The following is a 576,716-nucleotide window of genomic DNA, read 5'->3' as shown; positions in this document are numbered from 1 at the left end:
TTCTAATAGCCTTATAGCCCTTCGTAGCAGGGCTATACCGGCTATTAAAGTCCCGCTGCTTTGTTAAAGTCCCTCGCCTTCGGCTCGGGCCTTGAACGCTGCAGTGGGCCTTTAATAGCCGGAATAGCCCGCTACGGCGGGCTATAAGGCTATATTATATAACCTACTTATATTATAATTTGACTAACTGTTTGCTGCGTTAAACTAAATCAACCATTTGCATACACCAAATACATGTGGGACTTATTGCTATTTGCATGGCAAAATAACTCTAATAACTAAATTATGTATGCATATTATTAGTAGTACATATGGTAATAGGATATCGCATGATATATGTTGCTTTTGCGTTCCCGTTTTGGACCGTAAGGGTCAGTATTATTGCTTTAAATGTCGCTATAAGCTAGGAAAATACTAATACAAAAAAGGGATTAGTGAGGGGTTGACATTAGAATCTTCATTTCTTTGTATTAATTATTCTTTTGTGTTTGTTTCGCTTAAGTTGGCATTTGGGCCTACCAAAATATGGCGTCCAAAATGGAGTTCAGAAGTGGCCACCGTCTTGTGAGCGCGATGCCTACTGCGCAGACTCGGATGGCTCCGTAGACCTCCAGGCAACCTCAAGTCAGCACAGTGTTCCTGGTCAAGGATAGGAACATGGAGGACTGCCAAACTTCAGTCAGTAAAATCTGGTCTAAATGAACAATTGGGACATACAAGCAAACCTTTTACAATGTTGCATAAGGGCAACGTGGACAGAGGAAGTGAACCAGCAAAATCCATGAGAACCTCAATAACGTAAACATCGGACGTTTCCAATGAACCAATCATCGGACTTCTTAGCCTAAGAATGTTTCATGTTATCCCGAAATTCATTATATAAAGAGTAGTAGAATAGGGAGGGGCGTCCCCATTTTCCCTGGCATCTATGCTGGCATTCTGCGGTATTCGATGACTGCACACCCCTATCGACCCCACAGGCGATGACAGATGCTTGCACGATTTCTGGTCCTTTTGAGATCTTTGGGACTGTAACAAGCTGAGCAAAGAACGTTCGGACTTTGAGCTTTGGCCTGCTTTATTTGGACAATTTAACGGCTAAATTCGGTTATGGAGAGCCAAATAAATTAGGAAAAATCCAGATAGCAAGAATAGGTCAATATAAATTTCATGTGATTTGTGCTGATTGAACAAAATTTCTAAACTTTGATCAACCAAAATGTTAATTGCAAACAATATTTAGATAAACAAATATTTGAAATTGCGAGTTTGTGGTTTTTCAATGAAATGAGTAGAGAATTCTGAGTCTAAAATGTGTTTTTTTTTTTAAACTGTCTTAAATGTGTTTTAGCTGGTTCTAAATCACCATCAACCAGTCCAACTAATTGGTCCGTCGACCAAGTGGTGGAGTGCCTTGATGTTTACGGTTAGGATTCTATAGGTGGTGATGCTAATGTATATTCTGTACAATAACGTTCCTTCCCTATAGGTAATAAGGTATTCCCCCACATGTCCAGCGCTTGAATTATCATCCCTCCTGTGTGCAGACTCGTGAGTAGGAGACGTGTGAGTGTTGGTGTTATGGGCCCCACCAATGACTGCGTTTGTGAATGAGCTAGTGTGACGTCTGCGATGCAGGAAGGATAGTTGTAAATTTGCTTCTCTTTCTTTCCCCAACTCTTTCCCTCTCGCGCTTGATCAAGTCCGCTCACCATCAAGTAACCCAGAGGGTTACTTTGTCTGCTGGAGAGAACGTGTCATTGTATCACAGAACTGTATTTTATGTGGATAGCTCAGTGGGTTACTGCTTTAGTCATAGACATCATTTTGTTACTTGTAGTTCAACTGTACCTGCCACTGATCTGGGGTGGGGTGCTGTACTCAGAAATAACATGGATTTAAAAGTATCTGACCTGCTGCAGAGTTGCTCGTGTGCCCAACAGTTTTCAGGCAACAATAACAATGTCATAGTTAACTGATTAATGTTCCTGTTGGAGAAAAGGGAGTTTTGTCTAGCAGGAGTTTTAACGCCCCATAAATTATTTCAGAGGGTTACTATGTCTGCTGCAAAGGTTCAGGCCTTGGCAGAAGTTTCAAACGCACCATATGTACCGCCGAGACGCTAGCAACCCCACCATGGCGGTGGGCATCAAAGATGAAAAAAACCGATGCCCATCTGCCTCAGAATCATGCCCATCATGGACGCAACAGAAAGGTCAGACCCAGTGACACTACACCTGAGGGTTGTAAAATACAAAATGGGCACCTACTTTGACAATTTACTCAGTAGAAAAAAACCTCTTTCCTGCCTCAGTATTGACTTAGACAAAACCTTATATAGATTAAGTATCGGAATGAGGAGTTACAATCTATCATATACGGCCTGCTTTTTTATTTTGGGCAACATGGATCTATTTGGAGAAAAAACTATAGTTTTTTTACAAATTGTAGGCATAATATAAACAAGCATTTGCAATGCAATAGGCCTCGCATTTGCAAGAGTTTCAGCTATTGGCATTGTAAATGACGATGCCTTTTATCTAAATGTTTGTTTTAAAGCATCAATAAAAGGCATTGTCATTTACAATGCCAATAGCTTAAGCTGATGAAGCGGAGCCATCTTAAGACAGGCAGGCAGGCAGGCATCTCATGTGTAGCTATGTCTGAATCTTAACCTCAGGGATATTATCCCCGCCATTGGGTTCAAGACCCAGACCATATTCCACGCAGGTCCTCCACATGCTCCCAGAATGCAATGTACCATCATGCTAAATCAGGAGTTTTAAAGTTTGTGCCATGGCAACTGAGACCTGGCCCTGTGTGAGTTAATTGTGCTACACTGCCATACAAACCAAAATGCCTTTAAGGGGGGCGGCGTGTGCTACTACAACGTACTCTAATATTTTGAACCCCACACTACATCGTTTAGCACTGTTTGCTGTTATTTAAAAATGCGTTGTGAAGTGTTTCATTTGTACCGGTGCTCAGCTACAGCACTTAATTTGTAGACACCGACATGGACACGGTGTCACTGTATGTTTTTTTTTTTTTAGCAGAGTCAGTTAGTGGGGCATTTGGCTATTTAACAAACCTTAAAAAAAATATACTATTGGAACTTAAACCACCAGTCCACTTCAAGGTGACAATCGAGTGGTGAATTTTGTCCTAGGACTCTTTCCCAAATAAATAACTGTCAGTACTTTTTAGGATGCTTCACTGAGCTTTTGAAAATGTGCGGGCTTGTGCACCATTTTGCTTTTGGTTAAATGCACAAATTCCACTTTCACGCATCTTGTATGTTGAGTAGCACATCCCAAAATCCATAAATTACCGCATACGTGCAATCTGATTGGATGGGAACAGGGTGTATGTATGTACCTCACTCGCACAGGAGCGAACAAACCGAAACAATTCGGGGCTTATTTACAAGCCCATTGCGCTGCCGCTACGTACTTTTTCCCCATATTAAAAGTGGCGCACCGACGGCACAAGCGGCTTGTGAATAAGCCCCGAATTCATTTGTACTTAAAACGGAGCAAATTCATTTCATTGCCCGTTTGGTGCGTGAGTATCATGGAACAGAGAAGACAGAATTTTGTACAAACAAGGCCAACACAGATATCAAACTAATGTCAACATTTTGTCGTGTGTAAATAAGAAATAGATAAACAATGCAGCTACCCTAAATTCACATTTACCCCCGCTCACAGAGAAATGGTGTCTTGGAGTCCGATAAAACCAAGAGGCTTTCACCCAAAACTTTCAACTGGCACCAAAAAATAGGAGCATTTAATTGACGCCATTCATTCAGACTGCGTGTGGAATAGATAATATAGAACATGGTATTTACCCAGCCTGGTCAAAAGCAGAGGTAATGGATAATTTTGGAGGGAAGATGTAAATAACGACGTAGAAAACGTATTCCACTTTTCGAATGAGAAATGCGAGTCTTCATTTCAACCAAAATATTTATGCACTTTCTTTCAATTACATAAGTAGCAAAAATAGTGCAAACTGCGCTGTTTTTTTTCAGTGTTGTTTGTCGATAACTTTGCACTGGGGCAGAAGCGTGCAAATTTATTTGCTCCATTCTTTTCCCTTGTAAGATAGGAAACGCAGATATTGTATTTGCTCAACCATGCCAAAATAAATAAATAAGAAAAATAAGGAAAAAAAATCACTCTGAAGCTATTTCGCTTGGTTTAAATAATAATAAACTGACCAGGTGTATACAGCTTTTCAAACGTGAAAGCCGAGACTAAGCTCGAGGCAACATATTTTGTCCCTTTCTAAGTATCATCGATGATGAGAATTAAAATGACCCTTTATGAACTACAAATGGTTTTGTAACTTTTGAATTGTAATTGCACATTGATTTATAATCCTTTTTTTTTGCTGCAGATTTATATAGGGCGAACTCGACCCGAAGGTATTGAAGCGCTTTCTATGAGCACCAGTTACATTACACAAGGACACATTCATCCATTAATATAACATAAGTGTAAGCAATGGCTCCCGCTCCATTTCGTTCATGCGTGTAAGAATGTGCCTTTCAAATGGTCGGGCGTTACCTTTCTAGTAATAATTTTCAAGTGTGCTATCATTAAACCTAGCGAAAAACTGACTTGTCCTGTTTTGCTATTTGCACCAGATCAAAGTTTCTTCAATACATCCGGTCTCTTTCTTCGCATCTCCAGGGAGATCTGGTTATTGCTCCTTAAAAATAATGTTGTTTTCATTGGGGCTAGTGTTTCCATCGTCCCCCCTTAAGCCCCAAAGCGTTACTGAATAAAATAAAAGTGAATCTCTACCTGCGGTCGGATTTGCATGGGATAAAAGAGGGGGGGAGGGAGGGGCAGCTGCCCTTTGGTGTCCGGGTTTACAGGGGGTGTTTGCCGGCACGCTCTCGGCAGCATCTCTAAAGGCCGGGAAACAAAGGGGCAGGCAGGATAAGGTGTGAACGGCCTCTGCCTCCCAGACATTTACTTCACAACCACTGGCACGTGGAAAAAATTAGTTCTTTGCTAAAACTCAGAGGCCAGTTTCTACCACAGTCATTTAGATTTAGGATGTGTCACGTGACTTGGTATTTGCAGCAAACTTTGCTTAGTTGTGATGAATATACCACAAGGTCATTCCTATGGGGCAGTGCGGTAGCCTCGGTTGGTGTCACTTAGTCGGGATGTCATTCATGACTTATTGCATGTTAAGTTCCTCACCGCAGCCTGCTAAAATGCAGTGCTAATTTGCATGATTTCTCCGTTGATTAATCAGACCGGTACATGCCCTCGAGAAAGCACGGGCTCTTTTCTTTTCAGATTAAACTTCGTAATTTGAGTCGCATCCACAGCACAGCAGACCGCCCGAATCAATTGTGAGCATCTGTATACATGAGGCGTATGCACATTTTAAATGAACCCTCTCACGTGAAAGCTTGTGTTCACAAGATGAAAGAACAGTTAAAAGGAGTCTTCCATGTATGTTCATAAAATGTTTTCAGTTGTCGCAGTGGCTTTTGGCCACTAATAAGCACAAGCGCTTCCACAACACCCAGCATTTGGTATAATTACTTCGGTATACGAGTAAACATTCCAGTAATTAGACTGGTAGCATATTTAACAAGAAGATTGGCCTCTATGTTTTTCATTCTTTATGATCAAAATCTGAGCCCGGGAGCCTGCACAAACTGTGGTGCTGAGGCAAGGGCGTTCCTGTTACAAGGGCCAACCTTAGATGAAGTTAAAACATTTTAGTGAAAATTTGCCTACTCTCCTCATGTCGCAATTCCTGGGCACTTGAGCTAATTTGTAAGCGTTCCACTCCAGTGTGTTTGGAACAAACGCAGCCCTTGTTAACATCTGAAATGGTCGGAGACAATGGCAGGGAATCGCAGCGCGGGCCGGAGACAAAGGGGCTGGACGGGCCGGCGGAGGAGGCCCCATATGTCTGCAGGGAGGGAGGAGGCCTGACACGGGCGGTGTCGTGAACCGGGAGGGGCGTGCTGAGGCTGCTGTAGTGCACATCGGTGCAGAGGGCAGAGCAGGGCGGTCTGTGAAGGACTGCCAGTGCCTAGAGGAGCACAGAGCAGAACATAGGCGGCCTGTAGAGCGTGACCCTTAAGGAGCTGGTAAATGCCTGACTGCCGGGCAGCATATGATGAGAGTGAGTCTGTACGTAGGAGCCATGCCCACACAGGGCAGGGTGGTCTGTGGAGCGTGATAGCCGTGCAGTGAAATTAGTCTGGAGCAGGAGGCAGCCCAAAGTGAAAGTGATCGCGATTGCGATCGCCGCGAAAGTGAAAGTGCTGCGGAGGAAAGACACATGGCGCTGCGCGCGTGCACGTTCACGTGCACTGAAGCTTTAGGCCACAGCAGCACTTTGAAAATCCCAACTATAAAATGTCTCTCCGAGCCAGCGCAAGCGCTGGGGCTCAGCGAGACCTAAAAATGAAAACACTACCATCTTTGGAACATTGGGTTCCCCGAGAACTCTATCTAATTATGAAGTGATCTGTAAACAGCCTCTTATATGAAAAAACATTGTGTTCGCCAAAATTATTTATTTTGTTGAAACAGGCAGTGATACTACACTCGTGGGGGGCGGATTCAAGTAAAGGCACGGCGTATTTAGAATGTAACAGCCAAGCCACATGGTACCACCTCTAAAGCAGCCGCAGCGAGGTCCCAGCTGATTAATTACTATCAGCTGAGCCCAGCCCGTGGCATGGCGGCCCGATGTGAGAGTAGCAGCTTAATTAAATAATGATGTTGAATCTGTCAAATTAATTAACTTTTGAAACACAGAGAGCACTGAGGCGTGTATGACTAGTCTCTTCTGCAGCAGTGTGCACAGCTCTCCGCGTGCTGCTGTTTATGCCGCTCCTCTGGACTGTCATGGTCACTGACTCCCAGCTTCTGCCTCATAGCACACAAGTGGTGTCAAGGCGCTAATAATGCGTGACTAATGCATTTTAATGCGTTGATGCGGACCACCACACTAAATGCGTTAGTTTCACCCCTGATGTGTGGTACTTGGCAGGGCTGGATTTCAGAGGACTTGACATACTTTGGTAGGATTTTCCTAAACTATTGGGTGAGCCTGCTTCAGGAAATAGGTAATGACGCTGTCATGGAGAATTCGAAATAACTGTGGAACTGAAAAACCAAAGAAGTCTTACTTTGCACTGGACTTGTATTGATATCCAAAGGAGATGTCTGTGCCCTTGTTGGCTGGAGGTATTACAGTTAGGGGCCTGGATGATGTGAAAAGAATCTTCTAACGAGTTTAAATGAAAAAAGGTTTGCATTATGCTGTCAATGATAATGGTCCTCTCTTTGAGATATGGTTTCTTTGAAAATTGAAGTGTGAAAATTCTAGGTTTTGCCCCATTAAATATGATATTATTTTGTTTTCTTATGATCTTATTAGACTTTCATAGTTAATAAAGTACAGCATGCGTAGCACCAGGATGCCCCTTGAACCTTAAGCAGGAACCGTAAAACAAACAAGCATTGGTGAAGGCCAAAAGTTCTTGCCTATGGAAGAGAAATTGGCTTTGCCAATGTGCTTTAGCCATGCTGTACACCAATGTGGATGCTATTCAGCAAGGCAAGAAGTTAGAGGCTTATAGGAGAATGTCATGGAGTAGTGTGTTATAAATTTGAGTGGTGAAGAGTGCAGTAGAGTGGCGAAAAGTGAAGTAGAGTGGCGAAGAAAGGAGTAAAGTGGAGCGTCATGGCATAGAGTGCGATAGAGTGGAGTGTCATGGCGTAGAGTGGAGTAGAGTGGTATAGAGTGTAGTAAAGTGGAGTAGAGTGGGGTAGAGTGTTGTGGCAAAGAGTAGAGTATAGATAAGTGTCGTGGCATAGAGAGGAGTAGAGTGGAATGTTGTGCTGTAGATTGGGGTGCCGTAAACTGGGGCAGTATAGACTGGGCGTCATAGAGTGGGTGGCATAGAGTGCCATGGTTTAGAGCGGCATGGTGTAGAGTGGCACAGCAAAGAGTGGTGTGGCATAGAGTGGTGTGGCATAGAGTGGAGTGGCATAGACTGGAGTGGTGTAGAGTGGTGTGGCATAGAGTGGAGTGGCATAGAGTGGAGTGGTGTAGAGTGGAGTGGTGTAGAGTGGAGTTGTATAGAGTGGAGTGACGAAGTGTGGAGTAAAGTGCAGTAGAGTGGACTGTCATGGTGAGTCATGAACTGGACTGTTGTAGAGTAGAGTGGAGTAGAGTGTTATGAAGTAGAGTGAATGGGTATAGAGGGGAATGGCATAGATTGGAATAACGTGTTGTAGAGTTGAGTGTCATATGGTTGAGTAAAACTGTGGAGTGGCGTAGAATGGAGTAGAGTTGTAAAGTGATGTAGAGTGGAGTACAGTTGTGGAGTGGCATAGAGTGGATTAGAGTCTTAGAGTGACGTAGAGGCATAAAGTGGAGTGGTGAAGAGATGAGTGGAGTAGAGTGGCCTACAGTGGAGTGGGATATAGTGTCATAGAGTGGAATGACATAGAGCAACAGAGCATATATTGGAGGTGCGTAGACTGGAGGTGCATATATTGGAGGAGCATAGAGTGGAGGGTCTGTAGAGTGGAGGGGCATATATTGGAGGGTCATGGAGTGGAGGATCTGTAGAGTGGAGGGGCATATATTCGAGGGGCGTAGAGTGGAGGATCTATAGAGTGAAGAGGTATATATTGGAGGGGTGTAGAGTGAAGGGTCCATAGAGTGGAGAGTCCGTAAAGTGGAATGGCGCAGAGTGGTGTGTTATGGCGTAGAGGGAGTGTGATTGAATGTTGTGGAGTGTTGTGGAGTCTCGTATAGTAGAGAAGAGTTGAGTGTCATGGTGTAGGGTGGAGTATCATGGCGTAGAGTGGAGTATAGTGTAGTGTTGTAGCATAGAGTGGAATAAAGTTGAGTGTCATGGTGTAGAGTGGAGTAGAGTGGTGTAGAGTGTCATGGCATAGAGTGGAGTGTTGTGGCATAGAGTGGAGTAGATTGGAGTGTCGTGGTGTAGAGTGGAGTAGCATACAGTAGGGTTGCATAGAGCGGCATGGTGTAGAGTGGCATGGTGTAGAGTGGCAAAGCCCATTATACTGTGTATACATTAGGACAATGCAGGTCTTTGGGAGCAGTCAGCGGGTATCCTCTGAGTGGGTTTCTCATTTTGTGATCACAAAATAACTGCATGCATTTATATTTTACCAAAATTGTAGTCTCACTTTTCTTCAACAGCCTTCATCAGAGCTCTCCTCACAGGGACTACGGTAAACCCTCTCCTGGTAGCAATGCTGTCTAATATTGTACAACAGAGAGCTATCTTGCATGCATTATGTAGTATATACAGCTGGGCAGACAATGAAATTGGCTTTTAAGTAGCTCAAAGGTATGTTCTACGACTGAACTTATGCATCTATGCTCTACGTTATATTTTCTTTCGCGAAAGTGGGGGCATGAAGGTGTGGGATGAACACACAGGGCCTTAAAGCGTAAGTACTGTCGCCTGCTATGGTGATATGGTACATGTATTAATTGTCGAATTATACATGCCTTATTTATAATAATCGCACATCTGCAGAAAGCTACCCAACAGGTAGCTGACTCCCAAAATCACCTCTGGTGAGACGGTTGTACAGTCCTCAGTGGCGGAACAGGCAAGACAATCATACTCCTGTCGTGCAAGCTACAAGGTCTGTGATCAAAGTTTCAGGATCACTCACAGCCTGTAAGTTGAATTAGTGCTGATTTTTCTACATGCGTTTGATGTGTTCAGTTGCAAAGGGAGGGAATATCAGAACAGAAGTCCCATCCATGCACCCAATCATGTCAGGAAAACATGCAGTTCTGGAGAGTTGCACCTTGATATCATGAGTTTCTTGGACTCTATGTGTAAAGGAGATGTAATTGGAGATTCTCAACACCCCTGCAGGCACTATATTACAAAACAATTTTGAGAAGGCACTTTGAGGCACTTCTCCGGTTGTTGCTACAATCCCCTGATAGCTGCCAGAGGCTTGGGGGTGCTGTGAACATAATATCTCTACATGTCTGATTATAACCACACTTCTTTGGGTGTTTGGGCCTATTACTGAATCTAACTCATCGAGGAAGACCAATTTGACCTGGATGCTGAGCCTATCCTTGATTTCATCTTCTATCTGCTCAAATATTATATTCCTGGGCATGGAAATCCTTTCTTTGGAACCCTTTTCTACTGCATCCTTCCTTCTAGCAATCACATATAGTTTAGCCATTTTTAATGAAAAATAAGTTCTGCGACTAGTTTTCAACTCGCTAAACTTTAGTACATCTGGGCCCTGGTTTCAAACCCTGCTTCGCAGTTTGACCGAACTGTGTGACCTTAGACAAATACTTTTCTTCACTATACAACCCTTCCCACGATCATGACATTTGACAAGCACCTTGAAAATATTCAGTTCAAGATGTGCACTGTACAAGACACATACAAAGACTTCCCTTGAATATGATTTAGCAGACCATAATATTTCTCCTACTATAAGGTTCATATAAGGGGTGCACGACAACTAACTAGCATTTTTAATCATTAATAAAACCAGGGCAGCAAGGAGGTGGCTCACAATCATTTCCAATAAGGGCCATTCAGTGTAGTGCTATGATTTCATGTGCCTAAATGAAACAATCGAAAATGTTCAAGAATACACTTTTTAAAATGTTCAATGTGTACCGCAAGCTAGGTGGCAGTCAGCGACAACTGCAGCATGGGAGCTCTTGGCTCCTCATCCTCCTTCGCGCTGCTTTTGGACGCATTCAGGTTCCTGGGTGCTTTGGTCTGGTTGACACTATGAATCAAGGGTCCAGGAGCCTCCCATGCTCCTCGCATCCATGCTGATCGGGCAATGTGAGAACTCTGCAGAGACAGCAGGGCAGGCTCTGGAGCGACCAGGCAGTGGGTGGAAGCTTCAACACACCACTGAGCCAACCTGGGGACCCAACGCGTCAGGCCAAAATACACACCCGTGGCTTCCTTTCATCTCAAGGAGGATAGACTAATTGTAAAGATATTAAATACAAGGCACCTTTCTAGCATTCAATTGATATCAAGGAAAAATGAATGGACAAGTATTTGAGATGATGTTTTTTAAGCCAAGCATTGCACCGTGGAGGGTAGAGGCGGTCTCTGCTGACGCACTGATTATTGATGGTGTTGACCCTAAGACGTTCTCTGAAGTATGTTCTGCAGATATAGATTAAAAAGACACATCATGAATTGTCGATGTAACTTTTGTAAAAAGAGGAAAGGTAGTTGCTTATATTTATAACCTAAAGCATGCACCGGCTCTGCTGCAGCAGAAGCACACACCAGGGAGGGAACTGGCCAGCATCACAGTGCGGTGCTCAAGTTTAATAATACTTTATTTAGACAATCAAGTCCATCAAAGTGAGAACAGTGTGGTGCAACAGTAATTAAAATTAATATAATGAATACCAGGCATAAAGACTCCATGGATAGCACAATTCATAACTATGTGTACGCCAGAAGAGGGGGATGACATGGTAAATGTGAACAAATATATACCGGAATACCCAGCTGTTTTGACAACATGCAAAAGAGAGACAATAAAGACATCATGGCTGAGACAGACAGTTTATAAATAGATGTAAGCTGTGATTAGGATAAGACCTAAAGGCACAATAGCATGTGAAATGACAGTGCAAACGAATGACAGAGAGAGTATCCAGCAGTTGTGACAGTACAAGTGCAGCAATCTGCAAAAACACCCATACTGGATTGTATATGCTGGGCTCTGCAACCTTGCCACACCTCATGGTCCATGGGGATTTCTTCTTGGTTTTCTCCGGGAGGCAGAGCTGGGCCAGTTCGTAAAGTGGCGCGTGCTATAAGTGACAAAGGGGGGGGGTGTCGTATCCTCACGGTAACAATAACGACAGACACAGAGGGTTCTCGTTAGGACACTTTATTCTCGTCCTCACACCAGCATGGCTCTGCCCTCAACTGCCGACCTGTCCCCGTTCTCCGCCCCTTCCTGTCCCCTCAGTCCTCCCCTTACTCCACCCACTCTGCTCCGCCCACGCAACCACTAGACCACCTCATCTCTACATCTCCCCCTTTGTTAGCAAAGAAATGAGTCACCAAGAGTTACATCTCTTCAATCAGCCGCTTGGGCTGGCGGATCGTTTGTCGTGGTCGGAGTGTGCGGCCTTCAGGCACTGTAGTGGTTTCGGCTCCGGGTATCTGTCCCGGGTGGCTGTCACCATCGCTCTGTGCTTCAAGTTGCCGAGTTCTGGAAGGTGTAATTCGCAACTCGAGTGTCTCTTGTAGAACTGGGCTGCACTTCTGAAAGTGGGACACATTTCGGGTTACGCGCCTGTTGTCTGACTCCGCTGTCAGCATGGTGTCTTTCTGACGAGTGACCGTCAGAGATTCCGCTCTGAACCTGCTGTCCGTCTTCTTGGATTGCTCCTGCTTAACGACCACGCAGTCCCCTTCGTGGAACGAGAGGGAACGAGCCCGTCTTCTGCCATCCGCGTACGCCTTCATGCTTTCTTTGCGAGCTTTGTCGGTGGCTTCCACTTCCCGATGAACACGGCTGGGGGAAATGGGTCGCAGCGCTCCCTCCCAGGCGGGTATCCGGGTCCTGACTGGGCGTCCCAGCATGAGTGTGGCCGGGCATTTGCCTGTGGTGGCATGCGGTGTCGTCCGATATGCTCGGAGTACATCATTGAGGGCTGCCTGCGGGTCTCTCTTATCCAGAGCAGCCTGTTGGAATGTCTTTTTGAGAGTGGCCATGAATCTTTCCGCTGTGCCGTTGGCCTGCGGCCATAGTGGTGTTATCCGTCGGTGTCGCACATTCATGAGTGTCAGGAAGTCACTGAATTCCCGGCCATTGAAAGGAGGCCCATTGTCTGTTTTCACCTCCGTGGGTATACCCCAAGCTGCAAAGACTTCATCCAGGATGGTGAGCGTGGCAGCTGCGTTGGTGGATGGGACGAACCGGGCGATGGGAAATCGCGAGTATTCATCTATTATGACCAACACGTACTTGCCCGACGGCATGGGGCCGTAGAAATCCATTGCTAGTTCTTGCCATACTCCTGGTGGCAGGGGCGTCATCTGAAGTGGAGCTGGCGGGTCTCCTTGCCTTACCACTTGACACTGCAGACAGTCTTTCAGAGTGTGCTCTACCATTTTGTCTAGGAAAGGGAACCAGACACGTTCACGAAGTGCTCTTTTCGTCGTGACTACTCCTCGATGGCTTTCGTGTGCCAGGTTGACGACTCCCTGTCTCAGTTGCTGGGGAATTACAATTCGGTTGTCTCGCAACAGTAGGCCATCCGGTGTAACAGATAGTTCTTCACACACATTCCGGAATGCTTGCCACTCCTGGCGCTTTGTGGTGTCACCCCTCTCGTCCTCCGACTCTTCGTGCCGCCACCTGTTCGTTTGAACTTTTCGGATCACCTGTTGCAGCATGGTATCTTGCTGGGTGGCGGCCAGGATAGCCTCTAGGGGGACCGCTGGTGGCCGCGCTTGGTCCACCACAAAATGGATATATTCGTCTGCCATGGACGGTGTGTGACGCTGCGAGTCTTCCGGGTGACGCGACATGTAGTCGGCCGGGTTGGCAGCCTTCCCTGGCTTGTGCACGATTGTGAACGTGTATTCCTGCAGACGGAGTCCCCACCTTTCGATGCGGGGTGGCATTTTGGACCGGGGGTTGCCATTGATGGTGACGAGCGCCTGGTGGTCTGTTACCATGGTGAAATGCTTCCCGTAGATGAACACGTGGAAGTGTTCACACGCCCACACCACCGCAAGGCTCTCCTTTTCCGGTTGGGAGTAGGCCTTCTCCGTGTCGGAAAGGCTCCGGCTGGCGTGCGCCACAATGTGGCGGTGGTCCGTGTCCTTGTCATATTGAGCCAGGATGGCACCCAGCCCGACGGGGCTTGCGTCCACTGTTATTTCGGTCTTGCGATCCGGGCTGAAATATGCCAGGCTTTCCACCGTGCCCACGGCTCTCTTTATGTCCTGGAATGCTTGCTCGCATTCGGATGTCCACTCAAATGCCTGTCCCTGTTTGGTGAGAGTGCGAAGAGGGTGACTGATTGTGGCATAGTCCTTAATATATCTTGAACAGTAGCTCGCCATGCCTAGGAAGGACCGCACATCACTGACGTCAAGTGGACTCTTGGTGCTGTTCAGAGTACTCACTTTGTCAGGGTCTGGTTGCATTCCGGCTCCTGAAAAGATGTGGCCAAAGAATTTCAGTTGCGACTGGTGAAACTCGCATTTCTCCCTGTTGAGCGTGAGGTTGGCTTCCAGGAGGGCATGGCAAACCCTGTCTAGGGCCGTGTCGTGGACTTGGAGTGTTGCCCCGTAGACTAGAATGTCATCGCTGTAGTTCAGCGTATTTGGGATGTGATGTATTGTTTGTCGGATGGCTTCTTGAAATATTTCTGCGGCTGATGAAATGCCGAAGTTTAGTCTCTTGTATCTGAACAACCCTAGGTGCGTTGCAAATGTCGTGATGTAGCGGGAGCTCTCGTGTAGTTCCAACTGATGGTAGCCTTTGTTTAGGTCCAATTTAGAAAACACCCTCGCCCCATTGAGGGCGGCGATCGTGTCACTTAAATGAGGTCCTGGATGACGCTCTCTCTCAATGGCGGTGTTGGGCATTCTCATGTCCACACAGAGTCGTACTTTCCCTGGTGTTCCTTTCTTCGGTACTATCACGACTGGAGATACCCACGGTGTGGCGCCCTCTGTCCGTTCGATGATGTCGGCGTCCAGCAGGTCTTGCAGCTCATCCTCCACCGCTTGCTGGAGGTGGAACGGTACCTTCCGCGGGTGTTGGGCAACCGGGCGGACCTGGTCATTTATGTGGAGGCGGATCTGGCCTCTGTTCATTTTGCCGAGTCCGGAAAACAGCTTTGGGAACTTGTGTATGGTGTCATTGTCACTGTTGACGCGGTACAGGATCTCCACCAGCTTCAACCGTTCAGCAGTTGGTAGACTGAGGAGACAGTCAGCTTCCGGTCCCTCGATGACGTGAATCACGGCCGGAATAGATGTTGTTTGATGCCTCAGTGTCGTTGAAAACTTCCCAAGGCATGGGAGCGGCTTCCTGGACATCCAGGTGTAGACACGCACGTGTGCGGGATTGAGCCGAGGCCGAGGGTTCATCTTCTTATATTCTGTCACTGGGATGTAGTTGAGGGATGCCCCGCTGTCCATCACAAACTTTGTGGGATGCGTGCCAACGCTGATGTCCAGCCGAGGGTATTTTTTAAGCTGGTCTGGATCGGCAATCATGTTGGCATATTCTACGGAATACTCATGTTCACTTGAAGGTGATTCGGAGTCTCTTGATGGTGATCTTCTAGACCACCTTGAAGACCGTGACTCCCTGCTGGACTGGGAGGACTTGGAGGAGGACTTCCGGCGGTCACGTACCGCTCGCGCGTGATGGCGGCGCGTCTCGCCTCTTGGTGACCTCGTGGAGGCTTTTTCTTTCTCCCGGCGGTAGTCCCCGCACATGGTCTCAAAATGATTGTTGCGACCACACTTGTGGCATTTCTGTCCCAGGGCCGGGCACGCCCCGATGTGTGGGAAGTCGTACCCGCATCGGTAACATCTTCTCAATGGCGCCTTCTTCCCATAATCCTGACGCCTGCTTCTCTTCCCCGAATCAGGCCGTCGATGGCCAGGGTGACGGTGGTGTCCCGATGGCGGCCGAGCTTGTCGTTCCCGTTCTCTCGACCCCCGGCGAGGGCGGTCGGTGCGTACTTGACAGACCACCTCCTTGCGATCCACGCGTCCTGCCTCCATTGTCTTGGCTTGCTCTTCAGTCTGATCATGGAGCCTCGTGATCTCTTCTATTTCATCCAGCGTGTGACTTTTTTTTAGTAATTTTCTGCGTAGCGTCTCCGACTGGCAGCCGTCGATCACCCGCAGGCGTATGGCGTCGTCCGTCGAGAACTTGTCGAACTCACAGTGGCGCGCCAGTCGCCGCAACCTTGTGATGTATGAGCCCATGACCTCATCCTTTTCTTGTCGCGCTCTTTGGAACACGTATCGTTCGTAATCTACGTTCTTCTTGTGCACGAACTTTCGATCCAGGGCTGCACGCACACTCGCATACGTTCCCGCGTCTGCGGCGGGGAGTTCCTTTATCATCTTGCTGACGTCCTTGCCCACGAGGTTTCGAAGTGCGATCAGTTGATCCTCGTCCCCTATCACCTTCGAGCCCTTAATGTAGTCCTCAAAGTCTTCAATCCACTCTTCCCAGCGAGGGCCCATGCTGCTCCCAACCACGAGCGCTAAGGGTTCTGGGGGGCGCAGGTGCGATAGCCCCATGATGATCGGCTTCGCATCCTGGCGCGTTGGAGAATGAGCTGGGGATCCATGGTTCGACATCGTGTTGCACGTGTGATGCGTGCAGCTTCAGCGCAGAGCAGGCCCAGGGGATCCTACGGGGAATCTTGTGCGTTTTATTCAAGTAGTTTCCCCCTTTTTTTTTTTTTTTTGTATTTGCTTGTGCTTGTTGAAATTTCAGCGCTGCCTGACTTCAAAATGGCCGCCCGGGCCTATTTGCATGGGGCGTCGGAGAGTCCGCCTGACTTCAAGATGGCCGCCGGCTGGAGAACGTGTGTAGACATCACACGTGGTGCCGGGCTCTCGATTCATTCATTCTAGGACAGCGCGCTGCTTAGACGGCCCCTCTCATCGTCCGCTTTTACTCACAGCTTCACAGCAGGTAGGCGGGTGGGTGGAGTCCTCGAACTCGCTGCTCCGACCTGGCCTGGGAGACGCGCGTGTCAGCGTCGTCGCTTCTCTTCCTGCCTGTCACGGTGTCAGCCCTTTCCCACCGCAGGGCGCTCACTCCTTCAGCTGCGGGGCTCTCACACGCTCCGGGGGTGTGTCGCGAGTGGCGGCGCTTTCGCTGGTTTCTTTGTGACCAGCCCTTCGCCAGCTCTGTCAGCGTGCTGGTGTTCCGGGAGAGCATCCAGCTCTATCCCACCCTCGTCGCCAGCTGTCGTATCCTCACGGTAACAATAACGACAGACACAGAGGGTTCTCGTTAGGACACTTTATTCTCGTCCTCACACCAGCATGGCTCTGCCCTCAACTGCCGACCTGTCCCCGTTCTCCGCCCCTTCCTGTCCCCTCAGTCCTCCCCTTACTCCACCCACTCTGCTCCGCCCACGCAACCACTAGACCACCTCATCTCTACATCGGGGGGGGGGGGTATTTGGTAATAGCGGGGGGAGCGAGATCATAGTCTGTCGCCCCTAACTGGTAATAAGTGCTCACAATTACGCAAGGATAAAACAGGAGGGGTTAGGCTTAAAATGCAGGAGTCCGGAGAAGTGCCTTGTACTAAAGTCGAAAACAACAGTGTGATTGTTATAGCTCCAATGCAGAATAACACTGGAGTATCTCGAATCCGCCACCAGGCTAAGAGCAAGCGTCAAAGAGGTAGGATAGGTGAGATTCAACACAGAATCAATGGGACGTGATGGGCAGGTGCAGTTTGTGACCCTAACCTGCTGGTTGAACTCACTTGGAAGCCTACTCTCTATATCATTCACCAACAAAAGCAGGAATCTTGCACGCTGAAGCTCATGGACCGAGTTTGTTCTACAACATGTTCCTGATGCATCGCCCTACAAACCTGAAATATTTGGAGGAGGATCAACATTTCTTAACATTTTATCCACTTTGTCCAAACATTTTATTGCTCCATCGATTGCTTGAGGATGTGCATCATTCAGAAACAAAGTTCACAGAAGCCTCTGTCGTTCGAATCCCTTATTTAAAAAGTTGATGACGGAGGAATCTTCTGCGGTTGTAGATTGGTGCAGGGCAGATGAAGAGCAGATTGAATAATGTCTCTTGGCTCTGTCTTAAAAGGCGGAACTTATTGCTGGAAGGGCGAGCTGACCATGGAGGGAGAAGGTCTAACGAGGAGAAGTTGGCCATTTGAATAGAGCAGAACTTGATTTAATAATGCAGGGAGAATGTATCTGTGAAGTATTTTTGTACTCCTCTTTTATTATGACTCCCTAAATAAAAGGTCTGCGTGCTGTCTGCTCTTAAGAGTCAAACGGTCCTATTCCAAGGATTCTTTATGGAGCGTTTTATTTGAAAAAAATTGTAGTCGCTGGTGAGTAAGATTTTGGTTCGAGTGAGGGTTGCTGCATTTTTGGGCTCCACGGCATCAGAAAGGGCAAGCTTCCAGGGGTTTTGAGGTGCTAATTGGTTCTTTGTGATGCTTCCAACCAGATTAGATTCTTCAGGGGTCCTACTTTTGCCACACATACTGATTGCAGATATTTGAAGAGGCTGGTTTTGTTATGCTATAGATACACAGCATGAATTCCAGTCTGATCTCTGCTACAGAGGTGTGGCAAGGGCGCTTGAACAGTGATCTAAAAACAGAACTCCGGGCCGTATTTAAAAAAGTGGCTAACTTCCAGGCCATGTCTTAGTATGGGAATAAGTTTGGCTTTTACAATCTTCAGTAGGAGTTTTTACTAGTAATACTATCTCCAGCGCACAAACTACGCAAGAGTATTCACAGGTCTAAAAAAATTCCAAAATGTATGTCCTCATCTTGAAGACCGGCTTATCCTGCCAATTTTCTGTGATCAAGGTGTCTTCTGTATTGTAGCTGACATTTTTAGGAGCAATTCAGTAGAATTTGAAGATGACAAACGTTGTGTTGCAGTGTGCAGGACGTTATCTCAGTGGATGTGGCATAGACAAAGCTCTTATTGAGGCTGGAATCTTTGGAAGCAAAACTGTCCAGTCAATATTGAGCAGAACTCATTATGTTTGTTTGTTACAAGGTGTGCTCAACATATCTGAGGCTATAGAAACATTGCGTTGAAATGCTTTCTAGAACACGAATAACAAATTAGGTTTTGCACATCTTATCTCAGAAGTGAACAACGGCACAGGGTGCACTTCATTCAAAAGACATAATGCAAAGCCACACAATGTTCAATACAATCAGTAAAAATCAGAAAAACAAGTTCGTAGAGTTTGTCAAAGAATGTGAAGAAAAATCTGAACATTGCAAGAACTGGGCAAGTGTTTTACACATGATAGCTCTAGTGAAAAACTTGGTACGTGCTATCCGGAATATGATTGGGAGCTGCATGTGAAGACTGTGGAATCACTGAATACTGTGTTGCATACCTGAGATATGGGTCCTGGTATTTAGAAAGAGTGAAGAAGCTAGAGGTGGAAAAGCCATGCCGCTACAGGAAATTCATCCAAAGACATTTTGTGGTAAAAGACTTAAAACTAGAACAGATGATCCAGAGATCATAGAAAAACTTCAAGAGCATTGCTGGTCAGACACGTAAAAGTGAATATGTTACTCAATGACAGCTAGTTTACCATTAAGTCCTTTCTATTTGCAATGTTTTCAGAGAGATGACAAATTCAAAATTAAGGGACCATCATGAAACTGTTCCTCACCACGAACTTGTGGGAAAGAGAGGGGTACTTTTTAATAAATATGTTGACAGCCTTCTTCATTTCATGCAACACCAAGAAAGCCCCTTTGAAATGACTGAACCTGTGCGACTACACAACTTTATGACCAAACAACATGTGGATAATGATATAAAGACACATCGACTAGATTTCCTGGAACATGGATCGAAACTTTATGCAGAACCGAAGCAGGAGAGATTTGTATTGAAAGAGAAAAAGTTGTTTGACATAATCACTAAAGCTAAACTTCCACTCTCTAATTGGCATAGTATGAGTTTTCGATCAGCCACTACAAAACAGGATACAAAAAAACAACCTTTGCAAGCACATAGAGAGATGGATTTAGCAAAAGAAAGGGGTGAATTTATCAAGGACATTCTGTCGCATGATCATCTTCCAACAAAGGCATTTTTTGACGGAGATGATACATTTTTGTATTCCAGACTATTGGGGGGCGGGGGCTAAATTGTACATCCCTTCTTTGTAACCTTAGTTGTGCTTGCCACGTTTCCGTCGTAGAGTCCCTGGTTAAATGGAACCCCAGTGCCCTTGTTTGATGGAACAGTAATATTGTGGCTGCGCTGACTGGGAGTTCAGAGGCCAAGGTTGGCCTCTTTTGTGTCGGCCTTTTATTTTGAAGTGAGGCTTCGCAGTTATTGAAACGTCGACGAATCTGACAAGAGGAACGGGAGCGGCCATCCCCGCTGAAATAGTAGTCTGTCAGCTGTATGCTAATGAGGCCAACAATTGAAGCAGCATCTCCTGTGGCTGCTGCACGGGCGCGCGGACCTCACAAAGACCTGTTTGTTCACCTGTTGTGCGTGTGGACAGTTTCCGTCTCCTAAGTTAGAGAGCCGGGAGAAAAGGATGCGAAATGCTGGGGGAGCCTCGCACATGCACGACAATACCGACTTTGGAAGCAATGAATAGCCAAGGGACGATTGCGGCAGGGAAAAATTGGCCCGAGAAGACACTGCTCTCTGATAAAAATGCCGATATTGCGGACTTACACAATTATGGTGAAATATGTGTGACCATGCAACAAAGCTAACCCAGCACAGTAACAAACTAGAAAGTCCCGAATGTCATTGTTTTAGAGCTAGCTATAAGCTCTGGGGAGTCATCAGTCAGTAAGCTTTTATTGGAGCTTGATACGAGTCTGAGGAAGGTTGTAGCTCAAAATTATTCATTCACAGAAGCTAGGCTAAACAAGCGCGGTCCGGCTGCAAAAGTAACAAGCACGTTCGGGTTTCACTTTCGTCCTTCGCGAAAGCTTTCTTGTCTTTATGGGGCCATATGTTTGAAACACATGGCCCTATAAAGATAAGAAAAGCTTTTACCACAAACGTAAAGCAACCGAGCCAGTCCAACGGGACGGCTCTAAAAGAGAAAACTGTACATCACTAGACGCTCTTTTCCAATGGCTGGCCACCGTTTAGCATAAACAGTGACGCCAGCCAATGGAAAAGAGGGGCGGGGCTTAAAGCCCACTAAAGAAATTTACCCTAACTCATTAAATCTCGCTAGCGAGACTGCGCATGTCTGCGCAGCCTACACCAGGCGAGACCTAAAAAGCAAACACTCATAGGGAATGCACGTTTAAGTAAAGCATGTGAATGTAAGCAGGAACATGGTAATCTTAACGCTTTTAGTCTCATTAGTCAGAAATCAGTGAGTGATTTTTCCTGAAAAGTTAGTGACATGACTACAGAGCCCAGAAGAGACCTGTTTTAATGTGCGTTGCTTATATCCTTACAAAACCTAAGCAGTTTCGTTTAAAAAGACCACATTCCTGAACACAGAGCTGCGGTACAAATTTTATAAGCTAAAATAATGAAAAACACTTAAAGGGATCACCTTAAACGTTCTCCACTCCACCTATCAACCAGGTATTGCAGTCCCTCCAGGAATGGTGCACTTCCCCACCCGTGGAAAACAATGTTGTGCAAAGAAAGAAGATAAAAAGAGAGTAGCGCTTCACTAGTAAACTTTGTAAAGTGGCGCTAATGTGTGTGAATAAAACCAATCTGGCCTCCCCAATAGTTATTTTGTTCCTTTTTGCTTCCACTATTCCTTGGGTAGGCACAGTGCTTAATTTGTAAAAGATTAAGTCTCGGTGCTCCGAAACGGCATTTGAGAGGCCCTGGAATTTTTCATTTTATGTGTACTGGGTGGGAGGAATCATGACTTTCCACAGCGCAGTGGAGGAGGGGAAATAAAGTGTCTCACATCTCCTTAGACAGGGTGAACTGGGCCATGTACAAACTGCCCAGTGCAGGAAGTAGTTTCAGGAACCACATAGGCAGACGGCTAGCGTGGGGTCTGGTGCTAGGCAGGAGGGGCTGGAAGGGAAAGGGACACGTCTGGGACGCATGAGGGGGCTAGGCGCTAGAGGTTACATACATCCCAGCCTTTTTCGGTGCCAGCTAGCAGCTGAGTCGCAGGTACCAGTACAGGTCTGGCAGGAATCTCCCACCTGCTCCTGGTAACTGCCGGCCGACAGAGAGTCAGTAATGGGACACATGCAGCAGCTGGCACCGGGGAGAATGATGAACCAGCTGGAGTGCCAATTCTGGGGGTACAGGCAGCCTCTGGCACTGGGGTGATGCTGAGCTTGCCGGAGTGAGGAGAAAATGTATACCTCGGCCCTGTGAATTAAGTGCTGGTGCTGAGCACCGTAAATCACCGGCACAAATTAAGCACTAGGTGGGCAGTATTTTTGTGGCCACTGTGTAGCCCACTTCCAGGTTTGGTAAGGACAAAAAAAGACGATACAAGAGTAGCTTGGACTAATAAATCAATGGCCCCTCGTCTCTTCTGAAGTCACCCAGGTAAACGACCCCACTGAGAGCCTGCACTTTCGAGCAAAGATGGAAAACAGGAAAAGGAGGGACGAGAGAGGCGACAGTAGGGGCTCTCTGCATGGGCATCAGGGGAGGGGAAAACATGGGAAGTAACAAGACTAAAGCACCAAGTGAGAGAAGTGAAAGATATCCTTGTGCTGGGGAACATCTTTTTTGAAAACGGAAAATTGTGTACTTCATACTTTATACCACAATATTTCAAAGATTTTTCCCAGCGAAATGCTTTTTCCCCACCTGCGCTGCCCTTAGGGTTCCGACTTCCAGCCGGCAGCAGACACGGGGTGAGGTCAGATAGCAATCAGTGCAGTGCAGACTGCAGGCAGCTGTGGGGGAGGTGAGATAGAATTCCCGGAGCTTCAGGGGTGCAACAATTGAGAAGGGCAGAGGGCTGGTGGCCTCTGTGATGTCACCTTTATGCTGTGACTATCGGATTGGTCAAAGGTAACTGGAGAGGCAGGTCATAGTCAGGTCCAGTGCAGGGCCATTAGGTCGCGCTTTTGCGCGCTGATGGCCTGCCAAATGCCAATTTCAGAAGGGAGAGGGGAAATTCTTTTGTCCCCTCGTCCCCCCAATCTTGCCCCCTGTGTCCTCCCAACTCCAAAATCTGGGGGTGATATGTCACCCGCGTCCCCTACAGTTCCTACGTCCATGGAGGTCTACGCTCAACCCCTGTGATGACAAGAGGAGTCAATGAAGGGTATGTCACCATGTTGGATTGTTATAGAGGTGTTTTACTCTGTTTCGGAAGAACTTTCTTTAGTTAACAATATGGTTATGCGTCATGAGTTGTTTGTTCCACCTGAATCCTTACGAAATTCAATCATTCGTTCGGCCCATCAAGGACATCTTGGTGTTGTCAAGACATGTCAACGCATTAAACAATTTTATTGGTGGCCTTCCATGGATGCACATGTCAAGAGAATGATTGACAATTGCACTCAATGTCTTCTTTCTGACAAACATTGGAAGACTCTTTCCACTCCGTTGCATCCTGTTCCTCTTCCTGTAGGCCCATGGGATAAAGTTGGTTTAGATTTTTTTGGACCTTATGATATTTTACCTAATGAAAACAAGTTTCCCATTGTCTTGATTGATTACTATACTAAATGGTTATACTATTCTTTTTGCAATGCAGCGTCAACTGATAATGCCATGAAATTTTTGCAAACAGTGTTTGATGTTGAAGGTTTCCCTAAAACCATTGTCACTGATAATGGTACACACTTTGTGTCACAAAAGATGTGTTCTTTTCTCAAGATTCATGACATTTCTCATTTTAAGGTTGCTTTATACTCGCCTTCTTCTAATGGTTTGGTGGAGAGGTGCAATCGGATAATTAAGGAGGGCATTCAGACTGCAATATCTTCTAGATTAGATCCTTTATCCTTTGTACATGATAAGGTCTGGGCTTATAACACCACGCCACATTCCATAACTGGCATTGCACCTTTTACGTTGCTTAGGAAAAGGAGAGTGCATACTCATCTCAATCCCACTTGGCTTCACAAAGATGATAGTGTTTCACTTAAGCCTGCTTCCATCCAAGAGTATGTTAAAATAAAGCAAGATGCTATGAAAGCACGTTTTGATACTGGCAAACATTTTGTAGATCAACCTTTGGAAAGGGGAGATTGGGTGCACATCAAAAATCCCAAAAGAATTCCAAAGGGGCAATCAAAATTCTCTTCTCCTACATTAGTCATTCATGTTAGTAGAGGTTCCGGTCTCCTTGATAACAAAGGATGGTGGAACAAGAGAGCTCTTGTTAAGGTATCTCCCCTTCAAGCTGATGTTATTAGACAACATACCTGTTCAGAGTCAGAGTCTGAACATTGTGACTGGTTTGATTTGACCTATGAGAAACCTTCTTCTGTTGGTATTTCGGTATCATCTGGTGCACAAATTGATCAACCCGTTGTTACTGACAGTGGTGCATTGTCTATACCTCTTTCAAGTTGTGTTTTGGAACCATCTGGGAGTCAACTTATTCAATCTGTTGCCCCTGAACCTTTGCCATTGTCTCCTGAAATTCAGCACAGTGCCACGGGGGCTGGTGAATTTTCTGCGGCAACGGCAAAAAGATCATCACGTTTCAGAAGGATTTCGTGTAGATTGACAGACTATGTTTTGGAATAATGTTATGTATATTTATTTATTTGTCTTGTTCCTCAAAGAGGGGAAGGTGTTATAGAGGTGTTTTACTCTGTTTCAATACCGTGTTCAATGCTATGTGTATTAGAGTCGCGTGGGTTCACGCGACTCATATATTCTCATTGCCTGCATTCCAGATCGTTGTCTTCCACTCGTGGAGATTCCGATTAACGTCACTCTGGACGTTGGTTTCTTCACGGTTGGATGGCTCCGGTCGTGGGTGCTTTAACTAAGCAATAAACCACGCTTTCAACCACTTTTACCTTGTCCTGTATTCAACATGGATGAAGCATTGATTCCTTAGAATTTATGTTGAGAGTATGTGTTTGAGTTTATGGGGTCATGGAAATTATTGATCTATGTCTATATCTTAATACAGCAAACCCCAACAGACGAATGTTACTTCCCCAATAGAGCTATGGATTGCGTAGGATATTGCTTGCTTAAGTTTTGTTACAGGTGTTGTTCATGATAGATATGGCGAGGAATTGTATTGTGTATATGCATTCTGTAGTGCTCCATGGAATTAGATGTTGATGAAACTCGTTAATGTACTTTCAGATCTCCCACCTCGCTGTTCCCTCCCTTTCCGTCCCTCGCTTGATTATCCCATTGTCCTGTGCTATTATAGCAGTTCTGGCTTGGGGCTATCAAGAGGTGGATCATTTTGAGCAACAAACCGGCCCTGAGGATTGTTACCTTGACAGTACGAATCGGGCCAATGCATTACTTTACTAGCAAACAACACGCATACCGCGACGTTCAAACACTCTTCATGTGATCTCTTTTGAAATGGATAAATTGGTGATGTGAGGTAACAGAGTTGTTTTTCTTGCGTTGAAGAAATGAGTCAAAAAATGCGTCGCTCGCCATGCCAATAAACAGCCAATGGCTGTAAACCAATTGTTTCAGATGCGAATGACGCGTCCTTTGAATACTCACCTGCGTCTTTCACCACGACAACCAATAGCTGTAAACAAATTGTTTCGGATGTGGAGGACGCGTCCGTGGAATAATCGGTCGTCGGAGCACACACTGGTGTGAATGATGCAGCTTAGTACAGTACATTTGTGTATGCACCATATATATAAAACAAGCATTTGCAATGCATTTGCAATGCGATAGGTCTCGCATTTAGGCGAGTTTGAGCTATTGGCATTGTAAATGACAATGCCTTTTATTTTTGTTTTGCTTTTTAAAACATAAATAAAAGGCATTGTCATTTACAATGGTAATAGCTTAAACTCGCATAAGTGTGAGACCTATTGCATTGCAAATGCTTGTTTGTTGTAAGTTGTGTCTTGCTTTTACGTTGCTTAGGAAAAGGAGAGTGCATACTCATCTCAATCCCACTTGGCTTCACAAAGATGATAGTGTTTCACTTAAGCCTGCTTCCATCCAAGAGTATGTTAAAATAAAGCAAGATGCTATGAAAGCACGTTTTGATACTGGCAAACATTTTGTAGATCAACCTTTGGAAAGGGGAGATTGGGTGCACATCAAAAATCCCAAAAGAATTCCAAAGGGGCAATCAAAATTCTCTTCTCCTACATTAGTCATTCATGTTAGTAGAGGTTCCGGTCTCCTTGATAACAAAGGATGGTGGAACAAGAGAGCTCTTGTTAAGGTATCTCCCCTTCAAGCTGATGTTATTAGACAACATACCTGTTCAGAGTCAGATCTCTTTTGAAATGGATAAATTGGTGATGTGAGGTAACAGAGTTGTTTTTCTTGCGTTGAAGAAATGAGTCAAAAAATGCGTCGCTCGCCATGCCAATAAACAGCCAATGGCTGTAAACCAATTGTTTCGGATGCGAATGACGCGTCCTTTGAATACTCACCTGCGTCTTTCACCACGACAACCAATAGCTGTAAACAAATTGTTTCGGATGTGGAGGACGCGTCCGTGGAATAATCGGTCGTCAGAGCACACACTGGTGTGAATGATGCAGCTTAGTACAGTACATTTGTGTATGCACCATATATATAAAACAAGCATTTGCAATGCATTTGCAATGCGATAGGTCTCGCATTTAGGCGAGTTTGAGCTATTGGCATTGTAAATGACAATGCCTTTTATTTTTGTTTTGCTTTTTAAAACATAAATAAAAGGCATTGTCATTTACAATGGTAATAGCTTAAACTCGCATAAATGTGAGACCTATTGCATTGCAAATGCTTGTTTGTTGTAAGTTGTGTCTTGCTGAGTAGTTGTACAATATAAGTTACAGAAAGTCAGTTAAAATGTTATGACTTCTTTATGTAAAAAATGAAAAATATTGTGCTGTTACTAGTGGTATAGTGTGGGTAAGTAAAAACAGCATTTTGAAAAATGAAATAAAAGAGGTAATAGAATTAATTGATGTAATAGAAATATTATGTGTTTAGAGGTGTTCTCACAACTGCTAGGCTCGGTGCCACTGCACCTGCTGCACTATTCAAACCACACCCCTAGTGCCTGCAAAATAACTGCATTTGTTACTGCCTGTGTAGTAGTAAAATATAGCAATATTTGGTGTTTAGGTGAGTTAAGGTAACTTTTGGCCCCGGTGTCACTGCACCTGCTGCAGTATTCAAGTCATGACCCTATTGCCTGTAAGGTGAATGCATTTTTGATTGCCTGTTTAATACTAAAACATTGCAATATTTGGTGTATGGAGGGGACCCTGGAGCTTTGGGCACTGGTGTCACAGCACCTGCTGCACAATTGAAATCATGACCCTAGAGCAGAGGTCTTCAAACTGGGGGGCGGGCCCCCCTAGGGGGGCCTCAAGTGTTCCCAAGGGGGGCACCAGTCTCTGGCCAGAAGAAACATAATGCTTTGTTTTTAGCCCAAACAAATGAGGGGCAGTAAGCTCGTCTGTAATGGGCCACCATTAACATCCTTTGTCATTTAAATCCTGGCTGGGAGAAGGCATCAAGAGGGAAGGGACTCCAAATTTTCTCTAAAACCCCCACTACCATTTCGAATAATCACACTGTGGATACTGCTACACATTAGTAAGGCCTGCCTTACCAGAATAGTATGTTTGGAAATCCTGTATTTGTTTGCATTTCTAAAACAGTGACAGAACTTAGCTGCAATGTTTAAATAAGTCTAGCAATATTTAAACATTATCAGTTAAATAGAATAATTGTGAAAAATGTTGAGGGGGGGCCCGGTGATTTTTTTTCTGCACAGGGGGGACACGGAATTAAAAAGTTTGAAGATCACTGCCCTAGAGACTGCAAGGTAACTACACGTTTGACTGCTTATTTAGCAGTTAAATATAGCAATATTTGGTGTTTACAGGAGTTCTGGCAACTTTTGGCCCCTGGTGCCACTGCACTTGCAGCACCATTGAAATCAACAACAACCGGCGATAATTATCGCTAAGCGCACTTAGCACTAGGATAATTATCGCTGGCTAGCGTGGATTCTTATCGCTGAGATAGCATGCTATTAGCAACGCTTATCTCACAAGTGATAAAAATCCTAGCGCTAACTGCCTAACGTGAGATTATCGCTGGAAACCCAGCGATAATCTCAAGAAATGTGGCATTAGCTTGTTGATAGGGCCTCACCCTCCATAGGATATCATGGCTAAGTCAGTCCTGAAGCAGGCGTTAGGAAAGTAGCGATAACAGGGGTTATCGCTACTTTTCTTGCTGCTATGCTTCATAGCGTGTGGCTTGATGATAGGAGAAATGTCACTTAGCGACATTTCTCCTGTCATGTTAGGTCAGGAACGCCCACTTTGCATCTCATTAGAGATGCAAAGCTGGGCGTTAAGATTTCGTACGCTAATGCAAGGTTTCACGCGTTAGCGTGACCTTGCTAATTAGGCGATAAAATTCTATCGCCTCGTTGCTGATATGCCCCCTTAACCCTAGTGCCTGCACAATAACTGCACTTGTGGCTGCCTGTTAGTAGTAAAGTTGAGCAATATTCTGTGTTTCGTGGGGTCCCTAGAGCTTTTGAACCCTGTGCCACTGCACCTGCTGCACCATTCAAATCAAGCCCCTTTTCACTGCAAGATAACTGCAATTGTGTCTGCCTGCATAGTAATAAAATATAGCAATATTAGGTGTTTAGTGTGGTGCCTGAAGCTTTTTAGTACTGATGCCACTGCACCTGCTGCACCATTCAAATGATAACCCTAGTCTAGTGGCTGAAAGATAACAGCACAAGTGACTGCCTGCCTAGTTGTAAAATATAGCAACAATTGGTGTTTAATGGAATGCATGAAGCTTTTGGACCCGATGCCACAGCACCTGCTACACTATTGAAATCATGACCCTAGTGGTTGCTAAATAACTTCACATGTGACTGCCAGTTTAGTTGTAAAATATAGCAATATTAGGGTTTTAGAGTATTTCTGATAACTTTTGGGCCCGACACCACTGCACCTGCTGCACCATTCCAATAATGACCCTGTTACCTGCAAGATAACTGCACTTGTGACTGCCTGTTCAGTAGTTAAATATAGTAATTTTAGGTATTTAGTGTGGTGCCTAGAGCTTTTGGTCCTTCTGTTATCCAGTGCTGAATTTGAGCCATTGGTTTCCGGTGCTCAGCACCTGCACTTAATTTGTTTCCGGTGCTGACCACCGACACTTAATTGTCAACAATGCACTTACGACAGTCTGCCACATGGTGGCACTGCTCATCTAATTTAGAGATGAGCGGAACAATGGATGTTTATGAATTCAAAACACATTGAAATCACTAATACCTGCCTCTCCAGCCATTCCTTTAGTTTTGTGGACCTAATCTGAACTGTTGCACTTGCAGGCAAGAGAGATGGTTAGTAGTTGTTTTGGCAGCGATGACAGCAGCGATGGATGGTGCAAGCTGCAGTGGCCTCCCGGCCAGGGCCCTGGCATTTATTATTTTACAAATTAAGCACTGGTGTTACCGCACGTGCTGCACCATTTAAATCCTGATCCTGCTGTCTGCAAGATAACAGCACTAGTGACTGCCTGTTTAGTTGTAATTTTAACAAAAATCTGCGTTTAGTGGGGTTCTGCACCATTCAAATCAAGTCTCTTTTAACTGCAATTAGTAGTCAAATATAGCAAGCTTATAAGCCCAATTTACAAAGGCAATCTGAGACAAAAGTCTAACTTTACGATTTTTGGTATTAACAGAGGTCATTTACGAGTCATATCTTTACGTCCGCAGTCGGGCCGGAATCTCCTGCTCAACCCGAGCTGGAGAGTATGGCTTGAGCCGGAGATTCGGGCCTGACTGTGGACGTACAGATACGACTCGCAAATGACCTGTATGAATACCAAAAGTCGTAAAGTTAGACTTTTGTCTCAAATTACCTTTGTGAATCAGGCCCTATGTGTTTGGAGGAGTTCGGACAACTTTTGGGCCGGTGCTACTGCACCGCTGCACCATTCAAATCATGACCTAGAAGTCTGCAAGATAACTGCGCTTCTAGCTGCCTGTTTAGTTGTAAAATCTAGCATAGCTCTTGTATATTAACTTTATTTTTAGCGTGCAATGTTTATTACAACATTTAGAATTTGATCATAATGACCAAATAGATTAAGTTGAAAAAAAAAAGTGCAAAGAAAGGTACTGAGGCATAGATAGAAAATGCCACAAATATTCTAAAGCTCAAGCATCTACTTTATACAACTACGTAACAAAAAGCAAGCATTCCTTAATAAGGTCCTGGCCTTCCTTGTAGGGAGTGTAAGCAATTTTATTTGCATAGTTTGTAAACGTCCATAAATAGAAATGCTATTGTGTAGGATAACATCTTTTTATAAATTATAAATCTGGTGTTGGCATTTTCTTTTCCACCACCCTCATGAACTTTACCAGACTACAGTTCAGCTGTGGGTCATTGAGTGTAAAGCAGACAAGAACTGCTTGTCTTCGAGAGCGTAACCCACACTGATTAAAATGGTATTTTAACAAGCGCTTTCGTTCTTTCAAGGGTTCATTACAGGAACATAACAGATGCAGCAGATCCTCTGGCGCTGAACCTCATAGACGGCAGGCGGAGCCCGCCTTATCTTTTAGCCAATGTGGAAAGTGCTGAATACAGGGTAACAGGCCCAGTCTGTACTTCAGGAACTTAATTGCAGTAGTTTTAGCATAGCCCAAGTCAAGGTAGTTCCTTGGTGCTGGTATGGAGTACGTATTCAGGGTCATCCAGCCATGTGACCTTTTCGAGAGAGATGCCTTGTCCTCAACCCACGAGAGGTGTTTAACTGTGTTCCTGACCAGTTTGTTAAGCGTTTAGTGGTTTGTAGGAGTATCCAAAAGTAGGTTTAGGCCGGTATTCGCCAGACTGGTTTTGAGGGATTTGGCAGGTGGTGAGGCTGAGTGTTGCTCTAACTCCTTCCATAGATATTCGTTTAGAGTTCCTTGGTTGGATTTCCGCACTTTGTCTCTGGTAGTTATGTACGCCCCCTGTCTTGCCAGGGACTGTTTCTGAACTCCAAACTCTAGCCTGATTTGTGCTGGTGAAGTTTGTTTGGGTAAACCAAGAATAATCCTGTATGCAGCTATGACTGTGTTGTCAAGAGTTTTTGCATATCTTCCTCTCTGCGCTTCACTTCCATAAGCTATTGTTGGCAGTAATTTGGCTTGTATCACTTGAGCCAGAGGCAGAAGCGAAGGACCAGTTAGTTTACTGTTTAGTGTTTTTAGAGAGATTGCTAAAGCAAGGCCTTTGCCTCTAATACTGATTTTCAGTACGGTGAAGTGGCTGCCTTTATCGATTTTTACTCCTAAATATTTATATACGGACGTATCCTCAATATGAGTACTACCCCAACACCAGGTAGCCAATCTTTTCCTTTGTTTGCTGATCGTCATTGTCCTCATTTTCTCAAGATTTATGGAAAGTCCATTTGCTTCAGAATAGCCCTGTGTAGCTTTCGCAAGATGTTGCAAGCCTACTTGTGTATGGCTAATTAAGACTATATCATCCGCATAGAGGAGACATGGTAGCGATAACCCGCCTAACCTGGGAGCATGAGTGTTGCAGCTGTTTAATATCGGGACGAGGTATGCTAAAAACAAGTTGAATAATGTGGGGGCTAAAACACAGCCCTGTTTGAGCCCTTTATTGGTTAGTATGCGTCTTGACAGTAGTGACCCATCACCCAACTTTATCTGGACCCATGTGTCCGTGTGAAGGCTGATCAACAAATCTAACAGAGACTTTGGTATCCCCCAGCTGCTCAATTTGGACCATAAGATATTCCGATTTATATGGTCAAAGACAGCCTTGTAATCTATTTAGCAGAGATGAATGGGCATTTTCATTGATTCTGACTTGTCTAATAGCATTCCCATGGTTAGAATATTTGTGGTTGTTCCATCTTTTTTAGCGAAGGCAGTCTGATTAACTGGAATTAAAGAATTCTCTTTGGCCCAGGCCTGCAGCTCCTCCAAGAGCGTTCCTGCAAAATACTTTGCCTCCTTGTACATAAGGGCCACTAACCGATAGTTCTGTGGGAGTGGCTTATGCCCTGACTTAAAAATTGGAGAAATAATAGATCCTTTCCAGGAGTCAGGCAGTCTCTTAAAGTATCTTATTTCCGTAAACAGTGGTTCCAATGCTGCTGCCCATTCTTTCGCATCTTGTTTGTAAAAGATGGGCGGAATTCCATTCGGGCCGGGAGCCCCCTCTCTCCTTCCTTTTCTAATTTGGCGCTTAATTGTGTCGGTTGTACTCGTCAAACCATCATCTATTAATAATGATTGACCCTCAGGTTTGCCAATGCTTAAATGAACTGTCTGTGCTTTGTTTGTAAGAATGCTTTTTGTCGCATTTTCAGTTCTTGCCTCCAGATTAGTGGGATCCATATCTTGATTGAAGTGATTCTTAAGGAAGCCTGTCCATACCTCTTCTGTAATATTATAGGAAACTCCATCATGCGAAGGTCTTATGAATTGGTTCATTGTTTTCCAGAATCTTGCACTATTACTCTGTTTGGTGTCAGCATGTAGTTTTGCCCAAAGTTTGTCCTCCGCAGATCTGTTAGCTTCCCATTTTTGTTTTTTCAACATTGCTTTTTGCTTCCGTAATAAATCAAGTTTCACTTTATCTGCTGGATTAAGCAGAAGTTGTCTCAACGTTTGGTAAATTGATTTTTTGTGTGAGCCTGATATTTTTATATTCTCATGAGACATGCTTCATGCTACTCTGAACCGGTTGGTCCCGTAGGTTAGTTCTGGTAGCATAAGCTGCCATGCCTGCTGTAAAGTGCTCCAGTTTCTCAACTTCGCATGAGCCGATTCTTACATTAAAGTGCTGTTTTGTGTTTTCCAAAAACCTATAAGGGTTAAGCCCAAAGGACCGGGGCCAGGTAGATCTATTCAAAATTCATAACACAAAACAATGAACCCGGTTCCCTACTACCGTACACTCCTACTACTCATGGAATAACGAACAGTCAACTCTTTTATCTGTAAGAATGGAATTTTTATTAGACCATTCCTGTTTCTTTAAAAGGTCATTAAAAACATTTTGGGACTGAAAAAGAAACATAGACTTATCAAATTCACACATGAACTTACACATATATAGAATTCACAATAACATACACTTAAAGACAAAAATGAACTTAAACACTGTGAAAAAAATTATTAGCAACAGCTTGCAACATGACAAAATCAGCAAATGAATTCATACATTAATCTGATGCAAAACACATTTTTAGAAAAATTTACATCATATACAAAATTTAGTAATAAACATGAACATATCCAATGTTATGAACCACATATGTTATTCCAGCTCCAGCGTCAAAAGAGTATCTGAATACTGAATAGACCGCTGAGCCCTCCCAGGCGAGGTCGCCCCCACGCTCCACTGCCTCCTGCTGCCTCCTGCCTCCTGACCCCTGCCCTCCCCGGGCACCACTGGATTTGCCGTTCTTGTGGGCGACCCAGCCTCTTCTGAGCCGCCCCCTCCTGCTTCTCCCGCCGATCCCTTCCTGCCGATTTTTTCCTTTTTCCCGCCGCTGACTCCCTGCGGCCTGCCCCCCTCCTGCCCATTCGCTGCCCCGCTCCCGCCACCCAGCTGACCCTCCCTCCCGGCTCCTTACTTATGACGCCCTCAGAGCGACCGCGCAGTGGACGCGCGCAGCGGGAGCGCCGTATCTGCGCCGTAGGTGTGCCAAAGGTAAGCCCGTCTGCGCCCGTCCGCGCCTGGACCGCGCCCAGCGCCAGACCCCCTGGTCGTCGCCAGCGCACCCGACTCACCTATGACGCCTTAACCCTCCACGCACTCAACGCCGAACGAAACACCGCCTGCTACCGAGCCACCCCGAGACGCACTCACGGACCCTTCACCTGCAAAGCCTGCCGCTTCACCTGCCTCCGTACCTGCCCCACCCCAGCCAAACCGAGCAGGCCCAGCAACAATCATCTGAAGTGCATCCTGCTCAACACCCGCTCCATCCACAGGCATGCCGTCGAACTCTGGAACCTCCTTGACTCGACATCACCAGACATCGCCTTCCTGACGGAAACCTGGATGAACGCCTCCTCAGCGCCCGACGTCGCCATCGCCATCCCAGACGACTACAAGATCACCATGAGGGACCGCGTCAACCAGACGGGAGGAGGCATCGCCATCATCCACAAGAACACCATCCGCATCACGACCAACTCCGATGACATCCTCACCTCCGCCGAACAGGTTGTCTAAAATCTGTGGCTGCAACATGCAGAAGCCTGGAGCAAAGTGAGGGGATCATAATGGGATATCCTGTAAGGGTATTCGTACCTCACAATGTGGCAATTCTTTTGACAAGAAGCAGAACACAGCATATGTCAAACAGTAGGCTGACTAAGTATGAGAAAGTGATTCTGGGAGCATCGAATGTGACTCTTGAAAGATGTACAAATGTGAATCCAGCAACACTTTTGCCAGACATTGAGAATGTGGGTATAAGAATGGAAGATGATCATGACTGTTTGGATGTGCTGGAATACTGTACGAAACCAAGACCAGACATTAAGGATGTTCCTTTGCCTGAGAATGATCATGTGCTGTTTGTGGATGGATCATGCCTGAGAAATGAAAATGGTGTGTTATGTGCGGCATATGCAGTGTGCAAGGTTTCAGAGGTTATGGAAGCATCACCGTTGAAAGGAGTGAAATCTGCACAAGTTGCTGAATTGGTGGCATTGACAAGAGCTTGCGAGATTGGGAAAGATTTGAGAATAACTGTGTTGACTGATAGTCAGTATGGGTTTGGAGTGGTGCATGATTTTGGCCAATTGTGGCTACAGAGGGGTTTCTTGACATCGGGTGGAACTCCAATAAAGAATGCTGAGCTGATTGGAAAATTGCTTGAGGCGATACAGCTGCCTAAGGAGTTAGCAGTTGTAAAATGTGCAGCACATGTTTCAGGAGAAGATTTTATTACTGTTGGCAACAGATACTCAAACGATTTGGCGCAATATTGTGCGAAGATGAATTTGTCAATTAACAGGGACAGGATGGAGGAAATGTCTTTTCTTTCTGTGATGTTTACTAATGTCTTAGAAACATGGGATGAAGTGAAACAGTTACAAGATGAGGCAGGTGAAGAAGAAAAACAAGATTGGATTAAAGCAGGATGTGCTCCAAGAGAAACAGACCATGTTTGGGTCTACAGAGATGGCAGACCAGTGATGCCAAACTCAATTTTGTCGTCAATGGCAAGGATGTATCATGGCCAGGGACACCTGGGGAGGGACGCCATGATTAGGTCTTTTAAACAGACCTGGTATAATGCAAAGTTTAGAGCAATTGCGGAAAGCATCTGTCAGAGATGTTTAATTTGTCAGCAGTTTAACACTGGGAAAAAGACAGTGGTGAGTCTGGGGACAATTGGCAGGGAAGGAGGTCCTTTCACAAGAATGCAAATTGATTTCATTGAAATGCCCCAGGTGAACAGACTAAGGTATGTCCTAGTGGTAGTCTGTTTGTTTTCAAGGTGGGTGGAAGCCTATCCGACAAGGAGGAATGATGGATTAACAGTGGCAAAATTACTGTTGAGGGAGTTGATTCCTAGGTTCGGGTTTCCAGTCACAGTTGAATCTGACAGAGGCAGACACTTTCAAAATGAACTCATTAGCTTAATTTGTGAAGCATTGAAAATACAACAGAAGCTACATTGTGCATACCGACCAGAGGCTTCTGGTGTGGTTGAGCAGATTAATGGCACGATCAAGAACAGAATTGGAAAGATGTGTTTAGCCACTGGCATGAAATGGCCAGACGTTCTTCCTCTAGTCTTGATGACTATGAGATCTACTCCAGACAGAACTACAGGTTTGAGTCCACATGAAATTATCATGGGACGTGCTATGCGCCATGCATTTGTGCCTGTGAATAAATTGATGGCAATAACTGATGACATGATTTTGGATTACTGTAAAGGCCTGGCTGACGCAGTCCATTCTGTGTTTCACCAGATTGGAGAAGAAGCTACCACACTTGAGAAGAAGCAAGCCCATGATCTAAGTCCAGGAGACTGGGTGAGGATTAAGGTGCACAGAAGAAGAAATTGCTTGGTTCCAAGGTGGGGAAGGCCAAGACAAGTTATTCTAACTACAACGACTGCTGTAAAGTGTGCTGGAGTGAGACACTGGATACACGCAAGTCATACTCTGAGAATTCCAAGCCCGAGATGGGGATCTGGTGAAGAATATTATGAAGAGTCAGATTCCAGTGATGGTGAAGATCCTGAAGATACAGAATCAGTGAGAAAAGAAGCAGAGACAGCTTCAAGAGATTCACTGCGAGTATCTGAGAGGAGATCCTGAAGATACAGAATCAGTGAGAAAAGAAGCAGAGGGAGCTTCAAGAGATTCACTGCGAGTATCGGAAGGAAGAGCAGATTCTGATTCTGTGAAAGAGCCTGAAGTTTCGAGTAGCAGTGGTGGAAAAAGAAAAGAAAAGAGAAAGCACATAGAAACTACTCCTGAGTCAGAAGAGGAGGAAGAGATTGAAGAACCACTTGAGATTATTCTTGAAGAAACAGGGTCAGAAGAAGATAGAGAGGGACAGATTGCGGAAGACCCCCGAGGAGGTGTAGGGTGCATTCATGAGGAGCTAGGTAAAGGGACAAATAGACAGCAAGAAGATTGCGTGTCGGAGACCCGAGGAGGGATAGAAGTAGGGAAGTCTCAAACAGTGGTGAAAGAATCTGTGCAAGAAAAGAAAACTGCTAAGAAACGAAAGCAAAAGGCAATTGAAACAGAATCGGATGATGAAGATGAACAAACAGAAAGTCGAGTTCTGAGGAAAAGAACTTCGATTGGAGAGAAAGATGAACAAACAGAAGGTCGAGTTCTGAGGAAAAGAACTTCGATTGGAGAGAAAAGTGTTAAAGAAGTAAAGTCTAAAAAGGTTGTGAGAGGAGATCGTTGGCCTAACAACAGAGTGAAAAGACTGAGATACAGGATAATAAGAGCAAATACACCGGAAGCTGAACAAGTGAATGAAGTATCCAGTCAAACTTCAAAGGCTGAAGAAGGAGGATCAAAAAGTACAGAAGAACCAGTGGAAATAAAAAGAGTTAAAAGACCCAACCAAAAGTACAGATCACCGGAATGGTCTTATGTGACACTGTCTGAAGGAGGAGAAGAAGAAACAGTGACTCGAGATAATCCGGAAGTGGTCTTGAGAAAAGTGGTTGAGGAAGAAACTGGTGAAATTCTGAAAGTATTGTTGACTGACATCAAAGAGGAATCAGATACTGAAGAATCGAGTGTTGGAGATCTGATACAATTTGATGTTGAAGAAACTGGAGTGAAAGATGATGAGTATCCAAACTGAGTGAAAGAAGGATTCACTTGGACTGAGTGAACAGAAAGATCTTTGAAAAGCTGAAGAGTTTGGAACAAGACGTTGGAGATTTGAAGAGTACTAATCACTGTAGTGGAGTAGAATGGCTAACACAGAGAATAACCCAAATAGATGTGCCTTCCTGAAAAGGTGGTGTAGGATGTGTTTCTGTTGTACTGGAATATTAATGCTTCTATGGGGTGTTTTAGTTTTATTAGTTACTTTTAAAGTTGAATTTGGGATGGATGAAGACATGACTAATATAGAAAAGAATTCACAAAAGGTAGTTCCTAGTTACATACACAAAGATAGGTCAATTAACAATTTTTCTAGTAATGTTTTTTCTAAACTGTTATATGAATATGTGAAGACAATGGAAGTAAGGGATTGCTATGTCTGCATGCAATTACCTGCATCTGTTTCAGAAGGTGTTACTTATCACCATTTACCAGCTACATATGGTATTTCTTGCAGTATTTTGAGTAGTGTATTTTATTTGTTAGGGAAAGTAGATTATAAGATGTCTAACAGAGATAGTATTTTTGGGCACTTGCCAATGAACAAAGAGCTGAATCCAGCTAAAGAAGCTAACACTTTTGGTGAAATTTTTATTGAAGAAAAAGGACTAACATTAGATTACATTTTTAAGAATAATTTAACTTGCAGTTTGAAAGAAGAAGAGAAAGCTTTCCTAGATATGGTAGAAGAAAGGAGAGTAAACATGCAGGAGAAAGCGGGAAAATATGAAGTGAGTGAGACAATTTGGGACATTGAAATGGGAAAAGAGTTGAGGAATGGGGTTAGTCCAACTTTAGCTTTGGATGCACCGCAGAAAGGTAAACTATGCATTACCAGAAGGAAATCCCAATATGATACGTACTTTGTGGGAACTAGTGAGTCCCATGATACATACTTCGTTGCGACTGGTTGGGGTTTCAGAGGTGGAGAAGATACTATTTTTCCAGGGGTGTATTATGTGTGTGGGAACAAAGCTTATTACAGATTGCCTGACCATTGGTATGGCACATGTTATGTAGGTTTAGTTTTTCCTAAGATTTTTCATACAGATAAAATAAGTGATGTAGAAGATATTAATGTACTAAAACGCTTTAAGAGAGAAACTTGGTCTGAAATTGTGGGTGATATTTTTTGGGTTTTGATTCCAGCAGTGGGAATTTCTTTAAATGCTTATGGAATTCGGAAATTGTCCACAGTGGTTGATCGTTTATCGACAAATACCGCAGGAGGATTTCTTTTGGTAAATACGGAGTTGAGTGCCGTACGTGCCATGTCTATGCAAAATCGACTTGCCCTTGATATTCTTTTGGCCAAGGAGGGTGGAGTTTGTGGAATTTTGAAGGTTCAACATTGTTGCACTTACATTCCTGATGAAAGCAGAGACCTGAAGGTCTATATTAGAAATATTACTGATTTGCATGAAGATCTAGTACCACTTGAAACTGGGAGTATATGGACTAAACTAGCTAATAAGATGATAGCTGTTAAGGATTTTATTACTAAAATAGGTAGTACTATTGTAGGGAGGGTGTTGTTTCCTTTGTCTTGTATAATTGTTGCTGTGTTGATACTGAGATTGGTGTGTGTGTGTTATAAAAACAGGAGAGGGAAAGAGAAAATTTTGGAAAACAAAAAGAAAAATAAGAAAAATAAGATTTTTAAGAAGTCAAAAAGAGAACCAGAAGAGATTGAATTAGAAGAATTGAGGGAAAGTGTTTATTTAGAGACTAAGAGGGATGATGAAAGAGAGACTGGTGTTTAATGTTGTGTAAGGGGAAAAGACATTTCTGATTTTCTCCTAAAATGGGACTAAATTTTCACTAATTTTTTTTTTTTTTTGGGTTTATTTGGTGATAAAATCACCAAAGGGGGGATTGCTGGAGCAGAGTTTTCTGTTAGAAAATTCTGGGGCTTTTGAAGCTCTGGCATGTCTATGCGTTTTATTAATTATTAATAATTAACGATTAATTATTTGTCTTGTGTAAGTGTGTTTTTGTTAACCAACCTGTTTGTTTTAACACAGAAGGGGATTACACATGGGTTAGCGTGTATGTGCTTTATTTGTCTTACAATAACGTGCAAGTTTTCCATGTTTAAACGTTGCTGTGTGCTATTTATTTTTAAGCACAAAATGCTGTCTGAATTAATGCTCTGTATGTCGCAAAGCTAGATAAATGCATACACATAAGGGTTTTAGTGGGGTTAACACTGTTTAATCATTATGATGTAGTAATCTTTATTTTGTCTCTTTAATTAAAGATGGTCTATTGTGGCCTATGGAGGCCTTTCGAGAATAATTTGAAGCCTGGCTGAGATGTAATTCAGGCGTAGAAATTTTGGTGTATCAAGAGAGACCCCTGCCGGTGTTCAGCTAACAGAGAAATTGTCGGCAGTCCTTATAAGGATATTTCCGGGAGGACATCAGCAAGCTTGGAGGATCTCCAAAAGAAATGCTCGTCCTTGGAAGACAATAGGTCTCAGAGAACTCTGTGCGAAAGCTGGCTTGTCGGAGGAAACAAACATGAACTGTTGCAAAATTAGTTCTTTCTCCGAGGATTTTGTAGTTAAGACTTTTCGTGAGCGGAGTTTCTCAGGATGTAGTCAAGATACATCTCATCCTTCTTGTTTTACTTGGTGATACAAACTTTATATGTGGGTTTTCATTGTATTTCATGGTATAAAAATGTTAGCTTAGGGAGGGCTCTCCCCACTCTTTCTTTCGTCGCCTTGCTGCGTGAACTTGCGTTGCAGATGATCAATGCTGAGGACTCTATCCTGAAAAGACTTTTCAAGAGACTGGTCCTGACCCGTTCTGACACTAGTTAGAATAGGTAACTATGAGAAATGATTTATTCTGATTTCGTTCTGACTAATTTTTAGATAAAGCAATATAACTTTTGAACATGGTGTTGGTTGTTTCTTTCCTTGTCATTTATTGAATTATTATTGATTATTGTTTATAGATTGTTTATATTGTATTGGACAGCCACTAAAACTGGTCCTATCGCCTAGATGCAGGTGCAGGGTGTTTAGGTGTTTTCTTTCCACAGGTTTGCCGCTGATGGAGTATCGGAGCATGTGTAAGTGAAATGGGCCCTAGTGTATGATGAATGTATGTGCGTGTAACTGAGAAGATTACTCTATCTGTGGTAGTGGGTATTATTTTATCATCCCGATCTGCATCAGCCATCATCCACAAGAACACCATCCGCATCACGACCAACTCCGATGACATCCTCACCTCCGCCGAACACCTCCACTTCCAGACACACATCGACCCCAAGACCACGCTCAGAGGCACCCTCATCTACAGACCACCGGGACCACGCACACAATTCAGCGAAGACATCACAGACTTCGTCAGCCCGCACGCCATCAACTCCACCGACTACATCCTCCTGGGAGACCTCAACTTCCACCTGGAAAACAGCAAGGACCGCAACACCGCCGCCCTGCTGGACAACCTGGCCAACCTCGGACTCAAGCAACTGGTTACCACCTCCACCCACTACGCAGGCCACACGCTGGACCCAATCTTCTCATCCAGCAAGTACGTCGCCTTCAACCACTCCACCAATCTCCAATGGACTGACCACAGCTGCGTACACTTCAGCTTCAGACGAACAACGACCCACCACCGCCCACAACAGGCCCCCCGCAGAAGCTGGAACAAGACCACCAACGACCAGCTCTCCGCCTCCCTCAGCCAGAACCCCCCCGCCAGCTCTACGGACCCCAACATAGCCGCAAATAACCTCACACAGTGGATCACCAACTGCGCAGACGCCCTCGCACCACTGAAGAACCCTCCCAGCAGACATGGCAGCAAGAAAGCATCTTGGTTCACCGACGAACTCAACACCTCCAAGAAGAACTGCCGCTCCCTGGAAGCTACCTGGTGCACCAACCAGACCACAGACAACATGACTGCCCTCAAGCACGCCACCCGCAAACACCACCAACTGATCCGCGCCACGAAGAAGACAGCCTACAAGGATCGTCTGGACAACAACACCCACAACAGCAAGGAACTCTTCAGCATCGTCAAAGAGCTCTCCAACCCCGACGCTGTAAACAACGACATCACTCCATCACAAGACCTCTGCGACTCACACGCCGCCTTCTTCCACGACAAGATCGCCAACATACACAGCAGCTTCGGCCCACCAACCACGAACCCCACCACCGAATCAACGCCCCCCACCACCACCCTCCGCACCTGGACCCCGGTCAGCACCGAAGCCACCACCCGCACAATGAACACTATCCACTCCGGATCCCCCACCGACCCCTGCGCACACCACATTTTCAACAAGGCCGACCGCATCATCGCACCCCACCTCCGCGACATCATCAACGCCTCCTTCGACACCGCCACCTTCCCGGAGTGCTGGAAACACGCCGAGATCAGCGCCCTGCTGAAGAAACCAACAGCAGACCCCACCGACCTCAAGAACCTCCGCCCCATCTCGCTCCTCCCGTTTCCTGCCAAAGTCATCGAGAAGACCGTCAACAAACAGCTAGCCGACTTCCTCGAGACAAACGGATCCCTCGACCACTCGCAGTCCGGCTTCCGAGCCAACCATAGCACGGAGACCGCCCTCATCGCCGCCACAGATGACATCAGATCCCTTCTGGACAACAGGGAAACAGCGGCCCTCATCCTCCTGGACCTCTCCGCAGCGTTCGACACTGTCTGCCACCGCACCCTTGTGCAACGCCTGGACAGCACCGGAATCCAGGACAAGGCCCTGAAGTGGATCATCTCGTTCCTCGCCGGAAGAACCCAAAGAGTCCGCCTCCCCCCGTTCCGGTCAGCAGCCACCGAAGTCATCTGCGGCGTTCCACAGGGATCATCGCTCAGCCCCACCCTCTTCAACATCTACATGCGCCTCCTCGCAGCCATCGCACGCCAACACAACCTCAAGATCATCACATACGCCGACGACACCCAGCTGATCCTCTCCCTCACCAACGACCCGGACACCGCCAGAGCCAGCCTACACGAAGGGATAAAAGACGTCGCCGAATGGATGAAGAACAGCCGCCTGAAACTGAACTCAGACAAAACGGAGGTCCTCATCCTGGGATCATCACCCTCCGCCTGGGACGAGTCCTGGTGGCCCCCTGCCCTGGGCACCACCCCCAAGCCAACGGACCACACACGCAACCTAGGCTTCATCCTGGTCTCCTCCCTCTCGATGAACAGACAAGTCAACGCCGTCTCGTCTTCATGTTTCAACACCCTGCGCATGCTTCGAAAGATCTTTCGATGGATCCCCACAGAGACCAGGAAGACGGTCACCCAGGCACTCGTCACCAGCCGGCTGGACTACGGGAACACCCTCTATGCCGGTACCACCGCCAAACTCCAGAGGAAACTCCAACGAATCCAGAACGCTTCAGCACGACTCGCCCTGGACATCCCCCGCCACAACCACATCTCTGGACACCTGAGAGACCTGCACTGGCTCCCCGTCAGCAAGAGGATCACGTTCAGACTCCTCACCCACGCACACAAGGCCCTCCATGACCTGGGACCCGAGCTCCTCAACACCCGCCTAACCTTCCACACACCCACCCGCCAACTCCGCTCCGCCAGACACGCTCTCGCCACCGTTCGACGCATCCGCAGAGCCACCGCCGGAGGAAGATCCTTCTCCCACCTGGCAGCCAAGACATGGAACTCCCTCCCCATCCACCTTCGGACTACCCAGGACCACCTCGCCTTCAGGAAGCAACTCAAGACCTGGCTGTTCGAGCAGTAACGTCCCCTCCCCAGCGCCTTGAGACCCTACGGGTGAGTAGTGCGCTATACAAATGACAATGATTGATTGATTGATTGTATCAATCCTTTATCCAATAGTTTCCTTCAACACTCGCCGCATTCAGAATTAACTAAATGCCTCCCAAAATGCCAATGCGTTTCAAGACCCAGGCGAATAGTACTGTGACTATCATCAGGGCTTCAAATAAATGGACCGGATATTCTACAAAAAACAAAATGAATAAATGATGCAAAAACAGCGTCAACCAGAACTAAATCTCTCTCTTGTACATGTAACTAACTTAGTGTGTACATGTCTTCTAGAGTTTTACTAGCCTCTGGTTGTATTGGGTTTATCTTTGTCATGGAATTCACTTCGTTGGAGAATATGATTGAGTGTGTTTCTGTCGGTCCATGAATTTCCTTTTCCGGCTGTCCCTCTGAAAGCTGGTTGTTAGGACACTGCGGAGCCCTTTTGATTTGTGTACACAAGTCACTCAGCATTACCTGGAGGGAGGCTAATTTGTCAATAATTGGGCAGCATTCACAATTTAAATTGGTACCTTTCGATTGATTGTGCATGTTTTGTAAAAACGTGTTTAATGTGCCCAACTTTCCGTCAATAGCAACCACAAAGACAGCCAGAGTATCTAATAGCGTTAGTTGAGCCTCCATCTTATAAGATTGGTATTGGAGTGCCTCTACCAGGAGTTGCACTGTTTTTAAGAGACTTGGCCAAGCACTTCCATAATTTCTATGTTTTGGAGAGCCCTTATGGCTTCCAAAATTTGTTGTAACATTTTGCTCTCCGTTGGTCTCCCCGGCAGCCTGGTCTTCTTGATTGTCTTCAATTGTCGTATTAGAAGTATTTGCGGGAAGCACACTCCTACACTTGTCTTGCGAATAGGCAGCCACTCTTCCTTCCCCAAATATGAGGAGGCTTCTGGGTCTTCCAAGGAGTGATTTGCTGGTCTGTCTTGTTTTGCTTGTTTTGATTCCGGTACTGATAGCCTTTTATAGTCTATCACTTGTTCATTCGTTGTTGATACCGGGAATGTAAATGAGAGTTCTTTTTCACTCCACTCCTTCCTTTCCTTCATGTACTTGTGCTTTATGTTCCTTGGCTGCTTACTTTCCTACGGGCTTCTCTGTTCACAGAACGTTCCTACATCGGTCATAGCGCAATTGCCTATTACATTTTTTCGGAAAACTGACCCTCTGATCGTTGGCATCTCATGTGTTTCTAATTGTCCTTCTCCTTGTCCGTCTACTGAGATTGTATGCACTTCATTTGTCCTATGTACTTGGATTAGCTTTGTATCGACAGCAGCTTTATTGACTGGGGATTTGATGACCTGAAGCACCAGTGTCTTTTGGCATTGTGGGGTTGATGTTACTAACATGCTTGGACTTTCCTTTATGTTAGCACTTCTCAGTGAGCCAGTGAATTGTAACGGCTGAAGAGGTGACTGAAGGCTTGGTAAATCTCTGGCATTTGAAAGGAGAGTGTCCCCAGCATTTTTTTAAAGGCAAAATATCGTGTAAATCTTTGGTTGGAAAAGAGTTTGACAGATTTTTGGAGATTTTACTTTTTCCGGTTTTAATAAATGCTCACTCGCTTGAACTGTTTATATCTGTTATTATTTCAATTAAGGAGCAGTCACGCTGTACTGTTGGCCTGGTTTTAGTTGGCGGTTCTTCCCTGTAGCCCTCTAACGTCTTAGCGATCCGCTTGCGCTTATTTGTATTTCCTTTGATCGTCGGGCCTCCTCGTACACGACCTGATCTCATACTGTGCTTTGCTGGGCCTATATATATTTTTATTTTGTTTGTAGAACCTTTAGGGGTCTTTACAAGGGGCCTTTGAAGAATTACTAGTTTTGAGGGTTTTTGAAAAAGTTTTGTTCACATTCATTAATGTTAGAATTTATGATAAGTTTATGATGCTCCCATACTCGCGCAGAACCAGTTGATGTCTCCAAGGCAGCCCTAGGATGACACTCAGGCTGCTTTTCAAGTTTCCTCTGGTTCCCCCAGATTCCCTCAAATTCCTTCAATAATTCGACTTGGGGAAGTCATCTACAAATCCCCTAAGGGGCACCAGGGCATCTGGTTTTGTTAGCATTCCTGCATCTCTGTCAGATCAATAACTACCTGCATATTTCCGCACCCAAATCTTTTACCCAGAGAGCACCCCCATGGCAGGTGTAACATCCCCATGGAAGCTGATTTATCCCCATGGTAGGTTTATCATTCCCATGGCAAGTGTATCATTCCCATGGCAGGTGTATCATCCCCATGGTAGGTGTATCATTCCCATGGCAGCCGTAGCATCCCCATGGCAAGTGTCCCCATGGCAGGTGTAGTATCCCCATGGCAGTAGTATCATCCCCACAGCAGGTGTAGTATCCCCTGTGAAGGTGTATCATCCCCATGGCAGGTGGAGCATCCTCACAGAAGGTGTAGCATCCCCACAGAAGGTGTATCATCCCCATGGTAGGTGTATCACCATTTCCATGGCAGCTGTAGCATCCCCATAGCAGGTGTAGCACTCCCATGGTGCAGCATCCTCATGGCAGGTGTCCCCATGGTAGGTGTAGTATCCCCATGGCAGTAGTATCATCCCCACGGCAGGTGTAGTATCCCCTGTGAAGGTGTATCATCCCCATGGCAAGTGTAGCATCCTCACAGAAGGTGTAGCATCCCAACAGAAGGTGTATCATCCCCATGGAAGGTGTTTCACCCCCATGGTAGGTGTAGCATCCCCATGGTAGATGTAGGTAGCATCCCCATGGCAGATGTAGCATCCCCTTCGAAGGTGTAGCATCCCCATGGTAGGTGTACCATCCCCATGGCAGGTGTAGCATCCCCGACGGAGGTGTAGCATCCCCATGGCAGGTGTAGCACTCCCATTGTAGGGGTAGCATCCCCATGGCAAGTGTCCCCATGGCAGGTGTAGTATCCCCATGGCAGTAGTATCATCCCCACGGCAGGTGTAGTATCCCTTGTGAAGGTGCATCATCCCCATGGCAGGTGGAGCATCCTCAAGGTGTAACATCCCCTGTGAAGGTGTATCATCCCCATGGCAGATGTAGCATCCCCATGGCGGATGTAGCATCCCCTTCGAAGGTGTAGCATCCCCATGGTAGGTGTAGCATCCCCATGGCAGGTGTAGCATCCAAGTCGGAGGTGTAGCATCCCCTTGATAGGTGTAGCATCCCCAGGGCAGGTGTAGCATCCCCATGGTAGGTGTAGCATTCCTGTTGTAGGTGTAGCATCCCTATGGTAGGTGTAGCATCCCCATGGCAGGTGTAGCATCCCCATGGCAGGTGTAGCATCCCCATGACATGTGTAGCATCCCCATGGCAGGTGTAGCATCCCCGTCGAAGGTGTAGCATCCCCATGGCAGGTGTAGCATCCCCATGACATGTGTAGCATCCCCATGGCAGGTGTAGCATCCCCGTCGAAGGTGTAGCATCCCCATGGCAGGTGCATTACCCCCATGGAAGGTATATCCTTCTCATGGAAAATATATAATTCCCATGGTAGGTTTAGCATCCCCATGGAAGGTGTATCATCCCCATGGAAAGTATATCATTCCTATGGTAGATTTAGCATCCCCATGGAAGGTGTATCATCAATCAATCAATCAATCACATAATTTGTAAAGCACACTACGTACCCGGTAGGGTTTCAAGGCGCTGGGTGGGGGGAGGGGCTGTACCGTTTCTGGTCGAAGAGCCAGGTCTTGAGTTGTCTCCTGAAAGATAGCAAGTCTTCGGTTTGTCGCAGGCCGAGGGGGAGGGTGTTCCAGGTCTTGGCGGCGCAATGGGAGAAGGACCTGCCTCCGGAAGGGGTTCTCCGGATGCGAGGGACCGTGGCCAGGGCGTGGTCAGCGGAGCGGAGGTTCCTGTTGGGAACGTAGAAGGAGAGTCGACTGTTGAGATAGGCTGGGCCGGTTTTGTGGAGTGCTTTGTGTGCGTGGATCAGGAGTTTTAAGGAGATTCTTTTGTCGATGGGAGCCAGTGCAGGTTCCTCAGGTGGGGGGTGATGTGGTCGCGGCGCGGGACGTCGAGGTTCAGGCATGCAGAGGCATTCTGGATTCTCTGTAGTCTGCTGATGAGCTTGGACGGGGCTCCGGGGTAGAGGGCGTTTCCGTAGTCGAGTCTGCTGCTGACTAGGGCCTGGGTGACTGTTTTCCTCGTGTTGGTCGGGATCCATCTGTAGATCTTGCGGAGCATGCGGAGGGTGTTGAAACAGGTGGAGGAAACTGCGTTGACTTGTTTGGTCATGAAGAGTTTCGAGTCGAGGATGACTCCCAGGTTGTGTGCGTGGTCGGTGGGGGCCGGGGGAAACCCCAGTGAAGTGGGCCACCAGGAGTCGTTCCATGCGGAGGGGTTGGATCCAAGGATGAGGATTTCCGTCTTGTCTGTGTTAAGTTTGAGACGGCTGTCCTCCATCCAGTCAGCGACTGCCTTCATTCCCTGGTGAAGGTTGGATTTGGCGGTGAGGGGGTCCTTTGTGAGGGAGAGGATCAGCTGAGTGTCGTCAGCGTATGAGATTATGTTGAGGTCGTGCTGTCGGGCGATGCGTGCTTGTGGTGCCATGTAGACGTTCAACAGTGTCGGGCTGAGGGAGGATCCTTGAGGGACGCCACAGATGATCTTGGAGGCCTCAGATCGGAACGGGGGGAGGCGGACTCTCTGCGTTCTGACAGAGAGGAAGGAGGTGGTCCAGTCCAGGACCTTGTTACGGATCCCTGCGTCGTGAAAGCGTGTGCGTAGTGTGAGGTGGCAGACGGTGTCGAAGGCGGCGGAAAGGTCCAGGAGGATGAGGGCAACCGTCTCGCCGTTGTCCAGCAGGATCCTGATGTCGTCTGTGGCGGCGATGAGGGCTGTCTCGGTGCTGTGGTTGTTGCGGAATCGTGATTGGGATGGGTCTAGGATGTTGTTGTCTTCGAGGTGCCGGGTGAGCTGGGTGTTTACTATCTTCTCGATGACTTTAGCTGGGAACAGAAGCAAGGAGATGGGCCTGAAGTTCTTGAGGTCACTTGGGTCTGCCTTGGGTTTCTTCAGTAGGGTGTTAATCTCTGCATGCTTCCAGATCTCGGGGAAGGTGGCGGTCTCGAAGGACAGGTTGATGATTTTGTGCAGGTGGGGAGCGGTGGACTTGCTGGCTTTGTTGAAGATGTGCTGCAGGAGAGGGTCGGATGGGGATCCGGAGTGGATTGTTCCCATGGTCTTGATTGTGTCCTTGATGCTTACGTTGGCCCAGGTAGTCAGGGTGTCGTGGGTGGTGGGTTGCGGTGGGTTCGGTGTGGTGTGGTCGGCAGGGGTCGTCCGAGGTCTGAAGCTGTCATGGATGTCGGTGATTTTCCGGTGAAAGAAGGTGGCGAGGGAGTCGCACAGGGCTTGCGATAGTGGGATGTCGTTGGCGTTGGAGCTGGGGTTGGAGAGTTCCTTCACAATGGTGAAGAGCTCCTTGCTGTTGTGTGCGTTGTTGTCAAGGCGGTCTGTGAAGGAGCTTCTTTTGGCGGTCCTGATGAGGTGGTGGTGGTTGCGGATGGCTTCTTTGTGGGCAGTGTGGCTGTCTGGCGCCTTGTCGTTGTGCCATATGTTTTCCAGTTTCTGGCAGGTGCGTTTGGAGTTGAGGAGTTCCAGGGTGAACCAGCTGACTCTTCTGCTGGTGTCTGTGTTGGTGGGGTTTTTCAGTGGAGCGATGGTGTTGGCGCAGTCATTCATCCAGCGTTCGAGGGCGAGTGCCCCTTCATCCGGGTTGGTTGGGGTCGTTGGGGGGTTGAGTGCGAGGTTTGTTTGTAGTTGTTCTTCAGTGATTTTGCCCGAGCGGCGGCGGGGGGTCTGTAGGGTGCGGTGGTGTGTGGGCGGTTTATGGAAGGAGAAGTGGATGCAGTGGTGGTCCGTCCAGGTGAGTTAGGAGGCGTGGCTGAAGGTGACGTGGGGGTTTGAGGAAAAGATGACATCTAGCGTGTGGCCGGCGTTGTGGGTCAGCGTCGTGACGAGCTGTTTCAGTCCGAGGTTGGCGAGGTTGTCGATCAGGGTGGAGGAGGTGCTGTCGTTGTTGTTCTCCAGGTGAAAGTTCAGGTCTCCGAGGAGGATGTAGTCGGTGGAGGTCAGCGCGTGCGTGCTGATGAGGTCGGCGATGGAGTCGCAGAATTGAGGCCGGGGTCCTGGGGGTCTGTAGACGAGGGTGCCTCTTAAGGTGGTCTTTGGGTTCGTGTGGATCTGGAAGTGCATGTGTTCGGCGGTGCTGAGGGTGTCGTTGGTGTTAGTTGAGATCTTTATGGTGTTTTTGTGGATGATGGTGATTCCTCCTCCGGCCCTGTTGGTGCAGTCTCTGCGGGTGATCTTGTACCCATCTGGGATGGCTATGGCGATGTCTGGCGAGGAGGTTTCATTCATCCAGGTCTCGGTCAGGAAGGCGACGTCCGGTGATGTGGTGTGGTGTGGAGTTCGACGGCGTGTTTGTGTGCAGAGCGGGTGTTGATCAGGATGCATTTAAGCTGGTAGGTGTAGCATCCCCATGGTAGGTGTAGCATCCCCATGGCAGGTGTCCTTATGGCAGGTGTAGCATCCCCATGGCAGGTGTCCTTATGGCAGGTGTAGCATCCCCATGGCAGTAGTATCATCCCCACGGCAGGTGTAGCATCACCTGTGAAGGTGTATCATCCCATGGCAGGTGTAGCATCCTCACAGAAGGTGTAGCATCCCCACAGAAGGTGCATTGCCCCCATGGAAGGTATATCATTCCCATGGAAAATATATAATTCCCATGGTAGGTTTAGCATCCCCATGGAAGGTGTATCATCCCCATGGAAGGAATATCATTCCCATGGTAGGTTTAGCATCCCCATAGAAAGTGTATCATCCCCATGGAAGGTATATCATTCCCATGGTAGGTTTAGCATCCCCATGGTAGGTTTAGCATCCCCATGGAAGGTGCATCATCCTCATGGAAGGTGTATCATCCCCATGGAAGGTGTATCATTCCCATGGTAGGTTTAGTATCCCCATGGAAGGTGTATCATCCCCATGCAAGGTGCAGCATTCCCATGGCAGGAGTAGCATCCCCATGGAAGGTGTATCATCCCCATAGAAGGTGTATCATTCCTACTATGGAAGGTGTATCATCCCCATGGAAGGCGCAGCATCCCCATGGCAGGAGTAGCATCCTCGTGATAGGTGTATCATCCCCATGGAATGTGTATCATCCCAATGGAAGGTACAGCATCCCCATGGCAGGAGTAGCATCCCCATGGTAGGTGTAGGAAGTCAGCCTGAAGATGACCACCGCGTGCACAGTCAGCACTGGTGCAGATCTTCAGACGCCCAAGACTAGCAGGAGTGTAATGTGAGGTCACATCTTCAGATGTCATCTCACACCTGAACTTACCACAGCACCTCCTGTGATAACATGCTGCCACGTGACCCCACGTCATAGCCCTCACTAGCAGTGTCCGAGCCTTAATTGCGTTCATACATAAATGTGAGCATTGTATCAGATGTTGCATGGCACTGAGTGGAAACAGCATACCTATGGCACTTATGTTTTACTGGCTCACTAACGCTGAGCTCCCATGGAGTGGGCGCAACCTGTCCGAAAAGGGTCAGAGCCTCATCAGAGTAGGAAGTGCTGTAGAAATACCACACCACATCGTTCAGAAACATATTTTGGGCCAAACTACACAATTTGGGCCAGTATAAATGTTCTTATTACACAGAACGTTTTGGAAGCAGGCTAACATATTTTATCCTACCATAACTTATTTATTTATCATAATATAACGTATACCAAAGTATCTGATGTCGTATCAGAACGTCTTCGAACATGCAATATGTTAACTTACCATTTTATGCTTACACTGTACCATATACTAACCTTCATTCCAGTGGTGTAGGAAGGGGGATGCATTGGGTGCAGGCCGCCCCGGGTGTCATCAATGGGGGGGGGGGGGGGTGACAAAATGGCAAAAATTCGTGTTTTAAACACACATTTTTGCCATTTTGTCAAGCCGGGGGTGACTAGAAATTTTACGCACTGGTACCACCTGACCTTGCTACGCCACTGCTTAATTCCAGGGCCTATGCCTTCTCTAACTCCGACGGATCCATATTTTCTGTTGAACTGCAACAGGTTTTCGGTTATGAATTCTTGAAGCATCGTCAAGGGTCACGGCTGCCACAGGTGACTTGTACAAAGGGTGGTATATTACAACCGTGTCTAGTGCTTAATTTGTTAAAAAAAATTATAATAATAATGATAAGTGCCAGGGCCCTCGGCAGGAGGCCACTGCAGCTTGCACCACACATTGCCCCTGCCAGCGCAGACAGTGGCAGAACCACCAACACAACTACTCACTATAACCCCCTACAGGTTGACAAGTCAGACTATTCCCGGCCCCCAAACTACAAGAATGGCGTGGGCAGCAGGTATTAGAATTTTGTAAAGTTTATTGAATTAATAAAAAAATAGTTTTGTTCATCTCTAATTTCAACGTCATAAGTGCCGGTGTTGGCAACGTAGGGGCATATTATCAAGAAACGGTGTTAAAATTATCGCCGCTTTAGCGGCAGAAAACTGCCGCTAAGGCGGCGATAATGGGCTTGATAATATGCCCTTGTGAATTCCCATAGAAGCCCATGTTCCGGTGTGAACATGGGCTTCTATTGGAATTCTCTGCCGCATATTATCAAGCCCATTATCGCCGCTTTAGCGGCAGTTTTTTGCTGCTAAAGCGGTGATAATTTTAACGCTTGATAATATGCCCCTAAGGGTAGGGGTCAGCTGGGTGTTGGCAGCTGAGGCAGGAGTGGTTGCAAGTGTCGTGGTCTTTCAGCCACTGGTGCTGTGGGGTGACCCATACCAGAAGGACCAGGTCTGTCGTCGTCATCAGAAGAACGATGAGAGCCATCAACGCGGGAGGGCTATTGGTCGATCTGAGTCTGGACCTGGCTGTCCTGGATCTTTCCAGTTTTGTCCTCAGCTGGCACTGTAGGTAAAAACATAACACAATGACTGATGTGAATGTCCACTTCAACTCAAATCATACACATTACATAGGCTAACTAAGCTCATGATAAGTAACTGTAAATAGATTGGGCTCCTTAATCCATGATGCAGACATATCTTTTGTGATGATTTTTTAGACAAGAGGGGGGTTGATGGACATTTCCAGATATGTGCATCAATGGGCCTGTTGTGTTTGATTCACATAGCATGCTGGAAGACATTGACTGGTTATTAACACCCATTGAATGACATAGGTGTGTTTAGGTAGTCCACATATTTTCTTGCACAGTGAGATACATACACTTTCTTGCCCTTTGTGCGTACTCTTTTTGGGCCTGTGTACTGGTCTTAGTACATGTCTTCAGCAGTCACATTGGTGTGTCTGCCTACACACTCACATTCTGTTAACTTAGCCTGATATGTGTTGGAATGGAGTGATTGAGCTGCTTCTTGTTTTCATCTCATTCTACACATGTGAATGGCTGTGAGTAGGAGAATTGTGTGGCAGTTTAACTTTTTGTCTACACAGATCATGTACTTTGTACATTGACTCCTTGGTCAAACGATTTCACAATCTCACCTTTGTGCCGCTTTGTGGCAAATAACTAGGATTAACTGATGTTTGAGTGATTGTTGTATATTTGTGAAACTTACACAAATAGATATAATATTAAAAAATCCCACACAGGCCCACCGTGCCACACAGGAAGATTGTTGTGCAGCCAATGTTTGTGAGTATATGTGAAAGATATGTGTCTATGTTGGCTGGTCTTTGTGGCACATAGGCAAATGTGGCCGTTGTGATAGGTTCAGACAACATTCCCCAGTGTCTGCCATCTTGCTAGTATACATGAACTCACTAAGAGATAGATATTGCCCACAATAAAGTGGTTGTGCTGTGTGTGTAGAAGTGTTTGCTGTTATTCCAAGTCCCATCAGTGCCACTCCTACATACACCTTCATGCCCAGTGCTAACAGGCAACCAGGACATAAGCTTAGCTCATTCTGTGTCCAAATATAATGGTTGGCTGTCGACCACTGGGAACTTGTTTCTGACTTGTACACAACTTGCCTCATGGCCTTGTGCACCACACAGCATGCCACAGTCTCTACCATTTCATATTAGTATGTCCACTCACTGTCAGGTAATCACGGTTTTTAGTGGTCTTATAGGGCTGTTTCTGCATATAGGTGTTCACAATGGACAGACATTCCATCAGGCCATGTAATACGCATACTCTTTCTTACATGCAAATGCCGAACACATGGAACTATGCTTTCCTGCATGTGTGTGGATGTGTACTGACAAGTTTAGCGGACACTGGTGCCTGGTGTTTTGAACACAAGTCAATGTTGCTATTTGTTGATAAGTCAGACACCAGTGCCCTGTACCATGCATCCTGCTAGTAAAGTCAAAATAACTGTGTGTACGCTCATGTTGGTCTGTTTATGATTTTGATGAAGGTGTATGTTGTCCACTGCCTGATGTGATTCGTAGGATTTAGAAATGCTCCTCCTCTGAGCAGCCAGCACAGTCCTCTGTGACTTTGACTAACTGGCAGCGATGGTAAGTGTTCTGACCAGGCTGCAGACACTTGTGGTAAATGTGAATCAAAATCACAGAGAAGACCTTGTGCAGAAAACACCATGCAGCAGTGTCAGACATCTTGGCAGCACATTGCCACTCACTGTCAGGTAAGCAGAGTCCCATATATGCTATTTTGGCTATGTATGAAGGTGTGTGGAGGCCAGAGCCTGATGGTAGATATGGTCATGGCAGATACTCCTCCTCACAACCAGCACAACCAGCTCATCTGTGACAATGGCTACCTGACAGTGAATGTAAGTGTACTCACAAGACGGCTGACACAGTTGCATGATGTTTTGTGCACAGGGCCTTGCTGGAAGTTGGTTTCAAGATCAACACTATGCAGCAGTGTCAGCCACCTTGCCAGTACACTTCCCCTCACTGTGATGTAAGCATATGCCCAGGGGAGTTTGAATGGCTGGGTGGGTGGATGAGTATTTTCAATGTCTACAAGTCACATGATGCCTTGGCCCACACACACCTTCCCACACATCGGCAAAAGGCTACCTGTAACTCTGCTTCCATGACAGCGAGTGTGAATGTACTTGCAAGTTGTCTGACGCTGATGACTGGTGCCTTTGTGTCCACAAGCAGTGCGTAGTTGTACAGGCAGATGTTACCAGTGTCAGCCATTTTGTCAGTAGATTTCTGTTTATCATCAGGTATGTATGGTTCTTAGTGGTCTGTTTGTGCTATTTGTGAGGATGAGTGTTTTCCATGACTCCATCTGCCATCATAGTCTGTACTCCACACACCTCCCTACACATCATGAATATCTTAACAGTGAGTCTACATTGCTGACGGTGATTGGCAATGTGCTTCAGAGATGTCTGACACTGCTGACAGGTGTCTGATTTGTCCACTACTCACCAACAGTGCCTTGGACTCAAAACATCAGTGTGCAGGGCTAGACACCTTGCTAGTACATTATAATTTACTGTAATGTAAGCTCATTTAAATGTTGTCTTGTTGGTGTGTGTGTGTAAGGATGAGTGTTTACACTGACTTCCCCACCCATCATGCCCTGTCCTACACATACCTTCACAGCCAGCACAGACAGGAGACCAGGATCTATGCTATCCCCGATGCTGAATGGAAATTGTACTATCAAGATGTCTAACACTGGGTAGTGGTGTGAGGCGCACAAGGCTATGACAGGAGTTGTGGACAACTCTAACATCATGCACAAGTGTCAGACATCCAGCAAGTACACTTCCAATCATTGTCAGGACACCACTCTTCCTGGTGGTCTTGTTGGTCTATATGTGAAGGTGTGTGTGGGGGCTAGAGCCAGATAGGTGGTGTTGTCAGTGCAAACACTCCTTCTCCCACACTACCCAAACAGGCCATCTGGGCCTATGTCTACCTGACAGTGAATGGAAGTCTAATGTAGAGTTGTCTGACACTGGTGCGTGTAGTTTGACTTGACCTCAACTCCCATCAGGCCTTGTTCTCCAGACAGCATGCAGCAGTGTCAGCCTTGTTTCTGGTACTTTTCCACTGTCTGTGAGGCTTTCATAATCCCAGCATTTATGTGTGGGCTGTGTGAAGGAGTGTTTGCAGTGACTACAAGTCCCATGGTGCCTGTGGCTAGACCCACCTTCCCAGGCATCCCAAACAGACTACCCATAACTGTGCTTTCCTGTGAGAGAGTGGAAACGTACTGGGCCAAGATGTTTGACACTGGTGCGTATAGTTTGACTTGACTACAACTCCCATCAGGCCTTGTACTCTAGACAGCATGCAGCAGTGTCAGCCATGTTGCTGGTACTTTTCCACTGACTGTGAGGCTTGCAAAATCCCAGCATGTATGTGTGGGCTGTGTGTGTGGAGGAGTGTTTGCAGTGACTACAAGTCCCATGGTGCCTGTGGCCAGACCCACCTTCCCAGGCATCCCAAACAGGCTACCTGTGAATGAGTAGAAAAGTACTGGGCCAAGATGTCTGACACTGGTGTGTGTAGTTTGACTTGACTACAATTCCCATCAGGCCTTGTACTCCAGACAGCATGCAGCAGTGTCAGCCATGTTGCTGGTACTTTTCCACTGACTACCTGTGACTGTGATTTCCTGTGAGTAAGTGGAAAAGTACTGGGTCAAGATGTCTGACACTGGTGCTAGTTGTGTGGAGCAGATTGCCTATCTGTGAGTTTTTGAGACGTATGTACAGGGTTATGGTTTGTTGCATTATCAATCAATTTGGAGTTATTTTTGTATAAAATATGACATGCACATCACATGCTATTAGAATCCAGTAAATTTGTTCATTTTAAACTGGCCTTAGCTTAACTGTGTCCTTTGAAGTGCTGTCTCTAGAGGTGGGATTAAACTTTATTTGAATGTGGATTGTGTGCTCACCAAACTCTTGTGATCCTGGGGTTTGGTATTCGCTCTCTAGCGGAAGGATGTCATGCACCTTTTCCTCCCAGGATGTGAAGTGGACAGGTTGTGCAGGAGGGCCACCGCCAATCTGCAGACTTTGGGAATGTTCCCTTGCCATCAGCTCCTTGACCCTCTTTCGCACAACATTGTACCTGGCCCTGATGTCTGCCATTGAGCGCAAGCAAGGTGCTTGAGTATTTACCTTGTTAACTAGCCTCTCCCACATCCTATTTCTCTGGGGGAGGGAGGTCTGTTGGACTAGGTTACCAAATAACTGTGGCTCTACTCTGACAATCTCATCTACAAGCACTTCCAACTCCTTATTAGTAAAATGTGGATGCTTCCTTTTGGACATGGTGAGTGAGACTTCCGACTTCGGTCTCAGGATCGCACTCTCCCCTGCAGCTCCGCTGTGCTCTGCGTCGCCTGTCAGCCTCACCGTTGCAGGGTTCGAATCTACCCTGTTTCTGGTCTTGTTTTTTTTTCTTCTCTACTTCCATCTGAAGATCAAAGTTCTCTATGACAACTTCAACGAACAGACGACGGATACCACCCCCCACACCACGGATAAACCATCCATCACAACCTGGAACCGCGCCACCATAGAACACATCACCGCGACCATGAAGAAAACCCACTCTGGAGCCCCATTGGACCCCTGCCCACCGCACATAATCCACAGGGCCATCAGGGCCACAGCTGCCATCGCACCTGAACTAGGATGGACAATCAACGCTTCCTTCAGGTCCGGCATCTTCCCAGACGACTGGAAGCAGGCGGAGATTAAACCCCTCCTCAAGAAACCATCGGTCGACCCAATGACCTGAAAAACTACCGGCCCATCTCTCTCCTCCCCTTCGCTGCCAAAGTCACAGAGAGACATGTAAACACTCAACTGACTGCCTTCATCAAAGAGAACTCCATCCTGGATGCCTCCCAGTCCGGATTCCAGAGCAACCACAGTACCGAAACCGCCCTCCTCTCCACCACTGACGACATCCGCATGCTACTGGACCAGGAACACACTGCGGCTCTCATCCTCCTGGACCTCTCTGCATCCTTCAAAACAGTTTCACATCGCACTCTCACAGCCAGACTTCACGGAGCGGGGATACAAGGAACCGCCATCGACTGGATACAATCCTTCCTCTCTGGCCGAACCCAGAGGATCAGACTCCCTCCCTTCCTCTCCGAACCCACGAGACCAACTGTGGAGTTCCCCAAAGATCATCGCTCAGCCGCACGCTCTTCAACATCTACATGGCCCCCCTCGCCGCCATCGTCAGACAGCATGGGCTCAGCATTGTATCCTACGCCGACGACACTCAGCTCATCCTCTCACTCACGTAGAAGCCCAAAGACACCAGACTCAGTTTCCAGGAAGGAATGAAGAATGTGGCAGCCTGGATGGAAGCACAACTCTGAGAAGACCGAGGTCCTCATCCTTGGACCCTGCACCTCCGCCTGGGACAACAGCTGGTGACCCGCTGCCCTCGGGAGCCTGCCCACCCCCACAGACCACGCACGAAACCTCGGCATCATTCTCGACTCCTCCCTCTCCATGAAGCGCCAGATTAACGCCGTCACCTTCACCAGTTTCAACTGCCTACACATCCCCCGCAAGATTTTCAAATGGATCCCCCCCGACTGCAGAAGAACCGTCACCCATGCACTCAGCAGACTGGACTATGGCAATGCCCTTTATGCCGGTATCAACAGAACCCTTCTACACAAACTCCAAATCATCCAGAATGCCGCAGCCAGACTCATCCTCGGTGCACCACGTCACAAACACATGACCCAACATCTACGAGACTCTACTGACTCCCCGTCGAGAAGAGGATCACCTTCAAAGTCCTCACCCACGCCTACAAATCACTCAACAACATCGGACCCAAATACCTCAACGAAAGATTATCCTTCCATGCACCCAAGAGGAACCTCCGATCTGCCGACCTCGCCCTGGCAGAGGTCCCCCCGCATCCGCAGAAACAGAATCGTAGCCAAGACCTGGAACGAGTTCCCTGTGAACATCAGACACTCCCCGACCATGCACACGTTCAGGAAGGACCTCAAGACCTGGCTCTTCAACTGATCCGGAGCTGTTGCCCCCCCCAGCACCTTGAGATCCTCACGGGTGAGTAGCGCGCTATATAAAACCCTGATTGATTGATTGATTGATATTAGTAAAACGTGGATGCTTCCTTTTGGACATGGTGAGGGACTATGTGAAGGTGAGGGTGAGTGTGGATGTGAGCGTGAATCAGTAACAAGATGTGTGCATATTTGTTTTTTTAGTGAAATTATATCTGTACTGGGTGTGGGAGTGTGTGAGGCAGAGAGCAAGGAATGTCTGGTGCAAGCTTCTTGAGAGTATTGGCATTTCTGGCAAAGGATCATGGTCATGGTGTTGGCTCTTTATGTAAGTGCATTTGTGGTTTAGATTTTTTTTGCCAATGCTTTATTTGGGAGTTTTTGACACCCCCCGTTGACATTTCATGCACGGACTGACACGTTTCCGTAACCGTTTCAACTGCAACATCAACTCACTGCATGTTGATACGAGTCCGACCGGCATGCGAATGTTGAACGTTTACAAACGTGTCAGTCCCATCAATGCGGTTTACGGAGCCTTCGTTCGAAATGATGGTGTTCTGTACGATATGGCAAATGTGTGCATTTTGGTGTATTGTGATGTGCAAAGCATGTTCTCATTTACAGGGATTGTGTGTTGACTATGGATAGTGGAGAAGTGTGGTTCAATGGTTAGAGCGGCAGACCCTGATGCAGAGGTCTGGCCCGGGACCAGGGTTCAATTCCCCGCCTTGGTGGGACTTGGGCTCAAAATATTCCACAGACCTGACAATTCTCGCCTCAATGCCTATTCCAATCATGGAGTCCCACTCTGCAACTCTGGGCAATAGCTTGCTTAATCTCCACAACAGCCCCCACAACGCTAAGGATGCCTGGCCTCCACCTTGGGGGTGCCCAGGAGTGGACACCTCACAGGGAAAGCCAGGATGGGTTCCACAGTGGTATTCGTACAAGCGCCTTGAGAACCTTGCGGGTGAGTAGTGCGCTATACAAGTATCAATTTACAATTTTTTACATAGTGGAGCTGACCTGCTTACTGTCCTTGCATGTGTTTACTATGTGTGTTGACAGTTTACATATGTGTGGGTTCATGCTTTTCAGGGATCATACTACACATAGAGTCCAATCCTTCTGGTTGTGCAAGGGCATACCTTACAAGAGGTGCCCATTGGCATTGCTTTAGCTTCCCTCAGGGATGCCGCAATCTAGGACTGCAATCTAGGACTGCCATGGGGTCATTGTACCCACATCTACGACAGCAAAGCCTTCTGCCAATCTAAGCCGTGTACCATAGTGGAGCCGGCAGGGTCGGGTAAACTTGGGTGGGTTACATTTTCCCTTGCAAGCGAGTTCTATGATTGGCTGCAACCACCTGGAAGGGGCTGTATGGATGGTGCCATATGATTGGTTGGGTATGGGCCATTCATGGTCAAGGGCCATACCCCACAGGAAAGTAACAGTGTAAGCATTTGTGGACCACATGATTCTCACTCATGCTGATGGTGCTAAGCTAGATCACCATGCACACCTTTGTGTGACCTCCTACACATTGCTGACAGTAAGGCTGCGTAAATCACAACATAAGTACACTCTGCATCAAGGCGGTGTTGCCTTTGCATAGCAGGGGGTGTTCACATGCAACACTCATGTAGTTTGACAATGAGACAAGTAATGAGACTCACATGGACCTGGCACCATCCAAAACTTGTGTTGTTGGCTGTCATGGGAGATGTAGTTTGTGCATGAGGCTGCACCTTGTTGGAGTCTGGGGCCTTGGATGAATAATACAGTGGTTAGTGTGCCAACATGGTTTGCACATAGGATAGGATGTGTGTATATGATGAGTAATGTAATGTAGCATGGGAGGCTTGATCTTGCGAGGTTAAAATATGACTATATTGCTCAGTTTCACTGGTCTGGGATACAACAGATGCCTCATGACCTTGAAATTTGCATGTGGACATACAGATTAAAGGCAGGGAATCCCTTACTTCAGCATGGTGTTTGGACAGCGCATTTCACATGGTGTTGTATTAGTGAGGCTCTTTCACACAATTGAATGCACACAATGGGCCTCATTTAGCAGTTGATGCCACAGGGCAGCACTGGATGTCATTTGGCTGCGCTGACCTTCATCTAAAGTGAAAGGCTGGAATGTGCCACATTCTTAACATACAGCACATTCATGGTTTGTCCGCATACACACCAACACATAGTAGTGATTAGGGCCAGCACCCCCTACCCCCCTTGCACCATGGTTCACATGTGTCAGAGTTGTGTCCTCAAATAATGTAATGCTTTAAGGGACACATTCCTGCACCAAAATTAAACAGTGTATGCTATTTCCTCATTTTATGTGTCCTGTGGAATGCAGGACACATAGTAATTGGACATGACACAGAGACGTGATTATGTATTCTCATTTCACCTCCCCCTAGGAGGCACAATATTTGCATGCAGTCCCAAGGTCCCTGATCCATGGATATATGGAAAAACCCACCGTAAGGCCCATGGAACACATCCTTAACCCAGGGTAAATGAATGTTGATGTTTGTTCTGGCTTGCCTTACAGCATATCTATAAGGCCATACAAGGGCACACAGGTTGACTTTGGATTGCCTCATTGATATGAGCTGGAGACCTGCTCCACCAGAACATCATGAACAGTGAAGCTCCAGCAGCCCAGTTAACTTGTGCATGTGGCCCACAGTGGCGTAGGCGGTCTTGACACGTGGGACTTGTTGTATTGTTTTGCGTAATGCCATGTAGTATGGCGCAAATATGTAGGCCCACACTAACTACGTATGCACTGTTGCATTCAGCCTAATGTTAAAAGGACAACATATTCCAACATAATTGACTGTCATGTGGCCAGTCATGTGCCTTTTCCATATGTCTTATTCTGGAAGCGATCATTGATGGTGGAATGACGGAAGATGAAGGAATCACGAGCACTGCTCGGGTACTTTGCGAGGACATTGATGAAGAGGCCCAGATGGTCCATGATTGCCTGCATGTTCATGGAATGTGTGTGCTTCCTATTGTGGTGCGGGTGAGATGGAGGCACAAGTTGCACGTATGTGCGGTCAATTGCCTCTAACACATGTGGAAATCCTGCAATGGCATAAAAAAACTTGCTTGTTTTCCTATGGTTTCTGTGTTCTGTTGGGGAAGATGAGGTACTGGGGTGTGAAGCTTATGATGGCATCCAGGACAGAGGGGAGGAATGCTGAGTAGGATGGCTGGGATACTCATGCCACTGTGACTGTGCTGGGTTGGAAAGTTCCAGATGCCAGCATGTGTAGGACAGCCAGTAGTCTTCCCTGCGGAGAGATGTTGTTTCACTGCAGTCATGTTGGCTGCAGTCTTGGTGCAATCTAGTGCAGCAGGTGGACAATGAACTCCCTCCTGAGCCTGGAATGGGCAATGATGTCCTCCTCCATGAGGGTAATCCTCTGGTGGTATGTCCGCTCCCTTCTTCTGCGCTGCCTCTGTGGTGATGGTGATGGTGATGGTGGAGTTGGTGATGGTGGTCTTCTTGGAGCTCTGAGCTGCAGGAGGAGTAGGTCCTTGGTGATGTAGAGCTTGCCAGAGTGAATTGGGTATGTTCTGCTTTTATACAAGTGGGCATGTGGCATTTTTTACACCTGGTGTGCCGTAGCTCGAATTTTTTGCCACTATTTGGATTCAGTGTGTCTTTTGCCAAAATAGCGTAATTTTTCTGAACCCTTGAGGGAACACCTACCTTGCATATCATTATCGCTATCCAATGCATACGGTCTGGTGCTGTGAAAAATAGGGACAGGAGTGGAAAAGATTACGCTAAATTTGTTAATATGGTGCCAAAAAAAGCTGTTGCAGCATCAAAACAATGATGCTGCAGTGGCGCTAGCTCCTTGCAAATATACCTTCAAGTGATTTGCCCAGAATCACGGGTTGCTGAACTGACGTAGAGCCTCCAACCATGCAGCTCTGCTATGGTGACTCTCTTTAACTTAAATTTCATATCATAAGGGCGGGGGAACCCAGGACGGTCCTGCATGACAACTGCATGGGAGATGTGGGGAAAGACAAAGGAGGCAGCAATGGGTGGGGTGGGTCTAGGTGCAAGCAACCACAGGGGTGGAGCAGGAAGGAGACAGCCTGCAAACACATGCATGCACTACTATGGAGTGCTACTAGTTAAAGAAAAAGCATGAGGGTGAAGAACCTGCGTAAATACAGTGCTGTAAAGAAGCACAGCGCCCAAACAACATGCACAGGCAGCATAGCTGGATTGGAAACACAAAGTAGTCCTGGCAACTTTTGTCAAACCAGCCTGCGTTCAGTGCGTAGGCTGTGAGCACAGCAAGCGAGCCCGACCACTTCAAAAGGGGCTTGGGGGGAGGGTTCTCTCCCCAAGAAAAGTTGGGAAAAAATTACAAAAATGGTGCATTCTACAACATATTTGCAATACATATTCAATTGTATTAGCTTTTAGAGCACAGTAAATGATGACCTTACAGTGCACAAGGATATGACAATCTTGTTGGGGCCCTTCAATGAATCTTCACCATCACCCTCAACAGTGGCCCTCATCTGTCAATAGCCCCTTTTGCGTGTATTTCATTTGTTTGATTGCGCTTCTGATACCAGTGTAGGGTGTCGGAGCTCTTCACATCATGCACACATGCAGAGACAATAAATCATACGGGTGTAAATCAGTGTTTAAAAAATGTTACAAAAGACAAAAGGGAATACAAGGTGTAGGATTTACATGTCATCTATATTGGTTGGTCTGGAGAAGCACAAGTCAGGTTTCAAAACGTAGCGCAGTGGTTGGATTTAGAGTACGAATGTATTTCTACCCACACAAACCCATTTTAGCAACATTAGGAAAAAGTCTGGGGAAAAAACATAACTTTCAAACCTGTACCACGCAGTTGCATGCAGCTTTAAGTTCACAGCTCACTGTGCATATACTTATTGGGATTGTATGTTATGAATTGCAAGTAACGAGAGGATTTCAGTGACAAACTACAGTTCTGTGGGGCCCTGGCTTGGCAGTGATGGAAGATGGCGGCGCGCCGCTGAGGATCCGCGTGAGGACCCTTGAAGCGGCTTTGACAGAGCGGCTTCTCTCATGTAAACCCGGCTTTGCTGCCAGGTATTTATTCTACAAGCACACAAGATGCCGCTCATTATCTTTTTAAGCATTGGGAGCGCGTAAATTACCTCCTTCCAGAAACGCATCTTAACTTCCTGGGCTGCTGCCATTTTATGGCGAGCTGAGGAGATGCGTTGAAGCATGACTGCACATGTTTGTACAACTCTTCCTGCATTTAACCCTTGCAGGTGAGGCATATTTGGAGCTGTTAACCCTTGCAAGTGAGGCATGTCTGGAGCTACTATTCCCTTACATTTATAACTGTACTCTGGCTTCAGCTTTAATTTTTTTGCAATGTTTCCTCTTCTGACTGAATTCAAGGGATATTTTGCCTTAATTGCACCTGTATTTACCTTAGCAAGTATTTGGGTATTTTCCTTTTCTCATTCGTGCATCTTCTTACGCAGTCGCACCTGCTATGGTTCTCTAAACTAATGCTAGCAAAGCATCAACTAAGGGGCTCAGGAAAGTTCCACCATCACCTTCTAAGTCTCCGCCTAACTGCTCTCTGGGTCTGTTATTGGAGGAAATAAGAGCTTTGCGCCCATTCATTAAAGAAACTAGTGTTACGTTACAGAATCTTTCAGACGATGGAATCTTACAGAGGAATGCGTCTCTAGTAAGTCTGAGCGGAGTTCTGCTACAAAAAACACTGTTCGCTGTGATTTTGTGCACCAGGTGTTTGTCCCAAACTGAAAATCATCGCGAACGGAGCTCAAGAGGGTGCAGCTTCCTTTCTGCTGCTCGAGTAGATTTTCTACTCGAGTGGCAAATTTCTCAACATGACTGGAAGGTTTCTCAATGTGAGGGGTTGCGACCTGCTGTGACCACCCGCATTGAGAAATCCGACCACCCGCGTTGAGAAATCTCACCAGGAGGTTGATTTTCCTCACTCGTCAACTTGACGTTGATGAGTGCGAGTGAGGAAAAAAACTCCACTCTGCATTGCGGAGCAGAATTTTTGAGAACTCTGTGTGCTCCGCGGTGTACTGAAAACTCAGCAAATTCTGTGAACGGTGTGGACTTCACCACCCAGGGTTAGTCTCTAGTGTGGAACAACAAATTTGCAATTTCAAAGATACTCCTCCTGAGGTTAATCTTCTTCAGGACCAAGTAACTAGCTTACGCAGACAGGTTGAAGATTTCACAAATCGCAACAAGAGAAAAAATCTTCACATTTACGGTCTACCTGCAGGCATAGAGGGCACAAATCCTATCTCCTTTTTCAAGACTTTCTTACTACAGATTTTAAACCTGCCTGAAGGCCCGTCTCTTAACATCCAACTGGCCCACACACTAGGACATTTCACCAAAGTCCAGACCACGTCTAGGAAACCTTGAGGAGTAATCTTCTATTTTCTAGAGTACACAGAATTATGCAGGTTATTTCAGCTTCCAGACAACTCAGATGTATATCATGGTCTGGGCATGATTTATTTTTTCCTCAGGACTATGCCAAGATTACTGCAGACTGACGAAAAGAGTTTTTAAGTATGCAACCGATGCTCTGTTCTCTTGGAGCTGGATTTGAGCTTTTTCACCCTTGTTTTTTCAAGGACACATATAATAATAAGACTACTACCTATAAAGTTCCATCCCATTTGAAAGAATTTCTTGCAAGTCAACAGACAGAGAATATGGATTTTACTGCATTAACTTATCTGTTCAAATAATGCTTCATTGTTTTGACTTTATGCTTCTTCTTCTGTACCGGTTTGTCGCTTGGAATATACAATATGTTAGATAATTGTGTTCCTATTGACTTATGGTTTGAGCTTTCAATATAGTATGGGAAACATTCTTTAAATAATACTTAATGCCTCCTACTAATTATAATACTTTTTTCCCCATAGGATTGATCTTGTGTTGTCTCATGTTCCTGTCTACCCCATATGTTCATTGCCCTTCATGCGCCTCCCTTTCCTCTGGGGTTTCAACATCCTGTCTTCTCATGTGGTCTCCTCTCCCGTCCTCAACAACATTTCTCGTAGGTATGTATATTTTTGTTGTTATCCTCTTTTTCTCGTACTCTCTCTTTCTTATGCACCCTATTCTTTTTATTCTTTTCACCTCTCCTCTTTTACTTTCTTGCTTCTTCTGTCAGGCATCGGCGCTGACATATGCCCCTGCCGGGCATACGCTGTGCAATACATGTTTCCGGTGGTTACGGGTATGAGAACTACCATACCCATAACCCCTAGCGGTCTAGCGGAAACTCCACCTATGGGATTACAAAAGCCCCAATGACGAACGGCCAGGTGCTTGTCAATCAAGTCCTGCCTGGCGTCTTACGCATCGTCTGGACCTCGCAAGACCGCTTCCCGCCTTACTCGAACCAGAGCATGGTTCGGATTCTCGGGCCCGCACGCCTTTGTGAACGCTTGTCCTGCGCATCCACGAGCCTTCCAGATCGTCACCGCGATGGAGGAGAGCCCCGGGGAACTTACCAACGCCTCCCATTAGCTACTCAGCGAGACGCCTCTACATGCCACATCGGAGTACCTTGCAACACGGGCAGAGCGCGCCGAATTGCCACGAGACTCCTTATCGCGACACACCCCAGGGAAATAGCTTGTCCTTCGTTCACTGCCGTGACCGGACCCCCTTTACGCTTGGTGCCGCTTGAAAGGCTCAGAGAGTGACCCGGAGAAGGAGAGACAGTCACTTACGCTCCATCACTCGTTTCCTTCGCTTGGAGCCGCATGAAAGGCTCGGCTAGCGACGCCCCCAACTACTGCACAGCTGCTACAGACTACAGAGGATGCATGCAAAAGCCAACCCTTGAGATAAGTACATGGTTATGGGGGCGATAGAAGCATTGGAGTTCTAGGGGCTGTTTATCTTGCATGGGATACAGCCTGAGAGACACCTAATGCTGTATACCTGTGAGTGTTAAGCTTGCAACTCTATATGCATGTATATGTTTCTGCACCATGTGATTGCATAGCAGGATTGCTACAACATAGTGTGTTCTTTTTCTTCCAGCAGTGGCACGGGAGTAGTTAGCCTGAGTGCAGCCACTGACTCTAGGCCAGCCTTCTGGAGGGGGTCGTGCAGCCGCATCTTTCCTTTTCCTCTCCCTGTTTTCTTTTCCCTTTTTTCCCCTGGGGTGGTGTTACTTGTTGAGTGGTATAAGTTTGCTCATGGGTGATTCTATCTTGGGGAATAGGGTAACTAGCTACAGAATAGCTCTTGCTGTATCCGGCTTCCAAGGATAGTGAGTAACCTGTCTGCTCCGTGACAGATTGACAAGCCCACGGATAATTACAGCCTGAGCGATGGATATCAATACCGTCCTCGCCACAGTTTTAGAAACTTTAACAGCGTTAAGAGCGGAGGTGGATGCCTTCAGGGGGGAGAACCTAGACCTTAGGAATGTGATGAGCTAATCAACTTGACAGTGCAGTTGGATCATCGGCTTCAGGAACAAAAAGGGGACAAGCTCTGAAGCAACACCAGGTTTCTTCCTCTGCATTCACAACCCGCAGAAGACGAGCGACCTTCCCCCATGGAAGGGGCAGAGCCCATGCAAATCGACGGAATCAGAGGGCCCCTTAGTCAAGCCGAAAGGGTAAAACGGAGAAGCCAGAAGCTCTGTCTATATTGCGGGAAACCGGGCCACTTCATCAGAGACTGTAGAAGCAGAACGAAGAATGCGAATCAAGGAAGCCCATGTCCCAAGAACTTGTCAGTAGTGGAGCGTACCCCTGGGAGCCAGGGAAACCGACGACCCCAAATAAGACGGAGACCCCTTGTTTGAGGCCTAGAGATAAAGAGGTCTTTCCGGCAGCGGCCAACACGATACAAACTTCTGTAGCTCACATGAACGTATGCGTTTTATTGGACTTGCCCAATGACATATCGGTGGTGGTCCATGCCCTGCTGGAGTCCGGAGCCACAGGCAACTTTATCGATCAACAGTATGCAAAAGAACTTAACATCCCTTTCGACCAAAAAGAGACCCCCGAGAAAGTGAAGGCGGTAGATGGCACTGCTCTGACGTCGGGCCCGGTGCATTTCCACACAAGGCCCATACTAATGCAAGTCAGGATAAGCCACTTCGATCACATACGGTTCGATTTAATCGATGCCCCCCATTTCAAGCTCATACTCGGAATGCCCTGGCTGACACTTCACGATCCCTTGGTACGGTGGGCCGCATGTACTGTTTCTATGAACTCTTCCTTCGGTCAAGAGCACTGCACAGTCGAGAAGGTCAGGGCCACGTCCAACGGGTTTAGTACAGCCGGCCAACTCGCTAGCGCCTGCACTGAGCGCTTCGTGTGTACTGCCTCAGAGTTACCGGTTGTATATGAACGGTTCCGGGCCGTCTTCGATAAGCAGGAAGCAGGAAGGCTACCCCCACATAGAGACTATGATTGCGTAATCGACCTGGAGGCAGGAGCTAGCATACCATGCAGCAGGATATAAGCCCTCACGGAGGCTGAAACAACATATCTTCAGCAATACCTCGATGAGATGCTTTCTTCAGGGTTCATACGCCCTTCCTCTTCACCTGCCTCCTCTCCGATCTTTTTCATACCGAAGAAGGAGGGTGGCTTAAGGGCCTGCATAGACTACAGGGCAATAAACAAAGTCACCGTAAAAAACAGATATCCGCTGCCCTTGATCCCTGTTCTATTGGACCAGTTAAAAACAGCTAAGGTGTTCACCAAGCTGGACCTCCGAGGCGCCTATCATTTGGTACGGGTACGGCGAGGGGACGAGTGGAAAACCGCCTTTAGGACCCAGTTCGGGTTGTTCGAGTATAGGGTCATGCCCTTTGGTCTCTGCAACGCCCCCGCCGCATTCCAATTCTTCATGGACGAAGTATTGAGGGGTCTATTGGATGTTTCGTGTATCGTATACATTGGCTATATACTGGTTTATTCCGCCTCCATGGATGAACACGTACAGCACATTTCTGTTGTGCTAGAATGCTTGCAGAAGTATGCGCTCCAGGCCAAACTGGAGAAGTGCCTGTTTCACCTCTCAGAGGTGGAGTTTTTGGGGTACATCATAGGACCTGACGGCTTATGTATGGACGACAAGAAAACGCAAGCCATCACCCAGTGGGAATCGCCCTCCAACGTAAAAGCCCTGCAGAGCTTTCTAGGCTTCGCGAATTTCTATCGCCGCTTTATAAAGAACTTCTCCAGCATTATACAACCCCTAACTCTCCTCCTCCGCAAAGGAGCGGCCTTTCTCTGGACCGACTGCGTGGAATCAGCCTTCCAGACCTTAAAAACCTGCTTTACCACGGCCCCCGTGCTGAGACATCCTGACGCCACTCGTCCGTTTGTGGTAGAGACGGATGCGTCCCACTACGCCATAAGAGGCGTTCTCTCTCAGCGACATCCAGAGACGGGGCAATTGCATCCCGTTGCTTTCTTTTCCAAAAAACTATTGTCCTGTGAGGTGAACTACAGCATTATGGATAAGGCGCTCCTGGCCATAAAAAGAGGGTGTGAGGAGTGGAGACATCACCTGTTGGGGGCCAGGCATACTGTGGAAATCTACACCGATCATCGGAACCTGCTGTTCTTGAAAACTGCTAGAGCATTAACCCCCAGGCAGCTTCGTTGGTCGTTATTTTTTGCTGATTACGACTTTGTGATCAAGTATCGCCCGGGACCACAAAACGGAAAGGCCGATGCGCTGTCCCGGCCTCAGCCCCCCCCCTCGATACACACCCAATGCCGGTCGAGGATCACCCCCTCTTTCTGAAGTACGCCACCTTTCCGGAAGGGCAGACTGCGGCCACGACGACACCCGACTTCCTGGAGTAAGTGAGAAACCAAACCACGGGAACGGAGGAGCTGGATTGGGTGGCTGAAGACCCTCGACGCCATTCATCCATGCAGCGCCTCTTGTATCAAAACCAACGTTTGTATCTACCAACCGCGTCGTTACAACAGCAAGCACTATGATGGGTTCACGATTCCACGTTGGGTGGCCATCTGGGGGTGCATAAACCACCCAGGCGATAAAGCGTCACTTCTGGTGGGCCACGTTACGAGCAGACACCGGGGCTTATGTGTCGGAGTGTGCCATATGTCCCCAAGGAAAGGCTCAGCACAAGAAACCAAGCGGGCTGCTCCAACCCATCCCTATCCCTCCGGCTCCGTGGCACACTCTGTCCATGGACTTCATAGTAGACATGCCCCCCAGTAGGGGAATAAACACCATTTTGGTTGTCATAGACCATTTGACCAAGATGGGCCACTTCATCTCCATGGAGAAATTACCCTCAGCTGCAGGCCTGGCCCAAACGTTCCTGCAACACGTGGTGCGTAGTCATGAGATCCCAGCGGTTCTCATTACCGATAGGGGAGCACAATTTACTTCACGCTTCTGGAGGGCTCTTCTGTGACGTGATGAAGGTAGAAGCCCGTCTCTCCACCAGCTACCACCCGCAAACGGACGGCAAGACGGAAAGGCTGAACCAAACATTGGAGCAATACCTCAGGTGTTTCACATTGCTCCATGAGGAAGAGTGGAGTACACTTCTATGGATGGCTGAGTTCGCCTATATTAATGCAGAGCATTCCTCGCTGGGCTGTTCCCCCTTTTTTTGTTTAACTAGATACCACCCAAACATGTTACCCTTTGAGTGGCCTGTACACATAAAATACCCAACCATCCAAGAACACCATGCACACTTGAGGGGGGTATGGCAGGCAGCAAGAAAGCAACTAGCTACGGACCAGGCGAGAGACAAACACTATGCGGATAGAAGACGTTCCCCAGGGCCTTCCTATAAGGTAGGAGACAGAGTTTGGTTGGATACGAAACACTTGAGACTAAGGGGGAGCACGTGCCTGAAACCCAAATGCGTGAGTCCCTATCCCATTGTGAAAATAGTGAACCCGGTAGCAATGAAACTGTCACTCCCTTCCGCATGGTGCATACACCCTGTGTTCCACGTCTCTCTGCTACGACCGGGCTCCCCACGCACTAGATTATACCCGAAACCAAAGCCCCTACTTATAGAGGGTGGGGAGGAATATAAATTTAAGGAGGTGCTAGATTCTAAACGTGTCAGGGGAAGAGTGCATTATCTCATCGATTGGAAGGGGTATGAACCCGAGGACCGGTCATGGGAGCCTGCGACCAATTTGCATTGCCCTAGTCTGCTCCGCCGCTTCCACGTGGCGCATCCTGCCAAGCCCGGTGGACCGTCGTGGCGCCGGCCCTTGGTGGGGGGTTCTGTCAGGCATCGGCCCTGACATATGCCCCTGCCGGGCATATGCTGTACACTACATGTTTCCGGTGGTTACGGGTATAAGAACTAACATACCCGTAACCCCTAGCGGTCTAGCAGAAACTCCGCTTACGGGATTACAAAAGCCCCAACGACGAACGGCCAGGTGCTTGTCAATCAAGTCCTGCCTGGCGTCATGTGCGTCATCTGGACCTCGCAAGACCGCTTCCCGGCTTACCCGAACCGGAGCACGGTTCGGATTCTCGGACCCACACGCCTTTGTGAACGCATGTCCTGCGCATCCACGAGCCTTCCAGATCATCACCGCGAGGTGGGAGAGCCCCGGGGAACTTACCAACGTCTCTTATTGGCTACTCGGCGAGACGCCTCTGTATGCCACATCGGAGTACCTTGCAACACGGGCAGAGCGCGCCAAGTTGCCATGAGACTCCTTATCGCGACACACCCCAGGGAAATAGCTTGTCCTTCGTTCACTGCCGCGACCGGACCCCCTTTACGCTTGGAGCCGCTTGAAAGGCTCGGAGGGCGACCCGGAGAAGGAGAGATAGTCACTTCTGCTCCGTCACTCGTTTCCTTCACTTGGAGCCGCATGAAAGGCTCGGAGAGCGATGCCCCCAACTACTGCACAGCTGCTACGGACTACAGAGGACGCATGCAAGAGCCAACCCTTGAGAAAAGTACATGGTAAAGGGGGCGATAGAAGCTTTGGAGTTCTAGGGGCTGTTTATCTTGCATGGGATACCGCCTGAGAGACACCTAATGCTGTATACCCGTGAGTGTTAAGCCTGCAACTCTATATGCATGTATATGTTTCTGCACCATGTGATTGCATAGCAGGATTGCTACAACATAGTGTGTTCTTTTTCTTCCAGCAGTGGCACGGGAGTAGTTAGCCTGAGTGCAGTCACTGACTCTAGGCCAGCCTTCTGGAGGGAGTCGTGCAGCCGCATCTTTCCTTTTCCTCTCCCTGTTTTCTTTTCCCTTTTTTCCCCTGGGGTGGTGTTACTTGTTGAGTGGTATAAGTTTGCTCATGGGTGATTCCATCTTGGGGAATAGGGTAACTAGCTACAGAATTGCTCCTGCTGTATCCGGCTTCCAAGGTTAGTGAGTAGCCTGTCTGCTCCGTGACATCTTCTTTCAATTCTTTTAAACATTGTAGTTCTCTTTTGGTCAGTAACCTTTTTTTCATTATTATTGAATTTATCATTTCTAAGAAATTGTATGATTCTTTTCAATCTTTTTAATGGCAAGTCTGATTGTATTAATTGCTTTGAATCTATCCAATATTTTCAACAGTGGTTTCTTGGAATGTCAGGAGTGTACACTCTCCTATCAAACATCAAAGAGTCCTAACGCACTTGTTGAAACTTTATGCTCATATTGCGTTTTTGCAAGAATCCTACTTTTCAAGAACAGGATTGTATGAAAATACGAAAGGGGAACGTAGGTGATGCGTTTTTTTTGCCAAGTAATGGTAAAAATAATTGAGTCATCATTTCATGCCACAAATCTTTGCAGGGCCAATTGTTTTCACATGTAGCAGACTCAGAAGGGAGACGGTGATTGCTTACATTATCTAATGAAAAGTTCAAATTGTTTTGTTCAATGTGTAAGGCCGTACAGTCCCTGATTGTCAGTTTTGGTCTACTCTTGCCCAAAAAGATTACAGCACTTAGATGATAATTTAATATTAGCAGGAGATTATAATCATGTTAAATCAATTGTAGCCAGACAATCTTCAGCACACTATGCTCCCGATAAATTACAAAAACCATTTGTCCATGCTATTAGTCAGCGGCACTTGACAGATACTTGGCGAGTATGTAATTCCTCTCTGAGCGAATACACAAATTTATCTCCAGTCCAACATACACAATCTAGGATCGATAATATTTTTATTTCACATCATCTCACTCAATCTTTACATGCTGCGGACATTGGAACCATCCTAATTTCTGATCATGCACTAGTTTCAATTCAACTAGATCTTTTGCCTAAGCGTGAGTCTCCTAAACGATGGAGATTCAACAATTCCTTGCTGTCCTTTACTTCTTTTTTCATTAAATTTTTCTATTGAATCTTTCATACACTATTCCCTTTCATACTATTTGGGATGCTTTTAAAGCTTTAGCTTGGGATTTTATCTACAAATTTGTCACTAAGAAACTGAAAGCCTCTCAGGCTCATTCTAAAACATTACTCCAGAAAATCAAAATTTTTGAACATACATATTACAGTTCTCACACATATCAGTCCTTGCAACAACTTATTAAGGCTAAGTGACTTTTTAACAAACCATCAACTGAGTCTGCCTTGTCTTATCTTCTTAAAACTAGTGCAAAATACTACGGAGATCAAAATAGGTTGTTAGCAAATTATCTTAAAATTAGAAAAAATAGACTATTTATTGTATCAATTATATATGATACTGATCAGACTTGTTCCATTAATTCCAATATTTTTGATCAATTTTGTAATTTGTACACCAACCTATGCACGCCTGAGCATTCACCTTCAGACCAAGGCGTTTTACAATAGCTCTCCTGTATTTAAATACCAGACTTTTCCCAAATAGAAATTTCATCTTTGGAAAAGGTGATGTCTTCTTCAGAATTACATCTTGCTATGTTTTCCCTTGAAAAAATATAATGTTCCAGGGCCGGATGGTTTTACTGCAGAATTTGATGTTTATTTTTCTCACCTTTTCTTACCCAAACTACTCACTTTAATCCAATCTTTTTCTGACTTTTTCAAGTCTTGTAGTTCTTTTCTCGAAGCACCTCTTTACCTTATCCCGAAAGATGGTAAAGATCTGCACTATTGCAAAAATGACAGACCCATCTCTTTGGTCAATTTAGATTATACAATTTTCACCAAGGCATTGGCTTCTAGATTACATTCTTTTCTTCATAATCTACTAGGAAAGGAGCAATCAGGGGTTGTCTCAGGCAGATATCTTTCTGACAACACTTGTTTATTCTTTGACATTATCTCAAAATCTGATGATCTTCCTGAACCCTTGGCAGCCATTGCTCTAGACTTTTTGATTGGGTAAATTGGCCTTTTCTATTTCACACCCTTTGCTGGTTTGGTTTTGGTCCCAAAATCATTAATTTTATATCCCTCTTGTACTCATTTCCCCAAGCTGCCATTTGTGCTAATGGCCTCACTTCTGTTTTTTTTCCTTTGGGAAGGGAAGTAAGACAGGGATGCCCTCTTTCTCCATTTCTTTTTAATCTGCCACTTGAACCTTATTTATCTAGAACTAAACAAAACTCCTTTGTTTTTTTTTTTTTGTTTTTTTTTTTGAAACCTTTATTGACATCGTAATCGATTACACATATGGGCCTACAACCCCCGGGGCCGGCCGCTAGACAGTAGAATCACAGCAAGCAAGGCTATCACAGTCAGTACCTCGGGGAGCAAAATCTCGTCGCTAGCAGACTCTCAATCTTGAACAGCCCAGGCAAGAGATCAGGATAATAAAGGTTTACATTTTATAGTGAAAGGATGAAAGGATCAGGTGCCAAACAGTTTCCCAGATAACGAAAAATGGCAGGCAGAGCGATGAATGTCAACAATATACAGCAATCTATCTTAGCAATGGCACTTGAAACAGGAAATTGAGGATGTAGAGAAAGGACACGGCCATTGCGTCTGCAACCCCCTGCCCCGAGACCCAGGAGACTCCACGGAAATTATGGCACTCCGGAAACAGTAGCGATTGACAACAACGGAGTACTATCCTACTGATCCCAGGAAAAGGACAGGAAAGAATAAGAGAAGAAAAAGAGGCCATGGAAAAAGGAGACGAAAGACTAAAGAATCCCCCCCCCAACCCCCCACCCTGCACCTCTGCAGATGAGTACGGCCCCTCCCCCCAGCAGCGTGCCTGTCGCCCCGGAACCAGACCCGAAATATAGAAGAAACAGAGAAAGGGAGTAGAAAAAAGAGCCCCCACCAGACGGGGGGGGTTGAGAGAATATTAATAAACTGGAGGAGGGCCTACAGAACACACCCCCGGCTTCTCCCTCTTGCACCATACGTTGTCCCATAAAGCAAGCAATAAAGAACCCCAAATCGACCCCGTCGAGAAAGGAGAAAGGAGCAGTGCATACTTAGTACATTAACAATTATACCGTGTGAACACCCAACTCCCGAGCCCACCCGCCTAGTAGGTGACCACCTCTGGAGGGTCAGCATCATCCTTGGCCACTCTTTGAAAACCCACCCATGCCTACCCCACGTCCCAGTGCCATGTCCAATGTCACCAGGGAAAGAGGCGTCCAATAAAACTCAGGAAGCAACACACACCGGTAGGGTAGAGGGCTCAGAAGATCGATACAGTCAGTTCCATGGAAGATCGTTTTTCCCAATGCCGACCCAGGATTTACACTGCACACCAGGCCCAGGAAGGCGGAATCAGCCAGAGCGGGCGACCATAGCCCGGAGGCTGCCCGGGTCATCGGAGGCCGCGCACAGGTCGAGGCCACCACCCCCCACTCAGGCCCAAGACCATCGGTACCGACCAGATCCACCGCCAGCTGATCGCACGTTGACATTCTGTCCGGAGAGTCCAGGCGTGCACTATTCACCGGGGCGATCACGACGTTGTCCCCCCGTGCGCGGCATAAGAAGTCCCAGCGTACCTGGGGATAGGCAGGTGGCAGCTGCTCCGACGCCGATGTCACTCCATCGAGCTTGCTCCCCAACACCCAGGCGCCGTGAATCAAGGTGGCGTGTAGGGCACCGAGAGCCTCGAGAAGGTCCCCGTACCCCAACACAGCTCCCGGCTCCCGCTCCGCTACGTTCCTCAGAGTCGCACCCTCCCGATCCTGCTGAAACCCGGTGTACAGGATGTTGGACTCTGTCGCACCAAAATAGCCACAGGGTAGGTCCATCCCAGATCGGGACCGGGACTCAGACACAGGCGCCTCGGGTTCCATGGCACTGGTAGCAGATTCCAAAGGCAGACAAACAGGGCGTCCGGTGTGTGGTCCTGGGCCACAGTCGCCCCCACCACGGACCAGCGCCCGCGAAAATCCGGGAGCGGCCCGCAAAAATCACCAGAGAGTCTTGAAGTGCCACCTCGGGCACACACGCGTTCAGCTACGCTTTAGACACCCACTCCCTGGCGACTCGTGCGACGGGGGCCGTAACGCTATGCCCCAAACTGCGTCAGACTTTAGCGTTGTTATAGGCCACGTTAGGAATGGGGCGAACTCAGGTACCTGTGCGGTTCTTCCCGGGCACAGTCAGACACCAACAAGCCAAAAGGGGTCCAGCACGAGCTCCACACCCCCCGCCGAGCTCCCCCCCAAATGAGTGGGCCTCCTATTCAGTTAGTCGGCGCAGGCAGCACAACAGTCTCTGCTAACGGTATGGGACCGAGCGTTTCAGGCTGCACTGAGCCGCACCAACCTGCCGAGTCTCCCCGCTCCGTTGGCTCAGGATCACAACGGCCGGGGCAGGGGGGAGCGGACACCGCCAGCAGGTCAATGGCCCTCGAGCCGGGCTCGCAGGAAGGTCCCCGCGGCCAAAGCAGCCGCGACAATAGAGCACGGCGGTGCGCCGTGCTATCGCGCCACCGCCGTGAAAAAGGGAAGCCGGCCAAGGGCGTCTCACCAGGGGCCACAGTCAGGTGGGGGCGTAGATCGTATGCCCCGATGCAGGTCCAGGCAATCCTGAGGGCAAGCAGTGGTCCCGGTGAAGCGGGGACAACAGGAGTAATCCTTTGTTAGGGACGAGCCGCCGCCATCTTCCCCCTCGCGGCCGGCTCGCCCCGCCTCACCCCGGTCAAAGCGTTTCGGTGCCGCTCCGGAGCCCAGTCTCGGCTCCCCAATCCTCAGCGCTGCTGCTGCCGTGTGTCCGCCCAGTCGCCGCCCAGGCCGCTCGGGGCAAGGATCCCTTCGCCGGCCCCACAAGTTGCGGCGCCACCGCCGGGTGTCCAACGGACCGGCTGAGCTCGTCACTGTGCGTCCCGGCTTCAGGCCCTGGCGCAGGACGAGGCTTCCGGGGACGATTTCTCCGCGGTTGGGCGAGCTACGACCACCGGAACCGGCGGGATGGGGTCCGTCGGTATTCCGGTCACGGAATCTGTCGAGGGATGAAGCGGATCAGGGGTCAGGATAGTCGCGGGCGAGGATGGACGGCGGAGCTCCCTCACAGCGCGGCCATCTTCAGCCCATCCAAAACTCCTTTGTTAATGTTTTTTCATATAATGTTCCACTCATCAAATTAGCTGCATATGCAGATGATATATCATAATTTATATCGAGTCCCTAGTCTTCCCTCCCTGCTTTTTCGTCTGAGTTGCATCTTATGCTTTGGTTTTTGGATATAAATTAATTACTGACAAATGGGAAATCTTACTTTTAAATATATTTACCTTTAAGCATGACTTTTCTTCTTCCAACTTTAAATGGCAACCTAATCAAATTGAATATATTGGTCTTCAATTTACTCAATCACTTGATGTTTCTATTTCCATAAGATTACTTCCTTAACATCTAAATGGCATCCTCTACACTTATCTTAGTGGGATAGGTTAGACACCATTAAAATGATGTTAGTCCCTATTATTCTTTTTACTATTTCTAATATCCCGTTACATATTCTACTTGAATCATACATAAACATGTATTCTACTTTAGCCTGTTTTCTATGGAATGATAAAATATCTTGTATGTCATTATCTAAATTGAAGCACCTAAAGCAGAGGTAGGAGTACATTTACCGTATTTTGCTGATTTCCCCCAAATAATTTATATTTAAACAATATGTGCACTGGAGTTCATCTACATCTTCATTTATTCAATTATGGGTAGACATGGAGTGAGAGTTGCTTGCTGCTTTCTCATTTCGCGAAATTATCATCTTGATACGCAAACCTAAAAAATATACAGCCCGATCTTTAGACACACCTGCAAATTACTTATCTCTGTCACCCAATGCTGTCCTACAGATCTGGAGACTTTTTTTGATTTTCACAATTTGGCACCATAATTTTATACAAATAAAAAATAGACCTATCTACTGGCCATCTTGGGGGTCTAAAGGGTTAATTTAGGTCAAGTAATTGTATAATAATTATTCTTTTATTTCTTTTTCAGAAGCTTCAATAATATTTGGTTCAATCATATACTCACTTTCAATCTATCTCCCTTACTAATTCATCACCTTCCATTAACCTAACATCTTTTATATACAAATCCAAAATCCTCTTCAATTTATTCAACTATTCTACATGTGATCAGTGGTCACCCTAAATCACCAACAGAACTTGGGTGGGAAAATGATCTCCATGCCACTTTGCCTATTTCTACCTGGAAGCAAATTTGGATTAAGATTAAGAAATCCTCTTGCTCAGCGAATACAACACAAACAATATTTTTTGTTTATAATATACTTTGTACAACACCTGCTTATCTTCACAAGATTAAATCCAGACACTCCACACTCCAGACACTTGTTAGACATGCTCTGCACACTGCGCTAACCTCAAGCACTTAATATTTACTTGTCCCTATGTTTTTTCTTTGTAGGTACAAGTTTGGGCTCATTTTAATTCCATATTTCGTTTAAATATTCCTTAATACATTCCAAATGTATTCTAAGGAAGTATGCATGTATGGGCTATTGTATGGGCTGATGCTTCATTTAATGTGCAAATAGTAGACCTTTTGCCAATTGCTTTTCAAACAAGCATTAAAAATGCAATAGATCTCTCATTTGTCTGATTTCGAGCTTTTGATGTTGTAAATTACAATGTTTTTTACCTATATGTTATGGATTGTGTGTATGTGGTGTGTAGTGGAATATTGTGGGTTGGATTGGAATTGTTATTTGTAGAGCACTACGAAGCATAAGGAAGGAGAGTGAGGAGGTAAAGAGAAGAATGATGCAAAAGTAAGGAGAGTGAGAATAGCAGCATAAGGCATAAGGAAGGAGAGTGAGGAGAAGAGTGAGGCACAAGGAAGGAGAGTGAGAAGAAGGGCAGCGTGAGGCCCAAGGAAGATGAGTGAGGAGAAGAGCAGCGTGAGGTCAAAGGAATAAGAAGAGCAGCATGAGGTACAAGGAAGGTGAGTGAGGAGAAGAGTAGCATGAGGTATAAGGAAGGAGAGTGAGGAGAATAGAAGTATAAGGGACAAGAAAGGAGAGTGAGAAGAAGAGCAGCGTGAGGCACAAGGAGGGAGAGTGAGGAGGAAAGCAGCATTAGGTACAAGAAAGGAGAGTAAGGAGGAGAAGAGCAGCATTAAGCACAAGGAAGGAGTGTGAGAAGAGCAGTGCGAGGCACAAGGACAGAAAGTGAGGAAGAGAAGAGCAGCGTGAGGCACAAGGACAGAGAGTGAAGAGAAGAGCAGCATGAGGAACAAGAAAAGAGTGTAGAGAAGAGTGGCACGAGGCGCAAGGAAGGAGTGTGAGAAGAGCAGCATGAGGAACAAGAATGGAGAGTGAGAAGAGCAGCATGAGGGAAAAGGAAAGGAGTGAGAAGAGCAGCATGAGGCGCAAAGAAGGTTAGTGAGAAGAACAGCATGAGGCACAAGGAAGGAGAGTGAGGAGAAAAGCAGTATGAGGCACTAGGATGGAGAGTGAGGTGGAGAAGAGCAGCGTGAGGCATAAGGATGGAGAGTGAAGGATTATCGCAGCACGAAGCAAAAAGGAGAGTGAGGTGGAGAGCAGTGTGAGGCACAAGGACAGAGAGTGCGGAGAAGAGCAGTGTGAGGCACAAGAAAGAAGTGTGAGGAGATGAAGAGCAGCGTGAATCACAAGGACAGAGAGTAAGGAGGAGAGCAGCATGAGGCACAAGGACAGAGTGAGGAGGGGAGCAGTGTGAGGCACAAAGAAGGAGAGTTAGTAGAAGAGCAGCACGAGGCACAGAGAATAAGTGTGAAGAATCGAAGAGCAGCGCGAGGCACAAGGAATGAGAGTGAAGAGAAGAGCAGCACAAGGCACAAGGAAGGATTGTGAGAAGAGCAGCATGAGCCACAAGGATGGAGAGTGAGAAGAGCAGCATGAGGGAAAAGGATAGGAGTGAGAAGAGCAGCGTGAGGCACAAGGAAGGAGAGTGAGAAGAGCAGTGTGAGGCACAAGGACAGAGAGTGAGGAGAAGAGCAGCATTAAGCACAAGGAAGGAGTGTGAGATGAGCAGTGTGAGGCACAAGGACCGAGAGTGAGGAAGAGAAGAGCAGCGTGAGGCACAAGGATAGAAAGTGAGGAGAAGAGCAGCGTGAGGCACTTGGGAAAAGTGTGAGTTATTGATGAGCAGCACGAGGCACAAGAAAGGAGAGTAAAGAGAAGAGCAGCATGAGGCACAAGAAAAGAGTGCAGAGAAGAGTGGTGCGAGGCGCGAGGTAAGAGTGTGAGAAGAGCAGCATGAGGCACAAGAACGGAGAGTGAGAAGAGCAGCATGAGGGAAAAGCAAAGGAGCGAGAAGAGCAGCATTAGGCACAAGGAAGGAGAGTGAGGAGAAAAGCAGTGTGAGGCACTAGAATGGAGGGTGAGGAGGAGAAGAGCAGCGTGAGGCATAAGGATGGAGAGTGAGGATTATCGCAGTGTGGAGAAAAAAGGAGAGTGAGGAGGAGAGCAGCGTGAGGCACAAGGATAGAGAGTGAGGAGAAGAGCAGTGTGAGGCACAAGGAAGAAGGCTGAGGAGGTGAAGAGCAACGTGAGGCACAAGGACAGAGAGTGAGGAGGAGAGCAGTGTGAGGCACAAGGAAGGAGAGTTAGTAGAAGAGCAAGCAGCATGAGGCACAGAGAAGAAGTGTGAGGAATCGAGGAGCAGTGTGAAGCACAAGGAAGGAGTGTGAGAAGAGCAGCATTAGGGAAAAGGAAAGGAGTGAGAAGAGCAGCGTGAAGCACAAGGAAGGAGAGTGAGAAGAGCAGCGTGAGGCACAAGGAAGAAGAGTGAGGAGAACAGCAGCATTAGGTACAAGAAAGGAGAGTGAGGAGGAGAAGAGCAGCATGAGGTACAGGGTAGGAGAGTGAATATTGAGCAGTGTGAGGCACAAGGAAGCCGTGTAAGAAGAGCAGCGTGAGGCACAAGGAAGGAGAGTGAAGAGAAGAGCAGCTTGAGACACAAGGAAGGAGAGTGAAGAGAAGAGCAGCTTGAGGCACAAGGAAAGACAGTGAAGAGAAGAGCAGCGTGAGGCACAAGGAAGGAGTGTGATAAGAGCAGCATGAGGCACAAGGATGGAGAGTGAGAAGAGCAGCATGAGGGAAAAGGAAAGGAGTGAGAAGAGCACCGTGAGGCACAAGGAAGGAGAGTGAGAAGAACGGCATGATTCACAAGGAAGGAGAGTGAGAATGAGAAGAGCATTGTGAGGCACAAGGACGGAGAGTGAGGATAATCGCAGCATGAAGCAAAAAGAAGGCGAGTGAGGAGAAGAGCAGCGTGTGCCACAAGGACGGAAAGTGAGGAGAAGAGGGGCGGGAGGTACAGGTAAGAAGTGTAAGGAGGAGAAGAGCAGCGTGAGGCACAAGGTCGGAGTGTGAGGAGCAGAGCAGCATAAGGCACAAGGACAGACTGAGGAGGAGAGCAGTGCGAGGCACAAGGAAGGAAAGTGAGGAGAGGAGCAGTGTGAGGCACAAGAATAGAAAGTAAGGAGAAGAGCAGCGTGAAGCACAAGGAAATACAGTGAGGAGAAGGGCAGCGCGAGGCAGAAGGACAGAGAGTGAGGATAATCACAGCACGAGGCACAAGGAAGGAGAGTGAGGAGGAGGAGAAGAGCAGCATGAGGCACATGGACAGAGAGTGAGGATAATGGCAGCATGAGGCACAAGGAAAGAGAGTAAGAAGAACAGCATTAGGCACAAGGATGAAGAGTGAGGAAAACAGCAGTATGAGGCACAAGGAAGGAGAGCTAGGAGAAAAGCAGTGTAAGGCATAAGGAAGGAGAGTGAAGAGAAGAGCAGCATGTGGCAGAGGACGGAGAGTGTGAAAGAAAAGAGCATTGTGAGGCACAAGGACGGAGAGTGAGGAGGAAAGTAGCGTGAGGCACAAGGGAGGAGAGTGAGAATAATCTCAGCGCGAGGCAGAAGGACGGAGAGTGAGGATAATCGCAGCGTGAGGCAGAAGGACAGAGAGTGAGGAAAAGAGCAGCATGAGGCACAAGGACGGAGAGTGAAGAGAAGAGCAGCGTGAGGCATAAGGAAGGAGAATGAGGAGAAGAGAAGTGTGAGGCACAAGGAAGGAGAGTGAGAAGGGCAACCTGAGGCACAAGGAAGGAAAATGAGAAGAGCAGCATAAAGCACAAGGAAGTAGAGTGAGAAGGACAGCATGATGCACAAGGAAGGAGAGTGAGAAGAAGGGGCGTGTGAGGCATAAGGAAGGAAAGTGAGGAGAAGAGCAGCGTGAGGCATAAAGAAGAAGATTGAGAAGAATAGCAGCACGAGGCCCAAGGAAGGTGAGTGAGGAGAAGAGCAGCGTGAGGCACATGTAAGAAGTGTGAGGAGGAGAAGAGAAGCGCGAGGAACAAGGACGGAGTGTGAGGAACAGAGCAGGCTGAGGCACAAGGACGGAGTGAGGAGAGGAGCAGCGTGAGGCACAAGGATGAAAGTGAGGAGAAGAGCAGCGTGAAGCACAAGGAAGGAGAGTGAGGAGAAGAGCAGTGTGAGGCAGAAGGACGGGGAGCAAGGATGGTCGCAGCGCGAGGCGCAATGAAGGAGAGTGAGGAGGAGAAAAGCAGCATGAGGCACATGGATGGAGAGTGAGGATAATCGCAGCATGAGGCACAAGGATGGAAAGTGAGGAGAAGAGCAGCATGAGGCACAAGAAAGGAGGGTGAGGAAGAGAAAAGCAGTGTGAGGCACAAGGAAGGAGAGTGAAAAGAGCAGCTGAAGGTAAAAGGAAGGAGAGTGAGCAGTATATCAGTGTGAGGCACAAGGAAGGAGAGTGAGAAGAGCAGCGTGAGGCACAAGAATGGAGAGTGGGAAGGAGCTTAGCACGTGATCAAGATGGCCGCGTGAGCCTAGAGCTCCCGAGACCCTCGCTCCCTCCGGCATCTATCCTGGCTAATATCCTGTACTTGACGCTCGGACTATTGGAGGGGAGCTGCTGCTGAGGCGGGAGCTGCTGTCCGGGTCGAAATCGCCCACCGGAGACCGAAGTTATACCGCCTGGAAGTTTGGGGCCTACTCCCCGCACGGTGCCCGGGACTTGCGTTGGCACAGTGCCCGTGCCCTAATTGAACAACAGCGGCCTGGTTGGGGACGGATCGGCGGAGGGGAGGTGATTTCACTTTCGCTTTCGCTTTCGCCTTCCAGTCTCCAGGGCGCCCGGGACGGGGCGTGCGCGGCGCCAGCCATTGGTGGCATGCCTATTTACCCTGTACGGGCCAGGAGATTGTCTACACGGCAGATTGCGATGTCGACCAAATCGGACGCCGAAAAGCAGAAGCCCAAGAACACCAGGCGGGGCATCTACACCCAGACTAATAACATGGACCGCTATGCCCATCAGAGGGGGTCCCCGGGCGGATCGGGCCCGACGTCGGAAGCCTCGAAGGACGCGGCATCCCCCTCCACAGAATTAACCCTGCAGGACATCATGGGAGCCATCGAAGGGATGAAGTCCTCGATTGGGCAGCAATTTGAGACCCTGGCACAAAAAGTAGATGCCATATCGACTGATGTCAATCTGGTTCGGGCTGACCTTGGGAAAACTAACGAGCGGGTTCAGTCCTTGGACCTCAAGACTGCTGGCCTCCTGGGCGATGTCTCCGGCCTTCAGCAGGAAGTCCGTACTCTCCGGACAGCAAATGATCACTTCGCCCGACGGCTGGAAGACTTCGAAGGCCGTGCAAGGCGCAACAACGTGCGCATCATTGGGGTCCCGGAAAATTCGGAGGAGCAGTCGGTGGACCTGTTCGTGGAGGACCTGGTGGTGAACCATCTGGCACCCAAAGGCCTTAGCAAGTTCTTTACCGTCGAACGGGCCCATAGAGTTCCTGGCGGGAGGCCCAAGGTGGGGGCCCCACCAAGGCCGATTGTCGCCAGGATCTTTAACTTCAGGGATCGAGATGCCATTCTACAAGCATCGCGGATGGCCGGCCCGCTGCCATTCCAGAACACTACTGTAAGCTTCTATCCGGACTTCACCCAGATGGTGCAAAAGCAGCGGCAAGGCTTCATGGCGGTCAAGAGAAGACTACGTGAGATGGGACTAAAATATGCCATGCTTTTTCCGGCAAGGTTGCGGGTGGTGTTCGAAGAGCGAACTTTCTTTTTTGAGTCACCCGACATGGTCGGAGACTGGCTGGACACTCTGCCCCAAGGACGGCCTGGCGCGGAACGCTCTGGTGGCGCAGATGGTGGTGGTGACGAACTTTGAACCAGGACTTAAGTACCATGACTCTGGTCCTTCCGGGAGGTTGATAGTCCGGGGGGTGGCGGGGGCAGTAGGGGAGCTCTTTCCTCCTCTGGGGTTCTTTCCGTAGACTAGTTTCTATAAGGGGCGACAGGCACACTGCAAGTTGGGGGGCACTTTAGAGCTTACGCAGGGGTGCAGGGTGGGGGGTGGGTGGGGTTTGTTGTTGGGGTTGTTGTTGTTTTTGGTTCTGCAAGGCTTCAAGATGCAAGCTCCTGTGACTCGGGTCGGGTTCCACGCGGGTGGTGGTGGTCTCCTTACATGCTGGGATGGGGGGTAGGGGCCTTAAAATACTCAGTTGGAATGTAAATGGCCTGGGGGATCGTATTAAGCGTGGGATTGTCCTGCAATTTCTGAAGAGATGTGCCCCTGATATTGTCCTCTTGCAAGAGACGCATTTGATTGGTAACACGTGCTATGCACTCAATCGTAAAGGATATAAATTTGTTGCACATTCCGGGTTCTCCTCGGGTTCCAGAGGGGCGGGTATACTAGTCAGGTCCTCTCTGCCATTTGAGGTTGATTCCACTACTGTAGACGATAGGGGGCGCTTTGCGGCAGTAGCGGGACGGTGGGAGGGCAGGACGCTGGTCCTGGTGTCGGTTTATGTCCCCCCTGCACTGCAGCCCTCTACACTAGCGGACTTAGAGAGGACATTACTGGATCTCCCAGAGGGATTGTTGGTGGTGGGTGGTGACTTTAATGCGGTCGGCTCCGGCCTACTTGATAGGCACCCGCAGAGGATTTCGGGGGGGGCTCAGAAGTGGCTCCCTGATTTCATAGATACCCTAGGGCTGGTTGATTGTTGGAGAATGTTGCATCCCACACAACAACAGTACACTTTCCACTCAGGTGCGCATGGCAGTCTCTCCAGAATTGATTATGTCCTTACTCTGGCCGCGCACGCTTCCCTTGTCTCTGAGGCCAGGCACATGGCACGAGGTATTTCTGACCACTCTCCGGTGTGGATCTGTATGGATGCTGTCAGAGGAGTCGGTGGTAGGGTGGCCCCAATTAACCCGTGGCATCTTAGAGACCCTGTGACTCGTAGTGAGGTACTTAAGGCGATCGACCGTTATTTCCAAGAAAACCTCGGTTCGGTCACGTCGGCGGTGTCCTTGTGGGAAGCATTCAAAACAGTGATTAGGGGAGAGGCCCTCTCCTTGATAACAGCGGCCAAGCGTCGGAGAGACGCGGAGGTCGCCCAGCTGGAGGCGGAGATCGCAGACCTAGAGTTGGCCCTGGAGGGGGAGGTTACGGCGGAGGCGCTGCACAAACTGAGCCTTAAACAATCGGAGTACAGGGCCCTCGTGACTGACGCAGCCAAGGCTCTGAGTAGGGAACAGCGGGGCCGTCTGTACGACGTCGGGGACAAGGCCGGGAAATTGATCGCGTGGCTAGATAAGAAGGAGAGGGTCAATCGAGTTGTGCCGGACCTAGTTACGGAGGATGGCGTCACGGTCACGGAGCCGGACGGCATAGTCCAGTGCTTTGCGGATCACTTCCGCACGGTCTATACATCCGTGTCGGACAGGCCAGTGGAGGATTCATGTGCGCTCCTCCGCGATCTCGCCCTGCCTTGCCTCTCCGACGTGGACAGGGACGATCTTGATGGCAACATCACGGTTGATGAGATTGCGGGGGCGATCCGTTCGCTGCGCCCGGGCAAGGCCTCGGGCCCGAATGGTCTGCCCATTGAGCTCTACAAACTCCGGCCTGACAAGATCGCTCCGCATTTACGAGCCATGTTTGTGGAGGCGCGGGAGACGGGTTGCCTCCCGCTCGACCAGCGCCTGGCAACGATCGTGGCCATTCATAAAGACGGCAAGCCTAGAAACAGGTGCAGTTCATACAGGCCGATCTCGCTCCTTAATGCTGAGCCGAAGATCCTTGCCGAAATCCTCGCAAACCGGCTAGTCAGGGTGGTCGGTGACCTGATCCACCCCGACCAATCGGGATTCATCCCGCATCGTAATACTGCGCTGAATCTTAGGCGCCTTCATGGTGTGATCGCAAGGGTCGGGACGATGCGGGAACCGGCCATGGTGGCTGCGCTCGACGCAACGATGGCATTCGACACGGTTGAGTGGGCATACTTGTGGGCCACGCTCGCGAAGTTCGGCTTCGGGCCCGGATTTGTGGGCTGGGTGAGGCTCTTATACGAAGGACCCCTTGCAAAAGTCGCAGTTAACGGGAGGGCCTCCAGTCCCTTCGACTTGGGAAGGGGTACCAGGCAGGGTTGTCCCCTCTCGCCGCTGTTGTTCGCTCTCGCCCTTGAGCCGCTAGCGGCATGGATACGGTGGCACCCAGACGTGAGGGGGATTCGCTGGTCCCCCGACCACGAGGACCGTATTTCCCTCTATGCCGACGACATTCTGCTCTATCTCACCTCACCCCGGAAGTCCCTTATAGTAGTCTGCGACATTTTGACTTCCTTCGGGAGGAACTCGGGGCTCACCATCAACTGGGGTAAGTCCTATCTGTACGCCCTGTGTGGTGACGTTCCGGTTCCCCCGCGGAATTGCCCGATCCAGATCGCCCGGGAGGGTTTTCTGTATCTTGGGATCTATATTTCGGCCGACCCCACGGTACGGTATGAGCGAAACCTGCTCCCTCCGTTGGCACGCCTGCGGCGGGACGTGGCAGGCTGGAGGTGGCTGCCGCTCTCCCTCCTCGGCCGTGCGGCGCTATTTAAAATGATGTCTCTTCCCCGCTTTCTCTATGCCCTGCAGAACACCCAGGAGCTGGTTCCGGCCAGTTACTTTCGGGAGGTTGAGAGTCTACAGCGTTCGCTGCTGTGGGACGGCCGCCCGCGTATAGCGATAGCAAAATTAACTCTCCCTTGGTACGACGGGGGTATCGCGCTTCCCGACATCCGGAGATACTATTGGGCCTCCCAACTGAGCGCGATCAACCACGGAGTCTACGGTCCTGCGCTTAGCCCCGGCTTTGCTATGGACCGGTGGTTGCTGCGGGGAGGTGGCTACTATAGAGCGCTTTATTCGAGGCCCCCGGTTGGGTCTCTCACGGGGCCGACCGGGGTGGCGGTGCACGTGTGGAAGACAGTCACGAACTCCCTGGGGTGGAAGGATAGACTCACACTGGCCACTCTGTTGTTCGACTCGGACCTGCTGGGGAAACTCTGGCATTCTAAGGGTTTCGACAAATGGGACCTGATTGGTATCTCCAGGGTGGGGGACATGCTTGCCAAGGGGCGGATTAAGTCATTTCAAGAGCTGCAGACGGAATATGTGCTTGAGGGCACGGAATACTTCCGGTACGCGCAGGTACGCCATGCGCTGCAGTCGGTCCTCGTCGAGGGGGAGAAGGTGCCTGAATCCTCTCCGCTGGAGGATCGGATCTTGGACGGCCATGTGCCGGAGAGCACAATCTCTCTCATTTACAAGAAACTGGTGAACGTTCGTACCGATCTCCTCCTGGGGGTGCGGGACCAGTGGACTAGAGACGGTCTTGAGCTGGACGATGAGGACTGGCAGTACGCTGTCTCCTCCCCGAAGGAGGTTGCCATCCCCGCCAGGCTGCGGCTGGTCCAGCTTAAGGTACTCCACAGAGTCTACGTTACTGGCCCCCGGATGGTCCACATGGGTTTCTCCGAGGACGGGCTGTGTAAGAGGGGCTGCGGGATGGTGGGCACCTTTCTGCACATTGTATGGGAGTGTGGTGTGATTGCGGAATTGTGGAAGCGGATTCACGCTGTGATGCAGGAGGTCACGGGTATTGTGTTGCACTCAGAGGCGCGGCGCTGTCTTCTGAATGTGTGGGGCCCTACAGACCACGATGCTGCGCAGACTCAATGGGTGACCCTTGGTAACATGGTGGCCAAGCGGGATATTGCAAGATTGTGGGGATCCCCTAACCCGCCCACCCTGGATGCATGGAAGGACAACATGGACTGGTGCATGTTTCGAGAGAAAACGGTGTATTGTGCACGGGGGAGGCCCAAGAAATGGCATAAGGTGTGGGGAGGTTGGAACCAGTATAGGGGGTACATCTGCTTGCCTCCTGCCACTGACCCACCAGAGGAGCACCTTTCCCCCTAGTCTTACTTCCGACTTGAGTTTTGCAGATGAAATCTGATGGAATGTTAGTGCCTCTGCCTCTCCCTCCCCTCCACACTTGGGGGCTGATCTGATGTTGGATACGGGGCCGTCTCATCGGTGGGAACTGACGCGAACACATGAAGTATATTGCCTTGCTTGTTATGTTTTACTTTTAAAATTGAAACCTTGTTCCTCTCCTGCATGACAGCTATAGAAGACTGCACATGTTGATCGACGAGCTGCCGAACCTCCGGGTTGTCGGCTGAATAGCTGTGTATCTGCAATATCCGAATAAAGGTCTTTGAAAAAAAAAAAAAAAAAAAAAAGAATGGAGAGTGAGGAGAAGAGCAGCATGAAGCAAACGGAAGGAGAGTAAAGGAAAAAGTGAGGCAGTGTATATACAAACTCGTAAAGGACCTCAGGTTAAAAGAAGCTTCACCATAAAACGCATACAAAACACAAAATAGCATAAAATTTATAAGTGAGTAAAGCAACTAGCTGCAGACATATGTAATAAAGAACAATCTCCTTATCTGTACTCTTTATAAAATCAGGAAAAGAAAACAATATTTAGAAGGCAGCCCTTCACCTTTCCCCTGTTTGTTTTTTAGGTCGAGCTAGACAGTGCAAGCACTGCCTCTTCGAGGCCTACTGTAATCAGTCTGTGGGCCATCCCCTTTCATGCAATCGCTTTTCATTTCTCTTTATCAGTGTCCTTTAAAAATCCCTGCTTGCTTGTGGTTAGTCCTGCCTCTTTGTCCCTCCTTTCTCCCTTCCGGTCCTCCTACAGAGCATGGACTTAGCACTGTCGCATTCCGCTATGTTTCTTTATCTGTTCGTTGAGGGACTATTTCTAGGTCTCGCCTGACCCAGCGCATGCGCTGGTCTGGCGAGACTTATTGAGAGGGCTCCAAAAAGTGCTACCAGGCCAGCATAGAGCTACAGTGCATGTCGGCGGGCGCGTGCGCCGCGCTTTACCGCGATTACTTTCACGGCCGCTTTGATGTTTGATCGTGATCGCGATCACTTTAACTTTCGCGGCCGCTTTGCATAGCCAATAGGTCTCGCTTTTGGGACCTTATAAGTATTTAGTTATGTAACTGTTGCATGGCTAAACACTTATAAGGTCCCAAAGGCGAGACTTTTGGCTATGCCAATGCTTGTTTTCCTTGTTTTCCTTCTCTTTAACGGTTTGTCTGTGTTCAGCTTCAGCACCCTTGCTACTTACATTCAAATATAGCATTCTTTCTCCCACCCACCTCCTCCTAATGCCACAAAGATCTCCAAGTTCAACTTGGTAACTCTTTCTAAACTACTCCTTTTGCCTCTCCAACGCTGCCTACTACTGAATGGCTCAGCACTGCTCAGACCGGGTGTGCCTGGGTCAGTCTTACGCTCCAATAGAGCGCGCACTGCACCTTTCCCCGGGGAACAAGCAGGGACTTTTTTGTGGGCTCGTGTGTTCTTTGTGCATTCTCTGGTGCCCTGGGACCAAAGCTTGCATCCACATTGGTGGTGCGGAGGGATTTCCTGTACAGTTGCCTTGTTTAAAGCACAACATTCTTTATTGGGTCCTGCGCGCTAGCTATCTAAATTGGACTTGGCTTTTCAGCATGTTACTAAGGTAAAATACATCTGAAATAAGAGTCGGGTGTTTAACTTACACTGAAAGTGGAGCTTGTTTACCTCGCTCTTGGAGTATTTATTTGAAGTACACAATATTTCCTGTTGCTTTGAAAATGTCGGGATTGTGATGTCATCAGTCTCGGGCTCGGCTACGAAATGACTAATTTGTATTTAATAACCAATAACTGTGAGCGTTATATCACCCAAGAAGGAAAAATAACTTTAAGGGAATGAGCTTGTAAAACGCATCCTCCTTGGGAGGAGCATGTGGCCTGAAGGAGTTAATGCATGCCATCACTGAACTCCTCCCTTCTGTAATCTCCCCATAAGGTAAATGACCATCACTCGTGCACACCTGTTTTATTTTTCGGGTCTTTGTATGAGTGCTGTAACAAAATGAAAAACAACTTTTATAATACACTGCAAATGTTCTCAAAACCTGCAGAAAGTGGCCCCAAACATCCTCTACTTTGCAGTGAGCAGTACATACTCAAAGTGGGTCAGTGGGTATAATGGCTGTTACTCTAAAGTGAGCTCTGGAGCATGGGCCTCAGAGTGCACAGCAAGATTACAGCAGCATCTTGATGATCCTCATTTTCTAAGATTATAAGTACTGTGTGATACTTTTAATACAGGATACTTGTTTATACGTGCAGTTAAGGATTGCAATGACCTTCCAGAGCCAGTCAGCCTCTGTGGGGACTTTTATTAACATATAAACACAGTACGGGAGCAGTCGGCCATTTTCACATTGTGAACAAGTCTCGGCATGTACTTGTAGCCGCTGGGCATTGACGTGTATGCAGCATTTATTTTTCTTCAGATTTTATATATCGTGAACTTGACCCGAAGGTATTGGAACGCTTTACATGAGCACCGGTTACGTTACACATTCAGGCATGGGGACATTAAGCGATTTGCCCAGAATCACAAGATGTGTACGCAACCTCGAGGCTCGAACTCTGGTTTCCAGCACCAAAGTAAGCAGTCTAGCCGACGGACCACATCCTCTCCCCCTAGCATTCTAGAACATTCACAGATATGTGAGGGATAAAGCCACATGATAATTCACTTTCATAGCCTGCAAGGCTCAATGGCCTGGGACTACCGAACTTCCACCTCCCCCGCCTTGTGTATAAACCACATTTATTAATGATGGACATGAGAGTGGGTTTCTTTGGAGGCGGGGGTCGTACAACCCCCGGCCGTATTTATTAAAACATGAAAACAAATAAAAATTGAATTAAACAATATTTACACAATTTTACTCTGAAAACGTAGCATGACATTTGATTACAATTCATATGTACAGATATCAGATGGCTAACCTTAACATATTTCTAATACAGAGTATTTCCTATCCGAGTCTAACATCTGGATCATAATCATACATTAATTACTTTCTGCGTATCCTATTTGGGCCTACAGCAAGGTCGCTAACCGGTGTCAGATCCTTATCAATTAGCCACGCCCTCCCGTAGGAGTGCGCATGCGCAGAGGGCCCGTTTACCGAGAGGGTACTTCCCCCCCCGGTTACCTCCGTACGCTCCCTGAACTCCATTAAAATGGGGGCTCTTGCACTCTGAGCCATTTAGTGACGTCATCATGCCAGTGCGGGGTGGCCAACCAGCCTAAAGAAAGCGTGACTCCCCCCTTTCCCGCACCCATCCAGCCAACCGGATGTACCGCCCTGTAAAGATGGGTCCCAGCCCGTAGTTGAATAAAGTAGTTTATTCTTTAGTTGCAAATAAGTAAACCCACCAGTGCGGATAACAGAGACCCTCCAGCACCGGTCAGCACAGAACACGAAGTGAGAACCAACATTCTTCACAGTAACTAAGCAACCTGGAACAGACCTACATCATGCTACTGACATCAGGGCATTCCAATAAACTAACTACTAATTAAAAGGACACCACACAACATGTCCCCTTTTTTTTTTTTTTTTTTACAAATAAATCCCAATAAAACCAATAAACCAAAACAAAAAAAACCAAATCATTTTAAAACAAAATCTTCGAATTTTTTAGGTAATTTCACAATCCTTTTTACAGGAACCTCAAAAGAAGCCCCCTCAGGAATCAACTCCTCAGAAGAAGAGATATTGTGAGCATCAGAATTAGAAACAGATACATCAAAACATGATTTGGAACTATTATCAGAAGAAGTACTAGCTACATGTGTACTATCAACAGAGTGTCTAAGATTAGAATCACATGCACCTTTATCGTTGGTAGATCCTACATCCCAAAAAGACTCATTTGCGTCAGGTGCATTAAACAACTTTTCTTGCCCAGGTTTAAGAAGAATTATAGAACTTTTATTCCACCACCCTCTTTCGTGTAAAAGAACAGCAGTTTCAGAGACTTTAATTACTTGCACAGGAGCAGAAAATCTAGACAAACCTTTGCGTGGCAGACCAGGATTAATTATGCGTACCCAATCACCAACACTAATGTCCTTGTACTTGGTCCTGTGTATATCATCATGATAGACCTTATTTTTATATGCAGCCTCATCTAAACTGTCTTTCACCTTATCAAGAGTTTTCTCAAAATCCTTATGAACATCTAACTCAAATGATGGTGATACTAGTGTACAACACCCTCTTCCTCTCATCAAATAAAAGGGAGAAACTCCCGTCACTGAATGCGGCATGGTATGATATGCCCAAAGCTTCTCATTAAGAAAATCAAACACATTCTTCTTACTCTCCAAAGCACATTGAATGCCATCCTTAACAAATCTATTAGCCCTCTCCACTTGACCGTTGGCTTTTGGACAATATAAAGGAGCACGCTCAGCTCTAATGCCACACTTTTTTAAGAAGGAAACCATTTTAGATGAAACAAACTGGACGCCATTGTCAGACATAAGTATCCTAGGAAAACCTTCAACAACAAAAACTTTTTCTAGAAACGTAATCACTTCATCAGTGTTGGGATGTTCCACAAAAGTGTGGTAAATCCATTTAGAAAAATTGTCAATTAACACAATAAGAAATCTGTGTTGCCTACCTAAGATGTCATAAGGACCTGAAAAGTCAATGGATACCTTCTGCCAAGGTCCCTTAGGAATTTCTTGTAAACCAATAGGCTCAGTGGAAACCTTGTAATGCTTATCAGAACGAACACAAACAGCACAAGTATCCACAAACCTCTCCACTGAAGCATCCATACCTGGCCACCAATAATGTTGTCTAAGAGCTCTCTTAGTTCCAGAAACACCATTGTGACCAAGATGAGCTAATTCTATTAGCTTATTCCTGAGACCCACAGGGGGAACTAACACACTATGTCTGACCAAAAATCCATTTTCAACACTAAGTTCACTTGAAATTTGTGCAAAACTGTGTAACCCCGCTTCAAGATTCCTGAAAGGAGGCCAACCACGGATCAGAAATTCTTTGACTTTGTTAATCAAAATGTCTTCACTATAAAATTTGACCCAATCAGCTTCAGAAAATTTTCCTTCACAACTGTTAAACACATCCACTAAAGCAACTACACATTCATGATTATCCACAAAGGAATCTTCAGTGACATTTTCAGCGGGCAATCTAGACAAACAGTCTGCAGTGATGTTTTTCCCTCCAGAAATATGCTCAATCTTAAAGTTAAATTCTTGTAACCTAGCAATAAGCCTAATGAGTCTGGAAGAAGCATTGCCAGAACGTACGCCATCCATCATAAACACTAAAGGTTTATGATCAGTGATTAACCTGAATGATTTACCCCATAAAAAGTTCTTGAACTTTTCTACAGCCCACACGCATGCAAGCGCCTCCCTTTCAATTGTACTGTAATGAAGCTCAGCACCTTTCAAGGCTCTAGAAATAAATGAAATGGTTCTTTCCTTGCCACCTACAAATTGAGTGAAAACAGCCCCAAGACCAATTGAACTGGCATCAACAGTTACTACCGATTCTCCACAGGGATCAAACGTTTTTAAAGCAGGAGCTCTAGAAATGAGCTCTTTAACCTTTACAAAAGCCTTGTCATGATCTTCAGACCAAACAAAAGACACTCCTTTCCTAAGCAATTGTCTCAAAGGCTCAACAACTAAAGCATAACCCTGTACAAACCTAGCATAATATCCCCCAAGTCCTAAAAAGGATCTCAGAGAATCCTTATCATATGGCTTTTTGGCATTGCTGAGAGCACTGATCAAATCAACTTTAGGAGAGATGCCCTCCCCTGAAATTTTGTGTCCTAAATAATCAATTTCTTTCACAAAAAATTTGCACTTTTCTTTGCTAACAGTCATCCCTCTTTCTTCTAATTTGGTAAGGACATTGCCTAATAAAGAATTGTGTTCTTCGTGAGACTTAGCAAAGGTAAGTATGTCATCCTGAAAGGCCTGTACCCCTACCAGATCTTGAAACAATACATCCACTAATTTTTGAAAAACACTAGCAGCGGATGCTAGTCCGAATGGCATACGCAAAAATCTATAGACTCCAAAAGGGGTTACGAAAGCAGTCAAGTCTTTTGATTCCTCATCCAGCATTACTTGATGATACGCAGATTTGAGATCAATGATGGAAAAATATTTAGCATTATTGACAGCCATGAGTAATTCTTGAATCCTTGGGAGCGGATGACTATCAATAATTATGTTCTTATTGATTATCTCAAATCAATACATAACCTTAAATCACCATTTTTTTTAAGTGCGATCACAATAGCCGAAATCCACTCAGAACTATTAGTGGTTTCAATAATGCCCTCAGAACACAGATTGTCCAAATGCTCTTTGAGTTTTTGACGAACCCCTAAAGGTACCATGCGTACTTTGTGCTGTACAGGAATAGCACTCTTTTTCAATTTAATGTGATGCATGAAACCTACATCATGCTACTGACATCAGGGCATTCCAATAAACTAACTACTAATTAAAAGGACACCACACAACACGCCCCTGGAGTTATAGGAGAGACCCCTTGTCCCTCCCCCTGGGCGGCCCCATCCAAGAATGGCACCGCCCCCTAAGGACAATAAATTTACTGCTCACCAGTCATGACCTTACCGCCACAGGCCAGCGTAGGTGCCCGACTATCTGGCCCCCCCTCCTCTTGCCCTGAAAGGTCATGCCCAGCCCTTACACTCCCTAGCCAAGCTATGATATTTTCTAACATCATTTCATTACCTAACCTAGTCAGGTGGACCCCGTCTTTTAAGAAGCACGATTCCCCCCTGACACACCCGCGGTGCAATGTTTTTTAAATGCCGGGACCTGAACCATTTCCCTATTTTATTGTTGATCCTCCTTACCGAGTGATTCAACGCTTTCACAGAATTTCCCCCCCTCCATTTGAATCTGGGTATCATCTGCGACCAAACTATGGTGCAGCCCTGGCACGCCTTAGCTAACCAGCCTACTTCGGAGATTATGTCCTCCATCAAGACTCTTCTCCCCAGTTTTACTAGGTAATTCCCACCTAAATGCAAGATAACTATTGTGGGCGGAGGGCTGTGTCTATTCAAAAGATCTGTCACATAACCCCTAAACTGATTGAGGCAGAGACCCCCTTTTCCATGGAAAGAAACTTTGAAACCATCCTGCTCTGCTCTTTGTCTGTAATTACCTGAAAGGAAAAAAGATTTTATACGCCGTATATAAGAATGACCAATGACCCACACATCCTGTGCTCCCTTGTCCCGTGGTTGTGGCCGGCGTTGTGAAGAATCTTGCTGCTGTGCCAATGGCAGTTTCCCCCCTGCGTGACAGGTTCGAGAAAGTGAAAGCAAACAAACAAAACAGGACAGGCATCAGTCCACAATTGTACGGTACCCTCACAACATGTGCAGCCGCACATAGTGCTTGTAACTATTAGAAGACCATCATCCAATCCTCTTTACACTGTTTCTATGCAACCCCCTAGCTGTTGCCTCTATGGCAGCCCCAATTTTTAATGAATGAGTCCCAAAGTCCTTTGGATTCAAACCTGTCCTGCCAATCGCCATGGCTAATTCCCTTTTAAATTGGAACATAGTAAGTGGGGTACTGTCCGCATGTATTAACAATGTCCCTCCTACTGCACTATTCCTCTGTCGGAGGTAAGCTTATAGGTGCATCACTGGGCAGCATGGATTGCTTTGTGCCCGGTAAAGTACCACCCCTTCGCCCGTGCTTCCTGATTGGTTTTAGATTTTTTAATGGTTATAAGCAAAGCATCTCCCTGTATCTTCACATGCTCCAGCAGGAGCCCCCCTTGTACATCCTGCTTGTTGCGTGCCACCAGTTCCCCTACCCTAAATGCCCCATAAAAAGCTAGTGCAAAGGCAGCTCTGTTAGCAATGCAGTCAGCCACTCCAAACCAATCGGCTGCCTGGTGTTAGGAGCAGCCCCCTGGAGGCGCCGCCACCCCTTCAATGCCTTTCTTATAATGAAACTATTCGTGGGGTCTTTTGTGTCGCTGATCTGTGCAAAGAAAGAAACCGCTGCTACATATCGCCTGGCTGTCGCCGCGGAGCGCCCTTCCTTATTCAAAGTGTCTAAATACAAGAGGAAGGCCCCTGACTTATGCCAGCTATCCGCCCATTCTCACCCCAAAAACGTGCAGTAAGACCAAAACGCCCCTTCATAAGCTTTCCTGGTCCTGGGTGCTAGGCTAGCTGCCATGAGGTTCTGTAGCTGGGGGCACCAATCTGCCAGAGTACTTCCGGGAAGTGTGTTGGTGTTGCCTCTGCAGATGGTAAGTGCTCCCTGAAAACCTGCATCTTGAAGCGAGAGAGTGCGTCAGCAGCATTATTCAGCACCCCCGGGACATATTTAGCCTTAAACTGTATGTTCAGCTTCATACACAACAGCACTATCTCTTTCAACAGGCGAAGAATCATTTTGCACTGTGCAGCCTGTTGGTTGATGCATTCCACCACTGTCATGTTGTCTGACCGAAAAATCACCGATTGATTTCGCAGATGATGAGGCCAAACAGTCAATGCCACCCAAATGGGAAAAAGTTCCAGGAAACCTATGTTGGCTGTCAAGGCACTCCCTACCCACCAAGCCGGCCAATGTTGCGCCACCCACTCGTTCCCGAGTATGGACCAAATCCCACACTGCCCGCAGCGTCAGTCCATAAACCTAACTCCGTGGCACTAGTGGGAGGACCGGGCCACACTACCCTGCCGTTGAAACCCTCCAGAAATACGATCCAAATCCGCATGTCCTGGCGAACCTCAGACGACAGTCTTGTGTGATGATGCTTTTCTTGCAGGCCTGTCATGGCCTGTGAGATGGAACGGGAGAATGGTCATGCCATAGGTATTACCCGTAGCGCAAAGTTCCACTGCCTGTTGTCGCTGGTGTAAGGTCACTATCTTTTGACAAACATTTTTGGAGTACTGCCCTAAATTTCACTATTTTTTCTTTAGGTAACCTAAAACATCTCTGTATAGAGTCCAATTTAATGCCTAAAAATTCAATTGTGGTTGCTGGACCCACTGTCTTCCCTGGTGCCAGAAGGACCCCGAAAGTACGCATGAGCACACAAAATTCCTACAATGCCAATGCGCATTCCCGGGAGCCCGCTAACCCCAGAAAGAGAAAGTCATCAAGATAATGCATGACATATTGATGCCCAGTCGCCTGCCTGAAAACCCATTCCAAAAAATGAATTGAATTTTTCAAAGTAAGCGCAAGAAACAGAACAACCCATGGGCATGCACATATCCATGTAGAATTTCCCTTGAAATGAAAAGCCTAACAGGTGGTGATCTAAAGGATAAACCGGCAGCAGCCGGAAGGCGGATTCAACATCTGATTTGGCTAGCAAGGCCCCTGGTCCCAAAACCCTTAGCATATCCACTGCCTGGTCAAAAGAAGCATATTTGACGCTACAGAGTTCTTCGTTGATGGCGTTATTTAATGAATTGCCTCTAGGGGCTGATAGATTATGAATCAACCTGAACTCCCCCTCATCTTTCTTTGGGACCACCCCCAGGGGCGAGCAGACAAAGTTGGGCACGGGGATGTGGTCAAATGGACCCGCTATTCTACCCAGGCGCAATTCTTTAGTAATTTTTACTGCTGCTACCCCTGGGTTGGACCTTACCGACAGCTGATTTTTACACTCTGGTTTCCCTGTATAGTCAACAACTGGAATCCTAAAACCATACAAAAACCCTTCCTGTAACATCCTAGCCGTGGCATGATCTGGGTACCTATTTAACCAAAGAGTCATAGCCAGTACATCAATGGGTGAATGCGTTACCATTTTTTCCATTTCCTTATTCTTGTTTCTTCCTCCCTCTATTTCCTGAGAATGCATTCCCTTTCTTGAGGCATTTTGATTCTGGGTGAGAGGGGCGATTACATATGGAGCATGCTTGTCTAAATTTACAAGTGCCTTGGGCTCTGGTGCATGTCTTTCTATTAAAATCCCAGCATACTACTTTTTGACCCCCCCCGTTCCCTGCACCCGGGGCCGTGCCCACGGTTTGTGGTGGCCAAAAGGGCTGAGGTGCTTGAGAAGTGTGACTCATGTTCCAATTTTGCCCTGCAGTGCCCGGCTGCCCTGGGCCAAACTGATCAAACCATGAGATTGAATCAGCCCGGTCCCATGTAAATGATGGGTCAAATTCCTTAGCCTTCCTGAAATTCATGTCGTATTCTTTCCAACCTACACCCCCATATTTATCATGAGTCATAGTAACCCTCCTCTGGTAACACGCCATTTCCGCTTGCAGATTAGGCGACCGCTCAGCTATTATGGACATAAACACTGAGAAAGCCCTTATCCAATTGGTGAGGGTCTCCTCCACCCTGAATCTCGACATTTCAACCCGCCATTCACTGGGATGCATCCAATCCTTTTGCCTCTTGGCATACTCCATTTCCCTGTTATCCACAAGTAAAGAAAACATATTGACATAAGCACCAGACCATATCAATTCCCTCACCTCCAGTGTTACATGCCTTGCTAAATGTTCCCTCCTAGAGGATAGCACACCCGCACCCAGCAATGACAGTGGAACCTCCTTACCTATTTGCCCAACTCCAGCTGGCTCCGCCATCCTGTCTTTTCCAATGTCACTCTCTTGTTGCGCTGGTTGGGGTTGACTGGTATTACTCGGGCCTGGGCTCGGCACCCCGCTTGGGGCAGCCATAATCTTCGCCACCATCCTCTGCGCCTCTGCTAACGGGTCCTTCCCTACTTCTTTGGTGCCCACAGAGGGCGGTAACATACCCCCTTTCCTAACCAAGGAAGGACTGCCGCTATCTGCGCTGCTAACTCCGGCGGGACCTGACTAACCTCTGCTGGCGCTAAAACCGGGATGGGGGCCACTGGAGTCAGGACGGGAACCCTTGGGCATGGTGTGGGCACTACTGGGATTATCATTGGTACCACCGGGGTAGCTGGAGGGACCGCACTTGGTGCAGGCACAGGCACGGAAGGCACTGGGGTCAATGGGACACTTGACGCAAAATCTGGTATAGCTATAGGGCTCTCTGGTGTGACTGGAAAGCCTGAGGGACCCTCCCCCGAAGGAATTTCCCCCAAAGGTTGCCTTGGTGTGGGGTCTTGGTTCTTCCCCTTCCTGTTTCTAACCCGCTTGGGGAGTGATTCTAATTCCCCTCTGGGTTTTGGGGGCACTATTGTTCGCTTGGGCCTGCCTGATGGGCCACCCTGGTCATCTACCTTCTGTCTGAGCTCCGCCAGGCTATGCCCCATTTGCTCTACCTTTCCCCATCTCCTATCCATTGTCGCCATCCTGTGCATCATAGATTCCAACATGTCTTCCATGCGGGAACGCTTTGCACCCCGTTTACTAGCCATTTTACGTGGGCCAACAATTGCCCGGTGACCCACACACTGATCAGCAATTACACCTGCGAGCACAATGCTATTTGTCACCTAAATGGGACCTATCCAGGTCCTTACCTGTACGTTGGGGGTACACAAACTGGCCGTAAGCACCACGCAACTGGGACCGCGCCACACCAGCTAGTCTGGGCGGTAGGCGAGCGAACTCTAGCCCGGCGGCCCACAGAAACAGTGAAGTGCAGGCCTGTCTGTGTCCCCTTACAGCGATACCCTCTGTCTCGCCTCCTTCTGGTCTATATGAAGAGCATCCATGATGAAAAAACAGGTTAGCATCTGCTATGGATAACTACAATAATCTTGGATCCAACTCAATACTCTCCTGTGATATGGTGCCACTATAACACCCCTTAAATCCCCCCGACGTACCTTTAAACCTGCAGCCCAAAGCACCCCCCACTGAGCTAAATCCTGCTGCAATAAATCACCAGTCTCCACGGCGACTATCGAAAAAATTGTAACGTCACCCCTGTTATTTTAAAGTCGCCACAGAACACAATTGCCATAGATTTTGCCCGTGAGAAATGACCTTGCCACCACCGCTGGGGATTGAACCCTTCTTTTTAAGGCCCTTGCCTTTTATGGACCTGGAACACCAAAGGCTGACAACAGTGCCTCTAACTGAACAGTAACCAAAAGAGATCTCACTGAAAAGAATCAATGGAATTGAACCTGCAACCTTGAGAGTAAGAGTTACAGACCTTAACCATTAAGCCACAGTGGCACGACAGTGCCTCTACTTCAACAGTAACCAAAAGCGATCTAACTGACAGAATCAATGGGAATTGAACCTGCAACCTTGCGAGTAAGAGTTTCAGAAGACCACAGTAACTCTTTTAATCCCACAATGCTCCCCCACTCCTCAAACCACAGCCTTTCACCCGTACCTTGGAGGTGCGTGTGCGCGCCTTACTCAACCCCCTGTGACCATTCGACTTCCTTTGTGCCCGGGAACCTGTAACCTGAAGTACCCGGTAACTGCCGCTCCGTCGTCCTGCTAGTTTCCGCTCGCTCCCGCTCCGCGAGCCAACGATCCGCCGCAATCCTCCGCGAGATCACGATCCGCTTCGACAGCCTGCAACCGCAATCCGCGAGAAACGAAGGACAGGAACCGCCGGCCACCGCGTCGAGTTGAAAGACCTGCAAAACAAAAGAAACAAAAAGTTTACAGCCTCCTAGAGGCTGGGTGCGGCAGACCTGGGAGCGCGGGACAAAGAGACCGACTCCCGCGCTCCCCGGCCTTTTAAACTCAATTTCTGGGCAGGCCAGTTCTAACCGGCCTGACCCCTGCTCCCCCTTGACCCGGAAGCAACTCAATCGCTTCCGGGCCAAGGTGGAGCCCCCACAGGCCAATCCCTGCTGTGGTGCGTCCACAGAGTCATAAGGAAGCGGCGGAGCGCGCCCCACCAGGGAGAGCAGGCAAGGGGGGAGGGGGGTCGGTGCCCCGCCATACTTGCGGCAGGACCGATGCCGGCCCCGCCTTTTTCCAATGTGTTTATAACTCCGATCCTTTGTTTATCAGTTTTCGTACACACAAGCAACCCAGTTAAAACAGTCACAGCCTTCAGATTCTAGAGTCTAGACTATGTAAAACAGTCTCTATGTCTGCTTCTCTTTTTAGGCTGCGGTTGTTTCCTTTTTCAAAGCTAATAACAAGTTTGCATGTATATATATATCTGCTGTGAAGTCCCGCGAGGCACAACAGTTTCAGTCACATTTCTATATGTCACCTAGTTAATTATAACATCACAGCCCTTCTCCATAACTTTTCTCTCTGCTCTTTAGGTCTCCACCACACTTCTTATCCATTTAAATGTGTTTTATTTTCAAATTTAAAATGTGAATTTCTCTTTAAAATCAAATACAACTTTACGGCAAGTAAATATTTTAAAATTAAATATACTTAATTATGCAGCACTTGCATCGCTGTTAACAAACACCGAAGGAGTATATAAAAACACACTGTCCTCTATGTGTTTTTAATCATCTTTGTCAGCTGTATTATCACACATGGTATGAACAGGAAGAAAAAGTGGACCGCAGAAATTTTTAGGAACATATGACCTGTTGGGCTGTGTTATCAAACTCTGTATATTGCTTTGCATTTTTTTTATTATTTTCTAATTTCCATAACTTTGTAGTCTGTGCTTTTCTGGGAGCAAAAGAATTTCGATAAACACTTTTCTGTTCTAACACAGTAGCTATTAATCATTAGTTTTCAGGTTCAGCCACGTCAGCCTCAGTTAAGTACTACGGTGTAAATGCATGAGCAGATTTATGGAATCTGTGGTCAAGCGGATATTTTTTGAATATGCTTTAATTCTCTTTTTATGTACTTTTCATTTTATTGAGCCATAAGTATAGCACAATACAGTACAATCAACAGAGAAGAAAATGAGGGAGAAGAAAAATAGGTAAGACATAGAATGTACATAGATTGTACACTAACGTTGGAAATGTTAACATCACAATCATTATATTACAATCTGTAACTGACTCAATTATAGCTGGAGCAATAAACCAGGTATAAGAGAAAGAATCGAAAACAAAAGTGTAAGAAGTGACAACAATTTCCAATTTTGAGATTATTATCAAGATTTGAGATAGAAAAACTAACATTCATATGACAAGAATTGAGCCATAATAAAAACATATATGATAAAGTGACAGTGCATCATTAATCCCATTGGAAGCTAGCCCAAATCCTATTGAATTTAAGCCAAGAGCGAGGCCCTCTGGCCTTAGCCAGTGCACGTTCCATCTCATACACCTGTCGGAGCAGAACCCAAACTTCGCTAACGTTTGGATCGACATTGTTAAATCAGTCTCTAGCTATACATAGTCGGACACATACTATAATGATAGTAGCTAACAGACTCGCATACCTAGCATCATTGCATTTGATCCCCAAAAATATTTCCTTTTCAGTGAGCTGGAAATTTTGGCCGAGAAGTGAGATGAGAATATTAGAGACCTCACTCCAGAATCTATTAAGCCTAGGGCAATCAATAAACATGTGCCTTAAGTCGCAGCAAAGAGCTGGCTTTTCGAACAGAGTGACTTAGCAGAAGGTTGAGATACAGCCCGCTTAGAAATATTCGCACGTGCGTAATACAACATGTAAATTGTCTGATGCTGTTGTAATTTCAGATTAACAGAAGTTGCCACTCAGACCAATACGCCCATTGACTCCTGTATTTCCTCAACCGTTATTTCAACCCTAAGAATACGACTTAATTTGGTAGCTATCTATGTGCTATCTTCATTAGCTGCTGCAAGAAATTTCTTATAAGCAACACCGCTTGCGCCTCGGCCGAAGCTCATATTTATTCCAGACAGTATGTCTGACGGGTTTGGCATGACTAATAGCTTTTGAACTCTATAAAAAAAAGTCCCTGATTTGTAAGTACTTAAAAAAAGTACTCTGCAAGAGTCCAAACTCGTCTTTTAAAGAGATGAAGAAGCGAAACCCCAGTCTATCGTACAATTGTCCAATCTGATTGATGCCGTTATGTTGCCAGCCTTTTCAGATAGAATCTTGAAATACATCAGGCTGCACAGGGTTGCCCCTGATCCAGCGGGTTACCAGCCTCAGGCACTCAAACACCATATACTCACCTGGGCCCATAAACACACACGTTCACATAGGGTAGTAAATTCCACTGGGGTCAATTTTATAAAATGCTTTTTATGAGATTAGTTACCTGTCATTCTTAACTAATCTTTCACTGATGAAAAAGTTCTTTCCTCTGGTCAATGGACCTATTATTTGGAACTAGTTGATGGTGAAATGACATAGAATTTTATTTCTTACTATTGAAATAACCACAGACTCGGGAAAAGTTTAAATGTTTTATCTAGTTAAATTCATGTGAGCCAAAATCAAACATGCAGTACGAACTCTCTTTCTCCAGGAAGGAAAAGTCAATTATTTCAATAATCAGTCATCTAAATTAAACGTACTTTCACAATGACAGTACTCAGGAAAGAGAGGATAGAGAGAGCAGTACAATCACATACTACACAGAAGTATAATTACCTAGAATGGTGTGGAAACCAATCCCTTGGCCAAGGAGCTGGAAGGGTCCCCTGGGAAAGATCAGGTGACAAAGACTTCAGGACAGGTTTCAGGACTGGATTCAGGACAGGATAGATGACCTCTTCTAGATCCGACGCCTGCGTCGCACCCCTCTCTGACACTATCTCCCTCCTCGATTCTTTTGTGATCTTCTTCTAATAATTTTCTTATTCCCTCCTCGATTCTTCCGCGATCTTCTTCTAACTATTTGGCTTAAAATTCTAAGTCTGCAAATTGATTCTTCTTCAGCATTCGCTCAGCTCTCGGACAGTATCCGGATCTCTCAGCATCTCAGCATCACGAGCCCTCCGGACAGCATTCTGGTCTCTAAGTGCTCACTAACTAACTAAACTACCTCAATTATACCTTCTTACACTCTTGTACCACCATTCCTGTTTGTACTTTATGAAACTCCTAATTCTGATTGGACAGGCAAAGGGGAATGATCATCACCCCATGCTAAGTTTTAATAATTTTCTTAGGTTCTTTGTTTAATGTTCCCACCCCTTAATTCTTATTCCCAAGCTTTATTTCCCACCCGTTATTCACATCTTTATCAAACAAAAAGTATAAATATGACATTAATTTCTATTTATCATTCAGGATGTCCAGCAGGTTCCCAGGACATGTTACAAGGATGGCCTTGGACGGGATTCAAGAACGACATCATGGCTTCTTGGCTTGTTATTACTGCGCCTGCGTGACAATCACGTGTAGAATGGACTTCTGTCTCACTCGGAGGCCCAAATACGAACTAGTAGAGAGATAAAAAAAAAACATATTAATTTCAAAATAAAATGATTTCACTGTAGACCACCTATCTCTACTCTAATCCCATTTACTTATAAATGCTCTCCCCGCATGAGCACTTAGTAAATAGCTTGTTTTAGTTTCAGCAAAACAGATGCTTAGCATGTGAGCTTTCAAGCGGCCATTTTAGATGCATTTGCGCAGGTGCAGAAATTTTCCTCCAAGTGAAAGAACGTCATTCTGCGTAGATGCAGTTGACGCATGCGCAGAACAGTTGCTGCTTTAGCAGCCATTTTAAGATTCACTCGGGTTACTTGTTAGTAAAACACGTAAGCAAGCTTCATCTTTACTAAAATGTGGAATGTGGTGCATATTATTTTATACAATACATAATTAATACAGTGTTACATGTTATATGAGAGGTTTGCTTCCGAGCCAGTCTCTTTTATATGAGTCCTTGCTCCATCACCCCATAGCACCGTATAATGGTGGAGCAGGGACAGAGAGCATTGTTTACAGATATCCTGCCAAACCCTGGTGATATATTTTACTACCTTAAACTACCCTTCTCGACCTTTTGGCTAAGATCAAGTGTACTATCTAATCTTATCAGTTTAACATGCTTTAATTCGGGTGCATTGCAGTACATTTGATTCTTAAGAGTGACCTGCCAAGCTGCATTCCTGTGTTTGTCTCCTCAGTACAGAAACATTCTTTAGTGGGCTGCAAAGAGGGCTGTTGCACACTTTCACTTTTCCATCAATGACTAATCAGTCAGAACATCCATTCATTTAGCTGTGAAATGGGCCCAGTGGGAAAAAAGCCATCATGCTAATCTGAGTGTGTCCAAGTTTAAGACCTTGAGAGAAAGTATCTCTACTCTGTCCCATATAGGTGTCTGCATGTTGTCATTCACGTTGCCAGCTTTGAAAGAGGGGTGTCATTTTTAGTTTTTAAGGACTGCAGACGTGTAATTTTGTTCAGCAGTAGAGGTCAAATAGATATTTTTGCTTACCTTTCTGAAAAATGTACAGTGCATATCAGTGAATGGGTGTGGTGCTTTCCTGTATATTTGAACTGTGGGCAAACCAGAGTAAGGAAAATTCCATTGAGCTGTAATGATACTTATTAAAAAACAAAAAACTTTTGAAGCTATAAATCTTAAACTCTGATTCCAGGATAAATACATACCTCTTTGGACAGGATGTTGGTCAGTGCACACCATTGTGCCTTTCTCGAAATTTCTGTTGCTATGTTGACCTTTGCTTCCAGAACTATGGGGGATAGGGGCCCAGATTATCTCAAGTGCCGGCTCAGCAAATATTGACAGGAACAGATGCTTAGATCCAACCACCACCGACTGCTCTGCGTCCCGCAATATGCGGCAAGACGATGGAACTTGCGCCAACTTGAATCGGAGCATGATTTTAGGAAGGCCTTAAAAACCTGGCTCTTTAGGCAGGGATAATATCTGTCTGTTGCGAAGTTGCTGGTGTAGTCTGCGTAGCGCCGTGAAACCTCTGTGTGAGGTAGCTGTGCACTTTATAAATGTTTATTATTATTATTATTATTAATATTATTATTATATTAGTTGGAATGTTATTGACGCCAAACATTTGTTCACTAATTTCTCCAACTACATGTAATGAAGTAATGTAGCTTCTTGTGTTGTTTTCTTTTGGCCTAGTGACATTTATCTTTGAATTTTAGATTTACACCTGTCATCAAAGAGTCATGATGGTTCTATTGTAAAATATGAACACTTCTCCGAAGCATGAATACTATAGATTTTAAAAGCCCACTTTCAACATGTGATTTGCACAATATGATTGATTCCTTGGGAAAAAGTTATCATGGTGTCATCCTTTCAGCACAATTTTGTCATGTTTATGGAAAAATGTTTTTTGCAGTAAGTAATTGATCCTAGTTCTGCTCAAAATGAACTTGTTTCTCTCATACCCACTTCCTTTGTCCTGACTGCCTTTTCTTAGTGGCCTTAGATGATAGTGTCAGCCTTGCCATGCAGGATTGCTGTGATCCGTTGACATCCATTTTAATAGCAAAAAAAAAAAACAAATGCACTCCACACCACTCAGTTTCACCCAGCACAATTCCACAACTAACAATTCCAAAGCCAACCTAAATAATTCCACTACACTCCACACCACATACATCCACTACAATCCTAAACAAAACACGTGGGTAAAAGACATTGTCAATTACAACACCAATAGCTCTAACTCTTTCAAATGCGAGACCGATTACATTGCAAATGCTTGTTTTAATTACGGTCCACCTTGTTTCTATAAAAGATAGCGGTAGGATCAGAAAACTAGTTTGCTACTGAAACTTTTAACAGCAACATAAGAAGCAATTGAGTAAAAACATTCATCCTTAAATATAATGTACAAACATGCTTTAACTTAGAACCTGGAATTAAATGTATGTCACCCCTCCTCTACAGATTCTTGAACCAATGCACTAATAACTCATGCTGTAAGGAACGTTAAACAATTATGTGTTATGTGATTATGTGTCCTCCAAAAGCAAAAGAAAACTGCTTCAATTTTCTGCATGTAAGGAAAAAAAACGGCCCCCAACCGCCATGCTTTTACTAAGCAATTGTCTCACTTAATTGCTAATTAAGTGAGACTGTCTCACTTAATTAACAATCATTTGCAAGGCAATAGGTCTCACATTTGCAAGAGTTTGAGCTATTGGAATTATGAATGAAAATGCCCTTTTTCATAAGAAACGACTATAAGTGTAAAGCAAGACCTATTACATTGCAAATGCTTGCTTCAAAAGAATTCACTAAGGGGACCGGGTTAGCACCCCAGCTTGTGGGGCAGAGGGTGGTCGGTTAAATGTCAGTGTTTTACAACCTGACTTTGATTGCAAAACATTGATATCTATGATACGGATTTGGAATATGGAAGAGTCGCTTACAAAACGCCCCTTCCTGACACCGAGTCAGTATTCATTTGGAATCCCATTTTAAGAGTTAAAAACCCTTTCCCCCTTCCCAAATGGGAGTAGTAAGTAGCAATAAGCTATCAGAGCAGTCCGGCAGGGAGAGGAGGCCCTTATTCAGGCCTGCACACCATAAACATAAGCCTTGCAGATGAGCTTTGAGAGTTTTTTTTACATGCTAAGTGGACCTAATGCATTCACATAGCAGCTTCAGCAACATGTTTATCTTTAGAAGTGCTAATAAGAGGAATGTGTACACCTAGGGTTAAGTGATCTTAAGTTAAGATCCCACCCCAAAGCTTCAAATAAGGTCCACGTTAGTCAGAGTCAGTTAATGCCAGACCCCTGCCTGGCATCCCAAATGTGAAAGGTGGAGATGCTGGGTTGAGCCGCTGACACCGGATTAACAAAAGCCGCTGCAATGCAGGTGGTGGCATCCATTCAAGAGGGGTCCCATTCAACCCAGGGCCCATGAATGTGGAAGACTCAGGGGTCCCTGGTCACATTCTGCAGGAGGCCCTAGCAGTTTGTGTTACGCCACTGAGTGTGGGGGTGGGTCGGGTGCCCAAATGAAGCAAGTGATGATCCAGGTCAGAAGGCACACAACTTGATTTCCGAGAAGTATAAACGCGAGGCCAGTGTGCGCTATTGAGCACTTAAAACACTACCAGGGTAATAGTGGCTACCGACTTGCTATAGAAGTCTTTCATCACAAATGGTGATAGAAAGTGAGCACAGCGCTGATCATGAAAGGAGTGCTGCGGGTATTACTCTTGGAATGAAAGCCACTCTATGAAAGTAGGTTCATTACCCGCCCCAATGTCTTTAACCCGGCCTGCCCTCGCTCCCTGTAGCCCATTTAATGCTCTCAGCCTGCACGTGCTCCTTTGCAGTACTTAAAAACATTTTCATGAAAATGGTTGGGACAGACATGGGTATTAACATAATACGAGGTATTCCTCTTTGAAGCCGTGTCAGCCCTGCAGCTCCGACAGGTAGCACAAAGCATTTTCAGCGTCAGCCAAGGGGGCTGTGCTTCTGCAGGGAGTCTGTAACCTTTTGACCTCACCCGGCTTGGCCCTCAGTAATGGCTAGCATTCTCATTGTGCAGCCTGTGACGCCACGAAGGAGCTATCTCCTCAGAGAAGCGCAAACAGGAAGAGGCCAGAGTCAGACGTGCCAGGGAAGATAGCGCAAACACTTACTGCATGAGCGGCGACACACATACACCTGATAAAAACACTCCCTCGGTCCCCGGGCATTCTTCCCTGGGATTCTGGGCCATGCTCTAGCGTACAATACAATACAATTTAAAGAACTTTGAAGCTGCTAGAGTCACCACATCTGTCAACAAGCATTGGTCAATGCAAGAAAATATGCTACAGCCAAAAGAACTGGAGGAAAAGTAAGTGGCCTGCACAGGAACCAATCAAAAGTCAGGAAAGAGAGGGGGCCGGGTGCAAACCCTTAGCAGGCTATATCTATAAAACAATCCCCCTTAAAGGAAAGCCCAAACCAAGCAAATATCCTACTGAAAAAGCCCAACTGACGGTAAAGATAGAAAAGTGGCAAAAAGTCTAATAAAAAAACTACAGACCTATAAGCCTGCTGGATATAACCCAAAAGGTGGTCAGTAAGGTGCTGTTGGTCAGAATATCACAATGGATTAGCGATAACATCATCCTTTCCGACTACCAGGCAGGTTTCAGAGCAGGCACTGGCACAATAGAGCAAGTCTTCAGACTATTGCTAGTATACTGGAAGGTGGTGATCATAGGCAAAGGCAGTCTTTACCTTGCGTTTATTGATCTAAAGACTGCCTTTGACCTTGTTCCCAGGGATACCCTTTGGAGAGTTCTTGCTGATATGGGGTTACCCCATTACATTTTGCTGCTAATTGTGAGGCTCCACGAAAACACCTTTGCTCAGATTAGATGGGGTACAGATGGCGAGAAGACTAGTAGAATCCCGGTTGAAAGAGGGGTCCGCCAGGGATGTGTTCTAGCTCCCACCCTTTTTTCATTATATGTCAACGGTGTGGTTAAGCATCTGCTGAAAGATCCTTCAGATGAACCATCCCTGGCGGGGGAGCGTATTCCCAACCTCCTCTTTGCGGATGATACGCTCTTATTGTCCAAATCCCCGATGGGCCTCCAAAAACTACTCAACAACTTCCAGCATTTTTGTGCAGAAAGGGGCCTGATAATTAACACAGAGAAAACCAAGTACCTTGTGATGAACCCCCCAAAAAAATCTGTTTGCTCCCTAAAGTTGAATGCCGCACCCCTGGGGAGGGTGGACGCATTCGACTATTTAGGCATCCGTTTGTCACATAACATGCAGTGGGCTCCCCATCTAAGCAAAATGCTGTTAGCCCACAAGAGGGTAACAGGGGCCCTTTTGAAGGAGCAGCGTTCCTGTGCATTTAGACCTATTGCCCCTGTTATTGAAATTTATGCTGCCAGGGGAGTCAGTTCTGCTCTTTATGAGGCCGAACTGTGGGGCTCATACAACACAAGTGAACTAACAAGATCTGAGAGGAAGTTCTATAGAGCGATCATGTCACTCCCCCAAGGCACTCCAATGATCCCACTATTGCTGGACTTAGGCTGTCGCCCCATTAGTGACCTAGCAAAGCTTCGCCCCCTTCTTTTATGGGCTAGGTTGTGGAGAGTGCCGGAGCTAGCAAAATATGCCAAGGGTCTCTCCGAAGTAATGTCACTTCCCGGGTGGTACAAGATAAAATGGCTGAGTGATATGAAAGCCCTCCTATGTAATCTGGGTCTAAGCGAAGCCTGAGAAAATAGGTCTTCCCCTCCTAAAGCAACACTCAAGAACTTATACTGGAATTGGATCGCGACCCAACGGAATTCCAACTGTGCCTTGGGCAGTCTTACGTAGGACTTCTTGAAATGCAAGGACCTGCCACTCCGGGAACCATATTTGGATATTATTGAAAGACCTTTTGACAGGACCCTCTATTTTAAATTCAGAACCGGGTCTCTTCCACTTCGTGCTTTTACTTCTCGGTGGAAAACTCAAGCACAGACTTCAGAATTTTGTCCTTTTTGCACACTTAGAGAAGAGTCTGTGGCACACTTTTTGTTTGAATGCAAGGAGTATGCTCACCCAAGAAGTAGATGGCTAAAGCAATTGTGTCGCTCGCTGGGAACCAGGCACCACACTGAAGCGTTACGTATTTTAATGTCTGATTCTCGCCCCTTGTATGCCTGCGTTCTCTCAAAATTTTTATCATGGGCTTGGTCCATTAGAAGCAAAAGGCTAAAAGGAAATGTTTAATCTGTTTCTTAAATATTTATGATGTATAATTTTTTACTGAAAAAGTATGTTTTTAGGGGAAATTGTAATCAAATTCTTTTTTAATTGTAATGCTTTTATGATAAATTTTATCGAAATAAAGCCTTTGACTGACTGACTAATAAAAAAATTAAAGCAAGGGAGCAGGAGCCTCAGTGGGGGAGGCAGCAGAAAAAATAAAAGGCAGCATCAACACAACTGTGGCATTAAGAGGAAGTGCGAGGAAGAATGCTATATTTGAATGTAAGCAGATAGGGCGCTGAAGCTAAACATAGGCAAACAGCAACAAGGCAGGAAACCAAGAAAAAAAAGAGTCCCCTAAAGAACAGATAAAGAACCATAGTGGAATGAGACAGTGCTAAGTTCCTGCTCTGTGGGAGGACCAGAAGAGAGAAAGGAGGGACACAGAGGCAGGACTGACCACTAGCAAGCAAGGATTTTTGAAGGACACTGATTTAGACAAATGAAAAACAATGGCAAGAATGGGGATGGACTTGATGTCCACAGACAGATTACAGCAGGTCTTGAAGAGACAGCTGTGCTGTCTTGCTCGACCTAAAAATGACTAAGCATTGGAAGGACTCTAAGCAATTGTCGTCTAAAGCATGGTGGTACTCAGTCTGTTATAATCATAGATTAGATACTGCTTATATGCAACCTATGTCGCTTGTTTTAAAGTGGCAAGAACTTTGGACACCCATTACCCAGTTTTAGATGTTTAGGCCAGAAGATCTTTTGCACTTTTACCTGCAACTCAAGAAGTACTTATACCTCCCTGACTTCGATTTTCGCTTGAATTGTTTTTCTTGTATATTATTTACTATTTGACATATGTCTTAATGCGTTTTTTGTCATTTACAATCAGACATTCATATCATTTTATTTAATTTGTACATAAGGACCCCTCTTCTCTTTCCTAACACTCCTTTTTACTGATCTCGTTCTTTTTCTTTTTTCCACTGCCATATTCACATCTATTTCTATGATTGTAGACCAGAACCAGTATACCCTTCTTGTGCTATTAGAACTCTCTGCTGCGTTCAATACGGTCGACCACCAGACTTTGCTCACGAGAATTAGGGAGGCAGGAATCGGGGGGACGGCCCTGAAATGGATGACTAGCTTCCTCTCCAAGTGCTCCCAGACTATCAACCTCGGCCCTTTCCGGTCTAAACCTCAAGACCTCACCAAGGGGGTGCCACAGGGTTCATGCTTAAACCCGACTATGTTTAACATCTACATAGCTCCCCTGGCCACCTTACTAAAACACTATGGATTTGTCCCAATATCCTACACGGACGATACACAGCTTACTTTCTCCTTTAACAAAACCTCTCAGACAGCTCAATCCACAATCTCCCCCGGCATGCTGGCTATATCTCGCTGGATGGAAAGCAATTTCCTCCAGCTGAATGCCGGAAAGACTGAAGTTTTGCTCTTCAGAGATGCCCCTCTCCTGTGGACTCCTCAATGGTGGCCCCCGGAGCTGGGCACCCCACTACCCCGGCAACCACTGTCAAGAACCTCGGAGTTCACCTCAAACAGACCCTCTCTATGAAGAAACACGTCTCACACACAGTGGGCTCATGCTTCCACATCCTGGGCCTTCTAAGGAAAGCCTTCCCCTATCTCCCCGACTCCACTAGAAAGACCCTGACCCAGACCCTGGTACTAAGTAAGATAGATTACTGTAATGCCCTACTGATCGCAGCCAATGAGTCCTCATTGGACCGCTTGCAGGTGATACAGAACACCGCCGCCCGCCTGGTCCTAAATGCGCCCTACAGATCAGCCTCTCTCCCTCTCCTTCACCAACTACACTGGCTGGCCATTCGACAACGTGTGAAATTCAAGATACGGTGCCTCACACACAAAGTGATTTGGGGAAATGGCCCCTCCTACCTGGCGGAGAGACTCCATCAATACACCCCACACCGGATTCTGTGCTCCAGCTCCAAATCGCTCCTAAAAATCCCCAAGATAAAAAACAGCAAGAACGGGAGGAAAATGCTTCTCTTACCAGGCTCCTCTCATCTGGAATCAACTCCCTCTCGCCTTAATACAATGTCCTGACCACTGGAAGTTCAGGAAAATCCTGACACTGCCCTGTTTCTAGCCTGAAACCCCGATCAATGCTTCACTGCAAATGCAGAGCGCTGAGATACCCTCCTGAGGGTGATTCAATGAGCTATATAAACATATAAATCAAATCAAATCATTAAATCATTGTAGTACTTTTTCATGAATTCAATTAATTTCTCTTTTAAAGTGTAAAAATACAGTTCTGTGATCTGTATGGCACACGTTCTTTGCAGCATGCATATTAACCCACTGCACTACATTAGATGAGTCAAAACCACCATAGACAAAAATCTGATCTCTCTAAATCAGGAAGATAAAATACCGGCGCTATCAATCGTGACACTTTTATTGTTGACTGAATACTGCTGGGTATACAAGGAACTCTGCAGCAAGTCATTATGTTGGGCAGGCCAGCTGATTTTGTTGCTATGCGTCGATATTGCAGCGATGCTGCAAAACCGTCCCCAGTAACAAAACCAGCCTCCCACCCATCCAGCCTCCCGGGGAAACAACTGATGCCCAATACGGCCAGTCCTGCCTTGATTGGCAGAGATTGCTTCTAAACAAAGAAAAAAAGTAGCTTCAGAAATGAAAGCAGTGGAAGGACACTCCAAAAGATGGAGGTGTTTGGTCCATGATTCCGAGAAAACATGAACACAAATAGACAGGAACATGCATGCGCTGACCAATGTAAAGCGAGGACAGGGCCGGCTTTAGCGCTGGTGGTGCCTGGTGCCACAGCCTTTTTTTGACACTCCACCCTGACCTCCTCCTTGGATTCCCTTACTACCACCCAGCAAAAATGCCCCTCATCTCAGCCCTAGCCCCTCTCTCACATACATTTCATTTGAATATAAAATGTTACAACGCATTCTATTTTATCACATGCCATTACAACACGGTCGTTATAACGACCGCGTTGTTAGTATGCAATACCTTTGCATCGCACGTCATTACAACGACTTGCTGTAAGGGGCGAGCTGGACTTAGGAATAGTAGTATTTTCTATTACTACTCCAGTTTGTGCAACAGCAGGGAAGGTGTTGGATTTTATATCCAATACCTTTGCGCCCCCTACAGCAAGTTGTTGTAATGACTTGCGATGTAAAGATATTGCTTACTAACAACGCGGTCGTGGTAACAACCGAGTTGTAATCGCTTTGCGTTGTGGAAACAGCGTTGAAAATGCTGTTTCCCATTTCATTTGTTTTAAAGCACTGGTAGAGGCTGGCTTTACTAATTCACTTGGCTATCCACATAAAATAAAGATCTGTACTTTGCAGCAGGCCTATTAACCCTCTGCGCTACTTTATGGCAAGTCAAAACTGCCAGTAAATAGAACTCCGACCTCTGTCTCCTGCAGAGATATCTTGACTTGACATTTTTATTGCTGCCTGAAAACTGGACACACAAGGAACCCTGCAGCAGGTGCTTTTAAATGGTAAGTTTTTGCTAAACACAGCGCCTTCCTGAGGTCAGTGCTCCCCCCTATCAGTGGGCAGTGCGAGAGCACTAGTCACATGGCCGTTAAAGCCGGCCCTGAGCTAGGGAATGAGAGTGACAGCAAAGCCAACAAATTGTAAGTAATGCCCCGGTTACTTACCGGTAATCTTCATTACTCCGAGTATAGTCTTCCTCGCCACATGACTAACAAAGTGAGCTTCAGCTCCACACAAGAACTCTCCAAAACAAAATGTCAGCCTCCCATGCCTCCCATCCCTTCCCAATATGGCCGACCCATTACCACCTTACCTCTATAAGAGGCGGGCTGGCCCAACCCATCAGACTGAAACTACCAAGCACAACATGAAGCCGAGAGCCAGACAGGGAGGGAGGAATGGGAACTCATGTGGCGAGAAAGACTATACTCGGAGTAATGAAGATTACCGGTAAGTAACTGGGGCATTACCTCCTCGTTAGTCTTCCTCGCCACATGACTAACAAAGTGAGCACATACCAAAGCCAAGCGGCTTCATGGAAACTCACAAGAAACCAAAGGACCAGAATGGAACACCCACGGAAGAGGGCAAACCCAACAGACCAGACGAGTGGAGAACCACCCAAGAGAGGCAACCAATAGCAGGAAGTACCAGTCCGGGATAGAAAGACAACGGGAGGGCCGAAAACATTGACCCTCAAGACACGAAGCGCCGTCAGAAAATCCACCCAACCAAGCCTGAAGAAGGATAGAAAAAGGCACGGCACCGGACCGCACAGAGCCAAAAGCAACAGCAAACAGGCTCCAGAACAGACAGCAGACAGCCGGTCCAAACACACCAAGACCGCCCAATGGACAGCCAAAAGCGAGAGGGGAGCAAAAACCCTAACAGAGTAACCGAAGAAACAGAGGACAACCCCACCACAGTGACCCAACAAAAAAAAGCCACAGCAGCAAGAGACAGCCTGACCAAAGCCCATCTACACCGCACGGTGGACCACCCACCGGGACAACCAACCAACAGGAGTCGAACCACCCCCAAACCAATGACCGGAGGGGAGAAGAAAACAAAACCCACCAGGCCAGGTGGCAATTGAGGGCCGAAGCAGAGAAACCAGAAGGAACCAACCCAGACCGGCAGGAGCCGCCAGAAAGGACAGAGGTGCAGAAAGGAAACCAGCACCCCACCTGCAAAAATGAAGGTCACCCAAACCCCACCAGCAAGGAGAGACAGGCGGGACACGGACCAGATTCGTCCAGAGGATCCCCGGGAGGGGAGTGCGACAGCAACGACAGAGCCCAGTCAGGTGCAAGGCAAAACAGACCGCAGGAAACTACAACGAAGCGACCCGTCCACCAAGGTCAACCAACAGCGAAAAGCAGAAAGCCCACAAGGCCGCCCACAGAGGCCGAAGAGCGGAAAAAGAACCAGGACCAAGGCCAAGCCCCAAACAGGAAGGCAAACACCCACCAGGGGACCTCATGCACAAGGAAGCATAACGAACCTGGAAGTAAGGGGAAAGCAGAACAAACGAGCGAGACAGCTCAGCGCAAGGGACAAGCAAACCGCTCCTGCACCGTTCCACATGCAACAAAGGAGTCACCGAGGTGAGCAACCAGGACCGGCCCAGACGAATAACGGAGATCCGAAAGGAACCGGAGTGACCACAGAGGAAAGGCCACAGGCAGCAACACACCAAAGGCGAGAAAGACAGAAGAGCCGGGTGAAACGAGCCTGTGAAAGGGCATCACCCCCAGGGAGCAACCCTGAGCCGGCAGGCTCTTGGACGCCAAACCGCACAGGGAGCGCCGGCCCCGACCGGGGAAGAGAACTGGGAGAACCAGCACCCCCAATGAACCGAGTGCGCCAGCGCCCACAGAGGCACAACACGGAACCCTGAGCCAAAGCACCCAGGGCCACCATCCGCAGGAGCAGAAATGAATCGAGAAGCACCCAGGCGAGCCCCACCAACAGGACAAAAGTCCCGGCCAGACATACAAGCCCAGAATCCACGAAAGTAAAGGGAGCAGAGGAAGCGCAAAGCCCGGAAAAGAAGGCAGAAAAAAAACAGCACCGGGACGGAAGAAAGTGACTGAGGCAAGGACAGCACCACCCTGCCAAAAAACCAAAGGGGCAAACACTCTTGGAGAACGAGGCAGCGACCAAATCCCCCAGGAGAGCAACAAGAAGCCCCGGCGGGGCAGGGGCAAACCCCAAACAAGCCAACAACCGGTCAACAGAAGGCAGACGAGAAAACTGCCAAAAAAGCGTACCAACCGACCCAGCATGGACCGGGAACCCATGCACGTACCACAGGCCGAAACAGCCACCAACACGCGGGAAGTGGAGACCAGAACACAAAGACCACCGTACGTACCGGTAGAGAGGGGACACCCACTGGAACAGGCAAAGTCGGGAAACCCCAAAGAGCACCGGGACCAACCAGACGAGGAGGACCCCCAACGGAAAGATCGGGCAAGCACCGCCAGTCACCCAGGCACAAGGAGCCCAAAACCCACCCTAAGGAAGGATCATACCAGGGCAGAGAAACCAGACATGAACAGTCAGGGGGCCACACAAACCGAGACGAAGGGGGACAGCCACCCAAGGGAGGAGCTCAACCACAGACCCACAGCACGTGGGACTGGCCCGGGAGCCCAACAACCGACAACTGGAGCGACCCATCAGGGGCAACAGAACCCCAACCCCCAGGAAGTGATGAGAAAAACGACCAGGAGGAGGGCGCAAGGGACGTCTGCCGAGCCATGGAGCAGGAGGAGGAGGGGACGCCACCGCCGCGGCCCAAGGCAAGAAAAACCAGACTCCAGGAACAGGAGCAGAAGCCAAAGTCCACCCGGAGACCACAGAAGCAGCCCGAAGGAAGAACAGGAGCAAACAGGTCAGCCCCAACACGACATGCAGCCGCCCACAACCCCTGGACCCTCGAAGGCCACATCAACCAGGACCGACCAGGACAGACCCCGCACAACAGTGGAGAGCAGGCAGGGACAGGAGAATACAGGACAGAAGGGCCGCAGGACCAAAATCTGGAAGTGAAGCCAGGGAAGGTGAAACATCCACCCCACTGGGCCAAAGGACCAAGAATGCGCGATTTACCAGCACATAAACAGTAAAACATACAGCCCAACAAGAGGAGCGGAGCACCACCCATGGAACTCAGAAGAAATGATAAACAAACAAGGAACACATCACGAATGTGCGTATCAGCGAAGCGCAGGGGCCATGCCACCCATCACTGAAGTGAACCAATTTAGAATATGTGCCACCGAAGCGAGCACCAGTCTGGAAGGACCCAACACCACGTGAAGCAGTGCACGTAATAGGGCACAAAACCAGGGAACCTGACGAGCACAGACACCCTGACGGGCATCCTGGCACTGAAGAACAGTGGCCACCGCTACCCAATGGTCCCCAAGTAACAACCACAGAACAAAGAAACCTAGTGGCGCCCAGGGAAGAACCCACGACCAGGAGTATGAACATAGGCCACCACAGCGGAAAGTAGAGGCAGAAAACCCCAGAGAACACGAAGCCACCATACCCAGGCAAACCGCCCAACAAACACAAGAGAAAAATGACCCACCGCACGGGGAGAATAAATAAAGTGCGCAGAGTCACAGGATGTTGAGCGTTAGTGCCGAGACAGGAACCCAGGCTCCCAGTGTCAAGGTCGACCGGCCCAGCCCAATGCTGGCCTCTTCCCGGAAAAAACACGAAACAGCCGGGAAGGCAACAGAGACCCAGCGCAGCAACAAGTGGCAGAGATGTAAAAGAACACAGAAATAAACAAGCAAAGAACACCCACCCAGCGGAGGTGCACCCGCCGTCCAGCACAGGGCCACCACGACCCCAAAACAACGCAATCGTGGAGCGTCCGCACACCACTACAGCAGCCGCAAATGAGGCAGCCTGGATTGCAGCGCGGGGAGAATGAAGAGCGTGGCCACAAGACACCCCAACAAACCATGGGTGTGCAAGATGTGAGATCCACCATGGAGGAGGGCGCAGCCCGTTCACCCACTGCCAAACCCCCCAGACGGAAACAACACCGGCCCACAGATGGATCCCATAGAGCGGAACCCGGGCAAAAACCGGAAGAAGCCGCTGCAGGTGTTAGATCATCTAGTTAGAACACCGGAACCGTCGCACCTGAGGAATACAGCCCTGAGCGAAGCCGGGGGAGTCAGGCCCTGCCCCACGGAGGCCGTCCTAGCGAGGAACACCCGAATGCCAACAGCCCAGCCCCAACCAACTGAGGCCGGGAAACAAATGGGAAGAAAAACAGCAAATGGCCGTTTGTGCGTTAGAGCTAACCCATGAAGTCACGCCATTGACATGCCCTTGCTGAGCTACGTCGGCCCATCAGGAAAAGGTGGGCCAGCCGTTGAAACTGACCGCAACACCTGTGCAGCAGTGTGGAAATTAGCACCCGACCCTGCCCCGGGAGGAGGAGCCCGACACAGGAGCCACGCTGCGATGACACGGTAAGAGCCACGCAGCACCGCCGCTGCTCACCGCAATGTGCGGGGTACTCCGAGCATCACAGCCGCCGCCCGCCGCAGCGCCTCAAGGGCAGGCGGCTTGAAAAAGGAAACAAGTGCCCTCCCCAGCGGGGACGCGGGAAACCCAACACGGTGTAGACTTGCAGCAGACCGCTGCAATGCAGCGTCTAGGGGCAGGGCAGGCGGCGTGCGACTAATGCGGTGCACCCAGTTAAAGGAAGTTCACAGCCAAGACCGAGAAGACCCGTGAACAGGGAATAATCAGGCGATATCAATCGCTTAAGCAAAGGCATACTGGAACACAACACACAGATAGTGACTAGTCCTGCTGTGCATCCTTGATGGACCTACAGGGGTGAACAGCCGCGCAGTACTGCCGCCCCCGCCGCAAGGCCTCGAAGGGCAGGCGGACGGCGCGAGCAAAGAGCAGGCAGAAACGTAGGGGCAGAGAAACACCCAAACACAGCTACCGCCCGCCGCAGTGCCACGAAAGGCAGGCGGGTGGCGTATAAACTGGCCACAGAGCAAAAGGAGCCCACAAAAGGACTGGCCGTACAGGGAGCCCAATGAGCGTAGGCACGGCAGAGCACCAGCCACAATCCCAATCCGTACCCCGGCCACCCCTCCCCCCCCCTGGAAACCCATGGCCCGCTGGAGCAGAGCCTAACCGGCCAGAACACACTGGGGAAAAAGGGGGGAAAAAGAGCCCAAGATCCAAGGGTCCGCTAGAGCACCACTTACCTGACACATCTGGAGAGACGTGCGCAGAACTAAAAAAACAGGCTGATGGGTTGGGCCGGCTCGCCTCTTATAGAGGTCAGGTGGAATTGGGTTGGCCATATTGGGAAGGGATGGGAGGACTGGGAGGCTGACTTTTTGCTTTGGAGGGGTCTGGTGTGGCGAGGAAGACTAACAAGGAGGTAATGGGCAGGCAGTAAGCTCCTTTTAAGATTTTTTTTGTTAGCAATAGATCTTTGTAAGATGTGGTGTCTTGTACATATGTATAACGTAACACTTTTGGTCCTCAATGGACTCCGTAGAAATGATGTAACCCTGGGTGTGGTTAATAGAGTTGAGGATGAAATGCATACAGTTTGTCAAAGGTTGCACTCCGAAGAATAAAAATGTGCACTACAGAGCTACGTGTGTGACGTAGTCATTTGCAGGCTACCAGGCTGGGGAGGACGCAACACAAGCCACATGCAAGACCTGAAACGCTGCTCAGGAACCCATAAGCAAGGGTTGAAAGGCTGGCAGTTGAAAGGGGATGAAGTCAAGGAGGTGAGTCGGAAATTCAACTTGAAAATTCCATTTGTTTTCAATTCTTCGCCCAAAAAATTGGCAACAAGGGCAAATATGATAGCAAATTGTTTCGCATGGAGTACCACAGCCAAGAGGGTTACAGTAAATAAGGATAAACAGCGGTGCTTTAAATGGGCCGGTACTCACCAGTACTGAGTAGCAGCACTTCTAAGTGTTCTCCCCTTGAGTACAGTTACTTCTTGTATCAAGAGAGTACCGGTGCTCCAAGAGGCAAGCTGACGTCAGGTATTTGGTTACATGCAGCGCAGGTGCTGCTAAATAGGACACTTTCACAAGGAGCCTAGATGACACTGAGTGTATTCCAGCGCTAGGTTGCTAGGAGTGCAGCCTTACACTCTAACTGACAGGAAAAAGAACATTTGGCCTGACGGCCAGAGCTCCCGTCACTGGAACTGGTGCACTCCCAGCTGGAGTGTTAGGCTGCAGCTCTGGAATGCGCTCGCCACTGATTGTCAGAGCTCAAAGCGCCCAATGCCTTACGACCAAGTTCGCTTCTTGTGTACAGAGCGTAAATTGGTACTTTTTTGCAGTTATATATAGCGCACACTTGGCACGAGGGCTTCAAAGTGCTTTAAATGAGAAGTGCAAGTTCTACATGAAAGCATACTTTAGTTTTTTTATGGCACAGTGAGATTTGGCAAGGGTAGGTGAAATCCCAAAGTTTGCTCAACATCCTGTGATTATGGGCAGGTCACTTAGGGGCATATTATCAACGGCCAGCGATAATTATCGCTTGCCGTTCATAGCGATAGAAAAATTATCACCAGCTATCGCTGAATATTATCGCCATGATAACGCTATATTTACAACGCATAGCGCTATGGCGATAATATTTCAGCGAAAGCGGTGTTTTCAATGGAACATCGCTGGTTTTCCAGCGATGTTCCATTGAAAACAGCGATAACATTGCTGATATGACCCTGTGGTCCTATCAGCATAATCCATATCCCATTAAAGTATGCCTTAGTCAGGAATTTAACAGGTGTTAAATTCCTGAGTTAAGGCTGAGTTAGCGCGATTTTTTTTATCGCTGCACCTCATTGTTAATATCGCGAAGCTGCCTTCACGATATTAACATGTGTTGTTTTCACAGCCACGCCTCTTTTGCATCTTATTAGCGATGCGAGGCGAGGCTGTGAAAAAACGGGCTCTACAGCAAGGAAACACGCGCTAGCGTGTCCTTGATGATATTGCGATATAATTATCGCCGCCTTTCGCCCAAAAACGGACGCTAAAGCGGCGATAATTATATCGCCAGCCCTTGCTAATATGCCCCTCTGTCTCCCTGTGCCATAAAAACAAAGGGGCATATTATCAAGCACGGCTTTAAAATTATCGCCGCCTTAGCGGCAGGAAACTGCCGCTAAAGCGGCAATAATGGGCTTGATAATATGCCGCAGAGAGTTCCCATAGAAGCCCATGTTCTGGTGTCAACATGGGCTTCTATTGGAATTCTCTCTGTGGCATATTATCAAGCCCATTATCGCCGCTTTAGCGGCAGTTTTCTGCCGCTAAAGCGGCGATAATTTTAAAGCCGTTTCTTGATAATATGACCCATAAAAAGCATGCTTTCACGTAAAACTTCTACTTCGCAGCTAAAAACCTTCATCGCCCGCTGGTCACGTTCACACCGTATAAGACTGCAACACAACACCCATTACGCCCTGCACATACGAGCCAAACTTGGCCAATGGACTTGAGCGCTTTGGATAAATAAGAAAATGGCAATTTGTCAAATGCCTGCTTCGAAGCCACGCCCCTACAAGACATTTTAACACCCATCCCAATAAATTTGGTGAGAACCGGCACTTTTTCGATTTAAAGCACTGATTTAAAGTGCATGGAAAAGTCATGCCCGCCTACCTTCGCACACAGCTGTGATTGAAGTTCAGCTGTCAGAGGAGTGGCTCCTCCCGGGCGGATGATTGGACTGGCATGCGCACGTGAGGGTAGACCATAAAGCCGGGCAGAGCGGGCACGGTTCAGTTTTCAGAAGTACCTGCAGCAGCATGGCATCCGCGATGCGGAAGGTGGTGGCGAGCTCCTGGGCCACCATGGACGGTGGGGAGCTCCTGCAGGTGGCCGTGGTGGTCTGCCTGGTCTTTGTATCTGTCAAGGCGCTACAGCTGTATCTCAGGCGGAAGAAGCTGATCAAAGCCTTCGAACAGTTTCCGGGCCCTCCGAGCCACTGGCTCTTAGGGAATGTGCGTGAGGTAAGGCATCCTCGGAAGATGTGTGATGCGCAGGGCTTTAAGTGGAATGAACAATCTGGGGGGGGGGGGGTCTTCCCGAGGGGCTGGGGCGTTACTTAAAAACAGGTACGCTAAAAATCTGTGTTTGGCATAGCGTCTCGCCCGAATTGTGTTTTACTACGTCTGCCATTGCATCAACAAGTAACGTTCCACCTACCACAAGCTAGAACTATTGGCTTGGTCAATGGTTGTAAATAAGCAATAACCATGGCTTTCTTGTACAAAACATTAAAAATGCTTCAGTTGTGAAATGATGAGACTGTGAAAGAACTATATAATTAACGAGTATCTTTGAAGTTACATCAGAGGCAGTAAATACTACTGCAGAGTTCAGATTTTTTTTTTCACCCTAAGGCAACAATGGAGAGGCCGATATGGACCCGTCCCAGCACCTGTTTTTTTAAGTGCCGGTGTTCAGCAATGGCAGGACCCGGCCCACTTAAAGCTCTGGTTGTGCGTGACATTCGGTTGCAGGGTAAAATCAAGATTCAGTGCTGTGCCCAAAAAAGCCTTCTACATGTTGAACAAGCATTTGCAATGCAGTGGGTCTCGCATTTACACAAGGTTAAGCTATTGGCATTGTAAATGATAAAGCCTTTTATTTAGGTTTTAAAAACAAAAACAAAAATAAAAGGCATTGTCATTACAATGCCAATAGCTCAAACTCGCGTAAATGCGAGACCTATTGCACTGCAAATGCTTGTTCATTTATATATTCGGAGGAGAGTCTTTCACTGCTTCAATTATTTGTTTTTATAAAACTAAACGTTTATTGCCCCCTGTCGCAGTGGGAACTGCAGGGAGTAAATGGTGCTCATGGCTGAGGGCACTGTTCACCTTTTGTCCTTGGCATTGCCACCCCTGATGACAGGGCTCGGAGGCAGTAACATCAGTGCGCCCTTATGAAAAACACCTCCCTATCCTCGGCACTGTCAGCGCGCATAGAACAGAAGCTTTCCTAGGAATTGTACCATGTCCTTTTCTGTGCAGCTCAAGCACTGACTATACTAATGCCTAGACCTGATTCCACAGTTGAATCGCCCTCACTGAAATGAATACAGGGAGACAGAATTTAAACCTGAAATGGGCCCAAGAAGGAAAACGGGATTTGCCTCCATCGCGCAAATGATACCTGGTGAAACTTATATGGATGCACCTGAGGATGAAGAAATGTAGCAGATTGTCTCCTTGCTGGAGGCAATGTCCTTGGACAATTGAATTTTACTTATTTGTTGAGGAGTTTTGTAAAGCGCTTTAAGTGGCTATTATATTACTTTAGTGTGCCGGAGATGGTAGGCGTATAGAGGAAAATGGTGCGACTTTAAAGTCTGAATTGACTGTTGATACTGATGCCTGATATCGGGAACGATGTTTCCAGGTTTTGAACAGGTTTATCTAAACTGTTCACATACTTTGACAAAAGAACAACCGTTCCTGGATCGAAGGTACATACAGAGTCCGTTCTGAGCATAGTGCATCATATAAGAATTCAGTTTTCATTCTTTGAACTTCGTACAGTGCTATTTGTAGCTCACAGCCGCTTCAGAGCGCTAGTGACAGGACAACGCATAGTCATTTTATATATATATTGCGCATGCGTCCCCTGATAGACAAAGCATAAATATATACCTGAAAAGCGTCAGTCTTACCCACTTGCCTGGTCCACCTGTGTCCTCACGAGCGCAGCACTCCCAGAACACACTTGTGCAAGCCTGGTCACTCCTTTTAACTTCCCGGATGTGCGTTGTGATGGACCAGACCCTTTTCTTTCTTACACAACTGAAGCATCAGAGGGATCGGCGTTCGAAGCAGGTAAGAGTGCTTCCAGTCAGTTAGTGCCAAGGGTCAAAGGAGTTCGGCCAGAATGCCTGAGCTTGCCTCGGCTCTCATCAGCATTGCAGAAAACGTCCTGGGCCACGGGGTAGACTTGTTCTTTGCTTGTCGTCGTTTAGCAACGGATGAACTGGGTTATCATCGACCTACTTGTGCCTGACCTTAGAAACTCACAACTAGACGAACACCTGCCTGCGCTCTGCTGTGCCTTAGAATCGAAATGCTTACGTCCTAGAAGTTCAAAGCTCCCTAAGTGTTGCCGTTTTGCATATGTCTTGGGTAGACATCCTCAAGCAGTCATAGATTTCAAGGAACATCTAACTCTGTGCATGGTGGGACTTGTAGTTTCACTCTTCTCAGTAGAAGTAAGGGATTGAACCTACCAGTGCAGTCCTCCTGGCTAAAATGGCAAAACTGTCTAGATGTCAGTCGTGACTTGGAACCACGCCCATCAATGTAGGAAGAATGTATACCATAGCATAGCGCCCTAACAGATGCAGACGTAATTTTTCCAAGGAATACCTCAAATAAATCTATTTACATAGTGATTTACGTTACACCTATTTAATGCATATGGAACATCATCTTGGAAGTTTTATATATAGCGCAAACTGGACCTGAAGGTATCAGAGCACTTTACGTGAGCACGAGTTGCATTACAGACATTAAATACGTCGGCTCGCCGCAGGGGTGATCGAGTTTCACTGGTAGAACCAACAAGTACGCGAGGAGCATAGAAGCGCGGGCCACACCAGTAGACTTACTAGATGGTCCTGGCAGTTTCAGGCTGAATATCGCGGCGGTTAAGTGCAAGTGGCGAGCAGATGCTCTACTGCTGCACTGAGGGCTCACAGTGACTCGGCCAGGACTGGCCTCATTGACACTTGAGTCAGCCTTTGGTTGGCGCCGGGGTCCATGCCGCAGCGGTGAGCTTGCAATGCGATCGGTCTCATGTTTGCTAAATGGGAACACTGGCCATTAGTAGTTCTGTAGGCGGTAGACAGGGGAGCAGTGGGCTGGTGTCACTGGATCACAGTGATATTCAAGGAGTACAATAGGTGTTGCAGACTTGTTCAGGTGTGCAAATGAGATCGGGAGCAGAAAAGATAAATACGGGGAGCCGCATATAAAGAAAGCTGCGCGCACACAATGAAAGTGCAGGTTTAAAAAAAAAAAAAAAGCATTTCACACCCTAATTGAAATGAAACAGGCGCAGAGCTGACAGAAACAAAAAATACTAGCATTTGAAAAAGTGCTTGTGCTATATAGCAAACCAGAGGGTGGCACAGCAATCAGAATGGCCGGCTCGGGAGCATGGGGATCCGTGTTAGAGTCTCTGCCTTGGGTCAACATTCTGTGAATCTGAGCAAATCATTTACTCTCCCACTGCCCAGCTGAAGTCTATTCATTTAAATGAAACAAATAAAAAACGAGACAAGCTAATTTAAATTAAACAAAAGATAACAAGCGGCATGCATGTGGCTGCTCGTTTCTGAGGCAAAACTCCATGGGAGTTACATTGCGAAACAAGCCCAATCCTCCTTTAAACAAAGCCCCAAACCAACTAACATCCTACTAAAAAAAGCCCGAATGGCGGTCGACATCGAAAATTGCTAAAAGCCTAAAAATTGTAACCAATGAAGGAGGCATGGCGAAAGATGTACTACAACTGTGTAATTAGGAGGAGGTGGGAGGGAGGGAAACTATATTTAACTGTAATCGGCTATGGTGCAGAAACTACACACAGGCAAACAGAGCAGCAAACAAAGAAAAAAAGTAGTCTCCCCAGAGAACACATAAAGAACTGTAGTTGAATGAGACCGTAATTAGTCCCTGCTGCATGGGAGGAACGGAAGGGGGAAAGAGGGACAAAGAGGCAGGACTGACCACTGGCAAGCAAGGATTTTTTAAGGACATAAACAAACCAATCAAAAGCTGGGGGATGGCTTTAACCCAACATAAGAAATTACAATAGGTCTCGAATGCTCGACCTAAAAACGATACTCCCCAGCAACTGCATACAGTAGAAATTTGAAACACATTTCAACTAGAAATATGATGAGTTGTTACTTGATTAAGAGCTAGCAACAATACTCAATTAATTAAACGTCTGTCGCTGACAACTGTGGTGTTCTGGAGGTCATGACTTCGAATCGAGGGAAGGCAGATTTGACTTTCATCCTTCACAGGCTGGTTATTTCAGTATACAAAATTAGGTAATAGTCACTGCTGGAATTAGAAAAAAAATTACTCTGGGAACACATAGATAGGGGGTCAAGGTGTGGCAGCGGAAAGTGGACTCACGAGGGGCGGAGTAATGAAAAGTGGAGTTTGGACATCAACTTCCACATTTATTTCTTAAACATCTGCCACAAAGAATTTGGCAACAAGGGCAAAGTAAATCTGTTCTAGCTTACTTAATTGGTCACAAAGAGACTGTGCTTAAAATACGGGGTTAGGAGACCTGTGCAGTGCTTGGAATGGGAATAGAGAAAGTGCAGGTACTTCTTGTGTCAGAGTAAATGTTTTCTGCTGAGGAGTGCCAGGACTTTCCCATTAAAAAGCACTGGAGCAGTGCTGAGATATGCTTCTGCTGCAAAGCACATTGTGTAAGATGCTGATTACAAATTTCACCATCACTCATTTCCTAGCTTCTCATTGGTCAGCGTGTGCCGGCATCACTTCCTCATAATGTGCTTGTCCCTTCCGTGTAGCATGACCCCAGTAATGCTTCCTTGTGACACTCCGTGTCCTCCCACTAATCACACACTTTTGGAGGTACATTTTTTTTATGTAGTGTCAGCACTTAATAAAGTTCATGTTTTTGCAGGTCATCTCACCCATCCTATCCTGCTCTGTGTTGTCCATTGCTCCTTTTAATCATCTCGTCCTTTTTAGGTCTCGCCTGAGCCAGCGCTTTAGCGCTGCTCTGGCGAGAGTTTTAGTAAGCGGCATTTGGAAGTGCTAACTAGTGCTTCTTTGAGGCCTCCACCTACAGTGCATGTGCGCCGGGCGCGCGCACCATTTGTCGTCCATCGTGATCACTTTCGCGGCTGCTTTGATGTTCTCAGTGAGCCCCGCGGCCACTGAGAACATCAAAGCGGCCGCAAAAGTGCACACCATGCTACCCCCCTCCCTTATCCCACTTCCTGCTACACACACTCACGATCGCTGCGAAAGCGGCCAACGCTTGTGATAACATGGCGCCCGCCTAGACAATTTCTTTTATGTGCACTAATGCCCAGCGACAATTACTTATTTACTAACATGGAGCCAGCTCCGGGTGCAAATTACTTTATTTACCAGCATGCTGCTTTACTCGCAGACAGGCAATATCATTTATGGCCACGGGCGCCGCGCTTTGTTTCACCACACCCGCTTTCATATAATCTCTCTTGGTCCACGTTTAAAAAGCAGCAGCGGCGCTGCTGATCAACTTTTGCTGCTACTGATCAAACTGCATGTTTTAAGAGGTGGGTGGGGTGGGAGGGAGCCCAGCAAGACCGAGCCTCTGCCCCCCCATTGCAACTCAACATGCTTTAAGAACTCCTCGCAGACGTCTCTTCCCACTTACTAAAGGAGACAATTACCTACTTGCTAACATGGCGCTAGCGCCGGGCGCCAATTACTTATTTACTAGCATGCTCCTTTGCTCGCAAACACGCAATACATTTATAGGCACGGGCGCCACACTTTGTTTCACGGCACCCGCTTTTATACAATCTCAATTGTTCCACTTTAAACAAGCATTGGCATAGCCAATAGGTCTCGCTTTTGGGACCTTATAAGTATTTAGTTTTGTAGCACAATATCCTTGGTGCAACAACATCAGCTGTTGCATGGCTAAACCTTGTACCTTATAAGTGTTTAGCCATGCAACAGTTGATGTTGTTGCACCAAGGATATTGTGCTGCATAACTAAATACTTATAAGGTACCAAAGGCGAGACCTGTTGGCTATGCCAATGCTTGTTCATATTGCACAAAAAGGGTTTGGAAAAAGGTCACAGTAGACCCTACTGAGACAAATCCCATTTTACATAAAATGAGCACATCATGAGGTTTGTGCTAACCAAACTTTCACATAATGTAAGTTTGTTATTGTTAGGGTCAGACAGAAGAGGAACATTTATGGTGACTGTGTGCCGCCCATGGCATGCATGACAGCCCTAACGCAGCCCACTGTCTCTCCATCTACTAACCGATAGGTACGATTTCACATCTTCCAACACATTTATGTACTCCTGAATTTTGATGCTAAATGAGGACATAACATATGTGGACCTTTGAGACAGAACTGCTTTTTGATTAAGCAGGGCGTTTTCTACGTGATAGATGACAGCTGTGCTATATCGAAGAATAAATATAAACACTAGTTCTATTGAGGTAGATATGTACAACTGCTCTTAAACACATTGTGCTACCAGAAACAAGATCCTGATCTTTATCCTTTTCAGTGATGCCAGGGAGTGTTTATCTCATACTACATTTGCCTTACCAGCCCAACCCATAACATACATCAACCTGCTTGCACTATGCTTTAACAGCATGTTGCATTGTGGAACTTGTAGTCTCGCTTGTTATTTTTCAATGATCAACTTCACATTTGCGGAGTCAGTGTGCTTATTAAAAAGGCAGATCTGTCTCAGTGGTCCGCACATGTTATGCTGCAATTTGGCAGTTACAATCAGGGATGCATGAATGACTTGGGGGTTGTGAAATTGTCAGAGGGCAGCTTTAGGCCTTTCACTGGTGCCTCAGCGGCTCAGTCATCATAAATGTTCCCTTTCTGTTTAACCCTAAAAATGAAAAAATTACATTAAGTGCAAGCTTGCTTGCCACAAACCTAAATGATGTGATACTTTAATGTAAAATGGGATTAGCCTCCCTAGGGCCACTCCGTGACTTTGTCACACCTCCTATCGGTCAACATGGAGAGCGATGGGAGGATGGAAGGGGGCAAGCAACAATACAGAGGAGGACCGAAGGGGGGGGAGTTGGCCTGCAAACTCATGCACTTTGATGAAGTGCTGCAACTGAAATAAGAAGTACCCCCAAAGCATGTGAGCAGCGGAAGGACACTGAGCACCACAAGGAAGTAGTACTTGGACTGTGCTCCAGGGCAGGGGCAAACAGACAAAGAAGTGAAGCTGTCATGTGTTTACCAAAGAGAAGCAAGAAAATGAGTGACAATGAAGCCAACCAATGGTAGGCAATGGGTGGGCTTAAAGCCTATTGAAAGTAAACAAAAAGTCTTGCAATTGACTGCAAGTGCTGTCTCAGGCAAGACCTAAAAACAAGTCTGAGAGTTCGGTGAAAGGAAAAGCACAGAAAAAAAAAAGCAGAACCAAAAACCTGCATGTGTTTCTTCCACAGCAGGAGTTTAATTAGTTATTTATGAGGCTGTTAGCCCTTCCAAGTTATGATTTTAACCCGCTGTGGGTTCGGAGGAATGGTCAGTTAACTTGTAGGCTCTGCAATTATCCACATGAGTCCTGGTTACATCTGCTATGTTGTTGCCCCCATCTTGCCAACGAACGTCGACGTCTACTGGTCCCAGTCTATCGGGAAAAACTACTGAGACATTGCAGGGAAGCATCTGATTTGTGCTTCAGTAATAATTCAGCCCAAGTTCTAGCAAGGGCTGGGAAGTTTGTTAACATTATTTTAACTGCACTGCATAATGCTCAGCACTAAGAGAAGACAAGCACAAACTAACGTTAATGAAAGTTAACTCCCGGTAACAAACATTGTGACATTTTGTTATGGTCTCTCATACTATATACTCCCCCTTTTGGACTAATCGGCTAATTGGGATGTATTGCCATCAACTTGAAATGCTGCTTTTGGAATTGACATTTTTCGTATTGCCAGATTTTATAAATATGTATACAATTTTTAATCTTTGAAATGTTGTTAAGTATTACTATGAAGTTTGTACGTTACGGTTTATTTAACTGTATAATAAGATACGACACAGCAGGAGTTTGGTAGGAGTGGATACAATTTGAGGGATGTGGAACCAAATGAAAAACGCCAGATCGGTATCAGCACATTGATAGCCATTCTTCCTAAGCTTTACAGGACGCTGGGAATAGTAGAAGGACATAAAGGAGCAGGTTACAGGGGTATCACTATAACGACTAAAACGTCAGACAACCAAGTTAAAGAACTAGCATACAATGTTAAGGTTAGAATGAAGAAAGATGAGAGGTTCAGATTCAAAACTCATTTTCAGAAAAAGAAAATGGCTGACCTAGCTAAGAAAAAGCATGCCTCAGTATCCATAACTATAGATCTATAGACTCTCACAGGCATCCGGAGGTGGATCCAACTGAAGAATAAATAGATGAAGAAACAACTGATGGGCATACAAACTGTATTAATAGGTAAGGTAAGGTTTATTGTACAATTAATAAAAATTCACAATATAAAAACTTCAAAAGAGTACATATTAAGACTTATATACGTTTGTAATACAATTATAAAAGAAAAAATAGTTATTTTCAATAAAATCATGAGTTTCATTTAGTATTGTCCATTTGTAAGTTTATAGAGTCAAGGTGACTTGGTTTGCCAGTCGAAGCTTTAACGTGGCAGGTGAGTAACCCGCTGTACTTTATTTGGTTGAGGTGCCGTTGCTTACTGTTCATTAAGCGAGCCGTGTGGCTAGTTCGGAAGTCTTCTAGCCACTATGTCAAAGAACTTTGTCAGTCGGCAGTTTAGCTGAGTTTCAACTGGATTGAAGCACAGCATCACAGCCTGCCTGCAGCTTCTTATGCCCTTTTGATTCCATGAAGTTCGAAGTAAAGAGCGCCTTATGTCCATCAAGATTGGACAGATGCAGATTATATGTATAAGGTCCTCTTTCCCTGCTCTACAAAGTCGGCAGAGATGGACTTCTGTTCCCCTTTTCCAAGGTGGCAAGTGGGGTAGTATTGGTAGGATGCCGAGACGCAAGTTTAAAAATTTGTTTTTTGTCACCTGCGTAAGGCCCGTTTTCAGGTAAGCCTGCGATTTCAGAGCATTATAGTCTTTCAACACTGCCCATCCATGAGCCCTCTTGGCCAGAATTTCTTTATCGTCAATTGATGATATCATTTTGGTTACTTTTGTAACCACGTTTTTAAAGCTTTTGATGTCTGTTGATGACTCCCAGAGGTTTATTAATCCCAGGGACTCCAGGGAATCGTTTAAATACTTCCTAGCGGGAGAGTTCTCTCGGGTGGAGAGTTCGGTCCAAAGATGAGCGTTTAAGGATCCTTGCTCGGCGCCTCTGATTTTTCGCCAGCTTTTTATGTAGGCTCCTCTTCTCTCCACCGTTTGTCTCTGGAGTCCAAATTCGAGTCGAATCTGGGCAGGGGAGACGTAGTTAGGCAGATGGAAGATTGCCCTGTAGGCTTGACTGATGGTTTTGTCAAGACCGTGGCGTCTTTCCCTTGCATTGGTTCGCTGCCGTATGTCAGCATAGGCTGTAAACGTGCTCTAATCACCTGTAAAAGGGGATCCAATGACCGATCAGGGAGGACTTTCTTCAAGGGCCTCATTGAAAGGTGGAATATTGTACCCTTCCGTCGAATGGCCTCTAGTTGGTTTTTGAATGAGCCTCTGCTGTCTAGAAGTACGCCTAGGTATTTATAAGTGGCTACACGGTCTAACCTCTGTCCGTCGAGAAACCATTCGTGTTTCTTTGTTTTGTTATAATTTACTGACATGACTTTTGTTTTTTTCAAGTTAATCTTTAATGCGTTGTGTATTGAAAATGTGTTGGTGGTGTCCAGAAGATGCTGAAGTCCAACGGGGGACCGACTAATAAGGACCAGGTCGTCTGCATATAAGAGATTTGAAAGCGTGATGCCTCCCAGCCGCGGGGCGTGTGAGTTTATTTTCTCCAATTCTCCTGGGAGGTCTGCAAGAAAAAGATTAAACAACATCGGGGCTAGGACGCATCCTTGTTTTAAGCCTTTGGTGGTATTGATTTGCCTTGAGATGTGCGTACCGGAGCCCAGCTTGATTTTGACCCAAGTATTGGTGTGTAGTAATATCAGCTGTTGTAAGAGTGGCCCGGGAATCCCCCATTTTTCCAGCTTCTGCCAGAGTTTGCTGCGGTCAACGTGGTCAAATGCAGCGCTGTAGTCTATAAAACATAGAAATAGCGAGCTCTTGGCTGTTTTTGCCGCGTCTGTCAGAAGGGTTAGCGCCATGATGTTGGTTATTGTACCCTGGCCTCTACAGAATCCGGTTTGGTTAATTGGAATGATGAGCTTGTGGGTGGCCCAAGATGTTAATTCCTCCAAGATAAGTCCCGCATAGTACTTTGCTTCAGTGTCGATTAAAGCAATAAGTCGGTAGTTGCTTGGGTTGCTCCTGTCGCCCTGTTTGTAAATTGGGCTTATAGTTGATCCTCTCCAGGATGATGGACTTATTGCTGTTTCCCTGATTTCCTGGAAAACTGGCGCCAGGGTGGCACTCCAAAAATCGGCGTCTTGTTTGTACATAATTGGGGGTATTCCGTTGGGGCCGGGAGCACCCTCTAATCTCCCTTTTGAAATTTGTGATTTGATCCTGGCCGCCGTTGCGGCAAGAGTTTTTTCCTTTCGGTTTAAATTTGTTTTGAAGATTGTTGTTACCGCCTCGTCCGGATTAGCAGTTATACGTAGGGGCTCTGTCATGGTAAAGTCTTCATGTTCTTCGTCAGTGTGGTATCCAATTTTATAGGCGCTTGAGTTCATTTCGATTTTCCAGGTTTCACCACTGAGTGGATCCCCCTCTGGGTTATTATCGTTGAAGTGGTTCAGTAAGTGATGCGCCCATTCGGGTTCTGATATATATGAGTTAATACCTGTATAGCCTGCGCTTTGGAGGCTATGGATTGTTTTCCAAAATCTAGCACTGTTCTTCTGTTTTGAATCGTATATGATTTTTACCCAGAGTGCCTCATTCAATTGCCTTTTCCTTTCCCATTTCTTCTTCTTTAACTGTGTCTTTAGGGTTCGCAGCTCTTTTTGCAGGGTTTCATTGTTTGATTGTTTGCGAAGCTGTCTAAGGATCTGGGTTATTTGCCGTTTTAGATTTTTTGTCTCTGGTGTGGTTACCTTACCGAATATATTACACGGGATATTCTCTTTTCGGGTTTTTTGCTCTGTGGCGTATGTGGTACCGAGTGTTGTTACGAATTCTTCCCAAACCTCTGATGGTTTCTTTGTCTGGCTTGCTATTTGGTGGAGGATTATTTTTGCATTAGTTGATAATTCTTCTGCTTTGTCAGTCTTGCACCTTATGCGTCTGTAGTTGGTGGTGTATTCTGTGCCAATGCTTCTCCTTACTTCCGTTTCGTTCCCACTGGCGACGCTCAATGTCACTTCTAATGGCAGGTGGTCGCTTTGGCCGTTCTCTCCAACCTTAAATGAATGTATTATTTCAAACAGTGGCAGTGTTGCGAGGGTGAAGTCGAGATGAGAAAAGGTGGTTGGGGAAAAATATGTTGATGCTGGCGGTGTATCCTCTTTAAATCTTCCATTGAGTACTCTCAGGTTTAACTGCTCGAGGTCTTTCAGTAATTGATTTGAGCATCTTGTTTGCTTGTGTAGATGAGCTGTAGATTGGTTTGGTATTCCCCACGCAATATCCATGTCCAGAGATATTTCTTCAGCTGTTTTCTCTCCGAAGAGGTGAAGGTTGAAATCGCCTGCTAGAAGTACGTTCTCCATTTCTCTCTCTTCCATGAGTCTTGCTATTTCCCTAACTAATTCACTTGCCCCTGTTTGTCTGTGTTTGGGGTGTATATATATGTTTATAATGTAGAGTAATTGTGCCTCCTGATTTTTTTCAATTGATATAGCTAGTGCCTGTATCGCACTAGGAGGGGTGATTTTTACATTGATTTCTTCCATTGTACCAATTGTTGGTATTGAGGCGAGTGACGCCAGGCCTCCTGAGCTGTGACCGTAGGAAGAACCTCTGGTCGCTGGGTGGATTTGAGTTGTATATCCTTGGAAGGGTATCTCTTTCTCTTCCCAGGTTTCTTGGAGTAGGATTAAATCAAATGATTTTAAGTAATTAGATGTTTCTGGGTCTTCTAGTTTTTCAGAAAGACCATTAATGTTCCAGCTGCAAATTTTAATGATGGGGATTTTCTTTTCCGTAGAGGTCTGGCCTGTTGCCCTTTGTCAGTTTGTGTCTTCTTTAATTATTGTCCGTCGTATGGTTACCTTATTTAAGTCTGATTGCTGGGTTACTAAGTGTTCTATATATGAGGGGTTACTGTTTAGACCTGGGGAATGGCTACGTGCTCCTTTTAAAATTGATTTAGCTATTTGTGGGCGCTCTTTTTTACTTTCCTCTAGGAGCGGGGTGGGGTATGCTGGTCTTTTTCCTGCTACTAGCTTTATTCCCCATTGAGAAAATCTAAACGTTTGCCCCAGGATTTGGTCTGCTGCATCATTAGTATTCCATGTTGTCTTTGTAGTGTCTTGACCTTGTGAGACTGGGGAAGGGAGAAATTCAACTGTGAGCAAGTCTGTTGTGTTAATATGTTTTATTTGTTCGATTGAGTGGATTAGCCTTAGTATGTTGCCCCTATTAAGGGTGTCCACTCTTCCTCTGGATTTGAATTCTGGAATGAATAAAATAATGTCTGTCTCTATTTTTCCGGGGGACAATATTCGGGGGAGTGTTAATACCTCTTTTTGTTTGACCTCGTGTTGAGACTGGGTTTTGTATGTTGTGTCATTGCTTTCTGTACTGATCCCGTGAGGGTCCTCTATGGCCTGTTCGATGGCGGACTTATTCGTACAATGTGTGCTTGCCTTCGTCTTTAGTCCCTGCTCGATGGCAGGCTTATTTGTGCTGTGAGTACTTGCCTTTGTCATTTGACCCTGTTCAATGGCAGGCTTATTCGTGCTGTGTATGCTTGCCTTCGTCTTTTGTCCCTGGATGGTTGTTTCCTTGAGATATTTAGTACGGTTTATAGGTGACTCGGTGTTTGTGTTTTCCTTATTGATTAGTGAGGGCTCAACAAAGGCTTTCTCTGTGACCGCCTTGTTAGAATGTGTTTTTGCTGCTGGCGGGTTTTCTACGATGGGCCCTCTTTTGTTTTGCGTGCCGTTCGCCTGTTCAGATAGATTACTAGATTGACTATTTTTGGCGTGACCGAAAAGCTTCTGGTCTGTCTGTGTGCTTATTTTCTCTTTAAAGGGTGTCGATAAGACGATCTCTGCTGCGTTTTTGGATTTTATGTCTAGTGGATTTTTGTCTAACGGTGATGTAATTCTACAGTCCATAAGCTCCGTGGTATGGTTTGTGGCGTATCCTATTTGCTCCTTTCCCCAAGGTGTAATCATTGGCTGATTCTCGTTTATGCTGTCTGCTCCTGTAGACTTTCTGTTCCTGCCCTTTCTCTTTTGTTTGCGGCGGGCTCGTGCGTTCGTAGATGACTTTAGATCGACTCTTTCTTTGATCGGGGTATTCGGAGGGGACGCTTCTGATGTGCTAGTAGATTTTAATGATGAGTCCCTTTGCTTGGAGGCTATGTGGTTGTCATAGATGGTTCCTAATGGTTTATCACAGAAGGTTGTATTGCCGAGCTTGTTCTCCTTTATGGGGTGCGTTTGTATGTTTTGTTTTAAGTCCCCTAGGAGGTTCCCCAGCATCATGGGTAATGTAGATAGTTTGTCTACTAATGGGGAGCAGGCGCAGTTTGTTCTTTCTATTTGGAAAGATTTTGCTGCTTCTTGTCCTCTTTTTATGAGGCCGTTAAGGTCGGCGAGTTTCCTATCTATCCCAGAGGTAGCTTCTGCTAGCGTTTGGAGGACTATCAGCTGTAAGTCTAATTTGTCAGATTGATACTGTAGAGCTGTTGATGACAGCTGAATTGAGTTAAGTAAGGTTGCCCAAAAGGTTTCAGTGGGGCCTCTGCTCCCTTCAGTGTGGTGAAAGGAGCATTCCTCAGTGATGCTGTTAAGAGGTGATTTAACGTTGTAGGATGCCACTAGGTCTTCCCACTCTTGTGAGGCCAAGAAGGTCATTTCACTATCTGTTATGCACGAATCCACGCATGGCGAGTGTGGAGGAAGGTTTACAGGGTCCGTTTCCATTTGATGTTTTTCAACTGTTAAAGTGTCGTCTTGTGTTGTCTGGTGCGCTTGTGGAGGGCTGTTTGTTAAGTGTGGTATTTCAATCTTGTCATCATTTTTGAGCTTTATGAGCTGATAAGGTGGTGGGGTGAGAGATGGTTGGTCACTTGAAGCATTACAGTTTTGATGTCCCGGGGAGCCTTCTAATGTTACGGCCAGCTTGCTGACGTTCTCCTTCTCGGGCACTAGCCCCCTGAGTTTTATTTCTTGGCCGCATAGGCGATTCTGTGGGTGGTTTTGGCTAGTGTTTTCCTCAGTTATTCCTGTTGTGACGTCTGCCTGCGCCCGTTGGACTTCGGCCCCCGTTGTGCTTCTTGAGGAGACCATGGACTCCTCTGCGAACTCGTGTACTTCTGCAGTTGTTGTGAGTGGTTTTTGGGGCAAGGAGCTGACTGCGATAACGGGTCGTAGTGGGGATTGAAGACCAGTTATAGTGTCATTATTTGAGTAGATTGCTTTGCCGGGGTCTTTTAGAAATGTGAATTTCGTGTAGATTTTTGGCTGAAAATAATTTGTAATCTTCCTTGGAGGATGCCCTTCTATGTTTATAAGTTCTTGCGAGTTTTTTCTTGTGTCAGTATTGCACGTGTCTTTTATCTGAGTTACGTTGTATTGCTCAGATGTCGAGGCTGGACCGGTCCCTCTGTTAGTTGTCGGGAGTTCTATTGAGCTCGTTTTTGTGTCGTTGAGCTCTCCTTCACATGTGTTGGTTCTTTTAATGTCCTTAGTGCTGTTTTCTATCAGGTTGTCGTTTTCTAGGGCCTCTTTACGTCCACCAACATTCGTTCTTTTCCGTTTAGGTGATGGTCTTGTTGTAGGTTTTCTTACTCTTCCGGACCTCATGATAATCCCACTTACCCCTTTATCCCCTTGCTATGTTGCTCCGGGGCAATGGGGGCCTCTGAAGTGAGGAGGGGAAGGGTTTCCTCGTATGCTCCTAGTGCGCTGTGTGATCCAAGAGTACTTCTTGACCTTGCCCCTGGGGAAACTTCTGTTTGGACCTTACAGTTTCTCTTTAGATTCTGAATGCTTAGTAAAGGCTTTTTTTTTTTTTTTTTTTTTTTTTTTTTTTTTTTTTTTAGATCAGGGCTCGCAGAGTTGCCCACAGGCTGGGCCCGACCTAGTCAGGTTGCTTCCGTGGGCCCCCCTCCGGGCACACACTCACACTGTGTCTTCTCCTAGTTGACGTGCTTGCTATTCTCCTCTTTTTCCCACTTTGGATTTGTTAGTTTTATGGCTTTATTGTTGCCACGGCTGCTTACTGCCGCACTGTTAGCTTTAGCTTCCACAGTGGCTGTGTCACAAAAGTTGACTCGAAGTATTGTCAGTTTCTAGTAGAACAGATGGTGCTGCGCCTAACAGAAGGCGTTGCTTGAGGGGGGGGGGGAGGAGTGGGAACCTGTCAGTGAGATGTAAGGAAACTGGGATGGAGCTTGAAGGGAAAGGAAGCAGTAGCGCAGAGACTCGGCTTAGCTCACCTCAGTTTATGCAGATTTGTCCGGCACGTAGGGAGCTGGTACTCGCCCAAGTAACTGGGTTCAAGCCCCTGGCTTCGGGCAGGGTTGAGAGATGACTAACAATGACCAGAAAAGGTGTCAGCACAGCACGGCTCTGATTTCGACGTTCCGCTCCCCCTGTACAGCTCTAGGCTCTAGGCAATACCGCTCCACTGCCCTCCACTCTACAGAGCCGCCTGACTTCCGATTCTGGATGCAGTCTAGGTTACTGGGACGCCGAGCGGGTATGAGCGGAGTTGAGGGTGGAGGGCGCAGTCTTGGGAGGGAGCCTCTTCAAACTTGGGCAAAACAGGGGCCCGTCGGGAGCACCCACGGTGATGGTCCGCTAGGTACAGCGGCCTCCGCAGTTCTCAGCGGCCCTCCGCGGCTCTGCTGCCGCGGCCCCTGCAGGCTCTCTCGTCCTCTGCTCTGGCTCCGGCTACCACGCCGCCACCACTACCGCCACCACTACCCGCACTCCTGTCCGCTCGGCCCCCCGTGGTCACTCGCGGGATGAGGCCAGTGCAGTATGGGGGCTGTGGAGAAGAAGCACCGGGCGGCGGAGCGGGCAAGCTGCGGACAGCAACAACGACAGCAAGCGGCAAGCAACAGCGGCGTCGAGTAGCTCCTCCCGTGGAATCTTCGTCAGCGGAAAACAATAGATTTCACATTAACAACCCTAATACCAGAGGATCTCAGGGAAAATACGCACCTGAGTGGGTTTTAAAATATTCTGAGATATATAATCAAGCAGGGTGGAACAAAGAATATGTACCACATGTGGTTCCATTACAGAGTGAGCCACAAGCTCCGGCTCAAAATCCATTAAAGCCAGAGGTGAAGCGTAATATAGTGGCCATCATAGCTCAACTACACTACACTAATAGGGTGTAAGAGTGTCTTGTCATTCAACCATGAACTCCTCCCTTTATCTGGTTTTAGTTACGAGGCAATGTGTAAAGTATTTGTGCAACAATAAAAAACTGAAAACACGTCACAAGAATTATACACACCTGGATAGAAAAATAGAGCCTAATCTATTGAACAAAACAAGATCAAAATGACAAAAACCCAACAAGTAGAACCGCAGTAAGAATTTTTAAAGATTATCTACAAATATAGTGCTTAAAAGCATAAAATACTGGGGACATCTGGTCGTGCTTGACTGGGGTAAGTCCAAAATTTCAGGCTGACTGTGATGGATCGCTGGTCAGATACAGGAACTAATCTAATCTTGTCCCACTGAACGTATTTTTGGGTGCAAGGTGCTCCGATGTCGAAGATGTCGGTCCCGACTGGCGAAATGACAGTGCTGTGCAGTTTTTGCAGCTAACAGCCAGAAAGCCCACTTCCAAGGGCCCAGGACTGGAGTTGCACCACTTGGCAGGCCAGAACTCAGTTGGCAGAATCCAGAGGCTGTAGAAGGCTGTAGCTGAGACGAGACTTCAGAACAGGATGCAAGCCCTTAGTCACTTTGGTTTTGGGAATGTAGGAATGCAGGTCCAGCCCTTCTCACTCTTAGGCAACGAGGGCAGCAGGGCAGGCAGAGTAAAGCAGGAGTCCTGAAGAGTCCAGCAGAGTGACCGTCCTTTCAGCAGCATAGCAGACCTTCTTCCTGGCAGAATGTCCTCGGGTCCAGAAGTGTACTGAGTTGTTGGTGTCAGGGCCCCAGTACTCGTACCCATTTGTGCCTTTGAAGTGGGGAGATTTCTGAGAGAGGCCTTTGAAGTGCACAAGGTCCCTACTCCTCCTGCCGTGTCTCCAGACTCACTACAGGGGGGTATGCCTTTCTTTGTGTGGGGACAGCCACAGCACATTGAGGTGGCGAGGATGACCATCATATTAATGGTTCTTCTGGATATGTATGTCCCTTCAGGCACACCTAAGCTCCCTTTGTGTGTGGCGGTGTAGAAAGAATGCACAAAACCCAGCTGTCACCCGCGGCAGATGTGTATTCAGAGACAGTCAGGGACACAGAATGGTTAAAGTGAGAAAATGGCGCAATTCTAAAAGTGGCATTTTCAGACTTGCAGCTTAGTCTAGAGACATTAAACTCAAAATAGCTGTCTTTTTCTCATTGGAAATTACACTTATGAAATGTAATAGGGTAATCCTAATGTTAACCTATGGGAGAAATAGGCCTTGCACTAGTGAAAAAAGGAATTTAGGAGTTTTTAACTACTTGGACATGTAAAACTAAAAAGTACATGTTTTTAAATACACTGCACCCGCCCCCTGGGCTGTCCAGGGCCTACCTTAGGGATGACTTGTATGTATTAAAAAGGAAGTTTTGGGTCTGGCAAGAGGGTTAACTTGCCTGGTAGACATTGCAGTTTAAAACTACACCCACAGGCTCTGCAGTGGCAGGCCTGAGACATATTTAAAGGGCTACTGAAGTGGGCGGCACAATCAGTGCTGCAGGCCCACTAGTAGCATTTCATTTACAGGCCGTGAATGCAGGCAGCACACTTTACTAGGGACTTGTAAGTAAAATAAATATGCCAATTGTTGACTGCTCAGCAGTGGCAAAGTGCCCAAAATGTTAAAGCCTGCAAAAAGGAAATAAGGAGGTCAAAAGGCAAAACGTCAGGGGAAACCATGCCAAGGATGCTAGGTCTAGCCGAGAAATTACAAGAAAATCTGGAGGTGTTATCTTATGACTTACACACTGCAGAATATCAGGTAAAATAACCCAGAAGGAGAATAGTGATACTTTTAACCATATACAGGTATAAAATACATTGTTGGAATTTAAGATTGCTTATTTGAATGTAATTTTTCTTGAATATGAATTGTCCTGTGATAGTAAAGGACTGGCACTGGACTTCCAACAGCAGTATGTTACTTTACAACCTCCAAAGGCATAGACAAAGTTGCAAGCCCTGATGGGGTTTCTGAACTTTGAAAGAGTTTGTTTGCCAACATTTTTTTATCTGGTTAAGCCCTTTTATGAAATAATAAAACAAAACAATTCTGAGAAAGTAGGACAAATGTGCACACTGCTATTTTATGTAGACTGCTTGGAGACATGTTAAAGACAAATCTGTCTAGACATGAGACCATGAGACCAACCTAGTAATTAGGGTTGTTCAGAATACTCAAAGTTACACATATGTTGTTAGTAATGAGACAGACTACTCTGTAAGCTTGCAGATCACATTTATATTCTGCTGCAGAAGAGGAATTCACTCAGACAAAATTCTCATGGCGGGTTAGGCGGCCCTCTTAAAGGGCCATTCTGTGGCTCTGGGAAAACAGATTGCCATAATTTCCTCTATACCTACGCTTGAGGTGGTTACTAAAGTGAGTATCCCTAATGCGAGTGCAGTACACCTTCATTGACCTGTGGGAAGTGACACATACTGTGAATCACAGATAGTTTGAGTATGATCCTACACTTACTTTCTAGAGTAGAAGCCAACAATCCCACAAACTCCAAATATATCCCCCAAATGTGAGTATAGGACTGTGTTCTAAATGGATGACTCTGTGTAATCTGCGATTGTTACTAAGCAGAAATACTCAGCAGCTTGCGCTACAGTACAGGGAATTTTTGAAGTTGCAAACTTCAAGGCACTGCATACATACTTTAAAGTTTCAGGTGGTGCCACTTTACAAAGAGCAGAAATCAGTGCTCTCGTACTTGCCCTTCACAAGGCATCCATTAGTTCTCACATTCAGTGGCGGCTCCACCATGGGGGCGTCGCCCACTGCTTTCTCGCAGTGCGAGAAGGCAGAAACATAAAATGGTAAAACTACCATTTTATGTTTCTGCTTCTGGTTGAGGGTGGACGGGCGGTCCTGCTTGAGGGCAGGGGGGAAGAGTGGGTTACCCACTGTTGTGGGTAACGACTGTTTGGTCGGCCCCAGGGCAGTGCGAGAAGGCAGAAACATAAAATGGTAAAACTACCATTTTATGTTTCTGCTTCTCGCACTGCGAGAAAGCAGAAGTGCCTGGTTGATGGGTTCTGCTCGAGGGCAGGGGGGGGATGGCTTACCCACTGTTGTGGGTACTGACTGTTTGGTCGGGCCCAGGGCCGAACAAAGCAGTAATGCGCACTCCCTCTTTTTCTCTATGTAGGCTGCTGCATGCAGCCTACATAAGCCCGCCCCTCTTTTCCATTGGCCGGCGTCACCGTTTATGCTAAACGGTGGCAAGCCATTGGAAAAGAGCTGTTCATGACGTTTACCTTTGGCTGTTTCAGCCGTCCCATTTGGACGGGTTCATCTGCCTTCCTTGCGTCGAAAAAGGATTCTTATCTTTATGGTGCCATGTGTTTAAACACATGGCCCCATAAAGACAAGAGATCCTCTTTCACTTTCGGGACCGCGAGGTGTTTGTTCTCAAGAGGACATTACTAGCGCAGACGAATTTTAGGGTACGAGATTCCAATACTACCTAGTTTTAATTTAACCTTATGCCTTTCTTCCACGTCTATATTTCCTACTGCTTTATCTTACTCTGCAGTTCTTTTCATCTCTGCTTTCTCCCCTTGTTTAAAAAGAAATAAAGGCAAAACGGCGTCTGGGGTAAAATCCTTACAAACTAGCATTTGCAAAAAGATCTTAGAAAGTTTGGGGGAAAGAACCCTATTACCTAGAGAGATCTTCTATACTGCAGCTCAGAAGTGCCTCACTGGCAGTCACCGTCCTGTAGAGGTGGACCTCAGCAAGGCCTACCAGTGCTCGGGGTTCGCCCTTCTCTGCACAAAAGTCCTCAGACCAGAAAATAGAAGTTGGCACAGAAGCTGAAATAGTAAAAAGATATTTTATTAACCTCATGAGGTGGAACTACATTCACACAACACCCTTCGGTAGTGTATGAAGTAGCACAAGGAGTAGAAGAACCATGAGTCTTTTATACCCACACAGGAGCTCAAAAGAAGGCAGTACAAGCACACATAGAGTTACATACATAAATGGTCATGCAAAGAATGCACAGTCAACAGTAAAGGGGGAGCCAGCAGTTGCTGACTTTGGTAAAAACAACCTGACAGTTACAGACTAGAGCAGATGCATGGGCAGCTACAGACTCTTCTGCACATGTGCAGAGTAGCAGAGGCTTAAGTATAGCCAGTTCTTTGAGCAAAGCACAAGGGCAAGTAACAGTGAAGAAGGAAAAAGCACATGGTTGACAAAATGGCTGCTGGAAACAAGATGGCTTCAGCTAAATGCTAACAGCGATCTCTGCCAAATTTCTACAGACGACCCTTTTAGCGTTAGCTGAAGACATCTATAATCTAGAAGAGTCTAGGTATACATCATGTATGTCGATTCTCATCATTTCATCATTTCATCAATCTCTTCATCTAGTACACGCTGGGCATTCATTTGCCTAACATCCCGTCTGGTAGGTGTACAAGCCGTGATACAAATGGAGCAAAGCATTGGACCACATTGTATACATAGGCAGCATGTCACTAGAATTGCAAGTAATATGCACAGCACTGTTAATAGTTTCCAGCCCCAGGTAGAGACCAATGTCCAAAACCAACTGGCCAAAGTCCATGTGCCAGTATCTGGGTGAATCTCAGCAGCTATTCTGTGTAACTTGGATATTGCATCAAAAACTGAAGGGGCATGATCTGGAATGTACACGCAACAACTACTTCCTATGATGCGACATGCACCATCTCTATCAGCCAGACCCACGTCCAGGACCATACGGCTTTGGAGGACCACAATCCTCGCAATCTGTAGTTCCTCTGTGATGTTTCCAAGTGCCATAGCTGTCTGGTTGGTCACAGCTTCCACGACACGAGTTAATCGTCTGATTTTCCTGCTGTTCAAGGCAGCAGCAACACAAAAGAACAGCCCCAAATTAAAGTCAACATATTGCTGCAGTGCGGTGTCAGTCTGATCTACCTCATCATTACTTGTTGTTCTTTTGTATCTGTTCTTAGAAATGTCATTAAACAGTTGATAGTCCTTGTAATATGATGCAGGTGCCAGAGACACAGGAGGTAGCAAAAAGGATACGTAACAGACTCCAGACCATTCAACAGGTAGATGGTAGTATCCCTTGTTTCCGCAAATAAAGTATGTATTATGTGAAGACGAAAAACTGCTGTTATTGGTACCATCAATAGTCAAAACCTGAGTACATTCGCTTCTTCCTACTGGAATTTTCCCCACACTACTCGCACATAAATCTGCTCGGGCTCTAGTGACAGCTATAACAAATGGTCCATTACCCTTAGCAGTTTGAGTATTTGGGTGAACATAATGTGCAGAAGCATTTCCTTGTCGGTACTCCTCCATCTCCCATTTAGTCCCTTTAGCTTGAGGATCAACTTCTTCATCAGGATAACATGCTTTATTAAGGTAGTAGTTTAATCTCCCTACACTCATATCAGTAATATTAGCCACTTGAGAAGCCAATAGAAGTACAAACCAGGCTTGACAAGAGCCGTTGTGGGAAAAGGGAAGAGGAATGAAAGGTGTTCCTCCCTTTTTCTGATGAGCTGGCATCATTCCACACACCCAAAAGTCAGTAATGTTCGTAGCATTGTGCGTGTGGTGCAACATCTGAATGAACGTGTTGTTCAGATAGACTGTATGTTTTTGCTCATGATAAGGGAGAGTCAAATAGTGGTGTTCAATGGGTGCTGGAGTACTGACAATCCGTATTTGTCGAGCAGGAGCCACTTCCTCTACAACCCAAGTTATCACTGCCATAGTGATCATAGTGACAGTGAACCCAACAATACACATAATCCTCTTGTTGCAAATCCTTGCAGCAGTTGATGCTTTCTCCACAGGTACATTCATCTTGTTGTTGAAGTAACAAAACCGTTGGAGCTCTAAAATCCTGGGCAGCCGTTGGTTTCTTCTCTGAGTTTGAGACGGGTGTCACTAATAGATCCCCCCTCCCCCTTTGCAGCTCAGTTTTTCACTAACCCAAGACGGTTGCTCAACCAGTCTCTTTCAGTAATGCAGTTTCTCTCTGGGGTCGTAGCTGATATCGAGATGCACCAGGGATCGTGTGGTCCGGGAAGACTTCCTCAGATTCCTCAGGTGATATGGCTTGGCCTCTCTCTGTGTCCAGGATGTCTCGATGGTCGGCAAGTGCAGCAGGTTCCACCAAGGCAGATGTCACCTTTTTGCAGTGCGTGGAGTGCACCCAGTTCTTTCGATTGGTCACTCGGACTGCAGTTCTCGTAGCGAGGAGGACTTGCTCCAGGTCGTGCCACCTAGGCTCCAAGCTGCTCGATCTCTGGAAGACCTTGACCATCACATGGTCACCGGGCCACAGCTCGTGGCCTTCACCTCTCGACCTGTCAGAAAGAGCTTCTCGAACCTGTTGATGAATAGAAAGCAGACTATCAGTCAACTGTGATAGATAATCGTTCATCATAACACAAGGTAAATCATGTATGGGACGTGGCTTAGGAATCCCCCAAATATTCATAGGCCTACCGAATACCACCTCATATGGTGTGAGGCCAGATCGTGTATGTGGTACCGATCTAATGGACAGTAATGCCAAGGGTAGTGCATCAGGCCACTTCAGAGATGTGGAAGCCTGGATTTTAGCTAGTTTAAGCCTAAGAATAGCATTATATCGTTCCACTAGTCCTGCTGATTGTGGGTGGAAGGCAGCATGAAACTTCTGCTTAATCCCCAATCCTTTCAAGACATACTCAACAACTTGCCCAATAAAATGGGGTCCGTTATCACTCCACAAAAGTTTGCAAACACCAAATCTAGGGAAGAATTCCTTTAGAAGCACCTTCGCTGTAGTAAGAGCTGTATTATCTTTTGTAGGGTATGCTTCCATCCACTTACTAAAAGCACATACCACTACTAGAACATACTTTTAATTATTACAGCATTCAAGCTGGATGTAATCCATCTGCAAAACCTCAAATGGCGCAGTTGGTGTAGCAAACCCTCCTGTTGGAGTTTGTGTCCCTTTTCCAGGATTGTACTGGAGACAAATCAAGCAGGACTGCACTATCTTTTTAGCAGTGCCAGCAATTTCTGGATGATCCCAAACTTGCGTAAGCAACTTCGTTATTGAGGATGCTACAACATGTGCTGGCCCATGTGCCATATGAATCATAGGATATAAATAGGCTGTGGGCAGTCTCCATTTAGTCATGTCTTTATTCCTCCAACAACCCTCATCATCCAATGTTCCCTCCTTAGACCATTGCTCAAGTTCTTCTGTAGAGGCAGATCGCTGCATATCAAGCACTTCCTGCCTGGTATCATACCAACGTTCAGCCTGTGACTACACTACGTACACTGATGTAGTGCTTGACTGCATTGCAGTTTCGCGGGCAGTGCTGTCTGCAAAGGCATTACCTTGCCCTATTGTATCTGTTACTTTCTTATGTGCATTACACTTAACAATCGCAATCTTCTTCGGATATGTCAAGGCAGTCAGGAGATTATGCACTAATTCTCCATGCACTATTTGCGTTCCATGTGATGTAAGGAAGCCTCTTTCCTTCCAGAGTAGCCCAAAGTCATGAGCCACTCCAAAAGCATAGTGGCTATCTGTATAAATATTAACAGAAAAATCAGTACTAAGTTCACACGCTCTTGTTAGTGCTCTCAGCTCAGCTCAGCTGACTTCTGTAGAATACGGGCTGTTTCAACTACTGTATGAAGCGTTGTAATTGCATATGCAGCTGAGGTCGTACCATCTGGTAATCATAAACAGGACCCATCAACCCATAATTATCCATCAACCTTTGAAAGGGGCATGTCTTGTAGGTCAACACGACCATTTGTCTGTTCCTCAGTAAGGAATATACAATCATGAAACTCTTGTGGCAGGGATTGAGTAGCCGGATATAGTAACAGAGTAGCCGGGTTAAGGGTTGCACATCTTTTCAGAGTGACATGAGGGGCCAAAAGTGTCAGTTCATATCCTGTCAAACGAGCACTGGTTAAATGCTGCGTTTTAGTTTGGTCCAAAAGCACATCAACTGCATGGGGTACTAGCACGCACAATCTGTGACAGGACTATCCCTTCACTCTGACTTATGGACACAGCTGCCGCTGCAACAGAGCAAAAACACCCAGGCAATGCACGAGCAACTGGATCAAGAGCAGCTGAAAAATATGCACAAGGACGCTGAGAGTGCACAACCGTCCCTCTCGTGTACATAGAGTGTAAAAGCCTTAGTGTAGTCTGGAGTGCCTAATACTGGTGCAGAACATAAAAGCTTGACGCAACTGCTGAAAAGCATTCTGACATTCAGTAGTCCATGGGAGGGGCATTGGAGTGTCTTTAGTCATGAGGGCCAACAAAGGTTTTACAATGTGTGAAAAGCCCAAAATCCATTGCCTACAAAATGAAGTAAGACCAATAAATGCACGAACATCTTTCTGGGTACGAGGCACAGGCGTGTCTAAAATTACTTGAATGTGGTCTGGTGTGAGTGCACGTCCCTCCTTAGACAGGAGGTGACCTAATTAGGTAACCTGCTGTCTACAATATTGCAATTTTTCGAGAAACCTTGTGATGGTGTGATGCAAGAAATGAAAGCAATAACAGTGTTCCTTCTTCACACTGTTCAGAGGTATCAGCTGCCAACAAGATATCATCGACATATTGTATGAGAGCCACCCCTGTTGGTACAGGGAAAGAATCAAGCTGTCTTTTTAAAGCTTGGCTGTAAATACTAGGACTCGCTGTATACCCCTGGGGAGCTCTACAGAATCTGTAGGATCGATTATTCAAAGTGAAACCGAACAAATATCGGCTATCAGGATGAATAGGAATCGAGAAGAAAGCATTCTTCAGATCAATCACAGAAAATGTAGTTGCAGTTGGAGGAACCATAGTAAGGAGTGTCGTGATGTCAGAGACTACCGGGTATTGGGGCACTACAATCTTATTAACCTCTCGCAAATCAATGATAAACCTGTAAATTTTAGTATCAGTATCTTTCTTCAAAATGGGAAGGATAGGACTATTGCAAATATTGTAAGGGACTTCTTCCACAACTCCTACTGCAATCAGGTCTTGAACAATACGTATTAATGCTTCCTCGCCTACTTGAGAAATTTTGCATTGAGGCAATCGAGGCAATGAAGCACCTTCCCTCACTTGAATATGGACTGGTGGGATCACCATTTGTCCCACATCGGTATCTGATGTCGCCCACAAAGTACTAGGGAGTGATGCCAAGGCAATATCTTCTCTAATGAGATAGGACTTCTCAACCATGGAATAGTTATTATTCAAAATAACACGCACGCCTTCTGGGGAACAACGTATCGTAGCCCGGAAATGCTTGAGCATATCAAGACCCACAATATTGTCCGGCGTGTTAGGGGAAAGCAAAAATGGACATGGAGCAGAAAATGTATCAACATGAATTGCAAGTGGTTGTGAGAGTGGGCTAAGGGAAGGAGTCCCATCGAAACCCATCGATGTGATTGTTAAGCCAGACAGGGGAGCCCTTGGAACCAATTGTTTAGACAGAGCGCTACGAGTAGCTCCTGTGTCAACCAAAAACCGATCAGTGGAACCTAAAACGTATGCAGTAACATAAGGACCCTCCTGATCTACTGGGACTTCAACTGATTCCTTACCCCATCCTAGGAATTCCTATGCATAAGCAGAATCTTTTAAATCAGCAGTTGGAAAAGCAGACATTTGATATTGATTACACCTATCAAAAGTATTAGAAGAATTCTGAGTATGCTCAACAGCTTCAAACCTAGTGCGACTATCCATACCTCCTCTATATCCTGAATTCCCTGCACGACCTCTCATTTGTCCTCGACCACGCTGATACTGCTGAGTACGCAATTGTGGACAGTCAGCAACCCAAAGTCCAATCTCCTTACAATAGGCGCACTGATCAGAAGACAAAGTAACTCAGGGAAAAGAGGGTGCGCCAGGGCGGTACATCGCACGTCCGCCTCTGCCACCACCTCTATAAGATGGCCCATAAACCTGAGCTAACATAACGTTTGTTTTTAAATCTTTAGTCTTTTAATCCTCGTTGCCTTTAGCTTCCAATTCCTGACCTTCATAATACTGAGCCAAAGTCAAAAGAGAGACTGGAGAAGACGTAATCCATGAACTCTCGCTGGCCTTTAGGCGACTAGCTATTCCTGGCAGCATGTTCGCGACAAATTTATTGACAAACAGATGCCTGCCCGTGTCATCTGTCAATGACTGGCCACTAAAGTCGTGGAATGTCTCCTCAAAACGTGTAAAGAAGTCAGAGACCGATTCATCTGTCTTTTGTTTACAGGATGCTAAACTAGTCCAATCTATCTTTTTAGGAGGAATGAGAGTTTTCAATTTAACAATTATAGCTTTTGGAAGGTCTAAAATCAGTTGTTGCGGTTTCTGTGCTGGTTCCCATTCTCTCTGTCCTCTCTAATTCCCTCCAAACATCTCCAAAAGCTGCCTGATCATCTACTTTACGAATAGATCTCCACGTATCAGGGGGGTAGGATAAGCCCAAAAAACATATCAATGTCAGGCAAAGTCATAAGACAAGAACCAATAGCTCCTTCAATTTCTTCGTAAAAAGCCGCCGGATTTTTCCGCGGGTCTGGCAAAGCAGTCTTAAGAGCCATAACATCTGCTCTACTCCAAGGAGTATAGACCCAATTATAAATGAAATATCCCTTCGCATCATCGGAAGTTTTATCGTCATCCTTTCCCGTACCCTTACGCAGCTTCACGCATTTCCCATGAACTACAATAGCCTTATCTGTCCCTGGGTTGCCATCCTGCGGCACGGAGGGATAATTTGTTTGTTCAGCTGCAGCGGCTGCCTTTTCCTCCTCCCGCAAACGGAATGCCTCAGCTCACAGTTTAACCAAGCGTCTAATTCAGTCAGCCACCTGAGAAGGGAGAAAAAGACCGTCGCGCAATTGTTTGCTATGGTGTATAATCGTTTGCTATATCAACAGGCTCTAACTCTTGGAATACTTTCTAAACCGTGCAATCACTTCTGTGGTAAATGTTTCTACAAAATATAACTGTTCCCTATCCTGCCATTGTTGTACATCAGCTACAAGATCTGAAGCAGAAATGTCATCACAAGCTGCTTTGCAAGCAGCTGATCTAAGAGCGGCTGCACGATCAGCTGGTAGAATTGAGCGAGTCTGACGCTGAGCATCGGATCCTAACTGATCCTGATCTGTAGGAGAAATATCATCATCAGAATCGATAGTAGGGGCAGAGGGAAAAGTGTATGGAGGCGGGGAGCGATCTAACAAAATGGAATCGTCCTGTGGTTTATTAAGTAGAGGGTAAAGGGGGCGCCGGACAGGGTATTGGCCATTTACCTGTAAACAACGCTCCCTATCCTCTCTTATCTCCTTCATTTCTTTATTTTTCAGTTCCAGCGCCTTCGCATGGATATTTTTGCGTTGTTCTTTTTCTACCAAAGCTTGCTCTCTTCTCACACATTCACACGCTTCTTTCTCCCACATTCGTACACAATCAAACATATCCTGTCTACTTTTACGTTTAAACATACATTGCTTCACATACTGAATCTTTTTAAGATCAAATTACCCATTTATAGGCCATCGCAACTCAGGATCCTTACTAGTATATTTATTCCATAACGTGCTGTACATTATAGAAGAAATACCATTTCATATACATTATACATATCGCTATTTGGTGTCCCCTCTGGGGGAGCCAGCTGATTCCATTCAAGATCCATATAGGTACCTCCAAGAAAGCAACACATTCTACGAAGTGTGCTTGAAACAGGCATGCCAAGAATATTGTATTATATACAATATTATACGCAAAGTAGCACTTAACACAAACTGTGCCGTTAAAGTTTTTCAAAATGTTCTCATTACCTGCCTATATAAATTGCAGTGTGTGTGTGTGTGTGTGTGTGTGTATATATATATATATATATATCCAAACAAGTCCAGTTTTTGGCCAAATACTAACAAACAAATGTCGACGACCTTACCAAGCACAAGCCATCAGCTCCCAATTGCCAAGTTCAGAATCGACCAAATGGTTTCTGCACGGTGAACACCAGAAGGAATCTCAGTCGAGGACCGGCACCGCCTGGAGGGTCAATATCAGGAGAAGTGGAAAAAGTGCCGCGGCTGCGAAGACACGGGTCTCCTCACGCAGTGATCACCCGTAGCGAGATTCCAATCCTCCGTCATGACCGCTCCTTCGGGTATCCGAGTCGCCGATGAGCCCCACGTTGCGCGCCAATTTGTAGAGGTGGACCTCAGCAAGGCCTACCAGTGCTAGGGGTTCGCCCTTCTCTGCACAAAAGTCCTCAGACCAGAAAATAGAAGTTGGCACAGAAGCTGAAATAGTAAAAAGATATTTTATTAACCTCATGAGGTGGAACTACATTCACACAACACCCTTCGGTAGTGTATGAAGTAGCACAAGGAGTAGAAGAACCATGGGTCTTTTATACCCACACAGGAGCTCAAAAGAAGGCGGTACAAGCACACATAGGAGAGTTACATACATAAATGGTCATGCAAAGAATGCACAGTCAACAGTAAAGGAGGAGCTAGCAGTTGCTGACTTTGGTAAAAACAACCTGACAGTTACAGACTAGAGCAGGTGCATGGGCAGCTACAGACTCTTCTGCACATGTGCAGAGTAGCAGAGGCTAAGTATAGCCAGTTCTTTGAGCAAAGCACAAGGGCAAGCAACAGTGAAGAAGGAAAAAGCACATGGTTGACAAAATGGCTGCTGGAAACAAGATGGCTTCAGCTAAATGCTAACAGCTATCTCTGCCAAATTTCCACAGTCCGACCAAGACACCACCTCCCAGTATATAACCAGAGTGTCAGCAAAGTGAAGTCCAAGATGGATTGAACCCCCTTATCATTCATTTTAAGAAGAGAATGTGGCTGGCACGGCAATGAGTAGAAGTGCCCACAGACCCGATAACGAGTGTTGTGGATGGTTCCTGGAAGGCGATAAACAGCACAGGGCGATGGATCACACAACAGACGCCTTCAAGGATTGATCCATGCAATGTCTCAAAAAGAGACAGGCCGCTGGCAACCTGCAAGAGATGCAAAGGGGCAACGACAGCCACTCAACATGATCCTATTATGCTCCTTCGATGTTGTCTTCTGCAAAAAAAAAGCCATATATTCTATGGTTTCTAGTCAAAAGGGCCGAAGTGCAAAGCGTTTTGCAATCCCAAACCCTACAATTTTCAAAATCAGTTTGCGACCGCAAAAGTTTTTTCACTAATCACTAAACTCTGGTGGGGGAAAAAAATGCGTTTTCGACTCGAAACATGGTTTCTATGACTCTTTCTGAATCACAATTCGGAGAGGTTGGAAAAAGGGCACCCCTGCTAATTAAAATGTGCAATGACATGTGTCAATTAACTATGGCTCCAATTGTAGTCCCAAATCATTAAGCAGACACCGACTCCCAAGACGACGATACGATTTGCTGTGGGAATGCTGCCCACAGGGGAAAGCTACTCGCCGAAGGACCATAACAGGTGACTCTGGGGGCAGCAGACAGGTGTCCAGGGGAGGTCCCACGTGAATATCTGTTCTTTTAATGGACATGATATGGTTTGAGGATGTGAGCGCAGTGGGTCGATGGTGGGGTGCAGTCCCCTGGGCATATCAAAGCACAGGTGCTAGGAAATAGTGATAAGCCGAAATAATATTCTTCAGGGAGGTTGTTTTGAGACAATTAGTGAATGAATAGGCTTTTATAAACGTAACCTATCAGTGCATTAATTAGTACAGTAAAATGAGAGGCAGGTCGTAAAGTCCGTGCGCAGTATGCACCCATTTGCGTATGTCTGCATGTTCGTCAGACCCCAGAGTCTTTCATGACATTTGACACACACTTTCAAAATATATAAATAAACACTGAAACAAAACAATTAAGCAAGTAAGGGGTAACACTAACATTGCTAGATGATTGGAACCCCTGTTTTACACACTTAGGGGTCGATTCCGATACCGGGTCAGACAGCTCCCGAGAGCTGTCCGTAGCCTTATTGTGCGACGACACGTACCCGGAGCCAGTCGGTCCTGCAGAGGAAGTACGATGTGCATAACTGCCAAAAACACGACGGACACGTAGGCTGAGTCAAGCTCCATTCTCCGTCCGAGCCGTAACTCCTAACACTGAACAAAGTCGCCCGGTATCCATAGCAGTTTCCGGCCTGACAAGTACGATGCGTACTTCTACGCGCCGGACGGGTCGCCACATACGGTGCGTCACAGCAGCTGGAAAACAAGCATATCAGCTACGATTTGCGCCACAACTCAATCCACGGCTACGAGACGGTGCAACAAGCAGCGTGTACAACACAAACACATCATGAATCCCATCGCGCAGATCATACCAGTACTCTACATCTATGACCGGATCAGGAACCGACGGCGCAGGCGGTAAGTCAGACACCTACCACACAAACAAACGACACGTACCCGCAAAATGGCGCACACACAGGGAATTTACATCCTGGCCACAAACAGGCCACCATAGGGGTTGTATGGCCAGCAACACTACCACCCCCACCCATAGGGCTTATGTTCCCCAGCACTACTGCCACCCCCAGCCATAGGGGACCTGTTGCCCAATACCCCTGCCACCCCCACACATAGTGGACCTGTTGCCCATCACTACTGCCACCCCCACCCATAGGGGACCTGTTGCCCATCACCCCCACCCATAGGGCTTATGTTCCCCAGCACTCCTGCCACCCCCAGCCATAGGGGACCTGTTGCCCATCACCCCTGCCACCTCCACTCATAGGGCTTATGTTCCCCAGTACTCCTGCCACCCCACCCATAGGGTACCTGTTGCCCATCCCCCCACCCATAGGGCTTATGTTCCCCAGCACTCCTGCCACCCCCAGCCATAGGGGACCTGTTTCCCATGAGCCCTGCCACCCCCACCCATAGTGGACCTGTTGCCCATCACTACTGCCACCCCCACCCTTAGGGGATCTGTTGCCCATCACCCCCACCCATAGGGCTTATGTTCCCCAGCACTCCTGCCACCCCCAGCCACAGGGGACCTGTTGCCCATCACCCCTGCCACCCCCACCCATAGGGCTTCTGTTCCCCAGCAATCCTGCCACCCCAGCCATAGGGGACCTGTTGCCCATCACCCCTGCCCCCCCACTCATAGGGGACCTGTTGCCCATCACTACTGCCACCCCCACTCATAGGGCTTATGTTGCCCAGCACCACTACCACCCCCACCCATAGGTCTTATGTTCCCCAGCACTCCTGCCACCCCCAGCCATAGGGGACCTGTTGCCCATCACCCATGCCACCCCCACCCATGGGGCTTATGTTCCCCAGCACTCCTGCCACCCCCAACCATAAGGGACCTGTTGCCCATCACCCCTGCCACCCCCACCCATAGTGGACCTGTTGTCCATCACTACTGCCACCCCCACCCATAGGGGACCTGTTGCCCATCACCCCTGCCACCCCGACTCATAGGATGGGTGATGCGCCACACATCCATCATACTCCAACATTAGGCATGTCAGCAAAATACATCCCCCCCTAACATCACGACAAAAGTGTGTAGTCTGTGACAAATGCCCACAACAGTGATTATGACTTCGAACATGCAATGTAACTAACAGCACGTGTGACCAACAAATGAGTGTGCCCTACACAAGGCAAGCTTCACTATAGCACTGTGTCAATGTAAAAAGAACAGCCCCTCACTGTGTAGAACAGAAGTTAAGTGGGGGCTTCCAAACTGCAGCAGATGTTGAGCATTGTGGTGATGGGATCTAAACCCCACCCCCTCATCACAGTGACCAAAAGGTAAGTGTCATCATGGGCAAAGCTGCAAATAACAAACAGCATGTATGATCCCCGCTCCCAACACATTAAACACTTCTAGAGCAAACTAGTGGCTGTGTCCCATTCCCACAGAGCTGTGGTGAGGCTAACAGTGCTGTGAAAACCTAACACACTCTCGGCCATGTGCAGACAAGCACCACACATGGGGGCTGACAATGCATACAGTGTATGACACAAGAGCAGAAGTGACCATCACCAAGCATACACACATCTCAAAAATAGACTCACTAATCCAAACAACCTGTGTAGACTGTAGGTGTCAGCTCACAAACTCCCATTCCATGCCAGCAATGGCATCTAACAACCAGGATGAATGTGAACAATGATGTGATATGACTCACAGGGACAGCAGGGAAAATCACAAAAACAGCATCCAGACAAAGGCCCACAACAGCAATACCAATGCACTGGTGCAGATGCACAAACACAAACAGTCAACCTCACACTGCACATCTGACACAGTGTGTGTGTGTGTGTGTGTGTCTCGGTATCCCCAGGCAACTACACAACACATGAGGGGGGCTGAACCACAGTGACACAGATGTAAACACAGTGCCATACAAAAGTAAACCACCATTGGGACACCATTAGTGGGCAATCAGGCATTGTGAGATGAGAGGGAGCACAACAGACACATGTGACACAAGCTTGAATGAACACCAACTAACACAGCAAGAGACTGACACACAACACCACTACCCCCAGGGACCAGACTTTGGGGTGACACAAGCATGCATGACACCTCCACTGTGACAAAGGCAGATGTCGTACAAACTGGGACAACCAGACATGCGTCCTGTTCCACAAACGTACATCACACATACACAAACACAAATCACTCACCATGGCCCCTAATCCATGGACAAACGGGAGCTAGGGGACCATCCATGCAAACATTTACACCAGTCCACCCTCAACACCACACAGCCTGAACTGCATCAATGTGCATCTGTGAAGCCCACATGGACAGGTGACATTGCACATGCACCCATGACAAACCCAGGAATGTTGGGAGGAACTAAGGTGCACACATCACACAAGGACAGTTTACAACCCTGGGGAATGACAGACATACTGCACAGTATGCGGTACATGGCCATGACGTCAAAGCTCACGTAACCTTCAGAATCCCTGCCACAGTCCCAGGACAATGCAGAAGCCAAGGAGAACCACAAGGCACACACGCTGACCAACATTGCAGCCATGAACCTGACAAGTGGGAGCAGTCACACACATACAAATAACTGAAAGGTACCACCTAGGGACAACTACATGTTTTGCAAATAATCAAGTGCCTTGGGGAACCCTGACACTGTCCCATCTGTGTCTGACAACATCATCACCACTCAGAACTGACAAATCCCAATGATACACCAATTAACAGTAGTGTGTCATGCACCCACACATCTGGTAGCCCATGGCAAAGTAGTGGGATGAACCCAGTACCACTCAGCAAGCATCAACAGGATCATATCAAGGGAACACTGCCTGTGTATGAACAGGGAAGTGTACACACACACATGCCCATACAACACACACCATGGGCCCAGGCTATGTCACGTGACAACACACTTACTTGGGGGGGGGGGGGGCAACTCCTGTGGAAGCCCAGCTGTGCCAAACATATTCACAGCACGTCTCACTCATGTCTGCAGAACACTTGGGCAGTCAGTCATCAGTTACCACACAATGAAGGCTCTGGTCACAACAGCCTGGGTACGTGAGTCTCCCCTAAGTCATCTGCACATACTCAAAACATATGTCTAGCAAGTTGCACAGAGGACCAGTTGCTCCTATACCAATGATGCCCACACCTGTATGTCCACTGGTTAATGCGTACAAAGTCTGTGGAATAGACAAATTGGACAATGGGAAGCACATCATATGTGCAAGGGTGCAAGCCAGAGATGTGACCATGCAAATGAAGTGGTCACAGGGATGTCCACAAATAGTTGATCATGACACACCCAGGTAGCTGCAAAGGATGACATGGATACCCACCAGAATAGGATACATATCTCATGGACCACATGGAGTACCTCACAGCAACACATCAGTATTCAGCATTGGAAACCAAGCATTACAGGTGCAAGGGCATGTTTAACATCATCAACATAATGTACAGCTAAATAAAGTTCACAGGGATAAAGAAAAAAGCTTTATTCAGCATATTAAAAGTTAAACGTCCGTTCAAACAAAAGGCCAATGGCCAGTCCATGTCCAAATGCCAAGGAGTGAACTAGAGTGACAACTGTCGCACCTTACTTGCCTGCACTGCTAAGGACCGGGGTCATCCCCTCGGAGGGGCATACATGGGGGCAGGTCAGGCACCGAAGGGACCGGATCAGGGCGCAGCAGAAGGAGGCAGTGAAGAGGTGGTGGTTGCAGGCGAGACACTTGCAACTGCAGTGGAGCTGACTGAAGTGGCTGCAGTCACAACTGTGGGGCACAAGTCAAATGGGGTGGGTGCTGGCACAACTCCAGTGGGCAGGTCAGATGGAGTGGATTGGGTCCCCAATGCAGTGCCCAAGTCAGACGGGCTGGTCGTGGACTCCACTGCAGTGCCTACATCCATGGGAGCGGAATGGGAGGCAGGTGAGGTCAGCAGGATGGGAGGGGGGGGTTGACACGCTCCCCACATCAGTGGCACTAACCGTCCAACCAGGTGTGGAGGAGCAACTGGTAGGGGGGGAGGGCCTTAGAATTTTGGGGAGGGTGTATTTGTGGGTGAGGGAACCCGGGGCAGGGAGTGGCGGGGGATCCTCTGGAGTGGTGGCCTGGGGGACGGAGGACGGAGACTTTGCCTTGGAGCTGCGTGGTGGCGGGGGGGTCTTGCTCTTCCGGCTCCGGGGGGACTTGCTGGTGGGGGTCTCAGTCTGACTGTGCCTGGGGGGAGGGTGTCCGTGTGTGAAGGGCACTCCCCTCTGTGTGTGGGGACTTCCTCTTCCCCTTGTAATCAGGATCTGCTGGGTCGGTGGGGAAGAGGCCATGGTCACAGAGGAAGAGCTTCTGGGGAGATGGGGTTGCAGGTGGTGCAAGGGAAGGGAGCTGGGAGGGAGAGGTCTTGGAGGACTGCGGAGTGGTTGTGGATGACTGTGTGTCTGCAAACCAGCCCCTGTGAGTGTGGTATCAGTCCCCTGCGCGTGCTTGTGTGCATGTCTAGCCCTTGGTTTGGGTGTTTGTGTGCTTGGGACAGGTAGGCTGCTAGGAACCGTGGGTGGTGCAGGGGTAGGAGGGGTGCGGGACTGTTGGAGGAGGGACACTGCTGCAATCAGGGAGGAGGCCACAGACTGATTGGTCCTCTGTAGAGCAGACATGCCCGAGGAAATACCCTCCATGAATGACACCAGTTGTGTCAACAGACTTGTGTGTGCATGGAGGACCTTCAGCATAGATGTCTGCCCCACATGGTTCCGTCTAAGTAAGTCCAGACTCCTCACTCAGGGCAACAGGGGCAGAGGGTGTGGTGCCTGGCACAAAGGAGACATGCTCACGAACATGGGAGCCTACAGGGACCTCTGGGATGGGAGCCGATGGGGGGGTGGTGGTGGTGGTGGCGGTGGTGGTGACGGGGACAGCCTCACTAGCTGGGGTTTGGTGGCTGCTGACACCCGCCTCCACAAGGGAGTCATCCTCCGAGCTGCTGTGGCCCTCAGCTGGGGGTGATGGTGCTGACGACCTCTGTGTGGCTCCACTCACCCTCCGTGCCACTTGGTCCCCCCGACTCCTCTTTCTGTGGCTCCTCCTGGTCCGTGGAGCTGTCCCCTCCTGTGGCCGTGGATGTATCTGGATAGGAATAGGAAGTAAGAGAACATCAGTCACCTGCACCGACTGCACACACCACAGTGAGTACATCACATCACAGGGCAAGCCCTGGCATCATCAGCTGAACACTACTCAAAGTGCCAACACTGTTTAGAATAAGCCAATTTTCATTCTCAACATCAACCATTGCACACATATCCCTCCTTGACTTGCACACATATCTGTTGCATGTTGGATGCTAATACCCCAATGTGCCGACATGCACCACCCACACCTCAATTGGACATGCAAGTGAACATGTAGGAGTATACACACAGCACATTTCTTGCTACTGACTCAGTACAGGTGTCCGGATGAAGGGATGGGCAGAGACTCATTTCACATGCTTGTGATGCATGCCTTACAACAAACAAATGATGGACGGAATGCTGACAATGCAGACATTCTCCCCCAGTCAAGAGATCTGGGTTAAATCCATCGTTCTTTTGCCCACTACGCCACCCCAGTTCAGACATAGCCATATGCAAATCAGTCTTGACCCTGTGCCTCATGGGAACAGTCCAGCCCGAACTGCCAAGCCATGTCTTCCCTGGACCGGAATCAAGCATCCTAGGACCGGTTTCTGGCTATCAGCCGTCATCAGCCAGGATAGCTTGACTCCAGTGGCGTAGTGAGCACGGGTCCCACGTCTGGGAATGCCCATCCCACTTAGGGCGAAAAGCGTTACAACAAACAAATGATGGACGGAATGCTGACAATGCAGACATTCTCCCCCAGTCAAGAGATCTGGGTTAAATCCATCGTTCTTTTGCCCACTACGCCACCCCAGTTCAGACATAGCCATATGCAAATCAGTCTTGACCCTGTGCCTCATGGGAACAGTCCAGCCCGAACTGCCAAGCCATGTCTTCCCTGGACCGGAATCAAGCATCCTAGGACCGGTTTCTGGCTATCAGCCGTCATCAGCCAGGATAGCTTGACTCCAGTGGCGTAGTGAGCACGGGTCCCACGTCGGGCTGGACTGTTCCCATGGGGCACAGGGTCAAGACTGATTTGCATATGGCTGGGTTCAAACTGGAATGGCATGGTGAGCAAAAAAACGATGGATTTAGGCCCAGATCTCTGTACTGGGGTGAATGTATGACATTGTTCTGCATTCTGTCCATCAATTGTTACTTTTGCATTTGTCACCCCGAGTGGGCAGGGTATGCTCAGACGTGAGTCCCTTGCTCTCCATGCCACTGGAATCAAGCTATCCTGGCTGACGAGGGCTGAAAGCCCGAAACCGGTCCTAGGATGCTTGTTTCCAGTCCAGGGAGGACCTGGCTTGGCAGTTCGGGCTGGACTGTTCCCATGGGGCACAGGGTCAAGACTGATTTGCATATGGCTGGGTTCAAACTGGAATGGCATGGTGAGCAAAAAAACGATGGATTTAGGCCCAGATCTCTGTACTGGGGTGAATGTATGACATTGTTCTGCATTCTGTCCATCAATTGTTACTTTTGCATGTGATGCATGCCAGCAACACACACTATGATGTTCTCATGTCCTGATGGGCAATGCCACAATCGTGTGCATGGTGCACACTTGAACACAATGCAGGATCACTCATAGCAAGTTAAATGCCATGGCACTGGGATGCCCTGAAAGTCAGTCAACCCTGTCTCCTGTCACAGGGGCAGGGCATCCAGACAACAATATGCACTGACTCACAATCCTAGCTCAGGGGTAAAGCTAACTCTGCAGATGACCGGCGCACTTGCCCATCCCCTGCAAACAACATATATAGGACCCAGAAGACCCATCATGCAAATCGGACATATGAGTCTCTGCAAATACAACTCCCAGTATATTAACACATCACAGTCTGCCATGCATGTAACCCAGCCGCATGAAGGAAACAGTTGCATACACCATTGTGCGCTGTCAGATGATCACACACCTATGTCACACAGGTCTTGTGTCTCACAGTCGCATCTCAGATGTCATGCTGACCCTCTGAATCATGGACACCCCAGTTGTATGTAACAACAAGCCACACCCTAATGACAGAGGCAGACACCTGAGGGCACATGTCACTAAGCACAGCCTGTAATTTGATACACAGGAGTGGGATTACAGAGTGTTTCTAAATGTCCTTGAGGAGGCATGAGTGGCCAGGTCTACATGAAACAGTGTGTGGCCCTGGACAGTAGTCAGGTGGCTAAGCAAGTGTGACATACTTGATATACATACTTCTGAGGCCCCAAAATTGGAGTCCCCTGCTGCATGGGTTTGTTTGGAATACCCCAGCCACATGTGGCGAGTCAGACCAGCAATTGCAACACATCTCAAGGGCACACACGTCACATGTCAGATCTCAGGCATTGGGCAAACAATTGACCCACCCATGAAACACACAACAGAGCCACGGGAACAGATGCTGTCCGGTAGATGAACCGAAACCAACACTGGAGGTAGGCTGGAGGCAGTGAAGCTGAGCCTCTATTAGATTGATCAATATCACTGCTAGTACTGCGCTACGTCTTCGGACTCAATTTCATTTATGAGGACACATCTTGAAGATGAAACAAAAAGTGTCAAAGACTTGTCTTTTGCTTGAATTAATCAGTATTTTAATTTATTTTCTTTTTAAGATTTGTAACCTTCCAATTGCCGAAGCAATTTATTAGGGAATCGAAATAAACAAAAAATGACACATAGTTTGTGATAATTTCACCACACCGTTCATTCGTTCATAACTTACATACTATTCTCGTATACCAAACAATCTTATCCATTCATACAATCACATACATACTGTTCAAACAGGAAATTTACACATGAAAAAACGTATTTTACAGTCTTTCTATTTAGACCACAGAACGAACATTCAAAAACATGAATATCTGTGAATGGTTCTTGTTTAGAAAGTTACGAAATTCTTGTGGTCTTTACACAAGGTCTACGCGTTTCGAGACCCTTGGTTAACCTTGTGAATGGTTCTTGTTTAGAAAGTTATGAAATTCTTGTTGTCTTTACACAAGGTCTACGCGTTTCGAGACCCTTGGTTAGCCTAATGGTTCTTGTTTAGAAAGTTACGAAATTTTTGTGGTCCTTACACAAGGTCTAAATTGTTCTTTGCAAAACATACAGATTTTGTAAGCTTGAAAACGGAGACAATAGAATTCTGCCGACAAATCAGACTAAAAACCTTCTTTTCGCTTAATCCACTCACAGAAATTCAAGATGACACTGGCCTAAAGAAAAAATCTTCTTTCTGTCCACCTGCTAATAAAATCCCAAAAGAAGTAGGCATTTTTGAAAAAACCATACTTTCAGCTATAACAGAAATGGAAAACAACAAAAGATAGGTTAAATTTAACACAACAAAGCCTCAAATTGAAGCTCTATCCAAACTCCAAAAAGACACCTCTATTATAATCAAAGAGGCCGACAAAGGTGGCTCAATAGCCATTTTAGATAAATCAGACTACATAACTGAGGTGACCAGACAGTTGAATGGCATTCAATGTTACAGGAGAATCAACAAAGATCCAACTCTTGAACTACAGAACATTTTATTTCCAATACTCACAAAAGGCTTAAAAGAAGGTTTCCTTTCAAAAAAAGATTTAGAATTTCTACAAAACAAATATCCAAGGACACCATTGTTCTACGTACTCCCAAAGATACATAAAAATGAAACGTCACCGCCAGGAAGACCCATCATTTCCGGCTGTGACTCCTTGATGGAACCCATCTCAAAATTCGTTGACTATTTTTTGAAATCCTTCATGGCTGAAGTACCATCTTTCTTAGCAGACACAACAGACTTTATCAACAAATTGTCATCTATAGACTTTGTCCAAGAGTCACACCACTTAGTAACACTCGACGTGGTTTCATTATACGCACAGATACCTCAGGATGAAGGTCTCTCTGTTATTCAATCATACCTGGAGACAAGACAAAATCCCAAAGTTCCCACAGAATTCATCATGAAATTAGCCAGTTTTGCATTAAAAAAGAATTATTTTAATTTCAATGGCGAGTTCTATTTCCAAGTCAAAGGAGTAGCAATGGGCTGTCCCTTTGCACCAGAACTGGCGGTACTCTTTATGGCCAAATATGAAGAGAAGTTCATCTACAACGATAATCCCTTTACCCAGTACATCGGTAAATGGACCCGTTACATCGATGATGTGTTTATGACTTGGACTGGGTCCCTGGAGAACCTTAAAAAATTCCATGATTGGTTAAATAATCGAACTGAGGACATACAATTTACTTTGAACCATTCTCAGATCAAGATCGCATTCCTTGATGTAGAAATGTATCCATCAGATAATGGCCTGGCTACTACCTTGTTCAAAAAGACAACTGACCGAAACAAGACTCTACATTTCTCAAGTTACCACCCGAGAAACCTACGCGAAAATTTGCCTTACGGACAATTTTTGCGCATAAGACGAAACTGTCAATTTAAAGACGAATACATGTCCCATGCAACCACACTGTTCGAAAATTTGAAAAAAAGAGGATATCCCAAGAAACTCTTAAAAAGATCAATGAAAAGAGCATGGTGGACCCCAAGGGAAGAATTACTAAAAAAGACTGAGAGGCAACCACTAGACAGGATTGTCTGCGTCTCTACATTTTGTCCTAATTCAAACCTTTTGAAAAAAGTCATCGTACAAAATTGGCATTTGATAAAAAATCTTGATGCTTCTTTGAAGCAAAATCCACTGTTCGCCTTTAAAAAAGATCGAAACATTGCCAACCAAATCGTTCGAGCAGCAATGCCGAAAAATAAACCAACTACTGTACGGGACTTTGTAGGACTCCAACCAATTCAAGGTCACCACAGATGCGGCACCTGCACCTGCTGTGACTCCACAGTAGAAGGAGACCTTTTTGAATACAACTCCATTTACTGGAAACACGAATCATTCACCAACTGTAAAAGCAAATTTGTCGTGTTACGGAATACGTTGCCCCTGCAACCTCCTATATATATAGGAAAAACCAGCCAAGAAATCAGAACCAGAGTGTCCCAACACAAATCCCGGATTAACAAAAATGTACTAACAGCTCCATTGGTCAACCATTGGAGAACTAAAAACCATCAAATTACTGACCTGAGATGGACAGTTATTGCCAAAGTTGTAAGAGACGAAAGAGGTGGCGATTTGGAACAGAAATTATCCAGGACAGGAGCCATGTTAATCCTGAAATTCAATACTGCCACTAATGGACTTAACGAACTCTCTGAACTTAACAAACTAAACTAAACCCCATCAAAAATTATCTTAGTTACCTTGAGACAAAATGCCAGCAGAAGTTATCTCTGAGTATGCCATATGATCCAACTGATTTTCCAACCACGTTAAATACTCTCCTGCCAATCACTCCAAAGTCTGCGGATCCTTTGCAACGAATCATCTTATCTCAACATGCACGATACCCAACTTATCTTCCAACGTTAGACACTTGTCAGACTCAACAAGAATACTTACCATCAGTTTCATCTGTCAGTAACCAATCAGGATCAAGCATGTTCACCTTTAAGTATTATACCAGATTAAAAACTGCTCTGGCCTATAGAATTCCCCACTTACCAGAAATAACCTGTTGCAAATGAATTTTTTATTAAGAGAATGTCTTTCAATTTGACAAACACGAACTCGGTCAAGTTCCGTCTTGCACGATAGAAAGAAGTCTTTCCTCTATGTTCAAACCACGAGACCAACAAAAACAGAACCACGCACGCCGACGTAACACACGTCAGCACCAGCGAGGTTGGAAACTTAGGCGAAAGCGACAGACAGATTCAGGTATGTCCCGATGTAATACGCTATAATTAAATGACGAGGTTTCATTTTCGAAAGCTAATTCAAGCCATAATTCATTCCAGTTCTGAAGAGAATCAAAATTGGTGACAGTTCTACTTAAATACAGCGTACAGGAATGACGCGCTTCCGATCGGCCGCCCATTAAGGTAAAAACTCTAATCCTGACAGAGCAATGACGTTTTTATTCACTACGTGTTTTACTAAAATACTTAAAGGGCTCTCATGCTCTTTTCCTAGCACCAAAGCGAGGACTGCTTCAACCAACCAGATACAATTGTTTATCTTCCCTCCACACCAAGAACGTGACGATAAAAGTAAGCCATCATTCACAATAAGTCTGCATTCATGTTTGAAACATTAATGTATGCTACTACACCTCCTTTTTTCACTTTTTTCTACCTAGGTTTCTTCTTCTTTCTCCAACACGCTTGACTCCATTTTACTTAAGGTAACTTTGCTAATACAGAAGTCAGTACTTTGATCTCAATGAGGTTTAGGGGCCCCCCCTTCATTACTGAAACAGGCTTTCCTTCTTCACCCCACAGGTCCTGATGAGAGGCCCGGCTAACCAAGGGTCTCGAAACGCGCAGACCTTGTGTAAAGACCACAAGAATTTCGTAACTTTCTAAACAAGAACCATTCACAGATATTCATGTTTTTGAATGTTCGTACTGTGGTCTAAATAGAAAGACTGTAAAATAAGTTTTTTCATGTGTAAATTTCCTGTTTGAACAGTATGTATGTGATTGTATGAATGGATAAGATTGTTTGGTATACGAGAATAGTATGTAAGTTATGAACGAATGAACGGTGTGGTGAAATTATCACAAACTATGTGTCATTTTTTGTTTATTTCGATTCCCTAATAAATTGCTTCGGCAATTGGAAGGTTACAAATCTTAAAAAGAAAATAAATTAAAATACTGATTAATTCAAGCAAAAGACAAGTCTTTGACACTTTTTGTTTCATCTTCACACTGCACACTCCCCTGCTACCCTGGTTTCCCATAGAGCTTGCTGTACTGTGGAAGGAGCCCATCCAGCAGGACCTTGTTCTCCTCAGTGAAGGCTGGGGCCCTCTCCAGAGTACGTGCCATAGCAGGAGCCAGAGGATGCAGAGACAGCAGCAGGGATGTGGGTCCAGTAGCATGTAGTGCAGGCAAGTGAGCTCCCTGAGGGCCAGCCAGCCTTATATCTGTGCTGCAGAGGCAGAATCTGTGCCATGTGTACCAAGTGATAGGTCCAACACGGTTACATTCTATGAATCTGGCCAATCCATTTAAATGTACGACTCGTACACGCCTTCCGCATCGTTCAAATCTTCACCTTCATGAAACACTTTAAATTGCAACATTGTTGTAGGCATCCAACTGAATTTCCAGTGCACAACTCGTACAAGTTTTGAATCCGCATCTGTTTCCATGACAGTCCAGAGTCAATGGGTGCGCCCGGCTCGGTCAACTGACTGTACAACGCATATTTTGAAAATACACATGCACCCGTCTCCATACGATTCAATGGCCAAGGCGTACGCCTGTCTCGGACCATGCCTGCCCCATGCGTATGCATAATAGTCACCCGCGTCAGACCTCATTGCATTCAATGACAAAGCGTACGCACGGCTCAGTCATGAACCGTGCAATGCGTACGCATTGTCACCCGCATCGGACCTAATTGCATTCAATGACAAAGCGTACACACGGCTCGGTCATGAATCGTGCAATGTGTACGCATTGTCACCCGCGTCGGACCTCATTGCATTCAATGACAAAGCGTGCGCACTGCTCGGTCATGAACCGTGCAATGCGTACGCATTGTCACCCGCGTCGGACCACATTTGGTGTGACTATTTTATGGATTCAACACACATTTACTAGCCAGGGACACCTGTACACACCTACCACACTACAACATTGCCCACACAGTGTCCCATGGCATGTAAGGCTGCATTCCCTGGGTGTTTTGGGGGGGGGGCACATCTGGTTTTTTGGGTGGCCCTTTTGTGCAGCCACTCTCAGGCTGTGCACGTGTACATGGGGGCAGAATCCTTTGTGTGTTGTGCACATTACCACTGTGATGTGCAATTGTACAGTAATGGGCATTAAACACGGACAGAGTTTCATGTTGGATATGTTGTGTCACATACACCCTGAGTCCAGGGGGTGATGGCATGTACGTCACAGTGAGACCTGTAGCCACAATACTGATGTGCAACCACAGTCTGTGTGCATGTTGTGTCTCAGATGTGTCTGATCAAATGTGCCCAATGGGTGACAGTCTCCACATCCATGTGGTATATGCATCAACCTTGATTGTGTGTGTGTGTCTAAGACGCACATGTAGGGCCAGCAGGAACAACAGTGGCCACTACCTGTGGGACTTACGCTGGACTGTACGTGATGCGCTATGTCCATGCCAGTGTCGATGTGGCAATACAGGGACCCTGAGTTTCTGCATGGCAAAGATCTGTGATGCCAGGCCTCACTTGTCACTGTGGTGTGTGTTTGGAACGTCGCATCAGTACATAGGTTGGGTGACACAGCCAGATGATTGGCCATTGCGCTAGATGGGACTCATGTGGAATTTAGATGTGAGGTGGTGGTCATGTAGGTGACATATGTGTCCATGCCCAACAGCACACACCTCAGTACATTGTGTAATGTCATGATCTATCATGTGATATTGAGCCTGGTCATGGCCACATGGGTGGATGAACTGACAATCTTCCTTTGTGCATCCCTGTACTGCAGGGCACCAGCTGTCCATAGACCGTTCCCAGACCTTGCAACCATGCAGGAACGCAACTGCATCAGACGGTACCGCTTCACCAGGCCACTGATTGAGGAGTTGGCAGAGCAGTTGGCGACACATCTGCTACCTGGCCGGACATACCCTACAGCACTGACACCAGAGGTGAAGGTGATGGCAGCCCTGCACTTCTTTGCTACTGGTACCTTCCAGTACACTGTGGCTACTGCTGGTGGTATGTCGCAAACGATGTTTAGTCGGGTGCTATGCGATGTCTAGGAGGGGATGTTGCATTTCCTAGATCTGTACATAAAGTTCCCTAGCCCAGCTGAACTCCCTGAAATAAAGGATGCCTTTTATACACTGGGGAGGATGCCGAACGTCATCGGATCGATTGATGGAACACATGTGGCCCTGATACCACCACAGACACATGAGCAGGCATAGCGGAACAGGAAGCACTACCACTCCATCAATGCTCTGGTGGTCTGTCTTGCTGACATGTCTATCACACATGTGTGTGCACGGTTCCCTGGTTCTGCGCATGATGCCTACATTAAGAGGAGGCGTCGCATTGCAACGCTGATGTCACAGATGCCAGCTCAGCATGCCTGGCTTGTCGGTGTGTACTGACTGTTTCTCATTGTGTGTGTTTGTCAATGTTGTATTCTGCACTCCTACAAAACTCAGCTACTTGTTCATTTTTGTGTGTGTAGGTGACTCCGGATACCCCAACATGCCGTGGTTGCTGACACCCCTCAGGAACCCTGTGACACCAGCCGAGCTGCGCTACAATGAGGCACATGGTCGAAGCAGGAGGGTGATTGAGCGGACATTCGGCCTCCTGAAAAGCCGATTTCGCTGCCTGGACAAGACTGGAGGAGCCCTCCCATATGAGCCTGCAGAGGTGTGCAAAATAATCCCTGTCTGCTGCATGCTACACAACATGGCAGTGCAGAAGGAGGTGCCTCTCATCCAGGATGACGATGACCAACCTCCGGCACCTGTGGAGGATCCCGGCCTGGGCCAAGATGTCGGTGATGATGAGGATGAGGGTGACGTCCGCTCACAGCTCATCAACAACTTCACCTGAATGTGAGTTTCAAGGGTTGTTATGTCAATGTATGAAGGTAGCCTGGAATGTGTTGTGGTAGCTCTGTTGCTGTCTGAGTGTGTCTGTGTGCCACTTGACTGCGTGCAGTGATGTGTCCATTCATGTGGTGTGTACTCCACAATAGGGTAGTACTGCTAACTTGTTTTTGTGTAGGTTTCTTGCGACATGTGTTGTGCATGTGTATTGCATTTCTCTCCTGTTCTGCTGTGCTTTTGACTGTCTTGTGTCTGTCCTTCCCAGGGTACTTTGCCTGTTGTTTGGTCAACACTGTCCCCCAGCACCCAGAATCCAACACCAGTGTGGAAGTTGTCAATTCCCATCAACTGATGTACCACACATCCCTGGACTTCAATTCTCCAAAACTTTGTGAGCGTGTGTCCACTGTTACGTAGAATTACTGTGCAACTATTGTGGAATAAACGTGTTGCTGATGTGTAATGAACCTGTACTATGCTTTGTTATGTGCGTTGTCTGTCTTCCCACATCTGACTGACATCTGCTTACCTCACCTGTGAACTTGTTACCACTGACTGGGGTTGGTGTTGTGTCTGTGCATGCCAATGTGTTTCAGGTCAACATCATTGTGTGGGATGAGTAACTTGGCCATGGTGAGTATGTGTTGTGGTGCCATAGTGGTGTGTCTCCCTCACATGTCACAACACCATGACTCACCTTATGTTGGTCACATTGTTGCAGTATTTGGCATGCACTGTGTTGTGTAGCAGATCAACATCTCCCTGACACATGACAAGTTGGAATCACAACAGAGGCAAGTATGGTGTACTGGTGAGTTTATTTTCAAACATGTGTGAGGGAAGTGCACAGGATGGTGGGTGCAGTACATTGGTTTTGGAATCCAAAGTTCACAGTTGAGTTGAAAGTGCTGGTAGATGAAATGTCCAGAGTAAAGTCCACAGTCATCTGCTACATTGGCCCAACATGAACCCTCTGTGTCATGTGGGCGAGTTGTGTGCGATTGGACAAGGTGAATGGGTTGCGCACAAAGAACATTGTCCAGAACAGGTTTAGAGGCCCTGGGGGATATGCAGGAACATCTGCCTCTCACATGTCCTTCTTCGGACGACCCCTCTTCTTCTGGGGGGGAGGATCCTCCGGTGCAGGGGACTCTCCGCCAGAGTCCCTGTAGCGCTGGCAGATGGTGTTGGGACAGATGTTGTGGCCACACAGGGAGGTGTGGACAGGTTGGTGTTGATCTAGCAGAGGCATTGGAGTATGTCCTCATGCACCGCAGTAAGGGCATCCCACTTGGCCTCCATGCGGGCATGGTGGGCGTCCCGCTCCTGTTGCATGTCCTTGAGGATCCCCACTGCCTGGCCAAATCCTCCAGTGCTATCCTGGTACGCATCTATGATGCGTGCCAGGTGGGGGTCATTATGTAGTCCAGACCCCTCTGCTAGGCACGCCCTCTGACTCCCACCCCTCCCAGCACCCCTATCCACACGGGCAGGACCAGCGGCGGGACGCACAGGTGACACTGGGACCCCTTGGGTGGTGTTGCTGGTGGTGTTTGCTGTAGCTTCCGGGGGGTCCTGTGTCCCTGTGATGTGGGTGTTCATTGGCCTTGGTCTGTCCGTGTTGGCGGGGGTGCCCTGTCGGTGTCCAGATGCTGGAGGCGTGGGTACAGGGGGTGCAGATGTTGATGCTGCTGGTGCTGCATGATGCCTCACACCAGAGGGGCCAGGTTGGTCGTCGTAATCCGAAGAGGACAGACAGACCAGAGAGCTCAGTGTCCGCCAGATGCTGGGACTGGGAATCCTCATCATTTGGTGCTGGGTGTCCAGCACCACCTGTGTTTGGAAGAGACGCACGATATGAGTTATGTTTCTACATGCATCGATGGTTCACAAACATGATATTTTCTACTTTTCGAACAGATTCCTGCCTGTACACTGCTTTTTCCCAGCTTGTCACGGACAGAGTTTGATATTGTTGTTGGCCATTTCCCAGCATGGCCTTGTGCTCCCCACAACCGACCCCAGTGTCAGACAACTTGTCAGTCCCTTCCCACTCCCTGTGGGACGAGTATGGTTCAGTGAGAGCTTGCTGGGCCATGTGGGTGGGTGTAGATTGTCTGGGACTGCAACTCCCATCATACTCTTGGCTACACCCCCCTTCCCAGCATGCACATACTTCCTTCCTTTTGACTCTGCTTCCCTGTGAGGGAGTGTGACCACATTGGCAAGATGGCTGACTGTGAAATCTTGGTGTTTGTTTGGCTACAAGTCCACACAGCAGCACCCAGTACGGAGTATCTTTTGCTGGTATTTCACTGAGGTGTGTGTCAATGCATTCTACCCGGTGAGTTGTGTGGAGTTTTTGTTGGGGGTGGGGGGTTGTCTCCACATGCTGGTAAGTATGCTCAGGGCTGTCAGTCCTCCTTCCCATCATGAAACGTGCTTCCATTGTAGGGCGTGCAAGTTGTCTTTCAAGATGTCAGTCAGTGGTGTCCTGCTTCTGATTTGCACACAACCCCTAGCAGGGCCTTGTGCTTCCCACAGCAGGAGCCAGTGTCAGCCATCTTGTCAGTCATTTTCCACTCCCTGTGATGTGGGCATGTTTCAGAGAGGTCTTGATGGGCCAATCAGGAGGGGGAGCATTATCTGTGACTACAAACCCCATCATGCTTTTGGATGCACTCACTTCACCTTCATCCCCACTATTCCTTCCCGTCAGTCAGCTGCACTGTGAGGTAGTGTGTTTGTGGTGGCAAACTGTTTGGCAGTGTCTATTTAGCTTTGTGCCACTGGCTTGCTCTATTTTTTTGTAGGTTGGTGCATGTCATGACACTGTTCCAAGTCACTATGAGATGGCAGGTATTGTGTTTGTCTGACTGGCATACACATCTTGGTATGATTATCTATTGGTTACTGTAGCTTTGCTTGTGGTGCATGGTTTCACTGTCCCCTTGCCACACAATCTTGGGTATGTTGTTTGTTTACTCACCAGGCTCTGGTATGTCTGTTAGGCCATGGACGCTCTCTGGTGGTAGGATGTCCCGCAGCTTCTCCTCCCAGGTCCTGAAGTAGACTGGTTTGGCAGGAGGGCCACCACCAGTGCACTGACTCAGGGTGTGATCTTTTTCGATGAGTTTCTTGACCCTCCTGCGTACGTCATACCACCTGTTCTGGATATCGTCCTTTGTGTGCCTTGCTGGTGCTTGAGCGTTCACCTTGTCCACAATCCTCGCCCACATCTTGGATTTCTGTGACATGGGGGTCCTTTGGACCAATGTACCAAACAAATGTGGCTCTACTCTGATGATCTTGTCTACCAGCACTTCTAACTCACTATCTGTGAACTTTGGATTCTTCTTTGGGGGCATGGTGATGGGTGGTGGTGGTGAGGGATGTGTGTGTGAGGGTGCAAGTGAGGGTGGGTTGGTGTTGGTTTTGCTGACTGTGTGTGTGCTTTTGTATGAGGTGCTGAGGGTGTGTGGGTTGTGTGATGGGTGAGTTGTGAGTGTGTCTGTGGTTGCTGTATAATGGTATTTGCTGCTGGCTGTGTCTCCTGTTTGCAAGGGATGATGGTAGTGAGTGTAGTCCTTTTATATAGTTGGAGTTGTGGGTGTGTCTTTGTGCCAGTTTTTTAAAAATATATTTACTGGCTTTGTCGTTACTTGTTTGGTCCTTTTTTTTTGGTCTTATTTTTCCTTTGGGTTTTGTAGGCATGAAGGAGACGTTCATGTGACAGAAACAGATGCTGATGTTGTCTCGTGCAGGCTTCTCCTCCTCGTTCACGCTGCCTATCTTCTGTGTTTCATACGCGTCGGCCGCCAAGGTCTCTATTGCTTGTGGGCCCGGTTGTCTGTGCGTGTCGGTCATGCGGCTTGGTCTCCATGCAAGGCAGTCTAGTTTTACACACATTGCATCGTACTGCGCGGATCGGACATTGCGGGTACGGGTCGGTCGGTTCATTCCGGGTTCGTGTCGGTCGGTGAAAATCATGTCGGTTTTCCGGCCGGATCACTATTTTCCCTACGGCTCGGTCGTACGGCTTGTATTCCGTACGTGTCGGTTGTAATTCACTCGCGTTGCATCGTACTGCACGGGTCTTGCGGTGCTAGTCCGTTTCGGTCGGTATTCGGTCCAGGTCCGTGTCGGTCGGTTCGTTTTGCGTCCAGAATCGGCCCCTGAGTGCATTAGGAACTTGAGTTGCCCACTTATGTATTTTAGATGCGTAAGGAGGAACAGAATCAAAAAATGCATCAGTACAGACATTTAAACAGATGCAGCACTCTGAAGTAGCTGAAAGATGTTCAATAATGCTTTATAAAACAGCAAACATAAATAAAGAAAGGAGTCTCACCTCGAAATTGCAGGTCTAATATTTTGCCACAGCACTTAGACAGGGCGAGTAGCTCACAAAACCAACTGGACTGATGGTTGCATGTTTTATCTTTTCCCAGTCGCAGCCCACTTCGTATTTAGTGCAGATTAGCAAACCACTGGGGCAAACAAGGGTGGGAAGGGGGGTGATGGAACTGAGGGCACACACACTGTACTTCACTACCTCCTTTGTTTTTCTCATATTTACCCAAAATTCCTCTGCAGTTATTTGGTTAAATATTTAAAAAGAATACGCCCTTCATCCAAATAATTCTATAGATTTGGGGTAATTTACAGACAACTGTCTACGGTCTGTGACACCCTCCTCCGTACCCCTTGACATGCTCTCCACCCCCTACCATGCTTCTTCCGTGTTATGCTTCTTTTTTTCTGCCAGGCGCTCCCTCATTAATTGGCTCTTGCCTCCCTCCATAAAATGTTTTTTCCTGCCTCATTCTCCTTTATTCCCTTTACCTCAGACTTCAGTGCGTGCTTCACCCCGCTCCAGCTTCCTGCCAAGCTCCAGCTGCCCCCCACACCCCACCGTGATCATTATTCCCCCGCCAGGCCCCACCCGCTGTACTTCATCCATTCCCGATCCTGCCTCATCGGGTTTCTTCTATAAGGACAATGTTCCACCCTCCTTCACGCCCTCCCTCTTCATTCCCCCTCATTCTCCGTTGTCCTATCTCCACTCACTCCTCTCTCCACCATACTTTCTCCTTCATTCATTTCCATGCTGTCACCATTTCTCCCCCTATCACTTCATCGCGCTCTCAGCCTTTTTTCCCCTCACACGCCCCCCTCACGCCCCTTCGCTGCCAATGCTTGTCAGCTCTCCGTCCCTGAGTGCTTAATTTGTGCCGGTGCTTAGCACGGCACTTATTTTACAGGGCCGAGTCTACACTCTACACAAAATATTGATAATTGGTTGCACTGCACGTTGCTTACTAAGTTCTGACACGGGTCCCAGACTCCCTGGTGAAGAGCTCATATCTCATGTGATTGCGTGTGTTTAAAATATTTCAAATTGGATGACGCTGCTTGCCGCGGTCCAGCTACCCGCCTTATTTGGAGCCACACAGTACTGCCAGAAACTGCCTTGGCCCCTGATTCGGCGTAAGTTAGGTCACACCCCATTTTGAAATCGTTCAATCAATGGTGAAGGGTTGGAAATTCGCCCCTGCTTGGTGAATCATCAAGTGTGTACCCGGAGTGGCCCAATGAGCAGTTTTTTTGCCCACGGCCCTCCCAGCATACTGCGCAGCCGCAGCCCTATTCAGCCAACGATAGAAGTAATCATCGTGTCGAGCAGCAGGCCTCCTTTGTAGATCAGTAAAACTAACAAGCATTTGCAATGTGATAGGTCTCGCATTTACGACATTTTAAGCTATTGGCATTGTAAATGACAATGCCTTTTATTTATGTTTTCTAAACCAACACATAGATAAAGATTTGTCATTTGCAATGCAAATGCGAGACCTATTGCATTGCAAATGCTTGTTTGCTGTCGCTGGCCTGCTAGAGTGTTCTGTCCCTGCTTGGGTGGGATCTTAATTCCCTGCCTGGGTGGGTTTTATTGTAATTACCCTGCTGAGCTTCCTGTCCCTGTTCTGGTGGGTTCTCGATTTTTCACTGACACTGTCAGTTCTCCGTCACGGCTTGCGTGTGGTCCGGTGCTCCCAGGCCCGGACCGGCAATGCCGGGCACCGGGCAATCCCCCGGTAGGCTGGATGGGGTGGGGGCCGTTTTTTTTGCAGGGGGCCGGTTTTGTTTCAAGGGCCAGTTTTTGGTCCGGCGGCGTTAGTTAGAAAAAAAAATCAGAGAAGTTCACGAGTACAGTAGTCACTCACTCTCTGCATGCGTCTCTCCTCGCTCCGTGCGGGGAAAAAAAGCACAACTCTATCAATCTGAGTCTGGAATGGATTCTCTGCAATCTGCATAAATTATGGCATGCGAGCACTGTGCACCATTTAAAAGGGTGAGACCTGCACAGCGCGCAGATGTCTCCGCCGCCGCGTCTGCGCGGTCTCTCAGTTTAGGGTGGGGTGGCTGGTGGTGATCATGCGCATTAGGGCTTGCGCAATAAAAAGTGCGCGTGACGGAGGATAGGTTGAGGAACATTGCAGGAGTACTCCAGAGCGGAGGCTGAGACGACGATACCTTGTGTGAGAGGCAACCATAATTTAATTATTTCTAGCCCCCTTAGGCACCCCATAATTTTATTATTTCTAGCCCCTGCTGCCTGCCTGCTCCACTCCCTGGCCCCTGCCTGCTGCCCGCCCGCCCGCCGGTGAGTCACTCACTGAGTCAGAGAGTCACAGTCACTCTAGTGCCTGTATGTCCATGTCCGGACTCCGGCGTCCAGTCGTTTGCATTTTTGCAATCAGATTCTGTGCCAGGCCGGGATTAAACAAAGGTATAGCGAGGTGGTGGTGGTGGTGGCTGCCTGCCTGGCCGGCCCCGACTCCCCGAGCCGAGACACGCACTGGTGGAGCACAGAATGATTAAAAAGCCACTCCGAGGCGAGCCCTAGTCCTCCTCCTACCCCCCTCTTTTGCAGCAGCCCTTTGGTTCCTCCTGCTACGGGCCCCAGCAGTGCAGCACTGACCTCAAACATGAGCTCAGGTCAGATTCTCTAAAAAGGTTTTCTTTTCGTCAGGGTCAGGTGTTGTCTGTCTGTTCGCATGTGTCCGACTCTGTCCGAGCAGGGCCTGCTGTCGTAATGTTCCGAGCCAGCAAGCAGAATACGTGTTCTTCTTTTGTGGCGCTGTGCTGCTTGACTCTTGGGGGCTGACCACCCTGTATAATGAATCTGTGCATCTTTCAGAGGCATATTCATGGAATCTTCGTTAATTTAGGACAGCCTTCCAACTCACTGAGCTACGCACGCTGAGTCAAAGGCGAGGATGTGTCGTGAAGGGAAGAGCGGTTATTAAACATTAACAACCTGTGTCTAGTGTTATCTACGCAATTAGTGTCTGACACAAAACCTGCATTAATGAGTTTTTGGCGCGAGGCTGCGAGTTCAGGTCTCTTAGCGTTGAGAAGGGAAAGACATTATTAAAAGTTCATTTCCTTGGCTGGAACTGTCCACTCTCTCTCTCCTGACTGCAGAGAGAAGTCATCTATATTGCTATAGCTGAGTACATCATTTAGTTGTAGCTTAACAAATTATATTTGCAGCATCCATGGTACCTCTTTTGAAGATAGAAGACAAATGACTTGTTGTGCATTGTAGAATTATATGTTTTGCTATAGAGTGCAACAGAAGGCCAGGCATAATGCATGGAGTTTAGATGTGCTGTGCTGTTGTGGCATTCGCTGTTTTCCTAGGCAAAGTAATTCAAGGGTTCCTGTACTTCCAGGACCTATTTGAAGCCAGCTGACCGCAGTGCATGCCACTGTATTACTAGATTGGAGTACATCCGTTTTAAATTGGCACACCTTGTCTATTCTGTCTCACTGCAAAGATTTATTCCATCACACCCATCTCGTCTGTAAGGAAATGTAAATGCGGGGTGATCAGAACGTTTTAGAAAAGAGCAAAGTGAAACAGTTTGTGGAGCAAATTAACTTTTTTCATCTGCCAGTGGAAAATAAACTTAATTCCTTTAAGGTCAGAAAACGAAAACATGTGAAATGGTCAATATCTTACACGCCAAACATATCTTCTAAGTAGAAAATTAAGCCTGTTCTTATTCTTCTAGCAAGACAGTGGAAAAGGGAACAGCCAAACATAAATACCACTTACCTGTATCCTTGACAAAGGCAGCCAGTTGGGCTGTTACCCTGTAATGGTAAAGCGATGATAACTGTATGTATAAAAATTTAATAAAATACTTTGAAATAAAAAAAAGTTGATGCATGCAGAATGCATTGTAACTATGACCGCCTGATCGCCAGATAGCCCCTCATAGAAGCACAATGGTTCAAGTATGTGCTTTCATTTAAAAATTCATTGCACTCTGGGGGTTGTAGTCTTTGTTTGAATCGACTCAACTCATCTAATAACAAGGGTCTGTGAAAGCTCCTCTCTGGGTACATGGAGTGATATGCAATCCCTGTGGGTTACTATTAAAGAGATACAGACACTGAATAGCAGTGCTACTTGAACACGCTTACACAAGGTACACCAGCGATCGAATGGGCACAGCGAGGTTTGTTGCTTACAGGTGATAATTTCAGGGTGTGTGAGGCATGGAAGGGCATGGAGACCGAAGCATTCCATTTCCCTGTAGAAGTATGTTCACCAGTGACTATACAAAGAGTGAATGGGTGTTGAAAATTCACTCTTTTCTCCACCTTGAATTCCATTTTCCATCAGCCCTGCACCAATGTTGCATACATCCATTGAGCTGTCCATTCATGTTTCCATCCGTGGTATCGCTCTTTGTGTTCCATCACACCATCCATGGGTGCCTGTATGTGGGCCCTTATTAGTGCTTTAAATGAGCGAAAGTGTACCTTCATGTGTTCTATCTAAGGATGTTGTGTTGCCACTATATTGTGTTCTCTCTGTGTGCATAGGTACATTTATGCCTGTTAGCATGTGTGCAAAAAGTCCTCTATACTTGTTGGCTTGGCCTCCGTGCATGGGTGCATGATGTGTGTCTGATTATACGTGTAGGTACATGTACTGTTTGTGGGAATAAGTACCCATACGTCATGAATGGATGTCTTCTTGATTATCTGTTGGCTTCTGTGTGTGGTTAAGCTCCTGCATGTTTGCCTCTGCACATAGGTACTTTTCTGTTGATTGTTTTTTTTTTCACTGGTATACGTATGTACAAGTAGTTGTGTGTCCAGGTGCCTGTCTGACTGTTTGTTGGTCTGTGCGCAGAGGTATCTGCATGTGTGCATAAGGTGCCTGTAGATGTGTTATCACCATCAACCCCCTCTCCGTTTGTTCAACTGTCAATCCATGTATGCTTTAATATCGTGTTTGTGATTAGATGCACATTGTATATTGCAATGTGTCTCTGTATGTGTGTTTTTCTGTCAGTAACAGAGTACGTCTTTGTCTGTAGGTGTGTGCACGGGTTCTGTCTGCTTGCTGATCTGCACGAACAAATGCCTGTGTGCCCATTTATCAAGGTATGCTGGCTAAGCTGTGTGCTGGTGCGGCTATGTCTCTTAGAACTCAATAGAAGCTATTTTTTCAAGACGTGGAAAAGACAGTGGGATTAGACACACCATTCCTTTATCTACCTAAAATACTACTTCCTCTGCAGGGGGTCTAAAAAATAAGCCAACTTCTCTGCGCCTATTGTGTATCCCGCCACACCCCAATCCATCTATCTATTTGCCCATCCAACCATCCATGCACCTATACGTGCATTGTATATGAATGTATATTTTTAAGTTTAAGCTGACTGTTCACTGAATTCCTAAATCGATGTGCTCGGTGCTCGAACACCTCATGTGATGTCTTTGATCGTTGCCCCTCAAACCCAGAATGTGTGACATTTTAGGTATGAAGACTTGTAGCCCTCCACTCAGTACTGCCTAAAAAGTTGGTAATTGAAGTATTGACCAAATTGATTTTGCAACTCATCCTTGGAGGAAAACAGCAGGCAACACGTGTTTCACGCTGGCATTTATCACAGAGCTTTCGCCAGGCTGTGAAGGAGCAATCACAAGACATTTATAGGCATAAACCATTCTTTCTGCATAACAACCTTCACCATCACCCATTAGCGACAACCTTGTAATTGAAAATAAGGAGACCCCTCAGTTATATCACCAAATAGAAATGTGCAAATGATAAATTAACAGTGGAGTTATACAGTAGTGATAGAAATAAAATAAGACCGCACTTCCGTGTTCATGGACCAAATGTCCAGGGGTGAGGTTGTGAGTGTGATGCTGTTGTAAGTAACTGGGGCGAAGGTTGGGGTCAGCAAGTCTGCTTAAAATATATTTTTCAGCACAAGCCCCAACTTGGGGCTTGTGCTGAAAAATATATTTTAAGCAGACAAGTTGACGCTGGCTCAGTTCGTGTCGTGACCTATATTTTTTTAAATTGTCCGGATTTCAGTTTGGATTTATTTCACAAGAAAGCTCCTTTCTAAGAAAGGAGTTTGCTCTGTTAAAATGCGCACTTGTGTGTTAAGTGCGGGGGTGGTGGCGCTGCCTCCTGCTAGGGCCTGCTCTTTTGCTGTGAGGGAACAGAAACGGCCCCAATCAGTTCCGCTTGGCTAGCGAGTTGGCACTTGGCAGCCATGTGCCAAACAACACTCTCCCTGACGCGCGTAAACAGACACACACAAACAGGGAGGCAGCGTGGCTTTATAGCTTGTTGACAACAAGAGGTAGGGACATGGCTGGTTTTGCGGCTAGTTGACGTTTCCTGTATTTGGTTAATGTGGGCGCCAGAGAGCAGCCCATCCAATCCCCCCCTCACTTCTCCCAAAATACAACGTAACAACAAGCATTGGCATAGCCAATAGGTCTCGCTTTTGGGACCTTATAAGTATTTAGTTATGCAGCACAATATCCTTGGTGGAACAACATTAACTGTTGCGTGGCTAAACACTTATAAGGTCCCAAAGGCGAGACCTATTGGCTATGCCAATGCTTGTTTTATATAGTGCTTCCTACCACACTTTTCTCTTTCTTAGTGTTTTCAGTAGCAGTTATTGCTTTTACCCTCTTTGCTGTTATTAAGTTTACAAATCTTGGAATCATAGGACGCTTAGTTAGTCTTCGTTGACTTACATGCTGGCATTGCCTGAATCAAAGTACAGGTGCGGGGAGGACCTGGGTGGATGGAGTGAGTCACCTCACTAATTTTAGAGAGCGGACACTGCCCCCATCAGCTTGAGTCGGAAATGTAATTCTTTTTATAAGAAACTGGAACTCGTGGTGCCCCCTTACTTGTAACCAATCTGTACAACTGTTATATTATAGCCAGGGCCAATGGAATTATACGTAGGGGAGGACCAACTTATGCAGTAGGTTGACTAAATTATGTGGCAGCAAAAGGCAAATAATGCTGCACATTTTGTGTTCGCATAAGCTTATTATTTTTGCTTTTTAACACATGTAAACACTTTTTTTCAAATGTTGTACCTCATTATTACCAGTTTAACACTCCAAATACAGAAATAAGGAACATAGAGGGGACCAGTCAAACTTTAGGAAGGACCCTCCACTGTGCTGCAATGCGTTTCTGAATTTTTAGTAACTTTAGTTCCGTGGGAACTTAATTTTTTTGTTGTTGTTAAAATCTGCAGTTGATGGGTCTTTTGTGAAATGCAGCAAATCCATAATTAATGCGCAAAACGCAGCAGCCTCAGAATCGCATGATTCCCCAGTGTCTTTAAGGTCATCATCTACTATTTACTGTGCTTTGAAAGTTGATACAATTGAATATGTAATGAAAAATGTGCTGTAAAATTCACCATTTTGGTCTGTCGTTTTCCAAAATCTTTTGGGGGGGAGAATCCCCCAAACCCCCTTAGAAGCGGTGGGGCTTGCTCGCTGCGCTCGCTCGCTACGCGCCGGACGGGGGCTGGTCTGGCAAAATTTGTCAGGGCTGGTTTCAGTTCCCAGTCCGGCCCTGCGTGCTCCCCACTCCTTGGTGGTTTCTCGTGCTATCATTGACTGCGCGGTATTTGACGCTTCAGTTTTTGGCAGAGGCTTCTATCACTGGGATTGAGAAGTTTTGTGCTTTACTGACTAGGTAGGCTGTCCTGCCGCTGGACGGCTGGCGTCTCATGTTCTCTGTCTGCACTTCTGCTGTTGGTAGGACGCGGAGAGGAGGGGGGGGGCACTCTATGCTGTTTCTGGTTGTGTTTTGTTGTCACTCGGAGAACATCCATGAGCCCACGTCTACTCCATTAGCATAGTGTCTTTCAAGTTAACGTCCTGCATTGTTTGTGGCATTAATTAATCAATGCGAGTCCAGTGTGTCTAGACAGTGTTTAATTTTATAAGAGACAGCGCCATTTACCACAACATTGTATTCCATTGTGAGGGAATTTATAGAGCGCTTCATAACTGCAGAGTTTTCTGATTCTTGCCTTTTTGTATGCAACGGCTCACTGTCCCATTCCTAGGTAAAAAAACAATGTTTACATAAACACAGTGATGTGGTGTATATTATTCACATTCCTGATTTCATTACTCTCCTTCCTTACAGCAAGAGATGTAGATATCAAATGTGCAGCAAGCTCAGTGACACCACAGCCCAGGAATCAGAGGGGCCCATTGCATCCCTAAATGATAGCTGTTTTTTATTAACACATGTTGATTGGGGGTGCGGTGTGTTCCGTGCATATATTAGGGCCCTTCTCTGAGGTTACCACCTTGCCTCAGGCTTACAAGAAAGTAGAGCGATCTGCCGACTGTGATTGGTTTTGAAAGGACGAGAGGGCCGGGGAAAAGCCTATCATGATTTCCACCTAGGCCAGTTTCCCACTTCTCCGGACAGGCATGGATGTCTGTCACCGCTGCCCCTGTTGTACACGGAGCCTTCCAATTGGCTACAAGGATCCCGACCTGTCAGCTCTTACATTTGATCCCAGGCAGGTTTAACCCTTGCCCTCAGGCCAGCAACTGTTTCCAGGCACTCTGGTTTAGACGGTGTACTGTGGCTCACTTTCTCAATCTTGTTTAGGAATGAGCATCGTTTTTATCCTGCAATTAAGATTTTGATAAATCTTTAATTTTTGAAGTGCAGTGTGTGGATGTGGTGTTTGTGTGTGTGAGCGAGAGAGTGCGTAGAGAGAAATTATATTTTCAGTGATATGTATGCTCCATCACGGTAGGGGTTCTGGTGACAAAGTACACAAAGACGGCTTTTTGTATTTGTTTTACTGCATGTTTATTTCAGGTGCTATTAGCTTTAATAACGTATGTGTCTTCTGCAGAATAATGTTTATTGAAAACAGTATGTGAAACACTGGACAGTGCGGTTCGGTTGCAATTAGTAACAATACCAACATATTCAGTTATGTTAGTCTCACAAGGTGGAGTTTTTCTGAATACTTTGAGACACCCATCTGTAGAAGATGGAGCATTTCTGGCAGACCTTTGTCACTGAGCACTTGAAATTTTGTTCTTATGGGGCAATAAAACCACGGAAGACAGGATGCCTGGTCTGACGGCGTCATTGTGCAGGTCAGGCACAGCACTTTGTTCAGCCACTCATTGGTATTAACATTGGTGAGGTGAAAGTGGACATTTGCAAATTAGTCAAGAGGGGTTTCTGTGACCTCAAATTTGCTTGAAAATGCACCACTTGTCCACTCTTTTTTTTTTTTTTCTCTCAACATTTTCTCGGGCGAGAATCAGTCTGTAGGTTGTTCAGGCTCGCTCGCCACAGCGCAGTACGACAATTATTTTACGCCACGCCACTTTAAAATGTCACCAGCCGCCACTGCTCACATTAATCTTGCTATGTTGAGCATTCTGTGTTTACAGTGTGGATGTGCCACATTAATGCCTCATTTGATTCAGAGATCTGGTAGGTAAATTGATAATAGTAAAACCGTTTTAGGGTAACTTCCTGTGGTGCATGTGCAGCACACCACGGCTGGTAAACAGTCAAAATATCGAATTTTAAATATCGAGATACAGAATATCGAGTTTTAAATATCGAGAAGACATAATATTGACTTTCAAAAATATAGTGGTGCAGAATATCGAATTGCAGGTAAGAAATATTGTTTTTTATAATATCAAAGTTAGTAATATCGACAGTCATATCTTTGTTAAAAATCTTTTTTGTTTGTTTTGAGTGTTCGTATATGTGTTAAAAGTATATATTGTTTTTGTAATGTATGTTGGAATATTTTTTAAAGTGATGAATTTTATGGTAAATTTTTGCGTATTTTAGTTCCGTAGCGGGCTGTGGGTTTATAGGGGAATAGGGTGGGAAGTAATTTAATTATAATATATTAATTAAGATTTTTTTTTATTATATGTTAATTTTTGTGTAATTTTATTTCGTTGTGGGTTTATAGGGGAATTGGGTGGGAAGTAAGTTCAAAGTAATTAATAAATTAATTACTATTTTTGTATTTTATATTAATTGTAGTAATTTAATTATTAATTAATTCTACATTGATTAAGAATAATTAAAAGTTTATTGGTAATTATGTTAATTGTATTTAAAAAAGTTATTAATTAGTTACTAATTTGATATTAATTATTTTGTTAATTTGTTCATTGTGTACTTTATTTAGGAGTGGGTTGAGGGTTGATAGGGGAGTAGGGTGGGAAGTAATTTAATTTTTTATATTTTTTATACAATATTTATTTAAAGTTATTTTATAGTGTTAATTGTGGGAATATATATTTGATGGATATTTTATTAATTGTTTATTAATATTTTACAATATTGGTGGTGATGTTTATAGGGGAATATGGTGGGAGGTAAATTATTTGTTAATTATATTCCAGGAGTGGGAACACTAAATTAATCCCCTACGCTATTTAACACTTTCCCTACTGTTATACCTGGTGGAGTGGGAATAGTAAATTATTTCCACCCGCTATCCAACACTTTCCCTACTGCTGCACACTCTGGAGTTGGAATAGTAATTTTTACCCACCTGCTATCCAACACTTTCCCTACTGATGCACTCCCTGGAGTCGGAATAGTAATTTCTACCCTCCCACTATGCAGCACTTTCTCTACTGTTACACTTGTTGGAGTGGGAGTAGTAATTTTATCCCCTACGCTATGCAATGTTTTCCCTACTGTTATAATTAATGTAGTGTGAAATATTCTTAAAAGAATAATTACTTTTTTTATAGATAAAATACATTTTTATATTACAGGTTTATTTAGATATATATGTAATTATAATTGTTTTTAACATTTTATAATTAAATTTAAGTTATTAATACTATTAAGTATATATAAATATAATGCATGTTCGTTATTTTTTGTTTTGTTTTTTATACATTTATTAATTTTAACATTTTATTCTGTTTTCTTTATATTAATAATGTAATAATTTTAATACATTAAAGAAGATCGATATTGTTAGACAACTTTATTTTTAACGATATTTTGGTATCGATATTTTGGTACTTACCTGTATGGAGATAGGAAGTCAATATTTTGACTACGATATTCTGGTACCTCGATATTCTGACTGACGATATTATATCAGTGATCCCCATGGCTCATAAATGTGAAGCAGTTTACACTAAAGAAAATAGTGCAGCTAATTTTAGCTTCAAAGGCAGCTGTGCAAACCTTCAAGGCTGCTGCCGTAACTTGATCACAGACAAAGATCAATATTGACTTTATGGTGAAAATACAAGCAACATTGAATTGAAAAAACTCCTGATTTCCTCTCCAAATACTCTTTACAGACACTAGTTTTTAAACCTTGGATTAAAGACAGACGGGCATTACCTAATGAGCAAGTTAGATGGAATGTATGACGTTACATCGCATACATTCACAACGCGGTAGTTTACATTGCGTTTGTTACAACGCAAGTATTTACAACGACTTGCGCTAGAGGGGCTGGACTTGGGAATAGTGTGATTTACTAGTCCAACTCCAGCATGTGGAACAGTAGGGAAGGTGTTGGAATAGTAAATCATACTATTCCTTAGTGTAGAGCGCCATCCAGCGCAAGTCGTTGTAATGACCGCATTGTAAAGCTATCGCCGTGTAACGACCGCGTTGTAAAGGTGGTTCTCCAGCATGATGAGACCTGATTAGGGCTGCTTTTGATTGGGCTCATGCTGGCTTCAGTGCGACTTATCAATGCTGCAGCAATGATACTGGTGACCTTTTTTTCTGAGTAAAGTGAAAAAGTACATGCAGCAGTATAACATTTTGTCTTTTTCAAAAAAACAATGTTTATTTTATTTTTCAGTCAGAATATTCAAAACAGAAGTCTCAAACAAGAGTACAACTATACACAGCAGAAAGCGTCAGTATGGTTGCATAATAATAAACAACATAAACCAATACAAACAAAAAATAGGTGCAGGATATTCCTAAATACTAACAAAAATGTATTAGTTAGTCAGTAACATCATGTCATGTCCCAGCTGAGACCCCCTCCAGTTTTATCAAATTTCCTGAATGATGAAAGGGCTGTAGCATTCGCATGGCTCGCTCTGACTCGTATATTTGTTTCAAGAGAAACCACCATTCAGCTGCTTTAGGGGGAGCCTCTGCGATACAAACATGGGCCACATAAAACCGGGCGCAGACTATCATTATTGACACTAAACCCTTGGTGCCGCCATCACGTTCATATTTAACACTCCTCAAAATCTCTTTAGGGGACAAGACCATATGTAAGCTAAGACAATGAACATTAACTTCGTTACATCCCACCAGTACTGCTGAACAGCAGGGCATACTACAAACATATGAGCCATTCTGCTGACGGTAGCCTGCATTTTGGACACCTGGATTTATCATGAGAGCCTTGGAGTTCCATTTAGAGATTATTTTGGGTGTTAGATATAAAAGACAGATGGTCTTGAATTGTTGCAGCTTCAGGTTGATAGAATGGACTGATCTGTCAACAATCTCCAAAGCACTTCGTATATCTGAAACACACACACCTTTACCAAGTTGCCGCCCCCATTTTGAAACTAGTAGCAAATTATCGTCAGTTAGATACACACACAGAGCCTGAAATACCAAGCTTATCGTTTGCTTCCTGCCTACTGCATAAAGACAGACCATTGGGTTAGAATCTACTAAATCCATTGGTTAGCGACAACGTGTCAAATCTCTTATTTGTAGATATTTAAAAAGAAAAAGTGATGCGAAAGCCCATAACTAGCCTGTAAACCAGATAAAGAACAGAACCCATTCACATCAAACACCTGCCCGATGGTCTGTACCACATATCGAGCGCCAGCCTTCATGTTTGGATCTTAAAACACTGGCAGGAAGGCAGGATTGCCCCGCAGTGGCACTGAATTATTTAAAAAGGAGACTGAATATTTGTTACAGATTTCCTGCCAGGTATGAATAGCATCCTTCAAAACCTTAAAGCGGACTCTTTTGTAATAGTTTGGGCCTCCAATTCGATATAAAAAAAGCCTATAGCCTACACCTAGCTCTAATTGATATCAGAAATCTGTTTGATCTGACAGGCTAGGCAGATGCCATGAGAATGCAGCCTAGAAATTCAACTTAAAATCGGGAAGTTTTAGCCCTCCTTGTTTATATGGTAGCTTCATTTGTTAGATTGCTCATCTCGCTCGCCTGTAGCCCCATAAAAAAAATTCCATAACTCCTTTCAAGCATCTAAAAGAGGAGTCGGGTACCCGAAAAGGAATAGCCCGAAATAGATAAAGAAATTTAGGGAGGATCCTCATCTTGACGATATTACATTGTCCAATTATAGTGAGTAGTAAGTTGTTCCATGCCTTCATTTTGGCGCTGACCGATTCTTTTTTTTTATTTTACTTAATTATCTACCGCCACCTCCGGGCACAATTTTACACCGAGATAAATAGCAGGCCCGGGCACAGTTTGCGGACGCTGAACTCCGAAGTGACAAAAAAAAACTCAGCAGAGTTCTGCAAGTGGTGGAGTGCAGTGCGAACTGCTGTTCACGCAGGTCTTCCTGCCGCTCATGTAGAAATCCTACCCGTGTGGCAGCTCATGAACTTACCGTTCACGCGGGGAAAAAACTCTGCTGCAGTACATTGAGTGGAGTTTTTTGCACACCAGAGTGCAGAAAGCTCCACGAACGAAAGAGAGTTCACCCTCCAGGCCTTATAAATAGCGGTCATAACTCCCCCTGCCATTGGGGCATCTGTTGAGAAATTCGTAAGGACCTCTGTTTTAGAGATATTTAACTTCTACCCAGAAAGCTTACCAAACTCAGCAGCCTCCTTAACAAACTGTCCCAGGGTATAAAGTGGATCTGAAGCATATACAGCCACATCATCTGCGTAAGCAGTGATTTTAGAGATCATAGCCACTGATCTTCGGCGACGAAATGCCAGGGTTCTGTATCAACGATCTCAAATATCGTTCAATATATAACACAAATAACCGAGGAGACAGCAGACATCCCTGACGAGTTCCGCAATGTACCTGCAGTGATCTTGAGTACCTCAAGATTTATCACCCTAGCACGTGCGGTTTTATACATGTCCTGCAGTATTTGTATAAATGTATCCCCATCCCCAAAGGAAGTCAGTGTAGCCGCAAAATAATTCCATTCAACACGATCAAAAGCCTTCTCGGCATCAAAAAGGTTCACACCCGTCCTAGTATTGGTTTTCCCTGCAACATCGAATACAGAGACTGCTGTATTTTTGACTGGTGGTATCCCTTCCTGAAACACATCCATGCTGTTGCTCAGGGACTAGCATCAGTTCAAAAGAAGCAAGTCTCATCGCTAAGACCTTAGCAAAACATTTTATATCCAAATTATTCAGGGAGATGGGTGGATATGACTCCATGTTCTCTGGTGGCTTACCTTTCTTCAGAAAGACCATAATATTAGTTACCTTCCAAGAGTCAGGAATTTCCCCTTCGTCAAAAATATGTGGTGCCAGCATTAAGAATTACCCAGCAAGTATATCCTTAAAAGCTTTATAGAACACTAAGGGAAAAGCGTCCTTCCATGCCGCCTTGCCCGTAGGAAGTGCTGCCAAAGCCGCCTTCCCCCCTCATCTGCAAAAAATTGTGCATCCAACTCAGCTGCCTGATCGGCTTCAAGGTGGGGCAGCCTACACTTCTGTACGTATATCGCAGTTTCTGACTGGCAGTCTGTATAAGGCTGATAATAAAGATCCTGCTAAAACAGGAAGAACTGAGCTGAAATGGAGTCGGGGTTTGTATGAAGATTACCACCTTCACTTTTAATACAGTGTATCACACATTTGGACTGCTTATCCAAGATTTGGTGAGCTAGAACTCTCCCTACCCTGTCACCATATTCATATTGTAGCACTTTATTTTTGACATACTTTGCTGCAATCTGCTCTTTTAAGACCCGCCCTGACACAGACTGCTTTTCAATTAGTTGTGAACAAATAGCCTGTTCATTCGTACTGCCTTGAACGATTGCCTGGGCATGGGAAATTTTGAACCATAGGATTTCTTGCTGCAGTTGAAGTGCAGCATCCAAAGCTGCTTGTTTGATAAACTGCAGTGTAGTGCCTTGAATATAAGCTTACATAGAACACCAGACAATACAGGGTTTTGCAGTACCTGTATTGACAAATAATTCTCTTAATAAGCCTGTAGTGTATGTTAGATAATCATTGTTCGTCAACAGATGGCGGGAAATGAAAAGTTAGATTGCGTAACTTGTGTATTAGTGAGATGGAATGTAAATAAGAGTGGGTTGGGAATCTAATACAATCCTATAGAAAAGATCTATTTCTGCTCTTACTAATAGAGGCCTCCTGACGAGCACCATGTCAATCCTGGAATACTGCCTATGTGGGCAAGAATAGAAAGTATATCCAGGATTAGCTGGGTGCAAAATCCTCCATGCATCAGATAGCCTATGAAGCTGGAGCAGCTCTTTGTTTGAGATCGTAATCTTAGTCATGTGAGGGGTAGTTTTATGATTGGTTGAATCAATACTATAATCCATTACACAGTTAAAATCACTCATAAACATCAGTTACCCCACCCAGTCTAAAAGCTCTAAGGAAAGTTTATCCAAAACCTCTGGATCATTAATGTTTAGGCCTATATAGTGCACAGATAACAAATTTCTGGGAATACAATAGCAGTTGGACGATCCACCACCGTTCACCGTTTTCAAGATGTTACATTAAAAAGTCTATGCAGATAGCCAAGCGACCCCCCCCCCCCTCACCCCCCCATCCTTCCTGAATAGAATCCATTTGTGAGGTGGTGCTCACTGGGTCATAGCCAATTAGCTTAAGTGAAAGACGATCCTTATACACCAAGTGGGCTTCCGTTAAGGCCAAAAGATGCAGTTTATAAGTCGCTATTTCCTCCCTGTCCAACTGTCACTTACATCACAAGTTTATGCCAGATGCTTTCCAGTTCGTACATTCAATCCTAGCCATTAACCCAACAGACTACACTGCCTGAAAATTAGTGTATACACTTTAAAATATCCGAAAAATACCCAGCTCTCTCAATCACATCCCCTCCCCTGGTCCTGCCCGTGTGATAGTGAGATGAAATCACCCCAACCCTCGGAGCTGTCGGTGCTAAGATGGGCGCCAGTGCTTAATGCCACACCCGGCTTTCTGCAACCCACCAGCCTTATCCCCTAAGCCCAATCAGCAGCATGCTAAATCAAAAAAGGATCAAAAACTGGATATACGCAGAGACATATGTGAAAGAAAAGGGCATGAAATTGGTAGCGGTAGAAGGAAAAAAAAATCAGGAAATGCATCAGTAATACTACGATCCTAAACAGTTCTAATTGGAAGAGCCCTTAAGGCTAGTCAGAGCTTGCAAAGCATCTGACTCAGAGTGGCACATCTGTACTCAGCCATCCTTAATGATCTTGAGCCGGGCAGGTTCGTGCAGGAATACCTTTGCCCCAATAGCCTTCAAAGGATCAATAAAATAACACCGCAACCACAGTCTGTCCATGGTGGATTTGCAGAGATCTGATCGGGCTACGATCGAAAATGCATCAACCATAACAGGTGTATTTGGGTGTGCTTTAACAGAGATTGCCTGTCTAAGAAGGAAGTTTCCAACATAGATTAAAATTGGACGAGGTGGCATGTAGTTGAAGTTATCCGAATTGCGATGCAAAGGAAGGCGGTGAGCCCGTTGAATCTGAGCATCCCAGTCCCAATCCATCAGGTCCAGTAAGGCCTTGCCAAATAATTGCACAATGAATTGTCTGAGGTTGTTCACCTCCCTGCCTTCCGGTATTCCAAATATCCTCAGATTTTTCCTCCTCTGTCGGTTCCCCATATCTTGAATATTGATTTGAAGGGCCTTTAACTGTGGCTGTGCTCACTTCCTCAACATCAGAAACATGTTGTTGTAACTCGGCAACCTCTGTGGTGAGGCTACTGATGTTTCCTTGCATATCTGAAACTGCTTTTTGTGTTTTCAGGTTGTCTGCCCTTGTCTGAGCGTAGTATGACTGTGCCTAAGAGCTCAGAATCTGCAATATCTGCATGATTGCCGATAAGGATGAATCTTGGAGGTCTTCCTCTAAGGCAGTGTCCTTATATAGCAGAGCAGCAGAAAGTTCGGAGGGAGCGCTGCAGGATGCATCTAAAGATGATTGAAGGTGAGGGGTAGAACAGCTGAGAGGAGATTGTTTTTCTAAGGATTGCTTATTCTCCGCAGCGGCTGCCTGTACTCCTGAGAGGTGGGAAATAAGTGCCTTCACCATGCCCTTCGATGTAACCCAATTCCTAAGTGGGCTAACCTTTGCCGCAGTAGCTCTTGACCTGTGTTTTTCCGTTGCCTCAGAGTTTGGCAAGTTTAAAGAATGTTATGTGGCTCCAAAGCCTTCTGTTTGCTGTTACCCTTGCTTGTTAAGGCCAGATGGCCCCCTTCCTCCCGACTACCCATATACGAGTCCAAACATCTTCGGTGCCACAAGGAACTACAGATACAGCAAATACAAGGAGATGATAGGTGGAGCGCTGAAAGTTTTCAGACACTCACCACCCCCCCCCCCCCCCCCCCCCTGTCACAGGTCTGGGTTGAATCCATCATTGTTCTTGAGCTCACTTCGCCACCCCAGTTCAGACCCAGTCCTATGCACGATAGCCGATAAATCATTCTCTGTCATTTTCCCTTCAACATGTTGACCCACTGCCAATAGTTAAACTATATAAATACTTATTGGTTGCAGTTGAATCCTGCTCTAAATTCCTTTGGAGGGGGGGGTGGGGGTGGGGTCCACAAAAGTCTGCCATTCATACTTTGCTTTCAGATAATGGTTCTGCATTCAACACTAAGGCATTTAATAATCTTTTGTCTGCTCTGGTAGTACAAGTGCTATTGTCATGCCCTTTCTCTAATGAATCGAAAGGTTTGGTCAAGTGAGCCAACAGCATGCTGAACCAAGCCTTGAGTGCTAGGGATTGTTCTTGTACCACAAACTGTATGGGGTTCACAGAGCGTTGCATAACTTGCTTGAGGAGTATTTGGTGGCCGGTCACCTTACCACATGTTCTTTCATGTTCCAATGTATGTACCTGATTTTTATCTCCCTGGCAGCAAGTCCAAAATTGAGTTGCCGGACCCAGTTTCACAAATTATTTTGTTTGCGAATATTTAAGAACTTGGAGGCCCTCTCAATAAAAAAAGAATCAGACTCCACCACTGAAGTTAAAGCTGCTGATTTGTGGCTCCCGTGAGTGGGAGGGCTAGTTCAGGAATGCATTTCTGATAAGACTTCGGACAATTTACAGATCACCTTTTCCAGTTCTTGGGATAGAATGCACATGCACTCTAATCTTGAAGTCACTTTCTGGTGCGAAAACAAACAGTTGTGTGTTAATTGAGCACTATGTGACTATGTTCAGCTGTCCACCACCAACCCCAAAGTGCCTTCAGGTTAGTCTAGTACGTCCTGCTCCTATTCTGTAAATGCCTCAAGAGTACAGCTGCATTGAAATCATAGGCCCTATTGAAATCATAGGCCCTATTCTGGGGATGGATGAGCCTGTTGTGTATCCAGCTTTCGTCCTGTCATCAAATATGGATCCAGAACGTCAACAACGGAACCTGCTGCAACCTCAGCTACAAAATCTACTACTGCAATCGAATGTGCACCACTGATCTAATCTCCATCAGTTGAAATGCTACCAATGCAAGAAATTCCTCTAGGTGGAAATGAACCAGACCTAGATCTTGGAACAGGATCTGTTTTCCTTCTGTCTCGCTAAGAAACACAAGAAATGTCCACTTCTGCATATAGCTGACACTTCAGATGAATTTTTAACTGTTGCAGGAGCTGTGGCTGGTATTCCTATGCACCATGGTCCTAGATTTGAATCTTTGCTGCAATGTCATTGTTCCTTTTGTGGCCTATAATGTTGATTAATATTTTATTAATGGTTTATGGACACTATCATCCTGAAGTTTAACACCATGTCCTGTGATTCAGAAAGTGCAATTGAATTCTTCCTTGCACAGAGCTAAAGGGTACTACCATGTCAACATCTGTACATGCTCTTTTCATGATGGTTTTTTGTGGGGAAAAGTGCCTCATCCATATCTGAGCTCTACAGAAATGATTCACATTCCTTATGTTTTGAGAGCCTCATTGGATGACATTGTCACACAAGGTCTTTTTGCAAGTTCATGGGACATAAATACTATTAAACAACTGATGACTGATTAGAGTTTGTATACTTCATTGGACAGTGAAGAAACATATAGTAATTAAGTTAATCATCCAGTCCACACCCAAGCCCCCTTTATCTCACTGTCTGGAAGCAATACACAAACCTAAACAGCAGATCCATTCTCAGTCATGTGTCCCAGGACACTGGCAGAAAAGACACTTGGGTGCCGATTACGATCCTGGAAAAACCGGGTACGAACCGTCGGTCGGAGCGTTTTCTCCGTCCGACTCGTACCCGGTTGTAAAACTTTACAAACATGGAAGTACGAATCGCACGGAAACACCATTTCCGTACGATTCGTAAAAACACCGACTGACGAAAAAATACATACGTATGTGATCCGGGAATGCTCCGACGTGACGTCGGGACGCTTTCAGGCAGCGTATCACGACCCAGGAAGTACGATTCGAACCGACAGCAGTCCGGACGGCAATATATTCACGGCACCCAAAAAGTGCCGGAAAAGCGAAGTACGCCGCGAAACGACCAGAATAGGGGGCCGGGTACGCGCCGTACCCCCCCCCCAGCCCCCGTGAGTACGTGTCGAACCCCCCCGTGTATGTACACCCGTGTACGTGTCGAACCCCCCAGTGTATGTACACCCGTGTACGTGTCGAACCCCCCGTGTATGTACACCCGTGTACGTTCGAGTCGTACCCCACCGTGTATGTACACCCGTGTACGTTCGAGTCGTAGCCCCACCCGTGTATGTACACCCGTGTACGTTCGAGTCGTACCCCCACCCGTGTATGTACGGTGCGTACCCCCCAGCGCGTAGCGCTGGGGGTACGCACCGTACATACACGGGTGGGGGTACGACTCGAACGTACACGGGTGTACATACACGGGGGTTTGACACGTACACGGGTGTACATACACGGGGGGTTCGACACGTACACGGGTGTACATACACGGGGGGTTCGGCGCGTACATGCGGGGGCTGGGGGGGGACGGCGCGTACATGCGGGGACTGGGGGGGTGGTTCGGCGCGTATGTGGGCACATGTCTCCATGGTTGCAATGGGAGTTCGGTGCGGACGGTGTTTTTTCCATACGGTTGTGACATCGGACGCACGGGATGGATCGTACTTGCGCGGTCGGACTTCACTTTTCACGTTTGTACGGTAAATCGTCCGGGGAGGTGTCGGACACATTTTCCGACCCGAGGACGTGTGGGGAATTATTCCCAATGCGACTCGTATGGAGTTTTTCCCATGCGAATTGTACTTGGCAGTTTGTACGGCACTTGTACGATTCGTACGGTAAAAAGACCGGATACGAGTCGTACGGGGAACATTTTTCCAGGATCCTAATCGGCACCTGAGTTGGGACAAGAAAATGCCAACTTTCTAAAGGTGCCATTTTCTAAATTCGAACTTAAAACCCAACTCTACAAATTAAGAGGATTTTCAACTGGAATTAATTTGAGTGTAAACAGCATCTCTATCTGCTTACAAACCAAGGTTATCACTTATTAAATGTAATAAGCTAATACGATGTTAGTCAATGGGAGAAATAGGCGTTACAACAGCGAAAAATGACTTTAGCGGTGCCAGGACATGTAAAAGTTAAGTACACAGCCTACTTTTTAAATACAAAACAACCTGCCCTATGAACCTTTAGAGTAACTCATGGGCCACTTATAAGTATTAAAAAGGAAGGTTTAGTTATGCTTTAAAAAGCCACATTAAGTGCTGTGTTGTAGCCCATTAGTAGCATTTAATTTACAAAGCCCTGGGTATTTTTAGTACCTTATACAAGGGACTTGCAGGTAAATGAAATGTACCAATCGGGTGTAAGCCAATTTTACAATGTTGAAAAGTAAGAGCTCCTTACCATGGTTTAGCAGAGAAAACGTTCCCTGTCCAAATGCCAGCAATAAACAATGTCTGAGACAGAAGAACCGGGGGTGACCCTGCTAAAAGGGCCAGGCCCAACAACTGTGATAAGTATCCCTATGCAAGGAGCAGCCCCTAGAAGGACTGCATAATCTCTGCTTCAGAGAGACTCACAATGGGGGGGGAGTAGGAGGGAGGAGAAGTATATTAATTGAGATAAGTGATGCATAAGTTAATAGGAGTGCATGTTGGAGGGACAGTGCCCTCTCGAGGTTGTATGTGCAGGGTGCTTATGAAGTTTTAGGTAAATCACCATATTCAAACTTTTTGATGTCTGCATCAATCTGTAAGAAGAACAAATTGGGTACCAGGAATAGAAATACTACAAATTATTGTAGTGGGGTATAATAACCATCTTTATAATTTAGACCCTACCTAGCAGAGACTGGTTTGGCTGGGACCAGTAGCCGAAGTTATCACGGTTTGGCAATTAATGAATGAAACCGGGACTTGCAAAGCGCACAACCATTCAAACCGAGCACCCTGGCGCTAAGCTCACGCACAGATCCTATTTACGTAGACCGGTGCAAAAGAATGAAATGAAGAGTCGAGTTAGATTGAACCATGACACAAATCAACTAGAGCAGAAAACAACTGTTTTGAGGCTTTTCTCAAAACTTACTTCATTAGTTATAAGTCGAAAAGGACCAGGAAGTTGGTTCAAGGCCTTAGAACCTCAAACTGCGGATGATTTTCCTATGATTAGGTTTAGTTGTAAGGTGAGGGCAAGTCAACAGATTGGAGTTTGATGATCTGAGAGTTCTCCTAGGCCTATATTGCGAAAAACTATTGGATAGGTATTTTTGGCATGTTGTGTGAAAAGACCTAGAAACCAAGACCAGTGTTTTGAAAAGAATTCTCTTGTGGATAGGCAGCCAAAGCAAATCTTTAAGCACTTGATAAGCGGACCTGTTCTTGGATAGTCACAGCACCTAGCTTCTGAGCTCTGGACAAACTGTAACCTGCGGAGAAGCTGTTTAGAAACGCCCAAGTAGAGGCTGTTACATTTGTCCAGCCCTAATGTTATAAGCACAAAGACCACCGTTTGTCTGGTGGCCAAGGGGACAGTCAATGATTTTTTTTTTTTTTTTTAAAGATTTGATCCGAGAAATGAATGTTCCGGCCATTGACAATACTTGTGGTCATAAAGAAAAAAACATTATCAAATTTAATTCCTAAGCTTCTGCCTACCTCTACTGGAGTAAGGGGGGAGGCGCAGAGTCAGGCCACCAGATTGTAGGAGAAAACACTTTGTTTCCCAGATAGGAGTATTTCATTTTTGTCTGTGTTGCATTTGAAATGGTTATTTTCCATCCTGTGAATGTTAGTAAAACAGTTTTTAAAGTTCAGTTCTGACCCAAAGGAGTTTTTGTCCAGTGATGATATAAGTTGGGTATCATTGGCATAAGAGGTAACTGAAAGACCAATTGAGTTGATCCGTGATATAAGGGGGGGGCGCGTACGCATTGAATAACGAGGGCCTGAGTGAAGAGCCCTGTGCAATACCAAAAGATAAGACTTTCTCCTCGGATGAGAACTACCCAAGAGATACCAATTCCTCAAGAGCCATTTCATATCTGACTTACTCAGGTAGGCCTCCGTAGTATGGTGCAATATGGATGAGGCCTCACATTTTCCACAGTTGACTTTATATCTGAAGAAATGTGAAAAGTGTTGGATGACCGACACCGTAGCAAGGTGTGCTCGATCACGCTCGATCCGTATTGCACCCACGTTGGGATGTGATGTAACCTTTCCCTGGTGTGTCAGTCAGAAAACACTTTATTCGATTAATTAAAATCATTAAAGTACAGATTTCATACAATAATAAAAAAGACAAACAAAGACATGAGATATACCAACAATATTAACATCATATCCACAAAGTTAAAAATGACATTCCTAAAAACAAACAATTAAAGGTCACTCAAGAATTGCACACATTAGGAAGAATTTTTGTTTTGCAGCGCACAGCTACCGCCAGGAAATTTGCCACACTAAATATAATGCGAGTACTGCTCAGCTGCTGAAGAAATAACAAAGCAGGTCTAACTTGTACAAAGCCGGCTTCCTTCAAAATTGGGAGCAAATATTTTTTCCGGCTTGCAGAGTAAAACTCACAGAACATGATAAAATGCAATGTATCTTGATAAGAAAAATTATCACAGTGGCATGGCCTACTACGCTCAGGTCTACCCCAGGACAGATAAAAACCAAGTGAATACTGAATCAAATTGAATCTAAATCTCAACAATAAAAATCTATGATGTGGATTAGAGACAATACTTGGATAGGGTTCCAGCGAAGGAGATAGGAGAAGCATAAAGTGCGCTCTAACACATGGTTTTAAAAGTTCCCTCTCTTCACGATCCAATTTAACCCTATCTATAAAAGACTGCTTAATCCAGGTTATGTCTGCCTTCACAATGTGTGATAGGGATAAAAAGAGCTCAGGACGCCCAAGACGGAAAAACGCCACTCTGACGTACTCCAGCCAGGGTATTCTTTTAGCATGGTCCATAGCTAAGATGTCATTGAGAATCAGATGGTTGAGAGTAATTTCCTGATTTAGCCAAGTTTTCACCCAACACATCAGTGGGGCCATCTCCAGCTTGTCGGTGACATAACCCAAACCAACCTCCGAATGAATAGAAAGAACAGGAGTCGATTGGGAGACTGAGAGCAAGTGTCTCAGAAATCTATTTTCAACCACTTGGATCATATCCTGCTTAACATAACCCCACAGTGCCGCACCATAAGTAGCAATAGCCAAACATTTTGAAGTATACACTTTCAGCAGGGCCTCCATTGGTCTTGCCCCCAATCTTTTGGCAAAGCTCAGCAGCGCAGAGGTACACCTGGCTACAGAATTACTTTTGAGCTTGATTTGCGGGGCCCAAGTACCATTCTCGTCAAAGAGGACACCTAAATAGCAGAAAACCTTTACTCTCGTGATCTCTTCCCCGTTACAAAAAAAGGATCTAGATTTCATCTTTTTACCCTGTTTCCCCACCACCATAAAATGAGATTTCTTTATATTTACCTTAAGATCTAAAGCAGCCATAAAGGCACCAAAAGCATCCAACAGTCTCTGAAGCCCTACACCGGTGCGAGCCAACAGGACAGCGTCGTCCGCGTATAGGAGGACCGGTATAACTAGATCCCCCACACGCGGCGCATCCGCCCTCGGGATCCCCAGGGCCCTTTCCAGGCCATTAATATAGATGGTAAAGAGGAGTGGGGCAAGGATACACCCCTGCCTCACCCCTCTCTCTGACCTAAAGTGCTTAGTGCGTTTTCCGTCCTGAGTGACCCTCACAGAGGCAGAAAGGTCCTGATGAAGAACTGCTAAAAAACTTACTAGGGGAGGGTCAATACCCAAATCCAGTATAATAGACCATAGCTTTGACCGATTTACTAGGTCAAAAGCAGAAGACAGGTCCATAAAAGCCATAAAAAGGGACCCGTCCTTCGCCACCGTATATTTACTAATTAAAAGCTGAAGATTAAGACATTGATCCAGGGTCCCCCTATTAGCTCTAAACCCATACTGCAGATTAGACAGAATGCCCCGACTGTCTAAGGCATCCCTAAGTTTCAGAAGTAAGACCCTGCCCAAAATCTTCACAGCAGAGTTTAACAGGGAAATAGGTCTATAGCAGGAGGGGTCTCCACGATTGCCCTTTTTAAAAATTGGGATAATTACCGCCGTAGCCCACGAAGCGGGGAACCTGTAACCAGAAACAGCATTAAAAACATTTGCTAAAATCCTTGCCCATAGGTTAGGAGAGGAGCCATATAGGTCTGCCGGCACACCGTCAGGGCCCGGCGCCTTGTTTCTGGCAGAATCCTTAATGGCTCTCTCCACATCCAAGAGATCAAAGAAAAAACAAGGCAAGGAATGGGGTTCTAAGAAGGTGCTGCTACTTGAGGGACTTGGATCACCCGCCCCATACATGTTACTAAAATGGTCAAACCATTGCTCGTCCGGGATAACGCAATCCAAGTCAGTGCCCTCATTGCCGGAGAAAAAAGGGTGATTAATTGTTGCCCAGAACTTACCACTGTCCCGAAGGACATCGATAGATAGAAGGTTGTCCCAGGCCTCTATTTTTATTGCCTTTTTCCGTTTGGCGACAGCCTTTTTATAGGCCCCTCTCGCTACTGCAGTTGCCCCCTTGTCCCTGGGATTACTTTTTAACGCCTGGTGCAGGGTCCTATGGGCCCTAGAGCAACTACCGTCAAACCATCTTGAGGGATTGCTATTTCGGCGAGCATTGGGGGAAGTCAGATCCCTTGTGATCTGTGCGCAGATAGCCTCAAAGGCGCTAACTACCTCCGCCGCAGGCGTTTTAACATTTAAACAGGTGGCCCAGGGCCCATCGATTTTGGCACAAAGCTCCTCCAAAAAAGTTGCAGGAACCACCTTAGCCCATTTGACCCTACAGCCCTGGTCTTTCGTGATCAGGGAAAGATCACTTTGACAACCATGGCGCAATACGCCCGAGGTCTCGGCCATAACCAGCTCCAAATATACCGGGTTGTGATCGCTATGGGCAGACGGGATGACTTTGTAAGCTTTTACCCTTGCTAAAGCTCCAGAGGACAAAAAAATATAATCTAACACTGTCCCCAGAGTAGTGCCTTTGTACGTAATGGCCCTGCCCCCAACCTCTATACAATTAGACTCAAAAGTGTTGGTAGTGGCAAGGAATTCTTCTAGGGCCTCCCCCTGCTTAGTGTGTTCAAAATGAGGGGCCACCACAGCACCTGAAGGCCCCTCATGGGCTTCATGGACCCTCACATGACACTCACCAACACAAGGATGAACATTAAAATCGCCCAAGAGGACGATCTCGAAACCAGTGTTTTGTTTTTGACTGTAATATAAAATAAAACATTGCAAAGCGGCCACATGCTGATTAAGGTCAACACAGTCCCTGGAATTATAAAAATTGATCAATAAACTTTTCAGGGAATGGGAGACAAACCATTCAACACAGAGAAAATTATTTGAGCCAGAGGCCAGCCGAGTAAATGTGCCCTTCAAATGGAGTGCAAAGAGGAAAATTAAACCACCTTTCGCGCGTCCCACCCCTCCCACGACTGCCGGTACCACATGGCTAGAATAGCCGTCCAAATAGAAGTTACTAGAGGGATCCCATGATTCCTGCATAGCAATAATGTCATATTCTCCTAGGAAATCAAGCCATGATGCATTCTATCTCTTGGATCTGATCCCGGCAACATTCCAACTAATAAATTTACAATTTGCCCCTATAACAGAGTTTTCATGACAAGATACAATTGGCTGATCCATGCCTGTTAGTCAATCATTAGCTTCCAAATTTGGCAGTGGAGAATAATAGTTGTTCAATATCAAATTGGGGGAGTGAGGCCAAGAAACATTATTGGGTAACTGACAGTCTCCCGGCCTTAGCGACTCCCCAGAACTTTGACACCCCACAATGGAAGGCTATCTAAATAATGATTGTTGCCTAGGGGGAAGAGGAAGGATGTTATTAGCAACACAAGCTTCAACCGGATGCCTATATATGCCACTTGACACTTTTGTTGGGGGTGGGTAAAGAAAACCTAGAAGAACTGGTCTAATACCCCTTTGCCCAACCTCTGACCCATCCCAAAACAGTCTGTCTGCAATGTCCGGACTATTAAAATTTACTATTACACAATCCCCCACAAGCCGTTTCGGCCGTCGGCCGACCCACCCCACCCTTCTCGCCATAATGATGTTGGGGGAGATGTCCAGTCCCCCAGAACTGGAGGCTGTACACCAAGATCTAGTCACCCTCAGCAAGTCATGAGTGGATTCCAGCGCTCCCTCACGGAGCGGAGGAACCCCTACGAAAACAGCCACCAATGGGGCCGCTTCCGGGGGAAGGTCAAGGGTAACCGAACCTCCCCTTGCCTGCCTCACTCTACGGCCCAGAGACTGGGCTGCATCAAAACTAGCCGCACGTGGCATATTACCGGAGGTGTGCTTTCCTACTAGCGGCTGCACAGTGGGAGGAAATGGGTCCGTACTCTTCGCCCTACCTGGGGTACTACAAATCCCATGTGAACATGGTTGAATCATTGGCCCAGAAGAAACTCCCAAACCCCCCTCTGGCCTATGTGGGCTATGCATGGCCTGACTGGCCCCCACTTGTTGTGAACTACACTATTTAATAGAGGCAACAATTTTGGAACATTTGTTAAGCAGGTCAGCAACACATGCATTCAAAGTCTCAACAATGTCTTTAGCAATGCCCACCAATAAAGGTTCTAAACGTGAGGTGATAATCTCTTCTAGTAGGTCCGCCGTAAGGATCCCTAATGGTCCCTCAGTAGACTGCGGAGCTTTGGGGGTTTTAGGCCGTTTCACGTTCTTCTTCTTGCAGAGCCTTACGGGCCCTGCGTTGCCATGAGCCTGTTGCCCCCGATGATCCTCCACGACCTGGGTAAAGTTAACAAGGTCCCTTCCTGTGAGTGGGTTAGACACAACCACCACAGGTTCCAAAGGAATGCTAGGAACTACTGCTGCAGATCGGAACTTATAAATTCTCCCTACTTCCACGGACAGAGTGATTTCACAGTCACACGCACATACACTCATCATACGCTAGGGCCCATCACACTAACATTCATTCTACTACTCTATCCACAATGAATACGCAGAGAGAACTCTTCAAAACCAATCTGCATCTAATCTGAGGTCAATGCGACCAAATTGATCTGTCTCGAGTCATGATATAAACAATAAACACATTTGAAATCTCAATAATTGACAAGGAAATAACCACCCGACACTGTAATTCAAACAGAAATCATTTATCTAAATTAGTTTAAATGGAAGTCAATCATTAGCAAATTCATTATTCTCATAATTACCTATACTAACTAAATGGGTCAGGACAGGTCTCTCAGTAAAGTCTCCCGAGTCGCCGTCCTCTCGATCAGCATCGATCCTCACAAGCATAGGTTCAGGAAAAAGTGGCCTTAGACCCTCTCTAGTCTAACATTATTTATAACAAAACTAACGAAATAAAAGTAACAAACAAACTCTGAACGTCCTTTGAGCTATTGAGCTAAGCGAGCAGGAAAGGATGTTGTCTGGCAACATTTTAAAAATCTCTGCTCAGGAAAAATCACAAAAATAAAAACACGGAAGAAGGAAACTCGAGTTTGCAAAAGATACATTCATGAATGCTCTTCCTCAGAATCATAGTGAAGCCACCGCAAGTTATCAAATGTTCATTGTAGCTTCGTTGTTCTCCAAGGACAACCGGCAGCCAACTGACAGCAAGCCTGGATTTGCTGTCCACATGGAAAGTTTTAATTCAGACAGAGGCCGAGGTCAGGTGGTTTTCAACCATCTTCAGCGAGGCCTCTCATCGCATCTTAGTCACTCGAGTGCAGGCTGTAAATGTCGGCCATCTTTTAGTAGGCCAGAATGGACAATCTTAATTAAAAGAAACACAGAACAACGTTACTACATCATATTGATTGAACAGTGTTAATCCCCACTAATACCCCTATGTGTATGTAATTATCTAGCCATTGCGAAATAGATAAGCATTAATGCATATTATTTTAAAGCGCAAACACATTACAAACGATACTTTTAGCCACACATTTTTTATTAATTCGCACACCAATTTAGTTCACGTATTAATAAGCAACATAAACGCATTCCCGCATGTAATTCTCTCATTAGTAATGTTGGTTAATTTGAAAACTTCAACGAAATTAACAATTAATTGTCAGTAATTTTAATCATGACATATAGACATAAACTGGAGTTTAAATCTTAATAAATTTTCAATAGAAAACCTTGCTCCAGCACTACCACACAATCAATAGGGTCGCTAGGCACAGTGGGAAGTACCAGGCCAAGTTCGTGTTCTGCATTGGCCATTTCTTTGGATATCACCCCCACAGCAGATGACAAATAAGAAATTATACAGTCCGATTTTCTGGCAACCTTCGCTTTCTTTCCTTCCCCCCCAAAGACACTGCTTGTTTGCGCTTACCCATTACGATGCTTTGGGGGGGGTGGCCCGGCCCGACCTCCTTCGGCCTCTGACGGCCGTAGACGGCCCGCCCTTTGCCCGGGCTTAGCCCGGCGCGCACCCGCGCGCGTCCCGCGTGGCGGGATGTAGAATCTGTTGATATAGTTTGTGCCCACAAGGGGCGTGTCTGCCGTTGCTGGCGCTGCCCCTCAGGCTCCTGGGGCTTGTGGTCCGGTTTTTGGCGATTCAGCCGTCCCCCCTGGTGAGTTGCGCTGCGTCTCCCGTGAAGCGGGAGACGCGAGGTTCAATTTAAAGTCTCCGGTAGAGGGGGGCGTGTCTGCCGTTGCTGGCGCTGCCCCTCAGGCTCCTGGGGCTTGTGGTCCAGTTTTCGGTGATTCAGCTGTTCCCCCTGGTGAGTTGCGCTGCGTCTCCCCCTGGGGTGTCTGTATCCCATCTATGGTCTCAGAGCAGCGTATTACCATGGAGAAGGGCTCTAATGCTGCAAGGAGCAACAATGGAGAATGAAGAAACCCCTGGTGGGTACCATGGTGGCACTGGAATGGATCTTGGCATGAAACCTCAGCAGGTCATCTGTGCTGCCAGATCCCTGAATGCCCATTTAAGCATGGAAATCAGTTTGCACATACCAAATTGCTCCAGTGCCCTGAGAAGGTACCCCCATTTGATGTCAAATGCCTTCTCTGCATCCTAGGATAAGAAATCTAAGGGAATGTTTCGTGTTCTCTGTATCAAGTGTGTAAGGATCTGAGGGGATTTCTCTGACCTGCCCAGCTCAAAGCCGCCCTGAAAGTTTTTTTTGAAAGAGGGTTGTGTTGTGCTCAGACCTGGGTCCTGTACTGACTGTGTGCTACATGGCTGAAGATATACCTCACTGATGAGAACTAAGCATGTGGAAACGGGTCTGGGTTGTTTGTGTTTCCGTCTGGAGAGGCCTCACCTGGCAGTTTACACTGGACTGTTCATATTTGAGCAGCCAAGCCTGGTTTGCATCAGTGGCTGCAAAAATTACCTAACATGAGCTCAGTGGCTGGGAAGCCTGAAAGACTAGTGTCCGCCGGACCTTAGATGGGCCTAGCTGTGAAATCTGAGAGGTCTGCCATGGATCGTGGTGAGGTGTTCAAATTCGCAACTGAATACACGAAGGAGGAGAGGTGGACAGTAACCATGACCCCGCAGGGCCTGCTGTCAATGCAGTCTGAAAATACCGTACCGAAAAGGGAGCGGCCAACAAACTGCAAGCAGGCTCTGGGTGTCAAAATGAAGCTGGAACTCTGTCAGGCTCTCCCTCTGAGTGGCACCTCTTTGTTACTCTCATTACAGGTGTTTCACTTGCTACTCTACACTCAAGCACCCTCCTCCCTAGATGTTTCCGCTTCCACTTTCAACAAGCATTGGCATAGCCAATAGGTCTCGCCTTTGGGAACTTGTAAGTGCTTAGCTATGCAGCGTATAATCCTGGGTGGTGTGCTGTCAGGGATTGAATAGCTATACAATTACTATTTTTGCCATTCACAAAGTGCATGAGAAGCAGCTCGTTCCCAAGGACATACTTACTGGTACAACAGGGTGCGAGGGCCTGCAGCAGTCACATTGGCATGCAGAAATAATGAAAGGGGCACAGCCTTTTGAAGTGGCCATCATGCCATGCCCAGAACACATCAGCATTGTCCCAATTGTCATCAAGTTGAAGACCGGGGAGGGGTCTCTTTTTGAGGAAGTGGGAGGGAAAGAAATCAGAAACACAAATTGCACACACATTTTTTTCACTAAATACTGAGAAAAAAATAAACAATGGCTGCATATTTAAGTTGGAAACAAATCTTTTCATGTATGTCCACAAACACATCAAGTGTTACATGAGGTTGTTCAAGTGGTGAGATGGGTTGCTGGGGGGGGGGGTTGTAGTTTGCTCTACACAGGACTGTTCAGCTGTGGCTTCTCATGTTGTTCATTGGCTGTGTGACATATAATGGCCATGCCCAAGTCCGAAGTTGGTACTCTTGGATCCAGCTATGAGGCTCCACCACATCCTATACAAGCCGCTTCAGAGAAGTCCACGGATCCTCGCAGGGACCATAGTGAGTTACCTGGCACAAACCGCGGGTGAAGAACTGAGAAACAGTCCTCGAACAGGGGAGCGGCTTCCCTCAGCAGGATGGAAAAATAACTGATGGAAAGGGAACAAGACCAGGGGACGCAACGGAGAGATTTGATAGAACTGGCACAAGTGTCGAGAGAGAAATGGGGCTGTTGTTAGACTAGTGAACTGATCGAAAAGATATCAGGAGATAGGGGGGAAGGAAATCCATAACTGTAGAGAACATGAATGCAGGAGGGGTGCTATAAAGCAGAATGTGGAGATACATGGGAGGGATGGAATAGAGACTAGAGGATGAACGAAGTGAGGAAAAGAAAAAGTGGCGTGAGGGATAATAAAACAAAAGTGGAACAAGACAATCACATATTGGGAAGGAGTAGATTCAACATGTAGAGAAAGGGATATATGAGTTAAAGACTAAAAGAAAGAGGAAGAGGAAATAACGAAAAAAGCAGAATATAGCGAAAAAAGGGAGTGAGTAGTGAAACCAGGAAAGACTGGAACGAAGGAGAGAGGGCGTTATTTGTGAAAAAGAAGACCGAGTAGAGGAAAGGGGCTCTCAAAAAGAGGGAGGGCCGATTAAAAAAGGGGCAAAGAGGAGACCTACAGAAAAGAGGAGGAGGGAGCGCAAAGAAAAGAGGAGAGAAGGTGCAAAGAAAAGAGGCGAGGAGAAATAAAGGAGTGGTCAAAAGTCAGAAAGGGGACACATAAAAGAGGGCAAGGGGAATGAAAACCGGAGGAGTGTAAACAAAAAGAAAAGAGGAGAAGAAATAGAAATAGAAATGAAAATGGAGAAAAGGGCAAGGAAAGGGGACCCAGAGATGGCAAACTAAAGGCGAGACTGCAGTTACACGCGAAAAAGGCGCTTTCACCTCTGTTTAGAGAGCAGAGAGAAAACAGAATGTGAGCCAGAACAGAAGAAGCCGGGGAGGGTCTCCGCCCAGGAGGACAATGTCAGAGAGACTAGAAAAACATACAATAGAGAAGGCAGAGGGAGGGATGAAGAGAGCCTCCACCTGCCCAGCCATGCACGCCCGCGCTAAGCAGCAGCTGTTTCTGCTCTTTTTTAAAGCACACACTCGTGAATGTGGGGCGCCGCTGGGCTTGGAAAAAGAGCTGTACGACGGCTAAAGGTCTCCTCAGTAGCGCATGTGCACTGCGTAGGCGAGACCTAAAAAAGCCAAATTCAAATATGCCCTATTGTAAAGAACTTTAAGTTATAACAGGAAAAATCAAACTGGATATTGACTTTGTTTTTGCTTTAATGGTGGCATCTCAATGACGAGCATTGGCTTAGCCAATAGGTCTTGCCTTTGGGACCTTATAAGTGCTTACCCAGAATTATTGGCTTTGCCAATGTCTTTAAGCTATGTTGCAGAGCAGCATGGCTGCTGTGCAGCATGTTGAAATGTTCTAATAAAGTGTTATAAGCATTTTTGTTACCTTATAATAACCAAAAAGATATTATGTACAACTAAACAACCCTATTAAAAAAAAGAATTATCATAAACAATACTTTCTAGTATTGTTTTCCTTGCAATGCAGGCAAATTCTTCCTGACTATTCTAATGCTTGTTTGGTAAAGGGTTTTTTTTGCTATGGTGGCGGGAAATAATCAGCGCTGGTAGTGGGTAGTTCTGCACTGGTGCAGAGCTGATGCTGAGCTGAGCTTTTGCAGCTGTCGGAATTGCTTGCATGAACTGCAATGGGCTGCTTCAAATAGAAAGAATGTATGAGAAGATGGAAGGAACAGATTTTAGGGAGCAGGAATGAATCGCTCTTAAAAAGGAAAATAAACAAATGAAAAAGGTGAAAGAAAAAAGCGAGTGGAGCTGAAAAGTACGAAAGGATGCAGCAGAAAGGTGAAAAAGAAATGGAATGGTGAAACAGGAAAAACAGACTGAAACAAAGAATTAAATGGCAACAAGGCAATAGTGGGGAATGGTAAAATACAACAAAGACAAGCATTGGCATAGCCAATAGGTCTCGCTTTTAGGACCTTACAAGTGTTTAGCCATGCAACAGTTGCATAACTAAATACTTATAAGGTCCCAAAAGCGAGACCTATTGGCTATGCCAATGCTTGTTTCTGTTTATTACTGCTCTATAGTAATGGCGGTGCACGGGTGCCACCATTACTACATAGAAGTAATAAACAGGAGAAAACAAGCATTGGCATAGCCAATAGGTCACGCATTTGGGACCTTATAAGTGTTTAGCCATGCAACAGTTGATGTTGTTGAACCAAGGATATTGTGCTGGATAACTAAACACTTATAAGGTCCCAAAGGCGAGACCTATTGGCTATGCCAATGCTTGTTTTATTTCTGGTGTTTATCGTGATGTTTCCACATGCCCTGGTGCAAATGTGTGTGGATGCTTTTAGAGGTGTGATTGGATGTATTTGTGTGTATGTGTAAGCTGTGTACATGTCTGCCTCTGCTGACATCTTCAGTGAGTTGTGGGCCAGAACACTGAATGCAGCAAGGCACACTCAAAGGTTCATCATCCCGATGTCGGTAAACGCACAACCTCCAAATCTGCAACTAGTGACACAATTTCATTACAGCGATTAGAAAGAGCAAATGCACCTACAGGTGGCAAGCTATTCATACCCTTTGAGATACTTTCTAAATAATAAAGAAAACCTCATTCTAAGATGGCTACCCGTTTGCACACATGCACTGCCAAAGCCAAGGCCCGATCAATTGGCTTTGCCAATGCTCGTTTTCAACTGCAGGGGACCTCAACACGGGGAAGTGAAACGTTCAGTAAATCTGCTACAGCTGATCAAGAGGGGTTCCTTAATGCCGGTAGCTGGACACGGATACGTCAAAGCGGACATGCCTTTAAGAGAACGGTGTGTGCTGGACTGATGTCAGTAGTCAGCCGATGACTTGATGGACAGAAGCTACCGGTCTGCCAGAAGTAAGCTGCAAATGGGGGCACGAGATGTGAACTAAACACACCCGTGGTGGTCAGGGGCACAAAAAGCTAAAAGAGTCGAATAAATATTCCTACAAACCACACTTGTCACTGGAGAGCTCCGGGACGCACACGAAGGGCCTGGATACGGGAAGACGGAAAATCGCACTTCCTAATTCTGAAAGCAGAGAAGCGCGTGCGTGTGGGGGTGGGGGAGGGCTGGGCTGCTCTCAAGTGACACGGTCTTCAGAGCTGCTGATTTCGCCTCACCTAAACAGCAGTGCGGGTTATTTTGTTCGATCCAAGTGACAGCTTTAGATTTAAAACCATGCGCTCGTGTACTAAAACCTAGCAGGTGGTAAAGGCTTAACTCGTAACTGTGCTCGGGATATCTAGAAGGTTACACCAACAACGGCTGGGTGCATCACACATATCGGCGCCTTGAAGCTAATTCCTGAATCTCAAGAGTGGAATTGAACATAAAAATCAGAAGCCATAAGAACTCGAGGAGTCGTGTCCTCCTGGCCGTGAAAGCGATGTGGGGTTAAGGGCTTATTAAGCAGCGAAAGTGAAAGTGATCGCGAACGCGATCGCGCGCTGTAAGGGTGCCAGATGAGAGCGACTTGGTGCACGCGCTTTAAGTGTGCCCTCGAGCGATGCGCTTAATGAGGAAGAGCTAGGAAAGCCAGATAGCGGCTGTGCGCGTAACTGCGCGCGTAACCGCAAGCTTTAGGCCACAAGCAAAAGCATGTGGTTGGACTTTTTAAAGCCCACTTACTAAATGTCTCGCCAGAGCACAGCATGCGCTGGCTCAGGCGAGACCTAAAAAGCTGTCTGGATCATAAAAGTGGCCCTGTGGGAAATACTCAGCACAGAGCACTGGCAATGAAATAGAGGTGCCATGATAAACAGTGGAAGACACATTTTGAGGTGTTGAAGCGCATAATGTAAAATCTTGTAAATGGAAGGACTTATTGCAGGATAGAGTTTTCTACTCTAAACTCTGGCAATATGATGCACACGTGCTAAACCGACTTAAAGGTTTATGAGCTGCACTTGTAAATAAAAATTAATGTCTCAGAGCAGAAACTAAATGCCAAGTGTATCTGAAGTTAGGAAGAAGCATACCAAATGTAATGAGTGTGAATCGGCCATCAGACTAACCAGAGCAAAGACAGCAGTACAGGAATCCAAAAGTCGAGGTGACATTTGAGAACAATAATGCCATGGTGTGGAGATGGAAGGATTGCCCAATAGAAACACACTGATATTGGGCAAACAACCCAACACCTAGCAGCGGAGACTGCTAATGCCAATGGCGCCTGCTTTATGGTTACATAAAATAAATGTGTCAGTGGATTACACCTTCAAGTGGCCACAATGACCTGCTCAGCTGGCGGTAAATGGAATGCTCTTCGAAGGAGTGTAAGTTTCAAGAGGAGGCTTAGGGTAACCTCCAAAGTTAGCTGTGTGCAATACTGGACTTTAAATCAAATTACACATGTACAGCATAATCCTTTTTTTGCAGTGGTGACATTCATATATCCATCCCTGCATCTTCATTGTACAAAGGATGCAGAGATTTTTTTTCTCAGCCTCTCAGCAACGAGACACTGGAGCTAGAGAGATGGCTGGTATGTGTTAGTGCAAAGCAAGTACAGGGCCTTTGTGCAACATCGCTTATCAATTGTATAGACCTGTGCTGATTTGTATACTTAGCTGCACGTTGATCTTTAGAATTTACTGAAGAAATTACTAACGCCCCCGCCCCTCCCCCTCCCATCACTCACATTCTGTCTCCCAGTGCACACATTTTAAAGAAAAACCAAAAAACTAAAAGTTAGGGTAAGCGTTCATGGCTCCAATTGTTGTTATTTGTTTGATAACACTGATGGGGAAAACGAAAGACACATTTTGGGATGGATTAAAGATAAATGACACAATAAATCCACAGGGATATGAAAAAATGGTTGGCGACCGAAGGGATACCCAAGAACTTCCAGAGAGGTTTCCAGCTAGGACTTACTGTGAAAAGAGTTTATGATAAGACTAGTAGCTACAAAGAATAGGATGAAAGGAGGTACAGAATGATGGCTGTGTTTTGTGTAACCCTCAAGAAGCAAGAACAGGTACACATGTAGAGTCATTATCTCATGTCCCCCGGACTTCATCACAGGGCCACAATAGAAGCGAGAAAAGCTGCCACTTCTGAAACCTTATGCCTCAGTTCAGGATTCATGCCATCCTTTGTAGCTCCTGTCTAATCCGGAGCTCTGTCCAGGAGATCCCTCGCTTGGCTGCTGCGAAGTCCATCTCATCACGCGTGCTCATGAGTGAGCGCACATCATTTCTTCTGCCTCTCGCATTAGGGACTTGACGCTGTGGCTCTGATCTTCCACATGCCCTTCATTCGGGTCCTGTAATAGGAATATGCTCCTTTGCTTGCCCTTTGGGTGAGTGGACAGAGTGCCTGCTACCTTCAGGGTCTCAACCAATGCCCGCTCTGTGCCAGGGACGCAGTGTCTTTATTGCAGAAGTCTGAATTTGAACTGAATATTCGCAGGGAATACATAGATCTCTCCCTGCCTACAATGCACAACCCACAGAGCTATCTTAGAACCATGTGTTGCTTATGATAGTATCCCTATTATGACATCCTACATGTCTCATCTACGGTGCTTCAAACTGTGGATTTTTAACAGATATTGCATGCACTCCACATTCTTACTAGATAGCAAGCTGCAGAAATCTTGATGTCCGTTATTTCGCTTGTCATTTATTAAATCTGTTAATATTCAACCGTATCGATCATCTTCCCTTGGCTCAGGGTATGCTCTGTTGGTCGCACTGTTTATCGTCTATGTGCCTTAACTGAAATACAATGACATACTTTCAACTTGTATTTCACTTTTTGTGTTTCTTCATTACCCTTTTTTCTACCAATAATTAAAATTGTATATTAATTAGGTCATATGTTCCTCGGCTCACTTTGAGCTCATATTTTATTCAAAGCGACAATAATTTAAAGCCAGAATTTTCCTGGCAGCGTAGGAAATCTGTGATGGTGTGTACTTGGTTATGTTATGTTATTGGTTATTTATAGAGCGCACGATCACCGGGTAGGTCTCTTGGCGCTATTACCATTATCTCGGTCTCTCTCTCAACTAACAAACTATTCCATGAAACTTCACCACCCTAAAACATAATATAATACAGCAACGTCTTTGTGCTTTTGTTATTCGTTCTTGGACCAAATACATACATGCCTGGGTAGGGAACAACGAAGAAATGCAATACTACAGCTGGCCATCAGGTGGCAACAGAGGCCAAGGCACTGTTTATTGTTGATAGGAGGAAGGAAAACGTGATCTAAAAGGCAAGAAGCTCCCAACCGACTGATGTTATTTCTTTCCACAGCAAGTGTTAGCTTAGCTGTCAAACTAACACGTAGTGGTCAGACAATCATCATCACTTTCGTGCGTACATTAGCAGATAACCTTGTTGGCAATAAAGATGTAAGATTGTTGGTTGTACAGGAGGGCGATTAGTAACTTCAGTAATTTAAATCACGTGAGATTTACATGTTTGAATTGCAGTGTCCAAACTGCCTCCAACTCAATCTTCAGGTGAAAGAAAACCCACATGCGTACAACTGTGGCACTAAGGGTATTACAGTGGGGTGATGTAGTTTGTGGGTGCGGGAGAGCGGTTGTTGGTATCTTTCAAAATACTGAATAAATCTTTCCGAAGATAATGGGAAATAACTTATGAAACTTTTTTTTGTGAGGTTACCAAAGACAGCACGAATGGCAATAACGCCCAAATATAACAAGGCGCGGGGGTGGGTATGCAAGGCGGTGAGATCTGATTTTCCACAAGCTAACTTATCTATGTTCTAGTTAGAACAGGCGTAGATGCAGCTTTGGCTATGTCTCCAGACTCATGTCAACAAAAAAGCATAAATAAACAAGAATTGGCCGCGCGGCCGTAAAAGTAACGTAATCGCGATCAAAGCGAAAGTGATCGCGATCGCGAGGACAGGACGCACTGTGTGTTAAGCACGCAAGTGGTGCGCGCGCAGCAGTGATTGGCGGCTGCGCGCGTGCACGCTCCCGTGAACGCAAGCGTTAGGCCAGTGAGGTCTGGCAGCCCTTTGGAAACCTGTCTACTAAATGTTGAGCAACAGCGCATGCGCTGTTCTAGGCTCGACCTAAAAAACTGGCATCAAAGCGGCCGCAAAAGTGAATGGCGCGCCCACGCACATGCACTGTGGCTCTAGGCTACAGTGGTAGCACTTTTTTGAGCCCTCACAAAAAGTCTCGCCAGACCAGCGCATGTGCTGGGTCAGGCAAGACCTAATAAACGGACAAAAGAAAAGCAGAGAAATTGACGGAGTAGGTTATTGAAAAATAGAGGAAAAGCAGGGGCGGCTCGTGCATTTTAAAAGTGGTGGCCAGAAACCTTTGTGATAAATATTAAGTGTGAGCGAGCTTGAATCGAAACGCCCCTCTCGCTGCACTCACACACAACTCACTCTGAACTCACAGACGCACCACTCACCCGGCACTCACAGACACATCACTCACCCAGAGCTCACAGACAGACCACTCACCGACATACCATTCAAGCTGCCCTCACACAGACACTACACTCAAGCTGCACTCACACAGAAACATCACTCACCCGGAACTCACACAGACACCTCACTCTCCCTTTGCTCTGCTTACTCTGCACTCACAGATGCACACTGCTTCGCTCGCCCTACAGTCACCAAAGCATACCACTCCTCCTGCACTCACAAAGGCACACCACCCACCCAGTGCATTCACACAACTCACCCCTCACTCATTAAGTTATTCACACCCCAGATTATGCACACCAGTGTAAATTTCACAGATTATCTCACTTCGTTATAGACATCCAGAGTATGCCCACTTATACTCATTCTAGGACTTTTCCCTCACTATATGCTTCCTGGACAGCACTATGCACACAGGTCCTCAGTTTCCAGAAATCTCACCTTATGATTCAGCACTACGGCATGCATAGCAGTCTACAATTTTTCGAATATCATACCTCGTGATATATGGCCAGAGCTTGTACACTTGTGATCATTCTAGAATTCATTCTAGAATGTCCCTCACTATACACTTCCAGGGTAGCACCATGCATACTGGTCTTCAGTATCTCACCTGATGCCACTCAACAGCATAAACACTGATCATGCCTTTGTAATTTCCCGTGGCACTGATCAACTTTACATCTACAAGCCAGGTAGACTGCGCTCTGGTAGCCCGCACACCAAGGGGCGGCGAAAGAACCGAGGTCAGCCCAACGCTATTTAAAGGAAACACCTCATCGAACGTAGCACTCCTAAAAAGGAGGAACTGATTGAAAACAGTGGAGACGGTCTGCTGTATTTTCTTGAAAGTCATAGACAGTGAGTGGTTAGCGACGAGACAGGTGTGCACGTGTGAATGTGTAGGATATCACCAGTACCACATGGAACATAACGAAACCAAAGGAAAAACACCAAATGCCCCTGCCAGGGAGTACAGGTTTTGCGGCTCCCCGCACCACGGGGATCACAAGGAGTGAAGTCGCTGCTACTCACAATAGATCACTACCAGAGTGCAGCAAAGAGGGGAAGAATAAACCAAAACATATAAATCATCACAGCAGCTCACAATAACATCTCACAAAACACAGCAACTGATACAAAGTGGGTATATTTCCCACCTCCCCTTGCTGGGTTCCTTTCACCATGAATACATTGGAGGAAGTGGAAGGAGACTGAAATAAATGAAAAGTTACTCAAAACAGTTTATCATGAAAACCACAAAAATGACAATTGCACATAAAATTTGCAGAATGTGTGGCTTTTCTCTTCCTTTCCAACGGATATATTTGAGTGGGTTGTTCCCCACTCTCTGCTGTAGTGCATTTTCTAGTAACAGGCCTTGGCATTTAGGCACACTGATCCCTGTGTAAGCTAATGTTGTGAAGGCGGACACTGTGCACAGGTGGGGGATAAAGCATGAGTGCGCCGTGCAAGGAGTCGAGTGTCGGAGGCCTCAAATGCAGGGCCCATTTTGGGGAGCTCTGGGTGGGGGTGGGACTAGACACCGCTCCACCTACATCCTCCATGTTAGCAAAAGTTCACCAGTATGGAAGGCTTGGTGCCCATTTGGTAATTGCAAAACTAAAATGTTGAAAACGGGATTACATTTCTTGCATGGTTTTTCTATTGGAAGAGTTTATAAATTGCAAAACGAAAGCAGGTCGTGGGGGGCCGAGGGAGAGGAGAATAAAATTAAAATTAAAATTAAAACAAAAACTTACCTGACCCGACCGCCTCTGCTCCTCCTGGTCCACGTTGGCGCCTCTGCCGCCCCCTTCAAACGACCGGAACACCACCTCAGCACACTGTGGCAACCCCTCAGCCAATCCTGGCGCTGCTGCAGTGCCAGGATTGGCTGAGGGCACAGCTTACGCTACGCCCGCCGCCTGCCCATTAGGAGACCGAGGGGCTCCTAATGGGCATGCGCAAGGCAGTGAAAACACAAGTACGCATGACTGGGCACGGGCTAAAAATTACTCTCCATGCCCACTCATGCGCACTTGTGCTGCCTTTCCTGCTTGTCTGACAATGCATGTCAGTCAACATGACGCCGGACCGTCCACGGTCCGAGGTCATGCTGACTGACATGCATTGTCAGTTCTCCCCACCCTCGGCGTCTCTGAACTTAAGTAAACTAAGTTCAGAGACACCGAGGAGGGAGCTGCGGGCGTGGGCGGGTGCGGGGGCAGGGGGGCAACGCCCCAATGGACGCACCGCGCCTGGGAAAAGGGTGAATGGAAATACTGTCTCCCTCACCCATCGCGGCCTCGTTTCCTCCCTTCTCATCTTTCTTATGTGCCATCTGTGCCAAGAGGGAGGCCCTTCGAACCCACGTGTACCTTCCACTGCTGCTCTGGTCTGACGTGCCCTGCAGGATGCTCCTGTTCACTCCACTCGCTGAATCAACTTGGGAGGATGAAAGCAAGCCAGGGACCTCCCACTTGTTAGTAACTGTAAAGCTTGGGACGGGCGGTGCGGGGTGTCCTGGCTATGGACTGGCCTCTTCTGCAACACACAAGCTATTTTCTGAGAGCCGCAGTTCCACTTGGAGGTTTCTACTTTTAACTCCATGTAACAGGGGTCTCTGACCTGCCCTTACCCGCAATCCAGGGGAGGGGGGCAGAAGTAATCCCCACTGTCTGGCCACCAGTTAATAGAAGATGGAAAGTGCACCACGATCCTCTGCTTGGTTGCACTTTGAAGCAGTGAAAGAAAGTGTAACTGAGTGCTGCGATGGCAGCCGCTTCTGTTATTATGTAACACAGCATCACACACCAAGTAAACCATCTGGGCCCAGGCAGACAGGGCTTGGTAAACATATCAACATACAACAGATATTTGCAACCTACACATTCAATACGATTCTCTACAACACATACATCAACCTTCTGAGCTATGTTGTTGTTCAAACATATGACAGGAGACTACTTGAAGATCTCTCACACAAGTGTCTTAACTACTGGCTTTATTTTACCAGTATCCTATACTTAAACGTGAATCTCTGTAGCAAGTGTATTCAACCACTAAGCACTCTTAAAAGGCAGTCTATTTATGACCAATTACAAAGATTTTACTGTCACTATTCCAACTTGTCATTTCTTTGGGGTTACTGTTAGTCAAAAATAATACATAATATGAACTTCACTATGCAGCTCCTTGTGACCTCTCTCCCCTCTCCTACATTCTGCCGACACACTCGAGGGAGAAAAGGTTTTCAATTTCCAACTTCGATCTGCAGCAAGAGCTGCTGCCCCGATACCTCAAGTCTGCCACGCAGTCAATTAAGTGAAGCTTGCGTGAACTCTGAAATGGTTCTGAACTGCGGGAAAGTAGCGGAAGCGAGCGGAGTTTGAACAGACCAAATGAGGACCCAGGGCATTCTATGACGTATTACTGAGGCACATGGGTCACGAGCGAAATCTCAAGTGCCCTTTGCATGCCTTGTTTGGCATCACATGACCTTAATGAGATCTCTCAATCCACCCCAAGTCTCCAATCTAAGCTCTGATCAGCAAATCTCGTGTTCTATTAAGAACGTATTCCGCGTGCGCTTCGATGACATCTTCTAGTTTTAAGATCGCCGACAGTTTACAACGTTAGAAATGACAAGCAGAAGCGAAAGCACGACGCGTTGTGTGTAACCTGACCCACGAGGAATGCAGCTGCCACCCTGCACGCCGCTGCTCGCTCCCGAGAGCAAAACGCCGTGGGAGTGAACATTAAACAAGCATTGGCATAGCCAATAGGTCTCGCTTTTGGGACCTATTGGCTATAAGTGTTTAGCCATGCAACAGTTGAAGGATATTGTGCTGGATAACTAAACACTTTTAGGTCCCAAAGGCGAGACCTATTGGCTATGCCAATGCTTTTTTTTACCTGTCAGAGGGGCGCTTTAGGGATTGTCCATGAGGATAGCACGCTACACCAGGGGGGGGGGGAGGTGTTGCAAGACTGTTGCCCCCGCTTTAATCCTATGAGGTAAGTGTTATGGGGCGACAAGGAAGTGTGAGATTAGACACACATTTTTATTACATTTTGAGGCTGGAAGCTCTGATTCGCCGTGAAGGGCCCTTTTATTATGCTGGTGGTGACCCTTCGATGTTGTCGGGTGATGTCCTGTGTTTTCTGTAGCAAGGGGTCTTCCACGCTGTAATCTTATGGGTCTGCAGAGGGGCCGTGTCCCAGGAGTTGATAAAGAGTGCGGGGAGTGTCAGAGATGCGCCGGATGGCCTGTGCTTAGTGCTCCCTTACATAATTTGCCTTATAATATGTCAGTTGAATAGATTGCACGATGGGCTGCGTTATAATTCTTTTTGTCATTAGGGGATATCAGTGCACCATATGTGACTATTTAGAACCTGTAGAGTGGACTGCGTCAGTCTTCCAGTGACCTGTAGTTTGTGGCAGACATCTTTGCTGTCGGCAGGCCTGTCTGGTTGAGACAGTGTGGTTATTTAACTCAGTTTGTGTGTAGCCTGTGTGTGTGTGTCATTAGTTGCCAGCACTGTTCTACAGTGTTCTACATACCTCACTACTCGTATGTCTGTCCATTTGTTATGAGAGCAGGTAATAGGCGAGTTTGGTGTCTAAAGGGGCGGCTTTGTGTCTGAAGGGATGATCGATCTGGCTGGGGTCAGTCAGCAAGTTGGCAGGGTATGCTCAGACGTGAGTCCCTTGCTCACTTTGCCACTGGATTCAAGCAAGCCTGGCTGAAGACGGCTGAAATGCCAGAAACCGGTCCTAGGAAGCTTGTTTCCGGTCCAGGGAAGGCATGGCTTGGCAGTTCGGGCTGGACTGTTCCCATGAGGCACAGGGTCAGACTGATTTGCATATGGCCATGTCTGAACTGGGGTGGCAGAGTGGGCTAAAGAACGGTGATGGATCAAACCCAGATCTGTTGACTGGGTGTGAGTGTCTGATTGGTTCTGATGCTCCGTCCATCACCACCCCCTTTTGTACCGCTGGGGTCAGTCAGCTGCCAGACTTTCATGTCCTGATTAACTTCCCATCTCTACCGGCCCTTCTGGGGCACTAGCCTGTTTGGCGATCGCCAGATTTCCTAGAGGATGTGGACTAACAGCCAGAGCTGCCGACTTTGGAGGTGGAGAACAAGGTTCGAGTCTCGGCGTCGGCTGTACGTCCTGTGATTCTGGGCAAATCGCGTAATCTCCCCGTGCATACCAAAAATGAATGTGTCAGTTTGTAATGGATCGAGTTCCCGCCATATAAAACTAAATAAAACAGGCACATAACATGGCGAGAAGAGGGTGCCTCATTCTCAGTGGACCACGTTGTAACGCATCCATAGGGATTCTAAAATATGGCTGAGCGCTTGCTTGGTAGTGTCAGGCTTTCACGTTTAGAAGACAGGATATTTTTTGCAATCCGTGGGAAAATAGAACCCGCTGGTGTTTGATTGTAATTAGATGTACTTTTAGAAATAGGCCTTACAATTGCTGCTCTCAAGTGTAGTTACTGTAACACCAGGCCCCGCCTCACGTCCTAAGAGAGGATTTATTTTAAAATGGCAGACTTATGAAGAATGTCTCTGAAAACAGCACCACTTGCAGCGCAATCAGTTGTTCGGTAAAAGTTTTAATCAACTCCGTTGTGTTTGGCATGTGGATGTAAAAGATTTCAGTTGTAATGCTCCCACTCGAAATTGGAAGCACAACTTCCTGTCCAGTGGCACAGTGATAGAGTCCCAAACATGCTCAAAAGTACAAGAAGACTTGAAATCAAAAAACTCCAGCGACAAAGTGGAACTACAGCTTTTTAGATGTCATTGGACATTACACCTAACCAGTAGTGTTTTATCAGAGATTCTTTTGATGGAATATGGCCACCATGTGGTGATTCCCATAAGTCTTTCATACCTTCATAATGCAGTGCTGTGTCTAAAAGCGGTTGACAGATTGGCTGCAAAGGAAAGCCTCATGCTCCTGATGTGTTTTTTTTCATTACGTACCTCTGATGCAGACACTGAAGACAGATTCAGCTCCCGCGCTCATACAGCCAACAGGCGAGACCTATTGGCTATGCCAATGCTTGTTCAATTAAGTCATACAAGTTGAGCACACCATATTATCACAGTATTCGGGGCATGCCTAGTGCTGCAGGGGTTTTTTAAGCAACAGCGCTCCCATATGGCAACAGTTAAAAAGACACAGAATTGATGGTTTAAAAAACTCATTAACTTATTGAAAATTTATTATAATAAAATAAAGATTAATATTTATTCGCGCTACAGCTGAAGGTATTTTGTGTGGTCTTTGTAGGTCTTATGAGCGCATATAGGAAGCAGCAGAACGGACAGAAGACGCATTCTGTACAGGCCAAAGGTCAGCAACGGTCCGGTTGGACCATTCAGAGGTCTGGGTTCAAAGGTAACTCCTGACAGTATCTCTCAGCAGTTAAAGGGCCCTCACTGTGAACTCATAAACAAGTTTGCAATCCCTGCTCGTCTCGTGTGCCGAATCAGCAGGGCAAGCAGCCGAGGGTGTAAAAGGGAAACCACGTAAGCAGAATAAGAAAGGGCTTCATGAGCCAGGGCTGATCTCTCCGGGACCAGCAAGGATCTATAAAGTAGGGTAGAGGAGGGCGACACGGCACCTCATATGAAGTCAAAGAGACGAGAATGGCAGATACGTGAATGAACATCATGCGGATGCTCGACAGCTGAAAAGTGCAAAATGAGACAATTTTTGGATACGCACAAAATATTCTGCTTTTACTATTCATTAGACATCAGTCAACCTCGGATGTATCAAAAGATAAATTGCAGGTTTCGCAAGCCCCTCAGAAGGAGTGGAGCCTTAGTGATAATCCGACTTGATGGTCCTACATTAAAGTGGTGTGTGTGCTCCCTGTAGGCCTCGCAGCGCTAATTTAGCAATGCACAGCACTGCATGCCCAATGTTAGCTTCCTTGCAGCTCTGGGTTGCCTCAAGTATAAAGGAGGCATGACATAACTGTGCACAAAAATGAATGCATGGATGAAGGGCCGCACGGGGCAGTAGGTTTTATGTCAGTGCTCCGGCCCATTTTAGTATCCGTCAATTACCTACTAGAACCCACTCTGGTCGGATGGAACTTTTTACTTGCCCAATAGCGTGGAGGGAATAAACACAATTATCGAAGAATGCTATCCGCAATTTGTCATAATCAAGGACTCGAGACTTAATCTCTTGGCTCTCTGGCTTTTATTATCAGCATAAAGATTTGAAGATACAAACTCCTCAATACGAGGCACAACAAATACATAGGCACTAACACAAATGCTACTCTACGAAGAATCCGCATACGACTAAAAATAACTAAAAGCACAATTTCTAGCAGCATGAGGTAGAAAACTACCAAGCCAATGTCGATATTAGGGACACTGGACCATACCATCTCTGTCCCTACTCTGTACTAGATGACATCCCTACTTAGCAATCCCTTGAGACCCTCAATATCGAGAAAAGGTGTCAGAGTGAAACTTCCTAAGAAGTCTTCACTTAGAGAGCTTTATCTAAGATTTCCCCTTCTAGCTCCTCGCCTAACTCTTCTCCGCTCTGGGCTGCTCTGTTCTGCTCTCCACCCTCGGGGCGCTTTCCCTAATACAGAACCCCAAGTCCCAGACCACGCACTTTTGCACCTCCTCTTCAGCCGGGTCGTCTTTCAGTAAATTTCCATCGAGCGCTGTCCAGTTCCATCGTCCATCCGCTTGGTCTTGAGTCCCAGACACCATCCACACTAGGAGTTACGATTGGCGCATTCCAATGCACTCCCATGTCTGGCTTTAGCTACATAAGTCAATTTGTGAACAAAGAACTTCTCTACTAACGAGCAACTGTCCTTGCACCTGGAGTGAGATCATGGAATGTAGACATACTTCACATCTTTTAACCTTGCAATTTACTACAGCCTAAAACCTCTACTAGAATAAATCCTCTTGGCCTATTGCCCTCGGCTAACAAAAGAAAATACCAGGCCTTTCGCCTCAACGATATATGTGAATTCTGGCCACTACTTCGGTTACACAAGCATGCCTAAATCAGGCTATTGACATTTACGTCTTTCTTTTCATGTATGTTTAAGCTAATCAGTCTACAATCACGTATTCTAGGCTACACATTTTAACATCGCCTGGAGTTTATATACCAAGCTCTTATGCATTTCTCTAATACATTCAGAATATGCTTGTACATAGCTAACACTTCTATTTAAATCGATATAGGTTATACAATTCTTAATACATTGCACACAAAATACCTAAATTCACATTTGATTATATGCGGGTGCCAACTAACGATGAATATGATGCACCCCTACAATTTTTAACCTTTTAAGCGCTACATCAGTTCCCCCCTTTGATGACATCTGTCATCACACCATTACAATCTCCTTCTTTAGAACTGATTTAAACCGTACTGGTCATGAATCTGCCATGTCGAACTCCATCCATTCTCTTAAGACTCTCGTACTGCTGATCCTGAAACTTCGCCATTCTTTTCTCATTTGCTCTAAGAGCTCTTTCAACTTTGCCTCCTTGATACCACTTCCAAGCTTTCACGCATCCCCACAAACAAATCACACAAACCACAGCAATGATAATTGGCTTCAACACTAATCCAAGAAATCCTCTTCCCAGATTCGCAAACCATGTTCCCACTCTTCCAAAACCTTGTCCAATCTTTTCCCACACATTCTCCTCCGTCAAATCCATAATTTCCTTGTGAATAGTTGTGATGTTGTCTGTGTACTTTCCCAACTCCTTCGTATTGTCTGGAATATATGTGCAGCATTCTTGAACCTTCAATAATTTACAGACTCCACCTTCCTTAGCTAATAACACATCTAACGCAAGATGATTCTGCATAACCATATTCCGTATCGACAACATCTCTCCAGTCACCAACAACAAAGATCTCGCCGTATTCATAGACAGTTCATCCACTACAGTCGCCAACCTCCTGATTTTTACATCATTCAACACCACACCCATACTAGGTATCATTGCTCCATATAAATCACCAATCACTGCACCTGCATTTACAGCCCTACGTCTTCTAGAATGTTGTCTCGTTTCTAGCAACTCCAAGTCCTCTGTATGATAAATCTTCGGGAATATGATAGCCAAATAACATATGCCATACCAATTTGCAGGTAATCTAACGTAAGCATTCTTCCCACATACATAATACACTGTCGGAATCACTTCTACCGGACCTCGCATAAAATCCTTAACAGAAGCCTCCAAGGTGAAGGTCTGAGAACAGGTGCTATGTCCTACCGCAACCTTCTCCGTAGCTGATTGAGGACGTCCAATACACAAATTCCCTTTCTGCACTTCATCTAATGCTATTGGTCCATAGCTTCCCTTGGACTTGTGAGATCTCTCTTCCTCTGTCCAATCCACTGGACTATCTCCGGTGTTTCGTGTCTGGGTCAACTTTCTATATCTGTCCTCTACTTGATCAATGAATTTCTTCTCCGTCTCAGATAACGCACATGTCAGGTTATGCCTGTGAGCATGCGCAGTATCCAACTTCACAGTAGGTCTAAAATACTTCAGGAGTCTGTCCTCTTTCTTATAATAATCATATTTATTCAAATGCTTGATCGCTGGAACTTCAGGAAGTACCGTATCAAAATTTGAAAAGAAATACTCGAACTGCCTCCTGTCATAAAATAAACTAAGCAATAGACTACAAGAAATCCCATATGTCAATGGGAGATGATGATACTTGATACCTTCATCTACTGAAGCAGGCAACTGCATACACACATAGCAATCCTTCACATCCATTGCATCAACATACTCATACAACAACTTCGCATAAGCATTGAGCTTAAAATCACCCTTCGACAAATCCATGTGGAGTCTGCGATCCTCCCTTAACTTTGATGTTCCCTGTTCTCTGATACTGACACCTCTCTGTCCTGGGGTAATAGGTGTAGGTGCTCCCTGAACCTTCCCCTCCTGTCTGTGAGCCACCATGTACGAACTTATCACTACTGCAAATATAGTGGCTATCACAACTCCTACCAATGTGCCTATTACCAATCTAGCCCTACGATATGTGTTTGCAGGATCTGCCATCTTCGGAATATACTCAATGTCCAATACAGTCTCTGAAAGGGTAAGTCTCTTTCTCATTAATGTCTCTTTTTGTGAACGTTGGCAAAACCTCCCTAACTTTTTCTTCGTTCTACAACGGAAAGTCCCTAATTTTATTCTTCATTCACTCGGATCTAGGTTATCTTCTTTCTCCTGCTTTACAACACTCTTGAATCAGTCCAACATAACTGCTGGTCCCAACAGTTCCAGGACCCCCTGCAATATCTCGAGCTTAAGGATGACCAGTTCTTGTGGATCCGGCACAGCTGTAAACGTCGGGAACTCCAAGTTGTCCAAGATCATACCACGAATGACGCTCAGAAATGGTGGACTCGGAACGTGGATAGTCAGGACTCCTTCGATCTCTAATCCCGGAACTTTCAGCAACACCTCCACTCTCTGGAGCGGAACACTGTTGACCAATGTCATCGACCTCAATCTTCCCGTGCTCGGTAAACCTGGCATCAGTCACTGGATATGCCCACTCTGGTGAGGCGTACTTCCGACTTGGCACTCTAGTTCTCTTTGACCTTCTCAGAGTACCTTGAGGATGCTCCTCGTCGCTTGATTCTTCTTCTGGCTCTTCCGAAACTGGTGCAAGATCTGTGCTTGGCGCCAATCTGAGATTTACCCGTTTCTGTCTTGCGGGCCAAACCCTCTCTGCTTCTGTGGCACCTCCGGTCTTCCCCTCAATATCCTGTGCACTGGTCTCTTCCTCCTCGGCAGAACTCGACTCTGTACTGCCCACTGCACCTCTTATTTCTTCTCCTGTTTCTGGTTCTGTGCTTCTCTCTCGTTCTCCTTCAGTTTGATTCAGTGCACCATCAGCTGCTTCAGCAACCCTTACAGCTTGACTGGCCCTCTCAGGTGGTTCTGTAGGCTCTGCTGAGTTTTCGTTCTCGAGAGGGGCTGTATCTTCTAAGGGTGCTGGAACTCTACGGGTATGGGAAGCATGTACCCAGTTCGGTAACCCTCCACACTTGACTGCTGTGTTCGTGATGAGGATCACTTGAAACGGGCCTCGCCACCTAGCATCCAAGCAACTCTTCCTCACGTGCTTGCGGACTAGGACCCAATCGCCTGGACATAGGTCGTGGCACAGGTCACTCGCAGCTGGAACCGTTGCTGTCTGCACCTGCTGAGACACAGAACGGACCACGTCAGCAAGGCCTTTACAATAGTCCAAAATCATATCATCAGTGATATTTATCAGAGCAGTGGCAGGTATTGCAGGCAAACGCATCGCCCTCCCCATGAGGATTTCATGTGGTGACAATCCAGTCCTTCTATCAGGCACACTTCGGAGGCTCATGAGGACCAAAGGTAATGCGTCGGGCCATTTCAGAGACGTTGACGAACACACTTTCGCCATCCGAGCCTTCAGAGTTCCATTCACCTGCTCCACTATCCCTGAAGCTTCGGGTCTATAGCTACAATGTAATCTCTGATCTATATTTAAGGCAGCACAAAGCAACTTCATGACTTCACTGTGGAAATGAGTTCCTCTGTCCGATTCAAAGGACGTCGGGAACCCGTACCTTGGAATGAGTTCTCTCAATAATAGTTTTGCTACCGTGAGTGTGTCACATCTGCGTGTAGGGTATGCCTCCACCTACCTGGAAAAGACACATACTATCACTAATATGTACCTCAACCCATTACACTTCGGCATTTCAACGAAATCCAGCTGCATCCTATTGAAAGGTCCACCTGACCTCCCTATGTGACTCAACGTCACAGCTGTCCTCTTTCCTACATTCATCTGTTGACAAGTGACACACCTCTGGCACACGGTTTCAGCCACCGCCCGAAACTTCGGGTTGTACCAAGTCTGACGAAACACTCTCATCATTGCGTCTCTACCAAGATGTACAGCACCATGTATCATCCTCGCCATTGGATTCAATAAACATTCCGCTCGTCCATCATTCTAAACCCATACATCCACATCTCCTTTCTCGCACCCAGCTCGTATCCAACTGTCTCGCTCCTGATCCTTGACCCCTTCCTGAAGCTGCTTCAGTTCCTCCAATGTGTCTGCCATTGCTAACATTTGATCATACACCGTTTTCTCCTCAGTTTCCTCAATATGAGTCTCCGTGAAATTACATCCCTGCTCTGCACAAAACCGGGCTACTTCGTCGGCATAGTTGTTACCCAATGAAACAAAGTCATTTCCCTTCGTGTGTGCAGCACATTTAACAACAGCAATTTCATCAGGACCCTGCAATGCTTCAAGCAATTTTCGCACATAGTCACCATTTCTTATGGGTGAACCTGAAGACGTCATAAACCCTCTCTGGGACCATAGTTGTCCGAAGTCATGAACCACACCAAACCCATACTGGCTGTCCGTGTAAATCGTTACACGGACCTTATCAGCAGCCAAACAGGCACGAGTCAGAGCAATAAGCTCAGCCACCTGCGTGGAGTGTACTCCTTCTAAACAAGCGGCCTCAACCACCCCCGTGATGGTGCATACAGCAAACGCTGCTCTCAATCGACCGACACTGTCTCTTAAGCATGAACCGTCCACAAAGAAAATCTCATCTGAAACTGGGAGCGGTTCATCAACAATGTCAGGTCTCGGTTTGGTGCACAGTTCAGTCACATCGAGACAATCGTGGTCCTCACAATCTCCATCATCATCTACATTTGGGACAGGTAACAATGTAGCAGGATTTAAAACAGCACATCTCTTCAATATCACATTATCGGCTGCAAGAATAACTTGCTCATAACGAGTCAGCCTATTATTCGTGAGGTGCTGTGTTTTAGTCCTAGTCATCAACAGCTCAACAGAATGTGGCACATGTACAGTAAGAGGATGACCCATTACAATGCTCTCACATCTTTCGATGCTGACACCTGTTGCCGCAACGGATCTGAGACATCCGGGCAACGCAGAAGCTACTGGATCTAAAGTAGCTGAAAAATAGGCAACTGGTCTACGGACACCTCCATGGTTCTGTGTTAACACTGCTAATGCGCAACCTTCTCTTTCGCAGCAGAACAATGCAAATGCCTTGTTGTAATCCGGCATTCCCAACGCAGGAGCGCTACATAAGGCTTCTCTCAGACTCAGAAATGATTTCAAACAATCGTCGTCCCATGGTACCGGATCACTTACGTCCTTTCGTGTCAGCCGCTGTAAAGGCTTCGCTTCAAAGGAAAAGTTTGGGATCCACTGGCGGCAATAGCCCACCATTCCCAAAAACATTCTAACTTCCCTCTGCGTCAAGGGAACTGCATTCTCAGAATCGCATCAATGCGATCTGGAGACACCTTCCTTTTACCCTTCTTAATTCTGTGCCCCAAATACTGTACCTCAGGTAAACAGTATTGCAGCTTGTTTGGGGACACCTTGTGACCATTTTCTCCCAGGAAATTCAACAACGCAATCGTATCAGTCCTGCAAGCATCTTCTGTTTCTGACGCAACAAGCAGATCATCAATGTATTGCACTAAAACAGAGTTTTGTGGCAACACAAGACTTTCAAGATTTTTCTTCAACAGTTGATTAAAAATCGATGGGCTCTCCGTATACCCCTGTGGAATACGACACCATGTTAATACACGATTTTCTAATCTAAATGCAAAAAGAACTCTGCTCTCTTCATGTAGGGGAATCGAAAAAAATGCTTGACACAAGTCAATCACTGTGAACCATTCAGCTTCACATGGGATCTGGAACAGTATCACAGATGGATTCGGTACCACTGGACAACATGGAACAACTATGTCGTTTATTTTTCGCAAATCTTGTACGATCCGGAACTTCCCACTTGGCTTCTGCAATCCCATTATAGGCGAATTACATGGACTACCCATGATTTCCACCAGTATTCCCTGCTTAATCATAGACTCGATCACAGGTTTAATCCCTGCAATCGTCTCAGGGGATAATTTATACTGAGGGGTCCTCGGTAATTCCACGTTTGGCTTGATCTGTATCCTCACTGGTTCCACTCCCCTGACTAAACCAATTTCCTCTCCACTAAGGTCCCACACGTCAGCCGATACTGACTCCCTCAAATCATGTGGAAGCTCCTCCACCGTCAAAGCTGGGTACATTTCCACGCACACCCGCTGATTTGCAACCTTAAAGGTCGCGTCATCGTCCCTTGTCTGTACCTCTACTCCTTTCGGGGTACAGTAGATTGTGCAATTGAGCTTACACAATAAGACTCTCCCCAACAAACAAACGGGACTAGAATCGCACACCACGAACTGGTGTCGGTCTCTAAAATTTCCTATCCTGACTGGAATCGGTTCTGTCAAAGGGCTAACTAGCCTCTTATTCGCCACCCCAACGACCTGCATACTTTCCCCAGAAAGGGCTACCCCCGGAACTACTGCCGATTTTATAGTCGACCTAGTAGCCCCCGTATCAACCAAAAAGGTAGTAGGGTGTCCGTCAAGCTCCGCTTCCACAAAGGGTCCTCTCTGATCTACTTCTAAGATGGCCCTAAGTATGCAGTCATCGTCTCGGCCTGAACTCAACCGGGCCAGGAAATCTGTATCCTTCTCCTCGCTTACTTCAAACATGGGCATCTGCAAATAAGTTCGAGCTCCCTACTGTATGTTCTGTATCCTGGGTGGCTGTGGAACCTGCACTTGCGAAATGCTGGTCCCCCCTTGCATCATTCTCGGTGTAGTCACCGTCTGTACCTGTTGCGCCCCAGGGACCTGAGCTATTCCTCCCTCTATCTGTTGCTGGTTGTAGGGGTTCAGGGGACACTCGCGTCTCCAGTGTCCCACCTGGTGACACTGGTGACAGGCAGTCGTCTTTTTCAGTATCGCTACATCCATGCCTGTCCTAGGGTCTATAGGCCTTGGCCTTCCCTGACCCTGCACGTTCTGATTTCCTACCTGATAATTTCCCTGTCTCCTTACCACTGGACCCCCATTCGGCGGTCCCTGAGCAGCCTGCATCTGTATAAGCAACAAATTATCTTTCATCTTCTTGTGTTTTGACTCAATTTCATCCGTGCAGTACCTGGCGTACCGTAAGATTTCATCCACAGGCTTTTTCTGCCAACAGATCAAATGCTGCTGTATCATGAGATTAACCTCGGGCTTCAAACCCAACACAAACTTAGAAACAAACTGTCCCATATCATTCGTTTCCAACTCGTCTAGACCACTGTACTGCTTAAAAGCCTTCAAGAGTCTCTCATAAAACTCATGTACTGTCTCCTTTGGTTCCTGCACTGTCCTGTCTATTTTCACCCAATCAATGTCTTGGGGTGAAACCTTCGATTTCAACCAGGTAATTACTTTAGCATACAGCCTCATCACCGCTGGCGACGGACCATTCGTAATCGTGTTCCTATCAGGCTCATAGTCCGGCCAATCAACAGCAACCTTGCATGTGTTCCACAGATCTCCTGGAACCACAATATCAAATAAGGTATTCAGGTCGATCCATAATACCTTCGAAATCTTAACAAAGCGCTCAACCGGCTTGTACCATTCTGCAGGCTTCTCCCTGAGCCTGGGAAAATCGTTCGTAAATGATGCCAAATCTCCCCTGCTCCATGGTACATGCACATATCCTCCATTTGCGACTTCCCTCAACGGGAAGGTTTTTGCCAGTAGCAACCCTTCACCCGGAGCTCCTCCTTCTGCTCCCTTAGAGGTCTTTTTCTTAGACCATTTCTCCTCCCATTTATCAAGCGTCAGCCATGGTCGCATGGCTAGAATCAGTTCTCAGGCATGCGACCTTAACCCAACAACCCTTTTCCCCTCCAACTCCCGCTCAGTATAGTGCATCCTATGACTTCTTTGCAACGCCCTAGTCTTGGATAAATCCACATCATATTCTTTCGCCAATCCCCTTAATTTCTCATGTGCAATTCGTGCTTTACGAGTCACATCCTTCGCTACAAAGAACAGCTCATCCGGATTGTAGGATACTATTCTCTCGAGAGGTAGACTTCCATATATTATTTCATCTACCTCTGTCTTGAGCCTTACTATGTCTATCATCCCTGCTTTCAAGGCTCCTCTCAACACCTGGCAACTTGCTCCATGTCTCTCGTCATATTCACATTCCGGCTCCTTCTCTTTCCTCTCTTCTGGTGCTTCTATAGGAGCAGAATAACTCCTAAAGTTATCCCGATCTCTCTCCGATTGGACCGCATTTGGGTTCAAATGCCTCTCTGACAGTACCCATGACCTTAAATCTGATCTCGATTCCATCAGATTTCTCGGCCTCACCGATCTCTGTTCCTCTCCGCCCCTAGAGGTATCCGACACCGCTACCAATGGTGTACTCCATTGTACAGGGCTGGGAGGTCGGACCATTGCGCCCTCCAACCCACTTTCCTCTCTTTCCCTTCTCGTTCTTTCTGCTACCTGTTCGGACCTCTCCCTTTCCTCCGATTCCGGACTATAGATCGACACAATCGGTCCAATGGTGACCGGTACCCTCAATGCATCCGGTAACCTCATCTCTCTCTCAATCCTCCCACTAGCCTCCGACTGACTCCGTGGGCTCTCTGTTCCAAACGAAACCAACCCTTCCACTCGAGTCTCGGGTTGAATCGTTACCCTTCTAGTTTCCCCTCTCTCACCCCACCTGTCATCTGCTTCCTCTGGATTGTAAGGAGGTGGCCTCTCCTCCAACAATCTTTCCAATACTCCGTCATCAGAATCACTTTCTTCATCCTGTGCTTTCACATGCCTTATCCCCGTCGAGTCTATCAGTAAGGGATACAGTTTCTCTTCCTCAATTGCCTGCACTCTCCATCTTTTCTCCGCTGCATCCCACCTGGCATCTTGGAATGCCCTGATCGATTTTCTCATCCTTTCCTGACTCCTTCCCTTTTCTTTGTCATGCGCGGCTCTAATCCACGCATGTAGTGCTTCAAACTGTGTTGGTCTTGGCAAGGGTCTTAAGGACCCCATCACCGACTTCAGCTGGTACAGCACCGCTAGTCTAAATGAGCCATACCTCGGGAAAGCTAGTTCCCCTTCACCTTGCGTAATCTTGTGCCAATTCTCGATCCAAACTATGGTATGTAACCCCACATTCTTTGCCATGTAATGTGCTGGGGTATCCTCGGGAGGGGCTTCTTCTCCCTCTCGAGTAACCACATGCTTGTCGCCTCTACACAATTCTCGTAAAACTTTAAACCACTTCATGACAAACAAATTCGATCTCGCGCTCTAGTTACTTCCTGCTCTTTAATCCTCCAATAACAGCGCGACTCACACCAACCGGCCTATCACAGCGCGACACTCTCTGACGTCACCTTCCTCCGTTCGCAGCAGTTCCCTTTTCTCACCACGTCTCACACCTACACTCGTCCCATTCATACGCTGAAGTAACCAATTAAGTTACTTCTCTGGCTGTCCGTCCACAGCCTCTGACTGTACGTCCACAGTCTCTCGAAATTGTTGACCTCGGCTGGCAACCGTCTGTCCCCGTCCGGGCAGACAGATCGCCTCTGATAGGTTACTAACACTCCGATCCACACACAACAACCCACGACCAGCGTTAAGTTGCCATACACACACACATTCGCTCCCCCTATCTCGGTCCAGGTGATCGATGGTACCTCACGATCTCCTTTGGGTGGTCAACAAAATCTATCTCAGGTGTCTACTACACCACAACTCCCGGGCTGCGCGCGCTCACAGCCTGATCTCACAATCACTCAACATACACATCAACTCCGCAAGACATCACACAACGAATCAACATCGCAATCTACAACATCTCGATTTGTTCATACTCACTCCTGGAACTGCTGCTTCCTGCTGTACTGCTACTCGTCGTCGATGCTCGTCTGCCGCCGTCGTCTCCCGCTCACCATCTGATGATTCACCATCACCTATCGTCTATGGGCCTCAAGGATCACTTATCCTTATCTAATCTAATCGTCCCTCGCTATCGGAAGTAACCATCCGTCTCTGCTACCAACTGCTCCGGCCCATTTTAGTATCCGTCAATTACCTACTAGAACCCACTCTGGTCGGATGGAACTTTTTACTTGCCCAATAGCGTGGAGGGAATAAACACAATTATCGAAGAATGCTATCCGCAATTTGTCATAATCAAGGACTCGAGACTTAATCTCTTGGCTCTCTGGCTTTTATTATCAGCATAAAGATTTGAAGATACAAACTCCTCAATACGAGGCACAACAAATACATAGGCACTTACACAAATGCTACTCTACGAAGAATCCGCATACGACTAAAAATAACTAAAAGCACAATTTCTAACAGCATGAGGTAGAAAACTAACAAGCCAATGTCGATATTAGGGACACTGGACCATACCATCTCTGTTCCTACTCTGTACTAGATGACATCCCTACTTAGCAATCCCTTGAGACCCTCAAAATCGAGAAAAGGTGTCAGAGTGAAACTTCCTAAGAAGTCTTCACTTAGAGAGCTTTATCTAAGATTTCCCCTTCTAGCTCCTCGCCTAACTCTTCTCCGCTCTGGGCTGCTCTGTTCTGCTCTCCACCCTCAGGGCGCTTTCCCTAATACAGAACCCCAAGTCCCAGACCACGCCCTTTTGCACCTCCTCTTCAGCCGGGTCGTCTTTCAGTAAATTTCCATCGAGCGCTGTCCAGTTCCATCGTCCATCCGCTTGGCCTTGAGTCCCAGACACCATCCACACTAGGAGTTACGATTGGCGCATTCCAATGCACTCCCATGTCTGGCTTTAGCTACATAAGTCAATTCGTGAACAAAGAACTTCTCTACTAACGAGCAACTGTCCTTGCACCTGGAGTGAGATCATGGAATGTAGACATACTTCACATCTTTTAACCTTGCAATTTACTACAGCCTAAAACCTCTACTAGAATAAATCCTCTTGGCCTATTGCCCTCGGCTAACATAAGAAAATACCAGGCCTTTCGCCTCAACGATATATGTGAATTCTGGCCACTACTTCGGTTACACAAACATGCCTAAATCAGGCTATTGACATTTACGTCTTTCTTTTCATGTATGTTTAAGCTAATCAGTCTACAATCACGTATTCTAGGCTACACATTTTAACATCGCCTGGAGTTTATATACCAAGCTCTTATGCATTTCTCTAATACATTCACAATATGCTTGTACATAGCTAACACTTCTATTTAAATCGATATAGGTTATACAATTCTTAATACATTGCACACAAAATACCTAAATTCACATTTGATTATATGCGGGTGCCAACTAACGATGAATATGATGCACCCCTACAATTTTTAACATTTTAAGCGCTACATCATCAGTGTTCACTTTCCCATGTTCCAGCATGTCAACCCGTGTCCCATTGGAAGGACAGGAGTCGCAATGCAGTGATAAGTGGCTCAATATGGCAGGGACGTCGGAGGGACCATGCAGGCTTCCATGCTGGTGAATTGGTCACTTGTACATGCTTCGCCAGGGCTGTTCACACCGGTCCCAGCATGCTCGAGACGCTAATTTTCTTGAAAAACAGCTACCATTTAAATGGAGATCTTTAAAAAAATGAGCCAGTTCAGTCACACTAACGTGGGGGCTGTTCCACTGTCTGGAGCGATCCTCACTGTTGGAACAGCAGGAGGTGTCTCCACCAATAGCATGTCCCTCATTCTAGGACACACTTAATAGGGCAGTTACACTATAAAAACATGGGACATGGATCTGTGTGTATGTCTGCACATTTTCTACTAGCCCCAACTCTAAATTACATAGTTAATATTAAAATTGGACTTAGTCTTAAATCTCTGGATTTGCTGGTCTTGCTTAACTCTGAATATTCTCTGTAAAAAACATAATTTAGCCTTATGGAGTTTTAACTAAGCCCCATCTGAAGTGAATCAAGAATAAAGCTCCCAGAATTAACCCATTTGTGTGTGTGATTTTTTTTGTAATAAAACCTTAAACTATCATCAAGGTATCCTCGTGTCAGGAGGAATCATATATCCCCAACCTAGGGTACGCGATCTCACTCACCGAGGACTCATCTCACACCTTTGACCAGTCACCAGCGGCTTACTTTCAGCCAATTACAGAAGCCTGCAGAGGTCACTTCTCTCCACCTCAGCAAGTGCAGTGATCCCAGCTGTGGACTCTGCCCCCACAAACCCTTGTTATCAGGTATGTCATGTCCATACCTGTCAATCAAATGGCTCTTGAACGAGAGCGAGACCATATGCTTCAGAGGGGGATCCCATTAAAGTCAGTGACAAAAGGATGCTGCAGGTTCGCAAAGGTGACCTCATGGAATTCTGTGGACGCGCATTGCGTTCCAGGAGGTTGTCGGTTACAGAAAAGAGCGTGACACCCGCCGTATGAGGACGAGATGGCGGACATATTATTCTAATTCTTACATAAACAAAACAATGTTACACACACAGTGCATGAACAAGTCATGCGAAAGTCACGATTTAAACAGTTGTCATGATTATATTTTGCCAGGGGGCTGGCTACCTCACAAATAAATGCATGTCCCAAACGTGGGAACAAAACACGTATTTTAACACTTTCACTCCAGACACCCGTGGGCCTTAACTTTAAGAAATATGGGAACCCTCTGTGCGCATGGCTGCTTTGGACGTAGGTCTGTCTTTTTGTATTTTTAATTTACATTTAGGCAGAAGACCTAGGCATTAAACAATATCCCTGTTAAAGCCCCCCCACTGCCCTCCCGCCTACGCCTTACCTGTAACTGCACACCCGCCCGCGGAGCAGCAAGCCCTACCCGCCTGTATCAGGAGAACGAACGGCAAGTCGAACTTTGTTTTGGTGTCTTCTGCTTTGTTCACATGACTTTCCCCATTACCACCAAGCCCCGCCCACTGCAGTCAGCATTTCCTTAGGACCGCAGTTTAAAGGGTCCACGCTGCCGATCGTGGCGGCCAGGGAGGAGACGCGTGTGATCTGATTACGGACGTCAAGGAGAGAAGTGATTTACTACCCACCCTTAACTCACCCAGAAAAAACACGTTGGTTGAATATGAGTGACGGGTGGACTTTACAGCGGTTTTCAAATGATTTGGCTGAAAATGCACAGTCGACAGCCAGCGTTCAAAAACAGTTGTGGGGAGGGAGGGAACTGGTATACGCAGGGCTTGAAGTTGGCTGGGTCTCTTACGGTCTGGGACCCTTTAGTAATTCAAAACGTACAATGAAACGTGTGCTCATATTCTTGTCCTGAATTTTACTGACAAATAAAACGGATCCAGTTCTGAACAATGAATGTAAAAACAAGCATTGGCCGCACGCGCGCCTCGCGCTTTAAGTTAAAAAAAAAAAAAAGACAAGCCCGGCGGAGCGTGGCGCGCGCGCGCTTGGGGTGGGGGAGCAAACCCTTTGAAGTGCTCCCAAAAAGTGAAGTGCATGGCGGCACCAAGCGCGTGATTGTGCGCGTGCTAGCAATGTAATCCGCTTTTTTGGGAGCACTTTTAAAAGCCCCTATAGTCTCGCTTTGCGATCGCTTACGCGATAGCAAGGCGAGACCTAAAAAGGTGGGACATGCAGACGCCTTTAGCCATTTGCATGCTTTCATTAGTTAAAGACACACGCAAAAGCCAATCCTATGTGTGGGAGGAGTCAGACCTACTCGGAGTAGTTACAAGAAGCCTCCCATAGAGCAGTACATGCGCACTACGCTAGGCTCAACCTAAAACAAGCATTTGCAATGCAATAGGTCTCGCATTTATAAGAGTTTGAGCTATTGGCATTGTAAAATTACAATGCCTTTTATTTATGTTTTGGTTTTAAAACAAATAAAAGTCATTGTCATTTACAATGTCAGTAGCATAAACTCGCATAAAAGCAGTGTATGGAGTGCAGCAGTGTGCGGCATGCAGCAGTGTGCGGTGTGCAGCAGTGTGCGGCGTGCAGCAGTGTTTCGTGTAGCAGTGTGAGGCATGCAGCACTGTGTGGCGTGCAGCGGCGTGCAGCAGTGTGCTGCGTGCAGCAGTGTCATGCAGTATGCAGCAGTGAGTAATGCAGCAGTGTTCAGCAGTGTGTGGCATGCAGCAGTGTGCGGCGTGCAGCAGTGTGTGCCGTGCAGCAGTGTGTGGCGTGCAGCAGTGTGTGGCGTGCAGCAGTGTGCGGCATGCAGCAGTGTGGGGTGTGCAGCAGTGTGGGGCGTGCAGCAGTGTGTAATGCAGCAGTGTGCGCAGCAGTGTGTGGCGTGCGGTAGAGTGCGGCGTGCAGCAGTGTGCGGTGTGCAGCAGTGTGCGGCGTGCAGCAGTGTGCGGTGTGCAGCAGTGTGTGGCGTGAAGCAGTGTTTCGTGTAGCAGTGTGAGGCATGCAGCACTGTGGCGTGCAGCGGCGTGCAGCGGTGTGTGGCGTGCAGCAGTGTGCGGCATGCAGCAGTGTGCTGCGTGCAGCAGTGTCGTGCAGCATGCAGCAGTGAGTAATGCAGCAGTGTGCAGCAGTGTGTGGCGTGCAGCAGTGTGTGGCGTGCAGCAGTGTGTGGCGTGCAGCAGTGTTGCGTGTAGCATTGTGCGGCGTGCAGCAGTGTGTGGCATGCAGCAGTGTGTGGCATGCAGCAGTGTGTGGCATGCAGCAGTGTGTGGCGTGCAGCAGTGTGTGGCGTGCAGCAGTGTGCGGCGTGCAGCAGTGTGCGGCGTGCAGCAGTGTGCGGAGTGTAGAATTGTGTGGCATGCAGCAGTGTGTGGCGTGCAGCAGTGTATGGCATGCAGCAGCATGCAACAGTGTGTGGCGTGCAGCGGCATGCAGCAGTGTGCGGCGTGCAGCAGTGTGAGGCGTGCAGCAGTGGATAAAGTGGATGGTGAGTCAGGGCACTCAGATCGGATTTGCTTGTAGGGTCCCAATTATAAACGTAAATCCGAAAATGATGTGGGCAAAATTATAGAAAGAGAAGACACAACGTACACATGAAAAAACTTAAAGAACAGTTTGTTTTCGCTATAACCATGCAATTAAAAGGTTTAGGCAGGTATAAGTGGCATCAGAATCTCTTCTACCATAGTTGAGGGGATTGCTTTCGATGCAAATACGCCATAGAAAGTCATAGCCGCTTGTTTTGTTACTCAGCAAGTTAGACTTTGAAGAGTTTTTTTATGCTGCGATTCTAGCTCCCCTGCACCCCACGGGCTTCGGTCGACCTTAGTACAATGCAGACTGTTACATGAACGGCGTCAGTATAAGTTCAAAAGTTCTGGCTAAGTTCATAGACGGTTGATTTTTTCGAGAGGTGCACTCGAGAAGCAGGAGAAGGGACAGGGCTTCACTTCGGGTCTGCCCGGCCGGTAAAGTGGATGGTGAGTCAGGGCACTCAGATCGGATTTGCTTGTAGGGTCCCAATTATAAACGTAAATCTGAAAATGATGTGGGCAAAATTATAGAAAGAGAAGACACAACGTACACACGAAAAAACTTAAAGAACAGTTTGTTTTCGACATAACCATGCAATTAAAAGGTTTAGGCAGGTATAAGTGGCATCAGAATCTCTTCTACAAAAAGCACTTTTATTCGACAAATGCATGTTTAACCCCTCCAGCTACCTATCTGTAAGATAGAGATATGCATCAAAATAGAAATACACCAGAGCCATAATTAAATCATTAGCGCGGCCGCGAAAGTGAATGTGATCGTGATTACGATCGCTACGGAGGAAAGACACATGGCGCTGCGCGCGTGCACGTTCACGTGCACTGTAGCTTTAGGCCACGGCAGCACTTTGAAAAGCCTGTATACAAAATGTCTCGGCCAGATCAGCGCAAGCGCTGGATCAGGCGAGACCTAAAAACTATCCACCATGCACCAAACAAACCTAACATTTTGCAGGATTATCTGCCCACTTAATATCACAAGTGTAAAATGTACACAAAACCACCCGAGGTAGAAAGCATTATTGTACACTACCACTGAGTGTGTGCAGATGAACTGATGCCTTATCACACCCCACAGGACGTTTTAGGGGCTGAGAATATAACATGCCCATGCTAAGAGCTAGTAAAGATATAGGGATCTTTGCTCAGCCAGAAGACTGCACCACTCCTCCTAAACCTCACATCGAGCCCGGTATATGTATGCAACTTCATATGGTTAATGTCCTGTGTGTAGTCAGGAGCATGGCATGCACCACTACCCAGCAGCCAACCTGCACCAGACTTGGACTTTAGGCACACTGCATTAACAGTAGTCCAGTAGCTCTTTGTCGGGTACCCTTTTGGGTACTGGGCTTGGCTAGTTGCAATGCCATGTTCCCAGGGCAGTGACCTTCAGTGAACAAATGGCAGGTTCTTCAAACAACATCGCTAGTGTGCCCACATTACAAAAATCTCCTATGGGACTCTCACACATAAATGTACGCATTGTGTAGCATGTATAATTATTCTTCCCCACATCCCTAAATGTGCATGAAAATGACCAAGGCCAAATTTAAGAGGAGAAATTTATGTTTGCAAAGAATAGACCCAAGTGTGGATCCCATATGCAGAACAAGTGCGGGCAGCGTATTAGTTAGGGGTGGAGAATAAGGAGAAATCCACCATACGGATAAAACAGAATGTAGAAATAAGAATGCCATTAGATATTCAAAGTACGTTTGTGACTCCTCCAGACTAATGTAACCATTTTTGGGGATGACGTAAGGGAAGTTTACATCTTGTTGGGCATTTCTGCAGTCTTATATCGGAATCAGTTGTGCCTACCTTACCTCCTCCATGGCTGAAGCAGACGTTATGATACCACCATATTTGTGTTACCTGGTACTCAGTTTGACTGACTAATGTGTTGTATAACCTGCTTTATATTTGGGATTCTAGACGAAACTCTCTAGTTTAATTTCCAACTTGTGAGTCAAATTGTTAGATGTCTCAAGTTTTCTTTGTGGATATTCCAAAAACATTGTATGGATTCGCACAAAAGATGTATAGAAACCAGAGGACTTGGTCTTCATGTCTAGCTTTGGGATAGTATTTTACACGTATGTGGTGTAGAAATTTGAAATCTGAGTGGGTTATTAGAAAACCGCCAATTGCTAAACATCCATGTGTCCACTATCTAAAAACCCAAAACTCAAACAGGGGAGGCTCAAGTTTGGTAGAATTGTTTTCTACTGATCTGCATTTTTGTCTTGTCAACAGTTAAGAAGATGCCATTAAGGGACAGTATAATGGATTACTTTTATTTAACAATTTTTCATCAAACGTTCTGGAAAAAATGTATTGATTGCTAAGATTCTTTTTGCTAATATGGGCAAATGTTTCCAGGCACCCCGTGAAAATACTAAATATATTTGAAGCTGGATTGGAACAGCACAGGTTAATTTTGCTGCCACCTACAGATTGCACCCTGTATTTAATGTGCACAGTACACAAACCTGGGTCTTGTATGATTGCTCCATCTTAAGACGCCTACATAATATTGCGACTTACCTGGATAAATCTTTAGATAAGTAACACATTGTTTATTGGATGGAAGGATCATGACGCTTTTCTCAAGTTCAGAAGATCTATGCACTAGCAATAAACACACCAGGATTACATCCCAGCCACACACTATTTCTTACAGCTGGGTTCATTCTCTTTCCTAGTTTCGTCGTGATGGAACAGATTTGGACGTCCTTGTTGCATGGACAGAGAAATACCAATACGCCTATCCAGTATGGTTTGGAGGATTCTCAACCTTTTTAGTCATTGTCCATCCTGAATATGCTAAGACAATGCTTGGCAGAGGAGGTAAGCCTGTATATTTTACTTCTTATGAATACATTGTTATTGTTTGCAAGTTGTATCTAGACAATCGGCATCCACCCAGAAAACTGTATTTCAGACGTTTGGGAAATGAGCTTGTGAATTCAGAAGTACCAGAGGAGATTTCAGAGACCTTGTACCAAGGCATACTATTTTATCCCATGCATGTGCATTATTCACAAGCTGAGCTGTGACAATGTGAGATACCATTCACTGTTTTGACATTGCTAATCAAGTCCCTGACCTGTAGAGGCCACTACCGAAGTCAAAGAATAATCTAGTTACTCAAGGATTGGCCTCTGACACCGGGGGCCCAATTAGCTCTAAGGTCTGTTTGGTGGTCACCCAGGTGATCAGCGCCCAACTTGTAGGCCATCTGGGACCATCAAACTAAGTTTACAGAGTTTCCAAATAGGTGGACAGAATTATGCAATCAGTGTGCCGCTGACTAAATAGCTTAGTGAGCTGATGGTCTTATGATGTAAATGTGTGTCAAACCTACAAGTCATATGTGTAACTCTGTGTGATGACATCATTTTATCCTTCTGAAATGGATAAAAGAATTGCAGCGTAGATTAGTACGAATATATCCAAAGGAACAAGGGAGCATTCTACCATTCAAACAAAAGCAGCAATATACAGATAAAGTTAAAACTAAATGAATGCATATTGTAGGAAAATGTCCGTTTTTGGTTGATCACCCCCATGTTCTGCCAGGTATTTCTGCTGGTTTTCTGTGTTGTATGTGCTCTGACCCCTAAAAACATGCAGACTGGGTATACACCTAATTGCCATAATTAACATACTTTTAAGTCCCTGGTATATGGTACAAAATGTACCCAGGGTCTGTAAGCTAAACGTCAAGTGGACTACAGAGCATATTGGGGCACCCCTAAAACGTCAACGCCAAACATGACTGCAGGCTTGCCGTCAGTAACAGGGCTGTGCAGGTTTAAACTGCAAATTGGACCTATCAAAAAGTGGGTCATATAAAAGTATAATGTTAAGACTGTCCTTTATATTGAGAGGCATACACAGCTATTTTTATTGTAGTAGGATTTGCTGTTAAATTGGAAAGCATTGGTAGTTATTATTAAAATGTAATAATGTTATCTCCACCTAGTAACCAGATAAAAAGTTTGTTCCTGGACTTTTTAAGATATTTATTAGAAACTACATCCTTGGTAATGTTGGATATGTAACAAACATCTTTTAAAATGTACTTTAAAAAGTTACCTTTTACTTGCCTAAAGCCTCTTGAACCCCATTTGCATGACGTTTAGAGTACATTGATGAGGTGTGAAATGGCTTCCAGAGCCGAGGCAAAGGGCTTGGGTGTGGGAGCCGCCCTCTTTCTCTGGCAAGATGAACATCTGGGCAGTGCCTAGGAGCTTAATTATCTTCATAGGGCCTGCCCTGTCACAGGGAAATGGATCTCACACCTAGGGTCACACCTGCGCCTGACCCTTCTATTATCCTTCTAGCCAGTCAGACACTAATCCTAGTGGGAGAGGAGCTGCCCCTAGAACCAGATTTGAGTGACCATAGGACACTGTTTGCTAATTTCTCTGGCCACACTTCTAGGGTGGGCACAGGTGCTTTGCACAAGGGAGGAAGAGTTCTGCCATGTTTGATTTACGCAGAGGGGGGCACTCTGGGATTATTTACAATAGGGCACACAGGAACAGCTGCAAAGGTGGGTAGGTTTACCATTGGGAACTTTTTCTCTATTGGCCAGGGTGGGGCCAGGAGTCCCTCTCTCCCACAAGCTAGTGCCAGCCATGAATGTGCCACCCCTGTGCACCCTCTTCAGAACACTACTGGACCTGTGGAAGACAGAAAAAGGACTGCACCTGCTGTTGTGACCTGCGAGGAGAACACTTCAGGGCTGGACCTGCTCCCACTTGTACCCATGACTAAGAAGTTGACTCTAAGGTTCACTTGGCTGACCTTCTGTTATGCTATAGGTACAAAAAAGCTGCAAGGAGCCTACTTTTCTCAAAGCCCAGCAGACTAGTTGCAACTGAATCTGCTCCGGACCCTGCTGGTGGCTTCTGTTGGAATGATGTATAACCACCAAAGTGCTGTTACTGAAGTCCTGGAATACTTAGCTGGTGTTTGAGTGTACTCCTCCTGCCTCACCTCAAAACCTAGACAGAAACTTTTTCAAGACTTTTTTCCTGGAGAACCCAACCGAAGACCAGAACAAACCGCGAAAGTGCTTTTGCGCTGGGCCAAAGATTGAGGTTTCCTCCACTCAGATTTTCTGCAGCTGCAAATCCATTTCAGAGGGGCATCTCAGAGAAGGTATCATGGAGCCCTGGTCGCCCACAGCTTTCAGCCTTGCCCCACTGGAAGAATCCGAGCTCCAGAAAAGTGACTAAGTCTGAAGGTAGAAATCCTTCCGGCCAAAAGAATCTGGCAGGTAAGGGACCATTCTTGGCCTCAAATTTTGAATTTCTCCCACTTTAAGATTACCCGCCAAAACTCAACAGCCTAACCAGGGCTTTGTCCAACGTCTCTTTGGCCTCGTGGAATCCAGCTAGGCCACAGCTTCCTGCCTTGCCCCACTGAGGTTTTTTGACTTTCATTTCAGAAATTAATTTAGAAGGTAAAATTCCGACTGGGACTAATCTGGTCTTTGTATCTAATCTGTTGGTCTGCCTTTACTCATACCTAGGTACCAATCAAGCGCATTCAGAGGACCATGGTTGGCGTTCAATGCTTTTTGGTGCTATTGTTTTCAAATATTTATAATTTGAAATGTCTGGTTCTCCTTATTGGATGTTTGTTATTTTGGTGTCATTTTGTTCATTAAAATATTCTCTATTTAAAAAAAATTAGAGTGGGTGGTGTTTTCACCCTTTTAACTTTTTTGGTACATATAAACGCTTAGCACTTTTTTAGGCTAAAATTGCCTGCTCTCTGCCATAGCTACCAAGTGTTGATCTCCAATTTAAATTACTGAATTATTGACTGTTACTAACAAGCATGGTGACATTATTACTTGGGGCAGAGTATCATCCATCCCCTGAACTAATCCACTTTCTCACCCACATACATTTTAATTTGAGATTATTAAAACAAAGAACACAAGCACACAAGTATCACTAATGTTATAGTGAAAATAGATAAAGACAGCACTAGGACATTTCTGAAAATAAAAAGGTCAAACACTGTTTTCCATCAAGGAGGAGATAGACTGCCCCAGAAAGTAAATGCAGTAACAGAAAAGCACTGTTTGGGGTTCAATTCTTGATACCTATGGCTCTTAACATGGAACAGCACCTTATATTTGGTAGTAGATGGTGGGAAGCCAAGGTTCTGCTGCACAAGTTAAAGTGTAGGGCATCCTTTTGGATGGTTTGTGGTGAGGTGGGCTATGCCTTATGGGATTGCTGTAGCATCTTGATGTTCAGGGCAACTAGTTAAAGCATGAGAAATAGAAATTATTATTAAAAGTTAATGCTTAATAATGTTAGACGTAATCAGCAGTTCGAAGAAATCAAGTTCTCTTACAGAACCCAGCACTACTTTGTTATGTACAGGAAATGGCAGCCTCTCTAGATGTTCTATGCAGCTATCTTTACAGACTTTAATTTTTCATACATCCAGTTTGCCTAGGGGGTACTATTGCCCCATATCTACCACACACAGCTGAAAGTTTTAGCAGTTTGTCTTTTTTCTCCTCCTCAAGCTCTCAGAAGAACCTTGAGGTCATTTATTCTGTCTATAACAAAGGCTGTCTGTAATTTGACAGAGAACTAAACGTATGGGCTACCACTTAACTTTTACAAGACCTTCAATGAAGTGGATTGCCCTATGTAACTCAACTTATTTAAAATTGTGATGACTGAAAATAACTATATCTAATGTAAATATAGTAAATAATGTCCGCTTTGAGGTTTTCTGTTCAATTTTTGAAGTGAATGTCGAAAGGAATCTGTACATTAATATCTTTCCAGTTGGCTAATGTTCCTTCCTGCGCTGCAATCTTGGTTTTGTAATAATAGTTTATCTCCTGAAACAGTTCAGCACAACAGTTTATTGGTTATACTTCTGGACTTTGCTCATGCAAAGCACAAACTTTCCAAAGGTGTGTCTTTATTTGGGGAAGGTGTTCCACTAGGACAAGTGGGAATGTTTCAAAATGTTGGTATCCCTTCTCTATTTGTGGGGGGTGTTAAGAAGTCATGCATGCTATGTCTATCTCAAAGTGCAAGGGTGGGATCCTTTATGCATTGAGAGGTGCACATGGTGATGAATGCCACTTTCACATGACCTTGTCGGAAGGCTTCTGCTTACCAGTAGGGACTGTGCATCTGTTGGACACCAAACATTGGGATAGTGCCAGACTGACTCTATGCACACCTTCAGGATATGATGGTCTATAGTCCTGCCAGCTCACGGTTCAACCATAAGTAACCCTACACCTACAAAGGTAACAAATGGATGGTGCATCTTCAGAACATGACAAACCTGACCACCAAGCAGTCAGTCACTCGTGCATACCCAAAGAAGTATACAAGAAGTACACAATGAAGAGGTTCAATATTTATTGCAGCATTGAGATTCTTGTATAATGTGTGCTGCAATGATGAATACACAGAAATAGATAAGTTATTAGCATCACAAGAACAGTCTAAAGGATAAACAATTCAACAATTGTTCTAAAGCAGAGTATATATGCTAGCATATAAGTACTGTGTATAGTTTACGCCTACTGTGCGCTCCCTAACCAAGTTGCCTAGGGCAGGTGATCTGCCAAAAACCTCTACTGGATGATCTGACTCCTATTATCTGAGGGTAAGTGTCTTCAGAGGCACATATTGGTCACAAGTTAGACATCTCCTCCTCGCAGAGGGAAACGAACAGCTGGGCTGGAATTCCAACAAACAGCTACCTCGCAGTGACAGCAGAGTGCTCCTCATTAGAACACAAAAATGCTCATGTATATATAATAAACAGATCCATGCTACTGTGCTGAGATCTCAGCCACACTGTAATTGTTTATCCTCTTATGATAGCTATGTCACTTAACGGACGATCAACAAACATTTGCTCAGTGAACTGTATCCATTGTATCCATTCATGATGTCGTGATAGCGCGCCTATGAATTTGAAATTTTGGCAAATGTGGTTTCTAAGAACCATATCCAGAACAGTCACGCAAATGTGTGTCAAAAGTCAACATGTAGAAAAGAAGGCAACTTAAGAAACATGTGCATGTAGAATAGCAGCAACTCTCCCTGCCCCTAATCGAGTCACGCACCACCCTCTTGCTTTGTATAGAGCACTTTTAGCAAATGACTGAAATCTGAACCTTGTAAATCTCCCTTTACGATCTAGCACTGTCTTTTCAGTTATGTTACATTATGTTAGAACTGGTGGTCTCTATTTGGCTGAGGTAGGTACCTTTGTCCAAATAGGGACCCTTGCTTTGAAGTCAGGGAAAGGAAGGGCACCTTCTCAGATAGCACCTGCTAACCTCCTCGGTAGCTTGGCACGAGCAGCCAGGATTTTCTCCAGGGCAAATGTGTAAAGTATTTGCAACCACGCTCACAGTAACAACAGTGATAACACCACAAATGGACACCACACGAGTCTCATAAAAACAATTATATGTTTATAAAGAAAAGATACGATGAGACCAAACGATAAACATCCAACATATGCAGATTTGTAATGTTTCAGCTTGCTGGGTATTAGGCCAGTATTAATGAGCCATTCTCGATGATCTAATGCAATCCTAATGCAATGCTATGCAATTCGTAATGCAACAATCAGGCAGTCCGTAATGCAAAAATAAGGCACTTCGTAATGCAACAATCGGGCCGTTCGTAATGCAAAAATAATGTATTTCGGCACCGATCGAGCTGCTCTGAACGGTCTCTATGCCACTCTTACTGACTCGCAGTCAGCTACTGCTAAAACATGCCCCCAACACTGTTATGATGAAAAATAAAATGCGGTTCCTCACTACGGCCCCGGTAATGCTACTCTTCTGCACGTACGGGCCGCAATATGGACTCGAGCGGAGGCTTGCGCTGGAAAGATGGGAAAGGACGAGAGTTTCTCCCATAGCCCGCACCCTGCCCCAGGCAGCGACACACACACTCTCGCGGAACGTTACCTGGGTGGTGTGATCTCACTCTCCTCTCCTCCTCCGGCTTTGGCCTCCAGTGCGACTTCGTTGATCTTGGGCAGTGGAACCCGGACCCCCGACGGTGATGGTTCGAGGTCTCTCCTTGGCAAAGGCAGGCTCGGGCCAGTGGCAGTGACTTCTCACAGCTCCTCTGGGGATACAGGTCCGGGCCGATGGCAATGACGATCGCAGCACTTCTGGTCACTGTCGATCGAAGCAGAGAACACGACTGCTCTGGGACACCGTCACGAAGCAATTCAACGAAGGTCTCAGGCTGCAACAGGGCACACACACACAGCGTCGCTGAGACTCACTTGGACTCCGGGTGCTCATGATCATGGGGCAGTTCTTACGAATGTCTCCGACTGCACGAAGCACATGCACACAGCGTTGCTGAGACACACTTGGAAACTTTTATGTTCCTGAGTTTCCACAACAGGGAGCCAGCTCTCCTCGGGCCTTTGGAGACACGTTACTTCGGGACACAGCATAGTCCTTTCAAGTAGGGCGACACAGCACACCGCAAAGTCCCTTAGCCTCTTCTTAGTTAAATCAGCGAACTGCAGCCCAGCCCCAGAACACAGAGCAAGGGTCAGTCCTTCCCTTCAGCTCTTCTTTCTTGGCAGAGGTTCCTCTTGACCGCAAAGTAGTTTCAATCCTTTTCAGTGTTGTTCAGGGGACACTGACCCCTGTCCAAACCAGTTCTGGGTGTCTCCTTGCCAGTGACACCTTCTCCCTTTGACAGTGGGGGTCTGGGTCCTCAATCACTCAGCAGGAGATGGAGCCATTGTTTTATGGCTGCAGCCCAGGCGTCTTCACCTCCAGGGGGCTACTCCTCCCCCCTACACTCCAGATGCAGGTCAGCCATGGCTGTCATCTACTCCTCCCCTGGATCAAGACATTCCCCAGATCCTATCACATTCAAATCCAGACCGTCAATCCACAACCAGGCAGAGACACACAGAAGTGTTAGAACAAAAAAGCCAGCCACTTCTAAAAGCATGGTTTCTAACACACAATTCAAAAATCACCTTCACAAAAAGATGTGTTATTACATTGTGAGTTCAGGCACACTAAACTTCATCTCTCCATCTTAAACCTATGAGAAGATAGGCTGGACACATATTACACATTCTGTCCTATGGGCATGATGGCCTTGCAACAGTGAAAAACAAAATGGAGAGTTTCTCTGTCAGGACATGGCACACACCTCAGTACATGTCCTACCTTTCACATACACTGCACCCTGCCCAGGGGGGTACCTTGGGCCTACCATAGGGTTGTCTGATGTGCATAAAAAGGGAAGGGTAAGGCCTGGCAAGTGGGTGCACTTGTCAGGACAATAAGACAGTTTAACAATCTGCGCACAGGTACTGCAGTGGCAGGCCTGAGATCCCTTTTCAGGGCTACTTATGTGGATGGCACAATTAGTGCTGCAGGCCCACTAGTAGCATTTGTATTACCAGCCCTGGCACACATAGTGCACTTTACTAGGGACTTTACTAGTAAGACAAACATTCCAATTACGAACAACCAATTACCATTACACTTTAGGGAGCACTTGCACTTTGACACTGATCAGCAGTGGCAAAGTGCCCAAAGCATCTAAGTTGGAAACACCATGTCAGGAAAAAAGGTCGGGGAAGGCAAAAAATGTAGGGAACTTAAGCCAAAAAGGGCCAAGTCCAACACATTACATTACTGTTTACTTACATTACATAAATGTGTTTAGCTCTGTTCCTGATTCTGTTATTTTTTTATTAGGTTCATGAAATAAAATGGCAGAGTGCCTGGGTACAGACTAAACATTAACTAAATGGAAAGCTTACTAAGTGACCTTCTCAGCTTTCAGCCTTTGAACATACACATGGAGACTGAATATTTAAGGGTTATGTTCCACGATGGCCCAGTATATATATTTCTGGGGCGCCTCCCTGCACAAAAGCAATCCTGAGAGGAGTTTTCCTCTTTCTGTGTGTGCTGCTGATTTCAGCACAAACGGAAAGTGGAACAAATGAGGAGAAATTACAATATTTCGCCTCGTTACACCTCTTCTGGTGAAGGCATAAGGTTTTGGCGCTGCCCCAGGTTTATGTGATTAAGTCTGGGGTAACGCCAAAATCCATGAGTCTGATGTGGGAAAACCCACTGCAATGCCCATGAAATGCCTCCTTGACGCAGAGTAAGGCAAGGCACGACTGGTGCTGCTTTGTCTTACTCCTTATCTGTGAGCCAATGCAAAGCCATGCAGACTGGCTTAGCATTGCCTTATAGATATGACTAAGAGGCTTGCGCCACCGTAGCATCGAAAAAGACCCTCGTTGCACAAACCTCTTGTAAATATGCCCCTAATCATTTTCAGAGCTATATAGAGGAGCTTTGTGAGGGCTCTGAAAGTGCAAGAAGATCCCACAACTGGCAGCAAACCACCTGTTTGTGGGCTAGCCTAATCTCAAATGGAGCTACTTGGAAGTAAAGGGTAGGAGGATTGTCTAGACTATGAACCCTGTTTTGGATGTTTACCATTTTGACCTATTTAAAACTAATGCCGAATTGCTAGAGCCCTGTTTTTAAGTTAACTTGTCATCAACCTTTCTTTGAAAAGAGCAAAATACAAACTAGACAAGCAGGGTTTGGCAATTCGGTGGTGTATATGCTGGGAACTAACCTTTCTAACGATTTTATATTTATACTCCAATTTGGCAAAATAAAGCTTTTTTCCTAAGATTATCATGCCTGTTCGACCCAGCGGTTTCCACTTGGCTGGTATGCATCGAATCCACCGCTGTACAGAAGATGAGTACGATACACGTGTCTGATAACTTGTGCTCACCCTTGGTAGATTGGCACTAAGCAGTCATGCTTATCTTCAGGGCCCAAGTGTAAAGTATTAAGCGGTACAAAAGGGGATGGTGATGGACGGAGCATCAGAACCAATCAAACACTCACACCCAGTCAGCAGATCTGGGTTTGATCCATCACCGTTCTTAAGCCCACTCTGCCACCCCAGTTCAGACATGGCCATATGCAAATCAGTCTGACCCTGTGCCTCATGGGAACAGTCCAGCCCGAACTGCCAAGCCATGCCTTCCCTGGACCGGAAACAAGCTTCCTAGGACCGTTTCTGGCATTTCAACCGTCTTCAGCCAGGCTTGCTTGAATCCAGTGGCAAAGTGAGCAAGGGACTCACGTCTGAGCATACCCTGCCAACTTATGGCGAACAAAGCGGTACAAAAGGGGGTGGTGATGGACGGCGCATCAGAACCAATCAAACACTCACACCCAGTCAACAGATCTGGGTTTGATCCATCACCGTTCTTTAGCCCACTCTGCCACCCCAGTTCAGACATGGCCATATGCAAATCAGTCTGACCCTGTGCCTCATGGGAACAGTCCAGCCCGAACTGCCAAGCCATGCCTTCCCTGGACCGGAAACAAGCTTCCTAGGACCGTTTCTGGCATTTCAACCGTCTTCAGCCAGGCTTGCTTGAATCCAGTGGCAAAGTGAGCAAGGGACTCACGTCTGAGCATACCCTGCCAACTTATGGCGAACAAAGCGGTACAAAAGGGGGTGGTGATGGACGGCGCATCAGAACCAATCAAACACTCACACCCAGTCAACAGATCTGGGTTTGATCCATCACCGTTCTTTAGCCCACTCTGCCACCCCAGTTCAGACATGGCCATATGCAAATCAGTCTGACCCTGTGCCTCATGGGAACAGTCCAGTCCGAACTGCCAAGCCATGCCTTCCCTGGACCAGAAACAAGCTTCCTAGGACCGGTTTCTGGCATTTCAGCCGTCTTCAGCCAGGCTTGCTTGAATCCAGTGGCAAAGTGAGCAAGGGACTCACGTCTGAGCATACCCTGCCAACTTATGGCGAACAAAGCGGTACAAAAGGGGGTGGTGATGAACGGAGCATCAGAACCAATTAAACACTCACACCCAGTCAACAGATCTGGGTTTGATCCATCACCGTTCTTTAGCCCACCCTGCCACCCCAGTTCAGACATGGCCATATTCAAATCAGTCTGACCCTGTGCCTCATGGGAACAGTCCAGCCCGAACTGCCAAGCCATGCCTTCCCTGGACCGGAAACAAGCTTCCTAGGACTGGTTTCTGGCATTTCAGCCATCTTCAGCCAGGCTTGCTTGAATCCAGTGGCAAAGTGAGCAAGGGACTCACGTCTGAGCATACCCTGCCAACTTATGGCGAACAAAGCGGTACAAAAGGGGGTGGTGATAGACGGAGCATCAGAACCAATCAAACACTCTGATTGGTTCTGATGCTCCGTCCATCACCACCCCCTTTTTGTACCGCAAGTGTAAAGTATTGGCACACCACTACCCTTGCAACACACTACATACGCCACAAAGGTCTCCACACCGTATGTATAAAACGCTGATCTTTGTATTATGCACACACTGAAATGAGCATGAGATACTCATTGTATATACACTTTACACTTATATGCAATTGTTGAACTTTCCTATTAGCTGCAGAACGGCATGAACATATGTGCCTTACTCAGAGGTATTGATCCAACACGACATTCCCCAATAACGCATTGATTGAATTTGATCACTATCTTTAGAGGGGCTACGACTCTGCCCCTTTGGAATGCAGGTGCTAATTCCACCCCTACGAAATCATCCCGGAAAAGCCCCTCAGTTGGAGAACTGCAGTTTCCCTTGAGCCCCTCTATCATGGCCATCAATCAGGAATGCACAGATGTAGCTGTGCCCCCTCCAGCGCCCAGATGTGAATTGGAGACAGGCCGACGGGCACAAGGGGACACGAGCATTGTAATGCCCATTTTCCTATTGTGGCATTTCCACATATGTAATGTCGGATCCACTCACACTACCGGAGAGGATTTGCCATTATGAACTTATTGATATCAAATACTATACTTCCACTACTCTGCACATAGGAAATACTGTTCAGTAGCCTTTCTCTACATTCCCCAATGCTAGAAGCAGGCCCTGTCATATTAACACACCATCCGGTGCCTTTCACAACGCTTGCATGTAACACACATGTCCTACCTCTTCACAACACTGCACCCTGTCACCAGGGAGAACTCCGATATAGCAAGAGACATTGAGAACTTTGGCACATCTTTTTAAATGCCAAGCCACATAGCAGTAACCCGTTCACAATGGCCCCACCAGGGCAAATCTGTGGTAGGATTGATGAGCTACCTCCGTGAATAGCACAACCAGTGCTGCAGGCCCATGGAGGAGTATTCGGGGCACATGAGCTGGATATATGCCTTACCTCTTGACAAGGGACTTACAGCTAACTCGTTTCAGCCACTCATGTATACACCAATCACCAGTATGTATATGACTGGCACAGTGCTTTGGCACTGAATGGCACTGTCAAATGTCCTCAAAGTCCTAAGGCTAGCACCTAGATCAGGGGGAAAACTGGGAAGGAGAAAAGCAAAACGTCGAGGGAAAACACTCTAGAAAGGGCCATTTCCAACAGTCACCGTTTGTTATAGATATTTAGAGATCTATTTTAATGTGTCTGCATTACATACTCTGATGTTTTACAGATCCAGTTTCATCTTTCAGAGCCACCTCCTGTCCAGAATCTCATAGACTGTTCTTGTTCTGCTTACTGTTTTGCCTTTGAACTCTGTTGTGGGTCTATTTCTATGGAACATATCAGATTGTAGTGTTCCAGTGTGTCACTAACTATTTGTAGGCATTGAACATGGTTTCTGCATAAAAATGAATATCTGTTCTTCCCTATTGTAGTTGTGGGACTAGTTCCAGAAAGGGAATGACTCCACTCCAAATTTCTTACTGCTGAGCAATGAAAGCAGATTCTTGTGCATTCGTCTCCCTAGGACGACATAACTGGGTGGGGAGATGATCCTGACATTACCCCCTTAAATGAACGTCTGAATGAAGCTTGCGTTCGATGTCGCTAAATTATAAATGCAAACAATTGTACAGAGTAATATAAATGACAGATTAGATGATCATGATATGGTTCAATAGGCCTATTTGAAGGAATAATGGTATCCATGTGTAATCGGTTCCTGCCCACCTTATTGAAATGTTTACGACAGGGGTTCGTAGTTGGGTTATTTTGGGTAATGGTGTTGATGGAGCCAGAGGAACAGTAGTGTGATGACTATTTCTGACCACTGTTGACATACCCTGTTGCTGTTCTGAGAAGCCACGTGTACATTTTGTCATGTAAAGGTACACAGAGCAATACATATGCGGCACCAGGAATGCAGAATATAAAATGTAAATTTCTAAGAAATGTTTTTTTTTAAAAATACCTTATAGAATATATTGACTACACCAGAACTGTAAAAGAACACTTCATTAATATAAAAATTGCGCTCAACAAACATTGATCTTTAATATAGGTCTCTTTGGGTGTTGAGCACTAGACCTACAAACACCACATGGAACCCGTCCTGAACAGGACCATATGAACATTATTTACTGCATATGCCTTTGCGGGGAACATTTGCACTGACTGCCAGCAATCTAGAGCCTGGGGGTTTTAAACTTTAAGAAAAGGCATTTAGTCTCTGCATCCATGTTTACCAGTAGATGCAACGGAATATTCTTCATTACAGATGTTCTGCACACTAGCAACATTTTAAGAAATTATCCGATTACCAAAGGTTTTAAGCAAATTAAATTGTCCACGTGCCAGTAATCCACACGTACAATTGGTTAGCAATGGAACGGGCTTTTCACTTCTTTTGTGTTCAGGGAGCAGCATGAATCTTACCTATAGAATGAGGTTGGTCCTGGCATTCCTTCACACCATGCTGCACCATCACAGTTGTTGTTTCTCAAGGATATTTCTTCGTACACAAAGGCATTTTTTAATGTCTCTATAGTGTCTGTTTCTTGCCAGGGTAAGTAGTAGAGTGTTCTTTGAAATGGATTTCCCCACCGCCTTGTTTTATTCAAGCTTTTATTGTGTATCCTTGAGTAGGTCTCGGTTTCCTGAGAAGGGGGTCGAAGAGAGCCCTTCCGCCGGTCTCTTTCTAATTCCACCTGTGTTTATCTCCCCCACCTCATGTCCTCCATTTTAGGAGTTCTTTCACTCTATCCCCTGCACCACAGCCCTGGGAAGAAAGAGTATCTCTTAGAGGACCATTGGACCTGGTTCCAACATCTTCTGGAATATCAGTCTTTGCAATGAAAACCCAGTCGACGCATTCAATTACAACCTGTGATTTCTTTTTTTTTCCTTACACATCTCAAACAGTTATATCCCCTTTAAATGCACTATAATATGACCAACATTTATAATGCATACAGACAACGTGACATTGTATTCAAAAGGTATTAGAACTATGAATACTTTTTATAAATAAAATTCATATATTGTATTCTAATTAAATCGCTTCCCCATTTGTACCGATCTAACATTTATAACCTGCTCCTAAAATTAGCGACGTTGTATGAAATATATATCAGAAAAATAAAAAATATTCTAAAATAAGTTAAGCAATGTTTTCTAAATGTATTACTTCCCACCCCTTACCCCCCACTTCTGTTTAATGACCTGATCTAGAATCAAATTCGAAAAAATATAATGTACGTTAGCTAAATGTACGTTAGCTAAATTAAAGTAATGTATTATATTTTAAATACTTTACACACTTTTTCCCTGTATAATTTTTATAACCCACTCCTTAAATGAACGAAAAAATATAAAATATTTATATATATATATGTTACAGTCAAAGTGTGAAATCCCGCATTCTATAGAATGCCTAGGTAATGTATAGAATGCCTGAAAATGCCTGAAAATCGAACGTCAAAGTATGAAATGATTGATATTTTATACATTGCCTAGGCATTGTATACTTTGCCAGATTGTCTGCCGGCAAAGTATATAATACGCCTAATCCCGCCATTTTATTCCCGCCCGGCAATGTGTGAAATCCGGCATTCTATAGAATGGCTAGGTAATGTATAGAATGTCTGAGAATCGAACGTCAAAGTATGAAATGATTGATATTTTATACATTGCCTAGGCATTGTATACTTTGCCGGATTGTCTGCCTGCAAAGTATATCCTAATCCCAGAGACAGCATAAATTATCAGCAAGCGAGGGGCAGAGACAGCATAAGTTATCAGCTAGCGTGGGGCAGAGACAGCGAAGTTGCCAGCAAGCGAGGGGCAGAGACAGCACAAGTTGCCAGCATGCGAGGGGCAGAGACAGCACAAGTAACCAGGCAAAGAGCAGGTGGCAGCCGTGCGGTGGTGTGGGGAGCGACCTGCCTGCAAGCAGGGTCAGAGGTCGTGTATAGCATCCGGCTGAGGTTCCACAGACGCTCTGCCGTCATCCTTTCCCGTGGTTCTTGTATCACCATGTCGGAAGGGAGTGTAGTGCCAAGACAGGAATCAAGCCATGCTGACATGCAACGACGGTTCTGCGATTAATTATCTCAAGTAAGAGCCAATGCTGCTAAAAACTGTTTTCCTAACCGAAACCAGTTACCAAAAGTTAGTGGACGATGTGAAAAAGGCTAAGACGACCATTAAGAAGGAACCACGGGACTATTGGCTGGTGAAACACTATGACGTAATGATGGTCGAGAATACGACTAAGTTGATCTATCCTGTTAAAGAAGGTACGAGTGCTATTCAGTTCGAGTTATTTAACGTACTCCACAAGGCCCATTTGGCTATTGGTCATGGAGGGCGGAACAGGATGTTGAAAGAACTTTCACCCAAGTATAAGAACATTACCCGTCATGATATTGAGCTGTACATTCTCCTTTGTGAATGTCAGAACAAGCAAAAAGGTGTTAAAAAAGGTGTTGTGGTCAAGCCAATGGTTCTTGTCTGAATTCAACTCCTGTTGTCAGGTTGATCTCATCGATTTTCAGTCCCATCATGACTGAGTACAAGTTTATAATAGTGTACCAAGATCATCTCACTAAGTTTGTAGTTCTCAGGGCTCTGAAATCAAAGAGAGTGGAAGAATTAGCCTACAAGCTCGTCGACATATTTACGTTGCTTGGTGCTCCAACGATTCTACAGTCAGCTAACGGCAGGGAATTTGCAAACAATGTGGTAAGCAGCCTAAAGGAGTATTGGCCCACCTTGAAGATCGTCCATGGTGAGCCGCGCCACTCACAAAGTCAGGGAGCATCGAAAGAGCTAATCAGGACATTGAAAATATGCTGTGTGCTTGGATGCAAGATGAAAAAACTAGCTGCTGGAGTGAGGGATTGCGGTTCATCCAAATTATGAAGAACAGAGCTTTTCATTCTGGGATTAAGAGGTCACCATACGAAGCTCTGTTCGGCTGCAAAGCTAGAGTAGGTCTCTCGACGTCTTCCCTGCCTAACGACGTTTTACAAGACGTAGAGACTGAGGAAGAGCTCGAAAAAATAATAGAGAGCGTACAAACAACACAACAGCAGGAAGAAAGACGAGATGAATCAATGCAAGAGGCACAGCTCCCTGCAGAAGACATAGCTGAGAATGCAATCCATGATGGAGGAAACCAAAACAGTGATGAAGCCATGGTTATCGAAGAGCCTTCCATTTCCGTGGTTACCGAAAATCCTTCTTCCGCTATCTGTTGCGTCTGCTTAAAAGAAACTAGCGGTGCTCATACATGTCGAAAGTGTGGCCGAAACGTTCATGCCATCTGTGGACATTCTCCTAAAGACGATGACGGTGACGAAGTAGAAGGTTATGGGGTTAGCATTTTGTGCAATGTTTGCTTCAATATTGAGATAGCAGCCAAAGTAAAATGGAATAGAAATCGAACCTTGAGATTCAGGCCAAAAAAATGAAAAGGGATTCTGACAAAAAAATTCCTCCTGTGCCTTTGGGTGCCACTGTGCGAGTTCCGATTCCCGACGTCGACAAAGGGCGGGGTGACTCACACAATCTCTTGGCAGTTGTTATGAACGTGACGGAAGATGGCTTTTACCGACTTGGAACTGCACAAGGAATCTTAAAGCAACTCTACGCCAGATCACAATTCACCGTATGTCCAAAGAACTTAATGAGAATTGAAGACGTTCCTGACCACGAAATACCTCTCCGATCTGCAGCTACTTCTCAGTCCACAGGAAGCGGCCAAGGATTCTTCAGGTGTATGTGCAAGACGAAATGCCAAAATATGAGGTGCCTTTGTGTGAAAAAGAAAATTAAGTGCAATTCAAAATGTCACTCTAGCCTTCCCTGCTGCAACAAGTAGGACATGCCAGTTCTGCTTTGTGTTTCACCGGTAACAATATTCTGTTCGCATTCTTCTTTAAGTCGTGAAATGTATGTACAAGATCAAAGTGCCAAAATAGAAGGTGTTTTTGTGCTGCAACAAGTCGGTCATGCCAGTTCTGCTTTATGTTTTACCGGTAACAATATTCTGTTTGCATTCTTCTTTAAGTCGTGAAATGTATGTACAAGATCAAAGTGTCAATTCCACGTGTTACTCTGGCCTTTCTTAGTGTAACAAGTACTTCAATCTCAGTTCTGCTTTCATTGTTTTCCGGTAAGAATATCCTGTGCTTCGTAGTTTTGTTCTTTCAGCTTCAAATGTGTATTAATTAATAAAGACTTCTCATCTTGTGCCCTTTTAACACTTTGCGTAAATGGTACTGGTCATTCTGTATAATGCCTAGGAATCTCATCTTGTGCCCTTTTAACACTTTGCGTAAATGGTACTGGTCATTCTGTATAATGCCTAGGAATTGTATAGAATGCCTAGGAAAAGTATGTAACATTTTCACAAAAAACTTATATTTCATAGTTTGCCGAAAACCATCAGGCATTCTATGCATTACCTAGGCATTCTATACAATACCGGGATTTCACACTTTGACTGTAACATATACAATGTAACTGCATGCAATTTAAATGAACATGGTAGATAAATATTGTCTTGCTAAGGTTATCTATCAGTCATTACTTAGCAAATGAATACACCGAATTAATTAACAGCGCGTTTTTTACAATGCAGAACTGTAAACTCATTTTAATACTATCTAATTTAAAGTACATTTACGATGCATATTGTATAAACATGCACATGATACAAATGTAGTTTAAATTGAATAGCATTAAACATTGTCGCCTGGTGTTTACATGTTCCAGTACTACTCGGAGTGCACCTTCGCCTACCCTACGTGTCGTCGCTGCTCTGTGACACTGCCAGGGTGGATTGGGTTTGTTCAGGGTGTGCAAGTGTGTGGATACAGAGCTCCCAAGGTGCAGAATTCCAAACTATAACAGTATTTGGATCTTTTTAGGTCGAGCCCTGAGCCAGCGCGCAAGCGCTGCTCTGGGGTTGATCTGGGGTAGTTGAGTACCGTACTCATGTCCACGTTCACTCCCCTGCCCATATTTTTCATTTGCTTGTGTCTTTGTTCTTTCTAAATGCTGCCTGCCGATTGGTTTATAGGCATGCAAGTCCCCCCCTTATGAAAGCCATGCCGTCATTTGTATCATTCCATGTCTACTGGCCTCTTTACTTCGAGTGTTGCATGGTAGGTGTTATTTAGATTGTGAGCTCGATTCTTTCCGTGCATTACCCCCCCAGGCCCCCCCAGTCCCTCCCTTCTCTCCCCCCCTCCCCAGCCGCCCACACTCCTGTTTGCGATGCAATAGGTCTTGCGTAAATGCGAGTCCTATTGCATTGCAAATGCTTGTTTTGGGTTCTGACATGTTGTCACACACGAAGCTGAGCTAGCTGCTTCTGCTTTTCGAGCTCCCTCGAAGGGTCTTTAGAGCTCCGTTCATGCGATGAGAAAGAGGCACAAGCATTGGGCAGCTGCAGCGCTGACCCCGTGAGTCTAACTAGCTTGGAACTGCTTGTTTACTGCATTCCTGAGGCAGTCGGAGGGGAGAGATGTGCCTTTCATTGATCGGACAGAGGGAAGCTGATAATACTTGCGAGTGGACAAACATGGCTGCTTCGTGGCTGATGTTAGGTTTAGGGGTGGGGCCCAATATGCATGTGGGCTCGACCGCGATGAATAACTCACACCAAACACAGAGTTATCTAGTACGAGCCGGAAGTCCCGTGCGACCTCCGCTCCTTTATTTAAGCTCTCTGGCCACGCCTGGCCAGAGAGTGATACATTGTGTGGGGTTTATTCCAGTGGCCTTCCCGGCATAGCTAAACACTAGATCGCTACATCCCTTCCCAAATCAGATTTTCACAAGACTCGCACATAGTTCAACATACAAAATCTGCAAGTCTCTGGCTCGGTTTGGGGTTAGGCCGGAGCTCGTACCTTTGTGACCGCATGCGCTGGCTGGTGGTCGGGCTACTTATCTCTGGACATCCTGAGCCGGGTGGTGGTTCATCTTCAGTCTCCCGACACTCTGATGCGGCGTCACTCCCTGCTCCTTCCGCCTGGTGGGAGTGGAATTCGTCGTGGTACACGTTATCCCTTAGTTGTTGGCGGCCAGCCGGCCCATCCACTTCCGGGGCTTGGACTCTTTTGAACCACGACACATTACGAGTGATGGTCTCTCCGTCCTTCTCCGCCATGACTGTGGTTCCTTTGACTTGTATCACCATCCATAGACCCAGCTCGTAGACGGTGCGGAACTTGCCTCCGCCCCAACGATTTCTCACCAGCACTGTGTGACCTTGCATGATGACTCTAGGACGGGCTCTGCTCTTTTTGCTGGCCTTCTCATTGGTTGCCAACCTGCGATCTTGCGTGCACTCTGGGTCGTATGGTTGTGGTGCCCAGTTGTCCGACATGGATAGAATGTCTCTCCGAGGTCCGGCCAGCATCAGTGACCATGGTGCTCTCTGAGTGGTGCAATGCGGGGTGCTTCTGTATTCTCGCAGGAATATCTGGAGGGCTGCCTCGGGATCTGTTTGCTCTGCCAGGGCGATGTGAAACACTTTGTTTATTGTTTGCATTAAGCTTTCTACTTCCCCGTTTGCTTGAGGCCATTGTGGGGTTATGCGGCGGTGCTTGATCCCGAGCAGCGCCAGAAATTCCTGGAATTCTCCCCCTTGGAACGGGGTCCATTGTCCGTTTTAACAACTTGTGGTAGTCCGAATAGTGTAAATGTTTTTTCCAACACTGGTCTCAAGTGGTGGAATGCTGTAGATGGGAGTATTTCCACGATGGGGTACTTGGTGTAACTGTCGACGATGACAGCTGTTATTCTCCCGTCTGGGAAGCTTCCAAAGTCTTGGCTCACCCAGGACCATGGGGACGGGGCTGGCTCTTCCGTTATGATAGGTGCTGGAGACTCCTGACTGCTGGTGAGCTGACATGCTCGGCAGTTCCTGACGACCTTCTCGACTGCTTCATCTAGACCGGGGAACCACATTTTCTCCCTCATCTTGGATTTCATCCTGTTGACCCCTTGATGGCCTTCGTGCGCCAGTAGGGTGGTTTGTTCTTGAAGGTCTGCTGGTACTACAATTTTGGAGCCCCTCAGAATTACGCCGTTGTCCGCCCCGCTTAGCTCGTCCCTGATCTTCCATAGCTTCCCCAACCGACTTCGGTCAGCCTCAGTCCATCCGCTGACATTGTGCAGGAAGTGTTCCCACGACCCGGTCTTGAGGGCCGTGACCACTCGCTGGAGGGCTGCGTCGTTCTCCGTGTGCCTTTTGATTTCTTTGATGGTGAGGGCTTTGGGACAGGCCCACTGGGAGATCATGTTGATGTAATCTTCTATTTGCTGCTCCTGGTGGGAGTGGCCGTCAGCCGGGTTTGAAGGGTGCCGCAACAGGAAATCCGCCGGGTTTTTGGCCCCTGGTCTGTATACCAAATCCAACTGGTAGTGCTGCAGTTGTATGGCCCAGCGTTCAATCCTTGGCGGTGGATGCAGCGAGGTGCCTTTGAACACCAACAGTAGCGGTTGGTGGTATGTCACGACCTGGAAGGGATGCCCGCTGAGGTATAGATGAAAGTGATTACACCCCCATTTGATGGCGAGTGCTTCACGTTCAATTTGTGAGTTTCTGGTTTCTGTGACCGTGAGCGCTTTACTCGCAAACGCTAAGGGGACCCACTTCCCGGGCTCTACTTCTCGGGTCAATAGCGCACCTAGGCCGACGGGGCTGGCGTCGACTTTCAGTTCTGACATTGTCTGCGGGGCCGGAGCATGTTGGATTGCCTGAGATTTCTGGGGGTCTACCTTCACCCCATCCTGGCTGAATACATATCGATGGATTTCTTGAAGAACTGACACTTGCCTCTGTGGAGGGTCACCCCGTATTCAGCCAGGCAGAGAGGGTTGCTCTCAGGTGTCGGTGGTGCTCTTCACTGGTTGCCGAGTGGATCAGAATGTCATCACTGACATTTAGAACTCCTTGAAGTCCCGATAATACTTCTCTTATTGTGTTTTGGAAGATTTCTGCAGCTGAAGAAATGCCGTTTGTATCGTCGGAGGCCCAGGTGGGTTGAAAAGGTGGTAATATACCGACTTTCTTTGGCTAACCTCAGTTGGTGATAGCCAGCGTTAAGATCCAAACTTGGAGAACTACCGGGAGACATTTAGATCCGCCAGGATGTCATCTACGGTGGGTGTGATGTGCCTCTCCCTCTTGATGGCTTGGTTGGACATACGCATATCAATACAAAGCCGGATCTTCCCTGGCTGCTTCGGTTTTTCCGCTATCACCATCGGTGATACCCACGGGGTGTGTCCTGTTACTTTTTCTATGACGCCTTGTCGCTCCAGCACTTCCAATTCTTGTTCGACAAGCGGCCGGAGGTGGAATGGTATCCGTCTGTGTCGCAGTGCTACAGGCGCCACTGCCCGATCAATGTGGAGCTTCACAGGCGGTCTTCTTATGCTCCCTAGACCTTTGAACAGCTGTGGAAACATCTCCAGGACCTCAACCGTTTGTAATGTCCTCACAGCGTTGGCGAAGGTTACAAGGCCTAAGTCTTCTGCGGTGTGGCTCCCTACTAATATGTCCGCCTCTCGGTCGACCACGTGGAACGCTGGGATCACTTCATGACCATCGGCTTTCACTTGGACTGTCATCTTGCCTTTCAGGGGTAGTGGCGTCTTGCTGTCATATGTGAAGATCTTCACTTGTGACGGTAGTAGGGCTGGCCTTGGGTTTAACTGCTTGTATTGTTGGCATCCCATGACATTTACTGACGCCCCTGTGTCAATGAGCGCCGTCACGGTGGACCCCGCGATGTCAATGGCGCAAGTGGGCTGCGGTTGTCGTCTCCGCTTGAGATCGTTTGCAAATGAGATCATCTGGCACTCTCCTTCTTCATCTGTCGACGAGTCCTCGAGGTACTGTCGGCGTTGCACTGTTGGCCTACCTCCCTGCACGACTTCTGGTTCATCTAACGTCAGGTGCCTGACCGCTTTGGAAGGTGGTCTGGGGCTGGCGGTTCCCCTGTTCCTCATGCCTCCCCGACACACACTTGCAAAGTGGTTGGGGATGTTGTACTTTGAGCATACTTTGCCTCGTGCTGGGCATTCTTCCGGCGGGTGTTCTTCTCTTCCGCAATATTCACATTGTGGTTTTCGCGCACTTCTGGGCTGCCACCTGCCTCGGTCTCCTTTCTGCTGCATGCGTATTGCGTCTACCTTCTCAGTCTTTATTGTTACCGCCGGCTCTCCTGGTTGTATTAGGGCGACGTCCATGGCTGTCACTCTGACTTCTGATAACTCGTGGGACCGCGCTAGCACCAGGATGTCTTCCAGCAAAATGTGGGGCTGCCGGAGTATGAGGGTCCGCAGGGTTTTATTGCGGCACCCCTGGATCACTTGTGACCGTACCTCCTTGATCTGGTCATCTTCGGTGCACGTACTGGCTAGCTCCCTCAGTCGTGTGTGGAACGCGTCCATTGATTCCCCTTCTCTTTGGCACGCCTGGTGGAGTTTAAAACGTTCGTAATCGGGGTTTAGCTGGGGGGTCGAAATGGGCATTCAGGGCCCTCACCGCTGCATCATAGTCCGTCAGAATCCCTGTGTTAGGGAGATGTGCAAAGAGTTTGTATATCTCATCCCCTGCGAAGTGAAGTAGCAGGGAGCGCTTAACAGCTCTGTCCGTCTCTCTGGTGGCGATAAAGTAGTTATTCAACCGGCTAATCCAGACGGTCCATCTGGGGGACGCAGTGGCCGGATCAATCAGCTCACTGAAAGGAGGCAGTGCACTTATCTGGGGCTGGCGTCGAGTATCAGTTCAGTTGCTTTGGCGGTGTCAAAGTACGCCATGGTTGTCTTTTCTTGCAGTGCTGCTTTTACTTTGTGAAAAGCTTTGGCTTCTTTCTGACCCCACACCCATACTGCGTCTTTCTTCGTCAGTGCCCGCAGGGGCTTGGATATCGTGGCTAGGTCCAGAATGAAACGCCCGCAACATGTTGCCATTCCAAGAAAGCTCCTTACGTCTGACGTTGTCTGCGGGGCCGGAGCATGTTGGATTACCTGAGATTTCTGGGGGTCTACCTTCACCCCATCCTGGCTGAATACATATCCGAAGCAATCTATGGATTTCTTGAAGAATTGACACTTGTCTCTGTGGAGGGTCATCCCGTATTCAGGCAGGCAGAGAGGGTTGCTCTCAGGTGTCGGTGGTGCTCTTCACTGGTTGCCGAGTGGATCAGAATGTCATCACTGACATTTAGAACTCCTTGAAGTCCCGATAATACTTCTCTTATTGTGTTTTGGAAGATTTCTGCAGCTGAAAAAATGCCGAAATGTAACCGATTGTATCGTCGGAGGCCCAGGTGGGTTGAAAAGGTGGTAATGTACCGACTTTCTTTGGCTAACCTCAGTTGGTGATAGCCAGCGTTAAGATCCAACTTGGAGAACCACCGGGAGACATTTAGATCCGCCAGGATGTCATCTACGGTGGGTGTGATGTGCCGCTCCCTCTTGATGGCTTGGTTGGACATACGCATATCAATACAAAGCCGGATCTTCCCTGGCTGCTTCGGTTTTTCCACTATCACCATCGGTGATACCCACGGGGTGGGTCCTGTTACTTTTTCTTTGACGCCTTGTCGCTCCAGCTCTTCCAATTCTTGTTCGACAAGCGTCCGGAGGTGGAATGGTATCCGTCTGTGTCGCAGTGCTGCAGGCGCCACTGCCCGATCAATGTGGAGCTTCACAGGCGGTCTTCTTATGCTCCCTAGACCTTTGAACAGCTGTGGAAACATCTCCAGGACCTCTTCCGTTTGTAGTGTCCTCACGGCGTTGGCGAAGGTTACAAGGCCTAAGTCTTCTGCGGTGTGGCTCCCTACTAATATGTCCGCCTACTAATATGTCCTGGTGAGGAGTTGGCAGCGCTGCTGGGACCACTGCCTGTGGAGCTGCTTGTTGCGCCGCCGTCGCTGGTGGGTCAAACATTTTCCGGCGAGGTGCAGTACTTCTGTCTTGGCGCCACCTGGCTTGTTACCTTTCTTTTGATCACCCTCTATGCTTTATTTCTGTGTGCAACAGGCTGTGTTCTGTGGGCCTCGTGGTGATGCAGGGCAGACTGTGGGCCACGTGGTGACTGTGGAGGGCAGCTGCTAGAGTCAGACAGGCGTGCTGATGTGCCTTTATTTTCTCGAGTGCCTTTCCCTCCTTTAATTTGCTGTGTGAGCGCTGGCTTCTGGGCTTCGCGCCAGATCGTGGTGCAAGGGGGCGGGGCTTTGTGCCCGTGTTTTCTCCTCCTGCGGGCTTGACTTGAGAGGGCCTAGCGTGCAAGCGGGCCCATGTGCCCGCACTACGCTCGTGCACCAGCTGTTCGTCAGCGCCTCACCTCGCGGTCAGCGCGATGTTCTCGCCCGGCACAGCGCTTGATGCGTGCGCTCGATGTAGCGCTCTCGCTGGCGGCGACGGCCTTTCTGCTTTTCACTCCCATTCCCTTTCCGATGCGGGCAGCGGCAGGGCCGGGAGCGAGGAAATCTGCTTGGCGATGCAGGTGGGTCATGTGGTGACGAGCCCCTCTCGTCGCCAGTGTTAGGTTTAGGGGTCAGGGCCCAAAATGCACGTGGGCTCGACCGTGATGAATAACTCACACCATACACAGAGTTATTTAGTACGAGCCGGAAGTCCCGTGCTACCGCCGCTCCTTTATTTAAGCTCTCTGACCACGCCTGGCCAGAGAGTGATACATTGTGTGGGGTTTATTCCGGTGGCCTTCCTGGCATAGCTAAACACTAGACCGCTACAGCTGAGACCGGCGTTGGTCTTCGCGGCTGTGTTTGCCATGGTATTGGCGGTCCCCGAACGAAAACCGAGGCCACTTGGGCCTCCTGAGTTTGTGCATAGATGAGAGCGGTGAGCAGAAGGCGCGGAGTTTCGCCATGAAAGAGTACAACAAGGCCAGCAATGACAAGTTTGCCTTCAAAGTCTCCGAAGTGGTCGAGATGAGACTTAAAAAAAATGTATGATACACTGCAACAAAATGTGCAAAAAAGAATTGTGTCCAAGTGCTTTAAAAGGTATATTTTTCGTAAAAGCAAAGCTTTCAGACTGTACCAGTGCTTTCTTTTTATTTTTAAAGAATAGATCCCCATTAAAAGGACGCATTGCCGAACTGGTAACTCTTACAATAACTCTCGAAGGAATAACACTTTCTCGCTATGAAGTTTCGAATGACGATCAATTAAAGCCTGCACTGGCTCTCCCAAGCTGGATGACCAAATGCACACATTTACACTTTTCTTTAAAGTAGGAAGGCACCCTGGAGAAACATGCTTGTGTCTTCCTTAGCTGTGTCTCCCTCTTCTCTCCTTCCTGTACAGGTGACCCCGGCCTTTCTTTTCATCATGAGGCAAATCAAGACCACATTAATCGTTCAGGACCAGTTGCTTTTTTAGCAACAAGCAATGACCAGGCCAGCAAGACTTACCTTTATGCCATATTGGCTTTCGGCCTTGCTCAGTGCCGTGCAACATTGTCAAAATGTGTTTTTGTCAACGCTGGGCAGCATCTGCCAAAAAAAGGCTCTGATACGGCTGCGTCATTGTGCATGCGTCACCATACATGCCTTCACCAATTAAATGGCACTGGATTACTTTTTTTTGCCGATGCATGAAGGGGAGTGGATGAAAGGTGGAGGTTAAAGCAACACAGTAGGAAGGGATCAATACAAGGGCAGGGGATAGCACATGACGGAGAGAGCAACATGGAATGGGGGGTGAGAAGCACACAGGAAGAGTTGGAAAACACAAGCAGTCTCTTAGGATGCATAAATGAAAATAAAAAAGTAGTTCCCTAAACTGGAGTAGATGAAGGATACAAATCCGCCAGTCACAAGTATGGTAGAGGCTCTGCTCCAGAGTAGGGAAAAATCTAAGAAGGAGATTGCAAAGCATTGAATAAGAAGCATCCAAATAAGAGTGACACTAAAGGCAACCAATGGTTAGAAATGGGCGGGCATAAGCACAATGTATATTTTAGGTGAACCCACAAAAGAAAGGCCTTTCATAACGATGCAGCTTGCTCTGTCTGGATCAGACCTAAAAAGCAGGGATAGTATTTTTGACAAAAAACAAAAACAAAAAAAAAAGACATTGAGAACGTTATTTTTCATATATCCTACCTGCTTCGATCTATGATTATCAGACCGATTGATAACCTTACTGAGACAAGCGATCTTTGCAAAATCAGGGTTCATTCACCCAGTAAGGGTTCTTAGCTGGTCGCCTGGCTTCAAGGGAAGAACCTGGCCTAAAGTTAAGAGTACTTTATTGTAATTTTGTCTGAGAAACCGACTGCCTGTATAGTAATCTTCGAGATGTCAAGTTGTGTACACTGCTAATTTTCTGTGTGTAAATTGTAGGTTTCTCTTTTACAGTATAACTCGAGGACTACAACTTCCAGACCGCATCCCGAGCGACCCATACTCATGACAAAGTGAAACCTGCAGGCTCTGCCCCGTTTGATTCTCGGTGGCTGTCTAGCCTTTGTAGGGGAACATACATTCCCTCTCTCTGTGAAGAACAGTAGACTGCGATTTTTCCCACGGTTAATATTACTCATCACTTTTGATTTCCTTATTTCCCTAATTGACCCTAGGCAAGTCTATAAGATCACATTTAGCCTCTTTCATAAAATCTCTGCCTTTTTTGTTACCAGAAGCTGGCGGGTACAGAGAAGCTGTAGAGGGCCTTAACGGGTAAGACCAAATTAACTTCTGGTGATTAGTAAATGGGTTTTCGTTTGTTAAGCTCGGGAGCTTTAGCACCATTAGAGGAAAACTGCTGGAGTGCAGCTTTCACAAAATAGACATTTCACCAGACCATGTCTGTATCCATTTCATATCCTGCCTTTCTCAAACAAGTGCTTCTATTGCTCTCTATGGAATTCACTAAAACCTCCATTTCACTGTTTTGAGGCGTGTAGATCTGCCTTGTGCAAGTGCTGCTCGCTGTCTTTGAAAGGGATGCTCTCCACCCTCGAACACAACGATTCTGCGGGCTGCTACCAGCTCCAAGAAACCATGGCAACATGCCTCTGAGCGCAGAAGCTAGGGGAGGCAGCAGATCGGAAAGGCCATCTCCTGGAGCCCAGTGGAAATCCTTTTATTGTGCACCGTTGAACAGTTCCTCAAGATGTATTGTTAGACGCCACGTGGGGCTCTTGATGGAAGCAGACTGTGGAAACCTCGAAGGACCTGGCTGTGCTTTCCAGAGTCTCCTGCTCAAATGTTCCTCCTTTCAACTGTCCTTCCCCTTGCCCTCTTTTACCACCCCAGTCCCTCCCTCGTGTCTTGTTATGATGTTCTCTGCCATGGGCCCGCCCACACACACACACACACTGTGCAGGCAGAGTAGATACTTATAGCAACACAATTGGGGAATTTCTACCGGGCTTCCAAAGTGCAGCTGCAAGATCAGGCAGCAGACCAGTGAGGTCACCGCTCAAAACGACACCGCTATCTCTCCATTCTCGCAGTCATCTAAAAGGAAGAAACTAGAAATAAAAATAAAAAATCACACCTTAATCCCCACCTCTAATGAACACCAAGAAAACGAAAACCGTGAACTTGGCACTCCCTAGAAGAGTTCATTCATTCTGTCACTCTTTCTTGCACTCTTCCGTCTGTCCATTCATTCCCCTTCATCTATCCTTCCACTCGTCCTTCTTTTCACCTTTTTTGCCACCCTTCATTTCATTTTCTTTCCATCCAAATGTCTTACTTTTCTTGCTTTTTAAAAATGTTTCTTTATCTTTCAGTGTCATGTTCACTCTAGTTGTCTTCCTTTTTAGCTCGAGCCTAGCGGAAGCACGCATGCGCTGCTTGCTCTGCGAGACTGCTGTAGTAGCGTATGGGAGAGAAGCTGCTCCCACTCTCCTCCTATATTTTTCATTGGCTTGTGTCATTGTCTTTCGTAAATGCTGCCTTCAAATTCGTTAATAGGCTTGTTAGTCCCTCCTTAGTATGACCTTGTCTTCATTTGTACCCTCTCATGGAGACTGTCCCCTTTACTTCGGTTGTTACATGGGACCTCTTATTTAGTCTGTAAGCACTATTGACCCTGAGTTTCTTTTACTGCAGGTCGGACATGCGCTGCTTCAGCTGAAACTGCTTGTGTTTTTTATAAGCAGCACGGCTGCCATGGCTGCCCCCGTAACATGGGCGCCTGCTTTCAATCACTTTAAACTGAGCATCTCGTGTCTGTTTCAATCCCACAAGTAAAATGGATTTAGAAATGATTAGCAAATTAAGTCAAGTGAATTCCAGGTAGCACATAATCGTGTGCTAATGGGCCGAAGTGGACGACACCACCACTACCACCACCACCACCAATACCTCTACCACCAATAATACCAATACCACTACCAATACCACCACCACCAATACCACCATTATCATAACCAATACCACTACTATCACCACCACCAATACCACCACCACCACAAATACCAATAATACCACCACCAAACAATACCCATAATACCACTGCCACCAATACCAGCACCACCAATACAACCAATATCACTACCACCAATGCCTCCACCACCAATGCCTCCACCACCAATACCACTACCACCACCACCAATACTGCCACCAATGCCACCACCATCAATGCCACCACCACTAATAACACAATACCACCACCAACAATACCACTACCACCAGCTCCAATACCACCACCACCACTACCACTACCCCACCACCAATACCAGCACCACCACCACCAATACCCCACCACCACCAATACCCCACCTCCAATACCAGTACCCCACCACCAATACCAGTACCAGCACCACCAATACCAGTACTAGCACCACCAATACCAGTACCAGCACCACCAGTACCAGTACCAGCACCACTACCAGAACCACCACCTCAGTGCCTCTAGCTCACTAGTAATAGCAGGGGGACTGTACGGGGCCCGAGCTGCAGCCAAGACCATCCCTCCCTCCCTCCATGCCTGCCATAAAGCACAGCCCACCCTGCACCAGGAGGTGAAGCCAGGGCCCTACTACAGCTGGAGTGTTTTACATTAGGTGAAAGATAGCAATGACATTACTCAATGCCACACTGCACACTCAAATCACGGAGAGGGCAGGAAATAGCCACCCCTCCCTTTCTTACTCTGAGGGGCAACAGCGTAATCATGAAGCGAAAGGTGTTGGAGCGCTTTGTTAGTGTTTATAGCTCAGATCATATGTAACTCTCACTTGAAACTTTGTATCTGTGTAACTTACAACACTTACACCTTCACAGCACTATTTATCACTACTTTCAATACGTCGCAGGCTGGGTCTCTTCCTCTGATATTTACAATCTAACAAGTGGTCAAGAAGGCCCTTTATTGCAATGCAATAAGTCTCGCATTTACAAGAGTTTAAGCTATTAGATTTGTAAATGACAATCTCTTGTATTTCTCTTTTAAAACCTAAAACATAAATAAAAGGCATTGTTATTTACAATGCCAATAGCTAAAACTCGTGTGAATGTGAGACCTACTGCATTGCAAATACTTGTTTAAATACTTACATTTTCATTCATTATTTCTGTCACATTTTCATTTACATTGCATGGAATTACATCCTAATGTGAGACATTGAAAAGGATTTGTAGTAAAGGTAGCACACCAATAGATGGCAGTGTTGACTGTTCCTCTGAAGTGAAAAGCTTCAGCAGAATTCCTATAGATAGGTGAGTGTTGCAATGTTTACAAAGCTGGGGTTTTTGGACTTGTGTTTATCATTTAAAAAATACTTTTTTTCGAATATCTACTTTATGCAATTTCGTTCATTTATAGTGTGGTTTATGGGATATGTTGAGGAGTCTAATTGTTGTGGGAAGAAGATGCCCTTATCTATCCATGACTGAGGTATATGGGTTTACCCTTTTATTTAATGTTGTGCTTATTCCGTAGAGATGCAAGATTTGAGTATCTTATACTTGAGGGCAGTTTCTTGTATAGTTTTAAGAGATGTTTTTGTGTTTCTAAAGATAGATTTTGATCTATCTAACTTGGTTGTGTTGGAAGCTAATAGGAGGAGTGGGCTTAGATTGTTTAAAATGGCCTTTTCTACTTCAAGCCAAACTGACTTCTCAACATATCCCATAACCTTCTCGGAACTCCAAAATAAATACAAACTTGATAAAATGGAATTCTACAACTTCCTTAAAATCAGAGCCGCCATCTCTAAATCAAAACAGCATAGTGAAAACCCATCTCTCCCAAGCTTCATTTGGAAAATTAATAGCTTGGGTCATCAAGTCTTCCACATATGTAAACTCTTACGCACAATCCTCGCACTTAAACAAAAAGCTAACATCATTCTGGGAACAACACTCTTCTAACCCCTTCACTGATTCAGATTTGGCACAAATTTGTAAATCAGTTACTTATCAAAACATTTCCCCCGTTCTGTCACAAAGTTATGGCTCATCCACAAATCATACGGGACCCCAGCACGCTTACATACACAACACATGCTTGAGGAACCCACTTGTTGGAACTGTAAAGAAGAGATTGGAGATCTAGCTCACCTCATCCTTCACTGCAAATCTGAATCAACCTTCTGGGACAAAGTGTTTGCATTTGTATCTAGCTTATTTAACTGCCATCTAAAGGGAGAATTTGCTTCCCTAATTGCAGGTTTTCTTAACGCAGACTTAGATAGCCCAACAGACAGGGCATTAATGGACCTATTACTCACGTTGGCAATCAAAATAGTCCTAAACAACTGGAACACAAGTAAGGCCTCATTTAAATGCTGGATTAACACATTCGAGACCCAGACAATATCTCTCTCCAACACTCACCGTGGAGATCTCCATCTAGACCCATCTGGGACAAGTTAGACAATTACTTCACCTCAAATAACCCACCTTTAACATCCTTACATGTACACCGCTATTTCGTACAAGCGCCAGTGCGCTCCCCTCCCATAGATACACTAGCAGCCGGCAGTGGCTGTCTCTCTAACACTCATAAACTACAACCCTGCACAACGAACAACTGGTGCGTTATGAACGACTGGTGCGCAACGGCCACAATATAAGCAACTTAATGGCTCCCCCTCTTCTCTCACTCCATATCTTCTCTTACCTTTCTTAACTAATTCGCTGCCTATTTTTAAGTTTGATAAGTCTCCTAGAGCAATCCTAAACTCCGGACTGTTATAAGACTTTCCCCTTGTGCATTATTTTAGGCCACTTTATGTATTAATGTTTACCTTATGTATTATTTATGTATTGCTAGTTTTAAGAAAATTCAATAAAATCTTTTAAATAAAGTGCGGTTTATAAAAGTTATACAGGGACAAGGGGTGTGAAGTATTTAAATTATAATTACTTTAATTTGGCTAATTTTATTTCCCGAATTTGATTCTATATAAGAGCAGGTTAATAAATTTATATAGAGGCAAATGATGGAAATAATCGTATTCGAATGCATTACTTACATTTTAGTTTGTAAATATTTTTTTTCGAATATATAGTTTATAGAATGTTTTCCATTCGAAAATTATATATTAAAAAACATTATTGCACTAACCTCAAAATACTGTAGATAACATTGCTGTTTTTAAATAACGTAATTGCATGGTTATTGTCGCACGTGATCAGTAACAAACCCCTGGTTATCATTTGTCGGAACTGATAACGTAATCTGCTCCTGTTACCCCACATATCCCAATTAGGAGTTTGACGTCTAACAGCACTTCTGTAGCTTTCTTTATTGTATAAAAAAATGCCAGATAATTATCGGGACATGCGGATTTTGGTGCATTAGGCAACGAGATCTGCATGTTCTTCCCCATTTTCATGGACAACCTGCTCATCCGATGTTATTTTTCTGACTCAACAAATTCCACCCCAGGAGAGTCTGGATTTGTCAGGTCTGACAGATATCATTCCAAACACAGAGGCACTCGCCATGAGGGCCTAAAATTCAAGAAGGATACCTGCTCCACTTTGTTAATATGTACACCTCTGATGTAAATATGTTTCTCCATCTCATATATTTGTTTGCCTCTGCCAATGGGATCCATGCCTTCACACGCTTTTACACTAACCTGACTGTCTATTGCTTCTCCATATATTTTCTGCCTTTCAGCTGTGGCACCTCTGCTATGGCAGAGGCAGGAGCGGCTGTCACAGGTAAGAGCGGTGAGACTGGGTGTGGGGGGGGGGGGGGGTGGAATGGGTTGACAGACAACGGGATAGGTAAAATGAAATAAAAAACAATAATAAAACCACGTACCTTGCGCTCGCTGCATCGCCAAGGAAAAATAAAACAACATGCGTTTTATTTTTCCTTTCCTGCCGAGTTTTCGGGGCAGGGCCTGGTTGTCACAAGCAATGTGACCGGCCAGAACTTCATGCAAATTGAAAGTTCTCTTCGACCCAGCAACGCAGCTGGGGTGGACAGAGCAGCACAGACTCAGTCTGCACCGGAGCGCAAATCGAGGGTGCTCGGGCCAATCCTGAAGCTGCTGTCATGTGAGAGCAGCTTCAAGATTGGCCGCCGAGCATTCTGGGAGAATGTGCCTTCCTGAAGACGAGCAGAAGAGCGCGATGCGGATGGCTGTAGGTAAGTTTTTTTTTTCTATTTTGTTTTATTTCCCCCCCTGATCCCATGCCCCTTCCGCTCCGCCGCTCGTTCAGCACACCGGTCGCTCGTCCAGCATACCAGCCCCTCCTGCTGCCTTTGTTTCACCACGGTTCCTATGCACAACGTTTCTGATCAAAATGTTATTGCTGCTAAAGTGTGTTCTTAAATATTCATAATTTGAAGGACTGTAACAAAATGGGTTATTAAGTGGGGGAGTATGTGAGCCCTACCTAAGCAATAAGCCCACAATTCTGTTTGGTCCAACACACAAGTACAATAAATACAGTGCTCTTCCCCTAGTTGCTTTGGCACATAGGCAGGCTTAACTTAATGAAAATATGTGAAGTATTTAGCAGAACAAAACTAGGTAAAAAGTACAAAATAAAAAAAAGAACATACATTTCACAGCCAATTCTTCAGAGTTAAGGAAAGTGTAATATGAAAAGTGACACTAAAATGATTTATATCCTATAAGGGGAACCATAGATATGATTTTAAAAAAAAGTTTTTAAGTTAAAATTCATGAAACAACATAGCATCTATGGGTGCTATAGACCGGGACCTAGACACCAGTTGAGGCGTGCCGCAATGACACCAAGGCTAGCTAAGCCTAGTACACGGCATAGTCAAAATAGTTACCTTCTGTCTTACATTTTTATATTTGAAATCGAAGCCGTCCAGCGTGGCAAGGTTGAAGACTTTATCTGACAAATTCATTGTGAAGTCGCGTACCTGTTGGACAAGGTCTCGCTAAAACCGTTGGTTTTGGCGAGAACAGCTCGGAGTGTGGAAAATTCAAATTTGGTGCCTGCTAAAGTCCTCATGGGCTGGATACTTTCTGTAAGGTCGCCTGGTCAAGATTTCTCCATTGGGACTTAGGTGTCATTAAGAGTTTGGGGATGGGATACTCCATCAAAAACAGGAGGATATCCTGTCTGCCATGTCTAAAGTGCTGTAGGCTATAATGCATGTGCAATATGGGACATCCACCACTTTTGTGATGGAATATCCTGTCAGCCAAACTCTATATAATGCCTTTAGTCTCTTTTTTGGAGTTTGAAACACCTCAAGCCTATGAACCGTAGCCAGACAGATCTCAATGGTCTGAAGTCTTCTTTCTGGTGGCAAAGGAAGCTACAAAGTTTGGTCCCAATCAGAAGAGACCAACCAGATTTTCCTGCCCGACGAGGTTGCTCCTTGGGTGGTTAGTTCTATCCACGAGAGGTCACACATTTTCCAACTTTTTAGAGTAGCTCCTCTTAGTTAGTTTACATCTGAGCCTCCCAGGACTTTAGGGACATCACAGAGTCCAAGAACCAGCCCCACAGAGGAAACCAGCAAGGTCCAGTCTGGATCGACTTGCCACTAGTCAACTTGTCACTCCAGGTAAAGGCCTCTTGAAGGATTTGGCTAAACGTGCAGCAGGTCCAACACTTAGTGTGTCCACACAGTAAGCATATTTCTCTTCTGCTAACCCAGTCCAATTGTGTTCTGAGGAGCTTTGGGTGAGGTGCCACTTTTGTGCAATTTACTAGCCAGTGGATGGGGAGGACTCCTGGATACTCCCTGACCAGTGTTTTAGACGTTCCAACTTTTGCAGCCCATCCTGTTTGCCTTACTGTAAACTAAAAGAGTCCAACATGGCTGACAGGTTCTACCCTTGAGGAAGCTGAAGGGCCATCCGTGGTGTGTCTAGGGCAAATAGCATTACGCCTCCTCTTGAACCACACCAGACTGGTGTCACTGGGTTTAGGTTCAGGGGAGCTGTAATATATCTTGGGATTTCTCCTCTATAGTTATCAAAAATCCAACTTCACTATTAAAGTGTATTTTTAGTAAATATTAAAAGTAGTTATTGAATGGACTCTGTATCTTGTGCTAAGTCAAGGATACAAAGATAGCATTTTACTAGTACTTAAATGTTTCTCATGGAACAAGCCACAGGCCGAGCTTTTACAGGCTACTTACTGTAGGAACAAGCCAATCGGAATTTCTTACATATACTCAACTTTTAAACAATAGGCACCCTGCCTTGCAGGGATGACTGGCGTACTTAATATTTAAAATGAGGGTTCCCTCTTGCCAAAAGGTGATTTTGACAGGTCTGCATATTGGTTTAAAAGCCACAGCAGTTAGACTGCACATGTTGGCCTGAAGCCATGTTTTCCTTGTCTGCCTGGAGGATGGCACAAAGTTTGCTTCAGTCAGTGCCTGATTTTGCCTGAACACAGGGGAGCCTGCAGAGCCTGTGAGCTTGCCCCAGCCTCGTCCCTGTCACCACCATCTTTGCTGCAGCTGCGAGGTAGGTGACTACACCTCCCAGAAAGCCTTGCGCCATTGATGACGCGCCGGCACCAGGGACGTGCCAGGAGGTGCCTAAAAACGCACAGGGCCGACGCGGCGCGGGAGCCTGATTTTGTCTGAACACAGGGGAGCCTGCAGAGCCCGTGAGCTCGCCGCTGCTAAGTCCAGCCTTGCCCCTGTCACCACCATCTTTGCTGCAGTTGGGAGGTAGGTGACTGCACCACTCAGCAAACCTTGCGCCAGGGACGCTGCGCCGGCACCAGGGACGCGCCAGGAGGGGCATAAAATCGCACAGGGGCGGCGCAGGACTCACCTGGGTGAAGGGCAGTCCCATCCTTTCCCATCATTGCCAGGAAGAGGCAGAGCAGGGCCACCCCCCTGTCACTTGTGGCCAGGTAGCAGAACCGTTTTACGGTGTGAACATAAAGGTACTGTGATACTGTGTGATCCCTTCTGAGTTTGGTAATTACTAAGGAACTGCCTGTTTGGACCTGTTCTATTATTTTCCCTTCCTACCTTTACAATTTGTTTGGTGTCTGAAAGCTAAAGTATACTCTGAAATTAAGTAGGGCCCTAATACTCGTGTTTGTAGGACCAGTACACAAGTGTCTTGACAGTATAGCCTAGGTCAATGGGGAAAAGGAAGACACTGGAAGGAAGTGGGGAAGTGGGGGGGGAGGCTAGAGGGGCTGGCGCAAGTCGGGGTAATATGGGGAAAAAGGCTAGGAAATCACAATAAACGGCAGGCAGTAATTGTGTAATGGATTGTATAGATACCCTAATAAGTGTGAGGGTAACTTAGAATCTACACCCATGACACTAACAATTGGTAACAAAAACACCCCCAGGCAGAGCCAACCCCCTAAACTGGCCATTCTGAATATGTTTAAGAAACCAAATAATAAAAGATCTGTAATTAACAACAACGATGGGGAAGATGATATTACAGGAGCACTCTATACAAACACCAAGCCATCTCCTAATACCGAACACATAGACCCTATAGTACTTTGTACTAATAGATTTCAGCCCCTGTTAGACCAAGATAATAAAGACGAAGGTGGGGGTGAAAGGTTTTCGACGGCTCAGACTCCACTGATACCATCTAATCAAAGTCGAGATCCTACATAGAATGGCAGAATATGTTCCAATTAGTCACTACACTAAGACTAGAAGTGGGGTCCATGAAAGGCATGATAGAGAAGTTAACCTTAATGGTTAAGTCTTTAGTATCAGATCCAATCCGTGGAAGGGATGGATACGTAAATGAAAGTAGCCACTTAGTATGCTCACTAGGTGCCACACCTGCTATTTCACTGGTCGCATCGGCTACTTCCACCATAGCCAGTAACGCCACATCTAGTAGGGTATGCCTTCCTCTAGACAAGGTAAAGCCAAATATAAAAAAGACACTACCACCGACGATGAAGCACTTACCACATTATGTAGGAAGTAATCGTACCAATTCCAACAAGGTAGCAGTAATGAGGGACCAACCATCGCCCATTAGAAAACTTTACCACGCACGGAACAACTGCAGACAGGTTCCCTGCCTGGGCCCTGAGAAAAGAACACATCTAGCCCCAATAGAATCTTCATGGTAAATGTACCAAAGTATGATCCACGCAGAGGCATAGAGAACAGGTCTCCCTAACAAATAAAGCTATCCACTGGATAAGACATGTAAGGGGATGTCGCTCAGTGATAAAGGAAGATAAAGTAGTTGCTCAAAGGTTATCTTCATTAAACCACCAGCTCCACTGTATCGAGCTTATCATGAAAAGTGCAGATCTAGTGGAAACGTATTGCACTGGAGTTTTGTACTACTACACCAGCGCATTCAGCAATTCAGTTTAGACGCTCCCCCATGAGTAGTGGGAGTGACCATTTGCCCAGACACCGGCTACACAGTCTACAGGGAAGCTCTACTCTTGATGATAACAATTGACTGTGGAAAGCATCGCCACCAAAACAACAAAAATGCACAATAGCTAGCCCTATTACTAGTGACAACCTAGTGTGCCCTAAGGATTTTACTGTAGAGCAGGCGCAATCCCCAAAGATTAATCTGGTTTTTCCCTCCCAGATAGATAGCGTGCTGGAGGGGGGTAGCCTTCCTCCCGTTTCACCTACCAAGGCTACCGTCTTTGCGCACAATCCCACCCAAGAATTCCATGCTGTCCTGGAACATCGCAGGATTGAGCACAAAGATGTGTTCTCCCGAGTGGCACTCATTCATAGAGGAATATGACATCTACCTCTTTCAAGAAACTTGGGCAGAGGTCCCTCTCTTCTGTGTAGGTTATCTAAACTATCATATTCCGGCAAGCAAGGGAGCAAAGGGGAGGCCATCTGGGGGCTTGACCATTTGGGTGTGACAAAATCTATCGAGTTAAACATACAGGTACTCCCAACTCAGTCACAATACCCAGGCAGTTAGACTGAAAACGAGTGAACATTGGAACATAGACATTTATAATGTTTACGTTAGAGGTACTAGAGGGAAGAAGTCTGGAGTTTTGGCAGCTCTCGATCTCCTTGACTCACAACAGGAAGTCTCGAATATCATAGTTGCGGGGGATTTTAACATGACGTTTGAGCCCCTAACCAAGGAGGAATGTCACCTCACAGACGAAGATAATAAGTGGGACATTCCAAAGTTGGAGCTAGACCTTATAAGGAAGTGATCCGATGTGGTCATTCAATTAAATGATATCTGCATGGAAATGGGCTTGCGGACCATAAACGGACGCTCACACTCTGAAAGATCCGGGGCTAACACTTTCAATAATGGTTACAGTGCCAGCAGGATAGACTATGTACTGATGAGCCTGGAACCATGGCATGCCCTTAGAGACATGCTGGTAAGAGATAGGCTTGAAAGTGACCATAACCCCTTGTGTGACTATGGAATTAAGTAGGCACAAGGTACATATCCAACCAGGAAACGAATATTCCCCAAGTGACGTTATTCCATCTAATGACATGAGACGTCTTAAATGGGTAAAAATAATAGAAACACCTGAGCTGCTTGATAGCATCAACAAGGGTATGGATAGCGCTATAAATGAGCTAGAAGACAGCGTAGCAAATTCCACTGCCCTAGACCAATCAACGAGCATTCACAATACATTTTTCGCACATCTGCGTACTCACTTTTTAAAACTGGGCAGAAACAAAAAGGCCCCAAATCAGAAAGTTGGGCACTGGTTTAAGAAAGAATGCCCCTAGTGCTACATGTGCCTCTGGACAGCCATCAAAGTAGGCGACCCCCATAGCAGTTCGAGGAGCTAGGTCTACCTATAGGGGTACCCAAACAAAAGCATAGAAAAAATGGGATGATAAAAAATGGCAGGAATTAAGGGAGGCTTGCGCCATGAAAAATTCCAAACAGTTTTGGAATGCATACAGATGGGATGGAGGGGGACAGGCCCAGCAGCCCCAAAACCATATATCACAGAAGGATTGGGTGAACCAGCAGCTGAAGAAGAGGGTGATATCACCAGAATATTTTACCAGGACATTGCCTTTAGTAGGGCTGAGACAGAAACGACACGACAAATCGATAATGGCAGGAAAGGTGCCTGTGCCAGATGGTATACCTGGGGATGTCTTTCTCTATGATTAGGAAAGATGGTGCCGATACATGCTCCTGTTGACTAATGCCATCGCCCATGGAGCTCCAATTCCAGAATCCTGGAAAGGAGCAGAAATCATGCCCAGGGAACTACAGGGCAATCAGTTTAATTGACTGTATGCAAAAGGTAATGGGGAGATTTGTGCTCCATAAAGTACAAGAATGGATTGAAGAGTTCAAGGTCTTATCTCCACTGCAAGCAGGGTTTCGGGCTTTTACTAGCACCATAGATCAGGTGTTTAGGTTCGTCTTGCTCTATTGGAAGACAGTGACTTTGGGCAAGGGTAGTTTGTACGCCGCTTTTGTTGACCTTCAGTCTGCATTCGATCTCGTGCCAAACTATGGAATACCTTACAAGAATTATGGATGCCACCTGAATTATTGACACACCTCATTAGACTTCACGAGGACAACAATGCTAAAATTAGATGGGGCAAACAGGGTGAAGTTACTGAATAATTCCCTGTTGAAAGAGCTGTGCGCCAAGGATGCGTGATGGCACCGACACTATTCTCATTATGCATCAATGGAATAGTGAACTCTATGAGCTCTATCCCTACAGATGCCCCAAGGCAAAGAAATCCCCATACTAATGTTTGCGGACAACACATTGATCATATCCAAGACCCCAAGCGGACTCCAGAGAGACCTAAAAATCCTTGACGAGTTCTGCTTACAGTGTGGCTTGAAGGTCAACGTGTTGAAAGCAAAATTAATGGCCTTTAACACGTAGGGCCCATAAGGGGGGCATCCAAATGAACGATAGGCCGCAAGAACAAGTTAAAGAGTTCACTTATCTAGGGGTTAACATTCAGGATAATCTGAAATGGAACCATCAGATTGGCTTGGCATCCCTTAAACATAGGCAACTGTCGGGGGCACTACATACGGAACATAACACCTCTTACACTAAGGCCATTAGACCGGCACTCAAGATTTATAACACAAAAGTTATCAGCTTAGCCCATTACGAATCAGAACTTTGGGGGTGCGAGAACCTATCCATGCTTACATCTTCAGAAAATAGGTTCTTGAGGAAAATCGCTAGGTTACCACAATGTACCCCAATGTGTACTTTATTGTACGACCTTGGTAGGAAACCTATCGCAGTCATAGCTAAACTGCGTCCCCTCCTGTACTGGCAGAGATTTTGGACTACACTCGAACTTGCAGGGTTTCAAGACCTAATAAGGGCCGACACTTCCCACCACATAAAATGGCTATGGGCGGTTAGAGACACACTATCTAGCATTGGCATGATTTCACTGTGGAAGGACCCAATACATTCTAATTCCCCACAAAGAAGACTCCAAGACAAATATTGGGAATAGGTCCAGTATAATAAACTTAGAACCAATGAGTCATCCTCCCTAACTGGACGTTTTCTGTAATGCAAAGTTATCCCGAAGCTGGAGTCATACTGGGATGAAGTTACAAAACCGCTTGACCGGTGTGAGAAGTTGGCCTGGCATATGCTGGTCACTAGTTATAGTGGCCACCTTGCACCAGTCCAATTCGACTCTTATGGTGATAGGTTTAAAAGACAACCTTTAAAGAAAGCTATCCTAGTGGTAGCTGTGGAGAGCAGCCTTCAGGCTAAGTCTTGAAGGAGTGTTAAGCTTATTGTTTTACCATAGATAACCTCTTGAATGACCAAATGAAAGAGTATTCCACACAGGTATATATATAAAATATATGTATTTGTTCTAGACAGAATCCCACAGTCTCTTTATGAGGCTAAGGCAAAGTTACAATTCAAACAAGCATTGATAGATACAATAAATAGCACTGTTAACATTGGGCCCCAGGGGGGGACCAAACCATATACTAAAAAAGTGGTATAAGAACCACGACAATTCTACAGACAATGCCTAGGGCATTTAGGATCGCTGGCCCCTTTAGAATCCACCCCAGGTTATGAGGAAGGGGACCCACGGGAGGCGCGTGCAGTGGAAATAGCTGCTATCGGGATCCTTATTATATCCTATGGAGAATGTCGCGGTTTGATTTAAACAGATTAAAGACACTTCTAGCAGGAGTTCAAAGTTAAAAACTTAGAGTTAAGCTTTTGAGGAGCCCACTACCACGAGAGTACCGAGGTACCACTGTTACCGGCCCCAGGGAAGCCGGGTGCATAGGTCGTTTTCGATGTTGCGTCGCGGGCTGATTTTCAATGGGAAAATGTGCAAAACTGCTGCTAGCCAAAAGCGTCGATGATGCCGTGAAGATTGAAGATGTAGAGTTTGTAGAGAAGAACCTGAAAGCAGAGGGGACAGAGTCTGGGTCACGGCAAAGTGACCAGGGAGCTCAAAGGAAAGAGCCCTTCAATGTTGGGTGCTTCAAGTGGAAAGAAGTGTAGCTTGGATCTGCAGCCACGGGCTCCAGGAGGCTTCAAGGAAGGCCAGCTTCTGGAGGGCGACTGTCCCACATCGGATGAGGGTTGCTGCGGTGTTAGTGTCTGTATTGGATCCACTAAGCCTTGGCAACCGCAACCCACGCAAGATGAACAAATCAGCTACTGGTGCAGACCCACGAGGTCTGTGAGAGGTCTCCTTTGAAGAGACTGTAGAGCCGGCCTGAAGCAACCAGGGGAACTCTTAAATGTCGAGATTGACCTCAGCTAGGGCCCGCAAGTTGAGAGATAAGGGACCACGGGAGGCGGCAATTTGGAGTGCGTAAAAGGGCACCCACGGGCCACCGGAGGGGGCTAGGGCACTGGTCTTTGGCACAATTGCTGTAGAGTGGTTGGCTCGATAACGGGCCAAAGCACAACTTTCCCACTGGTCAGGGTCGTGTGCTATGCAAGAGGTCACCGGTGTCCTGGGGTATTGAAGATCTCGGCACCCACGTGGTCCACGGTGCTCAAACTTGTTGAGCACACTCACTGGCCTCTGGGATGCTCAGAAAACCCACCTCAAGGGTGCTGGAAGTCGACGAAGTCCACAGGAGCAGCGAAGTTCCAACCAGGTCACTTGCAGTGTTTCAGGTGCCTGCCAAGCAGGGGGGTAACTCCTTTACCCCAAGGGAGATTTCTTCAGTCAGCTGGGCAGCAGCTCGTCGAAGGTCAAGTCTGTGAAGTCCAAGATTAATCTGAGGCTCTGGGGCCACGTTATTCACCTTTATCCCCAAGATTAGGGGAGTGTCCAGATTAGTGTCCACCAATGAGTGGTGAGGCGGGAAAGGGTGGCTACACCCTCTCCCCTTTGTGTGTTTCCCGCCTGGACGAGGGGCAGGATGCCCCTGAACTGGTTCCAAGCGGTGTATGCAGAATTTAGGCGCTGTAGCTGCCTACGTGCAACTCTGAAAGGCATCCTTAGGTGCACCCACCCAGTTCCAATCCACATATCCTGTCTGGGGAGGTGCTGGCACCTCCCTGCCACAGGAGCCCTATTGTCCAGCTGCCGAGGCTGGGATTTTCCCCAGCAACAGGCAGCCAGAGTCGTGTGGGTGGTTGGTAGCATCCATTTTGTGATACGTGTGCACTTTTAAATTGGTGTCTAAATTCTGCCGCTTTTCCCATATCGCCCCTCTAGCGGGGGGAATCATGCCCTCGTGCCCATGGCTGGACTGGGGGTATGATTCCTACATGTTTGACACCAAACACAATATGGTTCTGTGTAGCCATTCTCAAGTTATCACGCTATCACGATATACTTATAATGCGGTTAAGAGTATATGTATGGCTACACTACAAACAACCCAGCAATGATTTTACGAAGGTTGCAGAGGGGCCCTACTCAGGTAGGGGTCCCCCCTCACACATACCTCAGCACCCTGCCTTGTAGGATCACCAAGGCCTGCCATAGGGGTGACCTATGAGAGTACATGTGTTGTAATGGGGTGGGGTATAGGGTACCTATATCCCTGTAAGGGGTGCTAGCACCACCTTACCCAGACTACAGTAGTGGTCTGGTGGTGTCATTTTGTATGGCTGTCCCAGGGTGGCACAATAAGTGCTGCAGCCCTGGTAGGCCTACTGAGGGACCCATGCCCTGGGTACCTAGGGTACCATCTACAAGGGACTGCCAGGGTATCCTCAGCATCCTATTGGTTTGTACCTAGGGTACTCACATGGTTTAAGAGAGGAAGCAGATAGGCTGGGGTCCTGGATAGCAGGGCCACAGCCTGGCTAGAGTCATAAAACAGTCAAAACATCAGCAAAAAGTTGGGGGCAACTATTCAGTCGATGCCACTCTCCTACAACCGGAAACTGTATTTCCAGTTCAGGGTAGGCAAACTACCACTAAGAGCATTTACTGCTAGATGGAACAAATCCAGTGTTGATTTGTGCCCAGTATGTAAGCCAAGAATAGAATCGTTGGCTAACTTACTGTTTGCATGTACTGGCTACAATGTCCCACGTTGTGTCTGGCTGATACTAATTTGGAAGCTTCTAGGGACAAGAAGGGCTAGTGATGCCGAAAGAATCTTGCGTTCTGACACATCAGTAACGATCGTCATAGCGATGGCAAAATACTTAGGGTGGTCGTGGGCAATAAGATCAATTCCCTACGCCTAGCCCAGGATAAATGAGGCAGTGATTGACTGTACCTAATCGAGTTACAACAGAAGATGTCGGACTGAATCAAGTGTCAAATTAAAAAAATGCTCTGTATAATGTAAAATTCAAAATGTTTTACACTGTTTTATTTTATGGGATTTTATAAATTTTTAAGATATTTGTACATATTTTAACAACAGAAAGGTTACCATTGTTTGTCTTTCTATCCAGGCTATGTATCACACTGTCGCAGAGGTTTTATTTCACTACTATTCATCTGTATTTTGTAAGCGCTTTTATGACCTAATCTGTCAAATAAAGCTGTTTGGTTTGGATTGGATTGGCTTCAGTCCACAGCTAACATTTAATTTCCATGCCATTGGTATATTACCTTGCTCATATACTGTGGCCTTACTGGAAAGTTAAATATGTCTATTGGGGATTAGCCAATCTTACCAAGTTTTTGATCTCAGAACACTACACTGACAACTGGAAGCAATTCTCCAGTGTGTAGAGTTAAAAAATATCCTCATAAATATGCAAAAAATGGGAGTGGCCCCTCAAAGAGGCACATTTTTACACAAAAGTAAAATATGTTGATAAATTACAGCAATAATAAGACATTCAAAGAAGAACAATAGCCAATTCTTAAGGTGCCACATTGGCAGATGCATATACCCACCACCACCTTTCACTCCATATTACAATGTGCAATGCTCACACACTGTGGTTAACACTGAATAGTTAATACGCCATATAATCGCAAGTCGTGGTCCGATTTCATATATCACAAATGGTTGTTTCTTTTTTTAGTGGAACCAAACTCATGTCTCTATCAAGTGTTGATACTAAAAGCTGTTTTTTTTCCTGACACTTTTTTCTATATAAATATCTTGTTTCCTCCCATTTCCTCCAATCTTTCGATGAGAATAGGACTACCAAACTGACTTTTCACCTCTCTCGTAATACCTAGTAAAGCATTTATTTGGGCCTTTTCCGGTCCATCTCTTGCCAATAATACACTCCACTTATGTCTGCCAGATTTTCGCTTTGAGTTCTGTTCAAACTTATAGATGAAGGTATCCTCCCATTTCTTGACAAATACTTTGTCCCATAAGTGTACACTTGAGAAACTTATCTGTGACAGGATAGCTTGTTTCATATTCCACTCCATTATTTTTCACCCACTGGCCCACACTAGGCAGATCAGCCATATGCAAACTCATTTTGTCTTGCTCCAGTATGAGCAGTCCAGCTGGAACTTTTCACTTGTGTCCTAATGGAGCTTTTCACTGAAGGACGTCACAATAGATCTCAAAGGCAAACATTGTTAACCCCTTGCGTGCTCATGACGGAACCACGCCGTCATGAGCCACGGGCGGCGTGTGCTCATGACGGAGGGGTTCCGTCATGCTGCGGCCGTTGGTGGCCGCTCCTCCCACGCGGCACTAATTCCCCGCCTGTGCGGGTGAAATAGAGAGTGGGCGGAGTCGTGACGGAACCACGCCGTCATGAGCACAGCTCGCCCATGACTCATGACGGCGTGGGTCCGTCATGAGCATGGCGGCGCCGCGCTCACCCCTCAACCCCCCAGCGCTGCGGCGGAATTCGCGCCCCAGCGAAGGGGTTAAACAAAGCAACATTGTAGAATGTTTATCGTAAGAGATGCAGGACTGGGTAAAGAGACTTTTAATATATTTTTCTCTCCCCTAAATGGCCTCTTTAAGTTTGAGCAATATGCTTTACCCATACTCCTACCTAAGAATCTGAGGCTAGATGTACTAAAGTGATGAATATCGATTTCCTGCGAAATGCAATTAGGAAATCGCTATTTGTAATGTATGAAGCTCTTGTGAGTTTAATTAGTGATTCCTAGTGGGTCGCAAATAGACCTACCTCATGAATATTAATCTGTACATACCATTCAGATTCGTTATTTGGAAGGAACGCCCTCAACATGCCCCTTCCAAATACCGAATCGCAAAACTCAAATTGCAATTTGTTAACAAGTTACTGAATCTAAATTTGGGCTTTCCTCATCACAAAAAGCATTTTCGCGGTCTCATACGGCCCAGTTCTGTTTGTGACTTCAAAAATGCTTTGTACGTCTATTTTTTGTATTTTGTTTAGTTTTCAGACAGCTTTTTGCAAGATTCGAAAAGTTTTAATTTAATGGAAATATGAATTACAAAGAACCGCTTCCTAATAAAAAAAATTTAAAAAGTTGCATATCTATTTTTTTGTCATATTTTGTCCTGCCATTTTGAAAAATGTATGGCTGCTTTTCTGTACTTAAGCCTTTGTTTTTGTCTCCATCTAAAAACTTCTATCTTCTTTCTTAATTCCCCTTAACTTGGCAATGTGAAAAAGTATTGTCTCTTTCCCTACTAATTGTGAGCCAATACAGAAGATTATCAATTCCTTCACATTGATCCAGGACAGCTGCCACTAAGCTGTCTTTGATCGCCTGGTTCACTGCTGAATGAACTGACTGTGATACAATTGGCAGCATTATTTCTTCATACTCTGGTTTTCATTTTACAGATCCCAAATCGGACATGTCCTACCATTTTATAGTTCCTTGGATCGGTATGTATTGACCTATTTTATCTCTGAAACATATATTTTGATCTGATATCTTAGTGGACTAATGCATCTATTATAGGGGCCTGTGTTTGATTGACTTTATTGTCACAGGTTCAAAACCCGGCGGGTCCACTCAGCCTTTCATCCTTCTGAGGTCGATAAAATGAGTACCATTGAGTTGGGTAACAATAAACATCTGTTATTCAGTGGCAAGATACCCGTAGTGGTGAGCATGCGCTTTACAAATGCACGTTATTTTATGTTATTTTGGGATTTATATTTCAGCAGATGAGATATCCGTCACCGTTGTGATGGAGTAACCCATCCGCCGAAATATAAATCTAGCCCATAGTCACAATATCAATGTTGCAATAATAACCATATTTACTATAAATGTCATATAATTGTGGTTATTACTATACAGTATATTCTTTTACATGTCTTATTATGTGAATTTGTTCAATAAAATGTACCTATGAGTCTGTAACTCTTATATAGACTACCCTAATTGTCTAGAGCAGATTCAAATAGAATTACTGAGAGATCCGGTATTTTTGTCAGGTTAGATGTAAAGAAATCTGACACACCATTCTATTTAGTGGAGCAGTTTATATACTTTTCCTTAGGACAGCCTTCTTGCTGATTTCTTTTGGAAGCAATGCTCTACTCCTAATTCCAAATTTTTCAATCTTTGCTGCACTTCATTGTCAACCAGTGCAGAGTTCAATGATTTTTTGCCTTTATATTTTATTAACATGAACCCATTCCCACAAACAGACTGAAGTCCGCATTTTATGTAGCAGATGTCTTGTACATGGAGGTCAATTTTCTAAGTGACTTCACCTTTCCTTGCACTGAGTCATTTTTCCACATTGAAAGCAACCAGGTATGCTGTGATATATATATTTTTCAGTTTCAACATTATAACCTTTTATAGATGGAGGCAAAATGTCCAAATAATACCCTTACTCCCTGATGCAGTGCAGTATCCACTCCACCCTGGGACTAAATGGACTGATAAACTGACACTGCTAATGGTGGTGCATGCCTGCCAACTCACGCGGTGGCACTGTGTTACGCACAGTATCGGCTCCCATCACACAGTCACCCGTTGTAGAGTCGATATCACACGTTGGCAGGAAAAACGAGCTGAAAACCACTGTAAATGGGGAATTCAGCTTGTTTTCTGAGGCTTTGGACACCTAGCATCCATCAAGGGGTTGTAAAAACACCTCAGGACATCGGCTCTAGCCTCATCCAGCTTTTTACTTTTTGGAGGGCGGCCTTGGGGGCAGGGTGGGGGCAAAAGTGACTTTTGGGTACTTCTCTCACGAGCCCTTGTCCCCTCCAAGGCACTGCCCCTTCTCACACTAAGATTGTTGTTCACATCGGCAGGTCTTCTGGTGTTGTGTATTCTCACCTTTTGTCTTAAGCAACCAACTGCAGTAATCCTCTTGTTATTAATGTATGCGCTACACATTGTCAACAAAGCACATTTACTGTTGCCAAAGCATTTCTGTTAGATAGGCTTGGGGCCTAACTTAGAGTTTGACGGATAGGGTACTCTGCCACAAATGTCGCAAAGCACGCTGACCACCAAACTAGGGGTTTGCCTGCTCTATCCACAAGCAGTACCCCACTGGCTCTGACGGTAGAGACCTCACACCAATAGCCCGATGAGCTTGGAGCCCTAGGTGTAAGTCCAACCAATCTGCCCCATTTGAAGGCAAAAAGGGTATATATATTTTTTTTCTCACCTTGGAGACGCCAGCTGGTTCCGAACAGAAAAGAACACGCATTTGCAATGCAATAGGTCTCGCATTTGAGAATGTTTAAGTTATTGGCATTCTCATGTACAATGCCAATAGCTCAAACTATCGTAAATGCGAGACCTATGCAAAGAAGCTGCCGCCAATGTCCCGGGCTGCTTAGAAAGTATGAATGTTGCAGGAAAGCATGTCGTGCCTGCATAACCTAACCTGCCGCCGGTGCCGGGGATTGAACCGTGATTGAACCCCGGAGTCAGGCACCCTGGCCGCTGCGCCACACCTCTTCTTAAAAAGTGATTTTAACATCAGTCATTAGCTGAGACCCATTCACTGAATGAACCTATTGTGGCGTCGTTTGTCAGTGAGACATACTGTGAACATTACTGACCTCTTAAACTCCAGTGACATCACTCACTTGGTGAGAGCTAGCGTGGCATGAGATGTGTTGTGAGATAATCCACTTTATGAGAGGTCATTCCCTAGGTGATCTATTGTGAAATCATTCCCTTCATGAGAACTGCTATGAGAACTGTTATGACATCATTCACTGGGCGAAATATATTTTAATACACTTTACTGGTGAGCCCTCCTGTAACGTCATCCACCAGATGAAACCAATTCTAGAATAATTCACTGAATGAGACCTGCTATGACGTCATTCAACAGTCGAGACCTAATTAAGGATCGTTCTTTGGATAAAACATATTGCAGCGTCATTTCATGTTACGATCTGGTGCATTATTACTCATCACAGGAAAATTAGGGTAGCATGATTCACTGGACGAGATCTATTGTGACGTCATTCACTCCTTGAGACCTACTGACACTATTCATAACACGAGACCTATCGTGCCCTATTGTGACAACATTCACTTGATAAGCGATATGGATGAGACCTACGGTCACCCCTTTCACCGGATGGATAGATCGTGGCATCCAAGCGACTAGACGTATTGGCTCATCTTCCACTATACAAGAATGACTGCTATGATCCTCAGCTGTGAGAGGTTTCGCTTGCCTTGGGATACCGAGGGCAGGGGACAGGGTATTCCATGTCAGTCTGTGGTGAGAAGAGAGATGGGTGTGGCACTCTGGGGCTGGACTCGTCCCAAGGAGGTACAAAATATTAAACCTCAGCAGCCTTCACTCCGGGGTCTGGTATTTCCGGTCTTCCCCGCGCCACAGCTTGGGGTTGTAAGGACGGTGTCACTGTAGACACATTACCAGATGATGGGTGGATGGATGTCTCTCGTTGCCTCGGTGCCAGTGGGCACTCTCACGCCAGGCTGCCATGATGCGGCAGACAGCCCATGACTCAGGGACGCTCTCATCTGTAGGAGAGGCCCTGGTGTGAGATGCCATGATGGAGATGAATACGAGAGCTCACTCAGCTGATGGCAGTATGTGTGCGAGAGAGACATGCTGTCAGCTGTGAAATGTAGGGAGGGCTGCCCGACATGCGAACGGTGAAAGGAGGGAGGGAGGGGACCGGCCGGAAGGAGTGAGGCGCACGAGGAGGCTGGGCTCTGAGGTGTGAGGAACGGTACCCCGGGGCATAATATGGAGCGAGCAGATGGCAGTGACGTGGCTGAAGAATCAAGAGTGAAAAACCAGCTGAAACCTGAGGAGTGAGAGGACACGAGCAGCCGTGTGAGTGGGAGAAGAGGGACTGAAGTCTGGGGCGTGACGGGCTGAGGAGAATTAAACCTGATGTGTGAGGGGGAGTATGAAGAGGAACCCTGATGTGTGAGGGTGTGAAGGGGAGTGAGGAGGCTGAGGTGTGAGGGGATTAGGAGGCTGAAACCTGGTGCGTGAGTGGAATGATGACAATAAGAAGTCTGGACTCTCAGGTGCAGGAGTGAAGGGGAAACCGGTGTAGCAGCAGTGCCTCGTAGAAGCGTCCTGGTTGCTAGGCGACATCCTGCAACCACTGATCACGGCACAGCTCCTTCTTCCTCCGGCGATGACGTCCTGCTGGGCGGCCCCCCTTTGAAGTAGCGCTGCCTAGTGGATGCATCAGATCCAGTATAAATAACAAGAAGGAAGAGACGCGGCGAGACGACGTGCGCAAAAGCGTACCTAAATATTTTTAAAAGCGCGTCTTAATTAGTTGTGGTTTGTGCGCACATACACGTGGAGTTGGGGAAATATAGAAATGAGTGGTGCGTGTGCGCGACACCAAGACATCTGTTTCCTATTATCACGCACGCCTCTGTGCATGATAATTGAAAACCGATATCGGGCCTGTGGGTAACCGACACCAATAGGCCATAAGCGTGTGCGATTCCTAGTCAGTTTTGAAACCCCCTACAAGAGGTCTCTCGCTGCGCGAGCAGGGCTCCGCACTGCAACGCTAGGCGCGAGACCTAAAAATGATTCAAACACCCTTGGAGAAGACTCAAAGGGTTACGGAGTCGATAATATTTTGATGTACAATAACAAACTCTCACTTTGGGAGTTTACTGAGCCTCCACGTGAAACATGGCAGCCACTTGCCGTGGTGGTGGTGGCTCCTTGCAACGCAGAGATCTCTGTCAGGCCAGTGGAGATCTCTAAACCTGGAGAGTTGTAGTCCACCAGGGTCGGAGAGGCAGTGATCTCTGCCATCATGGCGAACCGGTGGGCCGCCTGCCAAACTCTACATGCGGGCCCTTACTGCTCTAATTTGTGTTTAAATGCTGAATAGAAATGTTTGCAGGACACAGACTGCAACATTTCCTACTATGAAGGTCCTCTAAATTTCATTGAAAAATATTTGTGCATTGGTTTGCATGGCATGACTGTTTTTTTTTTGTCTCGTAGGTAAAGGCCTCGTGGTCCTGTCTGGTCAAAAGTGGTTCCAGCATCGAAGGCTGCTCACTCCAGGTTTTCACTATGATGTTCTGAAACCTTATGTGAAATTGGTTTCAGACTGCACCAAAGTGATGCTGGTATGAAGAATACTCGCACTTCATCTCATTCTTGTTCCTCCTTTGTCTTTTCTCCATTTGTACTGCACCTTATTCTTTCTGCATCTGTTCTTGATCCCTTTCTTCCTTCATGTGAACTGCCCTTTTCTCCTCCTTCTCTGCCTCATTTTTCTTTCTCCTCCTTACGCCTCGTCACCATGGTGGACAATTAGCTGATAAAATCTGTGCAAAAATATTGCATGTGATTTTAATGTCACATATCCTGGTGCCCTTTAACTCCCTTAATCTCTGAAAAAGCACGTTGGATAGGATGAGACCCCTTCTCCCAAACCACATTTCTTTTTTAGCCAAAACTTCATTTAGTCAAATCTACCACCAATCACACACAACCGTGAACTGAACTGTAACTGGCAAGCTGCATAGTTGGCATTACCCTGGTAGTGAATAGAAGACCTTAACATAAGCATAGCTAAGACTTTCTGTAGTAAAGGTGTGTTCGCACACCTTCTGTGTGTCATTAATACACACACGGGCACATGTATTTCCAGTGGCCCCAACAGTTGTATCCGTGGACCCCTTTCTGCCCCCTAAAAATGATCTGTAGAGATGTTGTTGCAATCCTTATGTCCTTCTTTAATGTTGTATTTGCTAATGAGCATCTCACTCACACTGTAAATTAACATTGGGATAACTTCACGTCCATTGATCTGATCTCCTCTTCATTCACTTAAGTCTATAACTGGATTATAACCATCAGGAATACATTTTGGGTGTACATAAGGCCACCACACTCATGGGAGTAGTTTTTCCCAGAATGCTCATCTCTTGGGCTTACACATGGCCACTATCATAATTACCCTGATGTGGACACTGTCTGTTGTACATCATCTGCTTAATTGCCCAGTCTGTGTTGCTGCATGCTTCGTATCCGGAAATGAATGAGTAAATCATCACTGCTTATTTTACATTTGTGCTAAGAGGTGAATGTGGAAATTGGCAGGACTGTGTTGGTAAAACATAAATCTTCTGTTGTGATACGTCACAGCCCTCTCTGTGTCTTGGAGCGAAGACTATTCATAATTTCGTATGTGTGTCCTGAATCCTTTTCTTCCTTTACACTGGTCCTGGCCGCTGCTGGGGACGGAGGCCTAAAGGTTCAGCTATACCCCATGTGCTCTGCGTAAAATAGCTTACTCTTTATTCAGGGCTACCCATTTCAATTCAGTAAGGGTTGACCGTCAGCAGACTTGTGTCTGGGAGTTTTATATTTTGCTGTATGTCAATTGAGACAGTTGCCGCTATCTTGTCTTTCGCAAATATTTTAAAAGCGATCCTGAACAAACTGTGTAATATTTGTCCCCAGGCATTTGGTTTGTCTCCTGTGCTGGCTTATGTACCATTATTCAAAATTAAATAAATAAATTTTAGTTGGAAGAATTTAGAAGTTTTACATGGCAAATGAGAAGCAGACCCTACCTGTCACTTGGCATCTGCCAGGATGAGCCAAATAGTCATACAATCCCCCCAGACATGGTGCCCTTTGTTACAGTGAACTTTTATTTTCCTAATTAAGCAACACCATGGTCTGTATGAGGCTTTGGCCTGTTTAGGTTTCAGATGCAAGAGACAGGGTTTGAACATACGTGGTAGATTGTGGCGCCAACGAATATGCATAGTGTGTAACTTCAATTCACGTAGGACGGTGCCACAGGTGGGGGTTAACCCTGAACCCCCTAAATGATTGACCAATGTTCATGCTAAATGACAATGAGCCTGTGCACACGTGGACAGTATCTACAGATCAATTTCCTGTATACAAACTAGTCTCAAACATGGAAACACAGCATTACATGTATACATTGCAATTAAGATGAATAGTCATGAGGTATTTTCTCTTCTTTTTTATCCCGAACGGTTGCCCAGCCAACGCATGTTTCATCTGGGGAAGTACTCCAAGACCTCTTCAGAGTTTCTGGCAAGATGACATGAGACAGTAATCTCTCTGCCGGTTGTACTTCCATCCTGGCTGGTGAAAGGTCTAGAGTGCTCTAATCTGTGTCTAGCCTTGTGTAGGGACCTTAAATAGAGCTGAACGAGGAGGCTTCACTGTATATACGACAGGGTGCTATATCCGACGCACCTGTCTCCCGCCCGGCGATGAAGTTAAAATGTATGTCTGGGGCAGCGAGTACGCTGCATGCATCAGACCCACAGTGTCTGATTAAAAAGAAGAGAAAATACTTCTCATGACTTTGCATCTTAATTGCAATGTACACATGTAATACTGTGTTTCCATGTTTGCGACTGAATTGTATACAGGGAATTGATCTGTAGATACTGTCCACATGTACACAGGCTCGTTGCTGTTTAGGTTTCAGCTCCTGCACAGCATATGCACTGGCTGTTGTGAAAAGTACTGTGGGGCAGATTTATGTTGCCTGGCGCATCCCTGCAAATCAGCAAGGATGCGCCAGGAATGATGCGTCACGCAAGTTTACCCTTGCGCCACACATGATGCGCCGCATTTACAATGCGGCGCATCATGGCGCAGGAATAAACAGATGCGTGACGCATCCGATGGCGTAAGGTTGGCGCAGTGCTTCAGTTGCGTCGCAAGCGCGACACAACTCCAGCACTGTTCCAACCTACCCTATCCCTAACATGGTGCGTCAAGCCTTACGCCTGCTTCAAGCAGGCGCAGGGTTTTGGTGCATCAGCGTTGGGAAAGTGACTCAGTCAAATCTTATAGATTTGACTGAGTCACTTTTCAGGGGCGTTCCTGCGACGGAACGCCCCCCCCCTCTGTCGACACGCCCACGTGAAACCTGACGCAGGTTTTACGTGGCGCAGGGCTTTACATCGTGACGCATCTCCAGAGATGCGTCACGATGTAAATATGGCGAAACGTGGCGCAGGGTTGACACCGCCGCTGCATGACGCAACGGCGGCGTAAAAGTGGCGCATCTCCGATATAGATCTGCCCCTGTTAGTTTACAGTGGGCTTTGCGTCCTCCTGTTGCTAAACCTTGGTGATTTTCATTGCGACTCTCATTTGCTTGCTTCTTATTAATCAACTGTCTGGGCTTTACTTCCACTTATTGTTTTTCCCTCTCCCGGAGAATGTGTCCTTTCAGGTGCCACCTTTTAGGTCGCGCCTTAGCGGCGCATTCGATGTCTCTCCGAGACATGCTGTATCTACTCTGTGGGCTTAAAGCCCTCCAGGTGCCTTTAATTGGTTGCTTTGTGTGTCTTCGCAAAGGCTTGCTTCTGCGTGGTCGATGTGGGTTATATGTCAATTTTTGTGTCAACCCCTCCTCCCTCCTCCCATGGAGCATGCCCCTATTTCTTGTAGTAGCAAAAAACAATGTCTCAACAGGGAAAATGAATAAGAGGACCAATCAATACATAATTCAATCAAAGGAAGGGAAAAATTAAGAGAGATCCAAGGATAGAAAGGGAACAGATTTAATAATTAGATATACAAATGGTATATACAATTCAAAATAACCATAACTAACACATATGCACTGACAAGGAAGTGAAAAAGTGAACGGCGCAGTGACAGAAGTGTGGAAGTGACAACAAGGTACGGCGAAATGATTTAAATAAATTCGAGGTCAAGGAGAGTTATATACAATGGGTAATTTACATATAATCATGAAGGTCTCACAGGACCCTGTAGTTAGCCGTAAGTAATGCTGTCTGGTCGACGACGTTTCAACCTCCTTACGTTGAGGTCATCATCAGGACTATGGTTATTGCAATATTCTAAATACCTATGTGTAAGAAGAAAGGGGGAGGATAATGAATAGAAAGGCCCAGAAGAAAAACATAACTTACAGCACAGAAAATGAAAAGTAAAAGGCAAGTCAGGGGGTAATAGTACCTGTGTCCGTGGTCATAAACCACTTCAATGTTAATTGCAGGGGATTGTGGAACAATTAATTATGGTCCGTCATATTTAGAGGGGGATCATCAAATGTCTGAAATAATAATGAAGAAAATATAAGGGAGGACAACTAATTCAATGCAAATAGTAGAGTAAAGCGCGGTGTAAGGCGCTTACCTGTGAGTAACAACAGAGAAATGAAGGCCAATAGGAATGATTAAAGGTATCCTGGTTGTGTTTAAAAAGCAGCCATCTATCGTGAAGAGAAACAAAAATGAAACTCGTGCTCAAGTTGGGAAAATAAAAAAGGTTAGGGGGACAAAAACGCTTACCAATAGGGGCATTTCGTTAAGTAACGAGAAGGCATCCAGCGGTAAATAATCCGCAATATTTGAAAAATTCAGGACTCTACAGGACAGAAAGAAAAACGAGCTTTAAAAAGCGGGCGTGTAAAGACAACGCCAAATCAAAACGAAAAGTAAATAATCTAGTCAAGGGAGGCAACCATGGGGAGACTTACTGGAGTAGGCTCGTCAATTGCCAATCATCGGGATTAGTCCGGGATAGGGCCTCAGCGTCCAAACAAGTAAGACGTCAAGCGCATATGAGACGCGGACGCTAAAAATAAACAATCCGGGTCATGTGACCACAGCAAGGCCACAAAGGAGGGACTAGCAGGTACGGGCATCGAAAGGGAAAAAAGACCATAGGTAGAACGAGGAAGATGAAAGGAAAGAAACACCCGATCAGTGTCGTGATCAACCATAAAAATAATAAATTCCTTACGAAGTATACAAATTAAGTATAGTTATTGTCAACTACAATTAACAATTTCCGTATGAACCTCTGACCAAGGGCAAAGCAATTTACGATTGCAACAGTGTTAATAAATACAATTAGACACCATAATAGTAAGATATGGATAAAACATATAGACAATCGACACAAGTAGCAAATTGTGAATGACAAATAAACAAAAATTAATATTGCAACGTCATTCAATGAACAGTATTTATGTTGAAACACATTTGGAAAACAAGGAGACCGGGGAAGGGTGGGGAGGGAGGGACAGTAGGGGAAGTGTGGGGATGCAGGGACAGTAGGGTGGAATATGGAGGAGAAAATCAAAGGGGTGTGTATGAAGGCATGGAGGTGGCGGAGGGAGAGGAGAGGGGGGAGGCGTGGGGGTGGAGTAAGGCAAAGGGAGAGGAAACAGCAGAGGGGTGGGGAAAGGAAAGAAGATGGAAGGAGGGGAGAGAGGCTGGAGGGAGGGAGGGAGAGGAGGGGGGAAAGAGGAAGGGGGAAGAGGGGAGAAGACAGGGATAGGTAAAAACACATTGTTGGGATGGCAAAACAATTTAGACAAAGGAGTAAGATGTTGTAAAAAGACTCAAACAATTAGAGAGTTCGTACACATTATTAACATTTTTTCGACATTTTTTCACACACTGACCAAGAATACTACAGTCTGAGCATCAAAGAGTAACAACATGTAGTAACAACATGGATCCTAGCCACTCGTAATAACTGTGTTCCATTCGTCCAGGGAATTCAATCCGTGTGATACAGAGTTACAGCGTGTAATCCAACGACATTCGCATTTGTTTAACAAGGTCTGTAAATTACCACCCCGGATTGGTAATTGTGGACAATCTATGACTTGCCAAGTCATATCCGTTTCTGAATGGTTATGCTCCTTGTAATGCATCACAAGTGGAGCAGTGACGACGTTGCATCTAATGCGACTTTTGTGTTGGGAGATGCGTTGTTTAACCATCTGTGTAGTCTGCCCAATGTAAAGTAAATCACATGGACAGCGTATCACATAGATAACATTGGTGGTACGGCAATTTGAAAAATGTTTCAGTTGATAGGTGTGAGAAGGAGTGACAAAAACCTTGGTATTACTGGTCAAATCACACACATTACAATTTAGGCACTTAAAGTGGCCTATTACAGGTGGTAAATTCCATAAGGTAGTATTTTCAGATTTTTCTTTGATGGGCCAGGTAATGGCATGGACAAGCTTGTCATTCAAATTGTTACCCCTCTTATATGATAGAAGGGGAGGGTCTGCAAAGTGTGGAAAAGAGCGTAGCAATTTCCAATTGTTCTTAATTATCTTAGAAACCACATTACTGCTGGGGCTGAAAGTGGAAACAAAAGGGATACGTTTATTGACACGTTTGATGGAAGGTGCCAAAATAATATCCCTATGGTTATACCAAGCTCTTTTGAGGGATCTTCTGACCAAATGTTTGGGGTAGCCCCTGTCGATCAATTTAGCCGAGAGGATAGCAGTCTCTCGAAAATAATCTTTTCTCCACTTACAATTCCGCCGTATACGGAGGAATTGTCCCTAGGGCAAGCCGTCTCTGAGCCCTCGAGGATGGTAACTAGAATAGGCCAAAAGAGTATTACGCTCTGTGGGTTTTCGATATAAAGATGTCCCAATTAGGCCATCTTCCGCATGTAATGTGAGATCCAGAAAGGGGAGGTCATTCCTGCGCACATCTGAAGTAAATTTTAAATGGGTTTGGATGGAATTCAACCAGGTAATAAACGACAAAAGGTTCTCATGTGTACCCTGCCATAGCAACAGAATGTCGTCTATGTACCTGCGCCATAAAGAAATGTTGGTGAGGAAAGGATTACTGCTATTCAGAAAAAGGGTGGACTCCAAATGATGGACATAGAGTACTGCAAAATTTGGGGCAAAGCAAGCACCCATCGATACACCTTTAACCTGAAGGTAATATGTATCTTTATACAAAAAATAATTGTTGGTCAAGGCTATGTGCAGCAATTGAACAACAAATTCTGTAGGGATGCGTGTGGGACGAGGGCGAGTATTCAATATTACCTCCATGACCATGAGTCCATCAGCCTGGGGAATATTAGTGTACAAAGACTCGATGTCTAGACCAACCATAAAGTCGGATTCAGGATTGAAAGGAAGGTCGTCTATGAGGTTAATTAGATGTGTACTGTCCTTGACAAAGGTGTCAGTCAAGGGGACAAAAACCTTAAGAATAGAGTCAATGTATTTTCCCAGGGGTTCCAACACAGATCCGCACCCGGATACAATTGGGCGTCCTGGGGGGGTCAATGAGTTCTTATGGACTTTCGGTAAGGTGTAAATTACCGGTGTCCTTGGGAATGGACTATTAAAAAAGTCATGTTCTTTTTTACTAATAATGCCACTCAAGAGGGCCTGGGATGTAACAGAGGCAATCTTAGTTTGGATGGAACGAAGGGGATCTGAAGTCAATTTGCAATAATGTAGGGGGTTATCAAGTTGTCGGAGAATTTCTGAATCATAATCATCACGATCCATCACGACAATCCCACCACCCTTGTCGGCTGGTTTTATTATTAAGTTCTGGTTATTGCTCAGACTGTCAATGGCCAATTTTTCTTTGAGTGGCAAATTGTACGGAACAAATTCCTTAAGTCGTTGTAACTCATTGACTTCCAATAACACAATTTTTTCAAAGGTCAAAATTTCGGGTGGCATCATTGTGGTAGGTGGTAGAAAAGTAGAAGCTGGTCTAAAAAGGGGCTCATATGGTAGATTAGTCTCTGGTTTATCTGAGAAAAAATGCCTCAGACGAACCCGTCTAAAAAATAAGAGTAGATCTTCCTGTAACTTAAAAAAGTCACTACGTGCTGTAGGGACGAATGACAAACCCTTACTTAACACGGATATCTCATCTGACGACAGGGTATGTTGAGAGAGATTGAAAATGGGAATAGTCCTGTCAAGGGTAGGTAGATCCCCATGAGGTAAAGAAGGATCAGATGGGATGGTTTCATGAGCGGCAATTGAGATAGTCTGTGAATCAATATTAGATGTACTCTCAATATTTGCTAGGAGCAATTGTGGAGGTAAAATAGAGACCACTGTAGGCAATTCATGTCCACTCCCCGATGTCAAAGAAGTGAGACAAGAACTGTCAATGGTAACTTCCGGAGGTTTGACAGAAATAACATTGGCAGGCCTTTGTTGAGTATCGACTGGTAGTCGTGTTATTGTGGAGGTCCCCATTGATAGAACTTTTGTCGGGTCTGTCTCTCGCCCGCGTATTGGTATTGATATCCTTGCCGTCTGCGGCCGCGTCCGCGGCCACGAGCCTGTCCTAAAAAACCAGCGGGTAGGAGTGGAGGAGGAAGGGGATGTCTCTGTGGGCCCGTGCTACTACCTTCACCACTGTCAGTATCTTCGGTGGAGGTATTGGAAGAGAGAGAGAATGTGATGGGCCGATTGTTTCGAAAACGGCCCCAATTCTTGGTTTTGGGTGGCTGATTAGTGGAATTATAAAAGGAATCAAGTAAATAAGGGTAGGTGTAACTCTTGTCGTAATTCTTGATGTCTCTTTGAATTTTATTGATTTTTTTATTCTGTTCAAAGGTATGGAAGGTAGCAATAGTACTATTTATTCTCTCAAGTAGTGCCTTCGCATCAGAAATGGTAGTGTCTGCAAGAATAAGTTTCTCTAGTTCTGCTATCTCTTCCAATTCCTTCTTGCTATGTTCTATAGCAGTCTCGATACCGAGGACCATCCAGTGCCTAGAGCAGGTGGTGGCCAAATGGCTGAAGCCGGTACGAAACTTTGGATCCTGAGTAAAAATAGCGGGAGTGTTGCGAATCTGTAGTCCCAAGGGTATGGTATCAGACTTTAAGTATTCTGTTAGCATGCGAGCATGCAGATCAGTGCGGATCTGTTTCTTTTTCAAATTTTCTAATCTTTCTAATAGAATCTTGGAGTTATTGGGGGCAGTAGAAAGAGGCGTGGAGGTAAGGGTTAGAAGAGATGGGCCAGAAAGAATATCTTTGATATAGTCATCAGAGTAAGTGGGGGTCTCTCTAGAAGACATAATAGGTAAACTAATCACTCATTATGTATCACAATTAAAGTGTGAAGTATTTAAACAAAATACTCTCGCAATCCAGCGATTGCTCAATAATTATACAAGAAAAACAGGAGCAAGCCCGTTAGCCCAGCTGAGACCGGGTATATGTAGTAGCAAAAAACAATGTCTCAACAGGGAAAATGAATAAGAGGACCAATCAATACATAATTCAATCAAAGGAAGGGAAAAATTAAGAGAGATCCAAGGATAGAAAGGGAACAGATTTAATAATTAGATACACAAATGGTATATACAATTCAAAATAACCATAACTAACACATATGCACTGACAAGGAAGTGAAAAAGTGAACGGCGCAGTGACAGAAGTGTGGAAGTGACAACAAGGTACGGCGAAATGATTTAAATAAATTCGAGGTCAAGGAGAGTTATATACAATGGGTAATTTACATATAATCATGAAGGTCTCACAGGACCCTGTAGTTAGCCGTAAGTAATGCTGTCTGGTCGACGACGTTTCAACCTCCTTACGTTGAGGTCATCATCAGGACTATGGTTATTGCAATATTCTAAATACCTATGTGTAAGAAGAAAGGGGGAGGATAATGAATAGAAAGGCCCAGAAGAAAAACATAACTTACAGCACAGAAAATGAAAAGTAAAAGGCAAGTCAGGGGGTAATAGTACCTGTGTCCGTGGTCATAAACCACTTCAATGTTAATTGCAGGGGATTGTGGAACAATTAATTATGGTCCGTCATATTTAGAGGGGGATCATCAAATGTCTGAAATAATAATGAAGAAAATATAAGGGAGGACAACTAATTCAATGCAAATAGTAGAGTAAAGCGCGGTGTAAGGCGCTTACCTGTGAGTAACAACAGAGAAATGAAGGCCAATAGGAATGATTAAAGGTATCCTGGTTGTGTTTAAAAAGCAGCCATCTATCGTGAAGAGAAACAAAAATGAAACTCGTGCTCAAGTTGGGAAAATAAAAAAGGTTAGGGGGACAAAAACGCTTACCAATAGGGGCATTTCGTTAAGTAACGAGAAGGCATCCAGCGGTAAATAATCCGCAATATTTGAAAAATTCAGGACTCTACAGGACAGAAAGAAAAACGAGCTTTAAAAAGCGGGCGTGTAAAGACAACGCCAAATCAAAACGAAAAGTAAATAATCTAGTCAAGGGAGGCAACCATGGGGAGACTTACTGGAGTAGGCTCGTCAATTGCCAATCATCGGGATTAGTCCGGGATAGGGCCTCAGCGTCCAAACAAGTAAGACGTCAAGCGCATATGAGACGCGGACGCTAAAAATAAACAATCCGGGTCATGTGACCACAGCAAGGCCACAAAGGAGGGACTAGCAGGTACGGGCATCGAAAGGGAAAAAAGACCATAGGTAGAACGAGGAAGATGAAAGGAAAGAAACACCCGATCAGTGTCGTGATCAACCATAAAAATAATAAATTCCTTACGAAGTATACAAATTAAGTATAGTTATTGTCAACTACAATTAACAATTTCCGTATGAACCTCTGACCAAGGGCAAAGCAATTTACGATTGCAACAGTGTTAATAAATACAATTAGACACCATAATAGTAAGATATGGATAAAACATATAGACAATCGACACAAGTAGCAAATTGTGAATGACAAATAAACAAAAATTAATATTGCAACGTCATTCAATGAACAGTATTTATGTTGAAACACATTTGGAAAACAAGGAGACCGGGGAAGGGTGGGGAGGGAGGGACAGTAGGGGAAGTGTGGGGATGCAGGGACAGTAGGGTGGAATATGGAGGAGAAAATCAAAGGGGTGTGTATGAAGGCATGGAGGTGGCGGAGGGAGAGGAGAGGGGGGAGGCGTGGGGGTGGAGTAAGGCAAAGGGAGAGGAAACAGCAGAGGGGTGGGGAAAGGAAAGAAGATGGAAGGAGGGGAGAGAGGCTGGAGGGAGGGAGGGAGAGGAGGGGGGAAAGAGGAAGGGGGAAGAGGGGAGAAGACAGGGATAGGTAAAAACACATTGTTGGGATGGCAAAACAATTTAGACAAAGGAGTAAGATGTTGTAAAAAGACTCAAACAATTAGAGAGTTCGTACACATTATTAACATTTTTTCGACATTTTTTCACACACTGACCAAGAATACTACAGTCTGAGCATCAAAGAGTAACAACATGTAGTAACAACATGGATCCTAGCCACTCGTAATAACTGTGTTCCATTCGTCCAGGGAATTCAATCCGTGTGATACAGAGTTACAGCGTGTAATCCAACGACATTCACATTTGTTTAACAAGGTCTGTAAATTACCACCCCGGATTGGTAATTGTGGACAATCTATGACTTGCCAAGTCATATCCGTTTCTGAATGGTTATGCTCCTTGTAATGCATCACAAGTGGAGCAGTGACGACGTTGCATCTAATGCGACTTTTGTGTTGGGAGATGCGTTGTTTAACCATCTGTGTAGTCTGCCCAATGTAAAGTAAATCACATGGACAGCGTATCACATAGATAACATTGGTGGTACGGCAATTTGAAAAATGTTTCAGTTGATAGGTGTGAGAAGGAGTGACAAAAACCTTGGTATTACTGGTCAAATCACACACATTACAATTTAGGCACTTAAAGTGGCCTATTACAGGTGGTAAATTCCATAAGGTAGTATTTTCAGATTTTTCTTTGATGGGCCAGGTAATGGCATGGACAAGCTTGTCATTCAAATTGTTACCCCTCTTATATGATAGAAGGGGAGGGTCTGCAAAGTGTGGAAAAGAGCGTAGCAATTTCCAATTGTTCTTAATTATCTTAGAAACCACATTACTGCTGGGGCTGAAAGTGGAAACAAAAGGGATACGTTTATTGACACGTTTGATGGAAGGTGCCAAAATAATATCCCTATGGTTATACCAAGCTCTTTTGAGGGATCTTCTGACCAAATGTTTGGGGTAGCCCCTGTCGATCAATTTAGCCGAGAGGATAGCAGCCTCTCGAAAATAATCTTTTCTCCACTTACAATTCCGCCGTATACGGAGGAATTGTCCGTAGGGCAAGCCGTCTCTGAGCCCTCGAGGATGGTAACTAGAATAGGCCAAAAGAGTATTACGCTCTGTGGGTTTTCGATATAAAGATGTCCCAATTAGGCCATCTTCCGCATGTAATGTGAGATCCAGAAAGGGGAGGTCATTCCTGCGCACATCTGAAGTAAATTTTAAATGGGTTTGGATGGAATTCAACCTATTTCTTGTAGGCTTGCCCTTGTGTGCATGTACATTTGTCTCAGTGCACTATTTTTTTTATTTGGTTTCTGCTCGTGTTTTGGAAATGTCGGCTTTTCTTCCTGTAATAGTTCACAATTACTTGTATTGGCATACTATATTTGTCTTCCATTTCACCATTTTTTCATTTTGTTAACAAATAATCATCATGTATATAAATACTTTTTTTTTTTTTTTTTTAACAAGCAAGGGGAGAACCAATGCCGGGATTTGAACCTGGTTCCTCAATTCCAAAGTTCGCTGTTCTGGATGTTACGCCAAGTCCCCTCTCCAGATATTGCTGGGCATAGGTCAGTGTGTCTGGGTGGCAGTGGCCGAGTTTTGTTATTTTTTGCGTTTTGCTTGAAGCGATCTGCCGGCAGCAGAACCTGCTTTCTTGTGGCTGTGTGCAGAAGCATGTGAGGCACAGCACTGGTTTTCCTCTCCTACTAAACCTATGTTTAGATAAAACTTTATCCAGCATCTCGACAGAAATACAGTGCTACCATTGACCATTCACAAGTATGGATAGGCTGACAAATTACAAAGAGGATCATCCCCATTGCCTACTATGACCAATCAGAGTAGCTTTCCTGGTGTCCATCCAATTGCAGCTCAAGCGCCCTCTTCTTCCATGCATCAGGTGATCAATTATTTTTTTGATGTTATGGAAATAAGGGATTCTACCACGCCTCTGTACCACACGGAAGGTTACAAATGCTGCTGGTTGGGATAGTCTGCATAGTCAATTAATGGATACTTGAGTGAGTGCCCTGAAGCCCATCTCCTTCTGTCAGTCTGACCAGTGCAAGCCGCCTTATCTATGCTCCAGCACCTCACTCTGTGCATGCCTAAAGCGCCTCTTCACAGCTCCAGAATCCCTGGAATGTCTAAACTTAAGCATGCATTTCCAGCTCTGCAGTGCTAAATTCCCAGACTCCGCAGCCCGCCTTGTGTGGAGGAGGGAGCTTGGAGACCTTGCCAGTGCAATGCTCCTTCCTGGTGGCAAAGGAATCACAGACCCCTGCGTTAGGATTGAGCTCCGCGAAGGTCTGCGAGGAATGTCTCTTCGCAATTAGAAACTGCTGTTCTGCTGCCTGTCATTGGACTGTTCGTGGCCAATGGAGGAGGGTGAATGGGAACACTATCCTTGTACAGGGTCTCTACAGATCGGAGGGTAAGTGTTCTTACTCAAAGGATCTTCCTCTCCAGCTTATAGAGAAGTCCAGGTCAGGCTTTGTCCTGGCACCTGATATTAGGCCATTTACCATTGGCCGTTTAGTGACCTCATTTTATGCTCTAGTTCTTACTAATGGAGCATGCTGTGGGTCCCTTATTCTCCTACACCTTAAAGGGGGTAGGCATGATTCTGCCCACCGTAATTCATTCTATTTATTTGTAGGGTGGTTTTTAGCCACTACATCTTTTTTATGTAGCTATCTTGCCAATTTGCGGCACTGAGCTAGAAGTAATGCTAGGATTCTATAGATTGCAGGGAGTTCGTTGGGTCTCTTCGGCTTTGAGTGAGCAAGACTGATTGTTTAGTGAAGGGAAGACTAGCTTTAAACTCAGTGGAGAGCAAGGGATCTGTAAACAGGGTAAACATAGGGCAGTTGCAGTACGTGCTCCTGGTTCACAGTACAGTATGACTGACACACCCTGGCAAGTTGTCAAGATGCCCACAATGCATGGTGTACTGACACGACTTCGGATGTCTCGATTCTGCCTGCCTAGTGCATGATTTGCAGCAACCTGTATGCAGTGTTGGCCCACACCAGAACTATTGTGGTTTGGTAGAATAGAAATCTACATATTGGTTCTGGGAGATCTGTACTAATTCTTTCTAGCCTGCTTGTTGGTGTACTGAGGCGGGCACTGCTTCTGGTGAGATTTTCCTTGCTCGGTGTGAACTTGGTACCTCTGGATGCAGAGTCCCACTGCGCTCCCTTTTCTTGGCAGTTTGCCTCTAGTCTTCTTTGATACTAATACTAGTGCATGTTTCTCACCCTTCCCCAACCTGTCCCCAACCTGTCTGTAGTTTCGCCACTTTGTCCAAAGGTTACATTGAGGCTATGCCATCGTGCCTGCTCTCATTTCTGTTGCTCCGCTGATGACATGCCTCTGCTGCATAGACGCGCTGCACATGACATGTTGACGGGCAAGCGGCTCTCTTAAGAGCACCGGTAGCTAAACTGTTCTGCATGGACTCCCCGCAGTATTCACCGCATGCGCTTCCTAACCTCGGCTGCGCTTGGTGGCGCCCGGACCTCTTAAAGTGTGTCGGTTCACTCCATGTTGCTCCTTTATCTCCTGGGAATCCGTCTCATTCCCTCGTTTTGACACTGCACCGTCATCCAAACTATTCCCACACCTTAACTCCCAGGTCTCGGTAGTGTCTCCACTTGTAGCAGGCCTCCTGGGCAAAGCAGAATTAATGTCTCGTGCCATGGAAGAGATTCTTCCCGGAAATGGGATGGCTCCTTTTATTATCCACATGGTTTATTTGCCATAATGGGCTCATTATTTTTCAGAGAATATTTACATAGTATATTTACATATTACATTATTTGCCGACAGTTACAAGAAAAAACTGTCCACACCTCGAGGTTCCAGCTTCCACTGTTTGCTTCTAGAGCTCGCGTGTGGAACCGGTTCCAGTGACCTGCACCCCAATGCCCACCACTCCACCTTTAATTCCCTGGACTGAATCTGCCTGCCTCAGTCATGGAGTACTATGCCCCTCCCTAGTGGTGTAGGAAGGGTGCCATGGGCCCTGCTGCAAGCAAGGCAAATAGGCCCTATTTCTGCTTAATGGCTAGTAAACCACAACAAACTGGGTTCAGTGGGCCCCCAAGGCCTCGGTGCCACTGCACCTGCTGCACCATTGGTAGTTATGCCCCTCCCTTCCTCCTGACAGGCACACGTACAGATCCCACCCTGAGCTGCAGCTCTATGCTACCCCACCCTTAAGCTTCAGGATGGGTTTGCCTATCCCAGGTGAACTGAAGACGAATACCGCCACTCCCTCTTGTATAAAACCCAGGGATTTGCCTCACCTGTCTTAGTGAGTCAAAGTCCTATAACACCCAGGACTTGACTTGTCTTTACCTAGTGGACTTGAGGTCTGTGACTCCTCCACTTTTACTACCAGAACTGGACTTGCCGGTCCCTTATGATTTGAAGCCCTGTGGCCCATACCTTTCATACCCAGAAATTAATTAGTGTTTCTAAAGTAGGTTGAAGCCCTGTGGCCTCTGAATTAATTTCATAATTGGCAACCGTGCATGACAACGCAGCTGCTTTCCTTGGCCCCTCACAGTTTCTGCCTTCTGTCTGCCTATCAGTTATGTCTGCATACTGTGCACCCACCACACATCACTTACCACCATCTGTTTGCCACTGGATTCCTTCCCTCCCTAAGATATGAAGTTGTAAACACATCAAATTCCGACACAAATCATTTTACTATAAGCACTGGAAGGAAAAGGGAATTTTTTATGTACATCAGTTGATCGTTAAAAATTCGATTTTACCCTTTGCCCAACTACAAGAGAAATTTAGCTTCCCTGACTCTTACATCCATCAATATAACACACTGTCACTTGTTCTCAAAACCTCTTTACAAAATTGTAATTCCAATCCCACTCCTATTTAGTTTACGCCTGTTTTAAATCCCTTATGACCCAATCCCCAGTGCCTCTTTTATTTATAAAACCTTATCCTTAGCTACTAGCACTCTGAGTAAATCCCCTATTTAATTAGCCTGGGAAAAGGATTTATCTCAATTGCTTTCTGTTCCTCAATGGGATCGATTGTGGCAAAAGATTTTCAAAACTTCTAAAGCTGCTAACATTACTCAATCCTTATATTTTATTTATAACAGAGTTGTAATTACTCCCCTCTTTTTACACAACATTGACCATTCTTTATCACCATTATGTTGGTCCTGTCTTTCTTCTGAAGCAACATTGACACACTTACTTTACTATTGTCCCAAGGTTTATGACTTTTGGAAAGCTATATGGTCGAAATGTGCTTAGATTTTTTTCTTGTAAAGTTCCATTTGCTATTCACAATAGTTTTTTAGGTACTTCATCTCCTGAGTTTGACCAACTCCAGTCAAAAACAATTTTATTTGACCATTTTATTGCTGTTGCTTTTAATGTCATATTACCATGTTGGAAAGACAATTCTAAATTATCCTTTTACTTTAGTGGAAATTAATTTGTGATAAACATAGAATTGCTTCTGTCTCTCACTCTTTTATTCATCTAAAGATTAAGTCGGATTTATTATGGTTACCTTTTACTACATTTCTGTCCTCACACTCATCTTTCCTATAATTCCCATTTTTATCTATTCATTTTTTTCTTCTTTTCTCTCTTCTTCCCCTCTTTCTGCTCATCTCCTCTCCCTTTTCTTTCCTCTCTTTTCTATAAAAAATGCATATAACATACTCTTTTCTTCTTTCTTTTTTTTTCTTCTAGAACACATTATTTTTATTACGATGTTAGGATTTTTATCCTCATTACTTTCGCTCTTCCTATATTATTGAGTTTTATTATATTAGTTGTACAATGTGCTTTTTTATTATTTCTGTTTCGGATAGATTGTTTTTTGTCCTCTATGTATCTCCTGCTATATATCCTCTGAGTTATGTAATGTTTTAACTCTGTGTTCATTCTCTTAATAAATTTTTTTTAACAAAAAAGAAGATGATATGAAGTTGTAATTGGGAACTTGCTGGGGGAGAGACCCGGGATTCAAAGGCCCTGCCAGGCAAGAGCTGTTTAATTAAAACCTCAATCATAAACTGTTTTGTGACCGGCGTAAAATCACTGATCCAGTAGCCATTTTTTAGGTCAAGCCTTCGGTGAGTGTGGCAGTTTACCAGTGGTATCTGAAGTAACGGTAGATGTTGCAGCACCAAGGATAATGTGCTGCATGTCTAAATACCTAAAAGGTCCCAAAAGCGAGACCTAATGCTATGCCAATGCTTGTCTTTTAAAAAAAAAAATTTTTAAGCATTCTGAGAGCGCATGTATTTTCCAACTCTCTCCCTCATGTGCGTCTGTCTCCTCTGCAGTGCTCTGTGCTATTTTCTCTTGCACGTGTTTCTCCCCCATTCTTCACGTGTTGCCTGGTCACACGTGTGCTTTCTTCCCTGCATCTCGACGTTGCTGTTTATTGTCCTTTTGAACCCTGTCAACCGTATCCCCAAGCTCCTTTCTCCACATACACCCCCATGTTGCTTCTGCCCCTCGTCTCCTGTGTTCCTTCTGCTCCTACCTGCGCCTCCAATCTTGTTTCTGCTTCTACCCCTAGCTCCCAGGGTTGATTCCACCCCTCACCTGTGCTACCCAGTTTTGCTTCCACCCCCGTGTTGTTCCTGCTTTACAAAAAGCTTTTGCACAATTTCTTTGTAGGTCTCGCTTACGCAGCGCGCATGCACCAGTAGCAATCGCTTTGGTTTTTGTCCCAAAAACATGGACGCATTGCCTTCAAGGGCAACGCATGCACGTTTGGCAAATCCCTTGTGGGAGTGAGCTTGACACCATATGTTTGTAATTAACTTGCAAACACATGGTGCCCGTGGCTCGTTACGGCAAGGGAAATGCTTTGTGTGCTCAAGGTAAACGGCGCCGGCCCCCTCCTCTCCCCTCCCTCTGCTGCCAGCACGAGGCACGCGCGCTTGTTTTGTTGTACTTTTATGGCCTTTCTGCCAAATACAGTATATTGATCTGATCTACTTGACTTCCGCTGTGTCTCTTTTCTTAATTTACTGTTTTCTGCTGTTTCTCTGCTCGTTTGGCTGTCCCGTGCTTCTGCTGTGTTCCTTCCATTGAAGGTTTCATTTCTCTCCCTTTTCCACTCACTATTAGCCCCTCTCCAGTCAGTGGCAGCAGTGTGTGCTCATTCGTCTTATTCTTTGTGTGACTGCTGCACGTCCACCTCTGCCTGGCTCTGCACCTCGCCCCCCCATCCTCCGTTCCACCCTCACGTGCCCTTCCAGAACGCGATGTCGTAGCTGCACGCGGCCTACCTAAGATGGCTAACCACGCAGCAGTGCAGCTAGCACGCAGAGCAGAGAACAGAGGGCGCCCCATAAAGTCAGGAAGGAGTGGCAGTGGTGGGAATGGAGACAGAAATAGATGAAAATGGGGCTGCAGCTGAGGCCTTTGGAGAACAGTGCAATGCGGTTGGGTTGTTTGTGTGAAGGCTCTCTCACCGGCCTGTGACAAGGGGGCTGCCCTGCCTGTCCCGTTTCTGGCAGTCAGGGGCCAAGTGGCTGAGCAAACACAGGTGGGGACAGGATGGCTAAAAAGACAGTGGTAGGGTGAGGGGGAGTTGCTGAGGTTAGCAGCGTAATGCTGCCTACTGCCTGTGCAGCTATGAGCGACCCTTCCTTTATCTCTCTCCCATCGCACTGGAATGAGGCTCAGGAAAGTCTCGAGTCCAGGGGGTGGCGGGCGTCTGCAGGTAGGAGAGATAGGTGCCATTGTTCAATGAGAGAAGTAGGCCTCAGATTGGGAGTCCCGTTTATCTGATCCTGGCATGCATTGGAAGGTGACGATGGGCGGGGTGGGATTATGGTCTACCTCATGGAGATTTATAAGCACTTTATTCCAAGTACACTCTTCCCATTTTGTATAAATTCTGATATCTATACTCGTGTTACATGGCTCACAGTGCCTCACCTTGAGACAGTAGGTACTTCATAAAGGTTTCAGCAACCTACGTTCGATGCTTATTTAATCTACCTCATGAAAATGAAGGCTGAATCGGCTTTGTTGGGTGTGATTCGAACCTGTGACCTGCAGGTTGTCTAAAGTTCTGTACACAGTACACATAAGTGCATTTAGCTATTTTATGGGTTGCTCTAAACGTATACATTTTTGGAGGATGGGAGGCTGGAGATATTACACAAATGCAGTCATACATACCATTGCAAACATCGAGTCGTTTATTGGATGTTTGGGAGCTTTCAAAGTCGGACCTTGCAGGCAGGCACAAGGGGCTCGATTCACAGAACTAACTTAAGACAAAATCCTAAACTTACTACCATTTTGGTTTTCACAGAAGGCACTTACTCATGTTGGTATTCACAGAAGACACTTACTCACTTTGGAATTCACAGAATTTAGGAGTCCTAACTTTAGGACTCCTAAATGCCTTCTGTCGGTATTCACAGAAGGCATTTAGGAGTCCTAAAGTTAGGAGTCCTAACTTTACTACTACTAAACTGAGAAAAATCCTAATTTTTAGACTTTCGGTATTCACAGAAGGCATTTAGGAGTCCTAAAGTTAGGACTCCTAACTTCTGTGAATACCGAAATGAGTAAGTGCCTTCTGTGAATACCGTAATGAGTAAGTGCCTTCTGTGAATACCAAAATGAGTAAGTGCCTTCTGTGAATACCAAAATGGTAGTAAGTTTAGGATTTTGTCTTAAGTTAGTTCTGTGAATCGGGCCCTTCGCCCTGATCTGCAAGGGAGAGGCGCAGACGGTACCTTCACTTGTAATATCTGATGTGCAGAGGTTAAACGAATTAGATCTCAGACTGTCTTAAAACAGCAGCTGTGTTGTTTTGATTTCCTCGGTTGCCACGGAGACTCAATGGCGGTTAAGCATGGGGTATACGAAGCCCTGCATGCATATACTTTGATAGTGTCCAGCAAGAATATATTCCTGAAGGTAAGGAGTACTAGAAGGTTCTTATAGTCTGATACAGAATTTTAGCTTTGGCGCAAAGGCTTTACCTGGCTATCTCAAACAGGGGAAAATAAATGATGTTGGATTATCCACCATCAATAGGGCAGGAGGTCTGACGTACAATGGACATCCGCCCAATGTCAGCTGGGCTAAACGGTTTCTGCCGGTGGAGTCAGAATAAGCCCCGCAGTCAGAAACTTATCAGTTCTTCCTACACTAAACTGCGGTTGGAACCACAACTTTGGGAGGCAAAGTACTCCATCATAGAGCACACTGCCTGCCATACATAACATACACATTTGATAGCCTTCCTTAGGTATGTGTATCTATGCCACTCAGACTGGGTCTGATCAAATTGAGAGCGACCACAGGCCAGACAGGTGGGATATTTAGACAAGAAGAAAAGTTTTGTCCTTCCTTCTGGGAACAGTCTTTTTTTTCGCAGAGCCTGTTTCCTCTAGAGGGAGCACTAGACAGCAATTAAATTTGGTTCCTAGGGGAGGAGCCAAGATGGCGACCGGAGCAGACGCTTGAGCGCCCGGCTCCGTCGGCCCTTGGCCTCGGACTATCATCCTGATTCCTATCCTAGCCGATTTTCGAGGTGCACCGTGTGCGACGACGCGCTGACCGCGCCGCCGCTTTCCCGGAGTCTTAGCCCGCCCGGATGCCAGAGTTTTTGGTGCCTTTGTTCTCCGCACTGGACCCCTGCTCTATTGTGGCCTTGGCCGGCCCCCTGGAAGCTCCGCAGTCACCGGACCCGCTGTCGCAAACCTGAGCCCCGCGGCCCCGATCCCGCCTCACACCACGGACTGTCGCCTGAGGAGCCGGGGGAGAGACGCCCGGACACCTCCTGCACCCTGCACCTGACGGGCTGGAGCTATAGGGTAAGCCCCGGAGTGGCGGGTCTCCTGGCCCGCTCTGTGGACCGCGCTGCGGAAGGCTGCAGACCCCCCTCTTCTATCGCCTAGTCGGCGGCAAAGAGAGCCCGAGGGAGGGGAAGCGACTGTTGGCTTTCACCTGTTGCGGCGTAGACCTGATGGGAATTGCCTCCTTGTAACGACCCCCCCCTGGCCACTGCACCGTTCAGCGGTAAAACATGGCGTTGATTGCCTGCTCGCTGTCGGGGGGTGATGCTTTGGTCTCGCCCGCTGCCCGCTTCGCCCTCCCTCTACCAGACTCTAGCTCCACGGTGCCGTCCCGGAGTGCTGCCGATGTGGGGGCGCAGCTTCCGCTGACATGCGGCTCCGTTCTTGCTGCCCTGCGGGACTTTCGTCTGCAATTGTGTGCTGGCTTGCAAACGCTGAGTGAGCGGTTCGACTCCATACTGTCGGATGCGGGTCGTGAGCGCCCCGTTTGGTATCAACAAGACATGGGTCAGCCGGTGCTTTTGTCCTCTTGCGGGGACGCAATGACTGTGTATAACCGTGCTACACTGGTGTCTGCAACTGGCTTTCCCGGCACCCAGGATCACTCGCTCTCCTGTTCAACTGCGGACACTTTGCTTCCCCGTTCATCGCTGCCTGCTTTGTTGTTGCCTGCCTCACCGCGCCCGCAAGAGTATCCAGCTGAGCGACACCTGACGTCCTCGAGGAATCGTTCACGGTGGGCTACGGCTTCTTTTATGTGGAACTCCTGTACTTTACAGGCCAGGTCTGGATTTTATGTGGTGCAAAAGGGGACCTCAATAAATGATCGGTGGCCATTTTGTGACTCTACTTCCCCATCTTTTCCCCAGCGGCCATATTGTCTTTGTTTGCACGGGATGCGGGGCCTTCATGTGGGGGCTGGTCTAATCTTAAGCCCGCGATCGGGCCAGGGCTAGGTTGAGTTCTATCATCAGGGTTTCACGGTTGGACTGGACTCGGACTGGAACTGTTTGCATATGTTGTGCGCACTCGTCGCAAATTGTTTGCCTTCATTTAAATTGCTGTGACATGCTATCTACACACGACCGCTTTTGGGTGTAGTGGGTTTTCAGGGTGTGGAGGCGTGGCCGGCCGGTGGTTCCGGGCGCTCTGAGGTTACGTGGGCTCCTCCCCGCTTTCCTTTCTTCTTTGTTTTCTTATTTTCTTTATTCTTTTCCTACTTTCTCTCTTGTCTATATTTCGGGTTCATTGGGCGACAGGCACTATGCTGGGGGGGGGGCAGGCCGTAGCCTCCGCATTGGTGTAGGGTGGGGGGGTAATTCACTGTTTCTTTTTAGTTCTATGGGCCTTTTTCTTCTATGTCTCTGTGCTATACTTGTTTCGATTCGGGGTCCGGGGGTGGGGTGAATTGAGTGGGGGCGGCTTTGGAGGGGTGCGTATTTACTCATGTAACTATCCTGTTGTCTAACTGCACCGCCTCACTGTCTGAGATTTTCTATGGTCGTTTTAATGATGCTGCTGTTTCCCCGTGTGGTGAAGCCATCTTGCGGACTCGAATCTCCTTCGTTCTATCCTCTACTGACTTTTTTCTCGCAAAAATCATTTAAAAAAACCTTAAAATTAACCTTCACTTCTCCTTCCCCTGGTGTCAAGGATTTCTCCAGTGTATACCTCTTGAATCGTTGCACGCTTGACCATTGATGCACAAGGGATGTAATGTTTGACTCCGTGCTTCACCGTATTGTGGCCGGCCGGATGGTTGTAGGCCCGTATTTGTTCTTTTACTATGCACAAATAAAGGTTTTTAAAAAAAAAATAAAAAAAAAAATAAAAAAAAATTTGGTTCCTAGCAGAAACTCTTTTCACCATTTTTCCAGAGTATTGCATCTACTTACTGAGATATTAAGAGAATGTGCTAATTATTAACTGAGACTGAGTTAATAATGTATTCTATGGTTTTACTTATCTCTGTCATAGTTTGCGTGACAAGGAGGTTGGCAAATTAATTTATTGATTTATATTGTGTATTTAGCCAATACATAAAAAACTAATGGATAAATAAATTAATGAATAATTAAATACTGTGTATGCTGGTGTGCTTCTAAGTGGTCCTACCATAAGCAGGTCTAGTTTCATCAGAAGGAATAGGCCAGAGCATCAGTTTTCTTCAAAGCTTCTCAGCTTTGCTCTTAAAAATAGCTTCCTAATGATGTCCTGAAAGGTACAGCTCTTTCTGCACTCCAATTTTAATCAGACTGTTGGAAAACTAGGCAGCATCTGTGAGGCCTGCACAAATAACATGACTAAATTTGTCCTTCACTGGGAACCAAACACCCAATTGTAGGGCCTGACTCACAGAGGGTAGCGTTGCAGAGCAGTCTGAGGCTTACTCAAGGGAGGTAGTGTGGGCTAGTAATCGCCATTTGCAGGTGCGCAGAAATAACACTCAATAATTGATTGTCCAGTATGTACTTTGCTTTATAAAAGTAAGAGTACATTTATTAAACACCCACACTACGCAATACTATGCACCAATTTACAAATCTACATAAGCTGTTGGAATTACTTTGTGACATTGCATAACCTCTCCACCCCTCCCGCAGGGGGGGGTGGGGTCTAGTACCACCCCTCCCATGTATGCACATCATCTTGCCCCCAATGCAGGTAGTTTAACATAACCTGGATCGAGGGCCTTGCGCACTGGCACCTTCCCAGTGGCGACCCACCCCACTACCTCAACAAGCATTAAAAAGGGGTACACCTGCCTTGGTGACACATGAGTCTGACTGAGCATCTCCTACTGACCATAAAGTATGCACCTCTATATCTTAAGGGCTAGCAGTCTGGGGTCTTCACCTAAGCTCAGCAGCAAGAATACATGTTTACGCACACTTTAGAATGACAGTACTCAGCACATTTATGGATCTTTAGAATGTATTGCAATTGCAGCCCTAAAGGCATCACAGATGAAATCACAGGATTACAAATAGAGCCAGACACCCTAGCAGGAAAGTCTGGCCACATAACCCCACTTTGCTTATGACATTACCTTACACCACTACTTCACATTGAACACGTGAACTTCAGTCCCTCTGACAGAAATATCCGTTAGTAAATGCATTTCAGTGCAATTGCACCTCTTCGCCTCCAGGGGATGCCCTTCTTTAGACATCCCCAACTCAGCCCTTCATCCCTTGGTGCACTTTTCCACACACCTCCAGCTGAAGAACAAAGGTTCCGTGCCAGGAGATGTTCAAAGGCTAGCTGAGCCCTTGAGGGGTTATTCTTTCTAGTCCCCAGGACACCTAGGGTGGGACTTTTCTTCTTTGGGCTGGGGGAGGCTGCGTTGCTCCTGCAGCTCTCCCCGCCCCTCCTTCAACAAATGAGGGTGACCCCCCCTCCTCTGGGGCCACCAGCACCCAAAACAGCCGATTTCCAAATGCCTTGCAAGGCATACTGGGGCGCTTCAGGCTCCTTTCTTGAATAACGTATGAGCGTCTCTCCCGCTGTGCTGGGGAGAGCCGTGCTGGCGCTTTGCCGCCTTCCTGGGTCTTGTTTGGGGGCCCGGTCCCACCCGGATCCCCAGGTAAGCTTAATGGCTCAGGGAGCCCACCCCTGGCTGAGCAGTGGATTTTCAGGGGCCCGGTCCCACCCAGGCCCGGCGATGCCCCAACACTGCTTCCCTGCCTTCTTTGGTGGAGGGCAACCTGAGCAGCCCACCCCCGGCTGCCCCCGCCGGCTCCCCGTGCGGCCAGCGCCCTTGTGTGCTGCCGCGGAAGCCGGCACAGCTGTTCTGGTCTGCCCACTCCGGCGGACAGACACGGAGCTTCCCGCGGGATGGTCTGTTCTTCGGGGGAGTGCGACGGCACTCCCCCCACGCCCGCCTTCACTTCGGGGCCTGGGGATGGGATCCTGGGTCCCGCCCCCCTGCCAACCTTCACGGGGAGCGCGACGGCGCTCCCCGTCTTCATTTTTCAGTGGGGCCAGGGTGGGCTCCTGGCACCCCGCAGGGGCACCTTCACGGGGAGCGCGACGGCGCTCCTCGACTTACATCTTCGCGGGGGGCGCGACGGCGCTCCCCCGCCTCCATCTTCGGTGGGGGCCAGGGTGGGCTCCTGGCCCCCTCTTGGGCACTTCCACAGGGAGCGTGATGGCGCTCCCCAGTTTCCCTTCTTCTGGGGGCAGCCCCCAGGACCTGACCCACCCCGGGGGCATCTCTGGGACCGGTGGCGGAGCCCCACACGCTTCGTCGTCAGTCTTCTTGGAGGTCAAAGGTTGCGTACCTTCTGGGGGGCATATCTCAGCTCCCAGGGGTCCTTTCTTCTCCATTTCCATGTCTTCTTGCTCCTGGTGGCGCCCCTCAGCCACTGGGAGCACTCTCCTTCGCCCTCCGGGTCTCCAAGAGGGTGGATTCAGCAGGGAGCTGTCTTCACTGGCTCCCTGCGCCAGCCTTTCGCCTGGCTCTCCTCCTTGGCCTCTCTTCTCCCTGCGCAGAGGCCACTGCTTCTACGGACCGGTTTGGGCTCTTCTTCTGGTGCACATAGGGTCCTGGAGGCAGTCAGGGGGTCTCTCCTTCCAACTGCCCATTGCGCCAGGCTCCAGCACCTTCAGCCTCAGCAGACCACACCCCAGAGATAGCTTCTCTTCCTGTGCAAGCATTTTTTTAAAGTTGAGTAGGGGGCTGGCAGGAAGTCTCTGTTAGTCCTATCAAACGGCGACACATCACTTCCCTGCCCCTGCTCCCTCCTTTTTGTCCAGCCTCTGGGTTTGTTCAAAATAGCGTCCTACGGTGTGTCTGGCCACATGGCCTCTGAAACCCAACTCCTTCCCCCCTCACTGCCTTCCCTCCTTGGTGAAGCCTGGTGCCTGGCACCTAGTGATGGATGAGCCTGTAGCCCCACCCATCATCTCTTCATGGAGAGGAGGCCCTCGCTTGTTGAAGAAAGGTTATCAATCCATCCAGCTGAGGTCCACCCTCAGCCTGGGTCTGCTCATGGCTGGCTCAGAGAAACACGACAGTTCTGGATGACCCAAAAGCAGTACAAATATGACTTTGGACTCTGCAGAATACTTCTTTTCACATCCGTTACAGTGGACTTAAGCGCGTGTCTGGAATCTGTAGGCCTAATGAAAGTTAATCTAGCCCATGGGCTCCACATTCCCATAGGGGAATAATGAAGTAAAAAAACAGTAAAACACACTGACTTCCCCTGGCATGTTTCTTTCCAGTGTATAAAGCCTATTCCATTTCACCACTCAATACTGCATAAGTCCTGCCACACCATTCACTTTGTAGCTGCTCCTGGACGCTAGGAATCTTCCCTGCGCAACCCGTACACGTGTGCACACGCATGTACACATGTGTCTGCATGTAACCAGCCCGGTGTCCCTTACTCCAGCTGCTGCGCAGTGGCCTGGTCAAGCCCGGGGGACACCAGTAAAATCCCAATGCAGTCTTTTACATCCTGAGTTCACTGTGGGCGAGTTCCACCTTATGAGGCTCCCCCACAGTAAAAGCTCAACAATTAGGTGCTCAAAAAGCGGCAAATCCGGGCAGCCCATAGTGTCAGAACCACCTTCTAACACAGACATAGTGCCTTAGTGAGACTTTTTGCAGGATATCGTCAGCTCCACCTGCTTCTCTTCTGGTCCTTTTTACGCTTTTGTAGGGATTTTGGAGTTTCTTCAAACAAAATGCCCTTGTTATTCAGCCACAGATTCTCCGGTCTCAATCCCTGCTAACAGTACGGTAATATCTAACTTCCGTTTTCCAACCTGTACACTGAGACACCTATTAGTCAGAGAATAATTTCGAGCAAATATAGTTTGTATGGGCTGCTTCAGTTCGGCACTGGTCGCCAGCTTAAATGCCCAAGGCCCTCATTGAAGAACCAGAAAAAAATCAAGTATTTTGAGCCATATGTACTAAGAATGGATTCAGTAAAAGTGTTCCTAAATTGCGGATCAACTTATGCCAAATTCATTCTGTTTTGTGAACCGATATATGTACCAATAATAGCTTTTTTCCAAAAGCCTGATTCGTAGTGGGTCACAGATCGACCTACCTTATGAATATTAATGAGGTAGGCCACAAATTGTGACTAACTTTGAATCACAGCCATCACAGGGATAGTGAGCTCCTGAGGTCAGCAGACCACCATGTTTTTTAAATGCAATCTGTTTTCTTTAAAGGAAAATGGGATACGTTCCTATGTTATACACCATAGTGGACATGTTGCATTCATGGCAAAACCCATCTCAAATATCGCGAAAACTCTGGCGACCTGAAACACTTTTCCGAAATGTGCATCTGCCAATCAATTCAATGTGTTTTTATTCTTATTCAGAGGCGGTTTAGCATCCGCGAATCATCTTGCTCCTAGCCTCACCCTCCTCCTACCATTCCTTTCTATGCCCACCTTGTCCTTTACAAACCTCCTTCCTCTCCTGCACCTTTTCCCTTATACTATCCACTCACATTTCCCTGTCTTGCAAAACACCATCACCCAATCCCTGCCATCTTTGTAATCCTGCTCCTTCCCCCTACTCCCACGTTCATGCCTTACTTTATCTTAACCCATTCCTCTCTCAATTCTGGTACTCCTTATACCATTTATTATCCCTTCCGTCACTCGTCCCTAAACCAGTTCTTTTAAAGGGAAGGTAATGTGCAGTATTGAGTATTTTAGTACTTGCACGTCTTTCATTTGAAAGAGTAACTGGACCTTTTTTTTTTTTGTGTGCGGTTTTATATAGCGCCAACTCAACTCAAAGGTATCGGAGCGCTTTACATGAGCACCAGTTGCATTACAGATGGTCATGTTCATTTTTAAGCATAGGGAGATTAAGTGATTTGTTCAGAATCACAGGATGTTTGAGCTTCCTGCAGACTCGAAACTGGCTTCCCAGCTTCAAAGTTGGCCGCCCTAGCCATTAAGCCACACCCTCTCCCCCAATTTCTCAGTACTGCTCCCATACATTTCATTAGAGGGTACGCACACTTCTCAGGATGAAACAGGCACGCTAAATAGTGATTACCCTTTCTTCTATATTTCCATTTAAAGCACAGAGCAGAGGAGGGGAAACAAAGGCACACAGCTTGTTATCACTTTACAAGCATGTAAGAGAAACCATGCCTTGGAAGAAAGCCTTTGACTTTGTTCAGCATCCTACATAAAAGAGCATGGACTGTAAGACTGTCAGCTGTATCGAACTGTGTACGTATTTAAATGAATAGCCATTTAAATACTCTATATTGTTGTTTAATTTGTTTACAGATGCCATGTCCTGTGATGTCACTTGTATAACTTCTAATTTAGTCCCCAACTTTTTTTTTGAGGACTTGTGCTCTGAGTATGGGGCTACTGGGCCCCAGCCAAGATGATTGGTGTTGTTTGCTGCTGGTGTCCTCGGGTCCATCCTACTATTCCTCTTCAAACTGGGCCAAGAGTATCTTTTCTGCACTTGTTTCTTAGAGCAGCGAAGGCAAGCAGTCAAAGCCTCTTGGGGAGCTAGTGTGGGGGTAGGGGCAAAGAGCTAAGAACTCATCAGTCAACCAACAGACACAAAAATGCATTGATTGTACTTTAATCACTCAGCATAAGGTAATATTACATAGAGCAATTGCAGGTCTCAGACTGAGAGTTGTAATCATGTTTGCACCCTTCAGTGATGTGCTACACACTTTTGGTACCCAGTACCTGCCAACAGAAGATGTCCACCAAGCTGGAAATCGAGGCGTGAAGCTCCCGGTTTGGGGATCAACTTTCATTGTATATCCCTGCTTGTACCTCGCCATCCACCACACCACGAACTACATTTGCAATGAGGACCACACTGACTCGCATAGGATCAAACTGGTTTGTTTCATGGATACATTTTATGCTTAAACCTGATGGCTCGTACTACACCCAAGCGTTCTGTACATCACAAAGAAGAATGATGCCCAGCAGATGTTATCTGCTATCTGCCCTCATCATAAGTATCTGAATGTGCTATGAGTGGCCTGCAGATACCCTGGTTAGAGGTCTGAGATCATAGAGGACTTCAGGACATCTATAGTAAACACGCTACTGCTAAACACTACCACCGACCTACCCGCTGCCCTCACTTTCTGATGGCTTGAGGTCTGCCTATGGTTGTGGTTACCATGCCGCAACGAGGTCAAGGATGCCTGGTGAGGGCACACTAGACCACCGCTCTGGCTGTAACCCGACCGCAACAATATAACCTAAAACAACAATTGATTTGCCCACTGCCCTCACCTACTTCCGGTCAGAGGACTGACTATTGCAGTGACCAGCATCTCATAGCCAGGCCAGAAAATCGAGGTGAGTGCGCCCTCCAAGTTCCGCTTTGGCAGTAGCTTATCCTCTGTTTCTGGACCTGCCCACAGTCTGACTCTGGTCCCAATGGGGAATCTACACACTGCTGCTTCACGGTATGGAACATCTCATAGCGAGGCAGTAGAACCGGGGTGGTGCACCCCCAAGCCCTGCTCAGGCAGTAAACTTATCCACTACCTCGCGACCTTCCCATGGTCAGGCCCCATACCTCAGATAGTAACCTGACACTGTTGCTTCACGGCGTGGAGCGTAGGACATCTGCAAGCTGGCCAGGTGCCTGTGCATTGTAGCAGTAGCCGGTTTGCACATTTACCATTTTCACAGGTCACCTCAGCACCGCAAACGCCTCTGTATTGCCACCATCCCCATATCCTTAGCAGCGTCACCAACCCCCAGTGCATTGCCTAATAAGTTACTGGCAGACCAGCTGTTTGTTCTTTGCAGATGAAGCCATAGTATGCCTTCTCTATCCATACTCTAGTGCCGCTTCCCGCACTGGATCCTTCAATATTGCCCTGTGGGCCCCATCCACACTGATGATAACGCCACTTCACCATGCACGTCGCTCTTCAGTGGTTGGGGCATTTGTATCCATGGTGATCTCTACAAAGGCTCCTCTAAGATCCTCCCTTAATTCGGCTGCTAGGCTCATCACAGGATATAAAAGAAACTGCCACATCTCCCCCGACCTTAACTCAATTGACTCCCCTACAAAGTAAGAATCACTTGCATGACTCACAAAGCCCTTCACAACAATACCCTGATGTATCTGGCTCAGAGGTTGCTGCTCTCTGGCAGTGACAGATACTCCAGGTGCTCCAGCACTCTACTGCTAAAACCACAAAGACTTTCCAAAAAGAAAGCATACAACCGAGCTTTCTCTGGGATCGCCCTGAGGATCTGAAACTCACTGCCCCCAGAAACCAGACTGAACCCCTCAACTGCTTCATTCAAGAAAGAAGTGAAGTCTTTACTCATGAGCAAACTCATCTGATTGCCTCCGTTACTCGCTTGACGGCTGCTGGCTGCCTCTGTTTTTGATGTTTGTTGTATTTACTGTTTTTATGCATGCACTTTTGTATCCATTCGTATCTGGGCACAATATCCATTTTACTTCGTCTCTGCCCTCTGTTCAATTGTAAAGCGCTCTGATACCCACAAGGGTTATGTTCACACTATATCAAACTTTGCCCAGTTTGCTTTCATCAACTCAAGTTCACCAGTTAAAATTAAAAAGTCCTAAGCGTAGATGGCAGAATTATTTCTGCTTACTCAGCCTGTCAATCCACATACAATTTAGATCCCATGATTACCTGTGTTCTGTAAACTCAGTATAGTCAGTATGAGACCGGCATGTGCCGTATTACCGGCTCGTCTTCTGCAGTAGTGACCTCCATGTGCTATGTGTAAAAGAGGCACTTGGAGAGCAGGTTCAGCCTCCGGGCCAATCAACGGTTGGTGGGTAATGGAGCTCAGCCCATGCGGCTCCTGGAGTGCAGAGGGGGAAGGGGCTGCTGGCAATGCTGTGGTCGCTGTTTTGCAGCAGGTCTTGCGGGATGGCATCAGCAATGATGAGAGCATACAGGGCTTTAAGTGGGGCGGGTCTCACCGGTGCTGAGCACCAGCAGTTTTTAAAAAGGGGGCCTCGAAACGAGTCTCTATCGGGCTCTGTTTTGTGCCCTGGCACAGGCAGACTGCAGTGACAGCAGGCACATGGATGTGCGCTGCTCACACTGCTCACTTCTCACTAGTGTGCACTGCTCACACTGCTCACTTCTCACTAATGTGTGCTGCTCACACTGCTCACTTCTCACTAGAAGTTACGGCATGACGTCATGCCAGGTGAGCGTTCTAAGGGGAGGGAAATCCTTTAAAGAGTCATTTTCTCTCTGGGTTTCCCTTCTCTTTTTTGAAACTCATGAGCAGCAACACCGTAATCAGGGCTTTAAGTGGAAGCTTTTTTCAATATTATTTACAAGCCATTGTTGCTGCTTATTTATCTTATGCAACTAGCAACCATTGACAAAGTCAATAGTCCTGACATGTTGTAAGTATGATCTTACTTGTTGTATCATATATCTGTATACAATGACAGAAACAGTGTAGAGAAGAGGCCAATAGCAAACACCCAAATACAAGTCGGGCGACACACCACGCTAAGCAGAGATTTTTAGCCTACGTGTTTGTAAGCCACGCTCTTTTTTTACATAGGCCATGCCCGTGTGAGACCCCCAAGTTTTTAGGTCTCGCCTACGCAGCGCGCATGCGCTATGTAGGAGGACCTTTAGCCGTCGCTCTGCTCTTTTTTGGAAGCACATACTTGTGCTTGTGGTGGCATCCACCTTGTGAGAGTGAGCAGGGGCGCGCCACAAGCACGAGTATGTGCTTCCAAAAGAGCAGACTGCGCACGCACCACTCCCGGCCCAGCAAACACACGATTGCAGTGCCAGCCATGCATTTAAAAACACAGCACAATTAACGGGTTTTTATTCGACTACTTTTTCAACTGTGGTCTTTCATTTCCTTTTTGATGCTGTGTTTTTTAGAATTGATATTTTGGGCTTTCTCTAGAACCAACAGTCCCAGTCAGGTGGCAGAGCCATTTTAGAATAAGTGGCAAAAATAAAGGTTTCAAGAAGGTACATCGCAGGGGTTACCGTAAGTTTATGTACAAATTCCTAGATACCATGATGCTTCCTGTTGTGTGGCGCATTCTGCCTTTTCCTTCCGATTAAATTTTAAACTAACACTAATACTTTGAATGGCAAAAGCAGAATTAAACTTAAAACTAAAAGTCCAGCACTGAACAAAGCTGTTGCGCATCGTTTACTTGCCAAACGGGGTAAGACGGGAGTATAGTTGGCGATAAATGCTTCTAGTTCGAACGTCGAATGCACAGTTTCATGCATGACGTCTTAAGCGTCATGGCTTTTGAGACAACAGCACATTGCGTCTTGGATTTTTGAGCCGATGCTTTTCGGTGTTAAAAGCGAAATTACGCATGCCACAAAGTATGCTGTGGTCAGATTAAGACCAGGACTGACTGCAGGTGTCACGGATGACGTGGGGCCACGTAAGAGCTGCAGGTCAATATTTAGTTGGAAAACTTGTACCTACAAAGACTCGTGCAGAAAAATGAATATAAATTAGAAATACTATTGAAACAGGAATAGAAAATGATAAACCTTTCACCCATTCATTGATGTGAATGCTTTGACACTGTATTCAGCCTGTGTGCCTGCAACGTAGTATTAACATGTTGCTAATGGTGCACACTTTCAAAGTACCCTACTGCATTCTGCAAGCTGTATTCTGGGTTCACCCCTCCTACACCATTTGAACTGAAGTAACAGATAACGATGGCATAGCCAATAGGACTCGCCTTTGGGACCTTAAGCCATGCAACAGGTGATGTTGTTGCACCAAGGATATTGTGCTGCTTAACTAAATACTTATAAGGTCCCAAAGGCGAGACCTATTGGCTATGCCAATGCTTGTTCGTTTTAGTTACCGATCAAACTCAGATCGATAACTAAAAAGAACAAACCGGCTGCACCAAAAACATTTAAAAGAAATTCTTTAGATACGGGGCACAACTTTTACGTAGTGCTGTAATGACTGGGACTGATCCAAAATGACACCTACACACCTTTTAGAAAGTGTGAGTTTAGCATCCTTGTATCAGAAATCACTTGTATCTAGGATAAGGTTTCCAAGATGTCCAGAAAGGAAAGATAACCTATGTCTAATTGCTGTTTTAAAGGCAGTCATTTGGTGTCCACCCAAGCATCAATGGCAGAATAATGGCTATTCAACATACTGTAAATCTTCTGAACTAAAATAAAAAAAATGACCTTGATAATTGTCTCATACGTATACATGCACATCATTGTGATACCTGTTATCAAAGAAAATATACCAGAAAATGCCTCGACTATATGTGCAGCTGACTTTGCTGTGAGTTGTATTTGGCTGGTGTAGTATCTGCATTCACAAACGATTTGTTCTTTCTTCCTAAACCTGGTGCAAGATTTATGTACTCTAGTGCATGGCTTACTTATTTGTGACAGTACCCCACTCATTCAGGCGACCTTTTTAAAGCAATGTTCACACATTTGTGAAAGAACACGTCAACCTACCTTCTCTTGGCCATTGAATGGATTTAAGTTGTAGTGGCTTGATTCATATCTTTATCTCAGGTTGACCATCAGTGCAGAAGTGTATTAGAAGCATTTAAGGGAACTGAGGAGCTAACTGAAGAAAGTTGGCAATAGCCTGTACAAATGTATACACTCTATAGAACATGTGCACCAAATCCTGTTACAGCATTCAGAGCTAGTGTTAGCTCATTGGCAAAGGAACAATTAAAAGGTGCACTAATGAAATTGGGGCGCCTGATGGGCATGACTAGCGGCTGATGAGTGACGTGTCCCACACTGACAGCTAACCTGCATCTCCTAACCTCCTGCCAGCAAAGGGGTGCGCCATTCCATTAATGTCCTGGGTGCAGATGAGGTGGTTGAGGAAGAGGGCAGTCGCTCTCCTGCACGACAGAGAAATGGTTGACTAGCAATGATTGAAGCTGGCGGTCCGATGGGTCCCGAATGTCCAACATGGTTGCTTCACATCAGCCTGGAGGTCTTTGTAGATAAATGTGTGCCATAAACTAGGGAATGTTGAGAGCTGTGGGTGGGTGAATCACATAGCCTGATCCGTGGGGTCAGAGTGTGAGCAAGCTCAATGAGAGGGGGCAGTTGTCCAGGACCCATTTTACAGCTCCCACAGCATCCTATGTGAAGGACCATTGTTAGACCCGCCAGCCTTAGATTGATCTTCCCCAAACATTTTGCCTTCCCCCCTATTTTGCTGAATTTGGTTTTGTTGGCCTTAAAACTCTATGTACTTTACCACATTTAACCAGTGCTAAAATGGTTGTGCTCACTCCTTAAAATGTGGTAAAATTGGCTACACCTGATTGGACGATTTCATTTACTTATTAGTCCCTAGTAAAGTGGTATACCATATGCCCATGGCTGGTAAACTTAATGCTACTAGTGGGGCTGCAGCACTTATTGTGCCACCCATTTAAGTAGCCCCCTCACACCTGTACCAAGCCTGCTATTGCAACCTGCATGTAGTTTAAAACTGCCAATTTGACTTGGAAAAATAACCCTTTTGCCAAGCTTTAAACTCCCTTTTTAATATATGACACCCTTTATGTAGCCCCTAAACAGCCTATTGGCTGCATTGTTTTTAAGTTGGACATGTATTTCTAAGTTTTACATGTCCTGGTATGAAAAACTCTAAAATCCATTTTTCACTACTGTGAGACCTACCTATCCCATAGGATAACATTGGGTTACCTTGTTACATTTAATAAGTGATATAATATGTATGGGAACAGGTAGAAATATCATAGTTGGCGTGTGAGGAATTGTATTTTAAAATCCTCTTTAATAGTAAAGTTGGATTTCAAGCCAAAATTCTGAAAATGCCACTTTTAAAAAGCATTTTCTTGTCCTAACCATTTGGTGCCTGCAGCCTGTTTCCTGGGTCACATGACTAGTTGTAATTGGCAGTTGACCAATTACCCTGCTGCAGCTCACACACAAACCACTTCACACTAGTATATTGTGCCTTCAGACAGACTGGAACAATGGCTGGGAGGCAGAAAATTCCAGAAACGTCTGTAGGGAGGGAAACCTCAGAAGTTTCTTCCACTTCAAAGGAGGACCATGGATAAAAAGGGCCTGCTCAAACCCACTCTTCATTTCACTTCTACACCTGTGAAAGGACTCTGAGGTCAGCCGTGCTGCCTGTGTCCAGCTGTGTACTTCAGAGGGCTACCCTGCTGCACCAAGAAGACTGATGTGCAGCTTGAAGCCTGCCTTGTGCCCTCAGAGGACTGCCCTGTTTTTTTAGTCTTGTTTTGTTTTGTGTGAATCCAAACTTTCCGGAGTGTCTCCAGGGGCTAGTTGACTGGCCCCCCCAATCTGAGCCTAAGGGACTGAAAATGCTCCAATCATCTTGAACCCGCACCAGGACTCTGAGTTGGTCCTGGCCCTCCAAGTGGTGCCCCTCCAGTTCTGGACCCTGCGAAATGGTGCTAAAGGTATCCAGATAGCCCAAATCCAAAACTGGGGGCTTGGAAAATTTTCTGCCAAAAAGTGCTCTGAGAAACCTAGCTGCTCGCTGATCCATCCAAGGCACATCGCCTGCCAGCCTGACTTTACAGAAGCTCCTGTTGCATTCTGTTCCGCAGCAGCAAATTATGTTCAGTGGCTCCCTCCAGAAAGGGTATTTGGCCTTGTGGAGCCCTCTGCGCCTTCATCCTGCAGCTGTGTCCCGCTTGAGATTTTCCACTTCTGAAAAAAAAACTGAGTCCAAACAAACAAATCTTCACAACAACTTAGTCCGACAGCTCCCTAACAACAACAACAACAACATCATCTCCTCCTCCTCCTCCTCCTTGGACACCGCCACTGCCTTGCCCCACAGAACTATACCTTCTCAGGAATTTTTCTTCCAAAAGTTTTATAAGTCTGAAGGTAAGTGGCCCAATCCACTTTGTGCATCTGAACCGTTCTCCATTGCAGTAAGCGACTTTAGAATTTTGCCCCGATCTGGTGAGACTAGGTGGAGCTTTGATCCTTTATTTTTAAACACATTTTATTGAGCATTTCTTCATGATGTCTTACATTTTAGACAGTATGATAACATCTTGCATTACCATCATAACTTCGGCTCTCCCATGGTTCCCTTGCCTTTTCTATAATCATATTGTCGTATAATGAAGTGGGACCAGTGCAGTGCCGTGCTGTTTCACCATCTATTGCAGTTAAATGAACGGCCCATTGCTCATCTATGTTCACCAGTAATGAGTCGTGCTGTGCATCGTAACTTCTCCTATCCCCTACGAAAACAATGAACTCCCTCCCCTCCCCCCTACCCCCCCAGGGGTGCCATGGTGCGAGGTAGCTCTCGTGTTCCCACCTTATCTAAGCGAACCCTCTTAGATTTGTTGGAGTTCTCACGGTTGTGTGTGCCAGAGAAGTATGTGAGGGGTCATGTCTGGTCCCCGGCTCTTATGCCCCTTCCTGCACTTCCTCATCTGCATCATTTTCTGGATGCTTAAGTAGTGTTACCAGTGCTTCCCATGCTCTGGCTGTCTTCAGGGATCCCCAGCCTCTTCTGGATTCTCTCAGTCTCTCTGCTCCCTCATATTTTGGCCATCTTTTGAGCTCCTTCTCAGGTTTGAAAGGTTTCAGTGCTCCGTCCATCATCTCTTTGTGTTTGCTTAAGACTAATTCAAACAGAAACCATTGTAGCAGAGCTGACACCTGGAATTATGGAATTGAAGACTCAGATGGCAGGCATGATTAAGAGAATACGGTTTCTACAGTACTGGGTGGAGGATGCGGAGGGCCAAGCCCAGCGAAACAATACCCGAATAGTACGTCTCTCAGAAAGGAAGGTGGGCAATGCGGCAGAAGCATTCCTTGATGGCTTGTTCCACTCAAACACAGCAGCTATTATCAGTCATCTTTACTGCAGAAAGGATGCACAAAGGCCCTGCAATGGCTCTGAATCTAGGTTCACCACCCTTAACAATGATAGCAAGATGTGGTACTACAAGGATCGAGACTTGCTCCTCAAAGGGCTTGCATAAATGGCCCTTATGATATGGATTACATCAAGATCCTCTTGTTCCCAAGCTACATGGCAGTGGCACAGCGGCAGTGGAGCTATTTTCGGGCCATAACACTGAAAGTTAGCAATCTGCGCATCGTTGCACGCTTCTGTACCCACTGATATTGAAAACATTAGTAGGCTGAGGTGCACTATTCTTTAGCAAACTGCAGGAGGCATGGGACAGACCCAATGGTGCGAGGCAGAGGGAGCAGTGCGAGCTTGTCATAGATACCTGCCACAGTGACCAATGAAATGCCAGAGTGGGGATAATACGGAAGCACCATCAGCTGCCCAGATGACCAAGGTAGAAAAAGTAGGTGACAGTATCAACCTGGTGAAGAGATCTCCAGAAGAACAGACGGACAACACTGGTCCAGGCTCAAGCACTAGACATGCTTACAGACAGATCACACCAGCCACTGCAGAGAAGTGGTGGCTCCTCGGCTTGAAGTACTGGGTATTTTAGACCCAGCGGTGCAGGGGCACACACCCTATGACTTCGGGGTTTCACCCTGTTCCGGACCTACAGAAACACAGAGTCTTCTGGGTGAAGTCAAAGAATCGTTTATTGGCTGCAGACCAATGACAGGTATCCTAGAAGTACAACAGCGTGTATGTTCTCAGGAGACTGCTGAAAATCATAGGAACGGACTACATCTTAAATAGGCCCTTTTCGGCCTCAAGCATACATTCCTGAGTTTTATGAAACGGCAATATAACAGTGTACATTACAAAGAAAAGGCAGAGTCATGATGACCATCCCACATTCCAGTTCGGCCAACTCACAATGATTTACACAATAAGGTTGCGATCCCACGTTAGAAGTCAGTAGACCCCCCAATAAACATGAGCATCTCCTGTTTTGGGAAACAAGTCATAAAGCAGGAACAAGCAGGTGTGGAGGAGATTAGCCGAGGGTGTGTGTAGGATGAGAAGGGTTTTATGATGGGTCGAGCCCTGATGCTAATCACAGGTGGACGGAGGAAGGGGAGCTCGTGAGACCAGTTTGACCCGGGGCAGCAGAGCCAGCTGCCCAGGTCACAGAGAAGTCACGGGAAAGCACATGTACTGAGAGGCCCGTATTTGCTCCATTATAGCCTATGTGAGGGCAATGACAAGATGGCCACTGCTTCCAAAATGGAACCCGCGTAGTGCAGCAGAAGAACGTGTACGCAATGCATTCAGGGCTAGAACGACGAGTAAAGCACTCGTACATGCCGCATTTACCATTTGCGGTTCGCTAATACCAAGATAGACAGGGGTAGGGCCTGGTCCCCTACGCGGTTCCGAAGATTAAAGTACAACAGACCCTCCTTTTGCCCTTACATAGGCAATTACTATACTCATCTTAATCCGAGTCTAGGTCAATGTCCGCAAAGTCATGGAGATGTTGCTGTAGCATCATCCTATTGCTTAGCTCGTCTCTCGATACAGGCTTCCTTACACATAAGGTAGCACAGAGGCCACACATCGCAGGAGCACACTGTATGCACAGACAGAACAGGAAAAGGATGGCTAAAATCATTCCAATGACCATCAGGACTTTCCAACCCCAGGCAGATATCAGTTCCCAGAACCATCCCATTAATGACCAATCTCCCTTATCCACGTGTATGGCTTCAGATATTTTGTGGAGTTTGGAGATGGCTTGATACACCGTTGGAGCATTATCTGGTATGAAAATGCAGCAACTGGATTGGATGACCTTACATACCCCACCACGGTCTGCAAGAATAACGTCTAGGACCATGCGGTTCTGCAAAGTCATAAGGCGGTCCGCTTGGAGCTCAGCTGTCAGGTTACTAAGGGCACCAGCCGTTACATTGATAGTGGATTCAACCACACGCGTCAGCTGTCGCAGGTTCCTACTATTGACCATAGGTCCCCAAAAAGGCAGGAAACCCAAGAAGAAGTCTCCTGCTTCCTGACCGGCAGTGTCCTCCTTACTTATCACACCTCTCACGACTCTCGTCTTGTGATAATCAGAGGCAGCAGTGAATGTAGGCGGTAGCAGATTCGCAATATAACATGTGCCCGAGAAATCAGGGGGCAACCATGTATATGCTCGATCATTACAGATGAAATAGGTACCCTTGGCAGCTAGAAAGGCAGGGGAAAACTGTGACGGGAAAGTGTACGTTTCCGTACAGTCACTTCTTCCCAGTTGAGCCCTAGGGTTCTGACCATTACCCTGTAAGCAGAACCGACCCATGTGGGGTACGACCCAGATTGGAGATGAGATTTGTCGCTGTCTTTCACCCAGACTAATACTGTACCCCGTCGCGTTCCATCCTACATAAGGTCTCAGCTCTTCTTTGGGAATGGACGAGTATGCGTCGATATCTCTACTCATATCGGCAACTCCTTTCATCAAAGCCTTATTATTGGTGATGGGTCTGATGGAACGCGGTTGGCGAGGGGAGTACGTCTCTAGAGCGTAGAGAAACATGGTCTGGAATGCCCATGACGATCCATTTGAACTATACGGCAGCACCAGGTAGGGAATACCCTTGTTAATGGTATGTGGCATTAACCCACAGACCCAGCAATTGGTCGTATTCACTACTAGCTGGTGCTGGTGCAAGAGCTGGATAAACGAGTTATTTACGAACTCCGATCGTCTGGTCTGTTCGTGCTCGGGCAGGGGGTGAAAAGAGTGAGAGGAGGCAGTAGAAAGAGATATAGGCTGTTGAGTGGGTGCAATAGGCTTTTGAGCGGAGAAGAACACAAATCCTACAATAAACATCATGATACTACACAGTATAAAAAGGCACAAAAGGACAAAAAATTTACTTTTTACAATTCTACACATCCTGGTTTTAAAGTTCATTTCCTCGATCGGTCTCTCCATCTTAAAAAACTCCATCCTCTACTCCGGCCGCTCGCGGCGGGTGAGTTTCTTCTGCTGAGGAGTACGCCTGTCAGTCCAGGGAAACGCCCTAGACCAACCAGAACCGTCGACCTAACATCTTCGGCCTGTACCCCAAAGTCTTGGCACCGCGACCCTGCGGCAGAACCCGGATGGTGGTTCGAAAAACAAAAAATCAAGAAAGTCTTTCAGATGGGAGAGTAAAAATGTCAAGAAGGGAAATAGTGAAGAAAATCTTTATTTGTCCATGGGCCTAGGTCTCAAATTATAACGTAGACGGCCAGGTGCCGTTTGGTCTCGAAACAAAAGTTTGGGCTCAGTGGTGTCCAGTCGATTCGACGGTGGCACAGCTTCCTGTAGAATACTGTCACTCTCTTGCTCTGAAACTGTGTCTCTTAGGCGTGCATCACTGAATGGTGTGAAACGGAGTACAGTGTCTGTCTCAGAGTCGGTGATACCCTCCTTGACCCACCGGTCACATGGCAAAGGCAAGGGGACTACCTTGCAGTGGGTACCATGGACCCAGTGCTTCTTCCCTTTCACTCGCACTGCTGACCTTGTCGATAGTAGAACAAGATGAGGGCCAAGCCAGCGGGGCTCGTCGTTGCTCTTGCGCTGGAAGTTCCGGACTAGCACCCACGTACCAGGGTTGATGGGGTGTCCAGGAGTTTCAGAGGCTTGAGGGAGAGTATCATGTACCTGTTGGTGCAAAACACGCAGTTTAACAGTCAAATCATACAGGTAATCGAGTAGCACTGGATGCTCTAATTCACAAAATTTCGTGGGCCTTGGCACACCCCATACATTAGCCGGGCGGCCAAAGACCACCTCGTAGGGACTAAGTCCCACTCGTGAGTGTATTGTCATTCTGGTGGACAGGAGTGCTAGAGGCAGGGCATCAGGCCATTTAAGACCAGTGCTCGCCTGAATTTTACCCAGCTTGAGCTTTAAGGCTCCATTGTAGCGCTCTACCAATCCAGCTGATTGGGGGTGATTTGCAGCGTGGAACTTCTGCTTTATCCCTAGCCCTTCACATACATTCTTCATCACTTTACCCACGAACTCACTCCCATTATCACACCATACCACTCTCGGCATTCCAAACCTGGGGAAGAACTCTTTCACAAGGGCTTTGGCTGTGGACAGGGCAGTGTTATCTTTTAGAGGATAAGCCTCTAACCATTTTGAGAAAGCACAGACAACCACTAGTACATATTTCAGGTTGTTGCATCTTTCCATGTGAATAAAGTCCAGCTGCAAAACTTCGAATGGACATGATGGGGGTGCAAAGTGACCGGCTGGAGTTGGGGTTCCCCTACCAGGGTTGTACTTCAAACATACCATGCAATTCTTAACCACATTCTCTGCACACTTGGGAATCCCAGCATTCTGCCATACTGGAGCCAACAACTTGCATATACCTTTCGTACTGATGTGTGCCATTCCATGCGCCATAGTAACTACTGGAAGCACATACGCGTCAGGCAACAACCATCGCCTATGTTCTGTCAGATCAGTCCAACAACCATTCTCATCCAACTTACCCATACTCTCTCTCCACTTGCTTAACTCTTCCTCCGTGGCTTCAGCCTGAAGCGACTTCACACTCTCTATGGTGTTCTCGCACATTCCTACATCATTAACCCATCTTGCGGGGCCTGCAACATACATTCTAGTCTTTACATTCTGTGCCGTTTCTTTCGCGGTCTCATCAGCAAACGCATTCCCACGACCAACATCATCTGTAACCTTCCTGTGCGCACTGCATTTCATAATCGCAACTTGCAACGGTAGGGTCAGTGACTCAAGGAGATCATTCACCAACTTGCCATTCTGAATTTTAGCTCCATGTGACGTCAGGAACCCACGCTCTTTCCACAATCGTCCAAAATTATGAGCCACGCCAAAGGCGTACTGGCTATCTGTATATATATTCACTCTCATTCCTTCAGATAACACACATGCTCTCGTGAGGGCGATTAATTCTGCTGCTTGGGCCGAATTATGTGGCACTCGTGCGGTTTCCACAACCGTATGTAAAGTCGTGATAGCATATGCAGCAGTCGTGTCACCATTAGGGAGCTTAAAGCATGAACCATCTACCCACAAAGTACCATCACACTCAGTCAGGGGAGTATCTTTCAAATCCACTCTTCCCTTCGTTTCTTCTTCCGTTCTGAACAGACAGTCATGTTGCTCAATCTCATCTGAGTCTGCCGGAATTGGCAACAATGTAGCTGGATTCAGTGTATTGCATCGTTTTATGTGAATGTGATTCGCTAACAGTGTAAGTTCGTAACCCGATAGGCGTGCACTAGTCAAGTGTTGTGTCTTGGTTCTATTCAATAATGTGTCTACAGCATGTGGAACCATAACGATCAATGTGTTGTCCATTACCAGACCAGCAGATTGTCGGATAGACATCGCTGCAGCAGCTGTCGCTCTCAGACAGCTTGGTAATGCCCTCGCTACAGGGTCTGAGGTAGATGAAAAATACGCGCACGGGCGCGGTCTGTCGCCAAAAGGCTGGGTTAACACTGACAACGCACATCCATCTTTCTCGTGAACATACAATGTAAAAGGCTTACTATAGTCAGGAGTACCTAACACAGGGGCCGAACACAATGCATTGCGCAATTCCACAAAACTTTTCTGGCACTCTTCAGACCATGGGATAGGATTCGGTGTGTCTTTGCATGTTAATGCTAACAAAGGTTTTGCCAGCAAGGAGAAACTAGGGATCCAATGCCTACAGTATGAAGTAATGCCCAAGAAAGCACGTACTTCTCTCTGTGTTTTTGGCACACTCAACTGTGCAATGGCTTAAATTCTCTCTGGGGTCAGTCTCCTTCCCTCCTTCGATAAGAGATGACCTAAGTAGGTCACTTCTTGTCGACAATATTGCAGCTTTGAGAGAGACACCTTATGATGGAAAACGGATAAATGGTGCAACAATGATAATGTGGCTTCTTTACAGATCTCCTCAGTATCCGCGGCGATGAGTAAATCGCCCACATACTGAATCAGAATAGCACCACTAGGCAAAACAAGTACATCAAGCTGCGCTTTCAAAGCTTGACTGTATATAGATGGACTCTCACAGTAGCCCTGGGGAGCGCGTTTGAAGCGGAAGCTTCGGCCTCCCAGACTAAACCCGAAAATGTCTCTGCTCTCCTCTGCAATTGGGAAGCATTCTTTAAATCGATCACTGAAAACCATTCAGCAGAGGCTGGAATCATCGTTAACAAGGCAGTTATATCAGGGACGACTGGAAACTGCGGTACAACAATCTTATTAACCTCTCTAAGATCAATCACGAATCTGTAAACAGGTGGCTGTGAAGGGTCCGTTCGTTTTAAGACAGGTAAAATCGGGCTATTGCAAACGTTGCCTCTTGTTTCTTCAATCACACCTTTATCAATGAAGTCGTGGACAATGTCTAACAGTGCTTTCTGGCCTTCATTAGAGATCTTGTACTGGGGAATACGTGGCAGTCTGACATTAGCCTTTAAAGTCACCACGTATGGCGGTATCTCCAAGAGGCCCACATCATTGGGACCAGTAGCCCAAAGGGCATCCGGAAGGGATGACAATTCAGGTGGCATTGTATTTTTGGACAAATACATTGGGGAAATTACTTTCTTGCCTAATGTAAGTTGTACTCCCGAGGGAGAACAATACAATGTAGCATGCAATCTTTTCAACAAATCCAGTCCCAGCAAATTCTCACCACAACCTGTCGTCAGAATCAGAGGTGCTTTCAGCTCGCAAGGTCCAACAGAAAGTGACATGGGACTAGAAATCGGATTCCTAACAGGGGCGCCAGAAAAACCTACTGAAACATTTATATTGCCAGACAAAGGTGCGCCAGGGAGTTTGGAATGCATAATTGAACTCTTTGCAGCACCAGTGTCTAGCAGAAAAGGCTCCGTTACATTTGCTGTAGTCACCTCAACATACGGTCCACTCTGATCCACTGGCACTGAAACAACTCCCTCTCTCTGTCTATGGCTGTCCTAGTAATCAGCATGTTCTGCATCACCGTCCTCTGCATAATAATCATTAGTGTAATACTGGGCCGTATTACCAGTCGCGTTAGCTTGCTGATCAAAGCTATTAATGGTATTCTGAGGCGGCAGAGGACGCGCATTTTGGGGAACACTTCCACGCCCTCTACCTCTAGGAGCTTGCTGACCACCTCTACCTCTTGCGCCATACATATTACCATTCCGCTGCATTAATTTAGGGCAACTATATTTAAAATGACCTTCCTCTTTGCAGTATGAACATTGGTTGGGACCTACCGGGACACGTGGCTGATAATACCCGCTCATTTGCTGATTGTTCTGAAATTGTTGGGGTTGGTGATAAACACCTGGGGGCTGCCTATAATTATTCTGACCTCCACGTGGCGGATAGGCCTGCTGCAAAAGGACCTTTGTCTTTAGTTCCTTCGTTTTCTTCTCTGTTCGATCTTTCTCGTCTTTATCTCTGTTTTCATAATACTGTGCGGTAGCCAGTATTTGCGCTGAAGAGGAAACAGCCCAAGAACTCTCTGAATCTTTCAACTTTTTACACAGGTCAGGGAGTAGATTCTGCACAAACTTATCCACAAACAACCGTTGGCCACCCTCAGTACTCATATCCTGCCCACTGTGATCAATGAACGTTTCCTCAAACCTAGTAAAGAAGTCTGACACCGTGTCATCCTTTTTCTGCTTACATGCAGATAACTTGTCCCAATTTACGCGCATTGCTGGCATTAATGTCTTCATATACGTGATTATTCTACCAGGGAGTTCAGCTACTAAAGGCTCCGGTTTCGCGCCACCAGTTTGTCTTGCATCAGCAGCAATAATGTTAGCCCATGTAGCCCCTAGTTCTTGGTCATGATCCGCATTACGGATCGACCCCCATAGGGGCTGTGGAACAACATTACCAAACAACATGTCTATGTCAGCCAAATTCATAATACATGATCCTGCCGTTTGTGCCAATTCTTTATAATAACCTGCCGGATTTTTACGGGGATCAGGTAAGGACTGTTTAAGCGCTAACACCTCAGAACGCTTCCATGGAACATGCACCCAAACACGCTGGAAATGTGCTGGAACAGCAGGGTTAGCACCGACAGCTGCAACCGCCTCCTTCCATACCGGGGGCACTTCTCTCATGGGGTATTGTCCCACTTTTTCCTTTCTCCCCACAGGGACATCCTGTTCGAACAATGACTGTTGACATTCATCATTCCTGAAGGACAGTACAACCGCAACTGCTTTATCTATATCGCGGTCTACAATCATACCAGCTCCAAAATCGGACCTTACTCTACACAATTCTCGTGGCCTCGGATTTCTACCACTATCCTCCAATTCCTCACAGAGAATTTCGCACATCTTCTCAAACACATATCTCTGCTTCGGGGCATCCCACTGATGGAAGACATTAACAACTGATTCCACATCATACAATGAAGGGAAAACAACCCATCTGTGCGCCATGCTATCTATTACGTTCTTCTCATCAGGGGTAGGCAACTGACTACGCAATTGCTTACGCTGCAAACCAGGAGTCGCACCAGACAACTCAAAGAGAGGCGACATTAATGAAGTAACCACATTAGCTAAACGCTGTCGCGCTGAAGGAGAAGCTGAGGCAGAAACAGGGGGGAAAACAGAGGGAAGAAAAGAGGACGTAGAAACAGGTACCGAAGTGGTGCAAGGAAAAGTGTTGGGAGAGGCCGTTGCCGGGTTAGGCAAGGTTACAGGAAGCGCGGGGGCAGTTGGAAGCACAATTGACGGCCCTTGAGAGGGCTGTGGTACATTAATAAAGACCGGTTGTGCAGCAGCTGGTGGTTGCGGCAAAGCCTGCAATACATTAACTGGAGGTGGCATATTCACAAGCTGGGGAGGCGCCGTAGCATTTTGCGCATATGGGGGAGGCGAACTCAACAAGTGTGACATTAGGGGATCTTTCTCCTTGTCTTCGGACTCATTCTGCTTAGAGTGTGGTAAAGCCGGGTAACATTTGTCAATCCCTAACTTACGCTGCCTGTGCAATTGCTCGCTCATCTGCTCCTCCTCATTGCCTCTAAATTGTACAGCTGCTTGCATTACTGACATACCTCTTTCTCTTTTATTCTTTTTCGCTAACTTAATTTCTTTCTGTTTGGCTTCCTTTCGCCATAAGCGGAAAGAGTCAAACATCGCCGGCCGGGCTTTCTTCTTAAACAATTTAATTTCCAAGTTATCTAAAATATCGGTATCGAAACTACCATTTTGGGGCCATTTTAAAACACCGTCTTTCCTAGTGTAGTGGATCCACACTTCGTTATATGCAATAGGGCCTACGCCATGTTTTACATAGAGCTCATAAGTTGGAGTTCCAACCGGAGGAACCGGACATGATTCTTCTAGCTGGAAATCTTTTCCACAACCCAAACAGAATAATCTACCAAATATTCTAGAGCCAGGCATCTTCGCTCACTAGTCTAGATCCAAACGTCAAAGGATTATCGATTACGATAGTCTCGTGAATACACGAGTCCTCTGGCTTTGGGGTTTGCAAACACCAAATCACCAATTACCAAATCAAACCAAACGATCCCGAGGGATACCAAAACAAATGGGAGACGCTCCACTTATACTTAACTGAATATTACTGATCGATGACGTCACCAGAAGACTCTCTCGATTGTTTCGCTCTCTCAAGCTCGTCAAGGGTCCAAAACAGGTCGATTAATCAGGGCAGCAGTCCTTCGTAGCCGCCGGGACGCGGAGAACCTCGCAGAAAAGACTTTCGGACCACGTCGACATGCAGGGGTCGATGAAGTGGCGGCCTTCCTCCGGAATTTCCACACGAAGCTCCTCACGAACCTCTGGCTTGGACTGGTACCGCTGAAATCGGCCCGAGTTGGGCGCCAAACTGAAGTACTGGGTATTTTAGACCCAGCGGTGCAGGGGCACACACCCTATGACTTCGGGGTTTCACCCTGTTCCGGACCTACAGAAACACAGAGTCTTCTGGGTGAAGTCAAAGAATCGTTTATTGGCTGTAGACCAATGACAGGTATCCTAGAAGTACAACAGCGTGTATGTTCTCAGGAGACTGCTGAAAATCATAGGAACGGACTACATCTTAAATAGGCCCTTTTCGGCCTCAAGCATACATTCCTGAGTTTTATGAAACGGCAATATAACAGTGTACATTACAAAGAAAAGGCAGAGTCATGATGACCATCCCACATTCCAGTTCGGCCAACTCACAATGATTTACACAATAAGGTTGCGATCCCACGTTAGAAGTCAGTAGACCCCCCAATAAACATGAGCATCTCCTGTTTTGGGAAACAAGTCATAAAGCAGGAACAAGCAGGTGTGGAGGAGATTAGCCGAGGGTGTGTGTAGGATGAGAAGGGTTTTATGATGGGTCGAGCCCTGATGCTAATCACAGGTGGACGGAGGAAGGGGAGCTCGTGAGACCAGTTTGACCCGGGGCAGCAGAGCCAGCTGCCCAGGTCACAGAGAAGTCACGGGAAAGCACATGTACTGAGAGGCCCGTATTTGCTCCATTATAGCCTATGTGAGGGCAATGACAAGATGGCCACTGCTTCCAAAATGGAACCCGCGTAGTGCAGCAGAAGAACGTGTACGCAGTGCATTCAGGGCTAGAACGACGAGTAAAGCACTCGTACATGCCGCATTTACCATTTGCGGTTCGCTAATACCAAGATAGACAGGGGTAGGGCCTGGTCCCCTACGCGGTTCCGAAGATTAAAGTACGACAGGCTAAGGCATTGCAGCTTTATGATTGGTCAGGGTAGCCTGGCTGCCTGCTTCCTGTTTCATTCCTGACACGAAGAAAGACGGCAGAGATGCGGCGGTAAGTTAAGTTTTTTTCCTTTTAAAAAAAAAAATATTCCCTTCTCCCCCACCGGCCCTTGCTCCTCAACCCCCCTCCCTCCCGCCCCCAGCCCAACCACCCTCGATCCATGCCGGCCGCTACTGCTGCAGAGTGCAATGTAAACTCAGAGTAGTAGTTGTATCTGTGGAGGACTAGAACCTGACTGAAGTGTGGGGACTGCATATCCAATACATATGGAGAATTCATACTGCTCACCCATACTGGCGTTGCCCATCCCATACCTGTTTTTCACCATTCCACAATTGAGGGGACATGTACACGAGCAGAGTATTTGACTAAGACAGTATCAGACCACAACACTTGGCTGATACCAATGCAGGGGGGCACTCAGCAGAATCCCCTACTGGAAATTGCAATCTTCGACATTAGGTGAATTGAGTTATAGGGATATGATCAGAGGTGAGATTTCACTATATTTGCACCTGATTGTTGGAACTGTGTGAGTCCCACTGATAAGATGGGAAAACCTTCAAAGTGTACAGAGCAAGGAGGCACCCGTGCAGATTAGAGATAGGACTGAGGTCACTGGAAAAGGAGGTGATGGGTTCCCTGATCCACCCGGCATCAAAATATGCAGCAAAAGGGAAAGCAGGGAGCTGAACTGTGTGAGGCTGGACTTAGTCCATTACAGAGAGTGAGTAGCCTGTGGCTCTCTAAGGGGACAATTCGGGTCGGCTGCTAGTCAGACCCTCTACCACATCAGGCAGACATTGGAGCATTGGGTACTCCAAGAACGTTTCATAAGGATATGGAATCCTAATACGTTGTTGTTTGCTCTTTGTTTGTTTTTAGTTATTATACATGCATTATGTGTGCATTACGTACTAAATCTGTGGCTGTTTTGTTTGCCGAGTGTCGTTGCCAAAGACCATGTATGCTATAAGCGGGAAATTTGGCCGACCTAAATGACTGATTCTAAATGTGATCTATTATGTACTTCTATGAATTGCATATTTAAATAAGCATTTGCAATGCAATAGGTCTCGGATTTGCGAGAGTTTAAGCTATTGGCATTGTTTTATTTATCTGTTTTGTTAATGAACACATACATAAAAGGCATTATCATTTACAATGCCAATAGCTCTAACTTTTGTAAATGCGGGACCTCGACCAAGAAGTTCAGTGACCCACCGCATAGCCTGGTTTAACGTCTCCTAATTATTTTCTGTGCTACGGCCATAAATACGTTCCTCTGGTAAACGCGGAATGTAATCAGCCTCTTAAAATACCTAAATTAAAATATGCTCCAAGAATAGTTTCACATATTTCTGACATATGTAGCTTGCCAAGTATTGAATAGAAAAGTGTGCAGCAAATAAACAAGGACGGACAACAGGTATGGTCCTCTTTATTGCACCCATCTCAGCATGAAATATCTGGTGTGAACGGTAAAAGTAGCAGTCACTGCCCTGACAAAGGCCCTGACCTTATCCAGAGTCTGATTATATCAGCAGGGTTGCTGCTTATATGAACATATCTCACCTGCCTGGCAGTAGGTCGTCTGAAATCATGGAGGACGGGATGTGTATGGCCGGCAGGGGGTGCACTGGAAGGTGTAGGAGTTGGGGCATTGTCGGGCAGGTGCTGAGTGGGCCCAAAGGGGAGTGGGCGGGCGCAGCTCGGTGCACTGCGGGCAGAGCAGGGCCCATGTTCAGATCCGGAGCTGCCGCCACGGCAGAGTTCAGAGAAAGTGCCCATCGCTCTGGCGGGGCACGAGGACGTGGAGTAGTGCGCCGAAAGCACAGCTATACTTCTACTGCTCTTTGTGCCCGGTGCCTGTTGGGATGCCTTGTTCTCCGGTGCAACAAGTGCTGGACCTTGGTGCAGATGCTAAGTTTGTGCAATTGACGCCCACTTAGGGGGAGACTGCATTTTAGGTGCGTCAGCAACAAGGTAAATGAACTACTACATCGTGTACTGGAGAGTGGCTAGATGGAAGGGAGATGTGTGTGCCTTAAAGAGGGACTAGTAAACACTGGAGGGACATGGGGTTCGGTGATTCCTCGGGGTGCAGTTTGCAAAAGATTGTGTTTTGCATTGTGATAAGCTTCAGGGGGTGAAGTGAGCGGAGATTCACTTTTTAACTTACAGAAAAAGACTATAAGTGACCGGACATTGCTGTGGAGCTTCACCTGTCCTCTCTGACGATGTTATAACGAGCGGCGCCGTGGGTGGAACACGTCGGTGAGCAGCTCTGTGCTGCAAGACCAGCGACCGGATGGGGCGTGCTCTCGCATACCATAACTAGCGCAGACCCTACGAAAAGAAAATACAAAATAAGCCCTACCCACAAAAGTCCCGAAACTGCTTACAGAAGGTTAGAGAACACTAAAGTCCGATTAAAAAAACAAGCACTGGCACTAACACAGCCTTAGGGAGCGCTGTTCGCTAGCTCTTCCTGGTGCAGTCCACTTGGCACCAACAATGTGCACCGACCAGCCCTACTTACTGGGCTGTGTTGCGGCGATCAGCAGCATGGAGCCCTGCTCTTTTTTCTGGAATCCTGCGAGGCTCCGATCCCCCTCTTTGGCGTTGGAGCAATTGGGGAAGCTCAGTGTTCCTCTGGCCGGTGTGCGGGACTCTACTCGGTGCACGGGAGCCCCGCCCACACTGAAGTGAGAGACGCCTGACTTCCGGTCTTTGCAACTATGTTTCGCGAGGTGGGCATGCTAGTGACTGCGCACTATTTGTAAACAAGCTGTTGCAGGGATTCTGCTTATACACAGAACTATGCGTAGAACCCCAGGACCTCAGTGAGTTGTGGTGTACCAGAAACTCACCTCAGAACCCAGAACCCAGTATCCGGCTAGCATAAGTGTCCCATTCGTTGTCCGAGATTTAGCTTGGCAGTCCCAATGAAAAGACAACCCAGAACAAGCGACTCAGTGTACTCTCAGGAATGGTGGGAATCGGAAATACCTGTTCGTATATTATTCTCACATCAGTCCACAACAAGAATAATCAGAGACACGGTGAAAATAAAAAGAGTTTATTTTTATAGACCACGTGTCCTAAGATGCAGTACTTTGGCTAATACAAGCAGACAAATTATTATAATCAAAACCATCAGCATCGTTACAATACCATAGAATATAAAGGGAGTGATCATGTTATAAATGACAGTGGATACTACCACCTTCCCTTAACTAAGAAGCTAATATTATTATTATGCTAATAAAAGGTCTCTTGGGCTTGAACAGGGGACCCCATACCTCAAAGATCAGCTTAGTGAAATCACATCACAGGAGCATCAGAAGTCTTCTCGCAGGAAGGCTCGTCTTCGGTCTGAATATTAAACATGATGTCTGCAATATTAAAAGCACCAACTTTCAGGTATTCGCAGCTGCCTGTGTGTTATGGCTAAATAGTGAGTCGATCAACCTAGAGTGGAAAACATGCATTGTCTAACGACCCAGACTGTTCTTGTTACACCATGTACAGACCAAGGTCGCTGTGCAGAGCTCGGGATGGTAACAACAGATTGCTCTCGTGTGAGGCAAGCGCAAGCCAGCAGTTTGTTTAAACAATAACATGTAGATGCAGTGTCGTGCGCAAAAGCAGCAAGATGGCTTTCTAACATCTAACGTGGTTATGCTAACTTAACAATGTATGTACGTATTAAGGGATTCCTTACTACATGCCCCCTTGATCGAAGCACTACCCAGTAGGGAAGAAATGAGAGAACGCAGAGTTCAAATTCGACAGAGCAGAACAAGGCGTATTCAAATTGAAACCAAGTATCTGTTCAGAGAAAGTTCGAAAGAAAAAAGAAAAGAAAAAACCTCAAAAAGGGGAAGGAAAAAAGAAAGAAAAAAAAATGAAAAATGCCCTTTTAGCCAGCAATCCAAAGTCACAGGTAATGTTCAAGACATGGTAGAAAAAACATAGTGGATGTCAGTTCACTCAATCCATGAACGTGTATGCAGCATACGAAGCAACAGCTTCCAACAGAAAATCGTTGGCACGGCCACTAAAAGTTTCAGCCATCCAGATAATCAAAGAAAAGGAACATACATGTTCTTCAATAAGCGGAGCCTCTAGCACCCTCAGAGGGCAACCGACGTGTTCCTCCAGATAACTCATATCCAAGAAGTCATAGGCAGCCCTTGCGATGTCCCAATTACCCAGGATACCATGCGCCTCACCACAGACCATAATCCGAACACCAGAACAGGCAAACTCGTGAGACACTAAGGGCCTCATCAGTCGATCATAATCCGGCACCGGAGACACCGTGTTGGTTAAGCACAAATCCAGAGGCCATTCAAAGGGACAATCTAGGCAGTGAAAGACAGGTTGCACGCAGGTAAAGTAGGAATACCGGAAGCATAATCCATATGCCAGGCTCAAAGTCGCCAATGGCAGGGTACCATAATATTCAAGCATCCTGTCACGAAGAAGATGCAGTCGGGGCAGGTTGTCGTGAGGCACAGAAAGTGCAGCCATTTCGTAGTATGAAAAGTAAAAGTAGCACACCTGCCACCAGCGCCAGAATCAGCGGGACACCGCCAAAGACGCTCGAAAAAATAGAATGAAAAAATGCCGGAATCACACCAAAAATAGTTTGGAAGGAGGTCACGAGGCCTGAGCCCACAAGTTTAAAAAAATGAGCCAGGCCAGTTGTGGACGAGGCATTGAAGATTGTTTGGATCAAAGCTCCAAAATGCAGGGGGAGGTCAGTATTCAAAAGCGCCTGTACCTCAGTGCGCGTATTTGCCACGTGAAGGACAAATGTTTCTCGGGAGGAAGTCAATGGCACATCCTTTTGGGACACTAGAGCTCTTATTCTGCTCATCTTGTTGAACTCTGCTTTCAAGGTCGGAATCGAAGGCCAGATGGAAACATCCAGCCGCCCATGCGGGTGAGGAAATAGAACATTATTGGAGCAGACTACTCTCTGCGATACAGTTACTATATCTGGGATTCCCACTAACATCCCGCAGCAAGCTTCATTATTCAAAATTAAATAACTACCGTTTGCAAGCAGCGTGAAAGATGGTGTAATCACTGGCACTGGGATACCTTTGAGGACGCAGGCCAAATTCGGGGCGTGTACATTGCATGCACCGTGTAACTGAATGTGCCTACATACTACAGAATGATCAGGTGCCGAGGAACACTCCTCACCCTTCAGGTAAACCTCTGTACCGTCTCTTGTACATCTATACGTAAAAGGGAGAGACCAAACCTCATGTAGGAACGCGGTACCCAGCTGTTCATATCTACCCAGAGCATAGTGTTTCATGCATGACGTAAACTTAAAAAGCGCGAAAGGGAGCGTGATCAACCCATGTACTAACCACACGGCTGAATTCAATTCCGCCACAGAGAAAGGTAACGGCTCCAATTTTTCAATGTGTAACAATGAATATGTAGCATCTTTCATGGACATGAACTGCTGCTTTACAGTAAGGTTAAAGGGAAGGAATAATGATGTCGTATTCAGATAGTCCCAGGGGACCTTTCCTGCCTTTAACGTTTGTAATGTCCATGCAAACTGCATAACAGAACGCAACTGGTTTTGACCATGATACAATACAGACACATCATCATGTAGAATATCAACAATTGAAGAAACAATATTGTCTAATGTATAAATTCTGGAAGAAAGTGTGTTAATGCTGTTATCTATAACGGCCAAGACCTTTTCCATATTTGCTTGATCAATGGCCCTCAGTCTTGAAGCCGCCTCAATTTGCGACAATTTCCATACTTCGTTGTAAATAGCATACGCCCACCTCTTGGATCTGCCACCCACAGGACCTTTAACAAAATTATTCAAATCTATTTTGTCATGTAATTTTGATAAATGAACTTTGACAGATGCCAAGGTGGAATGTCGCAGCCAGGATTGACATAATTTCCCTACAGAGTATGTAGTTACTGTATGAGAGGACTCAAACCGAGGGTCCACGCGCTGCCGCGTGTAACCCGGTGTCAGTCCTAGAAAACAACGTTGACAGGCATCTGAACTGCTTTGCCAAATTAACCATCCCTCACTACTAAATTTCGAAATATTGAAAGATGCATTAGAGACTAATGACTGCAAAGCAGGAAGCGACAGATCTGTGTGGTTATCCCAATTTGGGTAAGCGCCCAGATCTGGAACAGCAGGGAAATTTAGTTTTTTAGAAGTGGCCAATCCGAAACAGGTGGTCTGGAAGATGGTTGAATTTAAAAAAAACATATGATTTGGTACAAGACAGGCACGATGTAAATCTTCAGTTCCCTGAACCTGCCATGGTTTGGAACCCCAAACCGATTTAAGATCAATAGTAGCCTTCCACAGATCATAACCTTTGATTGACAACTCATCCATAAAGGACTTAGAATATAGTAATTTGGTGTGTGTCAGTCTAACCTTCGAGGCAGACTCAGACATCACTTTAAAATAAAAAGATGCTGGCTGGAAACACTGAAATCAGTAAAATAAGTATACTTATCAACTAATGTAGGTGAACTGCCTAAAGACGGGGTGGGACAGTGTTCCCATTGGGTAAAATTTACAAAATTTCGAAATGTATTCGCTTTATGCAGGAAGTGATTGCCATAATGCTGAAAACAATACTGTTCTGCATAGTTAGCCGCATTTTCATATAAATCTTCTGCATCAAAAGCGGCATAATATTTCAAATCAGAAAACAGTGCTTCAATGGCATGAACATCCCAATCATCAGAACGTATGTTCTGCTTAACCACATCACCCATAGAAACACGAAATACATTAGGTACATTGATGACCTCTGTAGGACCATGACTTTGGAATTTAACAGCATCCCACGCAATTCCATCCAAAACGGGCCAGGCAGTAATATTCACAAAAGTCTGGTCCCTTTTCATGATGTGGGACGAGGAGTGGGGGGCCAAAGGTCCATTGATAAGTCTAATTGTAGATCTCTCTTTGAGATAGTGGCCATTCACCAGACGGAAAAACACTATTACAAACCCAACGGACATAAACAAAAAAATACTGATAAGCACCAGCCAGATGTACGTCCAGAGGGGAATCAAAAAATTTCTTTTGAACCAACTAGCAAAAATAGCAATGTTTGAAGGGGAAGTAGAAGGCAATGAGTTAGTGTCAAAGGAGAAACGTGACTGGTTAACCGCCGTAGATTGTAAAACAGGCGAGTGACCATTTGTAGGATAAGCATACTCAGTCTCTTCGGGCAGACCACCAGCCGGCGGTATAAACAAGGGATCAGTAACTGACTGCATCTCGATGGCAACATCAGACACGGTGGTAGAAGCAGGAACCAACACTGAATTTCTTTGCATCGTCTGGCATGAAACTGCTGGAGTCAGACTAAGAAGTATCGGCCACTCGCTGAAGTTTGACATTGTCAATAGAGATGTACCTGTTTTCTTTGCGCCCAGGAAGTGGAGGTAAAATGACTGTTCTTGTACCCTGCACTCCAAGCACTGGAACTGGTGCACGATAAGAGGGGCCGAACTCCTTTTTGTTCTCCACCTTCTCACGGACCAGGTCTCCAACTCGGGGTAGCCAGCTGACTACCGGAATCTGAAGCTCAGCATCAGACGTGGAGGGCAAGTGTTCCTTCGATAGAGTGTCTCTGGCTTCTTGTAGGGTCTGCAAAACAGCACAGTGATCATCTACGTCAAAGGGTGCGGTTGACGCCGCCATGTCTAGACCATCAAAGTCTGGGACAAACATTCTGATTCCGAAGAGCATCATGTATGGGGTCCGCCCACCCAGAGACCTTCTAGGGAGATTATTAAGTGCACGTTGGACGTTATACAAATGGGCTAGCCAATTCCGGCCTGTGCCTAAAACCCGTGCTGCCAAAGATTGCTTTAAGTCACGGTTCATTCGCTCCACCACATTATTACCCTCAGGTCGGTAGGGGGACGAAAATTTGACTTGGACCCCCAAATTTCTCATAGACTCCTTGTAAGCCTTAGAGGCGAACGCAGGGCCCTGATCAGAATGGAAGGTACCACACGCAAAAGTTCCCACAAAGACACGCAAATCCCTGATGACAGTCCGTGAATCAGCACTCCTTTGTGGCCATACCCAAAGAAAACGTGTGCACGAATCCACTGCAACCAAGATATACTTGTACGCAGTATCAGAAGAAAAAGGACCGCAGTGATCTAGATAAACACAACCAAATGGTTTGTTAGATATGTACAACTGTGTTTGTGGTGGGCGCGCAACAGTGGAAGGTTTAACCTGTTGGCAAATGTCACAATCAAGAACATAAGTGCGCGCTTGTTTGTATAAACCAAACCACCAATAACGTTGTTGTAACAGAGATATAGTAGCGGACACGCCGGCGTGGGCTGATGCCAACCCCTCGTGCGCTGCTAGTATCAGAGATGGTCTGCAGTCCGCGTTGGGAATAATTCTGTCACCAACATCGTTAATCCTCACTAACGGGACGTTATCAGGACTTAAGTGATAAAAATAACGAGAAGGAAAACCCTTCGGGTAATCACTTCCCTTCTCTGTAGCAGCAATAGCTGCCAAGATGTCATCATCAATCTTACTTTTAGATCTTGTAACTGCTGCCACTAAGTATGTAGCCACTGCGGTTTTTGCTGCCTCGTCAGCCAAGCTGTTACCGACAGCATGGACACCAAGTCGTTGGTGACCAAGAGTGTGAATAACATTCACAAGAGGGAGACGTTCTTTAAAGTCTGCCACTCGAACCCAAAGCAGTTTATGCTTAATTGTGCTACCTTTGGTATCTCGATATTCGTTTTGAGACCAGAAGTGTAAATTGTCATTGTAGGACTGGACACAATAAAAGGAGTCACTTACTATAAGAGTAGTGACTCGGGGATCAGCAAACTCCAGTGCAAGCACCAGAGCCCGGAGCTCCGCCAATTGCGCGGTACAATCACCCAATGCCTGTGTATGCACGGCATCAGATTGGAATTCACCATTTACGAATGTACCCACGACAATTGCGCAAGCCGCAGAATAAGCATGCTTCGATCCAATCGCCGGCTGCGCTGAGCCGTCAGTGTATATGACACAATGGTATTCTTCGAGCGGGCGCAAAGACAGAGGAGCTGGATGAACGAATTCATACTGTAAGTACTCCTGAGTCTGTAAAGAAGCGTCAAAGATATAAGTGACATCTGGTGATCTCAGAGTCGTGGCCCATTGTATCCACCGTGGATGCAAAGCTTTAGAATTTGGTACACTTGCTTTTGTCACTGCCTCCAGGGCCGGATACGGTGTTACAACCAGTATCTGTTTTCCATGTGACAGTGCACGTTCTTTAAGGATCGCCATCTGTACTGCCGTCAGAACTTTCTCGACAGTGGAAAAACGCAACTCAGCAGAGGTGTACAAGTGTGATTTATACGCAATGGGGACTGTATCGCCCTCATTGATCGTCAAGTACGTGAAACCCACTGCGCCTGGTACTATTCTTATGACCAGGTTAGTGCGATTATCACGCGTCAAGTATTGTGAAGCAAGAAGATCAGCCTGTAAAGACTGGAGAATAGCAGAATGTTCCAGCTGCCAGCTGGACTTCGAAAAAGAAGGTTGTACCAAGGCGTAAAGCGGCTTGATACGCTGGGCATAATCAGGAATATACGTACGTCCGAAATTCAGAAAGCCCAGCAAAGATTGTAATTTTTTCAGTGTTGTAGGAGCACGCAAGCATGCGCACTTCTCCAGTAAGTGAGGAGCCAATCCCTTACCTTCATTGTTGAGCTCATAGCCCAAAAACAACACTGTATATTCCGCGATGTGTGACTTCACAAAATTAAATTTGTAGCCATAATCCGCAAAACTCACAATAATATTGTCGACTCGAGACAGTTGTGGCATCAGCTCGTCATCCGTGAGGTAGGTATCGTCAACATAGAAGTATGCGTCGGGGTCTATTCTTTCTAAGAGAGAGACCACGCGAGCGGCAAAGACGCCAGGGCTGTTTTTATAGCCCATGGCTAATCTTGTGAACTGTTTTTGTTTGCCGCCTGAAGTAAACGCCGTCCACTGGCTACTCAGTGTGGACAGGTTATGGCTAAAAAAGCCATTGGAGATGTCAAGTGTCGTTTTAAATCTCTTACGCACGAGACTGTCGACCAGAGCCGAGCTGTGAGTATTTTGTACCGCGCAGGTCTGGCAATGCGAATTTAAGTGCCGGTAATCCAAAACTAAATGGTACGACCCGTCAGGCTTCGTCACAGTGAATAAAGGGTTATTCATAGGGGACACACAAGTTTCAATAACACCCTGATATTCCAATTGTTCAAGGATTGCAGCGACGTGCGGTCTAGCTTCACGACGCATAGGATATTGGGGCTGTGGCTGGGGCATAGACCGCAATGGAATCTCATGGCAGGGGGACAACCGGTCCCATCCCACCTGAGTACGATACACTGCCGGCGCTAGCGCTAGCGCCAGTGCCCACTCCTCAGCGTACACTTCAGCCTGGTCCTTAGGCACTGTGTGCACAAAGGACGGGAGGATTACCTCCTCCCCTCTAGGAGCTTCTAAAATGAAAGCTGGGGGCCAATCTGCCTCCGCTAGGAGGATATCATAGGTGGTAGTCAGATTATCCCAAAAAATCCCCTTTATTGTACGTTGTATGTCACCCTCTATTAGTAAGACTATTTCGTAAAGTCTGTCAGGGGGAGCAACTCTGGTGTCAGCTGTTTCAACAGTAACCAAGATGTCAGTTGCTGTCGCCGCCAGAAATGGACGCAGAGCTTGACGGACTATGGTAATTTCCGCTGCGCTGTCCAGTAGCGTCAGCGCCCATGTCCGGTTCCGAAGCTGTGTTCGCACTATCTGAGGCATACCTTGCCGTCAGAGCAGCCACTTTCTTCTTCTGAAATGGGGGTCTTTGTCGTGCGAATTCGTCCTGCTTGCCTTTACCCTCAGTCTGTCGGGGTTGGTCACGGGTTTGTGGAGCACCCCGACCTTTGCCACCGCCTCCGCCACCGGACTGTGAAGCCGATGTTTCCTGTGAAGAACGAGGAGAACGTTGATCAGAAACCTGAAATCTATCAGGAGACTTAATAGTAGCACGATCACGCAGATCATAAGTGCGCTCACTACCTGACTGAACGGGAGAGGCAGGCCGAGACCCCTGTTTCTGCTGCTGCTTTCCCTGTTGTTTTGACCGCCAATTCTGTTTCGGAAAGTTTGGACGGTCATCCTTACCAGAGGCTTCCGCCTTACCCTGCTGCTTAATTTCGGGAGTTTTGATCACAGGTTTAACACCTAAAGAGCTACGACCCAAATCTCTATATGCTGTCGAGATTATTTTCGCGAACTCCCGCGGCTTATCCTCATCAGCAACTTTCTTCAGTTCATTACGAACTTGGAACTGCATAGCATCACCCTTAAGGTTACACATTACCATGGTAGCCACCAGGTCAAACTGTCCGAGGAGCCGCATGCCTAATTCTATCGCAGACTCCGCACCGTGGTTATCTTGAACACGTTTAATAACGGAGGGCAGCACCGACATAGACGGAGTGCCAAAGCACTGTGAGTACGTCGCTGCAAAGACCTTGCCCCAGTTTACACAATCATCAATGTCGGGGACCAAGTCTTTAGGCAAACTAATGGTAAGGATCCTGTGTTTCTCCACAGGAGATGTATTCGGGTAAACCGCTTCTATTTGGTCAAATTTTTCAGCAAGCCAAAAAGGGAAATCATCCCTACTTTGGGGGTGCTTGCCCATAACAGAATTAACCATAACAGGACTAATGACCACCGCGTGGTGGTCAGTAGGCTGCCCCGCAACAGCAGGTGCCCCTGCCTGCACATTGCGTGACACGTACTGTACCAAAGCCCTATGTACTGTAATAAGGGCAGTGTGCAGTACACGCAAATCAGCCACCGGCACCGTTAGGTAACGGGGATGAGGCGTATATCCGGCTAGTACCGGCCAAGTGGCCCCTGCAAATGACAAAGGGCCCATTCTCGGCGGTATAACCGCATGGGGAAGGGCGCCATTAAACCAAATAAGATGCTGCCAAGCAGATATTGGTATTTCTTGTGTCCTATACGGCGTATAGTTCGCTGGCACGGCTGTGGCAGTGTAAGTATGAAAAGAGTTATCGTCCTCACTCACTGCCGGAAGCGTCACCCAAGAGTAGAACAACTCATAAGGATGAGCTGCATCGGCTCCTACCACAAAGATTACGCTCATACCAGTGTCCGGCACCCCATACTGCGTCAAATGACGTCTCAGAGCTGCACGGCTGTGCGCCGCTATCTCAACCGCCATAAGGACAAGCTACACTTCAAGTAATTAGTAGCACAAGGGTTCAATAACCTTTTTAATGATCAAGCTTGAAGAAACCTATATCAACAGAAATAGGTAGGTTTAAATCCGTCAGACTTGTTATCCGGAAACAAGAATGAGGGTGTTGTGGACTAATATAAGCACTACTAAGGCGTTTCAACTCATAGACCAAACGTTAGGTGCGCCATATTGCAGGGATTCTGCTTATACACAGAACTATGCGTAGAACCCCAGGACCTCAGTTAGTTGTGGTGTACCAGAAACTCCCTTCAGAACCCAGAACCCAGTATCCGGCTAGCATAAGTGTCCCATTCGTTGTCTGAGATTTAGCTCGGCGGTCCCAATGAAAAGACAACCCAGAACAAGCGACTCAGTGTACTCTCAGGAATGGTGGGAATCGGAAATACCTGTTCGTATATTATTCTCACATCAGTCCACAACAAGAATAATCAGAGACACGGTGAAAATAAAAAGAGTTTATTTTTATAGACCACGTGTCCTAAGATGCAGTACTTTGGCTAATACAAGCAGACAAATTATTATAATCAAAACCATCAGCATCGTTACAATACCATAGAATATAAAGGGAGTGATCATGTTATAAATGACAGTGGATACTACCACCTTCCCTTAACTAAGAAGCTAATATTATTATTATGCTAATAAAAGGTCTCTTGGGCTTGAACAGGGGACCCCATACCTCAAAGATCAGCTTAGTGAAATCACATCACAGGAGCATCAGAAGTCTTCTCGCAGGAAGGCTCGTCTTCGGTCTGAATATTAAACATGATGTCTGCAATATTAAAAGCACCAACTTTCAGGTATTTGCAGCTGCCTGTGTGTTATGGCTAAATAGTGAGTCGATCAACCTAGAGTGGAAAACATGCATTGTCTAACGACCCAGACTGTTCTTGTTACACCATGTACAGACCAAGGTCGCTGCGCAGAGCTCGGGATGGTAACAACAGATTGCTCTTGTGTGAGGCAAAGCGCGAGCCAGCAGTTTGTTTAAACAATAACATGTAGATGCAGTGTCGTGCGCAAAAGCAGCAAGATGGCTTTCTAACATCTAACGTGGTTATGCTAACTTAACAATGTATGTACGTATTAAGGGATTCCTTACTACAAAGCATTTGCAATGCAATACGACTCACATTTATGCGAGACGTATTGCATTACAAATGGCAGCTTCCACATTTAAAAAAGCACGAACAGGAGTGGGAGGGGTGAGGGGGGGAAACTGCAAACTGCCGGAGGGGGTGGGGGGGACACACAGGGCAGCAAATACTGTTCGAGTAAAGGGGCTGATAGCCTGAGAAGGAGCAAAATGACGACATAGGGGGCGGGACTAAGAAGCCAAACACCAATCCCAATGCAGATTTTATGAATAAAGCCAATCAAAAAAAAGAGCGGAAAGTGGGTGTAGCTTCCCCCACTATAGTGTATACAGCATCTCTCAACGAGACAACATATACGCTACCTAGTTTGAGACCTAAAAAGGACCTGACACTAATGAATCTAACACAGAAAATTATAAGAATGATTTTAAAAAAAAAAAAACATCATGATGGCACTCTCTCATACCCCTGCTGGAGACTGTGTAATAAACCAGGCACACCAAAGATAAGATGTTATTGAATTGATGCTAAGTCAGTACAAATTTAATGCATCATTAGGGCTCGTAATACTATAATTCCATAAAAAAGGGGATCACCACTTTCTTCGGGCACTATAGATTTGGAGTAAAAAAACAAAAATTTAAAAAAATGTATAAAGTGCCAGTTAGTTTGTCAGACCCTAAAGCTGCGATCGCTAGTACCATCTTTAATCGCAGCTGTATTTCATTTGGACGTAAAGTCAGGTGTTGACAGTATATTGAATCTAAACATGAGATGGAAAGAATGGCGAACTTTAGGATTAATCAGATCTAAATGAAGATTCAAGCCTACATTTCCCTTAGGGATGAGATGTCCAAATGTCAGGAACTCCTGTGTAACATTTTGGAGAGTTTTCATGTGTTTCATGTTATACTTCCAATGTATCACACTAGTAGTATAGGTGTGTAAGGGAAGGGTTGCCCACAACTCCAACCTCCCTAAGAGTACTCCTAATGAGAGCGATTGTTTATTGATCGCACATCCAACTTTATTGAACATGGCATCTCCCTGTGCACTTGAACCTAATATACCAGTGTCCAAACTTCAACTTTGTCAGCCAGAACATTGATACCAAGCTTGAAACACAAGGATATCGAAGGAGTGCAAGGCCAAGCCGTAAAACAGACCTCTGCAGCTATTTTCAGTTTCAGTATCCACTGGATCTATGTCCACACAGTTCTACACCAAAGGCTGTTGCCTTCATTTGAAAAACATACAAAAGGTTACTCCGCGACTGCATGTCTTTTGCTTACATCTCAATTACACTTGAAAACCAGAGTCTATATGGTGCATCTTTGGTCTACATGTACTTGCTGCCATTGTGCATCGATGTACCTTCCATGTACTTGGATCTGTGTGGTACTTTTCTCCTGAAAAAGCATATCCAATGCACTACCCTATTTCTCATCCTGTACCTCTGTCAATATCTTTTATGTTATGTTATAGAAGCTTATAAAGCGCACTTGTACCCAAAGGTGTCCTGGCGCTGCGTTTTGACTCCCAGGGAGCCAAGAAGGGGTGCCTTATATCGTGAATAACCATGTCTTCAGCCCCTTTCTAAAAGAGAGGAGCTCCGAGGCATTTCTGAGATGCAATGGCAGACTGTTCCAGGCTTTTGCAGCACAAAAGGAGAAGCTGTTACCTCCCCAGCTAGCTTTTTTTATTCGGGGAACAGCTGCTAGTTTTCCTTCAGAGGAGCGCAACACTCTACACGGAACATACCATTCAAAGCATCTGCTCAGAAACTCCGGCCCACTGCGCATCAGTGACTTAAAAACAGTGCACAGTGCTTTAAATTGTGCTCGTTTTGTTACTGGCAGCCAGTGCAGTTGCCGGAGTCCATCTCGAGCAGAGGCAAACCTTGGTATGCCTGTTAGCAGTCTAGCCGCCGTATTTTGTACTAGCTGTAGTCTGCACAGATATATTTTTTTCAAGTTTAGGTACAGATTATTACAATAATCCAGCCAAGACAAAATGAGGGCTGAGACTGCTGTCCTGAAACCATCGGCTGGAAGGAAAAATTTAATTTTTCTCAATATTCTGAGGAGGTAGAAGCAGGTAGATACAACTCCGCTGACCTGGTCACCAAATTCAGGTTTGTGATCCATGATCACACCCAAATTCTTGCCTTTAACTGTGGGAGCTGGTAACTTTCCCATTACTTCAGGCCACAGGTCAGGTGTCCAGATATTGGGATTATTCCCAAATATGATGACCTCGGTCTTGCCTGCGTTCAATTTCAGGCAGTTAAAAGATATCTCTGGCTGGATGGCCTCCAGGCAGTCATGACATCTGAAAGCCATAACTTCTTTGGTCCCTCGCTGTATGGACAACACAATTTGTGTGTCATCTGCATAGGATGTTAATTGCAGTCCGAAAGATCTTATCAGTGCCTCCAACGGGCTGATATAAATGTTAAAAAGCATGGGACTGAGGAAGGACCCCTGCGGCACCCCGCATGAGAGGGCAAAAGGCTTAGATTTGTCTCGCTCCAAATCAACTGTTTGGATTCTGTCAGCCAGGAAAGATTTCAAGAGGCTCCAGGCCCTGCCTTCCACCCCGCCTTCGACAATCTGTCCATCAGCACACCGCCGACAGATCAAGTAAAATCAGGACCGCCACCCCTCCCTGATCAACCGCTGCTCTCACCTCCTTACGTTACTCACCTCCTTTATGCATCTATATATCTTTCAATGTACTTATGGATCCATATATTTATCAATTTCTTCTAATTTAGCATTTCCAATGCACTACCCTATTTCTCAGCCTATACTTCTCTCAATATTTCTTCTAGCCCAACTTTCTGGCTCATCTCAAACTTCTTTCTACTACTCTTTCCAATGCACTACCTTATTTCTCAGCCTATACATCTAGCCATATATCCTCTACATCCACTCTCATTTATCCCAAACCCCATACGACTACTATGATCCCCAAAATAACCCTTGCTAGACTCTCACCTACTCGACCCCTCCTTGCATCATCTGATACCTCTTTTACTATACTGATCCCCCAAAAACAAACCCATCTAAACTCTTCACTCTAACTCTTCCCCTCCAAACCCCTTGTTACTCATCCAAAAGCCTCCTCCTACTGCTATGAACTAAAAGAAAACAAATAATAATTATCCAAATCCTTCACTCTTCTATCCCTCCACTATCCTTTTCAATCAAAATAACAGACTAACATGTTCACTTCCCAAATTCCATATTCCACTATACTAATTCACCACTAATCCTTTATGGGTTCCAGAGTAGCGGGCTACTTGCCAATAAAGTGTTTCAACACCCCATCAGGGTTACAGGCACTGTATAAATGCAACCCTTTTTCCCTTTCTACCCTTCCCCAACCCTTCTCAATCCAAATAACTGATTAAGATATCCACCACTCAAATTACTTTCATGTTTCACCATACTATTTCAACACTAATCCTTATGGGTTCCAGACTAGCGTGCTACTCGACGAAAAAGTGCTTTAAAACCCCATCAGGGGTAGCAAGCGCTATTTAAATACAAACCTCTTTCCTTCTTCTATCCTGCCGCCTACCCTTCTCTATCCAAATAACTGAATAACCTATCCACCACTCAAATGACTTCATATTTCACTATACTAACTTTCAACACTAATCCTGTATGGGTTCCGGAGTAGCATGCTACTCGCCAGAAAAGCACTTCAACACCCATCAGGGGTAACAGGTGCTATATGAATACAAAACTTTCTTTCCCCTTTTATCCCTCCGCTATCCTTCTGACTCCAAATAACTGACTAATATCCACCACTCAAATTACCTTCATATTTCACCATACTAATTCACCACTAATCCTTTAAAGGTTTCCGGAGTAGTGTGCTACTCACCAAAAAAAAAACGCTTCAACACCCTATCAGGGGTAACAAGCGCTATATAAATACAAACCTTTTTTCCTCCTCTATCCTTCTGCTATCCTTCCGAATCCAAATAACTGACTAACCTGTCCACCACTTAAAATTACTTTCATATTTCACTATACTAATTCAACACTAATCCTCTATTGGTCCTGGGATAGCATGCTACTTGCCGAAAAAGCGCTTCAACGCCTTGTCGGGGGTAGTAAGCGCTATATAAATGCAATTACAATACAATACAATACAGCCCCAGTGGTTATCCCGAATTACATGATCGTTTATTTCTATGTTCTTCAGAGTCCACTTTGCATCAAAACTTATTCTAAAGTAGTTAAAATCAATAAATTGCTCTAACAGCTAGTAAGTAATAGAAATGTTCCCCTAAGAGGAGTCCCTTTGAGCACTGTGAACTTTGCTTTGGTGAATTTATCAGGCCACTTTTTTAAAGTGCTGTATATCCCAAAGCCCTTAAGGAGATGGTGCATATATGGCTCTCTCAATTAGTGTAAGTCTGTCTTGTCTGCAAACGAAAACATTGTGATTTTCTAGGTAGGCTGTTTAGGGATTTCAAGGTCTATCTCTTTCAAATAGTACCCAATGTAATTATAAAATCAATTAAATAATGGGGAGGGTGTAAGAAACCTGGCACACCTCAGCCTGTTCACTCTGACCTCAGCAGGTTTTTCTTGTTTGAGAAGGGTTTTTTGTTTTCTGTTGAGGTCAGTCTTGCACTATGGCATATCCAGATGTTTCCTCTTAACAGATGTTGGTGATGATGTGTTCAACTGAATAATCCTCTAAACTTTTGGGGTGTTGAGCTCGTTGTAGTGATTTTGTAAAAATCTGGTATCCTTGTGTTTTTTGGAATTGGATTGACGGGTTGTCTTGAATTATGAAGTAGTCTCAACTTCCAGTTAGGTTGTAGCATCGAGAAGTTGATTAGTTGCTATAACTTTGTCTGATTGGAGAGGAAATGTGTACTTACATTTTAAAGTTGGTCTGGGATGTTATTGCAGTATTGTACTGTTCTTTTGCCTTTACATTTTTGCTTTGCTCAATAGTGTTAGATTTAACGAATTTGCTAGAAAGTGAGAGGCAGAATCGGACGTTTTCGAGCTGGGATTACTCTGGCAATTTATGGATAGCTGGGATAACCTCTTATCTTTTGGGTTCTGTTCACCACACTCTGCGTTCCTGTTTGCGGTTTTATCTATTTTGTGAACAATAGCATTACTGCTCTCAGTGAGTTTTTCTGTTCTTGGGAGTGACTTTGACTCTAAGCTTTGCTCATATTCTGTAGGATTTTAGTTTTTTTAGTTCACGTTGTTAGCTACAGTATTTATAGATCCTTCTTGGTTTGTTAGTGTGATATTTATTTTACTCAAGACCTGGCTCTTCGACCAATAGCAGCAGCTCCCCCCTCCCCCCCCAGCGCCTTGAAACCCTCACGGGTATGTAGTGTGCTTTACAATTATTGATTGATTGATTGATTGATCCACTCGGAACACCCAGTTTCAATTACAGGCTGTTGATGTTTATATCTAGTGCATGTTTATATCTATTTTTAGACATTCTTTCAGTTTATTTCAGTTTATACATGGAAGTACGTAGTTTCAAATATATTTGAGTTGTAATGTCTATCTGTCAATTTCTCTTTGTTGTAGTATCATACTGGGTTTTACTTATCATGGGCGGAGTTGTCTTTGATGTTTATTAGTACTGAGGTGTTGGGAGGTGTTCTTGTGGCTGCTGAAGTACTACTTCTGTTGTATTGAGTAGAAAAATCTATAGAACGGAAGTGCCAATATTATGGGGTTTGCTTTGGAAATTTAAGGATTCTGGTATGTTTTTATTGATGCTGGTGATTCTATTATGCTGAAATGGGATTTATCGGCTGCATGGGTTTGTTGTGACTGGAGAAATTGCTGCAGTATTTGTACTTGGCCGTGCAGGTGGATCGAGTATGTATTCGGTCTTATCTTTCTCTACAATTTTAAGATAAGCATTGCTTTAACCCACATCTTTCCATTATTGAAGTAGTTTCTTCATTGTACAAATATAATAGGATTAGCCCAATGAGAAACTCTGAAATTTGACATTCTGTGTGAGGTAAGGTCACCTACCTGCCAGGCAGATTTCCTATATATGGCACAATTTTCCTATTTGCACTACAGCGCACATTTAAATAGGTTCGCCATGTGCAGACCGGGAAAGTGCGCCGTGTTACTGTGAATGCGCTGCCCCGGGGCAGCCGCATACTTGTGATGCCCTGGGGGCAGCGCATTCAAGTGAAATATGGGGCAGCACCCACCCACACCTTTATGAGGGTAGAGGGATCCCCTTGCAAGTGGGTGCAGTGAGTGGCTGCACCCACCTGCAAGGAGGTGTCTGCGGGGGGGGCTTTTTACCCTCCGGAGGGCTGCCTTTTGGAGGCGCACTGAAAGTGCTGCACCTTTTTGTGCACATATTACGTGCACTTCCTGAAGGCAGGTTTGCCTCTGCGCCCTCATCCATATTACGGCAAGGGTGCAGTAGCAAAGATATTTTCTCGTTTGTATGGGCCGCACCTCCATGCAAATGAGAGAATGTCCTCTTGAGATAGCGCAGACGCACATTTAGCGCCAGTGCTGTCTGTATTACAGTGGGTCCGCTCAAGCATCTGCGACCCCTTCTGTGGCACTAAAATGCCCCTTGGGGTGCACAAAGCAGGAGCACATGAACATTGCGTGGTGGGGGCACTTTCTATCTAATGGCCTCGGGTGTGAAACATAAAGGGACCTAAAGAACCCCAGTCTGGTTTCCTTCCCCCACTTTTGGGTGTCCCCCCTCTGACTCAGAACTGCCCATGGCCTTCCTTTACCCAGCACATCTGTCCTCTGTACCTCTTTCTCTTTTACTTCCAGAACAGCTTCCTTGTCTGCTTTGATGTATTTGCACCTTTCCTGCGTTTGGTAGTCTGAGTCGCTTCATCATTCCCTGCCTATTCTGCTACAATCCTTAAGCCTTTCAGACGAAGCCCCCTTCCCAAGCAGAGCTTCACGTTTGCTCCCTGTTTTCCTCTCCACCCACTGCCGCTTCATTCAGTACCATCCATTCACTTCCTGAGGGCGGGCAGCACTGCCATTCAAGCACATTACCACCCACATAGTGACAGTTCTGCCCTTGCATTTGACGACTGTTTCTATCACAGTCCTGCAGCCCCCCCCCCTCCCACCCGACCCTACCACCGATGGATTGTCATTGAGATGATGTGTCAGGCCTGGAAATGGAAGGAAGATGGATTGCTGGGTCTGGATGGATGGGAGCAGCTAAGGACGTCCACTGGCACGAGGGAAGGGTGGGTTTGGACTGTGAAGGATCATGTGGGTGGGAGATTAGGCCAGTGATATTTTGCTTCCTACACAGCAGCATTGTGACGGCTCTATCTGCCACCTCATTATCCATTTCACAGCCCAGTCCTCTTCGTCACATACCAGTGCTCTGTCAGCTGCCAATCAGGAGGCGGGAAAGTTGAGCCATGAATAGGTCAGAAAGGAGTGGGCTGGGCAAGACCTTGATTGTTCCAGGAGAGATGGGCATCACACAGGTCTAGCCTGTCCACTCGGTCATGGTCCTGTATAGTCTGGCCCCATCTCTCTCTTAGTTATCAGTTCTGATTAAATTGCCCTATTACTGAAGCATCAAGTGGCTGAGGCAAGCACTGAGTAGAGCTTACCTTGTGTACATCTACTCTGGGATTTGCCTGTCAAGTACCATCACACTTGCTGTGATTTATGAGTTTATTTCAGATTTTAATCATTCACCTCGATATAAATATTTGTATATAGACATTCCTCGTACAGGAAGTACTCTATGGAGTAAGATGTCCTTCCTGTTTCGATTAGTGGCAGATGAGGGTCTTGATCTGTATGGGAAATACATGTGCCATCATACTGCTAGAACTCTCTGGAACTGATTTTAAAGCATGTGTTTTGTCCGTGATATGGTACCAAATGAGCAACGGTCGCCTAGTGAACCACACATCTTTTGCTTTAGGATAAGTGGGAAAAGCTCATCAGTGAAGACCAGTCTGTTGAACTCTTCCAGCATGCCAGCCTGATGACGCTCGACAGCATCTTGAAGTGCGCCTTCAGCTACCAGAGCAATTGCCAGACAGGCAGGTGAGTGCAGCAGACATTTACAGATGAAACTAGACCTGGTCTATTAGGGTAGACAAGTACTTTGGTTCTAAAATGTGCAGAAACAAATGTATCTCCTGTTCAATTTTCTTACGTTATGTACGTTCTATTACGTATGAATACTATGCATGTTGTGTACATTTCGTAAATGGGGTGATTTTTGTTGTATTCATGGCATGCTGTTTATGGAGATTTTTTCATCATGATTCAGGTTTGTGATGTAATTTATGTTGGAGGACCTAGCTAAGGACTTTCCATTGGTTTTGAGAAGACCAATTTTAAGGTTACTTCAGATAAATGTATTTTTCCATTCACTTATCTCCTGTCCCTGGGTAAGGCACCGCCTAGCTGGGTCTGGGCCATAATTGTGATATTTTTTGGACAACTGCCTCTGAGCACAGAAGGGCTGTTCAGAGTTATTCCTGGGCTTGAACTCGAAGATCCACATGATTTTAATCCTCAAAGGGATTGGGCCTCACAAAATGCATTTAGTTATTAATGAAATCAAGGCATTGGTTTCAGGTTCCACTCAGTCGTTATCAGGGGGGGGGCGTGGCCTGGCAAGATGGCCAACAGGATGTAGTTTCCTCCTGCTCCCAGCCAACCCGTCTAGTATCCTTCATCATCCGGCGATCCTGAAATATATAGCATCTCTGTCGGAACCAAGGGCCTCCTGCCTATGCTGGCTGGCTGAAATCCTGATTGACAGCAGCGCCCTTTGAGCGGACAGCAGCATTTTCGCAGCCCAGCTGAGCCTGGAGGTGGGGGTCATACCAAGACCTGTACCAGTGGAGTGAGTCTGCAGCCCCTGGATCGCTGCAGTGGGGCATTGAGTGAAGGCCTCGGGCCGGCGTAAGCATTGGCAGATTGGCTGGAGCGGGATAATTGGCATCAAGGACGCCGGGCGTTGGTCCCCAGAGCAGTGTGGGGCTGCCCCGCTTTGAGAGGGAGCTGTGACGCCACACAGGAGAGCTGTACTGGGCGAGAGAAGAACCCACTGGAGGTCGGAGAGGATGTAGCTCAAACTGACACCATAACTGTGAGGCTTGCTGCTGGGGGCCACTTATTGCGAGGTGGTTGTGAACAACACTATTGCCCCTTTCGCCACCATGTAATGTAGATAGTCACCTTGGGAGAAATGCAGGGCACATTTGGTGCTGGGGATGACTGGCCTGATAAAGTAGGGGGACGAGTATTGTGTGGCTTTCCCTTGGTTTGCGGGAGTGGAGTCGTCCGTGGGGCCCATGCATCACCACAGTGGAGGGTTGCGAGGGGCTCCTTTAGTGTTGGTGGAGAAGACTTCTGTGGCAGGTCTCCTGGGAGTGGTGACCTCTGCAGTCTGAGGCGTGGCTGCCTGCACTGGATGAACCGCAGGCTGTGTTCTAGCCCGGCCCACAACCTGGTAGACTTGGGCCAGTGAAATTTTGGGAGACTCTCCTTGGATCATTGGGGTCTTGGATGGCAAAGGGATCTGGAGGTTAGGGCCCTCTCTTTCAACAATATTGACGGCAGTGGCTGGTGTTTTGGAACTGACCCCTGCCGCATATGTTCAAACAGGAGGGGACCTGGCTCGGGTGTCAGGGGCGGTAGGGATATGGTGCTCCGCTTGGGTGCCTACCGCATGCAGGCTATGGAACATGGTGGTCATCTGGTGTGAGCAGAGAGTCCTCTGCGAGCAGGAAGTGCCTGTCCTGATCTACTGGGTCGCTGCCTGCCCTGATTGAAGGGTTGAGTTTACATGGCAGGTATGTGTCGTGCTGTGTGGTATGGCCACAATGAGCAAGGAAAAGCATCCAAAGACGCCTTCAACCAACACTGTTACCCAATAAGCAACTCTCCGTCAGCCATCACAACAGCTAGTCAGATGGGGGTGCAGACTCTAGGACCAAATCAGCGGAGCGAGATGAGCAACCCTTGGTGGCTATTCAAGGATGTCACACAGTGCTGGAGCACAAGATTGAGACAGTTTTCATAGATGTTAACCTGCTTCGGGCAAATATAAGAAAAGTGGCTGAGAAAGTAACAACCGCTGAGCATAATCAAGATACTCAACAGGGCAGGGTTTATTCACTCAAGCAACAGATGGCCATAATGACAACAGTTATGGGGGACTTGGAAGCCAGGGCGGAGGATGCTGAGGGTCAGTCCTGCCATATCAACCGGTTCCTGGGGTTCCCAGGGTGAGTGGAGGGCTCCACAGCAGAGAACTTTGTGGAAACACTGTGTAAGGCACCAGTTGACGCTACATGGCCTCTGAGTTTTTTTTAAGTGGAATGGGCACACTGTGCTTTGGTGCCACTTCCACCTCCTGGGGGCTCTCCGTGAGCCTTTATCACCAAAATATTGAATTATAGGGGCAGATTGTATCCTGTAAGCTGCAGGAAATGCCAATTTGATATTCACGGTATTGCCATATACCCTGACTATACGAAGAGGGTCCAAGAGCAGGGTAAGTCGTGTCTGGGAGTTAAGCAGAAGCTACATGTCTGAAGTACATGTTGCAATACCCACCTAAGTTGAAGGTTCTTTCCAATGGTAAAGCACAATTTTTTGAGCAGTCACAGGAGGTCTAGGACTGGCTGAAAATGTGTGAGAAGGCTTCGGACCGTGGCCTGGGGCCACTCCGGAGCGCCTTAAGTTTGTGTGCCTGGAGGGTCGTGCTTGGGGAAGAATTTGACCCTGGGTGGCGGGTGCTGGTTTGGCACAGTCACAATACAGGATGATGGCACCATGCGGATGGTGGACACTGGTGCTTCTCAGTCGGTGGAGCCTGATTCACCTGCTGCAATTTCAGACTCCCTGGTGAGTAACACTCAGCTTCTTCCTTTAAATGTGGTACCAGAGACTAATCTAAATGCAGAGTCGTGTTTTGATTGTACTGTTTTCTTATGTCATGTCTGTTAAATGTACTATGGAGGATATGTGGGGGGAGTGGAACCTCAGCTCTTGGGTGTTACCTGTGAGTCTATGACTTGCTGGCCATCCTCCCCAGAGGGCTAGAAATTTCACAACATCATAGGGCACCTTGCCAGGGCCGATATGATCCCGGCATGGACACAATTCAAATTTGGCAGTGTTCTGTTCAACACTAATCCTCTTTCTGACCGGGATTGAGACAAAACACTTGTGCACAGTGGTATGTGCATGTACTTGAGTGGCTGCTATGCACTTTGTGGGTGCTGGATTAGACGGGTCCCGGGAGGGGTGTAAAGAGTTGAGGCTCGTATCCCTCTTGGATAGGATAAGGTGATTGCGTTGTCCTGGCACATAGATTGGATGAAGTTGTGTAGCATGATAGTTACTTTGTCCTGTAGAGGGAGGGAATGTTTTCTTGTTTGTAAGTTGTTTGTTCAGTTTTTCTTGCAGCACTGTCTGAGAATCGCAATATTATAGGGTGAGAATTCTCACCACTCGTTATTGTATCATATGTATGGGGGGGTAGATTTAAGATACTTACCTGGAAAGTCTGGGTATCTTACGTGAAAAGATATAAGGTTCTATCCTTCTTGAAGTGCCATAGGGTTAACATTGCTTGTCTCCAGGAAAGGCACCTTATTGATAGAGATTGACAAGGTGGTCAAGAAATGAAAAGGGCAGCTGTATCATGCCTCCTATTCAACCTACCCTAGGGGAGTGCTGGTGTAGGTGGCTACGGGAACCCACTTTGTGCCCATGTATGTGGAGGCTGAGGTGGAGGGGATGTATGTCTTCCTGCAGGGTAAGCTTGATGGGAGGGCTATCTCCTTGCTTAATTTATATGCACCCAATGTTAATGACTGCCAATTCTTCTTCAGGCTGCAGGACATGATTGGTTTGGAGGTGGATGGTCCATCCTTGGGCTGGGGGATGTTAACTGTGTATTGGACGGGGCGAGGCATAGGTTGCCCCCTAGGCCTGACACAAAGCTGCGAATGACTTCGGGTCTGCGGGAGGTGTTGTGTAGTTCCTAGGAATCCCCAGGACCTGCACGTTTTGGATGACCTAAACTGAGTGCTTGGTGTCCTAACCTCTTCCGGACACCCCCACAGGATATGTCAGCCGTTAGACCAGCTAGCTGTACAGTGCCACTACCACCCCCCTGTCCCTTACAGTAGTGTAGGTAGTCTCTGGCAACCACTGAACATGACAACCTTGATTCCTACTGGATTATGGAATACAGTACAGTACTTTTCGCTCAGTCATTCGTGCTTTCTTACTCTCAGAAAATACACAGGATGGCGATTAGGACGTATTTATTGGTCCAGCATCAGTCTTGTGTAAAACATATTTGCTGCTACAATCAGGAGAATGAAGCATACGAAAGAGATTGCTAGAACCAATATAAAAAATAGTTGATACATTTCTACCATAGTGCAAATAAGATGAACATAAGCAGTTCAGATAAAAACAGTAGCACTAGCATATTCCTAAAATATGCGCCCTAAGTAATTTGCCTAAATATACCTAGCCTAGATCGGTAGGTGTAGCATGTATATGTGTGTAGCTATATATATATATATATATATATATATATATATATATATATATATATATATATATATATATATATATATATATATATATATATATATATATATATATATATATATATATACCTACTGGCGGTCGCCAGTAGGTAGTTATAGTTAGGACCCTTTCCATAGGAAATCCGCAACATTCTATTTGGAATAACTTTGGCGCCGGTCGACGAATCCACGCGAAATTTTCAAAATAGGTGGGGCGCTACGCTCCTACCCTGAAAGTCTCGGGGGGATTCGTCAAGCGGGGGCTGAGAAAAAAGGGGGGTCCCAAAACGCGTTTTTCCCATGCATTTTTCCATAGGACCTTTAGACACAGCTACAGCCCGAACGGCTGAACAGAGTTACTTGAAATTTGGCAGAGAGGTAGTCCTCAGGTCAAGGAAGTGCCTTTTGTAGGTCTGGTGTAAATCTGTTCAGTAGTTCCTGAGAAAATAGCATTTAAATCAATATATATATCTGTGGCAGCTTACGGTGCGCTTACCATGCGCTTACGGTAAGCTTACCGTACGCGTACGGTGACGTGCGCGAGCGCGATTCTGATTGGCTGTTAGATCTTAGTAAACATTCGAATCGGTCGAACAGGAAGCGGCGGCCGCCATTTTCTCTCTCCCACTCTGAGGGGGGGAGGAAAAACAAAGGGAAAAAACATGTAAAGGGGCTGTTTAGACAGCTCCTAACCACCTAGCCTTGATGAAGGTGTCCCCAAAGAACCACCAAGCGCAAAAAGTCAAATTTTTTTTTGTTTCGTAAAATCGCCGATTACGCTTACCGTACGCGTACAGTAAAAAATATTTTTTAATAAAAATTCACCAAACTCTCCCCACCCGGTGTGCAAATGCTGCCCAAAGGGCACCATTTGTGCATGGCATATAGTTTTGAAGAAAATGTAAATGTTTAAAAAAAAAAAATTAACCATACTCTCCCCACCCCGTGTGCAAATGGCGCCCGAAGGGCACCATTTGTGCCTGGCATGGCATATATAAGCAATGAAAATGTAAAAGTTTACCTTGCACAACGAAGCGCATAATATGCCCTCCATGTGCGCACGGTGCGCGAAGCGCATCGTGCGTACATGGCCCATCCAGCGTAACGTGGGCACGCAGTGCACGTAGTGCACCGCGTGCCCACCGTGCGTGCACGGCACTAACTGCGTAAAGTGGGCGCGCGGTGCGCGAATCGCACCGCGTCCTCACTGTGCGCGCACGGTGCGCGAAGCGCACCGTGCGCGCACGGAACGAACTGCGTTAAGTGGGCGCGCACGCCACGAATGGCGTAAAGTAACTTAGCATTTAAAAAACCGTACAAATTCACTGAAAAAACCATAGGTTTCACACACGTTATAGTTATGAATTAGCATTTAAAAAACCTTGCAAATTCACTGAAAAAACCATAGGTTTCACACATGTTATAGTTAGCTGGACATTTTACTGATAAAAAACCTATGAAATTCCCCCGTTATAGTTAGTGCAGGCAACTATAACTCACGCAACCGCAATCCTCTGCTGATGCTAATACTGTATTTAGACACTTATTTGCCCATGTCTTCTTCCATTAAATTTTAGCTATACATAAATTACAAATATTATTTTTCATAAAGACACATATGTCATCAGCAGAGGATTGCGGTTGCGTGAGTTATAGTTGCCTGCACTAACTATAACGGGGGAATTTCATAGGTTTTTTATCAGTAAAATGTCCAGCTAACTATAACATGTGTGAAACCTATGGTTTTCTCAGTGAATATATATATATATATATATATATATATATATATATATATATATATATATATATATATATATATATATATATATATATATATATATATATATATATATATATGTATATATATATATATATCCGTAAATTAATCCTTTACTTGTAAAAGATTACGCCGAGCCCCAATTTTGATGATAACAGCGTGATTTATTCGATCAGGTTTGTGGCAAACAACACCCGACGCGTTTCGAAACCCTCCGGTTTCTTGGTCACGGGTCGATATGATGTTGACACTCGTCACATGATATAGGACACAATTTGAAAAAATAAACAAAGGACTACATTGCTGCCAGGTTCACATAGCTAGCATAAGCGCCATCTTGGAATAGTAAAATGTTACAGGATTTCAATGAATAATTCACGGCAAAACACAATTCAACACATTTAGTTGGACAGTCAATTGATGTGTAAATTAAATAAAATTACCAGTGTAAATTTATCGAATTATCCAATGGTTACCAAACAAAGTTGATACATAATTACCTCATCGTAATTGTATTTGTCATATCAATGGACCCAAGTGGGTATGCAATGATCTATAGTTGATTTAACAGCCCAAGTGGGCAAACAATAATCGAATTTTCCAATGGTTACAAAACATAGATAATAAACGACTTCACATCTAATTGGGACTGGTCGTGTCAATGAACCCCGTGAGTATTCTGTGAACTGTGATGAATTTAACAGCCCAAGTGGGCCAACAATTGTCAATCAATCCTTTAGTTCATATTTCAACAGATTGCTAACGCTGCATATTTCTCAACCTCTGGCAAAAGCTCCGTCTCCTATAAAGAATAATAAATGTGTATCAATAAAATAGTATAGTAAATACCAAAAATTTTTTGTTTTTTTAAAAGACATTTAAAACATCATATCTCAGGAGGCAACGTGACTTCATCATAATTCTATTTACACTTTTTTTACATAACAGTTCGTAAACTTCAGAAAAAACCAGAAAGAATTTTGTCAACCAAGATGGACTGACAGTTCCTCATCTTTGTTAATGCCCACCGGATGTACCGTGTCATATTTTATAATCAATCTAGATTCCAGCCTGCGCAAATCTTGTATTCTATTCCCTCCCCGTTCGGATAAAGGAATTCTATCTAGGGCACAATACCTCAATAGGCTGGTATCTTTATTGTGGCATTCCTTAAAATGCCGTGCGATTGGATACTGTTTATCTTCATTTGTTATTGCCCGCATATGTTCTAAAATGCGCAATTTCACCTGGTTGATGGTGCTACCAATATAAACCAGTTCACAAGGGCATATTAGGGCATAGACACAGAAATCTGACTTGCAGCTTAAATGTTTAGAAATGACAAATGGTTTCAATGATTTTGACAAAACTATCTGTTTACAATTCAAACTGTTCTTACAGGCTTTACAAGAAGCACATTTATAGAATCCCTGAATTTTAAAATAGGGATCCTTCTCATCAGTTAACATACTTTTACATAAGAGATCTTTCAGTGCTGGACATCGTCGGAATGTAATACTGGGATAGCTTTTAAAACTCTTTTCAAAGGTACTGTCAACCTTTAATACATTCCAATACTTTTTCAGACATCTTCTAACGTCATTCGCTTGGTTACTAAAGGTAGTAATAAATCTTATCGGTTCCATGTCAGAGTCTATCTCTTCTTTTCTGACTAGCAGATCCTCTCTTTTGATTTTTCTAACTTTTTCACATGCTTTTTTAATGATCTTTTGTGAGTAGCCCCTCTCTTCAAATCTACTCTTCATGACATCCATTTCTTTCACAAAGGTAAACTCAGAACTGCAGTTTCGTCTGGCCCTTAATAGTTCCCCATAAGGGATACTGTTAATCAGATTAGGGGGATGACAACTTGAGGCATGTAAAATGCTATTCCCAGCCGTACTTTTGCGGAATAGTTTGCTGTCCAAATGGTTCCCATTCACTTCAACTGATACATCTAAAAATTCTATAGATTTTTTGTCTATTGTGTGGGTAAATTTTAGATTCAGACTGTTGTCGTTGAGTGAATTAACAAACTCAATTGCCTCTGTTTGGTTCCCTCTCCAGATACAGAAGATGTCATCAATGTATCTAGCCCAGAGGGCGACATGGTCATTAAAGGCACTGATGGTTTCCGCCACCTGCTCCTCCCACCAGCCTAGGTACAAACCCGCGTAGCTGGGGGCAAAGCAGGTCCCCATTGCCGTCCCCTGGGCTTGGCAGTATATCACATGATCAAATGTGAAAAAGTTGTTTTTAAGACATGCTGACATCATATCAAGCAACATTTCGGTATGCCTCAAATAACACACAGATCTATCCTTTAAGTAATGCCTGCAGGCCTCAAGGCCCAACTCATGTGGTATGCAGGTATACAAGCTGTTGACATCCAGTGTGAGTAACATCATATCCTGTTCCCAACAGACATCTTCAATTAGTTTCAAAAAGTGCCCACTGTCTTTAACATAAGATGGTAATGCTTGTACATACGGTCTCAGAAAATGATCGATGTATTTAGAAGTGTTTTCGAACATGCTGTACATTGAAGAAACAATAGGGCGACCCGGTGGGACTTCCTTATTTTTGTGTATCTTAGGTAAAAGATACAGGGCTGCCAATTTAGGATATTTACAATACAAATATTTATATTCATCCCCAGTGATCAAATTTTCATTCCTCCACCCATCCAATTTTTCTTTATACAATTCATTACTTTTCTCATAGATTTGTCTATTGCTCCTAGTGTAACTTTCAACATCATTTAATTGTCTCATGCCTTCTTCAACGTACATGTTGCGAGGCCAAACAACCACGTTACCCCCTTTGTCTGATTTTTTAATTACAAGAGATTTATTTTCCTGTAATTCTTTCAATGCACTTTCCTGCTTTTTTGTTAAATTACTATTGAACCGTGGTTTGTTTTTAGCCAACTTTTTAAACTCCTTCAAAACTCCTTTCTCAAAGACTTCAATAGATTCGTTATACACTTGGGGCAGAAAAATAGATTTAGGTTTAAACCCACTGTCGCATGAGTTGGTGATCCTGATTTCTTCTTGTTCTAGGGTAATTAAAGGATCATCCACCCAATTATCTGCTCCCAACTCCCTTAGTGTGTGTAATGTCTCTATGTCCCCAATGGATAATGTGGGTTCTTTGGGTAAAGGAGTAAGAGTCTTCTGTCCTGTTTTGTTGGCATACCATTTTTTCAGTTTCAATTTGCCCGTAAAAAAGAATAAATCAATTCTACTTTCAGTATAATTGAAACTTCTAGTAGGGCAAAAAGTCAAACCTAAAGATAGTACATCAATTTGTTCATTAGTCAAAGGAAAATCAGAAAGGTTCAATACCGTATGTGTGTCCTTCATTTTGGCGCCGTTTTGCCCCTTGTGGTCATTCCCATGAAGCTTTGAATATTTCCTTGCTGCTTTCCGCCCCGCTTGGCGCCTCTGCCTCCTCGACCTCGACCTCGTGCTCCTTGGGGACTCGAAAATTCTTGTCTTCCCTTTGCAATGATGTCGTACTCCTTTAAAATACTGGATTTTACTCCTTCCGGGGTTTTGTTCTGTTCGTTTTCTCCAATTTCGGTGTCACAAGCTTGCGAGGTTGTTGCAGTCTCATTAACAATTACAGTCGTGATCTCACATTCTACAACATTATTCGGTGTAATTTCTGCATCAGTATTGGGTTTTTCTCTTAAATGGTCAAACTTCCTCCCAAAAGTGAGAATTTGCCCTTGTTTATAATCTAACTCGTCACGGTGAAACTTGCGTTGTTTTTTTAGCTTGATTTCTTCCTCTGCTTTTTCAAGTTTCTTTTTAAGTTTGGCCATTTCCATATCAAATTCATCCGTTGTACTCTTGCCTTTTAACAGTTCTGATAATTTGTCAATCTCTGCCGCAAGTCGTTCGGTATCTTTTAGTGCATACTTAACTAGGAGTTTAAGCATAACCGTGGAACATTTATGGTTGTTATCCATCCATTCTTCTATTAAATTGGGATCTGGGTCTTGGAACGTGGGAGTTAGAAAGATGCGTAGACCTCTCGGTACTCTTCCGCAATCTATATATTTCTGCAAAGCTGTCGCCTCCCACCATTTGGATTGTTCCATCTTTGCCGCTTTCCACAATTTATCCCAAAGTTGGCGTTTGCTCTGCGCTCCTTCCATAGAGGTGCCCATGATGGGAACATCATTTCTCTGGCCATCTGAAATCGGTATAAAGAGCAGCTCCGCTGCTTCACGTCTCGTTGCCTCCCGATTTGCCAACATTGTAATCCGAAATAAAGGAACCCTGTTTCAAGGAGTTCCTGTAAACTGAAAGACGTTCAGTTACACGCTTGCAGTGTCTGACGAGCCCGTCATACTGCTTCCACCAGCTTCTTATAAAGAGTCAGTCACAGTGGTCCGCCGAGGGAAATGGGTTCTTGTTCCGGGTTCTCACAAACGGCATGCAGATGAAACCGCGTAGTCACCCGACCACACAGAATACACCGCTGCGCCGCGCTCGTAGTTTTTCCGGAAATCCTCCCACCTCAGATAGACTTGTGAAGAAATGAGAAGCGGGCAGAGGAAGATACTCAAAAAAGTTCAAACCATGTTTCGCGGTATCCTCTGCCTCAGGATGGTGGCGGGCTGCCGGCTGACACGACCAGTCCCAATTAGATGTGAAGTCGTTTATTATCTATGTTTTGTAACCATTGGAAAATTCGATTATTGTTTGCCCACTTGGGCTGTTAAATCAACTATAGATCATTGCATACCCACTTGGGTCCATTGATATGACAAATACAATTACGATGAGGTAATTATGTATCAACTTTGTTTGGTAACCATTGGATAATTCGATAAATTTACACTGGTAATTTTATTTAATTTACACATCAATTGACTGTCCAACTAAATGTGTTGAATTGTGTTTTGCCGTGAATTATTCATTGAAATCCTGTAACATTTTACTATTCCAAGATGGCGCTTATGCTAGCTATGTGAACCTGGCAGCAATGTAGTCCTTTGTTTATTTTTTCAAATTGTGTCCTATATCATGTGACGAGTGTCAACATCATATCGACCCGTGACCAAGAAACCGGAGGGTTTCGAAACGCGTCGGGTGTTGTTTGCCACAAACCTGATCGAATAAATCACGCTGTTATCATCAAAATTGGGGCTCGGCGTAATCTTTTACAAGTAAAGGATTAATTTACGGAGTAATAAGGGTCGCGCCCTTGCCGGCAGCCCGCCACCATCCTGAGGCAGAGGATACCGCGAAACATGGTTTGAACTTTTTTATATATATATATATATGTAACCAAGAAACCCCTAGGGAAGAACCATCCCTTTCACTTGATGGTTGAGAACAAAGGACCCTGTCTCTGCTTTGAGGATGACAGCCCGCAAGGGATGTCAGACCTCTGCATGTCAAAGATTCCGCATGCAGGACCCCGTGTCAGCTTGGAAGGAATTCTTCTCTAATTTGCAGGGGGGAATAAGGGTCTTATATACAAGAGTGTTCACGCCCACACAGTGAATTATACATTTGTGTCAAATTAGCCAATCCAGGATGCGACCTGTGCTCTGTTAGTATAATGTTGTTCTATTATGAAGTTGGAATCTATTTGTTGTTCTCATTTAAAAACCACTAAAGGGGTTTAACCCCTTGCGCGCTCATGACGGAACCACTCCGTCATGAGCCACGGGCGCCGTGTGCTTATGACGGAGTGGTTTCGTCATGCTGCGGCCGCTCCGCCCACGCATCGCTGATTCCCCGCCTGTGCGGGCGAATAACGCGAGTGGGCGGAGTCGTGACGGAACCACTCCGTCATGAGCACAGCGCGCCGGTGGCTCATGACGGAGTGGTTCCGTCACGAGCATGGCGGCACAGCGCTGACCCCGAAACCCCCCAGCGCCGCGGCGGAATTCGTGCCGCGGCGAAGGGGTTAAATAAAACTGCCATTTCGTAGTATGTTATTGAGTTCATATCACTCACTCACTTGTATATCGTGAGAAGTAATAGATTATGTGTGGCTAGCATTCAGGTTTTAGCCACTTTCATGGACGAGTGGTAGCTCCGTTGGCGTTCATTTTTATGTGTGTGTGTGTGTAGATATATACTTTTTAAAGTTGTTTTATATTAATTTTTAAATATAGTATTTATTTTTATTCCTACTATTCTTAACTCTAATATTTAAATATATGTACATTATAATTAATATGCATGACTGTTTTTTGATGATATTCTGTTACATAATTTTTGAACCTATATTTTTATAGTTTATGTTCAAAGTTTGTAAACCCAACTTTGTGGTTCCCGATATTCTTTGATATGCCATACTTGTTTAGCACAATATGTATGTTCTCGATATTATGTCACACAACAACATTAGCATCACCTTAGCAATATCAACTTTTGTGTAACAACCAGTATTGTATAACCTACCTTAGGAGCTGGTTCCATTCTGCAGGCCAGCAAGCACCAGGCTATTTCATGGACTCCTGGGGGTCGACAGGGGTAACAACTGGGATTGCCTTTGCTTTTACTGCCTCCGAGGCCAGGTTTTGCAGAGTCAAGAGCAGAATGTGAACAGTGTTCTGAGGAGCACTGTTTACTTTTTGCAGCAGCTGCTGGAGTCGGAACAATACTCTTTCTTTTCTACAAAATATGTAAATTCAGTACTGCAAAACACACTTATACTCAAAAAATAAATGACACCAGTAAAAAAACGCATTGCCATGTTTCATTATTGCAAATACATGAAATATTATATGTACTCTTCATGTGTGATAATGGGTTACAAGCCATCTTTAATCACAATGCATTTACCAATAAGGAATGAGTTACACAAATAGCATAGTTAATATTCAATTTATGGGGGCTTATAGTAGTAACACTGCACTTCTATTTGTCAATCTACTTCCACGTCTAGTTTTACTCCTTTTTTTAAATTCCCGAATGCTGATTGGGATCCACATAGAAAGCTGTGCTTGGTGCAGGTCTGACTGTGGATTCCATGAGAAATCGCATGATTTCCAAGCTTGCGATCCATGGCCCCTATATGGCGCTGACCCTGGCGGACAACTCCACACATGGGGCTTGGATTTCTTTTTTGCAAATGTACTTTTTTGCTCGCTTCCAAACCTGGGAAAGGGATTTACACCAGCACTTTGGTGAAGTAAAAATATGAACCTTTCCAGATTGGAAAGGGGAGTGGTAAGAGTCTGTGTATGACAATAAAGGTTATATTTTACGGGCGTCCACCAACTTCAAAGGCAAACCAAGCCTTAAAACACCCAGGACTGCCCTCAGTCCCAACCCTTAACTGGGATTTATGGCTAAGGAAAGCTCAACACTACACATCCGTGAAGCTTAGGTCTGCCAGGAACCCCTTTGAATCCTTGTAAACTTATGTTTGTAAATGAATTTACCTTTGTGAATAGGCCATGGTCAACATCTATTTTTTTAGGTGAACATAGCCACTATTGTTTTTTTATTTTTTACTATGATTTCAGTACATTTTTCATTGAGAGATACATTATTGGACAACTATGTCATGGCATTTTGTGATATAAATAATTCAGATTCCCAGTGTTCTGCATGTTTTGGCACTGCACCCTCCCTCCCCCTCCCACCCCCCTCAAACGAACACAATCTTTCATGTAAGACAAAATAAACGAGTGATTCCCCCTTGACACATTATATCAGTACTCTAATTAAAATATAGATGGTATCTAAAATACACAATTCTCTGTGTTGCTGAATCATGCAATTTTAATGGAGCTTTAGCAAAGTAATTTGTGATTTCATCATGGTTAAGATCATGTGACATCACTTCCTAGGAAGAGTCAGAGTCCGATGTTATATGATAACACCTACTGTGATTTCAATGGGGTTAGAGGGTGTGTGATGTCACTGCTGATACCCCTGGTATTTTGCTAATTCGACTTCCATGGTCTATTTGAGAAAGTACCTCATCACATTACTTTCACTTGGAAGAGTAGAATCTATGTAGTAGAGATGACATTTCTTACTGAACTTTGAGTTATATGTAATTCAATATTATGAATGTATGGAATGTATGTTGTAAAATATCTGTATGCTATATGATATCTATTGTACAAAGTGTGTGCTGTATGTTTAATATAATATTTAAAAGTGTATTTGTAAAGTTCATGTTTACCCACAGCTATCTGGACATTGAAAAACAGATATTGGTTACCCAACTCTAGAATATTCATTTTATCAACCTCTGAAGTAGATGAATAGTCCACAGCCACCAGATCCCATATGATATGTTGTAGTATGTGTGCTGTATATTGCCTTTATGGTACTTATTATATACAACTTATTTTGCATATTGTATATATAGGTCCAGGTAGGTGTCAAGCCGCAACATGTCAACTAGTATTGCTTAAGTGTTCCCATTGTGTTGTGGTAACAAGCGTTATTACCTTTTAAGTTACAAGAGATTTCCTGAATAATGCCACTGGAACATCCAATCGGGGAAAATAATTCCAGGAATTGGGGAAAAGGGGGAAAAAATAATACATGTTTTTTTATTTTCTGTTTTGTCATATGTTGATATAGGTTACGTTTTAACATTTTCTGTTATATGTACATATATATATCTTATGCTTTAACATGTTCCATTATATTTGTATGCATGGCATATTTTAATACCTTCATGTTTGCATCTATGATCTATTTTACTATACTCAGCTGTTTGCAATTATGCCAGCCATATGGTTTCTGTATGAAGTATTATAGGTTGTCGGCATGACCGCAAAGTGACATTAGGATGCCGAATGTTAACCACTTCTTTAATGTTACGCATAGGTTTTCTGCTCATCATTCAGCTAGAGGTAACCAACTGTTTTTGAGTGCAAATAAATGTGCCAAAAAGAAAGCAGTAATCTGGTTATTCAATGGGAAATGTATCACTAAAAGTATCCACCTAAATTGCCCTGCTGGCAGGTGCAACAGTTTATGCACATTTTCGCTCGACCTCCTTCTCCCTAAATTTCATCTGTAAGAATAATAGAAAAACAAACATAATAATTATTTATATCAAGAACTTCTAAAAAGAAACTGAGGACAGTTACGAGCACCTGATTGTAAAATAAGAGAACATGTAGGTGAATGAATAGACACAGCATGTAAAGTGGCACTACTTAGTTCCAGCGTGTTAGAAATGGGGTTTCTGGTAGGCGAGGCGTGCATCTAAGTCAGGCAGACCCCACCACTCTAGTCCGGGTAAGGGCATTACACACCCAAGATAACCCCTGCTCACTGCCTTGGTTGCTTGGCAGAATAACAAGACCTATCCCAGAGGCAATGTGTAAAGCATTTGTGCAAAACACCCACACCCACCCACCAATGACACAGTACACCCACCGCAACAGAGATTCCACACCATGTTATATAAAAATATCACATATATTGTATATAAAACACAGAGACCACAATCACATACACCATAAATCACTTTGACAACCAGGCAACTGTCATAACATCATAGGTAGTGCAAATAAAGTAAATACTCATAGGGTGCACATGTGAGGAAAGCATCCTGAAAACAACACTGTACACCATCACTGTACAGCTGTTAGATCGGGAACAGAATCCATAAATTAGCAGGCATTACTCTCAGTACTTGTGAGCATCATAACCCCCAAAGCAACAGTGACAACCTATGGGCCGGAACCCCTGAGCTCCTATTAGCAGGGTTGGGATAATCCTAGTGAGTCTGGCTGCCACCAAACAGATGGCTTGCTGATGTAATGCGTAGGCCGCAGGAGAGCTTGCACGCCTACAACCAGGAATACTGTAATGTAGGTTTCCTCAGGTGCAGCAAGTTCTCATTCGGGGGGCCTCTGTCGAGGACTCCCCCGTGTTGCCACCAGTTGTGGAGTTAGGTTGCAGCTTGGTGTGGGAGGGGAGTCACACACACACACACACACACACACCGCCAGAGCCAGTGGGGTGACCTCACTGGGTACCCTTCAGCTTCATGTTCTGAAAGGCAGCTGCCTCATTCCAGCAGTGTAGCTGCAAACCAAGCACCCCCTCTTTCCTTTCCAGGGCCAGCAGGCTGACTCAAACCCGCTTCTACGCCCACTTCGGCAACCTCTGCTGGTCTTGATTCCTTTGGCTTACCAGGGCTGCACTAAGGAAGGTTCTTGAGGTGTGACCTCAGGGCTGGGGGAATTAGTGGCCTTCTTTTGCTGCCCCCTCTTCACACCAGGCTACGGCCCCTCAGCGGCTTACCTAAGGCAATGGTGGTAGCAGATCTACCTGCCGGAACACCCCTAATGCCCCACTGCATACAGCACCCACCATGCGCTGCAGGAAATTCCCTGGGGGGCAGTAAGTAACGCTTACTGTGCTCCTATATGTAAATTAAGTGCTCGCCAAGCCATACTGCAGGCGCCAAGCGATGGGCTGGCGAAACACAGTGCTCCTGCAGGCTTTCCTTTAAAAAAAGAAAAAAAAGTGAGGAACAGTCCAGTCCTTCTCCTGCTCCAGGCAAGAGCAGCAACTGCAGGCCTTCCTACCACACACACGCCAGGGGTGTGCTCCTCCCACAGCTTCTCCACCTCTCCTCCCAGGCAGGTTCTTTTTAGATATAGGTAGGATCTTTCTGAAAGTCTATTTCCCTGAGACTTCCAACAGGACGCAAGCACACACAAGCCCTTGGAAATTCTTCCCAACCAGGATACCACTGCAGGGCAAAGAGAGTCAGTCCTTTTCCTCTGCCACAGACGGAAGCAGCAACTGCAGGCCAACCCACCCTTCACACAGAAAAGGCAGCGCTCCTCACACAGCTCTTCAGCTGTTCTTCTGGGGAGGGTTCTCTTCTTTCCAGAAGTAAAAACCTTTGGTTTAAGGTCCCATACTTTTCCTTATACCCCATTTTCTCATTGTTCTCTTTGCTTCAGAGTTTCTGAGCTCAGTCCAAATCAGTTCTGTCCTCCTTGGCCCAGCTTGCCCACAGGGTGTAGAGACTGCATTATGCAAAGGAGACGCAGCCTATTCAGGTGTTAGCGAAACTCCTCCCACCGCTCTGAATGCAGACCAGTCTATTCACCCAGGTGATGAGTCACCCAGGCAAAGCAGGACACACCTCAACCCCCTTGTGACTGTCTAGAGTGAATGCACATCCCTAGCTCCTGTCACCCCAAGACCAAACAGTGAATACACAAACGGGCAGAGGCACACAGAATAGTAAAGCAAGAAAATGCCCACTTTCTAAAACAGACATTTTTTTCAAACACACAATTTAAAAACCACCTTCACTAAAAGATGTTATTAACTTTTGAGTTCAGATAGCCTAAACTCCATTTCTCTATCTTGTCCCAATGGCAAGATACACTTGTGAAATGTTACGAGGCAACTCCAATGTTAACCTCTGGGACAGACAGCCTTTCAGTAGTGAAAAGCAAAACAGTGTTTCAATATTAGAACATGTAAAACACACCAGCACAAGTCCTACCTTTCACATACACTGACCTAGCCCATGGGTGTATCTTGGGCATCCCTGAGGGGTGCCTTGCATGCAAGAAAAGTGAAGGTTAGGGCCTGGCAAGTGGGTGCACTTGCCAGGTCAACATGGCAGTTTACAACTGCAAATACTGACACTGCAGTGGCAGGTAGGAGATACATTTACAGGGCTGCTCATGTGGGTGGCACAACAAGTGCTGCAAGCCCACTAGTAGCATTTGATTTACAGGCCCTGGCACACACCATACACTTTACTAGGCACTTACCAGTAAATCACATATGCCAATAATTGATAGCCAATCAAAATTACAAGTAAAACAGAGCATATGCACTTCAGCACTGATCAGCTGTGGTAAAGTGACCAGAGTCCTCTCGCCAACACAAACCGGGCCAGAAAAATAGGAGGCAAAAGGTTTGGGGAGAAACCTGCACAAAGGGCCATGTCTAATGCAGCTCATTTATATATGATCATAGATTAGCACTCCAGTTAACCTAAAACTTTACGTTTAGCTTATTGCGATGATTGATGCAAAATCAATGGTTATTGCCACAATTCCATACTTTTCATGTATGTTTTTAAGGATTTATGTAGCGCAAACATCTCCCAAGGGTGTTACGGTGCTTTACAGTTAAATACCAAGTTGCAAGTGAACAGTAACAGAAGTCAACAATTATTTAAAAAAAAAAAAAAAAAGAAAAAAAGGAGCATTGAAGAGATAATGATAGTTAAAGCTGTATAGTAAAAACAGCAGGGAGATGATACAGAAGGATTAATTTGGAAGTGTGAGAAAATACTAAAGTTATATGCCAGTGATAGATGCATTAATCACAACGGTATTGCCACAAAATCTTCATACAAAAGAAGCCCCAGAGCTAGGTAAAGAGTCCTGCTAAAGGATATATACATATAAGGGGGAAGAGAGAAGCAACATGCTTAAAAAGAATGTAGAAAGGATAAACCAAGCAAGAGAGGACAAGAAGCACCAAGTGCAAGAAATGAGTAGTAAAGAAAGAGAAAGAAGTAGCAGAGGTAGGTCATAGTGTATGCAAGCATTAATTGTTAAAGGCGGGCAGTAATGTTCAAAAGGCAATTGCATGAGAAGTAGTATTGTGGAGAGCAGGAGGGCGTAAGTTCCAAATTCTAGTAGCATAGTCCAAGTAAGATTGGGCCTCAAAGCGCTGTTTTTAGAATACATAGCCATTCCAGTGAAGAGCCTAAAACTCATTGCACTAAATCATGGTTTGCAAACATGAAGAGTATCATCTGTAATCTCCTCTCCGTTTCCTCTAGTGACACCTCCTATATCAATGCAGTCTGTGATCTCTCCTACCTAACAAATTTACGGCTCCGGTGTTTCCCTTATCACAATGATCTCATTTACTACCTCAGCCCACATGGATACCGCTTCCGGAAGGCGTGCAAATTAGCACATCATCATACAGGTACCGTAAGTCCACGTTTGTAGGCTTGTTGGGAATTAATGTATAATAAGGTGGTTATGTTTAAATGTGAAAGATTGACAAATGTGGAATCCACAGAAAGGTGTTTGACAAGTATTTGACAGTTTAATGACCAAGGAGGGTAGAATGATCCACTTCGACAGAAAAGACCCAATATGATTACCTAACCTTATTATGAAATTCCTAGTGTAGGTTCCCTTAGCACATGTTTTAATTCCATTCTTCTAGGAGTATTTTTCAGGTTTCCATGCACATGTTAATCAAACTCTACTCAAGTAAGGGAATGCACCGTTAGAGAGGAGTGAATAGTGGTTTATCCTGGTAACGAATTAAAACGTAAGCTTCTTGTTGGCATGGCAACAAATGGGGGCAAACAAGTGTTTGTGCGTGGATGGCATTCTGATTGTTTGCGTTTCTAAATAACACGCATCCTTTCCTGTAAGTAGACCTTTACATCTACTTCGTCCTGATCACAACTGGCTATGCTTTGGGGCCGCTGTTGTAATCCCTGTGGAGAACTACTTTCACAGATCTGATCTTGCCCGGTCAACCACTTCATCATCCTAGTCCTTAATAAAAAGAGTTGTGAACAACTCCCAGACAGGCACCCCAATGGTCACCTAAAACAAAATGCCCTGGTCCCTAACAAGGAAGAGGCTCTACCATCCCTACTTCAGGCACTATAACCCCTTCCATGCGGGGCGGATTCCCCCGCGGTGCTGACCGTTGCTTGCGCGGGCGTGGTCATGACGGAACGGTTCCGTCATGAGCACAGCTCAACCGACGCTCATGACGGAACCGTTCCGTCATGAGCGTCGAAGGGGTTAAATATAGAAGGCAGCCAACCACAACTCCTATTTTCATGCCCTTCCTGTGACAAATTCATTGCTGTGCCCTCATCAGAGTTCTCCTTCTTTGTTGTTTTTGCTTCTGTTAGGCCTAGTGATATGAATGGACCTACAGGTATTCTGAACATTGCGATACATTTCCAGCCTGGGCGAGAGGCCATTGCCTACTGCTGGCCTATGGAAGGGAAGACTTGGCTGCATGTTGCCTACTTTCTTGTTTTACTGGGTTAATATGAAGTTTGGGCATCTGTTTTGGTGAGGGACTGTTCCTTGCCGCTTACGTAAAGGAACACTGGATTTATTCGAGTGTTTTCTGATGCCTGCTTCTTGTGTTTCTCCCTTGAAGCCTTGCCAATGTTGGCCATGGGAGGAAGGATGCTGGATACAGTAACACAGTCCTCCTTGCCTATTCTGCATTGTAGTCAGTTTCTCCACAGAATATTGCCCATTGTGGAGTTCCTGAGGACAATCTCCTAGTGGTTTTACCGAAGTGGGATGAGAGGTGTTGGACTCCTCTTACTACCCTGTCTCGGTTGCAATTGTTCAGGAGATGGGGCTTTCCTGCTTCTGGTGGCCCAGGACCAGACATGTATGACATTCACACCAGTCTCCTGATCACGGGTTGGCCTTCTGACAGTGGCTCATCCTACGTCACATGGTGTACTGTCTCTATCGTTTACTCAGTGCTGCTTTTTCAGCTTTATCATGTTTGCTTGCATTCTGGATATGAAGTTGAATTAAAAACGTAACCAACTTTAGTTCACTATGCTAGCCCCAGTAATTAAGGGACTTGGGACCTGCTGTACGGAATTTCCATTTGCAAAAAGTGGTCATAAAATTACACTCCAACATTTTGAGAATTGAAAGGAATTTTGCAACCCCAACCATATATGAATAGATCAATTCACAGTCCTGAATCATAATGGGTTGCCATCTGACCTACCTCCTCATTCATGAGGCAGGTCACACAACAGAAAGGAGTAGCATACTGCACATTCTAAAAGGACACCTTAAGCCTTAGACCTGCACAGTCCTTCAAGAGGGTTGATAGGAGTCTGCAGTGGAGCAGCCTGCCATCCCTTGAGTTCAGACTCTTCTGAATAAAGGGAAAACATGCATCAAAGGCTGAAACTGTAAAGCGTGATCTATTATACCAAAGATTGGAGTCCATTGCTACAATAGACAAGGTCACAGAAGGAGGATATCAGCTCTTTTGGAGACCCACCCAGTAAACACCCTGCAGGCTCCTATTTGTACACTTTCAGACTTAAGTGTCCCATGAACAGATGGAAGATTGGAGTCTATATTCTAATTTTCTTTGGAAAATTGTATATGCAAAACCCTCTATGCCGCTCACATCTCCGAGGTACTTATCATAGGAAAAACACACATCGCTCAACCCTAGAACAGTACCATGTGTCAACCCATGTCCAAGCATCACTTTGGGCCTGATGTACAAAGCCATTTGGTGTTCACAATGCCTGCAATTCGCAAAATCACAGGCTTTGCAACTACAAGAGGGATTTTTATTATTTACTAAACTCATTCAGTAATATGTTATCAAATCCCCAAAAAGGTCCAGGAACCCATAATCAAACGCAATTCGGGAGTTTGGGGTGTACCAATTCGTGATTTGTTAATGTATGTACCAATATTTTGCAACCGACATCTGGGTGCAAAATATTGACATTTTACCAATACCTCAAATGAAGTCTTGTCCCTTTTGCAAATGGCAAGGGCCCCCCTGGGGCCACATCCTCTTAGTGAATGTTTAAAAAAGGAAGAAAAAAAAAGTTTGTTGGGGAGTAGGTAGTGGTCCCTAGGGCCACTGCCAGCTCTGAAATAAACAAAAAAACTTGTATTTTTAAATACAGACCTATTTCCTTTAAGAAAAAGTGTCAGCATTTAAAAAATAAAAAATAAATGATTTTATTTAAAATGCAATATGTTGCATTACTCATCCTAGAAGCAGAAACATTGAGAGTTAGAATGTGCATGGAAAACCGGTGGTGTTTCCAGAAAAAAAACGAATCTCCTTGTAGGAACCAGCACTTTTTGATTGACTGAGGCAATCTCCCAGCCAGGCAGAACCTACCGCTGCCGTTAGTGTATAACCTGGGCTCACCCTTGGGTAGCTTGGCACTGAGCAGTCAGGCTTCTGCAGAGGCAATGTGTAAAGCATTGGCACAGCACTCACTCAAATAATTACTTGGAGCCTCACAAAAGAGATTTCACATGTGATGTATGTCAATGTTTATATTCAACACACCCTTAATAATCAACATAACATGAACATCATGTACTTCTGGGCATACATCGCATTTGGAATTATTTCTAGCAGTACAATGCCCAGCCATATTAAAATGGCAAGAGCAAGATGCACACATGGTAATGAGTTAATCCTACACCCCCCCCCCAGCCCCCATATGCGGTGAAATAGGTTCTCCACCCCAACTAGTATTATAAATCAATTCCACAAAGTTAGGCTATGCACCCCAGGTCAAAACAATATAAAAACGATGTACACCACTTTTTAGCAGCACTGTGGGCTGAGGCTGCACGAGCAAAATCGATATCAAACGTAATACCTTTTCTAACAAGAAATCAATGAACTTGACAGACCACCAGCCAGCGTTGTGAATGATAGGCAGTTCGCCCACTGTCGCTCCCACAGGCAGGTAGTCAGTCACTTACTCACTTAGCACCATTTTGCAGTGCAACAGATATCCGGCAAGTCCTTACGGAACACAAGTAGGAACCTAATGCGATGTCACTAATGCCCAACAGGTTATTTGGGTTTATCTTTCAGAGCCTAAGATCCTAAACCTCCCTCCAACTCACCCCGACTAACCTACACCTCCGTGATTGAAGACACACGGCCGAAGTCCCTCTTAGCCAGGGTAGCAAGGTCAATTAGGAGGCAGTCAGCAAAAGAGTTAGACAGCCATTTGAAGTTTACCCACAGGATGGGGAGCAGGAACTGGCTGAGGGCAATAGTCGGTTACATAAAAGAGGTCCCCAAGGGCCCTCTGGCACCAGACCAGTTCCACAAAGCACGGGGGTGCACAAAGTAGCTTGACCCACTACCGATCGTTCTCGCAAGTGTTCCTCCAGTGCAGACAATCACTCTAACCATTCAGGCCCCCAGCCAGGTGATACTCATGGCACCACGATGTTGTTGGGAAAGGCAGGTGAGAAGAGAGCTATTGGTCTGCCGCGATGAGGCCAGCAGAGGAACAAGCCTGAAATGAAGAGTGAAGCAGGGCGGGTGGGGGCCCTCTTGGAAGGAAGGGGCTCCCCATCAGGTACACGTTGATCGGAGTTGTTCCCAGGCAATCCAGACTTCATCTGTTGTGCGATGACCAGACTGTCTTGGTCGCATAAGAAAGAGTTGAAATATCGGCACCTCCCTCAAAATGAGGCACAACATCCAGTGCACGCTGATATTGGTTGCACTACTAGACAATCTGGTCACAACATCTGGTGCACCATGATATCCGTGGCACCAGCCTGGTCCAGTCACACACAATGAAGAGCTGCAATTTCTTACCTCCGTGGGTTGCTCCAGGCCTGCCCTGACTCCTGTGTTTGAGTCTTCTGGACCTTGCTGAACCGAACTGTAACCTTTCTTGACGATCTTCCTGGGCTGCTGCCGCCAAGGCTTGTTGGTGCACCAGCTGGACACCGACCCCTCAGCACTCGACATCCTCTGTGGGACAGCTCGAATCTGTCTCCTGGTTGTCCTCGATGTTTCCTGGTCCCGGCGGCTGCAGAGTCAAGCACTCCCTCAACGCACCTGAAGCACCCGTCATCGGTGGGCATTCGTCTACAGAGCCCCTTGTCACTCCGGAGTGACCCAGACTCTGCCCCCTCTGCTTTGAGGTACTCTTCGATAAGATTACACGTTTGGATTCCAACTGACACTTTTCTTCTTTCCCGCAGTGGCATTTCCTTGAAGTCTTCCATTGAGATCGACAGCTGTTTCCGACACCATTTCAGCCCTATGCACCGGGCTTCCCTGGGATAGGGACTCTGGTACTATGGTATCTACGGGTGGGTTGGCTCTTGAACCTCCTATGACCCAAAGGGCTTCGTTGTAATCCACTGGAAAGGGTCCTTAAACTTCATAACTGCAACCGTGACACTCCCATAGAATTGTACGACGCCCACGGTCGTGTTTCCCGTCCTCCGTGGAGTCCTTGTTTTCTCACCTTGGGTGGTTCCTTGGGGTCCCAGCGATTCTACATCCTCTAGATGCTGTCTTGATTAGAGTTGTGGTTCTCATACCACAAATTTAGTTTATTTGGTCTCCCCCTGGAGCCCACTGTGTAGTAGTGCTACTTACCTTTGTTTCTGTGTTACAGTATTGTGTGCTTTGTGTTTATCTATGTGTAGCAGATACTGTGAGGTATTTAGAGTGTGTTGTAATAATAAATACATATTTTTATAACTACTGTGTGGTTCTCCTTTCATTTAACCAATACAATAAGGTTGCATTTTGGTAAAACAAGCTGCTTAACATTCCTTTAAGACTAAGCCTTCTGAAGGCTGCTCTCCACAGCTACCACTTGGATAGCTTTCTAAGGTTATCTTTGACCTCTTAAATCACCATAAGGGTTGTTTGGACTGGTACAGGGTGCCCACTTTAATTAGTGGACATCATATTCCAGGCCGACTTCTCACAATGGTGTTACAGTGAACATTTTTCATGTCACCAGGTTAACCTCAAACTTGAGGTAGTGCACAGAGAACAACATTATGAGTCTGAAACGAGAATGTTAAAAGTGGAATCTGAGGAGTAGTTGGGGTAAGCAACATTTTAGAGCGGCGTTATGAGACCGCACCCTATGTAGTTATTTATTAACATCCCCTGTATTTATAATTTCAGCTACCTGAGCCTACCTCAGTTTGCCCGGACTGAAGCCCGGGTTTGCAGTTTCCAAGGACAAATTGAGTACATTTGAACATGGGGGTGAAGTGAAGCACCACTGTGGTGAAGTTGGGGAACTGTGGCAAAAAGGGTAAAGTTCCTCAACATTAGCTTACATTGGCTTTCAATGGGCTGAGTAGGAGCAGCGACTAAATGGGATGTGCCTTCAGATGCATATCAAAAACTATTTACATCAGGCATGCCTTCTGTAACTAAAGGTGTGGCCTAGAATCTCACATTGACAGCCTCCTCCACATGCTCATCGCCATGCTCCTGGTTCTCGTCCTCCTGGTCCCCCTAGTCCCCCTGATCTCTCTTCCCTAATCCTGGTCTTCCTAGTTCTGGTGACCCTCTTCTTGCTCCTGGTCCTCCTGCCCAGACCCTGCAAGATTTGTAGCGCTTGGCTGTCACTGTCCTGCTCCTCTTTGTACTGGCGCTCGTCATCAGAACTGATAATATGATCTGCCTGTGCACTGCACGTATGCCAGGGCAGATGCCATGTAGTCAAAGGTTTGGATGCCCGTTGCCATTTAGGTATTCTAACTTTCTGCTCTATAGCCAAGTCCACCAATGGGACCATACATACTGAACTAGGCCAGTACTTCTGATTGGGTTAGGGAGCAATTCCATGTGCCAAGCCTCTGTTTAGTGTGCCAGACCTGTTGCTCAAGGGGATTATATCATCTCTTAACTTTAGATTCAAGTGCATGATAGAAAGAAACATCCCAGCCAGGCCAGGATCCACATGGAGCAAGTAAGCGAAGCAATCTCATATTTATGAACAGCAACATGTATAGGACAGTCTCCTTACAACCCCATTATGAAACGCACGCTCTCTGGGCCAATATTCCAATATTACGCAAAGCACCGTAACTGGGTAAGTATTGTCCAAGCGCGTAAGGCACCACCTCCAGCTCCATTGCCCACACTTCTCCAGTAGGATCAGCACCAGACCCACGCCAGTTCCACAGTTCCCTCATCATAAAGTGATTCTGGGTGGGACACTGGCATGAAGTGAGAATTATACAAAGCACTATAGACCATCATAGGCAGGCCAGTACCCCACGCCCGACATGTAAAGCTCCATCGCCAGACACCTTTCACAGTACCCAAGGCACTGTAAACAGACTAGTTTCCACAGTGCCACAGTACATTAAGTGAACGAGAAGAGACCTAGCCACCACATATAGTACTGTGAATTATTTAGACAAATGAACCAAATTTGATTCTTTGGTCCTGGTTATTGATTTAACAATTTGATGCATATGAATTTATTTTTTAATAGACATCTGAGAATGAGAAAACACTTTTGGTTTCAACACTATACTTTACATTGTTGAGACATAAAATAAACGACAATACATTAAACACATGAATTAAACATAAACAACTATAATGGCATTCTTAAATTCTCACCAGTAATTTCTTGCAAAAAGTTCAAACTTGCAGCAAACCCAGATCAAATACTTTATGTAGTTCTATAGAACTGCAAGTTTGAACCTTTTGCAAAAAATGACTGGTTTGTAAAATAATTAAATGGAAAAAAATAAGTGCAGGGACCTTTTCTTAGAAGCATGCGGCAAAGGATGGAATTGGCCAATACTAGGACTGTCTGGTCTTGATTCTACCCAGTGTTGCTTCACTTCCTGCCGCTTCACTTCCTGCCTCTTTGTCTCAGTCCTGGTTCTTTTTCATCTCGGTTTTCTCTTTGTTGCGTAGTAATACCTGCGTTGTAAAGGTATTGCGGTGTAAACACTGCGATGTAAATGATGTTTCCCGAATGTTTCATTTGCACTGCATTCCATCCATCATCTGTGTGTCTTTTGTTTATTATGTGAGGCAGCAAAAACCACTAAAACTGCCACTAAGCCGCAGATAATTGTGACAAAATTCACTGTGAATTTAAATGCCACATGACTATTTGCGGCAGGTTACAGTTAGAAGATGTGATCAGCGGGTATGGGAGGCTACACTACCTAACCCTACCCGCAGCTGCTTGCCTTCCCCAGCTCCTCCAGGTCCTTTCAACTCTAAATACCAGATCAAGCAGATCTACTGATCCAATATAAACAAAAATGTGGGCATCAGATTGACTCTCACTTTGTAATGAATCTGAGACCAGATTTACAGATGGTTCACAAAATGGCTTAAATGTGAAGGGCAGCGTAGCGCAGCCCTCAGAAGCTGCAGTTTCTTCATGTCAATTACGTTAGTGTTGTATTCAAGTAGCGGTACAGATTGACCCATACTACCCCAGAAATGAGTTTCTAGAGCAGCAATTGCCTTTAAAATTGTATTTGTATTATGTTGTATAGTGCCCAACCCTCTGGCTTCCAAGCGCTCTGCTTTAGCCAGGTGTGAATGCAATTAGCATACAGGCCTCTAGAATCTGATAGAAAAGCAGCATCTCAGTGACCAAATAAACCTTTTTGGCCTTTAACAGAATTGGACAGTGTTTGTGAAGAACCGATGAGGAGGATCCAATTTTTATTAAGAATTTGGATACAACTCTTCGTAATGTTTTGAACTCACAGCCTGATCCACAAGGATTTTGCAGTAACTCTCACTTGACTTACTCTTGTGGTACTCCTAGCTTACTCCTGGAATTCAGAATTAGGCCAGGTGTACGACAAGAGTAAGTCACACCTAATTGTTTGTGAATTAGCCCCCCAGAGTTAAAAAAAAAAACAGTTTGCCAAGGGGTTCCGACTTGGCCAATGAAAGGCTGTTCGGATGCGCAGGGAGTTTATAAAGAGAGGACAGCCGCCTCCGAGTGATGTAGGATTGCTGAGTACAGAGCTACTGCCAAATGCGCTTTGGAAGGTACAACAGAGGCCATTGTTTGAAGCAATACCAAGATAAGACTAGCATGAAGTTACTGTAATGGAAAAAGAAGCATACCAAGCATCTATTGAGCTGTGTCACAAAAAGAGAGCAAAAATGTACATGCTTATAGAAATGAGAGGGCAGAAGCAACAATACTCTGAACTGTAATAGCTGGAAGGGGAAAGGGTGCGTTGCAGTATGAATAGGTCCCAGGGAGACCTACTTTATCCAAACACTAGAGGTTGTGTGGGGTAATGTTCACAAGCATTTTCTGAAACGAATGTATACTTCGGTAAATTATATTCAAGTGTTAAGGCTGTAAATGGAGATAATTCCTGTGACCAATGAATTGGTGAAACCTTTCACAAACTGGACAGATGTGGAAGGGGCTCAAGCACCTCTCGCTAAAGACAAAAGGTTGTTTTGCTGCTGGAGATGGGTTAGGTACATAGACTTGCTGTCAGCACGGGGTGTCTTCACATAGGTTAAACTTTAATTGAGTAAGAGCTGCTGCAGCGACGGAGGGCTGGCTGCAGTGCTTAATTTGAACCGGTGGTTGCAGATGTGCCACTGACTCCTGTCTTTGGGACCGGCACTCATTTTTCCTCATTATCCCTTGACCAAGAGCAAGAGAGATGAACACTCAAAGGGTGGAAAGAAGAGGAAGGGAAAGATTGAAAAAACTGCAACAAAGGAAGAAAGCCGGAACATGTCAGGGAGATGACGGGGCAGAGAGTTCCTGCAGATAGTATAAATAGGCAAAAGTTGGAATAACGACTAGGCAATCTTGGTATTCTGCACACCTGACAGATGATAGAACCGGCTGCGGGCTTCTGAGTGAAACCTCAAAGGCCATGTGGTACCACGTTTCTGTCATTGTCAAGGGTGATGCGATGTCGCTTCTGGTGATTGCAACGTGCCCTACCTTTGGCATTTAAGAGACTTGCCATCGCTGCCTGTGGTACTGGACTTAGTATGTCTGTTATTTTCTTGCAATGCAGATACTGTGATACAACAGAGGAAAGAATCCCTTCAGCACCAGAAGGAGTCGGAGAAGAGCCACCAAAAAAGGCATCTAGATTTCCTGGATATTCTTTTATGTGCCAAGGTGAGTTTGTAAAGACACAGGTGTGCAATCCTCTCCACATTCTAAGCCACACACTACACACACACACGTCTAGATTTCCTGGATATTCTTTTATGTGCTAAGGTTAGTTTGTAAAGACACAGGTGTGCAATCCTCTCCACATTCCAAGCCACACACTACACACACACACACATCTAGATTTCCTGGATATTCTTTTATGTGCTAAGGTGAGTTTGTAAAGACACAGGTGTGCAATCCTCTCCACATTCCAAGCCACACACTACACACACACACATCTAGATTTCCTGGATATTCTTTTATGTGCTACGGTGAGTTTGTAAAGACACAGGTGTGCAATCCTCTCCACATTCCAAGCCACACACTATACACACACACACATCTAGATTTCCTGGATATTCTTTTATGTGCCAAGGTGAGTTTGTAAAGACACAGGTGTGCAATCCTCTCCACATTCCAAGCCACACACTACACACACACGTCTAGATTTCCTGGATATTCTTTTATGTGCTAAGGTGAGTTTGTAAAGACACAGGTGTGCAATCCTCTCCACATTCCAAGCCACACACTACACACACACACACATCTAGATTTCCTGGATATTCTTTTATGTGCCAAGGTGAGTTTGTAAAGACACAGGTGTGCAATCCTCTCCACATTCCAAGCGACACACTACACACACACACACCTAGATTTCCTGGATATTCTTTTATGTGCTAAGGTTAGTTTGTAAAGACACAGGTGTGCAATCCTCTCCACATTCCAAGCCACACACTACACACACACACATCTAGATTTCCTGGATATTCTTCTATGTGCTAAGGTTAGTTTGTAAAGACACAGGTGTTCAATCCTCTCCACATTCCAAGCCACACACTACACACACACACATCTATATTTCCTGGATATTCTTTTATGTGCCAAGATGAGTTTGTGAAGACACAGGTGTGCAATCCTCTCCACATTCCAAGCCACACACTACACACACACACATCTAGATTTCCTGGATATTCTTTTATGTGCCAAGGTGAGTTTGTAAAGACACAGGTGTGCAATCCTCTCCACATGCCAAGCCACACACTACACACACACACATCTAGATTTCCTGGATATTCTTTTATGTGCTAAGGTTAGTTTGTAAAGACACAGGTGTGCAATCCTCTCCACATTCCAAGCCACACACCACACACACACACATCTATATTTCCTGGATATTCTTTTATGTGCCAAGATGAGTTTGTGAAGACACGTGTGTGCAATCCTCTCCACATTCCAAGCCACACACTACACACACACACATCTAGATTTCCTGGATATTCTTTTATGTGCCAAGATGAGTTTGTGAAGACACAGGTGTGCAATCCTCTCCACATTCCAAGCCACACACTACACACACACAGACATCTAGATTTCCTGGATATTCTTTTATGTGCCAAGGTGAGTTTGTAAAGACACAGGTGTGCAATCCTCTCCACATGCCAAGCCACACACTACACACACACACATCTAGATTTCCTGGATATTCTTTTATGTGCTAAGGTTAGTTTGTAAAGACACAGGTGTGCAATCCTCTCCACATTCCAAGCCACACACTACACACACACACATCTATATTTCCTGGATATTCTTTTATGTGCCAAGGTGAGTTTGTAAAGACACAGGTGTGCAATCCTCACCACATTCCAAGCCACACACTACACACACACACATCTAGATTTCCTGGATATTCTTTTATGTGCTAAGGTGAGTTTGTAAAGACACAGGTGTGCAATCCTCTCCACGTTCCAAGCCACACACTACACACACACACGTCTAGATTTCCTGGATATTCTTTTATGAGCCAAGGTGAGTTTGTAGAGACACAGGTGTGCAATCCTCTCCACATTCCAAGCCGCACACCGAAAGCAAACCTTTATGGTGAAATGCCCCAGAAGGCTACCCTCTTCTCTTAGCAGTATTTAGAATTTAAAGACTGGTTGCATTTCTACAATAAGAAATAAGGATTCATGTTGAATCTGAATCCCATGGGCACTATTTTCAGCATGGTGCAGGCCAAGGCGAACATCATTCTTGAAGCAATTATTGTCCATGCCCATAGGTCTGTTCTCTTGGTTATTGAAAGTACAGTGATTGGCGATTTTTGTCAGTGTAGTTGCAGGCACGGGTGCAAACTACTAGATATCCAAGGGCACCAACCAAACATCCATGATACTCTGCCACACACCAGGTCCCCGCATACATCAGCACCGACCAGCCACACGATTAGACATGCATGTGCATGACCAGACATCCAATGATCACACATGTGACTAGGCACCAACATACGAACACCTCATGAGTGTCATGAGACACCTGTGCATGCCACCAGACGGTGAATCACACCATCACTCATTGACACTCAAAAACATGCACACATTAGAAGTCCATAGACACAATGAGACATTCACACAACATTAGGCACGTAAACATAATTGGATATCTGCACACTTAATCAGGTGCTCACACCCATGATCAGACACTCTAGCATTAAATGCTTTCACTCGAGCATTGGGGGTAACAGCTTTAATATTTGTAGGTGTGCATAGGTGCATTTTTTTGTATTCCCTAATGGCGAGTTTGATTCCTGTGCTTACTGTGCCACTGGAGTCAAACTGCACCCTACTTAGGAACTTCAATAGACCGACACCGGTCTGAAGTTTCATATGTTGCAGTTCGGATGGGACCTGGCTTGGCAGTTCGGGCTGTACTGTTCCAATTGGAGCACAACCAAGAATGATTTGCATATGGCTGGTTCCTGTCTGAGGTGGCATGAGTGCCAAACAGTGGTGGACTGGATTGTGTCCCAGAGTGATTACAAGTGGCCAAGATTAGTACTGCTAATCCACTCATTACTTTGTTTGTATTCTATAGATGCACTGGTGCTTCCTTCCAATTTATAACCCGGTGGGGTCTGCACCTGAAATTCACGACAGGCTCAGCAATAATTGTCGCGGGATTCGGGGCGAAGGGTCGGGGTTAATTTAATTTTTTAAAAGAACTCACCTTTGCCTCCGGTCCTGGACTCCCGCGTCACGCTCTCCTGCTCAGCGCCGCTCACAGGAAGCAGAAGCAGGCAGCCTCCCTCTCTTCCCCTAAGTCAATCACAACTCTGCAATGGCAGCGTTATGATTGGCTAGGACTCCGTCCATACAGTCGCCTATGGGGAGGCCGTTTTCTCCATGCAGGCTGGCCAGCAACCTACATGGGGAAAAGGGATCATGCTATGACTGGTTTGGTCGGCCATAGGGCTGACCAAACAGTCAGCGCCCATAACATTGCGCTAGCCCATCCTCCTTGACTGACCCGCCTGCTCCCAACCATGCATACCCTTCTTCTGCTTTCTCGCAGTGCGAGAAGCAGAAACGTAAAATGGTTTTATACCATTTTACGTTTCTGCTTCTCGCAATGCGAGAAAGTAGTGAGGCGATGCTGCGACACCCACATGGAGGAGCCGCCCCTGTTCGAGAGAGAGATCAGCTTTGTATTGAATGCTAACATGTTCTGTGCAAGAGGTTAGCAGAGCACTTAAGGCTGCCACATAAAGGTCAAAACTGACAGTAGTCTAGGCTAGCACATTTCTGATTTGTGGTATTACATCATGCCTAATTCAAACAAGCATTAGTAAATTCATTAGGTTTCGCCTATGTGATTAATAACAAGCTGTTTTTTGTTGGAAGTTGTAGCTTGCGGAGAAGTTGTACAATATAAGTCTTTTAACGTGTTGCCTTGTTTATTTGCAAAAAAGGCAATATATTATGCTGTTACTAGTGGTATAGTATGGGTAAGCAATAGCACAATCTTTAGAAATGTAAGAGGGAAATAATAGAATTAATTGATGTAATAGCAAAACTATGTGTTTTGAGGTGTTCTGACAACATTTGGGCCCAGAACCACTGCACCTTCTGCTCCATTCATATCATGCAATGGCCTGCATGATAACTGCATTTGTGACTGCCTGTTTAGTAGTAAAATATTATAATATTTGGTGTTTAGAGGGGTTCCTAGAGCTTTTGGCCTCGGTGTCACTGCACCTGCTGTACCATTGAAATCATGGCCCTAGTGCCTGCAAGGTAACTACACTTGTGCCTGCTTATTTAGTAGTTAAATATAGCAATATATTGCCACACTACCTGCTGAACCATTAAAATCAAGTCCCTTTTCACTGCAAGGTAACTGCAATTGTTACTGCCTGCTTATTAGTCAAAAATAGCAATATTATGTGTTTAGAGGTGTTCTGACAACTTGTGGGCATGATGCTACTGCACCTGCTGCACCATTCAAATCATGACCCTGTTGTCTGCAAGGTAACTGCCCTTGTGGCTGCCTGTTTAGTAGTAAAATGTAGCATAGCTCTTGTAGATTTACTTATTTTTAACGTGCAATGTTAATTACAACATTTAGAATTTGATCATAATGACCAAATAGATTATGTTGAAAAAATCAAACCGATTATGCCTACAAAGTGCAAAGAAAGGTACTGAAGCCTGAATGGGAAATGCCCCAAACGTTCTAAGGCTAAAGCACCTGCTTTACACAACTAAGGACATAAAAAGAAAGCATTCCAGCATACTTTTAGAAGCTGTCTGCCTTTTCCGTGGGAAGAGATCATGGGCCATATGCATCAACTCATTTTCCCATAGACACAGAATGGGAAAAACCCTTTGATGCATCTGGCCCCTTATCTTGACAGTGAATGGGGCTTAAATAGTGTGAACAGCTTTAGTGGAAGTATTCTAAATAGGTGGACGTGGAGCCATGGGAAGTTAACAACAAAAAAGTTCCACACAAAAGCGATTGAACACAGTAATTCGGCAATGGGAACTGATAAGAGCCCCCTTTAAAGATATGTTAAATACAAGAGATTTAACAAGCCCAGAGCAAGCACTGTACAGGCGAAACCTACAAATGTGTTGCTGTTCATCTGACCAAAGCTACATCTAGGGATCTAGAGGTCTCTGTCAATATCCGAAATAATGAAGTTTGTGATTCTACCATTAAACATCTAAGCAAGTACAGCTTTTGTGGAAAGTTAGCCAGCAGGAAAAAAACCTTCTCTCCAAAAAGAATGCTGCATGCAGCTTAGATTTGGAAAACAGCCCCTATATGAGCAGCAAGACTTCTGGAAGAATGGTATATGCTTGCAATGTTCAACACTCCGTCCATCATTTCCTTTGGTTTTTGCTTTGTTCGCCATAAGTTGGCAGGGTATGCTCAGACGTGAGTCCCTTGCTCACTTTGCCACTGGATTCAAGCAAGCCTGGCTGAAGACGGCTGAAATGCCAGAAACCGGTCCTAGGAAGCTTGTTTCCAGTCCAGGGAATACATGGCTTGGCAGTTCGGGCTGGACTGTTCCCATGAGGCACAGCGTCAGACTGATTTGCATATGGCCATGTCTGAACTGGGGTGGCAGAGTGGGCTAAAGAACGGTGATGGATTAAACCCAGATCAATTGACTGGGGGTGAGTGCTTGCAATGTTTAACACTCCGTCCATCATTTCCTTTGGCTTTTGCTTCACATATGAAGACCATTGTTGAACGAATTGTTGCATATAGTAATCCAAGAACTTCCCTAAAAGGTCAAAGATTGATCCACAACTGGATACTATTGGACGGAATGGTGGGTCCAGAGGATTTTTGTGTATCTTTGGTATAATATAGAGTTTTGGTCTTCTCTGGTTTTTGGTAGTAAGGTAAGCTCTGGTTCGGTCAGTCATACAACCGTGATCAGTGGCCTCGTCAAGTAGATCTGAAAGAATGTTTTGCAGTTGTAAGGTGGGATCTTGAGACAATTGCATATAAGTATTGTTGCCTGATACGTGGGCATTTACTTTAGCATTGTAGTACGTAGTGTCCATTATAACTATGGCTCCACCTTTATCGGCGGGTTTCATGGTGATGTCTGAATTGTTTGCCAAGTTTTTAATGAGTAATCTGTCCTGTTGGGTGAGATTATTGAATCTCATAGATTGATAGTTGATGCGATACAAATCGTTGAGGACTAGACGCTCAAATTAGTCCAAAATTTTGTGAGAGACTGGTGGGATGAAATTACTCCGTGGTCAGAAAAGATTTACTGGAGCATTTGTGAGATTTTGTTCGGAAGGAGCTACATTCGGGAAAAAAAATGACAGAATCGGAGAAGTCGCATGAATTTGTAGAAGTCTGCTTCAACATTCAAAGAAGTAGTCTTATTAGTGGGAATGAATGACAAACCCATTGCAAGGATATGCTTGTGCTGTGGACTTAGTGTCTGTGAAGAGATGTTTATCACTAGGTCACTGTCTTGCGACTGCGAAGAACTTTGCCTGCTTTTTCCTTTTCCTCTCCTGGTTTTTCTAGTGCGGATCTGGTGTTGATGTCTGGTGTTGGAGGAGGACGGCTGTGATCCGGGGCTTGGGATAAAAAAGAAGAGTGGGAGGTTGTTTGTAATGTATGACCTGGTTCTGTTGATGGTCCAGCTGTGGGTACTAAAGATGAAACCATGTTGGCTGGTGTTCTTTTGGTGGTCATTTCTTGGTCTGATACCGTGCTTTCATCAGATGATGTAGTACCTCTTTTATTATCAAAACGTCTCCTAGAAAAGATCTCAGCCCAGTTATAAACTTCGTTAAGTTTGTAGTCTATGGTGTCTCTTTTGTATTTACGAAGTTTGCTTTCCTGCAATTCCTTTTCATATTTTTCAAGTTTTTGATTGAGGACCTCAATCTGTAATTTCCAAGCATTGACATCTAGGCGTTGTTGTAATTCTCCTTTTAAATTTAAAATCTCCTCTTCTAGGTCCCGTATAGTTTTGGAGAGTTCTTCAATTATAAGCAAAATCAGATCGAGTGAACATTTATTAAGGATCGCGTACCATTTGTCCATGAAAATTGGACGGAGGTGAAAACAAAACAACATAGGTTTGATTGCCAGTCTGAGTCCCCGAGGTATTCGTTTGGATTTATGGTATTGAACTAGCGTTAATGCATGAAGTTTTTGATTCAATTGCCTTCTGGTGATAAATTCTAGTTGTCTAAGCTGCTGGGTAATAGAGCCACCGTGAGCATCAGAAAAATTAACTTCCTGAATTAATGAGTAAATCTCTGTTGCTTCATCAGAGGTGTATGCCTTTGTGACTGCCCTGTTGTCAGTTAGGTTGGTGATGGAGTCGAAAGACATCTTGTTAAAGGGTGCTACCTTTTTGTGACAGAAAGAACAATGTATATATGTGGTAAAGGTGCACTCCAAGTTATCACCATTATTGGAAATCTTTCATGAAAACTGTACACACCATCAAGGATTATTAATGTGTTGTACCCTCATGCATTGTTATATGATGTTTAAATGGATATGTTATTATTGTTCATGTATTGAAAACGCTGCAATATCAATTTAAAACGTCCAATGCTTACATTTTTGGCTTACAGTCACAAACTAGTGAACAGTGCATGGTACCTAGTAGGGTTTCCTGCTATATTATTACACACCTTGTCTTAGGTATCCGCCGTGACAGCGGACACAGTACCATAGCACCCATCATAAACATAACTCAGGTTATTCTACCAATTGATTAAATTGGAGTGCACCTTTACCCCATAATGACAATCCATGGGGCCACCATGACTTTCTCTCCATGTCTGTGATCTTTGGAGGACAATGGGACACTATCGGTCCAAAGTTAAAACTTGGATGAAAGGGGATAATTCAACAGGACAGTGATCCAAAACATACCTGTAAATATATGCTTGAATGTCTGAAAAATAACACATTCAGGATTTTGGAAAGTCAACGTTAAAGCCCTGACCTCTACTCTGTTCAGGACATAGAGAGTGCTGGGCATCAAGCTTAAGAAGTTCGTTTTAAGAGTTAATGGGCCAGAATTGCTCCTAGGCGGAGACTGAAACGATTATAGACCATATATATATTTTGGCCTACTACTGAATCAAGGGTTCTGAACATTGGCTTATTTTTTGTTTAAGAAACAATAACAAAGTAAAATGTGTGTCATTTGTCAACTGATGTAACATCTCTTTACTGTTAGGACCTGGTTAGTATTGTAAAACAATTGAATTTTAAGATGGCACTTTCTTTTTAAAATCAATAGTTGTTCAATCACTTAAAAGCAGATCACAAAAGATACAATACATACATATATTTACATTGTACAAAAAGGTTCAAAAAGATAAAAAGTACGTTACAATCATAAAATCTAAATCCCTTGTTGTAAATAAACATTAAATTATATGATTGTGTTTGATATTTAAAAAATGATCCCAAGGCTGTACATGTATCTAAGCACTCTAACTGCTGCAAGTGAAGCAATGTCTCTCTGTATCTGCGAAATTTGTACTTGCATAAAAGGGTTAATAAATAACACTGTGTAAAGGAGAAATACATTTTTACAAAAAAGACAAAGTGCAACAATGTCTGACTGGACGCCTCGTCACACGGGCAGATGCATATATTAGAGGAACCAAACTGGCCTTGCGGGAAGCATACTACCCATCTATTAGAACCCAGTTTAAACCGAGTCATCAACATATGCTCCCAGGACTCCGTGACCAGATTCAAATAAGGTGCCAGCCCCAAAGTGGTTTGTACGAGGCAGTATTCCCTAGGGACAGCTCCATCTGAACCTCAAAAATTAATCCAACACCAACCAACTTATCCAATACTCTTATCGGTAGTGATGCAACGGCAACAACGGCACCAACACAAATGAGTCTCGCCAAAAAAAACTCACGCCCCGGAAAGCCCGTCACAAACAATAAAGGAAGTGACAAAACAAGAAGCCACTAGCCCTCTCTTTCAGTGCTTCGAGCAAACCATATGCCCCTGTGGCTGCACCAGACTCTGATGTTGAAGAAATAGGGCCAGTCCCCCTCTCCATGTTGTCGGGCAGGTTGGATTACCTGATCGTAGCGCCTACCACAACCACGGCTGCCACCTTGGGGCCACCCTTAAGATCACAAAGATAGAACATCTCAAAAATGGTCGATAGACAGGAGTCAACCCTATTAGTAAAAAAGCCAGTAACTCCAAAGCAAGAACTACCTTACAACATTAAGGAAGAACAAACTTTAAGGTCGTCCTCAAAGTAAGTCCATCTGTCCGATAACGAAGACCGAGCACAACAGGCAGCGGGGGGCGCCGCAAAACAATGTTGCTCACCTAGCAAAACCAAGTCTCTAACTGTCCTCTTGCCAATCTCCCGTACTAATGTCAATCAAGGAGCGGGACAGAAGAACCTTTTGCAATCAAGGCCTCATCCTCAAGAGGCAATATCTACTTGCGGAACGAAGGAGAGTACTACTGATGAACCAGTCAGCATTATTTTCATCCCTGAATATGAATCTCGGGGAAGAGTTTACATATTAAATAGAGGGAATGTACTACGGCTTTTAAATTCCATCCCGAGCCTTGGAAACATAAGCTCATCGGACGTAATCTCCATAGAATTCCTTCCAAGTAATAATCATCAGGCGACCAGGACAAGATGAAGCTCCAGTGGAATTGTGAATAAAATCAAGCAAGAAGAAAGCAAGCTTAAGCTCTGGGGTATAAAGCTGGAACCCACATTGAAATCTCCCTATCCAACTCATTTCCTAAACGCTCGGATCAACGCCCCAGATAAAATTACCACCTCATTATTAAGAGGGATAAGAAGCAGAACTCCTGCCGAACAAACTGCTTGCATAAAGGTTTCCACTCCAAGTACAAGCTTTGGGCCGTCAATCCCTACCTTGACACTGGGAACACAGACTCGGACGCAAATAACACGCACAGTAATAACAGAGCGTCCAAATAGACAAGAGTGCGGAACCTTACAGATACCCCCTGCAGAGCAAGGGAAAATCAAACTGTGTATAAGAAACATTAATGGCCTGGCAGGCAAAACTGATGACCATGAGGTAGTTAACTACTTAAAGTCATTTGACATGATACTCCTCCAGGAAACCTGGCAAAATAAGGCCTTAGAGCTCCAGGAGTACACCTCCTACTTCATTCCGGCCATAAAGGGCTCTAATTTTGGTCGCTGTTTGGGGTGGTTAATGATCTTAGTTTTAGTAACTACAATGGTCAAAACACAGTCCATAGAGATGAAAATCGCTCCATCTAACGCGGTTCAAGCAGTAATGATAACGCTGAAGTTCAACAATATGCCCCAAGAAGTTATAGTAATTAACAACTAGGTGCATCCCAAACAAAAACAAAAAGTTGTAAAGGAGCTGACAAAAGAAATGAAAAGGATTATGGACGAGCAAGATACCAACCATATAATCCTTGCTGGTGATTTCAATGTACATCTTTTGGGGGCAGACCAAGATGACGGCCCTGCACACAAACTCACAGCAATATGGGGGATACTGAATCAGGGCTGAGCAAAAATTAGTATACCAACGAGTTGGTCTAAACATCTGCTACAGGAACTAGAACACATAAATTTAAGAGCACTGAACGGCCGCTTCCTGGAGGATAATCCACCAGCCGCCAGATTCCACTCATCAAAAACGTTCTCTTATCTGGATTTTACATTTACAACATTAGCTATGTTCAACAAAATAGCAACCTTTAGAATAGGTGACAATGCACACAGTGACCACCTACCGCAGGAAGTGCTGTTGAATGCGAGACCGGCTGTTCTACTAGATGCTTGGAATCCCATTGCACCTGAAGAGATCTCTAACCTAAAGCATATAAGGTGCAATCTTAAAAATATTGAAGCACTATCAGCCTCTGCCAAAATCCTGCACGAGAGAGAAAAAGAATCTGCCGTCCCAACGATAAAAGCATGGGAACATTTTATTATGACCTTCAGTGGGAATTTTGCGACTAGGATAGGGACCAAACCAAGACAATCAGAAGGCGATCTAACAAAAGTGAAATGCAGCCCGGAATCCAAGAGTCTAAAACGCACCATAAATCAAACACTCAGACAACTTTGAAAAACACCAGGGAACTTGGATTTGCAGTCGACCCTTCGGCATGGGAAGGCATTACTGAAACGGAGGAAGTGGAGGAAAATAAGATTAAAGAATGATGTACTGTGGACCAAGTTATTGCACGATGCCAAACAAAAAAACAGCGCTAAGTTTTGGCAAACGATCCACAAGATAGAGTGACCGAACCATCCAGGAATAAGCTCCAATATAACAGAGGCCACTTGGGTTGACTATCTCTCCGCCCACTTCAACAGCAACAGGCAAAAGGAAGTGGAAGCGAACAAGGAAACGGCTATTGTGACAACGGATAGTGAATCCGCCAACAGGGTAGAAGTGACACAAAATTGCACTATCAAAGATCAATCGATTGATAGATCTAATACCCACAAACAGGGGATCCACCTGGCCACCGATTTAGATTCATTAGCCTCCAATAAAGAGGAATGGTCTGCACCCACGGAAAAACAGATAAAACGTCTGATAGCCAGTAGTAGAGCTATGGGTGCCCCAGTCCCAATGACATCCCTCCGATGTTGTACAAACATGACGCCGACTTCTGGAGTAAGAGTTTAGTAGCAGTCTTTATGGTCATAAACTCTACAGCCACCATCCCGGAATCCTGGAAAGGATCAATTATCAGTCCTATTTTTAAACTGGGCAACAGAAATGATCCAAACAACTACGACTAATCGCCCTTATCGACGTAGGTGCAAAATACTACGCAGGAACAATCTTGGATGAGTTAACTTCTTGGGCCTCAGAAAACTCCATCATGCCTACCAATCAAACTGGGTTTTGCAGTAGCCAAGGAACAACAACTAAAATCTTGGCCCTAACATTGTTAATGGATGCAGCTAAGGAATCAAAAACCCCCACTCTTCCTTTGTTTTATTGACTATACAGCTGCCTTCGATCATGTTGACCGAGCCAAACTCTTGAGGAAAACTTGAAAGCTGGGGTTTACCAAATTCACTCTTGGATTGGCTCAAACAGTTCCACACAGATAACTGGATCAGGATTAAATTAGGCGCTGGGACACATATCTCAAAACGAATTATGACCTCGAAAGGCCTCAAGCAGGGGTGCGTCCTTGTGCCGCTTCTTTTTAACCTCTTTTCAGCTAATCTCCCAGGGGAGTTGGATAGCTGCACATCCCACGCTCCAAAATTGGAAAACAATTTATTGTCAAACATGCTATATGCGGACAAACTGGTTTTGATAAGTCGGACTCTCATTGGTCTTCAGCTTCTTTTAAATACGACAAGTAGTTTCTCACATCGTAACGCCCTCCAAATAAATCTTAAGAAAACCAAAATATTGGCAGTTAACTATCATAAAAAGAAGAATAACAGTTGGTTCCTAGATGGCCAACGTTTGGATCAGGTAACAAGTTATAAATAGCTGGGAATACTAATGGACCATAAAAGCTCCTTTAAACCGCAGCTAGAGTCCATGCGGAGAAAGGGAACTACAACTTATTTAGCATTCAAATTATTGAAGAGACGGCTTCCTGACCTCACGCTTGATCCTTTCCTACAGGTTCTTTGGGCCAAATTGCTGCCGGCACTAACATACAGGAGTGAGGCTCTTAAAGGCAAAGATGCAGAAGCCCTAGACGTAGTAATAGCCAATTCTTATAGAGCAATTTTCCATCTTCCAAAATATGTCTCCCCTGCTCAGATACGGCTGGAATTTGGGCTCCAAAGACAAACGGTAGAAAGAAGGAGTGCTTATGTAAAAAGTTGGCATAAAATCCGAAGTGCAGAGGCAGGATCCCTAGATTCCCACCTCTGGAACGCATTACTTCGTCAAGGAAAATGCTCAGCCAGGGATTATCTGTTTGACTCCATTGAGCTACAGGGTCTGTCTGAACTCTGGGCCGTACCAGCAGATCATCTTTTCTTCAAAAACGCAGTGAAAAAGACAACGTCCATGCTATCTGTTTTAGAAGACAAAGCAATTCATACTAAAAAGGCACACGACTGGATAGTGCTCAGTGATTACGTAAGGCTCAAACCCCAACCCTACTTGAGTGCAGGAGTCAAAATAGGAACGAAGGAACATTTTCTAAAGCTACGATTGGGGCAATTGCAATTAATCCCCACCTCCCACCATGGGAAAGGACAGGAGGTACACCGACTTGCCGTCTATGCGGAAGCGGGAAGGAGGACATCATTCATGTAATCTGTAACTGTCCCAACTTAAAGGATATAAGATGCACCTTATTACGTCCCTATTTCAGGTACTATGGCACCCGGTCCTGCAGGCAGGCAGTGAAGCTTTGCTTCAACCCTGTTGATGTTCAGCTTAATTGTTGGCTAACAAAGTTCTTTGAGACGGTAACCAAGAGATTCAAAATTAGTCGTTATCTGAAGTATGTCAAAAATAAGAGCACAATCACATCTGAAGGGAGCCGCCAAAAATCAAAAATAAATAATAGCACTTTACAGTTGCACCGGCACTTTTATTTATTGCCTAAAGGTTAAGAAAACTCTTTTATATGTTAAATTAACTTAATACTTTCCTACAGTTGCACTAGCATTTTAAAGTATTAACGCCCAATAGTTTAAGAACAATGGACTTGGTTATACTGTGTCATGCGGCATGTAAATCAATGGTAGTTATTGTCAGCCCAGCTAGTTCTGAACTATAAGAATTTATTTATTTATTTGCATGGTCTTACAGAACAGCCAATTGAACAAACTGGGAATATTTTATTGATCTTTTTTAATGATGTTTTAAGCTTAATAATTTGTGTATAAGGGAATCCTTTTGTTATGTATTTGCAAATATTTAAATTAATCAAGCAAAAATAAATATTACCTTACCTTACCTTAAAGGATGGCTTCATCAACTCTCTACGCACTTATATCAGGTAAAAAAAAAGGTGTCGGATCCACCCTTTATCCTTCTTGCACATGCCATGTGGGTTCTCAAAAATGGATGAGCAACCAATGAATCCCTGAAGTATTTAAGCCATGGAATTCTATTCTCATAGGTACAACTAAGGCAGTTTAGGGTAACATCTCTATGTAGGCTAGCCTGCTCATTACACCAGATTGAACACCACAATTGCAAGGGAACATGGTTAAACAAGTCCTCAACATAGTCTATATCCAATTCTTGGTGGATGACAAAGTGTGAAGTTGTCACGGGAACCCACAATATGCGCCGGCAGCCTCTGTTTTCCTCAGTTTGGATACAACCCACATCCCTATAGCTGCATACCCCGCTCCATAGGATAGGAATACATATCCTTTAATAGATCTCAATTATGGCTTGCATGTTTTTTCTTTCCTATAGTGGAAACAAGAAAATTGTACCAACTGCTTGTAGAAATCAGTTCTCCCTATTGATAACACATGGAGCCAGTGCTTAATTTGTAAAAATATTAAGTGCCAGGACTCTGACCAGGAAGCCACTGCAGCTTGCACCACCCATCGCCCTTGTCATTGCTGCCAAAACAACTACTAACCATCTCTCTTGCATGTAAATGTGACAGTTCAGATTATTCCAGTTGAAAAAGGCTAAATGAATGGCTGGGGAGGCAGGTATTAGCAATTTTTTTTATGTACAATGTTTTCCTAAACAACTGTTATACTGCTCATCTCTAAATTACATGAGCAGCCCAACATGTGGAAGACAGCCCTAAGTGTTATGTTTACAAGTAGGTGCCAGTGTCAAGCTCCGGAAAACCAACTAAGTACCGGTGCTCAGCACCGGAAAGCACCGGCTCAAATTAAGCACTGCATGGTGCCCAATTGGAAGAACTGTCACCCATTAAACCTAGGTAAGTAGAATGACTCACTCTCTCAATGCATCTATCATTGATACTCATACCCCAAGTTATAACATTTTTAGGGCCACAGACCATGATAAAGGTTTTTTACAGGTTGGTGTCAAAGTCTAGCTCTTTCATAAAGGAGACAAAGGTAGCAGGCAATGAGTTAAGGCAATTGGCCTCCCTCGCAAGCAACACTGCATCATCTGCATACCGATTTGCCGGAATGGGGTTATATACCACTGTAACACGAGACCCCAAATTCACAAAAGTAGATTCCAGGCCGTTTACATACAGCAGGAACAAAATGGGTGCCAGCACGCAGCCCTGTAACACTCTACTTAACCGAAAAGGGAGCAGTTCACTCACCTCCTTCGCCATATTTTTCAGAGGCAACCAGGTCCAGAAGTAGGCATCTTAGAATGTTACCAAGCACCCTTCCAGGCCCATGGCAGTTAAAATAGTCCACAATTATGATCTGTTTACATAGTTGAAAGCACTAAATCGGTCCATAAATGGTAGATCGGGAGCTACTCTTAGCGAACTAATATTGTCACACTAACCGAGGATGTTCCTTATATTGCTCCATAGGTATCCCATTGGGCCCAGGAGCCCTTTTCAGATCAATGTATGTCCCGACTCATTTTATGCCTCCCCAAACAAATGTCAACCATCTGGAATTCAGAGTTGATCCAGAGTAACTATCACCTGCTGAGATTAATTCAAGCATTCCATTCCTCACCTTTTTGTTTTTCTAAGTGAGATGCCCTCATTGTGACTGGTATGCCCAGATGTGGGTCTTGCACTTCATTCATAAGGCTTAACAAGTCTGAAATTTGTCTGGGGTTGTTTCTGTTCCTGTGGAAAGGGAACATGATCTACAGCCAAACAGCAGTTTGGGCTGGACTTTTCCATTTAGAATAGAACCTAGGCTGATTTGCACATTGGTGGTCTCTCTCTGGAGAGGCACAGTGGGCAAAAAAGGAGGGCGTAGAATATGGCCCATAGTGGCAGAGATTAATTCCATTGATCAGTTTTCTCTCTACATTTTACCTCTCCATGGCTACCTGTGTCTACTACAGTGACTCCTCTTTCTTCTGATATGGACCCTTTTAATACCTATGCGCACATTTTGAGAGGGTCACTCTCCCACTTCCTGGGCCACTGCCTTTCCTGTGATCCTTCAGCGACCCTTGGCTTTGGAGAAGGACTGAACAGGGCAGTGTGGCAAGCGGAGAAGTTGGTGGTGTTCTTTTCTTTTACCTACATTGCTACCAAAGTCTCTTTTCTGTTCCTCTTTGTTTTTTTTCCTTTCCCTTCATAATCTGTCTGCAGGGTTCAGCATTAAGTGAAGTGATCTTACCCAGATGCTTAGAGCAACAGCTCTTATTGGGTTTGATGCTGGCAAGAGCTCGGCCTGAGAGCAAAAAATCTGTAAGGATCCAGTTGTTTGCCCCATTGGGCAGAGGTGTTGCCTCCTTCCTCCTATCTTCTTTCTCCTTTTGACAACAATATACCTTTCCACACAACCACTGGCTGTCCCGGCCACCCTCTCCCATTTACTTACACGTCTTGTTGTGAACTGGAACTCTCATTGCATGAATACATCTGCCATCTTTGGATCTTGTCTTGGCTTACCACAAAATGCACAGTAGTTGCCTCACGAACACAGAATTAACACCATCCAGGCATTCAGGGGAGGTTATCCAACAGCTTCATTATTTTGAATTCACTCTCATAGGGCATGGTCACAGTGGTAAACATACCCACTTGTGTCTAGTCATCGTCACATTTGCTTAATCAAACATTTAAAAAAACATTAATTGTGTAAGGGCAACAGGTCTTTAGATATGTTTTGTAATACAGTATACTTTACCCAAAGATAATCAGTGATTGGAAAAACGAATCCAATACTTTTCGACAGAAGTGATTGGGCAAGTTCAAGACAGACCTTTCTTTTTATCTATAAGGTGCTGTACACTAAGGGCCTCATTTTATCACCTATGTTGAGCCAAGAATCAAATGTTATTTACTGGAAGCGGATATCTGAGGAATGCTTAGTTTTCCACCCCTTTTAAGCATTCCTCGAGGGTCCCAGTCTTTGTAATGCACCAATAAGGGCAGACGTGTCCCTGTAACTGGATCTGCTTTGTGGACCCCCATTCTCCTTCATTTAGTTATGAGATGACATCCAATTATTTTTGCTTCCATAAAGATGCAGATCTGTATTCTATTTATTCAAGACTTTTTACGTTTACACGGAGAGATCTTTAGCTACTTGCCTAAACTGTTGTCATTGAATAAGATGCATACAAGGTGCTGTTAGAAATGGAATGCAAGTTTCTTTTTAGTTCTGATTGGTTGCTTTGCTGAAGAATGCAATTGCCAAGCTGACTTATGGACTTCGCTATGCACCACTGGAAGAGGATAGACTACTCTCATTAGTGCTGTACTTTGAAGAAGTGTGTGTCCTAACTTTTATTTTTTTGACCTGTATATCATTTTGTCTTTTCATTCTCCCAGCCTATCCCCATCCACCGACATGCTAACACACCTGAATCTGAATCAGAAAGGTCTCTCCCAGAAGATCTTAGAAATGTAGTTACCACTCTGCACTAATGAAAGTTTCTGAACAGGGCTGTTTGAGACACAGAGCAGACTGTGGTCCTGGATAGGGAGACATGGTCTAAGAAGGCAGGTGTCCATTGGCAGGTATGATGGGCAGATGCTGAAATTGCAGGGCTTTCTGTGACCAGTATACCTAGGGCTGTGGCAGCAGGAGGGAACCTCAATAGCTGTTCCGCATTCAATCATTTGCCCATTAATGCAAACATAAATCCACCCCTCATGGACTCAGTTTTCCATTCACTCATCTGCTTCATGTCAGCACTTATCCACCATATATGCCCGCACTCATCCACTCATATCTCATCTACTTACTGACCAAATAACACATTCATACAATTATTACCAGATTTCAGTGCAGCAAAAAGCTCAGTGCTGGATGAACTTTTTTCTTTCCTTACATGGGTGCGTCCTCTGAGGGTGGGCAAGCCTCAGCACTTTCACCCAGTCATCTGGAGTTGGACAAAATGCCTGGTAAACACAAAGAGATGATGAATGGAGCGCTGAAACGTTTGACACTCCCGCCCCAGTCACTAGTAAATCTGGGTTGAATCCATCATCGATCTGCAGCTCACTCTGCCAACCAAGTTCAGCCATATGCAAATCAGTCTTGACCCTGTTCCTCATGGGAACAATCCAGCCCTAACTGCCAAGCCACAACAAGCATCCTGGGACCAGTTTTGGGGTAACAGACCTGGGTTCCTTGCTCACTTTGTCGCTGGATTCAAGCTAGTCTACCTGATGAGGGGTGTTGCCCCAAAACCAGTCTTGCCTATGGAAACTTCACCGGCCTGAAGCCCCACATGCTCTCAGTGCCCCTGGTGCGCCCAGCAACGCAAGCCCCATTCTGATTTCGGGTGAACTGGAGCCGGTACCGCGTTCACTGACTCCAATACGGTGCAGACAGAACCTACAGGTCCTGTGTCAATTCCTGAGCTCTATTCTGAAGGGCTAGGAGTTGAAGAAGATTGGGAGGGGTTGCTAGATTCTGGTATGCTTTCTCCCCCTATGTGGCTACGGAGGAGGGAGCGTAATTTCCTATGGTGGTGTGAAGGGCTGCTGAAGTCCTAGACCTTCGGCTCCCTTCTGTGGCAATCAAGACTAATATCTTGAGGGAGGTCTTGCAGCCATTTGTCTCCTCTTTGGAACCTTTGCTACACTTTAATGAGGCCCTTGCAGATGTCTCACCGGGTACCTGGTCGAAACCCAGGACAGGGGCTCCTGTGAATAGGATAATCGCCTACCACCTTCTTCCACCAGTCTTTCTTTGCAGTCGGTGAACACAGCCTGCTTATTGGGCCATTATTCACACTCCCTGTGGAAAACGGTTGCGCAAGTGCTGCCATAGGTCCCAGAGGGGGACGGGGCCCTCCTCTCCCAAGCAGTGCTAGACAGGAGAGATGCAGCAAAGTTCACCATCCATTGTGGTCTCGACCCGACTGACTCGCTGGGCAGAGCGATTTCGTAGACGGTGGCTGTTCGACCCCACTCCTGGTTGAGAACTTCTGGCTTTTCAGGTGATGTCCAGGCCTCTGTTATGGACATGCCCTTTGATCGCACCTGTCTCTTCAGAGACAAGGCAGACATGGCGCTGGAGCGTTTTAAGGACTCACGTGCTATGGCCAAGTTGATGGGCCTCTCAATGGCCAAACTCCCCCAGTCTGCCTTTTGCCTCTTTTGTGGCCACAGAAGGGGTTTTCAGCCATGACAGCCATTCCCCAGCCACAGAGCCATGCAGGTTCCACTACCTCCATGTGGCTGAGGGCGTGGCTCATTTGGACCCCATAGGACAGGCAGGCAGGGGTCAGGCCAGTCCACCTGCAGCCTCAGAAACTAAAACCCCCTAGATCGTGGGCAGCCAGTTGGTGACAAGATCAGCCATTACCTCCACAACAGGCCGTCCGTCCCATCAGACAATTGGGTCCTTCAGATAGTCAGAAGGGGCTACTCCCTCCCCTTCGAGACAACCCCTCCCTTCATGCCTGCATACTACGACTAGCTGACGGAGGATCATTTGATTTTACTCCTGGAGGAAGTCATGGTTCTCTTGGCCAAGGGAACCGTAGAGACAGTACCAGAGCCAAAAGTAGGCTGTGGCTGTGATTGAAGCTACTTTTTGGTCCTGAAAAATTACAAGGGCCTTCATCCAATCGTAGACCTACGAGCCCTCAACTACTTCCTCCAAAAAGGAAAAATTCAAGATGCTCACTCTAGCTCAGGTCCTGTCCGCCCTGGACTCAGACAGGATGGTAGCGTTGGACTTGCAGAATGCCTATTTCTACATTTCCATCCTACCTGCCCGTCGGTGCTACCTGCGGTTTACGGTAGGCCACAAGCACTTTCAGTTCACAGTGCTCCCCTTTGGCCTTACCAGCGCCTCTCGGTGTTCAACCAGGTGATAGCGGTGGTTGCAGATCACCTGCGCAGATCACGAGTGCCAGTCTTCCCCTATCTCGATGACTGTCTGTTGAAGGTGGGCTTGCCATAGGCTGTTTCCCACCTCCAGACTATGGCGGACCTCCTGCATTTGCTGCGGTTCACTATCAATGTGCTGAAGTCAAACCTGTCTCCCTCTCAGATGCTCCCTTCAATCAGAGCCGGTCTGACCACAGTTCAGTTTCTGGCCTATCCTCCCAAACAACGAGTCCAGGATATTCAGGCTATGATACCAGTGTTTCAACCTCTATCCTGGATGAGAATGACTTTAGAGTTGCTGGGCCTCATGGATGCCTCCATTCTGCTAGTGACACATGCCAGATGGCATTTATGTAAATGTGTAAATGTGCTTGTACTTATATAGCGCACAGCTACCCCGGTTCGGGGTTTCCCGGCGCTGTACTCATACCGCTAGGGAACCCTTCCTGGCTTTTTCCCTGTGAAATGTCCACTCCTGGGCATCCCCAGGGTGAAGCCAGGCATCCCAGCGCTGTTGGGGCCGTTGTGGAGATTAAGCAAGCTATTGCCCAGAGTTGCAGCGTGGGACCCATGATTAGAATAGGCACTGAGGCGAGAATATCCGGTCCGCGGAATTTATAGCCCGAGACCCTGCCGCGACGGGAATCGAACCCTGGTCCCGGACCAGTGCTCTGCATCGAGGTCTGCCGCTCTAACCATTGAGCCACACTTCTCCTTTCTGCGGCTGCCAGACCAACCCTCATTATTTAAACCCCCCATTGCAAATTGATTCCTCAAAGGACTTGTACATATATTCCCACCTTCACCTTTCCTTATGTGTTAGCGGGATCTTAATTTGATTCTCATATTTCTGATGTGTGCTCCATTTGAAACTCTGCACAGTTGCCCCCTCTGGCTGCTTACCATCAAAACAGCCTTTTTAGTGGCAATGACATCCACCAGGAGAGTGAGTGAATTACAGGCTTAATCTTTTAAGAATTTTTATCTGACAATATTTCCTGACAAATTGGTGCTTCACACTAGGGCCTCTTTTCTTCCAAAAGTGGTAACACCTTTCCAGGTCGGGCAATCTGTCAACTTTCCCACTTTCTATACTGTGCCGCATCACTCTAAGGAAGAGAAGCGACTCCACCGCCTGGACCCAAAAAGAGTGTTGTCTTTCTACCTTGACTGCACCAAAGAATTCCAGGTGGATGACCAACTCTTTGTGGGTTACTTTGGGGCAGAGAAAGGTGGTGCAGTGCAGAAGAGACCATCTCGCTATGGGTCATCCTCTGCATCAAAAGTTGAAATGCTCGGGCGATGAAAACAGCTCCCTGAAGTCTTAAGAGCTCATTCCGCTAGAGCTAAAGCTGCTACCACAGCATTGCAATGGGGTGTTCCAGTCCTTGACATTTGTCAGGCAGCAATGTGTGCATCCCTGCTCACTTTTTCCAAGCATTACTGGCCCCAGGGGCAGGTCCGCAGGGAAGGCATCTTTGGCCGTTCAGTCTCGCATGACTTTCTGGACCAAACTTGTCTACAATCCCTCGTCTGTTGATGGTATTGCTTGGGTATCTATTCAAAGTTAAGGGATCTGAGGCTAGATGTCGCTATCAGATGAACAAGTTCGGTAATGCCTTATCTGGTAGAGATATGATCTAGCTGCAGATTCCTTACCGACCTATCCCTCCTCCCCGTGGTGTGGACTAGTTGATGGGGGTCAGGGCAGCTCCCCTTCAGGGCCCTAGTTGTTCAAAACACACCACTGTGAGTGCACTTCATGGCTCCGCGCTTCTGGCGTGGAAAGTTGTGAAAAGTAACCGACATCCGCGGGCAAAGATGGTGCCTATATAGATGACGCAAATGTCACTTCCAACACGGACACTACTGAGGATGTCACGTGGAGCTGACTGATGCCACCTACCGGCCAGGTATTGCTTAAAGTTCGTGGATCCAGTCTGCCACCTGGGAAATTCAAAGGTAAGGAATCTGCATCTAGATCATGTCTCTACCAGATAAGGTTTTTCTGAAGGTAAGCAACTTGTTCAATTAAGCCTGTGTAGCCTGAAACTTGTCTGGGGTTGCTTGTGTTCCTGTTTGGAGTAGACCTGGTCTGGCCGTTCAGGCGGGGCAGGTTCAATTAGTGTATGAAATTCAATGGACTGAAATGGAGTCTGAGTGATCACCAGATTAATTCAAGCATTTCTTCCATCACCTTGTTTTTTTGATGCTCAAGCAGATTAAGGGCATCTTTTGGAGGCTTTTTAAATGTAGTTTGTTCACTTTCTGCTACAATCCTAATAGATCTGTTTCCTTCAAGCCCAAAACTCAGACCTGCACTGTGCTGCTGGTAGATGTTGCCATGCTCCCTTTTCTTTACTTTTCCGTTGGTGTATAAGCTACGAACACTATTGAAATACTATGACATGCAATAAACTTTATAGATAAAGGTGCTACAAACCTGTCTCACCTTAAATTAATCAACACAAAAGGAGCAACAGGGGGAGAAACAGTGAGGCCGCCCCCAACTCAACAGGCCATAAACAACAAGAAGCCTGACTTAGTAAGAACACCTTCCATTAAATTTAAGACACTGTAGGGGTTTCTAAAGTCTTTCAAATACTCCCTTACATGAGCGACTCACTATTGCTAATACAAGTGTCAGTGTGTTCTATTTATAACAAAAAATGTCAATACAACATAGGAAGACTCTCTCTCATACACGAGAAAAATGGAGGAGAGAAAGCACCTCAGTCGTAACACCAAGGCGGGCTTGCTAGTTGGTACTCACTAGCAGACCCACTTATCATCGGTTGCTTTCTCCCCATAAAGAAAGTGTGTGTTCTATCGTGAAATTCTCGAAGAATGAAGGAAAAGAAGACGGTGAGAAACCAAATGTAAATGAACTGTCCGGGCAAAATATCACTAAAGTGCCCACTGGACCCCGTGAGAATAAAGATGCAATTCCCAATATTGAAATGAGGTAAAGCTTACTGGCTTAACGTATCTTTTATTCAGTGCTGTAAGCTTTCCCCAAAAATGTTCAATTATAAAGAGCCAACATGTTTTGTTGCCAACCCTTTGTGCAACTTCTTCAGGGCTAAAGAGGTTACCAATTCTCACTTCATACAAGATTCACATCAAACCGGATGATTGCGAAGGTTCCTCATACCTGCAACCATCTCCTTAAGGCACACGCGTCAGCTGATCACGTGTCCACCGGGTGATTGCACACATTCCCGTCCCACAGGCGTAGAGAAGCTCCCCATAAATTAAACCAATCCTTGTTATACCTTGTGGAAAATCTCTCATGTTCACACCTAGCGTCAAGAAAATTAACTCTTACTACATGATGGTCCAAAAATCCAAATAGCATTCGCCCTTCTTTTCTCACTGTCCAGTTTTCTCTGATGTCCCTTCAACTAATTGACACAGTAAACAACCAGGTAACTGCTTACCTCAATCAATCCAGTCGTTAAGTATACAACTTTCCAAATTAAAAAAAGAAACAGGCCTAAACCATTCAGCCATGGGTCCATCCAAATAATATAGAAGTACACTGAACGATGAAAAGCCCTTTAAAGAAAGTGTTTGTACCAGTAACACGATGCACGCTCACTCCAATCATGCACGGTCTGTCCTTATTCGGCATGTTAATGGAGTGAGATTGAGAGTATATTTGATGCCTGGCACATACATTTTCAGATTAAGCACAACATAAAGAAAATAGATATTGGAAAAGACCCTTCTCTTAGTCCTATTTTCCAACCATTGCACCAACAGGTTTAATTCTGATTTGTGCAGTTAAATGCACAAGTGTTCACTCGAAAGCAAGGTTACCTTGTTGAAGTCTCACGGTGCTGCTGTGTTTCTTGGCTGCTCTGCATCTTTTCAGAGGAATCCACAGGGTGATTGAGCTGACCACAAGAAAGTGTTCTTGCTTGCTTAACTAGGATGAAGATGGAAATGGGCTGTCTGATGAGGACCTCCGGGCTGAAGTGGATACGTTTATGTTCGAAGGCCATGACACAACAGCGAGTGGAATTTCCTGGATATTGTACTCCATGGCCAGGCATCCAGAACATCAAGAGATGTGCTGGAAAGAGATTAAAGAAATACTGGGAGAGCGGGATACGGTGGAATGGTGAGATGTTCTTCAGTATTGTAGATTTGTATTGCCATTGAATACACCTTTGGTGTGTAAAATGTATGTTGCACTATACCTTAAGACCTGCCCAATGCTACTCTGATCTTGCTACTTCTCAAGCCTTCTCTTGATACCCATGATAATAATATAAGGCCTACACATTGTAGTACTTCGGCCTTGGGAACCAAGTTAGTGTGGGAAACTGAACTAGGTTTAAAGTGCAAAAAAGTATTATTGAATGTTGAAATCGGAAATCCTAGGCTGATTTGAGATTAGGAAAGGGTTAGGATAGCATTCCTCTACCATTCACCAGTGGTCCTGCATATTGGTCCAATATACTGAGTTAGCAACCCTACCAACTAAAGTCATAAACCATAACACATTTGGAACAGCAGTTTCCAAATTATAGTTGGGAGTCTTTGAAAATTACCACCATACCAGACACTTCTATGGTGGTAATCATTTGTCACAGACTTCATTCAACTTTTTTTAAATTAGATCTTTTTAAATCCTCCTAATGGACAATCGTCAAAGGGCTTTTGACCAATTGCCTCCACGTCCACATTGTTAAATGTCCAATTACCCCTCTGGCAATTTCTTATTTGCAGCGATGGAGTAGTATAATACACTGTCAGCCTTATTTGACTTTAGATAGCTCTACTTGAAGCACCTATAGAACTACTGACTGACACAAGGACATTTAATTCTGGAAGAATTAAAATACTGTTCCCCTCATTCAATTTAAAACGAGCTTACTACTTCGGCAGGCACCGAGCTGTAGGTACGCACCTACTACACATTTTTTAAAGTGTGATCTTTGACCAAGAACTCTTTTCTTGCTCTTGTGTGTGGTCCTTCATCAGGGACACTGTTAGATTAGGGGGTCTCTAGTTGGCAGAGGTAGGTACCTTTGTCCAAATAGGGGCCCTTGCGTCTAGTCAGGGTAAGGGGGTACACTCCTAAAATAATCCCTGCTCACCCCCTTGGCAGCTTGGCATGAGCAGACACGCTTATCTCAGAGGCAGTGTGTAAAGCGTTTGTGAACACATACAGGAACCAAGTGACAACACTACAGATGGACACCACACAAGTTTCATATCAAAAATAAGTATTCTTTATATAGACTTAAAACAAGACCGCAAACAACAAAAATCCACAATACTGTACTTAAAATGGTAGAAATAACAAAAATCAACAATACTGTACTTAAAATGGTAGAAATAGCTTAGTTCTCTTTAGATCTTAAAATGAGACACTTTGAGTTCAATGTAGCTTAAGATGCGAAACGCTATACAACGAAAGTGTTGCAGGGAAGGTGATGCGTCGGTTCCTTACATGCAAGAACGGTGATGCGTTGGGTCCCTACTGCTGCATAGGGGATGCATCGGTTCTTCTCTGCGAGGGGAGGTGATGCATCCGTTTCTTACTGCGCTTCCGTGGCGATGCGGCACGCAACGCCGTGATGCGATGAAGATCCGGTGCAATGAAACAAAGATGGCGTCTTTTCTTGATGCGACACGATGCGAACCGCGACAGGCCCTGCGACACGCTTCTCGGTGATGCGGAAGCGTCTGCTGCGATGTCAATCCTTCTCCTTGGTGATGCGAGTTGCTTCGACAACGATGCGAGCCGTGACAGGCCCTGCGACATGCTTCCCGGTGTTGCGGGGGCATCTGATGTGATGTCGATCCTCTTCTCCGGCGATACGAGTTGCTTCGACAACGATGCGAGCCGCGACAGGCCCTGCGACACGCTTCCCGGTGATGCGGTGGCGTCTGATGCAACGTCGATCCTCTTCTCCGGTGATGCGAGGTGCTTCGGGGGCCCTGTGATGACTCAACGGTTCTTCTGGGCCGCGACAGGCCCTGCGACACGCTTCCCGGTGATGCGACAGCATCTGCTGCGACGTCGATCCTGTTCTCCGGCGATGCAAGGTGCTTTCTCGTGAAGCGACCGCAGCAGTTCGGCGACACGCTTCTTGGTCGTGAGTCGCGCTTCCAGCTCCTTGCGACATGCAGTCTCTCAGAAAGCCTCGCAAAACAGCAGGCACTTCCAAAGAACCCTTGGGGAGCTGGTGGGTGAAGTCTGTGGTCCCTGAGAGTTCAGCAGGAGGCACGTCCTTTTCTCAAGCCCTTGGAGATCCTTCACAAGTTGACTAAAGTACACAAAGTTCCTTTCTCCTCTCTTTGGCAGTCAGGCAAGCACTGCAGGCCAATCCCTCAAGCTTAGTGATAGTCTCTCCTCAGTCTCTCTGGTTCCTCTCCTCAGTAAAGGTTTCTTCTGGTTTCCCAAAGTGATTTAAAGTTCTTGGGTTTGGGTCCCAATATTTATACTCAGTTTGTCTTTGTTCTCTGAAGGCAGAGAGGCCTTTGCCTAGTTGAAGCCAGTTCTGGTCAGTCCTGGAGCATTCTGTTTACATGACTCCTTCTTTCCTTTCACAGTGCAGCGCAGAGACATCAGACGCACCACGGGAGGTGGAGCCAGCATTGTGGAGGGAAGGCATAGCCCTATTCAGGTCCCAGGTGCAACTCCTCCCACCCATCTAGATGCAGATCTCTCTATTCAGCCCTGTGCTGACTCACCCTGTCTCCTGGAATCCCCCAACCCCTGTCACTCAAACTCCAGACCAGGAATACACAACCTAGCAGAGGCAGGTTTGGATGGTTAGACAAGAAAATACCTACTTTCTAAAAGTGGTATTTTCAAACACAGAATGTTAAAACCAACTTCACTAAAATATGTATTTTAGCATTCTAAGTTCAGGCATACTAAACTCGAATTTCTACCATGTTCCCTGAGCCAGTTAGGATTATAAGATGTAATAATCAAACTTCCCATTCAGGCCTATGGGGAACAGGTAGCCTTTCAATAGTGAAAACCGAAAATGGCTGTAATTCACTATTAGGACATGACGCACACACCAGGGCATATCCGACCTTATACTTACAATGCACCCTGCCCTTGGGCCTACCATGGGGGTGTCTGACATGAAGAAAAGGGAAGGTTTAGGGACTGGCAAGTGGATGCACTTGCCCAGCCAGCATGGCAGTACCAGACTGCACACAGGCTCTGCAATGGCAAGCCTTAGACACACTTTAACAGGGTGCTTCTGTGGGTGGCACAACCAGTGCTGCAAGCCCACTAGCAGCATTTGGATTACCAGCCCTGGGCACTCCTGGTGCACTGTACTAGGGTCTGACAAGTAAACCAAATCAGTCAATCATGGAATCACGAATCCATACATTAATTTACAATAGGGAGCACTTGCACTGTGGCACTGGATAGCAGTGGAACAGTGCCCAAAGCATCTAACACCAGCAAAAACACATGAGGCAACAGCAAAAACACGGAAGGGAGACCACGCCAAAGTGCCAGGTCTAACAAACACACAATTCAGTTGAGATAAGTAAAGAAAATGTAAAAAAGAAAATGTATTTGGTGGAGACTGTTGCTTGTGTAATTGTTGCTCTATTCTTTGGGTCTTTTAAAAGTATGATAACCTCGGGAAAATCAGAATCAAACAAATCCAACTTCCTTCCAACTTGAGGGAGCAAACCACCCCACTACGGAATGAAGTCTTATTAGCTACAGAAAAAAAACACATCATGGATTTTTCACACTGTGTTGGAAATGGATTCACCTTTATTTCCGAGCCAGGATCTACCTTCTAGCACACCAAAAACAGAGCTCTTTCAACAGCTCCCAAAGACGGCAGTTCCACTATGAATTGCAAAGAGACTGATCCCTGGAAGTCACTCCCACTGAACATCTTCCTTCAAATAATTCCAGACTATCGTCACTTGTAAGAAGGTAAAGAGAGGCACTGACCTCTCTACAGATAGATACATAAGTGCCATAAAGACTGCAGCCTGGAGATCAAAGTAAAGACAGAGTGGAGCTCCTTTTTACCATTTCACTGTCTTAGTTTAACCAGAAGATACTGGACAGCTTGGTGGCTGCAGGTAAATCAGGTGACAAATGCATGAAGAGGCCCAAACAAGCACTTCCTCTTGAGCCTTATGGAGTCCTGCAGAGACATCTCTACCCAGAAGTACTGCAGGTTTCAGTCTCTCCTTAGAAGTGCTGTAGAGAGCACCAGGCAGACGGAAACCAGTGTCTAATCCCCTAGTTACAGGGAGTGGAAGTCAGTGACAAGCAGCGGGAAGAGTTCAGCCGCTCCTTGAAAAGAGATTAAGGTAGCAGTGGAGGGATCGGGGTAGACCGAGGAGGGTTCAATCCAGCCTCTGAAAGCAAGCAGTAAAAAGACTAATGGCCTGAGTTAGAGTTTGGTGCCACAAACATGACGGATATCCCACTCACCGTATTACAAGTGCATAGATAACAAAAGTACTGGGGATGTCTCTCACACTTCTACTCACTACTTTGAAACAAGAAATTTAAATGAAAAGCAAGTGCCCCTTGCCAGGTGTCTCCTTTGAACAATAGTAGTAGCGCTATAGATGATGGTTTACATACGCCGAGACTCAAAAGTGAAACTAGTAGGAGGGTTGAAATGCTAGGATGATTTATTTATTTTATTTTATTTTACAGAGTTTTAAATAGCGCAGACTTGACCCGAGGGTATCGAGTATCAGAGCACATTACACGAGCACCATTTGCGTTACATGAGGACATATTTTTTTTTGTTAGGCACGGGGAGATTAAGGGGCATATCAACAAGGGCTTTATCTCTGCTTTTTTGGCTTTAAAAGCCAAAAAAGCAGAGATAAAACTAGCACCCTATCAACAACAGGGCGCTAACACGCAAATTTGCATGTTAGCACCCTTTTACTCTACGCTTCCCCTTGCATCTCTAATGAGATGCAAAGGGGGCGTTCCAGAGTACAATAATAGGAGAAATGTCGCTAAGCGACATTTCTCCTATTATCAAGAATGTCGCTAACCCTGTTAGAGACAAAAAAAGCAGCGCTAACCGCGGTTAACGCTGCTTTTTTACATCTGCTAATTTTCAGACTTAGCCATGATATCCTATGGAAGGAGGATACCATGGCGAAGTTTGCCTGTCCCTATCAACAAGGTAACGTGTGATTATCGCTGGGTTTCCAGCGATAATCTCACTTTAGCCTGTTAGCGTGTAGATTTTTATCGCTATTGAGATAAGCGTTGCTAATAGCACGCTGTCTCAGCGATAAAAACTCACGCTAGCCGGCGATAATAATCCTCACGCTAAGAACGCTGAGCGATAATTATCGCTTGTTGTTGTTGATATTCCCCCTAGGTGATTTGCCCAGAATCACAGCATGTTGAGTGTCCTTGCCGAGACATGAACCCGGGTTCCCCCAGCTTCGAGGTCAACCACCCTAGACGTTAGGCCAACTCCTCTACCCTCAACATGATTATGTTGGGGTACTGTTTTTGCACATCAATTTGTGGTAGCCTCCCACCTATAAAATACATTATTTTGCCATACATGGTGAAAAGTACACCCATGCACATTAATCAATACAAAATCAACCAATATATATTTAAATAAAATAAGTCCGCCAAAAGTTAATATACATCATGAGTCGCACCGATCTTAAGTTGGGCTGCCGAGAAAGTTTTCGTTATAGGTCTCTGGTTATTAACTGGAGGGATGAGCTGAGAATGCCTTAGCCTTTGAACAAATTATGTATCAAAATCAGATCATATATACATATATACAAATTAATGAAATTATGGTTTCTGTGTACAGGGCTTGCCCTAGTCTTACTACCTGCAACTGTCAACAGAACGCCATGTATTCAGTGCCTTATGTATGGACAAGCCACACCTGTTCATCACCACCTTTATTCTTAATATATGTATTTATAACTAATATTAGTTTGAGGTTATATTCCCTACATGGAGTTGGAAAAAAGGGAGTATAGCTTCAGGTACTTAAGGGTATAGATGAAAATGAAACAATATTAATCATATAGCAGAGACTGTAGAAAGGAATATTAATCTTTACCATCAAAAATGGCATCTGTGAGTAACTCAAGAGGCCTAAACAGCAGCCATCTTGGAACAGCCCTCCACTCCTCCTGTATGCAAAATAGGTGACGTGTGCACTAGTTTATTTTTTCTACTGTGATAAATAATTCAATGTGTTTTAGGCAAAGAATGACTTGCATCGAGACTGAGCATGTCTATTTGTGTTTCTGTGATGGCACTGTAAGAAGGATTTCACATGGTAAAAGGAGCAGAGATAATATTAACTCTCAATGCTTGATTTTTATTTTAAAGCGGCCATTAGATTTATTATGTCACAGGCAGTCTCGGATCCGAAACAGAGCGGTCGACCTCGAAGCTGGGGAACCAGGTTCGAGTCTCTGCAGGGACTCTGAAGATCTAGGGACATCTTAAGGTTTTTGGGGGCCCTGGGCCAAACATATTTTGGGTGACCCTGTGCTGAACAGATTTTAATGTATTATCCTATTTTAACTCTTTCTCACCCTCTTTGACCAGGTCATTGACAGTGCACAGGCACACTCGTCCAGATTCTAAAGTCTTTTCATCTGATATACAGGGATAGTGACATGTTTTCGATGTTGTAACACAGCAACAGATCACCAATATTACTGCAAATAAACGCTGTGACTCACTCCCATTTCTCATATGTGAGGTCCTGTTTGGATCTAAAAAATTTTTTATGGATGTTGCATGAAATTCAAACGCAACATTTCGCTGCAAAATGTCTGTAATAGACTCACACACATCACTCACATTAAAAATAAATTAAAACTAAACAGTATTTAAACAATTTGTTTAATAATCATTCCAGGTCATCAGGACAAGAGTCTCTGCAGAACAGAGCTGGCTCTATCAGGGGGCCCCTCAAAGGATGGGGCCCTGGGCCAGAGCCCACTTTGCCCATGTCTTAAAACGTCTCTGTGAAGATCCTGTGATTCTGGGCAAATCGTTTAATCTCCCCGTGCCTCACAAAATGAATTCACTGTCTGTAATGCAACAGGTGCTCATGTAAAGCGCTCTGATACCTTCAGGTTGAGTTTGCGCTATTTAAAACTACCCCCACCCCAAAAAAATATAACCAAACAAATAAATATTCATAACTACATATTGTCGGTGATTTATTTTGTGATTCAGAACACTAGATGGTCCCCTTCAAAGAAGTAACCATCTTATTATCTAATATGAATATGCAAATCTGTGCTCGTTGTAATGAGGGCTCACATCCAGAATAATAATGCATTTAATTTCTTTCAGGGATGATCTTAGTAAGATGACCTACTCCACCTTGTGCATCAAAGAATGTCTCCGCCTCTACCCGCCAGTGCCATTTGTGGCCCGAAAGCTCGCCGCTCCAATGACGTTCTGCGATGGACGGACTCTACCTGCAGGTAACGTGTAGTAAAGATTCACCTTCATAGTGAACCTGAGGATATAGATAGTCCGGAAATAGCCAATGATACTAAAAACGGACTACATGGTTATGGTCTAAGAAGTAAACGCAATTTGCCAGGTAATGATTACCCTCCCAACCATAAACCACCAATGCCCTGCACTGCTAGTGCCCTCACACGCTTGCTTCGGAGCTTTACATTATGAGTCTGCATTGGCACGACTGGATCTTTCAAAGAAGCAATGTAAATAAATCCAGAGGAATGGAAAGTGGACCAAGGTGCAGTTAGTTCATGAATGTGGGATTAACTGTTTATCCCATGGCCTCTAGGTGCAGTAGGGGGCACAGATCTGATTCTGTGTTTTACGACTCACACATGTTGGCGTAGTTGATATCACAAATGACATCATAAATCATATAAATTATTACCTTATGTGATGCATTGACATTATTGATTACATCATCGAACTGCAAAGACTGGTTAAGCTACTCAGCAAACCCGATTTTTGTTTTTTTCCTTTGAAATGTTAGTTCATAAGCTGGTTTATGAAGCTCACGGTCCATCTGGTCTCTGCAGATTCCGTCATTTTTAAATCTCTTCCGGGGAGCCAGGCTGCACCCTGAGACTAGAAATAGTTTTCTTGTGCCGATAGTGGGCACCCTGGCTCGGTGTTTGCTCCTGGATCCACCCTCGGATTTGAAATTACAGAGTAGTCAGTGGCGGCTCCTCCATTATGGTGGAGGAGCGTCGCCCCACTGCTCGGCGAGCAGAGCAAAAAAAGAAAATGATAATACCAAGAGTTATCATTGTCCTTTTCTTTGCAGGTCTGGAAGCCAGGTCAGGTAGGGTGGGGCTAAGCTCCTCGCCATCAGAGCAGAGTGAGGAGTGGTTTGTACTCCTCTAAGTGCGCATGATGGTTTGACCAGCCCTCTTCGGTCGGCTAATCCGTCATGCTCACTTAGCATGTACTCCACTGGGCACAGCCAGGTGGAGAAAATGCCCAGGCCCCCAGGCTGCTCAGACCAATCATAACGTAGCTCATGCAGCGGTGTGATTGGCTGGGAGAGGCAGGGAGCCTGGATGCTTGCGGATGGAGAAGAGATGCCTGCGGCAGAGGCGGCAACAGGCACGTTTCTTTTTTATAATTTTTTCATCTCCCTCCCTCCCCCCCCCCCCCCATTCTGAGGCAGCCTCCACTGAGAGTAGTGTAAACTGCCACCCCAGGACATGGATGAAATTTCCTTTTTCTGTCCCCTTTGATACTTTTTGAACATTTTCTTTCAAACAATTTAGTTTGCAGTGTTCTCAGGGATGTCTCCTCCAAAGGTTTCAAGTTTAAATGTCACTGTGTTCAGACAAAGATGTTGCTCTCTGACCAACATGACTTCTGTCTCTGATGCCTTGTGCCCAGTCATGACCCTAAGTAGTGTGCAAAGTGTGTCCTTATGCACTCCAAGATGCAATGGATAGATCTTTTTATCTTTTTTTTTTTACATAAATATATTCATATTACATACATAGTATCAGTCTACATATAAGCATTTTTATACTTTTGAATAATAAACATCTAAAAACCATTGGTCTGTTGGACAACAGTTTATGTATTATGGAGATATTGCCGTATCTCAGTTAATTTGTTTTGGAGACGTCTCTGATATTACTTACTTTGTTGTTTACCTGCCCTCTTTCCTTACCCATAGCGCTCTTTCAGGGACCCTCTAGTTTTCCCTTATGCACTCCAAGGCCATGGAATAGACTCTTCACGGTGAGGCTTGGTAGGACCATCAGGCTTACTGCTGCTCCATACCAGGTCCCGCTCGAAGGCACTCTGTCTCTCCTTCAGTCAGCAAGCCCTCAAAGGACAAGAGTAGGTCCTCTAGAAAAAAGCACAAGCAGTGTCATAGGAAAGGTTTCTTAGTTCTCATGTGCTAACACCATTTCAGGGCTGCAGTTCCAGCTGGCAGCATTGCTCCCTGACCATGGCTTCTACATCCTCTTTCTCTATTTTGGTGGAGCTTGTTCTTGTGTTTGCTCCTTTTCTGCAGTTTCCAACCACTGGTGCTGACCACCCATCCATAGATTGCAGCTTATCCAAAGGCGACGTTGTTGTTCCTCTTCCACCACTTCACCCTGGCCCCCTCAGATGCACCTGTAGACCAAGAGAAGCTGCCTGGGCTCCCGACCAGGCTTCCAATGGCAGCCTTATCCCCAGTGCCAGTCAACACTGTTCAGCCTTCTCTTGATATATCTAAATCTGTCTATCTTTATGTGTGTGTGTGTGTGTGGGTGTGTGTGTGTGTGTGAATATGTGTATATATATGTGTGTGTGTGTGTGAATATGTGTATATATGTATGTGTGTGTGTATGTGTGTATATACATATATTATCTACTGGCGGTCGCCAGTAGATAGTTATAGTTAGGACCTATTTTCCATAGGAAATCCGCAACATTCTATTCCCAATAAGTCTGGCGCCGGTTGATGAATCCTCGCGAAATTGTCCAAACTTTTGGCCAGCTCCGCTCCGCTCCTACCCTGAAAGTTTGCAGGTGATCCGTGAAGCGGGGGCCGAGAAAAAAGGGGGGTCCCAAAACACGTTTTCCCCATGCAATTTCCCATAGAATCTGTTGTTGCAGCTACAGCCCTAAACGCTGAACGGAATGACACCAGATTTGGCAAAGAGGTAGTCCTCGGTTCAGACTCGTGTCTTTTGCATAAATGGTGTGAATCCGTTCAGTAGTTCCTGAGAAAATTAGAGTTAAAAGTACATATATATCTACCCTACCCGCACCGTACGCGCACCCTCCTCGAACCGAGCGCGCACCCTCCCGATCGCGCGCTGAATGCTAATTGGCTGTCGAGTGTCTGTCTACATTCGAAACCAGGAACTGTTAGCGGCCATTTTCTGCCTCAGTAGAAGCAAGGTTGAAGAAGCAAGGGGAATAAGTGTGTAAAACAAACAAAGGGGGCAGAGTGGAAATACTCTGACCCTCCAGAGGTGCTTAGGGGGTCCCAGAAGGACCCCCTGGGGCCCCCTTTTAAAAAAAACCAGCAAAATGCGCGCAGGGTCCGCGCATCCTATCGCGTTGGGTGCGCGGATTCTCTCGTGTTGGGTGCGCGGATGCAAGGAAAAAAAAATTGAAATTGTTGGGAGATAAAGATCAAGCTTAAGTGTTTTGTTCTTGAGTGGCTCTAAAAAGAGCCGTTGTGTTCATTGAGAGTTTTTGGTACTTATAAGTAAGTACCTGTACAGAGTCTAAAGTTGTTGAGGAAGACTCTGTTTCCTTCATCAGTAAAGTGTACCCCATCTCTCCTATACATCTCTTGCATATGAAAGCACAGATTGTTATTGTAAATGGATCCCATTCTATAGTCTCGGAGAAAAGCAGAAACAGATTTATTCACATGTTTCCTAGCTTTCTCAATCTGAGGACAAAAATTATCGGACCAGTTCCATTTCTGCCTTTGGCATATGTTAGAATACACAAAGGCAGTTTTGGGGAAAAGTTAAATCAGTTCTGCAAAGGTGTCCTTCATAAGCATTTCCAGACCTACCCCAGTCAAAGTGCCTAGGCCATTGCCACCACAGTGCACTATTATGAGGTCAGGGTGTTGGATTTGCATGAAGGATTTCTCCAATGGCATCAATTGGTGCCACTTTAACCCTCTCTGTCCAATCCATTAAATGTCTACATTTGCTCTTTGTGAATGCCTTTGTTTTCTGCATACCTTTGGCTCCAGAAAATATAGCTGTGTCCCACAATCCACACTCTAAGCATCTTGAAAGGAGGTCTGGATGCACTCAGATGGTCTCTGTAAATGAAATGGCAGTTTTGAAAGTAAGGTGTTTCTAAAATGGTGGCTAAGATGCAATTTTGAAAAAAGACAAGAAATCATTCGTTGTTTGACAACCTTCTACACTGAAAGGTAGGGTGTATATTTCTGTTTTTTAAACGCATGATTCTTATTGGTTAACAAAAAATGATTGTAAGGAAAATTATATATGATAAGCTGATATGCTGAAAAGTCAAGCACACTTGCTGTCATGATTAGCAACATTGTGTGCTGAACTTGTGACCTGTGTGATCAGTACAGTGTTCCCTGACCTGTTTCTATGGTAACGGGCAGAAGGCAGATTGGGGGAAGGGTTCACATTTATGTAATTTGGAAAGGGTTGAAATGTTTAACCAATAGAAATGTGTGTTTGCTTTTGAATTTATGTGTGAAGGAATGTGATTTGATGTTTATATGAATATGTGTGGAAAATGAGAGGGAAACTTTACCATTCTTTGGTTCTGCTGACAGGTGCACAGTGCAGAGATTCTGTATAAGAAAATCTGGTGTGTGACTGATGTCTGGTGTGTGACTGATATACTTCTTAATCTACAAAACAACTTGAAAGGTGTGTTATTTAATTGAGAGGGGATGTATGTAGACTATTTTGATTTTAATCAGACTAATGTATTTCTCCTGCTAAAGTGTAGGGATTACTTTTTTTCTCTACAATCTTATTGACAGTGTGTGTGCATGTAGAAACCATTCTGTGATAAGCATTTGTGTTTTTCATGTGTTTGTAGACAGGTAACTGTGCTGTGTTTATATTTTGGTAGAATTAGAAACCAGTCATTGTTTATGAATTTGTGAAATTAGTTATGTTTCTACACTAAAATGTACTACTCCTTCTAGATGAAGAAATGTGTTTTGGTATAGTGTAAGGGATAGTGTTGCTTGTCTAGAATCACACAGTGAGTCTGTGTGCATTTGGGAACCACTGTGAGAGAAGCATTTGGTAACATCGTGTATTTGCTGACAGATAACTGTTTTAAAACCTTTCTTGTCAAGTTTTAGTAGCATTAGAAGGCAGTTTTTGCTTATGCTTTGATTAAATGAGTCAGGGTTTGACTCTAAAGTGCAGTTCTGAAATATGTAGTTTGTGTGCATTCCCCTTACCTCTTCCACTGTAGTGAATGAGGTTTGGTAAGCTCCTAGGGACAGTGGTGCTTGTCTAGAATTACACTGTGAGTGTGTGTGCTTTTGGGAACCACTGTGAGAGAAGCATTTGGTAACATCATGTATTTGCTGACAGATAACTCTTTTAAAACCTGTCATGTTGTCAAGTTTTAGTAGCATTAGAAGCCAGTCTTTGCTTATGCATTGATAAAATGAGTCATGCTTTGACACTAATGTGTTGTAGTTTAATATGTAGATTGTGTGTAGTCTCCTTATCCCTTGCACAGTAGTGAATGAGTTTTGGTAAGCTGCTAGCAATAGTGGTGCTTGTCTAGAATCACACTGTGAGTGTGTGTGCATTTGGGAACCACTGTGAGAGAAGCATTTGGTAACATCATGTATTTTCTGACAGATAACTCTTTTAAAACCTGTCATGTTGTCAAGTTTTAGTAGCATTAGAAGCCAGTCTTTGCTTATGCGTTGATTAAATGAGTTAGGCTTTGACACAAAAGTGCAGTCCTGAAATATGTAGATTGTGTGCAGTTCCCTTACCACTTTCACAGTAGTGAATGAGTTTTGGTAAACTCCTAGGGATAGTGGTTGTTGTCTAGAATCACACTGTGAGTCTGTGTGCATTTGGGACCACTGTGAGAGAAGCATTTGGTAACATCATGTATTTACTGACAGATAACTGTTTTAAAACCTGTCATGTTGTCAAGTTTTAGTAGCATTAGAAGCCAGTCTTTGCTTATGCATTGATAAAATGAGTCACGCTTTGACACTAATGTGCTGTACTTTAATATGTAGATTGTGTGTAGTCTCCTTATCCCTTGCACAGTAGTGAATGAGTTTTGGTAAGCTGCTAGGGATAGTGTTGCTTGTCTAGAATCACACTGTGAGTCTGTGTGCATTTGGGAACCACTGTGAGAGAAGCATTTGGTAACATCCTGTATTTGCTGCCAGATAACTGTTTTAAAGCCTGTCTTGTTGTCAAGTTTTAGCAGCATTAGAAGGCAGTTTTTGCTTATGCTTTGATTAAATGAGTCAGGCTTTGACTTAAAAGTGCAGTCCTGAAATATGTAGATTGTGTGCAGTTCCCTTTCCACTTCCACTGTAGTGAATGAGTTTTGGTAAACTCCTAGGGATAGTGGTGCTTGTCTAGAATCACACTGAGTGTGTGTGCATTTGGGAACCACTGTGAGAGAAGCATTTGGTAACATCGTGTATTTTCTGACAGATAACTCTTTTAAAAACGGTCATGTTGTCAAGTTTTAGTAGCATTAGAAGCCAGTCTTTGCTTATGCGTTGATTAAATGAGTTAGGCTTTGACACAAAAGTGCAGTCCTGAAATATGTAGATTGTGTGCAGTTCCCTTACCACTTCCACAGTAGTGAATGAGTTTTGGTAAACTCCTAGGGATAGTGGTTGTTGTCTAGAATCACACTGTGAGTCTGTGTGCATTTGGGAACCACTGTAAGAGAAGCATTTGGTAACATCGTGTATTTGCTGACAGATAACTGTTTTAACCCCTTCAGTGCCCATGACGAGCTGGACTCGTCATGGGCCGCGGTTGCGCTGTGCCCATGACGAGTCCAGCTCGTCATAGACCTCGCCCGCTAATGCAACGGCCGGCACAGGGCGGGGAAAGGGGCGGGCACTGAAGGGGTTAAAACCTGTCATGTTGTCAAGTTTTAGTAGCATTATAAGCCAGTTTTTGCTTATGCATTGATAAAATGAGTCACGCTTTGACACTAATGTGCTGTACTTTAATATGTAGATTGTGTGTAGTCTCCTTACCCCTTGCACAGAAGTGAATGAGTTTTGGTAAGGTGCTAGGGATAGTGTTGCTTGTCTAGAATCACACTGTGAGTCTGTGTGCATTTGGGAACCACTGTGAGAGAAGCATTTGGTAACATCGTGTATTTGCTGCCAGATAACTGTTTTAAAACCTGTCTTGTTGTCAAGTTTTAGTAGCATTAGAAGGCAGTTTTTGCTTATGCTTTGATTAAATGAGTCAGGCTTTGACTTAAAAGTGCAGTCCTGAAATATGTAGATTGTGTGCAGTTCCCTTACCACTTCCACTGTAGTGAATGAGTTTTGGTAAACTCCTAGGGATAGTGGTGCTTGTCTAGAATCACACTGTGAGTGTGTGTGCATTTGGGAACCACTGTGAGATAAGCATTTGGAAACATCGTGTATTTTCTGACAGATAACTCTTTTAAAACCTGTCATGTTGTCAAGTTTTAGTAGCATTAGACGCCAGTTTTTGCTAATGCGTTGGTTAAATGAGTTAGGCTTTGACACAAAAGTGCAGTCCTGAAATATGTAGATTGTGTGCAGTTCCCTTACCACTTTCACAGTAGTGAATGAGTTTTGGTAAACTCCTAGGGATAGTGGTTGTTGTCTAGAATCACACTGTGAGTCTGTGTGCATTTGGGACCACTGTGAGAGAAGCATTTGGTAACATCGTGTATTTGCTGACAGATAACTGTTTTAACACCTGTCATGTTGTCAAGTTTTAGTAGCATTAGAAGCCAGTCTTTGCTTATGCATTGATAAAATGAGTCATGCTTTGACACTAAAGTGCAGTACTTAAATATTTAGATTGTCTTTAGTCTCCTTATCCCTTGCACAGTAGTGAATGAGTTTTGGTAAGCTGCTAGGGATAGTGTTGTTTGTCGAGAATCACACTGTGAGTCTGTGTGCATTTGGGAACCACTGTGAGAGAAGCATTTGGTAACATCGTGTATTTGCTGCCAGATAACTGTTTTAAAACCTGTCTTGTTGTCAAGTTTTAGTAGCATTAGAAGGCAGTTTTTGCTTATGCTTTGATTAATTGAGTCAGGCTTTGACTTAAAAGTGCAGTCCTGAAATATGTAGGTTGTGTGCAGTTCCCTTACCACTTCCACTGTAGTGAATGAGTTTTGGTAAACTCCTAGGGATAGTGGTTGTTGTCTAGAATCACACTGTGAGTGTGTGTGCATTTGGGAACCACTGTGAGAGAAGCATTTGGAAACATCGTGTATTTTCTGACAGATAACTCTTTTGAAACCTGTCATGTTGTCAAGTTTTAGTAGCATTAGAAGCCAGTTTTTGCTTATGCGTTGGTTAAATGAGTTAGGCTTTGACACAAAAGTGCAGTCCTGAAATATGTAGATTGTGTGCAGTTCCCTTACCACTTTCACAGTAGTGAATGAGTTTTGGTAAACTCCTAGGGATAGTGGTTGTTGTCTAGAATCACACTGTGAGTCTGTGTGCATTTGGGAACCACTGTGAGAGAAGAATTTGGTAACATTGTGTATTTGCTGACAGATAACTCTTTTAAAACAGGTCATGTTGTCAAGTTTTAGTCGCATTAGAAGCTAGTCTATGCATATGCATTGATAAAATGAGTCAGGGATTGACACTAAGGTGCAGTACCATGTACTATTCTCTTCACTGCGCCAGAACTGAAAATTTAAAAGTTTTACCCAGGCACTGTCCTAGCAGTAGTCTGATGATTTAGTCAATTTCTAAGTACTTATGTTGTGAACCATACATTACCACATAGACTGCTTCAAATGTCTATGCAGTATCCATACACTTCCAGGAAACATCCTGTCACTCCCTTTGCACTCCTCTAGTGACCCATTCAGTACCAAGTACTAATCCATTCACTGTGCCAAAAGCCAACCACTTATAAATTAACCCAGGCACTCTCCTTGCTGTACTCTAAACATTCAGTCAGTACCCAAGTACTCATGCAGTGAGCCAGGCCTTACCACATAGACTGCTTCAAATGCCTATTCACTACGCATGCAGTCCTCTAACCACCTACACAGTTGTTTTTCACACCTTCAATTCCCTAGTCAGTATCCATACACTTCCAGGAAACACCCTGTCACTCCCTTTGCACTCCTCTAGTGACTCATTCAGCCCCATGTACTAATCCATTCACTGTGCCAAAACCCAAACACTTATAAATGCACCAAGGCACTCTCCTTGCAGTACTCTAATGATTCAGTCACTGCCTAAGTATTCATGCACTGAGCCAGGCCTTAGCACATGGACTGCTTCAAACCCCTATCCACTATGCATGCAGTCTTCTAACCACCTAGACAGTTATCTTTCACACATTCAATTCCCTAGTCAGTATCCATACAGTCCAGCAAACATCCCGTCACTCCCTTTGCACTCCTCTAGTGATCCATTCAGTACCAAGTACTAATCCATTCCTTGCGCCAAAAGCCAACCACTTATAAATTCACCCAGGCGCTCTCCTTTCTGTACTCTAATCATTCAGTCAGTACCCAAGTACTCATGCAGTGAGCCAGGCCTTAGCACATGGACTGCTTCAAATGCCTATCCAGTATGCATGCAGTCCTCTAACCACCTACACAGTTGTCTTTCACACCTTCAATTCCCCAGTTAGTATTCATACACTTCTAGCAAACACCCTGTTACTCACCCAGTGTGTCTCCTTATAGTACTGTAATCATTCAGTCAGTTAGCATGTAGTCTTTTAGGGCCTCATGTAGGTAGCCAAATACCGGTCGGTAACGGCCGATTTTCGGTAATTATACCGTTACCGACCGGTATTTTGGCTATTGGTATGTAGGGGGACAGATTTTGGTTTCGGAATTTACCGAATCGGTAAAATTACCGATTCGGTAATAATACCGAATCGGTAATGTTACCGAATCGGTAACTTTTCCGAATCGGTAATTTTACCGATTCGGTAAATTCCGAAACCAAAATCGAGATGTAGGGGGAGTGTGTGGGTGTGTTTAAGAGTCGGTATTTACCACCAACTTATAGTTGGTGGTAAATAATTAATGTATGTGTTCATGCATTTCTAAGCGCGTAGCAGTGCGCAATGTGGCATACATACATGCCCTTAGGGCATGTATGTGTGCCACATGTGCACACATGGCCGAATCAGGGGTGCAACAGGGTGTCAATGTGACACCCTGCCACCCTTGCATGTGTTCCCCCCATTACCGAATCGGTATTTACCGATTCGGTAATGAGGCATACCTTCCCATCAATGGGAAGGTATGCCTCATTACCGATTCGGTAAATACCGATTCGGTAATTACCGAATTGTAACGAATCGGTAAAAAATACCGACTCATTACCTACATACGAGTTACCACTTCTAAAATACCGATTCGGTATCGTTCGGTATTTTAGAAGTGGTAACTGGTATGCTACCTACATGAGGCCCTTAGTGAGGTAGGTTTAGGGCATGAACTGCTTCAAAGTAGTATGCACTATGCATTTAGGGCCTCATGTAGGTAGCCAAATACCGGTCGGTAACGGACGATTTTCGGTAATTATACCGTTACCGACCGGTATTTTGGCTTTCGGTATGTAGGGGGTGAATTTCTGTATTCGGAATTTACCGAATCGGTAAAATTACCGAATCGGTAATTTTACCGATTTGGTAAATTCCGAATACAGAAATCAGATGTAGGGGGACTGTGTGGGTGTTGTTAGGAGTCGGTATTTACCACCAACTAATAGTTGGCGGTAAATAATGTATGGATGAGGAAAAGCATTTAAAAGCGCTTAGAAGTGTGCACATGTGGCAGACATACATGCCCTTAGGGCATGTATGTGTGCCACATGTGCACACATGGCCGAATCAGGGGTGCAACAGGGTGTCAATGTGACACCCTGCCACCCTTGCATGTTCTCCCCCTTTACCGAATCGGTATTTACCGATTCGGTAATGAGGCATACCTTCCCCTCAATGGGAAGGTATGCCTCATTACCGAATCGGTAAATACCGATTCGGTAATTACCGAATTTTAACGAATCGGTAAAAATTACCGACTCATTACCTACATACGAGTTACCACTTCTTAAATGCCGATTCGGTAACGTTCGGTATTTAAGAAGTGGTAACTTGTATGCTACCTACATGAGGCCCTTAGTGTTTTAACCATCGTCACACTTGTGGTTCAGGGCTATAGTTTTTTAGTCAGTTTTTATATAAAATGTGTTTGTACAGTAATGGAATAGTATAAATTTGAAAGTTATTAATATACATTTATTTGTGATTCTTTTTTACAGATACTGTTTTTTAATGTTAAAATAGAGAAATCATGCCAGAAAAAAAGAAAAAGAAAACAACAGAGACAGGAGGATTATTTGAAGAAACATCAACCACAAGTATTGAATGTACAAGATAATGTGGCTAATAGGAAAAAATCTTCTGGTAAGATCACAAAGCAATTTATTAAAAATGTTTGTAGGAGCAAACAGAATGTAGATAATGCTGGAACTACTGAGAATTCTTCAAGTAAGAAAAAAATTCAAAATAAGAGGAAAAGTAAAAAAGCAAATGGTCAGTCAAAGGAAATAAAGTATGGTAAAAGAAGGCAAAATCAGTATAAGGAATTACGCAAAAAATATTTTACAAGAGAGTAGTGCATAATTTGCTGAAAGATGTGAAGAAATATAAAAAGAGAGCTTTATTTTATAAAAAAGAAGAAGCATATTGAAAACATTGTGGAAAAGGCTTTTGAAGTAAAAAGGAAACTGTTTATTTTAGTGTTAAACCGAATTCGATCACTAGATAAACCAATCCATGTAATTAAGGCCAACAGTAGGAGGAAAAGAGTTATTAATTAAAAAAAACTTTGTGATGTTTTTTTGGGAAAATGGAAACACAGTTCCTGTTCAGAGCCTTTTTTAACGAAGAGAGTTATTCACTGAGCGAAAAATTATTGTATGCAGTTGACACCAGTGGTAGAGGTTATGAGGTTAGCCACGGTTGTCCAATTGAGAAAGATAAAATGGTTGAAAGAAATGCAGAAGAAGTGATAGCTGATGAAGGTTTAGGGAGACGTGCGAAAAACCCTGTGTATACTTGGGATTGCAGTGGTGTTTGCAGTGTATGGCAGGAATCTATTGAAAAATTATGTAGTTTTTTACGAGCCTATACTAAAAAAGGTGTAAAACAAAAGATTAAGGTGTTGCAAGGACTAGACCCTTGCAGAGTGCGAAAACATACTGGTTTGCAAGGTCATTCTCTGGCTTGTCTTTCTAGGAAAGTTTGCCAAAGTGTTTTTCACCATTTCAGAATGCTGGCAGTACATCATACTCAAATGCGGAAGTTAGTGAGAAGGTTGTATTATGCAAAAAGTTCAGCACTAAAGTTAAGTGAGTTGAACAGTGCTCTTTTGCGTCGGTCAGTATCACATGTGAAGCAGGTCTGTGATGATATTGAGTTTTGTTACTTTGGTCCTCAGCAAGAAAGTGAAGAAACTGACACATTAGTAGAACAAAATGTTGAAGACAATGTACAACCCGTAATTACAGAAAAATTTGATGATGAAATCACAAAGTTTAAGGTAATTTCAGGTGAAAGACCAAATGTGTCTTGTATTTGTTGTCGGCGAAGTTACTATGAAAATCAGACTAGGGGTGTCAATCTGTATTTAAAACGTGAAATAGAAGATAATGATAAGTGGATGGAATTTGCAAATTATTTGCTGGTAGAGGATTGTTTTGATTTGGGATGTGAGCAGCGTATTTGCAAATATTGTTATAACAAATTAGATGAGAATAAAATGCATGCTAGAGCTGTTCATAATAATCTAGAGTTGGTTGCTATTCCTCCAGAGCTGATAGATTTAAATACGTATGAGTCTATTCTCATACAATGTGTTCATCTGTTTCAGGCTATTGTTCGTATGGAGCCCAAAACAGGTAAATTACCTCCATCAGAGTTGCAAAGAGGATTGAAAGGAAGAGTTGTGTATTTACTGTTAGATTTAAGGAAAAATATTGAAACTATTGGTGTAGACCATGCAGAAAATGAGCCACTAGTCATTCTAGTTAATGGTGTTCCTACTAAGAATAAGAAAATTTGGCAAGAGTTAGTGGATGTTAGAAAAGTGCAAAAAGCATCATTGTATCTGTTAAAAAATAATGAGTACTATAGAAATGTGTTTGTAGGAGAAGAAGAAATAGATTTAGCAGAAGATACTGAAACATTAAGTGGACAAATAGAAAAAGTGGACATGTCCAGATGTGAAGAAATCTATGAACATTACAGTGTACATCCACTTCATTCCAAAGAGGTGATGGGGAATACAATTGAGTTGTTTCAAATGAAAAAAGCAATAGGAAGTCCAACAGGAAAAGGTGGACGATATGATGAACGTCCTGTGCAGATTCCTGCACCTGAATATCGGACAACAAGATTATATGCAGAAGATCCAAGATTTCGACAATGTATCCCTTATATGCTTCATCTTCTGTTTGAAAGTGACTTGTCTGGACTTTCATATGCAGTAAATCACATTTTAAAAACTGGAATGCATTTTCAAAATGTAACTGCAAAGGATTTTATGGATAAAGTGCATCAGAGAAATGATCATTTAGAATCTCAGTTGATTAATCTGATGACATGTCAGCGTGGGACTAATGAATATTGGTACCGTCGACATGGAGAACTGAAATGTATGCTACAGAACTTGGGAACTCCTACATGGTTTGTTACACTAAGCTGTGCTGAGTATGCTTGGAATGATTTACTTGAATTTGTTCGAGAGGCAAATTCCAATATAAAAAATATTGAATACAAGACACCTGGAGAATTGTGCTCTTTGGATCCTGTCAATGTATGCAGATATTTCAATCATAGATTTGAAGCTATGATGTCTTTCATCTGCAATAAAAAGAATCCTCCTCTTGGAGAAGTTGTGGATTTCTTTTGGAGAAAGGAGTATCAAGCAAGAGGTGCTCCTCACATACATATGTTGTTATGGGTCAAGGACGCCCCCAAATTTGGAACAGATGCAGATGAAACAGTTTTGTCTTTCATTGAAGATTATGCTACATGTGCTCTTCCAAAAAGCAGAGAAGATAAAAACTTAAAACAACAAGTCTTACGATTTCAAAGCCACAGGTGTGGAAAATACTGTTGACGAAAGTACAAGTCAAAGGATAAGTTCTATACCAAATGTCGTTTTGGATTTCCACATCCTGGATTATCCAAAGGAAGAGTGAACAGTTTTATGTCAGCTGTGCGACATACCATCATAAGAAAGTCTCAGAAAAACACCTACAACTTAAGAAGAAGCGAAGAATCAAAATACATAAATGACTACAATCCAGTTATTTTATCCATGTGGAATGGTAACATGGATATTCAGTATGTTGCTGACAATTCCATTGCTGTTGCTCGATATGTAACGTCTTACATTACTAAATCAGAAAAGACTGAATTGAAAGAAATGTGGGAAGAGATTTCTCACGAGAAGACTCTAAGTAAGAAATTGTACAGTTTCAGTTTGAAGATGTTATCGCATCGTGAAATTGGAGCATATGAATGTTCAGATTGGTTTTCATCTGCAAGTCTATATTCCAAAAGTAGAAGAATCATTTGGGTGAGTCTAGGTCTTGCAGGAATGCGAAATCGGGTACTGAAATCTGTTCAAGAAATTGAATATTTAGCAGAAAATGAACCAGAAAGTACAGATATTTTGAAAACGAATATGTTGGACACATACCATCCAAATATAAGTCATCATCTTGAGAACATGTGTCTCTATGAAGTGCTGCAAAACTACACTTTTAAACAGAATACTACAGAGAACATCAACGATGGAAAATATGGAGTGATTGGTTCCGAAGGATGTCTGGTGAAACAAAGGAAAGGAAATTTAATTAATTACAGGAAACTGAGTTGCGACACTGCTGACAAAAAGGAATTTTACTATTTAGCCCTTTTGCAAATGTTCAAACCATGGCGTTCAGAACTGGAATTACTTGGAGATTTTCCCAGCTATGAAGAATCATTTAATGCTTCTAAAGATAGCATACAATGCAGTGCTTTCGCAAATTATGTCAAAATGTTGAATGATTAAATTGATCAAGAAGCTACAATTGCAGCTGAGATTGCTAGAGACAGTTCTCAAGACAGTCAAAGTTCTGCTGCACTGAGTCAAGATCCACTAGGACAACCAATTGTTGAAAATGAAGCAGCGATTGCAATGAATGAGGTGGAAACAGCAATGTATCAAGCTCAAGAAGATGCAATACAGTTAGGAAACTTGGAAGAGCAACTAAATGTTGAACAGAAACAAATATATCAGCAAGTGAAAGAGCAGATTGGCCATGGATTACTTCATGAAAAGAGAGGGTGCTCATGTACATCATTTCAACCTTTCCGAATGTATGTGAGTGGTCAAGCTGGAACAGGAAAAAGTTTTTTAATTAAAGTAATTATACAAGTTATCTGCACAAAACAACTGATTTGCATTTGTCTTGTGTTGTCACTGCTCCACCTGGGTTGGCAGCACATAACATTAAAGGAATTACTTTACATTGTTCACTAATGCTGCCAGTAGAGCATGAGAACAAATTGGAATACCACAAGCTATCTGGAGAAGCTTGTTGTGAAGTTTCAAGAGTCCTGAAGAAAATGAAACTTCTCATTATTGATGAGGTGAGCATGGTCTCAAACTTGATGCTTGCCTTTGTGCATTTAAGAATGCAGCAAATTCTTAAAACAGAGTATGACGTGTTATTTGGAGGAAAACACGTCATAGTTTTTGGAGATCTACTGCAGCTGACTCCGGTAAAAGGACAACCGGTATTTAAAACACTTGCCCATGGACATACCAGAAAGTCTCTTGGCAGTGTTGGTAATGGAACATTTGGAGATATTTTGAATACAAAGAACTGACAACAAATATGCGACAGGCAAAGGATGCTGAATATGGAAATATTTTTCAAGATATAAGAATTGGAATTCTTTCAAAAGAAGGCAAAGAAGCTTTGGAGAGTTGATTACTTTGCAATGTCTTTCCAAATGAAAATGCAGTTCCTGCAAAAGTGTACGTGGAAATTGCTAAAAATAAGTCAGTGATTTGCTTAATGCCAACACTGCGCGAGTGTTCCATATTCAATGAAGAATTATTGAAACTGGAAAATGAAGAAATTGTAAACATGGAAGCCATTGATAAAATACTGCATGAAGGAATCACTATTATTTTGACGGGAAAGTTGAGATCAAAACTGGATTGTTTAGAAAAAAAAATATCTAAAACTGCTGGTTTAGAAAAGACACTATATGCGTGTGTAAACTGTCAGGTAATTTTAAGATGTAGTTTGGATGTAGAGAAAGGTTTAGTTAATGGTGCAATGCATCAGATTGATGAAGTTAAAGAAATTGGTCGTTGTTCAGTTCGTTTTTTGCTTGTTAAAGATTTATATGTCCGTAGGAAACAATTTCCATTTTCTCTGGCATATGCAGTGACTAGTCATAAATCTCAAGGATTAAGTGTAGACAGTGCATTGGTGAACATTGGATCTACCGTATTTAAAGAGGGTATGGCATATGTTGCTTTGTCGCGAGTCAGAACATTATCTGGTTTGTTTTAGATTGATTTTGATGAGACAAAGATTACTGCAGATGCAAACTGTGTAAAAGAGTATAATAGGTTAAGAAGGGTGTATGCTCCAAATTTAGGTCAATATCCTGTATTTGAAAAGCATGTGGTTGGTCGAAAAAGAAGGTTAGAGAATATCTGTTCTGAAGGTGTCAAGAAGGGAAAAGAACAAGATAATGTTGTGATTGCAGGTAAAAATAAATTGGACACTGTTGGAGAGATTGTTGGTTATCAGTTTGAAAATAGTTCTGGTGTCAACTGCTATTCTAATGTAGTGGTTAATGTTATCTTTTATCTGGAAGGTTTGCAAGAACAAATTATTCAAAATCGGGAGAAAAAAAAATTGTTCTCTGTTGCATTCTGTTTATGAAAAATTGACAACAGATAGAAGTAAAATACAATCTGTTTCAGATGTTCATAGTCTTTTGGATGTGTGTTCTGGTTCTACACAATTTACACAAAATATCCAACAAGACGCTCAGGAATTTTTTATGTATATGCTTACCATTTTTTAAAACGAAGGTGTAGAAATAGAAAATATTTTTGGCCTGTCTTACAAATGGGAACATTATTGTGAAAATTGCATGCATACATGTAGCACCAATGTAGACACTGAGAGATTTCTGAATTTAACATTACCAGACTGTAAATCAGTGTCTTTCAATAAATTAGTTAAAGGTGCAATTCAAAACACGGAGTGTAGCCAATGTAAATCAGAAATGTTATCCACATTATTCTGAACAAAATATGGAAAATACATACTTTTAATGATGCAACGTTGTACAGCTGACGGAAGAAAACTGGATACTTTAATTAAGCAATTTGTAGCAGCACAACTATCAATATCAGGAAGGACTTTTGTAGCAATTGCAATAATTTTCCATGATGGTCCTTCCACAACATCTGGACATTACACTGCCTATCTAAAATGTGACAAAGGCTGGAAACTTTGTAATGATGCCCAGTTGGTTTTCAAACAATTACCAAATTCCTACCTAATATTTTTAAAGGCAAAGTTTTAGGAAGATAATTCACTCTCTGAGGAATTTATTATTATAATTTAATAGGAATACCATTGGACAATTTCCATAAAGAAGGAGTGCAAAAATACCATTTGGCCTCAAGGAAAGGTATATTTTTGAATTATGGACTTTTTCGTGCTCATTGACTCGGTGAATATTTTTAAGCGACAACATTTACAGTTTTTATAAGTTAAAGTTATAAAATTGTGTAAGCTGTAAGCATTTCATATATGTGTGAGTTGTATTTGCTGGTAATTTACTGAGAATAGTATGTTGGGTTTTTTTTAACAATCTTTCTGATTGTTTTTTTTTTGTCCGCTGATAAGTGATGAGTACGATTGAAATCACTATTTCTAGTGAAATTGAATATATTCTGAGAACAGCAAAAAAGGCAAACAAATTACTTTGTGGAAATTATGCTGTGTTGTAAAAAATGTATTATTACATGTTATAATTTTTTTTTTCTTTTCTTTCACAGATCCAAATTTTAAAATAAGCAATTTATATGAATTTAGATTGCAATGTAAATCTGAAAAAAATGTATACCATTTTTTATTCCTATTATTGTGAAGGTAAGTTTAACGAAGTCTCAATATGCAGAATGAGGAGGTCTGCAAGAAGCTACAAAGTTGAAACACGTTTCTAAAAACACTCTGTTTATACCTATGTAGTTTTGAAATCTGACCATAATCAGATATCATGTGACCTGCAAAAAAAGAGATTTGAGGGGTTCATAATATTTCCCATTGTACCTCTTAAAGGACCGCAATCATTTCAATCATTCTTCTTTGAACATCTTTGCAGACAAAACTCTGTGCTTACCTTCTATCATTCTCAAGGAATTTTAAAACCGGAAATATGTCACTTTTTGTAACATAGTTATTGCGCAAGACACTCTTTTATATTTACAAAGAGAGGAAAAGGCACTCTGTGTACTTTTTCTACTCCATGTAAATACAACCTCATCATGCACACCACTTTGCGTTGAAAGGGTGTTCTATAAGTGTTGTTGTGCATGATTGCACTGAATACTCATAGAACAAGATACATCTCTAGATTTATCAGAAATCATAAATCTCGATATGTATGTGAATGCTGCACCATTCTAAAATTGGTGTAGGAAAGCACAATAAGGAGAATTATTTTTATCTCTCCACATTTTTATATCTTCAATGCATGCTAAAATGTTCAGCATACATTGAAGGAGAAAAATGCATTTTCTCATTGTTTTTGTGCAGGAAGGTGTGTCTTCCTGCAGAAAAACAAACAGCACATGACACGGATATCCTTGCACTATGGTGCAAGGGTGCGTGTGTCACCACATGGTTGCAGTTTAAGCAGCCGTGCAGAGAGAAGCATAGATTTAAAACATATTTATGTACATATGTTGCATCCCTGTGCTTCGGAAGTACTACAGCACACTGCAGTTAAAGAGGTTACTGTGTGATGCTGCAGCACTTCCTCATAGTTCTGCACTTATACATTCACGCTACTAATGCATTCATTCAATTAGTCAATTACGTACTACACATACATTCATCTAAACTTTCACACACTTAGAAAGAAATTTAGCTCTTTTTTTAAACCAGGAAAGTTAGTTCTTAGAAGAACTTTTTTTTTTCTTCTTCTTTTATATATTTTTTTTGGTTTTTAGGTCTCGGCTCGAAGGCTGCGCTTGCGCAGTCTCGCTCAGAGATTTAATGTTAGGAGTGGGGCTTTAACCCGCCCCTTTTTTTTACCTCTTCTCCATTGGCTGGCCTCTGAAATACTGGTCAGCCATTGGAGAAGAGCATTGTCTCTCCAAACAAGCCCCGTCTTTTTCGGATTCGGGGGCGTGTTTTTTACTTTCTTTCTCTCCTCTGGAATGTAAACATTCCAGTCAATGGCAAGAGGAGAGAAAGAAAAACACGCCCCCGAATCCGAAAACGCCGCTGCGTTTCTCCGAGGCATTTCTGCTTGACCTCGGAGAAAGGCGGTGGTGTCTCCGTATGTTTCTATGTATTGGGTAGTTTAGTGTGGTTTATAAACATTCGCAGCCTATTTTCTGGTGCGGTTTAAAGGCCTTTGTGAGGGCTGCACGCACGCTAGGGGCTGCCTTTGTTTTCTGTAGTCAGTTTGCACGTGAGAGCTGCAGAGCCTCCGTCAGCACAGCTGGTTGTGAGAATCCAAGATCGTCTCGTGAGGACTGGGTGGAGGCTTTTCGGCACTGAATGGATGGGGGCTTCAAACTAGTTTGGGGGTGTACGGAGTGGGGCCAGTGTGCAGGTTACAACGACTCGGGGTGTGCAGAGTGGGTGTTGTTGTGAAAGTGGGAAGTGCACAGTGTGGGACTGCAGGTTGCACAAGTGGGTGCTGCTGGGCTGGCTCTGTGGGCGTCATGTGGGGGCTGCAAGGCCACTACAGAGATTAGGAGCCGCACACCCCGTGCGTGGGCTGCAGTTTGGGAGTAAGGACTGGAGGGTACAGACTAGGATGATACACATCTGCCTGGGAGGCAGCACAGGCTGAGGGCTGCAGAGCAGGCTGTAGGGGCAGCTGAGAGTCGTGTCGGGGGTGCGGTGCCTCTGCAAATGGCCAGGGGTGGCTCCGTCTTCTGAGCGGGCCGCACAGAGTTAAAGTCGCACAGCTGGCCGCAAGGGCTGCCACCCGGCTGGATCGGCCTCTCTGGCTCAACTTGTAGTGCTCAGGGGCTCTGACAGGCAGCAGGATTTCCTCTGAGGTGTGTGTAGAGGAGGGCAGGGCTCGGGGAGGAGAAGGCGGATCCCGGCCCTGCACACACCTTTCGGGAGAGGAAGTCAAGGTGCAGCTGGGGAGGAAAGTTGCAGAGCTCTGGGGCGCACGGCAGCGGGCAGTCACAGCGAAGGTGCTCCGAGAAGACCCCATTCTCTCAGGCTGACGGAACAGATCACCTCCATGTCTGTGACAGCCTGACCGGGAGACCGCACCGGAGCAGAGGAGGGCGGCATCACCGGAGGACAGCCCGCTGCAGGGGACTCCCTGCACCACCTGGAGATTGGAGAAGGAGTGCCCCCCGCTGGGTCAGCAGCTTCTGCACAGCGAAGGCGCACCCACCGGAGCCCGCCATGGAGAACGCGCACGCCAAGATGGTGTCCAAGGTGCTGAGGCACTTTGAGGTGAACGAGAGCTGCGGCCTGAGTCCCGACACAGACCCTGAGGCTGGGGGGAGGGGCACCTCCCAGCTGCTGCCAGTTAAACACCCGCTGACACGAGCAGTGCACGCCCCGAGGCCCTACTTAATGCACAGCAATGCCCATCTCCCCAACCCCTGGCCCCCTACATCAGGTGCCCCTACCTCCCTGCTGTGTCCCTCGTGGGGTGTCCACTAAACCTCAGCATTGTCCTGATAGTAATGAGTCTCGGTGTATAGCGCCTACTCCCTGTGTGCTATTCTACAGCGCTGTTAAGAATAGGTGTAACTAGCACCCTATTGAATGACACTCGCTGTAGCCACCTAGTTGGCACGATCAAGATTCAAATCCGTGGCTGCTGATGTTAGCAGTCAAAGCACCAAGAAACAGCCAGAAGGTGCTATGTTAGTGTTAGGAGTTACACTCGAGCACAATGACCCTGAAATGACCTGCTCGCCCCTGAGTAATGCGCCCCTATCTCTTCTGCTACTCCCAGAGGAGGTGGAAAGGCAGGGTACACACGAGTCTATGGCGGCGGAGGCGCACAACCCACTGAGCTGCTTTACAATCTTGCCCCTGAGCAGCACAAATCTGTAAGGATGTGGTCCGTCTGCTAGACTGCCGACTTTGGTGCTGGAAACCAGGGTTCGAGCCTCGGGGTCGCGTCCACATCCTGTGATTCTGGGCAAATCACTTAATCTCCCCGTGCCTGAATGTGTAATGTAGATACGGTGCTCATGTAAAGCGCTCCAATACCTTCGGGTCGAGTTTGCGCTATATAAATATGCAACAAAAAAATAAATAAATACGCTTTGAATGGGCACTAGTGCCCTCTTGGGTCAAGTGAGGCATGCCCCGACACAGCGCCCCTGCTGCACCCCCTCATTAACACCACATTTTTATGGAGATGGTTGAGGGAAGCTCCGCTCCTATTTCAAAGGTGGGGGCATGAAACGCCCACCCTGCCCCCTCCCACCAAGGCCTCTGGGCTGGGGGAGTGGATTGAGCCAGGTTTAGCGCTTTATGCTCCTTAAGTGTTTGTCTGGGGGTGGGGGGCGATGGTAATTGGTCTTTTCCGGGTGCAAATGTACAGCTGGCTCAGCCGTGGGGGGTGTCCTGCCCGCTTCCTGCCCCGAGGACAAAGCGCAGAATATATTGGGGGGGTCTACAGTAAGCAGCCTGTGACCTCACAGGGCCTGGACATATCACGCAATGCACGTGTGACCTTGGGCTCCTGGAAGCGGGGGGGTGACAAATATTCAAGATTATTCGGCGACTGGAAACTGGGACGATTACAATCCTCATCATTTGGCTTGGAAAACGCCTGGTCAGCTTAGTTCAAGGGAGTGTCCATACTAATTTGAGAGTGATTAAGCTATTGACATTGTAAATAACAATGCCGTTTCTTTAAATGTTTTAAAAACAAAAACATAAACAAAAGTAATGTCATGAGCAATGCCAATAGCTCTAACTTTAACAATGCCGAGACCGTTGCATTGTAAATGCTTGTTCTAACAATTTTGTGATTTTGGGGGTTTTTCTGGAAAAAAAAAACAAAAAACAAAACAGGTGGAACCAAACAATGAACTTCAGGGAACAAAAAAACCCAAAAAACTAGCAAATGTGACTTTCTTGCTGGCGGCAGATCAGATCGATCGACTGCTCACCGTAGCACAAAGTCGCATTGCACTTAGTGCAGAGCACTTTTAAATATTGAAATTGAGGACGGATGTCCAAGTTTTGGGCTGATGGATGCACTCTTGAAGTGCTCGGCTGCGATGAGGTGGAAGGCGCAGGAGCAGGAGTGTTTCTCATCCGTCGGCACTCTTCTCGTTCAAGATTGTTCGGTTGAAGGGTCCTCAGGTGCTTCATCATACTTGCCGTGCCGCACGAGTATTTCTTGTTAGGATCCCCTCATGACAGCACTCTTTTGTAAATCTTGCACGTGACCAAGGTGGCATTGGTCTTAATCTGCCCCTCGGGAAAAGTAAAAAATTTCCACACCACTGAAGAAAAACGTTCTATGCGTGGTGCCTCCTCCAAAAATTCATCCTCAGATGTATGAGGAGATGCAGGTGATGCCTGCTGCCCTGAAGCCATTTTTAGTTGAAAAAAGTTAGAGCTAACTGTAAACTTAGTCTAAAAAATCGTCTTCTCTGCAAAGAGATGCTCCTCCAAAGAAGGTAAAAGAAGAATGATTGAATTGGGTTTGGTCTTTCAATAGTTAGAACAGGAAGTGTAATGAACCAATCAAATCTCTTTTTTTGCAGGTCACATGGGATCCGCGCACCCTGCGCATACGCAGCACGCACCCAGCGCGCATCCGCGAAATTGAAGTAAAAAGAAATATAGGATTAGATGTAAAAATATATTACTTTTAAGACTAGTTTAGAGTTTGTCTTCAATTAATATTCACATGAAATACATATATATATGTTTTTTTAAATGTTAAATATTTAGCGGGATCCGCGCACCTACCGCGTCATAGACGCACATGACGCATCGCGGAAGCGCATAAACGTTGCGTTACGTGTCGTGTATAGGCTGGGAGTCGCGTACCAGTCGCATTGCGATCGCGCACTAATCACGTACCCAACTCGTACCATGCGCGGATGCTAACGCGTCGGGATCGAGAACGGTGCGCATAGGGTGCGCGGATCCAAAAACATGGAAAAAATATATAAAATAAAGTTTTGAACATATAGTTAAAAAAATATTTTGAAAAATATAAAAAAAATGTTTGAAAAACCATTAAATTCAAATAATATTTTTTAATTTTTAAAAGAATTAATTGAAAAAATAAGTTTAAAAAATGGTGATGAAAAATTATTTTTAAAAAAACATAATTAATGAAATTGACACACTGAATTGGAAAAATATAGAAATCCAATCAAAATCATTAAACATGATATCTTTAGAGATAAGTTATAGATAGGAATTAGCATTTAAAAAACCTTTGACATTCACTGAAAAAAACATCGTTTTCATGCACGTTATAGTTAGGAATTGGCATTTAAAAATCCTTTGAATTGTGCAGTGTTTCGCGGAGTATTTTCGTAGGGTTTATTCCTCTGTGTGTCGGACAGGCCGCCCGAGGACTCGTCTGATCTCCTCCGTGATATCGAGTTGCCCTGCCTCTCTGACATAGATAGGGACGATTTGGATGGTGACATAACGGTCGACGAGGTGGCGGGGTCTATTCGCGCGTTAAACTCGGGTAAGGCCTCTGGACCGAATGGATTGCCGATCGACCTGTACAAGCTGTTCCCGGATAGGGTCGCCCCTCACCTGCGCGCCATGTTTTTGGAGGCGCGGGGGGATGGGACCCTTCCGTTGGATCAGCGGCTGGCGTCGATTGTGGTCATACACAAAGAGGGTAAACCCCGAGATAGGTGCGCCTCCTATCGGCCCATTTCACTCCTCAACGCTGAGCCGAAAATTCTGGCTAAACTCCTGGCTACCCGTTTGATTAGGGTACTTGGCGATTTGGTCCACCCGGATCAATCCGGCTTCATCTCGCACCGAAACACAGCGTTAAACCTTAGGCGTCTTCATGGCGTCATCGCCAGGGCGGGCACGCTGCGTGAACCGGCTATTGTGGCGTCTCTTGATGCCACGATGGCCTTTGACACGGTGGAGTGGGCATACTTATGGGCCGTGCTGGCCAAGTTTGGTTTTGGTCGCGGTTTTGTGAGTTGGGTTAGGTTGCTGTACGAGGGGCCGCTAGCGAATGTTGTGGTGAATGGTCGGGCATCTACTCCGTTTCAGCTTGGTAGGGGTACTCGGCAGGGTTGCCCCCTGTCGCCTCTGTTGTTCGCCCTCGCCCTTGAGCCGTTGGCTGCGTGGATACGTTGGCACCCGGATATACGGGGCCTTCGGTGGTCGCCTGATCACGAGGACCGTATCTCGCTTTATGCCGATGATATCCTGTTGTATCTTGCCTCACCTAAGAAGTCACTTATAGTGGTCTGTGACGTACTCGCATCGTTCGGTAGGAACTCGGGGCTCGTTATTAATTGGGGCAAATCGTACTTGTACGTTCTTAGTGGCGAGGTCCCACCGATCCCTAGAACATGTTCGATACAGGTCGCCCAGCAGGGTTTCGTGTATTTGGGGATCTTTATATCCATGGACCCTGCTGTGCGCTACGAGAAGAATCTGCTCCCCCCCCTGGCACGCTTGAGGCGAGATGTTGAAGGTTGGCGGAGGCTGCCGCTCTCCCTCGTTGGGCGTGCGGCCCTGTTCAAAATGATGTCTCTTCCCCGCTTCCTCTATGCCCTCCAGAACACTTTGGACTGGGTACCGGCCAAATACTTTCGGGAGGTCGAAGGCCTCCAACGGACGTTGCTGTGGGATGGGCGGCCGCGAATAGCTATTGCAAAGTTGACGCTCCCATGATACGATGGGGGCATTGCGCTCCCAGACATCCGACGGTTCTATTGGGCCACACAGCTGAGTGCGATCAACCATGGGTTTTATGGCCCCGCCCTCAGCCCTGGGTATGCCATGGACAGGTGGTTGCTGCGTGGTGGCAACTACTACAGGGCGTTGTATTCGCGGTCCCTAGACTCGTCCCTCACGGGGCCCACAGGTGTGGCGGTGCGTGTGTGGAAGATGGCGACTGACTCGCTGGGCTGGAAGGATAGGCTCACCCTCGCTACCCCATTGTTTGAATCGGAGAGATTGGGAAGGCTCTGGCATACAAAGGGCTTTGATAAGTGGGACCTGATAGGTATATCCAAGGTGGGAGATGTGCTGCATAAGGGGAGGGTGAAGTCCTTCGAGGAGTTGCAGACTGAGTATGAGCTGGGGCCCTCCGAGTATTTCAGGTATATCCAGCTGCGGCACGCCCTCCGATCAGTCCTCGTGGAGGGTGAGAAGGTGCCGTAGTCCTCTCCCCTTGAGGACCGGGTCCTTGATGGTCATATGCCCGAGAGCACGATCTCGCTCATATATAAGAAATTGATTAACGTCCGGGCAGACATGCTTTTGGGGCTGAGAGAACAGTGGACTAGGGATGGCCTTGAGTTGGATAATGAGGACTGGCAGTCAGCGGTTTCTTCTCCCAAGGAGGTTGCGATCCCGTCGCGTCTGAGGCTGGTGCAGCTTAAAATACTGCACCGGGTGTATGTGACGGGGCCAAGGCTGGTCCACATGGGATTCTCGGAGGACGGCCTGTGCAGGAGGGGATGTGGTATGGTGGGTACTTTCCTGCACATCATTTGGGAATGTGGTGTCATTGTGGAGTTCTGGAGGAGAGTCCATGCAGTTATGGGGGAGGTGACGGGCATTGCTGTGCAGCCGGAGGCGCGGTGTTGCCTCCTAAACGTCTGGGGGCCCACTGACCTCGATGAGGCGCAGACCCAATGGGTGACTCTGGGTAACATGGTCGCTAAAAGGGATATCGCGCGATTGTGGGGCTCCTCGGGACCCCCTACACTGACCGCGGGGAAAGAGAACATGGACTGGAGCATGTTTAGGGAGAAGACGGTCTATTGCTCCAGAGGCCGCCCCCGGAAGTGGCATGCCATCTGGGGGCGGTGGAACCAATACAGGGGGGGAATATGTCTTGCCCCGGATCTGGAACCTCCCGAGGAACAGCTTTCCCCCTGACCTTCTTTCCAGCACAGTTTGGTTTTAGGAACCATTTTGGGCCTCTGCTGTCCCCCTTCTTCCTCCGTACACTGTCTTGTAACTAGTAGATGAGTGGGGTCCGGCCTCCCCTGGGGGCTTTCACCATGGGCTTTCAATGTTCTTGCCTTGCTGGGGTTTGTTGTGAGTTTTTTCTGTGTTTACTTAAAATTGGACCTTTGCACTACTCTTTGTACTGTACTGGGGACACGTCACTGTATCTAACTCTCAATGCTGCCGAACCTCCGGGGTGTCGGCTGAATAGCTGTGTCCTGATTCTTGAAATAAAGGTTTTCCAAAAAAAAAAAAAAAAAAATCTTTTGAAATTCATTGAAAAAACCAAAGGTTTCAGGGGCATTATATTTAGGAATTGGCATTTAAAAAACCTTAGAAATTCACTGAAAAAACCATAGGTTTCAGGGGCGTTATAGTTAGCTGGACATTTCCCTCATACAAAACCCTAGAAATTCCCCTGTTATAGTTAGTACAGCTAACTATAACTCGCGCCCCCGCAATGCACTGCTGATGACGTCACATATTACATCACTCATGACATGGTCAGTGACATCACTGATGACATCACTGATGACATCTCAAATGACATCACTTATGACATCATCCATGTGATAAATTAGTGCATATTCTCACACCCTAATATAACCTTTGATACACCGACTCAAAATTTCAGACGGCCATTTTGAAAACCATAGATACTCCAATACCAATAACTACATACCCACTCATTAACTCTTAGGTCTACATACACCTCCACTCACTGACCTGTACAGTCACTCATACTTACAGTCACTCCGTACAAGACTATCATATGCATTTATACACCTATATAGACACTCACACACCGCCAATCATCCATTGAGGTACTGACACACCTAGTCAGTCATGCAAATAATTAAACACAGTCCAATTTACTTACCTATACAGTTAAACACACTCAAGTTCACTTACTCATAAAAATACTAACAAATTGTGACGCTCTTATACAATTACTAATACAAGCACACACTCATCCATACAGCCACTCCCGCAATCACACACTCTCACCTATAGATAGTTATATACTCTTACACACATATACACTGCGTTTCACTTATGTAGTTACTGATACATGTACAACTGAGATATACATTCAATCACTAACACACCCATACATACACTCACCCAACCATACAGTCCATCACAGTTGCACTCTTAAAACCATGCACCCATAGAATCACCCACTCACACATCTATGCCGAGAGTCACACACACCCTACCCACACAAACACTCAGGCACCCATACAGATACTCAGACAACCAATCGATAACCCATATAGACACTCATATAGCTATTCACAAAACCATGCAGCCACTTATACACCAACACACAGACACATACAGACATTCACACAGTTTAGTCACTAGTCTGCAGTAAGATACATTTAATGACTCACAGACCCACTCAGAGACTCACACACCCACTCATAGACCCACTCAGACATTCACCACCCCACTTACAGACCTACTCAGATTCACGCACATCCACAGACTGACTCAGACACTCAACCACTCACAGACCCTCTCACTCATGCACCAACTCACAAACCCACTCAGACTCATGCACCCACTCACAGATCCACTCATAAACTTATGTAGTCACTCACAGACCCACTTGGACACTCATGTACCCACTCAGACTTTTATGCAGCCACTCAGAGACCCACTCAGACATTCTCACACCCACTCATATACCTACCCAGACTCTCATACCCACTCACAGACTAACTCAGACACTTACACATCCACTCACAGACCTGCTCACTCATGCACCCATTCAGATTCACTGAGACTCATGTACTCACTCACAGACCCACTCAGACTTACACAATCACTCACAGACACACTCAGAGACTCATGCACCATCACAGATCCACTCTGACACTCATGCACCCACTCAGACATTCATGCAGACACTCACACACACACCCACTCACTCACCCACTCACACACACCCATTCAGACACTCACATGCCCACTCACCCATTGAGAGTCTCATGCACTCACCCACAGGCCCACTCACAGACTCATACACTCACCCAAAAACCACCTTGGATACACATGCATCCTTTAAAGACCCACCCAGACTGTCATGCACCCACTGTCCAACCCACTCAGACTCATGACTCACTCACAGACCCACTGAGAGACTCATGCATTCACTCACACACACACTCAGAAATTCATGCAATCTCACTCACACCTGCTCAGAGACGTGAGCCCTCGCTCATAGACCCACTGAGACTCATGCACCCACTGACAGACCCACTGAGAGACTCATGCAACCACTCAAACATCCACCTTCACACATGTATGTGCTCACAGACCCACTCAGACACTAATGCACCCAGTCACAGACCCACTTGGACACTCATACACCCACTCACAGACCCACTCAGACACACATACCCACTTATAGACCCACTCAGAGACTCACAGACCCACTCAGAGTATCTGAGTAGGTCTGTGAGTGGGTGTACATGTTTGAGTGGGTCTGTATGTGGATGCATGAGTGTCTGAATGTGTCTGAGTGGCTGTATGGATCTGTAACTGAGTGCATCAGTGTCTGAGTGGGTCTGTCATTGGGTGTGTGAGTGCCTAAGTGTGTGAGTGGGTATGTCAGTAGCTGTGTGAGTGACTCAGCCACAAAAGAACCGCACCTGCCCTTTTATCCAACAAGAGTCCAGTGTTGCACAAAATATCAACCTAAGTGGAGGACTTTCTATTGGTTAATTACTAAATTCTACCTCCTTTGTTAAATTTCCAGTAAGTATTCTGCATTACAGCTACGTAAAGGAGCACGAGGAAATGTCACCAGTGATCTTGTGTGCGTTTTGGCAATGTGTAGGAAGCAGGCTCTCTATATAGTGCACTAAAACAAAGTACACTGTGTAGAGAGTCAAGAGGATCCTGTATTGCTTTACAGAGGCAAAAGTAGATAACACTAACACTCTATTTGTGGTAGTTTGGGTGAGCAGTTAGGTGTATTAGAGGGTAGTGCTAAACATTTTTTGTTGTACTCACCGAGGCAATAAATGAGACACACACTCAAGAATAAATACGAGACCAATTTGAAAAAATTTAGATTTTTTTTTAATGTAATTATTTTCAGACTGTTAGACTTGGCATCTTTGGCATGGTTTCCGCTGACTTTTTGCCTCTACCTCCTGTATTTTTGATACTGTGCTGGATTTAGTTTATGCTGGCTTAGATGCTTTGGGCACTTTGCCACTGCTGATCAGTATCAAAGTGCAAGTGCTCCCTGTGTAAATTGCTGTTACAATTGGTTCTCCCTGATTGGCCTACTTGATTTACCGGTATGGTCCCAGTAAAATGCACTAAGTGTGCCACGGCTGGTAAATCAAATGCTACCAGTGGGCCTGCAGCACTGATTGTGCCACCCACATGAGTAGCTCTGAAATGTAGGTCAGGCCTGTCACTGCAGTGTCTGTGCGCAGTTGTTAACTGCCATGTCGACTTGACAAGTGCACTCACTTGCCAGGACCTATCCTTCCCTTTTCTTACAAGTTAATCACCCCTAAGGTAGGCCCAAGGTACCCCTGTAGGTCAGGGTGTGGTGTACGTGAAAGGTAGGACATGCCCTGATGTGTGTGACATGTCCTGATAGTGAATTACTGTCAATTTAGTTTTTCACTATTGCAAGGCTACCTGTTTCCATATGATAGAATACAGATTTTGTTTATAACATCTTATAAACATAATCTACCCTGGGAACAAGGTGGGAAAATAAAGTTTAGTATGCCTCAACTCAGAAAGTTAAAATGCGTCTTTTAGTGAGGGAGATTTTTGCCTTCTGTGTTTTAAAATACCACTTTTAGAAAGTAGGTATTTTGTTGCTTAGCCATCCAGTGTGCCTCTGCTAGGACGTGGATTGACTGTCTAGGTTAGGACTGTCCGGGGCTGGGGAGCAGCAGAGGCTCCAGAGAGCCTGATGAGGCTGGGCTGAATAGACCTGGGCTGCATTTAGAGTAGGGGGAGGAGATTTCCTTTCACCTGAATGGGCCTGGTCTGCTTTCCACAATGCTGTCTCCACCTCCTGCCAGGAATCTGCACCAGAGAGGACAGAACTGGTTTTGACTTAGCACAGGGCTTCTCTGCGCAAAGAGAACAAAGATATTTTGGGGTATTAGTATCAGACCCAAAGCCCCTGAACTTTAGACTACTTCTGGAATCAAGAGGAACCTTTGCCAATGTGAAGAGCTGGAGAAACTGTGGAGAAGTACTGCCCTTGCTGTGTGTCTGGGGTTGGCCTGCAGTTGCTGTTTCTGCCAAGGAAAGGAGAAGGACTTTGCTGTGTGCTGTGTCCTCTGCTTGAGGAAAGACTTCAAGGGCTTTAGTAGAGCTTGCCTCCTGTTTTGAAATCTAAGGGACACAAAGACTTCAACCCCAGCTCCCCTTAACTTCCTTGCTGGGAGTTCTGACCAGCCAAGAAGTGCCTGTGACTGTGTGGGGCCTCTGGAGGTTGTTTCTGCTGCTGGGAGCTGGAAAGCAACGCGAAGACAAGAAAATCGAATAATTGCTCTTCTTGCAACAGTTTTCTGACGCACCGCTGTGGTGCGAAAAGAATCTCTATGCATTACTGCGCTGCTGCTGAAACCAACGCAGTGCCTGTCGCCGCTGCAAGAATCGATGCGTCGAGGGATCGCAGCTGAAGAAATCGACGCAGCGCCGCTTGACGCCGCTACATTGTTCGCCGCTGCATCCCGGATTTCCATGCATCTTCCCTGTGCGGCAAGTTTTCCCCGATGCATCACCTGCGGATCAGAGTCATCGCAGAATCGATGCATCGCTTCCCCCTACAGACCGGACCCGATGCACCGCTCCCCTGTGATCAATGAAACTGTAGCATCGCATCCACGAAGGTATCAGGAATTGACGCATCACTTTGTTTTTCGACGCTTCCCATCACTGTGGCTGTTTGGCTTGGTAAATTTTGTTGCAGCAACCGGTACTTTGCAAGAAATCAAGCATATATAGTTTTCAGGGGACTCAGTTGCTAAATCCTTTTGAAAGTCATTTCTCTTAATACTTGTATGTTGGATTTTCATAATTTTTGTTTTAAGTTTAGATTTATTTATTTATTTAATTATTTCAGATTTATAGTGCGCATGGCTGCCTCAGTGACGAGGCGTCCCAGCGCAAACCAAGGACCAGAAGCAAGAGCCTAGGAGAAAGACAAAGTGATTAGACAGTAGAGGTAGGGAAAAGCCATGTCTTCAAGGCTTTGCTAAATGATTCGGAATAGTTCTGATAGGGGTCGGGAGCGCGTTCCAAAGTTTCACCGCCAACCAGCGTAAGGTGCGCCCCCCCGGCCCTCGCTCTCCAGACTCTGGGAGTACAGACCAGAGCAAGGTCGGCAGATCGCAACGAACGCTTAGACACATAGGCCTCCAACAGATGGAGTAGCCCCGACGGAGCCTGTCGTGACAAGATCTTATGTGAAATACACAACGCCTTGAATTGAATCCGCTTGTCAACCGGCAGCCAATGGAGTTTGGGGAGGATGTGCGCTACTGAGCAAGATATAGGCAATGCAACCAGAATCCGTGCTGCCACGTTCTGAACCCTCTGCAGGCGCTTAATGCTAGCCTTGTTAGCTCCCAAGTAGAGGGAATTGTCGTAGTCCAATCTTGACAAAACAGCCTCCTGGACAATAGTCTGGCGCACCTTGGGATGGAAGAACCCGAGCACAGGTTTCAGGCCACGCAGGAGCCCGAAACAGACCCCCGCAACGACTTTCGTTTGTTTATCGAAAGTCAAGCCATTATCAAACCACACACGCAGATTTTTTACAGTTTCCTTGGGGAGTGGGGCGAGTTTGAGGTGGTCTGGCCAACATTGCTCAGACCATAGCTCCAGGTCCTTCCCAAACAACAAAATCTCTGATTTACCGGCATTCAGCTGTAAACAATTAGCTGTCATCCAATCAGAGATAGCCAGAAGATCTTCCTTAAACTTGTCCAAATTGGTGATGCTTCTCTATGAGAAAGATATCACCAATTGGGGGTCGTCAGCATATGACACCAACGACAACCCCCTACCCTTAGCCACCTCTGCCAGGGGGCTGACATATAGATTGAACAAAAGAGGGCTTAGTATGGAGCCCTGTGGTACCCCCTGATGCAACGCAAACTCCTGAGAGGAGAAAAGAGGTACTAGGACCTGAAAGGATCTCTACGCTAGGAACGACTCAATCCAGGCCAGAGCTGAGTCCTTGATCCCAATGTCCTGTAGGCGTTTGAGAAGTATCTTATGGGACACGGTGTCACTTAGGTCCAAAAGGACCAAGGCCGCAGAGTCCCCTGCGTCCAAACTGCCCCTAATGGCTTCCGACACGGCCAGTAGCGCTGACTCAGTGCTGTGCCTGGGCCGGAAGCCGTATTGTGAAGGATCAAGGATGGCGTGCTGCTCAATAAATTTCGACAATGTGGAATTCACATGTGCTTCCACCACCTTAGCCAAGAAAGGCAGCTGGGAAATGGGTCGATAATTACCCGTTTCGGCAGAGTCCAAAGAGGGCTTTTTTAACAAAGGGATAACTTTTGCGTGTTTCCATGCCCGTGGTACAGATGCAGTCAGCAAAGACAAATTAGCCAGATTTAAGCTCACATCGGAGATCAGAGGATAAAACTGGCGAAAGTGGGTGGGGGTCACAGGGTCGGCCGGGGAGCCAGATTTGATTTTTAAGCACAAGGCCTCAAATTCCAGAGGCATTAAAAGAGGAAATGACGCCAGGCTGTTACCCCCCCGATATATCACCCCCTCCGGGCCCCCCCCTCCACCGAGAGAGCTGCCTTTGGAAGATCCAGATAAATCTGCTCCTCCTTGTTGACAAAATACTGAGCTAGCTCCTCACACTGACGGTTAGAGGCAATAGGGGAAGCCCTACTGGTACCTGCGCTCTTCATGTCATCCAGCAGGGAGAAGATAGTCTTGGCGGGATTAGAACTGCCCAAGATTTTACTGGCCACAAACTCCGCTCGTGCTCTCCGAATGCACTTATGGTATTGCTTGATGGTCACCCGATATTCTAACTTTGCTACCGCGTCGTATGAGCGTCTCCAGGCACGCTCCAGCTGCTTACAGCCCTTCTTAGCTAGAAACCATGGATTCGATGGCCCCCTTCCTTTACCTCTCCATTTAGCTGGAATACATTTATCCAGGCTGGCTATAAGCCATTCATGAAAGTATGAATTTGCCGTGTCCACATCTGATGGTAGCTGAGGCCTATGCCCAGATGGCCAGGCAGAGAAGAGCTCCAGATCTAACTTGTGCCATGGGCGTTTGAGAACTTGGGCTGAACACGTTATATCCGCCTTGCTCTGCAGTTGCAGAGAGAATGAAACCAAAAAATGGTCAGTCCAAACCTGTGGGATCGGTGGATACATTTTTATAGGGTTACGGTTAGAGAAAACGGGATCCAGCAAATGGGCGGCCACGTGAGTACCTTCGAGAACGTGTTGCATCAGCTGAAAGGCCTCTAAGTCGGCCAAGAAGCTGACGATCTCAGCTTTCTCACCGTTCTCAAAGTGGAGATTAAGATCTCCTAAAATAGTGAAATTTGCCGCCTTGCTGGCAAAGTGTCCCACTTTACTTAGTAGGTATTCCCTAAAACCACTTGCAGGCCCCGGGGGCCTATAAATTAAAATGCTGGATATTGTGAAATTGTGATTTTAAAGAAGCACTTTCGCAGCCCACTATGTTCTCCTTACACAGGCTGAAGGTGTATGCTTCCTTAACCACAACTGCAATACCACCTCCTCTCCCCCCCCCCCTCGATTTATAGTTTCCGACACATAGCCTGACGGAAGAGCCAACCAAGGCTGCCACGGAGACTTGGTTAAGCCAAGTCTCCGTTAGGAAGAGGGCATCAGGGGACTCGTCAGCCAAGAGGTCGAACACCTCTGCATGATGCTTTGACAACGAGCGGCAATTCAGGCTGAGGAACTTGAACTCCTCGTAGCCTGATAAGCATAAGCCCCTCTGTACCGAGGTTACTCTGAGCGAAGAGAAGTCACAATGGAAGAAATTAACCTGCAAGAACCAAGGCAGGGAAGGGCAACTGGAGGCCAAGGCCAGGAGCTCCTCCCGCGAATATCTAATACAATCCGTGGCGCAATATGCAGGGGTCCTGGCGCCTGGCGGCAAACCGGCGCAGACGGGCTGGCCTTAGGCGCGCCCGCTGCTCGCGTCCGCTGCGCGGTCGCAGCTGCGCCTGCATTTATTCAATTCTGGGTGATCCGGCCTGAGCAACTGGCCTGCTAACCTCAGCTCTCTCCAAGATGGCAAACTACTCTGATCGCCCCGGGAGAGTGACAGCCCCGTGCCTCACCCACCGCCCACTGCAGCACAATTCCTCCCGCAGTTCCCTAAAAGTGCTAAGAAGCAAGTAAGTTTGAATTATGCCAAGAATAACGACGCGCTAAGAATAAGTAAAAGTAAGTGTTTTTAAAATAGAAAGTACCAGTAAACGTTCAAGCGCACTCCCGGCTCAAGCCTCAGGAGCCTTGTGTCAGCGCGGTCGCAGCTGTGCCTGCATTAATTCAATTCTGGGTGATCCAAGATGGCGGAACTATTCCGACCGCCCCGGGAGAGTGACAGCCCAGTGCCTCACCCACCGCCCACTGCAGCACAATTCCTCCTGTAGTTCCCTAAAAGGATAACGACGAGTTAGTGTTTTTAAAACAGAAAGTACCAGTAAACGCTCAAGCGCACTCCCGGCTCAAGCCTCAGGAGCCTTCTATACTGGTGTGGTGTCCTTTTGTGGTGTTATCTCTGTTTTACTGTGTGTTTTGAGTACAAATACTTTACACATTGCCTTTGGGATAAGCCTGTCTGATCGTGCCATGCTACCAAGGGGGTGAGCAGGGGTTATCTAGAGCGTGTATCCCCCTTTCCCTGACTTGAAGCAAGGGTCCATATTTGGACAAAGGTACCTACCTCTGTCAACTAGCGAGCCCCATTTCTAACACAGACCAAGAACTTTGTTCTACAGTAAGTGCTTTTTTATATATGAATTTTCAAATGGGAGAAAATTGAAAAATGCATATAAAATCGTAAAATTGGATTTCAAGGTTCGCCTTTTGGTGGTTAGCAAGGCCAGGTCCAATGTTCCTCCAGCAGTTTCTTGGGTCCCACTCAGAGACTCATGTACACTCACGGACTCACACACCCACTCAGACACTCATGCACTTATTTACAGACTGACTCACACACTCATGGAGGCACTCGCAAACCCACTCAGACACACTATATTACATTTCTATGGTTTTGCATGAGTGAAATCTGAGCCTCTAGACCCACTCAGTCTAATGCACTCACTCAAAGACCTACTTATACACTCATGCATCCTTTTAAAATCCCACTCAGTCATGCACCCACTGTCAGACCCACTCGGACTCATGACTCACTCACAGACCCACTGAGAGACTCATGCATTCACTCCCACTCAGACTCATGCAATCATGCACAGACCCGCATGATTCCTCCGGGAGCAGGGTGCTGAGGTCGTTGGTAGCTTGTGCACTATGGAGAAGGGAGTCTTTGTAAAACACATTGCACAGGGGGTCTTAAAGGTAAGTCCAGGGGGGTCCCACTCGAGGGAGCAGATCGCAAAGGCCTCAGGACAATGGGAGCACAGTTGGCTCATTGGTACCCAGGCAGGTGGGGCTGAGTGCAGTGCAGACAGGTCAACCGGGAGTCGTGCATCAAGAAGTCCTCTGGGTCAGGAGCAGGCAAGTTGTAGAGGCGATTCCGGGACAGCTGGGCCACTCACACCGTGGGACTCTGGAATCTTAATGTCCCTCAAAGGGTGCTTGCTTCCGGGGCAGTTCGAGTCCAGAGTGGACTCTTTGTCTCAGTGCATTCTGCAGGGGGTCTGGTATCCCGGATATTGGTGCAGCACATCTCCGGTGGGTCCTGGTGTTCTCCCACTTACTTGGGGGAAAGATTCGACCCTTCAAAGCTGGTGTACCCCCTTTGGTCAGGAGCAGCATCAGAGTCGCCGGGGAGCCGGATTCTGCGGTTCAGTGCCTGCAGGTACAGGGAAGAAGAGCCTCTACTCCAAGGGAAGTTCTTTGGCAATTTATCGAAGGCTGGAGGGTCTCTGGGGTTCATGGAGGCCTCGCAGTTGCAGGATGAGACAGCACATCACGATTGTTGAGTCCTTAAGGCAGCACGCAGGGTTTGGTGCCAATTCTCTGCAGCAGGGCTTCAGTTCTTGGGTCAGCAGCTCTTCTGTATCTGCATCTTTTTTCTGTCCATCAAGTCTATGTTTCAAGGTTCAGATATACCACCTAAATACTACATTTAGGGGTGTTAAAGGGAGACACTGGTAGTAGCCAATGGGCTACCTACCTTTAGGGTGCCTTCACCCTCTAACTGACCTCTTCCTGTGGGAAACTGTACTACTCTATCCCTGACAGGTTATTTTTTATACCATCTCAAGATGGAGGATTGTGAACACTTGTGTCTATATTGCCTGCCCCACCTTAGGGGTGGTGCTGGCTGTATCTAGGCACACCTACTCATCTAACTAATTGTTCCTGCCTTTCCTCCCGCCAAAGGTTGAGCAGGAAAGAGGGGTTGACATCCTCCACTAGCTGTAGCTGCCTGGGTTGCATCTCAAAGGCGGCATCACCTTTGAGGCTTCCTGCCTTGGAATGCCTTTCTTGCCTGGAGGGGGTGTGAACTTGAAGCACCCCTGCCCAGAGCAGGCTTGGTTCCTGGCCTCAGAGTGAAGGCTCTCATCCCATGAGCTCAGAAACCGATCTGGTGGTGGCAGGCTGGCTAAGACTAGTCGAAGACCACACCACTGCTTAATAGGTTTTCTGGGGACCCGCTAAAGTGTTCCTGGTGTGCATTTATTAACAAATACAACACTGCCATCAGTGAAGATTTATCAAGTCAAGATGTTTGGTACCAAACATCTTAGGGTACAGTGCAGCCATCATGGAGCTATGAATCTTGTAATGACAAATATCCAGGCCATGCACTCTCAATGGCTTTCCTGTACACCTAAAATATCCAAGAATGGACTTGATATATTAGGGTCATATCTGCTCATGCCGATACATCCACATATATGGTATAGTGCACCTTCCCTTAGGGCTGTAAGGCCTGCAGTAAGGGTGTCTTACCTATCACTCATGCAGTGTCTGTGGACTTGGCACACAGGGATGTGTGCCATGTCAACTCTTCAGTTTTCTCTGCACCAAGACATGCAGCCTGCAATGGCAGTTTGCATGGTCTTGGTGAGGGGTCCCTATGGTGGCACAATTTGTGCTGCAACCCTAGGGATCCTCTTCAGTTCCAATGCCCTAGGTACCAGGGGTACCATTTACTAGGGGCTTCCAGGGGTTGCTGAAGTTGTGCAAATTGTGGTACAGTTTTGGGGAAAGAGCACAGGTATTGGGAACCTGATCAGCAGGGACCCAGTACACCACAGCCCAAGTTGCATCAGAAACCAGGCACAAAGTGTGGGGGATGTACTGCAACAAGAACCCAGTTTCTCACACAATGTGATTGTTCCTGGTGTGTCTTTATCCAGAAATATGTGATAACATGAATCCTTCTATAGAGAAGACTAGACTACAGAGGTAAATCTCCACCAAACAAGGGTCTTTCATCTTAACTATATAAAGTAAGCGCTTCATTATTTGGTGGAGATGTCCTTATATTCCTCAGCATCAATAACTCCTAACCAAAATTGGCGGGGAGGGCTGGTTGTTAGGAAGTCCATAATCCTGGAAAAAGGCAGGAAGATTTTTGCATACTATTATGGTGCACATGGTCAAATTGGCGAAGCTTCCAAGTGATTAGCACATTTGCGTACTCATAGTAATTTCATGGGAGAACCATGGACTCTGCCCTCACCAGGCGAGGACTAGAAATAACCCACTGCGCACAGTAACTACAGATTGCGCTTGAAATAGATCAACAGTGCATTTACCTCCACGAAGCATTTCAGGTCATTTTTCAATATGGAATCACTGAGAAAACACACTTGCTTTGCCTTTGCCACGCCCAGGCCTTACGATCATTTGTCCTTTACAGAAGTGGAGCATCAAGGGGGGCACCTGCTATGTTTATATATGTAAGTGTCTCCTGCTGAGGGTTAATTTCTGTAAAATTAGTGTTCAGGCCAAAACTTGAAAGGGGAGGATGGCCCCCCTCCCCGGGCTGATATCGGCCCTGGGGACCCCGTCCCCAAGGCCCTGCCAAATTCAGTGGGGGAGGGGAGCCATGCGATCGCCCTCCCCATGCTGATGTCTGCCCCAGGGACCCCATCCCCCTTAGCCCTGCCGCAAATCAATGGGGGAGATGGGCTGTGCTTCCTCCACCCTCCCCTGGCTGATTTCGGCCCCGGGGACCCCATCTCTTTGACAGCTCCCACTTGCTGGGAGCAGAGTTAGTGTTTGCTCTGACTTGGCTGGAGCTGTCGAAGCTCCCGCCAAGTCAAAGCAAACAGCTATATCCCGATGGTGTGCACCTCAGGAGATAGCAGGAGCTGCACCTGGGGGGTGGCAGTCCCCAGGGCCATTAGTGGCTCCAGTAGGGGGGCCGCACGGCCACACTCCTTTAATTTCACGGGCTGGTCCCGGGCAGGTGGTGGTCCCTGGGGCTGTATATGGTATAGGAGGGAGGCTGTGTGGCTCCCCTCCCATTTGAAATGTGTATGTTGGCCCCAGGGAGGTGGTGGCCCTGGGACCCCATACCTTGGGGACCTGCCTTGAAATGCCGGGTGCTCTGAAGCCCACTCAGAACATACAGTCAGCAACGTTGGAGAGCGCGAGGGGAGCCTGATTGCCCCCACAGTCCCTGTCAGCTACCCATCTCCAGCAGGAGCCGCATTGGTTTCACACACAGGGAGCTGCTAAACATTCATCTCCCTGTCTGTATGAGCAATTGTTTTGTCTGTTTCCTTGCCCGCTTCACTGCGGGCAGGGAAACAGAGGAAAACTTCACTCATAGTAAGCGGGAGCACTTTGACAGCTCCCGCTTGCTGAGAGCGGAGTTAGTGTTTTTTCCGACTTGGCTAGAGCTGTCAATGCTCCCGCCAAGTCAGAGCAAACAACTATCTCCCTAGTGTGGGCACCTCAGGAGATTGCAGGAGCTGGCCCTGGGGGGTGGTGGCTGAGTGTCTGTGTGGGTGGTTGAGGGTGAGTGTGACTCCCTGCATTGATGTATGAGTGGGTGAATCCCTGGGTATATGGGTTCAGGAGTGCGTCTGGGAGGGACTTTATGGGCGGGCGAGTGAGTGTGCGTATGGCTGTGGCGGTAAGTGAATGGATGTCCCATTGTTATATGGGTGAGGAACTGCATTTGTGAAAGGCAGTATATGTGAGTGTTTCAGTATGTAAGTCACTGTATGTATGAGTAAGTGATTTTGAGAGTAGCTATATGGCTGAGTGTGTGCTTGTGTCAGCAACTGTATGGAAAGTAAGTATTTGTTAGTATCTTTATGAGTAGTGAATGTGTATGTGTTTCTGTATGAGTGAGAAAGTGGCTGTGTGATTGATTGTTTAGGTGAGTGGGTAGGTGTGTGAGTAGTTCTATGGGTGACTGACAGTGTATGAGTGGCTGTATGGGTGTATGCGTGGATATCTCAGCAGCTGTATTGGTGAATGACTGGCTGTATGAGAGCCTGTATAGGTGAGTAAGTAGTGTATGTAGCCCTATCAATCAGTGAGTGGGTGTGTATGTACTGGTATTGGTATGTCGATGGTTTCAAGAATGGTAGTCTGAAATTTGAAGTGGGTGTATGATAGGTTATATTGGGATGTGAGTAGGTGCATCAGAGATTATGTGGATGATGCCATCAGTAATGTCATTGAGATGTCATCAGTGATGTCACTGACCATGTCATGAGTGATGTAATATGTGACATCAGCAATGCATTGAGGGGGGGTGAGTTATAGTTAGCTCAGCTAACTATAACAGCTGCATTTCTCTGGTTTTGTGCAAGTCAAATGTCACCCTAACTATAACGTCTATTAATTTCTAAGGTTTTTTAAATGTTAATTACTAACTATAATGTCCCTGAAACCTCAGATTTCTTTTTCTCAGTGAATTTCCAAGGTTTTTTAAAGTGCTAATTTCTAACTATAACATCCATGAAACCTTTTTTTTTCAGTGCATTTCTAAGGCTTTTTTAAATGCTAATTTCTAACGATGCCTACGTAGGAAGGACATGTGCAGAAAGAGGAAAAAAGGAGCAGAAAGAAGCAAGAGAAATGCAGAAAGAGGCAAGAGAAGTGCTGAAAGAAGAAGAAAGGTGCAAAAAGAAGCAAGAGAAGTGCAGAAAGAAGCAACAGAGGTGCAGAAAGAGGCCTACTTTGACTGTACCTTTCCACAGACTCATACAAAGTAGTCTAATCACTAATCCTTCTCCAAAGATGTCTTAAACCTCACTTTTCTCTTAAAGGTTCACTGTTCATCTACTGCTCAGAATGTTAGGCCTACCAAATGTAAAACCGCAATCCTAACCATATCACTGTTGTAAGTCTCACCATGTGTGTGAAGGTATGCCTGTGTCTGTCTGTGCTTTTACCTAGTTACATGTTACATAAAAATAAACATACAAATACTTGAATATCTGTGTTTTAAACAGCATACTCTGTAAATCTGTGTACAATAAGGTGTATCTATTTCTTTCCGCTCGTAATACAGGACACATGGGTATTCAATTGTATATTTGAGGGGCTCTACAATACCTCCATATGTAAGACATGTCTGCCTGTGCAAATAGAATGACAGAGGTGAACTGAGAAGATTTGAACACCTATGGGAGATGCTACCCACTTTTTAAGCTACCATCTTCAGATGCATAACACGTGAGAATGCATGAACAAGTAGACATATACCTCAGTCACAAGAGGACGCAGACCTTTAAACTTGACAGCTTACACTTCCCATTTGAGTACAGAAAGAGGCAAGAGACGTACAGAAGGAGGCAAGAGTAGTGCAGAGAAATCAAGACAGGTGCAGAAAGAGTAAGAAATGTGCAGAAAATGGCAAGAGAGGTGCAGAAAGAACCAAGAGAGGTGCAAAAAGAAGCTAGAGAGGTGCAGAAAGTGAAAGCTGTAGAATGAGGCGAGAGGTGCAGAAAGAGGAAGAAAGGAGCAGAACAAAGCAAGAGAAGCGCACAGAGGCAATACAAGTGCATAAAGAGGAAGAAAGATGCAGAAACGAGCAAGAGAAAAGCAAAGAGGCAAGAGAAATGCAGAAAGAGTAAGAAAGGTACGGAAACAACCAAGAGAGGTGCTGAAAGAAGCAAGAGAGGTACAGAAAGAAGAAAGAGAGTTGCAGAAAGAAGCAAAAAAAAGTGATGAAAGAGACAAGAGAGTTGCAGAAAGAAACAAGAGAGGTGCAGAAGAAAGCAAGAGGGGTGCAGAAGGTGTCAGGGCCGTTGATTCTCCACAGAGGCAGAAGATGCTTATTCCCAATTCCTTCCTCTCAGAACACACTGCGTTTAGCAGCTGCTCTAAGCAGGGGGAAAGGGGAGTTGGACAGAGAAGAGAAAGACACTCGAGCTGGACCTGAATTCCCTGGTCTTCTGTTTTCCTGTCTTCTGGGGTTCTAATGCACATAAGGGGAAATAAGCATTCAAATACACATAACAGTTCTGCTCATTACTTATCCAAACACTTCTTATCTGTCCTACCAGGTTTTGCTAGAGTGTAGGCTCCTCTTCTGTAATGAGGTCTCTTAGTTCCTACTGGTCTGGAACTGTAACTTCCTAGCACACATGGAAGACACTACATTAGAATCACAAAACTACTTTCTACCTTTCTTCTATTAACTGAGAAATGGACGTCTCCTACCTAATTGGTAGCTTGACCTATCACTTAGGTTTCTCATAAAGGTTCGGAATATTTGTCTAATTAATTGAAGTCTCACATAAAGTCTCTCTTCCTGAAGTCTGGAACAGTTCTCGTTGAATTAATGAAGGTAAATGGCTTCAGGGAGGTACGCGCAAGAAGGATCAAGGAAGGATAGAGAGGAAGGAAAGGAAAAGGGAAGAACGCTAGGAAGGAAGGGTACAGTGGCTAACGCGCTTCTCCAAAGTTGCAGTCTCCTTAACGCTGTAGCAGGATAAATTCTTGGCTTACTTGACTGTGAAGGTTCTCGGGCTCACCAGCTTTGTACTCTCGAATCTCCTGGAAGGCTGGAACAACTGGCCTCTCTCAATGCGAATTAGTAATGTCCCAAATAAGAATTGGACACTTGAGTACTGAACCCTTGAATGGGAAATAATTCCCTCTGTGAAATTATGTCTTTGAATAAGCGCCGCTTCCACTAAATTGCTTGAAAGGAAGCGCGCTTCGAATTCGAACTTCTCTACCTCAGATTCAAATTGAAGTGCGCCGTTGAGCGCGCTCGCGAGCCGCTTCATTCCGAAGTGCCTTCAAGACTAGAACGTCTCTTCTGGAGCCTCTGATGCTTCGCGGGCAACGCGGCGGCCATCTTGAAAGGGTCTTTTTCACCGGGTTAACATTAAACCAATAATTTACAGTAGCCGGTTTAATTACCACTCTATGTTTTTTGGGATAACACTGCCCTATGGTAAGGGCACTCACCAGGTTCCTGACAGTACCCCCTCTCAATGACCGATTTATCGGTCTAGGTTTGAGAGGGTTTTGCAAATGAAAGCGTTGAATTAATTGGGAAGCATGCACGTTTAAGGCCGGTTCCCAAGATCTCTCTTCAGGTCCATACCCCTTCCAGTCCACCAAATAATATAGTTTCCCTCGAATCCTTCTTGAATCTAAGATTTCTTTGACTTCATATTCAGTGTGTCCTTTGATTCTCACTGCAGGGGGAGGGGTACCCTTGCGAAGATAGGGGACTGCTGGCTTAAGGAGGGATACATGGAATACACGGTGAATCTTTAATTGTGAAGGCAATTTTAGCTTAACTGTCACTGGCCCTAACACCTGTTCTATTGGGAAGGGACCAATATACCGTGGTTGAAATTTTCTATTCCCCTTCAATCGCAGGTGACGAGAGGATAACCACACTGAATCTCCCACCTGATACTGAGGGGCCTTCTTTCTGTGTTTATCTGCTTGTCGCTTATAACTCTCCTTAGCCTTTAGAATATTAGACTCTGCAGATTTGTGAGCTCGGGATAGTTCTTTCAAATACTGATCAGCTGCCGGAACCCCAAACTCTTCTTTACAACTGAAGGGATTTGGATGTCTTCCAAAATTGAGGTAAAATGGAGTAAACCCAGTGGAGACATTCTTCGCATTGTTATGCGCGAATTCTGCCATCCACAGCAGGTCTGACCACTCACCATCCCGAGCCAAAAGGAACAGGCGAAGGTATTGTTCCAACTCTTGATTTACTCGTTCCGTTTGACCATCTGTCTCGGGATGATAACTGGTAGAATGCCTGACTTCTGCCCCTAATCCCAGCATGAAGGCCTTCCAGAATCGAGAGACAAACTGAGGACCCCTGTCAGAAATCAAGATCTTAGGCACCCCATGAATCTTAACTATGTGTTCACTGAAAAGTTTGGCTATTTCTCTAGCTGTGGGAACCCCTTTTATAGGAATGAAGTGACTCATTTTAGTAAAGGTGTCCACTACAACTAAAACGGTATCATACCCCCTGCTCACTGGAAGGTCTACGATTAAATCTAATGTGACTGTGTGCCAGGGTTCTGTGGGAGTAGGTAGGGGTTGTAAAAATCCTTGGGGCGCTTGCCTACTGGTTTTCCCTCGACCACAGATGTGACAGGATTCCACATAGCGTTTCACATGAGCCTTCATATCCGGCCACCAGAAGTATCGCTGGACTAAGTCAAGTGTCTTGGCCATGCCTTTATGCCCTGCTAATGGTTGATCATGACAGTCTTTCAAAGCTTGTTCTTGGATTGCTCTGGCTGGCAAATATAACGCACCTCGATGGTAAGGCAAGGAGTTGACAATCTCTCGGTCTGTTTCTTGATTTGCCCATTCGGACATTTCCTCTATAGTCATTTGTCTTCCAATTTCTTCCTTATAGTTCGTGAAACTAAGAGTGCATACAATCTTGGATTCAGGAATAATTGGGCGTGATTCCACTGGATGTTCTGAGGCCTCTGTTTGAATTCGGGACAGAGCGTCCGCCTTGCCATTCTTACTGCCTGGGCGATAAGTAATCACAAAATCAAAGTCGGCAAAGTAAAGGGACCAGCGTAGTTGACGAGGAGTCAAGGTTCTGGCTGATTTCAAAAACTGAAGGTTTTTATGATCCGTGAAAACTGTGACCGTATGCTGGGCTCCTAATAAATAATGCCTCCATTCCACAAAAGCATCCTTTACGGCCAGCAGCTCTTTCTCCGCAATAGTGTAATTCTGCTCTGCTGCATTCAACTTTCTAGACCTGAAAGCTACTGGATGTAGTTGTCCCGTAGATCGGTGTCGCTGAGACAGGATTCCACCTATGGCTTGGTCTGAGGCATCCGCTTCTACAAAGAAAGGTTCAGAAGGATCTGCATGAAGGAGAATTGGGGCCGATGTAAAACTGATCTTGAGATAGACAAAGGCCTGTTCCGCCTCTTCTGTCCATTGAAATTTTTCTCCCTTTTTTAACAATTTTGTGATGGGGAGAATCTTTTGAGAAAAACCTTGAATGAATCGACGATAGAAATTGGCAAACCCCAAAAATCGCTGTACCTCCTTGACATCTGTGGGAGATGGCCATTCGACCACAGCCTGCACCTTCCTGGTGTCCATGGTAATTCCGTCTGGTGACAGTACAAACCCCAAAAACTCAACAGTGCGAACACTGAACGCACACTTCTCTAATTTCACATAGAGCTGATGTTGTCGAAGTCTTTCGAGGACCAACTTCACATGCCTCACATGTTCTCGTGGAGTCTTAGAAAAAATCAAAATGTCGTCCAAATAGATCACCGCTACCTTATCCAACAAATCTCCCATGGCATCATTAATAAAATGTTGAAAGGCTGCGGGAGCATTGCACAGCCCGAAGGGCATCACCTGATATTCGAAGAGCCCGTACTTGGTTCTGAAGGCTGTCTTCCACTCGTGACCTTCCTTCATTCGGATAAGATGGTAAGCTCCCCGAAGATCTAATTTCGTGAATATCTGAGCCTCTTTGATCTGATCCAAAAGGACGGAAATCAAAGGTAACGGATAGCGGTTTTTAATCGTTGCTCTGTTGATTGCTCGATAATCGATGCAAGTCCTCAAAGACCCTTCTTTCTTTGGAATGAAAAACAATGGTGAGGAGACCGGAGACTGGGATGGTCTAATGAACCCGTTAGCTAAGTAACGATCCAAATAATCCTTCAAATACAGGTTCTCGGCCTCCGTTAATGCATAAATCCGACTGCAGGGCAAAACAGCCCCTGGTTCAAGGTCAATGGCACAATCGTAAGAGCGATGGGGGGGCAATCGTTCCGCTTCACATTCACTGAACACATCTCCAAATTCCTTGTATTCATCCGGAACAAGTATTGACTCGACCACCCCAATGGGATCTCCTCCGTAAGACAACAAGGTGGCTGTGGAAGGTTCTAGATTCTCTTCATCTGAGGAGAAACAATGTTCAGAACAAAACAAAGAAGTCATCTCAACAGTCCGATTCTCCCAGTCAATTGTCGGATTGTGTGTGGTGAGCCACGGGATACCCAGAATGATCTGAAACTGTGGGGCATCAATCAAGTTAAACTGAAGATATTCTCGATGTCCATTTGATTGGACCAATTCTAACAACTCAGTGTGATGGGTGATGGGACCCGATGAAAGATTGGTCCCATCTACGGCTCGAACCAACTCCTTCTTTTCCTTTAACCTCGCTTGGATTCCCATCCTCTTCGCGTACTTGATGTCACAGAAGTTCCCCGTAGCTCCGGAGTCAATCATGATGGCTACTCCTGTGATTTCTTGTTCACGGAACTTCAACGTCATCTGTAGGATCAAATGCGGTGCTTGAGTTTGAAGGGTGTTCATTATGCAATGGGATTCTGGAACCTTCTTTTCACATTTCGCCATCTGAGCGGCTCCTCCTACAGATGGTTTTGAGAGTTTCCCGACACTACAGGTTTAGGTCTCTTTGGGCACTCTTTCACAAAATGTCCTGCAGCTCCACAGTACATACATAACTTCTTTGCTCTCCTCGACTCCTTTTCCTCTTTACTTAAGGGACCCCTCACTGTTCCTATCTGCATTGGTTCACTCTCTGATGTGGATCCATTAGTTTTACTCCCTTCAACTCTAGGTCTGTCAAAACGTGAAAAATTCCATTTAATATCTCTAGACTTCTTTTCTCCTTTTCTCTCCGTACAGCAAAAGTCGATTTCTAACACTAAGTCTACTAATTCTGTAAAATCAGTAGGTCGGTTTGGAATCTGTGCAAGTGTGTCCTTTATCTCATCCCGTAAGCCTCTATAAAACAGTGCAGCCCTCTTCTCTGGTGGCCAATTAGTTTCCATTAACAATTTGTTAAATTGCGTTAAGTACGTGAGGAGATCTTTGGATCCTTGACGCAGTTCCAAAAGTTCATTGTCAGTGGCCTGGGAAATTCTTCTCCTGTCAAAGATACGAAGAAACTCTGTCTTGAAGCGTTCAAAATCATATAAAAAAGGATCATCTCGGGAAACCAGAGGCATAGCCCAATTGGCGGCATCCCCACTAAGATAAGACAAAATGAAAGCCACCCGGGATTGAGCATCTGGAAATAGGGTTGAGCGACACATGAAATGAAGGGAACATTGTGTGAGGAACAATTGGGCCTTTTGAGGATCCCCGCTAAACCTTTCGGGTGGTGCTAAAGGAATAAGGGGGGAAACTGAATGAACAACTTGGGCCACTGTTCGGGGGTTAGTTTCTGGCAAGGAACCCTTTAAATCTGCTACAGAAGGAGGAGAGTCTGAAGGCATCATCTCACTAACTCTTTGGGATAGCATCATTGTTTCCTGTCGTGAAGCTACCATTTCTTGTTTAAGACTCTTATTCTCAGCGCTAAGATGTCCCACATCCCGCTGAATTCTCTCTAACATGTCCCCTAACGCCTTCAAACTAAAACCCTCTGCCATTCTGCCTGGGTGGAGTGAAGTCGTGGGCACTTCAATCTGTCAGGGCCGTTGATTCTCCACAGAGGCAGAAGATGCTTATTCCCAATTCCTTCCTCTCAGAACACACTGCGTTTAGCAGCTGCTCTAAGCAGGGGGAAAGGGGAGTTGGACAGAGAAGAGAAAGACACTCGAGCTGGACCTGAATTCCCTGGTCTTCTGTTTTCCTGTCTTCTGGGGTTCTAATGCACATAAGGGGAAATAAGCATTCAAATACACATAACAGTTCTGCTCATTACTTATCCAAACACTTCTTATCTGTCCTACCAGGTTTTGCTAGAGTGTAGGCTCCTCTTCTGTAATGAGGTCTCTTAGTTCCTACTGGTCTGGAACTGTAACTTCCTAGCACACATGGAAGACACTACATTAGAATCACAACACTACTTTCTACCTTTCTTCTATTAACTGAGAAATGGACGTCTCCTACCTAATTGGTAGCTTGACCTATCACTTAGGTTTCTCATAAAGGTTCGGAATATTTGTCTAATTAATTGAAGTCTCACATAAAGTCTCTCTTCCTGAAGTCTGGAACAGTTCTCGTTGAATTAATGAAGGTAAATGGCTTCAGGGAGGTACGCGCAAGAAGGATCAAGGAAGGATAGAGAGGAAGGAAAGGAAAAGGGAAGAACGCTAGGAAGGAAGGGTACAGTGGCTAACGCGCTTCTCCAAAGTTGCAGTCTCCTTAACGCTGTAGCAGGATAAATTCTTGGCTTACTTGACTGTGAAGGTTCTCGGGCTCACCAGCTTTGTACTCTCGAATCTCCTGGAAGGCTGGAACAACTGGCCTCTCTCAATGCGAATTAGTAATGTCCCAAATAAGAATTGGACACTTGAGTACTGAACCCTTGAATGGGAAATAATTCCCTCTGTGAAATTATGTCTTTGAATAAGCGCCGCTTCCACTAAATTGCTTGAAAGGAAGCGCGCTTCGAATTCGAACTTCTCTACCTCAGATTCAAATTGAAGTGCGCCGTTGAGCGCGCTCGCGAGCCGCTTCATTCCGAAGTGCCTTCAAGACTAGAACGTCTCTTCTGGAGCCTCTGATGCTTCGCGGGCAACGCGGCGGCCATCTTGAAAGGGTCTTTTTCACCGGGTTAACATTAAACCAATAATTTACAGTAGCCGGTTTAATTACCACTCTATGTTTTTTGGGATAACACTGCCCTATGGTAAGGGCACTCACCAGGTTCCTGACAGAAGGAAACAAGAGAGGTGCCAAAAGATGCAAGAGAGCTGCCAAAAGAGGCAAGAGAGGTCCAGGGAGAAGAGAGTGGGTTGCAGAAAGAGTCAAGAGAGGTACAGAAAGAGTCAAGAGAGGTGCAGAAAGAGGCAAATGAGGTGCAGAAAGGGATAAGGGAGGTGCAGAAAGGGATAAGAGAGGTGCAGAAAGAGGCAATGGGGGTGCAGAAAGAGGCAATGGGGGTGCAGAAAGAAGCAAGAGAGGTGCAGAAAGAGGCACGTGAGATGCAGAAAGAGGCAGGTGAGGTCCAGGGAGAAGAAAGTGAGGTGCAGAAAGAGGCAACTGAGGTGCAGAAAGAGGCAGGAGAAGTGCAGAAAGAGGCAAATGAGGTGCAGAAAGAACCAAAGAGGTGCAGTAAAAGGCAAGATCGGTACAGAAAGGGATTAGAGAACTGCAGAAAGAGGCAAGAGAGGTACAGAAAGAGGCAAGGGGTGCAGAAAGACGCAACAGAGGTGCAGAAAATCAACAGAGGTGCAGAAACACAACAGAGGTGCAGATAGAAGAGAGTGGGGTGCAGATAGAAGAGAGTTGGGTGCAGAAAGAGGCAAGTGAAGTGCAGAAAGAAGCAACAGAGGTGCAGAAAGAGGCCTACTTTGACTGTACCTTTCCACAGACTCATACAAAGTAGTCTAATCACTAATCTTTCTCCAAAGATGTCTTAAACCTAACTTTTTTCTTGAAGGTTCACTGTTCATCTACTGATCAGAATGTTAGGCCTACCAAATGTAAAACAGCAACCCTAACCATATCACTGTTGTAAGTCTCACCAAGTTTGTAAAGGTATGCCTGCGTCTGTCTGTGCTTTTACCTAGTTACATGTTACATAAAAATAAACATACAAATACTTGAATATCTGTGTTTCAAACAGAATACTCTGTAAATATGTGTACAATAAGGTGTATCTATTTCTTTCTGCTCATAATACAGTACACATGGGTATTCAATTGTATATTTGAGGGGCTCTACAACACCTCCATATGTAAGACATGTCTGCCTGTGCAAATAGAATGACAGAAGTGAACTGAAAAGATTTGACCACCTATGGGAGAAGCTACCTGCTTTTTAAGCTACCATCTTCAGATGCATAACACGTGAGATTACATGTACAAGTAGACATATACCTCAGTCACGAGAGGACGCAGACCTTTAAACTTGACAGCTTACACTTCCCATTTGAGTACAGAAAGAGGCGAGAGACGTACAGAAGGAGGCAAGAGAAGTGCAGAGAAATCAAGACAGGTGCAGAAAAAGGCAAGAGAGGTACAGAAAGAACAAAGAGAGGTGCAGAAAGAAGCTAGAGAGGTGCAGAAAGAGAAATCTGTAGAAGGAGGCGAGAGGTGCAGAAAGAGGAAGAAAGGAGCAGATCAAAGCAAGAGAAGCACACAGAGGCAATACAAGTGCATAAAGAGGAATAAAGATGAAGAAACGAGCAAGAGAAAAGTAAAAAGAGGCAAGAGAAATGCAGACAGAGTAAGAAAGGTACAGAAACAACCAAGAGAAGTGCACAAAGAATCAAGAGGGGTGCAGGAATAAGCAAGAGGGGTGCAGGAGAAAGCAAGAGGGGTACAGAAGGAAACAAGTGAGGTGCCGAAAGAGGCAAGAGAGGTGGAGAAAGAGGCAAGAGCTGGAGAAAGAGGCAAGAGGGGTGCAGAAAGAGGCAAGTGAGGTACAGAAAGAGGCAAGTGAGGTCCAGGGAGAAGAGTGAGGTGCAGAAAGAGGCAACTGAGGTACAGAAAGAGGCAAGAGAAATGCAGAAAGAGGCAAATAAGGTGCAGAAAGAGGCATAGAGGTGCAGTAAAAGGCAAGACAGGTGCAGAAAGGGATTGGAGAACTGCAGAAAGAGGCAAGAGAGGTGCAGAAAGAGGCAAGGGGTGCAGAAAGAGGCAAGAGGGTGCAGAAACAGGCAACAGAGGTGCAGAAACAGGCAGCAGAGGTGCAGAAACAGGCAACAGAGGTGCAGAAACAGGCAACAGAGGTGCAGAAAGAGGCAAGAGGGGTGCAGATAGTGAGGTGCAGACAGAGTGGGGAGCAGATAGAAGAGAGTGTGGTGCAGAAAGAGTGTGGTGAAGAAAGAGTGCGGTGCAGAAGGAGGAGAGTGCGGTGAAGGAGGAGAGTGCGGTGCAGAAGGAGGAGAGTGCGGTGCAGAAGGAGGAGAGTGCGGTGCAGGAGGAGGAGAGTGCGGTGCAGAAGGGAGGAAGAGGGGTGTAGAGAGATGGAAGAGGGGTGTAGAGAGATGGAAGAGGGGTGTAGAGAGATGGAAGAGGGGTGTAGAGAGATGGAAGCGAGGTGTAGAAAGAGGCAAGAAGTGCAGAAAGAAGCAAGAGAAGTACAGAAAGAAGCAAGGAAAGTGCAGAAAGAAGCAAGGAAAGTGCAGGAAGAAGCAAGTGAGGTGCAGAAAGCGGGAAGAGGGCATAGAAAGAGGCAAGAGAAGTGCAGAAAGAGGAAGTAAGGTGCAGGAAGAGGCAAGAGGTGCAGAAAGAGGCAAGAGCGGCGCAGAAAGAGGCAAGAGTTTTTTGCGCACCATTAGTACCAATTTAACACCCACATTTAGCAATAAGTAACAGGTGACCATTCCAGCTTTGCAAAGGGCCTTCCACCAAGCTGTAACGCTTGTCACTGCATTTTTGGTAACGTGTGAGCAGTTTGAGCTGGAAACAAGATTTTTTCTTGTTCAAATCTGCAGATTTTATGGCATATGATGGGTTATGTGGCAAATGCAGAAACTGTATAATCGTACAAAAATCGCTGCCGCCAAACAGTCGCATAATTCCAGTGGCCCTGCTCATACCTCTGACTAGGTCCAGAAGTGCTCCTCAGTGGTTTCTTCTTTTTTTGGGTCTCGTTGAATTTATAGTTTATCTACCCTGTCCCTTTTTTGTTTTTATTTTTTACTTCTCTTGACCTTTTTTCTTGTGACTCAGTTCAACTGAGTCACAAAATGGCTGCCAACTCTTCCATGGTTTGAAGTGTTGTCACCCAATCAGATTGCAAGGCTTGATCCTCGACGTCCCGCGCCTCGACCACATCACCCCCCACCTGAGGAACCTGCACTGGGTCCCCGTCAAAAGGAGAATCTCCTTCAAGTTCCTGATCCAAGCACACAAGGCACTCCACAAGACCGGACCAGCCTATCTCAACAACCGACTCTCCTTCTACGTACCCAACAGGAAACTCCGCTCTACTGACCACGCCCGGGCCACGTTCCCGCGCATCCATAGAACAACTTCTGGAGGCAGATCCTTCGCCCACCGTGCCGCCAGGACCTGGAACACCCTCCCCCTCTACCTACGACAAACCGAAGACCTGCTGACCTTCAGGAGACAACTCAAGACCTGGCTCTTCGACCAGTAGCAGCAGCAACCCCCCCCCCCCCAGCTCCTTGAAACCCTTACGGGTATGTAGTGCGCTTTACAAATTAGTTGATTGATTGAAGATCAGGAGGGTTTGCAGATCCTTTGAGTCAATAAGTGGATATCTGTAAATATTTAATTTTCTCAAAAACTACTGAACGGATGTACACCATTTAGCAAAAAAAAGTGCACTCTGGACGGAGAGCTACCTTTCTGCCAAATGTGGTGTAATTCCATTCAGCAGTTCCGGCTGTAGCTTCGTCAACAGTTTCCTATGGAAATTAACATTGAGAAAACGTTTTTTGGGACCCCCTTTTTTCTCACCCCTGCTTGACGAATCACCTCGAAACTTTCAAGACAGGAGCTGACCTGAGTGCCCCATTAGTTTTGAAAGATTTGCGAATATTTGTCAAATGGTGCTAAAGATATTGGCAACAGAAAAACACTTTTTCTATGGAAACTAGGTCCTAACTAACTACCTTACGGCGACCACCAGTAGCCAAACTAAAAGTCATTGAAGTTGGGGAACCGTTTATTCAGCAAAGTACATCCATCTACAAAGAGGCCCAGGAGTAACTGACCATGGAAGCCAGAGAACTCCAATGACCTCACCACATTCCATGTTCTGCTTTCCAATCTCCACATCATCACACATTTTCACCTAACTATAATGTCCCTTTATCACTTGTTTTTTGAGTAAATTTCTAATGTTTTTTCCAATGTAAAGTAACATATTATACCAATTCCTCACCAGAACCTAACTTAAAAAACAAAGGTTAAAGTAAGGTTCTAGTCAGGAATTGGTATGATATGTTGCTTAACATTGAAGAAAACCTTAAAAATTCACTGAAAAAACAAGGTTTACATGACATTATAGTTAGGTTAAAATGTTAGTTAAAACTTACTGTTTAAAAAAACGAAACCACTGAAATTCACCAGTTATATTATCTCAGGCAAATATAACTCATCACTTTAAGTAACGTTCTATAATATGCACCCTCGCCATGCATGCATCCCCATTTATTGGGGGGTATTTCTATTTTTTATAATTATAACGTTAAGTAAGATGTTGATGGACATGCACAGTGAGGTATTGGGCACAGGGCCTGGTCTGTGGCCGTGCGCCACACCGCTTGTGAGCCAATTGTCAATTAGTATATTTCAATCAATCCGTATATTTAGAGAACCCTTCTTGTCACCTCTGATGTTACCAATGCACTGGCAGTGTCCAGTTGATTAGCTGAATTGCCAGTTCTTTAGGGACTTTCGGAACTGTGAAAGAGGTGGGGTGGTCCGTAGATGAAACTGTGTAGAAGAAGCTACATCCACATCTACGTTAGATGTGGGGATGGTGGTTAGAGAAAGGGACGCAGAGGGGTGGTGTCTGCTGAGTTGATGGGAGTTTAGATGGTGGTTCAAGCCGGCAGGTCTGTAGTTGTGTAGTGCCTCTTTTTTTTTTAACAGATTTATATATCCCGAACTTGACCCAAATCGGGTATCAGAGCACTTTACATAGCACCAGTTGCATTACATGAGGACACATTAATTTTTGTGAGGCACGGGGAGATTAAGTGATTTGCCCAGAATCACAGGATGTTCAGCGTCAATGTGTGCCTTGTATGTGTGGATCAAGGGCTTGAACTGGCATCTTTTCTGTAGAGGGAGCCAGTGGAGTTTACTGAGGTAGAGGGTGATGTGGGTTCACCTAGCAAGATCTGTTTGGTCTGTAGTCATCGGAGGAGGTGAGCTGCAATCCCTGCATAGAGAGCATTGCTGTAGTGTAGTCATCTGGATATGAGGGCCTGGGTGATGGTGCATCTGGAGGTTTGGGGTAACCATTTGAATATCTAATGAAGCATACATAGGATGAAAAAGCAGGAGGAGGAGACGGTCAGTGGGGGTAGGAGTAGGCCAAGTTCTGAGGGCCACCAGGATGCATCCCATGGGGAGCTTTTGTTTTTGAAAATCAGTACCTCTGTCTTTGTCCAAGTTGAGCTTAAGGCAGTTGTCCATCATCCACTTGGCGACATCTGTCATGCAGTTGTGGAAGTTGGTCTTGGTGCTGGTGGTGTCTTCAGAGAGGGAATGATGAGCTGTGTGTCTCAGCCTAGAATATGTTGTTGGGTATGTGGGCTTTGGCGATGCTAGCCCGAGGTGTCCTAAAAGTGTTGAAGAGGGTGGGGCTGAGCGAGTATCCTGGGGCACTCCACAGATGATTTCCTTGGGTTGGGAGGTAAATGAGGAAAGGCAGACGTTTTACATTCTCCTGGTGAGGAAAGAGGCGATCTATCTGAGAGAGGCTCCTTGGGTGCCTATGTTGTGGAGCCTTGTGATGCATGTGTGGTGGATGACTGTATTGAAGGCTGCTGAGAGGTCTAGGAGGATCAGAGCCGCAGTCTTTCCTCTGTCAAGTAGCGCTTGGATGTTGTTGGTAGCCGCGATGGGGGCTGCCTAGTTGCTGTGGAGTCAATTAGGAGATTCTGTTCCAGATGTGAGGAGAAATGTTCTTATACTTTGGCTAGGAACGGGAGCAGGGAGATTGATCAGTAGTTGTTGAGTTCGCTAGGGTCTGCAATGGTTTCTTTAGTAGAGCTTTGACTTTTTTCGGGGAAGGTGGCCATGGCAATTGAGGTGTTGAACAAGATGGTGAGTATGCGGCTGATTCCGGCTTTGCCTGGGTTGAGTATATGGTGAGAGCATCGGACAGCTGCTCATGATGGAGGCTGTGTCCTGTGGGTTGAGCTGGATCTATTTGGTTAGTCGGATGTCTGTGATGGTGGCAGGTCATTGTGTTGCTTGAAGAAGTTGGTGGCCTTGGGCTGGGGTTTGAAGTTTCTGTGGATGTTGGTAATCTTGTCATGGACAAAGTTATGGTTGCTGCAGCGTTCCTGTGAGGGGGTAATGTTTGTTGCAGCTGAGTGTTTAGAGAATGCTTTGATGATGTTGAGGACTTCTTTGTTAATGGAGCTTGATTCGATTCGTGAGGCTAAGGACTTTCTTCGATTCTCTCAACTGTCCGTGGTTGAAGCTGAGGACTGTCTTGAAGGCGGTCGTATCAGTCGTGTTCTTGCTGGTGCACCATCTCCTGTCCCGTTGTTTACAATATAGTTTAGAGGTTCTGAGGTCTTCAGTGTGCCAGCTACCCTGCATAGTGGGCCTTTTGTGGGTGGTGTTGCTGATGCGAGCTATGCTGCCGGCGCATTTGGTGATCCAATTGTTGAAGATTCAGACGTTCTAGTCTAGGTTGTTGGAGAAGAAGGGGTGGGTCGTGTCAAGGGCGTTGGATGGATTCCATGTGTTTGATGGCGAACCCTCTTCCAGGCTTGTTGATGTGGTTGAAGTGGGTGATCTTGCATCCTTCAGGTATTGTGGTGCCGATGTTGGGTGAGGAAGTGGGGATGACCAGGAGCGTGGGTCAGAGTGGTGGCAGTGTTTGTTGTGGCGTAGAGGGTGGAGGGTGTATACCTCAGGGATGGTGTATCTGTGGGGGGCCAGGGGTCGTATCGCTGGGTGCAGTCCAGATGCGGAATGGCGCAAATGGGCTTGCTTTCAGGCGTGCCAGTGGGGCGGTCATGCTGCAGCCTCAGTGAAGTAGCTACAGGGCTGGACAGGACTTCTGTTGGTGTGAAGCACAGTGAGTAGGAAAACCCAGTTGGGAAAACCCGGGCAGTGACCGGGTCACTGGATCAGATTGGAACAAGCATAAACTGGAGGCCGCAGGCAAGTGGAAAGCTGGGTGCCAGGTGCCACTCTAATGTGTGCCTATTAGTTTTATCAAGGGGTCAGTATATCAATATATATATCAAACAGACCTTTGTTATAAAATCACAAATCACTATAATGAAATTAATATTTAAGTAATTCCCACAGTGCAATGTTTAATGAAAGTGATTGTCTCAAACAATGTTTGATAATGTTTCTACATGTCTCTGAGTCTTTCTTTCAACAGTTTCAGCCCTCAAATGTAGTCATAAAAACAACCACAAGAGGATGCTTCACCTCAGCTGAAGAGCATAGAGCTACAGCTAGGAACGCTTTAAAATTAAATGGTATGGTCTTCGGGGGTCATCAATTTAATGACCTAGGATACTTACTGTTTTTTTTTCTTTTTAATTTTGCTTGGGGGCTTTTACACTCCTTGTAGGCCAATCACAGTATAAAAATGCTTGTTTGTGTCCCTGCTCCTTCTAGGGGCATCACCAAGATAAATAAAAATATATATAACAAGCATTGGCATAGCCAATAGGTCTCGCCTTTGGGAACTTATAAGTGTTTAGCCATGCAACAGTTGATGTTGTTTCACCAAGGATATTGTGCTGCATAACTAAATACTTATAAGGTCCTAAAAGCGAGACATATTAACTATGCCAATGCTTGTTTCTCTTTTGTTAATAAACCCTTTCATAATTTGATTGGCATATGAGAAAAGTTAGGGTTCAGCCTTACACTGTGATTACTTTTTTGCTTAAGTGACAATGAAGATGTGGGTTAAATTGTATTAAGAATAGGATTAGAAAGGGAGTATGTTACCTGATATAGGGTAACATTTTGGGTAAAAATGTCTCACTTGGTGTTAGGCAGGGCCTTTGGAATTATGTTGTAGTGGAAGACCAAACTATACAGCAAGTTTGAACTAATTATGAGGCAGGAAAACAAAAATTATGAGGAATAGTAAAAATAAATTGTGATAGTATTTTGTCTTTATTTTGCAATTTTTATATGTTGACACTGAACAAAGGTTTCACCTCATTAGCACCAGTTTCACACCCAAATCCAGCAATCATTAAATGAAAGGTGAACATTTAATCTATGCAAAGGACCCTCAACCGCTCTGCAGCACGTGCTAGCGAGTTTTAGTAACTCTTGAGAGGTTTTAACTAGAAACTAATTTTTGGGTTAAAATCTACAAGTTTTAAAGCAGATTATGTGACAAATGCGACAAATCCATAATTATGAGAAAAACACTTCAAGCACAAAATCACATGATTCCAGTGCCCCGTGTTGGAGAACATGACAGCAGAGGGTAAGTAATGGGTTTAGCAGGAACAGTCCAGCCCGAACTGCCAGGCCAGGTCTTTACCAAACCGGAACACAAGCACCCCTAAACCAGTTTCACCCTTATTGTGGCTCTTCAGTTTGGTGTATCTTGGTTTCAGTGGCATAGTGAGCGAGGGACCCACGTTTGGGCATACCCCCAGTCACTTAGGACGTTACACCAAACATACAAAAAGTGATAGGAGGAATGCTTAGAATAAGTTTAACCACTGGCAATTGCTCAGGGTAGCATTCCAAACCACCATTGTTTTGTCCACCATGCCATCTCAGCTTGGACCCAGCCATATGAAAATCAGTCTTGACCCTGCTCCAATAGGAACACTCCAGCCCAATCTGCCAGACCAGGTCCTCCCAGAACTGGAACACAAGCAAAGACAGCACAAACATTGCAGAGATGCACACAGCCATATTCAAACATATTTGCATGCAGAAGAATGTGCGCACCCTCTTGCATGCACAACGCATGCCGAAACCTTAACATACAGTGGCATAGTCGCATAGGCATTTTGGAATACGTAAAGTAGTATTCCCACTACTATGTACGATGTACTTTTAAAAGCCTTTGTGACTTAGCCCCAAAATATCTAAAAATGAATATAAAATGGGAATATCCATGGAACAGTCACATTCAATTAGTACCTATAGAAACCACAGTGCACTTTCTGCACTCCTACTAATAGGGAGTCCCACTGAAAAGTTTATACTGATTACATGAAGCCTCCCATAGGGCAGCGCATGCGCGCTGTGCTAGGCTCGACCTAATAAAACACAAGTTAGACGGGGAAAGCAAACGTCAGGGCGGAAAACTACAAGCCACAGAGGCAAATCACAGATCAGGGGAGCTGGATACGTATCAGAAGGGAAAGCTCCGCCCAGAGGAGCAAAGCACAAATCAGGATGTTAGGGCACACACCGAGGGGTAAAGCACAAGTCAGAGACAGGATACAGCACCCATCAAAGTGGTAAAACACAAATCACTTATAAAAGCACAAACTGAAGGGGTAAAGTACACGTTGGGGACAGTAAAACAGCAATCAGAAGTGTAAACCAAAAACAGTTTGCTAAACTACAAACCAGGCATTAAAGTTCAAACTAGGGGAAAAGGAACCAAATAAGGTGGTAAAACTAAAATCAAGGGCAACGAAGAAATCGGAGGGGTAAAGCAGAAATTTGAGGAAAGGCACACACATTGGAGCGGTAAAACACAAAGGGGGGTAACTCAAAGCAAGAGGGAGGTAAAGCCCAACTCAACTCAGGGCAGTAGAACTCAACTCAGGGGGTAAAGCACACATTGCAGGGAGGTGTAAAGCAAAAATCGGGGTGAAACAAAAGGATGGGTGAAGGAATAGACAGGGGTTAGTTGGATTAAGCAGACATACCACTGAGTGGCTAATAGCTCAAAGGGTGTTATGCACAAATCAAGGTAGGAAAAGCACAAAAAAGAGTTTAGGAACATATGGATTTTATTTATTTATAAAGTTTATATAGCTCGAACAAGATCCCGAAGGATATCAGAGCGCTTTACAAAGGAAGGAAGGACATGAATCCAATATCGCCAACAGGAAAAGATTACACAACAGGAATACATGCATAAGTACAGAACAAATAATCGCAGAAATCCCAAACAAATGAATCATGGAGAGTAGTACCATAAACGGGTATGTAGCAGACTACGAAGGGGGTACACTGCGGAAAAGAAGAGCAGAGATCAAATATCGACATTAAGTAGGAATACACAATAGGAATACTCGCTTGTTTCCCAAACAAGAGACTCAAGGAGAGTAATACGATAAGCATGAATATAACGGGCTACGAAAGGGGACACACAATGCGGTAAAGAAGGGCAGCATCACATGAGGGTACAATGGTAGTAGGAACAGTGATTTCTAGCAAATGATCTGAGATTCTGCGTACTTCCGGTGGAAGAGAGTTCCAAATCCTTGGGGCAGTGCCGGAGAAGGCTCTGAGACTGGCTCTTTTTTGCTAAGGATGGGTGGTTTCAGGAGGAGAGTGATAGCGCTTTTTGAAGCTCTCCCACCACAGGATAATTCAAGCTTTTGCGCTAGGTACCTGGAGGTTTTGAAATGCAGGGCTTTGTGCGTTAGAACGGCAATCTTTAAATGAATTTGAGCTTCATAGGGCAACCATTTAAGAGATTTTAGGATTGGGGATATGTGCTCACTTCGTTTAGTACCAGTGACCAGTCTGGCCGCAGCATTCAGTGATGCCCTTAGGGGAGCCAGAGTGTATTTGGGAAGGCCACGGAGAGTAGCACTGCCGTAGTCCTGCCTCGGCAGGACCAGTGCTTGTCCCTGGTACCACCTGCTTGAAGTCCTTTTGTGGAAGGAATGCGTGTAAGAAATCACAAAACTTGAAACAAAAGTATGGAAGCCAAACAGAATTGAAGAATAAGCACAAATCAAGGTAGATTGAGAACATACTTCAGTTATTTTGGGTTTGAGGAAAGGCGTATTATTGACATGGGTTTTGTACTATTCAAAACCAACTTTAATGCACCAAGACAATTTATTCACGGCCCACAGTAACATAATTCTACAATCAACAACTGAGAATTAAGGACCCCACGAGCCTAGATCACAAATAACTGCACCCACTTGTTTCAGGAGGCTCCCAGTCATTCGGTGGGACTCCAGGCCATTAGCACCTACCACGCTTTATTCCAGGGGCGTAGCACAAGGCTAAATTCAAGGTGCGCACAATTTCTCACTCTACATCCCCTCCCTTGAGAATATTAACTCCACGGTTGGGTTCTCATATCAATTTGATGCCAACAACACCCAAATCATTTTCTAGGTTACATCTCACCTCCAGTCACGTGTCTCCGACTGTTTCACCACCATTTCGCACCAGATGGCTTCAAGGTCACTAATGTTAAAGTCCTCCAGAAGTGAGGTCTGGTATTTTCCTGCTTCAGCAAAACTCCTCTTACCGTACACTGAAATTTGCTACCTCCTCTAGAAACCTCAGGGTTCTTATGAACTCATCATTGAAAATGGAATTCCACATAAACACAGCAACCACAGACCAACACCAATTATTATACATACACAATACCCACACTCTCATCCAGATTATGCACCCATTAACTGACTAGTACTCAGTAGACACATTTATTGCAATAGTTTACTAGCCTCCTTCCCTGAATACTCTTTTGCACCATTCGGCAAAGCCCCCAGAGCATTGTACAATCAACCTAGGCATACCCCCGCCTCATCGTACCAACAGCAAACAATCCAAGCTGCACCTTGATGAGGAGGCGCAACTACGCTCAGGCAGGTTTGGGTTTACTTGTGTTTGTGTTTAGAGAGGAGGTGGATTGGACTTCTACTGGAGCAGGATCAATCCTGATTTCCATAAGGTGGCTCCATGCCTGGAACTGCAGTGGACAAACAAAGATGGACTGGAATAAGGTCAAGCAATTGCTAGTGGAGCAGACGTTTGAAAGCATTCCATCATCGGCTTTTGTTGGAGACAAGTGTGAGAAGGAATAGAGCAGAAGACAGATCTTCTCCATCTACATGCTACGGATCTGCAGGATCCCCGTGGACACCAGAAGTGCCCCAACCACTCTGCATTTCTGAAAATCTGAGGGTACTCCTCTTTACAGAGAGAGCAGTGGGTCCTGAGTGGATAGGGATGTACTGGAGCAGCTGATGTCCTTTAACAATCTACTGGCACTTGAATTTCCATCTCAGCAGGCACCAAACTACCTATTCAGATAGTGAAAACCTCAACAGATGGTTTCTACATGAGATAAGACAAAAACACTGAGATTGGGCGCCAGGCAGGAAGAGCGCAGTGAGTATTAACCAGTGCTTTAAATGAGTACAGAGTACCGGCACTTTTATTTCGAAAGGGAGAGTACCGGCACTTCTAAAGAGTGACGTAATACTTTTGATTAGAGAGTACCGGCACTTCTCAGAAACAAGCAGGTACTCTGGCGCAGAGTACCTGCACTTCTATTTTTCCATTTCAAGCACTGGTATTAACACAATCCCTGTAAATTGTCTCATGAATGGTACAAGGCTATGCTATAGGAGATCAAAGGCCCTTTTATCACTGTCCAGATTGCTGGAGACTTCGGTATCCCAAGACAGATATTTTCCATCACAGGATCTTTCCTGTTTCTTCCAGGCTATGTCACCAGCGTCAACCCTTAACAGGTTTCCCGTGACAAATTCGGCACTTTCTTTGGTTAATAAAATTCAAGCACTGTACATGGACATCCAGAAGACTGCCTCACCAGACCCAGGTTTTCAACATCCTGGCCCAGTGGCCTCCTGGGCTTCGGAGCCGGTTACTCTATAACTCTGCTGATTGGGTCTGTGGTGCACTAAGGGTGCTATAGATGGGCTCTGCAGATGGTCCTTCTTTCAAGCCTTAATCCAGCCAACAGAGAGCATATTTGTAACCTTATAAACACTTCCTGGTATCCAACACAGTGGGACTAAGGGGTGTTGATCCCTTGACTAAGCAGCCTAGCCTCGACTAAGCCATCATGAAGAACCATGGCCACATCACTCTTCTGACGGCTACCATGAAAGTGATGGAGACATCTGGATGACCATCTTGAGGTTCAGGAGATCTCGATTCGGCTCAGACAGGCTTCTACTCAAGGTACAGCCCTGAAGGAGCAGTTATACTCAGAAATGGAGGTCAAGATGTAGCCTCCCGATGCTAGGCCTCTCTGATGCTTTTGACATGGTCAACCATGTAAACATGACTGCGTAGCGGGGCTGACAGGCTGAGCACTCAGCTGGTTTTATTATTTCCTATTCTACATTCCATTCTCTACTATGGCGGATGTGCACATCAATAAACAAGGTATTGAACCTGTGGCCTGCAGATTACCAACGTTTCAGAAGAGTGTTCAACTCACTGAGCCATCCTGCCAACTATAGGTCATCCGATTCCAAATGCATGTGAATAACTCTGTGGATTAGCATTTCACAGTTCTAATTCCTGATGGACGGGCGTAGGGCACTTGCTTTCCAATAGAAGAGTACAGGTCACTTGATGTCCAGCACTTGAATTCTAATAGACGGGCAGGAGTCACTTGAATAACGTGAACCATATGGGCAATCTATTCGTAATGGACAGGCCTTGGTCACTTGTATTCCATGGAAGGGGCATGTAATTACCAACTGAGGAATACTAGGGGGTAGATTTTCAAGCATATTGCGCTGGGTTAGCATCACAAAAGTGATGCTTACCAGCACAATTTCTTTTTAACCAATTTACTTTCCAGCGCAAGACTTGTTTTGAGTTGGAAAGTACCAAACAAGTAACACAAAGCAGCACGAAGCACTGCTTTGCGTTACTTAGCGCCTGGGGGCTTTACATGGGTGGTACATGGGCGTTACCATGCAACTACCCACAGCTTTTGACGCAAAACCATTTCTCCAAACAATTGTAGACAGGGCTTAGTGCCAAAAGTTAACGCCATCTGTAACGCCATTAAGAGGAGAAATACTTTCATTTCTACTTTCTTTTCCTACTTTGCATGCGTGCTGCACCGTCCAGCACTCATACAAAGTGGAAAAAAGTGTTTGAACTTGTCTAGACATAGTATTTTGTACAGGTTTGTACCCTTTCTGTAAAAAACCTATGCTAGACTGAGGAACGCACCACAGCGCCATGATGCACGGCAGCTGAAATCCGCGCCAGCGCTAGGGAGAGAGCCATAGATCTGTAGAAATGGCGCACTCCTGCTCCCTACCTGTCAGGCAACGCAGTGCAGCATTTCTAGCTGCTGCGCTGCATTGGGAGACTTCTTTAAAAATCTGCCCCATGGTCTCTTTTTCCATTCAACATCAATTGCACACTCGTTTTCCAGTGGACAACAGGGGTCATCTTTTCCAATAGGTTTGTATTATATGGGGTTGGAATTCAAAAGGCACTTTCTATACTCCTTGATAGAGTTGAAGCACTTTCCAAATGGTGAAGGAAGTAGCTAGTATGTGTTATATTGGTGTTTGCACACTTTCAAGACCTGGGTATGGGTTACTTGTTTTCCAAATGATCAGTGGGACTCTATTGATTTCTAAGAGAGGGTACATGTCATTTATTTATTAATGGGCTGTTGTGAATTATGCGAGCAGCGATGGGGCCGATTTCTCAACTACTTTTTTTTAAAACGTTAGCTTTACACAGTTAACAGCTTTATTTATTATTTATTGATTAACCAAGTCTGCAACGACACATATTATATATGTATTTCATTGGTAGGACATATTGCTCAACCATCTATAACATGCATTTTCAATGCCAGTCATCGGGGTTATAGAACCAGGGAAGGAAACAGGATAGATTTCCTACCATCATCTCCAAAGAGCCCCCCTCAGACCGCCCCCTCTCTAATGTTCACTAGTGGGTGCTTCCCTGTCGCTTATGAGGGTCGTGATGTAATGACCTCGACTGCCCGGGTTGAGTTATGATAGGGCACGCGGCACACCACCGAAGTGTGTTGACCACATTTTTCCTGTACGTTCTTGTAACTTGTCCCGGTACCGGGTCACTCACACAGGAGAGAAATCCAATCCGTATCCGTTCATGACCACTCGTTTTATCGCGCGATGGATGCAAACCTGTCCATGGCGCACCGCGGGCACATCTTTTATCCATCAGTTTATCGCTGGGGGTCTGGGATCATCCAAAATCGGGCTATAGCTCGGCTTGCAGCCAAAAAATACGGACTCGTCGATTTCCCCACACAAGTCGTCGAATGATCTTGGCGTTCCTCCCCCGTGTAACCTCTTATAGTAGAATGAAAGGGGCTGGATTTTGGCACGAGGACCTTTCCCCCCCACATTTCTTTTACTTGTGTTGTCCAAAACTCACTGACGTTATGGCAGTGCCTCCACATGGGCATCAGTGTGCCCTGTCCCCAGGCATCCCCGGGTGTCCCGAACATTGCTCTGAGACGCCCAGGGGTGCAACCTACCAGCTCCCCAATACTGAGTAAGAATTCCCTCTGGACTGCGAGCGCACGGACGAACTACCAGTTGTAGACCACACGCCATCCATACTTCCTCGAGCGTTCTACTCTCGAGCCCTCCTCATCTTTCCTCTATACCAATGGTTAGTTATGTGCTCAGGAACAACTTAATTATCAAAAGAATTACTTCGTTTTTAGTTTAGAGAAGTGGCTCTTTAGTGCCACTCAGTGGACAATGTTGATAATACAAGAACAGTAGGGCCTGGGAGAGGAAATTGTTTCACTTTCTTAGTCCGTAAAGGGTGTACCCATCCTGTGTTATGCAAATCAAGGCTTAACAACAACAAAGCAATCATAACAAAGAAAGCTCCCTCTTGACCTCTCTTATTGAAAAACAGTTCAATTGTGAAAGGGAAACAGAAAGGCCTACACAATAGTCATTCCAGTCACAAAGAAATATTTTTATAATTTATTTTTTATTTTTTATCATTTATCATTTTGTATTTTTCTTATCCAAAACAATCAATATACTTCTTTTACTTTCCACGAAAATCAATTTCACAATCTTAAATTTCACTGATTCAATGCATTACAGTGAATGTACATTAATTTAATTAATAATTGACAGTAATCCCTGGAACAGCCTAATATAGATCACACACGATCTATCTCATTCAACAGTCATACCTACAGACATTCCACATCATTCCACACTCAAACATATAGACCTCGTAAAAAATATCAAAAAAGGCATAGGTTTAACTTGTTATTATCGTTAATTGAACTCTGGAGGTACTAGATACACCAAGCCTCCTGTGACTAACAAGTCTACTGCAAACGCAGAGTGGTGGTATCAGCTCAATGGTCGACGCGTTTCGATGGCATAAGTGCCATCTTCATCAGGACCACAGTTGTATTCACCAACGATAATGCCCAGGGAATACTTGTTTAAAAGAAATTCTTGTCAGAGCGTCTAGTTGTTTAATAAAGTAATCGAGTTTCAAGGACCTTTAATTCGATCCCGAAATTTTGTTCATTTCCAGTTATTCGTTAAGAAATATGTAGCCGTCGTCCTGTCGTACCGCCGTATCGAGAGCGCTGGCCGACCCGGACGATCGTGAAGCCGAAAACTATAGACGAAGAGTGACTCTGAGAAAGAAGGCATCAGGCATCCCCGGTTTATAGAAGAATCATAAGGAGTAGAACCGGTTTTGTGCGGGCCGTTGTTTTGGTATTACAAGAAAAGAATTCTTTAAATACTAAAGTACTGGGGCATCGTTGGATACAACAGGACGACGGCTACATATTTCTTAACGAATAACTGGAAATGAACAAAATTTCGGGATCGAATTAAAGGTCCTTGAAACTCGATTACTTTATTAAACAACTAGACGCTCTGACAAGAATTTCTTTTAAACAAGTATTCCCTGGGCATTATCGTTGGTGAATACAACTGTGGTCCTGATGAAGATGGCACTTATGCCATCGAAACGCGTCGACCATTGAGCTGATACCACCACTCTGCGTTTGCAGTAGACTTGTTAGTCACAGGAGGCTTGGTGTATCTAGTACCTCCAGAGTTCAATTAACGATAATAACAAGTTAAACCTATGCCTTTTTTGATATTTTTTACGAGGTCTATATGTTTGAGTGTGGAATGATGTGGAATGTCTGTAGGTATGACTGTTGAATGAGATAGATCGTGTGTGATCTATATTAGGCTGTTCCAGGGATTACTGTCAATTATTAATTAAATTAATGTACATTCACTGTAATGCATTGAATCAGTGAAATTTAAGATTGTGAAATTGATTTTCGTGGAAAGTAAAAGAAGTATATTGATTGTTTTGGATAAGAAAAATACAAAATGATAAATGATAAAAAATAAAAAATAAATTATAAAAATATTTCTTTGTGACTGGAATGACTATTGTGTAGGCCTTTCTGTTTCCCTTTCACAATTGAACTGTTTTTCAATAAGAGAGGTCAAGAGGGAGCTTTCTTTGTTATGATTGTTTTGCTTTCCCCTTCTCCCTGACCTTAAACAAAATTTCAAGGGGGTCCCATATTTGTTGCTTAACAACAACAAAGATCTGTGCTCTGGCTTTTTCACAGTATAAATGATCTTTCAGAGAAATACTGGGTGCTTCGGTTTATTATTCTCACCAAAAAGATAGATAACTACACAAGCAAATTGCATGTTATTCCAAAACAAAACAAGCGCTGAAAGCCAAAGTTAAAGCGACGTGCAGCGTTTACCTTACGGGAGCGAGCAGCGGCAGGCGCGATAATTGCAAACAGATGGCGTCGCTGCTTGCTCCCGCAACGTAAACGTCATACATGCACGAGTACTCATTGGAAACAGTGCAGTACATGCACGAGTTTCCAAAAAACGTAAGGAGTGATTCAAAAAGGTCATCTTTTAAGCAGCTCTTGCGTGCTGCCTAGGTGAGACCTGAAAAACCATTGCAGGGTTTTACGGGGTGATCTATGCTGGAGCAGTGAATAAGAAATCAGTGGCTCCTGATGCTCATAATTCCTTTCTTGTTGCTTTTCAATAATTTTTTGGGTTGTCCTGGTGCCCACAAGAACATCCACATCTTTAATTTTTGTTTGGGGCTTTGGGAGGGAGCCCCAGGGCCCCTGCAATGTCAGTGTTCTAGACGTGGGCCTGTGGGACACGCAGGAGCCACCAAAATCTTTTTTTATTTTTATTTATTTTTTAAATCAACTTGGGTGTCCCGATGCCTACCTGTGTGCCAACTCTATTTTTCTTGTTGGCCACCATGGGTGGACCCCAGGGGCCCCTGTGACCCCTTCCCAATCCTCTTACAGGAGCCAGCCACTGTTTAATCTCTCTGTGGGTGCCCTGGTGCCCACCAAGGTGTTTCTCATGTGCCCCACATTGGCAGATGACAGGGAGCCCCAAGGCCCCCGTGGCCCCAGCCACCTCCCCAGCCAGCACCATTCTGGGTGCTGGCAGGCAGTGTGTAATTTGTAAAAAAAAATAATAAGTTCCAAGGCCCTCATCAGTAGGCCACCACAGCTTAACACACCCATTACCACTGCCAACCCTGCTGATGACAGTACCTACACTACTATGAACCGTCACACTGCTACATGTGTGAGATTTCAGACTGTTTGAGGCCCCTAAAGCTATAAGAATGGTGTGGGCAGCTGGTGTTAGTTGTTTTAATGCATATTGAATAAATAAATAATTGTCATTCTGCTCATCGTTTAATGGCACAAACAGCGCCACCATGTGGCAGCTGTCATAAGTGCTGGTGTTGACAATTAATTGTTGGTGCCGAGCACTGGAAACCACAGGCTCAAATTAACCACTGCTGGTGGGAGACAGCACCCATCGTTTGCTTCCGCCCAGGTGGGACCAGCGTTTTTCAGTGCTACTGCCTGGGCAGGATCAAAGTTTTGTTCACTGCCTTTGAGAATGCGGATAGGGTATGCCTGCACTCTCCCAGTCAGAGAACCACAGGTTCCTGGGGATGGGGTGCACCAGACTCTGGGGTATAGAGTCCCCAGAGTCAGTGTATGGCTCTGGGATGGGGGCCTGAGAGCCCCTTCCCCAACAATCTATCTGCTCTAGGGTTTCGGGTCCCCAGGGCTTCACATTGGCTGCATATACCTGCCCCTTTAGTATAAAAATTACCACCAGGGATGTGATCCCTGGGGCCCTGAGGTGGCTCAGAGGGGAGCTACATGCCCTCCTCCCCTTTGTATTAGATTCAACCCCAGGGTATGTAGTCCCCGGGGCCCCCGAGGCTCGTGGAGGGGGATTGCGCCCCCTGCCCCAAAAAACAGAATTAGGCTGACCCTGGTCCCTAGCCGATCCTTGGGATTTTTAAATGAAAGACATGTGACTGCCATTTTTAACTGCTCCCATCCAAGCAGTAATAAAGTTCTGTTCTTGGCAGGGAGAGTGCGGGCAGGGTATGCACGCACTCTCCCTGTTAGGGAACTACAAAGTGTGCCGGGGCATGGGGTCACTGGGACACTGTTGCACCAGGCTTTGGTGGATGGGGTCTCCGGAGCAAGTGTACAGTTTGGGGAGGGGAGCCTGACTCCCGTCAACATTCAATTGGCCCCACAGGATGTGATCCTGGGGCCCATTAGTAGCTCAGGGTGGGGGGTGCATGTCATCCTTCTCTTTTATTCTAGGAATGGCCTAGGGAATGGGGTCCCCTGGGCCCAACAGTGGTTCCACAATGCCAATAAAAAATAAATAGCCGTTTTTGGCCAAATGGGTCCTCCCTCACGGACCTCTCCATCAGACTAGAGAGGCAGGGTATCCTACCCTGCCTCTTATCTTTTTTTCATCGTTTTGTTTCTTGACGGGCTACTCAGTTCCTAAGCTGTAAGACGGCTGCTTCCACTTCTTTCTTGATGTGGTGGCAGCCAATCAGATCTCACCTTGTCATCTGCTGGCTCCACACATCCTCTGTGGTGTGAAATATACATTTTTGAGCTTCAAATTCTCAAAAACTACTGTACTGATTTACACCAAATCACAAAAAGCATTATTTCTGGACCAAGATCTTGCTTTTCCCAAATTTGATGTAATTCCATTCAGAGGTTTTGGCTATAGCTGTGTCCAATTTTCCTATGGAAAAATAAATGGGAAAAACTTGTTTTGGATCCTCCTTTTAGAGACAGATCACCCCGAAACTTTCCAGTTATGTCAGGAGCTGAGGTGTAAGAAATGTTTTTTAAAACGTTTAGTGAGGATTCGCCAATGGTCCAAAAGTTATCAGCAAACCAAAAAAGAGAGAGAGCAATGTTCACAGCTTTTAATATGGCACAGAACCCCGGCACAACCAGTGCAGAGAAGGGCATGAGTTATAGTTACTTTAGATAATTTTAACTGGTGAATTCCAGAGTTTACTTCTTACTTAAAACCATATGTTTTAACTGACTTTTTCATCTAACTATAATGTCTCTTTAACATTTCAGTGAATTTCTACGGTTGCATTAATACAATTCCTATCTATATAGCAACTTTAACCTTCAGTGAACTTCTATGTTTTTTAATGTATAGTAAGATACCCATTGTTATGTCTGCCAGGCACTATGCTCAACCCACCGCTGTGCACTTCGACTGTGAGGGTCACGGGGTTGGGCATAGAGCCTTGGCCATGACCAGTCATTATGCCCAAGTCCTTCCACCTGGGCGCCGAACCCCCTGCCACGTACGGCTGAAGTGTGCAGCGGGGTGCTGGCCGCATTGCCACACCTGTGGCCATTCCCTCCCTCCATCCCCTAGTAGGTGGCCAAGGCCATGCACAACAGGGGGTTGGCCATGTTAACTCGCTTTTCTGAGAATTTGAAAGTTTTTTTTTTAGAGGAAATCAACAATATAAAGGGCTGCTATTTTAAGCAAGGCAGATCTATTTGTCAAAGGGTCAGAACATCAAAACACAAAAGGCAGGCCTGTTGGTTTTATCAGGGTATCAGACAGCACATCAGCATATACAAAACAGATCTATTGGGTTTGTCAAAAACTCACCACAATAATTTAATAATAAACATAATCTTCTTTATTAATATAAACATGTTTATTAACAATAAGTATTTAAAGCATTTTTATTCAAAACAACCATAAACATGTGTTTGAATATTTTTTTTAATATTCTTTAGGCCACAAAATGCACCCATAGACCCCACCACATGGGTTCATGCACTCCGGCTAAAGAGCTCCTGTTGGGTGGAAGCAATGACTGCCCTGGGGAATAGGGACCTTTGGATACTGTTATGAGTTGGGCCCCAAAGAGGTTGGGTCCTTGGGGCCAAAGCAGCTCGGGACCCCCACACGCCATCTACAGAAGTAGTAGGCCAAAGGGATGGGATCCTTGGGGCTGGAATTGGCTAAGGGAGGAGGTCTTCAGGCCAATATCAACTCAAGAAGTGGGGCCTCACTCCCTCCTGACCATCCAATAGTGTGTGCTGCAAGTACCTGGGGATGGGGGTTACATGGCCCAAATTGGCTTGAGGATGGGGCACACCCTCTCTCCCTTTTAAAAATTAACTAATTCTGCTGTGACCCCTCTGGCTTTAGCCCACCTCAAGGTTATGTTAATTTAGAAAGGGCAGAAAATAAATAAAAAAGTTGAGGTATCCATATTCACATACGCTTCTTTTTTTTTCATGACAAGGGACTGAGTCCCCAAGTCTTAAAATGGCTGCTTCATTTTGTTCATTTCCAGTTATTCGTTAAGAAATATGTAGCCGTCGTCCTGTCGTACCGCCGTATCGAGAGCGCTGGCCGACCCGGACGATCGTGAAGCCGAAAACTATAGACGAAGAGTGACTCTGAGAAAGAAGGCATCAGGCATCCCCGGTTTATAGAAGAATCATAAGGAGTAGAACCGGTTTTGTGCGGGCCGTTGTTTTGGTATTACAAGAAAAGAATTCTTTAAATACTAAAGTACTGGGGCATCGTTGGATACAACAGGACGACGGCTACATATTTCTTAACAAATAACTGGAAATGAACAAAATTTCGGGATCGAATAAAAGGTCCTTGAAACTCGATTACTTTATTAAACAACTAGACGCTCTGACAAGAATTTCTTTTAAACAAGTATTCCCTGGGCATTATCGTTGGTGAATACAACTGTGGTCCTGATGAAGATGGCACTTATGCCATCGAAACGCGTCGACCATTGAGCTGATACCACCACTCTGCGTTTGCAGTAGACTTGTTAGTCACAGGAGGCTTGGTGTATCTAGTACCTCCAGAGTTCAATTAACGATAATAACAAGTTAAACCTATGCCTTTTTTGATATTTTTTACGAGGTCTATATGTTTGAGTGTGGAATGATGTGGAATGTCTGTAGGTATGACTGTTGAATGAGATAGATCGTGTGTGATCTATATTAGGCTGTTCCAGGGATTACTGTCAATTATTAATTAAATTAATGTACATTCACTGTAATGCATTGAATCAGTGAAATTTAAGATTGTGAAATTGATTTTCGTGGAAAGTAAAAGAAGTATATTGATTGTTTTGGATAAGAAAAATACAAAATGATAAATGATAAAAAATAAAAAATAAATTATAAAAATATTTCTTTGTGACTGGAATGACTATTGTGTAGGCCTTTCTGTTTCCCTTTCACAATTGAACTGTTTTTCAATAAGAGAGGTCAAGAGGGAGCTTTCTTTGTTATGATTGTTTTGCTTTCCCCTTCTCCCTGACCTTAAACAAAATTTCAAGGGGGTCCCATATTTGTTGCTTAACAACAACAAAGATCTGTGCTCTGGCTTTTTCACAGTATAAATGATCTTTCAGAGAAATACTGGGTGCTTCGGTTTATTATTCTCACCAAAAAGATAGATAACTACACAAGCAAATTGCATGTTATTCCAAAACAAAACAAGCGCTGAAAGCCAAAGTTAAAGCGACGCGCAGCGTTTACCTTACGGGAGCGAGCAGCGGCAGGCGCGATAATTGCAAACAGATGGCGTCGCTGCTTGCTCCCGCAACGTAAACGTCATACATGCACGAGTACTCATTGGAAACAGTGCAGTACATGCACGAGTTTCCAAAAAACGTAAGGAGTGATTCAAAAAGGTCATCTTTTAAGCAGCTCTTGCGTGCTGCCTAGGTGAGACCTGAAAAACCATTGCAGGGTTTTACGGGGTGATCTATGCTGGAGCAGTGAATAAGAAATCAGTGGCTCCTGATGCTCATAATTCCTTTCTTGTTGCTTTTCAATAATTTTTTGGGTTGTCCTGGTGCCCACAAGAACATCCACATCTTTAATTTTTGTTTGGGGCTTTGGGAGGGAGCCCCAGGGCCCCTGCAATGTCAGTGTTCTAGACGTGGGCCTGTGGGACACGCAGGAGCCACCAAAATCTTTTTTTATTTTTATTTATTTTTTAAATCAACTTGGGTGTCCCGATGCCTACCTGTGTGCCAACTCTATTTTTCTTGTTGGCCACCATGGGTGGACCCCAGGGGCCCCTGTGACCCCTTCCCAATCCTCTTACAGGAGCCAGCCACTGTTTAATCTCTCTGTGGGTGCCCTGGTGCCCACCAAGGTGTTTCTCATGTGCCCCACATTGGCAGATGACAGGGAGCCCCAAGGCCCCCGTGGCCCCAGCCACCTCCCCAGCCAGCACCATTCTGGGTGCTGGCAGGCAGTGTGTAATTTGTAAAAAAAAATAATAAGTTCCAAGGCCCTCATCAGTAGGCCACCACAGCTTAACACACCCATTACCACTGCCAACCCTGCTGATGACAGTACCTACACTACTATGAACCGTCACACTGCTACATGTGTGAGATTTCAGACTGTTTGAGGCCCCTAAAGCTATAAGAATGGTGTGGGCAGCTGGTGTTAGTTGTTTTAATGCATATTGAATAAATAAATAATTGTCATTCTGCTCATCGTTTAATGGCACAAACAGCGCCACCATGTGGCAGCTGTCATAAGTGCTGGTGTTGACAATTAATTGTTGGTGCCGAGCACTGGAAACCACAGGCTCAAATTAACCACTGCTGGTGGGAGACAGCACCCATCGTTTGCTTCCGCCCAGGTGGGACCAGCGTTTTTCAGTGCTACTGCCTGGGCAGGATCAAAGTTTTGTTCACTGCCTTTGAGAATGCGGATAGGGTATGCCTGCACTCTCCCAGTCAGAGAACCACAGGTTCCTGGGGATGGGGTGCACCAGACTCTGGGGTATAGAGTCCCCAGAGTCAGTGTATGGCTCTGGGATGGGGGCCTGAGAGCCCCTTCCCCAACAATCTATCTGCTCTAGGGTTTCGGGTCCCCAGGGCTTCACATTGGCTGCATATACCTGCCCCTTTAGTATAAAAATTACCACCAGGGATGTGATCCCTGGGGCCCTGAGGTGGCTCAGAGGGGAGCTACATGCCCTCCTCCCCTTTGTATTAGATTCAACCCCAGGGTATGTAGTCCCCGGGGCCCCCGAGGCTCGTGGAGGGGGATTGCGCCCCCTGCCCCAAAAAACAGAATTAGGCTGACCCTGGTCCCTAGCCGATCCTTGGGATTTTTAAATGAAAGACATGTGACTGCCATTTTTAACTGCTCCCATCCAAGCAGTAATAAAGTTCTGTTCTTGGCAGGGAGAGTGCGGGCAGGGTATGCACGCACTCTCCCTGTTAGGGAACTACAAAGTGTGCCGGGGCATGGGGTCCCTGGGACACTGTTGCACCAGGCTTTGGTGGATGGGGTCTCCGGAGCAAGTGTACAGTTTGGGGAGGGGAGCCTGACTCCCGTCAACATTCAATTGGCCCCACAGGATGTGATCCTGGGGCCCATTAGTAGCTCAGGGTGGGGGGTGCATGTCATCCTTCTCTTTTATTCTAGGAATGGCCTAGGGAATGGGGTCCCCTGGGCCCAACAGTGGTTCCACAATGCCAATAAAAAATAAATAGCCGTTTTTGGCCAAATGGGTCCTCCCTCACGGACCTCTCCATCAGACTAGAGAGGCAGGGTATCCTACCCTGCCTCTTATCTTTTTTTCATCGTTTTGTTTCTTGACGGGCTACTCAGTTCCTAAGCTGTAAGACGGCTGCTTCCACTTCTTTCTTGATGTGGTGGCAGCCAATCAGATCTCACCTTGTCATCTGCTGGCTCCACACATCCTCTGTGGTGTGAAATATACATTTTTGAGCTTCAAATTCTCAAAAACTACTGTACTGATTTACACCAAATCACAAAAAGCATTATTTCTGGACCAAGATCTTGCTTTTCCCAAATTTGATGTAATTCCATTCAGAGGTTTTGGCTATAGCTGTGTCCAATTTTCCTATGGAAAAATAAATGGGAAAAACTTGTTTTGGATCCTCCTTTTAGAGACAGATCACCCCGAAACTTTCCAGTTATGTCAGGAGCTGAGGTGTAAGAAATGTTTTTTAAAACGTTTAGTGAGGATTCGCCAATGGTCCAAAAGTTATCAGCAAACCAAAAAAGAGAGAGAGCAATGTTCACAGCTTTTAATATGGCACAGAACCCCGGCACAACCAGTGCAGAGAAGGGCATGAGTTATAGTTACTTTAGATAATTTTAACTGGTGAATTCCAGAGTTTACTTCTTACTTAAAACCATATGTTTTAACTGACTTTTTCATCTAACTATAATGTCTCTTTAACATTTCAGTGAATTTCTACGGTTGCATTAATACAATTCCTATCTATATAGCAACTTTAACCTTCAGTGAACTTCTATGTTTTTTAATGTATAGTAAGATACCCATTGTTATGTCTGCCAGGCACTATGCTCAACCCACCGCTGTGCACTTCGACTGTGAGGGTCACGGGGTTGGGCATAGAGCCTTGGCCATGACCAGTCATTATGCCCAAGTCCTTCCACCTGGGCGCCGAACCCCCTGCCACGTACGGCTGAAGTGTGCAGCGGGGTGCTGGCCGCATTGCCACACCTGTGGCCATTCCCTCCCTCCATCCCCTAGTAGGTGGCCAAGGCCATGCACAACAGGGGGTTGGCCATGTTAACTCGCTTTTCTGAGAATTTGAAAGGTTTTTTTTTAGAGGAAATCAACAATATAAAGGGCTGCTATTTTAAGCAAGGCAGATCTATTTGTCAAAGGGTCAGAACATCAAAACACAAAAGGCAGGCCTGTTGGTTTTATCAGGGTATCAGACAGCACATCAGCATATACAAAACAGATCTATTGGGTTTGTCAAAAACTCACCACAATAATTTAATAATAAACATAATCTTCTTTATTAATATAAACATGTTTATTAACAATAAGTATTTAAAGCATTTTTATTCAAAACAACCATAAACATGTGTTTGAATATTTTTTTAATATTCTTTAGGCCACAAAATGCACCCATAGACCCCACCACATGGGTTCATGCACTCCGGCTAAAGAGCTCCTGTTGGGTGGAAGCAATGACTGCCCTGGGGAATAGGGACCTTTGGATACTGTTATGAGTTGGGCCCCAAAGAGGTTGGGTCCTTGGGGCCAAAGCAGCTCGGGACCCCCACACGCCATCTACAGAAGTAGTAGGCCAAAGGGATGGGATCCTTGGGGCTGGAATTGGCTAAGGGAGGAGGTCTTCAGGCCAATATCAACTCAAGAAGTGGGGCCTCACTCCCTCCTGACCATCCAATAGTGTGTGCTGCAAGTACCTGGGGATGGGGGTTACATGGCCCAAATTGGCTTGAGGATGGGGCACACCCTCTCTCCCTTTTAAAAATTAACTAATTCTGCTGTGACCCCTCTGGCTTTAGCCCACCTCAAGGTTATGTTAATTTAGAAAGGGCAGAAAATAAATAAAAAAGTTGAGGTATCCATATTCACATACGCTTCTTTTTTTTTCATGACAAGGGACTGAGTCCCCAAGTCTTAAAATGGCTGCTTCATCATCTTTGTTGACATAGGGGCTGGCAATCACATCTTAAGTGTTTGATCTGTAGGTTCAGCGGATCCCCGGCAGTTTGAAATATAGGATGCTTTCTAGGCACAGATATAGCTTTCTGCCAAATTTGGAGTCATTCTGTTCAGCTGTTTTTTGGTATCGCTGTTCAATTTTCCTTTGGAAATTGCACTAGGAAAAATCATTTAGGGACCCTACTTTTTCTTGTGCACTGCTTGACGGATCACCCTGAAACGTTCCAGGAAGGAGCTGAGATGGAGAAGACTTTTATTTTTATAAAGTTTTGTGTAGATTCGTCAAACAGCGCCAAAGGCATAAGCCATCCAGAAAATCCATTTCCTATGGAAATGTGGTCTTAACTATAACCACCCAGTGGTGGCTGTCACTACGTAAAATATCTATATTTCCATGAAACAGCTTAAGTGAAATGGTTTTTCAGTAATGGTATTCCATGAATTCATTTTTCTATAAAATTACATATAAATATATTCATGCTTGACTGGAATCCATTTGTATATTTCTGAAAGGTGTAAAAAAAATAAAAAATGTCAGTCATAACCTCATGTTTATGACTGACTTTATCATTGTATGACCTGTAGTCTGTACAACATTTTGTGTCATGTTTGGAGGATTACAGTTGTAATTCATTGGGGATTGCTTGCCTTCAATTTTGAGAACACTGAAGGGTTCCATACTTTCATATGAGACCAAATGAAGCAACTTTTGGAAATTGACAGAATTTGATGAACATTGCACAATTGAAAGGACGTGATTGCCTCCTTGTCAACCTGCAACTTATTTGTATCATAAGCAAGGGACAAATAACAAAAGGTACTACAACAGTTGAATATCCAAATAATCGTACACAGAACCACAGTTCTCCACAAATGCGCCACTTTCCACATGTCGCCACTTATATCTGCAAGCATGTCAATTCTTGCCAATTTGCAACTTTATTAAATCTAAAACCTGCAAATGAATATAGATGTGCTTTATACACAGATTCATGCTAACACAAGATCTACTCTCCTTCACATTCAAGATGATGCTCAGAAACCTGCACCTATATACTACTAGTCAAAACAAACCAACACCTGCGAGTACCACTGCTCTTGTATATTTGACCACTTATCATGATGAGGTGTGACCTGATCTACGTATAACATAACATACTTTGTATTCACTCTTGTGATTCATTTTCTCGTCCCGAGTAGAGATTTCAAAGTTTAGGATTAGATTTCTTTTTTGCAAGACAAATGATAAATACGATAAATATTTGCGAAATATTAGACCAAATTTGGTGGAAGTTCTTAGCCAGTATGTAGAATTACAATGTTCAATTTGCATAGTTAAATTTCCCCCAAACATCTACATTATGTTTTTCCATTGAATAATGCACTTTGATTCAAATACGTATAAGCCAATATTTGAGATATTTCTTTCCACAATATGTTCGTCTTCTTTTCAATAGGTTCTTTGTTGGGACTGAGTATTTTTGCTCTTCACAGAAATCCCAGCGTATGGAGCGATCCAGAGGTAAAGAATTTCCCCTTCTCCTTGCTTGTTTGTTAATTAGAATCACCCTAGAAAGAATTCTTAAGTTTTGTTGTATGAAACCCTTGAGGCTATTGAATAGATTTGGGAGCACTAATATCAATGTAGAATAGTGTCATATATGAGTCATGGTTCAATTTTGAACCTGTCATAGATATAATGCATTGAACACCTACTGGTGAACTTGAAAAACAGGGTCTGCGTCTGTGAAGTGGTTTGCATAGCCTGGCTGTTGCTGCAAATGGGGTTTTGATGCTTAACGGGGACTATTCCTGATTTTGAGCAGAGGCAAAGGACAGGTTAATTACCTAAAGGGAATAGACACATATTACATATTTCCAGAGCTGTAGATGAGTTAAAAGACTCCTAATCGTGACTGACAGCAGGTTTCAAAGTTTAGCATCCCTCAAGGAGGCGAAGGAGTTGCACGCGTACAGACCGGTTTTGCCAGACAGTCCTATGTGGGAGAAACTTGTATTGAAAATAAAGGAGTGCACTTTTTTAATCAGCTCAATGACAGGGACACGGGGCAGGATGATTCTTTCAATGGTGAGGCAGTGCACAAAAGGAAGGAAATGTGATACTGCAGAATGCCTAGGAAATGTAAGGATGAGAGGAGTAATGGTGTTCTGAACCCCCTGAAGTGGAGTGATTGAAGACCTAAGCATAAGGAATGGTCAGGATCGAGGAAGGAGATGATAATGGATTGAATGGCAATTTTCCTGGAACTCTCTGAAAGGAGAAGAAAGATTTCATGCACATGTCGAATAAAATAAAAGTAGGTCGCAAACGTCCAGGCTAATTGTGAGTAAAAGAATGGCACATTAACAGTAAAACTTTAAGGATAGAACTGAGGGAAGGTCCTTGAGGAGCACCGCAACTGTAGGACATTTCTGGTGTTTGCAAAGGCTAAAGAACCACAGCCAGAGAGCACTAGGATGGGAATGAGGAGTGTTATTTGAGTCTAGATCTTGAATTCCAACAAAAGATAGTCAACAGATGTGAACAAAATGACACAGTGCTAGAGGCCCAATCACAATTCAGAGGGGCATGTTTAGGGCACCCTTCCCAAATTGGGATTTGTAGCAGGTGGATCAATTGTTTGCTACCACAATTCCGGCTGCAAACGATTAAAAAGTTACAGAACCATCAAATAAAGTGGTGAGTGATTGACAAAAGGAAAGAGCTCACTTGTGACATCTTAACCTATGTGAATGTAAAAAAAAGATTTGTGGAGAAGTATACAGTGACCGTTCGAACCACTTCTAACTCTTAAACAAACTTTTTTTTTTTAAAGTAACTGTTTCTTTTTTAAATACCTCCCCTCCATTCTTTGAAGGAAAATAGCTGTATTTAAAAAACAGTTAACTTTATTTAAAGGCAGTCACAGACATGGTGGACCCTGGCTGATCACCATCCCTTTGTTGACCTCCAATGTGAGTGAGTCTCAATTTATGGCCTACCTCATTAACATTCATGATGTAGATCAGATTGCTGCTCACTCCAAATGGTCATTTGTGAACTGACCTTTTCCTACATTGTTTGGTTCTCAAATTCAAAACAGATTTGAAAAACGTCGGGGTGCAATATATAATTGCTTTTTGTGAATTTATTCTTGAAACATCTAACCCAAAATTACTTATTTTTCAGTCTAAAAACAAACGGAGACGAGTTTCTTGACACATGCCCACAAACTGTTTAGGACCTGGTGTCAGAATATACTTTGCCTCACTTTGAGGGAGTCTTCATTCTCTTCTGCCACCATGGATCTCTGCTGTAGTATATAGCAGGCCCACCATAAATAAAAGATATTCCTGATTGATTTTGTGTATTGCACACGAATAATGAAAAAACTATTGTATATGCAGTGAAAGTATCTCAATGGAAATACTATTCTACGGAGCATGTACTAATATTTTTAACAAGAGTTTAGAAAGGAAGAACAGAGATTTAATTAAGAAGATATTTATGGAGGGGTTTTGTAATGTGTACATTTTATAATGGGTCCCAGTTGATGCGATAGCACTTGTAGATATTTGGACTTTTTTAAAAATTAAAACCATCAAGTGGAATAGAAGCAAGGGTAAGTGGAGCAATTTGTGGTGGTATACATTTTGCTGTATTGTGTGCCATATTTAAAGTACCTGATATGTACATCAAAATGTGTTCAGTGCATATTTGACGTTTGCAAACCTTTTTCACATCGCTGGCTGACGCTTTCCCCTATATTTGCAGAATAAAATACCCTCAGTAGGGCATTTGTTATGGAGTTTTCTTTTGAACACAAACACTCTGTATTACACCTCCAACTACGAGGACCTGTTCAATTATGGACAAATGTATTTATTTATGTATTCCTTTGTAGTAATTTCATACTAGAAGTGGCAAATCCAGCAGTAAGGTTACTGCAAAGTGTAAGAGTAAATTCACACTTGTAGATTAGTGTATATGGGCTTGAAGTTTAACATATAGGGAGAGGCAAGATGGCGGCCGGACCGTCGGCCGGGCTAGCTGGCTAGGAACACTCTCTCTCGGTTGACCCGCCAGTCTGCCTTTTCTTCGGGTCCGGAGACTCTGGAATAGCGGGATACTAGATTCTCAACCACACTACCTCTGTTCTCTGGACCCAATTTTCTTTTCTATCGGCATGCTCTGGCGTTCCTGTGTTTTAACGTGTCGACCTACCCGTTGGATCTTTGCCTGGCGTGTGGGACTGTGTACGCGCTACTCTGGTGGTTCGGGCGGCGGCGTTTCTTACTGCAAGGATATGCTGCCAAAGGGGAAGAACACGGCTGCGGCTACGGCTCCCGGTGTTACAGGTCGAGCCTTGCTCACCCGGGGCGGCGGCTCCATGAAGGCAAATACTGAGGAGGTGTGTGTTGTAACATCGGCGATTCTGGCAGCTGCTACCCCGGAGGAAACATCGCATACCCGGCAAGTGGCTCCAGTTACAGAGAGTTCAAATTTAAAGCTCTCTGTTCCCACTATGTTTAAAAAATCTGCAGCTAAAAGCAAGACGCCACAATCATCTATTTTGTCAACTAAAGGTCAGTCTGTTTCTTTAACCTCTGATGTAGCTGCTTCTTTAAAACTGTCGCCAAAGCCAACTCTTAAAACTGACGCTGACCTTTCTTCCCCGAGTGCATTAATGCCTGCTTGCTCCCCCAGTAGTAAAGGGAGAGCTGTAATGAATAATGCTGTAATCTCGATCGCAGCAGGGGGGAACATTAATGCAGAACCTGGAGCTACTATTGAAAATGCAGCTGGTGTCTTACAATCCTGTGGAATTCTGGGAGCTGTAGTTTCAGCTCAGGCTGCTGGGGCTGTAGTAAAATCTATTTCGCCAGGGGAGACCCAGCCATTACTGTCACAGTTAAATGAAACTATACCAAACGGGATGTCGCAATCAGCTCAATCAGCTCAAAAAGCACCAAGCTCTAATGGGGACCCTGATAAATTTTATTCTCTATCCGATCATACAAGCTCATCCGAGGATGATTTTGGTGAAGATAAGGACTGGACGGATGATGACAGTGAGCCGGGGGATAGGCAAGCCAGCGAAGTATTAAACTCACTAGCTGGTCCCAACACAGTTCGTAAGGTAGCCAGAGATCAGGGGACTTCAACATCTTGTCCTGACGCAGGCTCACTAGCCTGGGACTATTCTTACTCCATGCAGTCTGTTATGGAAAATGATATGACTGATCCAGGCAATTCGAGCGGAGCCACTACATCACAAGGGCACACCGGCGAGATGACATTAGCAGTTATCTATCAAACCATCATGGCCCACCGCGAAGAAACCCGACAGGAAAGTGCTCGGACACAGGGTGCATGTCGCAGGGTACAAAATTCTATCCGCAGAGTAGCAAAGACCTGCTCAGAGATAGCTTCTAGAATCAGGGAAGCAGAATAAGGATATCTACTCTAGAAGACGATATGGCTGCCCAGAAAGGAGCTACAGACTTCATAAAGAACCAAAGGGAAGATATGGTGTGGAAGCTTACGGACCTTGAAAATAGAGCTCGGCGGAACAATCTAAGAATTCTGGGTGTTCAGGAAGGAATTAAAGGGTCGGACATTAGACAGTTTGTGGTAGATCTTTTCAGTGAAGCATTCACTGAGGTCAAACAATGGGACTGGCAATCTGAAGTTCAGCGGGCCCACCGCTTTCCATTTAAGCAAAAGAAGCGCACTGGCCAGTCTGAAGATAAACCTCGCGCCATTCTTATTAGTTTAAATAACTTTCTGGCCAGGGAGAAGATCTACGACTTGGCCCGGCCCGATAGGAAGCGAAGGGGTCAAGGGTGCAAGTTTTTTGTTAGACCTGATCTATGTCCGGCTACGGTTAAGCGGAGGTGGCAGCTCCGCCAGCTAATTTCATCGTTTCAATCTAAGGGAGCCCAGGCTTTCTTACTTTTTCCATCTAAATTGAAAATCATCTATCAAGGCCAAACTAGATTCTTTGTTTCTGAAATCCAGGCGCAGGACTTTTTGAACTCACTTTAGGGGTGTAATGCGGCGTTACTGCTAAGTCTAAAAAAATATATATATATTAAAAAAAAAAAAATTCTCTTCTCTGGATCTCCTATAAAGTACAGGGGGGGTGCTGTTCTGGAGTGAAGCAGCGAGGAATATGAAAGTTGTTTTTCTTCTTTTTTTCTTGCCTCTTCTCTTCTTGGGAGCGTACCCCTTATTGACATTAGCAGTCTGGTGTGGTCGCCGGGAGATTTTGTTTTCCTTTTAGCTCCTCCATCACAAGGACTTCGGTCCTGGTACCTCATGTAGGGGATGGTAAATTGGGGGGGGGGTTCTAGTGGGTGGGTTCGGGGAGGGTGGTTTGGGGGGGGGGTTTTGAAGCGGGGAGCTGGGCGGTTGGCCCTAAAAGGTAAAAATTGCTTGAATTTATGCTATAATCATGGCGCATGTGTAAGGTTTTGTACAAATAAGGCATGCCTAAGGCTTGAAGGAGGGTTCAAAGTAATTTTTTGTGTATTTATGTTTTATGTTTACTTACTGTATAGATGGCACAGGGTAAGATTTCCTTAGCCTCCTGGAATATATGTGGGCTTAATGATGGCAAAAAAAGGGCACTACTCTCAAAAATTGTTCCAGCTTTGCATATTGATTTACTGTGTTTGCAAGAGACCCATGTCTCCTGGAGTGATCGGGATCTTCTCAGAATATCAGGCTTTGATTTAGTTGGGTGCTCCTGTCAGACATCAAAAATTAGAGGAGTTGCAATTTTAATGAGAAGAGGGATCGGTGTCTGTAGGAAAACTGGCCAAGATAATTCCGGGAGGTGGGTTATTATAGAGTTGGTTATCAATGGTAGATTCCTAACCGTGTGTACGGTCTATGGCTCCAATTTAGATGACCCTGATGTGTTTCATCATTTGAATGTAGAGCTGGCATTATACTCTCATCCGATTTGCTTTTGTGGGGATATGAATATTAATTTGCCCGCGGATTTCAACATAATGTGGGATTTGGGGTATAGGGGTAAGAAACCCAGGGTCTTTGGTGCACTTCAAGCCCTGATTCAAGAACATCGCCTGATTGATCTTTGGTTTCATCACAATAGAAACCAAGATGGCTTTACGTATTACTTGGCTCCTCATGACAAAATGGTCCGGTTGGATTATTTTTTATGACGGATCAGCTGGCTGATGATTCTTCTATTTCAGCCCCTCCAAGAACTCTATCAGACCATAATCCCTTGATCGTTGAATGTCCCTTTTCTCAAATTCATGGTCCTTCAAGGATCTGGACATTTGAAAGGAAGATCTTAATGGAGCAGTCCTATTTAGATCATATGAGGACGTGGATACCTGAATTTTTTTATATTAACAGGGTGACAGCTTCTGGCACCATTGTCTGGGATACATTTAAGGCTGCGGTTCGTGGAGAGACGAAGAGCTTTTCGGCTTTTCGACGTAAAACGATTCAAGACCAAATTATTAGTCGAATGGAAGAGCTCAGATTAGCAGAAGTCCATTTAATAGATGCTATTAAAGACGGTCAGGATACAGCCGAAAATCAGGCATTGGTTGCCAGGACCAGGGCTGGTGTGCTGGAGTTCTGTAGCCGGGACCTTGCTGCCAAATTTCTGTAGTTTCGTACTGAGATGTTTGAGTTAGGTGAAAGATCCGGCAGGGTCCTGGCCAAACGACTCCAGCAGAGGAGCCTGGCTAATCGTATCTTTAAGATACAAGATCATTTAGGCCTACTTCAGACTACACCAGAGGGGGTTTTGGGTGTTTTTCGTAATTTTTATCACACATTGTATACTGAGGCCAATTCAGGCATAGATATAGAGGAAGAGGCAGGGACCTTCTTTCAGGATATTCATACCCATCATCTTACATCTAAACAAAATGAAGCTCTTTCTGCTCCTATAGAATGGGATGAGGCCGAGTTTGCGATTAATTCTTTAGCCAATGGAAAGGCTGCCGGTCCAGATGCAATTCCTCTGGAACTTTATAAGCTGTTTTGTGCAGAGATCCGGCCGGATTTTTTGCTGGTTCTCAGAGACGCACAGCACGGCTCCATCCCTGATTCTTGGCTCAAGACTAATATTATTCTCTTTAAGAAAAAAAATAAGCCGGAGCTTGACCCTTCTTCATATCGTCCCATCTCACTTATAAACACTGACAATAAAATTTATGCCAAAATTGTGTCCACTAGGTTAGCTTCGGTCATTACTCCTCTGGTTTCACTGCATCAGCACGGGTTTATCCCGGGCAGGGACACGGCCGATCATATCCGCCGAGCTATTGCATTATTAGATTGGGCACAGGTCACTGGCTCACCCATTGGGCTGATCCTGTTGGACGCCGAGAAGGCGTTCGACAGGGTCGCCTGGGGATTCTTATGGGCGGTTCTTCGGTGGAAGGGATTTAGTTCTGAATTCATTTGTGCAATCCAATCATTATACATTGCTCCAGTAGCTACCCTATCCATTTCTGGGCTAACATCAAATTCATTTAACATCAGCAGGGGTACTCGGCAAGGGTGTCCCTGCTCGCCGCTGCTATTTGCCTTATATATCGACCCGTTCTTAAATAAAATCGAACAGTCAGTAGATATTGCACCGGTTAGGGTAAATTCCACAGATTATAAAATTCTGGCCAATGCGGACGATATTGTTGTACTGACCAACGATGTGGCATTGGCCTTTCCTGTATTACAGACCCTAGCAGTACAATATGGCCAGCTATCCGGCTATAAACTTAATATTACTAAAACTCAAGTTATTCAATCTGCTGCTATGGGTCCATCTCAAGCCCCTGTGGTTCAGTCTGCAATATATCTAGGAGTCAAAATCACTGCCTCAGTAAGTGATATTCCAGATCTGAATATTGGACCAATGATTGAATCAGTCAACTCCATTTTGACAAGATTGAATAACTTACATCTTTCTTTATTTGGTAGGTGCAACGTCTTGAAGATGCTGGTCCTACCAAAGTTTGTATATCGTTTTAGAACTATTCCTCTTGAGTTTAACCAATTGAATATGGCTAGGGCTGAGAGGATCCGTAATAGATTTCTTTGGGGATACCGCTGCCCTCGCAGAGCATCAAGGTGGATGTGCCTTCCTAGAGAACGAGCTGGCTGGTCAGTACCCAATTTGTTGCTGTATTTTTGGTCTTCATTGATCCAACAGTTTGGCATACCATTGCTCGGGGATAGGGCATTGATTCCGTTGTCTTGTAGACCTTCAATCTATGAAATAGGATTAGGAGAGGATGCTAAGGGGACTTTGATGCGAATCCTTGAGTCTAGCTACTATAAGAAGACAAGGTTCAAGGTTATTGGGACAATGTTTTCTGTTTGGCGCAAGATCCGGCGCAAATGGTCTATCCCGAATATTGATCTTTATACGCCTTTTACAGCGGCAAGGCTTCTACCCCCAATCTTTCAAGATTATACTACTTTTAGATGGGCCTCTTCTGGTCTGACAGTTTTAGGGGATTTAGTTTTGGATGGGGCTATGATCTCTTTTTCTCTTTTAAAAGATAAGTTCAATCTTAATACACATGATTTTTTCAAATATCTGCAGATTCGCAGCTTCTTTGATAGATTGAAGGCCCAAACAGATACTATATCTGATAGAATTATCCTGTTTGAATTAATTTCAAAGAGGTCTAAAATTGGTGGTATTTATCAACAATTATTATTAGGCCTTCCGGATGATATCCAGCTGCAGAATGCCAAACTGGAGGCTAAGTTAGGGGTGTCAGGTGTGGACATCATCCAAGTACTCAAACTGTCCAATAAGGCCTTAATTTCTGGAAGTCTATGCTCTCAAAGTTTTATGGCCTTATTCGACCTATATTACACCCCGGCGAAGATTTCCAAATGGGGGGCAGTCGGGGGGGCCTATGTCCAAGATGTGGACTCCCAGCTGCAAACGATGTACATATGTTTTTCGCCTGTCCTAAACGGGGGTCCTTTCTTTTGGAGGTAGAACAATTTATTAACTCAAGGCTTATGATATCAGTTACTCTCTCACCCAAGTTGGTGGTGTGTGGGCTAGAAAACACCGGACCGCCTGGTAGATCCCATTATGCATCAGCTTTTTTGTTTATTGCGATGTCTTTAGTTCGCCTTTGTATTACATCACAATGGATTAGCCCAGATGCGCCGACCTTTATTAATTGGAGAGCAAGGATTCTAGCCCTCTTTAATTTGGAGTCAGCAGTTTGGTTTAGATGGGGAAGAAAGAGGCGGGTGTGGGGTCAGAAGATTTGGGCTCCAGTGGCGGAGTGGCTCAGTGAATAGACCCTATCTTTTTTTTGTTTATCTCTCTCTTTTTTCATGGTTCCTTTCTGGATTTAATGTACCCTCTAGCCTTGTTTTTCTATGTACATTGCTTTATGATTCTAAATATGTACTTTCCCCTATTTGTTTTTGGAATACTTTTTCGTATGTTCAGCCATGATTACTATGTTATCATTATATGTTTTTTTGCTTATTAAGCTTCAATAAAAAAAATAAAAAAATAAAAAGTGTATTAGTGTATATGTAAAATTACCTTTGTGAATAGGCCCCATTTTGGTTTTTGCTGTTTAGGAAGAAGTTACTACTTCCAGTCACATAAAGCCTGGTATCTACATCACGCGTCCTGCAAAAGGAAAAAGTTACTTACCTGTAACAGGTGGTTAGCAGCTTGCTGCGTGCCTTCCCTAGGCCGGTAATAAAGAATCAGGAAACATATATAAAAACTATATAGTATACACATGCGCACAGAGCTTTTGTGATTAGGGAAAATGTATACATATTCTGAAGCGCTGTCTTTTTTGGGCCCCAAGAAACCTGGTCGTAATCGATTGGGTGCCACTGTGCCAAAGCATGAGCTGAAGAGAGTAAAGTCAAAATAAGAGGGAATGCTTTGCTAGTACGGGCACAGGTATACAACGGCCAGAGGTTCAAGGAAAAACGGTGGATGTCTGTATGTAAAGAGAGATGACATGAGGTGCTGGAGAGGGGTAGGTCAAAAAGTAAGAGCCTAGAAGAGGGAGAGTGGAGAGCCTGGTGTTTTTAGAGGGGGCAAAATGGCACTTAAGAGGGACATGCAAACATGTCACTATGGGCCAAACCAGAATGGGAACATGGAGAAATATAGAGGTTGGATTTAAAAACTTTAGAGAGATACCCCAATGCCAGGTTATGTGCATAGTAAGGCAGTGGGGGCATTTAAAGATCTATATTGTGAGTAAATCTACTTGTGTAAATGTAGTCTTACACTTGCCATCACTTTTCTACCTTTGGCTGTTCGCCATTTGCAAGTGTAAAGTTACTACAAAGTGTAGACTTACATGTCTCCACCCCAGGTGACAGAGCCAAAATTATAAGTGTACGTTGCTGCTAGCACTGCTAGTAACTTTTCACATGATCTCTGCAGTAAAGTATAGAATAAGTAAAAAAGTTTGTAAAATATTGTTATTGAAAAATTATAATGCAATTTTATTTTATATAAGCATTTTAAATGTAGAACTGAATAAAAAAGCTACAGCACTATTAAATTAACGTTGAATTAAATATTGGATCAATTTCAATATATTACTTTAAATTAAAATATTTTCTTTAAAAATTCCCACCTAAAGTAAAATGTTTATATTTAATTTGAATAAAAATTAATAAGATTTATGCATATAATTAATTTCAATTAATGTCATTCTTTTTAATAACAATTAAATTTATGAGGACATCAGCGTGTCATCTCATAGTGGGTGGCTAGTTTATTCCCTTCAATATTTATAGTTGTCTTTTTGGTGTATTGCTAATTTCAAAGGTGGCAAGATCACCTGTTGTATAGAATTTATAATGGAATGCTGTAGATTTGGGTGAGAAAATGCAAAATGTACCATAAAGGTAAAGGGATATGTGTACAGTTGCCTTAGTCTAGATTTGAAAACATCGGTTTAATGTCAAGAATGGATGGGTTCTTCCAAACTGTGAATAGAGGGGATGTTGTACAGGCATGAGGATACCAAGCCCCAGAAGACATTTGGCTCCTAATCCTTATGAAAGGGCACTGGCTAGGCATGCAAATAGAGCCAATAATAAAACTGGGGAAATGGAAAACCAACAGGTTCGGATGGTATGTCAGACAAAACATTGGAAATGTGGGTTCCTGGACAATCTTTCAAAAAACAGTCATAGGTGCTTGTAAAGGAGGAGTATAGACAGCAGCTGAGATGTTCCTTTCAGGAAGAGGAAGCTTAGTGGGCTGGTGGTGGGCTAACCTGAGCCGACCATGATTGGACTGAGGAGAAAGAGATCATAATTAGACTTTGGGAGTATGATCTAGTGGAGATCACAGAATCGGAACAGATCGAGTTAATTTAGAAAGACCTAAAGGAAAAGTGGTCTGGCTCAGATGTGGTGTGGACACAGCTGTTATCATGCTGGTTGTGGAAGGGTGCAGAAAGCCAGAAGCATATTTAGGGCACCAAAGAAGGTAATCAGAAAAATATCAGGATTTTTACTCGAACAAAAGGATAAATGGTAAAGTCAGAAAAACGCTGTGTCGGCGCCCTTCCCTAATTAAACACAACGGAGTGTATCTATCGCTCCCTGGAATGAGAAAATAATGGAATTGAGGAAAGCTTTCATAATAAATGGAATTTTTCCAAGTGGGGACAAAAAGATCAACCCTGGGCAATGAGTTTCTTAATGGTAGAAAATATGAAGAAATTAAAACTAAGACTAAGGTGCTCATTACGAGTCCAGTGCAAATACGGATGCATTACTACTGTATCTGCAGTTATTGATATCTTAGGACACTGGGCCCGATTCACAGAACTAACTTAAGACAAAATCCTAAACTTACTACCATTTTCGTATTCACAGAAGGCACTTACTCATTTTGGTATTCACAGAAGACACTTACTCATTTCGGTATTCACAGAAGTTAGGAGTCCTAAGTTTAGGACTCCTAAATGCCTTCTGTGAATACCGAAAGTCTTACAATTAGGATTTTTCTCAGTTTAGGAGTCCTAAAGTTAGGACTCTTAAGTTTACTACTACTAAACTGAGAAAAATCCTAATTTTAAGGCTTTTGGTATTCACAGAAGGCATTTAGGAGTCCCAAAGTTAGGAGTCCTAACTTTACTACTACTAAATTGAGAAAAATGCTAATTTTAAGACTTTCGTTATTCACAGAAGGCATTTAGGAGTCCTGAACTTAGGAGTACAAACTATACTACTACTAAACTGAGAAAAATCCTAATTTTAAGGCTTTCGGTATTCACAGAAGGCATTTAGGAGTCCTAAAGTTAGGAGTCCTAACTATACTACTACGAAACTGAGAAAATCCTAATTTTGAGACTTTCGGTATTCACAGAAGGCATTTAGGAGTCCTAAAGTTAGGACTCCTAACTTCTGTGAATACCGAAATGAGTAAGTGCCTTCTGTGAATACCGAAATGAGTAAGTGCCTTCTGTGAATACCAAAATGATAGTAAGTTTAGGATTTTGTCTTAAGTTAGTTCTGTGAATCGGGCCCACAGTATTTAGGGGGCATAATATTACCAGACTATCCTGAATTTCGGGCCATAGAATGAAGGGTAACATACAACTAAAACTGTATGTTTTGCCAAGTAACAAGGTGGACAATCAAAGTAACTGTTTTATTTACCCACAAACATTCAGTCAATTGTTACCTGGAAAAATGTTTTGTGGGCAAAACCTTGGGTTGCAGTAATTGCTGTCAACATTAGAATCCTTCTTTTGGCATGGACACCCATTTACCTCTAGTTAGGATTTGCACAGCTCACAAGTGCTTAAGAGTTGCAAAATAGAATAAAGTTTACAAAGTTAGGATATGGTAAAGAAGTATTTGCAAGGGCCTCAACAAGGATCTAGTAGTTGCACTATTGTTTAAAGTTTATAAAGTTAGGATATGCTTAAGGAAGATGGTATGGCAGTTCCGGCCTAGGATTTGACAGGCTCACCAATTGCCAATAGAATCAAGGAGGAAGGAAGGGAGCCAAGCCTGAAAACTTGGTGGGATTTTTATAAGGCGTAAATGTGAAAATCTGCAAAAGATACAGGAAGTAGACATTTGTGCCAAATAAATTTAGGGTTGATTAGTCAGTGATTATTAGAAGAGTTATTGAGCCTTATAGGGCATAACCAGCTGGTAAGGCAATGACTGATAATGTATGCTGTTCCCACTGCCCTGTCTCTTAAAATGACCAGTTTGTAACAAAGTGCAGGTGTGAGGCGGACTAATCTTCAATGACAGATTTTACTGGAGTCACTAAGATTTTAAGTTTTTAATTAGTTCTGTTTTTTGGTATTGTTGGCTGATATCTAATATATCCATTGTTAATGGATTGTCCCTTGTTTTTGTAGATCTTTGACCCTGAGCGATTTTCACCTGAAAACACATCTTCTCGCTCACCTCATGCATTTTTGCCATTTGCCGCCGGTTCAAGGTACAGTCAATTTGTTCTATTGATTGAACTGCTGTTAACCGCAGGGGTTTGAATACAAGGGACTGTTTATGCACAGAGGGATGCTGGCTCACACCACAGGACAAACCTTGTTTCAAACCAAGAACTGACCTCTTCTCCTAAATATGTGCATCCACCTGCTTCAGAAATGGAGTTTCTTACTATTCGTAATTATTCAATTTTGACCCCTTTTCTTTCCAAATTGTAATGATGTTGCTATGTGAGGACTCCTCTCCCAAGGATGAATTCCACTGGCAGTATTTGACTAGCATCACTGATGATGCTATAGAGATAACAACAGAAGGTAAAAATGCCAGGTTGTAGTAAAATCCCCTTTCCGGGTTACCAACAGAAGCAAAATTACACAGCATGATAAAAGACATGGCAGCAGTAAATGCCTACCTGCAGTGATTGCATTACCACCTTCATTTAAAGATTGATGGTTAGTACTGCCTATACTGAGCTTGTCTTTTAAATGGTTGCATCTAGAACCAGCTGCTGCTACCTGATGAGTATAATCAGTCTTTGTCATCAGGTCACTCAAAGCCTGGCAATGAAAGAGCACAGTTTTTTTTAGCAACATGCATATGTTGATTGGCCAGAAAAATCACACATCATCTGTCCTTATTTCTACTGTTTATGGTAATACAGGTATTCTGGTATAATGTATTCACCGAATGGCTATGCCATATCGCTATCTGCTATTTCCAACCAGTTTTGGGTAGTAGTAAACTACCAGCAACTTATCCAATGATGTTTACACAAATTTCAATCATGATTCAAAAATAAACAAATTACTACCTGCTCAGAAGAACAAAACAATAAAATATACGTGCCATCAGAATCCTCAAATAAAAATGTCAGGGACATAAGTCCTACTAGATCAATGGTCAAATCAAGAATGAAGAATTCTTACAAGCTCAATTAATTTAAAATTGATTTAATTACTGATTGTATAGATCTGTAGTATTATTCGACATCTTAAATTGAAGTAATATTTTAAAACTAATAAACCCCCCCCCCCCAGAAGTAAACAGAATAAACTCATTGAACCCATAAAATGGACATTCCCGCCTAAATAAAAATTGTAATGGGGAACTAACCGGGACACGTTCAGTACAGCAAAAGGAATTGGCATGAAAGAAGATCTGGTTGAATGTGGCATTACTATAGTCCAAGTTGAAAAACCTCAAGATTTTGGGTGAGAAAATTCATACTTATCATAAAGAGGAACTTCTAATTTTAAAGGACCAATAGTAAAATAGAGAACATATGAATCTCAAAACTATGACTAATAAATTATTACCAGTCAAACGATGTGCATTCTGAGCAACTATCTCTAATTAATCCGAATCAGGTACTATTCCTAGTAGGCTCCTTGATAATGGAAAACATCATTCAAAATGTTGACTCTATTTTTGGAACATTGCTGGCATAGAACAGAAGATAAAAGCAAGTGTTCTAAATCTACTTAATTTTTTTGATGAGTACCAAGTGGTTCTTGTAAATAGTGCATGACTTCACATGTTCCTGGTTATGCTAATGAATTGTTTTAAGAATGAATTTGAAATATATTTTGCTTACATTTACTGTATTGCTCCTGGCCTTGCGCCCTAACTAGGTGCTAAGGTCACCAGCTACCTTACTTATGGCGACAATATTGTTCTATTTTCGTAAACCCCACGAGCACTTCCATTTCAACTTATGAGGCATTGTGAGTTTAATAAATTGAATGACTTACAGGTCAACTGTGACAAGACTAAAGTTATGTGTTTTGGTGGAGGAATAAGCTCTCTAAGACTGACACTCGATAGCCATCACCTAGAAAAAGAGACTTCCTATAACTACCTGGGCGTAACCATTTGATAAAAACCTTACGAGGGAATAACATTAAAAGCGGATAAAAGCACAACTAATCACTTGTCACTGAAAAAATACTTCCAGACTTATGGTGGTCAGGCCATCCATTCATCAGTCACAGCGCTCAACAGCAAGCTTATTCCAACTCTGTTCCATGCTTCCAATATCTTTAATGATAAAACTGTTGCCAAGCTGGATACACTCTATATTAGCAAAGTAAAGGTGTTACTTTGTCTTTGCTCCTCAACCCTCCACTTCAAAATTCCTTTGGAAGTTTCCTTAACTTCTTTACTGTTGAGACACACGGGCCTAGTTTTAAATTGTGTGTGACTGCATTCACTCCAGGGAGGATTTGGTGAAATACTTCAAATATAATGAGCTGCAATTATCAGACGGCTCTTCTTTAAGCCTGAACATTGTGGCTGTCACTAACGTTATAAGGCAGAAGAACCTACCCTCTCTACTGATGCTCTCAAGAATGCCACGACTGACCTGAAAAGATCTTTTAAGGAAGAATTTTAAGGTCAACTCGGAGTTGGCCTAACAGTTAGGGCGCTCGACCTCGGACCTGGGGGAACTGGGTTCGAGTCACGGTAACGATGCTAAACCTCCTGTGATTCTGGCCAAATCACTTAATCTCCCCGTGCCTAACAAAAAAAAAATGAATGTGTGTCCTCATGCAACGCAACTGGTCCTATGTAAAGCGCTCTGATACCTGATTGGATTCGGGTCAAGTTCGCGCTATATAAAATTCTGCTAAAAAAAAACTCACAACAGACAGATCTGACCTGTCTGTGGATGCATAAGAACTCTAATTTGATCACAGACACTTACCTGGAAATAATTTCAGCATTATTTATCTGCAACTCTGAATTCAGGGAGCAAACCTAATTATCTGAGATTTAGTCTTCTATAAATATCAATTGCCTAATTTGGAACAATAAATGTCATCCACTAAGATCGTGCCGTCTTTGTGGTTTTTTTTATTACGGAGTTTTATATAGCACGAACTTTACCCGAAGGTATCGGGTATCAGAGAGCTTTACATAGCACCAGTTGCGTTACATGAGGACACATTCATGTTTTTGTTAGGCACGTGGAGATTAAGTGATTTGCCCAGAATCACAGGATGTTCAGCTTCTTTGCTGAGACTCAAACCCGGTTCCCCAGGTTGGAGGTCGACCGCCCTAGCCGTTAGGCCAACTCCTCTCCCCAGAAAAGACAAATCTCTGGCACATATATGCTTATGTCCAGCCCTTTTGTCCATCAGAAAAAAAATACCCAAGGCATTATTTCATTAAAGCAAACTGCAGAAAATTGCACGAAGCAATCAAATATTGCTTCTCCATGAGAGATCATCAATTCCTAGGGAGGTCTGAAATAGTCTGAGACCCCGTTTAACACTATCTTGGCTAGCTAATTAAATGTTTACTAATTGTGTTGTTGTACCCTATTGGAATAAATTATAGTACTAGGTTTTATATTCTGCAACAGATTTTATCTACTGTTGTAGATTTTATAATTTATAACGTATTAAATTGACTGTTATGATTGTAATTTATATATTATTATTTCTATGCAATAAACATTTCCTTCATTCATACTGTTTTGCATATTTTAAATCATGGTTTTATTAGCAGGCGTCTTATATGATGCATCCTACACCTTGTATCTCTTCCCTCTTTTTTGTTTGTATCAGAAATGTATGTATGTCACTGAGGTCCTAATATTTTTGTCAATGATAAAAAAATCTAAAATTGAATCTTTCAGAGGATCCAAGTTCTGTCCTATGTCAACAGATGCTTTTCCCAGGGAAATATATGGAGTTTATATAGCTAATACAGTCCCTCAGAACATCATGAAGTGGTTGTGGCTTCATTTCCCAGGATCTATCGGGGCTGACTGGTATTTCAGCACACCAACCCAGAGCACCGCGATAAAGGGATCTACCAAGGGGTTTTCATCCTTCATTCTTAGCAAGTGGCTTCCGCTTCCAGACTAGGGTATTGAGAAGCTGCCACTGATGCCACATCCTTCCTCTTCCCTGCAGTTATCTGAATAAGGTATAGTTAACAAACATCTGCATCTCTTGGCATGTTGAGCCGTTAAGCAGAAACTCAAGAGTTATTCTTCATAACGCATCTAAAATGGTCAATGGGAATTATGGATTGGTGGAATCCTTAAGCCCTCAAAGGCACCAGTCTGGGCCCAATCTTTACCCTGTGTGAGAAGGGACTTGTTTGGCAACTTTGATGCTGTATCTTTTCTGTTAGTACATATGTGTGCACATGCATGTCATCAAACACAAAAACCAAAAAAGGCCAGAGGCGCCGTTCACTTGCAGTAGTGACAGGCACATGTGTACTTACATTTTAATCATCATGTTCTTAGAAAATCTGGTTTGAACGAATCAAGTTTAACTTTCATGAAAGCTCGAGTCACATATAAGGAATTAGTAGTCAAAGGCAACAAGGCCTGTTCTTGTTGTAACTTTGCAATTCAAGAGTGAGGAATTTGTAGGTCTCAATCAGCACTGAGAATCATTTAATCCACAGGCCTATTTTGGTTCTTTTCTTCAGCTGTGTTCTCTGCTTTGTCCATCAGGAACTGCATCGGCCAGACCTTTGCCATGAATGAGATGAAAGTAGCTCTGGCCCTGACTCTGCTGCGCTTCCAACTCTTTCCAGATGAAAAGAAACCTCCGAAGAAGACGCCGCAGTTGGTTCTCAAGTCTTTAAATGGAATTCACCTATTCTTAAAGAAAAGGAAATAATGCATGTGCCACTTTGAAGACAGCAAGTTCAGATGTAGCTAATGATACTGTTCTAGAAAAAAAACTGAACAAGCAAGAAAACAAGCACCAGCAATACTAATAAGTCTGGCTATGATGAACTGCATGCAGACATGTACAGAACACTTTGAATGTTATGGCATACGCCTGCCAATGAGCAGCACCCACTGGTGTATGTGGGTTAATGTATGCTCTCCGTGGTCTCACATATAACACTTCTGGCAGACATACACATAAAGAAAACATACAGTAAGTACAAAACCCATACAGTCATAGGCAGAATGCATATGCGTACACCTAGACATTATCATATGTGCAGAAATGCGAGTAAAGGAAGGTTGGAGAAGTAATGCAGTTATTGTTTGCATAGGTAGAAGATAATATCAATTTGCAGCATTGTCATCGGAGCTATAAAATCCATACAGTCAGTTTTGAGCCATAACAAAGAGTGTAACTAAATTACTTGAATAAAGAAAGCACTGGATAGGGATTGTCAGTACATTTCTGTGAATGCACTCTTAACATCCACAATGGCACAGTATTGCTCATGGCATACAAGAACAAGACCTCTGGAGGGCTACGCGTGATCCATAGCATCGCTAGACTACAAATCAGTGCAAGAATGTCCACCACCAACCCTCTGGTCTTTTCCTGTTGCGCACAGAGGGAAAGGGACTCCTTTCAAGTTGAGATCTCACAGAAACCAGCCTTTCTCCATTTCAGACAATAACTCCAAGCACTACTCTTCCCTCAACACCTGTTTGTTGGGTAACCTTGCAGCTGCCATTCTCACACCAACCTCCGGCCTGTACAGGCATCAATGCCATTGAACCATGATCGCCTGAAAAGACTGAACTGAATTACACTAAATTTGGTAGAAAGGTAAAACTTTACACAGAAAGCGTGCTTTTTGTTATTTGGTGTAAATCTGTTCCGCTGTTTTCAACATCTTGTTTAAAGATGAGCCCAGGGCGGATATGAAAACGTAAAAAAGTTAGGGATATCCAGGGCCGGCTTTAGGGCGGTGCGACTGGTGCCACCGCACCGGGTGCTGGCTTCCTGGGGGTGCACTGTTTGAAAGTTCATTATGCTTTTGAAGCACCTGCTGCAGCGTTTCTTTCCCCCAGCAATTACCAGGCCTCACATAAATGTCAGGATAACTCGTGTGATTAATTATCTTCCTGGAGAGAGATCAGCATTTTGTATAGTTGAGGTTTTGACTGCGGTGAAGTTAGTGCGGAGGGCTAATATGCCTGCTGCAAAGAACGTGTACCAAGTTGATTACAGAGTGCGTATGATGTAAACAGAGCAGCAGGTTACTGCTTTCAAAAGAGACATCTTTTTTGTTACTTGCAATTTATAACTTAAAGTCCTAATATAGAATAGTGAGCTATTAACTATCATCCTAGAACTGCATACACACTGCAAAGTATACATGATTAGAACATTGATTAATGTTGCAAAAAGGGTTAATTTGGCTAGAAATCGATTATTATTAAAGAAAACTCCCAACTATGCTGTTTCTTTTTCGACTCCGAGTTTGTGCTTCTCCACACCAAGCACTCTACCAGTATGGATGACATGTGACTCCTACACTTTTAGTCCTTTGGCTTATGTAACATTTCCTATACACTGATTTACACACGTATGATTGATTGTCTCTGTGTAATGTGTGTGATGCAAAGTGCTCGAACACCCTACACTGGTGTGAGTGACGCTATAACTAATGCAATGCATCTGAGAGAGTGTGGTTATGGAGACTTGGTCACTGTTAAAGGGTGCTAGTGAGAGAATCCGTGGTGGAGTTGGTCATTGGGGGGTGCCAACAAACATTGTCGCACAGGGCGCCACCAGCACTAAAGCCGGCCCTGGGGATATCTGTACGGTTGGTCCCGTTGGGATAATAAAAAAGACAATGAGGACATATGATTGGTCAAGGGAGCTTTTTCTCCAATCATCCTTTTGGGTCTGCGAGACCAGTACTGGTCCTGCGTTACCAAGAGATCCGATTGTCTGACTACAGCTTGAAGAGAAATGTTGTGGCTGCCATTACAGGATTTGGGGACTCAGTCCACTTGTCCGGTTAAAAAAAAACAAAAAAGATTAATTTGATAAACCTGATAAATAAAGTGTTTAAACACTTGTGGGGTGGTTGGGATGGGGGTCCAGAGGGACCTCCCTATGGCACAAAAATAAATAAAATGTTATTGTGTCAATGGTATCGCCACTCCAGCTTCACCCCATGGTGCCACAGGACTATGTAAGTTTCTTTGAATGCCATGGGAGTACCGATGTACAGTGAAAAACTTAAATAAAATGTGCGGTCGGGTTATGTGCCAGATTAGCATCCTTGGAGTTTGGATGCAGGGTCTTCCCTGCAGCAACCCCCTACTGCACCAAGGCCAATGTGCAGCAGGAGAATGCAGCCACAAGGTGGATTTTGGTCGAATGCTGTAGGGAGATGTGTACAGGACCTGCCCAGAATCCAGGCAGTGCAGCCATTACCCCCATTGCGCACAGGGCAGTGTGTGCGGCATGGCGTTGGTTGCCTGTGGGTGGTTGGGCACAGCACCTGTCTGTAGGCCGGGCCTTGTGGCCAACCATCTGCTGTGCACGGCCAAAGACAATGCACAGTGTTAGGTTGGCTGCCCACAGATAGGTTGGCAACATGCAATAGGATTAGGGCACAGGGCCTGGCCAGAAGCTGCACGTGACCTATAGATGTGTGAAACAGGAGCGTTGCCCTCCTGCCATCTGTGATCAGCTTGTTATCCCTACCCATGCCGGCCCGCCTTCCATTGTCAGAGTGAATTCCCTCGGACCCCTCCCTGCTGCCCTCAGTGGCCCATTGTGCAGCCCTATCCAGGATATCCTGTCCTCAGTGGTCAGCACCCTCCCCCTGCACTCCATTCTCCATGTGTGTGCCCCTGCCCCCTCCCTTCTTTCCTCAGAGGTCCATTGTGTTGCTAATGCCCCTTTTACCTGTCCTCTCATCAGCTTGCTGCCCCTACCGCTTCGCCCGCCCATGTCCACCATTCTCCATGTGCATACCCATGCCCCTGTCCTCTTGCCATCTTTTCTCTGTGTCCCTACCTGTTTCCCCGCTCTTCTGTCCTTTGTGGTGCCATTGCCTCTTCCATCAGCACTCCTTGGTCAGCCTGCTGACCCTGCCCTCTCCTCCCTGACTTCTGTTCTCCTTGTGCATGCCAGGCCCCTTGCCCCTGCTCTCCGTGGCATGTTGTCCTTCCACTGCCACCTGCTCTACCTTGTCAGTTTGCATTCTCTGTGTGTATGACCATGCCCTTTCTGCATTCCTTTTGTGGTCTGTTGTGCTGGCACTGTCCCTGCTGCCTGTCTTCCCTGATCAGCTTGGTGTATCTGTCCCCCTCCCACCTGCCCTCTTCGGTCAGTTTGGTGCTTCTGCCCATTTTGCCATGTTTCCCATTGTCTGCCTTCTGCTCCGCGCCCATACCCATCTGCCACTTGACCTTCGTTCTCCTTCTCGTGCTGCTACTACCCCTTGCGCCTGCTCTGCCTGGGTTCATGCTGCTGCTGCCCTGCCCCTCTCTCAATTGCTCGCTATTCTCCACATCAATGCCCCTGCCCCCTTGTTCTGCCCTCCGTGGTCCATTTTGCTGGCACTCCCTTCTTCCCTTTGTTTTCCACGTGAGTGCTCCTGCCCTTTACCACCTGTCCTCTGGAGTCCGCATAATGCCCCTGACTATTCAGACCATCCCCTCAGGGCCAGTTTGCTACTCCTGCCTTCCCCCTCCATACCTCCAGTCTCTGTGTGCCTGCCTCTTTCCCCCTATCTCCTCCCCTCTGTGGTCCAGTGTAGTGCTATTACCCTTTCCTTCAGCCCTCCTTGGTCAGCTTGCTGCCCCTGCCCCCCCCACCTTACCTTTGTTCTCCGTATGCATGCCGCTGCCCCCTCCCTCCTTCTCTCCATGGTGCATTGCCCTACCACTACAATCTGCTCTCCCAGGTCTGCTTGCTGTCCCTGCCTTTGCCTTTTTCTCCCTGCCTTCCGTTCTCCCTGTGTGAGCCTCTGCCCCCTTCCTTCCAGATGACGTTGCAGCACCTGCCCTCCTCTGACTGCCCTCTGGGGTAGGGAGTAAGGGTGTAAATATTGTCTTTTTTGTTTTTTTGTGTAGGAGTGTGCTCCTGCAGGACCGGAAAAGGAACTAACCCAGAAAAATGGGAGAAATAGGCACTTACCTTGTATCACAGGAGTACCAAAGTTACAAAAAAAGTGTAAAAACAAGTTTAAATGCAAATGACATGTAGAATAGTGAGAATGGGTGGCCTTGACAAGAACAGTTTTGTTAATAATGTGTTGTGCATGCTTACAGGTATAGCCAGCTGCACTTCTTTATGTTGTTTAGAATGATCCTCTTCCCTTCTGCTGCAAAAATCCTTCCCTCCCTTGTGAACATACCAGGCATGTCAAAGTGGATGCTATTGTGAATATGGAGCCCATGCCGTAGTTTCCGAGACATGCTAAAATTACTTTATTGAGGGTTTCTCAATCTTTGGACACAATGGTTTAGACTACTGCCACTTTTGCCTTTGACATATGTTGGAATAGACAAAGTGCAGGGGAAGAGATTCATCAACTCCTCCAATTTAGAAGGTTGTGCAGGCAGGCTCTGATTAAGATCTTAAATGGTCATCACAATAAGCTAAGCTGTAATTTTGTTACATTTATGGACCTTTTTGTAAAGTTGTTATAAAATATATGATTTTTTAGTGGGATTGTTGGTAACTGAATTGTTGGCCGTACAGTTGTGTCCCTGTCTGATTTTAGATCCATTTTTGTGATTTTACATAATGCGTGTCTTGCATTTTATATTGGAACGGTTTTACTTAACAATATACAGTAAAGATTATTACAAATCATCAACTCTTCCAAGGTTTCCTTCATTTGAATTGACAGCTACCCATGATTGTGCTTGAATTATTTCCTCTGCACTGCTCAATCAGGGTGCTCCCAATGTGAAATGCTTTTCACCTTTTGCACTAGTTGATGCCATTTGCCCATTTTGCAAAAACCAAACGTGGGCTCAGAGGAGATATCTAAGTGCAGGCCTATCTCAAGACATCCCTTCGCATCTCAAGTTCTCGAGAAGGCAATAAATAGACACTCAGACTCCTTGTAGAGCAGAACGAGATACTGAACAAATCACAAGTTGGCTTTAGGTTAAACTGCATTAGTTGCTGTCCTAAAAAATATGAGACTGATTTTGGACAAGGGACAAAGTGCTTCCTTAGTGCTCTTGGACCTGGGTGCAGCCTGTGACCCTTTACCTGATCAATCCTCATCCAGATAGCAAAAACTCAAGGAATTAGGCGGAAGGCTTTAAAGTGGCTTAAGTCCTTCCTGAATGACCAGACCCAGACTTTGGGAGTTACCTCCTCCTTTACCAATAAAAAGACGTTGACGTGTGGTGTTCTCCAGGGCTCCATACTTAGCTCAACCCTCTCTAATGTGTATGTCTCTCCATTGGCTTCATTAATCAGAAAAAATGGTTCCACAATGATGTTGTAAGCCAATGACACTCAAATAGTGGTGTCGGAGACAGAGGGACCCACAGTGGCCAATATCCTACATGATTGCATGTTGAGTTGTATGAAATGGATGAGTAAGAAAGCTATGAAAAAAAATTGAAGCAAAAATCTGTTTTGGCCTGCTAACTCTGACTCAGTGCCTAAACTAGTGGCCGAGTATACTAGGCAAAATGTCTATTCCAGGGGAAAAACCTAGGTGTCATTATCAATGCGGAAGTAAGTATAGATAACCAGTTAAATGCAGTCTCTGCAGCCTGCTTTCTGCATCTAATAGAGCTATGTAAAGATTCTTCTCCTTCTATTTAAGAAAACCTACATCCTAGTAGTGCACTCTCTGGCTCCCCATGAAGCAGAGAATTCTGTTTAGAACTGCCTGTATCGCTCATAGAGTCCTTTAAAAAAAACTGGCCCTATCTGTACCACTGAAAAATGTCTACTCCTAACAAAGTGCTAAAATACCAGACTGTGTGCCTCGTTACAGCGAAAAGAATCAAGAGCAGTAGGAAAGAGGGCAAATCATTCTGGTTCCTGGCTCTGAAGGTGTGTAACTCTCTACCTTTCACTTTGCGAGTGGAACCTAACCACAGGCTATTTTGCAAACGCCTGAAAACATTGTTCTTCTATCATCTCTTTTGTTTTCTGCAAGTTTTCTGATTTAGAGCCCGGACTCTTTGCTGGATAATTATTGTACTTTGGATAATCCTAGATAATTCTCAATGCTACACTTTTTGGAGCAATCGTAAACCCAAAGGAGTGGTGCAGGTGTGAACCATGATGTTGGTATCCTAGTACAACACAGAGAAGGAGTCGGCATCAGAATGAGAATTGTTCTGGAATAATATGTAATATGAAGAGGGAAAAAAAGCCTTTTAGAGTCCTAGGCTTGTGATTGGTTGTTGCTAGTGAGGTAGAACCATAGGTTAGGTAGCAAGCAACTACCATTTGTTTTGTGAATTGTGATTGGAAAAGAGCGAGCAAATCTGTAGGAAAGTAGGATCTGCTTATATGGTTATCTTCACTTTTTGATTGATGTGATGCTGTTTTTGACTAGTCTGACTGGGATAGGTACTACAGAGGTCTCCCATGGGCTCAAGCATGCATTATGCCACCCATGGGAAACCATGCAAAAGGGAACTACAGGCCTGCCATTGCTGCCTGTGTAAGTTGGTGCTTGCACCGCTTACTTAAGATATAGGTTGTCTATATCTAAGGGACACTGCACGTAAAACCTATAATTCACCCCTAAAGCAGGCCTTTGCAATCCTTAAGGCAGGGTGCTTGCTTCTAAGTGAGAGGGTGCCCCTGCATGAGCAGGACACCCCTACAGCCTACTGGGTCCGTTCTCCCGGGTTGTCAGTGAAGCAGCCATATACTATATAGAGGGGCACCGCGTAATTACACGATGACCATCTCAAACGGCTGCAACGAATCCTATCATGTTTGGTATCAAACATGTTGGAATCATACCCCCACACAGTAAATGGTGTGGAAGGTATGATTCCAAGCACTGGAAGGACCCTCCCAAAGGCTCTCAGTGTTTCCGGTGCCAACCTTCTAGACCCTGAAAGCACAAAATGGTTGCTCCCGACCAAAGCCCAATTTCGGCCCTCCTGCTGCTGAGCCAATCTCGAGCAGAGGAAGGTGGAACAATAAGGCATCCTGTCACAGGGAGGTGTGACCACCTCCTAGACAGGATTTAGTGTATTGGGACCGGGTGGGTACGCTTGCCAGAAAGTTTGCATGAGGGGCACACTTGGTGTCCCCGTGCATAGTCCAGTTCATACCAGTTCTGGAAGCCGCTGACTCCCGCTTTAGCGTGAAACTGGACAAAGGGCATGGGAGTTACTTCCCCCCTGGGAGGGCCCCCTGAATCATACCAACCCTTTCCCTAGGGTACTTAAGGGCTTACCTGGGTGTAGGTCCCTAGATTCGATGTGGGATAAGATTCAGATCAGACACCACTTCTGTCGTCTTGAGCACTCTGGACTTCGCTGGACTTCGTTTGGCCCTGACTTCGTCTCCCTTCCAGTCTGCTGCATCGTCTGTGCCTGTGCATCATACAGGAACCTTCCAAGGCCTGTGAAGCAGCAAAGACACTTGAAGAAATCTCCCTTGGAGTGAAGGAGTCACTCCCCTGCATTTGCAGGCACCGTAACTAAGTCAACCGGTCTGCAGATCATGACCTCCTACCTGACTCCTTGGATTATGCAACACAGGTCGTGGTTTTCCACAACTCCTGAGGCTTGCCCTGCCCTCTCACCCAATTTGAGGCCAGTATCCCTCATGGGGGTTGCAATAACTGAACCCCTGTGCACTGCTTCGAACTTGCAGTTGCAAAGGCTTGTTGGCTTCCTTACAAGAAGATATTCAGGATCCAAGTAGCCCCAACAGCGATCACCACCAGTGACCAGAATCTTCAGCCACACCACATCGTGTGCATCCTGACCTGCATCTTTTGGTGAGCTGGTTGAGGTCCTCTCGCGACCCCAGTGCCTCCGGCCTGTGGGTCCACTTGAGGGTCACACTTGTTTCTTTTGGGCTCCCCTGATTGTTTGGGGCCAACCCTGACTCCCCCGCTGTTGGTGAGTCCCTTTCCTGGTCCCGACGCTTCTCCTTCTTTGATTCCTGCATTGGTTGCATTTGCCTAGGCTTGTTGGTGCTCCGCCGGACACCAACCCTTCACCACTCAACATCCTTTGCAGGACAGCTTGTGCATGGCTTCTGGTCCACCTCCGCGTCACCTGGTCCTCGTAGTTGCAGAGTCAAGGTCCTTTTCATCCATCCATCAACACCCGACATCCGAGGGCATTCATCTTCCAAGTCTCCTGGTCACACCTGAGTGACATAGACTCGGTCCCCTCTGCTTGCAGGTACCTCTCATCAAGAATCTATCCACTGATTCCACCGGACACTTCTTCCTTCTTCCACAGCGGCACTTTCCTAAAGTCCTCCATTGGGTTTGACTGCGATTTCTGACACCACTTCACACGTATGCACCCTGCTTCCCTGGTGTAGGTAAGGTGGGTAATAGGGTATCCACGGGTGGGGTGGCTCTGCAACCTTCTGTCTTCCACAGGGTGTCTGCAGGGTCCACTGGGAAGGGTCCTTAATCTTTAAAAATCCAACAGCGACTTGGACATAGACTTGTATGGAGCACGCGGCCGTGTTCCCACACTGCACACGCTCTCCCTGGGGTCCCTATCTACTCACTTCAGGTGGTTCCTTGGGTCACCAGCATTTCTACGTCCTCTCGACACCATCCTGACTTGAGTCGTTGTTCTTATACCACTTTCTTAGTATATGGTTTGGTCCCTCCCTAGGGTCCCCTGTGTATTTCGTGCCAATTACTGTGTTTCTTTGCTAAAGTATTGTGTGCATTGTGTTTATCTCCGTGTAGGAGATATTGGAACGTACTAGAGATTATTATATAATAAATACATATTTTTATAAATACTTGGTGTGGTTCTTTTTCAGTTAAACTATACTATAAGTTGGCATTCTCGTAAACAAGCCGCTTTACACTCCTTTTGGACTAAGCCTAAAGGCTGCTCTGCACATCTACTACTTGGAGAGCTTTCTAAGTCCTCTTAAATCACCATAAGGGTTGTCTGGACTGGTGAAAGGTGCCACCATATACCAGCCCAGCTTCTCACAAATATGTATGGTGTTTGCTGCCATTGGTTTGAAGTGATTAGCTGAGTAAGAGGACTACCAGATGTAGCATTTGAAACATTCTTTGGAGCACCCTATGCCTGGTAAACATTTAAACTGGAGACAGGCTTGTCTTATTTTGGTGCCCAGAGAACTGTTGTGCGGTAGTGATGGGGAGGGTTCACTGTTGGTTGAATGTGAAAAATGCTCTGCAGTTTAACATGTGATTTTCAATTCCAGTAGAAGTGCAATGTAGAGCTTTCTTTAACTACATGTTGATATTTAAAGTTGGAAAATAAAATGTAGAAATGTATGCACAAAATGGCAGAATTAGTGTAAATATAAAGAAAAGAGAAGGAACGAAAACCGAGTGAATAAGAAAGTAACATTTGTATACATACTACACCTTTTTTTTCAAGTATAAACAACTAGTGAGGTGGAGCACTATAGGGTGAAAGTCCTATTACATTGTGCTATTTTGACAGGGCACAGAAAAGTGCAACAAGTGTTTTAATGGTGGTGTACTGGTTCATTGTATATAGGAACAGCAAGGTAGATTGGTCCATCTGAAAAGGTGAGATTAAGTATTGATACAGAGCAGACAAGTACAAAATGGCTCCAAGTCTACCACTACATCCCGGAAGAGCAGGTTTAAAACTGCTAGTTCGACTTTCCATTTAATTCTATAGCAAAGCTATTCTCTTAAAAATATGTCTCCCCTAAAGCAGGCCTATCGAGCCCTAAGGTAGGGAGTAGTATATGTTTATGTGGGACACGTACTTTCGTATGTCCTAACAGTAAAACGTCTAAAACGTTTTTTTTATTGTGAAAGAGTAAGTAGCCACATTGGCTAGGACAAAGTTACAGTTTGCCTCTCAGCCCTGCTAACTTCTGAATAGGACTACTACAATGGGTACTTCATGGTATCAAATTAATTATGTCATTAAACCTGACCTGATGCCCAAGTCAAATTTAATGTCACTTTTAAAGAAATGCAACTTTTAGAAAGTTGCCACTCTCTTACCCAGTGAATCCGGTGGCCTCTCCCAGTTACTGGCCACCAGACAACCTTCTGCGCTCCTGGGGAGTCTTGTGAACCTAAGATCACATCTCGACTGGAGAGAGGACTGAAGGACTAACCTGCTGATGCCTGGACATGGCAAGAGTGACTGCACCAACTGCTGATCTACCCTGCTGCTCACTGGGCTAGCGAATAGAGGACTGGGCCTGTGGTGCCTGGTTCATTGAAAAGTTGCTCCAGAACCCCAGACGGAAGTAGTGACTCCAAATGGTCAGTGAGCTGACCTCCTGCTCCAGCACTAGGGTCATAAAAGCTGGAGTAGCCCGTTCTGGCTAGGCAGTAGCCATCTTCAAAGAATCACCGCTGACGTGAAGCCAAAAAGATTTCCACCACAGACTCAAAAGTTCACCTTTGTCTGCCGGACTTCAGGAGAGTTGCGGTGTGGTTTGGTTGCCCCAGATGGGCACTAGCCCTCACCAAAGGAAATCGTCGGATTCACTGTGTCTGGAGATCGGTAGCCCAGCCATTACTGAACTCCTACCAGCCCAAAGAACACTTAAAGTGACACCGACCCCTGTGGCCAAAGTCACCCCCCCCCCCCTTACCCGTAGAGCGAGAAATAACCACACCGAGATCCCTGTCGACCACACAGCATCCACAGCATGTTTCAGCATCCTCAGCAGCCTGTATACTCAGCATCAGGACCGTTCCATTAAAGCCTTTTGCAGTTTTGGTGGAATGGAACCGGACTTGAGACTGCTTTGGTATCCGGTAACTGTCCATATATTCCTTATTGCCTCCCTGACCTTCTCCCTTGTCAGAATTGGTCAACCAGTCTGGGCTAGAGCGGCTAAACTCAACTCTTCCAAACGTTTTCCAATTTTACAGATACAAATGCTTGTTCTTATTTTAGACTAAAAAGCTAGGTACAACTACTATATCTGAAGAAGTAAAGACAGTGTTTTTAGTCCATCAAAGGTATGTGGACCAGTCCATTGCAAACTTGTGACAAACATCCAAACTGAACTCTGAAATTAGGCCTGAAAACGATTCAAAATAATTTAATGTGTAGACAGCTGTAGAGCTTAGTTCCTCTGGTTTATGTGATGATTGCAGTCTGTGAGAGAAGAGAACCCAGACTAAATATGAAATTGCTCACCCCTGCTTCCAACATAGGAGTCTCAAACCTCATAATCAAACAAAGCCGATAAGCACAGGGTTGAAGGTCGGAAAGTGCAGGTTATACAAAGTTAGCGTGATTTGGACTTGGGTGTCAAGCGGCAGCTAACTATTGCTCCTAGAGACATGTTTACGTTCCTGTCTTACACCCCGTGAAATAAATAGGAACTGAATCTATGTTTAACTCATTTGAAACACCCTTCACAAAGATTGAAAAAAGTGGGCTTCTGCTAGGGCTACTGAAGTTGTGAAATCCAGGGAACTACTTTTATCTTTTTCTTTCAGCACTCCCTCCTGTGCTTGTCTGCGCTTAAGTGCCCCCTGCATGTTCAGAATTGTTCTCTCCTCCCAGCTGTTCCATTACTTCCTCACCACAGCTGTTTTGCATTTTAGTTTGTATTACCTTTCTCACCTCAAGTGCCTAAAGTTTCTCTCCGCCCACGCCCCTTTACAAACTCTGCATTGTCTTGTACTCCTAAGCATAAAATACATAAACACTCAAAGACGTCCAATCAATATGTAATATAATCAATATAGAAGTCTTTATTTTCAAAGTTGTTCAAATTGTTCAAATTTCTTGCATAAAAATGTATTCTATACAGGCAGCTGACACGTGTTTTTTGATCTAGACATTCTCAAGTCTGAGTGTTCATTGCCAGTATTAAAATATTGTAAAAGGATAGTCTAGGGCCTCACATATATTGAAAAGTGGCAAGTGTGGATAGGTCTGAAGTATTTAAAGGATCAACTAGCGTACCCAACTGGCGATGGCCATATTATTGGACACACACCTTCACAGGGCGCAATCTGTACATTTACAGCTTATGAAGGCCAGTCACACGTCTTTTCACAAATAATACGCTGCTTTAGATTATCGCCTTCAGTAATACAGTATCTCATTCTCCTTTAAATACTTCTGACTTGCAAAGGTGGTTACATTTTCAAATCTATTTATTTACTGATTCCAAGAATGGCACATAGGGTCAATCTTGGACCTAATCGTATTGAACAGATAGGTTTGAATAATGCATTTCAAAATAAACACATTGCAGGAAGGCACTCCACCACTACCAGAAGGAGGTTTCATGATGCTATTAGATATAAATGATGGTTATTTCCACATAAAGCATCACCAGTATCTGAGATTTGTGGTACGTGGCAAACATTACTAATTCAAAGTACTTAGGAATGTCCACCAAATGTCTAGCAGCTGTAGCAGGACATCTGAAAGATCGGTTGTCTGACCTGACATCCTTGGTCTGACTTTCTCCAGGTTTGCCTTCCAGCCTCCTGTTTTTAATAACTTCACTTTTGTCAACCTTAGGACTTACCAGTGCTAACTAACTAATGATTAAGTGCTTGGGCTTGCTCCTTAAATATGGTCAAATTGGCTTACACCTTATTCGCATATTTAATTTACCTGTAAGACACTAGTAAACTGGTACTACCTGTACCCAGGGCCTGTAAATTGAATGCTCTTTGTGGGCGTGCAGCACTTGTCCCCCCCCCCCCCCGGCTTAAGTAGCTCTGCCATTGCAGCCTGTGTGTGTAGTTTAAGCTGTCATTTTGAACTGGCAAGATAAAACATCTTGCCTGGCCCAAACCTCTAATTTTTAATACATATGTCAACCCTACTTTAGGCCTTACACAGCCCAGAGGGAAGGGTGCAATGTATTTAAAAAGTTGGACATGTACTCTCAAGTTTTCCATGTCTTGTTGGAGAAAAACTCCTACATTTGTTTTTCACTACTGTGATGCTTACCTCATAGGGTTACCTTATTGACATTTTATAAGTGATAACTTTCAAATGGGAGCAGGTAGGGTTGTCGAGTTTGGTGTCCAAAGAATTGTAATTTAAAGCCCTCTTTAATGGTAAAGTTGAATTTTAAGTCACCGTTCTGAACATACCACTTTTAGAAAGTTGCCATTTTCTTGAACCTACCATTGGTGCCTGCAGACTTTATACTGGTCACATGACTAGGTGTGGCAGTTGATCTTTGTGTAGTGCTACGAGACGGTGAAACAAAGTTCCATAGGTGTTGGCCGGATGGCCGTCTCTGACTTGATGAGGGGGAGGAGCTATTACCTACCACACTTGCGCATCACAAAGGATCTGCCTGAGTACACAAAGGGTTTGACACTAGTCTATTGTGACCCCAAACAATCTGGGCCAGGACAGGGACACAGGAAATTTCAAGCTCCTCTGAGGGTGGAAACCTCCAGAACCTTCTCCTTCTTCAAAGTGGGCACTACATATAAATATTGAACCCTTAGCCCCACCACTTCCGATCTCTTCTGGACCTGGGATCCCTGCAGAAGAAGGACTGCACATCTGTGTGAAGGCTTCCCTGCCTCCCAAGACTGCTTTACTGACCAAGGACTGCTTTCTGACCAAGGCCTGCTTTGCCGTAGACATCCTGTTTGCAGAGCCTCGCAGCATAGCTGCAGCCCATGGGAACCACTGCTGGGTGATGCATCCTCAATGCAGATCCTGGTATCGTAGCCACCATTAATTGGGATTGCCACTAAGTGATGCATCTTAAATGCAAGACTATGTGAAATTTTTCTTGTGTTGTTTTCACTTTATTACTGTTAGAGGTAATGTGTAAAGTATTTATGTAGCAATTCAAAGTTAAGCCTGATTGCTTTTGTGCCAAGCTATCAGATGTTGCAATGTGTGCTTGTGAGAGATGGGGTTTCTGGTTGACTGGGGGGGGGCTTGATTAAGCAGCAACCAAAATCCTAGTCAGGATAAGGCACAAACAAACCCTAAATTAACCTCTGCTCAACCCTCGGTTAGCTTGGCACAGATCGGTCAGACTTAACTCAGAGGCAATGTGTAAAGTATTTGTGAAACACTTCAAACAGTAAAACTGTGAAAATACCACAAAAAAGATCCAAATACCAAGTTAGAAAACTAGACCAACATGTAATAAATAAAACAAGACCAAAATGACAAACATCTAATCAGTAGCACCGGAGTTATGAATTTTTAAAGAGTAAACTGTAAAATAGTGCATAAAAGCACTAAGCACCAACTGTGGCTATCTGACCATGATGGACCGGGTCAAAGGCAAAAGTTCAGGCCAGCCGCAATTGGAGCGCAGGTTGAATACTGTCCCAGTTTAGTACCATTGCGTGGAGCAATGAGATCATAATGGGCGATGGCCGGCGTGATGCGAAGAAAAGGCTGGGCGTCACAGACAGGCTGGGCTGGAAGTTCATGTTTGCGGTCCCGCACAGGTGATCGATGCTTGTTGTGTGAGTAGACAGGATGGCGGCAGCTTGCACTGATTTACGGTGCGAGTGGTGTAGCCTTGGTGCGAACGAGCATGTTCGCAGTCATGAAGAGCTCAAAAGCTTGAATTTTTGAGCGCTGAGCCACACCAAGGGTCCAGGGCCTGAGGGGCATCACTTGGGGGTCAGGAACTCACTGCAGCTCGGTTCAGGGCCTATATGCCCCAGAGGCTCAGATCAGGATGCCAGCAGACTAGCCCTTGGAGTCACTGTGGGGAACAGGGTTCAAGATGAAGTTGCAGGTCCAGTTCATCTTCTTCAGGCAAGAGGGCAGAAGGCATGAGGTAGGCTCAGCAGGGCAGACGTTCCTTTAGAGCAGCAGTCCAGCAGATTGGCAGCCCTAGTATCTTCACAGCAGTCCTTCTTCCTGGCAGAGTATCTACAGGTCCAGAAGTGTACTGAAGAGGTGGTGTCTGAAGTCCTTCTTTTATACACAGTTGTGCCTTTGAAGTAGGGAGAAACTTCTAGAGGCATGCTTTTGAAGTGCACATATGTCCCTGCCTTCTGGTCCTGGCTTCAGACTAACTAGATGGAGTATGCAGCCCTTTATGTGGAGGCAGGACACAGCTTATTCAAGAATAAGTGGGGCAGTGTGCAGCTCATCCCTCTCATCCCTTCAGTGATGGCCCCTCCAGTCTTACTTCACCACAAGTTAGAGTTTAAAATCAGGATTCCAGAGACACCAAACATGAATCAGTTACCTTTTACTACATGGAAACTACACGTATAAAATGGAGTAAGGTACTTCCAATGTTATTGTTAGACCTGTCAGCCCTTTGGGTGGTCCCTCCTCATCATTATTTATTTTGTCCCACTTTTGCCTCAAACCCTGTTTGACTTTTTCCTTTTTGGGAACCACCAGACTTTTTCGTGTTGCTACAGATTCAGGGAGCCATTTTAGCTACCCCTGAAACTTCTGTCTGAGGGCCTGAAGCACAAAATGGTGGCCTCCTGTGACATCACCAGCATCCACTGGAACCTACCAGCACCTTCCAGAACATTCAAGGAGATTCCAGAACTCTGTGACCGTTGGAAACCGTTTAGAATGTTGGGAGGATAAGAGAGGCAGTTGGCAGTTGGAGCTGGCAGTTGGCACCTGACTGGTGAAGAGAGAGGAGCACAACAGTGAAGGGGGAAGGAGTGAAGCAGCAGGGGTGGAAACTTGTGCCTGGAGTGGGGTCCATAAACCCACCCTTGATACTTGTCCCTACTGATGGATCCCAGCCTATAGCCCTGTGTGAGAAGAAGACAGAAGAAAACCATCCTAAGGACCTGGACAGCAGGAACAGGCCTTAGAACCAAGAAAACAGCAAGATCCTGACCTGGAAACTGGTTTCCCTGGAGTCCGGCGTCGAGTAGCCTGAAGACCTGGAGCCCGAGGTGGAGAAGCGGCGCTGACTGAAGTAGAAGACGTCGTACCCGGAGCCGCCTGAGGTCGTGAGAGGGCGCCGACGGGGGTCGTGAGGAATACCAGAGGTCGAGGAGGAAGTGAACCGAGGTCGAGCGAGCGGCGTCATCGGAGGAGTGAAGTCCGCCCTCCGGAGTCGTCGGAGACCGAGGTAGAGGTGTACCGGAGGTCGGGAGTGAGGATCGCACTCCGGAGTCGCCCGGAACCTGTGAGGAGGAACACCGGAGGTCGGGGGTGAGGATCGCACCCCGGAGTCGCCGGAAGTCGACATCGAGGCCAGGCCGGCCGACGTCATCGGAGCCGAGAGCGCCATCGGACCGGAGCCGCCCGAAGTCGACATCGTGAAGAGACTGCCCGACGCCGTCGAATCGGAGGTCGAGATCGAACCGAGGCCACCGACATCGGACCGGAACCGCCTACCGGCGTCGACAAAGAACTGACACTGTGCCGAGGCCGCCGAGTCCGAACCGGAACCGCCTCACGGCGTCGACACGACTCCAGCGGCGTCGGAACATCAGAAAAAGGGCAGTAAGTGGAGTAGAGGGCGCCTAAGGCCCTGTGGAGACCTGAGAGACTACTCTAAGGGGCTAGGGAGGTGCTGAAACCCACCTGACTGTGCCTGGGGTGAACTGGGACTAACCTAGAGAGGTTGTGTGGAGAAGGAAAGCCAGGGCATTGGTATTCCCCCCTTTGATCTACCTCAGTTTAGGCCTCAGCCTTGTCCCAGCCAGGGAGTAGCCCCCCCTCAAGCCTTCCACAACCCTACAAGCTGTGCCTGGGCCAAATCAGCCCATAAGAATTGAAGTGTCATCTGATTATATGAGGGTTGCTGTATACTTTTAATTATTTATTGGGGGTACTGTATTTATTGAATTTTTACCTATTTATTGCTGCACTATATTTATAGGTCCACAGGACTTGTTGGTGTACAATATTTATTGGTACAGTATTTATTGCCTCAAAGTATTTAATTGTCTGTATATATTGCACTTGTATTTATGCCCTGTTATTTATGATCACCCCTATTTATTTCATCAAACAGCCAATATTTATTTGACCTGCTCTATTTAAGAACTTGTATATTGTGATTGACCTATTTATTTTTCCAATCAGCAACTAAGAGAAAAAGATAAAGAAAGAATATTTTCATAATTTTTACGGTGTAGAGTCGTTTTTGGAACGGATGCACGCATGGTTATTGTATGGGTATATTGTATGCTTAGCACTGCGCCTGTTTCCTGACCACTCGAGCCAAGCTACCCCATTGTGTTGGGAAGGTCCACCACCACCCTGCGGAGTGGGAGTGGGGCTGTTTCCAACATAAATTGGTGTTCAGTGGTGGGATAGAGCTGTGCCTACATATACTCAACAATAACTGTGGGTAGTCCATAGGCCTACACCGGGAGTTTTCTCACAGCGGCCTTCCTAATTGTGGGTTTTTGTTTTTTTTCCAAATTTACTCTGGTGGTGGGAGGAGGTATTACTAAAGGTACCCCCCTGCATTGTTACTGCACAAAACCTGTCCTCTAACCTGAGTGGGCAAGATGGAGTTTGTACTGGAAGATTTAGAAACGTACACTGTGGCCCAACTCAGGGAGTTTTGCCAGCGGGAGGGGGTGTACTGTCCCCCAGGAGCAAAGAAGGGTGCACTCCAAACCAGCTTAAGGGCTTGGGGGGAGGCACGCTGAGAAAGCAAGGCTGAGGAGGAAGACAGGGATGGAGAGCCTAACCCCGAGGGGGCTGAGATGTACCAACCTGAGGTGGGGAACCTGTCAGCAGGGCCCAGGACACTTTCTAGGAAGGGCAGCACTGTCTCTAGCGGGGGCTTATCCAGCGTGGAGTTAGCAGATCGGAGAGAGAAAAGACAGCTCACATGGGATTTAGCAAAGCTGGAGAAGGAGAAGGAGGAACAGAGGTTGGCTCATGAGACGGAGAAAGAGAGGATGGCTCATGAGATAAGACTGAAAGAGATAGAGCTTCAGATCCTAAGAATTGGGGCACCAACTGTTCCTAATGGTGGCAGCCAAAACCAAGAAATCACCAGGGAATCCAAACCCTACCTGCCAAAGGACATAGTAGCTAGCTATGGGGCGGGTGACGACATCGCCAAGTGGCTAGCAGCCTATGAGGTCTCGTTGAGGGCCCATGGGGTTCCAGTGAAGTACTGGGGAGGGGGATTGTATAAGTACATGCCTCCAGCTGGTAGGGATGCTTTATTGGCCCTCGAAGAGGATGAGCAGACCCACTACCCCACCATGAAACTGGCGCTCATCAGAAAGTTTGGACTAACACCTGAAAAGTACAGACAGAAGTTCAGGGGTAGTCACAAACTGGGCACACAGAATTGGGTGGACTTCCTGGACTATGCAAATAAGGCACTGGAAGGTTGGATTCAGGGCAGTGAAGTAAGGAACTACGAGGAGTTGTTTGACCTAGTACTGAAGGAACACCTGCTCGAGAAATGTTTCCCTGAACTGCGGCAACACCTGGTGGATAGCAAGCTGACCAGTCCCCGGAAGCTTGCTGAGGAGGCGGACATTTGGGCTAGTACCCGGGTGTCCACAAGGGGGACTGGAGGGGATACTCAAAAGGCCGGACAGGGCGCCCCCCAGAAGAAAGAGGGAGGGGAAAAGAAAAAGGAGTTCTCCAAAGGCCCCCAAAATAACTTCCAAGGGAAGGGAACAGGATTCACCTCTAAGGCTAACCCACCCAGAAACCCTAATCCTGGCCAGAGTCAGCAGCCAAGGGTTGTCCATTGCTACGAGTGCGGTGGCGTTGGACACTATAAAGGAGATCCGAAGTGTCAGAAACGATCACCCCCTCCCACTGGAGGAAAGACCCCCGGAGTAGCTAGTGTAGTGCTCGGGGAGGAGATGCCCTTAACTAAGGGAAGGGAGTGGGCGGGTGTCACTTTAGTGTCCCTGGGAGAACGGGAGATGGTTCCTAAGATCCAGGTGCCCGCAAATACCGCAAAGTATGGGCAGTGGATCACCATCAACGGCCAAAGAGGGGAGGCTCTGAGAGACACAGGAGCCAGTATGACTATGGTGCGTAGCCAACTGGTGTCTCCAGAGCAGGTAATTCCCAATGTACTCCACCCAGCCGCGATGGCTGACGGCAGAACAGGTCACTATCCAGTGGCCGAGGTTCCCTTTGAATGGGGGGGGGTTGCAGGTTCACTTCGAGTTGCCGTAAGCCCTGCCGTGCCAGTCGATTGTCTGCTGGGCAATGACATGGAGCACAACGCTTGGAAGGAGGTGGAATACCGGACTCATACCGAGATGCTGGGTACACCTGACTGGGCCTGTGTTAGCACACGGTCCGAGACTACCCGAAGAGGGAGTTCATTCCGGCTGGAGCCTGGAACAAAGGCCCAGCCAGCTGCCAGTCAAGGGAAGAACCGAGGACAGGAGGAGCCTGCCTCGGCGTCTCCACCCCGTAGGACGGATAGGCCACCGGAGGTGGTGGACCAGGAGTCTGCGGAGGGGGACGTTACCAACCTGGAGGACCTACCCATCCCGGCCGAGTGGCACGTGGAGGGAGGCCCGTCCAGGGAGGAATTCTGCCAGGGCCAGAGGGAGTGCCCTACCCTTGAGGGGCTGAGGCGACAGGCCGAAGCCCAGGCAGCAGGGAACGTTGAAGGGAACTACAGTGTTTACTGGGAGGATGGCCTCCTCTACAGTGAACCCAAGGCACCCCTACATGGATCGTCACGAGCCTTGGTAGTCCCTCAACGTTTTCGAGCCTTCCTTTTAGAGTTGGCTCACGAGATACCATTGGCAGGACACCTGGGGCAAGACAAGACCTTCGCCCGTCTTGTCCCACACTTTTATTGGCCTCAGATGAAAGTGTCGTCCGATACCTACTGCCGGACATGTGTGTCTTGCCAAGCCAGTGGGAAAACAGGGGTGAAGCTGAAAGCTCCCCTGGAACCACTTCCTGTCGTTAGCACCCCCTTTGAAAGGGTGGGCATCGACATTGTGGGTCCATTAGATCCACCAACTACGGCTGGTCACAGGTTTATCCTGGTTCTGGTGGATCATGCCACACGGTACCCAGAGGCAATACCTCTGAGGACCATAACAGCACCTGTTGTGGCTAGGGCCCTGATGGGAATCTTTACCCGAGTGGGTTTTCCCAAGGAAGTTGTGTCCGACAGGGGGACCAACTTCATGTCAGCATATATGCGGGCAATGTGGAAGGAGTGTGGAGTGACCTACCGGTTCACAACTCCTTACCACCCCCAGACCAATGGTCTGGTGGAGAGGTTTAATAAAACCTTGAAAGGCATGATCAGAAGTCTGCCTGAAAGCCTGCGGAGGAAATGGGACGTCCTCCTACCCTGTTTACTCTTTTCTTACAGGGAAGTGCCACAGAAGGGAGTGGGCTTTAGCCCCTTCGAGCTTCTGTATGGGCACCCTGTACGTGGACCTCTTAACCTGGTGAGAGACGGATGGGAAAGAACTCCCAGAAAGCTCCCCCAGGATGTGGTGAGCTACATGCTGGCCTTCCGGAGCCAAATGGCTAAGTTGTGGAAGCAAGCTTCTGACAACTTGGAAGCCAGCCAAGCAGTAATGAAGGCGTGGTATGACCACAACGCTCACCCGGTGGAGTTGGAGCCTGGCCAGAAGGTGTGGGTGATCGAACCCAGAGAGCTTAGCGCCCTCCAGGATCGCTGGTCAGGACCCTTTGAGGTGTTGGAGAAGAAGGGTAAGGCTACCTACTTGGTGGACCTGAAGACCCCTCGTCAGCCCCTGCGGGTGCTGCATGCCAACCGCCTCAAACCCCACCACGAGAGGCCCGAAGTCATCTTGATGATGGTGACTGACGGAGGAGAGGACGTGGAAAGCGAGCCTCTCCCTGATCTGTTTGCGTCTCAAGAAAAGGATGGGTCGGTGGAGGGAGTGATTCTCTCCCCATCTCTAACTCCTGAACAGCAGGAGGACTGTCGCCAGGTCTTGGGGCAGTACTCTTCGTTGTTCTCCCTTGTCCCGGGTAGGACTCACCTGTGCGTCCATGACGTGGACACAGGAGACAGCCCACCTGTGAAGTCCAAGATCTACCGGATGTCAGACAAGGTGAAGGCCAGCATTCATAGTGAAGTCACTAAGATGCTGGAGCTAGGAGTGATTGAACCTTCTAGCAGCCCCTGGTCCAGTCCGGTGGTGTTAGTACCGAAAGCTGCACCACCGGGTGCCCAACCAGAACTGAGGTTCTGTGTGGACTACCGGGGACTGAATTCAGTGACAAAGACTGATGCTCATCCGATCCCTAGGGCGGATGAATTAATTGACCGGCTGGGAGCTGCCCAATATCTAAGTACCTTTGACCTTACTTCGGGGTACTGGCAGATCTCGTTGACTGATGGAGCAAGGGAAAGGTCAGCCTTCTCCACGCCCAATGGCCACTACCAGTTCTGTGTGATGCCCTTTGGGCTCAAGAACGCACCTGCCACGTTTCAGCGCCTGGTAAACCAGATCCTCACCGGGATGGAGAGTTTCTCTGCTGCTTATCTGGATGACATAGCCGTCTTCAGTAACAGCTGGGAGGATCACTTGCGTCACCTGCAAGCTGTTCTCCAGGCCCTGAGACAAGCTGGATTGACGATCAAGGCCAGCAAGTGCCAGATCGGGCAGGGGTCGGTAGTGTACCTTGGACACTTGGTGGGTAGGGGAACGGTGCAACCCCTCCAGGCGAAGATCGAGGCCATCATGGCCTGGGAACCCCCCAAGACACAGACTGAGGTCCGAGCATTTTTGGGCCTCACGGGATACTATCGCCGCTTCGTGAAGGGGTACGGTACCATCGTAGCCCCCCTCACGGAGCTCACGTCCAAGAAACAACCTCGACGGGTAGTCTGGACGGAGGCTTGTCAGCAAGCCTTTGAGAGATTGAAGAAAGCCATGTGCGAGGCCCCGGTCTTAAGGGCCCCAGACTTTTCCAAGAAGTTCATTGTCCAGACAGATGCATCAGAACATGGCATTGGGGCAGTGTTATCGCAGCTCAATGAAGAGGGTCTGGATCAACCCGTGGTCTTCCTATCCAGGAGACTACTTCCCAGGGAACAGAAGTGGAGTGCAATAGAGCGTGAAGCCTTTGCAGTGGTATGGGCTCTGAAGAAGTTGCGGCCATACCTGTTTGGCTCGCACTTCCTGGTTCAGACCGACCACCGACCCCTTCGTTGGCTGATGCAAATGAAGGGGGAGAATCCCAAGTTGTTGAGGTGGTCTATTTCCCTACAGGGGATGGACTTTCAGGTGGAACATCGGCCTGGAGTGGACCACGCCAATGCAGACGGTCTCTCAAGGTATTTCCGCCTTAGTGATGAGAACTCCCAAGGGGTTGGGTAGCTCTCCCCACTTTTAGCTGGGGGGGACGCGTGTTAGACCTGTCAGCCCTTTGGGTGGTCCCTCCTCATCATTATTTATTTTGTCCCACTTTTGCCTCAAACCCTGTTTGACTTTTTCCTTTTTGGGAACCACCAGACTTTTTCGTGTTGCTACAGATTCAGGGAGCCATTTTAGCTACCCCTGAAACTTCTGTCTGAGGGCCTGAAGCACAAAATGGTGGCCTCCTGTGACATCACCAGCATCCACTGGAACCTACCAGCACCTTCCAGAACATTCCAGGAGATTCCAGAACTCTGTGACCGTTGGAAACCGTTTAGAATGTTGGGAGGATAAGAGAGGCAGTTGGCAGTTGGAGCTGGCAGTTGGCACCTGACTGGTGAAGAGAGAGGAGCACAACAGTGAAGGGGGAAGGAGTGAAGCAGCAGGGGTGGAAACTTGTGCCTGGAGTGGGGTCCATAAACCCACCCTTGATACTTGTCCCTACTGATGGATCCCAGCCTATAGCCCTGTGTGGGAAGAAGACAGAAGAAAACCATCCTAAGGACCTGGACAGCAGGAACAGGCCTTAGAACCAAGAAAACAGCAAGATCCTGACCTGGAAACTGGTTTCCCTGGAGTCCGGCGTCGAGTAGCCTGAAGACCTGGAGCCCGAGGTGGAGAAGCGGCGCTGACTGAAGTAGCAGACGTCGTACCCGGAGCCGCCTGAGGTCGTGAGAGGGCGCCGACGGGGGTCGTGAGGAATACCAGAGGTCGAGGAGGAAGTGAACCGAGGTCGAGCGAGCGGCGTCATCGGAGGAGTGAAGTCCGCCCTCCGGAGTCGTCGGAGACCGAGGTAGAGGTGTACCGGAGGTCGGGAGTGAGGATCGCACTCCGGAGTCGCCCGGAACCTGTGAGGAGGAACACCGGAGGTCGGGGGTCAGGATCGCACCCCGGAGTCGCCGGAAGTCGACATCGAGGCCAGGCCGGCCGACGTCATCGGAGCCGAGAGCGCCATCGGACCGGAGCCGCCCGAAGTCGACATCGTGAAGAGACTGCCCGACGCCGTCGAATCGGAGGTCGAGATCGAACCGAGGCCACCGACATCGGACCGGAACCGCCTACCGGCGTCGACAAAGAACTGACACTGTGCCGAGGCCGCCGAGTCCGAACCGGAACCGCCTCACGGCGTCGACACGACTCCAGCGGCGTCGGAACATCAGAAAAAGGGCAGTAAGTGGAGTAGAGGGCGCCTAAGGCCCTGTGGAGACCTGAGAGACTACTCTAAGGGGCTAGGGAGGTGCTGAAACCCACCTGACTGTGCCTGGGGTGAACTGGGACTAACCTAGAGAGGTTGTGTGGAGAAGGAAAGCCAGGGCATTGGTATTCCCCCCTTTGATCTACCTCAGTTTAGGCCTCAGCCTTGTCCCAGCCAGGGAGTAGCCCCCCCTCAAGCCTTCCACAACCCTACAAGCTGTGCCTGGGCCAAATCAGCCCATAAGAATTGAAGTGTCATCTGATTATATGAGGGTTGCTGTATACTTTTAATTATTTATTGGGGGTACTGTATTTATTGAATTTTTACCTATTTATTGCTGCACTATATTTATAGGTCCACAGGACTTGTTGGTGTACAATATTTATTGGTACAGTATTTATTGCCTCAAAGTATTTAATTGTCTGTATATATTGCACTTGTATTTATGCCCTGTTATTTATGATCACCCCTATTTATTTCATCAAACAGCCAATATTTATTTGACCTGCTCTATTTAAGAACTTGTATATTGTGATTGACCTATTTATTTTTCCAATCAGCAACTAAGAGAAAAAGATAAAGAAAGAATATTTTCATAATTTTTACGGTGTAGAGTCGTTTTTGGAACGGATGCACGCATGGTTATTGTATGGGTATATTGTATGCTTAGCACTGCGCCTGTTTCCTGACCACTCGAGCCAAGCTACCCCATTGTGTTGGGAAGGTCCACCACCACCCTGCGGAGTGGGAGTGGGGCTGTTTCCAACAGTTATCCTATGTGAGAGGTAGAACTTGCAGTAGTGACAAATAAATTTAAGAGTATTTTTCTACCAAGATATGTAAAACTTAAAAGTACATGTACAAATGTTTAAATACATTACACCCTGCCCTTGGGGCTGTCCAGGGCCAACGTTAGGGGTGACTTATATGTATTGAAAAGAAAGGTTTGGGTGTGGCATAAGGTTTACTTTGCCAGGTTAAAAATGGCAGTTTAAAACAGCTCACACACGGGCTGCAATGGCAGGCCTGAGACATGTTAAAGTGCTACTTAAATGGGTGGCATAATCCATGCGGCAGGCTCACTAGTAGCCTTTCATTTACAGGCTCCGGGCACATGTAGTACATTTTGCTAGGGACTCATAAGTAAAATAAATAAGCCAATTGGGTATAAGCCAATGGTATCATGTTTTAAGCAGAGAGCACAAGCACTTTAGCACTGGGTAGCAGTGGTCCTAAGGCCAACAAAAACGAAGTCAGCAATAACAGGTCTGAAGGCAAAACATTCGGGGGAAACTACTCCATGGGTGTCAGGTCTAACAGTGCTGCTGAACTGAGAGTGGTGAAATATGAACTACGACATGTATATGAACCGCATCAACATTAGCCTAGTATCAGAGATAGGACAGAATAAAAATCAATAAAGTTTGTGAAAAAATAACAGTATGAATTCAAACTGTGTTATTTGTTAAACACTTAGGGGCTCATTTATGAGCCCCTGCGTCACTTTTGCGCCGCCGGTGCGTCACTTTTTGTGACGCACCAGTGGCATTAAACATGCGCCATGTTGCGCCATATTTACAAAGTGACGCATCTAGGTAGATGCGTCACTTTGTAAACCCCTGCGCCACATTATACCTGCGCCAGGTATAATGTATGCAAGGGGGGCGTTTTGACGCAAGAAAGGGTCGTAGAAGTGACGCAGTGAAATCTACGAGATTTCACTGCGCCACTTTTAGTGTGCAAATGCGTCACTTTCTTGCGCCTGCCTCACAGCAGGCGTAAGACTGACGCAGGCCCTTTCACATGGGGCTTGCCCCATGTGAAAGGACACATTGCTGGAGTTGCGTCACTTTCGTGACACACTCCAGCGATGCGTCACTTTTGCGCCTACAGATACGTCAGAAATACTGACGTATCTGTGACTCCTTGCGACATGATGCGTCATACTGTAAATATGACGCATCACTGGAGTCGCAGGGAGGGCGCAATGAAAAGTGGCGCATCACTGTTTTCACGCAGTGATGCGTCACTTTTCATAAATGAGGCCCTTAATTTTTTGAGGCACGGACAATTAGAGAAGGACAAATTATCACCAAATTTACTCTGCTGGGTTGCCAACAGTGGAAAAGGCAATGTCCGAGTTAAATGCCATTCCACTGGATGTGATGGGGCAGATTTATGAGCCCCTTGCGCCACTTTTGCGTCACTTTTCCCATGTTAAAAGTGACGCAAAAGTGGCACAAGGGGCTCATAAATCTGCCCCAATGTCTTTACCACTTTTTCAAAAATTAGGTTATTACTAATTAAAATAGGCTGATTTAAAAAATGGCATAACTGAACGAGCCACTGTTCCCTGATGTGTCTACTCAGTCAGGTCACCCAAAAGCCAGACATTGAAAAAGGATTGTTACGTAGATACACGGGTCCTTTCTTGACCATGCAATTTACACATCACATCTCCTCATTGCTGTTCTCTGTGATGCTACACTTACCCTGGTAGTATGTATTCCACAAGCAGCATTGACATTTTGATATCTGCTATGTCCACCCATTGATCAATATGATGTACTGAAAAAAACACATATAAAGCAAGCCCTCGAAGAAATCAAACTCTCTCCTCTTAATATGCCATTTTGATTATTTACACACTGTAAGATCAATGTATCCTGCATTGTTACTTCTTTTTAACAACCTTGGGAAGCTCTTCTGTAACTTGTACTTAGTAATCCTCTCAGAAAAACGTTTCCTTTGGACTCTTTTCAAAGGGCAGGTCTGATCTGGGGCAGTGCCCTCTGCTTGTGATTTCCTGATGTCAGTGGCTCTTCAGTGTACTTCAGAAACCACATTCATGTAGCAAGCCATCTTAATTAATTGTTCACCGAGTACATTTGTATCACCTGTCTTGTGTGTAATTCTACTTATTGCATTTATTTAATTTATGGTGTACAGCACATGCCTCAAAACAACTAGCCTGCTGCAAACAAAAGAGTACATGTGTGATGCAATGCAGTCTACAGCAGACAAATCAGACTCTGGATATGGAGAGTGCAGATATATACAAAGATCTGAGGTATGTTTGAGTTACCAAAAACATTTAGCATTGGTTGCCCTTAAGAAATGGTTGAAGAAGCCAGGCATGGAATATCCCTTTTATGAGCATAGAATTGCGTCAAAATTAAAATATCCTGGGATTTATGGTTGCAAGAGTTTGGGTTATGGGTCAAACCTTTGTTGTAATTAAAAGGTACTCTTGGTACGCAGGAGTCAGGTAGCCGGTTCAGGTAGAATAACACGTTGTAGGTTTACTGAAGAAGCAATGTTACATAATTAAGTACCCCACTGGGAGCAGCATCCTCTCTGCTCAGCCCACTCTAACTGCCAAGCAACCTCCTGTCACTCACCAACATTCCAAGACATTGCACACTGCTGAGCAGAGCAGAGCAGGGAACAATGGAGGTATGTACAGAATGCATCACACGCATAGTAGATAACAACACATCTCCTTCCCTTAGAAATATTAAACTGCAAACAGAAAACACAAGATAGAAAATAATAGCATAGAAACAGAAGACGAATGGACCTCTAACTTACAGAAATCCTATACATTATTGACACAGTGGCCGCCTCAGGCCCCATCCATACAAAACCAGGAACACACTCATATACAAGTCCCACACAACCCTTACACACCACCTATTACTCAAGCAGGCACAAACAATCAAATGAATCACAAAGTAGGTATCTTTAAGCTAAACACAGAACAGCGCATCTTGTGCACAACACAATGGGTGTCTTTCAACCATCGCTCACCCCAAAACAGGATATCACTTGAATTCTAGCCACAGGTCTCTTTCAACCCACACTCATCCCAAAACAACAGCGCAGCTTGTGAATTTAGCAACAAGACTGGACTACAAGCTCACCCTCCACGGCATATGAATGCAGACTTTGGGATGTTCACTACACTCACCCTCCACTGCATACTCTTGCAGGACCAGGGACCTTAACCATGGACTGAGCAATAGCCACAATTCCTCTTAAGACTCCTCCATAGTCTTACAAGAATAAAGACGCAAACGAGGAGCACTAACTCCTCACAAGACTCTTGCTAACAACAAACATAAAAAGCATATTGGTTTTTAAAATTCAGCATGGCATTCAAAAATAAACCCTGGCAGCAATACAGAATGGCATTGAAAGATATTCTCTGGCAGCACCCAAAGTCCTCCATGCTGATGAGCATGCACCAAAACTACACAGCACCGGCAAGAACTCGGGTACAAGTTCTTTTTCTATTCTGAATGATCACTGGCTCTCCAAGGTGCCATTTTCAAGAATTACCGGTGCGCGAGGAAGAGTCACTAATTGCCAAGGATGCACACTTGCAATGATAACGAGTTTATTGTCACTCATCCAGACTAAATGAAGACTAGACTGTTACACTGGTTGTAGTGCTACAACTTCCGGATCATTAGCCGTTGGCCAATGAAAATGCAGCGTGGGAGTTTATTTCCTTTTCCAACATATACGATCACTTACTGTCCAAACATGTGAATGCAAGAAGTAACTGCTCCCTCTCTCTTACCACAGCAATCGATATATTGGACAAGAAATTCTTAGCAACGGGGCCCAATACCTCGCGGCAGGCACACAACTTGCTGATAACTCACAAATAAAGCGCCATCAAAAACAGGGGGGAAATACCTCACTTTCAATTAAAAGGCTAAATGTGTGCATTAGCAGTATGTTACCCAGGGTACAGGGGCAAACTGTGCATAAAACAGATGCCCATCAGCATTCTCAGTCTAACCAAGGTCATCCATTATTTGATTTCAGTTTGAACCCGTGGCACTGGTAGATGCCAAACATCTTCGTCAATCTGTTGATTAAAACAAGTTACAACTGCGACTTGTCAATGAGACATCTCTTTGTTCTTGTTCATGATTTGATCGCGGCTCTCCTTCCATGTGTGGCTGCAGCCTGTTTGAATCACTGGACATGTATACCAGAAGAAATATTGGTCCTTGGAATCGATAAAATAATATTCGGAACTCATCACATATTTAAAAGTTTGTACATCCGAAAGCCCTGAAGAAGCGAACCTTTTCGCGAAACACATGTTGGCTTGGCTGTATTCATGTTTTGTCAATGAAGATGTAGTATCAAGGTTGATGTTTGCAGACATTGAAGAAGATTTTCTGTGAATATTTCAATCAAGGAACCATGAACAAGAATAAAAAGATGTCTTATTGACAAATCGCAGTTACTTTTTTCTCAGCACATGACCTAAAGTAATTTGTTCCCTAAGAGGAAAACAGAGATCTGAGAAGCAGCCCCAGGCAATTTTCTCTCTTTTTTTCTCCCAAATTTGTATCTTTGTCAATATCTGTACTTCAGAGTTCACTAGTCTACACACAAGCTTTTAGTCTTTGAGTTCGGTGTCCGCAGGCTGTCTGTTGAGAAAGACACTGGTGGGGTACAGGATGTCACTTTTCTTATATCTTCAATCTACCCTTTCTTCTTTGTTCATCAGTTTTTCTCAGATGTTGGTTCGCTTTGTCTGCAATCTACCTTCTCTACTTTATTTTCATCGTTGTCTCTCTCACACGTAGGTTCGTTTTCCGGTTGTCGCCAGTGTGGGAATTAAAAGGTACTCTTGGTATGTGGGTTACAAATTACATAGTAAATACCCCACCAGTAGCAGCAGCCTCTCTCATCAGCCCAATCTATCTAACTGCCAAGCAACCTCCAGTCACTCTCCAGCATTCCCCGACATCACGCACCGCTGAGCCGGGAACAGTGGAGTTGCGCTCAGAATGCATCTGAAGCATAGCAGATTATAACAAACGTCCTCACCTCTACTGTGTGCCCGGGCTCCACTTTTATTCTTTCTAATCATCCATCCTCTTTTACATGATGGTTATCATCTTTACATCGATAGAAAGCTTCTTGTTCTTGAGTTCAAGTTCTCACTTCTCAAGGGATGTTGGCCAGTTTGACTCTGTGGTCTGAAAAACACAGCACTGGAGGCCACTAAAATGCCTTGTTGTCTGTGTTCTGGGGTTCAGCATCTTCCCCATCATGGACCCCTGCTCATCTATTTCTCTCTTAACTGATGCACGTTTCTTGCTATCAAAATTGCCTTGACTGCTTAACAGTTCACCCCTCCTCTTCTTTCTCTTTTCTCCTCTTAAAATGGTGAAAGTTTCTCAGTAAACCGAAACTTACAAAGGCTGGGAACATTTTTCCTTTTCAATTGAGGTTTTTCACATACAAATCTGTGGAGTGGCTCAATAAATTAAATTCCATCCCTCAGAACAGCAGCACGTGCCTACTATCTTATAGCCCAACGTCTTGGCTGGGCAGATCGTTTTTTCAGCACACAGACCAAGTGCGTCCTAATTGGAATTGATTAAGGGAATTCTCGTCTTCAGTCATATTGAGGGGCTCTGGCTTGCGGATGAAAATCTGGCCCTTGGAGTGTTGGCTATCTGCCAGTGGTTCCAGATATCCTGTGGCCAGGGGCGTGGAGAAGCAGGGGGCATGATTCACAAATTTCCCAACTAAAAAAAAGCATGCCAAAGGGTGGAAGGATGACCAAAGTTTGGGATACACTGTTCCCATGAGGGACAGGTTCAGTACAGGTTTGGATTAGGTGGACCTCCGTTTAAGTTCCTTTAAAATAACTTAAAACCTTTTCGTCGAACGGGGACAACAATCAAAGGAGACCAAGTAGAGGGGAAGAAACAAAAATGGTTTTTTTTTATAATAAGGTCCAGCATACGTACCCCAGAGACTATGTATATACAAAAGGTATGCAGTTCCTAATAGAAAGAGAAAGACAAAAGACAGATCCTAACTGTAAGTTAACCACCAGTACAATGCAGGAGAGTGATCTCCTTGTTGGAAAAACAACAATCAAAACCAACACAGGCATAGGAGACCTGACTCAGGGCCCCAAAACCTCTCTCAAGCCAAGAATGCATTTATTTGGGGTGGACTGGAAGGGGGTGGGGGGGATAGTTGCACTCCAGACACCCCCCTTAGGCTACGCCCCTACCCGAGGCAAACATGTCGGAAAAAGTTCTCCTTTCCTGCAGTGATCTGAATGGGCTCCTATAACTGGCTCACTTCGGCTCTTCATGCAGATGTAGGGTCTCTCACAATTTTAAGCGTTTATCTTTCAATGACGAAGCATCTAAAAAGGCCAATGGAAATTGTGCACCAGAGAAATTCCCAAACCCCTAAAGGCATAAATATGCAAGCTATCTTTACTGGCAGTGATGCTGAGTCAGACTTCTCTGACCAGCAGAAGGCAGTGTGCTGGAAAAAAAGCATACATTTCTACATTTCCACATCACGTTTAGTTGACCAACGCATGTGTTTAAATTACACACAAGCTCAATTTACAGGAAAGAGTCTGTTAATCAAAGAAAACATGTCCTACTCTTGTAAGTTGTAATTGGAGAGAATGTATAGTTTACAATCAGCTCTAAGAATTATTTAATTCACATGTATTCTCTATCTTTCCATGTGTTTCTGTTTTGTCCCTCTCAGGAACTGCACTTGTGTTAAATGAGGTAGGGGACGAATTGTAGGTTAGAAGTGAATTTTATTCCAAGATACAGACACCTACGAACGGAGCCGTCCAGCTGCGGTGAATCCAACGCCAACAGCGGTGTTGCTAGGGGATTCTCAGCAACTGAGCGACCACACTCGAGAATGCACACACAGAGATAAACAGGATGACAGTGGGCGCGTGCTAGCACGTGGCTCACAAGAGCATTACAACATCTCCCCCTTAAAAAGGATGAAGAAAGATCAATAGCATAGCAAGAAGAGACATGGAAACATGTGTAAGGTAACGGCATGTGAAACATTTACAATGTGGTTAAAACAAAAATACCTAACGCCTAAACTTCTAAGTTGCACCAAAGTTTTACAAACAATAAAGTGGGTGCACATAAACAATTAGGTTGAAAGTAAAACGAAATTACTCTAACAGGTAATCTTTCAATTTACAAAGAATTTGCCTAAGACATAAAGCCCTTCTGCAAGATGTCTCACACATTTCGTTTAAATCTGTAACCTGATGTTGGGCCTCTTGTGCCACAACAGGTCCCGCACCAGAGCCAGAACCCACCTCCGTTTCCTGGTGCCAATCAAACCAGTAACTATGTTCAGTTCCAATGGTGGTGTGTGTGGCATTCTACACTGAGATGTTGCTTAGCAACATGAAACATGTCCATGTCATATTGGAATCTCTGATGTCATAGAATGTTGTAAATAGGATTGTTCTGTAAAGTCAGTTGTTTGATGTAATGCTGCCTGATGGATGGGATCTTCTTTCATGGATTAAACTCACTGCAACTACTTACCTGTCTACCTTATTCTTTGGATATGGGGATTACTTCACTGGCGTAGTCGGCACAGGAGTAAAGAAGAAGATCTCAACAACAACTTGGCTGCATTTAAAGTCTAAAGGAGGAATTTTATATGTGATCTTCCGTTTAAAACAACTCGTGTTTTACCACAATTGAAGGCCATTCATCTTAACGGAGTACTCAAAAAGAAATTCACATGTGGTGTTTGGATCATCAGCACATTCCTACAAGCTGCGGGCAACGGTGGAACATCAATTTTTAATCATACGAGGCTTTTTCATCGCGTTGTTGCACCTTGAACATGTGTGAGGATTTCGACGTTTAAGTGTTGCGGTAGCGTGTGTATATTTATACATGCGTAGACTATTCCTGTGTTTTTATGGTGCATCGGAGAGCGTCGGAGAGCGAGGGAGGATTTGAGAACATGAGATGTGAGGTTATTTGAAACTACGTTGTTGTCGTTCTCTCGCGTGTGAAAATATTTAAAAATTCAAAAGTAAACATTGGGAGCTCGAGAGGCGTGATACCTTCTTACCTGGAACTTGGATTTTGTTCTATCTGGTTCGTTCCATGTTCTGCTTCTGCGTTGTCAGGGAACAGAGTCAGTGCAGCGGGTCGTAAAGCTTCCTTCATCGTTCACGATCCGAATCTTCAGTCGGAAGGCAGCGTCAGCATCAGCAGTCTCTCGAACGCTCTGGAGGGTGTCATCACGCACAGGCAGCGTTAGCATCAGCAGTCTTTCGAACGCTCTCGAGGGTGTCATCACGTATCACGCTATTGTTTGCGTGTGCGTGGGTGCCATTTTGGTTTCTGTATCCTAGCAACGGCTCAAACTTTATCGGCAATCTTTGAACAGCGCGCATGGAAGTGCCGATTTCAATTTAAAGCAAGCAAAGGAAGTTTTATCAGGAGAAGAGTGTCCTGTAAAACGTTTTCATTTCCTGTGCGCAGGGAGGTGCCAATTTTTATTTTAAAAGCATGCAAAGGAAGTTTCATCAGGAGAGACACATAAAAGAGTCCTCTTAAACATTGTTTTATTTATAATAGTATGTGATAAAATTCTAGTGTTTTTAAAAATAGAAGGAGATTAATACTTACGGTCGTATTCTATAGTACATTCTTATTGATACCGCTTAGGTTCATATTGGTTGAAGTCAAATCACGCAAACATGCAGAATGTTACGGCTGCTCCTTTCTTTTTGTCATGTCCTGGGTCACCTCCAATTAAGTGGAAAAAATGGAAGGTAGTTTTTGAGAGGTATGCCAGAGTGTGTGGACCATCTTTGAGCGCAGAAAGGAAGTCATCTCTGCTTCTGCATTGTTTAGGTTCTGAAGGTCAGGATGTATTCGATCACTTGCCAGATCTTCCAGATTCAGAGGCGGGGAGGTTGAATGACTATGAAGTATGTATTAAGAAACTTGATAAACATTATCTTCCTAAAGTTAGCACAATTTTAGAAAGATATCAATTTGCAAAGAGGATGCAATCAGCTGAGGAGACTGTTGAGGATTACATAACTCAACTAAGAAAATTAGCGTCATCATGCAAATTTGACAATTTGACGGATGAACGCATTAGGGATCAATTTATGTTTGGGTGCACTATTGAGAAAATTAGAGAGGAATTGTGGTTAAAGGATGAACCGACATTGGATGAGGTGTTGACCATTGCCAAACGAATTGAGCATTCGTTAAAGTGTGTTGCCGTTATTAAAAGGGACGCAGAAAAAGGGTCTAAAGTTGAATCTGTGAAAGTAGAGACTAAAGATCGCAATAATGAAGTAAAAAGAAATCCTGAAAAGGGGTGGTCTGAAAGGAAATGCTACAGATGTGGCAAAGCTGGACACCTAGCCAATGACAAGAAATGTCCTGCGCTCAATCAAACATGTTCCAAATGTAAATTAAAGGGGCATTTTACGGCGTTATGCAAAACAAAATATAAACCTAAGGTAAAAGAAGTTGAAATATACCAAAGGGAGTTAGAACAGTCGGAAGATCATGTGTGTGGGCAGATAGTAATACAGGTTGACAGTAAAGGTAATACTAAATCTTGTCCTTATGATGAAATCGTAGTAGATGGAGAAAAAACGAGAGTACTATTCGATTCTGGGGCAAAGATTACCATCGTCTCTAATGAGTTCTATAACTCGAAGCTCAAAGGAAAGATCAATTTAATGAAACCTGATATTATTCCTTTGGCATATGGTGGAGAGCCGATAAAACTCCATGGTTATTTTGTGGGATTGATTGAATATAAAGACAGGATGGCATCGGGAAAAATTTATGTGTCAAAGCGGGGTGATAGTATTATCAGCTGGATTCACCAGGGGGATTTAGGAGTGTATTTGGACCCCAACGCTAATCCGTGTATACAGCTAAGGGATAGGATTCAATCTGTGGATAGGAACACCAATGAGGAGTATGTTCAGAATTTAAGGAGGGAGTTTCCTAATGTATTCAAGGAGACTTTAGGCTGTTTAATGGGGTATCAACATAAAATTCAGCTGAAAGGTGATGCTATTCCTGTGTGTTGTAAAGTGAGATGTGTGCCATTGTCAGTTAAGGAAGACATGAAGAAGGAAATACAAAAGTTAAGCAGTAGTGGAATAATTGAGGAAGTAGAGGGATCAGAATGGTTGGCTCCGGTTGTGGCAGCACGCAAACCCAATGGCAATCTGCGTTTATGCATTGATTTAAGACAACTTAACAAAGCGGTGGTGGTGGATAGGTATCCATTGCCAAATATAACTGAATTGTTGACTTTACTTGATGGAGCTAAAGTGTTTAGCACCATAGATCTCACTTCGGCATATCACCAAATTGAGTTAGATGAATCATCACGGGATTACACATCTTTTGTCACGCCCTTTGGAACGTATAGGTTTAGAAGAATGCCTTTTGGATTGGTGTCTGCCTCTTCTGTGTTTCAGAGGGTGATGGAGAGGGTATTAAAAGACTTACCAGGGGTATGTGTATACCAGGACGATATCTTGGTGTTTGCAAAAGATGAAGTGGAACATGACATTAGGTTGAAATCCGTTTTGGGGAATTTGTGCAAATATAACCTTACGGTTAAGGTGGAAAAATGCAAGTTTAGATCAGACAACATCAATTTTTTGGGTCATAGTATCTCTGGGGAAGGAGTGAAACCAAAATCTGATTTAATTGAGACCATTATGAGGATGTGTTCTCCCTCTGACAAAACCGAATTGATGAAATTCCTGGGCATGATAGAATATTATGCAAAATTTGTTATGGACTTTGCTGTGGCAACAGTGAACATGAGGCGATTACTGAGGAAAGGTGAAGAATTTGTATGGTCTGAGATGTGTGAGAATGAATTTGTAGTTATTAAAAAGAAGCTGAGTCATGCTCCTTCTTTAAAAAGTTTTAACCCTGCAAGTAAATCCATCTTGGTGACTGATGCGAGTGAAAAAGGTCTTGGAGCAGTTCTGAAACAACACGGGACCGATGGCATGCGCACAATTATGTTTTTGTCAAGGAGTCTCAGGGATCCTGAGACACGATATTCAGTGGTAGAAAGGGAAGCTCTAGCGGTATCTTGGGCTGTCAAGAAGTTAAAGAAATTTTTGTGGGGTGTTAATTTTGAAGTCCATACAGATCATAAACCCTTGATTGAGATATTCAGTAAAAAGGGGTTAGACCTCATTTCTGGAAGGATAACTAAATGGATTATTGGATTACAGGAATACAATTTTAATATAAAATATATTCCTGGTATTGAGAATGGAATTGCAGATGTTCTTTCACGTTTAGTTCCAAAGAATAGTATGTGTGAAGACTGTTCTGATGATGATGAGGAGGATGAAATAGTGTGTGTAGTGGATCATAATATTATTTCAGAGGAAAGGTGGTTGAAGGAATTGAAAGAGGATGAGACATTGTGTGAAGTGACATCTTTGTTAAAGAAAGGGTGGATGTCTAGTAGAGAGGGGTCTGAAGGCACAAGATTCTTTTGGACTATACGCAATGAATTATCGATTGATAATAACTTGCTATTTAGGGGAACAAGATTGGTTCCTCCTGCTAGCCTTAGAAAGGAATTAATTGATCTAGTGCATGTGGCACATTCGGGTTTGTCAAAAAGTAAAGAGAGACTACGCATGTCATATTGGTGGCCTGGAATGGACAACATGATAGAGAGGATTATCAGGGACTGTGTTACTTGTGCAGTAAGTGATAAAAACAAATGTGTTCATGTACAACCTATGGTCTTGAGGAAACGCCCTAGTGGTCCATGGCAGGAAATTGCTTTGGACATTGTTGGTCCTATTCAGGAGAAAGGATCGCAGATTTACATTTTGGTTGTTATTGATATGTTCTCTAGGTGGCCTGAGATTTTCTTTCTATCAATTATTAATACTTCTAAGGTGATTGAGTGCTTGAAACTCTTATTTGCTAGAGAAGGTTTTCCAAAATCAATATTGTCGGACAATGGGGTCCAATTGGTTTCGAAAGAAATGGAACAATTTTTAAATGCTAGGGGTATTATTCACAAGACCTCTGCTCTCTATCATCCTGAAGCCAATGGGATGGTGGAAAGATTTAATAAGGTTATCAAGGAAACCATAGCTTTGGCTAAAGGTGTGGAGTTGGATTGGAAAAAACAGGTTTTGGAGAAGGTTGAAGAGTACAGATTGGTTCCTCATGCAACAACAGGGAAGTCTCCTTTTTTGTTGTTTCGTGGTAGAGTACCCAATACTAGTGTTGAACCTTATTGGGTTAATAAGTATGAACTTGCTAAAGGCAAAGAGTGTGTGTGTGATGGTGAATGCATGCTAAAACTAGAAGATGAGAAGGCTAAATCTAGAAAGGCATATTTTGATGTGAAACATGCAGTAAAGAAAACTAAAGTAAGTGTTGGTGATTGGGTCAGGATTAGATGCCCTGGGTTGTTGGGGAGTTCTATGTCAAAATACATGAAGCCCATCAAAGTAATTAAAACATTTAATAATGCTATCCAAACGCAAGACCATAGAATTTGGAATCTGAATAGAGTTGTAGTGTGTAATAATATGCAGAACTTAAATAAAGAGTTGGTTTCTGCTAAGGATGTGGAGGAGAAGGAGCTAAACTCTCAAAGGAAGTCTTCAAGGATGGTTAAAAAACCAGGTTATCTTGCTGATTTCGTTTGAGGTAATTTTGCAACTTTTATTTATTCATTTACATTTTTTTTGTTTTTTTGTTTTTGGAACGGTGATGATGGGTTCGGTACAAAGGTTAGGTTGTGTTAAGATAATGTTATGATAATCTAGAGGGTAGCTTTATGTTAAGTTCTTTTAGACTTTGTATTAGTTTATGTGCTTGTATGTTCTAATATGAGGAAGGGAGATGTGTGGCATTCTACACTGAGATGTTGCTTAGCAACATGAAACATGTCCATGTCATATTGGAATCTCTGATGTCATAGAATGTTGTAAATAGGATTGTTCTGTAAAGTCAGTTGTTTGATGTAATGCTGCCTGATGGATGGGATCTTCTTTCATGGATTAAACTCACTGCAACTACTTACCTGTCTACCTTATTCTTTGGATATGGGGATTACTTCAGTGTGTTTGTTAATAAGGTCAGCCTGAGAAGTGGAAATCTTGATAAGAGCCCTCTTTTTCCACCACCCTTTATTATCAAGAAGAGCTGAAACTCTACTCACTTGTATAACTATTACAGATGATGAAAACTTAGAACAACCTTTCGCCACCTTCCTCTGATTTTTTAATGAGAACCCAATCTTGCTTTTGTAATGGATGATCCACGGAATGTTTACCAGCATAAAATCGTACTTTCATATTATCCTGTTTAAGTTTTACATATTCTTGCGTGCCACTTTTCCCGAATTTCCCCTTGAACCTCAATCCTTCGCCCCGCTCTCACTGGTCATTGACAATATTAAAGGTGTCCATCTTATCTCCAAACTTTATAAATCCTGTGCTGCTCTCATCCCGCTAAATGATGACAAGATCGGTAGAGATTGGGAAGGAGATCTGGGCAATCCCATAACGGGGGATGTCCAGGATGAGTCGTGCTGAGGCGTTCTGAATCCGCTGGAGTCTCTTCTGGAGTTTGGCGGTGGTTCCGGCGTAGAGGGTGTTGCCGTAGTCCAGATGGCTGGTGACGAGGGCCTGGGTGACCGTCTTCCTGGTCTCGGTGGGGATCCACCGGTAGATCTTACGTAGCATGCGCAGGATGTTGAAGCACGACGAGGAGACGGCGTTGACTTGTCTGGTCATGGAGAGGGAGGAGTCCAGGATGAGGCCCAGGTTGCGTGCGTGGTCTGTTGGTTTGGGTGCGCTGCCCAGGGCGGGGGGCCACCAGGAGTCGCCCCAGGCGGAGGGTGAAGATCCCAGGATGAGGACTTCCGTCTTGTCTGAGTTCAATTTCAGGCGGCTGTTCGTCATCCACTTGGCTACGTCTGTCATCCCTTCGTGTAGGTTGGCTCTGGCGGTGGCGGGGTCGTTGGTGAGGGAGAGGATCAGCTGCGTGTCGTCGGCGTAGGAGATGATGTTGAGGTTGTGTTGGCGTGCGATGGCTGCGAGGGGGCTCATGTAGATGTTGAAGAGGGTAGGGCTGAGCGAGGCGCCTTGAGGAACGCCGCAGATTACTTCGGTGGCTTCTGATCTGAACGGGGGGAGGCAGACTCTCTGTGTCCTTCCGGCGAGGAACAAGATGATCCATTCCAGTGCCTTCTCCTGGATTCCGACGTTGCTGAGGCGCTGCACTAGGGTACGGTGGCAGACAGTGTCGAAGGCCGCGGAGAGGTCAAGGAGGATGAGGGCCGCTGTTTCTCTGTTGTCGAGCAGGGCTCGGATGTCATCGGTGGCTGCGATCAGGGCGGTCTCGGTGCTGTGGTTGGCCCGGAAGCCAGACTGCGAGGGGTCGAGGGATCCGTTCGTCTCGAGGAAGGCGGCCAGCTGCTTGTTGACGGTCTTCTCGATGACTTTTGCAGGAAACGGGAGCAGCGAGATGGGGCGGTAGTTCTTGAGGTCGGTGGGGTCGGCTGATGGCTTCTTTAGTAGAGCGCTGAGTTCGGCGTGCTTCCAGCTCTCCGGGAAGGTAGCGGTGTCGAAGGAGGTGTTGATGATGTCCCGCAGGTGGGGTGCGATGACAGCGTTGGCCTTGTTGAAGACGTGGTGAGGGCAGGGGTCGGTCGGAGATCCGGAGTGGATGGAGTTCATCATGCGGATCGTGTCTTCGGTGCTGATCAGGGTCCAGGCGCGGAGGGTGGTGGAGGGGAGCGGTGGTTCCGTCGAGGCGTGCGTAGGTTGAGTGCTGAAGCTGTTGTGTATGTCTGCAATCTTGTTGTGGAAGTAGGAGGCGAGGGAGTTGCAGAGGTCTTGTGAAGGGGTGATGTCGTTGTTTCCGGCGTTGGGGTTGGAGAGCTCTTTAACGATGTTGAAGAGTTCCTTGCTGTTGTGGGCGTTGTTGTCCAGTCGTTCCTTGAATGCAGTTTTCTTGGTGGCGTGGATCAGTTGGTGGTGTTGTCGGGTGGCGAGCTTGAGGGCAGTCATGTTGTTCGGTGTTGGGTCTCTGCGCCAGGCTTTCTCGAGGGCTCGGCAGTTATTCTTGGAGCTCTTGAGTTCGTCGGTGAACCATGGGGCTTTTTTGCTGCCGGGTCTGTTAGGCGGGGTCTTCAAAGGGGCGAGGTCGTCTGCGCAGTTGCTGATCCACTTCGCGAGGTTGGTGGCCGCCTGGCTTGGGTTCGTTGCGCTGGTGGGAGGGTTCATGCTCAGGGAAGTCGCGAGTTGGTCGGCTGTGATCTTGTTCCAGCTTCTGCGTGCAACCTGTTGCTGGTGGTGGTGGATCGTGGTCCTTCTGAAGCTGAAGTGGACGCAGCTGTGGTCCATCCAGTGGAGTCCGGTGGCGTGGCTGAAGGCGTTGTCCTTGCTGGATGAGAACACGGGGTCGAGTGTGTGTCCGGCGTAGTGGGTGGGGGGGGTCACCAACTGCTTGAGATCGAGGTTGGCGAGGTTGTCCAGCAGGGTGGTGGTGTTGCGGTCGTTGTTGTTCTCCAGGTGGAAGTTGAGGTCCCCGAGGAGGATGTAGTCAGCAGAGGGGAGGGCGTGCGGGCTGATGAAGTCGGCGATGTCTTCGCTGAATTGTGTGCGTGGTCCCGGGGGTATGTAGATGAGGGTGCCTCTGAGGGTGGTCTTGGGGTTGATGTGAATCTGGAAGTGCAGGTGTTCGGCGGGTGCGAGGGTGTCGTCGGTGTTGGTCGTGATGCGGATGGAGTTGCTGTGGATGATGCCGATGCCTCCTCCTGTCTGGTTTACGCGGTCCCTCCGGATGATCTTGTAGCCGTCTGGTATGGCGATGGCGATGTCGGGCGCTGAGGAGGCGTTCATCCAGGTTTCCGTGAGGAAGGCGACGTCTGGGGCTGTGGTGTCGGGCAGGTTCCAGAGCTCGATGGCGTGTTTGTGGATGGAGCGAGTGTTGAGCAGGATGCACTTGAGGTGGTTGCTGCTGGTGCTCGGCTTGGTCGGTGCTGGTGTAGTGCAGGTCCGGTTGCAGGAGTGGCAGCAGAAGGGTCCGTGGGTGCGTTTTGGGGTGGCTCGATAGCAGCCCGGGATTCGACCGGCGTTGAGTGCGTGGAGGTCGGTGGCGTCGTAGGTCCGGCGGGTGGGCTGGTGTCGGCGGGAGCCAGGGGTCCTGGCACTGGGCGCGGTCCATGCGCGGACGGGCGCAGACGGGCTTACCTTTGGCGCACCTTCGGCGCACAATCGGCGCGCCCGCTGCGCGTTAACGCTGCGCGTGCGCACGGTCGCCATTTATGGCGAAGTGCAGGGAGGGAGGAGCAGCTGGGAGGCAGGAGCGGGGAGGGCACAGAGGGAAGGGGGCGTGTCCACACTCCCGGCAGCGGGAAGCGGGGAGCGGGGCGGGTGGGCGCAGGGGAAACAGCACAGGGGGGGCGACAACACAAGAAAAGGCAGATAAAGGATATAAAAACAATTACAATACCAAAATACAGTACAATATCAAACAAAAGCGGGATAGCAACGAGCGGCGGCGGGGGGCATGGCCAGAGGGAAGGAAGGCTTCAGCAAGGCTGAGAGCAGCGGCAGGCGGGGGTACACGCGACAGCTGGTGGCCGTGCGGCGCGGGGGTGTCCTATAAATAGGTCACACTCACCTGTGCCGTACGGTCGCCATTTATGGCCAAGTGCAGGGAGGGAGGAGCAGCTGGGAGGCGGGAGCGGGGAGAGCACAGAGGGAAGGGGGCGTGTCCACACTCCTGGCGGCGGGAAGCGGGGAGCGGGGCAGGTGGGCGCAGGGGAAACAGCACAGGGGGGGCGACAACACAAGAAAAGGCAGATAAAGGATATAAAAACAATTACAATACCAAAATACAGTACAATATCAAACAAAAGCGGGATAGCAACGAGTGGCGGCGGGAGGCGTGGCCAGAGGGAAGGAAGGCTTCAGCGAGGCTGAGAGCAGCGGCAGGCGGGGGGCACACGCGACAGCTGGTGGCCGTGCGGCGCGGGGGTGTCCTATGAATAGGTCACACTCACCTGTGCCGCACGGTCGCCATTCATGGCCAAGTGCAGGGAGGGAGGAGCAGCTGGGAGGCGGGAGCGGGGAGGGCACAGAGGGAAGGGGGCGTGTCCACACTCCCGGCGGCGGGAAGCGGGGAGCGGGGCGGGTGGGCGCAGGGGAAACAGCACAGGGGGGGCGACAACACAAGAAAAGGCAGATAAAGGATATAAAAACAATTACAATACCAAAATACAGTACAATATCAAACAAAAGCGGGATAGCAACGAGCCGCGGCGGGGGGCGTGGCCAGAGGGAAAGAAGGCTTCAGCGAGGCTGAGAGCAGCGGCAGGCGGGGGGCACACGCGACAGCTGGTGGACGTGCGGCGCGGGGGTGTCCTATGAATAGGTCACACTCACCTGTGCCGTACGGTCGCCATTTATGGCCAAGTGCAGGGAGGGAGGAGCAGCTGGGAGGCGGGAGCGGGGAGGGCACAGAGGGAAGGGGGCGTGTCCACACTCCCGGCGGCGGGAAGCGGGGAGCGGGGCGGGTGGGCGCAGGGTAAACAGCACAGGGGGGGCGACAACACAAGAAAAGGCAGATAAAAGATATAAAAACAATTACAATACCAAAATACAGTACAATATCAAACAAAAGCGGGATAGCAACGAGCGGCGGCGGGGGGCGTGGCCAGAGGGAAGGAAGGCTTCAGCGAGGCTGAGAGCAGCGGCAGGCAGGGGGCACACGCGACAGCTGGTGGCCGTGCGGCGCGGGGGTGTCCTATGACTAGGTCACCCTTGGTTGAGTGTGGGGTGGTGTTGTACGCCCACTACTTGTACAGTTTGAATGATAATTTGGCGGAAAACAAAATTCTGGTGGAACAAATAAATCTTGTCGCATAACCATGTCATGAATTACAGATAACTCATCAGCCGTATTTGCGTAAGATCTCAATTCTGCAGATAATGTTCTACACTCAGGCCATTTGCTTGTAATAAATGTTTTGACTTTGGCAAGTGTGGTGTCATTAGCATATGCTGTGTTCCACTCACTTTCTGTGATGGATGGGCATTCAGAAATATTGTCAGTGACTGTAACCATGCATTCAACATCATTAGCTTCTTCAGGTGCTTCATTCAAAGGCATTCTCGATAAACCGTCAGTTCAGAAATTTTCCCCCCCAAGGTATGTGTCTGATATTGAAGTAAAACTCCTGAAGTTTCGGAAGTAAGCGAACCAGTCTGGCAGACGCTTTGTTTGAGGTGCTGTTTGAGCGCATATGCATTAGTGACTTATGATTAGTATAAATTTAGAATTCACAACCCCAAATATATGATTTGGATTTGTGAATAGCCCAAACACATGCCAGAGCTTCCTGCTCAATGGTGCTGCATCGGGCTTCAGCTAACTGGAGTGCTCTGGACGCGAAGGCAACTGTGTGTTACTTGCCTGACACCCATTGTCCTTAAACTTCTCCTATACCAATAAGACTTGCATCAACAGTTAAAAAACATTTGTGACCATCTAAAAATGGATGTAACGCTGGAGATTCATCAATACGTTTTTTAACATGATCAAATACTTTTTGTAATTCATCGCACCATGCAAACTTTACTCCTTTTCTTAAAAGTGGCAGTGGTTCTACAATTTGTGATAACCTTGCATGAACCTGGCATAATATTCTGCCAGCCCTAAGAATGAACGGAGAGATTCTCTACCTCTGGGAGGTGTAGCATCTTTGATAGCCTTTATCAGTGAAAACTTGGCCTTAATACCATTGGGTGGAAGTATATGACCTAAATATTCTAGCTCTTAAACTGCAAATTTACACTTGTCATGTCTGACAGTCATTCCAGCTTTCTTAAATGCCTCCAAAACCTAGACTAGAATTTTGTCATGCTTTGCAGGGTTGGCAGCATGTACCAGAATGTCATCCTGGTAAGCCTGTACACCAGGAATGTCATTTAACAGGGTATCCATTAACTTCTGGAATACGCTGGCAGCGGACGCCAAACCAAAGGGTAACCTAAGATATTTATAAGCCCAGAATGGAGTTACAAATGTGGTCAGTTCTTGTGATTTGGTCGAAAAGGGAATCTGATGATATGCAGAGTTTAAGTCTAGTAAAGAAAAGTATTTTGACCCCGCCCAGATTGGCCAACAAATTGTGGATCTTTGGCAAGGGATGACAAGCCAATATAATATTGTTATTAAGCGAGTGCAAGTCAGCACACAATCTGACCCTGTCTTACATTTTGCGGGCTAAAACTATGGGGGAAACCCATTCAGAGGAATTACATGGTGTAATAATTTTCTCATCGCATAGGTTCTTCAGCACTTTTTTGAACTCTTCTCTAGCACTCAAAGGGAGAGGGCAAACCTTGTGAATGATGGGTTGTGCATTGGGTTTGAGAGGAATCTCCTTCTCAAAACCAATAACATTGCCAACTTTGTTCTCAAATACAGAAGGGGATTGATTAAGAATACAATCAATATTGGTACCTGAAACAGAAAGATTAGAAACATTAACATTTTCATCTTCATGATAGCTGTAATAATCAGATGGAATATCACCCAGACAAACAGGTTGATCTGAACCAGGTTTGAGATGCAAACCCATCTTGGCTAAATCTTGCCAGCCTAAGATGTTTCTTCCTTTAAGGATGACATATACTTTACTAAAGGTACATCTGCCAAGACACTCTAATCTGGAATCAAAGTATCCTAACATATCAATTTCTTTTTCACCAAACGTTTTAGGGGTGACGTCAGATTTAGTAAGAGTGATATTGTTACCCCAAGTTGCATAAAAAGTAGAATCTGACAATATGGTGATGGGAGACCCTGAGTGAGCTTTCACTTGTAAGGAAATTGTGCCGACCAATACTTCATACCATGGACCCTTGACTTTGCATAAATAAATAGTCACATTCAATAGATAAAAGTACATTGTTCAGCTTTTCCGAACACGAGTCTATTTTTCACGTTGATTTCAACGTTGTTAACCCTAGTGAATCTTTTTCCACCTCTGCATACTGCTTGAAAATGTCCTGGTTTTTTTAACCACATCTGTATGAAATAGTAGGTTTTCTAGAGAATTGCATGGAAGACTTATTTACTAGATTCACTGAGCAAGTGGAAATAGAGCACTCATCGACCATATGAACACTTTGGTGTGTCTGACTTTCTTGTAAAATCTTGGATGGTATGGTGGCGCATTCTATTCCCATAGCAATATCAACTGTTTCTGATAAAGTGGGGTTTTTACAACTCAGCAATCGCTCTTGAATTTTCTTAGAAAAGCAGGAAAAAATAAATTAGTCTCTGATGCACATATCTGTGCTGGCACCAAATTCACACGTGGAAGTCAAAATTCTTAGCTCAGAAATGTAATTTTCCACGCATACCTCCAAGTTTTGCTTACGTTTAAAAAAGTTATGGCATTCCAGGACAATGCTGGGTTCATCAGAATATTGTTTACTTAAGCGTGCTAGAGCTTCTTTGTATGTATCCCAGTTGTCACCTGAACCACTTGGGCCAGGGATTACAGGGAGATTCTCAAAAACTCGTTGTGCCGCTACACCTAAGCAGCCCCAAAATAACTACTTGCAGGCTGGAGAATATTTTACAGCATCAATTGCGACCAGATAATTTTCAAAACCTTTTAACCACTGTCACCATTTGAGTGCTGGTTTGCCAGGGTTTTGCAAAAATGGAATAGGTGTTTGGAATTGTTGAGAAGACGCCATGGTTTGAGAAGCTCCAAAGTTTGACTAAAACACCGTAGATTTCCCATGAAATTAAATAAGTGCAAATCCTACACACAAGAACCTTGTGCACAGGTAGGAAAGCACAGGAAAAGCCATACTCCTTGCATGCTCACACAATGCACTTGTAGAGATTCACACTGTCACAGGATATCCATGTAACAAAACAGAAACTTAGTAATAATTCCAACACACAGGAAACTTGTGTACCAGTAGGAATTCACACTTACACAGTACGGCCGCATGTAATGACAACATGGTCAAAGCAAGCATATTATTAAGAAATCAAGGCAGCAAAACTGTAGTCGAAAAATCATATGTAACATCCTGAGTATCATGGCATCACTGAACATTTAAAATAAAACCACATTAAAACATTCTCTCCCATACAGGAGACTGACCCCTCACCCCGGTGAGCGACTCCTCACCCAGAGTCCCTCTAAAATCCCAGGTACCTTGAGATGCTGATGAACTGTTAGTTGAAATGATAAAGATCTTCTGACTGGCCATAGAATTTTAAAAAACGCACCCACAATGACTTCTCTGAATAGTGTGGGACCCCCATACAAAAAGGTATAAGGTGCCCTAGAATGATGAAATCTCACCAGGAAATAAACAAAACCTTTTCCTACAACAACATTAGTAATCGAAAGCTGCCGCACCATTGCTGGAGGGACCCATGCTGCGATGTTGTGAAATGTCAATGGCAAGACCCCGTCGCCTGAATCACGAAGCGTTGCCCTGGAGACGCTTGAAAATGGGTCACGTTCAGTCTCCTCCACTCACAGCTCCGCACAACCCAAGGTATGCAGCACTGCGTTCGGACGACGCGTGACCAGGAACAGACTCCTCATTTAATCAGCACGAGAACAGCGTTGCTATGTCAACAGCTGGTACAATCCGCTGATTGAAAAATTCAAAAGACGCACTGGCCTCTTTTAAATAATAACGCTACAGGCCGTTGAGGAAAGTACGAAATAGACCATTCTGACACTCTGGTGCACCACCACAGCACCGTACACGTTAATCGCCGCTGTCAGACCTCCACCTGCCGAAGTCGCAGGTCCTTAACCTGCCGATGCCACAGGTTCAATGCAGAACAGTGCAGCCAGATCATGTAAATGCAAGTCCAATAAAGTTTGTCCGTTCTAAATACTCGCTACCCGTTTCCTGAAGTCCCACATATCATGTGAAGTTGGCAACCAAATATCCATCTGCTGCACCCCTGTCCAAATGTCCTTCAAATTAACAGAGATAATCTGCTCATGAAAGGTAAGATGTACCCTGGACTGCAGGCTCTCAAAATGCTCTCAAAATACTCTGAACACTGAGTAAATAATGTTTCAAAGAACTGCAGTTCAAACGCCTGTATTATTACCCAGGGCTGAGGCTGCCTAGTGGAACAGACAACTGTGGGGCTGCCAGGTGCATTTCCTGGAAGCAGGCTTCAAACAGGCTCTCTTAGAAGTACTCTTAATGTCTCCCCTCCCTTGTTGCAACAGTGATGACTCCTTTTAAGCTTCAGTAGTTGCCTTTTGTCCACAGTAGATCTGTTTTCCACCAAAATATGTAATGTTGGACAGAGGAAATCCAGTAGCCACGGCAAGGTTATAGAAGAAGGAAACTGATCTTGGTTCTTAAGATGGTGTTCTGGTACGTTCTGTAGTTAGCCCCACCAGGAGCAGCCTCCCTGCTGCTCAGCCCATACTCCAACTGACACTCCAACCACAGGCATCCTCGCATTCCATTACATCACCATGCACACCAACATTCCACTAAGCACACTCACACACGGCTGGGCAGCAAGGACCAGCGTATCAGGAAAGATGCATAATACCATAGACCAGATATAACAAGCAGTTCAGTAAGTTTTGAACTATAGCAAAGAGGACAACTTAACAAAACAATTTACTACGTGGTTACATAGGCACATTATAACATACCCATAAACATATTATTAGTTCTTTTAAGATATATGTATATAAATCTTATTGCATAAAGAAAACTACAATAACTAATGTGCGATATCACCATATATGAACAATCCTAATAATTTTCAAACGGTATGTATAGTGGTATATTCATTTGCAATTTACAACTCATACTCCTCAAGTTTCTGAGCACATTGCTCCACTCTCACAATCTGACTCATCATATCTTTCTCTTTCACCCCATCCTCAATTCTTTCCTTTACTTTACTGCTCCTTATTTCGACAGTACAGTATCGTCATAAGGCTTTTCCACAAGTTCCGCAAAACAATACACATTATTTTCTCCTTGGCTTTATTGCTAGTGTTGGACTTGGCCCTTCTGGCAGGTTCACCCCTGAACTTTTTTGCTTTTTACTGGTGACTTGGTGTGGTGATTTTTGGTTTCTGCGCACTTTCCCTGTGTCCCAGGGTAAAGTGCGTGCGCACTCTGAATGCATGTGGTGAGATAGGCCTGCCCTCCCATAGGAATGCATGGGGAATGTATGTGTCCCTAGTAGTTCCTGATGCGTGGGGTGTGCAGGCCCGAGTTTGGTATGTGCGGACTCGTGTGATTGAATGCTGCGCGATGATGTGTGCGGCGTGCATGTACCTAGTGTGGAAGTGCCACTTCTAGAAGTGGGCACTTCTGTGTGCAGTGTGTCTGGCGTGTGATTGGCTGGAGCTGGCTGGTGAGCCTGGCTCCAGGAGTCTGGTTGGGTCTGCCCCAGTGAGTGTGAGATTAGCATGCTGATGGCTGGGGAGGAGTGCACCTTGGACCTGAATAGGGCAGGGTTTTCCCCACACAATGCTGGCTCCGCCCCCTGTGGTGCGACTGACGACCCTAGCCCTGCCAGTGAATAGAGTGAGGGGCTGAGCACATCAAGGGTGCTCCCCAACCAGCTACGACTGGTTTTCCACCTCACCCTGAACCAAGAACAAAGGGTTTTAGTGTATAAGAATGGGGCTGTGTCCCCACAGAAACTGTTCTCTGCCAGGATCTTACCTGAGGGGGGCTGCTGCTGCTGCTGGACCAGAGGACCGCCACTTGGACTACCTCCCTGCCTGGAGGCCCAGTGAGCTGGCTCTGGGTCCAGCCTTGCCCCCACCCCTGCCCTGCTGCATGCAGGGAAGAACTTTGCTAGACTTTGGGGTTCTTTGTCCCTAAAGCACTGGGAGCGTTTGATTTGTGGGACCTAGCGCCTGGGAGCGCTTTTTGGCAACCTTTGAGGGGTAGCGCTTCTGTTTCCCTGCAGCCTGGGGCTGCGCGCATTTTGAAAAGGGGATTCCCCCGCTTTTGGTGCTTTAATTTATAGCGGGTGCCCACCCCGCTTATCTCCTCATCTTGGACGTTAATACGAAGGCGGGAGCCCACCCCGCGCTTCGGTGTAAGGAGAAGATCACCGCCGCGGCCGGGCTCGAAGGAAGTCAGGCAGGCCGGGGGCGGGACTCCGGGACAACCGGAGTCGGAACTAGGAGGGCGGGAGCCTACCCCGCCTCCTTCCAGAGAATCGCGGCTGGTCTGAGCCCCGGAGCAGGCAGGAGCCTACCCTGCGCCCCGGGGCCTTCGTCCGGAAGACAGGAAGCGGACAAGAAAGGAAGCGGACGGTAGCGAGGGAGAAGCGGGGCTCCCGTGGCCGGTGAGAGCCCCGCTGCATCTGCCTTGTGAGTGACGTCCCGGTCCCGGAGATGAGAGCCCCGCGTGTCGTCTGCACCGACGGAGTCCCGATGAGTGGGGGCATCCTCGTGTTGTGTGCGGAGCGAGTGCGCTCCACCGGGGGCATCCCTGTTCGTGAGCCCAGTGAAGGCTCCAACAACCGGGGGCATTTTGTTTCAGAGCCGGGAAGGCTCCAACGACCGGGGGCATTTTGATAGAGCCTGTGAGGCTCCAACACGTGGGCACATTGTTTGCCAGAGCCTGCGAGGCTCACGAGTCCCCAGCGTGGGACTCCAATGGTTGGGGGCAGTATTTCCGAGTCCAGAGGGACTCCAACGATGGCGCATTGGTTGCCTAGAGCCCACGAGGCTCCCACCACGTTTTAGGGGCACATTTGTTTATTGAGCCTGTGAGGCTCTAACGGGGGCATTTCTTTATCGTTCAGAGCCCAGAGGGGCTCAGGGGACAGTCCGTGGACAGAGCCTGCCAGGCTCCAGCGTTGGCCCCATCATTGTCCTACCGCTGCCCAGCACTTAGTGGGCAGCTGCAACGTTTAGGTTGTGGGCTCTGTGTTTTGGCTTGCGCAGCTTGCGCAGCCGTGCCCTGACTTTTCTGGACACAGGGCGTCCTTGCCCCTTCAAGGGCAGTTAGCCTAGGGACAGTCACAGGTGGTGGCTCATGTGAGTTCTTGCGCTATTGTTCCTTTCCTGCACCTCTGAATGTGTATTTATGCGTCATGTGCCTTGTTCTACACCGCTGAATGTAGTTTATGCATCATGTGTTTATATGCTTAGACCCCTACAGGTATTGTGATACTTAGGTGGTTGTTTTCTCCCTAGTACAGGTGGTACTAGTGAGGTCCTGGTTCCCTTCGCGATATTGTCCTAAGGTGGTTAGGGTTGCGTAGGTGGTACTTACCTGATACCAGTAGTTACTGGTTGTGTGCTACATTTGCTATTTTGTACTACAGTATTATTCCTATGTTCTAAAAGTGCTAATTCCTGACAATGGTCCATGTGGCCCTGTCCCCTGTACATATAATCCCTTGTAAACTCTGCCCGTGCCTGTTGGCACATTGTAAAGTGTGTGTTCTTATCTAATGTGTTTTGGTAATACAAAGGCTATTTTTATATAATACCTTGTGTGGAGTTTCTTTTGTGGTGGGCCTTGGGTGTTGTGGCTGGGTGCGTGCGCAAACGCTTTACACATCGCCTCAGAGATAAGCCTGACTGCTCTTGCCAAGCTACCAAGGGGGTGAGCAGGGGTTATCTTTGGCGTGTAACTTCCTTGCCCTGACTAGAGTGGTGGTTTCTGCCTGACTTTGGCGCAAGCCTTAGCCAACCAGAAATCCCATTTCTAACAGCTAGCTTGCCAGGAACCATATCCCCTTGTTCAAATATTATTCTCTTGGCAGGTCTTGTCTTATGTTTTCCACCGTATTTCTCATTTCTTTTTTGATTTGTCAGCTACTCCACCCACCATTTGATGCTGTCCAAGGAGTACATTCTGTGGTGACATGTATTCTTCTTCATAGTGGACGAAAAGGAGGTGCTTTCATGATAAAATGTAGAGTAGTACAATAATTCCACATTTCACTCTGTCAATCACCTGCACGCAGTCACTTAGCCCTCGATTAAAACGCACAACCAGTCCATTTTCACAAGAATAGCTCAAGGCAGTTTCATAATGCCTAATTGTTCGGATGCACTAAATGTATGTGCGGGATATAATGGGAACGATGCTCTTTTCTGTGCCTCTCCATCTCTACCAATGAAAATATATACAGTAATATAAGTGTCAACAGTGGGAGCATGGTAAGGGAATAGGATTTGAGAGACAACAGAGACAAGTCCACTACTCATCAGTTCACTTGTTTTAAGATAGCTGAAGGATGTAGTGAATACCTACAAGCCATGAGGCCAATTGTTATCATTAAGGGGAGGGGCTAATTTTGGTCCCCAGGGCCCAACATTATTGTCAGGGGAGGAGGGCACACAGCTCCCTTACCAGGCCTGTTATTGGCCCCAGGGACCCCATCCCTTGGGCCAGGTGTTATCATTATGGGCAGCCGGTGAATTTAGAATGTTATCCACAAAAGTCCACTAACTCAACACTTTGCAATGAAGCACAAAAGAGCATTGCCTTTCGTGCAATAGAACTGATACATCTTAGCTGTAGGGGAGTAAATATTTAACGCACATTTGACAAAGAGAGAGCATTTTGTTTCCGAGATTGTGCAGTGTTGACAAATGCTTGAATCAGGGTGTAGAATGACATACTTTTCCTGATTTACAAATTATTGTATTCAAAACAAAATATGTTAAAATTTGAAGAAATTAGACTTCTCACACCTTTTGTCTCTCTGTTTTCTCTTATTTGTGTTTCCAATTTTCGTAAAACTCTTATGCCATAGGCACGCGACAATGCTACATTACCAGATCCAAATCTTTACATTACACATTGATCATTACCTTAATTAAATGTCATCCTAAATCTTTAACAATTTCATCAGACTATCATGGATTATCTTATACATGGCATACTGTTATCCCTTTTACATCTCAAAGAACCACAACTACAGACACACTATGTTGGGTTTCTTACAACTACTGTGTGAGAGTCCAGAATGACACTCTTATAACTTTTCCACTTTACAAAGTATTTATCTTTCACTGTAAATAATATTTTCTACGAATAGTAACTACATTCTACACATGAATGTAGTGGCTCTGGTGTCCCTATTCTGTTAATTTATTGTACACAGTATTAAGTTCTAACCAGTTGACCAAAATTCCAAAATCAGTTAGACTGCTTTATTTTGGCACACAAGAGAATGTTTATTTGCCAAACACATGAAGGCCACTCAGATGCTTGTCACTTTAAAGATGACATCTGTCCGTATTTGACAGGAGTCATACAGCTCACCTAATAAAGAGAAGATTCAAGATCATGAAACACTTATGACTGGTGCTATCTAATTTCCTTAGTGGCATGTTAAGACTCTTAAAAACGTTATGAAAACAGGATTCTTGAGGTCAAGTATGACGAAGTTTGTGTATATTTGTTATGCGGTAATTTGTTGTGATGCTGGTGTGTTTTGTTGTATTTTTTGCTGCTCTGTTTGTGCTACATTATTGCAAAGTTATTTTGTTATTTTTTTATTGTAGGAGTTGTTTTGCGTTCTGCTGAGTTGTTTTGTTGTGATATGCCCTGTTACATTATTAATATGTTACTTAATGTACGTTATTGTGTTATATTAAGTTATTTACCTTAGAAATATCAACAAATGCTGCTCCATGTCCAACACCAGGCTTTAGAGTTCCCACAACTAGCACCCATTTACCACTGTCTGAGGTGGTAAAACAGTTCTCCTCCCTCTCTTTAACTACCATTGACACCAATCAGCCCAAAATGTGGTATAGACTGATGGCCTGATTTAGAGTTTGATGGATAGGCTACTGTTTCACAAACATGATGATTATCCTGTCCATTTAATTACAAGTGCCGTAGGCTATGATGCACTTGTACTGTGCCCAAATATTTAAAACTGTCACCCAAAGGTGCTGCGCTGCGTTGTGTGTCAGGGAGAGAGCAGAAAAGCAACATATCGATGGAGATATGGCACTATCCTGCTCTTTCACTAGCGCTTGTGCACAATCAGACTTCTGAGCCCCACACACACCTTTGCACCATAGTGCTAAGGTGTCTGTGTGAGTCTGGCATAGGTTTTCCACTGGAAGGATATTCTTCCAGTACAAAATACTTTGCTTAGACAAACTTTAAAACTTTTCCCACGTTGGATGTGTGCTGTACAGTGTACAGTACAGCACACACATGAAGAGGGAAAAAATATTAGAAATAAAAGCATTTCTCCATTTTAACAGTCGCTTTCAGGTGGCATTATCTGTTGGTCCAAAACCCTGTTTACTATTGTTAGTAGCTAGGGCTTTGCCACAAAAATCACGGGTGGTTGCACAGAAATGTTCATGTACCATCATTTGTGAATTCTCTTATGATCCAAGTTTCAGTACTACCAATTTTGGTAAGAGTTTATATTCGTCTTCCACCCCCTTGAGACTTTTTTTGGTAGAGTTGCAAAAACTTATTTTTAAAAGGGAGCCTATAAGGATTTTAGTCTTTCTTCTTCCGCATTTCCTTTTTTCTATTTACCTTCTCTAAGAATTTGTTTTTGCCACATGGTTTTTATTTTGGTGAAGGTGGTTTGTTTGCATGGGAGAATCAGTCTTCTTTTTCTTATATCCCACTTTTTTCCTTTATATTCATGGTTTATCTTCATTATATTTGAAGGCTAAGTATACTCATTATAACATTTTAGGTCTGTTTGTCTCCGAAACACGCATAGACTCGATTCCAGGAAGATTCATTGATAATTCAAGCCACCATATTTCCTCTCAAATTGAAGAGATTATTTGTCAGATTCTCATTATCAGATTTTTTTTTGCGGTATTGTTTGAGAATTATGATGAATATCAGTTTATAGAAGTGAACCCTACTTGTTGAATTTGAATTAAATCTATGCAGTGACTCTACTAGGTATTCCTACCTTTAGATTTTCAAATCTTATATCAGACTATTGACTGCATGTATTCATGAGAGGAATGTTTTGCTGTGAATTACTGTGTTTTAATTAGTCATGTATTATTATAGACATTGAATATCACTGTCTTTATAGATATTTTGCTAAAATAAAGATTGTATTTTTTATCTTTTGTGTACACTTTGCCGTCAAAGTAATATATCAGATATTGTGATATAAATATTCAGCTGCCTAGGGATTAGTTCAGACAATTATATTTTTTCTGCCCTGGGAACTGCTACTAGTAGCAGGGGGTCCTGATTTTTACATTGAACCATCCATGGGAACCTCATTTTGCATTGCTTGTGTTACTTTTAGGCAACTTTCCTGCTTCTAAGAGCGCTCATGCCAAGGATTGGATTACCAACCTCTTTGGAATCAGATAGAGGGTAGCATTTTAAAAACAAAGTGGTGCAAATGTTTTTTGTGGCATTACAAATTGAACAGAAATTGAATTGTGCCTATCGACCTGAAGCGACCGGAGTGGTTGAGCAAGTGAACAGAACCTTGGAGTCCCGATTGGCAAAGGTGTGTCTGGGGTGGCGTGGTGAGCAAAATAACGATGGATTAAACCCAGATCTGTGACTGGGGGTGAATGTTTTGCCAATGTGCAACATTCCGTCCATCATCTTGTGTGTTTTGCTGTTTGCCCTATGTGGGAAGGGTATGCCCAGACGTGGGTCCTGTGCTCACTACGCCCTTGGAGTCAAGCTATCCTGGCTGAAGAGGGGTGAAACCCCGAAACCGGTCCGAGGATACTTGATTCCGGTCCAGGGAAGACATGGCTTGGCAGTTCGGACTGGACTGTTCCCATGAGGCACAGGGTCAAGACTGATTTGCATATGGCCATGTCTGAACTGGGGTGGCGTGGTGAGCAAAATAACCATGGATTAAACCCAGATCTGTGACTGGGGGTCAATGTTTTGCCAATGTGCAACATTGATGCTTGATTCCGGTCCAGGGAAGACATGGCTTGGCAGTTCGGGCTGGACTGTTCCCATGAGGCACAGGGTCAAGACTGATTTGCATATGGCCATGTCTGAACTGGGGTGGCGTGGTGAGCAAAATAACGATGGATTAAACCCAGATCTGAGACTGGGGGTGAATGTTTTGCCAATGTGCAAAATTCCGTCCATCATCTTGTGTGTTTTACATCTTTGAAATGGCCTGATGCTTTACCCATGGTGTTGATGAGTTTGAGAAGCATCCCAGCCAGAAGATCTGGACTGTCCCCACATGAGATAATTATGGGGAGGGATATGAGACAGCCTGCAGTCCCAGCAAACCAGTTTGTAAATATAACTGATGACTTGGTACTCGATTACTGTAAAGGATTGGCTGATGTGGTGCATTCTGTGTCTCACCAGATTGGAGAAGCTGCAAGCTCAACACAACAGGAGCAGTGTGATGATCTGTGCCCAGGTGACTGGGTACTGGTAAAGAAACAAGTGTGAAAATCCTGTTTGGAACCTCGTTGGCTTGGGCCTTACCAAGTAATGCTTGCAACTACAACTGCTTTTAAATGTGGTTGTCTGCCTAATTGGGTGCATGTCGCCTACACTTGTTGAGTGCCATGTCACCTTGAAAAGGCAGGATCTGTAGTGGATGAACCGGTGGTAACAGAGAGATGTCCCATTCAATTTGGTCACAGAGTAGAGGGGGCGCCCGCTACTGGGTCTCGAAACACTGGTTCAGACGAGAGTCAAGGAGAGTTGGGTGCAGTTGGTAAAGAGGGTCAAACTGAGGATGATCTTACTCGGCGAAGTATTGACTCATAATGAGAAAAGTGTCAAAGAAAGACTAGTGCGAGGAGGAGACCGTTGGCCCAGAAAATCTGAAAGATTGAGACACAGACAAACCACAGATAGAATACCTCCAATGGTGAGAAAAGTCTCGAGCCAATCTGAACAAAGTGATACAGACTAGGAACCCACAGTGCGCAGAACAAAAAGAGCAAGGGTACCAAGCCAGAGATACGCAGCTCCAGAGTGGACATATTTAGCAGTTGCAAATGACTGGGGAAAAGAGTATTACGCTTTTTGCTTCAAAGACTGCAACTCACAAAAGCCACCTTGCAAGAACTGTTGTGAAAATGGCAAAAGAAATAAAGGCAGAGAAATCCTTTACGGGACGAACGTTCAGAGGCACTGATAAGTACATTTTAGCAAATCTTACAATACAAGCATAAAAAAAAATGAGCACCCTCAGACTACAGGTGGGAGATCCAAACCAGTCTTTGTTAAGGCGTAAACGAATATGTGCTTGCTTTTTGGCTGTTGTTGTCATGATATTTGTGTTGTTTTTGATAATACTAAACCTACCTCATCATATCTACATAAAACCTAACCTTCATGAAACTACGAGTACTAAAATGATAAAGGAAAAGGAGAATGTAGTTGTGACAAATGAATTTCCTGATACAGTTATGCATCATGATCAGTCTATTACCGATTTCCCATTAAATGTGTTTACTAAACTACTTTATGAATATGTGGATAATATGGATGCAAGAGATTGTGTGCATGCAGTTACCTTCTTTGGTATGTGAGGGCGTGACTTATCTACCGTTAACCTATGGTATTTCCTGTAGCGCACTAACAAGTTTATTCTATTGCAAAGAACAGTTTCAGTACTATTATTTGAATTATGATCTGATCTTTTCAGAAGTTCTGGCTAAGAAAAACTTAAATGTAGTACCAAATGCCCGAAATGCTGAGATAATGGGAGAATTTTTTCAACCTGCATTAACAATAAATATAGTGTAAGAGAAATGAGTATTACAGGTTACCATAGCAATGGTATGGATTTTGTTACATGGGTATAGTTTTTCCGAAAATCTACATGCGAATCAGATCAGTGGAACCAAAGAGAAAAGACATACTCGCTTGAGAAGGGGAATCAAAGCTGCTGAAATTATAGGAGATATGTTAGGTTCTATAAAAACCCTCCGTGGGGGTAATCCTAAATTCACACAATATTTGGAAGCTTTCAACTGTAGTTAATTGGCTATCAACTGATACTGTCAGAGGATTTCTTGTTATAGACAAAGAAATGCTTGCTATCCAATCTATGGTTTTGCAAAACAGACTTGCTTTAGACGTACTTCTTGCAAAAAGAAGGCGGAGTCTGATGCATGTTAAAGGTTCAACAATGTTGTACTTGTATTCCTGACAAAAATACGGATTTGCGGAGATATATTAGCAACATTAACTTCAGGAAACAATTAACAGAACTAAAAGCTAATGGTGCTTGGGAAACAATTGTGAGAGTATTCACATCTGTGGAAAGTTGGTTTGCAGCACTGGGAGGAAGCCTAGTGGGAAAAATACTGACACCTATATTAACAATACTTATTGGCTTACTAATCAAAGCAGTGATACATCGATATTGCAAACTTAAGGGTGTTGAAAAGGAAACCAGAAGAAAGAAAAGGCATAGAGCAGAAATTTAATTAGAAGGTAGACAACGTGGATTCTATGATGATATGAAAAATGTAGAACAGGCTAGATTGAAACGAATAATTACAACTGTATTCTAATGTGACATCAGAATTACAAAAGATGATGATAAGATAAGATTGAGTGATGGCTTGATGCACCATAAAAGGGCGAAATGATGGAGCGTAGATGTTACTTAGCATCTATCTTCACCAATTCCCACCTAGGAAAATCATGTGCAACACTTTTTACTGGATGAGACATGTTAACCTATTTAGTCGAAAAGATGACTTCACATACTGCATAGTAAAAGCATGCAGAGTTTTTAGACAATGATGATATGAAAATGTAAACAAAGTGAGAATGCATTTACGTGTTGTAAGAAAAGATGAAAAAAAAGATTAATATAGAGGGTTTTTGTGAATAATAAAAGTCAAATGTGCATTATAATGAATGCACATGTGCATAGTGGTACTAGAGAAATGTAGAAAATGCTCTCTACAAAGAAAACTGACAGAATGATTATGGGTTTTTTGTAACGCATATGAAAAAAATAATACATCCACTGAAAAGTGTCATGTTGAAATTTATGCTTGCATGTTAATGTGCTAAATAATTACTAGAAAGAAAAATCAATTAGTAGTGCATAATACTGACATGAAGACCTCCATAATTGAAATTATGAAGAAAATTGAATGCAATTGCGAATGTATGATCTTCAATAATATTAACACAACAGTGATTCAGCTATTTTTTTCCATGTAGGCCTCAGAGCTTTCTTTTTCCTTATGTTAATGTAAAATCATGTGAGGCAGTCACCTAAGCCCTATGAGAACTTTCTGTAAAGTTTCACTTCTGTTCTGGCAACCAGTGGACTCACTTCTCACTAGAAGAGTATTTAATAGAACTGTAACAAATATTGTTGCATACCCAGAGAAAGTCACCTGGGAACAGACTGATTATGAACAAATACAAGTACCTTCAACTTCCATTGAAGTGGCGAAATGCTAACTAAATGGAACATAATGAATATTAATGATACTTGCAAAAAGGATTATTTACCTCAACCAGATTTGTATGATTTACTGATCACCTCATGACAGCCCACCATGAGTGACCAATAAAAACCCCATGGACTGATGGAATTGATACATGAAGGGATGTAAACCTGGGACAAATGGAGTAAAATTGCCCTATCTGGGAGGAGGCAGGGGCTGCCTGTCAGTCATCTTTCCTGCCTGGCATCCTGTCAGTCTGACTCTTGATTATCCTTTCTATGGCCTTTTCCTCTCGCTCTTGGTAGAATAGACTCTAATGATTTGAACTTTATTCAAACTGCGACCTCAGATCCTGTGCTTTGCCGGTTGGCTAAGGTGTAAGGGAAGTAACCTTTCTTGACTCCAACTTTGGCATGCGGTGCAGTAGCCTGAAATAAATTATGTGAAGACAGACCTGAAGTGAACTGCCTTGCTTTGGTTTGTATGCTTAATAGTTGAATCTGTATTTTTCCATGCTCTTTATAGACTGAATTGTGCTGTTGAAGTTGATCTGTGCTGAGCTGTGTTATTACTTGCATTAACAAATTGTCATAATTGTCATTAAATATGAATTTGAAATAGTTCCTGATCTGTCTATGCAATCTGAGGCAATAAATGTTTTCTCTGAATTAGCTTTATTGATTCTGTCTCATTCTTTTGGTCTTATTGGTTATCACAAGGAGTCTATTTGAGATGCTAAAGAAGGTTTTGTTCTAAAACTGAGAAGATCATGTTTACATGAGCAATTATCTATCCCAGATCCTCATAGCATAATTGCTTGCATATTCTGAGTATTCTAGTCCCTATCATCTCTACAAGAAAAGATCAGTCAGAGGACCTATGTCATGGTAATGGTGGATAAGGTATAAAGGTTATTATGAAAATTAGGAGTGGTTAGAAATTGGGCCCAACATATTAGGTTATTACATGTGGTAAGAAAGATTTATTAAGCTTTACGCTGCATCACACTTCAGGGCCTTTCTTGACCTGACTGGGTATTACATGATGCTTGTAAAGAAGTATGTGGTTTGTGGTACAGACAGATGCTTCAGAGCAAGGGATTGGGCTGTACAGGCACAAGTAAATGAAGAGGGCTATGATCAACCAGTTGCCTTCATTAGCAGGCGACTACTCCCCAGAGAGCAAAGGCGGAGTGCCATTGAGAGGGAAGCCTTTGCTGTAGTTTGGTCCCTGAAGAAGCTGAGCTCATAACGGTTTGGTACTCACTTCTGTGTTCAAACTGACCATAGACCTCTCAGAGGGTGAGGGGGAGAACTCCAAATTGTTAAAGTGGTCCATTTCCCTATAGGGGGTGGACTTTGCAGTGGAACACAGACCTGGGACTGCTCATGCCAATACAGATGGACTTTTGACTGATGCTGGTATTTACTGACTCTGAGCGTGACCTGGGCTCTGCTAACAAGGGCCTGTGCTCTGTCCTTAAAAAAATATGTTAAATGGTATAATTCTAATTGGTTCAGAAAACCTACCTGTAAGTCCCAAGTATATGGTAGGGCATGTAGGTTTTGACCACATTGGACTTAATGCACCTACGATTGCATACTGTGGTGTCTGGTGTCCAAATTTGACTTAGGAATTAAAAGTACTTCCAAAGTCCAAAACTGCCTTTTTATTACATGTACGTCACCCCCCAAGATCTGCTGTAAGGTGACCCAAGGGTAGGGTGCATTGTTATAAAATGCAGCGATAATATAAAATATGTTTTATATGCCCTAGTAGGGAAAAACAACCAAAGTCATTTTTCTCTATTGTAGTGCTGCTAGACCCATAGGCTAACATGGGAAGACTTTATTAAATCTTAATAAAGTCTTACTTTTGATTGGAGTTAGCTAGCAATATGATTCAAAGTATCAAGATAATGGTAAGAATAAATTCAGCAACTTACCAAGGTCGGATTTATTATAACTATTACAGGAAAGTAGTTTTAGAACTTACTATTCGGAGGTTACCTAAAGCTGCCCCATAGCAGCCTATTCTGATTGGTCAGCCTTTCTCAGCCTGAGCCAAAATGCCAGGTGAGTAGGTGTGAAGAGGCCTAGGGCTTCAAAAATACAGCCATTTGGTGGGAGGAGGTCAGCTTCTTGGAGACGCCAGGGAGAGGAAGGGGGTTGGGGAGATAAGCTGGACTTCAAAGGCAGGAAAACGGATGTCACAGGACCCAGGCCAGCCCCCACTTCCTTGATCCCAGACAGATGGGAGCCCCCTTTATTAGATTAGGAGAGGTGCTAGAACGGGAGTGTAGTTAAATGTTAGCCACACCTCTGAACTGGGTCACACTGACACACACTCCAAGCAGAGAATTTCTCTGTTTGGCTTTTTGTAAGAACAGTGCATTCTGGGTCACAAATATGCAACACTTCGCAATAAGTGGTTATAGCAGAAGGTGGCAACTTTACCCCTATTGGCTGGGGGTCCCTCCCTCTTGCTAGCTCAGCATGCAGAATAAATATGGGAGATCTGCAGGAGCTTCTCAGATCACTGACTAGAATATCTAAAAAAAGAACTTTCCTGCTGGACCCTTGAACTGCAGCACAGAAGACTTGTACTCAGAAGATTGTACCTGCTGCACTCTCAAGGCTCCGCAAAGAAAGGACTGTGCCCGATTGAACTCCCTGAGCAGCAACAGGTAGAAAAGTGCTTAAAAAAGCCATCTGCAGCAGACAGACATAACTGCTCCAGCTGACCAGTTACAACTGGATTTTCCTGGACTGCCCAGGTGCATTGTCGCAGATTGAGTCCCAGACCCCAAGAGGCAATCAAGAGCTTCTGAACCCTTGGCTGGTGCTGTTGGAAACTTAAACGCAAAGCAAACAACCAAGAAGTTCTGGAAGTCTGGGAACTTTCTACAACGTTTTGGAAAAAAGCTCCAGAAGAAGACGAAAACAGAATCAGGCCGGTTGCAAAACCAAAAAAGCATTTTTCAGTATTAGGAAGGGGTGTGTTTAGGGTGTTCCTTCCTAATAATTAATCGCACTTGCGCGGAACTGAAGCTCCATGAGAAACCTGCACATCAGCATCTAACCGCGGCCTAACAGCCGTGTCACTGCCTGAAAGGACCGGTGAAGCGGGGTATGGAACAATTGCAGCGGTCTGTGAACCTGTTTTTAAAAGCCAAATCATGGCAGGACCGCTGACGATTGTGTGCGGTCTGGAGAAAATGGCGCCTGGGCCCTGATTACGTGCTTACTAACAAAGACCGGACCGAGAAGCTGAGCGATTCGGCACCCTGCGCAATTGACTTATGGCCGATAACTGTGACCCAACTGCTGGAATCGCAACCCTTGCCTGTGGCACATGAGAAGCCGGGGCTGCGGTGCGGGCCTCACTTGTGACATGGCCAGAAGGACCTAGGGGAGGAGCTAGGTGCAGCTGTGGAAAGGAGAGTGAGGTACTGGCGTCTTGTGAACGCAATCCTCGGAGACCCAGTGGGGATGGGGTCTGCGGGCGAGTCTGGAGAGCTACAGACGGGTCGTGCTGGATTGTCACATTTGTGTGATCCTCCAGCCTGGGTGCAGCACCACCTTCGATGATGAGACACTGATATCTGATCCCTGCTGCCCGGCTGGGGTCGGCTGAAGTGGACTAAATTGGGGAAAATGCAGGGGGGCCAAACGAATAAAGCATAAAACGGCCTAGCGCACGGCAGTGGCACGAAGGAGCAACTAGAAGTGGCAAAGTAAAAGGTTGGACCTCAATATTGTACACTTCATCTGGAGGAGCATGGTACTCCCACACGGCTAGGGCTGCAGAAGGTGAGAATTATACTGATCTCTACCACCCGACTTAGAACAGCTGCCACGGACCTCCCTGGATAAAAATCAAAAGGGGGAACACAAATCAAACAGAAGGAGGGAGGGCAGTGAAAGGCTGCCTCATCAGTGGAAATAAAATCACGGGTAGCCTAGATCGGACATTGCAAAACATTGGCAATACTTCAGAGGGACTACCTGATAATCGGTGAAATTGCAGCACCCCCACTGCTATCTTTTAAAAAGCAGGAGGTGGTGCGTGTAGTGGGACGGTGCACACCTGGGGGAATGGCACGCAGAGACCTAGAACAATGCAAGCTACCATTCGACGCAATTAATCAGGAACCAGCACCAGCTAGTAACATGGCAGAGGGGACTACAACTGGAACTATGGGGAAGAGCGGTCCAGCTGACATGAAGGTGCTGATGCTAGAATTATGCTCTGGATTCAAAGCACTAGATAGCCGGTTTGATGCCCTGAATAAAAGGCTGGAAGGACTGGGGGAATGCATAGATTGGCATGAAGCTCGGTTGGACATGGCGGAGGGATGGGTTCCCGACCTTGAAGACAGCGCAGCCCAGACAGCTTAAAACGTTGACTGACTGGAGAGGATCATGAAAACAATTGTCACAAAAAACTAACATCTTAAAGTGATAAGTAGGAGAAACAATGTACGAATAATGAGGGTACCAGAATCCACAGATACAGGGAGGATGGATCAATTTGTTCATCATCTATTGACAGACCAATTTGGGACAGAACAGTTCACATCTACGTTTGTATTGGAGCGGGCGCATCGAACGCTGGGTCCGCGACCTAATCCTGGCTGTGCGCCCAGACCCATCCTCGCAAGACTATTAAAATTCAGAGACTGTGACAGTGTTTTATGGCTGGCCCAAGAGAATGGCAACTTATCATGGTAGGGATCCTCATTGTTCATATTTCCAGACTTTACCATTCTGGTGCAGAAGGCCAGGCGCAAATTCACCGGAGTAAATGCAACACTGCCAATTTGGGACTGAGACTTTACCTGAATCTCCTGAGGCGGAAGCCGGGAGTGACGCTTTGCTAAAAATTGGATAATTGCTCTTAAAACTGTGATACCTTGTATTTTGAACCTCTTTGCGCATAGCCCCCAGCACTGACCTGAGAATCCACCAAGACAGCCGATTTGAACGCTGTCAGGGACAGGAATTCACTCGCACGCCGCCATCACCGGCCGCGAGGAGCCACGGACACGCCCACCTCTCGTGGCCACGCTCACCCCTCGCCAAGCACATAAAGCGCACCCTGATCACTAGAGCTGCACTTTACCTGAATCTCCTGAGGCGGAAGCCGGGAGTGACGCTTTGCTAAAAATTGGATAATTGTTCTTAAAACTGTGATAACTTGTATTTTAAACCTCTTTGCACATACCCCCAGCACTGACCTGAGACTCCCCAAGACAGCCGATTTGAACGCTGTCAGGGACAGGAATTCACTCGCACGCCGCCATCACCGGCCGCGAGGAGCCACGGACACGCCCACCTCTCGTGGCCACGCCCACCCCTCCAAAGCCCGATTTCCCTCCATAAATTATGTGTCAGTTCAGGCGCGCCAAAGGCAAGCCCGTCTGGGCCCGTCCGGGCCCAGCCGGACCCAGGCCCAGTTACTCTGCCCATTTCTGCCAAGAAATGTGTCAGGGCCGTTGATTCTCCACAGAGGCAGAAGATGCTTATTCCCAATTCCTTCCTCTCAGAACACACTGCGTTTAGCAGCTGCTCTAAGCAGGGGGAAAGGGGAGTTGGACAGAGAAGAGAAAGACACTCGAGCTGGACCTGAATTCCCTGGTCTTCTGTTTTCCTGTCTTCTGGGGTTCTAATGCACATAAGGGGAAATAAGCATTCAAATACACATAACAGTTCTGCTCATTACTTATCTAAACACTTCTTATCTGTCCTACCAGGTATTGCTAGAGTGTAGGCTCCTCTTCTGTAATGAGGTCTCTTAGTTCCTACTGGTCTGGAACTGTAGCTTCCTAGCACACATGGAAGACACTACATTAGAATCACAACACTACCTTCTACCTTTCTTCTATTAACTGAGAAATGGACGTCTCCTACCTAATTGGTAGCTTGACCTATCACTTAGGTTTCTCATAAAGGTTCGGAATATTTGTCTAATTAATTGAAGTCTCACATAAAGTCTCTCTTCCTGAAGTCTGGAACAGTTCTCGTTGAATTAGTGAAGGTAAATGGCTTCAGGGAGGTACGCGCAAGAAGGATCAAGGAAGGATAGAGAGGAAGGAAAGGAAAAGGGAAGAACGCTAGGAAGGAAGGGTACAGTGGCTAACGCGCTTCTCCAAAGTTGCAGTCTCCTTAACGCTGTAGCAGGATAAATTCTTGGCTTACTTGACTGTGAAGGTTCTCGGGCTCACCAGCTCTGTACTCTCGAAACTCCTGGAAGGCTGGAACAACTGGCCTCTCACAATGCGTATAGTAATGTCCCAAATAAGAATTGGACACTTGAGAACTGAACCCTTGAATGGGAAATAATTCCCTCTGTGAAATTATGTCTTTGAATAAGCGCCGCTTCCACTAAATTGCTTGAAAGGAAGCGCGCTTCGAATTCGAACTTCTCTACCTCAGATTCAAATTGAAGTGCGCCGTTGAGCGCGCTCGCGAGCCGCTTCATTCCGAAGTGCCTTCAAGACTAGAACGTCTCTTCTGGAGCCTCTGATGCTTCGCGGGCAACGCGGCGGCCATCTTGAAAGGGTCTTTTTCACCGGGTTAACATTAAATCAATAATTTACAGTAGCCGGTTTAATTACCACTCTATGTTTTTTGGGATAACACTGCCCTATGGTAAGGGCACTCACCAGGTTCCTGACAGTACCCCCTCTCAATGACCGATTTATCGGTCTAGGTTTGAGAGGATTTTGCAAATGAAAGCGTTGAATTAATTGGGAAGCATGCACGTTTAAGGCCGGTTCCCAAGATCTCTCTTCAGGTCCATACCCCTTCCAGTCCACCAAATAATATAGTTTCCCTCGAATCCTTCTTGAATCTAAGATTTCTTTGACTTCATATTCAGTGTGTCCTTTGATTCTCACTGCAGGGGGAGGGGTACCCTTGCGAAGATAGGGGACTGCTGGCTTAAGGAGGGATACATGGAATACACGGTGAATCTTTAATTGTGAAGGCAATTTTAGCTTAACTGTCACTGGCCCTAACACCTGTTCTATTGGGAAGGGACCAATATACCGTGGTTGAAATTTTCTATTCCCCTTCAATCGCAGGTGACGAGAGGATAACCACACTGAATCTCCCACCTGATACTGAGGGGCCTTCTTTCTGTGTTTATCTGCTTGTCGCTTATAACTCTCCTTAGCCTTTAGAATATTAGACTCTGCAGATTTGTGAGCTCGGGATAGTTCTTTCAAATACTGATCAGCTGCCGGAACCCCAAACTCTTCTCTACAACTGAAGGGATTTGGATGTCTTCCAAAATTGAGGTAAAATGGAGTAAACCCAGTGGAGACATTCTTCGCATTGTTGTGCGCGAATTCTGCCATCCACAGCAGGTCTGACCACTCACCATCCCGAGCCAAAAGGAACAGGCGAAGGTATTGTTCCAACTCTTGATTTACTCGTTCCGTTTGACCATCTGTCTCGGGATGATAACTGGTAGAATGCCTGACTTCTGCCCCTAATCCCAGCATGAAGGCCTTCCAGAATCGAGAGACAAACTGAGGACCCCTGTCAGAAATCAAGATCTTAGGCACCCCATGAATCTTAACTATGTGTTCACTGAAAAGTTTGGCTATTTCTCTAGCTGTGGGAACCCCTTTTATAGGAATGAAGTGACTCATTTTAGTAAAGGTGTCCACTACAACTAAAACGGTATCATACCCCCTGCTCACTGGAAGGTCTACGATTAAATCTAATGTGACTGTGTGCCAGGGTTCTGTGGGAGTAGGTAGGGGTTGTAAAAATCCTTGGGGCGCTTGCCTACTGGTTTTCCCTCGAGCACAGATGTGACAGGATTCCACATAGCGTTTCACATGAGCCTTCATATCCGGCCACCAGAAGTATCGCTGGACTAAGTCAAGTGTCTTGGCCATGCCTTTATGCCCTGCTAATGGTTGATCATGACAGTCTTTCAAAGCTTGTTCTTGGATTGCTCTGGCTGGCAAATATAACGCACCTCGATGGTAAGGCAAGGAGTTGACAATCACTCGGTCTGTTTCTTGATTTGCCCATTCGGACATTTCCTCTATAGTCATTTGTCTTCCAATTTCTTCCTTATAGTTCGTGAAACTAAGAGTGCATACAATCTTGGATTCAGGAATAATTGGGCGTGATTCCACTGGATGTTCTGAGGCCTCTGTTTGAATTCGGGACAGAGCGTCCGCCTTGCCATTCTTACTGCCTGGGCGATAAGTAATCACAAAATCAAAGTCGGCAAAGTAAAGGGACCAGCGTAGTTGACGAGGAGTCAAGGTTCTGGCAGATTTCAAAAACTGAAGGTTTTTATGATCCGTGAAAACTGTGACCGTATGCTGGGCTCCTAATAAATAATGCCTCCATTCCACAAAAGCATCCTTTACGGCCAGCAGCTCTTTCTCCGCAATAGTGTAATTCTGCTCTGCTGCATTCA

General features: G+C 45.5%; 2 protein-coding genes and 1 non-coding gene across 3 annotated transcripts; 1 reads left to right on the top strand and 2 right to left on the bottom strand.

Moving 5' to 3' along the window:
- Window positions 1-117,273: 117,273 nt before the first annotated feature.
- On the bottom strand, window positions 117,274-117,379 carry LOC146835041 (U6 spliceosomal RNA). Its single transcript, XR_014960896.1, has one exon. It is a non-coding gene; the product is annotated as a U6 spliceosomal RNA (small nuclear RNA).
- A 4,522-nt stretch (window positions 117,380-121,901) lies between these two features.
- On the top strand, window positions 121,902-515,093 carry LOC146835039 (cytochrome P450 4B1-like). The gene is made up of 12 exons (XM_085602700.1): window positions 121,902-122,139; window positions 236,719-236,863; window positions 281,989-282,033; window positions 286,602-286,729; window positions 355,458-355,582; window positions 374,663-374,814; window positions 384,438-384,544; window positions 408,259-408,449; window positions 415,662-415,795; window positions 492,567-492,631; window positions 505,513-505,595; window positions 510,078-515,093. The coding sequence occupies exons 1-12, from the start codon at window positions 121,936-121,938 to the stop codon at window positions 510,244-510,246; spliced, it is 1,548 nt and encodes a 515-aa protein (XP_085458826.1). The 5' UTR covers window positions 121,902-121,935; the 3' UTR covers window positions 510,247-515,093.
- Window positions 142,532-150,966, bottom strand: LOC146835040 (uncharacterized). Its single transcript, XM_085602702.1, has 2 exons — window positions 150,564-150,966; window positions 142,532-144,940 (listed from the first exon to the last, which is right to left on the bottom strand). The coding sequence occupies exon 2, from the start codon at window positions 144,409-144,411 to the stop codon at window positions 142,921-142,923; it is 1,491 nt and encodes a 496-aa protein (XP_085458828.1). The 5' UTR covers window positions 144,412-144,940; window positions 150,564-150,966; the 3' UTR covers window positions 142,532-142,920.
- Window positions 515,094-576,716: the final 61,623 nt, after the last annotated feature.

Source organism: Triturus cristatus, chromosome 4_2 (genome assembly GCF_964204655.1).
Source record: "Triturus cristatus chromosome 4_2, aTriCri1.1, whole genome shotgun sequence".
Taxonomy (NCBI): domain Eukaryota; kingdom Metazoa; phylum Chordata; class Amphibia; order Caudata; family Salamandridae; genus Triturus; species Triturus cristatus.
This window is presented reverse-complemented; position numbering and strand designations above follow the sequence as displayed.

Excerpts from the sequence above, each read along its gene's own strand:
- LOC146835039 (XM_085602700.1), top strand. The coding sequence starts at position 121,936 with ATGGCATCCGCGATGCGGAAGGTGGTGGCGAGCTCCTGGGCCACCATG. Across the intron at positions 286,730-355,457 it reads ACTGCACCAAAGTGATGCTG|GATAAGTGGGAAAAGCTCAT; the intron begins GTATGAAGAATA and ends CTTTTGCTTTAG. Across the intron at positions 505,596-510,077 it reads CCATTTGCCGCCGGTTCAAG|GAACTGCATCGGCCAGACCT; the intron begins GTACAGTCAATT and ends TTTGTCCATCAG.
- LOC146835040 (XM_085602702.1), bottom strand. The coding sequence starts at position 144,411 with ATGAATGTACCTGTGGAGAAAGCATCAACTGCTGCAAGGATTTGCAAC.